Genomic DNA, 487,587 nt, shown 5'->3' on the forward strand with positions numbered 1-487,587 from the left:
GTGGCCAAGTTTATTGACCTACAGACTTCAATTTTGCAGGAGTATCAAGAACTGCCTGATTCTTTGCAATCCCCAAACAATAGTGTACCCATCCTCATATTGTAAGCTTTTTTTAAAGATTTTATTTATTTATTCATGATAGACATACAGAGAGAGAGAGAGAGAGAGAGAGGCAGAAGCAGGCTCCATGTGGGGAGCCCTATGCGGACCTGATCCCGGGACTCCAGGATCACACCCTGGGCCAAAGGCAGGCACTAAAGCGCTGAGCCACCCAGGGATCCCCACATTGTAAGTTTCCATAGAGAATTCCCTGTGCCCTGCTTGGGGCAAGGAGTGGCCTGAGCAGGGGTGTCTAACCATTCTCTCTGCAGACTTAATAAAGCTAGAAATTAGGAAAGGCTTTCTAGGTAGTGATTCAGTATTATGTAATGTTTACTGGTTACAAATTGAGATAATTAACTTACCTAAATTTTTAGGTTAAAAGTTGTCCTGGTGGCCCAGCGGTTTAGCGCCGCCTTCAGCCCGGGGTGTGATCCTGGAGAGCCAGGATCGAGTCCCCATCAGGCTCTCTGCCTGGAGCCTGCTTCTCCCTCTGCCTGTGTCTGTGCCTCTCTCTCTCTCTGTCATGAATAAATAAATAAATCTTAAAAAAAAAAAGTTGTCCTGTGTTATTAGTACAGATTCATAGCTTGGTCAATGATATTTACTGCATTATGGAAATAATAAAGCTTCACTTTTACAAAATATATCCAACATATGCTGTCTTTCCCTGCAAGTCTGTCCTAAGAGATTTCCAGGGTCATAAGTGCTCTCAGTGGCCACCTCCAAGCCTAAATCCTCTCCAGGGTCACTGCCACACCTCCCTGTGACCACTCCTGCTCCTGCTGGACTGAGCTGCTCTTACTTCTAAGAAAACAAGACCCTTTCTCACCTTTATGTCCTGCATTCTCCCTTGTGATGATTAATTTTATGTGTCAACCTGACTGGACTATTGGGTGCCCAGACATTTGGTCAAACATGATTTTGGTTGTGTTCGTGAGAATGAGATTAACACTTGGATCAGTAAACTGAATGAAAGGATTGCCTTCTCCAATGTCAGAGACTCCTCCAATCAGCTGAAGCCCTAAATAGAACAAAAGGGCCTGAATAGAAGAAAAAGATGGAACCCCTGCTGTTTGAGTACCTCTGAGCGGGATCACTGTTTTTTTCCTATCTTGGGGCTCATACTGAAAGATTAGCTTTTCCTGGGTCTTCAGCCTACTGGCTTTTGGACTAGAGTGACAGACACCATTGGCTCTCTTGTTTCTCAGGCCTTTGGACTCCAACTGGGTCTCCAGCTTGTTGCCTGCAGATTTCAGGACTTGCCAGCCTCCATCACTGTGTGATCCAATTCCTTATAACAAATCATCTCTCTCTCTCTCTCTCTCTCTCTCTCTCTCTCACACACACACACACACACAGACACACATGTAGAGATTAGTTCTGTTTCTCTGGAGGATGGTAATGCACCCCTCAAGGGGGTGAAAACTGATTCTCAGGGAGAGAAACAAATTTTAGATATTACAATGGTTTGTGGCCCTCCAAAGCGCAGCCCTACCAGACAAAATCTTATTTCTTAATATTGAACTTTTCCCCTTAATTTTGTATGCATTTTTCCTTGAGGGGGCTAATGAAATACAACAAAGGTTGAGAACAACTGCTTTCTGCCTTTGCTTCACCCATTGTTTGCCCGAAGCACCCTCTCCACTACAAGGTTGTCATGATTGTCCTGACTCCAGTTTTGCTCCCCTGACATCCATTCTCCACACAACAGCCATACTTCTCTCAAAAATAGACATCCTACCCTGACACTCTGTTCAGAACCTTCCATGGCTCCCAGCTGCATTTAGAATAAAACCCGCAGCTACTGCTATTTTCACTTGCTTTAGCCACAGTGGCTTTTATAGTTTTCTGGGACATGTGGAGCTTTTCTCTGCTCCAGAGTCTTGCATTGCTGAAAGTCCTTTGTTCTGGGAGTGACTGGCTCCGGCTCAGTTCACTTCCCTATGGAGACTTCCCCTGTCCCTGATCCTCAGCGGAAATCCCAATTGTGTCCCCCCTGTGCCCAGCCAGAACCCAAAAGTCACACCAGGGCCATACCTGAGTTGGCATCTGGGCCCCCACCTCTTACTGTCAGGATGACATTGGGCAAATCCCTTAATATCTATGAATTTCAGTTTCTTATCCATTATATAGGGCTAACGGCGCCTATCTCAAGAGTGGTTATGTGGGTTAGATGAGATGATACAGCAGCAGGCAGAGAGCCTGGTACGTAATTGCTTGACAAGTGGTCATTATTATGTCATTCATTCATCCAGCAAATACTGGATTGGTGTACGCCCAGCCCTTGCTTGGTAGGAGCTGGGATCCAGAGGTGCATGAGGCAGGCACTCCTGCCCTCTCAGGCCCCTAAACCTCTCCGGCGATACTGGTGAATATCAGGAATCCAAGTTCAGTGCCAACGTGCTATGACATGGGAAAGCATAGGTGCTGTGGGGTGGGGAGCAGTTCAAGACTTTGCCTGTCTTGGGGAGTGCCAGGCAGGCGACCTGACCAAGACCCACTCTGGAGCACCACCTGCAGGGCAGGATCATCCAGAACCTTCTGGGTGGGGTGAGGGGCCTTTATTTTGACAAGTAGAGTCCCTGAAGGGCTTTAAGCAGAAGCTTGATTTGATCGCAGCTGGGGAAAGAGCGAGGGTGGGCAGGCCCAGAGCTAACGGTATCGTGGCCCTGTAACCACCCACAGAACCATTGGGGAAAAGATGTCTTTGGTATCTCGTTGACACCAAAGGTCGTGATAAGGGACCCCTTTCGCCCTATCGTCCTAAGTGCAGAACTGTACCTGGGGCTGGCTGGTGATGGGCAAGGCGGCCCGGGGAGGAGGAGGGGCCAGGCGGAGAGCTCACCTTTCTGACCCGAGCGTCTGAGGCCTCGCGGGGCAGGGCACGGGAAGGCCCGGGAGGGCCTGGCTGGGTGCACAACCCATGACGTGGGTGAACGCGAGGCCGTGAGAAATGGGACCATCCGGGGCCCTGGCGGGTCGCAAGGCACCAGGAGTCCGGGACGGCGGCTTAGCTGGGGTGCAGGGAGAGGGCGGGCTCGCGAAGGGCGCCTGCAGGCCCGGGGCTTCCACGCCGACTGGCAGGTGTGCGGGGCCGGGCCCGGCGCAGCCAGCCACGGCTGCTCTGTGCAGGCTCTTTCACCTCCCGGGGCGGCCCCGGCCCGACGCAGCCGCGCTCTCCCGGAGGCAGCTCCGTGCACCGCGAGGCCCAGCCCCTCCGGAACCCCACCCAAGCCCACGAGGCAGGCTGTTCTGGAGCGCAGAGAGTCACCAGGACTCGGGCAAGGGGGCCGGCGCAAGGTCACGAAGCCGGCAGGTGGAGGAAGCGCTCTCGAACCCAGAGCCCGACCAAGGTCACTGGGCCACTCCCGGCGGGCCAGGGCCGGGCGGCCTGCCTGGTGCATCCCGGGGGCCTGGCCAGCCTGCCGCACTCGGGGGGCGGGGCGCGGGGCGCGGGGCTCAGGGCGCCGGGGCGTGTGCGTGCCTGTCAAAGAGGCGGAACTCCTCGCTCCAGCCCTGTAGTTCGTCCACCGCGGGCGACGGATCCCCGCGCCGGCCCGGCCCTTCCGCCCAACTACAACTCCCAGAAGGCTAAGCTGCGCGGGCGTGGCCGGGCGGTGCGGACAGCGTCGGTGACGTCACCGGCGCAGCCGGCAGCCTCCTCCCCAGCCCACCCCCTCGCGGCGTCCGGGCACTCGGCCGCGCGCAGCCTGACGGGAATCGTGGTCATTCCGCCGAGTGCCCGCAGCGGCAACGCGGGCGCGTGGACTACAACTCCCAGCGTGCCCTGCGCGCCGACGCTCGTTAACGGCGGGAGGGGGCGGGCGAGGGAGGGGGGAGCGGCGTTCGGGAGGGCGGAGTAAGGCGGGGGGGGGAGGGCGCCCACACCCCTCCCCCTCCCCGCCGCTCCTTCCCCCTCCCCCGACGTAAACTGGGATCCCTTTCCCCTTGTGTCCGCCATATTGGACTCTAACTCTGGTCAGCGGCGGCGCCGGGCCCGGTGGACTCGCCGTTCCTCCCGCCCAGCGGCCTCCCCGCAGCTCCCGCCCGCCCGGCCCTCCTGGCCCTCCCCGCCCGCAGGCGACCCCGCGCAGCGCCCCCCGCCCTCGGCCGGCCGGAGCGCCCTGCCGCCGCCTAAGCCTCCCCGCCTTCCCCGCCCTCCGCCGCCGCCCGCGGCCCCGCGCCCGCTCCGCGCCCTCTCCCCGCCCGCCCGCCATGAGCCCGGCCGACGCCAAGCGCGGGGCCAAGCGCCGGAAGAACAAGCGGGGCGGCGGCGGCGGCTCGGGCGGGGGCAACGGCGGCGCGGGCGGCGGCAAGGCCGGCCCGGCGGCGGTGCTGCGCGGCTCCCAGGCCGTGGGCCTGGCGGCTCCGGGCGGCGCGGCGGCGGCCAACGGGCCCCTCGGCGCGGGCGCGGGCGCGGGCGGCGCCGCCCCCGGAGGCTACTTCGAGGTAAGCAGCGGCGGGGCGGGGGCGGGGGCGGGGTGGGCGGGCGGACCCGGGCTGGCCTCCCGCCGGGGGCCCGGCTCTGCGCGGGTAACGGGCGGGCGCGGGGCCGGGCCGGGCCGGGCGGGAGCTGCGGGGAGGCCGCGGGCCGCTGGCGCCGTGACAGCCCTCCCGCGGGGCCGGCGAGCGCGGGGGACCGGCTGCCCGCGCCAGGTGCCGGCATCTCCTGGGTGCGGCGCGCCGCGCTGCCTGCGCCTCTGCCCACCTGCGCGGTGCTGTCACGGACCCGGGGCTGCTGCCATCCCGCCCCGCGCCGAGCTCGTCCTTGAAATTGCTCGTGTGCAATTCCAGAATAATTAGGAGTCAGGTGACGAGCGGGGCTTCCCTTCGGAGTCGAGCGTGCTTTCAAAGGTTGTGTCACGGTGCCTCCCTTCTCCATCCCTCGCGAGGGGTGACTGAGCAGCGCCCTCACAGAAGTTTTCTTTTTCTGCTCCGATTTGGTCGTTTGAAAGCTACCTGACAGTCTCTCGGAGCCCTGGCTCTTCGCCTCCAGCTTCTTAAAAAAGTTTTCAGGGGTAATGGGTGGTCTGGTGACTCGGGCACGTATTTAGTGTTTGGGCTTGAGGAATTTGAAAAGTACTTTTTTTTTTTTTTTTTTTTCTGTGTTTACGAAAGCAGCGAGCACACGCTGCATCTCCCGGTGGTGGTGGGTTGCTGCACCTTTGTTAGGCGGTTGGTCCCAGCACTTGAGAAGACACAATGGTAGTGCGAGGGTGTGCGCTTGACAGGCATTTCCAGTTCGTTCCAGTGGCTCCTGAAGGATCATGGACTTTAACAAAGTTGGGTGGTTACAACTGAAATCAGGTTGTTTTAAAGATCTTTGCAATTAAGAGAGAGCCTCATTAGGAGCATTTGCGGTGCCAGATTATGACACATGAATTGTGTGCAAGATGCTCAGTACTGTGTTGGGATGGTATGCAGTGAGAGCAGATAAGGAACGATTGCATACGGCGTGGCTTTCTGATGCTTTTGCTGTAAGTGAACATACAGCAACGTATGTGTCCTTTAGTTTCAGTTTAAAGTCCCTTCAGCCTCTGCTGTAGTGGAGTAATAAGTGCTCTTGTTGGAGCTTTCTTTAGATGATATTGCTACCTTTGTTGGGATCCTGGATGGTAGCCCTGGCCTTCAGCCTCCAGAGGCTAACCTTTCCAATACTCTGGACAGGGAAACAGGTACAGTTGTTGGGATCAGGGGTGAGGTTTAGGCGTTTGGATCCTGGGCTGTAAATTAAGGGCAGTGTTTGCTGCTGCTGGGGAGGTGAGGGTAGAAGGTCTGCCTGTGCAAATCCTTTACAAAAATGTGGATGATACTTGTTGTATCTTGGTGTAAAGTAGAACATTTATGTTGATTCAGTAAAAACAAGTTTGTGGTACCATTGTTTCGGGTTTTAATAAATCCCATTTACTTTGCAATACTTAGGTAGAATAGTCTTCTTTTAGGCTATTCTAACCACGTTAAATTCATATGTAACCATTTATCAAGTATTATTATCATCATTATTTTATTTTTTAGAGAGTGAGAGTTACATGCAGGCTACAGAGGGAGAGAAACTGTCAAGCCGGCTCCACACCCAGCAGGAGCCCCTCGCCCATGAGATCATGAGCTGAGCGGAAACCAAGAGTTGGACCCTTAACCGATTGAGCCTCTCAGGCACCCCCATCTAGTATTCTTCTTGACAGAACTGTCTTACTCTGTTAAACTTCTGAATCAAGGTTTTTGACCATGAACCCCTGTAAGAAATAAGACTAAGACCTGTAGTGTATACTTCTGCTTACACAACAAAAATTTTAATATTAATAATATTCCAGTACTTTTTAATCTTTTTAATTCTGTTCCATTTCATTAATAAAGTGGTTGTGGTACACAGAATTACTTTACTGTGTACCATTGATTCGTGACCTGCACCTTGAAAAACACTTTCTTTTACTGTATTTTATTTTATTTTATTTTTTAAAGATTTATTTATTTATGATAGACATAGAGAGAGAGAGGCAGAGACACAGGGGGAGGGAGAAGCAGGCTCCATGCCGGGAGCCCGACGTGGGACTCGATCCCGGGGCTCCAGGATCGCGCCCTGGGCCAAAGGCAGGTGCCAAACCGCCAAGCCACCCAGGGATCTCCTCTTTTACTGTATTTTAAAGTTTTATAGTTCTATCGTGAGCTTTAAAATTTCTTTGCAAGTATTTTTGATAACTGTGAAACATACCCACGGTGACAGGGCTAAAAGTGTTCTTGACACTGATCATAAAAATCCTTATTGTAATCCTGAAGGCTCTGGATTCTTTCCCCAAGAAGGTGAGCTGTTTGGGGGAATCTTGTCTGGTGCAGAAGAGGCACCCCAGAACAGTTGTTGTCAACAAATAACAGGGAGTGGGTACCGGCCCTCCATTTCCGGGAGAAGCTTATGATTGACTTCAGGGGTGCATCTTTTCCATTCTATGCGGGGTCACCAGACCAGAAAGTGCCTGAGAGAGAAGTAAGAGTGGAAGCACTGTGTTGATTCTCAGGAGGGGTCCTGTGTGTTGGAAATAGCCCTGAGTGTTAAACCTACGACCGCCTTCCCCAGAGCAGCTGCTCAGGCAGAGGGCCTTTCTGCATGTGGGCGGCTTCTACATAGAAGCAAGAGCTGAGAGGCCAGTAGGAAAACATCATGTAGCTAGTAGAGTTTTTGACCTACCAAAACCTGCGGGATACAAATTGGATAGGCTCTGCCCCCTCAGGCAAGGTGTCAAACCTCACGCTGCCTTGGTGTTCTAAGTAATGTGGCACCTAGCTCCTAGGGTTATTGTAAGAATTAAATAAACAGTGCCTGGTAACACATAATGTGCTGTGTATGTGCATAGTCATTAATTTCCAGGAGGCTGGGTTGGACTTTATTTGGGGATTTTGCCACAGGATGATTTTGATCAAGCTTTTTCTGCTTGTGAAATGGGAAAACCTTGTACAGTTAAGAATGGTGAACATGAATGGGTCTTGTATAAGGCCTTGTTCTAATAGCCTTGTTCTGCAGTCTGCTCTGATGTGTTAGTAAAGGGTTGGCTCTGAAATGAAAAGTTGGTAGGTGAAGGGTGTTGTGACTAGATCTTACTATTTTGCATTTCTTTTTAAAAAAAAAATATTTATTTATTTATTTATGAGGGAGAGATAGAGGAAAAGCTAGGGTGGAGGTGGGGGGCAGAGGGAGAGGGAGAAGCAGGGTCCTCACTGAGCTGGGAGCCTGATGTGGGGCGCTTGATCCCAGGACCCCAAGATCATGACCTGAGCCAAACGCAGATGCTTAACTGACTGAGCCACCCAGGCACCCCATGCCTTTTATGTTTTTTTTTTAATTTTATTTTTTTTAAAAGATTTTATTTATTCATTCATGAGAGACACACGGAGAGAGAAAGGCAGAGACATAGAGGGAGAAGCAGGCTCCCTACAAGGAGCCCAGTGTGGGACTCGATCACGTCCTGAGCTGAAAGCAGATGCTCAACTGCTGAGCTACCCAGATGTCCCATGCATTTCTATTTTAAATGTAATTTTCATAACGTTTGTGATGTATTAAGTGAAAAAGGAAGCTTACAAAATAGAAAATGTTTGTTGTACAGACCCGCTTTTGTAAAATATCTGTGTGTATATATATTTGCATAGAAAAGTCTGATAGGGTATGCATCAAAATATTTTGTGGTGGAAATTCTGATGGCTTTCTTTTTTTTTTCCTTTCTGCACATGCCTCAAGCTTTAAGACTTTTCTACAGTGAGTGTTACTTGTAGAGCAAAAAAAAAAAAAGAATACTTTTACAACCTGATATTACTAACATTTTTTTCTTTCTCTTTTTGTTTTTAAGATTTTATTTATTTGAGAGAGAGAGAATGAGTACGAGTAGGGAGAGGGGAGAGGTAGAGGAAGAGGAAGAAGCAGACTTCCCAGTGGGCAGGGAGCCTAACTTCGGACTCTATCCCAGGACCTGGAGATCATGACCCGAGCCAAAGGTAGCCACTTAACCAAATGAGTGGTCGCCCCACATCATTTTTCAAATAAAACTGATTTGAGCTTTTTCTATTTTTATTTTTTATTTTTTTTTTTGCTTTTTCTATTTTTAATAGTCAATATATGCAAAATGTATTTACACCATCAGAATCCTGTTTCCTGAATAGGTGTGCAAAATTAAGTCATGCACATATTATTTACAAAACCCAGAATTCCTCTATTATGGAAATTGACCCATGTCACTAGCTGTTGGAATATCAAGTTACATATAGTTTACACTCAACTCATGGAGGGCTCAAAAGGGAGTTTAGAGCTATTTTTATAATGCTGTTAGAGATTTATAAAAGGAAGCCATTTGGGGGTAGGGATCAAAGTACATTTTCAAACAGGGATATTAAAATTGTGAAGTCAGAGAAACCTGTTGTAGTGTAGGCGGCATTTGTAACAATATGAATCCTTTTCATTGATGAAAAGGTGGCAAGAAGGAGATAATGTTAGTAATGTCTAAAGGTTATCCTACAAGTATATTCAGAGTTAGATGGTATAATTATGGATTTGGGGGTACGTTGGATGTGTTGCAGAAATTGCTGCTGTGATAAAATGAGGTTCAGTCATAACTTTCTAGTTCGCATTTGCCTTAATGACCTGAGGATGTATGTCAAATAAAGATCTAGAACCTTAATGTGCTTTAAGTAAGATTAACAATTTGATGAAGCTGCAAAGAGCATCTCTTTGATTCAGCATTTTATGTATGTGTACACCAGTGTAACTAATATATCAAGATATAAAATACAGATAAAGAATATTCCCAGTACCCTAGAATGCTCCCTTGTTCCCCTTTGCAGTCATCCCCACCAACTCTTCTTGTGAATTTTGGCTTTATTTGAATTTCACGTAAAAGTACTCTGCCAGTGCTCTGGCTCAACATTGAGATGCAGCCATGTTGTTGAGGTAGCAGCTCATCATTGTGTTTCATGGCGTGCGGTTTTCCATTGTGTGAATATACCATAGGTTATTCATTCTATTATTGATGGACATATATATGGGTTATTTTATGTTATGACTGATATGCACCTTCCTGTACATGTCTTCTGTTGAACGTGAGTACTCATTTCAGTCCAGTGTATATCTGTATATATCTGGAGTGGAATTGCTAAGTGTACATGTAGTTTGACTTTAGTAGATACTGCCAGGCAGTTTTTCTAAGTGGTTTTATTGTATACTAATTAAAAAATTAACATGTAGTGAAATTGATGTTTTAAAATGTACTGGCGGATTTAACACATATATAGATTAATGTATCCATTATCACTGTTAGGATACAGAATGGTTTCATTACCCTCAAAAGCTCCCTCATGGAATCCCTGTGAGATCACACTCTCTCCCACCCCTAAACTCTTGGCAGCCAGTACTTTGTTACTATGATTTTATCTTTTGGAGAAGTCATTTAAATGGAATCATATAGTATGTAACTTATTGAGACTGGTTTATTTCACTCAGCATGCCTAACAACTTTGAGACTCATCTGAATTGTTCCTTTTTACTGCTGAGTAGTATTCCATTATATGGATGTACCACAGTTTATCCATTTTCCCCACGGTGGATGTTGAGGTTCTTTCCAGTTTTTTGTGAAAATAAATACAGCTGCTATATTTGTGTACAGGTTTTTTGTATGGAAGTAAATTTTCATTTTTCTAGTGTTTTCGTATTTACTAAGGTGTGGGTGCTGGGTAATATGGTAATATATATATTTTTAAAGATTTTACTTATTTGAGAGAGAGAACAGAGAGGAGAGGCAGATGGAGAGAGAGAAGCAGACTCCCCGCTAAGCAGGGAGCCTGACTCGGGGCTCCATTTAGGGACCCTGAGATGGTGACCTTGAGCCCAAGGCAGATGCTTCACCCACTGAGCCACCCAGGCTCCCCCGGTCATATGGTAATATAAGAAACTGCCCAACTATTTTCAGAGTGGCCTTACCTATTCTTTCAACTTCTGCCAGCAATGTATGAGAGTTCCAGTTACTCGGCATCCTTGGTAGCACTTGATATTGTCAGTAGTTTTTATTTTAAGCATTTTAATAGGTGTGGTGTGGTTTTAATTTGCATTTCCCTAATGACTACTGATACTGAACACTTCATGTGTTTGCCATTCTTGTATCCTCTTGGGTGAAGTATTTATTCAGACTTTGCGTATTTTTAATTGGATTATTTCCTTACTTTTGAGTTTTTATAGTTTATAATTCTGATAGGAATCTTAGGATGGATTTGTAATTCGCAAACCTTTTTTTTTTTTTTAAAGATTTTATTTATTTATTCATGAGAAACACAGAGAGGAGAGAGAGAGAGAGGCAGAGACACAGGCAGAAGGAGAAGCAGACTCCATGCAGGGAGCCCAACATGGGACTCGATCCTGGGTCTCCAGGATCACGCCCTGGGCTGAAGATGGCACTAAACCGTTGAGCCACCCGGGCTGCCCCAAACTTTTTTTTTTTTTTTCAGTCTGTATCTTGTATTTTTATTCTATTAATTGTTTTTATTTCTTTCAAGGAAAAAAATTAATTTTGATGAAGTTCAGCTTTTTTCTTTTATGAATCACAATTTTTGGTGTCATATCTAAGAACTCTGTTTTGTAAAACCTCAGATTATAAGGATTTTTTTTCTCCTCTTGTTTTCTTCTGGAAGTTTCATAGTTTTACATTTAGATCTGTGATTCATTTTGAGTTAATTATATATAAGGTATCATATTCAGATAGGGATTTTTTTTAGTTTGTTTTTTGTTTTGTTTTTGGGCATATGGGTGTCAGGTTGTTCCAGGCCCTTTTGTTGAAAGGATATCCTTTCTCCATTGAATTGACTTTTCACCTGTGTTAGAAATTAGTTGGCCTTATTTAAGTGGGTTGTTTCTGTACTCTCTCTTCTGTTCCATTGATTTATAGGTCTATTTCATTGCCTATACCTCATGTCTTAATTATTGCAAGTCTTAAAATTGAGCAAGGTGATTTCTCCAACTTTATTTTTTTTTTTATTTCTCCAACTTTAAAGAAAAAAATTTTGACTATTTAGTTGTTTTGCTTTCCATACATTTTAGAATCAGCTTGCCTGTATTTACAAATAATGCTTCTGGGATTTGAATGGAATAGTCCTAAATCCATAGATCAGTTTGATGGAGAATTGACACATTTATTATTTTGAGTCTTCCAATTTGTGAACATGGTATGCATCTCTATTTGGTGATCTTTGATTTTGTTTTTTTATTGAAATATAATTGACATTTAATTTGTGTTTGATTCCTTTCGTTGTTGTTTTGTAGTTTCCAACAGATAAGAGTCTGTACATGTTTTGTTAGATTTATATATAAGTAATACATTTTGCCAACTTTCTAAATGTGCTTTTGAAAAATTTGTTTTACTTATGTATAATTAGTATAGAGAAATGTAATTTTTTTGTGTTTATCTTCTGTCCTTTGATCTTGCTAAAATCGTATTCTGGGAACTTTGGGGTGGATTCATTGGAATTTTCTGTGTAGACAATCATGGTGTCTGGGTAGTGATTTTTTTCTTGTTTTCCATTCCATACACCTTTTCTTTCTTTATTGCACTGGCTAGGACTTGTACTACAATTTCCTTGTTCTGATTTTAGATTGAAAGCATTCAGTATTTCACCATAAAGTATGTCTCCTGTAGATTTTTGTTGATGTTCATTATTAGGCTGAGGAAATTCCTTTCTACTTCTAGTTGCCTGAGAGTCTTATTAGTGGATGTTGGATTTTATCAAATGCTTTTTTGAATCAAATTGATGTGATCATGTAGTTTTTCCTTATTAGACTGTTAATGTGGTAGATCACCTTAATGATTTTTGACTATTGAGCCGGCTTTGCATTCCTGGAATGAACCCTGCTTGGTCATGGTATATTACTTTTTCAGTTGCTTGAATTTAGTAGTATTTTGTTGAGCTTTATTGTATCTGTTTTCTTGAACTCTGTCAGTAGTTTTCTTGTACTATTGTTCTTGGCCAGATATGGTATCAGCATCATGTTGGCCTCATTAAGTAACTTAGGGAAGTGGTCCTTTCTCTCTGTTATAGTGTGTGCTTTTCAAAGATTTGGTCGATTTCCTCTAAGTTGTTGAATTTAAGTATGTAGAGTTGTCTTAGTATTCTACTATAATTTGTAATATGTCTGGGGGTCTGCAGTGATGCCCCCTCTTTTACTTTTTTTTTTTTTTTTTTTAAGATTCTACCCATTTGACAGAGAGAGGGCGAGTGCGAGCATACAAGCAAGGGGAGTAGCAGTCGAAGGGAAAGGAAGATGCAGGGTCCCTGCCAAGCAGAGAGCCTGACATGGAGCTGGATCCCAGAACCCTGGGATCATGACCTGAGCGGAAGGCAGACACTCAACCAACTGAGCCACTCAGGCGCACCGCCCCCCCAAAGGGGGGAATGATTTTTTTCATTCTTAATATTATGATGATTCTTTTTTTCCTGCCAGTCTTTAGAGGTTCCTCAAGTGTTTTTTTTTTTTTTTTTAATTCATTTATTCACGATAGAGAGAGAGAGGAAGACACAGGCAGAGGGAGAAGCAGGCTCCATGCCGGGAGCCCGACGTGGGACTCGATCCTGGGACCCCAGGATCGTGCCCTGGGCCAAAGGCAGGCGCCAAACTGCTGAGCCACCCAGGGATCCCCAAGTGTTTTTTTTTTTTAAATTTAATTTTATTTAAATTCAATTAATTAACATGTAGTGGTTATTAGTTAGTTTCAGAGGTAGAGTTCAGTGATTGATCAGTTGCATGTAACATCCGGTGCCCATTATATCACGTGCCCTCCTTAATGCCCATCACCCAATAGCCCTGTCCCCCCTCACCTCTAGCAACCCTCAGTTTGTCTCCTATGATTAAGAATCTCTTAGGGTTTGTCTTCCTCTTTGATTTCATCTTATTTTTCCCTCCCTTCTATGATCCTGTTGTGTTTCTTAAATTCCACATATGAGTGAAATCATATGATAATTCCCTTTCTCTGACTGACTTATTTGCTTAGCATAATACCCTCTAGTTCCATCATTGTAAATGGTAAGATTTCCTCCTTTTTTTTTTTTAAGATTTATTTATTTATTTATTCAGAGAGAGTGAGAGAGAGGCAGAGACACAGGCAGAAGGAGAAGCAGGCTCCATGCGGGAAGCCCGAAGGGACTCGATCCCGGGTCTCCAGGATCACACCCTGGGCTGCAGGCGGTGCTAAACCGCTGTGCCCCTGGGGCTGCCCATATTTCCTCCCTTTTTTGATGGCTGAGTAATATTCCATTGTCTGTATATACCACATATTCTTTATTCTTTCATCTGTCGACGGACATCTGAGCTCTTTCCATAGTTTGGCTATTGTGGATGTTGTTGCTGTAAACCTTGGGGTGCAGGTACCCCTTCGGATCACTACATTTGTATCTGGGTAAAGGCCCAGGAGTACAATTCCTGAGTCTTAGGGTAGCTCTATTTTCATTTTTTTGAGGAATCTCTGTACTGCTTTCCAGAGTGGCTGTATGGTTCCTCAAGTTTTTAATCTTTTTGAAGAACCAGCTTTTTGTTTTATTGATTTTTTCCCTTTATTTTTCTGGTTTTGATTTTTATTTATTTATTTATTTAGGTTCTGCTTTAATACTTGCTTTGGGCTTATTTCGATTTTTCTTTCTCTAATTCCTTAGAAGCTTAGATTATTTTTTTAAAAAGATTTTATTTATTTATTCGTGAAAGACACAGAGAGAGGGGCAGAGACCTAGGCAGAGGGAGAAGCAGGCTCCCTGTGGAGAGCCTGATGTAGGACTTGATCTCAGGACCCTGGGATCATGACCTGAGCTGAAGGCAGATGCTCAACCACTGAGGCCCCCGAGGTGCCCCCAGAGGTTTAGATTATTGATTTGAGACCATTCTTCTTTTCTCTAACATATGTATATAGTGCTTTAAGCCAGACTTTTGCTATATCTCACAAATTTTGGTATGTTGTACTTTCATTTTAATTCAGTTTAGATTATTTTCTGATTTTTCTTGAATTTCCTTCTTGACTCACAGGTTATTTAGAAGTACGTTTATTTTCCTGTTACCGTTCTGTTACTGAGTTCTAGTCTCATTCCAGTATGATCAGGAAACATGCTTTGTGTGATTTTAATTCTTAAAAGAAAAAAAAAGATTAAGATTGTATGATTTATCTTGGTGAGTTTTGCTTATACACATAAAATAAATATATTCTGCTGTTATTGAGTGGAGTGTTTTCTGAATGTCCTTTAGTTCCAGTCAGTGATGATTTCTTGAATTCTTTTATATTCTTGCCGATTTTTTGTTTCCTGGTACTTAGTTGCTGAGTTGTGTTGGAATCTGATTAAAGTTGTGGATTTCTTTTTTTTTTTTTTTTTTTTAAGATTTTATTTATTTATTTGTTCATAGAGAGGCAGAGACAGAAGACAGAGAGAGAAGCAGGCTCCATGCAGGGAGCCTGACGTGGGACTCCATCCCAGGACTTCAGGATCACACCCTGGGCTGCAAGTGGCGCTAAACCACTTCGCCACCGCCACCGGGGCTGCCCCAAGTTGTGGATTTCTTGATTTCTAAGAGTTTGTTTCATTTTTGTTTCATGTATTTTGGAGCTCTGTTTTTTGGTGCGTATATATACATTTGAGATTGTTATGTTGTCTTGGTGAAATGGCCCTTTTATTTATTTTTTAAAAGATAAATAGATAAATTTTTTATCTATTTATTCATGAGAGACACAGAGAAAGAGAGAGGCAGAGACACAGGCAGAGGGAGAAGCAGGCCCTATGCAGGGAGCCCGATGTGGGACTCAGTCCCCGGATTCCAGGATCACGACCTGAGCTGGAGGCAGATGCCCAACTGCTGAGCCACCCAGGCGTCCCATCTGATGGTTTTCTTGGCTCTGGAGTCTACTTTATCTGATACTAACATAACCACTCTAGCTTTCTTTTCATTACTATTTGCATAGTATATCTTTCCTATTTAATTTTAACCTATCTATATAATTATATTTGAAGTGTGTTTTTTACAGATAGTTGCTTGATTAATTTTCATTGTTTATATTCATATTTTTACCTTTAATTATGAGGTATATGTGAAATATGTTTATTAATTTGAGGCCTTTTTTTTCCTGACCTAGTTACTAGTAGAATATATATTTGGTGCTAGTATGAGTTGCTTCTGTGCATTGTATAGCTTTCTTTATTGGACTCTTGACCCTGTAGGCTTTCTGAACTCATTTGTTGGAATACACTATCATGGAGACACAAACTGTCTTTAGAGAGACTTTAACCAGTATGAGTTGGGATCAAATAATTTGTATCTCATGAACCTACAAAGCATTTATGTGTGTATGTATGTATGTATTTATATTTTTACTGTAGAAATCAATTTTATTTTCTCACCCTCTTAGAGTAATCCCAAGAATGTATGTGGCATTGAATTATCACATTTCCTATGGAAATTGACTTTTTTCCATATATTTTCATAGAATGCAAAGGAGCTTTCTCTCTCTCTCTCTTTTTAAGATTTTATTTTTAACTAATCTCTACAGCCAGTGTGGGGCTTAAACCCTAAGATCAAGAGTTGCTTACTCTACTGAGCTATCCAGGCGCCCCGACATTTAACCCTTAAATATATATATTTTAAAGATTTTATTTATTTATTCATGAGAGACAGAGAGAGGCAGAGACACAGGCAGAGGGAGAAGCAGGCTTCATGCAGGGAGTCCGATGCAGGACTCAATCCCGGGACTCCAGGATCACGCCCTGGGCCAAAGGCAGGCGCCAAACCGCTGAGCCACCAAGGGATCCCCTTACCCTTAAATATTTTGAGTACATCATGAAACTGAGTGAGAAGTTGGGGAATTTAACTTCTTATGGCCCACAATTTTTTATTTTTAAAGATTGATTTATTTATTAGAGAAAGAGGGAGAGAGAGACATAGAATCTTTTTTTTTTTAAGATTTTTTTAAAAAAAATTTATTCATGAGAGACACAGGGAGACAGAGGCAGAGACAGAGGCAGAGACAGAGGCAGAGGGAAAAGCAGGCTCTATGCAGGGAGCCAGACGGACGTGGGACTCAGTCCCTGGTCTCCAGGATCACGCTCTGGACTGAAGGCGGTGCTAAACCATGAGCCACCAAGGCTACCCGAGACAGAATCTTTTTTTTTTTTTTTAAGTTTTTTTTTTTTTAATTTTTTTTATTTATGATAGTCACAGAGAGAGAGAGAAAGAGAGAGGCAGAGACATAGGCAGAGAGAGAAGCAGGCTCCATGCACCGGGAGCCCAATGTGGGATTTGATCCTGGGTCTCCAGGATCGCGCCCTGGGCCAAAGGCAGGCGCCAAACCACTGCACCACCCAGGGATCCCCCGAGACAGAATCTTAAGTGGACTCTGCTGAGTGCAAGCCCAACAGGGGGCTCGATCCTACAACTCTGAGATCACAACCCAAGGCGAAACCAAGAGTTAGACAATCAGCTGTGTCACCCAGGTACTCCAGCCTGGATTTTTTTTTTTTTTTAAGATTTCATTTATTCATGAGAGACACAGATAGAGAGGCAGAGACACAGGCAGAGGGAGAAGCAGGCTCCATGCAGGAAGCCCCATGCAGGACTCGATCCCAAGTATCCCTGGATTTTTTTTTTTTTTTAAATAAACTTTAAATTTTGGGATGCCTGGGTGGCTCAGTGGTTGGGTCAGCGTTCGGCTCCGGGTGTGATCCCGGAGTCCGGGAGCTAAAATTATTTTTAGCTGCCTCATCTGTGGAATGGGAAGATTAATTTTTATCTTCCTGAGGGAACTTCTGCCAAAAGCTAATTAATATATATGTTTAAAGTATGGTAGTAATTTTATATTAATGCCAAAATTCAGTGGAATTGTTAACTAATAGTTTGCTACAATCTAATTTCCTTTTTTTTTTTTTTTCTCCTTTTCCTAATTCTTTTCTTTTTTCCCCTAATGCTTGGCAATTACTCCACTGGTGAAAGTAGCCTGGGAGGGTAAACATTCTCTATTGTGCCTGCTCAGAGATTGGCCTTCTCTTTTGAGGTACTGAAAGTGAGGACCTGTGAAGGACCAGGCCCACCTCGAGAATGGGGTTGCCAGCCCCTTGCAAAGCTGTGTGGTTGCTTTAAATAAAGAAATCCCAGAACTGAATTCTTGACTCTGCTTATAGTACTGTTACTTTCTGTTTTTAAAAGCGTGAAAAAAATCACTTATTGACTGATTTAAATTGTAGCTACTGTGAATACTCTCCCTTCCTTTAAAAGAATGATAGGTCAGTTATATCTCAGTTTAAAAAATGATTAATAGGAAGGTTGGCTCTGTCAATCAGTCATTTTTTTTTTAAAGATTTTATTTATTTATTCATAGAGATGCAGAGAGAGAGAGAGAGGCAGAGATACAGGCAGAGGGAGAAGCAGGCTCCATGCAGAGAGCCCGACGTGGGACTTGATCCAGGGTCTCCAGGATCACTCCCTGGGCTGTAGGCGGCACTAAACCGCTGCGCCACTGGGGCTGCCCTGTCAATCAGTCATTACTATTCAATCCCTCTCCACAAAGTGTGAGTTGACTGTTATTTTTATGTTTGCAGATGCCCACACCAGTATTCCTGTTGGAATGCTAGGATTGGCAAATCATAGACTCACAGAACTGTAGAACTGGATGGGACAGCAACAGAACACATGCTTTTTGCTGAGATGGTATTTGCTAGTTGAGGAAACCGGGGCCCAAAGAATTGAGTTTGGAAAATCCTTTTAATTGTTCTCATCGGTCTCCTCTCCTGCCCCTTTCAAGCTCCTGGTGGCATTTACGTGACCACCTAACTTACTCTTGTCTCCCTCTCTGTAAATTCATCTTTGTGAGTGTCCTTTGTATGAGCTCCTCCACCCTTTCCACACATAGCTCTGCACTTGCTGAGCATTTGGAAATCCTCCCTTTCCTTTGGGGACACCTTCACTTGTTCTTCCAGGCCTTGCCTGACAGACGCTCTGGTCAGATGAAGAGGTTCCCATTCTTGCTCTTTGCTTCTATCGCCTCTGCTGTCCTGCTGCTGTCCCCACCTGCATCTGAGCCTGTAGCAGTTGCCGTGTTCTGCTGATAGGGTGCAGCTGTGCCCCGTGAGTGGACCCAGTCCTCTTTTCCTCTGCTGGTGTTCGTTCTGCATAGTTTCTCTCCCTTTTTTTGCCTGGTTAACTGCTATTTCCCGCTTGGAAGAAGGACAGGGGCTGTCCCTGTGGGAAGTGTGCCTGCATCATCCTAGGCAAGGCTGTTGCTGGGTTCTTTCTTCAGGGTTCCTTTGGTGTCTCTCCTTAGCTGGGCCATGGCACTTAGAGTGGGTTGTGATCCCTAGTTGATTGAGACATTGTCTTCTAAACTGTGGTCTGTGGCTTACTTAGCACATAGGACTTGCTCAGAAAATGTTTCTCTGGGATCCAGTCTAGTTGATGTGAGCCCCTGCAGTTCCTCCGTCTTTCCCTTTTTTTTTCTGAAATCTATTGTCTTCTTTGTCTTCTAATTTGGAAGAAAGTATCATCCTTTTTTCCAAAGTTAATCTTCTATTCCTGGGATTCTTTTTTTTTTTTTAAGATTTATTTATTTATTCACAATAGAGAGAGAGAGAGAGAGAGAGAGAGAGAGAGAGAGAGAGAGGCAGAGACACAGACAGAGGGAGAAGCAGGCTCTATGCTGGGAGCCCGATGCGGGACTCGATCCCGGGACTCCAGGATCACGCCCTGGGCCAAAGGCAGGCGCCAAACCGCTGAGCCACCCAGGGATCCTCTCTTCCTGGAATTCTTAACTGGTAGATTTTAGAGAGTCTGTTAACCCATGGAAACTTACTGCAAAATTTATATAAGTACATTATCTTGAGATCTCTTCAGAAGCTCTGTTATTTCCCTCCTGGATCTGGAATCTTTTATCCTTTATTGGATTATTTTCCTTAGCATCCACATTTTGAATTTCTCGTCTTCCCTTCCCCAAGTCCTTCTCTTGACCTTGCTTAACTTAACCACTTTAGGTACCTTTCCGTCTGACCTTGTTCTACCTTTTGCTACTAAATAACTTGAAATATTGGTTAATAATACTGGTTGCTTCTACTTTCTTCATCTCCAATTCCTATTTTACTCCCTTATCCATCTACCACTTTAATCACCTTTTCCAGAGGCCAGTAAGTGATCGTATCGTTACCAAATTCTGTAGTTGTTCAATCCTGATGTCCTTTGAGGTTGTTGCATTTGATCTTGCATTTGATCTTTCTGGAACTCTCTTTGCCTTCTTTTTATTTTATTTTTAGAGAGAGTGAGCATGCAAGAGCGACAGCTGGTCTGGAAGGGAGAGGTGAGGGCAGAAGGAGAGAGAGTATCTTAAGCAGTCTCCACACCCAGTGCAGAGCCCTATACAGGGCTCGATCTCACAACTCTGAGATCAAGGTTGGATGCTTAAGCGACTGAGTCACCCAGGCACCCGCTTTTGCCTTCTTTAAATGGCAGTGTCCTGGTTCTCCTTACTCTGGCTTTGGTTGTACTTACTTATTCCTACATTTATAGTACTCACCTTGATGCAGGTGAGTCTACATCCAGTTCTTTCTTATACTTGATAATTTTAGCGTATATTGGTAGAGATTTCTGATAATAGTTAGCAACTTGTATGTTGATCAATCCATCTCTAACATTGTGGTTGTACTTGGTTACTAGAGTGGTGGCTGAGGCCTTTCTTTGTCTCATCTCTGGCAAGTGAACTCAGCCTATACACGTTTAGTCTTAAAGTCTTCTTTACAAAATAGCATGGTGATTTCTTTGCTAGCTGATTTATCAGAGTAAGTTTTTTTTTTAAGATTTATTTTTAAGTAATCTCTGTATACAGCATGGGGTTTGAATTCATAACCCCAAGATCAAGAGTCACATGCTCCACCGACTGAGCCAGCCAGGTGCCCCTCAAAATAAGTTTTTGTCTAAAGATCTCAGGCTAGCTCTGTGTGGTGTTGTGCATCAGATAGTTTCTTTATCTGTCAGGTAGGACTATACTGAGTAATCTTGAAGATCCATCTTTATGCCTCTATGATTGTCAGTCCTTTGGTCACATACTTTCAGAGACCATACATTGGCTGCTGCAGAAGTCTCTGCTGTGAAGTGTGAGAGAGGCAAACTAAGGATGGTGGTTTTGTGGGAAGTGTGTGTTAGTCCTTATATCTTCTGGCAGACATTATGCTTTACAAACATTTGTTACGTGGATTGAGGTTGGCACCCTCACTTGCACTGTATTTCAGAGCCATGAGTCTTGCATGAATGCTGATGTATCCTGAGTCAAGAGAGGAAGCCTGTTCATTTCCAGTGAGTTGAAGCCAGTTAGTGAGTACTCGTTAAGTATGTTCATGAATTCTGCTAATTTTAATTAAGCTGAGCCTCACAAACTATGCAGTCTTCAAAGAAACTCTGGATTGACGACAATGCCAATGATGAAAGCATATGGACCAATCAGGAAATTGATGGCAGAAACACCACTACTGCTTCCTGCATAGGCTCTTTATTAGCTGCGAAATAAAGTAGGAAAATGATCTAAGCAGAGCTGAGAACTCTCAAAGATTATAAGAACTGTGAAGTTATATGCAATGTTACTAATGATGAGCCACCATGTCCAAAGTGGTTATCTTGCCTTGAGACCTTAGGGAAGGAAAGTAGCGAGCCTTTATAGTCAGCGAAACATTTATAAACCAAGTGAGAAACAGCTGTAAATTTTGTAGCAGTGTTTAAAGTTATGGTTACTCAATCTACCACTTTATAAAATTTCATAAAGCTTAAGGATGAGCTCCTCCTGAAGTTTTACATTTCTAAAAGGTTCAGTTGCATAAGCAACTCTAGCTAATTTGCATAGACATTTTTAATACTGAGAATCAGGAGCATACAACATAATGAGAAGTTCAGGGGAACAGGTCTCTGAGATGGGCTTCCAAGAATGACTTCCAGAACAAAAGTACAGTGCTCAGCTGGGGTTGATCAAACTAGTCTGCAGCATCTGCCATACTTACTAACACCCAGAGACAGAAGAGCCACATACCAGTGGGAGAAGCTCCTCTTCCAGCGGTAGGCAAAAAGGCTGAAATAATTCATAGGAAACAAGGTGGTACCAAAACAGATAATTTGGTCAGCAAATACTTTTGGAGTATTCGTAGAAATGATTGCGGAAGATTTGAAAAATTACTAGAATAAATTATGATAAACACATTACATAGAAGGGTTTGTTCTGGGATAATGGAAACATTATGGAAATAGGCTTCTAAACAGGTTTCAAGTTACACTTTTTATAGATTCAGATTGAATACTTTTGTGTGTGTGTGTGTGAGAGAAACACACACACACTGAATATCCTGGAGCATATATATTCTGAAATGTTTTCCTTAATTAACAGGGATTTGTGAAAAAAATAGATATAACTAGTGATGGAGCAGCCACTGTAATTTATTTAAACACAAAAAAAAGATGGCTTGAATAGACTAGGATGGCAGAAAGAACAACATGTGAAATTTATTCACCACATGATGCATAAATAAGTTCTTATAGCAACGAATTGAAACTGGAATCATATATGGGATCAGCCTGAGCCCTTTACAAAAGTAAATCTTTACATTGTTTTGTAATGAGATGGGGAATAACTATGAAAGTACTCGGCAAGATGCAGAGCTTTGCTGGTTATCTTGTGGCAAAATTAAAAGCAGTGCCTATTCTGAGGGTGAATTGAGTGTTTTTCTTTTACACAAGGCAGGTAGTCTAAATTTGCTGATCTTTTCTGTAATAAGTGGCTTTCAGTAGAAAGCTACCTAGCAAATTCAGTATTTTTAAGAAAATAAACACTTAATCTGTCCCCTCAAGGTAAAGGTGACAGTTTAACAATGAGTAGAAAATTGCTTTTTGAAAGAAGCTCTTGCTATAGAGAGCATCTTGAAAATGGATGTTTAGAGTTGTTGCCACAATGTTTTGTTTTGTTTTGTTGCGAAGAGTAATATAAATAGTCCTCTTACTGCACATTTAAACTGGGAAATGAAATTTTTATACTATTAGCTTTTAGTAAAGTTTCTTTTTGAACTTATTAAAAATACAAAATGATACTCTCTGATCTGTGTAAAAACAACTCTATGAGGAAGATAAAAATTGAATTTCAGTAAAAATCTTTGTATAATTGATTGATGGGATGAAAATAGATTAGCATGATTTGGTAAGTGCAAATGATATATTTCTTCCATTTAGATCTGTGTGTATTGAAAGGAGAGGGACCTTTTTCAGTGAATACTGCCGGTAAAACCAGCTTTCTAAAGTAATTGAATTTATAGTGTTCCAAAGACCTGGTTTTAGCACAAAGAATTATACCAAGACTTTGAAAAATAATAAAGTACATTCAATCACACTGGCCTCCTTAAATTTTTTTCTTATGATTCTTTGTTGTAAGAAGTTTTTCTGAGGTGCCTATGTGTCTTCAGTCAGTTAAGCGTACGACTCTTGATTTCATTTTGGCTCATGTCATGATATCAAGGTTGTAAAATCAAGCCCTGTGTTGGGCTCCATGCTGGGCATGGAGCCTGCTTAAGATTCTTTCCCTCCCTCTTTCCCTGCCTACGCTCCTCTCTCTCTTAAAAAAAAAAAAAAAAAAAAAAAAAAAAAGCTTTCCAGTATTGTTAATAAAAAAAGTATGCAGAAGTATGATTTCATTTTTATCTTATTGTATATTATTTTATTTATTTATTTTTAAGATTTTAAAATTTATTCACTTTAGAGACAGATGGAGAGAGAGAGTGTAGGAGCAGGGGGAGGAGCAGAGGGAGAGGGACAAGCTGACTGCGCTGAGTACAGAGCCTCACTTGGGGCTCCATCCTAGGACCTTGAGATCACGACCCCAGCTCACACCAAGAGTGGGATGCTTAGGCCACTTAGGTGCCTTTGGATATTTTTTATTGTATGTAAATCACGTTCATCAACTTTATCTGAATACCATCTACTTTACTGGTAAGAGATGTAAGATGACCTCAGAGCCATGTTGTTGTGCCATGCCCAGATGTTCAGCTCAGTCTGTTATGTGGGTGGGGGTGGTGTGCACTCAGATCTTCCTGACCCGGAGTTGCAGAGAAGTCCACCTGCTGGTGCAAGCAGGACCTCTGTCCAGCTGGGACCTCTCCTCCTTTCTCCCATTACCTTGTCCTTTCTTACACATCACATCTGGACCTTGGCTCCCTACCTTTGTTCTCCAGGAAGACTTTTTCTCCCACATCCTCTTTTCTTTTCCCATTCTTCGTCTCTTCCTTCCACTTCTGCCTCCTGAAAACCCTCCTGTTCTTTGTTATTTGAGGCTTGGCTTGTTTCTGCCTTCTCAGTTCAGCTCTATGATAGCAGTTACCTCTCAGGACACTGAACACATTTGTATTTACCTATGTATTCATTATCTTTACTAGATTGGTAGTTTACTGAATGCAGAAAGATTTTAAGGCAAAATACCTTGTTCATTCATTCATTTGAATGAATCAAATGAGATGTAGAATTAGGAATTTTTAAAAGTCTAAAAATTTCGCTATTACATTTGAAGTGTAGACATTTTCTACCATTTAGACAGTCTGGCTAATTTAGTCCAGATGTTCAAACATACTAAGTTAAAAAGCATAGTGAAACATACTAGGCCGTGTTTCTCACAGAGAAGTGTGAATGTTATTACCAGGTATAGCTACCACAGTGTAAGGTAAAAGCAAGAGGGGCATTACTGTGACAAAGTGCAGGGGTGGTTATTTGGAGAATTGGGACTTAAGTCTCAGGAGGTAACAGGTTAGATATGTTTCTTGTGTACAAAGTCACTTCTTTCGTTGATTCTGCAGTGTGGAACATCATTGTCTTCCCTTTGGTGGCATGGAAACTCCTGATGGGGTAGGGTTAAGTCTTTAGGTCACTCTGGGAGTTAGTTTTTTTTTTTCCTTTTTTAAAAATAAATCTATTTTTTATTGGTATTCAATTTGTCAGCATACAGAAAAACACCCAGTACTCATCCCGTCGAGTGCCCACCTCAGTGCCCGCCACCCAGTCACCCCACCCCCTGCCCACCTCCCCTTCCACCACCCCTAGTTTGTTTCCCAGTGTTAGGAGTCTTTCATGTTCTGTCTCCCTTTCTGATATTTCCCACTTATTTTTTCTCCTTTCCCAAACAGTTTCAATATTGTCCTAGTTATTCATTGAAACACTCAGCCTTAGTCATCCAGACTCTTGTGAAGAGCCAACTGATCAGAAGTTCAACTGTGGGGCTGAGAAATTGTAACAGAAACTTTGTTGCTAACAGTGGGTGGATTATAACTTACTAAAAACTAAATTTTATTTAGCGGTAATACAAATGCAGTCCAAAGTTGGTTTATTCAGTCTTATTTAAACAAAATGTGCAGATACGAGCTGAGTGCTATTTGTCAGTTTTAATAGTGAGAGCGCTGGTGTCTACCATCCTGAAACACTCTTGAGAGCTGTGTGTATTGGGGGAGGAGATTCAGTCAAAGGTGCACCTGAGGTACCTGTATTTAGAGCATCTAGGATGTGTCAGGAGCTGTTCTTGGCACTGAGGATACGTCAGCAAACAGAGCACATGAAGGTCCCCCTTCCCCTTTCTTTTTTCCTTTTAGAATATTTATTTATTTATTTATTTATTTATTTATTTATTTATTTATTCATTCATTCATTCATTCATTCATTCATGAGAGACAGAGAGAGAGAGGCAGAGACACAGGCAGAGGGAGAAGCAGGCTCCATGCAGGGAGCCCGATGTGGGACTCGATCCCAGGTCTCCAGGATCACGTCCTGGGCTGAAGGCAGCACTAAACTGCTGAGCCACCCGGGCTGCCCTTTTTCTCTTTTTTAATTGAAGTTTGATTTGCCAACATATAGTATAACACACAGTGCTCATCCCATCAAGTGCCCCCTGCCCCCTTTCATGGGAAGAGGTAGTAAATTAAATTAGATGAAGTGGTGGGATGGTGAGCAATGAAGTAGGGTATGTGAACATGATGCCTCCAGAGTTAAATGATGAAGGGAGGTCAGGGAAGGCCTTCCTGGGAAGGTAGCACTGAGCAGAGACCCAAAGGCAGAGAGCAAAGTTATGTAGACATCCAGATAAAAGTGTTGTAGACAGAGGGAATAAGCAGGTGCCAAGGCCCTGTGACTCTCATTATTTTAGCTAATGCCACTGTAAGAAAAGATGCTTTCCTAATCAATTAGACTGGAATTTTATCTAGAATCTGGTCACAAAGTCACAAATTTCTGAATGGTTTTATTCATATATTCTTCCTCAGAATTTTAGGACTGGCATATTGTCATGGTGAACATAATTTGAGTTCATTTCATTCAGATGTTTTTGCAAGTCGAGCCATATTCTTAGGGTCAGTTGCTGCATAATTCACATACATCTGGAGGTTTTCACACCTAATATTAGATACAGGCACTTAAAGCATGACTTCCAATCTTCATTTTTGAATATCTGAAATTGTGACTACTAAATAGCCCAGCACTTCTTCAGAATTTGTGCTTCTGGGTTGTTCAGCAGTAGTGAGTGGAGTCTCCAGTTGCCATCTGCTCATTCCAGGGACCAGTTTGAATCTGTGCTTCTTGGACAAATCATTTTCCTTTGGTTTCTCCCTGCAGGGTTGAATTTAGTGTGTTCACATCTTCCATTTCTAAGAAAGTAATACATTCTGTGAGCCATTGAGGACTTGGTCATTTGGGTTTCTTACAGCATTGTAGGTTCAGAGAGTCATTCTGAGCTGAAGAAGCAGCTCTAAGTTTCTTTTCTTTTTCTTTCTTTTTTTTTTTTTAAGATTTTATTTATTCATGAGAGACACACACACAGAGAGAGGCAGAGACACAGGCAGAGGGAGAAGCAGGCTCCATGCAGGGAACCCGAAATGGGACTTGATCCCGGGTCTCCAGGATCACGCCCTGGGCCAAAGGCAGGAGCTAAACCGTCGAGCCACCCAGGGATCCCCAGCTTTAAGTTTATTAAAAGAGTTTCGATCACATGTTCTAAACCAGACCTCCATGTTTTTACTCCATATATTTTAAGTCTATATATTTTAAACTTTTCCTAAGTATTCCATGAACCGGGTAAGACTATGAAGACTCTCGGTCACAAAAAAAAAAAAAAAAAAAAAAAAAAAAAGAAAAGAAAAGAAAAAAGACTCTCGGTCACTTGATCTGTTCTTCTTCCTTGTAGGGGTCACAGCACAGTCTTCAGTGTAGGAACACAGCAGTAAAGGCCTCTCTCATGACTAGAATAATTAAAAATCTTTCACCCCTTCATTATTGAAATCCCATGGTGATACAGGAGATGAACCTTTCCATGTCTGGATACCTTGGAAAAAGGTATGCAAAATACCCCACGGGTACAGGACTCGGAGAGCTCCTTCCCAGAGAAGTGTTTGGCTAGAGCCACCACTCCTTTTCAGTCCTTATTCCTTGGGCTGGGAACTTTTGTGCTAGCCCAGTCTCACACTCAGATGGGCTGCATTTGGTCTGGTTTCCTAGATGGAAATGGAGCACCAAGAGAGCTGACCACACCAGTGCTTCTTATCTCCCTCCTACCCCATCCATCCCCTTCCTGCTCTCTGGTGTATTCAGGGTTGTTGAGATTTCAAGAAACAGAAGGCCAACCTGCCTATACCATTGCTCGTTCTTGATGTGGGGCGGCTTTGCCGAGCTTCTCTTCTGGCTGGCCCATCTTACCCATGGGTTCTATTCCTTGGTGATTCTGCTTGCATGGCTCAAGCCTTTCCTTTTGTCAGCCTCTAGTGATTACTGACTGGTTTCACTTTGTATTTTGATTCACATTTCTCAGAAGTGGACCAGACCATGTTTTTATGCTAGGCTTCATCTTGGGTCCCTGGGCATACTGTGATGGGCTGCCTGTCTCCCTCAACCCTCACCCCTCTATAGGCATGAAGGAAGGGGCAGGGCCTGGGTTACTAAGCAGGGGGACTGTGAGGGTACTTTCCCTATGAGAGCCATCTTTCAGACAAGCTTAGAAATGCACACCTGTTAGAACAGTGAACTTCTGTTTGGTTATGTGTAAAAAATATTGTATGTGTAGTATGAGTTTGGAAGGAAGTGGCTTCAGAGGTAGAACAGTTCATTTTATTTAAAGGTGTCTTGGTGGAGCACCTGGGTGGCTCAGTTGGTTGAGCATCTGACTCATAGTTTTGGGTCAGGTCATGATCTCAGGATTGGTCCTGGGATTGGGCCCCACATTGGGCTCTGCGCTCAGTGTGGATGTGGAGTCTGCTTGTCTCTCTCTTTCTGCTCCTCCCCGTGTGTATGCACTTGTGTGCACTTTCTCTCTATCTCAAACAAATAAAATCTTAAAAAAATATAAAGGTGTCTTTGGTGAAGGAGAATTTTGAGTGATATGTATAGAGTAAAATCCTAGACCAAGACTTTTATTTATCACTTTCTAAATCTTGCTCAGGAAATCAAAACAGATTATAAAGACTGAATTTCAACTAAAAGTTAAAGCCAAAGTAATATTTCAAGCTTTCTTTTTAATCCCCTTTCTCCCTGAATGAAGTCCTGCATGTTACCTAATGGAAACCAGATTGCCCAAGGATGTGACCTCACAGCAAGGGCTGGACTGGGGACCTGAGCATTTTACTATCCTTGCCAGGAAGTCACTGTGTGACCCAGAGAGAGTTGCAGTCCACAAACTGTGGAAAGAACCCAGATGTCCATTGACAGATGAATGGATAAAGATGATGTGGTGTATGTAGACAGTGGAATACTATTCAGCCATCAGAAAGGATGAAATCTTAATATTGCAGTGACATGGATGGAATAGAGGATATTATGCCAAATGAAATAAATCAATCAGTGAAAGAGAACTATGGTATGATCTTCCTCATATGGAATTTAAGAAACAAAGCAGGATCATGAGGGAAAAGAGGGAAAAATAAAACAAGATGAAATCAGGGAGGGAGACAACCCGTAAGAGACTCTTGACCATAGGAAACTAACAGAGAGTTGCTGGAGGGGAGTTAGGTGAGGAGACAGGGTAACTGGGTGTTGGGCATTGAGGAGGGCACGTGATGTCATGAGCAGTGGATGTTAATGAAATTGATGAATCACTGACTTCTACCTTTGAAACCAGTAATACATTATATGTTAATTGAATTTAAATAAAATTTAACAAGAAAATAAAGTGGGACCTTACAAGTAAAAATAATTTTTTTTTGTTACATGAATTTGTTGTAAAAGGGTACAACTCGTATCCCTGATGTTCCAGAGCACATAGGTAGCTAGTGATACATTCTCTCAGATTTTTGGACAATACTAATGTTTTGACAAATACTTCTGAAAAGGCTACCGGCTGGGCCTGGCTGCTGCTTGTGGGTGGGAGCTGTCAGTGAACCAGGTAGGAGGAAAGCCATATGCTGCACCCACCCCACCCCACCCCCCGCCAGGGAACTGGAGCAAGGGGCCTGTGGGTGGGAAGTGCCCATGGTGCGACCTTCTTGAGGGCTTGGGCCAGAGTTTGGGTCTTTTGATTAAGAGCAGTTGGAGACAGTTGAGGGCTTTGAAAAGTGGAGTAGACATCCCTGACTGCAGTGAGGGCTAGGGTTTGCAGGATAGCAGTGGGTACAGGGGGACAGGTGGGAGTCTCCGCTGTCATCAGATGAGAGGCAAGGTGGCAGTAAAGATTGGCAGAAGGGCACACCTCTGAGACTCATAGGAGAGTGAGGTGGGTTGCATGTGGGAGGGGCAAAGTAAAGTTTTAGGAGTCTGACTTGAGAACTGATTTCCCCTGAAATTGGAAATAACCACCAGAGGGCTGGACCTGAGGGGGAGGTGTGATGATGTGTTAGATGCATTGATTTAGGACCTCATGTTCCTTGCTTCACAGTGTGTGCTTAGCATCTGATAAATATCATTCTCCTTTTTCCTGCTTTCCTATCCCCCCCACTTCATTTTATGCTTATTCCTCCTCTGATTGGTTTCTGTATTTGGATAGATATGAATCTCTGTTTTTAAAAAAATCCTTTGTATGTATTTGTTTATTACCAAATGGTGTGAGGCAGAGGTCCTGCTCTCACTTCTCAGCTCCATGTCAGAGATCATTTGTCACCGTGTGTATGTCACATTTGTCCATCCATCCCATGAGTGTCTTCTCAGTGCTGGATTGTCAGGCTCTCTGGACAGATGTGGAGGGCCTTGGCTGACACTCTAACAACACTAGTTTTAATCATGTTGAGATAGGAACGTGGGAGAGAATCTTGAACTGAAGAGTGATATGCCATGACTCAGGTTCTACAAGAATTACTGCTGATGCTTTGTGGATGTAAGGGGCAAAGACTGAAGCAGAAAGGCCCATCAGAGGTCTGGTATCAGTCATAGAGTGGGCATTTGCCAAGGGAATGTGGTACATACCCCTGATTTCTGCTTATGGGATGGGGAGGGTGCGCAGGCATCTTCTCGAGAGCACAAGTGTGCTTCATAGGGGGCGAGCTGTCACACACACTGAGCTGGCTTTGCCTGCCCACCTTTCATTTTCTTTGCATTGATGACTCCCAGGTTCTCTGGTTCACTGCTGCCATAGTATAGATTTGGTTTTGGATGTGTTGAACTCTAAGAGCTTGGAGGAGACATCCAAGGGTTGATGTGGATTAGGCACCTGTTTCATAGACAACTGATGTTTGTCCTTCTCTGTGCCACTGGCTCCCTTTGCACTGTAGATGACAGTCTGTTTTGCTCCCACACTGTGTCTGCCCTTCCAACCTTCAATGTGAAGTTTGTTCTGCCAGTCTTTGGGTCATTTTCTGGGTTATTTACACTGATCTGAGTGTTAACTAGTTGTATCTGTAGAACAAGGTGAGCTTAGGGTCCTCCTCCACTGTAAACATCTGAGCTCCAAACCAGCTTCTGGGAGTTGAGCATCTCTTGATGGTGTGGTTGTGGCTGGTGGGGAGAAAGCATTGGTGAGGAGAGGCCGAGAACGGACCCTTGGGGTTCTGTAACACTAGGAAGCTGGGACCCCTCTTACATTATTATTATTATTTTTAAGATTTTATTTATTTATTTATTCACACACACACACACACACACACACAGGCGGAGACACAGGCAGAGGGAGAAGCAGGCTCCACACAGGGACCCTGATGTGGTACTCTATCCCGGGTCCCCAGGATCACACCCTGGGCTGCAGGCGGCACCAAACCGCTGTGCCACCTGGGCTGCCCTATTTTTTAATTTTTTAAACTAATCTCTAACCCTGACCAGTGGCTCAGACTCATGACCCTGCAAACAAGAGTCCAGTGCTCCACTGACTGAGCAGACAGGTACCCCACCTCTCTTACATTATTAATGCTTACATCTATTCATCTATTGCCTTAAACAGATTTGGAACTGAGGAGTTTTCAATAAATATTACATGCATAGTTTTTTTATTACATGAATTAATCATTTGGCATTAATTAAAAATGAATATTAAAATCAGAAGTGACATGAATTTATCAATTAATTCTGTTTAACAAAGAGTTATTTGGGTACAGGTAGTAGCCCTCTGTCCTCTTAGAAGTATTGAAAAGCTGAATGAAATAAAGAAAAATTTACTGAGAATAAAAGTTTCCTTCCCCCTCTGTCTGAGAGTCCACACTTCTCTAACTGCCTCCCTCCCAAATACTTGAGATGCTCCTGGCCCAGGCCCTGGGCTAGAGAGCATGTTGACTTGTCCATGCAGAGAAGAGGGAGGGCTGAAGGACAGCACATTGTCCGTGCAGACCGAGAACTACAGCAAGACCTCAGAGTGTTTGCTTAAGTGAAAGAAGTCATGGTTGATGCCCAATGGCTGAGTAGAATCTGGTCATTGACAGTTCGTGCTAAGGTATGGTTACTAGGGCCAGACTCACCAAGGGGTGTCAGGGCCTTGGACTTCAAGTTGAAATAGTTGAAATAATTCAAATTTATTCCTTGAGTAAGCACTTATTGACGTTTTTTGATATGTTGGGTACATGCTAGATACTGGGATTGTAACATTGGAAGAACATCCCTAAACCTTGTTGTATATTTCTTGGCGTGATCAGGTTGCAAGGAAGTGTCTGATGGAGTGGTTTCTGCTCCCAGGAGGTTTATGTTTTAGGTGAGTTGGACAGCAATGAGATATAAATAGCAGCAGTCTGGAACTATAATAGAAATCAGAAATTAGTTTATATAGTTCTTTTGGCATTAATTTACAGTGTAAGCAGTAATTGCTGAGTAGTTCTCCCACAAACCTGATAGTAATGTGTTAACATTACCTGGCGTTTATACTGCACTTCTCATGTCACACAGTATGATGCCATCCACATGTGTGTCTCCCTTCTGTTCTCACGGTGTCCTGAAGTGGAGGTGCTTTTCCCCCAGTTTATGTTGAGGAAACAGGCAGAGAACGGTTAAGGAAGTGTCCAGGGCCAACTGCATAGCTAGGAGCAAGGGGTCAGGGCCAGCAGCACCTGCTCTTTTGGTTATAAGGGGCTGGGGAGGTACCCTAAGGTGTAGGGCAACCTAAGATGGTGATATGCTGATTTTCTGACTAGTCTGTGGTTGAGACCATAATTTCCATACAGCATTTTTGAGGATTTAGTGTGTTCACTTGAGTTTTATTGGACTTTATACAGGTATTGAACTCAAAGTTATATTACCTCAGGTTTTTAGTTGACATGAGAGAACTAAAATACCTCAATTTTTGAGAATATTGTGGAGTCCATGTAATAATTATTCCAGATAGTCATTATTTTTTTAAGGATTTTATTTATTTGAGAGAGAGAGAGAGAGCATAAGCAGGGGGAGAGGGAGAAGCAGACTCCTAGCTGAGCAAGGAGCCAGATGATGATGATGGTGGTGGTGGTGGTGGTGGTGGAGATGGTGATGATGATGATGATGATGCGGGGCTTGATCCCCTGCCCCTGGACTGATCATGACCTGAGCTGAAGGCAGAGGCTTCCCCGATTCAGCCACCCAGGCACCCCAGTGGTTACCATTCTAGTGTCAATTTTGTGAAGGCATGAATTTGAAAAGGGGAAATCTTGAAGCTCCTAGTGTTGTCTGGAAGTCACAGCTGCTGGCTGGCTACCCACATCCCACCAATCCTTTCACTTAAGCTTTGTTGTGGTTTTCCTGCCCTGTGAACAGTGACCATCTCCTGAGAATAATACAAGAATGTCTAGAGATGGTGATGGTAATGATGATGACGATGCGGGGCTTGATCCCCTGCCCCTGGACTGATCATGTCCTGAGCCGAAGGCAGACGCTCAACCACTGAGCCACCCAGGTGGCCCAAACTCATTTTAATCTTACATGTTTCCTAAAGGTCTGATGATGTCATTTGAATGTTTTAGTGATTTGTTATAGCAGATATTCTTGAAGGTCCTTGTGTGTCCTTGAGAACACCAGGAGTCTGTTATAGAAAATAAACTGACTTGACAACATCCATATGTAATGGAACAGTGGTAGGAATTCATTTAAAACCATGGCTTTGGGGCAGCCCAGGTGGCTCAGCGGGTTAGCGCCGTTCCAGCCCAGGGTGTGATCCTGGAGACCCGGGATCAAGTCCTGCGTCGGGCTCCCTGCATGGAGCCTGCTTCTCCCTCTGCCTCTCTGCCTCTCTTGTCTCTCTCTCATGAATAAATAAATTAAAAATCTTAAAAAAAAACAACAACAACAAAGAAAACCCCATGGCTTTGGGAAATGTATGGGTAATTGGAGGTAGATGAGAGAGTGAGAATCTTAGTAGGACTCCATGAATGCTAATTGTTACCATGTGCTTTCATGATTCTAAGACGTTCTAGTGTTAGAGCATTTACTCTTTAACTCATGAAGTATGTTCATTATTAATGCTTAGGAATATTCTATTTCTAAAACGATGATCATCTGTTAAACTTTCTAGGACAGTTCTTTTTTAATCTGTTGGGCTTTTTTCTTTTAATTTTCAGTATCCACCCCCCCTTAAATTTGCCCTTCTAAAAAAACCCCAATTAAAAAAATTGTGATAAAAATATATATCATAAAATATGCCATTTTAACCATTTTTTAAAGTATTCAGTTTAGAGAGATTTGCCATGTTTTAACTAGTTTTTATTTAACAAGTCTCTTTACTGAGTCATTAGCTTTTCATATTTAATAATTTGTTCCTGTTTTGAGGAGAGCAGCTTTCTGAATTGATTTCTAATCTTGAGCTGAATATTTTTCTTTCCCTTCAAAATACTACTAGTCGTTAAAAAAAAAAAAAAAAACTAGTAGTCGTTAAAGCTATGAACTTAAAGTACAACTTTGGCCAGACACCTACCGTTTTTGATACAGAGGGTTGGCAGTTCTGTTGTTTTTCTGAATCTGTTTATTCAGCACACATTCACTTAGTTCATATTATGTGCTAGTTACTAAGGTAAGTTCTGGGACTTTAGAGATTTATTTTAGAGAAATAGGGGGAGAGAGCACACAAGTAGGGAGAGGGAGATGGAGAATCTCAAGCTGACTTGGTGCCCCCAGTGTGGATCCCAGTGCAGGTCTCGATCCCATGACCTGAGCTGAAACCAAGAGTCAGACTCTAACCAACTGAGCCACCCAGGCACTCTTGTTTTTTGTTTTTATAAATTAAAAAAAATTTTTTTTAAGATTTTATTTATTTATTCATAGAGACACAGCTTGAGAGAGAGAGGCAGAGACACAGGCAGAGGGAGAAGCAGGCACCATGCAGGGAGCCTGATGTGGGACTTGATCCTGGGTCTCCAGAATCACGCCCTGGGCTGCAGGCGGCGCCAAACCGCTGCGCCACCGGGGCTGCCCTTGTTTTTCGTTTTTAAGTGAATATTGCCTGTATAACTTGTCTTTTGTAGTGTAAGTTTTTGTTTGTTTTTTGGTAGCCTGTTTGATCGGTTTTCCAAGTGTTTCATGGCACTTAACCCTAGAAGTATTCAGTGGAGTTTTAAATCTTGACATAAATCCAACAATTAAGCCTTATTTAAATTTGCCATCAATGTTTTTCTTGACTTGGTTTGTTACAGGTTGATAGGTGCCCTATTTCACCGTTGGTAACATCTGTTAATTTTTACCTTATTTACTGGGTTTTTCATTACATATTCAACATGGTTTTTTGTTTTGTTGTGTTTTTTAATTTGTTCATGAGAGACAGAGAGAGAGAGGCAGAGACATGCAGAGGGAGAAGCAGGCTCCCTCTGGGGAGTCTGGTGTGGGATTCGATCCTAAGATCCTGGAATCCCGACCTGAGCCAAAGGCAGATGCTCAACTGCCGAGCCACACAAGCACCCTCAACATGTTTGTTTATTTGTTTTAAAAGAATTTATTTATTTGTTTATGTATGAATGAGCGATAGAGAGAGGCAGAGACATAGGCAGAGGGAGAAGCAGGCTTCTGGCAAGGAGAGCCTGATGTGGGACTTCCAGATCCTGGATTCCAGGATTACACCCTGAGCCGAAGGCAGACGCTCAACCGCTGAGCCACTCAGGCATCCCTCAACGTGTTTATTTTTTTTTATTGAGTTATCATTTTCATGTCTTTATTAAAAGTATACCTTCTATTAACAGAGGAACTTTGTTACTTACAATATTTTTCTTTTTAATATTTTATTTTTAAGTAATCTATATATTCAATGGGAATTGAACTCACAACCCCAAGATAAAGAGTTGTGTGTTCCACTGACTACACTAGCCAGGCACTCCAATTAAATTTTTCTGATTTTATTTTATTTTTATTTTTTTAAATTTTTATTTATTTATTTATGATAGTCACAGAGAGAGAGAGAGACAGAGACACAGGCAGAGGGAGAAGCAGGCTCCATGCACCGGGAGCCTGACGTGGGACTCGATCCCGGGTCTCCAGGATCACGCCCTGGGCCAAAGGCAGGCGCCAAACCGCTGCGCCACCCAGGGATCCCAATTTTTCTGATTTTAAATTGCTACCCGTGCATTTATTTTGTTTGCATTTGCCTGCTTTATTTTGCCCATTTAAAAAATTCTGTCATTTTAATGATAATAAACAGCTGCCATTTTGACTTAATGATTACTATGTCCTATACTCTATTAAGCAATTTATTTGTCCTATCTCATTTGATTGTGTGGCAACCTTCTAATTGGATTTTTTAACCCTTCATTTACAAATAAGGAGACTGAGGCTTGCAGGGTTAAGGATTTGCTTAAGGGTGAATAGTAGTTTTCAACCATAGTTGTACAGTATTTTAAGTATGTATTTTCTAAGCAGCCATAGGGTGCAGTGTTGCTTTAAAAAATAAACAAATGTGGAGTGCCTGGATGGCTCAGTCAGTTGGGTATCCAACTCTTGGTTTCAGCTCAAGTCATGATCTTGTAGGTAATGAGATTGAGCCCCACATCTAATTTCATGCTTGGTGGGGCATCTGCTTGAGAGATTCTCTGTCCCCCTTCTTCCCCACTCACTCTCACTGTTTCTCTCTAATAAATTAATAAATCTTTGAAAAAAATTTAAAAGTGAAAAAAATTGGGGATCCCTGGGTAGCTCAGCAGTTTAGCACCTGCCTTCAGCCCAGGGCAGGATCCCGGAGTCCCAAGATTGAGTCCTGCATCGGGCTCCCCACATAGGGCCTTCTTCTCCCTCTGCCTGTGTCTCTGCCTCTCTCTCTGTGTGTCTCTCATGAATAAATTAATAAAATCTTTTTTTTTAATTCTTTTTTTTTTTTTTTTTTATGATAGTCACACACACACAGAGAGAGAGAGGCAGAGACACAGGCAGAGGGAGAAGCAGGCTCCATGCACCGGGAGCCCGACGTGGGACTCGATCCCGGGTCTCCAGGATCGCGCCCTGGGCCAAAGGCAGGTGCCAAACCGCTGCGCCACCCAGGGATCCCCAATAAAATCTTTAAAAATAAAAAAAGTGAAAAAAACTTAGGAGACCTGGGTGGCCATTGGTTAAATATCTGATTCTTGATCTTAGCTCAGGTCTTGATCTCATGATTATGAGTTCAAGCCCCATGCTGGGCTCCACGCTGGGTATGGACTTACTTCTAAGAAATAATCTTAATATTTTTTAATACCTTACAAGGTATTTCTTTTTCTCAGAAGAAGAGAAATGAATTCTGGGGCATTTAACAGGCTCAATTGGTGGAGCATGTGACTCTTCATCTTGGGGTTGTGAGTTCAGGCCCCACGTTGGGAGTATGGATTACTTAAGTAAAATCTTAAAAAAAGGGGGGGGGATGAAAAATGAGTTCTACAAAGATGAATGACTTCTCCAAGTTACGTAGCTTATTAGGGGGTTGAATTGGCATTTGAACCCAGGCTCCTGACTCTGGTCTCTCTATACCAAATATTGCTGCTTTTCTGCAGTTTCTCTTTTTAACCACTGCTAGTGTTCTGTTTGTCTTAACCTGCCCTTGATCGTAAATGGTGCTGAGAGGTGAAGATATTCCAATATATTCTTATTTGTGTTTACTTAAAAATATTTTTTTTAAAAAAATAATCTCTATGTCAAGTTGGGGCTCCAGCTCACAACCCTGAGATTAAGAGTCACATGCTCCACCGACTAAGACAGCCAGGCACTATTTATATCAAGCATATTTTATTTAGAAGCATGTGTATGCATGAAAACCAAGTCATAGCTAACTAAATTTTGTTGGAGTGGGACATGTAGTTTGGACGTAATGTTTTATGAATTTTTCTTTATTCTGTTTTGTGACATACTCAGCTGAAAAATATAGGCATTGATGTTGCTGTTTTGGGAATATATATCAGCATTTCAGAGGGAAATTTAATTTAGAAATACATATATATATTTTTTAAAGACATACTATTGGGATTCCACAACTTGTCTCATGTTCTCTTTACCTTTGACCATCACAATATCTAGTCAATGTTTGTTATGTTTTTTGTTGAACGTGTTGATTCAGAGATACCAGGAGTCCAGATGGCCAGGGTAGCTTCTGGTATGCTGAAACTATTATCACCTGATACAAGTATTCAACTCTTGGGTACTAAGGCTTCAAACTTGTCAGAACCCAGGACGCCTGGGTAGCTCAGCGGTTGAGCATCTGCCTTCGGCTCAGGACATGATCCCAGTCCAGGGATTGAGTCCCGCATCAGGCTCCTTGCAAGGAGCCTACTTCTCCCTCTGTCTGTGTCTCTGATGAATAAATAAATATAAATACAATCTTTAGGGATCCCTGGGTGGCGCAGCGGTTTGGCGCCTGCCTTTGGCCCAGGGCGCAATCCTGGAGACCCGGGATCGAATCCCACATCAGGCTCCCGGTGCATGGAGCCTGCTTCTCCCTCTGCCTGTGTCTCTGCCTCTCTCTCTCTCTCTCTCTCTCTGTGACTATCATAAATAAATAAAGAAAATTTAAAATAAAGAAATACAATCTTTAAAAACAAAACAAAACTTGTCAGACCCCAAAGTAGTGAAGTTGGAAGGAAAAGGTTTCTGGATTGGTCCAGAAGGTAGAAATCAGATGCTACTGGCTTTTGAACCCTTCTTTCCTTTTTTTTTTTTTTTCCCATAAAGATTTTATTTGTTTGTTCATGATAGACATAGAGAGAGAGAGAGGCAGAGACACAGGCAGAGGGAGAAGAAGGCTCCATGCTGGGAACCCGACGCGCGGGACTCAATCCCGGGACTCCAGGATCACGCCTTGGGCCAAAGGCAGGTGCTAAACCGCTGAGCCACCCAGGGATCCCCTGGACCCTTCTTTCCTGAAGAAGCAACACCAACTGTTGGGCATCTGGGCAGAATATATACAACTGCATCTTGTGGGACAGCTTTCTAACCCCAAAGGTCTCCTGTTTGAAGTGGTGAGTCCCCATTGGGCCATTTCACCATTCTCTGCAGCCAGCTTTTTTGGATGATGGAGTATGTGACAAGATGAGTAAATCTCATGACCATGGGTCATCACCTCACTGTTATCATAAAACAAACTCCTTGGTCAGTGTAGTGTCATACACAGTGAAAAGTTATACAGCAAGTCCATAGATGGTAACGGAAAACAGGGTATATCAGTCTGGGACCAATCAAGAGACAAAACCATATAGTAATTTAAACAAGGGAAATTTAGTATATCAAGAAATTAGTGAGGTTCGACAGGATAGCTATAAATTGGAAAGAGAAATCTATATAAAGTATATTCCAGGGCTGAGGGATAGTACCCCCAAGGAAGGATACATTTGGAAGGGGACCACACCCTAAGACTGGGATTCATATTTTGTTGGAACACATATGGTTGTAGCTAGGTTGCCTGGGCCATGGCTAGTCCATAATCACTAGACAAGCTGAGGCAAGTGGGTGGTCATGCAGAGGCAGTCAGGTCCTCCTTTCGGCATGCTGCCTGGGGTGTGTTGTGTCTGTGTTGGAAGGGCCATGGAAAGCATGCCTCTAGGGTTCAGGTGAGCCAACGTTAATGGGCAAGTGTGCAGGAGCCTGGGAAGTACTGTCAGAACTGTTTGCTAGAGCAGTAGCCCCCTTAACCAGCTACTCACACACTTCTGAAGGTTACTTGAGCCCGGGCGGCCCCAGGCCACTGTGTGGGACAAGGTTGAGTAATAATAGGCTCACTGGACAGCCAGCCCTGCAGGACCTGTTCCATGTGCTGAGACAGGGAGCTGAGGAGAGGGTACAGGAAGCAATGACTGAGGCTGGGGCCCAGTTCAGATTCTCTGGGGCTCCCAGCTATGCTGTTGCTTCCTGAGTGAGTCCAGTGCTGGAGAAAGCACAGAATGGCAAACACCAGAGAACCTGCCCTGCAGATGGCTAGCATTGGAGAATTCAGATCATCCTTGGTGGAGGTTCATGTCACTGAGCAAATGCATCACTCCTATCCTTGCTGTTATGTCTCTTTGTTCATGAGCATATTTGAGTAAGTGTTGGGGAAAGAAGCTCAGAGACATACATATTCAGGGAAGCTCATCTCATCTTGCTGAGTATTGAGAGCTGCTTTTGCAGTGGCTGTCATTGCTCAGCATTCACAGAGGACACAATATCCTCGCACTCCATGCCATCCTCAGACACCACCTCTAGAGCCCTTTGCCATTAGTTATCCCTTCTTGTTCTTTTTAGGTTTACTGGCCATCTGGCCAGACTCTAGCTTGTGTTCGTACATTGGCATAGATCTCCATCTCTGACCATTTCTCCCTCCTGGCAAAGCATACAGGCAAGCACACTTCTCAGACTTGTGCTCACTGGTTGTATCTTCCCTCCAGGAAGGGGCCTTCAGGATCATGTTTGAGGATGGTGGCAACTCCAGCCATCCGCTGCTGGCCGGTGCCAACCTATCATTTAGAGCTGTCTATAAATAGACTCTAAATTTTCTTCCTTTGTTGGTCATAGGTGTAGTTTTTGAAGTGGCGGCGCAGGAACTTGATTATGCAGTATGTGTGTGATTTCAGGGTCTCCTTGCACAAGTTTTTCTAGTGGGCGGCTCAGGTAGCTCTCATGTCAGGCAATCAGCCTCTCTCATCTCTCACCATCACTTTGGAAACCACTGGAGAGTCTTCTTGTTCATTACATGGACACTGCCTGCCTAGGAGTGACATTATGGAAGGTGTTAGTAGAAGGAATGTGCTTGGGACAAAGTCTGTGGTCTCAAGGAATTTGTGGTCAGTTTCCTGGGAGAGAGAGAGAGGAGCTCATGTGGTTGAGAAGTGCTGTTTGAACAGGAGGAGGACAGTACTAACTATTGAGATTGGGAGAGAGTGAAAATGGGGTGAGTCAGCTTTTAAAGAGAAGAAGCGTGAGCTACATTTGAAAGATGAGAGGATGGGACACTTGGGTGGCTCAGCGGATGAGCGTCTGCCTTTGGCCCAGGGCGTGATCCTGGAGTCCTGGGACCGAGTCCCACATCAGGCTTCCTGCATGGAGCCTGCTTCTCCCTCTGCCTATGCCTCTGCCTCTCTGTCTCTGTGTCTTTCATAAATAAATAAATAAAATCTTAAAAAAAAAAAAAAGATGAGAGGCACTTGCCAGGTGGCTAACGGGAGGAGGTGTACTGGCAGAGAGGCAGTCTGTTGTGGTGGTGTGAGTACAGCTGTGGGATTCATACTGCCTGGATTTGAAGCCTCGCTCTGTGATGTCAGATGAGGTTCCCTGATGGATTCGTTTCTTAGATGTCACAGCTTTAAAATGAGACCGTAGTGCCTGTCTTTGGGGTCATCCTAAGAGTTATCAGAGAAAATACAGGTATGGCATTTATCATAATGCCCGCTGGCACTTGGTTCTTAGCTTTGTATCCTGATGTGAGTCATTTCCTGTCCTGGGGCTTCTGTTTTAACATGCACATCTTTTTATATTAGTACTTTATCTTTCATTATGTTGGAACACCCACTCCCCTGCCATTTTCTCAAGCACCAGAACATGTATGTGGTCTTTGGAACCATCTCCAGCGCCTTGTAGGTCTTCCATAAACCCTGACTGAACCGTACAGAGGAAGTAGGAATGTAGGAGAAATGGAATATTTTCTAACTACAAGTTGTGTTTCTGTCAGTTTCTTTTTTTTTTTTTTTTTAAGATTTTTATTTATTTATTCATGAGAGACAGAGAGAGAGAGGCAGAGGCACAGAGCAGAGAGAGCAGCAGGCTCCATGCAGGGTGCCCGATGTGGTACTCGATCCCGGGACTCCAAGATCACACCCTGGGCCGAAGACAGGCACTAAACTGCTGAACCACCTAGGGATCCCCTCTGTCAGTTTATTTCTGATAATATGTATTATTTGTACTTAATTTTTCTTTGTACTCACCATAGACCATCAGGTGAGAACAGACACCTTTAACGGGATGATTACTTGGCAGCTTTTTTTTTTTTTTTAAGATTTTATTTATTTATTCATATGAGAGAGAGAGAGAGGCAGAGACACAGGCAGAGGGAGAAGCAGGCTCCAAGCAGGGAGCCTGACGCGGAACTCGATCCTGGGACTCCAGGATCATGCCCTGGGCTGAAGGTAGGCGATTTGGCAGCTTCTTTTGCACCACTGCCATTGACCTTCACTGGATCTGGTAAAGGGTTTCCAAGCATGGATCTGAGTAGGTAGTGCTCTGTCCTGAGAACCCTGCAGCCCCTTTACTAGAAGCATCTAGAAAAGCCAGCTTCTTTGAGGGGAGGCTTCCAGGGCTTTCAGCTTATGATCACCTAGTCTCTTCTCACTTAATTTAACAACTTTTAAGAACATAGAGCAGTTATCTTAAAAAATAAAATGTATTGGGACGTCTGAGTGGCTCAGTGGTTGAGCATCTGCCTTTGGCTCGGCGTGATCCCCGGATCCGGGATCAAGTCCCACATCAGGCTCCCTGCATAGAGCCTGCTTCTCCCTCTGCCTGTGTCTCTGCTTCTCTTTCTCTGTGTCTCTCATGAATAAATAAATAAAATATTTTTTAAAAAATGTATCTTAACCTGAAAAAGAGTAATTTAAAAAAATATATCTTGAGATAATAAGAGTATAGTGCATGGGTAGAATGTTTTTTGAACTATCTGGTCCACAGTGATTTTTAAAAATTCAGTCTTTTGAGTCTTTAGTCAGAAGACATTCATTTGCTTAGAGCAGAGCCAGTGACCTCTCCCTCAAGGAACCACCATATGTGATCAAAGTGTAAACACAGGTCATTCTTTATGAATCATAGTGCAAACCAGCACTAGATGGCCACTAACTGCCTCCTCAGGGCAGGCCAATGAAGCAGATGTTCTAGGATGAGGGAGCTGAGGCAAGGGGAGAATGAGTAACGCCCATGTTAACACGCTGGTGAGGCTGGGCTGTCTGGCCTGGAGTGGGCATTCTTAATTATTTCAGTAGTTTGTTTTTTCTTTAAGTTTTCATTCTTTACTTGGAAGAACAAACTTTATCGACGTATATTTCACACACAGTAAGATGCATCCATTTTAAACATCAGTTTTAGGAGGATTGACACATGTCTGCCACCCCAGTGAAGACCTAGGAGATGCCCATCACGCACACAGTTCCTGCATGCTCCTTTGCCAGTCTGTCCTCTCTCCTCTGCCCCAGGCAGCCACTGATGATTATTGATAGGGTTTCATTAAAATCTGCCATCTCACTAGCTGTTTTCTCTTCATCAATTATTTTTTGGTTTTCCTCTTTTCCTTCCTCTTCTGGGTTTAATTGAGCATGTATTATGATTCTATTTTATCTCTTTTATTGACTTATTATTCATACCTCTTAAAATATTTGTATACTTGTTGCCTTTGGGTTTATAGTGTATGTTTTTAAAATTTCTATTTATTTATTTTGAGAGAGAGAACATGAACTTTCATTTCCTGAGCACCATGCTTCTTGGTGGCACTAGCCTCCCCACCACAGTGTCACAGAAGACAGAGCAGATTGGAAACTCATGCTGGGTTACAGATCACAGTGACTTCCAAGGGGTCTTCATAGTTAAGATGGCCTACATTTCAGAAGGCAACCTCTAGGCTCCCCTCTCTCTTTCACACACACATACACTCACACAGACTCTCACAGTGGAAACGTTGTTCAGCTGGTGGGCTCTGCAGCTCACATCAAGTACTGCACCACGAGAAACAGGATCACACAGGTGAGTAGCATCCCACCGATCATAAAGTACTTGTTCTGGAAAGCCCACTTCTCATTTCATGCTGTGACAAGCTCAGCCTGTTGGCTGTGGCAGGTATCTTCTTCGGAGACCCCTTCAGAAGTTCAGAATACTGCACCCAACTCCAGTGAGGTCATCTATGTGTGGTGAACTTTCTGGAGGGAAGAGTTGAATTGCAGCGAGTCATCCCATTAGGATGGTGGTGTCTGAGTTGTTAATGGTGGAAGTGTGTTACAGAAGCTCCTCTTGCCATCTGTCCTGCTGCTCCCTTGTGTATCCTTGATGTGGGAAGTTTCTGAAAGCAATCTACACCTGCTGGACATGATACTTTAAGTGGTCAACATGAAGTTTGGCATTTTGTCTTCTGTTAGAGAGCTCCTTGCTCTCTCCAGACATCCTCTCCAGATGTTCTGGATGACTGAATACCTGGTCTTTGTTTGCTTGGATTTTGTTTTCTACTAAGTGTAGAAGATATTTGCCATCTCAGGTTGTCCCTTCTGAAACTAGGTCTTATGGACCTGCTTGTGCCTTGCCTGGTACAGTGGCTCCATGTCACCAGCCCTGATGGGTCCAGCCCTGGTTTTACAGTTGTATTTTGTTTGTTATTAAAAGTCTGCTTTATTTTTTTCTGTTGAGTCAAGTATTAGCCCCTAGCATACAGGTTGATTTTTTTTTTTTAAATGCCTTCCAAACAGCATGGTTAATACCACCATGTCAGTAGCGAAATAGTAAGTTACTCCCAGTGGTTATGTCCATATCTAGACTGTTCGAGTGGTCAGGAATTCCTATTTGTTTGCTTTAGCTTTTAGTTCTTGGTTATATCTACAAATATAAAAGAGCTGAAAGGCTTCTGCTGCCCCCACAAAGAAATCCTGGGGTCCTGGGATCGAGTTCTGCATCGGTCTCTCTGTTGAGCAGGGAGTCTGCTTCTTCCTCTCCCTCTGCCCCTCCCCTAGCTTGTACTCTCTTCCCTCTCACTCACTCTCTCAAATAAATAAATAAAATCTTAAAAAAAAAATGAGAGAAACATTTCATGAGGCTGTAGATGGTGATTCCTCTGCTAGATCTGGGCACAGAGCACATTGAGAATCTTCTGGAAAGATTCACCATTCTAGATGCCACTAAGAAAATGTTCCCATGGATCAATATCAATACTAACAGAAGTTTGGAAGAAGTGGGTTCCAGTGCTCATGGAGGACGGTGAGGGGTTCAAAACTCAGTGGAGGAAGTCACTGCAGATTTGGTGGGAATAGCAGGAGAACTAGAAGTGGATCCTGGAGGGGTGATGGAAATGCTTCCATCTCAGGATAGCACTTGAACGGATGAGGAAGTGCTTCTCTTATGGAGGAGCAAGGAAGGTGACTTTTTGAGATGGATTCTACTCCTGGTGATGAGGTTGTGAAGATTGTTGAAATGACAACAAGGATTGAGAATATTGAATAAACTTGGTTGACAAAGTGGCCGGATTTGAGAGGACTGACTCCAATTTTGAGAGGCGTTCCACTGCGGGTAAAATGCTATCAGACAACATCACATGCTACAGAGGAATCATTTGGGAAAGGAAGAGTCAATCAGTGTGGCAAATTTATTCTCTTATTTTAAGAAACTGCCACAGACACCCCCAGCTTTCAGCACCCTCACCCTGATTGTCAGCAGCCGTCAAAATTGAGGTAAGACCCTCCACCAGCAAAAATATTAAAACTTGCTGAAAGCTCAGATGATGCTTAGTGTTTTTTAACAGTATTTTAGTTTTGTTTTGTTTTTATTTATTTATGATAGGCACACAGTGAGAGAGAGAGAGGCAGAGACACAGGCAGAGGGAGAAGCAGGCTCCATGCACCGGGAGCCCGACGTGGGATTCGATCCCGGGTCTCCAGGATCGCGCCCTGGGCCAAAGGCAGGCGCCAAACCGCTGCGCCACCCAGGGATCCCTTAACAGTATTTTATAATATTTGTAGTAATTTAAAAATGAAGTATCTTTAAATTAAGATACATAATTTTTTTTAGTTTTTTAAAGATTTTATTCATTCATGAGAGAGACAGAGAGAGAGGCAGAGACACAGGCAGAGGGAGAAGCAGGCTCCATGCAGGGAGCCTGGCGTGGGACTCGATTCCAGGTCTCCAGGATCACACCCTGGGCGGAAGGCAGTGCTAAACTGCTGAGCCACCCAGGCTACCCCATAATTTTTTTTTTTTTTAGACATAATACTATTGCACACTTAATAGACTATAGTATAGTATATACTGGGAAACCAGAACATTTATTTACTAGCTGTACTGGTGATGATCTGGTACTGAACCCACAGTCTCTGTAAGATATGCCTGCCTAAGTATGTTACACAGCATATTCCCAATTCTTCCTTGTGCTATTGATGTTATTTATTCTGCTTTTATATATGCTGTAAACACACAGTGCATTGCTATTTTTGCTTTTGAAAGTCATCTTTTAGTGCAATTCTTTAAAAAAGAGAAAAAACTAATTTTGTTTCACTTGTATTACATTTTAAGGGCCCTTCATTTCTTTTTCGTAGACCCAAGTTTCTGTCTTATTCAGATCCTTACTGGGTAAAATATTTTCTTTAGCATTTATTGTAGGTTAAGTCTCCTGGCAATGAATTTCTTTTTTTTTTTTAATTTTTATTTATTTATGATAGTCACAGAGAGAGAAAGAGAGAGGCAGAGACACAGGCAGAGGGAGAAGCAGGCTCCATGCACCAGGAGCCCGACGTGGGATTCGATCCTGGGTCTCCAGGATCGCGCCCTGGGCCAAAGGCAGGCACTAAACCGCTGTGCCACCCAGGGATCCCCTGTCAATGAATTTCTTTAGTATTTCTGAGAAAGTTTCTCTCTGTTATTTTTAGAAAGATAACTTTGCTGGGTATAGGATTTTGACTTAGCAGGCAGTGGTTGTTTTTCCCTTTTAGTACTTAAAAAATCACTGTCTTCTTGTTTTTGTGGTTTTGTTTTTTTTTTTTTTTTTCAAAGAAGCCACTATAATTCTTTATTTTATTCTTCTATATGTAATGTCTCTTTTTTATCTCTGGGTGCCTTCAAGATTTTCTCCTTTTTTGTTTTTAGCAGTTTGGAAGTGATAGGATGAGGCAAATTTGTTTTGTTTTTGTTATTTTACACTAATTGATGTTCTCTGTGCTGCTTGGATCTGTGGTTTGGTGTCTCATTAATTTTGGAAAGTTCTCAACTATTATTTCTTTTGTTCACATCTTAGTGGGATTCCAATTAAATATATGTGAGAACATGTCATGTTATTTTACACTTCCTGGCTGTTCCCAACCCCCTTTTCTGTTTGTGCTTTACTTTGGGTAACTTGACCTATCTTCAGGTCCACTGATTCTGTAGTGCTCGTTTCTCTGCTGAAATTACCCATCTGATCTAGAGCATGTTGTCTACTTTTTCTCTTAACCATCTTTTTTTTTTTCAAAAGATTTATTTATTTATGATAGACACACACACACAGAGAGAGAGAGAGAGAGAGAGAGACACACACACACACACAGGCAGAGGGAGAAGCAGGCTCCACGCTGGGAGTCCGATGCGGGACTCGATCCCGGGACTCCAGGATCGCGCCCTGGGCCAAAGGCAGGCACCAAACCGCTGAGCCACCCAGGGATCCCCATCTCTTAACCATCTTTAACATATGAATTAATGAATTATAGTTACTTTAAGTTCCTTGTTAGTTCCAACTCCTGCTTCATGTCTGAGTCTTGTTTTGATGATTACTCTGTCTCTTTGGAGTGTGGTTTGCATTTTACCTTTTGTATGATTATACAAAATTATATTTTTTTTCAAAGTTAGACATGTATAGGACAGTCAAAACTGAAGTAAATCATTTTTATACCTGGAAATAGACACAGCTTTCTCTCAACTCGGCCTTTAGTGCTGTAGTTTGCATTACTCTTGTTAAGAGTTGGCTTAGGTTTAGGATTGGTTGTTGCTATGGTTATTGTCAGTGCACCACAGCCTTCAAATTTCTGTAGCAATGGCTTATGTCTAGTGTGAGGATAGTTTACTATGACTCTTTCTTTCTTTTTTTTTTTTTTTTTAAGATTTTATTTATTTGAGGGAGAGGATGAGGGAGAATCAGACTCCTCAGTGAGCAGAGAGGCTGACACAAGGCTTGATTTTGGGGTCCCAAGATCATGACCTGAGCTGAGGGCAGATGCTTCACCCACTAAGCCACCCAAGTCCCCATAGAACTCTGTAATTCTAAGTTTTTAAGTCTTTCCTATTTACCTATTTGTGGTCATAGTGTGTATTTGCACACTCTTATTCTTTTCCTGTCTCTCCTAGTAGTAGTCTTGAAAGCTTTTTTTATTTGGAAATGTATGACAACCCTGAGTCTTGGGGTATGGACTGCACAGTTCTCCCGTCTCTTCCTTGGCTGAGGTTGTGGGCTCATTGTCTCCAGGAGATGTAATGAGTGTTCACCAAAGCCCTTCCCTGTATAGATTAAGGCTTGTGTTCCTTAGTGGAGATGGAGGGGAAGGACCTGGTAGAGTGTCTTGCCCCTCCCACATGGCTGCTGCTCCTTCCCCAGTTCTGTACGGTGATCATGCTTCTTAGAGCTCTTTCACATCCCGTCCATGAGCACCCAGTGGGTTTCACAGAGAGGTTGCAAAGGGATGCAGACTTGCCCAATTTCTGTGACCCCAGGAATTGTCCTGACAGCTTATACCCCATCTTCACAATATGTCATCTGTTCTCAACAGACTCTTCTTCACCAGTATCTGATGGCATCTTCCTCAGGTGAGTGTGTGTGCTCTTTCATTGCAGCCATTTACTTTTTGGACCAGTTTGCTCTGTGACCTCAGTTCCCTGATAGGTTCAAGAAAGTCATGGACTTGAAATTAGTTCATTTTCATTGTTAAGTGTGGGAGCAATGTTCCCCTCCCATCTCCCAGCTTTCTCCATCCTGGAGCAGAAGTCAGAAGCGACCATGTCTTGAAGGACAAGTTTTATTAAGTTTGATGAAGTCCAGTTTAGTAGTTTTTTCTTCTATTATTAGTGCTTTTTAGGGTCCAAAGAAATCTCTCTCTACCCCAAAGTTGAAATATTTTGTCTACTTTAAGTAGAAAGCTCCAAGAATGAGATTTTTTTCTTCTTGTTCTTATTAAAGTCTTATAATTTTAACTTTCTTTTTTCTTTTTAAGATTTTATTTTTAAGTAATCTCTACTACCATCATGGGGCTCAAGCTTACAACTCCATGATCAAGAGTTGTATGCTCCACCAACTGAGCAAGCCAGTGCCCCTGTAACTCGAGCTTTTATGTATAGGTCTGTTATCCATTTCACATTAATTTTTAAACTGGCGGCAAAGGGACACCTGGGTGGCTCAGTCGGTGAAGTGTCTGCCTTAGGCTCAGGTCATGATCCCAGGGTCCTGGGATTGAGTGGCATGTTGGGCTCTGCTCAGTGGGGACCTTGCTTCTCCTCTCCTTCTGGCCCTCTCCATGCTCCTGTGTGCTCTTGCTCTCTCTCTCTCTCTCTCTCTCTCTGTAATAAATAAAATGTTAAAAAAAAAAATAAAGTGATGTTAGGGAAGTTGGATGTATTCTCCTCATATGGATTTTCAGTTACATCATTTATAGAGAAACTTTTTCTTTCCCAACTGAATTACTACCTCTTTCCTTTGTCAAACATTTCTTTCCTTTTTCAAAACTTTTTTAATTGTTAAATGCTGTAAAAGTGCATAAAATGAATGTGTAGCTTGGCAGATTGTTTGATTTTGAACCCTAGTATGAACACCATTCAGATAAACAAATAGAATGTTTTGGGAACTCTAAAAGCCTACTAAAAGTTGTATCTTGGTTACAATTCTTTTCTTTCCCTTTGTAAGTCATCACTAAGCATACATTCCTAAACACTATAGTTTTGCTTGTTTTTGATATATAAGTGGAAGTACACTACATACAGTCTTTGGTAGATGGCTTTTTTAAAAATGAAATAGTATTTTTAAGATTTGTTATGTTTTGTTTTTAAAGATTTTATTTATTTATTCATGAGAGACAGAGAGAGAGGCAGAGACACAGGCAGAGGGAGAAGCAGGCTCCATTCAGGGAGCCCAATGTGGGACTTGATCCCGGGACTTCAGGATCACACCCTGAAACGAAGCTCAACCACTGAGCCACCTAGGTGTCATTAAGATTTGTTTTGAATTGAGGTACAGTTTGACCATTTTAATTGCTGAGTAGTATTCCACTATATGAATGGATTACAAGGTATATTCTGCAGTTGATGAGTATCTGGGCTATTTCCAGTTTGGAGTTGGTATGAATAATCTTGTACTTGTATCTTGGTGCATACAAAACTTAATATCAGGAAGGATATGTGTTTAGAAGAGAAGCTACTTGGTCATAATATATGTGTGTTTTGGGGGCACCTTAGTGGCTCAGTCAGTGAAGCATCTGCCTTCAGCTCAGGTCATGATCCCGAGGTCCTGGGATCGAGCCCCACACTGGGTCCCTGTTCATTGGGGAGCCTACTTTTCCTCTGCCCCCCTACCCCCGCTCATTCTCTCTCTCTCAGTAAATAAAAACAATTTAAAAACCATATATATATATATGACATATTAAGACTTCAAAAACACACACACACATACACACACACACACATGCATACATATATGGTGCATGTTCCCCAACGTGGTTGTTGGGGAATGTTCCCCAATGTGGTTGTTCTTATTTCCTTCCACTCCACCAGCAATGCATGAGTGTTCCCATTGTTCTATTTTTGCCTAAGTTGTCACAATTTCTTATTTTAGCTACTCTGCTTGGTATTTTACATGATTTTTTAAAAATTTATTTATTTATTTATTTATTTATTTATTTATTTATTTATTTATTTATTTATGATAGTCACACACACACAGAGAGAGAGAGAGAGAGAGAGAGAGAGAGAGAGAGGCAGAGACATAGGCAGAGGGAGAAGCAGGCTCCATGCACCGGGAGCCCGACGTGGGACTCGATCCCGGGTCTCCAGGATCACGCCCTGGGCCAAAGGCAGGCGCCAAACCGCTGCGCCACCCAGGGATCCCCATTTTACATGATTTTAATTTACATTCCTTGATTACATGTGAACTTTTCATATGTTAATTGACCATTTGGAGATCCTTTTTTGTGAAAAGCCTATTCAAGTCTTTTGCTCGTTTATTTTCTATTGAATTCTATATATTTTTCTTGCTTTCTCGCCTTTTTTTTTCTTTTTTAATGATTCATTTATTTATTAGAGAAAGAGAGACAGCACTTACACAGGCAGGGAAAAGGGGCAGAGGGAGAGGGAGAAGCTGGCTCTCCCTCGCTCAAGGAGCCCGATACAGGGTTCAGTCCAGGGTCCTGAGATCATGACCTGAGCTGAAACCAAGAGTCAGAAGTTCAACTGTGACTGAGCCATCCATGTGCCACATTTTTAAAAATTTAAATAAAAATAAATAAAAATTTTTAAAGATTTTATTTATTCATGAGAGACACAGAGAGAGAGAGGCAGAGACATAGACAGAGGGAGACATCCCCACAGGGAGCCTGCTACGAGACTCAATCCCAGGACCCAGGGATCACGACCTGAGCCAAAGGCAGACACTACTGAGCCACCCAGCTGCTCCTAAATTTAAATTTTTTATAAACTTAGAGTCTGTATATGTCTTGGTTCTGTATTCTTTCTTTGTCTATCCTTGGGCCAATATCACACTTTACTTTTATTTTTATTTTTATTTTTGAAAAATATTTGAGAGAGAGAACAAGAGTTCACAGGGAGGGGCAGATGGAGAGGGAGAAAACAGACTCCCTTAAGCGTGGAGGCTGATGTGGGGCTCGATCCCATAACCCTGAGATCATGAACTGAGCTGAAACCAAGAGTTGGAAGCTAAACCAACTGAGCTGCCCACACATCCTGGGGTGGTGGTTGTTTTTTGTTAAGGTGGCCATTTTCAGTTTAAGAAAATTATATTCCTGGTTTATTAGGCTTTTATTAATGGATATTCAATTTTATCAAACACCTTTTCTATATGTATTTAATTACGTGGTAGTTGTCTTTTATTCTGTAATGTGATAAAATAAGTAGAAAATCAGCTCAGTTTTAAATTAATTTTGCATTCTTGGGTAAGAACCCACTTGATTATAGTAGCATCTTTTTCTATATATTGGTAGGTTGGGTTTGCTCATAAATTTATTTAGAATTTTTTGCGTTTATTTTCATGAAAGAGAGTAACTTGGAGTTTCTTCTGTTAGATTTCAGGATATAGATTATAGTTAATTTTTGGTATGTACTTTTTTCTGTTACCTGGAAGAATTTCTCTACAAGTGGACTTACTGGGACGCCTGGGTGGCTCAGTGGTTGAGCGTCTCCCTTCAGCTCAGGGAGTATTCCTGGGGTCCAGGATTGAGTCCACATCGGGCTCCTTGCAGGAGAGCCTGCTTCTCCCTCTGCCCATGTCTCTGCATCTCTCTCTCTCTCTCTCTCTCTCTCTCTCTCTCTCTGTCTCTCATGAATAAATAAATCTTAAAAAAAAATTGGACTTACTAAATTTTTTGGTAGAAGCCATCTCAGCTTGTAGTTAGATTTGGTTGAGTTTAATAATTACAGTATTGCTCCAGTTTCTATTTATCTATTTTGGTAAGTTGTATTTTCTAGGAATTCTTTGAGCACTTCATCAAAGTTTCACTTAAAGTTTAACCTAAAAGTGTTGGTGATATCCTTATTATTATTTTATTTTAAGTGACTGATCCTAATGATGTCATTTTCATTTTTGACCTTTTTTTTTTTTTTTTTACTTTCTCCTCCTCAATGAGTCTTACCATTATTTGTCCATTATTTTGGTCCTCTTGAAGAAGCAACTTTTGGCTTCATTGGTCTCTGCTAATGTACATGTATTTTGATTTTGATGCCCAACCTAGGCTCAAACTCCCTTACCTGGTGTCCATGCCCCAGCTGTTATGCATTCTTTCCAGGAAGGATGTCTTGCTGTGAGAAGCTGCCTTGTCCAGGAAGTGACCCTAGCACATCCTTCAGTGGTCTGGGGCCAGTTTGCCTAGGCTTGCTTTTTTTTTTTTTTTTTTTTTTTTTTTTGGTAGAGAATCTTAAGCAGGCTCCACACCCAGTGTGGAGCCCAGTGTGGGGTTCAGTCCACAACCCTGAGATCATGATCTGAGCTGAAATCAAGAGTCAGATGCTCAACTGGCTGAGCCACCTGGGCACCCTCAACTTGCCTAGGTTTGAATCCTTGCTCTGATACTTCCTAGCACAGATAAATCTCTCAAACTCTCAAAGCGCCTTAATTTTCTCTTTAGTCAGAATACACTAACAATAAAGGGCTTTTGGGATAGTTAGGAGTACATACGATGATGATTAGTACATATTTAGGAAATTAGCATATATTGCCTCTGTACTGCAGATATTTTGTCTAAGTTGGCATTTAAAAAAAAAACTATACAAAAGTTTAAAATTTCTGTGTTAAAGACTTTGGGGGTTTAAAACAGTCAAACAGGAGTATTTAGAGCTATTGTCAGCTGTGTCAGATTCTGATTTTCTAGCTGTTCTTTTTCCCATCTGTAAATTATTCCTGTGGCTTCATTTCCTTCTACCACCCAGGGTTGGATATTTTATTCTTTATATCAGCACTCATAGAAGATGGGAAAAGGGAGAAGTAGTGACTCTCCAGCCCAGTATTGCTCAGTGGAATGGAAGCCACATATGTAATTGTAAAATTTAAGTAACCATATCATAAAAGTAAAAAACACATATAATCAATTTTATGTAGTGTCTTTTATATAGCCCTGCATAGCCTGCCACAAATATTATGTCAGCATGGAATCAATATAAAAATTATTACTGAAATACTTAAAGTTCCTTTATTCATATTAAGTCTTTGAAGTCTGGTGTGTATTTTATACTTGGACACATCTCAGTTGGACTTGCCATATTTCAAGTGCTCAGTAGCCACATTTGGACAGTGGCTACCAAATTAGATGTGCAGCTCTGTCTTTTGTTAGTTTAGGAATTAGTTTAAAACTATTTAAAGTTGCTTTTGACTTTGCTCTTCGTTTTTTTTTTTATTGAGGTATGATAACATACAACATATGAGTTTCAGGTGTATAATATAACGATTCAATATTTGTATATATTGCAAAATGATCACTACAGTAAGTCTAGTATCTCTCATCATACGTAGTTACAGAATTTTTGGGAGCAGTTTAAGGCTCACAGAAATACTGAGCAGGAAGTATGGGGAATTCCCATGTACTCCCCTCCCCCGTCCTCACAGATGCACATGTTCCCACACTGTCAGCATCCCACTCTGGTAGGACATTTGTTACAGTTGGTAAACCTACACTGACGCATCATTATCACCCAGAGTCCATAGTTTCCATTGGGGGTCACTCTTGCTATTGTATATTTGATGGATTTGGATAGATGTATAATGACAGGTATCTATTATTGTGGTATCATGCAGAGTAGTTTCACTGCCCTAAAAATCCTCTGTGCTCCACCTTTCTATCCCTCCCTCCCCCAACCCCTGGCAACAATTGTTTTTTTTACTATTTCTGTGGCTTTGCCTTTTCCAGAATGTCCTGTAGATGGAATCCTACAGCGTGTAGCCTTTTCATATTGGCTTCTTAACCTTCATAACATGCATTTAAAGTTCCTCTGACTTTTCCTGACTTGATAGCGCGTTTCTTTTGATGAATAACGGTCCATTACCTGGATGGATAGATCATAGTTTATGACCCATTCACCAAGAACATCTTGGTTACTTCCAAGTTTTGGAAATTCTGAATAAAGGTACTATAAGCAAGTATGCTTCCACTTCGTATGCAAGTTTTTGTGTGGATTGAAGTTTTCAGCTCATCTAGGTAAATACCAAGGAGGAGAGCACCTGGGTGGCTCAGTGGTTGAGTGTCTGCTTTTGGTTCAGGGCGTGATCCCAAGGTCTGGGATCGAGTCCCGCATTGGGCTCCCCATGGGGGGTCTGCTTCTCCCTCTGCCTATGTCTCTGCCTCTCCTTCTGTGTGTTTCATGAATAAATAAATCTTTAAAAAAAATTACAAAGGAGCTTGATTGTTGGATCATATGGTAAGAGTATGTTTAGTTTTGTGAGAAACTGCCAAACTGTCTTCCATAGTGGCTGTACCATTTTGCCTGCCTACCAGCTGTGAGTGACAATTCCTGTTGCTATACATCTGTGCCGTCATGTACTGGATTTTGGCCATTCTGATAGGTGTGATGTGTTATTTTGTTTTCACCAGTGTTTCTGGTTTTTTGCGTGTTTGTTTTTTTAACTTAATACGTGGCTCATATTTATGGCTTGCATTGTATTTCTCTGAGAAAGAGCTGGGATGGGCAGCTCTGAAGGAATTGAAAAGTGAGGAAAAGAAGCTGTTTGTAGGTTAGAGGTGGAAGTATGGTCCCGAGGAGGGTGCTTTGTTTCTTTAGCCTGGTAGTAACAGTGTGCTTATATCCTCATGGAAATGATGCAGGAAGGAAGGAAAGATTGATGATCCGAGGAATGGAGGGGAGAATCCGTAGAACAAAGTCCTCAAGCAGATGGCAGGGCCTGGTGCATGAGCAGAGGTTTCACCTAGGCGAGGAGGTGTGTGATGGGTAAGCATGCCGAAGGGCACAGCTTTAGGTAGATGGCGTGGAGCCTGTGGAAACATACTGCCAGTGGGTTTTCAAGCACATCATTAGGCCTCATGCCACCATTGGCAGGATCTGAGTATGCCCTTCCTCCTTCATTCTGCAGCACTGAGTGTTGTCATAGTCTTTAAATGTTTGCACAGTTTTAGCAAGAGGCCTCTCTACTCCTCCCCTTGTGAGACCCATGGAGACCAGAGCTTTGACAGGTACCTGGGTGCCTGGCCAGGATGCCCTTTTGAGACATACATATCCAGTATGTCATACTTCCTGTTGCCACCCACCTGTGCACGTGGTTCACCTGTAAATCTCTGCTCTGCTTCCACTCAGCTTGATTTCCACATCTCTGCTCCTTTTCCTGTCCAGCTCCTGCCAGGAGGCACCCTCCCCCCATTCCTTTATGCTCTTAGCTCTGATGAGTTTCTGTGCCTCCTTACTCTGACTCATCTCCTTGCCTTGTGAATTTCTTGGACCATAAAAATTTTAGTAACAATCCTGGAGACTGACTCAGTGTTATCAAAGTCTGTATTAGGGAAATTGAGGATTCTGTAAAAAGCAAGTACTTTCTGTGGTTATTATTTTAGGTCACTAGCTAGTCTCTGGTTTGACTATCCCGGCGCCAAGTTCCTCCCTGTAGCCACATGAGTGGTGGTGATGGTGATGGAAATGGAGTGGATGGTGGGGGCTGCCCCTGGCCTGGCTGCCCGTGTTAGCAAGGCCGTATTGATGACAGGCTTGCAGGTATGTTACGTGAGTGGCTGGCTACCTTTGGAATAACCTCAGGTCACTGAATTTTCCAATGTTGCCTGTCCCACTTAGGGTTTCTGATTCAAAGCCTTTCCCAGCTTCTGTTCTACGTATGAGTTTTTTTCTTCCCCTCTGGCAATTTCTGGGCATTGCTGTAAAGACCTTTAGCATCCTATGCAAAATGACTGGTTACTGGGACTTTCAGATTTTAAAGGGTATGTGAAGTGTAGCCAGAGAAGTTAGTAGTACTTTGATATCAACTTGCCACTTGAACACAGGAGATCATTTGTATTTTAAAGATTGGTGAAGAGGAATGTAAGAAATACATATTTTCAGAGCTGCAAATCTTTTTTTTTTTTAACTGTCTGATTTGCTGCTATTAATAAATGCAAGTAAGTTATTTTTCTCTTTTGCCATATGGAGCTTAAATGCAGAGACCTGAAGTATTTTGTAAATATTTGAATGTGTGAATTGCTACGCTGCCAGATGACGGAGCAGTGGTGCTAAACTTGCCCTGGCATCCTGACTTGTTCTGAGGCTGGTTTAGATACTTATTTTCTTCCAGATAAGTAGAATCAAAACAAACAATAATTACATTGTTTATTAGACATAGAACATGATTTCATCTGTATAAAAACACTGTATTAATAATGGTTACATACTTAAATCCATTTTATGTAACTATAGTTCTGGCAGGTAGCCAATACCACTGTGCCTTCATTAATGCACAAAGCCACCCTATTTACTTCTGTAGAACCACTGGTCATTTGTAGGTAGGCCAATTCAGGAAGTTAACTGCAGTTATAAGAAAAAATGGAAAAAAAAAAAGAAAAAATGGTTGGGGTGCCCAGGTGGCTCAGTCATGCATCTAGCACTTGATTGCAGTTCAAGTCGTGATCTCGGAGTTGTGAGATTGAGCTCCACATCAGGCTCCACGCTCAGCCAGGAGTCCACAGGCGATTCTTTCTCTCCCTCTCCCCCTAGTGACCCCTCTCCCTCTTCACACATGCATACTCTCTCATGCTCTCTCTCTCTCAAATAAATAAATAAGTAAATATATATATAATATAATCTAATTATTATTATAATTAATATGATTATTATAATATGATAAATATATATTTTTAATGGTTACAGGTTTTTAGGCTTTCTCTGTTTTTTTGGATATGTAAACTGAAAGTAAATGCTAAAGAAAACGTACTTCACATGAGCTATAAAAAGGATGCTATAATAATGTAATAATATGGAATCATATGTAATAAATGTTGAGTTTTCAGGAAACACCTTTGAAATCTATAAATTGCTAAATATTTACTCTGTGATTATATAAATTACATGTCAAACATTAAACACTTAAGGTAATTTCACCTCTAACTTAGGATTCTAATATCAGTTTTTTTTTAAGATTTTATTTATTTATTCATGAGACACAGAGAGAGAGAGAGAGAGAGAGAGAGGCACAGAGACACAGGCAAAGGGGGGAGCAGGCTCCATGCGGGGAGCTCGACGTGGGACTCGATCCTGGGTCCCCAGGATCAGGCCCTGGGCCAAAGGCTGCGCTAAACCACCAAGCCACCTCGGCTGCCCCTATTATCAGTCTTTTTGATAACTAATTGGAAGAGAACTTAAGTATTAATGTTAGTAATTATTTCCCAAGGAGTACCACTTGCTTAAAGAACTTGCATGTGCTTTGGGAAAGTTCAGAAAAGACTATAGATACTTCAGTGACTACACATGTAGTCATCCCTGGACTTCAACACAGGGAGCTGATAAAAGATCGTGTGTAAAATAAGGAAGGAAACTTGTGATTGAAGTGGGGAGCACAGAGGGCACTTGAGTGGCTCAGTCGGTGAAGTGTCTGTCTTCAGCTGAGGTCCTCATCCTGGAGTTCTGGGATCCAGCCCCACGTCGGGCTCCCTGCTCAGTGGGGAGTCTGCTTCTCTCTCTCCCTCTGCCTATCTGTCAAATCTTAAAAAAAAAAAAAAAAAAAAAAGTAGGGAGCACAAAATGTGAATTACTCATATGGACTACCCATTTCATTTTCTTCTTTGAACGTTTGCTGGATGCCTATTGTGTGCTTTGTGGGACTTAAAAGTTGTTGAGTGTCTAATGAGAAGATGAACACATGAAAGCATAAGGTAGTTTGTGTAAAGTATGGAGGGTGTACAGGAGTTGGAGTAATTTTGGGGGCTGTATTAGAAACGACAAATACCCACCATTTGCTTCAACGTGGATGGAACTGGAGGGTATTATGCTGAGTGAAGTAAGTCAATCGGAGAAAGACAAACAGTGTATGTTCTCATTCATTTGGGGAATATGAATAATAGTGAAAGGGAATATAAGGGAAGGGAGAATAAATGTGTGGGAAATATCAGAAAGGGACACAGAACATAAAGACTCCTAACTCTGGGAAACGAACTAGGGGTGGTGGAGGGGGAGGAGGGCGGGGGGTGGGGGTGAATGGGTGACGGGCACTGAGGGGGACACTTGACGGGATGAGCACTGGGTGTTATTCTGTATGTTGGTAAATTGAACAACAATAAAAATTAATTTATTAAAAAAAATTGGGGGGGCTGTATTGGTTGAGGGGTGGGGAACAGGTTGGAGGAGAACAAAATTCACAGAGAAAGAATGATATAGTACAGTGGGGTTTGAAAGGATGCCTGACAGTTGCCCAGTATAGGAGGGAAATGGGTGTTTCAGAGTGAGAAATGGCATGTACTAAGAATGGGGCAGGGATCTGGAATTGTGAGGAGTAGAACTACTGGGTTGTGCAGCACTACGTGATAAGGGCCTTGTATGTCACACTGGATCCTTTTAGTTAGGGAAACTATTGAAGTGTTCAGAGCAGAGGAATATTCTGTTCATGTGTGCAGTCTGAAAGATCATCCCGATAGGAGGGTAAATAAAGGATGTGGGAAAGTAGACAGACCTGGAGGCTGCAGACCAGACAGGAAGACACAGTTGTGCCGTGTCCAAGGCAGGAGTTGTTAATGCAACAAAAACAGGCACATTTGTTTTGTGTTTTGTGTACATGAGTATCCTGGCTTTAGTCTTCACCTAGGCTGTGTGACCTGAGATGGGCCACTATCACCTGAGCGCTTTTAGTGTGTTTATGCCCTAAGATGCTGTGTTTTCTTTGTGTCTATAATAAGTTTACCTGTAAAGTTTTTAAATAGTCTGTTTTTCATGTTGAATTTGTAGTTTCTTTTTTTGGATGTTACTTTTAGAATTAGAGATAAGCCTAGCAAGAATATGAATTTGATATCTTTTATTAAACATACACACTGGCCACAAATGACAGCTTATACCAGACAGTGGAAAACCAGTTTACTCAGAAAGGGTAAAATATCTTACATCATGGGTGTAGAACTCAATTGTTAGTGGCCTTCTCAAGTGCTTTCAGCAATCTAGCCAATTTAGGAATAAGCACATCTTCTTGTGGAAAAATTTCTGGGTTACAACATAGGATCTTACAGAAGTAAGTAAATAAAATATTGCTATTTAAATGTATTTTATGTGTGTATAGGATTAGGGAGATGACACTTGTTTAGTGTTTATTCTGGTACATTTATTTTTTAAGAATATTAATGAAATCAAGGGATGCCTGGGTAGTTTGGTGGTTAGCACTTGCCTTTGGCTCATGGTGTGATCCTGGGATCTGGGATCGAGTCTCACATCGGGCTCCCTGCAAGGAGCCTGCTTCTCCCTCTGCCTACGTCTCTGCCTCCCTCCCTCTCTCTCTCTCTCTCTCTCTCTCTCTCTCTGTGTGTGTGTGTGTGTCTCTCATCAATAAATAAAGAAATCTTTAAAAAAAAAGTATTAATGAAATCGGACTGGATTTATCCTCCTGCCTTAACTAAAAGAAGGGCAAAATATCTCAAGCAGTAGTGTACCAATGCTGGACAGCAGGCAGTGCACGACAGTAATCCTTGAGAGATAGAAAATCCAGGAGCTGAGGGTTGGTCAACCTTACTGTCTGGAGAGAATTTGCAGGTCATGGCTCAGGAAGAAAGGAGAGAGTAGCCTGAAGAGAGTCTGATGGTTTCCTTGAGTTGAGGAGATCTACCTGAGAACTTGTGGAGGCCAGAGTGAATTTGTAGGGCAGAGTACCAGAGAAGAGAGGGCTGCAAAGAGAAAAAAGAGTTCTGGAGAGCCACACAGAATATTCAGCTGGGTATTGATGAGCACATGCATGTGTGGAAACTGTATATCAAGAGAAGAACCCAGGAAGTGAGTAGTAGAACAATCCATGGAGCTCCTATGGAACCCCAAACAGTTTGTGTTCCCACCAGCCAGAGAAGGAAAATCTTGTAACGCAAAAGTGAGGTCACAAGGGTATTGCCTCAGTAGTGGGAAAGATTTTTTTTTTTAAAGGTTCCATTTATTTATTCATGAGAGACACAGAGAGAAGCAGACACAGGCAGAGGGAGAAGCAGACTCCCTACAGAGAACCTGATGCGGGACTCAATCCTGGGACCCTGGGATTACACCCTGAGCTGAAGGCACACGTTCAACCAGTGAGCCACCCAGGTGTCTCAGTAGTGGGAAAGGTTAAAGGTGCTCTGATCCTGGGAGCATCTCTCTACTGCCAAATAGGATGCTGCCTGATTCATGAATCACTTAATAAAACCAATTCGATTATTTATTTATTTATTTATTTATTTATTTATTTATTTATTTATGGTTATTTATTTATTTATGAGAGATAGAGAGAGAAAAGAGAGAGAGAAGCAGAGACATAGGCAGAGGGAGAAGCAGGCTCCATGTAGGGAGCCTGACGTGAGACTCGATTCCAGGTCTCCAGGACCACACCCCAGGCTGAAGGCGGCACTAAACCGCTGAGCCACAGGCCTGCCCCAATTCGATCTTTTTAAAAGAAATGTTCAGATCCCACCTCCCAAATCTTACAAGCAAGCCTTGAAAGGACCAAGCTCTTCCCAGATAACCTAACTATGGGCCACAACAAAGCTCAGAAATATTTGAAGGAGTAAAACCATACCCGTTTTCCTAACATAGTAAAATTCACAGTGTTTACTTTCTAGTCAGAAATCACCAGGCATGCAGAGACAGAAGCAAGCAAATACAGTCCATAATGAGGTTCAAAATAAAGAAACAGAAACAGATTCAGAAATGACACATATAATAGAATTATTAGGTAGACGTTATAACACACAGTTGTTATTGCTATATTCTGCATTTTCAAGAAGACAGAGGAAAGCATGAGCATGTTAAGAAGAAGCACAAGATGTAAGAAAACCCAAATGAACTTCTAGAGTTGCAAACTAGTGTCTGAGATGAAAAATACATTATATGAGGCTTAGTAACAGATTAGACACTGCAGAATAAAAGATTAATGAACTTGAGGCGATAGCAATAGAAGGTATTGAACCGTGAGCATCAGTGAGCCTTGAAACAACTTCACATGGCCCACAGCACTGTATGTATGTGTCATTGGAGTTCCAGAAAGAAAGAATGGGAATGGGGATTATGAAAAGATATTTGAAGGAATAATGGTGGGAAAATGTGCAAATCGAAGCAGCTCAGTAAGCCTCAAGCACAAGAACGGTGAAGAAAATACACCACAACACATCATCATTGTATCACTGAAAACAATGTTTATTTTTTTGAAAAAGATTTTCCTTATTCATGAGAGAGACACAGAAAGAGGCAGAAACATAGGCAGAGGGAGAAGCAGGCTTCATGCAGGGAGCCCAGTGTGGGACTCCCCAGGACTTGAGGATCATGCCCTGAGCTGAACGCAGACACTCAACTGCTGAGCCACCCAGGTGTCTTGAAAACAACGTTTAAAAGAAAAATGCAGTTAGAAAAAAAAAGATGCATTACACACTGAGCAATGACAAAGGTAGACTTCTCATGAATAACAATGCAAGCTAGAAGTAGAGAAAGAACAACTTTAAAGTACGGAAAGGGAAAAGCATAACCTAGAATTCTAAACCAGCAAAAAATATCTTTCAAAAGTGAAAATGATGCCCCTTTGGGGCTGCATGAAAACAAAAAGACACAAAAGTGAAGGTGAGATAAAAATGTTCTGACGTAAAATGTTGGAAGATTTCATGGCTAGTGGATCTTCATCAGAGAATATGATAAAGGAAACTCCAAGCAGAGGAGAAATGATACCAGATGGCAGTCTGGGTCTACATGGAGAAAGGAAGGACACTGGAGATTGTGACTGTATGGGGGAAATACTTTTTATATTACTTTGAAATACAATAATCTATTTAAAGCAAAAACAGTGGGGTGCCTGTCTGGTTCAGTCCATAGAATGTGCGACTCTTGATCTTGGCTATGAGTTCAGGCCCCTGATTGAGGATAGAGATTACATAAAAATAAAATCTTAAAAAAGAATTTCTTGGGGCACCTGGGTAGCTCAGCATTTAAACATCTGCTTTCAGCTTGAGTCATGATCCCAGGGTCCTGAGATTGAGCCCTACATCAGGCTCCCTGCTTGATGGGCAGCCTGCTTCTTCCTCTCCAATGCTTGTGATCTCTCACATATCTCAGATCTCTCAGATCTCTCTCTCAAATAAATGGAATCTTTAAAAAAATGTTTTTTCTTAAAAAAAAAGCAAAACCAACAATGCCTTACAGAGCTTACATGTAGAAGCAGCATGTCTGACAAGCAACACGAAGGCTAGGAGAGGGAGCAGAGGGCTCTTCCCTGGTGTAGTCATAAAGTCTTACTAGATAGATGTTTGTGGTAAATTAAAATGTATACTGTGACACTGATGCAGCCACTCCAAACAAAAATATAGCTCACAGTCCAACAAGAGAGGTAAAGTAGAATCATAAAAAATTCCCAATTTTTAAAAAGTGGAAAAAGAGGAAAAGGAACAAAAATAAATGGGTCACTAGGAAAATAAAAAATTAGATGGAAAATTTAATAAACTTAATCCTATCCCATAATTGTACTTAACATAAATAGTCTAAGCATGACAATTTTAAAAGATTGTGAGAGTGAGAAAAAATCAAGACCCAGTTATATGATTTCTGCTATAATGTGCTTTAAACATAAAGATGCAAGTAGGCTAAAAGTAAAGTCATAGGGAAAGATAACGCCTTGCTTATATAAGTGAGAAGAAAGCTGGATTGGCTATGTAAGAAAAACAGATGCCAGAGCAAAGAATATTAGCAGGAGTAAAGAGTAATTTCATACTGATAAGGGGCAGTTTATCAATTGGACATAAGAATCCTAAATGTCTTTGCACCTAATAACAAAGCTTCAAAATACGTGGATGAAAGACTGATAGAACATCAAGCAAAAATAGACAAATACAAATTTATTATGGTTGGAGATTTTAAGACCTCTCAATAATTGATAAGTAAACAGGAAGTCACTAAGGGCACCTGGATGGCTCAATAGTTGAGCGTCTTTTGGCTCAGGTCATGGTCCCAGGGTCCTAGGATCGAATTTTGCATCGGGCTCCCTGCAGGGAGCCTGCTTTCCCTCTGCCTATGTCTCTGCCTCTCTTTGTGTCTCTCATGAATAAATAAATAAATACTCTTTAAAAAGAAAAAAAAAGTCACTAAGGTTTATAGAAGATGAATAACATTGTTAGCCTCCTTGGCCTGACAGATGTTTGTAGGACACTGCCCAACAACAGCAGCATGCTTACATAGTCTTTTAAGTAAATGTCGAACATTTACCAAAGCAGACCGTATTCTGAGCCATAAAAAGTCTTGATAAATTTATAAGAATTAAAGTTGTATAAAGCAGCTTCTCTGACTACATGGGATTATATTAGAAATCACTAACAAAACCATACACATGAGGGAACCATATCACATGTTAAACAGCCAATGAACCGAAGAAGAAATCAAGAGGGTGACCAGAAAGTATTTTGGACCTAATGAGAATGAAAACACAGCATATTAATGTTTCTAAAGTGCTTGCCAATGCACTGAGTATAGGGAAACTTACAGTACTAACCCCCTCTTCATGCAAGAGAAAGGGCTGAATGGCTTGTGCTTCCACCACAAGAAAGTAGAAAATCAAAGAGCCGTTATACCCAAAGTAACCCCCCAAAAGTAAATAATATCATAAAAGCAAAAATCAGTGAAAATAAAATTTTTAAATATGGAAAATCCACAAAACCAAAAGCTGGGTTTTTTTTTTTTTAAGTGGTTTCCACGCCCAGTGTGGAGCTAACGTTGGGCTTGAATTCACAACCTTGAGATCACAACCTGAGCTGAGAATCAGGAGTTAGACATTCAAGGGACACCTGGGTGGCTCAGTGTTGAACATCTGCCTTTGGCTCAGGGCATGATCCCAGGTCTGGGGATCAAGTTCTGCATCGGGCTCCCTGGGAGGAGCCTGCTTCTCTCTCTGCCTATGTCTCTGCCTCTCTCTGTGGGTCTCTCATGAATAAATAAATAAAATCTTAAAATAAAAGAGTTGGACACTCAACTGACTGAGCTGCCCAGTGCCCCTGAAAGCTGATTCTTTTAAGAGTAATAAAATTGATAAACCTTAATCCAGACCAGAGATTTGAATAAATACTACATAAGCCTGTGAAAAGATATTTAACATAATTAATCCTTAGGGAAAACCACAGTGAGGCAGCACCACACAGTCATTACAGTAGCTACAATCAACTCATCATATTGATGAGGATGTGGATTAATTGGAACTCTCGAAGACTGCTTTTTGGGAGGAATTTGGCAATTTCTCAAAAGTTAGACTTGTACATACCATATTACCCAGATATTCTGTTCCTTGGTATTTGTGCAAGAAAAACAAAAGCATGTGTCTACACCAAGATTCTACATGAGTGTTCACAGCAGCTACTATTTGTAATAGCAGAAACTGGAAATAACCCAGATGTCTCTGAATGGGAGGATGGATAAACAAGTTGTAGCTTACCCACATAATGGAATACTACTCAGCAGTAAAAAGGAATCAACTCCTGAGGCACCTGGAGGGCACAGTCAGTTAAGCATCTACTTTCAGCTCAGGTCATGCTCCTGAAGTCCTGGGATAGAGCCCTATGTTGGGCTGTCGCTCAGTGGGGAATCTGCTTCTCTGACTCCCTCTGCCCCCCACCCCTGACTCATGCATATTCTCTCTATCTCAAAATCTTAAAAGAAAAGGAAATGAAATGAAAGGAAAGGAAGAAAAGGAAAAGGAAAGGAAAGAAAAAAGAAAGGAAAAGACCAACTCCTGATACATACCTGGGAATCCTCTCCAAATAACTATACTTTTCAAAAGAAGCCAAACGAGAGTATGTTGTGTGATATAACATATACAATTCTAGAAGTTGCATAGTAATGGATAGACACAGAAGTGGTCACCTGTGAATGGGATAGGAGGGAGGGGGATGTGGAGGAAGAGGGTGCAGAAGGGCATTAGGAAACTTAGAGGGTAATGTTCATTATCTTGATTGCTGTGGTTTCACAGGTGTGTCTGTGTTAGGACTACTCCAATTGCATGCCTCAGTTGTCCAGCTTGGTTATACTTACCTTGGTTATACTTCAGTATAGCTGAAAATGCTTTTAAAAGATTCAGTGTAGTTTATATTTGTACCTCCCATTTAATCACAGATAGGAGAGTAACTATGTGGCAGATACAAGTGTTTGGTTATTTTGGTCAGGTGTATAGTATGCACACGTGGGTATCTTGTAGTAATCTGTTACTTGCTTCATCTGAAGAAAGGCGTGGAGAGTAGAGGTTGACCCCCTTGAGAAGACTAGCTTCATACTTGAGCACATTGGTCAAGAGTTGAGAAGTTTTGACTTTGATTCAGCAGGTGGTCTACCCTCTCCCCAAGGATCATCTGGCCTGGCTCCATGGCTTGACATACCACATGCACTGCTGATCCCGAATTATATATCCCATTGCAGCCTACTCCCGAAGTGTCTTACTTGTGTAGAACAAGCCCGCCATGTTTTTTGGATGTTTAACACAAACTTCATGGTACATCATCTAAAGCAAACCTTGGTTCTTGCCACTGCCCCAGCCTGTCTGGCTGTGTTTGGCATTTCTATTGTTCGTATGCCCACTGTCTAGGCATTCACATCTTCATCACATCCTTGGGTCTTTTGGCAGGCAAGTCTTGTGGTTCTACCTTCAGCACTTGTGAGTCTGACTGCTCTGGACCTCCATGGTTCCTGCCTGCACCTGGACCCACCTAGAACAGCATTACCTCCACCAGAGTTCATTTTTTACACAGTAAAGTTTCCTTTTAAGATGCCAGCTGGCTCCTACCTGTCCTTCTGAGAAATCTTTGGTCTCTTCCCATGGCCCTCAGCCCTGGAGAGCAGCCCCCGCCTGTCCCTTGTTCTGGTGGTGCTCCTGGCCTTCATCTGGGGCCTCAAGCCTGTGCAGGTCCCCACTTGCTGCCTCTGCTTGCAATGCTCTTCTCCCAGATTTTCATGCAGCTGTGTTTGCTTCTGTTGGGCCTTAGCTTTGCTTCACCCATGGTAATATGGTGCCCTCCTCTAGCTCTGCTCTGTATCCTTGCTGAATTTATTTCTTCATGGAGGAATACTTCCTGCCATTGGAAGGCAGGTGCTTATGTCTGAATTTGCCTGTCTGACACCTCTCAGGAAACAGTAGGCCCTTTGGGCTATTCACAGTTCCTTCTTTGATCTAACCTGCTAGGATGCCTGGCACACTGTGTATTTCAGTGTTTATGACAGAGGGGTTCCTCATCACATATTGCTTCCCTGCACTCAGTCCAAGGAAGATTTGTTTCTGCCTTTCCTCCTCTGCTTGTCTCCAATATCTGCCTCCTTCACAGTCTTGTCAGCTCTCCCTGATCCCGTGTTTGCATCTCATCTCTTCCCCACATACAACCTCATTGCCCAGTTAGCACTCCCCCACCTTACCCCTCTGGCCTCCTGCCCCAGGGCCTTTCTGCTTGCTCTTGGGAGTGTCCCTTTCCCGGGTACCTGTATGGCTACTACCAGCCCCAGACAATCAGGTATCTCCTGGAGGGAGTTCTCACTGGCCATCCTGAATGGGAAGCACTGTTCCCAACCCCAGACACTCCTGCCTGCTCTATGTTTTTCTCCTTCTCAGTGACCACTATCTCATGTTCTGTATTTTGTCCTGATCTGTGTCATATGCAGTCTTATCTTTTGCAAGGATATTAGCTCCCCATGGGCAGGGACTTTGTTTTAGTTATTGCTGTGTGCTCAGTGCCTGGATGGGTGCCTTGGCACATGGCGGCTCCCAGTAAATACTGGATGGACAGGCTGCCCGTTATGCAGATGAGCAGATGATCTGGAGCAGAACTGGTTACCCTCAGGTCAGCTCTGGCTCTTCTAATCTCTGGCTTGGGGACTTTGTAACCTTGAAGCCCAGCAGCTCCTTCTCTGAGTAAAAAGATGGCCTAGAAAGATCTGAAGGCTGTGGCTATTCTATTGATGATGGGTTGTTTTTTTATAGGCCTAGGGACAAGAGATGGTTTTACATAGGGTTAAATCAGTGTGGTTTTTGAAATTGTCTTATTTTCTACATCTGGATTTGTTGGGACAGAGAAAGACATCTCCCATGGTATTCTGTGGTTTGAGGAGCAGTCTGGAGTTTTCTGGAATACCACTCACTGGGATATAGTACTCTTCCCTTGACACACAACCCACACATTCAAGTGATTGCTGAGTGGGGTCTCGTTAAAACCATGGAACCTGCAGATGTGACAGGTTTGAGTAGTTTTGGTCACTGGATTATAAAGCAGGTAAGAATATATGTGCAAGTCTTAGTGATGCTGTTATTCACTCCTTTCATCATTCATTCATCTTTCACCCTGGCATCCCCTACCCACCCCCTGTGTAAGTACCTGGTCACCTGCCAGCCATCCTGGGTTTTAGAGATGGAGCCTGTGGAGCCGGTTGTGTAAATGCACACTTGTAGTCCAGTGAACAAGCACAACCAAAGACCTATGTGAGCCTTGGAGCAGGAGAACAGAGCCTTCGAACAGGAGAACAGGGAGAGCGCCGAGGGCTGAGGGAAGAGCTGGGCTGCTGGCTGGGCAGGCCTGGGTAAGGTACTGGAGGAGCTTCTGGGTAGAACTGGAGACTTGGTAAAATACCTTGAGGTTCCAGCATGAATAACCTTGGCATCGGTCCTGGTCCTCTTTACACTCCCCTGTGCCACATGTCCTGTGGCAGAGGACAGCATTGGAGGCCTGGGGGGATTTCTGTAGCCTTGATCCCACATGTGCTTTGGCTTGGAACCATGGCAGAGCTGTGCCTGACTCTGGAAGGTCATGCCTGGCTTCCCTGCTCATGTGCTGCCCAGGTCTGCCTCTCTTGAACCCCTCTTGAGAATTTGCAGGATGGTTCCTCTCTGCAGATGACACATCTTGGGCTCACATTGATTTGGATTAAAGTCTTGGCCCCTGCTTGCTAACCTTACTACTTTAGGCGTGTTTTAAATATGTTTGACCCATTTGTGTGTTCTTGAAGCTAATTTTCCTTTTCTGATGGGTGATGGAAAATCTTTTGAAGAGAATCTAGGGCAGTGATCTTGCCTCTTACCTATTTAAAAAAGCAGACATTGAAATTGAGTAACTAGAGATGAACTGAGCAGCACTGATGCTGAGCCAGAAGGGAAGCTGGGTCTTGGATTTGTGGTGCCGCCAGACTTCTCTAACGCTGATCTTGCCTCTAGAACTGGAACACTCCCCTCTGACATGGTTGGGGGTTTGTACACACACCTAGGCTGGAATTAATGCCTTGGGTGTGACCCCTCGTATGCACACACCTCTGGAAGAGTGGCTTTAAACTCTGCTGGGCAGTTTTCTTAACTCCTACTAAGATGTTCTTTATGGTCCTTCTCTTTATTTGGAGTATTATGGGTTTCTAGTTCACTAGATAGAATTTTATTTAACAAATTCCCTATTTGATGCTTATGTAAACATACATGTACATTATCATTTAAAACTATATTGTATTTTTAAATGATCTTGGCTTTGTGGATCATGTTTTGAAAATAGAATTTTCTTTTTCTATTCCAGACTCCTTTTAATTTTGGCATGAATCATAGAACACCACCCTACCCCGCTGGGGATTATTGCCTTCTGTGCAGAAGTGAGCGGAAAGACTCTTCGTTCTTAGAGAGTGGAATTAAGACTGCAAGCAAATTGGCCCTCTCCATGGCTCCCAAGGGCAACAGCGTGCTGCACCTGCCACTGTGGGTGTGCCCAGACTGCCGGCGGGCTGTGGAGAAGGAGGAGAGGCCCAGCAGCCTTGATCAGCCGTCGGTGAGTGCCTGGCACAGAACACATGGGCTTGCTTGTTGGCTTCCTTACCCTGTGGATTACAGAGCTGATTGATTGGGCAGTGAAATCATGAATTTGGGTTAGCTTTTTGGAAGGAAACCCCTCTTGCGCCATCTTCCGGTCCGTTGTTCCACCCTCTGGGGTTTTCGTCCTGGTCTTCTGTAACACACCTGCAGTGGGTAGTAGGGGACCTGCCCTCCCTGGTCTCATAACTTGGTCAGCGAGCTCAGGGGGCCCAAAGGATGTGTTTTGGCTTTTTTAAGTCTGGCCTCAGGATGGCAGTGCCATTTTTCTGGAAAGCTCAGAGACTTCTTAAGAGCATTTGGTTCTGGCTGGTTCCATGTGCTAGTAACTCACCTGAAATGTTTTCCCAGATGCAGTTCTCAGGTCGGGTTTCCCCACCCTGTTTTTTCCTCATTTCTTGCCTCAGCAAAATGGAGGCATTCTGAGGCCTTCAGGCATACATGGGAAAGCCACAGCCTTAGTCTGCTATTTGGGTTCTAGAAGGAAGTACTTGACTTTTGCAACCAGGTAAGGTCCCACATTGTAGGGCTTCTCTGTTCCTTTTATTTTTGCCTGTGAGCAGCTACCAGTTTCCTGAGCTTTTGTCTTCAGATACCTCCCTACATCAGGCCACCACCACCATGCTCTGTTCTCTGCTGCACCCGGGGACTGCTGTCCAGGGCAAGTGTGCCACTGTGGTGAATAGTCATTGTGAGTCTCCTTTGTCTCTGGTCTCATGGCCTCATTCCTGACTACCTCTATGCCAGTGACTTCTGTCCTAGGGTTTCCATGAAGGTGATGCCTCCAAACACATGCCAGTGTCTGCACTCAAGATCTCGTCATTTATTGGAATAAAAATTGATGTCTCACCCCACCTCCTCTTGCTTGCTCCCTTCTCCTGTGTGTTCTCTGCTGTGCCTCTTTCTGATATACAGCACATTCAGCTTCTTCGTCTTGCTTAGCTCCTTCACCGGAATCGACATTCCACAGGGGTGGCTGTTTTTGTCCATTTTCTAAGCAGGAACAGTGCCTAGCCTGGCATATTTTAAGAAACCCAAATATTTGAGTTAGTGAATGAATGAGCATGGAAGTGAATAAATGGTGGAACCCCCTCAGTAGGATTAAAAAGATGGCATAGTCGATCTTAAGTGTTTTACCATCCAGTCCTCTTGCTTTCATCATTTTATTGTTTTACTTTGTTTCTTTTCTGTGTCCTTTTAATGTCTGTGGCCCTTGCTCTGTCCCCTGTTGCTGTCCCCTGCCCTGGCTGGAAGCACTGCCTGTGCTCCCTGAACTTCCAGTCTTGGCTTCTCTGCCTGAGTCTGCTCCTCTGTTTGAGCCCAACTGTGCCTTTGGAAGAAGGGTGGCTGTTGTTCAGGCTGGTTTGGGAGACAAGTAGAAATAGCAGTGATTTCCCAGAAGTTGCCCTGATGCAGGGGTGGCCTCATTCCCTAACTCCATTTGTCCTGGATAATGAATCGTCAGAGGAGGCTTTTTCTCATCAAAAACGTGAGGGGATCCCTGGATGGCTTAGCAGTTTGGCGCCTGCCTTCAGCCCAGGGCATGATCCTGGAGTCCCGGGATAGAGTCCCACATCGGGGTCCCTGCATGGAGCCTGCTTCTCCCTCTGCCTATGTCTCTGCCTCTCTCTCTGTGTGTCTCATTAATAAATAAATAAAATCTTTAAAAAAAAAAAAGTGACGCTGGCCGCCACAGAGGAAATGCTGGCCTATGTTTGTAGACTTTGTTCTTCTGCTACTTTTGTGAGGTTGTTGTCTTTGTTCAAGCCAGCTAAGATTGCTGGCCTTTAAAAAAAAAAAAATGAGGTATAATTTACATCTAGTAAAATTCTTTTAAATTGTGTATATATTTCAGTGAATTTTGACACATTTATATAGTTATGTAACTACCATGACTGCAGTTGAGATGTAGAACATTTCCTTCCCCCCAAAAGTTCCCTGGTCACATTGGGAGGCATGCCCTTCCCCCTGTCCCTTGTAACCGTTGACTTGATTTCTGCCCCTGGTTTTGCTTTTCTAAATGTCACATAGACTCCTTCCACTAGTCATAATGCTTTGGAGAGCCATGCAGCAGTAGTTTGTTCTGTTGCTGGAGAAGTTGTAGAGATGCACCACGCTTTGTTTATCCATTCACCACTGATGGGTGTTTGAGCTGTTTCCAAATTCTGACTATTTTGCATAAAGCTATGTGAAGCTTGTAGAGGTCCTTCTCTAGACATTTGTTCTGCATGTTGCTGGAATGATTTGCTTTTGTTGGTTAAGGACTTTTTGTCTGGGCTCATGAAGGATGTTTGCCTGAAGTCTTGTCTTTAATGTCTTTCAAGGCCTCATAAGATGAGTTGAGATACGTTCCTGCTTCATCTTTTTTTCTGGAAGAGTTTGTGTAGAATTTAGTATTATTTCTTCCTTAAGTGTTGTTGGTTCTTGCTTTCTGTGTCTCTCAAACTGTTAGGTGGGATGCCAGGCAGGACATGGAAAAGACCGCAGGGGGATCCCTGGGTGGCGCAGCGGTTTGGCGCCTGCCTTTGGCCCGGGGCACGATCCTGGAGCCCCGGGATCAAATCCCACGTGGGGCTCCCGGTGCATGGAGCCTGCTTCTCCCTCTGCCTGTGTCTCTGCCTCTCTCTCTCTCTCTCTCTGTGTGGCTATCACAAATAAATAAAAAAATTTAAAAAAATTAAAAAAAAAAAAGGAAAAGACCACAGGGCTGAGAGGGGCCTTACTTGGCAGTCACCCTCATGCATACCTGGGGGCTGGGGCAGTCTGGTCAGCGCTTCAGCTGGCCTGGCTTTGCTCCTGTTGCCTTCACACACTTATTTCTGTAGCAGCGTATGTGGGCTGGGGAGGAGTCTCCCTTCATGTTCCAGCCCCCTCTGTGTGGCAGTGGGCCACCCTTACCTCCCCTTCAGCACGAGACTCCCACCCTGGTATCTTCCCTGTGCCTGGGGCTCCAGTGCAGCTCTGCTGGTGATCCTGTCCCCTTGTGATAGAAGCCAGAGTCTACCAGTATCTCTAGAAGTTTTGGGTGGGATACACCCCCAGAGCCTCCTTGGAATGGCTGACCTGTGTCTGTCTCCCACAGTGGAAAGCTAGATGCCCTCCTGTCAGTGGATCAGGCCTGTGCCTCAGGTGGAGGGCGCTTGCCACCACTGCAGCAAAGCTGCTTCCTTCCAGAGCAGGATCAGGCCTTCTCTGACGTGGAAGATTATCCTGGATGCCCCGGCACCTTGCCTTTACAGTTCCATGCTATAGACTCCCTCCATTCCCGGACCTTGTGCCCGGACACTCAGGAAGTCTTCCCTCCAGACATCCTCATCCCTTTCACACTGGCAGGTCCCTCTGACTGCTCCATTCTCCAGCAGCCAGAGTCCATGACTCAGCATTGCCATCACTTGCTTGCAAAACCCCATCCATGAGTCTTTTGCCTAGGACCTGGCTCACTGGCTCAGCACTACCCCTCCCTCCACCTGGTAGAGTGTTGCTGGAGAAAGCTGCAGGCCTCTGCTCCCTGCTGCCCATTGACATCGTGGTTCCGGGCTGTGGACAGGCATCTGGCATGTTGCTCTGGCTTTGTACCTGACCGCAGAAGGGTGTGAACCTTTCCTCTCCTTTCTTCCCAAACTCCCACAACCTCTTTGCCTTGCTCAGCTCAGCAGCTGACCTCACACGCCAGGGACACTCAGGCCCTGGCTCATCTGCCACCCCACAGTTGGGGGAGGCCCGCCCTCCCTGAGGCTTTCAGGTGCCTCTCCCCTTTCGTCTTCTCCAGGACTTTGTTGTTCTGGTGAGTCTTTTCTTCTTGGGCGCCACAGATCTTTTCTTCTGTCCTGCCTCATGCCCAGGAAAGTACAGATGCTCTAGAATTGTCTATTTTTCCAATAACCCGCCTCTGACCTCGTGGTCCCTCGCAACCATCACTCTCGCTCCTACTCCCGTTGCAGGTGTGCACATCTCTGGGAAAATAATAAACTCCTAGTTCAGTTTCCTTTGTGGTAAGAGATTTTCCATTTCTTTTCCAGTTAGTTTTGATGAATTACATTCTGAGAAATTAAGAGTTCCTGGTACAAAATCGTGTAGAGGCCGTGTGTTCATAACTTATTGTACTTACACATACAAATCTTTATCCTTATATTTGTGCTCTTTCTTTTTTGAACGAGTCTTGCTAGAAGTCTGTCCGTTTTGTCTTTTCAAAGAACTTTTTAACTTAAAAAAATCTTTCTGTTTTCATTAATTACTGCTATGTGTGTATAGACTTGATTAGTCAGTGCTGTGGCAAGTGTGGTGAGACTTTGGGAGCACAGCCAAAAGTAGTGCCAACCAGTCCCCCTGTGTCTTGCAGAGGCTTCCAGTGTGGGCAGGTTCTTGTCTTTTCCTCCAGATATATTCTTTTCTGAGTATTGAAAGGTAGTGATGACAAACACCACAGTGTCCTACATTGTACACACCTGTCAGTATGTAGAGGCATGGGGTTCTCTAACTTTCTTCTCCTTGGAAGAAGGGCATGGATGCCATGGCAAGGTGAGGTGCACATTGATGGAGGGTGCTGTCCATTTCCAAGCCTCTTCTGAGGGTTCTTGATAAAGGTATCCAGGGTGCCTGTGCTGCGGTACCAACTGCTTCTGGGAGTTGCATTCCTTGCAGATGTCACCTTGTGGGAAATCTTGTGGGAACCTGAGCCTGCCTAGGGGCAGGCAGGGGGACAGTCTTGTCCCACTTTCTGGCTTCCAGGCCAGGAGCCACCAGATATTGTCATGCAGTTCCTGTTGTTCATGACTACAAATCTGGTTTTTTTCTTCTCTGTGGTAGCTCTTTGCCTTCCTGAGTTTTCACCCACCGTTTTTATCATTCTTCTCTGATAGTCACTGGAAACCTCTAATTGCTATACTAGATTTTGAAATGTTAGTTACATTGGCTCAATTTTAAGTATTTTTTTTTCTCTTCTTTTCCATTTTTATTTTTTTTATAAATTAATTTTTATTGGTGTTCAATTTACCAACATACAGAATAACACCCAGTGCTCATCCCGTCAAGTGTACCCCCCAGTGCCCATCACCCATTCACCCCCACCCCCCGCCCTCCTCCCCCTCCACCACCCCTAGTTCATTTCCCAGAGTTAGAAGTCTTTATGTTCTGTCTCCCTTTCTGATATTTCTCACACATTTCTTCTCCCTTCCCTTATATTCCCTTTCACTATTATTCATATTCCCCAAATGAATGAGAACATACACTGTTTGTCCTTCTCCGGTTACTGTGGCCAAGTTCAAAAAGGGTGTTGCCTGAGTTCTCCTCTGGGATTTTGATGGAATCTTGTCTCACATTTAGATCTTTCATCTATTTTGAGTTTATCTTTGTGTATGGTGCAAGAGAGTGGTCCAGTTTCATTCTTCTGCATGTGGATGTCCAATTTTCCCAGCACCATTTATTGAAGAGACTGTCTTTCTTCCAGTGGATCGTCTTTCCTCCTTTATCGTATATTAGTTGACCATAAAGTTCAGGGTCCACTTCTGGGTTCTCTCTTCTGTTCCATTGATCTATGTGTCTGTTTTTGTGCCAGTACCACACTGTCTTGATGAACACAGCTTTGTAGTACAACCTGAAATCTGGCATTGTGATGCCCCCAGATATGGTTTTCTTTTTTAAAATTCCCCTGGCTGTTCGGGGTCTTTTCTGATTCCACACAAATCTTAAAATAATTTGTTCTAAGTCTCTGAAGAAAGTCCATGGTATTTTGATAGGGATTGCATTATACGTGTAAATTGCCCTGGGTAACATTGACATTTTCACAATATTAATTCTGCCAATCCATGAGCATGGAATATTTTTCCATCTCTTTGTGTCTTCCTCAATTTCTTTCAGAAGTGTTCTATAGTTTTTAGGGTATATTTTGAGAACCATTTGAATGGTAAATGGTTCTCCAACCTTTCATTTTCAGGTTGTAGGTGTCCTTCTGTCTAAAATGAGTCTCTTGTAGACAGCAAATAGATGGGTCCTGCTTTTTTATCCAGTCTGAAACCCTGCGCCTTTTGATGGGGTCATTAAGCCCATTCACGTTCAGAGTTACTATTGACAGATATGAGTTTAGTGTCATCATGATATCTATTTAGTCCTTGTTTTTGTGGATTGTTCCACTGAACTTCTTCTTAAAGGGGAATTTTAAGAGTCCCCCTTAAAATTTCTTGCAGAGCTGGTTTGGAGGTCACATATTCTTTCAGTTCCTGCCTGTCTTGGAAGCTCTTTATCTCTCCTTCCATTTTGAATGAGAGCCTTGCTGAATAAAGTATTCTTGGTTGCATGTTCTTCTCATTTAGGACCCTGAATATATCCTGCCAGCCCTTTCTGGCCTGCCACGTCTCTGTGGAGAGGTCTGCTGTTACCCTAATATTCCTCCCCATGAAAGTCAGGGACTTCTTGTCTCTTGCTGCTTTAAGGATCTTCTCTTTATCTTTGGAATTTGCAAGCTTCACTATTAAATGTCGAGGTGTTGAACGGTTTTTATTGATTTTAGGGGGGGATCTCTCTATTTCCTGGATCTGAATGCCTGTTTCCCTTCCCAGATTGGGAAAGTTTTCAGCTAGGATTTGTTCAAATACATATTCTGGCCCTCTGTCCCTTTCGGCGCCCTCGGGAACCCCAATTAAACGTAGGTTTTTCTTCCTTAGGTTGTCATTTATTTCCCTTAATCTGTCTTCATGGTCCCTTAATTGATTGTCTCTTTTTTCCTCAGTTTCCCTCTTTGCCATTAACTTGTCTTCTATGTCACTCACTCGTTCTTCCACCTCGTTAACCCTCGTCGTTAGGACTTCTAGTTTGGATTGCATCTCATTCAATTGATTTTTAATTTCTGCCTGATTGGATCTAAATTCTGCAGTCATGAAGTCTCGTAAGTCCTTAATGCTTTTTTCTAGAGCCACCAGTAGCTGTAGAATAGTGCTTCTGAATTGGCTTTCTGACATTGAAGTGTAATCCAGATTTTGTAACTCTGTGGGAGAGAGGGCTGTTTCTGATTCTTTCTTTTGAGGTGAGGTTTTCCTTCTAGTCATTTTGCTCAGTGCAGAGTGGCCAAAAACAAGTTGTATTGGAACACGGGGGAGTATCACTGGTCCGTCCAGCTGGTCTTCTGGGGGAGGGGCCTGCTGTGCTGATTTTCAGGTGTTAGCACTTGGGGGAGCTGCTCTGCCCCTGCCTGCTGCAGGGCTCAGGGGGGTTGTTTACCCCGTGGGGCCCCAGGAGGAACAGCCGCAGTTGCTATGGCAACTCTGGAAGCCTGGATTCAGCCTCCGCAGGAACTACGGGGCTCGGGGCTCTCGGCTCTCCGTCCGCAGGGCCTGGAGGCTCCGGGGCGGGGCCGCTGATCTGCTCAGCTCGGGGCAGGAGCGTCCTCGCTGTCCTGGGCCCTCCCGGCCTCTGCCTGTCCCGGGGGAGGCCGGATCCTGGGCTGTGTCCCGGCGCCCTGTGCTCCGGGGCCTGCGCTGTTGGATTCGCGCTCCCGCCCCGCAGCCCCCTCCGCGGAGCCGCCGCCCGAGCCCCTCAGAGCTGCTCCGGTCCCGCCGTGCGCGCTGCAGCCCTTAGGGAGCTCGGAGCACTCTCCCGGGGCGCAGGTGTCTGTTAGTGTCCCAGGGAGCCCGAGGGCATCCCCGCCCTCCTGGGTCCTGCTCCACCTCCCTGCGAGCCCCTTTCCCCCGGGAAGGTTGGTGCAGCTCCTGGTCCCCCGGGACGGGGCTCTCCTGTCCTGGGGACACTCGCCCCGGCCCTAGCCCGGCTCCTCGCGGGGCCCCTCCCCCTCGGAGGCCTTTTGTTCCTTTATTTCTTTTTCCCCGTCTTCCTACCTTGATAGAAGCGCAGACTCTTCCCACTGTAGCATTCCAGCTGGTCTCTCTTTACATCTCAGGCCGAATTCGTAGATTTTCAGGATGGTTTGAAGGTTATCTAGGTAATTTGGTGGGGACAGGTGATTTGGGGACCCTGCTCTTCCGCCATCTTGCTCCTCCCCCCTCAATTTTAAGTATTATCCAATTTTCATTATTTCTGTTTTCAACCATGAATTGTTGAGAAGTATTTGTAAATACGCAAACAGATCTTTTGGGTTACTTTTAATCATTGACTTTTAATTTCATGCTGTTGGATATCATAGTCTCTATTAGAGTGATTGCTCTCTGGTCAGTTACACTAATACATGGTTAACTTTTTCTGAGTGTTCCACGTGTACTTGAAAATGTATTCCCAGGATTGAGAGGACTCTATTCCCCGGTTAGGTCAACCTCTTGTTAATTACACTTTCTTCTGTGTTTTTACTAAGTTTTTTGTGTGCTTAATCTGTCAGTTTCTGAGTAAAATTAGTTGAACTCTCCTACTCTGCATGTATAGTTGTCCTTTTTTCCTTATAAATATTTTCATTTCTGCTCTACATTTTAAAGCTCTGCTGGTGAATACATTTTAAAATGACTAAATCCTGTTGTATTATAGTTCTTTTATTGCACTGAAGCCATGTGTGGTTTCTCCTAAAGGACTGCAGTTTGCAGAGCTGCATGAGCTCCCTCCCCTTCTCCCCTCCTTTCATGTACTATCATTTTCCCTCTCTTGGTGTTGGTGTGTTTTAGGTGGTCTTGTTTAGTCGGCATAAAGGTAGACTTGATTTGGTTTTGTTGGAGAGTCTCCTTAGTGGTGAAATTACTCTGTCACTCAGCAATCAGGGTTTATTTCTGCCACCATGCAGGTTATGACTCAAGCATCAACCTTAGCTCCCATCCCCTCTGTGCCTTCTTGGAGTTGACACTGTCTTGATGTTCCTGACACTCAGTCTTCCTGCTCTTCTCTATCAATCGTGGCACCTGTATGCCTCTGCTCCTAAATAGTCGTCCAGTCTCTTGTTTTGAATTTCATAGAAATACTATACAGTATACATTATTTTGTGCCTGATTTATTTTTGTTCATCATTATATTTGAGATTCCTCAATGTTAATAGGTTTTTTTTTCATTTCATTACTATATACTATCTGCCCTTTTGAATATACTATATGTTGGTTGTTTCCAAATTTTGCTATTATGATTGATGCTCTTGGAACACATGTTCATACATTCTATTGTGTGTACATGTGGGAAAGGAATTATTGAGTCATAGAGAATTTATATAATTTTTAAAGATTTTTTATTTATTCATTCGAGATAGAGAGAGAAAGGCAGAGATACAGGCAGAGGGAGAAGCAGGCTCCATGCCGGGAGCCCAACGCAGGACTCGATCCCAGAACTCCAGGATCGTGCCCTGGGCCAAAGGCAGATGCTAAACCACTGAGCCACCCAGGGATCCCCCAATAGCATATTTTTAAATGAAAACTATTTTCCAAAACAAAAATAATTTCATGAGTAAAGTAGCATTGTTTTATAAACAATGTTAGTGTTTGGACAATATTAGACAGCTAGATTCTCATGTCTGTTTCTGTATTCAGTGTGTTATAGGTTGTTTTGATTGAAGCATTATGAAGAAAGTAATATGAGAGCTTTTTCAGATAATTGTGGATATTAGTTTTTGATACTGCTCCAAACTATGACAAGTAATAGTTTCTTAATGGTTGGTGGCAGTGTAGAGTATGAAACAGTGTCAGTGAATTTTTCCTGTGTGGTTAAATTAAAATACATTGTCTTTCTTGAATTCTGAAGAATACCTTACCCATTGGTGATTTTGTTACTGCATACATTTGTATAATAATGGTTTACTGAGTTGGGCAGATTCTTTCCGATAGTGACACCGTTCATTTTTCAATATAAATTATATTTGTGGGGCACGTGTGTAGTTCAGTTGGTTATGCGTCTGACTCTTGATTTCAGCCACCAGGGCTGCCCAAGGAATTCCTCTTTTTTAAACTAAGTGTATGGAAGGTGGAAGAGCAGTGGTTACTGGCACACTTCGTTGGGCAACTTTCATTCTCACCAAAGTGCTGGCTTCTAAACCTGCCATTGCTTCTGCACCACCAGTCAACACAGGGAAAAGGCAAATAACATCTAGATGTTAATGTGAAAATAATTTTGACTAGTATACTTGCTGAAAGGGTGTTGGGGACTGCCATGGGTCCACGGACTATGTTTGGAGAGCCGCTGTTCTCTCGAGTACAGTGGTCCCCCATCTGCCGTTCCCCTTTCCATGGTCTCAGATCCCACAGTCAGCCAATCCAGAAGCAAGTGATCCTCCTCCTGATGTGTGGTCAGAAGGGTAGTGGTAGCCTGACACTAGGTCACAGCACCCATCTCACTTCTCTCCTCCATTTCTTCATGTGGGCACTTTATCATCTCACATCATTGCTTGAAAAGAGTGAGTGCAGGACATGGGTGGAAGAAATTTTGAGAGAGAGAGACAGAGAGACCACATTCACACAACTTTTATTACAGTGTATTACTACACTTGTTCTAGTTTATTATTACATATTAATATTACTATTATTGTAACTATTGTTAATCTCTTGCTGTGCCTAATTTGTAAATTAAACTTTATCGTAGGTATGTAAGTATAGGAAAAAACATAGTATAGGTAGGGTATGATAGATTCATGGGTTTAGGCATCCACCTGGGGTCACATAACGTATCCCTTGTTGATAAGGTGGGTGACTGTATTTGTCTTTTTCCTTCAGACCCATGGGACTTTTTTTATGTTTTACTGAACATGACCCCTTTGCTGGTTTTACGCATTGCAGAGACCACCTGCCTCTTTTTTGCTTCTCTTTTAACTGTTTATAGTGTCTTTTGATGACTACAAATCCATTTTTTAAAAATATTTATTTTATTAGAACACGAGAGGGCAAAGGAGAAAGGGAAAGAGGGTCTCAAGGAACCTCTGCACTGAGTGTAGAGCCTGACATAGCACTCAATCTCACAACCTCAAGATCATGACCTGCGCCAAAATCAAGAGTTGGACACTTCACTGACTTTGCCATCCAGGCACCCCAAACACAAATTCATTTTTAATCTAGTCAGATTTCTCAATTTTTTTCCTAAGTAGTTGCCACTTTATTTAGTTCTGTTTATTACAGATTTTTCCTATCATGACACAATAAACATATTCTTTATTTATTTTTTAATATTTTTTTATTTATTCATGAGAGACACAGAGAGAGAGAGAGAGAGGCAAAGACACAGGCAGAGGGAGAAGCAGACTCCATGCAGGGAGCCCGACGTGGGACTCAATCCTGGGTCTCCAGGATCAGGCCCTGGGCTGAAGGTGGCGCTAAACCACTGAGCCACCTGGGCTGCCCCAGCATATTCTTTAGAATGTATTTTCTTTTTCTATTAGTACTGTCCAAAGAAATAAGTGAATGACAAATGCAAGCCACCATGTGAATAATATATTTTAGTAGCCACATATCAAAAACTAAAATGAAATAGGTGATATGACAATCTATTTTTCCCTCAGTGTATTCAAACTATCATTTCAACCAGTACTCAATATAAAAAATGTTATGTTGGGGATCCCTGGGTGACGCAGCGGTTTGGCGCCTGCCTTTGGCCCAGGGCGCGATCCTGGAGACCCGGGATCGAGTCCCACATCGGGCTCCCGGTGCATGGAGCCTGCTTCTCCCTCTGCCTGTGTCTCTGCCTCTCTCTCTCTCTCTCTCTCTCTCTGTATGACTATCGTAAATAAAAAAAAATAAAAAATAAAAAATAAAAAAAATAAAAATGTTATGTTATTTTCAGTTTGTTTTGTATTAAATATTCAGAGTTGTTTGTATATTTTACTCACACAGTGTGCATCACTTAGGATGCTCACATCTCACAAGCTCAGTAGCCATGTATAACTAGTAGCTGGCATAGTAAACAGCACAGTCCTATATTTTTATTGTTTTGCCTTTCATATTTAGACCTGCAGCCCTCATGGAATTGAAATTAAATTTTTATATGGTGTGAGATAAAGATCTAGTTAAATTTATTTCCATGTGGAAATCCAGTTCCTTAGCAGTGTTTGTTGAAATGACTGTTCCCCGCCCCCCTCCTCCTTGCCCCACTTTTTAGCACCACCTTTGTTACAGATCAAGCATCTGTATATGTGTGGATGTATTTCTGGGCTCTGTGTTTTGTTTCCTTGCTTTGTTTGTCCTTGTACTAACAGCATGTTGTCTTAATTACTGTAACTTTGTAATAAATCTCATTTTCAGAGAAAAAGTACTCTTAACTCTGTACTCTTTATACATGTCTTACTTAGTCTTCATTCTTTGCATTTCTGTACAACTGAAAATTATCTTGTGATTTTATACATACAACCCAAAATATATAGAACAACCCTGTTAGGATTTGACTGGGATTACATGGAGTCTGTAAATCAGTAGGAGGAGAATTAACTTCTTTCTAATATTATCAATAATCTAATACATGGGACACCTGGGGGGCTTAGTCGGTTGAGTGTCTGACTCTTGGTTTTGACTCAGGTTGTGATCTCATGGGTTGTGGGGTCAGTCTCTGCAGTCAGCGCTAAGTCTGCTTGGGGACTCTCTGTCTCTTTCTCAAATAAATAAATCTTTTAAAAAATCTAATAATCCTTTTGAGTAGAGAGTCTTTTTCTAAGTATTCTATATTTTTCAGTGGCATGTATTGCTCCTTTAAAAAATAGAGGGATGGCACCTGGGTCACATAGTTGGTTAAACTTCTGACTCTTGGTTTGTCTCAGGTCATGATCTCAGGGTCGTGGGATCGAGCCCTACATTGGGCTGTATGCTCAGTGCAGAGTCTGCTTGAGATTTACCCTCTCCCACTGGCTCTTACCACCCCCCCTCAAATAAATAAATCTTTTAAAAAGAAGATTGACCCGTTGGTATTTGACTTTTATCCATTCTATTTTAAATGATACTTTCTCTGTTCTTCCTCTTTTAACTTTATTGGTACAGATGTATTCACTTTTTATTTTTTGTTTATTTAATTTATTTTTAAAGATTTATTTATTTATGAGAAAGAATGAGCTTGTGTACAACGCATGTGGAGGGGAGGAGCAGAGGGGGAGAGAAGCCGAAGCAGACTCTGCACTGACCACAGAGCCCGACATGGGGTTCCATCTCCCAATCCCAGGATCACGACCTGAGTTAAAAATCAGGAGTTGGACGCTTAACCAACTGTACCACCCAGGCAGCCCCACTCTCTTTTTAAATTTTTAATTGAAAGGACATTGCAAAACCCTTAGTTTATGACTCAAATAGGTCTTGGACCTTACTTTTCTTAATTGAAGTGGAATTTTAATTTTTTGTTTTTTAAAGAGTTGCAATTTCAAATTATAGTCAGTTGGTCGCTCAGATGTTGTTTGTATTGCTGGGTAGTCCTGTAGCACTCACTAAAAGACTCTACACAGATGACTTTTACTCTCTGTCTCAACCTTGGTCACTGGCACAACACCTGAGGCTGCGGGTAGAGTGGGAAGTAGAATATGAAGGAGGCAGTTCTGGAGAACATCTGACATTTGAGACAGAGATGAGTGAAAAGCAGACATCAGAGAAATAGAAAAACAAGAAAGTGTGATAAGCAGAGCTAAGTGACAGTAATCATTTAAAGGATGGTGTGGTTAGTAGCTGTTGGGCCTAGGATTGGATTTTTTTTGCCCTACTTGAAGGTAATAAAGTACCTTGTTACTATTTCATGGGTGCTGGCAGGACATGAGACTCCTGCGTCAGAGACAGAGGACTTTATTGCTCATAGCGCAGCAGCTGTCATGAGCATGAGCATGTCTGCTCTGCTTGTTCCCTTTCCCTCCCCAAACCCCTGTCTGTGAAGTGGGGAGGCCTGCATACATGCTGCGGGTACGGTGACTTTGTGTTGGGGCTCAGGAGCACTGAGGGGGACATCTGCCTGCACTTTGTCTCAGGATCATCTGCTGCATTAACTCTGAGAACCAGCCCAGGGTTGGGAGGGCACAGGGGAGAATAGTCAGAGCCTTACAACCTTGGCACATCCAGCAAGACTGAGAGTTGGCCTGGGAGACCTATGGACGGCTGTTTCCCAAATGTCCTCCCAACAGACATTAAAATGTTAACCAAGAAAAGATATGAAGTGTTGAACGTGGCAACAAAGAGATTGTATCTGACCTTTGCTAGACTCATAGTGGAAGTGTGGGAGCAAAAGCCAGACTGAGCTGCATGGAGAGTAAATTATTGGTGAAACTGAGAAAGTCAGTTTGAGGTGCTGATTTTCAAGATGCTTGACTGTGAAGGCAGGGAGGACAAACTGGAATAGGGGGTTGGAGGGGGACTGGCATCAAACTGTGGAAGGGAAGAGCTGCTGGTGGGAAGATGTTCCCTGACTTAAATTTTATTTTTTATTATGTAATATTTGAGAAAGCTATATATAAATACATGTATAATAAGCACGTTGTGAAGACAGTAAAGTGACACCGGCCAGCATCATACCCAGGCCATTCCTGATACTCGGGTGCCTTTCTGTGTCCCCTCCCCTGTGTTTCCTCCTCCCCTTTCTGAGGTCGCTGCTGTCCTTGAATTTTATAGTTATCCTTTCCATATTTTAAAATTCCTTTAAAACTTTATTGCCAGGCAGTCCCGGTGGCCCAGCAGTTTAGCGCTGCCTTCAGCCCAGGGTGTGATCCTGGAGACCCGGGATTGAGTCCCACATCGGGCTCCCTGCATGGAGCCTGCTTCTCCCTCTGCCTGTGTCTCTGCCTTTCTCTCTTTCTCTCTCTGTGTGTGTCTGTCACAAATAAATAAGTAAAATCTTTAAAAAATATAAAAATAATTAAAATAAAACTTTATTGCCTTTAGGTGTATCTCTAATAAGTTTAATTTTGTTTCTGATCTTGATGAAAGTGGTGTATGCTTCTGTTATCTAATTCGTCTTTGTTTATAAGATTCCTCATGCTGGGATGCCTGGGTGGCTCAGTCGGTTGAGTGTCTTGCCTTTGGCTCAGGTCATGATCCCAGGGTTCTGGGATGGAGTCTTGCATCAAGTCCCAGCTCAGGGAGGAACCTGCTTCTCCCTCTCCTACCTGTTCGTGCTCTCTTGCTATCTCTGCCTCTCTCTCAAACAAACAAACAAACAAACAAACAAACAAACATATCTTGGGGAAAAAAAGATTCCTCATGTTGTCTGGGTAGCTTCACTTACTCATTTTCACTCATTCATCCATGATTTGTATATAATTCACTATGTTACTGTATATAATTTATTCATCACTAATTTTGTTGAAAGATACAAAGTTTTACTTTTTTTTTTAATTTTTTTTTTTTTTTTTTTTTTTTTATGATAGTCACAGAGAGAGAGGGAGAGGCAGAGACACAGGCAGAGGGAGAAGCAGGCTCCATGCACCGGGAGCCCGACGTGGGATTCGATCCCGGGTCTCCAGGATCACGCCCTGGGCCAAAGGCAGGCGCCAAACCGCTGTGCCACCCAGGGATCCCCTACTTTTTTTTTTTTAGCAATGATTAGTGATTTTTAAAAATGCTGTCAGGGCATTTGTATACCTCTCTCCAGGTATTCATTTGTAAGAGTTTTGTTAGAGTGTGTCTTGGTCAGGATTCTCTAGAGAAACAGAACCAATGGGGAGGGGCAGAGAGAGGTAGATCGATAGGTAAGTAAGTAGGTAAATAGATAAAGAAGAGAGAAAGAGGAAGGAAGGAAGGAGATTTATTACAGAGATTAGTTCATGTTGTCTTGGAGGCTGGGAAGTCCCACAACCTGTGATCTGTAAGCTGGAGACCCAGGAAGCTGGGGGTGTCATTCACTCTGAGTCCAAAGGCCTGAGAACTAGGAGTGCTAATGTCTGAGAGCAGGAGGTGGATGTCTCAGCTGAAGCAGGGATAGTGAATCAGCCCGTCGTCGTCATCTTCTTCTTCTTTTATTTACTTATTTATTTATTTATTTGAGGGAGAACATGAGCAGGGGGGCAGGGAGAGCAGAAGGAGAAGCAGACTCCCCACGGGGTAGGGAGCCTGACGCAGGGCTCGATTCAGGGACTCACTGGGATCATGACCTGCATTAAAGGTAGATGTTTCACCTACTGAGCCACCCAGGCGCCCCAAGCACTTCCTTTTTTGTTCTTTTAAGACCCTCAGTGGAATGGGTAATGCCCACCCTCAACAGTGGAGGAGATCATCTTCATTCAGATTTTGGGTTCAAATGCTCATCTCTTCCAGAGACATCCTCACAAAACACCCAGAAATAGTATTTTACTGCTGTTATCTCTTAGCCCAGTCAAGTTGACACAAAAAATTAATTATCAAAGTGCTTGGGCAGCCCCGGTGGCTCGGCAGTTTAGCACCGCCTTCGGCCCTGGGCGTGATCCTGGAGACCCGGGATCGAGGGTCACGTCTACCTGCATGGAGCCTACTTCTCCTTCTGCCTGTGTCTCTGCCTCTTTCTCTCTCTGTGTGTCTCTCATGAATAAATAAATAAAATCTTAAAAAAAAATTATCAGAGTGCTTATTTAGGGGGTAGAATGGCTGGGTTGTAGGTAACTCAAATGCTCACACAAGATAGTAACAATTTCCCAAGTGGTTGTTCCCGTTTATATCCCTGCCAGTGGTGTTTGAGTTGCGGTTACCCATATTCTTGCCCACACTTAGCAGTGGGTAGGCAGAATTTGAATTTGTTTGGGAGTGGGAATGAGTAAGGTAGAGAAAAACGGCAGTGCCCATCAGGTCCCACCAGGACAGGAGAGCTGGAGTCTCTTTCAAGAAGAATCAGCCTGTTGAGACAGGATTCTCAGACAAGGCTGCATAGGTGTAAAAGTTAGGTGGGGTGGGGGTTGTGGAAGTCAAGAAAATTGCTGCCAGAAATCTCTTTTATAAATTTTTTTTTTAAGATGGCATTTAAGACCATGCACCTTTTACTTTATTTTTATTTTTAAAATATTTTATTTATTTATTCATGAGAGACAGAGACACAGGCAGAGGGAGAAGCAGGCTCCCTTATAGGGAGCCTGATGCGGTACTTGATCCCAGGACCCTAGGATCATGACCCAAGCCAAAGGTAGATGCTCAACCTCTGAGCCACCCAGGCACCCTCTTTTATAAAAAATTTTTTGAGAGGGAGAGTGAATTTCATGGGACTGGGAAGAACCAGGGAGTGGGTAGGGTTTCAGATGGTCTCCTTGAGAAATAAGGGTGGTGAGCTGTCAGGGTGTCTGGGCTACAGCTAGCCTGAGGTCCTATTGGAGGTGGAGACATGGCTGTGCCGTGGCCCTGACCTACCCAGCACCCAGCACTTTCTCTTCAGTAGCATCCCTGCATCCCCAGCATGTATGTGCTTGTTGGACCAGGAGAAAAAGGCAGGGCTGGTTGGGAAGGGGAAGGGTGGCTGCACAGGCCCAGTAGAAGCCAGGCCTCCAGGATGCCTGCTTGACTCCACCACTCCATACCCCCTCCCACAGGCATGCACCATCCCTTTCGCTTGATACATGCATGCATCCACCTCAGCCACAGCCGCTTTCTCCTGGCTCCTGTCTCACCTAGCTCAGTGTTTCTACACAGGCCTGGCACAGAATAGGCCCCACATGGATGGTTTTTGGATGAAGGAATGAGCCTACCTTTAATTTATATCCAAAGGATATAAATATTTTAGGACCTCAAAACATTTACAAGTATTCATCCTACACAGTAGCGTTTACAGCTTGGGAGGCTGTGGATGTATTTTTGTGGAATTCAGTGAATTTTCTGACAGTTAAAACAATTTTTGTTTGTATTCTGGTAATGGGGAAGGGCCTGCTGTGTATCAGAGGTTTTTTTTTTTTTTTTTTTTTTAAGATTTTATTTATTTATTCATGAGAGAGAGACACACACAGAGAGGGAGAGAGAGAGGCAGAGACATGGGCAGAGGGAGAAGCAGGCTCCATGCAGGGAGCCTGACGTGGAACTTGATCCCCCGTCTCCAGGATCACTCCCTGGGCTGAAGGCAGCGCTAAACCACTGAGCCACCTGGGCTGCCCTGTCAGAGGGTTTTTGCTCCTGCCTTCTGTGACCTGCTGAGCCTGGATGCCCTGCTTGTCAAGGCCACTGAGGAAAGAATAGAGGTTCTCTTAATACTTAGGTTCTTCTCTGAGGCCAAGCAAAGACCTTCCAAAGCTATGGCCTGCTCTGTGCAGAAGAGATTGAGACAGGCAGAGAGGTGGGGTGGTCCAGATGTTTTGTAGAGAGATTTCCAGGGATACAGGCCTAACTCAGAAGAGCCTGCTACTTAGTAGTCAGAACCAAGCCTGTGTTGAATTTAGCATTTTGGGTTCAGTTAATCATTCATCTGTCTCTTTAAAATAATGTTAATTTGTTTTTTTTTTTTAATTTTTATTTATTTATGATAGAGAGAGAGAGAGGCAGAGACACAGGCAGAGGGAGAAGCAGGCTCCATGCACCGGGAGCCCGACGTGGGATTCGATCCCGGGTCTCCAGGATCGCGCCCTGGGCCAAAGGCAGGCGCCAAACCGCTGCGCCACCCAGGGATCCCAAAATAATGTTAATTTGAATAATGATTTCTGGTTTTTAAAATTTTAAATTGTAGACCAGCTTGGGTTTTTATAATTACTCAAAGGCTTAAAAAGTATAAATTATATTGTATTTTACACTTGTGTATGTTTAAGTAATGAAAATAATTTAAGTCTGGTGTGAGGGGGATCCCTGGGTGGCTCAGCGGTTTGGCGCCTGCCTTTGGCCCAGGGCGCGATCCTGGAGTCCTGGGATCGAGTCCCACGTCGGGCTCCCGGCATGGAACCTGATTCTCCATCTCTGCCTCTCTCTCTCTCATAAATAAATAAATGTTTAAAAAAAAAAAAAAAGTCTGATGTGAGGGTGTGAGAGATGGTATTTGGGAGAATTACTGTTTTCTGTGAAGGGGTCTTTGTAGCACATGGGCATCCTGCCTCAAGGAGGACTACTTGTCAAACTAAGTAGAAAAATTCTACTTAAAAAAAAAAATTCTATTTTTCTGTTTTCAAGCTTGATCATTTTATTTTTTATTTATTTTTTATTATTTTTTTTTAAGCTTGATCATTTTAAAGGCTTTCTTTTGATTCTGGGCATGAACAGTTGTATCTTGGTTCTCATATGTATCATTGAATTGTAAGTCTTGCATTATATGCTAAGGAGCCAGGTTCTCCCAACAGTTACCGTGCTCTCGGGTCTTATCAAGGCATACGGTCTCAGTTTAAACCAGTCATTTAAGAGTTTGCTAATATTTGTTCATAACTTGAATGTTTGCCCTGTTGGGTCTTGGCTCCTAATATAAACATATAAAATTTCTTTGTAATGAACATCGTAAAAGTGGTTGCTGATACGGTTTGTTACCACTGCTCAGAGCTGTTAGATTGGGAATACAGAACTTGAATCAGCCACATAGAAAGATAATCCAGGGGGACCTGGGTGGCTCAGTGGTTGAGCATCTGTCTTTGGCTCAAGGCGTGATCTCGGGGTCTTGGGATCAAGTCCCACATTGGGCTCCCCGCCAGGAGCCTGCTTCTCCCTCTGCCTGTGTCTCTCTGTGTGTCTCTTATGAATAAATAAATAAAAACTTTTAAAAAGAGAAAGATAATCCAAATGGTGGTCTCTGGCTTTTCTTGCTTAATATAATGCTTCTGAGATTCATCTGTGTTGTTGTATGCATCTACAGGAAATTCTTTTTTACTTCTGAGTAGTATTCCATTGTATGCACGAAGCACAATTTGTTTATCCATTTACCAATACAAGGACATAAGTGGTTTTTGGTTTTGGCTGTTAACAATAAAGCTACTAGGGGCTGGGATCCCTGGGTGGCGCAGCGGTTTGGCGCCTGCCTTCTGCCCAGGGCGCGATCCTGGAGACCCGGGATCGAATCCCACGTCGGGCTCCCGGTGCATGGAGCCTGCTTCTCCCTCTATGCCTGTGTCTCTGCCTCTCTCTCTCTCTCTCTCTCTCTCTCTCTCTCTCTCTCTCTCTGTGACTGTCATAAATAAATAAAAAAAAAATTTTTAAAAAAAAAAGCTACTAGGGGCTCGCACCCCTTGCGGGCGGTGTCGGCCTCGGCCGGTGGGGGGGAAGGAAGCAGGGTGAAGGATCGTTGTCGTGGTGGCGGTGGCCTGTGGCCTCGTTCCCCCACCCCGCCCGTCCCCCACCCTCTGTCCAGGTACCTAGCGCGTCCTGGCTCGGAGGTTTAAAGACCCTTTGGGGGTCGCCCGTCCGCCTTGTGTTGGGGCAGTCGGGCCTGCGGGGAGAGTCCCCTTTCCCCCAGACTCCACCGCCCCGGCCCCGCCACCCCGCATCCCCGGTGTGTTGTGGGGTGGGGCGGGGCAGGTGGAACACCCTGGGCGCCTGTGGAAAAAAAAACAACAATAAAGCTACTAGTAACATTTCAGGGGAGCCTGGGTGGTTCAGTCGGTTTAACATCTGACTCTTCATTTCAACTCTGGTCTTGATCTCAGAGTGCTGAGTTTAAGCCTTGCTTATGGCTCCACCGCTGAGTGTGGAGCCTACTTTCAAAAAACAAACAATAAAACTATTAGTAACATTTGAGTACAAGTCTTTGTGTGTACAGTTTATTTCTCTGGTAAATACCTAGGAGTGGAATTGCTAGGTCATAGGGTGAGTGTATGATTAACATTTTAAGGAACTGACTTGGAATTTTTCAAAGTGCTCATACTATTTTCCAGGCATGTATGAGGGTTCCTATTAATCTGTATCCTTACTGAGGCTGGACATATTAACAATCCTTAATTCTTTATAGTAGCCATTCTAGTGGCTCAGTGCTGTCTTGTGATTTTGACTGGCATTTTCTTAATGACATGCTGGACATCTTTTCATGTGTTCATTTTTCACCTATATCACTTTGGGGAAGTGACTGTTCAAATCTTTTGCCTATTTTTAACTAGGTTGTTTGTCTTACTATTATTGAATTGTGAGATCTCTATAGTATATTCTGAATATAAGCCTTTTATCAGATGTGTTTTTCAAATATTTTCTTCTGGTGTGTGGCTTGTCTTCTCATTACAGACGTTTCTTTGAAGAGCAAAATTCTAAAATTTGATCAATTTCTAAATGATTCACGTTTCTAGTGTTCCATGTAAGTAATCTTTGCTACCCAAGGTTATAAATTTTGTCCTGTGTTTTTTTTTTTCTAGATGTCTTGTGTTTTGAGCTCATATGGTTGCTCTGTGATCCATTTTGATGAAGTTTTATATCTTTTATAAGTAAGGTTGAGGTTTACCCTTTTTGCATGTGGATATCTACTTGTTTGGGAACTATTTGCTGAAAATACTATTTTTTTCCTTGTTAAATTACCTTGGCATCTTTGTAAAAAATCAGTTTTGTTTTTTATTTTTATGTGTGGGTCTACTTCTGGATTCTGTCTTCCACTTTACCTATATACTCATCCTTTTGCTAATGCCATACAGTCTTGATTCTTGAGGCTTTTTACAGTAAGTCATGAAACTAGGTAGAAGTTCTCATTTTGCCTTTTTTTCAACAGTGCATTTAAAAAAAAAAGAAATACAGAGTTTTTTATTGACTATATCCTTTGAAAGCTCATTTATTAATTCTATTGGTTATCTGGTAGGTTCCTCAAGATTTTCTTTTTTTTAAATTTTTTTAAAGATTTTATTTATTTATTCATGAGAGACCGCGCACACACACACACACACAGAGAGAGAGAGAGAGAGAAAGAGATTGAGGTAGAGACACAGGCAGAGGGAGAAGCAGGCTCCATGCAGGGAGCCCGATGTGGGACTCGATCCCGGGACTCCAGGATCACGCCCTGGGCCGAAGGCAGGCACTGAACCACTGAGCCACCAATGATCCCCCTCAAGATTTTCTACATAGATAAAAATATATCATCTACAAATAATATAATTTTATGTATATAAATAATATATATTCTTTTTCCTTTCCAATCTGTATGTCTCTCTTTTTTTTTTCCTCTTTGTCTTACTGCATTGGCTAGGACCTCTGGTATGATGTTGAATATGAGTGCTCTGAGCAGACATGTTTCCCTATTTCTAGTCTTAGGGGGAAAACACTTAGTCTTTCACTATTAAGTGTGATGTTAACTGTAGGATTTTGTACATCAGGTGGTCTCCTAGTTTTAGTTTGCTGGGGGTTATCGTGAATGGTTATTTAATCTTGGCAGATTCTTTTTCTACATCTCTTGAGGTGATCAGAGTTTTTCTTTTTGAGTTTGTTAACAAAATTAATTATGGTAATTTTTGAGATGTTGAATGGACCATGCATTCCTGTGATAATCCACACTTGATCATGATGTATTATCTTTCCAATAGGTTGCTATATTGGCTTTGCTGGGGTTTTGTTAAGGACTATTTGATCTGTATTCACGATGGATAATAGCCTAAGTTTCTTGTCTCACAATGTCTTTGTGTGGTTTTGGTATCAAGATACCTTGTAGGATGAACTAGGAAGTATTCTCTCTTTAGTTTTCTGAAGAAGTTTGTGGAGAGTTGGTATTATTTATACCTTAAATGTTTGGTGGAATTCACCAGTGACCTGGAGTTGCCTTATTAGGATGGTTTTCATCTATGAGTTCAGTTTATTTGGTAAAGGCTATCTATCTCTTCCAGTGTGTTTTACTAATTTTTGTCTTTAAAGAAATTTGTATAGTCATTTTACAGTTTATATAAGTCAAGTCATTATGCTCTATACCTGCATATAGTTATATAATGCTGTGTGACAGTTATATCTCAAGGAAATTGGGGAAAAAAGAAATTTGCCCATTCTGTGTATCAAGTATATTGCCATGAAGTTGTTCCAAATATTCTCCTATACCTGTCTTTTTAATTTCCATGGAATCTATAGTGATATGCCCCTGCCACTTTTTCCTGATATTAGTTGGTTGAGTTTTATCCTCCCCCCCCCCATAATAACCCCGGCTATAGGTCTATCATTTTTATTAAGCTAAGAACCATATTTTAGTTGAATTGATTTTTCATTTGTCTGTTTCATTAATTTTTGCCTTTAGGTTTATTATTATCTTTTGACTTCATAGTTAATTTCATAAAATTCTATTTAAGCATGTCTTCAGCTGCATCCTCCAAATTCTGATGTTATATTTTTCATTTTGTTAAAAATATTTTATGATTGCCCTTATTGTGATTTATTCTTTGACTCATGAATTATTTAGAATTGTATTTTTTAATTTCTAAATACCTTGGCATATTTTCCAGATATTTTTCTTTTTTTATTTAAACTTTAATTTTAATTTATTTATTTGAGAGAGAGCGAGCATGCATGAGCTGTGGGGAGAGGGAGAAGCAGACTTCCTGCTGAGCAAGGAGCCCCATGCTGAGCATGATCCCAGTATCTTGGGAGCCAAAGGGAGATGCTTCACCTGCTTCACGGAGCCACCCAGATGCCCCCCCAGATATCTTTTTCTTTTCTTTTTTTTTTTTTAATTTTTATTTATTTATGATAGTCACAGAGAGAGAGAGAGAGAGGCAGAGACACAGGCAGAGGGAGAAGCAGGCTCCATGCACCAGGAGCCCGACGTGGGATTCGATCCCGGGTCTCCAGGATCGCGCCCTGGGCCAAAGGCAGGCGCCAAACCGCTGCGCCACCCAGGGATCCCAATTTTTTCTTTTTCTTTCTTTTTTTTTTTTTTTAAGTAGGCTCCACACCCAGCATGGAGCCCAACATGGGGCTTGAACTCACGATCCTGAGATCAGGACCTGAGCTGAGATCAAGAGTCAGTTAATGACTGAGCCACCCAGGCGCCTCTTGAATATTTTTTTATTCTATTTTGCCTCCTCTTGGCTTATTAACTATCTCACTTTGTTTCATTATTTTTAGTGGTTCTAGAATTCACAATACATATCTTCAAATTTGCAACTTCTACTTTCAAGGAATATTATATACTTAATATGTAGTATTAAGGGCCTTAAAATATTGCACTCTGAGTTCCACCAGTTGGGTAGTTGTCTGTTTTTCTCATATACATTACAGACTTTGCCATACATTTTTATTTTTGCTTTAAATAGTTAATTATCTTTTTTAAAGACTTTTAAAATCAGCAAGGTCCTTGCCCCCCACTTTTTGGGTTGGTGCTCATCACTCCTGCATGTAGCTCCATTCGTCTTTGGCTCCTCTTCTGCCTCAAGGACTGCTTGTAACAGTTTTTATAGTACAGGGAAGCTTCTGTTTGAGAGCTTTTCTTTTGCTTTCATTTTAAAAAGTTATTTTTGTTTAAAATTCTTTGGTCATTTCTTTGCTGGCTTCCCCAGTTTCTGTTGAAAGCATGTTGTCATGCTTGTCTCTGCTCCTGTGCATAGAAGGGATGTTTTCCTCTGCCTGCTTCTCAGATTTGTACTTCATTGTTACTTCTCAGCCCTTTTTAATGTGTCTTGGTGTGGTTGCTTTCTGTTTATTGTGCTTTGGTTTAGAGGAGTTTTTAAGATATTCGAGTTACAGTCTCATCAAATATGGGAAATTTTTAACTATTTCTTTATATAATTTTTTTTTATGATAGTCACAGAGAGAGAGAGAGAGAGAGAGGCAGAGACACAGGCAGAGGGAGAAGCAGGCTCCATGCCCCGGGAGCCCGATGTGGGATTCAATCCCGGGTCTCCAGGATCGCGCCCTGGGCCAAAGGCAGGCGCCAAACCGCTGCCCCACCCAGGGATCCCATAATTTTTTTTTCTGAGACACCATTACCCACATGTTAGACTTTTTAGAAATGCTTTATTTTTTTGTCTTGTTTCTTGCTGTGCCTCATTTGAATTTTTTATTGTTTCAGATTTAATACTCTACTGTAAGATATATTTTTCATCCCTAGAAGTTCCATTTGCTACTGTTTATACATCTTCACTTTCTCTCCTCTCGTGTTTATGTTTTCCTCTACTTTCTGACACATAGAGTTTATAATCACCAGTTTCCGATTCTTATCCATTGGTTGCTTCATTTTTGTTATTTTAAGATGTGTTTCTGGGCAGCCCCCGTGGCACAGCGGTTTAGCGCTGCCTGCAGCCCAGGGCGTGATCCTGGAGACCCGGGATCAAGTCCCGCGTCGGGCTCTCTGCGTGGAGCCTGCTTCTCCCTCTGCCTGTGTCTCTGCCCCTCTCTCTCTCTCTCTCTCTCTCTCTCTGCATCTCTATGAATAAATAAATAAAATCTTAAAAAAAAAAAAAAGATCTGTTTCTCTTGATTGGTTTCCCTCATGGTTATGTGTTGTATTTTCCTTCTTGGTTTTGTCATTGGATGCTGGACATTGTCTATTTTACATTGTTGAGTGCTGGGTTTTGTTATATTCTTTTAACTGTGTTAGACTTGGACAGAACAAAATAACTAAAGTTAAATCTGTGTAAGATGAGTACTAGAAGGTGACACATTTAAGGATGTACTATGTAGTCATCATGGGCTATTTTAAAGGGCTTCATTTCATCCCTTGTCACCAGGAAATGTTACTTTCCAGGTTCTTGGTTGTTGTTCTGAGTCTATCCTGTGTGTCAGGCAGCATTGTTGGTGCTAGTGTACAGCGGTGAGCAGGACAGAAAGGGTCCTGCTCTTGTGGAACTGATCTTCCAGTGATGAAGACAGGTAAAAACAAAACAACAAAGAACAAGGGAAACACCAGGATTTCATGTAGCAGTTTGTGAATAAAAGATTAACAGGAGTGACTAAGGTCAGTCATTTGAACAGGGACACTTTGGCGCCAAGAACCGACTGTTAACTAGTAACAGAAGATCAGCTGCGTAGATCTGGGAAGGGAACACTAGAGTCCAGCCATGGGCAACTGGGGAGCCCCCACTATCAGGCCGGGTCAGCTGTAGGAGAGGACTTCAGGCTGGACACCCTTGAGAGAGGCTCTCTGGGTAGCAGAACAGCTATTGAGAAGCTGCAGGCCAAGGCCTGACAGGCTGTCACGGGAGTGGGTGTGCTCAGTCCTGCTCCAGCCCAAAAGGCCAGTCGCTGCCACCTCTGTGATGTTCCTCCAGCGCCCCCTGCCGGCCAGGCCCCTGCATGATGCCACTGGCCAAGCAGCTATGTTTGCTGGGTGCTTTGTTGGTGCACACAGCAGGGCAAAGAAGAGTGGATGTGGGGCAGAGAGAGAGGCAGGAATGCTGCTACCTGGCTCCACCCGACTCCCTGCTGAGGTGTGACTGAGAATTCTGTCAGCCTGTCAGGCTGTTCACAGATTGAATGGATTAGTAATCTAGGCAAAGACTTAGTGAAAGAAAAGCTTTTAAATGTGTCCTAGGAAACCTTGAAGACGGGTAAGAAGTTTAGAATCTGCTTCTAAGTGGCATGGAAGGTTCTGTGCAGGGGAGTGACAGGGTCTTACTTTCACCACCACTCTGGCTGCTGCTTGCAAAAGGGCTGTGAGTGTAGATGGAAATGGTGGACTGGCTGGGAGCAGTGGAGGGAGAAGCAGGAGTGAGCTGTGCATCTGCTGAGCATGGGAGTCGCATGGGCAGCCTTGCTGTCTGATTTGAGGGGGCTGGAGAAGAGATGAATCCTCCTTTGTGCAGTGCACTGACCTGCTGCTCTTGGGGGACAACCTGGTTCTGCCAGCACTGCTTTCAGACCTGTCGAGCCCTTCTAGTCGCTGTGGGTATTAGAATCCTCTCACTTTCAGGTGCTCTGGTCCCATTTACCGAAAACCTGAGTGTCACCGTTCTAAGGGCCTTCGTGGATCACCAAGGGCATGTCATGGGGTGGAGGGCAGTGGTGCTTATCTTGCTTCCTTGGCCCTCCCAACTCTGCCTGGCTGGAGAAGGGGCTTTGGGCCAGAGTTATTCAGGGGAGGTCTCCTTTCTGGGCTGTCTGTGAGTTCTCTTTGGTGACCAAGGCCCAGGGTCCTAACAGGTGTCCCACAGGTGAGTGGCTCTTGCTTATAAGAGGCCCTCCTTTAGGTTTTCCTAGACCTCAGTGGGGAATTTGCACCAGACTGTCTGCCATGGAAGGAGGTGTGACACCTCCCACCCCTGCTCTGCCCCCTGGTGTAATTCTGGGACATACTCACCCAGCAGGAACTTTTTCAGGTGGAGCTGTTTGCTGACGCAAGCCCCCTGCCCCCAGCCTGCCATGTAATAGAGGCTGCTCCCTCCCATGTCCATGTGCCCAAACTCCCAGGGGGCCCCTGACAGGCCTGGTTTCCCTGTGCTTCATCTAATAGGCGGCTGGGGTGGTGCCACGGGTGTCCAACCCCTCTGTACAAGCACCCGGCAGACACCGCAGCCTCTCAGGTCTGGTCTCTGTTCTGTTTGTGTGTGTGCACTCCCTTCAGGGGCTGCTCCCCTGGCTCTGCCCTTCTACTTAGGCTGTTGGAGCGATGGCTTGGGGCTAGCTACCCTGTTAGTACCCTTTCTTCACCACGGGGATCATCTGTTCTAGGACTGGAGCCCACACGTCTGTGTTGTAATAATAGAGTCCCTCTCAGGTCCTGTCCTGAGGGACAAGGTGCCAGTTGGGTGGGTGTGGGGTCATGTCCCAAGACAGGAGAAACCAAGATCGGAGGGGGGTTGGGTGGGTGAGGGCAAAGATTGTATTTATGTTACCTTTAATGGCTGTTGATGGGACCTTCTAGGGGCTTTTGGGTCCAGTCATGAGGGTTGGAGCTGGCATGAGTGTTGGGGCGTCACTTGGAGGAGGCGCCCACTGCGCTGATTGTTGCATGTGCTGATTAGGACCCTGGTAGTGGAGCTGCTCTTTTCTAAAGCATGAAAGAAACTTACTGTCTTCATGAGATTGTGGTAGAACTGTCCGAAGGTAAAAAATAATTGGTTGGAAACAAAATTCTTGAATGCCCAAGAGAAAGTTATGCTGATGATGTCATTGGAGATCTTGTCAGTGTCTAGGTTTAAATTTGTTTCTAAAAGGTATTTTTCTGACATGTTAATAAATTTGTACCGTGAACATTTGAATATAGTTTATTCTGTTCTCTTTTTAAAGCAGGGCCAAGACTTTCTTCTTCACTCCCCTCTTGGTGGGTCCCAGCCGGAGGCAGGCGGCGGGAGGCTAGCCCTCGGCGCACAGACACTGCCCTCAGCGGGGCTGGGCACTGCCCCCTCGGACGCCGCATGCGCCTGTGAGGCCTGCAGCGAGCGCAGGTACCGGTGTGTGCCCGTGGGATGGATGGGAGCAGGGCCACTCTGACATGCTCTGAAACTGGAACAGGAAAGGAGCCATTTCCGTAAAGACAGCAGGTTTTTGAGCCATCCCTGAGTCTGAGGAGCCTGGTGGTCACGCAGAAGAACAAGATGGATGTGGATCTTTGGGTCCCTACTGAGGGCTGGCAGGACCAAGCTAGTATTCAGGGAAAGGAGGCAGAGCGAAGTCATTAGAATCTGAGGCTGGCCTGCTGGAGAGAGAGCTGCCTCTTCCCTGGGAAGCTGAGCAGACTGGCACTGCAGTGACTGCAGGGCAGAAGGGAAGAGAAGCTGGGACTTGGGGGCTCTGCGCTCAAGTCATCACAGGAGCTGGTGCAGCCAAGTGGGGAGCATGGGCTTTGTGGGGAGTGAGAGCTGCCTGCTGGGCACCCCGAGATGGAGGAGACCATCAGCATTCCCGACAGGAGATGCTAGGTGTGCTTCCCCCTGTTGTGTGAGGAGGGTCTGTACTCTCCTGGGGATGGGGGTCTGGGGGACCGGGCAGCTGCAGGCACCTGGAGCTTGTGCTGGTCATCAGGCCTCCCTGTGGCCATAGCAGATGGGAGCCAGCTCCAGGAGCTGAACAAGGTGGAGGGTGCTGGTGGGAGTCTGTCCCCCATCCCCTCAGGCTGTCTGGAGGGTGAAGGGTGACCCAGACTGTCCACTAACCCTGACCTCCTTGCTCTTGTGCCGTCTCACAGAGAGATTTCGGCAGAGACGGACCGGGAACCTCAGCAGCTGCAGAACTATTGGTCAGAAGTGCGCTACATGGTCCGCTGCATTTACCGCCAGGCGGGGACCCCACTGGCCGACGACCAAGACCAGAGTCTCGTGCCCGACAAGGAGGGGGTGAAGGAGCTCGTGGATAGGTACACATTGCCCCCTGCGTCATGTCCCTTCACCTGCTGCCCAGGAAGCCTCCCCTCTGCTTGGGGTGGGCTTTCCTTTCAGGATCCAGTAAGCTCGGCTCCACTTGCTCAACCCCAGCTGCACAGCCAGTCTTCAGCAGAGGGATTGCCAAAAGCAAGCCCTCTGGGTAGAGTTTCAAATTCTAATTCTGATGAAATGCTAATTGCCTTTTTAATAAAAATGAATCGACATGTTTCTCTCATTTCTTAGTGTAACAGACTGTAACACAACTTTCCAATCTTTATGGTGCTAGGGATGATGCTAAGCACTCTCTCAGGCAATCAACCCAAGGAGGACAGGCAGTTATCCCATTATGGGGGCAAGAAAGCCTGACCTTCTGAAAGGTCAGGTAGTTTGAGAACGTGCACGTAGTGTGAGTGCAGAGCCAGCTGTCAAGCCTGTCTGTGTGGGTGTTTCTCAGCGAGGAGTGGCTTACAGCTGAGTGTCTGTTCTCCAGCAGACACCTTGTGCCCAGTGACAATACAGAAGTTGAGATGGGCATCATTTTTATTCTTCTTTAGAATTTGTAACATCTTTTTCCCTCTTTTTTGAGTGTTCCAAATAAAAGGAATGCATTTGAGCTAGACATTTCAAGGGTCAATTCTCATTTTGGTTTGTTTTTCTCACGTTTTGAATGGGGGTTTTAGAAACCGTTGTTTTCTGTACAGCACAGTTTATCCTGGAGCAAGGAGTAGTGCTTGGCCGTGGGTCCTCTTAACAGGTGGATGAATCAAGCCAGTGTCTTTGGGACTTGACTGGTAAATCCCCAGTGTTACAGGATATGGCTCCGGGTGGTAGGTGTCTGTTCTGGAAGTTAGGTTTCCTAGTGTGTGTGAGGAAGAAACATGGGACCTGCCATTCAGGCATATGACTTCATAGACTACCAATGCTTAGGAAGCTACTGGAGTCAAATAAGCAGTCGAAGGAAAACACTTGGCAGACACTAGTACCCATGAGAGCTGTTATGGCAGAAGGTAAAGGTGGTAATGGGAATTGCTGAGGTTTGGGAAACAGCATCACCCTGTTAGTGAAATACGCTGTTAAGAATGTGGAAATGTTACGCCTTTAGCTGAAAGTGTGCCTGTATCAGATATGCTGCACTTTCCCTTGTCCTTGCATCCAAGAGTGCTGTTGTCTTTGTCGTTTGTGGGCTGATAGACATCAGGAGAGAGATGTTTGTAAAGCCCGTTTCTGGAAGCCTGTACAACTGGTGGTGATAATTCTTGCCTCCTCTTTGTGGCCCTCTGTGTCCCACACGGTCCTGCTCTATGCTGCCCTCAGACCATTCATCACTGTGTTCCAGCTGTGCTAGCTTCCTGCCATTCCTCTGCTGGCCACACTTGTTCCTACTGCAGGGCCTTCAAATTTGCTCTTCTCTTCTTTCTGCAGTGTTCTTCCTTTCTCAGGGTTGTTTTTTCTCCCTTCCATTGTTCACATTACTTTTCAGAGTCACCTTCTCAAGAGGCCACTCTCTCTAAGACCCCGGGGGCCTCCCTGCCATCACTGTTTATCCCTTTGCCTTCTTTTTTATTATGTTCCTGCCATTACCCAGAATTCCATCATCCACTTGCATATGCCATAAGCATCATGAGGGTGGAGAGTTTGTTTCCTTAGCTTCTTCACTGCTGTGGCTTTGCCATCTTAGAATAGCCTTTAGCGCACATACAATGGTGTTTGTTGAATGTATATGTGAATGAGCCACCATAGCATCTTTTAGCATGTTCCTGCCTCTTGGTCATACGACTTTTTAAAAAATCTACTTGCAGAAGTACCACATGGCCATTTCATTAAATTTCTAAGATACAGAAATGGGCAAAGAAATAAAAAATAAAAAAAAGAAATAAAAAATAAAATGGATGTTTAATTGGCCATGCTAAGAGGCATCCAGTCTACTGGAAAGTTTGGTTGTTTCTCTGTCATTTGAGTTTTCTGTGGCATTCCTTTAACAGATGAAATGCATTCTGTTTCACAGGGTAGTTGGGATTCTTAACACTAAAAAACTGATAGATCTTTCTGAAATGTACTGAACCCAGTGGAAATTCCATAAGTCTTTCTGTTTTCTGGCCACGTTGTGTGGAAGGCTTCCTATGCCCTATTGCTAGGTTTTAGTCCCCTCTTGTTTTTATAACAAGGGGGTGCGCTAGCATAAAACTGGACTAGATGGCACTATCCATTCTTTTCTCTTGACCAGATGTGGTGCCCTGAAGGTAAAAGGATCCAGGAACTACGGAGAATCTAGGAACCACAGCTTGATAGGTTTCACCACTCGTGTCTGATAAAGTGCTGGCCTTGGGTGCTTTTTCCTGATGGCTCCTCACAGCTGGGTCCTGTCCTTGCCCCAGTGGTCTTGGGTCTGTCTGCAGGCCAGTGCCAGTTTCAAAGTGCCCAGTTAGAAGTAGCAGCCACTTTAGTAGATTAGTTCCAGGTTAGGAAAAACATTCATAAAAATGTTAATTGCTATTGTGGCCCTGGTGGAAAGGCACATATTAATTTTTTCCCTTCTCTTCAATTTAGAGATTTTATTTTATACATTTTCATTGTTTTTTTGGTGGGATAACTGAAAAAGAGACATATTGCTTCTACGGTTTCCTCTGATTATAAAAATAATACAAGCCCATTTGGGCTATATATTGAATTCCTAGGAAGAAGGACAGAACAGTCTACTCTAGTCCTCCAAGCCAGGTACCACCTGTGCTGGAATCGTTGCTTTTCACCTAACATACGGGCATTGAAAATGAATTGTTTTCAGTCTCCTGTGTTTTTAATGGTCCTGTGGTTGAGAAAGTGCATTCTTCTCAAGACAGCTGCTGAGGTCCTGGTGTGGACACTCTGCCACCTGCTGGCCACGTGAGTTCCAGTGTTTTACCAAGCCCGTGTGGACTTTGGGGTTCAGCTGAATGATTAACTCAGTGATTACTTGAGTTGGTACATGTGAGACACAGTGCTAGTACAGAGTAAGTTTGGTGTAAATACTGAGCTTTGTCAGCTGATGCGCTGTGTGGAGCAGGGTGATGGCACCTCTCACAGGTTGTTGAGAAGATGGTACTTGTTGCTATTGTTGGATGGGTGCCTGCAGCTTGCTGGCAGAACAGTTCCGCAGAGGGCTGTGTGTGGGTGGGTCCCAGGTGAATGGTGATGCTGTCTTCTCTGTGCAGGCTCTGTGAGAGGGACCCCTACCAGCTGTACCAGCGATTGGAGCAACAAGCTAGGGAGTACGTGCTGGAGATGAAGGTCCGACTCCTCCGGCAGCTGTCGGCAGCATCTAAAGTGAAAGCGCCGTCTGCCCTGCAGGGCCCTCCACAGGCACACCAGTTCATCTCTCTCCTCCTCGAGGAGTATGGCGCCCTCTGCCAGGCAGCACGCACAATCAGCACCTTCCTTGGCACACTGGTAAGAGAGAAAGCCACCTTCCTCCAGTTCTGTCGGGCAGAAGTCTAGTGGATGACTGTGGTCGCATGAGGTGGTGCTGAGGCTTGTGTGTGGTGGGTCTTGTGCACCGTCATGGGCACCCCCTTTGCGGCGTTCAGGCATGAAGGAGAGAACCTGAATCCTCTCTCCCCCCTTTCTCTTCTCTCTGGACTTTGCGGTGGGATGAAAGTTTTGCATGGACTGATATCTGGGTGACACATCATGGGAATACAGTGTGGAGATCTTGAGGCCTAGGGAGTGAAAGAGGGGGACAACATGAAGTGAGGACCCATGTGTGTGTTAATAGGGAGAAAAGAGAGATGGCTTCTGTCTTAAGCTGTTAGCTCTGTTGTCAGTGTGCACACGGGCTTGCTCACAGTCCTTGATCCCACAATCCATCCCTGGATTGACAATGGGTTCACAGAGTCAGGTCAGCACCCCACTGGTAGTCCTACTGCAGGAGACAAGCAAGTGTGTCCTCATGGGTCTCTGACCACTTCACAAGGTAAGTTAGCATATGTGGGTAGGAGGCAGCATGTCATAGAAGCATGGCCACTGGAAACCAGCCAAGCTGGGTATTGGAACCCTCAGGCAGCCTCACCAGCCGGTGCAGCTCCTGCTTGCAGGGAGGCCGTGCTCCCCAAGAAACCCGTCATTCATGCTTTCCAACTGCTAGAGAAATACTGATTTGCCAATAGTCTGTGGAGTTGTCATTACCTGAATTTTGTTACTAAATGATATTTCATTGGGCTAGTTTTGGGTACTTTCTTACTGGTAAAACTATGTTTTGAAACAAATACAGTAACCATTATTTCCTGAGATTTTAAATACAATGGTCTTTATGTGATTCTAAAATTGATAGACCTCCTGCTAGGAAAATTTATAGATGTCCAATTTTGCAAGTAGTTTTGGGCCTGGGGCTCATGGACTTCCTCGGGCATCCCTGCAATAGACCTTGCCATTTTGGTAAGTGACTCTGACAGCCTCCAGGAGAGCGTGCATTGTGAGAAAAGGAGCTGCTAAGTCGGGAGGGACTACTGTCTGTGCTTCAAGATGAGATTCTGGGATTGAAAGCCCACCAAGCAGGGCCAGGCAGGCCTCCGGTGCCTCAGTCCTTCATGTCACATCTCACACAGCTCTCCTTCTTCTGCCTCGACTTACTGAAAGTACTCATTCCTCAGCACCACCTCCTCTGGGACAGCACCCTTGGACCTTCCTGAGTCTGCTGGGAGAGAAGCTCGCCAAGGTGTGAAGAGTGTCACTCTGCTCCCTGAACCTCGTGCAAAGCAGTGAAGAGCACTACCACTGTGCCCTGGATGGTTCTTAAGCCCAGGCCCTCTGCAGGCAGTTAGAGGGGAAACGCAGTTTTGAAGCAAACAGAGATTGATTTGGACCCTGCTTATTTGAGCAAATTCTTAGCAATTTACCTAGAAATATTTTCTTATGGTTTGGAAAAAAACTCGTAAATGCTCAGAACAAAATATAGTTGTTTGATCAGTGATTTATGTCACTTTCACTATATGCAGAGGTACTCACTTTGGTTTCCAGTGGTACAGCAGACGAGGCACCCTGAACTCTTCCTTCCTTCAAGGGAAACGACGGAATTATCAGATAACATAAACTGGATAAAAGCTTTTACAACATATTGCTGAGGTGGCATGAAAGGCAAGAAGCCTTGGGGGTGAAAAACAAACCGAAAGCTGGAATTCTGAGAAATTGGTGCGCTCCAAAGCCAACATTCACTCCAAGAACTTCTGACCCTGAGAGACACAGGAGGTACAGCCCGAATCCCACCCTGGGTGGCATCGGCACGCAGTTTTGGGCCACAGATGGCCACCTCCTTGGTGTGAGGGTGAAGGGGAGGCCCTGGCACTGGACAGACAGCAGGGGTGTGGGCCCATTGTGATCTTGGGGTGGGCGGAGGTGAGGTACCGCCACCCAGAAATTTTGTCATTATAAGCCACTGCCCCCTAGGTTTGTGGTTTCAACAAGTGCTATTGGTGGGGTGTGAAAACCTCCCAGGCCCACATGTCATTTTACAGTGTCAAGACTGTCAGTGAGTCAGGCAGTGCACAGATGCTGGGCTGGGCATCATCTTAGGTACCAAGGTACCCTGTCAGGCCACAGAAACTAACCATGATTTCTTGTTACTGACTTACACTCAGTCTGTAGAAATTTCCTTAAAAGGGCAGCCCGGGTGGCTCAGCGGTTTAGCACCACCTGCAGCCCAGGGCGTGATCCTGGAGACCCGGGATCGAGTCCCACATCGGGCTCTCTGCATGGTGCCTGCTTCTCCCCCCGCCTGTGTCTCTGCCTCTCTCTCTCTCTCTCTGAATAAATTTAAAAAAAATTAAAAAAAAAAAAGAAATTTCCTTAAAAGTCTCTCTTATGGTTGGAGTGTTCACATGACGATCCAACAAGATGACAAAATTATAACAATATCCTTTTAGGCCCACGCAGTGATCTTTGTGGTATACAGAGTTAACAGAGCTAAGTTAAAATGCAGTTAAACCCAGGGTCTCAGGACAGTAGTTCTCAGCATTTTTGGACTTAGGGCCCTTTCAACTTAGAAACTGAGGACTCGGGATCCCTGGGTGGCACAGCGGTTTAGCGTCTGCCTTTGGCCCAGGGCGCGATCCTGGAGACCCGGGATCGAATCCCACGTCGGGCTCCCGGTGCATGGAGCCTGCTTCTCCCTCTGCCTGTGTCTCTGCCTCTCTCTCTCTCTCTCTGTGTGTGTGTGTGACTATCATAAATAAATAAAAATTAAAAAAAAAAAAACTTTAAAAAAAAGAAAAAGAAACTGAGGACTCAGAAGGACTTTGGCGCTTGTAGATTTTATCTATCAATATTTGCTGCATTGAAATTAAGAGAAACTTAAAACTATGTATTAAATCGCTTTTAGAATAATAAACCCATCACATAACACAAATAGCACATATTTTTAAATAAAGAACCATTTTCCCCAATATATTTAGTAAGAAGAGGAGCATCATTTACATTTTTGCAAATCTTAGTTTCTGTATCCATAGGGGACACATAGATTCTCCTAACTGCTCTGCACTCACACTGTTGTCATAGGGTGTTTTGGCTGAAGTTCTTGAAGAAAATTTTGCCTCACACAGATTTGTATTTGGAATAGGGAAGAATATCTTAATAGCCTTTTCAGCCATTCTTCTCTAAGAGTACAGCAAAGCCTGAGTGCTTCTTAACGTGTGGTTGCAGTGTAGAATCTGAAAGCATGTCCCTGAGCTGACCACACTCTGTTACATCAGAACCAGTGGTGCAGCCAGCCCACGCTTGGAATGGATCTGCCCACACATGTTTTTCGAGCATCGTACATTGGTCATTTGGGATATACTGGTTCACCAAGTAATTTAGTGCAGACCTTCCTGATGATATTCAGTAGAAAAAAGGACCTTTGTTACTGTCACCATTGATCCTCATCAGAATGGAGAAGCTTTAAAGCCACAGTGGCAGATGCAAGTTTTCCAAAGTTCTAAGTTTTGCTTAGATCTTATAATGGCCATAAATCATATCATTTGTTTTCCTTAAAGCAAGCAGCAAGGTGGCTTGCTGCACAAACCCTTCCAAGTCATTCTCTGCTAACTCAGCTGGCTTCTCTGTAAACAACATCCCCTGTTTTTCTGAATCTGTGGAACCCAGAGTACATGTAGACATAGACAGGTATTTCTAAAAACATGACTTTCATGGGAAAAGCCTTTGTGGCTTTATTCTACACTACCCTGGGGATCAAACAGGATGATAGGGTCACATTTTAAAAGTTTATTTAAAATATTAAAATAAAACTGGACTACACTTGGGCTGTGCCTTCCACCATTTATTTAGAAATTCCTTGCCTGGCTGCAGTAATGAAATCTAAATTTCCATCCATGAGGACAGAAGAATCTTGAATATCCTAGTATTTCTCAAGGTCTGGTATAGAACTTGATTCTAAATACCTCCTCTTCTTCCAGACCCCCAAAACCCTTTTTGCAGTTGAATGTAAGAAGTAAAGCTAGTTTGGTTAGAAAAGCCTCAGTGTGAGTCAGTAGCGAGCTTTTTCTCCCTGCCTCTGGCTCAGGCAGCTCTGAGTCTCAGCCCCACTCATGCGCAGGCACCACCTGTCCTAGCAGCTGTGAGTGCACACCGCTCCTTCCCCCCACAAACTCCCATCCCCATGGTCCCCCAGCCACATCAGTCAGCCTCTCTAGGCAGTTTCTGGCCTGCAAATGGGGCCTGGCAGCACCCAATTCAGGGTTGTCAAGGGCACTGATGACGTGACACTTGCAAGTGCTAAGAACACTTCCTGCAAGCACTCTCGTGCCTGTGCATGTTGTTATCCCAAGTTGATTTTAAGCTGGGAAATGAGTTTGGGGTTTGCTGTTTCTCTTGCGTGCTTCATTTCAAAGTATGATTTCAGATTTCATTTATTTTTTAAAAATTTTAATATTTTATTTATTCATGAGAGATGGGTGGGGGCAGAGACACAGGGCGAGGGAGAAGCAGGCTCCATGCAGGGAGCCCGATGTGGGACTTGATCCCAGGACTCCAGGATTGTGCCCTGGGCCGAAGGCAGGCGCTAAACTGCTAAGCCACCCAGGGATCCCCTCAGATTTCATTTAAAAATGCCAAACATCTTCCTAAGTCAGCCTTCACCCAGTTCCCTGTAGTAACATGAGCCCCAAGAACCAGAGCTGTGTCCCACTCCACAAGTAGGCAGGCAGGCAGGGACTACACACTTCAGCCCCAGAGGCTTATTGGGGAGCCCAGGCAAGCCCGCAGCTCTCCTGAGCCACCTCCCCGGAGCCCGCCCTCAGCCAGCTGGGGGACTGGTCTGGCTTGCTTTAGCTCCTGCATGTTCTTTGTTATAGAGACAAAAATTGGATCACTGCCTACTCCTCTGTCGCTTGGTGACTCCTGGAGAGCAGGGACCTACTGGATTAGTCTCTGTCCTTGTACCTGGCACGGTGCCTGCACAGAGTGGTCTCTGCTGACGTCTGTGACACATGATGTGTTCAACGTGTTGTCTGTGGCCACGTCCTTATCAGATTCTTGGGCAACTGTTTCTCATTCCAGAAAATGGGCGGAGTTTATCTGTTCCCAGGCCAGCTTTCCTGTATTGAGTAATGGCAATGAGAGGTGCTGAAATGCACATCTCAGAGAGTGAGAGCAAGCTCTGAAAACTTGGGCAAAAGTGTGGGTTTGAGGTTCTCTGCCGGTGTCACAGCTTCCTTGCAAGGCCTCTCTCTGTATAGGGTGTGAGCAGAGGACTGTAGGTGGCAGAGCTGGCATACTTTTGTGGTGGAGTGGTGCCACTGGTGTGCATTCAGCACTGTTTCAGCGATGCTTGTGCTCAGGAACAGGAAATGGCCATTTTAACTGGTTCTCCTAGCCTCCACGCCAGCCAGCCGTTGGGAGACAAAACAGTGGAGTCCTAATGTGTAGATTGTTTACTAACGTCTCCAGGTGTGATGATTTGGATTCAGTCTGGCTAAATTGTAAAAGTAGTCACCCTGAGTTCTCCATTTCATGGAGTGTTGCTACATACTGTTCAGTGGTTCCTCCAGTCGTCTGTGGTTTAGGGAAGGAACATCTAGCCAAGGATGTAAGATGACTGAAGGACAAGTAGCTGTATAGCCGTACTTCCAGGTGGAAGCAAGGATCCCCATGAGCATATGCTCGTAGCAAGATCTGCCCCTAGGAAACCTTGTTGTTGAGGACAAATGGATGTTTCTTCTGATGTCATTCTCTGTGAGGGCCAGGACACTCCCAAATGTTTAAGTTATCTACAGTAACTGATGAGTTTGCCTTTATTAGGGAGAGGACTTGTCCTCTCACAGCATGTCACTAGTGGAGAAATGATTTGCATCTATCAGAATGGGAGATTTCTCAAGTTAGGTGAGAAAATGAGTGCCCTCTGACATCAGGATTTGTGTGCATTTAAATGTTTGAAGAGTAGGGCTTTTAGTACATTTGGGAGCACAGTTGTAAGGAATGACTGTCAAGGGATCCCTGGGTGGCGCAGCGGTTTGGCGCCTGCCTTTGGCTCAGGGCGCGATCCTGGAGACCCGGGATCGAATCCCATATCGGGCTCCCGGTGCATGGAGCCTGCTTCTCCCTCTGCCTGTGTCTCTGCCTCTCTCTCTCTCTCTGTGACTATCATAAATAAATAAATTTAAAAAAAAAATTTAAAAAAAAAAAAAAGGAATGACCGTCAAATACATGCATTTGTTTCTTTCTCTGTCCCTTCTTCATCTGTGTGTGTCTTAGCCCCTTTCTGTGTGTGAGGGATCTGGAAGGGAGGAGAAGTGGGGTCCCATGTGCGTGTGGCAAAGGTCTGCATTAGGGTGTATTCTGGATGTGCAGGGAGCAGCAACCCCTTGTCCACAGAATGTTCTGGGCCTGAAAGAGGGATGGAGGGGATTGATCCTTCTGGGGAGTCTTTAGTCTTCATCATTTCGGTACATCTTCCATTTATTTATTTATTTTTTTGACTAGGAAAATGAACACTTGAAAAAGTTCCAGGTGACATGGGAACTGCATAATAAACATCTGTTTGAAAATCTGGTCTTTTCGGAGCCACTTCTCCAGAGCAACTTGCCAGCACTGGTGTCGCAGATCAGGTATCTATCTGGTCTTCATCTGCATACATCTCCATGGTGTGACAGCACGGTACTTTTCCCTGTCTTTTAGCATGTGTGCCTTGGAAAACCAGCGCCTGGTGGAAGTTCTTGCTCAGGGAACCATCTAGTTTGGACAGAAACTACAAACCCCAAGAGAACTATTAAATTTTCAAATAACAAACTCACTGGTAATGCCCCTAAGATTTAACACCACAGATTCCTTGTAAATAAGAAAAAGCTGTGATAAATGTGGAGTTTTACTTTGATGAGACTCAGGATTGGCCAGATGACTGTGGCACTCAGGTGTGCAGCGGGAGATAGGAAGGGGGTGTGGGAATAGGGAGGAGGGCTCCTGGGCACTGAGGGCAGGGATTTGCATCTCACACATTCCCTCAGTGCCTTGTCCATGGCTTGGCCTCTCCTTATGGTGTAGAGTGTCCGTGGGGCTTCCTCATGTGTGCCAGGACAAGTGGTGCCAAGGATGGTGCTCAGAGCCTTTGCCCTGGCTGGCAGGGTGGACAACATGCGGCTCAGTTGTGAGGAGGCTCCTGGAATCCACAGTCACTGTGCACTGCTGAGCCAGGTGCATGCTTCCATGGTTCTGCTGCCTGGTGCTTTTGTTCCTGTGGGATTCCCACAAAGGAATGGACTCCTGTACTATAGACCTGGTCATCTTTATTTAAATGTCCATGCTGAAATTTATTTGGACCACATTCACAAAAAAGGGAAATTATTTTTAAGTAAGTTTGTGGTTGGCTTCCAGACCACTTTGTTTTCTCCTGAAATCCATGTATCGACCTAGTCTTTGTTTCCTGTATTTCTAAATCCTATCTGAGGGGTCATAACTGGTCCCACTTCACACCCTCACCTCTGGAGAAAGAATAACCCTGAAAGTAGTTGGATAAAGGTGGTGGGGGCAGAGAGACCAAAATGAAGTGTTGTGTGGGTGTAGCCTGTACTCTGCTTGGCTCCTGACCCTCCCGGCATCCCCTTCCCCACAGCCTGCTCCCTGCCTGCCCTTTCCCTATGTGTCTAGTCTCATAGCATCTGGCACGTTATATGGTGGGTCTTGGAGACTTGAGTGTTCTGTCACCTCCACCAAAGAGAGAGTCAGGGAAGTTCTCAGAGTTGTGAGTTTGAAATGTAGGAGATAGTTTTATCCCTAGTCACTGATGTTTACATCCACCAAAGCCACTTTTTATGAAATAATGCATCTTCGGAAGGTGGGGGTTCTTACAGGAAGATTCTAGGGCCTTGTATTTTCTTTTTCTGCTGAGCCAGTTCATTTGATGGGTCTGTCATCAATTGGGGGTGAGTGACAGGGACCTGAAATGTATCCTGAAACTTCATTCTTGGCCGTGTCCTAGTTCCAGATTTATTTATTTACTTGCTTACCTTTTCTTTTTCTTTCTTTCTTTCTTTCTTTCTTTCTTTCTTTCTTTCTTTCTTTCTTCTTTCTTTCTTTCTATCTTTTCTTTCTTTCCTGCCTTTCTTGTCTTTCTGTCTTTATTTGTTTGAGAGAGCATGTATGAGCAGGGAGAGGGGAGAGAAGCAGGGAGGGAGAAGGGAGAGGGAGAAGCAGACTCCGCACTGAGCAGGGAACTCAATGCAGAGCTCAATCCTACGACCCTGAGATCCTAACCTGAGCCCTCCAGGTGCCCCTAGTTCTGGGTTTCTTTCTCACTCATGGCAATTGATGGTCAGACTCCAATGATTGTCAGCAGGGGAAATACAGATGGGGACAGAGCTGGGAGGAGACAAGCGAAGCATTCCCAAGGGAGCTGGTGACACCAGAAGGGACAGTTCCTTCGAGTTCTCTAGCACACTCCCTTGTCAGACCCAAGAATAATTCAGATCTGATCTTCTAGTGTACAGATAGGCACTAAACAACTTGTAAAAGTTTTGACACACATTATATACAAATACCACCCCCTGAAGTAATGACTGTATCTGTGGCACATGAACCCTGGTCTCTGGCTCTATGTGTTTAAAGTATGATACAGATTGCGAAGACTACACTGAGCAGATGTGCAGCTGCATGAGTGCAAGTGTGCCGTGGCCCCAGGAAGTCAATCCCTTCTGCCTGCTATGTCCCCTGGAACTCCACTACACTGCTGGCCACAGCAGCCCTACTCCTTCCTTGTTTATTCTTCTGTTGTTCAAGTGTGCCTTTCCATAGTCTTGCCTCATTTTTCATTTGATGTATCTTTTGTGTTTTGTTTTTTAATACAAGTAATCTACATGAAGTTGACTTCATGTAAAGGAGCTCACTTAGTTCGGGTAAATTATTTCTCCTTTTCTAAACCCCTGTGCTGAGATATAATTTACATACCATTACAGTTCACTCATTTAAAGTGTATAGGTCAACAGCTGTTGGTTTATCACATTACTACTTTTTAAAAATCATGGTAAAATATATACAACACGAAACTTGCCATTTTTAACCACGTTTAACTGTACAGTTAAGTAGGATTAATTACTTTCACAGTGTTGAGCAACCATCACCAATGACTGTTGCCAAAACTTTTCTCATCACCCAGAGACTCTATCACTGTGAATGACTCCACTCCTTCTTTTCCCCACGTTTTTTATAATTCTTTAGTCTGCAGGCCCCCACCCTATCCGTTTTCCCTTATAATATATCAGTTGGAGAACCTGCAGCGATGCCCAGCATCTAGGTTCTGTGGCATGTGTGCTCATGTAGCACCACACAGGCTTTCTGTCTGTGCTGCCCGAGGACTGGTAGTGAGGTCCAGGAGCTTCATCAGGCTTGTGTCTGTCCTGGTGGCAAGACCAGGAGCCTCACTATCTGCTTGTTTGTTTTGGTGGGTATTAGTGGTTGCCCAATTGGTTTTTATTTTAAATACATGATATTGTTAGGGAAATGTTTGATTAGGCTTGCGAATAAACTTGCCAAAACTGACTTTATTTCATTCTCCTTATGTTGCACATGCACACTATCTGTAATAGATGTTACTGTGAGGATCTGTCCATAGCACTATCATGTGTTTACAGAGTGAATACTTAGATAGTAATCTGTTTGCTAAACCACTTGTGTCGTGTGACCGTGAGGACATTCCTTGTTTTCTGTCTGGATTCCAGCTCAGCTCAGCTTGAATGTAAGCCTTGTGCCTACACATTGTGCTCCGATTATCCCAGCAGAGATGTCCCAGGAACCCTGGCTACTTTGGCTCAAAATGGAACCTGTATCATGGTAGAGGAGAGCAGCTCTCACTTCCGGTAGGAGAGGAAGAGGGGTGTGTGCCAGGCAGATGCCGGGCTCCCATAACCGTTTTCCAAGTAGTATAAGAAGGGTGCAATGGCATTACATAGAAGGCAAGCTTTGTGTGAAGCATGGAAATCTGTCTGTAACAAGCAAGGTTGTGGAAACAGAAATGGGAAGAAAGCAACTGCTCCGTGGGCTGGTGAACTGCAAGACAAAGGGCTGTGTTCTTAGACCCAAGGGCCATCTAGTAGCTGTGCAGAGCCCAGAGCAGCCTCAGAGTCCCTAGATTCTGTGCCTTGAGGAGTTTTGTATCCTGAGGGGCAGAAACAGCCTTAGAAGGACAGCCTTGGTGCCTGAGAGTCTCAGTCACTGTGTGGGTCAGTGTTGGTTTCTTTCCTGTCTCTGGCTTCCCCTAAACACCTGTTCAGTTAGGCCTGGCTTCTGCTTGGTCCCTCCTTGGAGTGATTCCACACTTGGACATGTGTGCAGATAACTTCAGCAGCTGTGAGTTCCTTTGTAGGTTTTCCGTTTTACACAGTAGTCACAAGTGGGATCCACCCACAGATGGAGACACATAAAAGGAGAGGGAGCCATTTGTGCCCATTGAAATGGTCCTAATTTTAAAATTACTTGTTTATTTTTATTATAAAATTATTAGATTGTCATGCGGTGAATCTCTGAAAATACAGAAATCATGAAGAGAAAGAGGTACTGTAAACAATTTTGGTATTTCCCCTAGATTTTTTCCTTATGTCCAGCCCAACACACATCTTTTAAACATGATGCCATCATCCTATCTTTACTTAACCTGGGCATAGTTTATCTCAAAGCACAGGTGTAAGCACAGTATATATTTGCACATCTGTGAGTGAAGAGATGTAATTATAAGCTTCCTAACGGGTGCCTCGTTATCTAGAATCCTTTCATCTAGATGTCCCCACTGTGTAGCTTCCAGTTTCTCTATGTCGACATGATGGTTATTCCTGTACGGCCTTTTGCCCTTGAGTGATGATAAATGTTGTTTTGATTTTGAAATTCCTTGTCAAGATGCTTTATTACAGTTGTTTGGTTCCAGCATTAATGTATTTGGATATTAAGAAAATGAACATTTTCTGATGACAACTTGCCATGTTAGTCTGCTCACCCCCTTGTCCCTGCCTGCCCTGCTGGGCTTTCTGTTCACTCCCAGGCCACCCTCTCATCCCATATTCTCTTTCCTGGAAGTCTAGGTGTCTTCCTCATTGTTTATAGTATTTGTGTCTTATTTTCAGTTCATTTTCTCGTTTGCATCTTACCATCTTTCTTAACAAATAATATAAAAATAAACACTATAAAATGTATTTCTTTGGATCAGATTTTCTATTTTACTTAATTTGAAAACTGGGTCCAAGTTTTATATTTTTCATTAAATGTTGTGTTTTCCCTGGGTCAGTATATTTCACTGGGGAAAAATAATTTACAAGCCCACATTTAGTAAACTGGATCCTAGGCCTTATTTATTTGAGAGAGGGGGAGAGCGTGCACGCAAAAGAGCAGGGGAAGAAGTAGAGGGAAAAAGAAAGACTCTCTAGCAGACTCCCTACTGAGCACAGAGTCCAGTGCAGGGCTCGATCTCACAACCCCAAGATCAAGACTTGAGCCAAAATCAAGAGTTAGATGCTCAACTGACTGAGCCCCTCAGGTGCCCCAAGGCCTTAGTCTTGTAGGACAGTCTTATTCACTACTATTTTTTTTTCTTTGAAGCTCTTCCTTCTTTGAGCTTCTCCTTTATACGAGATTGTGTTCTGGTGCCTTGCACATGTACTTGCTGAGCCCTCACAGCAGCCTTGTGTGGTGTGTGGTGATGCCCATGTGTCACATTGGGAGAGAGGTGACACAGAAGCAAATCTCTGGTTTCTGGCCCAGAGCCTTTGGGCCCCTTTCTTTTGCTGAAATGCCTCTCTCCCTAGGCTAGGAACCACGACGCATGACACATGCAATGAAGACACCTATAGCACCTTGCTGCAGCGGTACCAGCGCTCTGAGGAGGAGTTGCGCAGGGTGGCGGAGGAGTGGCTGGAATGCCAGCAAAGGATTGATGCCTATGTCGACGAGCAGGTGAGTGCGTGCCACCAGGACCTGCCGTGGGTAAGGCACATGTGCCAAGGTGATCGGGGAGGTACATGTGGGAGGAGTATAGTCCCTGGTTTTCCAGAGGGAACTGAGGCTCTGAGGTACCATGGTAACTTTTCACCCAGCTGTGCCTGGGGCTGGCAGCAACTGTTAATCAGGTCAATGTTGACCTAGCCACACCCAGTGTCACCTGCATAGGCTGCCACCTAGCTCAGTGTTATCTGCAAGAGCCTTTGGGGCCTTGGGGAGCTGCTGAGCCTTGTAATTTGTGGAACCATTCATGGAATGCTCTGCTGCTCAGAGCCCCTTCTCTGTCTCTAACTATCCAGAGAGGGAATGCAGACAGAACCGAGTTGGTTGTGCTTGGCAGGTGGCTGACAGGGATGGAGGAAGACCCAAGAAAGCAGGGTACTCCTGGTGAGGGTGGGGCCTGAAGGGCAGATGCAGCTGATCAGCACGAACCTCTTGGGAACACAGACCAGGACTCCCAGAGGGCACCCCAGCCTGCCTGCCCACCTTCCAAAACCGCAAGAGGGTGGGCAGAGGAGGAGGCATTCAGAACAGCCATTTTCAAGGTAATAGGGCATAAGGAGTAATGAGGGAACACTGTTAGAGCTCTGTATTATACTTTCTCTCTCTCTTTTTTAAAAGATATATTTGTTTATTTTAGAGAGCATGGGGTGGGGGCAGAAGGAGAGAGAATATCAAGCACACACTGCATTGAGTGCAGACCATGACATGGGGCTCGATCCCACGATTCTAAGATCATGACCCGAGCCAAAGTCAAAAGTTGGATGCTCAACTGACTGCACCACCCAGTCACCCCTCTATATTATACTTTTGAGACTCTGGGATGGATCGGGGGGGTCTACATCCTGCCCTATGCAGTCTTTTTTTCTCATTTCGCATTATAGGTATGACAGATATAAATGCACTTCTAGTTTCAGAAATCCTTTCATTTCTCCAGTTGAAATGGGACTAAACAAAAAGTGCCCCAAGATAACTCTTAGAAGAAAGGAAAGACTGAGACTTTACTAAGATTGAGAAAACCTTTAGGAATAGTAATTTCTTAATGTACTTGTACCTGAAGCTAAAAGTCTATTTAGGAATATAATACACAGCGTTATCATTGCTGTTCTGACGAAAAAGAGGCATGTATAAAATAACAGTTTCCAGAGGGAACTGAGGCTCTGAGGTACCATGGTAACCTTTCACCAGCTGTGCCTTGGGCTGGCAGCAGCTGTTAATCAGGTCAGGGTTGACCTGGCCACACCGTGTCACCGGCATAGGCTGACATACTTGTTTTCTCTAGGAAGGAAAATACAGTCTTAGTTTAAAAAGTAAAGCTGAAATTAAATTTATTTAAGAGTATATGTTCTTACAGCTGTAAATGCTTAGAATTAAAAGTAGGAAAGATCTTAAATCAGCAACCTAATTTGGCAACTTCAGGATCTAGGGGAAAAAAGACAAACTAAAGCCAAAGCTAGCAAAAGGAAAGAAATAATAAAAATTAGAGCAGGTCAATAAAATAGAGAATAGAGAAAAATCAGTGAAACCAAAAGTTGGTTAAGATCATCAAAGTTGACAAACCTGCAGCTAGACAGGCTTAGGACAAGAAGAGAGAAGACTGAAATCAGAGATGATGTGGGAACATTATTACTGATCCTAACGAAATGAAAAGGGTTGCCAGAGAGTCCCATGAACAGTTGTACACCAACACAGGTTAACTCAGATAAGTGGAAGAATTCCTGGAAACAGAACCTACCAAGACTAAGTCATGGAGACACAGTCCGGTTAGGAAACTGAATCAGTATCCAACATCTCCCCATAGAGGAGAGCCCAGGACCTGACAGCTTCACAGGTAATTCTCCCAAACATTTAAAGAAGAATTAACACCAATCCTTCCCAAACTTTTCCAAAAACTTGAAGGAGAGAGAAACTTCCCAGCTCATTCTGTGAGGCCAGCATCACCTTGATACCAACGCCAGACAGAGACACCATCAGAAAAGAAAACTATAGACCAACATCCGTGAAGAGCACGGGTGTAGAAATCCTCAACAAATACCAGCGTATCAAAAGGACTGTACCCCACGACCAAGTGGGGTATCTTCCTGGAATGCAAGTATGATCAGGGCATGAAAACTGATCGATGTGATATGCACATCAGCAGAATAGAGGGGGAAACATGAGATCATTTCCATTGATGCGGATCTACAAAGCTTTTGACAAAATTCAGCACCCTCTCATGATAAAAACATCAAACAAACTAGGGTCACAAGAGAACCACCTCCACATACTGAGAACCACACATAAAACCCCACAGAAACATCAGACTTGATGGTGAGACTGAAAGCATTTCCTCTAAGATGAGGAACAAGGTAGGGATGCTGTTTCTACTACTTCCATTCAACATGGTACTGGAAGTTCTGCTCAGAGCAGTCAGCTCAGGAAAAAAATAAAACATCCAAATTGAAACAGAAGAACTAAAATTATTTCTGCAGGTGATATGATTTTATGTGTAGAAAATCCTAAAGACTGTAAAAAAAATAAATAAATGCTGTTGAATAAATGAATTCAGCAAAGCATCAGTAACAAAGTAAATGTGTAAAGTGATATTTCTGTATGTTAATGAATAATCTGCAAAGGAAGTTACAAAAACAGTCCCATTTACAACAGTATCAAGAGTAAAATACTTACAAATTGACTCAAGGAGTCTTTTCTGACTCATTTCTGAAAGAAAGACGTAAAGGGAAGTACATGCTGCGTTCATTGGAAGACTAATATTAAAATGTCCATGTTAGCTAACATGGTCTACAGACTCAGTGCAATCTCTATCCAAATCCTAAAGTCATTTTTGTAGAAACAGAAAAACGCATTTTAAAATTCGTATGCCTTCTCAGGGAACCTAGAATAGCCGGAACCGTCTTGCAAAAGAACAAATCTGGAGGATTCACTCCTGTGATTTTGCACCTGACTGCAAAGCTACAGTAATCCCAACAATGTGGTGTTGACATATGTGGTCACATGATGTCCAGTAAGGGTGCCAGTCCATGCAGAGGGGAAAGGACAGTCTGCAACAAACTGCTGAGGAAACTGCACATCCTCATGCAAAAGAATGACTTTGGAGCCAAGATGCAGAAACTAACTCAAGTGGGAAAAGGCCTAAATAGAAGATCTAAAATAAAGAACCTTAGACATTTCTTTCCGTGAACAAAACCAGACATGAAAGGACAAGTATTGTAGAAATCTCTGTATACGAGGTCCCCCACTCCTCATACGAGGTCAGACTCCTAGACACAGGAAGTGTAACTCATGGGCTCAGGGACTGCAGGACGGGAGAACGGGGAGTGTTTCAGGGGGACAGAGTTTCTCATCTTAGGGAAGGATAGTGGGGATGTTTGTATGATGATGTGAATGTACTTAATGCCACTGAACGGTACACTTAAAAATGGTTAAGATGGTAAATTGTATGTTATATGTATTTTACCACAATAAGAAAGAAAAAGAAAACCCATCCTCCTTACTAAAGCAACGAGAAAATGTATTCTTATTTTCACTCACCTATCAAGAAACCATGATGCCATTAATACAAGTCAGGGAAACTGAACAATTTTAGCAGCATCCAGAGGGTACTAGTCATTCTGGAATCCTTGGAATGGATACCACTTTCCTCTAATCAAGTAATAGTTTAGAAATCATGTAGTAATTTCAGGGTTTCAAACATCTGTAAAATAATTGAGTATTTATAAATAAGCATGGACGTGGGAGACAGGTGACAGCTTTGAAATCACTTGTTTTTGCTTGCTTTTTGAAATGTATCCTTTATTTGTTGTTTGACACAGACATAAGCCTGCAGACACCCAAACGTTCAGAAAAATTAATCCCAGAGGATGTGAGGAGAGGGTCAAAGAGGAGGAGGTTTCTGTTGATATTAGCTATCAAACAGCTCTGGACTGAGTTCCGTACTAAAATAAATTACCTTTCCTGATATTTATCTCATTTAAAATCTTTTAAGATTTTATTTATTAATTCATGAGAGACACAGGGAAAGAGGCAGAGACATAGGCAGAGGGAGAAACAGGCTCCCTGCAGGGGGCCTGATGTGGAACTTGATCCTTGGACTGGCTATCATGCCCTGAGCCAAAGGCAGGCACTCAACCGCTGAGCCACCCAGGTGTTACTAAGATTTTATTTTAAGAAGGTTCCATGCCCTGCATGGAGCCCAACATGGGGTTTGAACTCATGACCCCAAGATCAAGACCTGAGCTGAGATCAAGAGTCGGATGCTTGACTGACAGAACCACCCTGGCGCACCATCCCCTCTCCTCCCAAATCATTTTTAAACATGCAACAGTAATTGCTGCTTGTAAGAGGAAAATGTTTTTCCTGAAAGTGGCAGACATACAGGATGTAAAAGGAGAACTGGCACCAGCATTGAATCTTCTCATCCAAGAAGATGGTATACATCTCTGGTTTTAGGTTGTGTTTTGTCTTCTGTATGATGCTTTTACAGTTTGTGTACTTCCCATCAAGTTTATTCCCCGGGGCTTCTGGGGTCAAGGCCACGCTGTGTGCTCACAGCTGTCTGGCTGTTGGTATTCCACCCAGTGCCCTTACTGACTCTCCAGGAGTTTGTGAGTTAGCTGCCTCGAAGTTTCTAGAAGACCATGTCTCCTGCAAATAATAGTTTTGTCTTAGCTTCTCTGGCATTTGCACTGTTTGGCTTCCCTTAGAGCCCTCAGCTCTTCACAATTGAGTGTAACTGGCGGCACTGAGCACAGCTCTGGCTTCCCATGAGGTCAGATGCTTGCCATAAGTACTGGTGAGAGTTTTTAGCAAATTAAGGATAGTTCCCTTTTTCTAGCTTATTTAAGTTATGATTTAAAAAAAAACAAAACAGGAATAGGTATTGAATTGGTATGGTATTTGTTTTTCTCTATGAAAACAAATGAAAAAGGCATTAGGTTTCCTAATTTTGAGACATGCTTGCATTCCTGGGATTAAAGCCTACTAGGTTATGATGTATTTTCTGTTAATCTATTATTAGATTTAAGTAGTGAATATTTTATTTAGGATTTTTGGGTTTGTATTCTGAGGCATAATTAAGTGTTTCTCTTTGAGGCCTTGTCCATTTTGTATGAAGGTTCTGCTAGTTCCATAGAATGCATTGAGAAACTTTCCATGTTTTCTTTTTTTAATTTTCAGGAATAGTTTTTTTTTTTTTTTAAGATTTTATTTATTTATTCATAGAGCTACAGCTAGAGAGAGAGAGGCAGAGACACAGGCAGAAGGAGACGCAGGCACCATGCAGGGAGTCCGACGTGGGACTCGATCCCGGGTCCCCAAGATCACGCCCCGGGCTGCAGGCGGCGCTAAACCGCTGCGCCACCGGGGCTGCCCGATTTGCAGGAATAGTTTAAATCTTCTGTTCCAATAAAGGGTTTGATAGAATCCACCCTAAAACCTGGGGCGTGACATATTTTTGCAGGGAGGAGAAGCCAGGACTCTGGGTCCTGTACCACTTTTTCAATTCATGTTACACTTGGTCATCTGGGGGTTTCTGCTCCCTGAGTGAGTACTATACATTGATGTTTACCTAGGAGATTGTCCACACTATGTAGACAAGGAATGATAAGCTTGTGCTCAGAGGGGAGGTGATGAGACTGGGGGAGCCGCTCTACACCCCTGTCCTGCCACCCTGTCACACTGTGCGGAGAGTGCACCTTCTGTGCCGAAAGGAAACCTCCTGCCCTGGGCTGGGAGGGCAGCAGAGGGTAGAGTGCTTCAGAGCTGCAGTAACGTCCAGAGAAGTTAATGTCTGGGCTGTTAGGTGAAATCTCAAGAGCTTTTGTAATGTTGACTCAGCTTTTAAAACAGTGGGTTGTGCAGGCACAGCAGAGTGGCCCATGAGCCACCTGCTTGAAGCTGCTTTGGAGATGAACATCTACATTGTACAGATACCTCCTTCTGTGGTTGAAGAGAAACCTCCTGTGCCCGTGTCTGTCCTTCCTCATGCCCACGTTTTCTGTGTGGCCCTTTCTTCCCTTGGTCAGCCTGAGAGGGAGTCCGGAGAACCATAGTTTGGGGATTTATTGATCACATTTGCTTCTTTTTTCCCAGTAATTTCTGCTTTTACTTTAATTTCTTCCTGCCTTATCAGCTGGCTTCTCATTTTGTTTTTTTGACTTCTTACATGGAACACATACTTTTCAGTCTTTTGTTTTCTCATAAATGCCTTGAAGCCTGTACATTTTCTTCTGTGTTGGATACATCTTAACATGATTTGATTTGTGGGGGTTTCATTATCTGGGATTTCCATGCACTGTAATTTCAGTTTTGATTTCTTCTCTCGTCGTTTATGTACATTTTTTTTTTCAAACGCACGAATTTATTTTTTGAAATTACTTGTTTTGGAGGGTTTGTTGGCAGTATTTTCTTGCCTGTGGATTAAATATGTCCCCCTCCCCTTTTTGTGTTCCAAAAAAATTGGAAGATACATATTCCATATCTCTTTTTTTAGTAGTTAGTAGTTTTTAGTTCTTTTCAGTAATTATAAGAACACATAGATAAACATCAAGATCTAATTTTTTCATAGCCTCCCCCACCCCAGTAAAACTGTATCTTGAGCCCATTCTTCATTCCCTATCCCTCTCATTTTGGTGTCTTTTTAAATTGTGGTGAAATACACATAATGTAAAATGTACCAGAAATGGCACCCAACCATTTCTGAGGGTCCAGGTCAGGGGCATTAAGTCCACTTAAATTGTGGCAAGTGCTCCACCCTCCACCCACAGAGCCCCTCCACCTTCCCTGACTGAGCAACAGCTCCTTGGCCTCCCAGCCCCTTCAGCCCCTGTCTGCTTTCTGTCTCTGTGCTTTTGAGTCCTCCAAGGGCCTCGTGTGGCAGTGGCATACAGAATCTGCCCCTGTGTGACCGGATTGGTTCCCTTGTGTCCTGTCCTCAGGCCCATCCATGCGGGAACAGGTTGCTCATGGGTCTTCCCCTCACTCAAGGCTCTTCCTGCATGGGGCGCTCATCCTCAAGTTCTTATTTCTGGTACAGGCAGGGCGTGTGATGGGCATTCAGTACAGGCTAAATGCTCACTTACTGCAATGACACATTCAGCTCTGGGATCTTCATTTCTTTCCTAAATCTGAGCTCCTCTGTGTTTCCCACACGAGAAGAACATGTGAACGAGATAGAGGCCAGGCAGTGAGTCTGTATCATGCCTCCAGGGGATGTTCCTCATGTGCACCATTGCTGACATCTCTCCTCGCAGACGCCCAGGTGGCTCTTGCTGGCACTAAGGTTTTATTGTTTGCATCTCTTTACTAGATGACAATGAAAACCAAACAGCGCATGCTGACGGAGGACTGGGAGCTTTTCAAACAAAGGCGATTCATTGAAGAACAGGTGAGGCTGCAGGGAGGCTGCGTGCCAGATCGGGGAAAAACACCACTGTGTCAAGGCCACCCTGTGGGTCTGCTCCTAAGAGTGTTGTTGATCCTAAATAAACTAGTTTTCCCTGTCTCTTTCCTGATTTCTGTAATACTCAAGGAAGACTATTTCTCGAGTGACCCATGCTAGCCCACAGCCACCCAAGTTCCTGCTGTCTGGCCTCTGCACAGGCAGGTGGTGCCATCACGGAGCAGGGTGTTGGCCCAATTCATGGGCCTCCCCACACTGGCCTGGGCCCTGCTTTCACTGTAGCTGCTGGCCACACAGCCTTCTTCCTCCCCCTCCTTCCCCACGGGCTCTTCCCTACCCCTCCGCTATGTGCCTGGCTGCAGGCCTTGTCCCAAGGGCTTCAGAGCACTTGACTTGTTTGAAAGCTTGCTTCTCTTGATTCTCGCCTATGAGCTGGCATTGTTCTCGCTTTCTCTCTAGGCAGCTCTGCTCCTTGGTCTTCTTTAGGCATTGGTGGCCCCTGGCCTCAGCCCCCGCGCCACTGTCCTCACCCCTGTGGTCTCTGGGCATCCACACTGGTCCGCTCACCTGCTCCATCCCCCAGCCCTTCCTCCATGGCTTCTATCCTATGAAATGGCCCTTCTGGCACCACCTTTCCCATTGCCAGAGGTGGTCTATAGGTTTCTTCTCTGAAATTCAGATGCTTGCCTTGTCAAATGGAAGTTTGGGTGCCATTTCCAGGTAGCTTCTGGTCTGCTCCCTTCACCTTGTTCCTGCAGTGGGTATCCTCCCCAGCTGGCCTTCCTCTCACCCGCTGCTTCTATCATGGATTACAAATGCCTGTTTAACTCGTGGATGCTCTGGTGCTACAGCTTCATACACAGGCCTGTGTCCCTCCAGGCTGCCCTGTCAGGCATGGCACCCCCCTCCCTGTCAGCCCAGGGTCAGCCAGGCCTTCCAGAGCTGTTTCAGTGGGTGCCTAGCTCAGTGCTTAGCCACTGAGCTGGATGGCCTCTTTGCCTCTGACAGAATTACCAACTCTGCCTCCTCTGGACCCAGCTTGGGCCTGGTGTCCTTTTGTGCTGTTTTTCTGCTTCTGTGGCAGCCTGAACAGATTTGTGCCAGGGCACCTCCCACATCAGTTTCCAGGGTCTGAGCTCTTCGGGGCCTTAGTTTAGTTCTGTGCTTCTGGTCCCTCATGAGGACTGTGCACACAGCCAATTCCAAGTAAAGGCTGGTGTGTGCTGGTGAGGTGCCAGCCAGGGGCTACTGTCCCCAGCCTCAGTGAGGCTCAAGCTTGTGGCTGCTGTGCATTTCTGGTCTGCCCCCTCGTGGCCCTGTCCCACTCTAGGAAGCTGTGGCCACTGGCTTCTAAATGGGCATGACACATATTACCATGATTATTGAGAAGTTGAACCGCCTAGTTGGGGAATAAGTCTTGCAGAGTTAACCTCTCATTTGATGATTTCCTCTAGCTGACCAATAAGAAAGCAGTTGCTGGTGAGAACAACTTCACAGATGCCATGAGGCACATGTTGTCATCCCGGCTGAGCATGCCCGACTGCCCCAACTGCAACTACAGGAGAAGGTGAGCCCCCGCTGTCGTGTGGGTGCTGTGAGCCCGTGGGACCCACAGCCTCAGTCGAGGCACTGACCCTGACACCGCATGGTCTGACCTTCTTTCTCGGCTCTCTGGGTAACTGTCCTTCATTCCCACTCAGATGTGCTTGTGATGACTGCAGCCTCTCACACATCCTCACTTGTGGTGTCATGGACCCCCCCGTCACTGGCGACATCCACAGTCACCAGCTGCCCCTCCAAGTGGATTCTGCTCCCGACTATCTCTCTGAGATGCGCCCACCTAGCGTGTCCTCAGCAAGCTCAGGGTCAGGTTCCAGCTCTCCCATTACAATTCAGCAACATCCCAGACTCATCCTCACAGACAATGGCTCTGCACCAACTTTGTAAGTTGTGACTTTGTAATAAGATTTCAGAAATTTATGTAACCCATTAATGAGAAATATGGACAGTAATGTCTGCAGAAGTATGGATATCATTATAGTGTTTTTCAAGAAAAAGGATCCTTCATTTTTTAAGCAACTTTTAAAATACGAAATCAATAAACCCAAACTTTGACACTATTTCACTACCTGAAAAAAAATTACGGTAAATTTATAAATGCCGGTAAAGAAAAAACCATGTTGGTATGCAGGGAAGTGTCTCTTCAGTTCTGGCTTCACGTTTCCTCATTTTATTTGAGGGTGATCAGCCCGAAGTTCATTCCGCCTCATTGTCCGTTCAGCATTCATGCTTATTCCATGTCTTGCTAAAAACTCAGATGATCACTTTAGCAAGCGATTGAAAGGTTCTGTTTTCCGTGTTCCCACATTATCTAGAAGTACATTTTGTATGAGCGAGGTGGCTGTGCAGCTGTCGCCAATTCCCACTGTAGGTGAGTGGTCCCACATTTCTTCAGAGTTGTGACCCTGTCATTTGTTGAGGCTTTCCACTCTAACTTCTGGACGGGTTGCACATGGATGTGTGTTTTTATTTTATTTAGGTAAACTTAGGTTTGTATTTTGCTTACTGTAGAGTGTGCAGGTGTCAGGAGCCCTCTGGAGGTGATGGATGCCAGTGCAGTTCCCAGTGGGAGAGATTGTTGCCCTGACTTTGGGCTGCTCAGCATCTCTTAGATTTCTCCATGCCTCTGTCTGGATTTCTCCCGACGACTCTGAGGCTTTCCTTCAGAGTCTTGCAGTCCTCAATATGGATCTGGTCTCAAAACACAAAATAATTCTAAGGGGGTGGGTCCGAACGCCATGACTCTGTTGAGCTCGAACTACTCTCTAGTCCTGAATACTGTGCTCTCTCTGGGAGCCTGCAAAGGAGGGTCGAGGTATTTCCCAGCTAGCTGTTTGCCAGCCTCTTACAAAAACATACCAGAATTAAGCACGTATGGTCTAATAAAAACTTATATTGGAAAAGCCCATCCCTTCTCATGTGTCACGGCTGCCGATGTAAGGTGCAGGCTCCCATGCTGTGTCAAGTGGTGGAGGAAGTGGGGTATGGGCACCTTTCTCCGAGAGCTGGGACTGCCTGCAGCTGCTCTGGGCCTCTGCTCCTCTGGCAACGTGAGATTAATGTCTCCCAAACGTGAACTGCTGTGACTTGAAAGCCTCCAGTATTGCCTTTGGTTTGTGTTATCTCTTTCTTGGTGTCATTATTAAGTTGTTAAAGAGAATCGTGCAACTGGAGTCTCCATACTGCGGGGCTCTCTAGTTTTGATGGGCTCTGGGTAGTTGAAGCCTGCCTTCATTACACTGAGCAGATGATTTAATCACTTCATGTCTGAACCTTGGCCTCCTCATCTGAATTGTGGTGGTGGTCATGTTTCAGGATTGGGTGTGAGTGTTGACCACAGCAGCACTTCTGTCACCTTAGGTGCCACAGGCCTCAGGACACCTGAGAGCCTTCACTTGGTTGGCTCTGTGTGTGTTAACTTTGGCGAGCTCCAGATTATAGCATGTCGTACATTCACTCTTTTTCCAAAAATGGGAAGGATATCCAAGTTCAGCAATTCTGGACACTCTTCTAAACCCAAGAGATCTCTAGTTTGTAGAATTTTTCCTTCTGGAGGTTATGGTATGCCAAGGCTGAAGATGGACTCAGGCTTGTTTATATAGACTGCAGGGTTACCATGTATGGTCATGCCTTGAACAATTTGCACTGATAGGGAACTCTGTGCCCACTCTTTTCACGCACCAGAAAAGCCTATATTTGAAATGGTCTTTGACCACAGCCTTGAAATTTGCTTATATTTTTTTAATAAATAAATATGTCATTTGCTTATTGTTTGGATGTCTTGTTAAAGCTGATATTTAAGATCGTGACTGGCTTGTCCAGAGCTGGACTTGTAGTAAAAAACTTTTAGTATTTTGGCGCCTAAGTGCCTTTAAAGTTTTGTTCACCTGGCTACATCTGCAATTTTGGTGGTTCTTTTGTACCCTCTTTAATTTTAATGGAAAATTGTGTCTTTTTGGAAATGGCACCAGTTGTGCACCAAGGCACTTCAGGCCAAATGGAAGTGCAGTAATAATTAATCCGATTAAATTTTGGCAGTTTCCTAGATATTTTTCTTCTTTTGGCATTTTGTTTTCCATTTGTCTAAATAGCACAAATGGTAATCTTTCAGGCATTTTCTCTGGTGTTCAGATTACTAAGAGATGTTGAGAAGTGTGCGTGGTGCTCAGTGTAATACTCTCGAGAACTGAGTCTGTAAAGGAAGCTTCTGTGCTTAGAGGGTGGTTCCCTCACTGTGCGCTTGGGGGATGGCCTCATGGTGACCAACTCTGCCTGTCTCAGTTGTAGTGATGATGAAGACGTTGCACCATTGTCAGCTAAATTTGCTGATATTTATCCACTGAGTAACTACGATGATGCTGAGGTGGTGGCCAACATGAATGGACTCCACAGCGAACTGAATGGTGGCGGGGAAAACATGGCTCTCAAAGATGAGGTATGGGCATGACTCCCCCCTGGTGATAGTGAACGACAAGTGGCGCCGATCTGCTGTCTTAACGGTTTTATATTCTTCCATCTTGAAAGGTATAAATTACAAAGGTTGTCTTTAAAGTCCCCTCAGGTAAGCAGTACCAGTAGTAGCTCTTCAGAGGCTGACGATGAAGAGGCAGATGGCGAGAGCAGTGGGGAGCCGCCCGGAGCCCCAAAGCAAGACGTGGCTCTAGGCAGTGGGAGTCCCAGGAAAGAGGAGAGTAAAGTGGACAGTCCACCCCCATCTTACCCAACTCAGCAGGTACGATTTCATTTTTCCCAACTCTGTGTCTTTCTCTGTGTACATTTTCTCTAAACTTGGGCATTAGTGAATGCAAAATTATGTTATTTTAAATAACTTTTGAAGATTGGAACTAGAGAGGATCGAGGCTTGCTTATAAAACACTCAAACATGACTCTAACCACGTTCTCATCTTGCTCCTCTGGCTTGAGCCCTCTTAACAGTCTTGAATTTGCAGCACCCCGGAGCTGCTCCAGACATTGAGCTGTCATAGAGGTTTTTGACTTTAAAGAAGCAAGAGGGGAGGGTTTGTTTTTTTTTTTTTTTTTAAATAAAATAATGGAATGTTAAAATTTCAGAAAAGGTTGACTTTGTAAAGGAAGTTTTTTTCTGGTGGACACCTGTTCTGTTATGAGAGTACCTCATGAGATGACTTTTCTCTTAAAGGCTCCTAGTTTCATAAATAGTTGCTCACCTCGTTCTGAAATGAAAGAGAGAACAAACGGAGGTGGGGGTGCTTGGTTAACCACCTTCCTTCATAGGCAGTGTAGACACACAGTTCATGAAAGGTGACATGAAAAGGTGTTATGTTGAGAAGTCTTGCTCCAATGTCCATCCCCACCAACCCTGTCCAGCACCTACACACGCCCAGTTCTAGTCCCAGTAGGTGATTAGTCTGACTTACTAGTGTGTGTTTATACAAATGCTAATATTCATTCTTCCCTTGTTCTGTGAGAAGGCTCATACTGATGCACACTCTGTTCCCCTTGCTTTTCTCTCCGCAGTACACCCTGACTCTGCAAATAGCGCTCTTCCTCGTCCCCTCTGCTGCCCTATCTGTGTCCCAACAGGTGGACACACCATAGTTCGGTTTCTCTTTCTTGGCCCATCCCATCCATGGGCCCATATGTGTGTGTCTCCCATTCTTTTCACTCCACACTGTTCAGTGAGCCATCTGATATCTGGCTTTTTCTACAGAAGTAGGTCTCTCCCTAGGATTGGTTACCAGTGGTGGCTTCTCTGGGTCACAGAGTCATGGCCTCTCCTCCCCCCTAAAAGAGAGTGATGTCATGGTCTTGGGACTTGACCTGTCTGCTGAGAAATGGCAACCCCTTGAGATTTCAGTCTTCCTTTCATTTATGATAGGCAAAGCTGAGCATTCTCTTATACGTTGATGGGCTTTTCATTTCCTGTTCCATCTTACTGTTGTCAGCCACCTTCTTTTTTTTTTTTATTTAAGATTTTATTTATTTGAAAGAGTGATAGTGAGAGAGAGAGCACAAGCAGGGAGCAGAGGGAAAAGCAGACTTTCCGTGGAGCCCAATTGGGCTCAATCCCAGGACCCTCAGATGATGACCTGAGCTGAAGGCAGTCGCACCACCCGTTGAGCCACCCAGGCTCCCTGTCTATAAGTCTTTTTATGGTATTTTTTGAAAAATATGTTTTTAATGATAAATTCCAGTTCCTTAGTTTTTTCTTTTATGAATTGTGCTTAGGATGTTATATCCAAGAAAACCTTGCCTTATACAAAATTCTGTTTTCTTCTACAAGATGTATAATTTCAGCTCTCACTTAAGGTGTGGTTCATTTGATCCAGTTTTTGCTTATGCTGTGAGGTTAGGGTCTAAGTTCATCTTTTTGTGTATGTGGATGTCCAGTGTCCAAGTGCTATATGTGGACAGGACCCTCTCTTTCCTGGTTGAATTGCATCAGCCATTTGTTGAAAATCACAGAGCTATAAATACAAGTGTTTATTGTCTGCACTCTGCATTCTCTGTTCATTTGACCTATGGGTTCTTTCCCATAGTGTACTTTACCTGCTGCTTTATAGTAAGTTTGGATATCAGGCAGGATATCCCTGCCCCCCAGCTTGGTAGGCCTTATTAAAAATTGTTTAGGCTGGGGATCCCTGGGTGGCGCAGTGGTTTGGCGCCTGCCTTTGGCCCAGGGCGCGATCCTGGAGACCCGGGATCGAATCCCACGTCAGGCTCCCGGTGCATGGAGCCTGCTTCTCCCTCTGCCTGTGTCTCTGCCTCTCTCTCTCTCTCTGTGACTATCATAAATAATAAATAAAAATTAAAAAAAAATTAAAAAAAATTGTTTAGGCTGTTCAAAGCCCTTTGTGTTTCCATATAAGTTTTAGAACCAGCTTGTTCTACAAAGAAACCTGCCTGGATTTTGGTAGAAATTGTACTGAATTCTTGAATATTTTATGGAATTCACCAGCAGACTCCTCTGGGCCTAGTCTTTTCTTTGTGGGACGATTTGATCAGTTTGGGGAAAATACAGTCTTAACAAAGTTGAATCTGTCAGCCTAGGAATGTGCTGTATCTCCATTTATTTAAATCATCTTTCTTCTAGCAGTTAAAAAAATTTCTAGTTATTCTTAATTATTGAAGTTTTTGATTCTGTAGTAAATGGTATTTTTTAATTTCAATTTTCACTTGATTATTGGTAATACATAGAAATACAGTGATTTTTAAATACTTGTGTTCTGTGGCTTAAAACACATTTATTCTTTGGTGTCTCTCTCTCTCTCTCTCTCTCACTCTCACTCTCTCTTTCTCTTTTTTGTTAGATTCCTTTGGATTTTCTACATGCAAGATTATGTAGACATAAAGATAGTTTTTCTTCCTCTTTCTGGATGATTTTCATGTCTTACTCTTGCCCTGAGCCTGTCTAGCTTGTACTGAGCTAGCTAGAACCTCCAGTGCTGCACTGCAGAGAAATGTTGCAAGCACACATCTTTGCCTTGTTTCTGGCCCCAGGAACTCAGCCTGTAACTAGGATCATGCTAGCTGCACATTTTCATTGGATAGCCTCACCCAGTTAAGGAAGTAAATCCCATCAACTCTTCTTTTCCTAAGAATTTTATCATGAACGTATATTAGGTTCTCCAGATGCCCTTTTTTATATCTATTAAGATGTTCCTGTAGTTCTCATCCTTCATTCTGTTACTGTGGTATGTTGCATCAAGTGATTCTTAGATTCATTTTTTAAGTAGACTCCTCACCCAGAGTCGGGCCCAGTGCCGGGCATTAACTCATGACCATGAGATCAAGACCTGAGCTGAGATCAGGAGTCAGATCCAAAACCTACTGAGCCACCCAGCCACCCCTGATTCTTGGATATTAAACCAACCATGTGTTCCTGGGACAAATCCCACTTGATCATGGTGTATAATCTTTTATTTATTTATTTTTGTGTGTTGGATTGGTTTGGTAATAATCTGTAGTTAACATTTTTGCTTCTGTGTTAGTAAAAGATACTGTTTTGTAGTCATCTAACCTTAGAGTGTCACTGTTTGGCTTTGATATCAGGGTAATAATGGCCTCATAGAATGAGTTGGGAAATGTGTGCTCTGCTTATATTTTCTGAAGAAATTTGTCTAAAATTTAGATTTCTTAAATAGTTGATTGAATTTACCAGTGAAATCTGTGGGCTTCGTCTTTCCTTTGTGGGAAGATTTAGAATTACTAATTTACTTTACTTGTTACAGGTTTATTCAGATTTTCTATTTCATCTATATTGTCTACTTTGATGCCATGAGGATATTTACTATATTCTTTTATGATTCTTTTAGTTCTGCAGGGTCTAGAGTGATGTTAATTCCTGATTTGGGTAATTTTGTCTACTTTTTTTTTAAACCCTCAAACTGACCTAAAGGATTATCAGTTTTTATAAAAACAAAACAAAACAAAAAACAATTTTGTTGTTAATTTTATTTGTTTTTCCCTTTATTTCAATGATTTCTATTCTGATCTTCATTATTTCTTTCCATAGTCTTTGGGTTTGGTTTGTTCTTCCCTCTCTAGCTTGTTGAATCCAAGCCTTAGATTACTGATTTTAGAACTTGAGAATTTATTGAGACTTGTTTTATGCCCTAACATATGGTCTGTCCTAGATGATGTTCTATATATACTTGAAAATAATTTGCGTTCTGCTCTTGTTGGATGGAGTGTCCTAAGAGCGAAAGTTTGGTCAAGTTGATATCATTCTGGTGCTCTGAATCCTTCCTGATTATTCTGTCCAGTTCTAAAAACTGCCGAGAGGCACACTGAAGTCTTCACATATTGCTACTGGACTGTTTCCTTTTCAGATTGGCTAGATTTTGATTCATGCCTTTGGGACAGTGTTGTTGAAGGTGTATGTGTGTGTTACTGTTACCCCTTCCTATTCTGTCGACTCTTCTGTCCTTATGAGATGCTTCCCATTAGCATTTCTCATCTGAAAGACTCCTCCCACTTGCAGAATCGCTCCTGCTGTCTTAGGGTTACTGTATGCATGTTACCTATTTTTCCATCCTTTGCATTTCAGCCTCTTTGTGTCTTTGAATCTAAGATTTGTCTTTGAATATTTTAGTTGGGTCTTGTATTTTTGTATCTTGTCTGCCAATCTCTGCCTTTTGTCTGGAGTGCTTCATTGATGGTTTAATGTCATGGTCGGCGGTATGTACAACTACTTTGCTGTCTGTTTCCATAGGTCTCATATTTTTTTGTTCCTCTGCTCCTCCTTTACTTTATTTCTTGTATTAAACAAAATTTTTAGTGTACTATTTTAATTCTGCTATTAATTCTTTGGTCTTTTTTTGGTTTGTTTTTAAGGGCTGTTGGGAGTTGGGAATGGGAAGGACCCCAGGCAAAAAGGCCTGGCTCCTGCTGCTCTTACCTGATGTTCTTGCTAATTGGCATGAAGAAACGCCTTTCTATTTGCTTTTTCCCTTTGGCTCATTTTCAGATCCTCAAATGGTTGCTTTGACAGTTGCATTCAGTTTTACCCTTGTTTTAAGAGGGCAGAGCCACTGACTATTGAGTCTCACCTCTGGTGTCTTTTGCAGACTCTCCATGTAACCACTCCTGAGCAGTGTGAGGCCCGTGGAGCCTGGCACCAGTGCTCTGTCATCCTTGGCCCCAACTCCCTTCTCCCTTCTGCCACCCTTGTCGGTCCCCTTGTCCCTGCACAGACAGTCACAGGAGCAGATTGGTGTGGCTGCCACCTCAGCACCTGCTTGACTGGGTAGTGAGGTCTGCATTTTTTCTCATCAGGTCTCCTCCATCCCAGGCTCTCGGGGTCCCTTCTGTACTCTATAAGGAGGGCTCTGGACAACTTGAGGCATCAGATGAGCCCTGTCTTCTCTGTAGTGGCTGTGTGACTTCTCAGCACAATGTTACTTGACTTAATTTAATTCACTCCATTCTTTGTTTTACTAAATAACCAAGTACTTTTTTTTTCTTTCCTTTTAGGCCGAACAAGCTCCAAACACTTGTGAATGTCATGTTTGTAAACAGGAAGCTTCTGGACTGACCGCATCAGCAATGACTGCAGGAGCCCTTCCCCCTGGCCATCAGTTCATGAGCCCAGAGAAGCCCACACACCCTGCTCTGCATCTTTACCCCCACATCCATGGACACGTGCCCCTGCACGCGGTCCCACACCTGCCCCGCCCTCTCATCCACCCCACCTTGTATACAGCGCCCCCCTTCACACACAGTAAGGTAAGTCAGGGCAGAGAGGGCCTGGAAGCTCACCTGTCACTAAGATCTTATCAGAAGTGCATTTTTAAACAAACAAAAATCCACAAATTGGCAATTTGTATAGGCCATGTCTACTCTTGATAGGGAGGTCTGCAAGAGATTACTGTAATCCCTTAAGCTTTCAGAATTTTGAACCTTCACAGTTGTAAAAACAATTACAAAAGTGGTGGCTTACTCCTTCAGAATTAAGTAGAGCGTAAAGAGTTTTCCAGATGACGTTGGTGTAATAGGTTGTACTTGGGGGAACACCAGACACGGACGACTCTTCTGCCTACCCAGACAACAGCTTAGTTATTTCCTCATGGCCTCCTGAGGCCTGGTTTTTTTCCTTAATGCTACTTGGGTAAAATACTGTGATTACAGCATGGGTCCTCTGACATTGGTTGGGCTCTATAGTGTCTGAAATGAACATGCTCCCTAAACACGAAAATGAAGGACATAACGAAATGCACAGGCTCAAAGGAGGAATCCTAAGTGTCATCCAAGACGAAGTTGCAGTGCCATGCTGGCCTCCCAGACCAGCTGTGCTCGGTGCCTGTGCAGAAAAGGAGTGAGCATGTAGAGACATGTGCTTTTTATGTATTTATTCTCAGAGAACCCCATGCTTATATTAGTAGCTTTGACTTTGCAATGAAATTTTTACTTTGGTTTTATTCTTTGCACCACAGATAGCTTTGTGTCCCTAGCCGTTTTGAACTTAGCTTTATTGGCTCTTATAACTTCTGATTTTTGGTTTCCTTTTTATCAGTTATTCTGGGTCAGAGTTAGTTTTAATCAATCAAAAATAAAATTTCCCCCAAACCCTAGATTTATTATTTAAAATAGTGATTCTCAACTGAGAGAAGGGAGGAGGACATGGGATAGAAGAGGCTTTTTCAGACCCAGGGACATTTGCTGTGAAGTAGAGTGTTGTTTGTTTGCTGAGGAGAGGGGTACAGGTAGGAGAGTTAATAACCACTGATTTACAGTATAATAGAATCAGTTTGTCATGTTCTGTTGCAATAAGTACTTGGTAACTGCCCATATTTATGCTTAAATTTTGTTAGATTGAACTTCGCTCAGTTTGGACATTTAATGATCACTTTATTGATAGAGTGATTTGAAATAGCATTTTCAGGTGTATATTCAAAGCCAGGCTGTTTCCATGGTTGGCCCAATCTCTCTGGGTGACTGTATGAGGTGGGGAAGCTCTCTGTTCTGTCTTACCTGAATATAACTGCTTCCTAGTCCTAGGGAACCAACCCTAGGAAAGAGTAGAGAATGGTCTGTTGTAATGTCTTGCTGGTAGTAAAAACTATTCAAGAATCAGTCCCTAAAAATGTTTAAGAAAAGTAGGAAATTGATTATTCTTAAAGGCTGTTGAGATACTCCAGTTAAAAGCTGATTTTTACCCCTAACTTTTGGCCTTTATCCAGGGCATTTTAGGTAGTCCAGAGAAGGGTAAAAGAGAAGAAAAACATTTTGAGAAAGTGTGATCTGTATATAGAATCTATTTAATACCTTATAAACTTTAGTAGATAGATGTGGAGGATTCATGGGTAGAAAAGCAATGCAGAAGATAAGCTAGTAAGGTTTATTTGGGAAAATGAGTTGCATTTGACAAAATACTTCATTTGTATCTGGTATAAAAATGCTTGTTTCTTCAAACAAGCTTGCAGTGTCACTATGTCTTCCAAAATTAGTTTGTGTTATTTAAGTTAGTTTGACTTGGTTGACTACTGTGAATACCTGCATACCTAACTCATGATGGGCTCACAACCCCATATGAGTTGGTAGAAGCCCCTTCTGGAGAACGCACAAACTTGTCTTCAGTTACCTCAGAGGCAGCTTGTTCAATGGGGTGCCCCCTGTGTGGCTGGGTGTGAGCTCGGCTGCTTCCATGTTTGTGTTCTCTAGGCTTTCAGGGATTTTTGCTCTGGTAAGGTGATGTTTGTCACCTTTAGGACTTTATGTCATTGTAGTTGTAATAGTTGTAACTTTTAATTCATACTCTGGCTGTTGTAGGTAAATATTTAGTACCTAAAATGCTTGGGATGTGTAATATAGAAAATTTATTTTTTTGGACTTAGAATAATCTGATGACTTTCTGTTTTCAAAGGTCTTTGTACCAGTGATACATTTCATTTATATGTTGAGATAAAAGTTATTTGAAAGTTAAAAGTAGTTGCAAGAGAAAAATACAGTAATGAAATTCTAGACAAAAATTAAAACTATATGGCAAGGAATTTTATTTACAGATATTTGGGGATTTCCCAGCTGTCTTTTGTTACTGATTTCTATTTCAATTTCACTGTGGTCTGAGAGCAGACATTGTGTGACTTTTTATTCTTTTGGATGTGTTAAAGTGTGCTTTGTGGCTCAGAATGTGGTCTGTCCTGGTGCATGCTCCAAGTGATCTTGAGAATGCACGTATTCTACTGTTTTTGGATGAAGTAGGCTGTCCACGTCCATCATGTGCCATTGACCAATGGTGCCGTTGTTGAGTTCCGCAATGTCCTTCCTGACCTGTGGCTAGATCTGCCTGCACCTGATAGAGGGGTGTTGGAGTCTCCAAACTCCACAGCAGATTCTCCTCCTCTGCCTGCAGTCCTGTCAGTTTTTGTCTCATGTTGTTTGTTGTTTGGCAACATGTTGGTCAGTGCTTACATATTTAGAACTGTTATGTGTTCTTGGGAGAATGACCCTTTTATCATTATGGGATGCCTTTCATCATCCCTGATGATCTTCCTTGCTCTGAGGTCTGACTTGTGTGATATTAAGACAGCTGCTCCAGCTTTTCATTAGCACTAGTGTGGTATCTCTTTCTCCATCTCTTTACTTTTAACTGAAAGGGGTCTTTATACTCCCAGTATGTTTCTTGTAGACACATCTAGGTGGGGCTTGTTTTTTAATATACTCTGATAATGTTTGTCTTTCCATTTATATCTTTAGACTAGCCACATTTAAAGTGATTTTTTTATGTGTTTGGGTTAATAGTAACCCTTGTTCTGTTTTTTCTTCATTACCAGAGGCTTTCTTTTTCTGCCTTCTCCACTTTTAATTAGGCATTTTCTGATTCAGTTTCTCTCCTCTCTTTAGCATATTGGTTATACTTAAAAAATATATTTCAGCAGTTGTATTAGAATATACATTTTAACTAATCTGAGTCCCCCTTCAGATAACACTGTTCTATTTCATGTTAGCATAGGTACCTTTTCCCAGAGAGTTCCTGATCCCTCCCTCCCTCCTTCTTCCCTCCCTCCTGTCCCTTGTGACATTGCCATTGTTCTCTGTTGGCAATAAGTTCCCTCAGTGTTTATTTGTCTAAGGAGGTCTTTGTTTCTCCTTTACCTTTGAAGGATAATTTTGCTGGGTGCAGAATTCTAGATTGGTGGGTGTTTTCTTTCAGTGTTTTAAACAAGTTTCACCCCACTCTTATCTTGCTTACATGGTTTCTGACCAGATATCCTCTGATTCTCCTCTGTTCTAGAGGTACAGGGCCCTCCCCCACTTCTCTCCCTCCCCCTTCCCCCTTTCCCTCTCTCCTTTGCCCCCTTCCATTTCCCAAGGCTACTTTCAAGGTTGTTGTTTTTTTTTTTTTTTGGTCTTTGGCTCCCTGCAGTTTGAATATGAAATGCCTAGGTGTAGATTTGGGAGTGTTTTTTCCATTTGGAGTTCTGAGCTTCCTGGATCTGTGGTTCATTGTCATTAGTCTTGGAAAGTTCTCAACCAATATTCCTTTTCTTTTCTCTTTCTTCTCCTTCTGGTATTCCAATTCCTGTTAGATCTTTTGAAATTGTCCCGTACATCTTGGATGTTTTGTTCTATTTTGTGTTGTTGATGGTGGTTTTTTAGTTCTGGTGTTTTTTTTAATTCTCATTTCTCTTTGCATTTCAGTTTAAGAAGTTTCTGTTGACATACCTTGATGCACATGTGTTTTTCCCATCACTGATGATCAGTTCATCAGAAGCATTCTTTGTTTCTCCCGAGGTGTTTTTATCTCTAGCTTTCTTTATTCTTTGAGATTCCATCTCACTGTCTCACTGCTCACGTTACCTGTTAGTTCTTGCCTATTGTGTACTTTTTTAAAAAAATTTTTATTTCATTTGTGAGAGAGAGCAGGGGAGGAGTGGAGGGACAGGGAGAGACAATCCCAAGCAGCCTCCCTCACTGAGTGTAGAGCGTGGATCCCACAATCCTGAGATCATGACCTGAGCCAAAACCAGGAGTTGGACGCTTAAGCATTATGTGCTTTTTCAGTTGGAGCCCTCAGCATATTTATTATTTCAAGTTCCTGTCTGTGATGATGAGCCCTGTTATGTTCATGCCCCTAGTCTGCCATGATGCTGTCTGATCGGGGCCAGCCTGCCCGCCCTGCTATGTGTCCTGAACCTGTCTTATTGCCTCTCACCCTTTGGCCTCCCTGAGAGCCCCTTTTGCATCAGCCTTCCAGTTAAACAACTCTCTGATGGTCTCTCTCACATGCTGCTGAAGTTTGACTTTTTAATTCCAGCTGTGATTCTTATCTGTAAGCTTTAATTAATTTATTTTTAATTTATATTAGCAACTCTTTGTGTTCTCTTGTTCCTTCATCATGTTTTCTTTTATATTTTCTTAAACATATTACACATAATTCTCTGTTTGAAACCTTGAGGATCTGAATTTGGTTTTTTTGTTGCTCCTGTGGATGTGTTTTTCTGTAGGTGTACAGTAACTTTTAACGAGGTTATGTTTTTGTTCAACTTACTCTGTGAGAACTGCAAGGCACTAAGTAGGACTGAGGTACCAGTGCTGACTCACCTGGGATCCTAGGGCTCCACCTGACCATCACCAGCTCTCCTGCCTCCCGTGGGGATCATGGATCTGCCCCCCATCACCGTGACTATGGTGCATGTGCCTTCAGAGCAGTCATCCCTCCCCCACACCTCCACCTGGCTCTGTTTTCCTTACCATGTTCTAATAGGTTCTGGGATGGATGTGGTGCCATGCAATACAGGCCAGGTCTCCTGGCTCCTACATAAACTCAGGTGTTTAGAAGGCATCTGTTAATGTATGTTTGTCCGAGCTCTCATTTAAAGCAAAGATTTTACTTTCCTGTGAACCACTTTTGTCTCCAAAGTGGAGAACCATTCAAAACTTCTATTTGTACACAGTGAAATAAATCTGTTCTAATTCAACAGCATTGTCCACATGTTGAGAGACTAATTCTATGCCTGAATTATTGGTGTGCTTGTGGAGGCATGGCCCAAAATTGGTCTAGTTGACAGAGGCCTATATTTTTCTCAAGGATACTCACACCTGTTGAGTAGCCGTTTTGTGGGAAAGCATTGCTATAAACACAGCTTGTTACAGACCCCCAGTTCCCCTGGTTTCTGCAACTGGACCCCATGTTAGTAAATGGGAAGTGTGTGAATCGAATTTAACTTATGCTTTCAGTGTTCCACTGAAATTACAGCTTTAGAATTGTGTTCCCTTGTCCCTCTAAGCTAAATCTTTTCAGCCTTTATTGAACATCCAGTATGTGCCAGGCCCTGTGCTACATGCTAGCAAAGTACAAACCAGGGAATCTTCATCCCTGCCTTTAGGGATCTCTCAGTCTAATCAAATTAAGACCTCAAAATTCCATGGTGTACCTTAGCAGAAATTATAGCTGCAGAGTAGGAAAGCCTCACTGAAGGGAAGACGGCTTCTGACTGAGCCTGTCAGGTAGTTTTGCAGAGGAGGTGATGTTGGATGGGGTTTTGAAGGGTAAGCTTAAGCTCTCTGGATACATTCAGGTGGCAGGTTCAGGCTCTTAGACAGTCCCCCTCCAGGGAGAAGGCAGTTATCTGGCAGCCATGAGTTGGGAGGGCCTCAGAAAGTAGTGAGGGGAGCTTCAGAGCTCACCTGGGCTTCTGCTGTGCAGTGGCCAGTGAGGCCCAGCTGCTTCTTCACATGCTGCTGTGGTGCAGCCTGAGGACCCAGCTGGTTTCTACCTGCCACGTGTCTCTGCACCTTAGCAGAAGGTGTGCAAGACTGAGAAACCTCCTTCTGCTTAGTTGTCTTCACATCTATTCCTTCTCAGCAAAGCAACTCTTAGTTTATCACTACTTTGTGGAAAACGATGTCTGTAGAAATAATGTTTTTTTTTTTATTTCTTCACTCTTTGCCCTGCCAGAACCACCATATTAGGCTCCTGCCATGATCGTGAGCATCCAGACCTGTTTCTTCTCATTTCATACCCCATGTGTCCATACCATTCTCACCCTCCACCTCCCTGAGCCCGTTCAGGCCAGCAGGTGTGCTGAGCTACCCAAGTGGAGTGACCCTGACTTCCTCTCTGTACCCAGGATGGGCAGCACAGCCTGGGGTGCAGCAGGGTGGTTCTCTGTGTAGGAACCAGATGTACAGGTGGGGATATCCCACCTCATCCCTCACTGCGCTGCACACTTAACACCCACTGTCCAGTTAAATTCTCACCACAAACCCTGGAGGTCGGTATTCCCAAATAAAAGATGAGAAAACTAAAGCACAGAAAGATTGAGTCATTTGCCTGAATCACACTGCTAGTAGAGGGAGAGCCGGCATCCAAAGCCATCAGGCCATGCATCCTGTCAGGCCGTGCGTCCCAAAGGCTGAGGACAGGTTGCTGTTCACAGCCACACCTCCCAGGGATTATGATCTTGGGCTGCTGCTCTGATAGTCACAGCGATTGTCCTGATGGCCCCAGAACCCCTCCTCTCCACTGCCTCTACCTTTTCATCTCTCAGATCCCAACTGATGGGTTCCTGTGGTGCCCTCTCCCCTTTGGGCAGAGGCATCTCTGATTTGGTCCCTGCAGCCTATCTGACTGTGGTGCCGTTGTCCATGAATGGGGACTGTGCCTGTGCTATCCTCCCTTCCCTCCCATCTTCTGCCCCAACCAAGCTTTTAGGGTTCTGCCCAACCATCACCTGCTCAGGAATCCTCCCAAAACCCTCCCACTTGACTTTACAATGGCCAAGGCCCAGTTTTATATCCCAAAGGATGAGACTCCCAGGTGTTGCCAGTGCCAGACCTGTAGCTTCTCTGGGTGGCGCCTGTAGCACTGGGTCCTCCTGGGGAGGGGAACTGTGGGACCAGAAGGCTACCAGTAAGTCTCAAATTATAACTGTGGGAAGTGCTAAGAGAGAAAATTGTGGATTTTTAGGTGTGTTAAATGGGAAAGCCCACCTTGGTCTTGGGTGCTGGGTGGTGAGGTGATAACTTCTGAGGTGTTTGGGCTGAGGCTGAAGGAGGACAGTACATAGCGAGCTTGTGAGCTGAGGTTAGGATGTTCTGGAAGCTGGAGGCAGCACAAGGAAAGGTCAAGGTCAAGAAGGAGCTTGGATTTGAGGACCAAGGGAAGGCCTTTGTGTCCAGGCGCTTGGGGAACACCAGGGACAGGGATAGGCCAGGCCATATGGAAGATATTTTATTTTAAGAGCAGTGGGAAGACATTGGTGCATCCTGAGCAAGGGAGGGACTCATTTTACTGACCTTCACAAAAGCTCACCTTGGTGGCTGTGAGGGAAAGAACTGGAAGGAGGCTGGGTGTGAGCCATGGGGGCTGTCTGCGTAGGTGGTGGAGGCCGTGGCTGGGGGTGTGGCACAAGGATGCACAGGGGTGGGCAGGGGAGCAGCCCACGGCTGGTCACTCGATATGTGGGTGGACCCTTCAGACCACAGTCTGCCATGGTAGGGCTGCGGGGCTGCTTCCAGGCTCAAATAAAATCTGTAGTTCTTTAGACATGCTGTGCCCTGGGCCCAGGTGTGAGAGAACAGTTGAGGAGCTTTATTTACCATTTGTTGTTAAGTGATTCTAGAGTTGACTTTTTAGCAGTGATCCTTAGAATGTCAGATGAGACTAATAAGCCCTGGGAGCAAGCACCTCGTATGCTAGTGAGCCCCATGTAGACTGTGCCAAGGGACAGGCACTGTAAGTTGCTAAGTTGTCTTAAGTCAGTTTGGTAGATTCCCTGAAACGTCAGTTACTTTTAAAGTCTACTCCTGGTTCATATGTGACCGATTGGATGTAGTGTGACAGCCAGGCAAGTCTGTGCTCTATGAGACTCATGCAGCCTGGGAGGCCCCCCACCGCAAGCACAGCCCCCCAGGGTTCTCAGTCATGGTCTGTCTGTGGTTTAACTACGTAGGTAAGCAGAATATGAATTTTGAAATGTGATTAGAACTTTTTTTTTGTAGGCTTTACCGCCAGCACCTGTTCAGAATCACACAAATAAGCATCAGGTATTCAATGCATCTCTTCAAGACCATATTTATCCAAGCTGTTTTGGGAATACTCCAGAGTGGAATAGTTCTAAATTTATAAGTCTTTGGGGATCAGAAGTGATGAATGATAAGAACTGGAATCCTGGCACTTTCTTGCCAGATACAATTTCTGGTAAGGAACTTGTTAAAACTTTCTTAAAGGTTTAAAATGACCTGAGCTGGGTGGATTGCTGTCTCTGTTGCCGCGGTCCCCCAGTAGAAGCCCCGGGCTAGCTAGGCCCCTGCCTCCGCTGCTCCTGGGTGGCCCCTGGGCCTCGTCCCGCTGCCCCAGCCACCCACGTCTGCCACCAGCCATATTCCCCTGTACGGACAGAGCAGAGCAAGGCGCTGGCACCCTGTGGCTGTTTTCAGCAGCAGGCTCTCCAAGGCCCTGCACGTAGTGGATATCCCATGCCTTGGCGCTGCCAAGCCTCTTCTTTAGGCCTCGATGTTGGGCCTGTGGTCCTCGAACAGCGGCAACAGCCACTCAGCCCAGTGTACAGGGGTCTTGCAGTGCCACCATCCACCTCAATGCTATGACTTATGTTCCTTTTCTGGTGCTATATCAGCCCTACATGGGATCTGTGCCCTCTAACAAGCTCCTTCCTCCCAGCTCTTGGCTGCCGAGGTACAGCTGTTACTTTAGTCGTAGGGAAAGGTGCACCTGAAGAGGGGCTGGTTGCAGCCTTATCTCTTACATGGTTAGAGCCCCTGGTGGCCCCACACCCAGCCCCTGCATATGCTCAGAAAAGCAGGCTACACCTGACATCTGTGCTTGGAAAAGGTTTCTAGCTTTGTGACCTTGGGCTAGTTGCTTAGCCTCTCTGAGCCTCGGCTTCTCTATCTGTAGGATGGGATTAATAGTACCAAGCTCAGAAAGTAGCTTTAAGACATTAAATAAAAAAACTTTGGGAAAGCACCTAGCACGGGATTGGCACATAGTAGGTGCTCAATACATTTTTTTTTCTTGGATAAAAACTAGTTGACTGATATCCTCCCAGTGAAGTCCCAGCTTCGATAGCAGCCCCGGTGTTAGGAGTTCAGTCAGCAGACATCCCTTAGGTTTTAGCAACATATTTCTAGAAGCCTTACTTCTACTATTCTTCTCTGAAGGGAGTGACATACTAGGACCAACTCTCTCAGAAACAAGACCCGAAGCCCTTCCAACGCCATCCAGCGGTGAAACACCTATGGTTTCAGAGAGCAAGGAGAAAAAAAATGCTGCAAAAAAGAAATGCTTGTACAATTTCCAAGATGCTTTTATGGAAGCGAACAAAGTTGTGATGGCCACGTCGTCAGCCACCTCCTCCGTGTCCTGCACAGCCACTACGGTGCAGTCTAGCAACAGCCAGTTCAAAGTGTCGTCCAAGAGGCCTCCTTCCATAGGTAAGACCTGCGGCTTCCTCCTCACCATCTCTGTAATCACCTTATCCTCAGTGTGGCCAAAGGCCTGGGTGTAGTAATCAACTCTGGAAAATGCTCGTACACAGGCAGCATGTCCTTTGGAAGTCGGATTTGAGTTTTACTACTCCATGAACATCCTCTGGCTTTTGCCGCGCTGTCTTGCCCTTCTTCTTGGTACCTGTTGCTTTGTGAGAAGAAAAGGTCACTGCTTTCTGAGCACATGGAGGAATTTTGAGTCCTCTGAAAGCAGAAGCTTGGTGGAGAGTGAGCTGATGGGGCTCCTGGCCAGCCTGTGACACAGCCCCTGCTGCCACTGGGATCTATGGCATACAGGAGGTGTGGCTCCATGTGCTAGTGTGAGCACAAGGAGTGGCGATCTGGAAACGTGTTGAAAGCACATGGGAGCTGGCTCAGAGAGCCCTCACTAGCGAAAGTTAGGACAGTTGGAGCATCAGAAAGAATAATAGGGTGGATGATAGCATACATGGTCAAGAATCCCCTGGGTGTTCAGAAAAGAGGTGGGTAGGAAAGCTCTTTTTGACAAATGCTCGCTGCTGCTGTCTGATAGACATAACAGACAGGGAAGGCCACTGTGCAGCTTGTGTGACCATGAGTCTAGGTGAGCATCCCCAGTGGTTATTAAGAACAGTGGATATCTGTTTGGGGAATGTAGCATCCTCAGTGTCTGACAGTAGTGCCTACAGGTGACTGGCAGATCACAAAGGGAAGATAAAGTGCCTTTTCACTGGAGGAATGTGGCAGATTACCCCCTGCACACCGATCAGATATGACCTCACTGGCATGGAACAGACTCACATTAGTGGCTTCTCATGCAATCACAGGGGAAGGATCCAACATACCCTTTGCAGGAGTCGTGCCCCAAACATCTTTGGTAACTCTGACATGATACCATAAGCCCAGACTGGTGGGCAACTGTCCTCAATTCAGACAATGTCAGTGTTACTGAAGGAAAAAAGTTTAGAAGAGTCTAGGTTGGGGAAAAGCTGCAAAGACCGTGTGGGGGAGACAGGAGATAGGATGGGGTAGTACATGGGATGAGCATGTCATGGGGACAGTACACGTCTTGGATGTGGTTACACAGTGAAGTGTCACGTTCCCTGGGGTTTGTGCTGAGGTGTTTAGGATGCATGCAGCCTCCAGGTATTAAGCCAAAAAATTGTGTGTACATGAGAAATAAAGTAAATGTGACAAAATGTTAAGTAGTCATGAGTCCAGATGAGCGTATGGAAATTCTTTGTACTGTTCCTTCGAAGTTTCTGTAACTTTGAACATCTTCACATGAAGAGGTAGAGGAAGCTTTAGTGAAGAGACACTAATCCAGCTCAGCCGTCCTCGGTGACCCTTCTGCATCTCCGAATGCAGGTGAGGTGTTCCATGGCGTCAAGGAGGACCACAGACACGCGGTGCCGGCCGCCCCAAGGAACAGTCCTACGGGCTTGGCACCGCTTCCCGCCCTCGCCCCTGCTGCGCTCGCCCCAGCCTCTTCGCCTCACCTAGCAAGTCTTGCGACCCCGTCCTTTCCCAACACTGCAGCCACATCCCCCGGGTTTGTGGATACACGAAAGAGCTTCTGTCCTGCTCCAGGAGCCCCCCCACCCCCCACCACCGATGGCTCCATCAGCGCTCCACCCAGCGTTTGCAGGTGAGCCCGGGTCCTGCTGGTGCCGGAATCGAGGAGCCACACTGGCTTGTGTGTTGCAGAAGGGCTATCAGAGCTCTGCTCCCAGACACATGCAGCTGAACAAGGCAGGGAAAGACGCTGGGAAGGGGCATGCCTAGTGGAGGCCATGGGTCCCAGGAGGACACTAGTCTTGCCTCTAGTCCTCAAAGGTGGAGCCGCCATGGATCAGGTACACAGATCACCACCTAGCCACCGGCAGCAAGAGGGGAAGGGGCTGGGCATTTTTTAAGTTGTATTTGTTACACATTGAGTGAAGAACACTAGAAATATTCAACAGCTTGCTTTATTTTTGTTTGTTTTTATTTTTTTTTAACTCAGTTAATTAACATAATGTATTATTGGTTTCAGAGACAGAGGTCAGTGATTCATCAGTCTGTATTACACCTAGTACTCATGACATCATGTGCCCTCCTTCATGCCCATCACCCAGTTACCCCGTCCCCCCATCCCTTCCCCTCCAGCGACCCTCAGTTTGTTTCCTGTGATTAAGAGTCTCTTATGGTTTGTCTCCGTCTCTGATACCATCTTGTTTTATTTTTTCCTCCCTTCCATGATCCTGTTTCGTTTCTTAAATTCCACATATGAGTGAAATCATGTGATAATTGTCTTTCTCTTATGGACTTATTTCACTGAGCATAATACCCTCTAGTTCCATCCACGCTGTTGCAAATGGCCAGATGTCTCCCCTCCTCCCCTTTTCTTTTCTTTCTTTTTTATGATGGCCGAGTAATATTCCACTATGTGTGTGTGTGTGTGTGTGTGTGTGTGTGTGTGTGTGTGTGTGTGTGTGTACACCACATTTTCTTTATCCATTCATCTGTCAGTGGACATCTGGACTCTTTCCATAGTTTGGCTATTGTGGACATTACTGCTACAAACCTTGGGGTGCAGATGCCCCTTTGGATCACTACATTTGTATCTGTGGGGTAAATACTCAGTAGTGCAATTACTGGGTCATAAGGTAGTTTTATTTTCAATTTTTTGAGGAACCTCCATACTGTTTTCCACAGTGGCTGCACTAGCTTGCATTCCTACCAGCAGTGTAAGAGGGTTCCCCTTTCTCTGCATCCTTGCCAACATCTGTCCTTTCCTGACTTACTCATTTTAGCCATTCTGACTGATGTGAGGTGGTATCTCACTGTGGTTTTGATTTGTATTTCCCTGATGCTGAGGTATGTGGAACGTTTTTACTTGTGCCTTTTGGCCATGTGTAGGTCTACTTTGGAGAAATGTCTGTTCAGGTCTTCTGCCCATTTCTTGACTGGATTATTTGCTCTTTTGGTGTTGAGTTTGATAAGTTCTTTATAGATTTTGGATACTAGCCCTTTATCTGGTATGTCATTTGCAAATATATTCTCCCATTCCGTAGGTTGTCTTTTGGTTTTGTTGACTTTCCTTTTCTGTGCAAAGCTTTTTATCTTGATGGAGTCCCAGTAGTTGATTTTTGCCTTTGTTTCCCTTGCCTTTAGAGATGTGTCTAACAAGAAGTTGCTCTGACTGAGGTCACAGATGTTGCTGCCTGTATTCTCCTCTAGGATTTTGATGAATTTCTGTCTCACATTTAGGCCTTTCATCCATTTTGAGTCTGTTTTTATGTATGGTGTGAGGAAGTGGTCTAGTTTCAATCTTCTGCATGTGGTGGTCCAATTTTCCCAACACTATTTGTTGAAGAGACTATCTGTTTCCCATTGGATATTCTTTCCTGCTTTGTCGAAGATTAGTTAACCATAGAGTTGAGGGTGCATTTCTGGATTCTCTATTTTGTTCCATTGATCTGTGTGTCTGTATTTTCCCAAGACCATTCTGTCTTGATGATCACAGCTTTATAATAGAGCTCAAAGTCAGGAACTGTGATGCCACCAGTTTTGGTTTTCTTTTTTAACAATCCTTTGGCTATTCGGGGTCTTTTCTGGTTCCCTACAAATTTTAGGATTATTTGTTGCAATTCTGTGAAATAAGTTGATGGTATTTTGTTGGGATTGCATTGAATGTATAGATTGCTCTAGGTTGTATAGACATTTTAACAATATTTGTTCCAGCAGTCCATGAGCATGGAATATTTTTCCATTTCTTTGTGTCTTCCTCAATTTCTGTCATGAGTGTTTTATAGTTTTCTGCATATAGATCTTTGCCTCTTTGGTTAGGTTTATTCCTGGTCATCTGAGTTTTTAGTGCAATTGTAATTGGAGTCGACTCTTTGATTTCTCTTTTTTTCTGTCTCATTTTTAGTGTATAGCAATTTTGATGCAACTGATTTCCATGCATTGACTTTGTGTCCTGCCACTTGCTGAACTCATATATGGGTTCTAGCAATTTTGGGGTAGAGTCTTTCTTTTGAGTTTTCCACATAGAGTATCATGTCATCTGTGAGGAGTGAGAATTTGACTTCTTTGCCAGTTCAGATGCCTTTTATTTCTTTTTGTTGTCTGATTGCTGAGGCTAGGTCTTCTAGGACTATATTGAACAACAGTGATGAGAGTGGATATTGTTGCTGTGTTCCCAATCTTAGGGGGATAACTCTCAGTTTTCCACCATTTAGAATGATGTTCACTGTGGGCTTTTTGTAGATGGCTTTTATGATATTGAGGTATGTTCCCTTTATCCCTACACTATAAAGAGTTTTAATCAAGAAAGGATGCTGTCTTCTGTCAAATGCTTTTTCTGCATCTATTGAGAGGATCATATGGTTCTTGTCCTTTTATTAATATAGTGTATCTCATTGATTGATTGGTGACTGTTGAACCACTCTTGCAGCCCAGGAATAAATCCCACTTGGTCCTGGTGAAAAATCTTTTTAATGTACTGTTGGGTCTTATTGGCTAGTATTTATTTTGATGAGAATTTTGGCATCCATGTTAATCAGGAATATTGATCTATAATTCTCCTTTTTGGTATCTTTGGTTTTAGGATCAAGGGAATGCTGACCTCATTTCTTTCCATTTTTATTTTTTTGAAACAGCTTCAGAAAAATAGGTATTAAGTGTTCTTTAAATGGTTGGTAGAATCCCCCTGGGAAGCCATCCAAACCTGGACTCTTGTTGGGAGATTTCTGATTACTGCTTCAATTTCCTTGCTGGTTGTGGGTCTGTTCAAGTTTTCTATTCCTGTTTCAGTTTTGGTACTTTATATGTCTCTAGGAATACATCCATTTCTTCTAGATTACTTAATGTATTGTCATTTAATTGTTCATAATATGTTCTTATAATCGTATATCTTTGGTGTTGGTAGTGATCTCTCATTCATTTTATTTATTTGGGTCCTTTCTCCTTTCTTTTTGATCAGTCTGGCTAGGAAACTTAATAAACTAGAAGTTTATCAATCTTATTAATTCTTTCAAAGAACCAACTCTTAGTTTCATTGATCTGTTCTGTTGTTCTTTTGGTTTCTGTTTCATTGATTTCTGCTCTAATCTTTATTATAATTTCTTTTTCCTGCTAGGTTTAGGCTTTACTTGCTGTTCTTCTTCCAGCTCCTGTTTGTATAAGATTAAGTTGTGTACTTGAGAGCTTTTCTGTTTCCTGAGGAAGGCTTATATTGGTATATACTTCCCTCGTAGGACCACTTTTGCTGCATCACAGAGGTTCTGAACTGTTATGTTTTCATTGTCATTTGTTTCCATGAATTTTTTTTAAATTCTTAATTTCCTGGTAGACCTATTCATTCTTGAGTAGGATTCTCTTTAGCCTCTGTATATGAGTTCTTTCCAAATTTCCTCGTGATTGAGTTCCAGTTTCAAAGCATTGTGGTCCGAAAATATGCAGGGAATGATCCTAATCTTTTGGTACTGGTTGAGACCTGAGCTGTGACCCAGTATGTGATCTCTTCTGGTGAATTTCCATGTGCACTTGAGAAGAATGTGTATTTTGTTGCTTTAGGATGGAATGCTCTAAATATATCTGATGTCCATCTGGTCCAGTGTCATTTAAAGCCCTTGTTTCCTGATTGATCTTCTGTTTAGATGATCTTTCCATTGTGGTGAGTGGAGTGTTAAAGTCCTCTACTATTATTATATTATTATCCATGTGTTTCTTTAATTTTGTTATAAATTGGCTAATATCATTGGCTGTCCTCATGTTAGGGGCATAAATATTTACAATTGTTAGATCTTTTTGGATAGACCCTTTAATTATGATATAGTGTTCTTCCTCATCTATTAGTACAGTTTTTGGGTTAAAATCTAATTTGTCGGGATCCCTGGGTGGCGCAGCGGTTTGGCGCCTGCCTTTGGCCCAGGGCGCGATCCTGGAGACCTGGGGTCGAGTCCCACATCGGGCTCCCGGTGCATGGAGCCTGCTTCTCCCTCTGCCTGTGTCTCTGCCTCTCTCTCTCTCTGTGACTATCATAAATAAATAAAAAAAAATAAAATAAAAAAAATTAAAAAAAATCTGCTTTAAAAAAAAATAAATATTGTTAAAAAAAAAAAAATCTAATTTGTCCGGTATGGACTGCCACACCACCTTTCTTTTGATGTCCATTGCATAATAAATGGTTTTCCACCCCTTTGTTTTATTTTTTTTTTTATATTTTATTTATTTATTCATGAGAGAGGCAGAGAGACACAGGGAGAGGGAGAAGCAGGCTCCCTTGGAGAGCCTGATGTGGGACTCAATCCCAAGACCCTGGGATCACACCATGACCAAAGCCAGATGTTCAAGCACTGAGGTGCCTTGCACCTCCTCATTTTAAATGTCTTTGGTCTAAAATGGGTGTCTTGAAGACAGCGTATTGATCAGTCTTGTATTTTTATCCAGTCTAATACTGTACCTGTGTCTTGATTTTAGCCCATTTACATTCAGAGTAACTATTGAAACATATTAATTTAGTGCCATTGTATTATCAGTAAAGTCACTGTTTCTGTAGATTGTCTCTGTTCCTTTCTGGTCTCTCTTACTTTGGGGCTCTCTCTTCGCTTAAAGGATCCTCTTTAGTATTTCTTGTAGGGCTGGTTTAGTGATCACAAATTCTTTAGTTTCTGTCCTGGAAGCTTTTTATCTCTCCTTCTATTTTGAATGATATTGTAGCTGGGTAAAGTATTCTTGGCTGCATATTTTTCTCATTTAGCACCCTGGACATATTATGCCAGTCTGTTCTGGCCTGCTAGGTCTCTGTGGATAGATCTGCTGCCAATCTAAAGTTTCTACCCTTATCGGTTACAGACCTCTTGTCCCAAGCTGCTTTCAGGATTTTCTCTTTGTCTCTGAGATTTCCCAGTTTCACTGTTATATGTTGGGGTATTGGCCTATTTTTATTGATTTTGATGGGGGTTCTCTGTGCTTCCTGGACTTGGATGCCTGTTTCCTTCCCCAGATTAGGGAAATTCTATGCTATAATTTAATATACCTTCTGCCCCTTTCTCTTTTTCCTCTTCTTCTGGGATCCCAGTTCTAATATTGTTTCACTTTATGGTATCACTTACCTCTAGAATTCTCCCCTCGTGATCCAGCAGTTGTTTCTCTCTCTTTTTCTCAGCTTCTTTATTCTCCATCATTTTGTCTTCTTTATCACTGATTCTCTCTTCTGGTTCATTTATTCTAGCAGTGAGAGCTTATTTTATTGCATCTCATTAATAGCCTTTCTGATTTTGACTTGCTTAGATTTTATTAATTCTTTTATTTCTCCAGAAAGGGATTCTCTGGTGTTTTCCATGCTTTTTTTCAAGCCAAGCTAGTATCTTTATAATTGTTTTCTTTTTTAAGATTTTATTTATTTATTCATGAGAGACACAGAGAGAGAGACAGAGACACAGGCAGAGGGAGAAACAGGCTCCCCACAAGGAGCCTGATGTGAGACTCGATCCTGGATCCCCAGGTCACACCCTGAGCCGAAGGCAGATGCTCAACCACTGAGCCACCCAGGCGTCCCTATCTTTATAATGGTTATTCTGAACTCTAGTTCTGACATCTTACTTACATCCATACTGATTCGGTCCCTAGAGTCAGTACTGCCTCGTGTTCTTTTTCGAGGTGAGTTTTTCCATCTTGTCATTTTGCAGAAAGTGGTTGCTTTTATATTTGTAAAGTTGTTGCCATTTTCTTAGATCTCTGGTTGAGTTCACAGGTGTTGAGAATGATTTGATAGCTACCTAGCTGAATTCCTGGGACCAGATGAAACTAAGGTCTACTCCTCCGCCATCTTGGACACTGACAACAGTTTTAAAAAGACAATTTTTGTTACCTGTTTGAAGCCATGAAGTGGTGGTAGGGGTGACAGTGGAGAGACTGTGCCCTCCAAGCCCACATCACCTTTCCTGTGTGACTCCCAGCATCCAAATGGCCACTTGCCCTATGTGCCCCTCTTGGGGCAGCTGTTGTTAACCAGCCCATGTGTGGTTTTGCAGTGACCCCGACTGTGAGGGGCACCGCTGTGAGAACGGCGTGTATGACCCACAGCAGGACGATGGGGATGAGAGTGCCGACGAGGACAGCTGCTCTGAGCATAGCTCTAGCACCTCAACCTCCACCAACCAGAAGGAGGGCAAGTACTGTGACTGCTGCTACTGTGAGTTCTTCGGGCATGGTGGGGTAAGTACCCCTGCTGGGATAAGTGCCCCGGGGGCGGGCAGCAAGCAGGTACTTAGAACCAGCGGGTAGCAGGTAGAATCCTCGGTGTGATCATAATGTGTGTAAAGCTTCATTTGCAGTGTGGTTAAAATCAAGGTGTGGTCTGAAACAATGGTTCTGCTCCAAGGTTGTGCTTATCTTGAAGAAATAACAAAAAAAAAAAAATGTTTGCCCAAAGATTCACCTATAAGGATTTCATTACTCCATTTTTGCATTTGTTTGTGATTTTTAAATCAGTTGATGAGCTAGGGGCCTCACGAACAGCCATCTTTGGGAATTGTTGGGTCCAGATCATGCACAGCCCATGTGCATGATGGGGGGTTGGCACTTGCTGTACATGGTGTGCGCTGTGGGACACCTCACGGTCTCAGTACAAGCAGATGTCAGCCATGTTGTGCCTAGGGGTGGCTGATAGGAAAAGCAATGGCTGGTAGTTGCTTTTCTTACTGCTGTCCTGTCTGCATTTGCTGAACGTGAGTACACACACGTGCAGTGCCAGGAAGAAATATTGGCAGGGGGATTCAGAACAATTTTCTTTTTCCCTTTTGGCACTGAATAAGAAACCCACAAAGGAATTAAAAGATTCTACAAATGCATTTATTGACATGAAACAATAATCACACTGCATTATATAAGAAGTAGATTAATCAGTATATGTGATTTTTTTTTCAGTTTAAAAATGTCCATTTGTGTACATAGTTGTACATGTTTTACCATATTTTTCACGAACATGTGCAGGTTGAGGGGTTGGTGCCAGAACAAATCTTTGGGTCACTCTAAATTTTTTTTTAATTTATTTATTTATGATAGTCACACAGAGAGAGAGAGAGAGGCAGAGACATAGGCAGAGGGAGAAGCAGGCTCCATGCACCGGGAGCCCGATATGGGATTCGATCCCGGGTCCCCAGGATCACGCCCTGAGCCAAAGGCAAGCGCCAAACCGCTGCGCCACCCAGGGATCCCTCTTTGGGTCACTCTAGAGCAGGTTTTCCTTGTTCCTGCCACTTGTTTATCTTCCTTATTTTTCACCATGAACATGTATTACATAAGTAATAAGAAAACTTTTGTTTTTAGAGATACATTCTGAAATTTGCAATATTCAGCATCATTAAAACTTGAAGCTTAATTCAACCACACTCTCCTTTAACTGCCTTAGCCTCCAGCTGCACCAACAAGTAGAAATTATGCAGAGATGAGGGAGAAGCTTCGTTTGCGGCTGACCAAGAGGAAAGAAGAGCAGCCTAAAAAAGCGGACCAGCTCTCAGACAGAGAGAGTGTGGTTGACCATCGAAGGGTGGAAGACTTGCTGCAGTTCATAAACAGCTCAGAGACCAAGCCTGTGAGCAGCACTCGAGCCGCCAAGCGAGCCAGACACAAGCAGAGGAAGGTAAATGGCATGCCAGTGTGGTTCTGCTCAAGGGCGACCTGAAGAGCCCAGCTGGATACAGCAGGCCTTGGGAGCCTGACTGTCACTGTCTCTGTCTCTGTGGCCTGAGCTGGAGCTGGTCAGAACCCTAGATTGTATTTTCAGGACATGGCTTTCCCTCTTATAACATAGATCTAAAATGGGCCTTTGGGTCCCTGTGCCCTAAGTGCGCATGCTGCAGCAGACCCTTGGCCGCTGTCTGTGGAGCAAGAGCCTTCTCTCTCAGGGAGGTTGAGGAAAGAGCCCCTGGTTGTGAGGGAATAGGAGGGGGTCACTTAGACACAAGGCTGGGACAGGGCCCTTGGCCCAGCAGTATCCTTCAGACATAGTCTTAGTGCCCCACCCCATGCTCCTTGTCCCTCAACTGGCAGAGGAGAGTCAGTCAGAGCCCTCCCAGAAGAGGTCAGGCATGCAGCATTGGTGGTCAGGGTCCAAAAGTAAGACGGACAGCTATTGTTAGCAGCCCTGGGCACCACCACGGGGCGTGGGCTGTCCTGGAAGCAAGCGTCTACCAAGACAAGCCAGGTTGGCCCAGCGGTGGGCGTGGCATGCAGAGGCTGTCGACCAGCGTGTGACAACCTGTAGTCTATACTTCACTAGTGAAGGGAGGGATAGTGTCTGCGCTTTGGCGGGATAGTGCACCCTGGGGCTGGGCCCATGCCATGGATGTCCCTGCTTTAACTTCCTCAAGAGCCAGACCATGCCAGGCAGATCCAGGCTGTGTACAGAAGGAACATGGGACGACAGTGGAGGCTCTGACGGCAAACAGGAGGCTTGGAGAAGAACCTGGGCCCCTGTGAGGTCCAGCAGAGCCGGGGTGGGAGGACATCCCAGAGTGTACTGGACAAGGAGCTCCCACCTTTAGCTGCTTGTGATGGGGAGACAGTTGGGATCGCTCCACCAAAGTGGAACACCTGTCGGGAGCCCTGCTTATATCTCACAGCCCTAATCAGTGTCTAACTCACAGGCTTTGAGAAGCTTGTTCTGTGCCTGGGAGACAAGGGTCTGCCCAGCCCCACTAGAGCGGGGCAGTGAGACCTGCTCTCCATTTGGCAGTGTTAGGTCAGGGCCTGCTCATACCCCATGCACTTGGTACCCTGCACCCCATCTTCATAGAGCATCTGGTTGACGGGCTGGTTGTGAGTTTCCTGTAGATTCTGTCCTGGGGCAGATTTGCTCCTGACCTGTGCTGTGGGAGGCACTCTGCTCACTAGACACAGGGCCACTCTGGGAGCTGCTTCCAAGGTTTGCTTTTAACAGATGGAACCAGGCTTTTAAATAAGTGTTACTTGAATTGTCAAGTTAAATTTTTTTTAAGTAGTGCCTACTGGGATGTTGTGAAAAATAATTGAAACTTGGAAGGACTTTTATTTTTTTAATCGTATTGTTATTTACTTTTGAAAGGACTTTAAATGCAAAATGTATTTGCCAAAGCTTTTACTGGAGCTCAGTGATGCAGAGTCGTGCACTTTTAACAGACTAAATTTGTTTTCTGAGCAAAAGGAATAGTTTCCCTGGGGGCTTCTGGGTTAGGTGTCATTTGGAATGAAAATTAACTTCATGCCAAGCTGGAGGGCAGAAATAGGCAATGTCTGCCTGCTATGTGATGTGGAACATACTAGAATGTCACTTGCTCTCTCACGCTGGTGAAAATATGTTGGGAGTTTGGTGTATCTGCTGTGGTGGGAAAAAGGAATTTCAAGTTTGTAGTGCATACTTTTTACGTGTCCTGTTGATGTGCATGTGAATGCACCAGCCTCACCTGGAGAGGCGGCCCACTGGCAGCTGGTTGACTGCTGTGTGACTGGTGTGTACCTTCAGTCATGTAACCATCCAGCCCCCGTGTGCAAATAGGAGACTGGAGCAGGGCAGACACAGCAGCTGCTTTGACCTTATTTTATTTTATTTATTTATTTCTTAAGCAGGCTCCATGCCCAGCGCGGAGCCCAGTGTGGGGCTTGAACTCACGACTGTGAGATCGAGACTTGAGCCGAGATCAAGAGCCGGCTAAGCCACTCAGGTGCCCCTACCTTGTTTTAAAGACATGCTTAGCCACTAGAGCAAAGGCTATCGGGAACTTTTTGTTACGGAGCCCTTCCCCCACCACCATCAATAAAGTAATAAATGTATACCTTAGTAGAAAGATTAAATCTAGTAATCCTGGAGAGTAAAATAATTTGGGTGAGGTACGTTTTAAGCTACTTGGCTTATTATAACCTGTTTCAGAGTATATATTCTTGTTATATGATTTGTTTTTAAAATAATTTTATTTTTCTTGTGTGTTTTAATGTTTAGAACACTCACTCTTGTATCTTCTTTTCCCATCGGCAGCTGGAGGAGAAAGCTCGCCTGGAAGCTGAGGCCAGGGCCCGGGAGCACCTGCACCTCCGTGAGGAGCAGAGGCGACAGGAGGAGGAGGAGGAGTTTCAGCGGCTTCAAGAGCTTCAGAAGCTGAGGGCCGTGAAGAAGAAGAAGAAGGAGAGACCAAGTAAAGACTGTCCCAAGTTGGACATGCTTGCTAGAAACTTCCAGGCAGCAACAGAGTCTGTACCTAACTCTGAAACCATGCACAATGGCTCACTAGAGCAAATGGAAGAACCGGAAACCTCCTGTCTCTCTCCTTCCACACATGGGGACCACTCAGAGGCCAGGCCGGGGCCGGGGGTTGATGGGGATGCTGCCAGCCCAGTGGACGCCAGAGACTCCAAGCTTCTCCTCCCTAAGGAGGCCAGTGGGAAGCAGCAGGAGCCGCTGTCTTTCCTCCTCGACATAATGCATCACCACAAAGAGGGGAACAGCAAGCAGAAACTCAAGCAGACCAGCAAGGCAAGCAGTGAGCCTGCGAGGAAGCCGGCCGAGCCCCCCCGAGCCTCAGAGGGCCAGCCCAGACCACGGCCTCAGACGGAGCCAAAGGCCAAGGTGCTTGACCTGGCCTCCCTGGCAGAGCAGAAGAGGGAGGAGAGAAGAGTGAACAGTAACAACAATAACAAAAAGCAGCTGAACCATGTCAAGGAGGAAAGGCTGCCTCCGGCCCCCCTGGAGCCTGCTCCCCCCAGCGAGCCCCTGCCGGACAGCAAGCTGGTGCTGGCGGACTCTCCACAGCCCAAGGGCAAGAGCAAGAAAAATAGGAAGAAGAAAGGAGACAGAGTCAACAGTTCAATCGGTAAATAGGGAGCAGAGGGGTCTGTGTGCTGGTGCCCCGGCCTCTCCTGGCCCCGGGCTTTCCGTGGCTTGGCCACAGCAGTGAGACACAAATAGCCACTATCGTTCTCTTTTATTGTTTGGAAATTATTACAGATGTGCAGAGAATTCCTCTGCGCACCGGTCCCCCAAGCTCTGTTTCCACATCTGCTTTCTCTTTCTCCCTCTTTCATTGTTCTTGAACTGAAGAAGAATACTTTCAGCGTGAAGCTCCTTGCCCTTAAGTACTCCAGTCTATATTTCCTCAGAACAAGGGTACTCTCTTAGGAAACCACAATACCATTATCAAAACTAAGAAATTAGTACTGACACAATGGGATAATCTAATTATAGACCTTATTGCTATTTCTCCAGTTGTCCCTTTAATGTTCTTTTATTTATTTTTTAGGTTTTCTAAAAGCTTTATTTAAATTCAGTTAATTAAACATATCGTATTCTTGGTTTCAGAGGTAGAGGTCAGTGATGTCTCAGTTTTCTGTAATACCTCAGTGCCCACCAACCGTTTACCCCATCTCTCTCCCCGCCCTCTCCCCTACCCCCAGCTCTCCCCCAACCCTCAGAAAAAAAAAAAAGTTACTGTTTTTCCTGACACAGGATCCAGTCCAGATCACATATCCTCTCTCTTTAATTTCCTTTAATGAATCGGTTCCTCAGTCTCTTGTGACCTTGACATTTCTAAAAAGTACAGTCCATTTATTTTTTACAATAATTTATTGTTTACAATAATTTCAATCTGGTTTTATGTGCCATTTCTTCATGATCAGATTCAGGTTGTGTGTTCTGGGCAGCAATGCCAGGGAAGTGGTGGGTGCTTGTTGGTGCCTGCTGTGGGGGGCACAGCATCTAGTGACAGGGACTCAGCCTTCCTGCTGTGAGGCCCACACTTTTCTCCTTTGCTCTGATGGGGACAGGGTCTCCTGCTGCTGCTAACATTCACCAGCGAGTCTTGCCCAAAGTGGTTGTTCCCAAGTTCTTTGCCAAGTGGTTATTTTTCTAACATTACTATTCCCTATGTGCGTTTCTTATTTGGTGTTCTGTGGGAGGCGCCTCCTTCCTGTCTCCCCTGTGTATTGTTTGCATTCATTCAGTTATTTATATCAGGGTGGGTTCATGGAATCTGTCTTCATGCTGTCAATTAGAGTCCATTACTGACCCCACATATTTTGGTCCCCTGGCTGTCCCTGAGTCACAGTGGGAGCCCCTTTGGGTGGCCCCTCAACCCCATCATTCTTGGAGCACTTGCATCCTTTCCTGCACAGTCAGGGAAGGTATTCTGGGCTTATCTTGTGCTTTCCTGCCCCAGCTCTGAATCTACCACTTTCCAAGAAGCCCTGGTTCTTTTTAGAGCAGAGTGGCATTGAGAAATCCAGACACAGGGGCTGCTGATGTGTTGTTGCTTTTAGACCCTTCCTGTCAACACAGCAGGGCAAGTGGGTGGGGGTGTGTGTGTGTGTGTGTGTGTGTGTGTGTGTGTGCGCGCGCGCGCGCGCGCATGTAGCCTACACAAGCAGCTGGTGTATTTTCTGTAATAAAAGCCGAGTTCGGGATCCTTGGGTGGCGCAGCAGTTTGGCTCCTGCCTTTGGCCCAGGGCGCAATCCTGGAGACCCAGGATCGAATCCCACATCGGGCTCCCAGTGCGTGGAGCCTGCTTCTCCCTCTGCCTGTGTCTCTGCCTCTCTCTCTCTCTCTCTCTCTCTCTCTCTCTCTCTCTATCATAAATAAATAAAAATTTAAAATAATAAAAATAATAAAAGCCGAGTTCACACTGATGGCTCTGGTGGTGCTCTACCTGCACCTCCCTCCTTCAGCATGGCTGTGCAGTTCACCACAGTGTGCATCCAGGAATGCTCGCCCTCCCTGCTGGAAAAGACAATGGCCTGGCCCTGTGGCCGCGTTCCCTTGGTGTGTCTCCAGGCTGAGGGCACACTGTTGCTCTAGGCTCCTTATCCTGTTTGCATCCCTCCCCCTCCTCACTCCCAGCCCAGTTTTCCTCTTTCCACCTCGCGTCCACCTGCTCCCTATAGGGATGACTCAGTGTCTTTTCTTTTTTGCACAAAAGGTAGCACAGTAGAGATCTTTTGCCCTTTGATTGCCCCTCCCGCCAACTGAACATAAGCAGGAAAGCTGTGTGCATGGGCTCCCGGCTTTGTGTCCTTGGTTCGTCATCACTCGTCATCACAGCCAGGGCCTCTGTGGGGCCAAGTTTCCTCAGGAACTCCCTAGAAGGTGGAGTGCCGAGTCCGAAGGCTGCACCACGGTCCTGGTAATTGAAGCCAAGACAGGAGGGGACAGGAGTCCCCAGTGTCGCTTTCATTTGCATTTTCCTCCAATACAGTGAGGTATTTTGAAGGGCTATTTGTCTCTTTTTTGTGAATTTTCTGTTCATATTTTTTTCTTGTTTTTTAGTTAGGTTTTGGGGTTTTTTCCTTGCATTTTTAAGACTCATATATGAGAAATATTCGCCTTTTTACCTGCATCATAGGCTGCAGATATGTACTCCTTTGGACTGTGTCTCTGTGGAAGTTTTTTTTTGGTTTTATATAGTCATTTCATTGATCTTTTAGTGCCTCGGGATTTTAAACAATGATCAGAAAGCATTAATCTAACATTAAGGTAGAAGAGGAGTGTGCCCGTGTTTCCACCTTTCTCATTTAGCCCCTGGTACCCTTGGAGAGCCGTGGGTCTAGTATTATTTTCTTAAATGGTTAGCCTGCTGGCTCAGCATCAGTTAATAAAAATTCATCCTCCCCCATGATACAAGACGCCCCCTTTGTGCTACAGTAAGTTTCCCTGTGTCTTGGGTCTATTTAGGAATCTCTCTTCTTTTCCTCCTTGCTTTATGTGCCACTGCTGCACTGACTTGGTTATCTCGGGTACTCCGTGTGTCAGGGGGAGGCCTCTCCTCCCCTGCTTTCCCTTGTTGTCCAACTCTTCTTTCCTGTCCATGCATCTGTGTTTTCACTAAAGTGTCTGTGTGCTAGAGCCATACAAACCCTTTGTTGGATCTTTGTCAGGGTTGCATTACATTCATAAATTAATTTAGGGAGAATTGATCTCTTTATGAAGTTGATTGTCTTTTCCTGAAATAGAGGTGTTTCTCCATTGGTTCAAGTCTATTTTTGTGGCTTTTAGGAATGTTTTATATTTTCTCTCATTGATTTTTCACATTTCTTATTGAGCTTATTGCTAAGTATTTGACTTTCTTTGTTTTTAGTTTCATTAGGGTACTCCCCACCATTATGTCTGCTAGCTCTGCACTTCAGGTGCATTAGCCACGAGTCGCGTGTCATCACAGAACACTGGAAATATGGCTGCTCCAAATTGATGGGTCTTGTAGTACAAACATACACTGGATTTTGAAAACCTTATATGAGGTTTTAAAAAATTTTAAATGTCTCAGTATAAATCTTTTACTGGTTACATGTAGAAATGATCATCTTTTGGCAATGTTTAACTGAATAAAATATATATTACTAAAATTAATTTTAGCTATTTTTTAACTTTTTTAATGTGGCTACCAGAAAATCTTAAATTATATCTGTGGCTCACATCATCTTTCTGTTGGCTAGTACTGCTCTCACGGGTTATTTGTGTATAAAGTCTACTGATATCTGTATATTAACTTTATATCTGCTAACTTACCGAATTATTCTTGATGCTCTGGGGTTTTCCAGGTATTCTGTCGTATTTGTGCAAATAGAGAAAGCCTTTTCTCTTTTTATTCCAACTTTTCCAATTCTTTCACTCCAAGGTTGAGAATGATGCAATCATTTCAAATGATTGCATCATTCTCAATCTTAACAGAAAGGTCTGGTCCACATTAAAAGTAACATTCTGGCTTAGGATAAGGTTTACGTATTTTATCATCTTAAGAAAATATGCGACAAGTCCTACTCTTAAGTGTTTTTATCAGGAATGAGTGTTGTATTTTGCCAAAGGTTTTCTAGTGTCTCTGAAGAGAAACATAATTTTTCTTCTTATATTTGTTACATTTTTGGATTTTCTAATACTGAGGCAGGCTTGGATTCCTGGAATAAAGTCCACTTGCTTGTAGCGTATTGCATTCTTTAGTTTTGGTTTCTGTTTGCTAATATTTTATATAGCATTTTTATATCAATATTAATAAGAACTATGGGTCTGTAACTTTTTTTTTCCTGATGCCTGTATTAGGTTTGGGTATTAATATTATACCTCATAAGGAGGTTTATTTATTTTTTTTAAAGAAGTATTTATTTATTTATTTTTTAATTTATTTATGATAGTCACAGAGAGAGAAAGAGAGAGAGGCAGAGACATAGGCAGAGGGAGAAGCAGGCTCCATGCACCGGGAGCCCGACATGGGATTCGATCCCGGGTCTCCAGGATCGCGCCCTGGGCCAAAGGCAGGCACCAAACCGCTGCGCCACCCAGGGATCCCTCATAAGGAGGTTTAAAGAATCAGGATTTCTTGTCTGTTTTTCATTTTCAGTGTTGTAGAACAATTTACCCTGCATTGAGACCATCTAGGTTTTCAGGGTTTGAGAGAAATCTGTGCAACACTCTGGGCCTGGTATTTTTTTTGTGGGAGAGTTCCTTAACAATTTTCTCTCTTTGCTGAGAAAGAAAAGGAAATTGGTCTATTTGGTATTTTTCTTTCCAGTGGGGTTAATTTTAGTAAACTATGTTTCCATAATAAATTCTTTTAGCTAGATTTTCAAACTTATTTACATAGATGTCTGAAACTACATAATTTTTAAAAATGTATTTTTCAGTGCCTGTCTTCCTCATCATTTCTTATTTTGTGTATTTGTGTTTTCTCCCCATTTCTGTTTCATTCTGCTAGTTAATAGCTTCTCTTTTATTTGGGGGGTGCCTGGCTGGCTCAGTTGGGTGAAGCATGTGACTCTTGATCATGGTGGTGTCATGAGTTCAAGTCCCAAATTGGGTGTGAAAAATAATTTGTCTATTTTGTTAAGATTAAAAAAAAAAAGGCTCTTTATTTATTGAACAGGTTTACTGTGGCTCTTTCTAATACCTCATCAATTTCTGCTTTTATCTTTAGTTTCTCCTGTGCTTTCTTTTACTTTGCTTTATTTTCTTTTTCTTTTGTTTATTTTCTAAATTTTTGATTTAGAAATTTAGTTCATTTGTTTTCATTCCATTTTTATTGATCAAAGTGTTTCCCACTTCAGATTTTCCTGTGATCATTCCTTTAAATATATCTTATAGTCTGATAATATTTCTATTGGCATTTTGCTTTGTTTTACAAAACTCAAGAGTTTCTTCATTTTTGTCCCCACATTGCTCAGTAGTTTAAAAAGGTGGCTTTCAGGTTTCCAAGACTTGTTTTTTGTTTTCTTAAGATTGTATTTATTTGAGAGAAAGAGAGCACGAGCAAGTGAAGGAGCAAAGGGAGAGGGAGAAGCAGGCTCCCTGCTGAGCAAGGAGCCCCCAAGTGGGCTCAAGCCTAGGGCCCTGGGATCATGACCCAGTCACAGGTAGATACTTCACTGACTGACCCATGCAGGCACCCTTGGGAGAGCCTTTTATATGTTAGTAATTTATAGATTTTCTGCATTGCAATCAGAGAATATTGTTTGTAATATTTCAGCTTTATAGAAATCACTGATACTTTTTTTGTGACCACCTTTTGTGACTGCTCCATATACTTTCAGATAAAAGTATCATTTTTTTTGTTATCATGGTGAAAATTGAAAAAAATATATCTCCATGATGTACTTATGAATAATATTTAAGGTTAGCTTTTCTCTTTCCTTCCTGGTTTTTTGTCCTCTTGACCTGTCTTCTATTATTTATTATTATGAATTTCTGTGTTTTTTTGACTCTTGCAGTTTTGCTTTATAAAGGTGGTGTTTGTATTTGGTGCACATTCCTAACTTTAATATTTACTTAGTGAATTATGGATTTTAGTACTAAAAAATGTCCTTTCATTGTGTTTTTGTGCTTTTGCCTTGAATTCTACTTTGTCTGAGATGGTGATCACTGCCCCTTCTCTCTCCATGTTTCCATTTGTGTGGTGGGGCACCTCTCTTCTCATCCCTTTCTGAATCACTCAGCTTTAGCTTGTTCTCTGATTTCAGACAGCACAAATCCTGAATCTTGTTTTGTGAGCCAAATAGAAAATTTCATCTATAGGTGAATTTGAGCCCATTCCCATTTATTACTACTATGTGCTTTGTCTCAAGTCCAACAACATTTTATAATTACTCTGTGTATTTTATATTTGCTGTTTCTTTTGCTCTGTGGTGTGTTTTCTTAGCTTTTATTTTTGAAAATCACTGGGGTTTAGGAAACTTGGCAATCTTGCCTGAGTGCATTCTTCTACCCTCATACTTGTGTTGCCCCATCCTTGGTTTCCCTGCTTACCTTCCACAGTGGGCTGCAAGGCAGGTCCTCTGACACCCACTTACTTGCCTGGACGATGGTCGGGAACTGATTCTGTTCTTTCCACCACCACTCCCTTTGCAGTCCCTTCTTTTCCCGTTTTCCAGCTGCATTATTTCTGCTGTTGGACACACAGTGTTCATAAGTCTCCAGCTGATTACATTCCGTGCTTGTGCTGGTCCTCCTGTGAGCTGTTCCCTATCCTCCTCTGGCTGAGTGAGGCTCACGCTTGGGCGCATGCCCTCAAGTAGGGGTACAGAATCCTCTGAGCTCTGGCAAAGAAGGATGTTGCCTATAGTCTTAATGATGTACACACAGCCACAACCTGGCTGGCTGTGAAACCTTCGGGTCACACTTTCCACTCTAGTTAACATAGCTTTTTTGTGAAAAATGTCTTCCTGGTACTGAATCTGCTTATGTTTCTGTCTCTTTTTTCTTATACCAAGATGTTCTGTCCTGATTATTAGTTCTACTTAGAAGAAAAGAGTATTAGAAATTGCATTTAGAAGACAGCTTTTCCAGCAGACATGGCTGCTCTGTTTGCTTTTGTTCTTGTTCCTCTTATAGAACTATAATGGGAACGCTGTTGATCAGAAATTCACTTTCCTACATCTTCACTTTCATTACTTCTTTAAACATTCCTACCCCTTCCTCACACTCCAGCATTTCTTTGAACAGGGCCTCAGCAAGTCTAGTTGGCAGCCAAGCAAGGTCTGCAAGTAGACATCTAGACGGAGGCCCAATTGGAACAGTCTTAGTGGCTGGAAAGGAACATATTGGGCCGTGGAAGCAGGACAGTTGTGACTGGATGTGTTAGGAGGGTGACTCCGTGTTGGCCGGGTTGGGCAGGGTGGAAGCTGAGACCAAGGAGCCTAACTGGGAGGGTGGTGAAGGCCAACAAGAACTTGCTTGGCATGTAGAAGGTATGATGTGAGTGTAAGGTGGGGCAAGAGGGTCACTGTCAGAAAAGGAGCACTTTTGCCCATATTGGGGGTCAGATGCCTGAAGGCCCATGTACAGAGGAGGTGCCTACATGGATGCAGAACTCAGGAGAGCAGTCTGGGGCAAGGGTGGAAGTTTGGTGGTCCCTGTGGAAGGAGGGATGGGATGTGGGGAGCAGAGGAGGAAAGCTGACCCCACAGGGAGCTTTGGGTGCCAGCAGAAGGTGGGCTGAAGGGGCTGTGGTCATGCAAGTCCCTACAGGGAAGCTCTCCACTGACATTTCTGTGAACTTCCAGATGTGAAGACATTGGCCTGGTGGTATAAGTCAGCAAAAATGTTACCTGCTCTTATAGAGGTGAACCATGTCTTATGCTACTGTGCAAGTACCCTGGTGATAGGGGAAAAAGTGTGGCCTTGTTTTTTTAAGATGACAAAAAAAAAAAAAATGATCCTTGCTAAAGTCTACAGGGAAGTGGAGGCTCTGTATCATGGGGCTGGGTATTGTGTCTGCACCACCAGCCCTCATTGCAGCGGTATGCACTGATGTCGCCTCTGGCGCACAGGGCTCAGTGCCCAAGAAGTGCCCAGCATTGCACAGGTGACAGACAGGGCGGGCGGAGAAGAAACAAGAAGTTGAACCCCTCAAATTTGCTGAGATTCTAGGAGATGGAATGATCCTGAATCATGAGTCTCCCTGCCATCCTGCCTGTGTTTCAAAGAGAGTGATGTAACTATTTTTTTATTGGAACATCCTGAAAAGTTTTTGATGATGTCTCTAGGATGTTGCATGTATACACTGAACGCCTGGGAGCGCCATCTTCCTATAGAGCTTGATATCTGGGTCCTGGGTAGTCAGTCATGTCCTCTTGGTGCAAGGGACAGCATTCTCCCCCTCATAAGGCTGCCTTCTGAGCAGCTTCTGTTTACCAGCATGCCCCACTCTTTCCCTCCCTCCAGTAGGGACTTAGAACGGACTGGGCTTGCAAGCACCTTAGGTTTCCAGGAATCTTCTCAGGGGCTCTCCCATCATGGAAACATGTCAAGTAAAGACCAGTCCCTTGGGGAATCCAGGTGCCAGCAAATGGATCTCTTCTAGTGGGACCTGAAGCCACAGTTGCTTTGCTCAGCAAACATGTGAGTTCCATAATTTCCAGGTTGAACCTGATGTTCACAAGCACAGGAGAGACATCTGTCCTCCTTTGGTTGTTTGTAAAATCTCATTTTAGAAAAAGTTTCAGTTTTGAAGTTCTTAAAATTAAGTAAAAGCCAGGTAATTTGTTCTCTTATAATCTGACTTGCTTCTTTTCTTTCATTTTACAGATGATGTCTTTCTGCCTAAAGATATTGACCTAGACAGTGTGGATATGGATGAGACAGAGAGGGAAGTGGAATATTTCAAAAGGTAAATATTAGGGCTATGTGTCTGAAGTAATGATGGTTTCATGGCTGCTGTACATGACCCTCATGACCCTCCCATAGTGTTGAAGGGTTTCTTGGACACGAGAGCTGTCAGCTGGCCAAGGAGCCTGGCTACTCATTAGCATCCCAGCCTGTGAAAGCCTGCCCCGCATGTCTCCGCCCCAGCACTGGCACACATACGGGCCTCCTCACTCACCCTTGTACCCAGTCACTGCTCTCTTCACCTCTGTGTGAAGACTGGTTTAGGACCATTTCTCTCAAAGTGCTCCAGACCAGCAGCATCACGTGGACACGCAGCCACCACCCCACCCCCCCAGTGTGATTTGACCTGCCAAATCAGACATCTGTATTCTCACAAGCATCCCTGGTGATCCTCATGTGTGCTGACATTGGAACACACTGATACGGCATGCTTTTAAGGAGAAAAATGACATTTTAGATATTTGCTCAGTTTTCCTGATAAGCAGGAAATGTATTCTATACATTAGAATAAAATGTATTCTATAGTATTTTATCTACTTTATGAATTATAGCAAGTGAGTTTTGTTTTCAGGTTTCTTCTTTAACTTGTTTGTTTTAGATAATACACACATACACAGAAGAAACAGTTTGCGGTGCAAAAAGTCATGAACTCATATCTGAAATGGTATAGAGGTGTCTGGGGGCTCTTGTCAGTTTAGCATCTGACTTTTGATCTCCGCTCAGGTCTTGATCTTGGGCTTGGGGGTTTGAGCCCTGTGTTGGGCTCCATGCCCAGTGTGGAGCCTATTTAAAAAAATAAAAGACAAAAATAAATACTGTAGAATTCTAAATGATTCTGGAAATCATATTTATTATATAACTTATATATGTGTACGTGTATGTATATATCTCATCTTAGCAGGCAAAGTAAAGCATTTACTAAAGTTGGACGCCCATTCATAATAAAAACTCTTAAGTAGGACTAGATGGGCACAACCTTAACATAATAAAAAGTATCCATAAAATATAATAAATAAATGCCATACTTAGAGTGAAACATTAAAAGCTGTCCCTTGAGATTAAAAAAGAAAAAAGATAAGGATGCCCATTATAAACAACTTTTGTTTATGAAGGTGTAAGAAGAATCCAAAGGGATGAGAATCAGAAGGAAGACAGAATTATCTTTTCTCAGGTGACAGGAGAGAGAGAGAGAGAGAGTAGTGTGTGTGTGTGTGTGTGTGTGTGTGTGTGTGTGTACAAAGTCTGAAAAAATCCTGTAGGCAAATCACTTGAGTTACTAAGACAGTTTGCCCTGGAGCTGGATTCTGGGAGCAGGGGATAGAATAAGAGCATTTCATGCGTAAAGGCAGAACTTTGAGGGATATTTTCCCAAGGTAGACCTGTGGGACTCCTGTGCTCTAAATTCATGCCTGGCCTTACAAACAGAGATTCTCAGACACCCAGCACCTGGGGAAATCAAACATCTAAAAATGAAAAATACAGTGTTGAAAAGGAAGATGTTAGTAGATATATGATAAATAGGTTAGACACTGCTGAAGAGGGAATTGGTGAACTGGAAGAACAATCTGAAAGATGCACCCAGATATAGGAGAATGGAGAAGAGGAGAGAGGTTCAGAGACATGGAGGAGAGACCAAGTCTGACATGGTGTACCTGGGACCCCTGGGAGAAGGTGGACATTCCAGATAAGTTCTGTTGGAAGAGGAAACAGTACCTGGGGATTTTGCAGAACTAATGAGAAATCCAGAAGCACAACATATACCAGTGGAATAAACAAACCAAATCCGTTCTTCAACATAGCCAGTGTGAAACCAGAAGACCATGGAGTGGTATTTACAGGTTTGGGAGAAAGTTTTCAGTCTGTTAACTACATATCCCACAAACTTACTCTTTTCCATAATAAAGATAAACTGCAGGAACTTGCTACAAAGAGGTCTGTGTAAAAAAAAAAAAAAATCTTGAAGCAAAAGAGATTGATCTCAGTCTGATTTGCAAGAAGGAAAGAGAGAAAACAGCCTTATAAATGTCATTAAATAAAACATTTTCTTTGTAACAAGACAGTAATGTCCAATTGACATTATGTCTGAAAGAACTGCTGTATTGAACAGGAGTGTGTAAGCTAAGTATGAGATGGGGCTGATACCCTCAGGTCCTTTTCTTATTGAGGTATTTAGCAGTTAAGTATTTAATATTCAGACCTCAAGCTAAATGGACATGATACAGTTTTACAGCAAGCATTAAAAGAATAGATGTAGGGTATATAAATTGCTAATCTGTAGAAGGAAAAAAGCAGAACTCCAAAAAGAAAAAAAATGTAAATAAAGTACAGCAAATGAATTTTAAAAACACTAGAGACAGAACCTCAGTTTTATCAGCAACCATAACAGACCAAAAAAAAGTGCCAGATGGTGTTAACAGTCTTAAATACATACGTATGCACATGCACGCACACACGTGCCATTTACAAGAACAGACCTAAAATACAATGAATAGAAAGGTGGAAGTAAAGAGGGAAAGGAAGTTGTTGTATAGTTATTATTAAACAGAATATGGCTTAATATAAGGGACAGATAAAGATTGCTACATAGTGTTTAAAGGTTCAACACGTGAGGAAGATGTAGAAATTTTAAACTAGGTACTTAATGGAATAATAGCCTCAAAATACAAACAGGAAAATTGTTTGGGCTCCATAGAGAGTCAAATCCACCCTCTTTGGAGGGCATCTCAGACTATTTCTCTGCGTGGCTACTTGCTTGAGTAGCGCACACATCCACAGGGCTGTGGATGATGAGCAGAGCTTGGCCAGCAAGGAATACAGATGAAAGTGCCTCCAAGCGGATCCCTGGGTGGCTCAGCGGTTTAGCTCCTGCCTTTGGCTCAGGGCGTGATCCTGGAGACCCAGGATCGAGTCCCACGTCGGGCTCCCTGCATGGAGCCTGCTTCTCCCTCTGCCTGTGTCTCTGCCTCTCTCTCTCTCTCTCTCTCTCTCTCTCTCTCTCTCTCTCTCTGTCTCTCATGAATAAATAAATAAAATATTTTTTTAAAAAAAGAAAGAAAGAAAGTGCCTCCAGGGAACAGAGTGTCTGTGTTCTTGGCAGACGAGGCGCTCAGAAGTGGAGCAGGTACTGGGCCGCAGAAAAAAAGCTTAGAAGTTTCAGAAAATGCATGTGTATAATTGTGTTCTCTGACCACACCACATTTAAGTAGGAAGTTGACAATTTTAAGTCCTTAAATATTTGGAAATTGGAAAGTACATGCACTAATGGGTTTAATAAGAGACCACAGTAGACATTTAAAAATATGAGGAACTAAGGAAAACATCGTATGTGAAAACCTGTGGGATGTGGACACAGTTTACTCTCGAGCGCTCTTTCAGTGAAGCCTTAAAGCTGCCAAGTGAGTTTTTAAAAACCTGAAAATTAATGAGTTACAGATTTCATTCGAGAAACTAGGGAATAAACCCAAAGAAAGTAAAAGGACATAATCCGGGCAGCCCCGGTGGCGCAGCGGTTTAGCGCCGCCTGCAGCCCAGGGCGTGATCCTGGAGACCCTGGATCGAGTTCCACGTCAGGCTTCTCTGTATGATGCCTGCTTCTCCCTCTCCCTCTGCCTGTGTCTCTGCCTCTCTCTCTCTGTCTCTATGAATAAATAAATAATAAAAAAATATTTTTAAAAAAAAGGACATAATACATAAAAGCAATAGTAAAACAGAAAATATCAACAAAGCCAGACTTTGACTCTGAAAATATTAATTAAATAAATAGACCTTTGAGAGACTGGTCAAGAAAAATAGGGAAAAAGACACAATATAATAATCAGCTGGTAGAGAACCAGGATGTTGACAGTTATCAAAGTTGGACCATGGCTGCGCCCACGTCATCATACTGCTTTGGTGTGTGTTCGACACCTTCTGTAATGAAAGGGCGTCTTTAATGTTATGACTGTGTAAGTGAAAAGGTGGGCCGAGCTACAGGCACTGCAGTGATTCAAATAGAACAGAACACTGGGAACAACTTCAAAGTTAATTTTAAAACTTTAACACAAAATCAAACTAATAACAAAACAGCCTGAATGATCCAGTAACCATCAAAGAAATCAGGAGTTACAAGTAATCCTACTGAAATACTACATCTTAAATTTGTGCAGAGAATTCTCCCAAAACTTCAAAGAGATAATCCAGCCTTGTACCTGATTCTACCAGAGAACTGAAAGGAAGAGACAGCACAAGGCCCCCACTTCATTTTATGAGAGAAGGAAGATTTTCATACCAAAATCTGCTAAAAGCAGCCAGACAACATGAAAAATCACAGATCTCTTTCAGTCATGAATACTAATTGGATAAAATCAAGAAAAAATTTCACATTCCAAATCCAACAGTATTTTATTTTTTTTAAAGATTTTATTTATTTATTTATTCATGAGAATACACAGAGAGGGGCGAGAGGCAGAGACACAGGCAGAGGGAGAGGGAGAAGCAGGCTCCATGCGGGGAACCCGATGCGGGACTCGATCCCGGGTCTCCAGGATCAGGCCCTGGGCTGAAGGCAGTGCTAAACCGCTGAGCCACCCGGGCTGCCCCCAACAGTATTTTAAAAAGCAGCATATGACCAAACTGTTGTACCCCAGGAACGAAAGCAAGGAGTATTTAGTATCAGGAAATCCACAAGTGCTCTTTGCTAAATTGATTTATTAAAGTAGAGCCATATGATCATTTCCATAGGTTCAGAAAATACATTTGAAACATTTGATAGAATATTAGCATTCAGTTAATTTTTTAAAAATTGCAAACTAGTAGTAGAAGGAAATATCCTTAACCTGAAAAGGAGATTTACAAAAAGAGAGAAGAGAAGAGAAGAGAAGAGAAGAGAAGAGAAGAGAAGAGAAGAGAAGAGAAGAGAAGAGAAGTCAAGTCTACATGAAACATTTTCTAAAACAGGAAACATGGACGCATGTACAAAAACAAAGATGCTTTTCTTAAATCATCCTTCCTAGGTACCATAATAAGAGAAACGCTTGAGTGGAAAGCATGAAATAAAATTCCATTTTATAGGTGAACCAATTGTCTACAAAGGGAATTACAAAAGAATTTAGCAAGAAAAAGAATTTAGTAAAGGGCCTGGCTGTAGGATCAGTGTACAAAAGTTAGTTTCTCTACACCATCCATAATCTGAAAATATAGTTTAAATAAAGACAGTATTTATAATAGCACCAGAATCGTGCAGTCTCCATGAATAAATCTTAACAGATGTTGCCCACAACTGATGCATAAAAGGTAGTGAAGCATGAGTGAAGAGCATTGAAGACCTAGAATACATCCTATGTTCATTGATAGGAAAAGTGAATATCATAAAGCCACCTCACCTCCCTAAATTTATCTGTAGATTTTATTTTTTTTAATTTATTTATTTATGATAGACATAGAGAGGCAGAGACACAGGAGGAGGGAGAAGCAGGCTCCATGCCGGGAGCCCAACGCAGGACTTGATCCCGGGACTCCAGGATTGCGCCATGGGCCAAAGGCAGGCGCCAAATCGCTGAGCCACCCAGGGATCCCCTATCTGTAGATTTTAAAACCCAAGAAGGATTCTATAAAATTGAGTGTTTTTCAAACACTTTAGGGTGGAAACGTGATACAGTCACACACAGAATGCTGTATATAGCAGCAGCAAGGAATGAACTACAGCAGTCTGCAACATGGTTCTTACAAAATGAATAGTAGGGCAGCCCGGGTAGCTCAGTGGTTTAGCGCCGCCTTCAGCCCAGGGTGTGATCCTGAAGACCCAGGATCAAGTCCCACATCAGGCTTCCTGCGTGGGGCCTGCTTCTCCCTCTGCCTGTGTCTCTGCTTCTCTCACTCTCTCTCTGTCTCACATGAATAAATAAATAAAATCTTAAAAAAAAAAAAGAATAGTAGGCAAAAGGCAGAACATGAGAATTTACACAATACATTATATAAAGTTCAGTTTAGATGCAACTAAAGTACATTTAAATTCTTTTTACTTAAATTCAATTAATTAACATATTTTATTGGTTTCAGAAGTAGAGGTCAGTGATTCATCAGCCTGTAGTACACCTAGTACTCATGACATCACGTGCCCTCCTTAATGCCCATCACCCAGTTACCCTGTCCCCTCTACCTCTTTCCCCTCTGGGGACCCTCAGATCGTTTCCTGTGATTAAGCCTCTCTTATTGTTTGTCTCCCTCTCTGATATCTTGTTTTATTTTTCCCTCTCTTCCCCTGTGATCCTCTGTTTTGTTTCTTAAATTCCACATGTGATTGAAATCATATAATTGTCTTTCTTTGACTTATTTTGCTTAGCATAATACCCTCTAGTTCCATCCACATGATTATAAATGGTAAAATTTCTTTTTTTTTTTTTTTTGATGGCTGAGTAATATAGCCCATTGTCTGTATACGCCACATCTTTATTCATCTGTCAGTGGACTTCTGTGTTCTTTCCATTAAATGTACACCATTCAATCCAGCAGCTCCACCCCTGGCTGTCTGCCTTCGAGAAGGGCATGTAACCACACAAAGATTTGTACATGAATGTTTCCAGAAGTTTTATTTGTAATAGCCAAAAACAGGACAACCCAGGTATCCAGAACAGATGAGCAAATAAACTGTGCTCTGTCCATCCAGTGGACACTACTCAGTGGTGGAAAGCATACTCCTGATCATACACCATAGACGGATCTCAGGCCAGACAAGAGGTCCACACTGCAAAGTACCATGTACATGAGATTCCAGAAAATACAAATGCACAAAATACAAATAGTGACAGACAACAGATTGCTGTTTGCCTAGGGCTGGGGCAGCAAGGAGATGACAACAAATGGGCCTGGGGAAAAGAGGGGTTCCTGGAAGTGTTCTGTGTCTTGATTGAGGGGATAGTTACCCAGATGTATATGTTTGTCAGCACTATGAACTCTATAGTAACTGCAATTTATCATACATAAATTTTACTTCAGTATGATTTAAGTAAAGTATATCATTCAGGGATACTGAACAATACATTGGTGTTAAGACTGTAAAGAAAAGTAAGGAAATTATCAACATTAAAAAGCCAGAATAGTGATTAGTTGTCCCACAGCTCGATGCTGTGATCCAGTGTTTGCCTTAAAGTTTTCCTGTATCATGCACATCTGTTTACCCTTCTGTATGTGTATTATGTTCACCAAATAAATTTATAAAGGGTTGATCTGACCCTCCTAGAATAGAAAGAACTGGGATTACTTTTTCTACCCGTTACAAAGACTTATAATTATGAAAACATTGTGATATTCATGCAGACTTCGGAGCCCAGAAACAGACTATACAAACACTGAGCTTTGGTTTATGACAAAAGACAGGCAGATCACTGTGGAAATAAAGGTGTGTTCATAGATGGAGCTGTGAAAGTTGACATAAGAAAAACTTTTAAATTGGATCACCTCGCATCATATTTAAAGGTCAGCTCTGGACAAGTTAAGATTCTCAGTGTCAAAAGCAAACCTTTTAATTTGGATTGTAGGGGGATATCTTTTTGACATCAGAGTGGGGAAAGAGTTCTTACACCAACCATAAAATAAAAAGTTGTTAAATGACATTAAAATCAACAGCTCTTTAAAGTGAGACTATATCTGCAGCACGTTACCAAGGGTGCATATCAGGATATAGAAATACTCAGAATAGGAAAAGACACACAGTGCTGGGTGGGCTGTCACGTGAATCATGTGGCCAGGGAGTTGCAGAGACGCTTCCTCCTGTCCGACTCAAGCTTCGAAGTCCCGCATGGGTGCACATGTAGGCCACTCAGGCAGAACCACGTGAGTGGCACCCACGGGTCAGTCCCATGGGGTGAGCTCTCACACCTTGGAAACGACCACACTATGGCCTCAAGGAGGAATTGCACAACATGATGTGGATTGAACACGGTAAGAAAGACCTACAGGACGATTCTGTTCCCGTAAGTTTGGAAATGAGCACAGGCAGACGTTGAGCTGTGAGATCGTCAGTCTGATGGTCCCAGACACCAGGGTGTGGGCTCCCCTGGGAGAGGACAGCAAAGTGCCATGGGGTTGGCAGGGTCGGGCTTCTTGCCCTGGGTTGGAGTGTGGTTACTCATGTACATGTGCTCTGTCCATGGAATGTGGTGCATAGCTGACCACGCGGAGGCCTGATGGGCAGGTGGCAGCGGGGTGTCAGGTTCAGGGGAGCCGGGCACACGGTGTGGGGAGGAGGCGGCAGAGCTGGTGACCATGGCCCCTGTGCTGGCCCGTTGGAGGCCTTGCTTCAGTTGGCTTGGAGACACCTGTGAGCCTGGAGAGGAGCAGGGGGCTCCTGCTGGAACGAGAGGAGACGGTGGATTCGGAAAGGCAACACCACTAGGACTTGGGTTTTGACCAGCTGTGGCCAAGAAAAGAGAGGCTGGATTCTGGGAGGTGGTGTGGTGCTTGGTGGCAGGGGGGACAGGTGATGCAGGGGGACACAACTCCATCCACCTCAGACGGCCAGGTGAGCAGCGCCAGAAATTACAGGTGGTCAGGTTAACCACCGTGTAAATGAATCCATTCAGTTTCTGGTGGTGTGTCAGCAGTAACCATTTTCAGGCTTAACTCCAGTTTCTGTGACGCAAATGAGATCTGGACAGGTGAGAACGTCAGAAATTCTGCAGAGTAAAGGTCTTTGAGAGAAAATGTTCCTCATTTAATTCAGAGTCAGCCATTGTTGCCTGGGAAGCAGGTGTTTTTGCAAGCACTGTTGGGCGTGCAGGTCTGGCCCTGAGGCCCGAGGGCACTCCTCTGCGCCTGCTGGGCCTGAGCGCCAGGAGCTGATGGCAGGCAGCACTGTGACCAAGTCTCACTGTGAAAAGTCCCATTCATAGTGCATGCACTCATGCGTTTGTGGGCAAATGAGGGGAGGTGGGATCTCTGTGGCTTGACACATGGAGAGAGCAGGGTGGTTGCACATTCTCAGATGGGCTTTTCCAGAAACTTACCTTGGGCAGCTTTCCTGGAGGACAGCAGAGGACATTGAGGGCACTGGCCAGGGTCCTGAAGGAGGGGCCCGCCCTCCCCCACTCTGAAGGGTGGCCAGGCAGCCAGGGGTGGAGGGGATCTTGATGCTGGGTCTGGCACACTGAGTCCCCCTCCCCCAACTCCCAGTCCCCAGGAGTAGGCTAGGCTTTGCCAGCACCTGCTCAGGAGTAGGCTGTTTCCTTCCATGACTGTTGGGCTCTTTGTCTCCACAGATTCTGTTTGGATTCCGCTCGACAGACCCGGCAAAGACTGTCCATCAATTGGTCCAATTTTAGCTTGAAAAAAGCCACTTTTGCTGCCCACTGAATGAGGACCGCCTGAAGAGGAGTGCGCGGGAGGTGGGCCAGGCCCCGGAGCTGTTGTGCTTGCCCAGGGCTGTGCCGGGTGGGCTGCTGCACCTGAGACCCCCCCAGACCGAGAACTTGCAGCTCGGCCCGCATCGGTAGCTCGTGTGCGTGTAGTCTGTGAGTGAGGCGTCGATCGCAGTGCTGTGCTGTCGGATTGGAACAGTGGCTCCCGCCAGTTCTCCACCACGTGGCCAGAGACGGGTTTCATCATCCACGTGGCTTGTTGCCTCTGCATCTCGCCCCGTCCTGTCATCTGTCCCCACCGGGGGCACTGCCGTCACTCAGCTCTTGTGTGTCCTGCGTCCCCCTGAGGCGGGCTGGGCGGGCAGGCGCGCTTCGTTCTCCTCCACAATCTACTGTTTAAGAGTGTACACGTTGCGCTGTTTGTGTCTGACCCCCCTGACTTGTAGCCAGCTTGTGTAAGATCCCTTGCAGAATGAGAAAGTTCAAAACAAAACCCCACCCAGTACTCACACCATCAAGTCTGTTAGAGAGTGTACGACTGTATTAACACGGAGGCCTGCCTGGCTACTTTTTTAACATATTGTTAAGTAATATTAAAATCATGTCTTTCTTTTTGAAAGATGGAATACATTAGTACAGCAGAAGACCTCGTCTGGTTGCTTTCTGCTGGGGGTGGTGGCGGATTGGGGGACTGGGGGGCAGGGCACATGGGGGGGGCAGTGCCCTCCCAGGGGCCCCTGCGCACCAGCCCTGGAGCATCTCCCGGGTCACCCCTGGCAACAATTTCAGGGTCCTGGTGCCCCCACTCTCCATGCAGTGGTGTATGGGGGGCCTCCCATGCACCAGGCAGGGCCCAGCCCTGGGACAGCCCAGCCAGATACTCAAGAGGGTTTGGTGTCAAGGCAGCAGTCACCACCAAGCAGCAGCCAGGGGGGTGGAGGCTGTTCCTGCATTCTAACCTAGGGAGGCTGGGATTCATAGAGCCTATGGGCAGCACCATCCAGTTGGGGGAGGGCGGGATCGTGATGTTTGGTGAGACTATGAAAAGTCGTGTTAAATCGGGTATAAACATGGAGCAACACAGCAGTATTTAGGATGAAAATGGGAATGCTGCCATGGTTCCTTTCCTCTGCGATCTCTCCAGGAGGTTTGCGATCTGAGTCTCTGGCAGAGCCAGTCCTGCTCCCACCCGCTTCCCAGAGTGCTCCGGAGCTCCCCCTGTTCCCTCCTCTTGGGAAACCTGCTTGTGTGCAGCCCTAGGGATATGGCATGCCCCTGAGTGAAGGGGGAGTGATGAGGGCACCACTTCTTATAGAGACTCTGGAAATACTCTGCGGTTCCATCCACAGGACTACTGGACAGACAGATGCAGGTAGGAGAGAGAGGAGGCAAGAGGGCCTCTGAGGCTTTGGTCTGACCCTGGGCAGGATGGGGCTGACCGTCCTGCGAAGGGATCAAGTCTGAGGTACCCATTGGACACCCAGGTGAGATGTCTAGCATAGGGGGGGTGTTGTTCATGGACAGAAGGCCCCACACTCACCAGCCTGTGAGGCTACCCAGGAGCCAGTGTGGATGGCTCAGGGGTTCAGGCCCAAGAACCAGAGTTGAGGAGGAGGGTAGCTGTGGTCAAGGGGGGTTTGGGGCTGGTACAGGGCTCTAACACTGGGGTGACCTTGGCCACCACTCAGTGGGAGCTGGTTTGCAGGAGAACCAGGGTGGGAACGGCAGGTCTGGGATTAGGAGATAGGGCAGTAGCTAGAGGAATGTGAGGGCAAGAGGCTGGCTGGCTTGTTTTGCTTTTTTTTCCTAGGTGGGAAGAAGGATGAGCATATCCCTTTGCTCATGGGGTGACCCAGCAAAGCGAGGAACAGGCTGGGCAGTAACCACAGCTGGAGCTGTGTCCTTGAAAGGCCTCCAGGACCCCCAAGCCTGGGCCTCCACCTCTCTTGGTGAGAGCAAGGGGAGAGCAAGTGGGGAGCAGGGGCTGCCTGGGCAAGTGGAGCAAACACTGGGAGGGGTCTGTGGGGGAACCTGCTCTCTGGGGAAGCTGCCCGCCCAGGCCCCCAAGACCCTGTCCCTGCCTCGCCCTGTTCTCCCCAGGGGTGGTCCCACCTTTGGGCCTCAGCCTCCGTCTGTTGTGGGGAGGCCGTGTTGGCTACTGAGGAACCGCAGGGTCCCATGTGTGACATGAGCAGGGCCCTGAGTGGTGAGGGCAAGCCCTGGGTGCCCCCTACACTTATGCTGCTTCCCCTTGCACAGGCTGCCACCTACGCCTCGTTCCAGGGCTGTACACCTCCGCCCCTGCTGCTCCTTCTGCCCTTTCCCCAAGAAGGGGTCGTCACTTGACAGTTCCCAGGCCTCAGAAATTAAAAACAGAATGGATTTGGAGCCTGGGAGGCCAGGGGTGGGGGAAGTGGAGGGTGGAGGCCAGCGGGGCTTCCCTAGTTCAGAGTGCCCATGAGGCTGACCCGGGCCTGAAGACTTGTTCTGTGCCCCGCCCCCCCAGCCCCCGTGTGAGGCTGTGTCCTCACACCCAGATACTGCATTTACAGAGGGGGAAGGCACAGCCCCAGGTGCATCTGCCGCCATCCAGCTCCAGTGCTGCTATCTACACACGGCCTGGAAGTCGGCCCCAGGGGAACCTCATGTAGACCACGTTGGAGTATCACCTCCTTTACATGGTAATGGTAATTGTGAGATGAAATAAAATAACAATGGCTAGAAAACAATAAAACTGTCCTTTTATTTATTTTTTTTAATTTTTTTTTTATTTATTTATGATAGAGAGAGAGAGAGGCAGAGACACAGGCAGAGGGAGAAGCAGGCTCCATGCACCGGGAGCCCGATGTGGGATTTGATCCCGGTCTCCAGGATCGCAACCTGGGCCAAAGGCAGGCGACAAACCGCTGCGCCACCCAGGGATCCCCAAACTATCCTTTTATTGAACCTTGTCTACATACTCCTACCATTAAACCAAAATATTATCAAAATGAGTATTATGGTACAGAAAGGATGAACATTTCTTAAATTCATTAAGATTAAAGAAGAAAAAACTTACCTCACAGGTCACTTTGTTTCTCAGTTTTAAACCCAAATGAAAGCTCTCAGTCACCCCCAGAATGACAGAATTGAAGTAACTTGAATCCTGGCTCTCTGTCCTCATAGTGACCAGCAGTCACTGTCCTGCAGCCACTAGTGAAATGGAAGAATAAGTCCCGAGAGGCAGGAGATAGAGCTCACAGCAGGATTTCAAGCAATCACAAACTGTTAACTCACATTAAACGATGTCGCTGGGAGCCCTCCAGATCATTCTCCACAGACAAGATAATGTAGGTTCAGAAGAAGAGTCATGTGTGCCCGTGGCACCTGTGAAGGATGAGCTGCCGCAGAAACTGTCACACACCATTGTAAAATGGAGGAAGTTGTTTAAACAATGTTTTTAGATGTTGGAATAGACACAGCACATGGCAGTGTTTTCTGAGTGAAGGGGAGGAAACAAGGTGCCCCAGCTTCCTGCCCGGAGGCAGTTTCCAGGCCCAGGAGGGAGGGTGGGGGTGAGGGGAGCCCAGCAGGCCTTCTGAGCAGGGCAAGCAGAGATGGGCATTTGAGGAGCCTGGGGTGGCTGGAATTTGTGAGGCAGGTTTCCAGACAGGAGGGGCTGTACATAAGGAGCTCTGGGGGCCTGCAGAGTCCCCTGCAACCAACTGATCATGCAGGTGTGGCATCAGCTTCCAGGAACCCAAAGGAAAATCACCAGAAAGCAATATGGCTGGCATAGTGTCTCCAGCAGCCATGGTGGAGAGACTTTGTAATGCACAGTGCAGACATTGGAGTAGAGTCCTCAGAAGGCTGTGACCTTAGCGGGGTGAAATTAGCCCTAGAGTAAAATCTACATCTAAAAGCAAACCTAAGTATCTTAACTGCATGCTAGAACAAAGTCCAACACTCTTGAATACAAATATAGCCCACACTAAACAAAAGTCATGATGTTGGAATCCAGGCAGAAATTACCAATTACCAGGCCATGCCCAGGGGAAGGAAAATATAAACCATAATCAAGAGAAAAACAATAGAAACAGACCCCAAAATGGCAGTTGGTAAATTTGCAGACAGGGGCCTTAAAATGGCTATTGTCACTCTTGAGCTTAAAAGAAACCATGAACAAAATGAAGGGAGACATGAGATCCAAAAAGACCTACGTAGAGTTCTAAAGAAAAAATAGAATATCTGAAATGAAAATATGCACTGGGTAGAATTAACAGCAGACCTGAAACCTCAGAGAAAACACCCATGAACTTGATGGCATAGGAACAGAAATTACCAAAAAGCAGCACAGAGAGGAGAGGATGGAAAACTGTAACCTGTGGGGCAGTGTCGGGCCTTCCAACATACATGTGATTAGAGTGTGCAGAGGTTTGCTGCGACTATGGCTGAGGCTGTGTCAAGTGGGTAGATCAGTCTGGGAAGAGGTAACATCTTGAGACTACCAAGTTCCCAGTCTGCAAACATGATGTCTCATCATTTATGTGTTCTTCAATTTCAGCAGTAGTCTGTAGCTTTTGTTGTAGAGAGTTTGCAAACTTCTGATGAATTTTTTCTAAGCATTTTAGGTTTTTGACATTATCATAAATGGGGTTATGCTTTAGTTTCCTGGGGCTCCCATAGCAAAGTGCCATTAACTAGGTGGCTTCTAACAACAGAAATTTAGTCTCTCACAGTCCTGGAGGATATAACCCAAAATTCCTGGGAGGGTATATACCCAAAACAGGTACCCACAGGATTGGTTCCTTCTAGAGGTTGTGAATAACCATCTATTCCATGCCTCCCTCCTAGCTCTTGGTGGCCACTGACAATCCCTAGCTTGCAGAGGTGTCCCTCTGGTCTCTCTTCCTGAGTTCACGTCTCCTCCCTCTGTTTGTATCTTTTCTTAGACTTTAATCACATCCAATGTGGGGCTCAAACTCACAAACCCAAGATCAAGAGCCACATGCTCCATGGACTGAGCCAGCTGGGGGCCCCATGTCTCTGCTTTTCTAATAAGGACATCAGCCATTGGGTTTAGGGCCCACCCTCATCCAGCATGACATCACCTCCCATGATATCTGCAAAGACCCTGTTTCCAAGTAAGGTCACATGCACAGGTTTTTGGGGTTAAGACTTAACATCTTTTTAGTCACCTTATCTTTTAAGGAGACAAGTTTTCAAATTCACTTCTCCAGTTGTTGCAAATACATAGCAATATGGCAGATTTTTCATGTATTGAACTTTGTATCTTGAGATTGTCAAAATGATTTACAAATTCTAAACTTTAAGATCACCTAAGATTTTCTGCATCTATAATCATGTAATCTGCAAATAAGGATAATGTTTTTCTAATTTTCCTGTTCTTTATTCCTTTTGTTAACTTACTGCACTGGCTAGACTCTCCTGTACAATGTGACACTACAGTGGTAATGTAAACCTGAGCAGAGGTAATGTTCAGTATTTGTCACCAGAATGTTAGTTAGCCCTAGGGTTTGGGACATACCTCTTTATCAGATTGTGGAAGTACCTTCTGTTCCTAGTTGGCTGAGTGTTATCATGAGTGGGCATTAAATTTTGTCATATGCTTTTTCTGATTGTATTGAAATTTTTTTCTGTTACTCTAGTGAATTACTTTTAGTGCTTTTTTTAAAAAAAAATATCCAATCATGTAGCTCTGTAATTAAAATTCCACTTGGTTATGATTTATTATCCTTTTTATATCAAATTCAATTTGTTAATATTTAGGATTTTTGCATCTGTGTTCATGAGAGATACTCATTTTCTTTTCTCCAGTTCTGGTGTCATAAAAATGAGTTAGGGAACATTCTTTCTATTTCCTGAGTGTAACTTTTTTTTTTTTAAGATTTTATTTATTCATGAGAGAGACAGAGAGAGAGGCAGAGACTCAGGCAGAAGGAAAAGCAGGCTCCATGCAGGGGGCCCAGTGTAGGACTCAATTCCAGATCTCCAGGATCACACCCTGGGCTGAAGGCAGGCACTAAACCGCTGAGCCACCCAGGCTGCCCTTGCTGAGTGTAAGATTGGCATATCTTTCTCGGATGTTTGGAAGAACTCATCAGTGAAGTCATCTGGGCCTAACATTTTCTTTGTGAAAATATTTTTAATTACAGATTGTTTACTTAATAGCTACAGAGCTACTCAGGGTTTCTGTTTCTTCTTGTATCCATTTTGGTAAGTTGTGTTTATTTTATCCATTTCATCTGTCAGATTTCTTAGCATGAAAGCATTCAGAGTAGCCCTCTTAGAGATCTGTAGTGACATCCCCCTCTTCATTCCCCATTACCAGCAATTTATTTCCTCTCTTGTCCTCATGGGTCTTGTCCTTATTTGAAAGAACTCAGCTTTGTTGATTTTTCTGTATTCTATCTGATTTATGCTCTTATATTCTCTCATTCCCTTTCTTTGGGTTTAATTTGCAGTTCCTTCCTAGCTGGTGAGATGGGCACTCAGATCACAGAATTTTAACTCATTTTCATTCAGTTCAAAGTATTTTCTCATTTCTGTTGTGTTTTTGCCTTTGCCCACAGATCACTTAGAAGTGTGTTGAGAGTTTGGTATTTATCTGTGATTGAGTTGTGGTTTAATGGGCCTGTGGTCAGAGAACATCAATTTCATGATGATGTGACTTGATTAATGGCCCACAGATTTGTCTGTTAAGTGTTCCGTGTGCAACTGGAAAGAATTCTAGTTGGGCCTAATTTTGTTGGGCCTTATGTCCCCATATGCAAAGGAGGCCAAGTTGGTTAAGTGTTTTAGTTAAATCTTTGTGTCTCTGCTTACTTTTTTCCTGCTTCTGTCATTTACTGAGAAGTGTGTTAAAATCTCCAGCGAGGATGGTGCATTTATCCAGGTCTTCTTTCACATATGTTTTTTTTTTAATTTTTTTAAAAATTTATTTATTTATGATAGTCACAGAGAGAGAGAGAGAGAGAGGCAGAGACACAGGCAGAGGGAGAAGCAGGCTCCATGCACCGGGATCCCGATATGGGATTCGATCCCGGGTCTCCAGGATCGCGCCCTGGGCCAAAGGCAGGCGCCAAACCACTGTGCCACTCAGGGATCCCCCACATATATGTTTTGAAGCTGTATTATTCATCACTTCAAAATGAGAATGGCTTGGGCAGCCCAGGTGGCTCAGCGGTTTAGCGCCACCTTCAGCCCAGGGCATGATCCTGGAGACCGGATCTTGTCCCACGCCAGGCTCCCTAAATGGAGCCTGCTTCTCCCTCTGCCTGTGTCTCTGCCACTGTGTGTGTGTGTGTCTCATGAATAAATAAATAAAATCTTCTTAAAAAATGAGAATGGCTACATACACTCTCATTCTCGTGGTTAGTGCTAACATGGTGTGTCTTTTCCTGTCCTTTTCATTCTGTTCTTATATTTTTTTTATTTTTATTTATTTATGATAGTCACACACAGAGAGAGAGGGGCAGAGACATAGGCAGATGGAGAAGCAGGCTCCATGCACCGGGAGCCCGATGTGGGATTCGATCCCGGGCCTCCAGGATCGCGCCCCGGGCCAAAGGCAGGCGCCAAACCGCTGCGCCACCCAGGGATCCCCTGTTCTTATATTTAAAGTAGGTCTCTGCTAGTAAGCATATAGGTGAGACTATGATTTTCATCCAGCGTGACAACCATGGTCTTTGTCACTGTTGGATCCATATTTTTGAGTGGATGATTGATAGAGTCAGGTTTAAGTCTGCCACCTCGCCATCTGTTTTCTCTCCTCCCTTCCTTATTCCTTTAGCTCTCCTAACTCATCTTGCTTTGGATTAATAAATACATTTCTCTCTTATGTTCACTCTTTAAAGATTTGTATTACTATTTTCTTGGTTACTTTAAAGATTATAATATGCTTCCTGACTGCATTACACCCCGCTGTAAATCAATGCAAAAACTTCTGTGTAAGTTCCTGAAATATGCCTTCCCTGACCTAGAAAGCTCTTGTGGTCACATGTGTGCATGTTTTAAAGCCCTTAAACATCACTGTTGAAGCAGTCCGTAATCCACAGCTACCTACCCCCATGATCTTCATTCCTTTTTGTCTTTTATCTTTTGTCTTTTGTTTGTCTTTTATCCAGAATCACTTCCGTATGTAGTACATACAGATTTCTTGTAGGGCTGTCTGTTGGGATATAAACTTCATTACCTTGTAACTGTCTGAAAATACATTCCTGCTGCCTTGATTTTTCTTAAAATTTATTTTCAAGCTCAAACTCACAACCCCAAGATCAAGAGCTGTATGCTCCACCGACTGATCCGGCCAGGTGCCCTTCTAGTCTTTTCTATTGCATATTGCACTTGTGGCTCGTACAGCATAAGGCTTGAGATTCTGCTACCCGTCTCTGGAGAAAATTGGTTTTCATTACAATGGATAGGTGATTTACTGGTTGATTACCTGAACTCTAATGCCTTTTTGGAGCAAGGGCTATTTCCGTTTTGTCCCACTGTGTCAACTTTACTCCCAAGGCCTGGCCCTCCCAGAGTTTCAAAGGAAAACCTGAAGTGTTTACTGAGCCCTAAATTCAAAGCTAGCACCCCGTAATATTCGTTCACTGAAATGTCTGCTCAGTTCCTTCTCTGTTTTCTGCTGTTCTCGCCCCAGAATCCTTAGGGTCTTGCTCGAAGCACGCACAATTTGGGGTCAGCCAAAGATCTGAGGGAGCCAAGGATCCCCCTTGTGTGGCTCCCTTCTCTGGCATGTCCCCATCCTCTTTCCTGCATTCCAGTGTCCACAAACTTGCACCTCCTCAGTTCAGGAAGACTGAGGCTTTTCTGCTACAGCCTAGCCACCCTGTGCCACACAGGCCAGATATTTCCCAGCTGGGCTCTTGGGGAGAGGGGTGCACAGGGAGTCCCAGAGGAAGTGATGCCTGGACTCTGACTTGAGGACTTAGCCAGATGGAAGGGTGAGCTCCTGGGAGGACAGGAGTTCAAATCCCAGCTTTGTTATTCAGCTCTTGTGTGACCTTGGGCAAGTGATTTCACCCTGCTGTGTCTCATCTCCCTTGTCTGTGTTGAGGATGATCATAACACTTAGGTTCTGGAATTGCTAGAAGTGAACCTGGCACACACAGCACAGTGCCTCAGTCTTCCCTCCCGCTACCTCATTCCTGTCTCCTGACCCTCCACACTCATGTCTTGCTCTGTGGCTCCAATGTGCTCTTAGCAGGTACCTGCTTCCTCTCACCTCATTCCCAGCCCATGACTCCACACCCTGGGCTGGGGCTTAAATAGCCCAAAGGCGAAGCTGAGCTGGCACCAGATCAAGTGGTCTCTGACAGGCGGCAGACACTCAGGAGTGTTTCTCCTTACCTGCTGGTTTGATGCCCACCCCACTGGAATACGTTGGTCCCTGCACCCCGACCCCCAGAATGCATTCTTAGAGCAGTCACCAGAGCAAGTGCATTTATTATGAAAATAAGTGATTGTGAAATGTCTCTGGACTTGCAGATATGTGGCAAAGGCATTGCAGTGCAGTTCAGTGCAGACACGTGGCTCTGCGGTGGCAGAGACCAGCCCCAGGTGAGAGGTATGGCCAATGTGCTCAGCTCCGCAAACCTCCTGGTCCTTAGTCACCAGAACAAGGCAGGCCTTCACCCTGAGGCCCCCACGTGTTGTCCCCGCAGGCAGCCAGCTTTTCCCAGCAAGCCAGAGCGCACCCACTGGCAGGCTATGCGGGGCCATCATGTGGGCCTGGAGGGCCTGGCCTGACTGTGCCCCACCTTTGTCTTGGCCCAGCTGGAGGGCCACACTCCTTCCCAGGAGCACATGCCCCCCTAGAGGTTCCCTCTGACCTGGTATGGGCCCCGATCTTGAGGGATCTCTAACCCCCGTGGGAGGTGCCTGGGCACAGCAGCCCCGGCCACAGGGCTCACTGGCAGCACTCAGCCACATGCCTGAAGAGCTCCTCGCCTTGCTCATCGCCGAAGCACTGCAGACAGTGAGGGCACTGAAGGTCCCCCTGCCCTCTCCGGGTTGTTCCAGGACACCTGCCCTCGGTGGGCAAGTCCAGCCCCTGAGATCCAGTCCCAGTCCTCCGGCCACTAGGTGCCACGAGCTCCAGAGCATCAGTCTCTAAGTACTTGGGGGTTCTGTTCCCTGTATGAATCCGGCAGGAGCCTGGTTCCCGGCGGTCCTGGGAAAAAGCCAAGGGTCCAGTTACATGGGCTGCACAGGAGACCAGAAAATCACATATTGGGTTCTAGCATTTGAGATATTTCTTCTGAATGGGGTGTGCACCCCTCACCCTGCTTCCTGGAGTAACCCAGAGCCCAAATATGGCCGTGCTCCATGAAGAACCAGAGCGACCACATGGACACTCCTGCGTACTCTCGTGAAGGGACCCACACCTCTGGGGCAGAAGGCCTGAGTGGCCCATCGGCCCTGGACACCAGCCCCCGATACCTCAGTGGAGAGGGAGTGGCAGAGCTTACAGTGGGAAGCTGGGCAAGCCGTATCCCAGCCACCCACCACACCTTCTCTGCAGGGCCCGGGATACTGAGTACTTGGAGCCCCCAAAGACAGGGGTGCCTCAGACAGTGGCCTGCAGCACTCGTCACTCTCATTCAGGAACTTCGTTCCAGTTGGCTCTGCTGCTTCGACTTCACATCTAAATTAGGATTTTCCACTGTGGGGCTAAAGCTCACTGCCTGCACCCTCACTCCTGCTCTAGGTCACCCAGGGGCTGAGCAACAGCACATGCTCCCCAGTGCTCGAGGGGCCACAGAAGCCACTTAGTGCACACAGCCGGTCCCCACCAGACTTGGAGCCAGTTCTGGTCACTCCTATCGGCCCTGAGTTGTTGGGAGGCTGCCAAGGACCAGAGCATTAGTGACCTTTCAACTCAAGAGCAACATGCTTCCAGCCAGAAACCCCAGAGGCAAAGCCAAGTCACAGGAAGACCACCCCCACCCAGCTGGAGGGTGCTCCAGGGGACCGGGCAGTGTGCACTAAGTGGCCTCCATGGCCCCTTGAGCACTGAGGAGCATGTGCTGTTGCTCAGTCCCTGGGTGACCCAGGGCAGGAGTGAAGGTGTGGGCAGTGAGCTGTAGCCCCAGTGCAGAAAAATCCTAATGCTTGGGTTGAGGGTCCTCCAGTGTGCATCCCTCAACCAAACCCACAGTCCTAGGGCCTTAGGAGAAGCAGGAATTTCCAATGGCAGCCAAGAAGGCTGCTGGGGCTGGTGAGGCCCTCCTGCCTCTCTCCGGGGGCCTGTAGATGTGGAGGGGACACAGACATCAGCCACGGTCCCCACCCACTTCACCCGCAAGTAGAAACAGCTGCCTTTGTGTGGGCACACTGCTATGGACTGGTCCAAGAGCGTGAAAGCACGTCCTCCATGGCTCCCTGTACCTTCCTGCCACAGGGAAGCAGAATCCACCAATGAACCCCAGCAGCCATAACACAGGGCAGTGTGGACAACTAACACTGCCCACAAGCCAACCAGAAGGAGTTGCTGAGCTCCAAGGTCCGCTCAGCATCCCTGTTCCACCAGCTGCCTCGATCCCCAGAGGTACCACTACTGTCCAGTCTGTGTCCGGATGGAAGTTCTTTGAGGGGCCCAGGGTTCACTCTGGGGCCAGAGGTATGTTGGGTACTGGCAGAGGGGCTGAAGAAACCAAGCTTTCCTGGGGTTTCCGCAGAGCACTGAGCAGGTCTGGATGCCAAGGGGAAGAGGCGGTGGGTGCCATGCGTCCCACAGTGAGAGACTGTCAATTCTGATGCCTGCCAGGCCTGTCTAAGTGGGGTGGAGGGCCCACTGGCCCACAAGGCCCAACTCTATGCACGAGGCCCCCGCGCCATGAGCTGTGGGACATCACTGGACACCTGGGGCCTCAGCATCCACATCTGTGGAATGGGCTAACGAGGGTCCCCACCTCACAGCAACACAGAGGGCAGGACAGGCCCCATAGACACAGCTACCTCTGCCACCACACTACCATGCCAGCATTCCACTCAGTACAACGGAGGTCCTCCACCACCACGTCCCAACACCTGGCAGGACAGCTCGGGCCCACATGGGGAAGTAGAGTCAGGGGCCATGACAAGTGTCTCAGGCTAGCACTCGAAATTCATGGAAAGAAAAGTGAGAGAAACGCTGAGCCTAAATGAGAAAAGCCTTCGGGCCCTACCTGTGTCCAGGACGCCTGTTGCCGCAAGGAAGCCACCTGTTCCTCGAGCTCCTGAATCCTGCCCTGGGCCCGTTCCCGGTCTGCCCTTTCTGAGGTGAAATCATCCTTGTATGCGAGAATCTGAAAGGAGGCCAGACGCTCCACAGTTAAGGTGCTGAACCATTTCAGCTCAGGAAGGAGAAAGTCCCCACCCATCCCTGCTGCCATTTGCCATGCGACTGACCGCCAGTGCCCCCTGCAGGCAGACACCCCGCTATGGCCACCTGGAGCCCTGAGCGGCTACCTGCTGCTCCAGCATCTGCACCCGCTCCAGTGCCGCATCACGGGCCCCCCTAACGGCCGCCAGCTCCCGCCGCCCATCTGCACAGGCGCGTATCCTCTCCTCCAGCTGCCTGTTGAGCCTGGAAATCTCCTTCCTCATCAGCTCAGGGCAGGAGGTCTTCTCGGGCTCTGGGGGGGCCTGCAGCCCCTGAAGCTGAACGTGGAGCCCCCTCACGTACTCATCCCTGCTGGCATCGTAGCGCTGCCACTTGGCATTGAGGTCTTCCACCTGAGGGGACAGAGCCACAGAGCTTTCCAAGGCGGCCGAGACCAGGAAGCTCTGTTAGCAACAATTAGCTAATGAGTTCTTTCTGTAAACAGATGTTGCCTCACTTTGCTCAGATGTTCAGAAGGGACTCTGTGACCACCAGACGCACCAAGGCACGGTGCTGACGTCCACGAGCAACTGTCTTAAACAGACATGGACTCAGTAAATGCTCCTGCCTTAAAAGCTGCATTTGACAGAAATGTTTGCACCTCCTTTCTTGACCTACAAGTTAACCGGTGGGGGAACAGAGTGACAGCATGTTCTCTGCACCTTTAGACAAAAAGGTCAGGTCTCTGGGGACTGTGTCAGCCCAGGTAGCCCGAGGGAGACACCAGCCCTGAGCACCACCAAGGGTGGGATGAGTGAAACAGGACAGACACTCACATGAATCAGCTTCTGTCTTAACAGGCGGTTTTCTTCCTGTAACTTCTCAATAACGGCCTGGACAGAGGCAGCACCACCTGTGCACTCTGGCTGCAGAAGGAAGGGACAGGGGAAGACGCCGTGTTGCTGAACATGACACACACAGCAAGAGGGGAGGAAGCTGGACCTGGAGACGGAGGCCACAGATGGTGCAGGTGTGCATTCAGGAGAGGAGTAGAGCAGAGATGCGGGAAGGTGGGGTGGGGGTTGGGGGGCTTGCTCAGGCCTCGCCCAGACCCCACCACCAACCGGACAGCCTGGTGTACGGTCTCCCATGGCCTCAGATTCTCCATTATCACAGGAGTCGGAGCACAGGCACTTTGTCCCACGATGGAACAGAGGACATGCTGGCCTCGGGCCACCTGGCGCAGGCCTGGCCAGGAACCAGGCTCACTCCTCCAAGCACACCACACCATCGCCTCTGCAGAGTCAGGGTCGACCTCAGGGATTCCACATGCAGCAATTCGACCCACACCACGTTCACACCAAAAGCCACATCCCTAACCAACTCTGACAGTGGTGGGCAGACCTAAGCAAAAAGTCTCGAGAAGTCCATCTGAATCCGAGAAATTCGGTGCATTTAACAGAACAAGGGGCTATATGCTGGTGACATTGCTTTTGAGAATTCCCCGTGAATGATAGAGGAAGTGCATGTCCTCACCAAGCAGGACGGGAAGCCCCAGGTGACTCAGCAGAGTCCCAGGGTGGGAAGTTACACTGGTTTAGGGGCTGCACTGGCCTCACTGCAGCCCCAGGCCAACCATCCTGTGTAGCTACTTCCAGGTCCCCACAAGGAAATGACACAGTGACTCAAAGTCGAATGAATGTGCCCGCTTCCTCCCAGACAGCACTTGTCTTTTGGCTTCTGAAATACACGAGTGTTCTTTCTGAGGTTCCCTTTTCATGGAATCCCCCAACGGGGATGGGTGGTTCTCAAACGAAGGTTCTCCCCACACAGGCTCTCAGTGAAGATGCTGCTAAAGAGCTGGGCAGCCTATCCCCTCTAGAACATCAGAGAGTGTGTTTTCACATGAACGTGGTGGCAGCCCCAGAGAGCCACCTAGAAAGGACCCTGCTTTGCACACCCCCAGCCAGCTATGCAGGAGGACCAGAGCACAGCCAGTGCTGCTCCACTCAGACATGTGGATCTACAGAAGGTCGGCACCCGCTGCCCTTTATGGCAGGCTAGGGCCTGGCTCCTGTGCATGAGGCACGAAGAGGGGCTGCCTTCCCTGCTGTGCAGTCTGCTCACCTGGCTGATGCTCAAGCACTTACATTTGCTCAGACCAGGCCTGCACTGGCTCTGCCCTCTTGTCCTCAGCTCAGTGAGGCTGATGAGGCCACAGTGCACGCAGCGTCCAGGAGGGAGGGGCTGGTGAGACAGGCTGCCCTGCTTTCCTATCACATACATACTGCATGTTCCATCATTCTAGAAGAAACCCCTGGATAGGTGGGCTTTGCCACAACAGCTGGGTCTCAATACTGAGAAGAAGTGGGCTCTGGGCGCCCCAATTCCTGTGGCTGCTGAGGGATTCTGCAGCCCCCAAGCAGTGTCTCCCTGCAGAGGCCTTCACCACCATCTACACACACATGTACAGGGCCTACCTCAGGACTCTTCCCCCTCAGGTTCCCCTGAGCACACTGTTGTTCATCCAGACACTTGGCCAGATGCTGGCACATGTGGGCGGTGGCAGCCAGAGTCCTCCTCAGCTGATGGGTCTCATCAGCCAAGGAGCGGCACAGAATGTCACTGGCAGCCCGGGCACGTTCCTTCTCCGCCACGCTCCTCCGCAGCAGTGCGACTTCCTTCTCTCGCTCGTGCTCCGGCTGGCTCATCAGCTGCTGTGTCTCCTTCTCTTTTTCTTCTAGTTGCTCAGAAAGTCTCTCAATTTCCTAAGAGGAAGATTTTAAAGCACATTTATTAAAAGAAGCAAGGTCAGAAAAATGTTCACAAAAAGAAAAATTGGCATGGACATGCCATCACTAGATGACAGTCATGATTCAGAGGTCAGCTTCTGCAGTGTAATTAACTGGAGTTTTCAACCTCAAATGGTCTTTCTGAAAGTTCAATCTAAAATTCTGTTTTCACAAGTAAGTGCACAATTTTAGATAGTACATCAACAAACTTAGTAAAAGTGTGGCACGTCCATACGCTTCTTTATAGGGAAGCTAGAACCCACAGTGGGCGAGCCCCATGAAGTCTGTGTGTCCTGTCCCCTGGCACTTGGAATGTGACTTTATGTAGAAACAGGGTCCCTACAGATGTGACCATTTCAGAGGAAGCCATCCTGGATGGGAAGAGGCCCTGATCCAGTGACTCTCGTGCTTAGAAGATGAAGGAAATGTGGACAGACACAAGGCAGTGCGATAACAGAGGCCACAGATGGAGAGGTGAGCTGCAGACTGCGGGAGCCAGGAAGCTGGAAGAGGCAGAGAAAGAGCCAGAGCCGTGCCCACACCTTCAGCTCAGGCTCTGCCTCTGGGAGTGCGGAAGACTACAAGGCTGGTGAACCAAGCCCTGTTGATGATGCTTTGTCACAGCAGCAATAGGAAATGAATGCACCCAACCACGGTCACCTCTTAAAAAAAAAGTTCTTAAAATTACAGTCTGCTTTCTGTCTGGCCTTAATTTTTGCTTTTCCGTTCACAGGGCCCTGCAATGCCTGCAGCGAGAGGAGGAGGGCAGGGCAAAGAAAGCAGCCTGCAGGTGGGAAGGCAGCATCAGGTGGGGGGAAAGGGTGGGAGAGGAGAGGCCAGGCTTCCAGGAGAACATGGAGGCAAGCGGGGGGTCCCGGCCACGGGCATGAGGAGGGACAGATGCCAGGACCCTCAGCAGGAGGAGAGGCTGGGCCATGTTACCAGAGGGCCCCTGGGTGAGTCTCCTCTAACATGTGCTAGACAAAAACAAAAACCATGCATGATTATAACAAATTCAGGGAATTCTGTGAAAATCTAAATCCCTCTTTTCCCACCTACCCTCCACCCTGAGTGCCACTTTCCAGAGGCAGCTCATCACCACGTGGGCACTTATCTTTCCAGGATGTGCACAAGCATCCACAACAGCAGCCTTCACACACAGATAGGGCCTGCATCGGCATGCTCTTCACCCTGCTGTCCTCCCCCACACCCACCCCCCGAACCCCCCATACTACCTCTGCCTGCCCCTTTCTTTCCCCACCCAGCCTAGAAGCACACAGCACATTCCAGGTCTGTGGAGCAGCCTCCAACACACAGACATGTGGCTGGTGCACACACCTCCACAGAAGACATGCCCCAGAGTCACACGCCAGGCCATCTTAAGACTGGATTAAGAAATAAGTGGTGGAACTCGGGGACATGGCCAGACACAGTGTCACACTGTGCACCTGGCGAGGAGCCCAAAACTGAGATTGTTGCCTAACGTGTCTGGCACCCATGTTCCCTCATCCCCCCACAGATGTCCGCAATTCAGGGCACCTCTGCTGCACAGCTTGTGAAGGCCATTCCTCTGACTTGTCCGCCTCAGGACCACTCTCTGACGTCACCCTTGAGTAGAGTGCAAGCAAGCCTTTCTGGACTGAAGGAGGAGGAGGCCCCTCCCTGAAAGCTGCCTCATCAGCATCAGGTACCTCCTCCCAACAGAGGGCCCTTCAGCTCGAGGCTGGTGCCACAGGACTTGGAGGGGCGGGGCCTGGGGGCCGAGTCCACATAGTTGAGAACCAACCATGTGGCCTCCTTAACATAAAACTCAATAGACAAAAAAAAAAAAAAATCAATAGACAAGAAAAGTCCAAATCTGAGGGTAAACTCAGACCATTCCTGTGGCCTTGAGCCTAGAAACACAAAACTAGGCCTCATTATTAGCCTGGAATTTTTCTTTAAAAACTGACCACTTTTTAACAGGTCTCACAAGCTGAGCCTTCTCTGTGTTCTTATTGTCTGGACAGTACTTACTGCAGGAGCCTGGCCCTCTGATGTGTCGGCCCCCTGGCCTGGCCTCAGTTTCCCTCTGCCTACATGACAGCTTTGGTCTTGCTTTGTTGCCCCTGTAGAAGGAAGTCCTGAGGGCAGTGACCTTTCTTTGCCGTGCTCCTTGATCTTAGACTGCTCCCCTCACAGTTGGCCCAGAAGTGTGTGCAGAGTGAACAGATGGTGCATAAAGAGGTATGCCCTGAGATGCCATTTCCTCTTAAAATGTCAAAGTTACTCAAATTAGCACGATGGAGAAATGTCTCTATCCTTGTTGGTATCTAATACTGAAGTTTAAAAAAAAAAAAGTTTAAAAAAAAATAATACTGAAGTTTATTCAGGGTAAATACATCTCAATGTGTGAAACAGACAACACATATACATATATATGTAACAGGACTACAGTTGGGAGTCCTATAAACAATACCCATAGAGGCTGGTCTCCGGGGGATCATTAGCAAACAACCACAGTGACAGCAGGAGCAGCTCCTGCTTGCTCTGCCCTCACTCCGTGCCAGCCATGCAGTTTCTACACATCCTACGAGCCAGCTTCTGCCGTCTCTCCCACTCTACAAATAGGCCAACCGAGGCTCATGGGATCGGTAGCCATTGGAGTGATGGGTAAAGAGGCTACCACAGCCTCAATGTCCTCCTGGAGGCGGAAGGGCTTCAGGCGAGCCTGAATTCTAAGCATCCTTCCTCCCTGGTCATGGAGACAGTGGGAGAAACAAGCAGCCATACAAACAGTGGAGCACATGTCCCCCAGCTCAGGGGGCTCATGGAGTTTCCCAAGGGCATGCTCCATCTCCACACTCTGGCCCAGGGCACCAGGCCCAGTCCCATGTGAATACCCAGTAACTGTCTAGGAGTAAGACTGGGCATGAAAAGGGTCAGGATCCGGACTCTCTTCTCAGCCTGCTCACAATACAGACACAGAAAAACCACAGACACGTGGCTGACTGCAGGGGTGAGGTTAGTTCTGAAGGACTCACCAGCCTTACTTTTGTCTTCCATACCAGCTTTCAGGGATGCCTGGGGGGCTCAGTCAAGTGTCTGCCTTCCATTTAGGTCATGATCTCAGGCAGGGCCCTGGGATTGAGCCCTACTTCGGCTCCCTGCTCAGTGGGGAGTCTGCTTCTCCCTCTACCTCTGTCTCCACTTATACTAGCTCTGTCTCTCTGCCTCAAATAAATAAAATCTTTATTTTTTTAAGTTTGTTTGTTTATTTATTTGTTTGTTTATTTATTTATTTATTTATTTATGAGTTATGAGAGAGAGAGAGAGAGGCAGAGGGAGAAGCAGGCTCCATGCAGGGAGCCCAACATGGGACTCGATCCCGGGACTTGAGCATCACGCCGTGAGCCGAAGGCGGCCGCCCAACCACTGAGCCACCCAGGGGATCCCCTAAATAAAATCTTTAAAAAAGCTTTCAAACATCACTTTAGAAAGAACCTAGTTCACCTGGAGGCTTGCTGGGGATATTACCCTACTCTTCTTCATAGCTGGGAACCTCCCAGAGCTAGAAAAACAAAAGCAAAACCACTAGAGGGTGGCGCACTGCACAGCAGGGCAGCCCCCAAAAGCATCCTCCCACCAGCAGCATGAGGGGCCTCAGGTTTTTGGCACTCTGCTTTCTCTGAAGTTGGACAGAGAGGTACTGACCAATCTGGCCAAGGGCCCTTGTGTAATCAGAAAAATACCACCGCTGTCAGAGAGCAAGGCCTGTCCTAGAATCCCAGCTTTATACACGTACACTGCACAGGAATCAGCACATGGGCTAATGTCCCCCACGAGAGCCTTTTGCTGGAACCCACAATTTCATGGCTCCATCTCAAGATACAAAAGTAGGAAGAATTCTATAGTCTGTGGATCAGCCTTAAAAATAAAAGGCACAGCCTCCCGGCCCTCATCCCTGTCCGTATTAGTGTGTTCAGGCTGCCTTAACAAAGTCCACAACAGAAATTTACTCTCTCACAATTCTGGAAGCCAGAAGTCCAAAATCCAGGTATCAGTAGGGCCATGCTTCCTCCAGGGCAAGAAGGAAAGATCCTTCCTGTCTCTTCCAGCTTCTGGGGGTTGCCAGTAATCCTGGACTTGTAGATGCAGCACTTCAATCTCTGCCTCCATCTTCATGAGGCCTTCTGATAAGGACACCAACCATCAATCCACCCTAATCCAGAATGACATCATTTTAATGTCTTGCATCTAGTAAAGACCCTATTTCCAAAAAAGATCCCACTCATAGGTTCCAGATGGAAATGAATTGGGGGCGAGAGGGACATGCCCAACCCAGTGCAGTCCCCGTCTCTCTCTCCTTCCTGCACAACCGTAATAGGCGCCCACGTGCTGCTTGCAGCCCAGCCCCTGCTGTCCCTGTGACCCACCCTAAGAGGACCATAAGAGAACAAGAACACAGGAATTTTAGGAAAGGCCAGTTAACTGAGACTTTACCATAAGTGCCAAACAGATGTACCCTGGGAAGCAGTGATAGGAGAGCAACATGTTTCCTCCCCTCTGGAAGAGCATGGTGGAAGAGCAAGGCAAACAAAGGACAGAAGCTAATGCAGCTTGGAGGATTCTGGGAAGACGGTGGAACAGGAAGCACCAGGACTCTATCTCCCACCTGGAAAACAGTCACACTGACGGGATCCATCTGATGTCACTGTTCTGTAAACCGGAATTCTACCGAAGGATTGCAACTTCCAGGGGAGGATTTGGCCATTCGGCTGAGCTTACTTTCAACCCCTTTCACCCCAGCCCATCCCCCACACCCAGCCACCCACCTGTGTTTCTGCAGCAACTAGCACACATCTTGCAGGAGCCAGGGTGGGCCAAAAAGAAACTGTCCTCCAAACACTGGAAATCTGTGCTCTGATCATTGATTGTCCCTTCCTATCACAAAGGTGCAGACGCAGAGAAAGGAAGCCACTTTGCTCCCCTATGGTTGCAAAGACCCTCTCCAGCTGAAGCAACCTGGACATTCAAAGGGAGGGAGCCCGTTCCCCCCACTCCACTTCATTTTTCTCTTTTCCAACCCTCAGGAACCAGACACTAAAGACAAGGACATTCAGGCCTATTGACATACAGACATACAGACATACATAAAAATACACACACACACACACACACACACACACACAAAATAAAGACAAGGACATTCAGAAGCAACTGCATATAAAGAAGAAATTATAAAGTGCCCACATTTGACCAGGAAGAGGCACAGGCTCAGAAGAGACCTGAGCAAACCTCGAGATATCCCTCAGGTTGATCCTTGGCACAGAGACAGCCTATAACAATCAAAGAAAAAACATAAAACCTTCAGGAAGGGGGAGAATCTGATTTCTAGACATAAAACATTATTAGATCCAAATGTCCAATTCTTAACAAAAAAATCACAAGGCATCCAAAGACAGGAAAATATGGCCTATTTAAAGGAAAAAAGTTAAATTAAATAAATAAATAGATAGATAGATAGATAGATAGATAGATAGAGATAGATAAATAAATAACTGACTGACTGAATGAATGAATGAATGAAAAAAGTTAAACAGAATTATCCCTTTAAAAGACCTGATGGGGCGGCCCAGGTGGCTCAGCAGTTAAGCGCTGCCTTCAGCCCAGGGCATGACCCTGGAGACCCGGGATCCAGTCCCACGTCAGGCTTCCTGCATGGAGCCTGCTTCTCCCTCTGCCTGTGTCTCTGCCTCTCTCTCTCTCTCTCTCTCTCTCTCTCTGTCTCTGTCTCTATGAATAAATAAATTTTTAAAATCTTTAAAAAAATAAAAATAAATAAAAGACCTGATGGCAGGCCGTCTAGACAAAGACTTTAAAACAACCATCTTAAAAATGCTCAGAAAATGAAAAGATGTGGAAAAAGTTAAGAAAGCACTATATAAACAAAATGGAAATATGAATAAAGAGACTTTTAAAAAAAAGATTTATTTATTCATGAGAGAGAGACAGAGAGAGAGAGAGGCAGAGACACAGGCAGAAGGAGAAACAGGCTCCATGCAGGGAGCCTGATACAGGACTCGATCCCGGGACTCCAGGATCATGCCCTGAGCTGAAGGCAGATGCTCAACCACTGAGCCACCCAGGTGTCCCTAAAGAGACTTTTAAAACCTAAAAATAAACCAAAAGAGGAACGTGATCCCAGGGTCCTGGGATCAAGTCCCACATCAGGCTCCCCACAGGGAGACTGCTTCTCCCTCTCTGTCTCTGCCTCTCTCTCTCTCTCTCATGAATAAATAAATGAAATCTTAAAAAAAAAAAAAAACTCCCAACAAACAAAAGTCCAGGATCAGATGGCTTCACAGGTGAATTCTACTAAACATTTAAAGAAGAGTTAGGGAACACTAGGGTGATTCAGTCAGTTAAGCATCTAACTCTTGATTTCAGCTCAGGTCAGGATCTCAGGGTTGTGAGATCAAGCCCTGTATCAGACTCTGTACTGTACCTACTTAAGATTCTTTCTTTCAGGCAGCCCTGGTGGTGCAGTGGTTTAGTGCCGCCTGCAGCCTGGGGTGTGATCCTGGGGACCCTGGATCGAGTCCTGTGTCGGGCTCCCTGCATGGAGCCTGCTTCTGCCTCTGCCCCTCTCTCTTTCTCTCTCTGTTTCTATGAATAAATAAATAAAATATTTAAAAAATTCTTTCTTTCTCTCTCTCTCAATAATAAATAAAATTTATTTTTTTAAAGATTTATTTATTTATTTATGATAGAGAGGGAGGGGGGCAGAGACACAGGCAGAGGGAGAAGCAGGCTCCATGCCAGGAGCCCGACGCGGGACTCGATCCCAGGACTCCAGGATCGCGCCCTGGCGCCAAACTGCTGAGCCACCCAGGGATCCCCATAAATAAAATTTAAAAAGAAGACTTAGTACCTCTCCATCTCAAATTATTCCAAAGAACAGAAGATGGAGAAAAGCTTCTAAATTCATTCTATGAGGCCAGCATGCCCCAGATACCAAAACCAGATAAAGACACTACAAAAAAAAAAAAAAAGGAAAACTATAGATAAATGTCTCTGATGAACATACATGCAAAAATCCTTAACAAACTTTTTTTTTTCTTAACAAACTTTAGTAAACTAAATCCAACAATAAATTTTTTTAAAAATCTTTTACCCTGATCAAGTAGGACTTACCCCAGGGGTCTAAGGGTGGTTTAATATTCACAAATCAATCAATGTGATACATATTAACAAGAGAAAGAATAAAAACCATATGATCATATTGATAGATGCAGAAAAAGCATCTGACAAAGTACAAAATTCCATTCATGATAAAAACTCAACAAAATAGGTTTAAAGAGAACACACCTCAACATAGTAAAGGCCATATATGAAAAACCCACTCTAATATCATATTCAAGTGAAAAACAGAGATTTTCCTCTAAGGTCCAGAACAAGTTAAAGATGTCTACTCTCACCACTTTTATTCAACATAGTACTGGAAATCCTAGCAATATCAATCAGGCAACAAAAAGAAATAAAAAGCATCCAAATTGATAAGGAAGGAAAAAAAGTAATCATTTATGTCCATGTGTGATTCCACAATTTGAAGGGCAAGAACTGGACCTTGATCATCTTTGCATTCCCCTAGGGTAGTGCTTAAAAGAATATGTAGTTGATATTTTATAAGGTAATTAAGGTAGTCACAATGCCCCCAATTTAACTTTACAGCCACTTCCTATGTTATTCTCTATACTCTTCACTCTAATTCTACTGGATTAACACTGCTCCAAAGCCCGGTACAACAACCCTGACACTATACATGCTTGTGAAATGAATATACTAGACTCAATATTAGGAGAAATGGAAACATAACCCACAATGCCTGCACATACACACTCCATTCCATACAGAAGATGCTCAATAGGGCAGCCTGTGTGGCTCAGCGGTTTGAGCGCCTGCCTTCCACCAGGGCATGATCCTGGAGTCCCAGGATCAAGTCCCACATCAGACTCCCTGTATGGAGCCTACTCTTCCCTCTGCCTGTGTCTCTGCCTCTCTCTCTCTCTCTCTGTGTGTGTCTATCATGAATAAATAAATAAAATCTTAAAAAAAAGAAGATGCTCAATAAATAAACACTTAAGTAGCAATGGTAGGTGATATTCACATCTTCTGAGTACCAACTAGGTGCAAAGGATTATGCTAGGTTTTCATATATGTTAAATCACATGTTCCTCACAACACAAAACTCATAATGTACTATATAACCGTTTTATACATTTTCCACAAAGGCAATTGATTATTTCTACAATCTCTATTTTCTCAACTAGTATATAAGCTTCTTTTTTAAAAGATTTTATTTGGATGCCTGGGTGGCTCAGATGGTTGGGCATCTGCCTTTGGCTCAGGTCATGATCCAGGGGTCCTGGGATCGAGCTGGGCTCCTCCTTGTTCAGCACGGGGTCTGCTTCTCCCCCTACTCCTTCCCCCTGCTCTTGCTCTCTCTCTCTCTCTCTCAAATAAAGTATTAAAAAAATGATTTTCTTTCTTTCTTTATTTGAAAGAGAGAGAGTACATGACCCGGGGTTGGGGGAGTGACAGAGGTAAAGGGAGAAGTAGGCAGGCTCCTTGCTCAACAGGGGGCTCATGGGGCTCTATCCCAGGACCCCAAGATCATGCCTGAGCTGAAGGCAGACACTAAAGTGACAAGCCATTCAAGCACCCAGTATATAAGCTTCATAAAAGGTAGGAATCTGCCTTTCTTGATCCTTTCTGCACTTCCAGGACCTATCAAAACAAAACATCTGGCATAGAGTAGGCATTCAACAAATACCTAATGCATGAATGAATAAATAGACAAATATTCCTATGATCTAGGTCTTCTTAGTTTTACTGATGAGAAAATCAGAATATTAAGTGACTTCCCCAAAGTAACATAGCTAGAAAGCATCAGAATCAGATTTAAAGTATACTGTTTTTTAATACTTAATGTAACAATTGCTCCTCATTGATGCACAATAATGAGGAAGTATTATAACCCAGAATACTTCTACAAATCCCTTGGGAACCTCCTAAAAGGAAACTTTAGCAAGCTTCATCAGTTTCTTAAAGACCGTGAAAAGGTGATACTCATAACTAAGGTTATCCCTGGCTCCCAGTTTGCTGCAATGGACTGTTTACAACAGCCTTCTCAGCTCCCCTTTCTTCTATAAAAAAGCATTCCTCTTGTTTATTGTCTGGACTTGCCCATGGTTTTGCTGTAGTTTGAATGAACTGCAAATCTCTACTATCCGGAATAAACCCATTTTTGCTGGTAAAATAACACAGTTTATTTTTAGGTTTAACATTACCCAAAGTGATCTATAGATTCAATGCAATTCCTATCAAAATCCAGATGATTTGCTATTTGCAGAAATAGAAAAACTCATCCTATATAGAATATAGAATCTCAAGGCACCCCAAATACCCAAAACAATCTTAAAAGAAGAAAAAAGGAACAAAGCAAGACTGAATTCAAAACTGATTACAAAGCTACAGTAACCAAAACAGTGCGATACTGGCATAAAAACAGACATTTACACAAAGGGAATGGAAGAGTGAGCCCAGGAATAAACACTTGCATATAGGTCAAATGGTTGTTGACAAGGGCTCTAAGACCATCTAACAGGAGAAGGATAATTTTTTTCAACAAATGGTGCTAGGAAATAAAAAAAAAAAAAAAGGGATCCCTGGGTGGCGCAGCGGTTTGGCGCCTGCCTTTGGCCCAGGGCGCGATCCTGGAGACCCAGGATCGAGTCCCACATCGGGCTCCCGGTGCATGGAGCCTGCTTCTCCCTCTGCCTGTGTCTCTGCCTCTCTCTCTCTCTCTGTGACTATCATCCATAAATTAAAAAAAAAAAAAAAAAAAAAAACAAATGGTGCTAGGAAAACGGGACATCCACATGCAGAAGAATAAAGATGGATTCTTTATTAAACACCATATAAAACAATTAACTCAAAATGAGTCAAACACTTAAATGTAAGACTTAAAACTACAAAACTCTTATAGGAAACATGGCAAAAGCTTCACAATATTGAATTTGGCAGTAATTTCTTAGGTATGACACTAGGGCATAGGAAACAAAAGAATTTCTCTTTAGCATGTGACATTGTTTGACAGCATATTACCCACAGTAGAACTTCTCTCAAACTTGGAGTCAGTCCTCTCAAATCCGGCCACTTTGTCAACCAAGTTTATGCAATATTCTCGATCCTTGTCATTTCAACAATCCTCACATCCTCATCATCAGGAGTAGACTCCATCTCAAAAAGTCACCTTCCTTGCTCCTCCATAAGAAGCACTTCCTCATCCGTTCAAGTGTTATCCTGAGATGGCAGCATTTCCGTCACCCCTCCGGGCTCCACTTCTAGTTCTCCTGCTGTTCCCAACAAATCTGCAGTGGCTTCCTCCATGAGCACTGGAACCCACCAAACTCCTGTTAGTATTGATATTGATCCATGGGAATATTTTCTTAGTGGCATCTAGAATGGTGAATCTTTCCAGAAGATTCTCAATGTACTCTGCCCAGATCTAGCAGAGGAATCACCACCTAGGGATCTAGAGCCTTGTGAAATGTGTTCCCCAAGATGACTCCTTGCTCTGTGGGCTGCAGTATGGTGTTAACAGGCGTGAAAACAACACTAATCTCTCTGTACATCATCAGAGCTCTTGGGTGACCAGGTACAATGTCAATGAGCAGTTAGTATTTCGAAAGGAATCTTTTTTTTTTTTTTTTTTTTTTTTTCTGAGCAGTAGGTCTCAACAGTGGGCTTAGGATATTTGGTAAACCATGTCGGAAACACATATGCTGTGGTCCAGCCTGTGTTATTCCATTTGTAGAGCACAGGCCGAGGAGAGGGGGCCCAATTCTTAAGGGCCCTAAGCATCTTCAGGATAGTAAGTGAGCACTGGCTCCAACTTAAAGTCACCAGCTGCATTAGCCCCTAACAAGGGAGTCAGCCTGTCCCTTGAACCTTTGCAACCTGGCGCTGAGGACTTCTCTCTAGCTAGGAAGTGCTACTAGATGGCAACTTCTCCCCCAAATAAGGCTGTTGTGTCTACACTGAGAATCTATTGTCAGGAACCACCTTCATGAATGATCCTAGCTGGATCTTCTGCAGGACTCGCTGCAGCTTCTCCATCAGCACTTGCTGCTTCACCTGGCACTTCTTTCCTTAAACCTCAGGAACCCACCTCTGCTAGCTTCAGACTTTTCTTCTGCAGATTCCTCATCTCCCTCAGCCTTCGTGGAACTGAAGAGAGTCAGGGTCTTGCTCTGGATTAGGCTTTGGCTTAAGGGAACACTGGGGCTGGTTCGATCTTCTATCCAGACCACTAAAATTTCCTCCCTGTCAGTAATTAGGACATTTTGCTTTTCTTATCGTTCATGTGTTGGCAGGAGTAGCACTCTTAATTTCCTTCAAGAACTTTTCCTTGGTATTTGCAACTTGGCCATTTGGCACAAGAGGCCTACGTTTCGGCATCTCTCAGCTTTAGACATCCCTCCTCACTAAGCTTAATCATTTCTAGCTTTTGATTTCAAGTGAGGTATGTGTGACTCTTCCTTTCACTTGAGCACTTAAAGGCCATTACAGGGTTATTAATTGGCCTAATTTCCATATCATTGTGTCTCAGGGATGAGGGAAGAGAGGGAAAGATAGATGGGGGAATGGCTGGTCAGTGGAACAGTCAGAACACACACATAAAAAAAAAAAAAGAAAGAACACACACATATTAAATGTGCTGTCTTTTATGGACACACTTCATGGTACCCTAAAACAAGTACAATAGTAACATCAAAGATCACTGAACACACATCATATAACAAACAATAATAATAATAATAATAATGAAAAATGTTGAAATATGAGAATTACCAAACTATGACACAGAGACATGAAGTGAGCAAATGCTGTTAGAAAAAATGAAGCCAGTAGACTTATTTGATGCAAGGTTGTTACAAACTTACTTTCTTTCATTCATTCTTTCTTTCTCTTTCTTTCCTTTTTTTAATAATCTCTACACTCAATGCAGGGCCCACAACTCTAAAATCAAGAGTCGCATGCTCCACCTACTGAGCCAGGCAGGTGCCCTGTCACAAACTTTCAATTTATAAAAAGCATAAGAGCCGAGCAGCACAATAAAATGAGGTATGCGTGTAGAGTATTCTTAAAACTCCACAACAACAATATAACCAATTCAAAAATGGGCAAAGGACTTGATATTTCCTTTTTTTTTTTTTAAGATTTTACTTATTTATGATAGTCACACAGAGAGAGAGAGAGAGAGAGAGAGGCAGAGACACAGGCAGAGGGAGAAGCAGGCTCCATACAGGGAGCCTGACGTGAGATTCAATCCCGGGTCTCCAGGATCGCGCCCTGGGCCAAAGGCAGGCGCTAAACTGCTGCGCCACCCAGGGATCCCAGGACTTGATATTTCCTAAGAAGATACACAAATTGCTGATAAGCACATGAAATGATGCTCAACATCTCTAATCATTAAAAAACTGCAAATCAAAACTACAATCATTTTGTATTAAATCACCACATACCTATCAGTATGGCAACTGTAAAAAAAAAAAAAAAAGAAAGAAAACATGGAAAACACGGAGGGGGACACTTGACGGGATGAGCACTGGGTGTTATTCTGTATGTTGGTAAATTGAACACCAATAAAAATTAATTTATAAAAAAAAAAAAAAGAAAACATGGAAAATAACTAATGTTGGTGGGAATACGGAGAAAATGCATCCCTGTGCAATGCTGGTGGAAATCCAAAATGGTGCAGCCACTGTGGAAAAACAGCATAGTGGTTCCTCAAAAAATGATGCAGAATTACCCTATGATCTACCAATTCCACTTGGCACATACCCAAAAGAACTGAAAGCAGGGTCTCAAAGATATGTTTGTACACACATATCCAGAGCAGCAGTGTTATTCATAATAGCTGAAACATGAAAGCAACCCAGTGTCTATCAACAGATGAGTGGATAAGCAAAATGCGACATATATGTACAATGGAATATTATTCAGCCTTAAAAAGAAGGAAATTCGGGATCCCTGGGTGGCGCAGCGGTTTGGCGCCTGCCTTTGGCCCAGGGCGCGATCCTGGAGACCCGGGATCGAATCCCACATCGGGCTCCTGGTGCATGGAGCCTGCTTCTCCCTCTGCCTATGTCTCTGCCTCTCTCTCTTTCTCTCTCTGTGACTATCATAAATAAATAAATAAATAAATAAAAAAAAAAAAAGAAGGAAATTCTGGCACATGATACAACACAGATAAACCTGCAGAACATTATGCTGAGTGAAATAAGTCAGTCGCAAAAAGATAAATACTGTAGGATTCCACTTCTATGAGGTCCCTAGAGGAGTCAAGTCACAGGGACAGAAAGCACATTTGCCAAGGGTGGTGGCTGTGAGGGCAGGAAGATGGGGAGGTACAGTTTAAAGAGCACAGAGTTTCAGGTTTACAAGAGCAAAAAAGGTATGGAGATAGACAGATGGTTAAAAACCAACCAACGACACAGCTAACACAGCCCACTGTAAAGGATGAATGCTGCTCCACTCCAGAGAAAGCACGGCAGAACAGGGAAAGGCAGGCCAGAAGGGAGAGGAAGCTGGTTGGCAGCACCAGGCAGGACCCATGAGGCCAGCACCCGGCTAGTAATGAGGTGGTGTTGAGCAGTTATGGGCCACAGAGTGAATTAATACCATTATCCCAAAGTCTTAATTGGAAGGGCTTTGTAAAGCTACCCACATGGGCCTCGTGTTACAAACAAGGGAAGGTCTTGGGTCTTACTGTGGTGGTAGAGAACCAGAATCCTCAAGATTGATCTGGCCCCATCACGTGCTCTCTGTGCTCAGCCATAGATGCACAGGTCACCGGGCAGTCCCTGCACACCTGAGGACACAGCCTCCGCATCCTCTCTGGGACCCTCAGTCTCTACCAACTCAGAGTCCCTGCTCCTAATGTGCTGGCTGACTTGGCCACTGATGAGACCAACCTACTGATCAATTCTTCTCATTGTTTTCACTTTGCACAATGTGAAATCTCTCCATTCCTCCACAGGTTCTGTGACAGACCCAGACAGGTGGAGGAGTGAGCCACAAACATTTAATCACATAAGATACCAGATTGTTAAAAATGCTACTTAAATAATTAAAAATCCTAAAACGAAACCTATATGTCAGGGGTAGAGGACCACATAGATCTAGGACTATAGATCCACTTGTCTGGGTCCTGGTTAGAGGCTGTGGGGCCTCAGGATGCCAGGGCTGACCACCAACGGCCTCCACACTCCAAGTAGAGTCCTGCTACTTGCAGGCGTGTGTAAGCTGGTGGTGGGTATGATGCACTCTGGTCCCTGCTCTGCACTCATATCTGGTGCCCACGACCAAGCAACTTCTGAATTTTCCTTCTGGGACACCTGGGTGGCTCAGTGGTTGAGCACCTGCCTTTGGCTCAGGGTGTGATCCTGGGGTCCCAGGATCGAGTCCCACATCAGGCTCCTTGCATAGAGCCTGTTTCTCCCTCTGCCTGTATCTCTGCCTCTCTCTGTCTCTCATGAATAAATAAAATCTTTTTAAAAAAATAAAAATAAGTAAATTTTCCTTCTGAGCTGATGAGTTATGAACCACCTTCCCCAGAAGAGGGAGAGCACTTCAGTGAGGTAGACATCTAGCTTCTAGAAGCAACAAAAATGATGCAGATGAGAAAATACTTGCAACGTGACATGAAGATGTACAGACATGATATCAAGCAAGCCCAGTATGTACATACCCTGTGTGTAAAGGAAAAACAGGGAGGACGTATGCCAATAAATTAACACTGGTTACCCCAAAACTGTGGGATTTATAGTGGCTGTTATTTTATTCTTTATTCTTTCTGCTGTTTTTCAGATATTCAAAATTACTTTTATAGTTAAAAAAAAAAAAGGAGGGTATGTGTGCAAGTCTCTTTTTCACTCTAAAGTGTGGCTGTAGGGCCAAGCCTAGAAATGAAAATTGTCTTTTGCAGCTACTCTTTTTGCAGACCTAGTTTATTTCCTGGGACAACCCAGATAATAGCTATGGCCCAAATGAGGCACTAGAGTCCACCCAAAGGTGTGCAGCAGCACTTCCCAATTGCTCTTAGGACAAACACTGACTCTTGCTCCTAGACTGGGCATCTATGGTACTTCACAAAGACAAACATAACACCAACAGCAGGGATGAAGAGGAGGGAAAGTGAGATTTAAGTCTGTTATCCATGGGATCCCTGGGTGGCGCAGTGGTTTAGCGCCTGCCTTTGGCCCAGGGCGTGATCCTGGAGACCCAGGATCGAATCCCATGTCGGGCTCCCGGTGCATGGAGCCAGCTTCTCCCTCTGCCTATGTCTCTGCCTCTCTCCCTCTCTCTCTCTCTCTCTCTGTGACTATCATAGATAAATAAAAATTAAAAAAAAAATTAAAAAAAAAAAAAAGTCTGTTATCCAACACTCGCAGGCACTGCGGCCCCGTCATCACTCCCAGCAGAGGAGGACAGTTACTACTGAAAGACTCATTTACGACAGGTTGAATGTTGCCCCAAAACATAACCGGGGTTCACATGGCCCAGAACCCAGCATGAACACATACACACCAGGAGCCTATGCTTGTGTACTACACATACACAAAAACCCCAGAACCCAGTGTCTACACACACAACACAGAATTGAACACACACATACACAGAACCTTCCACATGCATGCACAATCCACTAAGAACACAATACAGTCACAACCCTCACACCCAATGAGGGGGCAGACTTCTTAGAGCCCAAATACACACCCATCAGAATTCCACACAGGCAGATACCCCTCAGACCTAACACAGACAAACACCCCTAACAACTAACAAGGACACACATCCCTTACACCTACTAAGAATGACATTTTAGAACCCAAACGAGCACACATACCTCCCAGAATCCACCACAGGCACACAAACTTTCCTCTGAACCAACATGGGAGCTCCTCCTCAAAACCTAATACACAAAACTTCATAACCAATAACTCACCCCTCGTCCCAACACAAACAGAAAAACACCCTCAGAACCAACATGGACACACAACCTTCAGACCCAACACAGGCATACAGACCTCTCAGAACTCAATACGGAGCACACACCCTCTTCCAAATGAACATCTACTCACACCCCTCAATACACAACTTGGGCACAACAATTCCTCAAAATCCAACATGAGTGCATACACCCCTCAGACATGACACAGGCACACACACCTCAAACCCTACATGGGCAAACACATGTCTCAGAACCCAAAACGAGGATGCACACACCTGAGACCCAACACAGGGGCACAAACACACCTCAAAATCAACAGCGGTACACAACCCTCATCCAATATGGGAGCACAGCTTTCATAACCAACATTCAACATACACACCCCAGACTCAACACAGACAGAACACTTCTCAGAAACCAACATGGACACACAACCCTTAGAACACAATACTGGCATACACAACCCTTAGAAAAAACATGGATATACAACCACCGGACCCAACACAGGCACAGCGCAGGAATATATATCCCTCAGAACCAACATAAACACACAAGCCTCTGACCCAGACGGGCACACAAACTCCTCAGTAGCCAACAGAGGCAAACACACCTCACAAACCCACATGGGTGCAAACTCCTTGATGCCACCACAGACACACTACTCAGAACCAAAACAGACATCGTGGTACTCTCTGACACAACATGGGCGTACACACCCCTCACAACAAACACGGGAGTATAACACTCTGAAGCCAACATGCATGCACAGACCTCAGAACTGACACAAACACCTCAGACCTAAAATGGACACACACACCACTGAGAAGCCACTGAGGTACACATCTCCTTCGGGAACCAACATAAACACAACCCCTTAGAACCTAGGCAGGCACATTATCTCTCAAGTCAACTCAGCACAAACCTGAAGAACCAACATGGGCACATAACCCTTAGACCTGACACAGGTACACATGCCCCACAGAACCCAAGAGGCACACACACTCCTCAGAACCAACACAGACACACGACACTCTCAGCCAGCCAGGAAGCACATCCTTCAAAACCTGACACATGCACACACCCCTCAAAACCCAGGACGAGAGCACACTCCTCAGAATCAACACAAATACACAACCTTCATATGCAACATAGAGACACATCAGAAACAACAAGCACAAAAAAAAAAGAAGCAGCAGCAGCAGCAGCAGCAACAAGGACAGGCAGCCCTTTAAAACCAAATGGAGGGACACCTGGGTGGCTCAACGGGTTGGCGTCTGCCTTTGGCCCAGGGCGCGATCCTGGAGACCTGGGATCGAATCCCACGTCGGGCTCCCGGTGCATGGAGCCTGCTTCTCCCTCTGCCTGTGTCTCTGCCTCTCTCTCTCTCTCTCTGTGACTATCATAAATAAAAAAAATAAATAAATAAATGCATTTAAAAAAAATAAAAATAAAAATAAAACCAAATGGAGGGACGCCTGGGTGGCTCAACGGGTTGGCGTCTGCCTTCCGCTGAGGTCATGATCCCAGGGTTCCGGATCGAGTTCCATGTTGGGCTCCCTGCATGGAGCCTGCTTCTCCCTCTGCCTGTGTCTCTGCCTCTCTCTCTGTGAGTCTCTCATGAATAAATAAGTTCTTTAAAAAATAAATAAATAAAAATAAAACCAAATGGAACCCAACCCTCAGACCTAATACGGGAGCACACCCCTCAGAATCAACACAAACACGCACCCCTCAGACCCAACAGAGGAGCTCACACCTCAGAGCCTAACATACACAAACACCCCTCCGACAAAATCCAGTCACATACCCCCTCAGAACCCAATGTGAGTATCATACGCCTCGACCCAACATGGGAACACACAGCTTCAGACCAACAAGGACTCACAACCCTTAACATGAGCACGCCCCTCTGACCCAACACAGGATACACTCCTCAGAATCTAACACACTCACATACCCTCAGAATCAACAAGAACACACAACCTTCAGACCAAACCAAGCATACACTAACTCCTCAAAACCCGACCGGGGCTTACACACCTCGGAACCAAAAGACGTACAACCCTTATGCTCAACACCGCTTCATATACACCCCTCAGAACCCGCAGAGTCACACAACAGGTAAGCCTGACACAACCTTCAAATATAAATGGGCACACAGTCCTTGACACAACCTGGAGCACACCCCTCAGAACATAACACACACACACAACCCTCAGAGCCAACCGGCACAAACACCCCTCATACACAACCACCCTTAGGCCCAATGGGACACAAATACCTCGAACCCAGAATGGGCACAAACGCACAGACGCAACACCGGAGTGCACCCTCACCTGAGGGCTGGCAACACCGCCCCCAAACCTTAGACCCCGAAGCGCCACCAAGAATGCACAACCCTGGGATCCCTGGGTGGCGCAGCGGTTTGGCGCCTGCCTTTGGCCCAGGGCGCGATCCTGGAGACCCGGGATCGAATCCCACGTCGGGCTCCCGGTGCATGGAGCCTGCTTCTCCCTCTGCCTGTGTCTCTGCCTCTCTGTGTGTGTGTGTGTGTGTGTGTGTGTGTGAGACTATCATAAATAAATAAAAAAAATTAAAAAAAAAACTAAAAAAAAAAAAAAAGAATGCACAACCCTCACACCCGTCAGAAGCACGCTAGAGCGGAGTCCCGACGGGCAGGAGGAGCTGTCCCCCTCCCGCTCCTCCTCCGTCGCAAACCCGACAGGGGCGGCGGGACGGCATCGCCCAGGACGGCGGGCTTCTGTCCAAGGAGCCGCCCCTCCTTGTTCGGCGGCCTCACCTACTGCAATTCTCTGCTCCTCCCGAATAAACCTAGTTTTGCTGGGAAACGACTGGCAGCCTTAGCTTTAAGGTTGAGGCGTCCGCGTGCGTCCTCAGAACCGACAGGCTGACGCGAGAGCGCCCGGGGAGCTGCGCACCGGCACCGACAGCCCTCCGGGCCGGCCCACCGCCCTCGCTCTCGAGCCCGGGGCGCCGCGTGCAGACCTCTCAGCGCCTCCCCGGGGCTCGCCCCGTCAGTCCCCGCCGCTCGCCCCGGAAGCGCGCTCGCCCGCCGCGGCCGCACCTGGCGCAGCGCCGCCTCGCCGGCGCCGCCCTCCCGCTGCCGGAGCTGCTCCCGGAAGCGCGCCACCTGCTCGAGCAGCGCGTCCACGAGCGAGGGCGCCGCGTCCCCCTCGAGCGCGGCCAGGCGGGCGCGGAGGCGCTCTATGAGGGCATCCCGGGCGGCCAGCTGGTCCTGCAGGCGCCGCAGTCGCTGCCCGGCCTCGTGGTACAGGCCGCAGAGCGCCGCCGCCGCGCGCGCCGCCCCCTCCTGCCCCCCAGACCCGGCGCCCCCTGAGGCCATGGCCGTGGGCCTTGACCGCCGTTCGCGGGTGCCGCCAACTTCCGCGCCCGGGCTGGGCCGGCGCCGCACCTTCCCGGAACTTTTCCCGGCGCGCCCCGCCCACCGCCGAGAGCCCCGCCCCACACACAGCGACCGGCGTGGCCCCTGACCCGCGGAAAGGCCGTCCCAGCCCCTCCGGCAGCCCGGCCCCGCCCCCACCGCAGCCCGGCCCCGCCCCCACCGCAGCCCGGCCCCGCCCCCACCGCAGCCCGGCCCCGCCCCCACCGCAGCCCGGCCCCGCCCCCACCGCAGCCCGGCCCCGCCCCCATGGCGACGGCGTGGCCCCGCCCCCTGCCGACAGCCCGGCCCCGCCCCTCCGCAGGCCCCAGCTTCGTGACCTCGTGGTCCTCTGAGTGGCAGGCTTGCCCCAGCGGCCCGGTTCCCCTCCTCCTCCAACGTCGGGGGAGTTTTCGGGGAGTCAGCGGAGAGGAGAAGCGAGGGTAAGCCGCCTCTATGCAGCCGCTGATAGGAGGGAAAGAAGGGAGTCAAGGGCGACCTCCAGTGCTGGACCCGTGCGCGGGTCACATCCGCGACCTGCAGGCCAGGCTGGCCGCGCCGAGCAACTTGAGCAGGGCAAGGTTCCAAGAGCGGAGCCCCCGGGGGTGCTCCCTCCCAGCTGCAGGGCAGTGGCGCGGAGCAGGGCGCTGCCCCGAGCCCGAGCCCCGCTCCAAGGTATTCTTATAGCAGAAGGCGGAGGGAACTGCCCTGCTCTACCCTCACCTTCCCATCTCTTTCCTTCCCCCAACTGCCCAGACCAACCACCAGTGTGTTTCACTCTGTTTTCTTTTTCAGAATCTGCTTTCGCCCACGGTCACACCAAGCACAGCCGTGGCCTTTCAAAGGTCACCCTGCCCTGGTGTGTGCGCCTTCCCGTCTTCCACCTTGTCCCCCTCTGGTTTTCCCCTTTGTGCAGTCCACTGCCAAGGTTGGGCTGGGCCCAGGAAACACCCTGCAGGCTTGTAATCAAGTCTCATACAAGTGTATGAGCAAAGGCAGCTCAGGCTTCCTCCTCTGCAGAGGGAAGATCAGGGCCAGTACCCTCCCTCCTGGGTGGGGTTGTGGGGCCCAGAAGAGGAGGTGCACATGTCCTACACAGTGTAAGTCCACAATCCCTGGCCATGGCTATGGATGAACCGTTTTGTTTGGCTGAGGCAGTGGTAAAGACAGAAATGGCTCGGTCCCACAGCTGATTGAGGTGGGATGGTCCTCATTCTATTGCCATATATGTAGCTAGGGGCCAGTCACTTAAATGCCCTTGACCCTGGTTCTCAGCTGTGAAATGGGCATTCCAGTCTCTCATCCAACACTCTCAGGGTCACATGTATTTTGGAAATCAGAATCTTTGTATTTGACATAGGTACCTGTCATGGGGGCAGCCAGCCTCCAGAAAGGATCTCAGGTCCTGGGATCCATCCAGTTCCAGTTATTTCACACCCTGATGCCATCATAACCAATAGGATGTCACAGAAAGGATGGAGTGTGATTTCTGCAGCAGAGTTGAAAGTCCTTATGGCTACTGCCTTGCCCTCTCGGATCACCAGCTCTGCGGGAAGCCACCCTCCATATCATGAAGACACTCAGGTACCCCTGTGGGTGGCAAGGAACTAGTGCTTTGTGCCAATAGACAGCGTCATCTTGCCCACTGTTGTCAGCGAGCTGCCTTGGGGCCCCACCCTCCAGCCCGCTCATGCCTGTAGGCCGACATCTTAACTAAGCACCTGGCGCACCCCGGGCCAGAACCACCCAGCAAAGCTGCTTCCAAATCCCTGACCCATGGCAGCTGTATATATGACCAGTGTTTACCGTGAAGCTGTCAGCTAGCATTTGGGTAGTTTATTGCACAGCACTAGAAAACTCCCACATAGTATGTTAGAGTGTGCATGCTGAAGCATGCGACAGCTCCTCAAAACCAGATATATTAAAATTTCCTCAAAGACAAGATGACTGTTCAGACTGAGATAAATAAAGATGACCCAAAACCTTACAGCTCTCGAGCGAATTTCTCACCAACTTTAAGAAAAATGTTTTGCGTTTCCAAGCTTTTGGGATCTTAAAATCACAAATGACGGATGGCAGACTTCCCAACAACACGTGCCTTACAGGATGTTGTGAGGATTTGGCAGGCTCACATACTTCATAGCATTGTTAACAGACTTAACAACATGCCTGTGCCTTCAGCTAAAATCCAAGTAGTGAGTCAGGCATTGGCGATTCATGGGCAAACATCCTGATGGCGGAGACAGACCCTCTTCAAAAAAAAAAAAAAAAAAATTTTTTTTTTTTTTTTTTGCAATGTAAGGAAACTGTACAGGAAAGGGAGAAAGATAAGCAAGGAAACAAAGAAGGGACAAAGAAGGAGAAAAGAGAGGGCAGCCAGGACAGAGGGGAGTTTCAGCGGCAACCTAAGGCTGAGAAGGAGCCAGGCACGGGATGGAGTGAGTCCTGAGCAGAGGGAAGATGTGCCCCAGGAGGGGTGCATGGGTTGCTCAGCCAATGAAGCATACACTTTTGGCTCAGGTCATGCTCTCAGGGTCCTGGGACTGAGTCCCCTGTTGCGTTCCCTGCTCAGTGGGGAGTATGTTTCTCCCTCTGCCTCTCCCCTCCATTGTGTACTCTCTCTCTCTCTCTGTCTCTCTCAAAAATGAATAAATAAATAAAAATGTTTTAATGTGCCAGAGAGTTACAGGGGCCAACCTCCTGGGGAGAGCGGGACCAGATTGGCCTCTGTTAGCAGCCATGCCAAGGAGTATGGGGGTCTGGGAGTATGGGGGTTTGTCCGAGGGGGCCAGTCAGGTGCACATACCTGCTGTCACACGCCCCCACCACGACCACCACCAAACTCAAGCCCTTCCTTCCTACTTGGAGGAAGGTGAGTGTCTTAGCCTAGGCTTCCAGAACAAAATGCCACAGACTGGGGGCTGAAACCAAGGGCATCTGTCTCTCCCACCTCTGGAAGTCGGCAGCGTGAGGCACCAGCCAGATTGGTTCCTCCTTGACTTTCACGGACCCGCCTATCTCTCTCTCTCTTCTTACAGGGACACCAAGTTCTGTTGGATCAGGGCCCCACCATAATAACTTCATTCAACTTTAATGACCTCCTTACAGGCTATCTCTCCAAACACAGTCAGATTCTGAGAGTAGGGCTTCATTCAACATAGGAATTTGGTGGGGGACGCAATTCCGTTGATAACAGTGGGGATGCTCCTGAAGAGCACAGAGAGATTTTCTGCTTTTTCATAAGGTGCCCAGCATATGAAGGAAGGTTCCCTCTGCCTTTGGAAGAGGAAAGAGGTGGAACACAGAAGGACAGAAGGCAGAGTGGGCATTGTTGTGAGTCTGGGCCACCAGCCTACCACAGCCCCTGCAAAGGCTGTTTGGTCCTGTTGCACCAGCTGTGGCAAATGGAGGAGGAAGTAAACCCTCTGCCCCCAAGTGTCTCCACACCTTCCCAGCCATCCTAGCACAAATGTGAAGCTGTTACACTGGGTTTTAGGTTTACCATTTGCCTTTTTAAGATGCCCTTGCTTCTGGTGCATTGGAGCAGTAGAAAGAGCACCAGGTTGGGGGGTCCCTGGGTGGTTCAGTGGTTTGGCGCCTGCCTTTGGCCCAGGGCGTGATCCTGGTAGTCCCGGGATCGAGTCCCGCATCAAGCTCCCAGCATGGAGCCTGCTTCTCCCTCTGCCTGTGTCTCTACCTCTCTCTCTCTCTTTGTCTATCATGAATAAATAAGTAAAATCTTTAAAAAAAAAAAAAAAAAAAGAGCACCAGGTTGAAGAGACAGCCCTCAGTTCTAGGGGTGGAGTGGCCACTGCCCACCCTTCTCACCCTCTCGTACCCACCCCCACCCCCTCTCCACTCCTCACCCACTAGTCAGAAGAATCTCCTACCCCCAGCCCTAAACCCATTGTCCTTACTCACAGGACCTGAAACAAAGACCTACAAAGCCTGCTCTACAGGAAGCTGGGCAGGAGATAACAGGGAACGTTGGGTTTCCATGCCTGGCACTTGTGCACTGTTCGGATTTGTACAGTAAAGGATTAGCTATGCAGGTTTGGCTGCTCAAAATGCACACATGGCAAAGGAAGAACTGGCCTTGACCAGCTCCTAGGAGATAGTCTCAGAGCTGTTGACATGTCCTGTCTGATAAAATATCTTTGCCTGGGGGCCTCAGGCCACACCACACAGTCTATGCTAACAATAGGATTTCTGGCAGGGCCAGGGGGTGCAATGTACCAGCCTGACCCCTGGAGGGGCCGGAAACTGGGGACCCAAGGCCAGTCACACTGGTTCTCCACACCAACATCAAGGCTGGGTGAGCTTCCCTGGTTGGCAGTGAGACAGAACAGGGACTGGCCTCTGGTCGGCCATCCCTGACCCCCCAAATCTAGCATTCCTTGGTTACCTCCATAAAAAAAAAAAAAAAAAAGGCCTAAAACTCTACACCTCTTGAGCGGCATATCTTGCAGGAATGCAGAGTGAGGGGATCCCTGGGTGGCGCAGCGGTTTAGCGCCTGCCTTTGGCCCAGGGCGCGATCCTGGAGACCCGGGATCGAATCCCACGTCGGGCTCCCGGTGCATGGAGCCTGCTTCTCCCTCTGCCTGTGTCTCTGCCTCTCTCTCTCTCTCTGTGACTATCATAAATAAATAAAAATTAAAAAAAAATAAATAAATAAAATAAAAATAATAAAAAATTCTCTTTGGGGATCCCTGGGTGGCTCAGCAGTTTGGCGCCTGCCTTTGGCCCAGGGCGCGATCCTGGAGTCCCAGGATCGAGTCCTGCATCGGGCTCCTGGCATGGAGCCTGCTTCTCCCTCTGCCTGTGTCTCTGCCTCTCTCTCTCTCTCTCTCTCTCTCTCTCTCATCTCTCTATGTCTATCATGAATAAATAAATAAAACCTTTAAAAAAATAAAAATAAAAAATTATCCTTGACCTCCCCTTGGAGAGCCAGCCTGGGGATTCTCTCCTTTGTGCTGTGTCCCTCATGCTCAACCATAAACCCCAATAGGGGTGCCTGGGGGCTCAGATGGTTGAGCCGGGGACTCTTGGTTTCAGCTCAGGTCATGATCTTAGGGTAATGAAATCAAGCCCAGCATTGAGCTCCTGCTCAGCAAGGAGTCTGCTTAAGGATTCTCTTTTCCTTCTGCCCCTCCCTGCTCTCCCTCTCTGAAAAAAAAAAAAAAAAAAAGCATACACCCCAATGAAGCCTTGCCTGTGCTTTTAAATTTTGTGTCCAGCCTCATTTCTACCATTGCTGGACCTGAGGACTGTAGCCAGTAACAGCAGCAGCACCCCTCTATGTCATCAACAGTGTTGCTGGAGGGCACCTGGATGGCTCAAAGGCTGAGGGTCTGCTTTCAGCTCAGGTTGTGATCCAGGGTCCTGGGATCGAGTCTCGCATCGGGGTCCCCACAGGGAGCCTGCTTTTCCCTCTGCCTATGTCTCTGCCTTTCTGTGTGTCTCTCATGAATAAACAAATAAAATCTATTAAAAAAAGACAAACAGTGTTTGCTGAAACAAGTACGTGCTGTCCATAAACACCACGGGGACGGAACAACAGAAGCTGTGCCTGGGTTCTCTGGCCCCCATCATATGTGCCTTTTTCCTTTGCTGGTTTTCATCCATATCTTTCTATGTAGTAAATCCTAAATGTGTATAGAAGCTTGTCTGAGGGATCCCTGGGTGGCGCAGCGGTTTGGCGCCTGCCTTTGGCCCAGGGCGCGATCCTGGAGACCCAGGATCGAATCCCACGTCGGGCTCCCGGTGCATGGAGCCTGCTTCTCCCTCTGCCTGTGTCTCTGCCTCTCTCTCTCTCTCACTGTGTGCCTATCATAAATAAATTAAAAAAAAAATAAAAAAAAAAAAAAGAAGCTTGTCTGAGTTCTGTGAGTCCTTCTAGTGAGTGCCTGAGCCTGAGGGTGTCTTGGGAACCCTAACAGGGCTATTCACAGTGAATGTATATTCCTGATCACTGATCCCAGCTTCCCAACACCTCTCATCATACCCTTTGCCAAGTGACTTTGGTTGGGTACCTGCCTAGCTAGAGTAGGCTATGTCCCTGGCACTCAGCACTGAACCCAGCCAGTGGGCTCAGCACAGGTCATGCGAGGTAAGGCCTTGGGTGACATGTGCTTCTGCTCCCCCCTTGGCCCCCCGCACACCCCCAAGAGCAAGTCCTAGGAGCTTCGAATGAGAATGAGACAGTGGCCAAGGCTAAGCCCACCCACACCCATAGCTACAAAGACCTGTGCCTTGCCTGTTCTCATGCATGTCTGCACCCTACTCACCGCGGTCCTACTGTGGACCAGCCATCTTGAGAGCCCCTGAAAAATATCAAGTTCTTTCCCACCTCTGGACTTTGCACCTGCTGTCCCTCTGCCTGGAATGTTTGTTCCTGCCACTTTTTGCACAGCTAACAGCTATCTCATGTGTTGCGTCACCCCGGATAACAGGTGAGAGAAGTAAGCTTGGGTAGCTGAGTAGCCCCAGGGAGCTGCCCCCTGCCTGTGCCCGGCCAGCCCGGGCCCTGTGTGCTGGTCGCTGACAGAGTACACCTCTCCTTGCAGCCTCCACTCCTGTCTCCTTGCAGCATGAAATGTTCCATCCATGAGGCTGCCGATCCCCTTCTCATGGATTTCTTGGCAAGCACTGCACTATCCATGAAATGGAATATTCTCCGAGCAACAAACTGGAATCCCCCGAGTGGGTTGTGGGGTGTCCCCCAGAAAAACATGTCTGAGTCCTGACTCCCAGAACCAGTGAATAGGACCTTATTTGGAAAAAGAGCCTTTGCAGATGTAATCTAAGTTAAGAATCTCAAAATGCAGAGATCATCCTGGATTATCCAGGTGGGCCCTAAATCTGGGGACAGGTGTCCTTACAAGAGACAGAAGAAGGAAGACACAGATGCACACAGAAGAAGGCCATGTGAAGACAGAGTCATGGCGTGACACAAACCAAGGAAGCCAACCTGGCACCCCTGTTGAAAATGATAGCTCAGGAGCCACCACATAGCTCCATTCCCAAGGGGGTTATCCTGCCTGAACCCACAGTTCCCTGTGCACCCTTGGGTCCCAGGTGCCCTCTGCCCACCTCACAAGGTATGATCCTATGAGAGGAACTGGCCACCCCCGGGGCCTAGAGGAACCTCCAGCATCAGTGGTCCTGGCTTTGTCTCCTGGTTTGTCTTGTACCATTTTGCCATGAAGGGTGTGGCTTTGCTCATCAGAAGGTGGTGGCAGGTTGTAGGGTGGCCATCAGACCATGGGATCGAGGACATGTAGCAGAGATGGTGCACCCACAAGGCAAGGCTCACAGGTAGCCACCGTGGTGGTCACAGAACACACTGTGCTGGCCCCATTCCCGGGAGCGAAGTCTTGAGCTGCCCCACAGCCCCTTCCAGGCCCAGCATCCATGCCTCCTTCTGTCCCCTCACCATCACTCCACAGCTCCCCATGAGGCTTCCAGAGATCCAGCTCAGCAGGGAGACTGCCACCAAGGGTGAGTACGAGGAGGGGAGGTCAGAGCCCCCGACCCTGACCCCCTCTCCCACATCCCCCCTCCCTCAGGTGGCTTCTCTTGACCCTACCAGGAGCCCAGCTCCAACCCTGACTCTTCCTGGCTTCCATTCAGAAAGCTCAGGAAAGACCAGTGGCCTGTGACTGGACACCAGAAGGAAGGAGAAGGCCATGCAGGTGTCTGGGCAAAGACACTTTTAAGTGGAGGGAACAGCAAGGGCACAGTCTCAGGGGTGAACCTTGGAGGGGGCCAGGCCCGCTGAAGGGGACGACAGGAGAGGGCATGAGAGAAGCTGGGATAGAAAGAGCCCTCAATGGAGACACTCGAGTGGGTTCCAGTGAGGTCTGGTCTTCCCCAAGCCCTCAGCATGCCATGCACACAGGGGCTACTGCCCGTCCTGCCCACAGCTCCAGGGCAGTGCGATCTCAGAGAACCCGCTCCTCCTCGTCCTGCCAATGCAACTGAAGCATAATGCACCAGGATAGTATGAAGAAGACCTGAACACGGCCCAGAGGAGGTATTTGACCAGCTTGTAGGCACCATCACATTAGCTCCTGAGAGGCTGGCGGGCAAGGGATGGAAAATTCTGGACCATTTAAGAGTCTAGGACCTGAGGCCAGCGGTCCCTGGCTTCTGTCCTCGTGGCTCCCTCTGTCCCCATGGCTCCCTCTGACATTATACCCTCTCCCCCCAGTGGGCATAGGGCCTGAGGGCAGTGGACACTCAGCAGCATGGAGAGCAGAGGAGCAGCCTGCACAGGACCCTCGGGGGCCATGGTGCCCAACGGCTCACCAGTGACCCACCCTTAGCCTGCCTGGAGGAATGACCCCTAATCCAGCTCCCATGACCATTTCTTGACTGAGTGATGAAAATACACATTGCGTGGGGTTCGTATTTAGTTCCTGGTGGGCAGAGGCACTCAGGGCAGCTCACCTCCTGGCCAGGGCTCGGGGTTGTCTGACACCAAGGAAATCACCCCCACCCCTACCCGCACCGAACCAAGGAGACCTGACTGGGTGCTGTGCTGGCTGGGAACCTGGGCTGCCCCTCACGCAGGCTACGTCCTTCACAAGAGGGCGCTCTGGGTCCCAGGGCGCCCAGGCTGTACCCTTAGCCTTGGCGGGGCCTTGAGGGGGTGCGGGCGGGTGTTCCACCACATGAGCGTCCACAAGGGGGCAATGTGGCCCAGTGCTTCCAGGGACCAGCCTCCCGCCCACCGCCAGAGCCTCCAGCAGGAACCAAAGTAGGTGTGAATCCCACCCTCACCCAGCACCTGAGCACTCACAACTGGACCCTGGGTGCCCAGGGTTCTCATCACTGAGCCGCCTCCTGGCTGTTCCAGAGCACACAGCCTGTCCCTGCGGGCCCGGAGCCCCTCTGTCCATCACTCAACAACTTTGTTCATTTTCCAGTTCCTCACAGAGGTAGAGATATTAACTTGCTCTCTCTCGTAGGCCCCCCCATGTGCTGGGGGAGAATTTGACTTCAGTCTCCTTGATCTAAAGTATGGTTTCATCCAGAAGCTTCCATGGCCCTGAGGGAGGTGTTTGTTCAAACTTTGTTAGGAAATGTACTCTCACATGTTGCTTTGTTCCTCTGCTTCTCTCCCTAAGATGGTGTCCAAGTGGGCACAGGGTTCAGGGAAGAAGGGTTCCTAGCCGTGGAGTGGTCCTTGGGTGAGTTTGTTGATGTGGACTGGTCTCCATGGTGATGACCCTCATCTTCTAATTGCAAGTATCCTCCTGCCCGGGACCCCACTCTGCCTTCCTCTGCTCATGCCCTCCCCATACAGGAGGAGTCCATATGGCTGTAGGAGCCTGCACCCTACAACTAGGCCACACTTCAGGGGCCAGGACCTGGCATTCCCTGGGCAAATGGCCCTGGCAGGATTTGTCTCCAGCTTTGTCTTGCTGAGAGTAGATCATGCTGCTGATGCAGACGGCCCCAGGGATATGTAGACAGAGCTTGGTAATGAGCTGAGTGGGACCCCATGAGGGGGTGCATGTGGGGGAGGCTGAAGGTCTCAGCCCAGGGGCCCGGGCCACATTCCCTCTGTGTTTACCACTCATGCAAACCATTCAGGGGAGCCGGAGAGAGTAAACCCAGACCTGGCCTTCCAGGATGCTACGAGGTGCATTTGCCAGTGGACAGGAGAGAGCATGTCTATCTCATGGTTTAGAGCTCGATGTGTAGCTTTGAAATACTTAACCATGTGGCCGTGGCTCTCCCCAGGGAAGACCGTTGGAGATGCACCTGACATCCCCTCCCCTTAGCTGGGGGTGGGAAGCCAGAAGGTCCAGACAGCCAAAGTTCTTGCCAGTCCCTGGAGCTCAGGCAGGCTCCAGCGGCCCTGCAGGGTGGGGCCCTCCTCACACTTTTGTCCTCCCCAGCCAGAGTGATGAGCAACCCTGGGGGATTATAGGGGGATCACAGGGCACTCCCCAACTCAGCTTGCCCTGCCCCTCCCTGCCCACCGCATCCACTACATCTCCAAGAGCCCTTCTGGAAACATCATGTTTTTCTCCACCTCGCTCCATTTCCCAGGCACATTTAGTGCTAGGACATCTTTCCAAACCCTTTGGCCCCAGGGAGAGAATTCAGGAAGCTTCTGAGCCTTCTTATGGAAGCAGAGGAGCCAAGGTAGTCCTGCTTTGGGCCAAGAAGACAACTCAGGACCCTCAAGTTCCTCTTCCAGACCTGGGCAGCAAGAGTTTTCTAAGGGGGTGAGTAAGGCAGGACTCTTCCAAGGTTTGGAAGAAGAAATGAAAAAATAAATAAATAAATAAATAAATAAATAAATAAATAAATAAAAGATTTAAAAATGGAAGAAGAAATGAGAAGCCCCAGTGGGGGCACCTAGAGGCTGGGCACCTCTGTTGTGCTCCAGGGATTGGTGGGTTTGGCGCATGGCAGCTGAGAACGGGCAGGGCAGGAAGCCAGCACACCCCTGGAGGGACCCTTGACAAATACCTCCTCTCTCTGGTCCCAGTGTTTTCATCTGTTCAATTGAGAGAAAGCATGCACAGTCCGCTCTTATTTATTAAACATATTTGTATCAAGCACCCACAGTGTGACTAGCATGTGCCTCAGTCCCTGCTCCTAGAGAGTTCACCCTATTTGGATGAGGGTAATGTGCCTATAAGCTGAAAATGACCTCACTTGTGAAGGTGGTGCCATTGGAGCCCCAGCCAGTCCCTTAGGCTATGTGGTTATGATGGTTTCTGGGTCTTGGCTCCTCCATTCCCTATGGGAACATTTTCTTCCTCCTAGGAGCCACCCTTCATCCCCCTACTTCATCCCCTCCCCGCCAACACATACACAAGGGACCATCTGTACTTCATTCCAAGACAGAGCCTTCTTCCTGACAATTAGCAAGGGTATGGCTGATATTTGGTAACAGCTGATAACCAAGCTGTTACCTGTCAACACAGGTCTTGGGTAACAGCTAAAGTGTCATCTGTGGGCAGCCCGGGTGGCTCAGCCGTTTAGCACCGCCATCAGTCCAGGTCGTGATCCTGAAGACCGGGGATTGAGTCCCATGTCGGGCTTCCTGCATGGAGCTTGCTTCTCCCTCTGCCTGTGTCTCTGCCTCTCTCTCTCTCTCTCTGTATCTCATGAGTAAATAAATGAAATCTCTAAAAAAAAAAAAAAAAAGTGTTGTCTGTGAGTTAAGATGTTCAACGTGAAAGTCTAATGCTGACTGGAGTTTGATGTTGTCTTTTGTTTTGGTTTTTGTTTTGGTTTTATGTATGAGGCTCCATGCCTGGCGCGGAGCCCAACATAGGGCTAGAACTCATGGCCTTGAGATCAAGACCTGAGCTGAGATCAAGAGTCAGATGCTCAACAGATGGAGCCCGCCAGGCATCCCTGGGGTTATTTTTAACATAGATTTTTTAAAACAGACTGCCAAGGAACCAAGGACAGATAAACCCAAAGAGTGAAAGTCTTAGGGTGGCAAAGTAGGTCCCCAGCATCCAGCTGGGCTCCTTGGGTGTTTGCTGAAGTTCTGCGAAAGTTCCTTCTTGATGTAAAGTTCCTTCAGCTGGGATGAGCCCAGGGAAAATGCAGTCCTCCCCCAGGGCATGAGGAAGTTGGACTTCGGAGGGATGGACTAACTCTAGCCTTGGTATCCACAGGACAGAGGCAGGGCCCCCCATATCCCCCTGACCCCAGGGCCTCCATGTCCCTCTGAAAGGCTCAGGAATTCATGGTCCCAGGGACTTCTAGATGTGGATGAAGTGGAGCTAAAATAAGCAGGGCTGGCTGGGAAAAAAAACAGAGAACCAGATCTGTCTGTAGTGCCCACCTATAGCAGGGCCTCTAGATCTCCTACACTAAGCCATACACTGCAGGTTTCTTTGCTGGAGTGGACTGGACACAGGGCCTCTGAATCAGGGGCCACCAGGCAGGAGGAGGTAGAGGGTGTAGCACTCATATGCACAATGCTGAAACCCCAAACCTGCCCCACCCCACCCTTAGTGCCAAGGACACTGGAAACCAGGTCTTTCCCTTCCAGGCAGGGTGGCAGAGGGATTTTCTCCAGGGCATCCAATCAGCCAGGAGATACCAGGGGCCATTTCCTGCCAGGTGACCCTGAGGCAAAATAGACAATCAACAAGCTCCATTCCCAAGTCCACTGTCCAGCCTGAACAGCCAGCCAGGATGACCAGACATCTGAGGGATACCTGTGACGTGGAAGATCAAGATGAAACAGAAGATGGCCCCTAGAAAGAAACAGGTACTGGGCTGGAAGATGACTTAGAAAAACCGTCGTTAAAGTCCTCAGGAAGAAATAATCATAGTCGTAAAACAAGAACAAGATTGAAAGGATCTACTGAGGGCAGCACTGGTGGCGCAGCAGTTTAGCGCCGCCTGCAGCCTAGGGTATGATCCGGGAGACCCTGAATCGAGTCCCACGTCAGGCTGTCTGCGTGGAGCCTGCTTCTCCCTCTGCCTGTGTCTCTGCCTCTCTCTCTCTCTGTGTCTCTATGAATAAATAAATAAATAATCTTAAAAAAAAAAGAAAGAAAGAAAGGGTCTACTGAGCGCTCAAACCCAAGCATGAGAATGGATGCACATAGAAGGCTCACCAAAGGGGAATTTGGAAGTATCAGAGACAAAGAGATCTTCCAAGTATCCAGACAAAAAATAGATACTGTTCAAACAACAGGGTTCAAAATGGCTTTGGACTTCTCAACAGCAAAACTTGGAGCTAGAAGACAATGGATAAAAGTTCTCAAAATTCTGAAATTAAATGCCTTCTCAGCTAGAATTCTGTAGTCAACCAAACTATTAAACAAGAGAGAGGAAAGAAGAAAGATATTTTCTATTAACCTTAAAAAATAAAAATTCTCTTACCAGCAGAAATGTGTTTTCTGGGGGGAGGGAGACAAGCAAACTATGGCACAACTGTAGGCAAGTCCAACAAACAAAGGAGGGGAGCATTAGTTTTTGGAGGAGGAGGATGTAGGGAAGGGCTGTTTCCAACAAAAGTCCACCAAGTGGGCAGCCCGGGTGGCTCAGCGGTTTAGTGCCACTTTTGGCCTAGGGCGTGATCCTGGACGCCTGGGATCGAGTCCCACGTCGGGCTCCCTGCATGGAGCCTGCTTCTCCCTCTGCCTGTGTCTCTGCCTCTCTCTCTCTTTCTCTGTCTTTCTCACAAAAAAATAAATAAAATCTTAAAAAAAAAAAAAAGTCCACCATGTGCTGAGGGTTTCTCATTGGCTGAGTTGCTAGACAGTTAGTTTGTAGGAGATACAGTGTCCACTTTCCTGGCTGGGGCCTGTAATCGATGACTCTGGGCTGTCCAGGGTGCTTCTGTTAGAGCTCTGTAATGGACAATTCCTCCTACACTGGACACTGAGTGTTCTAGCTCCCCCGCCAATCTCCCCTTCTAGCATCCTGCGTCCACAGCAGTGAGCTCTTTTTGTTAATTTTCACATTTCAGAAAGATAAGGTCTCAAAAAGTTTCTGTCCCAGCACCCTTTCCCTGGAAGCTGCTGGAAGGTGTGCTCCAGCAGACACAGAAGGAAGTCAAAAAAGAGGGATCAGGGGATCCTCAGCAGAGAGGACGAATTCAGGGAATGTACTGGGGCAGGCAGATCTGGGGTGAAGCCTGGGCCCAACATCCAGGCTGAGAAAGCAGAGTCTACTTTGAGTTGATTGAATACCTGATATGCCAGGATATCTTGAGGGAGATTTGGATATTTGACAGAATTTCGTGTTCAATTAGTTATGAAAGATTAAACAACATAAAAAAAGATGACATGAATTTGAGAGAAACAAGAAGTAGAGCAAGAAAGGAAAGTTATTGGGACACATTATGTGGCTTACATGTGGTTTATGTGCTAGCATGATGATGCCAGCCATGACTGTCGATCTGAACAAAATGATGGTGCAATGATATCAGAGTCAGGAAGTGGCAATAAAAGTGTGTTACTTGGGAATATGGAAGTGAAACTAAAAGAATGAGGTAAAAGTTGCCATGGAAAATGAGGGGTAGGGGACGGCTGTGTTCTGTAAGAAGCCCTTGTAAAAACTACATAACTCTCTAAATCACATGCACATGTGACTCCAGTAACGAGTTGAAACTAAATTTAAAACATACATTCAAATGAGCTGCGTGCCCAATTTCATCTTGTTGGTAAACTGGCAGGATGTAAACGTGTGCCTCAAGACCAGCTCATTCATGCAACCCTAGAAAGAGTGACTATAGATTCTCCTTATAATAAGTAAATACATGAAGGTGTAACAACAAAATGCTGCTTTTACCTGCTCCTATATATTTGGGTGCCAAGGAAGAGTTTGATGCCAGTAAGTAAAAAAATGCCTTCTATGGTTCTCGTTTGTATTTATTCCTTGCTGGTGAGGTGGAATGTGTTTAAAGCTGTCTCAGTGGTAACACACAGTTCCCATTTTCAGCTAAAGGGAGAAACTTGTAAATAGCTCATAAAATTGCTTTTTATATTCATCCCTTGTTGATGCATGCATTTTGCACGTATTCCTCCCCAGCTTGTGGTTTTCCTTTCAATTTTATTTATGGCATTTCTGATGTTCAGCTTTTTGGGGTCACTTTGATTTTGCCGTATCTGCTGGTTCTTTCCTTTATCCCCCAAAGCTGGTCCTTCTGCCTTTGGTGTTGTGCCTGGAGAGCCTGCCTCATCCAGAGTGTATAATCACCCCCATTCTCTTTTCATACTTTTTTTTTTAAAGATTTTATTTACTTATTCATGAGAGGCAGAGAGAGAGAGGCAGAGACATAGACAGAGGGAGAAGCAGGCTCCCTGCAGGGAGCCCGATGTGGGGACTCGATCCCAGGACCCCAGGATCACACCCTGAGTCAAAGGCATATGCTCAACCCCTGAGCCACCCAGGTGCCCCTCATATCTATCTATCTATCTATCTATCTATCTATCTATCTATCTATCTTTCTTTCTTTCTTTCTTTCTTTCTTTCTTCTTTCTTTTTCTTTCTTTCTTTCTTTTTCTTCTTCTTTCTTTCTTTTCTTTCTTTTTCTCTCTCACATGTTAAGCCTTTGATCTGGGTGGAACTTATTTTGGCTTAAGATGGAAGGTAGGATCTCTTTCTTTCTCTAATGGTTAGCCAGGCATTCTAACACTATCTGTGAATGAGTTGAGATAAATACCACCCTTAACTTTTTGCAATATGAAACAGAAAAAACCCCAGCAACCTTGTATTTCTGCGCGGTTCTGTGGGAGCAGGCACACAGGTTCTGCAGCCAGACTTCCTGAGAGCACCGGGTTTTGTATCTGATAATGGGGTTCGGTGCCATCTGCAGTGGCTGCAGGATGAGTTGGAATAAGGGATGTGAGCAGGGGCTCCAGGAAGGCCTTGGTGCCCCCCTGACAGGGCCTGGTTTGGTTATGCCTCCAGTGACCCTCCTCCTCACTCCCCTCCTGGCCCTCCTAGCATGCTAACCTGGCTTCCCTGTGAGATAGTAGCCTTGCGGTTCTTGGAGTCCCTGGACTCTGCCCTTTGCCCCACCACCCCTCTCACAGCCAGTTCCACCTGGACACTGCTCAGAAGACCACTGTGGATGGTCCATGTTCATCTTCTCCCAGTCCCACTACTGTGCAAGGCCAGCCGAAAGGCAGTTTGGGCAGGGGGCTCAGAAGCCGTGCACCCTGGGCCTGAGCCATTCTAAGCTGCTGTGGTGGACACTGGCTGGGGCCCAGGGGGCTCCGCCTCAGCCTGGGGGTGGGGGATGGGAACACAGGCGGGCACCATGACATCAGTTTGGCTGATTGGCCAGGAGGTGGTGTACCCAGGCCAGCATCTGGGAGCCTTAGAGCTGCCCACCAATGTTGGGGGTGCCCCTGAGAGTGGGAGTTGAGGCCAGAGTCCACTCTTGAGAATGGATGACTGGAAAGGTGAAAGGAGTGATCCTCCATCCCCACCTTGGGGCAGGGGGCTGTAGGCTCTCCCAGAACCTGCAAGGGGCCCAGCTGGGCAGGAAGCTCTGGGAGCCTGGCTGGGCAACTCTCCCCTTCATTCTTGCTGAGTCAGGTCCTGGAGGGCAGCCCTTGGAGCCTGCCCAGGTTCACCTTTATTCCTCCCACCTCTGGTGGAGGGGAAAGGCTTCACTATCCGACCTCATCCCAGTGTCCACTGCTGGCAGAGGAGGGCTGGATGTCCCCTGACCCTGGATGGGCTGATAGGTGGGGCCTGCCAGGGGTTCCAGGAGGCCTTCCCGTCCTAAGGGCCACAGCTTCCCCTTCCCAAGCCCCATGGGCTTCCCCTGCCAGAGCCCAGGGCCTTCCAGGAGGTCACGTGGATGGCAGGGTGTAGGAGCTTCAGAGGAGGGGTTGAAGAGGTGGAGAAAGAAGGCTCCATGTGTACAGACACCTACCTCTTCCACACTACGAAGGCCGGAAGTGGGACCCAGAATAGAATGGGCCACTTTCAAGTTCCAAATTGGGCTCTGGGGGCTGAGAGCAAGCGTGGTTGGATGCAAAAATAGAAACAAGAGTCTGTGCGTGGGCCCTACCTCCTCTACCGGTGGGGTTGGTGTCTTAAAATAGAATGTCTTAGTGGGGCCAGCCTGACACTGTTATTCTCTGTGGAAAATTCACCCAAACAAACCCCTGGGAGGGCAAACAGCAGCCAATCTGGCCTTGGGGGACACTGTTGGTGGCTGCTGGCAGAGTGCTGCCCACTTGGGGAGGGCAGGTGGATGGGCAGAGAAAGCCCACAGCCCACAGCACTCCATTTTCCAGGAGAGCCCTCCAGGCTACCAGGGCCACTCGGTTCTGTCATCCCCAGAAAGGCTTCTCTGACTCTATCAACCTACACCCTGTCTCAGGCTGGCTGAGAAACGAGCACATGTGGACCCATATGGCCATGCCAGGGCCCGGGGGGCAGCAGAGCACCATCCAGGCACTCATCCTGGCGGCCTACCCAGAGGCCCACAGACAGTGCCACCTGCTGAGGGCAGCCTCTGAGCATGGCCCGTTCTGGATGATTCTGGGGATACAGACCTGGCCAACAAGACCTCCCCCCAGGGTCCCTGCCTGGAGGAAGTGTGGGCCAGGAAGTCCAGCGAGCTCTATGCAAGGGGCAGGTGGGGGCTGAGATGTGGGTGGGTATCTGGACAGGAACTCTAGTGACTGGGACAGGGATACTGAGCTGGGTCCTCAGGACGGATGCAGGAGGGTGAGGAGGCAGTGGGGAAACCAGCTTGGGAGCTCTAGTTTGGAGTCTCAACAAGACTCCCCATCTCTTCCCAGCACACAGGCATCCTGTAAGCCTCTGCTGCCTATACTGCCATCCTCCAGCCCTGGTTCCCACTCTACTGCTGTCCCCCTGTTTCCAGCAAAGGAAAAGACATCCCCACCTCCACCCAGGGCAAAGCAGTGTGAGGGAGCACTGGAGGCCCTGCCGGAGGTTCAGAAATGGCCTGGACCAAAGGCAGACAGCTCCTGCCCAGCCTGTCCCCTTGTCAGGCACATACTGTGAATGAGTCCCCTGGAAGAGCCCAGCAATCAGCACACCCTCCCAGCATCACTGCCTCTTCCTCACCTGCTGGGCCATGTGGCCAGGGCCCTGCCCAGGGTGGCTCCAAATGCTCTCACCTAGGGGATAGGGGAATGGGGTGGACACTGGTTCCCCATGTTCCCGCCTAGGAGCTAAATTGCCAGAGGGTACAGTGCTACAGCCATCAGCCTTGGCCTGGCCCAGGAGTAAGCCTGCCAGGGTGTCCTGAACTGAACCCCCTTCCCACAGCCAGCCTGGTGAGGCGGTACCTGGCATGACGATAGGGCCACTCCTGGGGCTGGGCTGGGAGAGGAGGCTGATGCTTCCAGGGTCCTCTGGATATGGGCACCATAGACCTATCAGGTGAGCAGCTGTGTAAACCTGCCCTTTCCTGCTGTCCCTTGAGGCCTTCGTCTGCTCATCCATCAACCACTTATTGAGCATCTACTCTGTAACAGAAGGCACTGAAGCCCTGGGGAAGGAGGATGCCTGGTCCCAGTCTTGTAAGATGATACTCCAGGTGAGGTCCAACCAGAATCAATAAAAATACATAGGAGTTTAGGGGAAGGGGAAGAAAAAAAATATATATATATACACATAAGGGTTCAGAGGAGGATGGGCAGGGAGAGAGCATAATGGTGGGCAGCTTTAAAAAGAGAAATGAGAAATGAGGAGAGAACTATCTAAGAATGTAGAACTAAAACAGAGACTGAGGGAAGGGAGGAGGTGAGCCATACAGAAATCTGGGGTCAGAATCATCTAAGAAGGAAAAGCAAGTGCAAAGGCCCTGGGGTGGGAATGTGCCTGGTGTGTGGGAGGCCCAACCTTCTTTACTGGGCTCTTTCCCCAGCAGCAGGAAGGCAAGTGTGGCTCCTGGAGGTGGGCACTTGGTGGGGAGAGGTGCTCAGAGAGAATAGAAGGGTTGTACAGGTCCATGCCCACAGTGAGAAGTCAGGCATTTGCCCTGGGAAGCTCCAGAGTAGAGAGGGAACATGATCTAACTGGCATTGTGACTGAATCCCTCTGACATCGGATATTGCAAAGCAAGGACAGGAACAGGAGACCAGATGAGTAGGGTCTGAGAGGGGGCAGGATTCTAGGCAGACAGGGTAAGCACAGGCTGGAGATGGGGAGGGCAGAGGACATGAAGGGCTTGCTTTCGGATGTGTTAAACCTGAGATGCTTGGAGATATCCAGGCAGAGATGGTGAGTGGGCCTTGGATCGTGAGCCTGTCAAGTCTGTGCCAAGCCTGGTGGTCAGCACAGAGGCTGGCACTGGTGACATGACTTTAGGCAGGGTCAGGGTTCATGCAGCTCCAAGGCTTTGGGAAGGGGGATGACCCCTGGGCTGGTGGCAGATCTTGCCCCCTCCCACTCCATCTTAATCTTATCAAAGTCCTGCCCCGCACCCCACCCCTAGACTGCAGCTGCTCTAGATGTGCTGGGCCCTGGAACAGCCCACCAAGTCAGCAGTCATGGCTACCCTCTTGATGGCTGTGGCAGAGGGACTAGCCCTGCTCTTTGGCCCTCCCCCGCTGAGTGCAGTTCAGGAGTCACCTGTGTGCCTTTCATATGGTTGTGCTCTGCGGTGGCCTGCCCCATCCTCCCCCTGGCCACCCAGAGCTCATTGCCTCATTCTGCTCACCTGCAGAGCTGGGCCAGCCTGCCTGCACACTTTCCCCAGCAGTCGAGAGCCTCCTTCTTACCTGTGACTGTCCTGCTGGCTCCTGTGGAAACCCCCTGAGGGCCCAGCTCCTCTGGCTTCTGCCTCCTGTACTCCCTGGCTTGACAGGCTGCTTTGAGCAGCGCTAAAGTCCAGCCAGGATGCCCTCTCTCCCCAAGGCTTGGCTTACACTGTCGAGGAAGGACAGCGGCAAGGTGAGTTTTCAATTCTCTCCAAGGTGGAGGCTGCCTGCTGTTCTCCATTTGGCTGATATGCCCTGCACACACAGAGGCAGATGTGCATTTGCAGGTGATGTATCTCTGGGGCACTTGGTCTGTCCCAACTGTTTGCTGTGACCCTGATGATGAGGCCTCTCTGCCATGAGTCACCTGGGAACGTGGCATTTGAAACCGGCCCCTGCTGTCATGCTCTGGCTGGAGGCACAGATGTCTGGCTTTCTTCCACCCTGTTCCTGGTCCATCCCCCTCCCCAGCCACCCACTCCAGGAAGAGGTCACTCATGGTTGACACGTTGTCTGCTCACATGTGTATGTATCTGCCCCTTCCCATGAGCTGCAAGAATGGGGCTTTTCCTATATCACCTTGGGGTCTCCAGGGTGCAGCAGAGGGCTGGCACTTGGTCTGCTGAACCATCAGAAAACACACATGTTCAGCTGTGAGGTGGAAGCACTTTTATCAGGAGCTCCAGCCCAGCCCAGCCAGCCCTGGGCCTCCTCCACATGGAGCCCTGTTCCAAGAGTGACTACGTGGGATGCTAATGGTGGCTGACCCAGTCACTTCCACAGCACTTCTGTGGGCTTGGAGGGGCAGAATTTCAGAATCTCTGGGGTTTATGTGCAACCCGGAGAGCCAGACTCAGCTGTGGGTGGGTGGAGTCACAGATGGGGGGCCAGGGTGAGAGAGGGTGGTACTGGGCCAGCAGAGAGAGTATCTATCAGCGGTGAGGGCTGAAGGGCTGGGGTACTAGGCTCCTTGCTTGCTTCTATCCTCCACCAAACTTTTGCCAACTCTCTAGCAGATGGCCCCCACCCTCATTTCACTGATAGAGAAACTGAAGCCCTGTTGGCTAAAGGCTTTCCCATAGACTGACCTGCCTCTGGCCACCCCTACCCTAACATTGCCCCCTCCTCTCCAGTGGTTCTGTCTTTATGCTGGTCTCCTCCTGGTGGACATGGGCCTCTCCCCTATGCATGGGTTCAGGGCCTGGCACTTGGTTTTCTGGCCTCTCCCACTCCCCTCACACTCCCGTGTAACTTTTCTGACCCCAAATGTGTCTTGCTGGGTCATGAGCTGTTGCAGCCAGGTCTCCCCTTTCTGGGGCCTGGGACCCATTGCCAGGCAGCTCTGGGACAGGAGGACAGTGATGTGCCTAAGCTCTGTCCAGCTACAACCTGGCACCTACCTTGCCTGGCTACCTCTCCTTAGGACCCTCAGGGACCTCAGCCTCAGCATGACCTAAACCCAGTCTCTGGATGCTCCCATCCCTGCCTCCTTCAGAGCAGCCAGTCCAGCCATTTCCCCTGTTGGACTCTGGCTGTCATGCCCAGTGCAACAGAGAGGCAGATCTTGAACTCCCACTGGGGTGACGCTCACCCTCTACTGCCCTTCAGGCCTCCAGCCAGGTCCCGTCCTTCTTCTGCTCACAGCTTCCCAGGCTCTGGGACCAGGATCCAACCCCCACTCCTCATGGGGATGAGCCTTGCCTCCTGCTCCTCATGCCCTAAGCAGTGGATGCCTTCCCCAGAAGGCTCCACTCACCTACAAGCTTGCAGGCCTTGCTTCCTCTCCCTAGAACACTTTACTCTCTCCACTGCTCACTTTGCCTACCTTAAGGGGTGGGGAGCTATTTCCTCTCTGGAAGGCTCTTCCCCTAGGAGACTTGCTAAACCCCCTTCCTCCACTAAGCCTCCGCCCCTTAAACAAGGTCTAAAACTGTACTGCAGGGGCAGCCCCAGTGGCTCAGCGGTTTAGCGCCGCCTTCAGCCCAGGGTGTGATCCTGGGGACCAGGGAACCGAGTCCCAAGTCCGGCTCCCTGCATGGAGCCTGCTTCTCTCTCTGCCTCTCTGTGTGTGTCTCTCATGAATATATAAATAAAATCTTAAAAAAAAAAAAAAAAACTGTACTGCAGTACCCCCTCCCTTCCTCAAGTGCGAGGAGGAGCCTTGTTGGTTGGGAGCTTCCCAGGAGGCAAAGTGAAAAGTATCCTGTTTCCTGGGCCTCCTGGCGTTGGAGCCAGACCCGGGGTCCAAGAGACCGCATGTCTCGGTTTGGAAGCAGCTGAAAGTGCAAGGGAGGCTCCTTCCCCACAAGGGCGAGGTTCCAGTGGTTCACTTCCCAGCAAGTCCTCCTCTGTCAGGAAGGATTCATTCCGTGCCCCTGCCCACACCTCCTAGTCAGAATCAGACTCCAGAGGCAGGGGTGGGGTCAGGGACACAGAGCTCCTTCTGCAGGATCAAAATGGGGGGATGGGGGTGGGCAACGCCGCTTCCAGGAGGGCCACCGGGTGTCCCGGGGACGGTCTCGCACAGGGAACAGAAACACGGCTCATTCGTTCAGTAGCCTGAATTTACTGAGCGCTTACTGTGTGCTGTGCACGGACGGTGTGTTCACACCGCCAGCGGCCGCCGGCCTTCTCCTCCCTGGGAGTGGGGGCGGGGAGAGAACGCGGCTCCTGGCGCCGCCGCGCGGGGACTGGGAGCTGCGGGGCCGGCAGATGGGGGCGGGGCCCGGAGCCCGGGAGGCGGGACCAGGCCGATGGGGGCGGGGCCTGGTTAGGGCGGGCCCGGAGGGGGCGTGGCCAGGCCGACGGGGCGGACCCGGGCGGGCCCCAGCTGCCTGGCTGCGGGCCCCGCCGGCAGGAGCGCCTGGCGGCGGAGCCGGGAGCCGCCGCCGGGACGGAGGGCCCGCGGGCCGGGAGCAGAGCCTCGCGGGTAAGGCACTGGCGGGGCGCGATCGCGTCCCCCGGACTGGCCGGGGCCAAGGTCCTCGGCTCCGCTGCCCGGGGAAGCGTGCGGGGTCGGGGGCGCGCTCGGTGTGCCCCGGAGGCCTAGGGGTGGAGAGCGGCGGTGTGGCGTCTGTCCCGCGTCTCCCATGTCCTTCTGCTCCCCGCCCCTTCCCCGCTTCTCCAGGCCCCTGGGGCTCATGGGTTGCACGGCACTCCCCACGTCCCCCCCCACCACCACCACACGCAACCCCCTGGACCGGGACTCTGTAGGCTGGGGGGGGGGATTTCCCCCTACCCGTCCTGGAAATCCAAACTTCCCTTGCCTCAGCCCACTCAACAAAGGTAGGAGGAAAGCTGCCTCTGGGAGCTGATTCACACTGAAGTGTGAGTGACGGATAGCCCCGTGGCCCTGGGGAGTCTGCGAGTGGAACTTGGAACAGTGACTATCAGAGAGGATGGCAGAGGGGATGGGAGAGCTCAGGGTTGGGGATGGACCCTGGCATGAGGGCCGGGTCCCTCCCAGCAACCCAGCTGTTTCCTGCTGCTCTGGGCCTTGGCTTCCCTGAGAAATGGTGCTGACCTAGTCTGCTTCCTCTGGGTGTTGGGGACTTAGCCCTGCTGCAGTGGTCAGTTGGAGCCCACTCCCTCTGCCACCTTCTGTGACCATGAGTGCCTCACAGCCTCTCTGTGCCTTTGTTTTTTCATCTGCCAATGCTGGTGATGTCTGTGCCTGCGGCCCGGATGGCCATAGGATGTAAAACACCTCTCAGAAGTGGCCCCGGCCTGAGATGAGGGCACTCTGTGGGACTGCTAGGGTGCCCTTGTGCATGGCACACATGTGATCTTGCTTCTGCGGCATCTAGCCAGTCCCCAAAACAAAGTAGGCTCAGGAGATGTTACTTGCAACGGTGGTGATATGAAAGTTGTCAAATTTTTTCTCAGTGGTCAGAGGGCTGAGGAAACATGGCAAATCCTGGAGTGGAAGCAGAATTCTAGGGTCATATCCAGCTCAGCACAGACTCAGTGTGGCCTCAGATCAGCCCCCTGTCCTCTCTGGGCCAGGCTTTTCAGAAGCAGAGGAGGGGGCTGGGCTCCATCACCTCCTGAAATCACTAGCTCCCCCCCTTCCCCCTCCCCTGTAACTTGACTCTGTCCCATATTGGAGCAGACCCTGGGCAGAGGGAGCAGGCAGGGGGGCAGACAGATAGATGGTCCAGGCCAGCCCCTGTCAACTGTCTGGGAAGAGGGGTGCTGCCAGGTCCTGGCCCTTTCAGGGAGTTCCTCAGGCCTGCAGAGTCAGGAAAGAACCCACCAAGGAGGCTGGCCTGGGAGAGATAGGAGGTGGGTAGGTGGGATGCAAACCTGTTTTGGCCCTTCCTTCCTGTTCACGTGGACAGGGGGAAATAAGGTGCTGAGGTAGCCCCTGCCATCCCTCCCCCCGATGTGGATGCAGGCACATCTGCAGCCCTGCGAACAAGAGATCTGAGGGAACACGGACCAAGTGGCCCAGCTAGGTCACAGAGGGGTGGGGTCCTGGGTTTGAACTTGGTCACCCCCATGTATCAGCTATATGATTTTGGCCAGAAGGTCTCTAGCTGCTTGGCCTTGGTTTCTTTATCTGGAGCGTGGGGGTTGAGTGTCTACCTCCTCCGCAGACAAGGGGCCAGTGGTGGCAAGTGGTTGGTTTTCAGTGACTGAGCCACTGGGGGTGCTTTCACTGGTCCTCTAGACTGGACAGCAAGGGTGAGGTCACATATGGAGAGGCCTAGGGCAAAGGGCAGGCTCCAAGTCCCCACCCACTTGGGTCTCGAGGCAAAGGCCTGAATCTATCAGGAGTGGCCAGGATTGGGGAGCCACTTGGATCCTCCTGACTTCTGTCTTTAGAGCTCTGTGGTGAGACACCGAGGCTTGATGACCTAAGTAAGTCCCAGGCACAGGCGTATGTGGTCCTTAAATAACCCCAGGGAGCACGGCCAGCCCCGGGCAGCCTGGCTGGGCAAGGTGGGTTGCTGGTGGCCTGTGGATGCAGGGTTTGCAGAGAGGAGGAGGGCTGCTCTCTGAGCCCTGGTGACAGCCATGGAGCGAGGGACTGACTGAGCCAAAGCCTTGGCAGTGGGGAGAGTGGCAGACCAGTTTGACCACAATGGCCTGGTGTGCGCTGGGTAAGGTGAGGACATGGACCAAGCGATGGTGGCAATGTAATAAGGGGCAGGGGGCCTGGGAGGCAGCGGGAGGGGCTATCAGAATGCTGTGAAGTCCTCCCCCCGAGGTCAGCAGCCTATCTCCAAAAAGCCTCCGGATCTCTCCAGTGGCCCTGACATTCATGGGCTGGGGAGCCCCATATGTGGGCCACCTACGTCCCAAAGGTAGTGGGGAAAACATTCTGGGCTCTGTGTAGCCTCGGGTGGGCAGGCCCAGTGGCGCTGCCTGACCCCCTCCTCACCACCCCCAAGGGCCTGTGCATGAGAGGGTGGACAGGATGATACCAGGAGACCTGAACTTCCTTAGTGAGACATCCTTCCTGGTCCTCAGGTGATAAAAGCCCCTGGCTCTGGGTCACACTGATGGATTTGGCCTTGGAGGCCAGGCTCCGAGCTCTCCTGAACGCTAGGAACAATACAAGTGAAATGCCAGCCCCGGCTGGGCTCTCACTGGGGTGGACCTTACTCTGCTCAAGGCGATAAAGGTCCCCCTTCACCTCCTTCTGTCTGCCCAGGCACCAGAGATTCTGAGGTTCCAGCCCCAAGGCCATCTGAATGGTCACCCCCAGCCCACCCCTGCCCCAGATTATAGACCATGCTGGAACCTGCTGGCAGGACTGGTGTTTCCTTCACCCCTGGCCCAAGGTCCAGCAGTGACTGACCCTTGGCCCCTGTGGGCTGGCCATCTCAGGTTTTTTGTTTGTCTTTTTTTCCATGTCGGGTTCTAGCACTCTTTGCCAGCTGGTCTCCTGGCATGGTGTGAGCTTGCTCGGTCACTGGAGTCAGTGTCCTGGGGAGGTCAAGGGGGTCTGAGGAGTTGAAAAGCACCCCTGTGGTATCCACACCCTATACCCTGTGGCCCTACTCTGGTTCCGAGAAGTGCCCTCTGTTTCCTTGTGAATCAGATGTTTATTGCGCGCTTGCTGAGCCCAGGGAGGGGATGGCCTCCTGCCAAGCATGCCTGTTCCAGGCCACTGGGTGGGGTGTGGGTGCCTGCCTGCTGGAGCCTGCAGAGAGAGTGAGTGCCCCCCCCCGCCCCGGGGGTCAGCCACACCAATGTGTGACAGCCCCAGAGGCAGTGTGTGTGCTGTGATGGTGTGGGTTCCCCTGTGGGCCCACAGGCTTCCTGGGGGCTTCTCGGGCTGGCACAGAGCCTCTGTCAGGAGGCAGAGGGCAGCCTCCCTACCAGCACAGAGCAGCCTGCGTCCTCGACGCTCTAGTTCCCTCCTTGTGAAATAGGGTAAAACCAGTTCTAACTCCTGTATCCTTGGGGAATGTAAATGAGATGCTGCCACTGAGCCCTCCCTGTAGGCATCCTAAGGCCCTTGAGGAGCCCCAGCAAAGCAGCACCCCAGGCCCAGGCAAGGCCTCCCGGCCCTTGGCCCCTCACAGACCGCTCCATTTTGAGGATGTGCTCCAGCCTCTCCTGAGGTGATGTTGCAATCCAGCAACCCTGTTCTGTCGTCTTCCAGAGACACGTGGCCTCCTACTCTGAGCTGCCTGAGGCCCTACCCACTGCCCTGAGCTGCAGTAAGAGCTGGTCATTCTCTAGCCCTCACTGCTGGCTGCCCCCAGCGAAGTGGCAGAAGGTCAGAGGTCAGCCTTGGGGCCCAGGATGCCAGGATGGGGCTGTGGCATGCTCCCATGGTCAACATGGGGCTCTGGCTGGGGGCCTGGGCGGCTTGCCACTCTCTCTGCTCTAGCTCTTGCCTCTGAAGCAGAGGTGGAACCCTTTAGAAAGCTATTACCCCCACCCTCTGCTGCTCCGTATGTGCTGGGTGCTCTGTGCACCAGTCCCAGGTCAGCACAGGCCCCAGGAGTAGGCAGGCCTACAGGCTGGAGGGCAAGACTTGCAGATGCCACAGGTAGCCACTCAGCCCTTGGCCCACCCTGCCAGCCTCCCTCAGAAGCAGTGTAATGGGGGCTCCTGGGGAGCTCAGTGGGTGAGCGTCTGCCTTTAGCTCAGGTTGTGATCTCAGTGTCCTGGGATCGAGCCCCCAGTTGAGTTCCCTGCTAAGCAGGGAACTTGCTTCTCCCTCTCCCTCTGTCCCTCCCCTTGCTCATCATGCTCCCCCTTCATCTCAAATAAATAAATAAAATCTCTTTTTTTTAAAGCAGTTTAATGAAAAGCCTAAGTATCTGTCCTACTTGGTGCTTGGGGGACCCTTGCTTGCCACCCCCCCCATCTGGGTGCCTCCTCTGGGCCCCCCATTCCACTCCTTGGTCATCATGTTCACCTCCCTGCCTTCCCCTGCCCAGCTGAGAACTCTCAAAGGACAGGGCCATATCTGAGTGATACTGCCCACCTAGACCTGGCACAGAGGTGGGGAGGGTGCATGTAGGCTCTCCCAGTGGGAAGTCCCCTGGAGCTTCACAGAAACTCCTGAAGGCCTGAAGGGCCAGCGGATGGGCAGGTCTCTGCGGGTGGGGCCGGGCCTTCTTTAAGGTTGGCTTGTTGCTACCTGCCTACATTTAACTGTCTGCTCAGCGTCTGACACAAATGTGCTCTGTCATCTTGGAAGGCCTCTGCCACCCAGCTTGGTGGAGTTGCCAATCAGATAATCAGGGGTGGTTGTGCCACAACCTTGCTGAAAGCTTTCCATTGTAGCCCCACAGCCCGGCCGGCCACCCGGGCCCAGCCATGGGCTGCAGAGGCCCTCAGTGGTCCCAGCATGGCACAGACGGGACACTGAGCTGGGGTATCCTCGGGGCCCCACCGTAACCGGAAGTGGTTCCTTTCTCTGTGGCTATTCCTTCCTAGAGACATATGTTAGGGCCAAGACTGAGGTCAGCCTGGGCTCCCCTGAACTACAGGTCACTCTGGGAACCTGGTCTTTGAGTCCCAGGAAGCCAGTCCCCTAGGGGGGGCCACCAGAGTTGGATGTGCAATCAGCAGGACAACTATGAGGAAAGACCTGGAGGCCCCAACTGGACAGGTGTGAGGAGGACTGCCTAGTGTCAGAGCAAGAGGAAGGTATGCCAAAAACTCAGCGCCCACCTTGTTTCCTGAACAACGTCAGGAACAACATCTCTCCCTGATGCAGCCGCTTCCGCTCCTCCTATTTGGGGCCAGAAAGGGATGAGCAGTTTGTGCCAACTCCCTGGGTCCCCTCACGGCAGGGCAGATGCAGCACGGGGATCCAGGCCCTGACAGGCAGGTCAGTGGTCAGCTGGGCAGGCAGAAGGTAGAGTGGCTGTGTCTCCTACCCCTCAGCCCAAGATGGGAGGTGGCTTCCCACTGCCAGTCACTGTCAGGCCTTAAACCTCTGGGAATGCAAGGTGGTCACCTGGGGCTGAGCAGGGTGCTTGGTAGTGACCTGGCCTCAGAGCCCCAGTGGTTGGTGTCAGGCCACCAAGGCCTCCCTGCTGACCCCCCAGCTCTTGTCGGGGCTGACGGTGCTTGGCCCTAGAGGCACAGGCTGCAGCCGCCCTGCACAGCTGCCCTGCTCCCGACCGCATGCCAGGGTCTTGTCTGTGTTGTATCCCCAGCTGGTCACCATTCCCCCACATGGTCCTCCTCCCCTCTGCCTCCTGTCTTCTTTCACATCCGCTCAGGAGCGATATGCTCCTCTGACGGACCTTATCATGATGCTGCGCACCTGCTACAGGCCAGGGCCAGGATCCCCGGTGCCAGCTTCCTGTCACAGCGAGCTATGTGGGGGTGGGCCATGGGGGCAGGAGATGTGATAACCTGCCCCCAGACCAGTTTGGTTCCAGACCATGGGCTGCAGCTCCCAGGGGAGGGCACTACCTGGCTTTTCTGTCAGGGATCTGTCTCTGGTCTGGTGGTGGGGTACAGTGAGAGTCCCCGGGGTTGGGGAACATTGAGCAGTTCTTGGGGTCCACTATGGAGCAAAGAATGGAGCCTGTCTCCAAGGCCTCCACCCTTTCTGGGGTCCTGGGTGCCTGGCCTCCAAAGGTTTGCCCCCTGGGGTCGGAGCTCTCTGAAACCAGTCTTCCCATTGTCCTGAGACTGTGACTAGAGGGTGAAATGCTGTGGTCGGTGGTAGCCGAGCCCACTGTGGGACAGGAAGTTGCTGGGGAAGGAAGACGGTTGAGAAAGAGAACCTCCCCTCCTGAGGGGATCTGGGAGGCCCTGCACCAAACCCCAGTCTCCTGATAGCCAGGCACCACGGGGGCAGCGGTTCTGGGGCTGGGTCTTGGGAAGTGGGGGGAGACCGCCTCACTCCAAGCCCAGGCCACTGGGCTACATGCTGAGTCATGCACCCCTTAAAGACCTGCATGGAGCCCTCTGGGGTGGCTGGCCCTGTGGTCCTGGCCCTGCTGGTGGGCAGTACCCAAGAGTGGCATGGGAGGTGCCATGGGAATTATCCATGGTGGGGCCTCCTTGAGGTGGAGGCAGGGAAAAGGACGAAAGGTGGGCTGGTGTGGAGGCTATAAAGGAATGGCCTGGAGGAGGCAGAGGGCCTACAGAGGTCAGGCCCCAGGGCATGGGAGGGTCTTGAGCAGGGGTTGGCCTGGAGAGGCTCCCGCAGGCCCCCACTCCCTGCACAATGGCTGTGGGGAAGCATGGGTTGATGTAGGGGGGTGAGGTCAGGCCTGCAGGAGGCTAGCAGGTGGCTGGGGACGGGGTCCACTGACCAAGACGGAGTAGGTGACTCTGCTGAGGCAGACTTGGTGGTACTGACTGTGCACACCCCCCATTCCAATCTTCTTTGCCAGTTTTTCTGGCCCACAGTGCTGTGACCCCCTGGCTGTGTCCCTGGAGAAGGGGAGGGTCTCCTAGAGCACCCACCGACGTGGACCCCCCCACTTGGTGCAGTCTGCCCCAGCCTTGTGGCAGGTTCCGGGCCAGGGGGAGGCCTTAGGGGCTGGCACCCAAGAGCTTGCTTCTTGGCTCTGCTGACCACCAGAAGCCTCCACACCCCTGGGAGCCTCAGACTGAATGCTAGATGAGAGTGCTGTTCATGCTGCCCCAAGGGGCAGATGTCAGGGCGAGGCAGACACTTGGCCCCAGGGACATGATGGAGATTTTCAAGGCTCTATGCAGGGGCTAGGGTGTAGGGAAGTGGGCAGCAGGGAGAGCTCTGGCCATGGGCTCATACTAGTAGGGGCTGTGGTGTTTGGGGGTCTGACTGGAGCTTCTCACTCCTCAGGAAGGGCCTGGCCTGGGATCCCTAGGCAGCCACCAGGGATCACCCTAGGTAAGCTCCCACCAGAGGCCCTCCTTTCCAGCCCAGCTGGTTCTGAGAATGTCCAGACTGCCTGGGGACCCCTAAGGGACCACTACCCAGCCTGACTGTGGGGCCTCAGGGAGTGTCTTGGGTGATCTGAGCTGGGTCCCAAGGCCAGGCAGGAGTTTGTCGGGTGGAGACAGTATGAGGAGGTCAGGGCAGGGGTGTAGGAGGTGTGCAGCGTGCTGGAGCACCAGCTGGCTGAGGAGCTTGGACTTCAGCCTGAGTGCAGTCGCCTTTGGGAACCCCCTCTGCTGCGGCTGGGACAGTGGCCCAGACCCCGGATGGCATGGGGGTGGGGGGAGTGGGAGGCTGGGCCTGGGGTGCAGTCTCACAGGACAGCTAGCCTGGGGAAGGGGATGGTGTGGAGGACAAAAGGATGGCTGGATGGAGGACCCCCCTCTCACCTCGCCTACATTGGGAGGGGCAGGGGAGACTGGCCAACCTGGGCCCCTGCCAGGCTTTTTTCCTCACTGGGCCTCTGAACAATGGGGCAGTGTGAGGACGCCTGGGAACAGCCTGGTCTCCCTGTGGGCCTGTGATGAGGGGCGCAGGCAGGAGCCAGCAGCTGTGAGTCATCTTGTCCAGCGCCCAGGCCCGGGGTTCCCAAGGCAGAGGAGGAACACGCTGCTCTCGGTTCCTCTCCCGGAGTGTGGGGGGGCTGGCCTGGTCCTCCTTCCCCCTTCGGCCCCTCTCTCTGGCCTCTTCCTCTGGGCTCTTTCCAGCTCCCTGCCTTCTGGGCCTGTCTCTGGCTCCTTGTCTCTGTCCAGCCAGAGACCCGGGCCAGGCCAGGGAGTGGCTGTAGCTTGCTCTCTCCACCCCGGCCCTACCCACTGTGGCCCAGGCAGGGGGGCTGGCCTGTTCACCAGGGTGCCCCCCTCTCCTGGCCAGGGGGTTACCCCAGGGGATAGCCAGGAAGCGGGTAAGACCCGGCCCAAGTGTGAGAACTGAGGCCAAGCTGAACTTTACTGAGTAAAATGTGACCAAAAGCAAAAGACAATGCAATAAAATAAAAACCTCAGGGAGTCAAAGCTGATCAATAGCATCAGAGACAAACATGGTTTGAGAACAGCTTAAAAACAGTAGTGTCAGGGATGAAAGGATAACAGCACATGTATTAAAACAGAAGAGAGACCTCACTCTACAAGGTTGAAACAATCAGGGAAGGGGCTCTGCTGTGTGGACTCCCAGTGGTGGGTTCTGGCAGGGGCTGGGGGAGCAGGAGGCCAGAGCTCCGCTGGACAGTGGTGACCTGGTCTTTTGGTGACTGAGTGCTCCAGGGACCCGCAAGGGTCAGTCCCCTGGCCAGAGGATCCAGATTGGAGGCCACACCTCCTGCCCCTGGGCCTTGGTGCTTTTAGGGACCCTGTCCTGGAGAAAGGTAAAATGCTGAAGAGGGCCGTGGCTTCCTGCCATCCGAGGGAGGCCACCGTGGCAGGAAGGATACCAACGAGATGGGCAGTGGGGCAGAGGGCAGAGCAGCCACGGCTGTGGGGCTTGTGGCTGCGTCCCTGACGGCTCAGTCTGAGATGACTTGGCAAGTGGCTGCCAGTGTGGAGGGCTCATACAGCTGCCTTGACCTGGCCTGGGCACACGTGACTGTCCGTACAGTGCACCCCTCATGGCTCACCTCTGGAGCAGTGGGCTGGTTCTCTCTGGCTGCTTCCTCTACTGCCATCCCACCCTAGAGGAAGCTTCACAGCCTTCGTATTCCCACTGTGTTCCCTTCTTGTCACCTTTCCCTGGTCCTGAGATCTGGGCTGAGCCAGGACCCTCCATGCTCAGAGACCCTGAGACTAACTGCTGGGCCAAGGGTCTGTGTCAGAATTCCTGGAGCTGTCTTCTTTAGTCTTCAAGGTGCCATTAGCAACAAGCTCATTTGGGAAATGAAGAGGTGAGGCTGAAGGTGTGAAGTGACTTGTACCATGTGCCCAGAAGCCAGGACAGGACCCTAGGCCTAAATGGGACCCTGGCCTGGGAGCTCAGCCTAGGAGCAGGTCTGAGATCTCATCCACACTCAGCTGGGCAGGTGGCCCTGACAAACAGTTCTGGAATGAGCCTGCTTTTGTCCCTCTTGTCTGAAGATGCATGCCTCCTCCTACCCCAACCCCAGGCCCTTTGCACTAGCTGCTTCCTATCTAAGACACCCTCCATGTGATTTCCTTGCTTGGCTACTTCATGTGGAAGCTTGCTCCCAGGACCTGGCTGATGTGTCACCATGTCTGAGTGGAATAGTTGTCACAAGGATGTGAGTCAGAGGTGGCTGCCTCCCCAGCAGATTGGGAGCCCCAGATGAAGGGTGAGGCCAGCTTGGATCCCAGGGTGAAGGATGTGCTGTTTTCTGGCAGGTGGCAGTGCCCTGACTGCCTCCCTCTGTGCCAGTACCAAGACAACTTGGGGATTAGGGTAATGCCACGTGCAGGAGAGACCAGGCCCCCATGACTGCTGCCCAGCCCAGCCCAGTGGTAGACAACAAAGACCATCCTCTGGCCCCTCCTTCTCAGTTTTCTTCGCTATCCAGTGGGGCTTGGCCATGGCTCTGTAGGGCACCCACCTTTCTGATGGAGATATTATTCCTGGAATATCTAGCTGCCTGCTCCTTGGCTTCATTTGAACCTCTGCTGAAGTGTGGACCTGTCTGTCCACAGAGCCCTAGCATGGAGCACCTAGCCTTAGCACTGCTTGCACTGCTGAGCCCTCCAGCTCTTGGGACAGCCCGTGTTAGGATGGAGACTGAGGCCTTGGGTTTTGCTTCTTGCCAGACCTCGTTCTGGGGTAAGCACCAGCTCCCCTCCCCTGTGGGAACTGGCAGCAGTGAGCAGGGCTCAGAGTGGGAGCTTGTAGCCGAATGTCTCCTGACTGGGCTCCCCCTGGGCCTTGGATGTGAGTAAGACAGAAGCAGACTCTGAGCCCCATCAGGACAGGCTGGCATACACCTGCACCCTGCAATCTTTCTGCCCAGTGCCCGATGCCTCCTCACAGCTCCAGCTCTCTTCTGGTTGCCCTCTGGGCCGATACGGGTTCTGCCCAGGTGGGAACCACTGTCCTTCCTGAGAGGAGGCTCGAGGGCTCCTCTGTCTCTTCCTCATGCCCCTCTTAGAGCTAGCCTTGGCAGGCAATGCCAGGCTGGGTAGTGTGGGCAAGGTGGCTCTGGGCCCCCGGGGCAGTGCTGGCCGCATGGCCATGCCAAAGCCCGCTTAGCCTGTGCTTCCACCCTGGAATACAGAGGAGTGTGTACCCTTGAGCAGTGGGGGACCAAGTAGGCCATGGGGCTGACACACTGGCGCAGGGTGGATATTCTAGTCCCTGCCCCAGCCCACTAGTTTGGCTTTCTGTAAGAAGAGGGGACTACAAGAAGGAAAGCATACTAGCCTCATGACCCCCATGCCTTGGCCTCAGCAAGTGGGGAAGCTGTCCCCTGGGACTATGCAGGTGACAGAGGTATCCCCAGGAGGGTCTGGTTGACCCTGAGGAGGCCAGCCTGGGGCTGGTGGCAGGAACTAGGCCTCTTTTGGGGGTGGGACCAGGCAGGCCCTGTCTGGCTAGGGAGGCAGGCCTACCACCCAGCACCGGGAGTGTCTGCTGGAGTCTTGAGCTTTCCCGCAGAATAAGGTGTCAGTGTGGCATGACCTTAGCACCAAGCATAGTGACCTGGGAAGGACAGAGGTAGAATAGGCTGAATTTGGGGAAGACTTACTCTCTGTTGGTTCCTTGTGTGGCCAGAAGTCAGCTTGTCTCTGACCCAGAGGAGATGCTCTCTGTTTCTGGGTATCCTGACCAAGGTGCTGAGCAGATCTCCTGGCCAACCATTTTCCCTTGGCCCCTGGAAGGTCAGCAGCAGTGTTGGGCAGCCCTATGCCTCGGGCGTGGCCCAGCAGGTTCTTGGGGTGTGAAGGTGCTGCTCGTCAGAGACAGTCACCAGCCTTGCCTTGTGGATAAGGACACAGGCTGGAAGAAGTCACTCTGGGAGGGGTCCAGGCCCTGCTTGGTGGGTGCCAGAGGCCCCCACGGATGGAGAAGTTGAGGTACTTGAGGCAAGATGAGTGGTTTAATTCAACAAATGAGGCTCCTGAACTGGATGCCATGGAGACCAAGGGGCATCAGCCTCGTCAGGGGGAGGATGGGGTGAGAGATCCTTGGTGCTTGCTTTCTGCTAGGCACTTTGCAGGAGATGGACAGGGAGTGGCTGTCCTCCCAAGCTGATGTTGAGGGAGGGGCAGACAGTCTACAGACAGATGCTGGAGATGTTCCAGTGCTGGAGATGAGGGGAGGGGCAGGCATCCCTGGGCCTAGAGCGAGTGTGCTGTGATGTGAGTCATCCTTGGGTAGAGTTCCCAGCACTACGGGGGTGTAGCTCAGAAGGGGGCCCATGGTGGGCCGGGAGACTGGAGGGTTCAAGGGTCTGGGCCCAAAGGGGTGGGGTGGGAAGGTGTTACCCAGCTCTGAGCAGGATGGTTGGAGAGAACTCTCCCTGTTTCCAGCCTGACCCTGCTGACTGTGTTTCCAACAGAATGCCAGCGACCAGGTACCCCTGCCCACCACGGGACAACCCGACTCCAGAGCTGTCAGCCCCACTCTTCAGAGGAGGAGGCTAAGGATCAGAGTGAGCCACAAGTTTATGAAAGGGGATTGAGCCAGGCCCATCCCCAAGGACGCCTGCACAGGAACCACTGTGCTATCCTGCCACCCAGGTCCTGTGGGCACAGTAGCCCTCTCATGGGGAGCCATCAGGGCAGGCAGGACTGAGCGTCTGTCTTAGGGGAGCACTCCAGGAACAAGGCTGATAAAGGCTGCCTCTACCAGCAGGCAGCCAGGAACTCAGGGCGGGGGTGGTGTGGACCAGGCCCACACATCAGCGCTCTGGAGAATCTTTTCTCAAGCAATTAAAAGTTGCAAACTTGTCTGTGTTGTGATGAACTGAAGTGTGAATCCTGAACGCCTTTGCTGGCTTGTGGTTTGAGGCAGGAGCGTGGCTCCGGCCCATGACGACGCCAATTTGTGCTTCCCCCACCCCAGACCCAGCTTGCCCCTCACCACAGCCTAGCGTGGACTGTGTCCCTCCCATGGACCTTTTGGCCTGATGGGCCTCCATCCTTCCCCCTTCTCCTGGCCAGGCCCCAGCTCCCATCTGGAGAGCCTTGCCCTCTCCCCGGCTCTACTGGAGCATGCTCTGGCCCAGGTGTAAGCCTGCAGCAGCCTCTGCTCCCCATGGGAGCCCCCAGCCCAGCTCACTCATTGCCCGGCTGCGGAATGTTTCCTGGAGGCAGAGATTGCTGGCCAGGGAGAGGAAGGCTCCAGGTGCTGTGGGCTGCTGTGACATCCAGGGACAGGGGTGCTGTGAGTCTTCCATGGGGACAGAGTTTGGGGTCCAAGTGTCCCAGAGTAGAAGCCCTGTCCCTGCCCCTGGTTTGGCCCAGGAGCCCAGGCCCACGTGGGCCTCTTTCTGCACTTCCCTTAACTTCCTTTGTCCTTGGACACAGAGGTGGCGAAGCTGCTTCCTGCCTCTGCCCTGGGTAGCCCTGAGAAAGCCCTGGGAGGCTTCTAGCCCCCAGCACCCTACTATCTTTCTGGGGATGCTGGCAGGCTCCAGTGCCTTGATTTGTTCTTTGCAGTTAGCAATCTTGAATACCTGCTCAATGCCAGCTGGCTGCTCACTCCCCCAAGGAGAGTCCTGGGCCATGGGTGGGCCTTGCCTGTAGCCACCCTGAACATCAGTTCTTGTCGACGGTCAGATTAGCTCTAAGTCACAATTCCTCACTGTGGCTCTGAGGGCCAGGCTAGGCACGTGCTAGTTACAGCCTAGACCATGTAGAGGGATGGTCGTGTGTGCAGACATAACTCTGAACTCATCTGTCCATCCATCCATCTGTTTTTCGGGCCCTGCTGTGGACCAGGCACCAACCTGGCTGTGGAGATTTGGTGGGACCCAGGCTAATGGGGAGTCCTGGGGATCGCCTCTATCTCTTCATTTTTTAAGGACACTTGCCACTGGATTTCAGGACCATCTGGCTAATCCAGAATGAGATCATGAGATCCTTACCTTAATGACATAGGCAAAGGTCCCTTTTCTGTATAAGGTCCCATGTATAATTCCTGGGGGCTAAGGCTTAGACATATCTCTTTGGGGACCCCCATGTAGCTCATGACACCAGGTGACCCAAGGCAGGGCCCTGCCTTCTACACTACCCACTCCCTCTGCCTAGTACCCTCCTGGCAGCCTTGTTCTGGAAGGCAGCTTCCAGCCCCAGGTGTGGAGAGAAGAGTGAGGCTCAGGGAATAGGGGTCCTAGGGCTGGCTTTGGACGGATGGACCCAGGCCCTGCAGGAGTGGCTGATATGAAGCATCTTACTTTGAAAGCTTGAGGTTTCCCCCGGTATGGGCACCAGCCGCCCTTCCCTGAGCCCAGAAGGCCCTCCTTGGCAATTTTTGCACTTGCGCTGCCCCCAAAAGTGGCAGGCAGGCACCAGGTTGGGCACGAGAGCTGGGGTACCTAGGGACATGGTTCCATTCCTCACACCTCCATTCTCTGGCCGTCAGCCTGGCGAGCACCATCCTCTTGAATGGCAGTGTCCTCGTGGGAGGTGCAGGTGAAGCCAGCACCAGCTTCATGCGCTGTGAGCACAGATGTGAAGCCAACTCTGTGCCCAGCTACATAGGTGGCACTGTGCTGGGGGTCGGCCTTGCTCCTGAGCAGGCTGAGACCCTGGGAACCCAGACTGAAAACTCTCCCTCTCTCTTTTTTTTCCAGGCCGACCCTTAGCCCCTGCCTGGCCCTGCTGGCCCCCTCCCACCCCCGCGGGTAAGTGCCCTACATCCAGTGTGGTTGAGTGGTTTCCATGCCTAGGACTTTGGGGCACCTGGTGTGCCATCATTTCCCTGGCTATTTCTACATACCGTAAAAGATGCTGTTATTGGAGAGGCTCTGTTTTCAGGAGTATAGATGGCAGTGTTATTTACTGCGAGGTTTGAGGACCTCTCAGGAGATAGGAGGGCCCATGAAGAAACTGAGGCCAGGGAAGAGGAGTCTGCAGAGGTCACATAGCAGCCCAGGGCTCCTGACCTCAGCCCCCATAGGAAACTCCAACTAGGGTTGGGTTAGCCGACATTAGTCTGACCCCCACAGGGACCTCATTCATGCCCCTCCATCCACTTCAACTCTGCTGTGTTTAGGAGCTGGAGGGCCCTCCAGGGGGTGAGGGCGGGGGAGGCCCTGGCTGCTGCCTTGACCTCAGGCCTGCTTACCCATACTTCCATCTGTCCAGTGAGGGCTGTACATCCCAGGGAGAGCCATTGGCTCCTCATTCTTATCACGGCAGGTTCTCACCCCTACACCTGTCCCTCAGCCTTCCTGGGCCTCAGCCACCTTGCTGCCCCTGGATTCCTCCCCACCCTGGGATGGTGTCCTGAGCCCTGACCTGTGTTTGACTCCTTCACCCCAGCCCCTCTCAGCAGACTTCACCTCCTCTGTCAGACCTGCCCCCCTCCCAGGCCTCCCCTGACCTAGTGCCTGCTGGGCCTGACAGCTTCTCTAGCCCCTTGAGGCCAAAGTGCCCAGCCCAGCGCTGCCCCCCTGGCTTGTCTTGGCTGGATCATGGCCCAGGGGCTCCTCACCCTGCTACTTTATCTCAACCCTCAGCATCCCTTGCACAGATGAAGAAATTAAGGCTCAGAGGGGCTAAGTAGGGTGAGGCCACATGGGTAGTACAGAAAGGAGGTAGGCCAAGTGTCCAGAGTGTGTCTTGTGTCTTGCTCTGGGGTTCTCTGTCCACCCCAGGCAGGCTGCAAAGGGGAAGAAGAGGAAGAAGCCCCCCCACCCCCCAAAGCCTCCCTCTTGCTATGTAAGGTCTGTCCCAGCCATCTTTCTGCCAAAAGCATAGTCTGCCCTTGGCCACCAGAGGGCATTGAAGCTGGCACAGGCTTGGGGGGGGCAGGGGGGGCCACGCTCAGCCTGAGGAGAGCTCAAACAGGAAACCTAAACTCCCACCCTCCAAGAGACAGCAAGCAGTCTGTAACCCCAAACAGTCCTCCAGGTGGCTTAGGGCCTTGGCAGAGGTCTGGGGCTGCGACCAAAGTGGGGGACAGAGGTCCCCCCAGCCCGGGAGTTCCAGTGCCCCAACTACAAGAATGAGGGATGGCTAGGTGCCAGCATGGTCGATTGTGGGGGATGTGCCCCAGGAAACCTGCTGGACGAGATAGCAACTCCCGGGGACCCTGTGCTCTGTGGCCTCTCTGACCCTCAGATCCTTCTGTACGGGTGGTCCTGGGGTGCTCCTTCCTTTGGCTTGCCCTGTCCTCTGTGGGAGAGGTAAGACCTTGAGGCCCAGGCTCAGGAGAGGAGGGCCAGACGGTGTGGGGGCTCAGCACCAAACAGCCTGGTCTTGAATCCTTGCTCCCCAACTTCTCGGCTGTGGGTCTAGGCAGGGGAGGAAGCCCTCCTTGGTGGGGCAGCATAGGCCTGGGAGGAGCCTGAGTGGGACCCGGGGCAGGGTCAAGCAGTGGCAGGAGCAAGCCTGGCATTGGCAGGGCCAGCAGGGAGTGGTGATCACAAGAGGTATGTAAGCCTGGCAGGTGCATGGGGGAGGCCTGTAGTAGATGAGGGAGGGAGGGGGAAGGGAAATGCCTGGGCCTTGCCGGGAACCTGGTTCCTTGGTCCATTGGTATGAAAGGGCAGAGAGGGAGGTAGTGAGCTCTCTGCCTGGGGTGGAAGCCTCAGCTTCTTGGTGTGGGGAGGGGGCTTCTGGAGCCAAGGAGGTGAGTCTGAGAGCCCGGGCTGTGAATGAGCTTTGGTGGTTTGCTGGCGAGAAGCCAAGTATGCAGAAGTGGCCATTGGAGTATGTGCGGTAGGGGACCTGCGGGGAGCTTCCTCCCTGGGGACCAGGACAGACCCAGCCTTGCCCCTGGGCCTGGAGAGCTGTGGTTTCTGACCACAGGATGGGTTGGGAGGAGGGGTCGGCTAAAAACTCAGCAGACCTGACAGCACTAACAAAGGGTGCAGCTCTGGGCCTCGGTTTGGCCTTGGGACCTTGGATGACAGAAAGCAGGAAGTGCTGGCGAGCTGGGGCTGCCCAAGGACCCGGCAACAGGCAACAGGAAGTGTCGGTGGGGAGGAAGCCCTGGAGGCCACAGGCCCCAGATGCAGCAGGCGGCTGTCAGCGGGAGTGTGCTCAGAGCAATGCGGGGCCAGCAGGCCTTCCCTACCTGGGGGAGGCCTGCTGCAGATGTGCCCTGTGACCCCTGAGTCACATGGCCTCTCTGGGCCTCAGGAAACCTGCCCCAAGCCCGTCAACAGACAAGAGGAGAGCCATGTGCTGGGTCAGTGCTATCAGGTCAGTGGGGCTGCCCTGGGACTGGGGACTCGGGAGGTGGCACTGGCCCAGTGTCTGCAGAACTGGCCGGGGAAGCTGAGCTCTGGACTCCAGAGTGATAAGCTTTGAGGAGAGCCCCAAGAGCCGAGTGGGGCACAGTGGGAACTCCACTGCCCCCCACCATGTGCTGCTCAGCCTGCATCTGGCTGAAGGTTGGGGCGTACCTTCCCACCGTATATGCTGCCGGGGGTGGGGGGTTCTGGGCTTGCAGTTTGGGTCCTGTGAGCACACGCATTGAGTGAGCTTGTGAATATAGATGAGAGTGAGTGTGTGTGTGTGTGTGTGTGCCTGGGGAGTGTGCTTGGGGGTCTGGCACAGAGCTGAGGGGGTGAGGGGCTCTCCTTATGAAACCAGGTCATGCCATTTCCCTCTGGTACTGCTGCTCACTGGCCTCCAGCCTCCGTAGGAGATTTTTGGTTTTGATTCTCTTATGGAGAAAGATTCTGGGAAGAGAAAGCAGGGGGGACCTGAAAGGGGAGAACAGATGGGCTCTGCGGCTGCTGGGGGCTGGCTAGGGGAGTGGCTGTGCCTGATGAGCGCCCCCCCCCCCCCCCGCACTGTTCCCTGGCTGTGTAACTCTGGGCAAGTTTTTCAGCCGCTCAGACCCTTGGTGTCTTCATCAGTGGCGTGGGGATGATGCTGCTGGCTCACACGTCAGGGGATGTTGAGATGATAACATGGGAGATCCCCAAAAGGCAGAGCCTGCCCACTGGTGAGTGCCCAGTGTGCTTCTCCCAGGCCCACTGTTCTAGTCTGTGAAATGGGACTAAAGCACCAAGCCTCAAGTGGAACTTGGCCATGGGCGCATGTGGGGCTGGAGGGTGGTCATGACGATTCTGACCTATGCTTGGGCTGTCAGCCCAGGGTACCGAGGGTACCCACAAAAGGTCTTGTGAGTCTCTGGAGGCTGTGTGTGTGTGTACATACAAGTGAGTGAATGAGTGTGTGTGTATATCAGTGTAAGCCCACAAGTACATGTGTGAGTATATAGTACACTCCAGTGTATGTGAGAATGAGTGAGCATGTGTACCATTGTGTATGTGCTTGTATATGATGAGTTGGACTGTATGGGGTGAGTGTGTGTGAGTGTAGTCAGGGACCCCTGGCCCCTCCTTGTCCTGCAGTTCCCATAAGGGGGCCAATCTGGTCACCACTGACAGGAACCCCTGACACTGTGGTCGCTTGAGGCACCAGCTCCCTCACCATAGCCAGGGCTGTGTCTGCAGGTATGAAAGAGGAGAGATGCAGGAGTTTGGCCTCCAGAGTCCCTGCTCACTCTCTTGCACAGTTTCACACCTGTGCACATGCATGCACATACACCGGTATGCACACTGTAACCTGCACTTGGGCTGTGAGCTCTCTGAGCCCATGGTCTGTGGCACCAACCAGCTGGTAGAGCCTCAGCTCACTTGTGGGCCGGTGCTGGCAATGACCACACGCCTCTGGGCTCACAGCCCCATGGAGGGTGAGACCCACAAACCCTGTACTTCATGGAACTCAATGGGGCCCGTCTCCGTGGAACAGCACTGTTCACCCATCTGCCCTGCACCTCAGGCCTTGGTCACCTAGACTAATCTCAACTTGAAGAGAAGGTCCAGGGTGAGTGAAGAGCAGAGGGCAGAGAGTGTGCCTGAGGTCTCTGTCTTCCCAGTGCATACTCGAGCACACAAGATCTCATGCTTCTGGAAGGGCTCCTGGAGCCCAGCAGCCACCACCATACTGGCCACCTTGTGTCATCAGAATCCTATCCCCAGACAGCCCCTCTGAGCTGTGGGGAACAGATGGAACCTAGTGCTGACACAGGGTGGCCTCAGTACCCTCCTCCGTAGAGATTAACGCCCTGAGGTGTGTTGGGGTGCTCTGAAGATTGGACTCTCTGTACCCACTTTAAATTAGAGGAAGCAGAGGCTCAGTGGAGGAAGGCCTGGTGGGATTTGAACCCGGGCTCCCTGACAGCTCCCACCCAGGGTGGCTCAGCGTGGTGTGAGGGGGCCCCCACTGCTGTGTCTACCCTTGCAGGAGAAGGGACAGAAGCTCCTTACTGCTGAGCCCATGGGATAAAGGAGTGGACTTTAACTACCAGGCTGCTGGGTGATACCATGAGCATAGAAGGAGGTAACCAGGAAGGCCAGGCTGTCCAGGAGTATGGGAGTTTCCTGGGGACTCCCCTAAATTTTCCCAGGCACCATGGAGCTGGAATCTTTGAGCTGGACTGAAGTCCCCAAAGCTGTGTAGTCACCTCAGTAACAATGGTCGTCATCACCCCTACCCACAAGCCACCATTTCCTTCCCTTTTCTGCTCCAGGCTGGCCTGGCACTTGGCCCCTGGTCCAATGCCAAACCAGCTGACCCCCTGGTGCAGGGCAGAACCAGGTGGGGGGGGAAGCTTTGGGGGCATCTGGGTGGGTTTCCCTCTGGGTGGTCCAACCTCTTGAGAGGAGCTGAGGATGTTGGCATCTGTCCCTGAAGCAAGGACAATCCTGGGGGAGGTGAAGGTAGGGCGCAACCTAACTCTGTCACCACCCACCTCCCCACCCAAGGTCAGTCAGTGGCCGCCTAAGAGCCCTCATCCTGCCCACAGAGAGACTGTGGCCAGGCAAGAGCAAGGCTTTCACAGGCCTGTGCTGGCCTGGCGCCTGAGCTGAGCCGAAGTGGGGCTGTAGATTGCCTTATAACTCCTCTCCTCCAGCTTCCCCCACGTGTGGAACCAGGTGAAATGGTGAGTTCCATGTGTCCTCACAGATGCTGCCCCTGCCCTAGCACACATGCCAGGTCTTACAGATCAGAGACGATGGGTACACCAGAATGGGGGCTGTATTTTGGCATTCTGTGCCTTCCAGGCAATTGCAGTTGTTACCACCCTCCAGGGTCAACATTCTATGCTTCCTTTGGAGCTCCCTGGGTGCCCCCTCTGTGCTGGGCCTGAGCTGGTGAGGATGGGGGATGGTGATGTGCTAGTGTGGTCAGTGTTATGTGGAGGGAAAGCTGTGCTAGCCCCACAGAGGGACACAAGACCCCCTAGAGGTCAGGGAAGCCCACCTGAAAGAGGGGACACTTGAACTAACTCTCATTTCACTTTTGGACTGTTCACTGCTAGTATGTAGAAGTAGGACTGGATTTTGTGTATTGATCTTATATCCTGCTAGTTCATTAACTAGTTCTTTTTTTTTTAATATTTTTTTTGAATTTTTATTTATTTACGATAGGCACACAGTGAGAGAGAGAGAGGCAGAGACACAGGCAGAGGGAGAAGCAGGCTCCATGCACCAGGAGCCTGACGTGGGATTCGATCCTGGGTCTCCAGGATCACGCCCTGGGCCAAAGGCAGGCGCCAAACCGCTGCGCCACCCAGGGATCCCTCATTAACTAGTTCTAATAACTTTTTAGTGAGTTCCTTGATATGTATTATATACATAACCATGTAAGTTGTGAATAGTTTTACTTCTTCATTTAATCTGGATACTTTTTATTTTCTTTTTTCTTGTCTAATTACACTGAATAGCACCTCTGGTACAGGTTGAATAGAAATGGCAAGAGCAGATGTCTTTGCCTTGTCCCTACTTTTAGGGGAAAGCTTGCTGTCTTTTACCTTTGAGTATGATGTTGGCTGTGGGTTTTTCATAAACATCTTTTACCATGTTGAGGAAGTTTTTTCCTATTCCTAGTTTGTTGAGTGTTGTTCTTATCATGAAAGATTGTCAGATTTTGTCAAATACTTTTTCTGTGTCTGAGATAATCGTGTGGTTTTTATCTTTTATTTGATTGATATGTTGTATTGCGATCATTGAATTTTAAGTGTTACACTTGTATTCCTGGGATAAGTCTCACTTAGCATGGTGTAGAAGCCTTTTTACATGGTGCTGAATTCAGTTTGCTAGTATTTTGATGAACTGAGCCATGCAGGCACCCCTTGGTGAGGATTTTAATGTCTATAATCATAAGGGTTATTGGTCTGTAGTTTTCTTGTGATATCTTTGGTTTTTGTGTCAGGATAATGCTGGCCTTAGAAAGTGAGTTCCTTTCTCTTCTGTTTTTTGGAGGAGTTAATGTTGGATTGGTGTTCATTTGAACCAACTCTTGGGGGCTGCGTTAGTGTGGTTGCAACTGCAAGCAGTGGAACCTGTGAACTGCAGCCTGGAGGTGGTGCTTGGTAGTTCTGGTTTTGGATTTAGGATTCACAAGGTCTGGATGGCCAGATGCATGGGAGGTGGAGGGCAGGAAGAGATCCCCTGAGAAAGATCCATGGGGACCAGATCTGGAAAGGCCAAGTGCACAGGAAGAGGCCCTGGGGATCTGGAAAAGTAGTGATGGGAATGGCATGTGTGGGTGGGGGGGGGAGCATGCTGCTGAGTGAGGATGATGGAGGGAGAGAATGGAAGCAGGGGAGGGGACTGAGACAGGGTGGGAGTGGCTGCCCAGGCAGGGTGGCTGGGAGGAGCAGGAGGCCTTGAGGGCAGAGTATGCTGCCAGGGGAGGGATTAGCAAGGGCACTAGGAACAGAGGCATACAGGTGGGACAGAGCCTCTTGCTGCAGTGGGAAGGGGCATGGACAGCCAGCTTCAAGTGAAGGATGGGAAACCAAGGCATGGTGCTCTGCACAGCTGGGTGGGAGCAGGGCCCAAGGTCCTCTAGCTACTGGCTGCCAGGACTGGCCCATCTAACCGGCAGCCTGTATGCAGGTGGGAGGTGGAGGCAGCAGAATGTCTGGGGGGCCTGCAAGACCCTCACCAGCCTTAGGCCAGCCTGGGGGTCTCCTAGGAGAGAAGCCACATCTACCCAAGAGGTGGGAGCTGCCACGGACTGGACCTCTGAGTCCTGCAGGGAATGCGGGGGTGGAGGCCCATGGTGGCAGAAGCTGAAGCCACCTGAGAGCGGGCAGGAGGACCCAGAGACCCACCGGGATCCCCAGTGCCGACCAGCCGGACCACTTCACCCGCACGGCCACAGGCCACAACCCTGGGCGGGCGGGCGGCCCTCACCCCCCGCCCCCGCCCAGAGGCAGCCGGGAGCCTAGCAGGCTTGGGCCAGCCTGGCCTCGCGGACGTCCGCCCCTGGGGAAACTGAGGCCCCGCGCGGGGTTGCGCGGGGCGGCGGGGCGGAGCGCGGGATCCCCACTTGACGCGCCCTCGCCCCGCCCGCGCGCGAGGGGAGGAGCCGGGGCCGCCGGGGGCGGAGCGGGGGTCCGCGGGGCTGGGGGCGCGGCGGGGCGGCGGGGGCGCGGCATGGCGGGCGCGGGGCGCGGGCGGCCGGGGTGGGGCGGCGGGGAGGCGGGCCCCGGGGGGCGCGGGCCGGAGCCGTGTCGCTGCGCGCAGGGAAGGCGGGCCGCCGCGTGGACGCCGTGAGTACCGAGCCCGGAGCGCCAGCCCCGCTTCCTGGGGGAACAAAGGCGGGCGTGGGCCGGCCGCGCGGGGCGCTGTCCCGGGGCAGCGGGCGGGGGGCTCGTCCCGAGCCTCGGCTGGGGCTGGGGGCCCGGCCGGGGACTGGTCTCGTCTGCCCGGAGCCGAGGGGCGCAGCCTGCGTGCCCTGCGCAGAGGCCGGCGAGCAGCCCGGTGTCTGCAGGAGGTCTGCCGGCAGCCCTGTGCTTTTCTTTGTGTGTGTTTTGGGGAGTAGGGGGCTGCAGTGGCAGGAGTCCCCCCCCGGACTGGGCCTCTGGATTCCTTGAGGACAGACACAGGCAGGGAGGAGGGTGTGCTGCTCAGAGGGACCAGCTTGGGGGAGGTCCTGAATAGGACTGGATATTGAGGTGCCTCGCAGGACAGGGGATTCCCAGCCTGCGTCTTGAAGGATAAATGAGTTCTCCATGTGAGGAGGGGTAGTGGTTGGTCATTCCAGCCAGAGGTCAGGGTGCGCAACGCCTTGGCATGTTTCAGGGAGAACAGCTAGGATGAGCAAAGGCTGGACAAGGGTGGGGGCTGGTGACCAAGAGACAGAGGATACCATCAACCCACCGGATAGTCATTGTGGCCACTGCTGACAAGGGTGTCCTGTGTGCCTCCCACTTACAGCTCCAATAACTATGGCCTGGGGATCTTTCAGAAAGCTAAGCCAGAATGGGAACTAGGGACTCTTGGCTACCTGCTTTCCTGGTCTCAGGGCCTTAAGAAAGGGTTGGAAAGGGCAGCCCCAGTGGCACAGCAGTTTAGCTCCGCCTGCAGCCCAGGGCGTGATCCTGGAGACCCAGGATGGAGTCCCACATGGAGCCTGCTTCTCCCCCTGCCTGTGTCTCTGCCTCTCTCTCTCTCTCTCTCTCTCTCTCTCTCTCTCTCTCTTTCTCTCTGTCTCTATGAATAAATAAAGTAAAAAAAATCTTAAAAAAAAGAAAGGGATGGAAAGAAGCTGGCTGAGGGCAGGCAGGAGTGGAGAGGGGCATTTAGAGGCCATGTCCCTCACCCCTTCCACACTGAGGGTCAGAGATGATGGAGAGGATGCCATGGCCTGCCCGCACCCCTGTACCTCTTTGTATCCATTAGGTTGTGACCCTAGTCACCTCCTGGAAGCCCTCCCTGGCACCTCCATCAGAGGCTCACCTGGCACTCAGACTTGGGGTGGTTATGGCCTGACTTTACCTGGGCCAGTGGTTTCTTGAATTCACTCACTGCTCTAGCCCCTATGGAATATGAGTTCAGCAGCTGTGTGCTGGATGGACCAGTGACAGTGGGGACGGACACACTCTGTTCTCAGGTGTGTGGCCAAATAGACCAGGGGCTGACCAAGTGGACCCAGGTGGCCCTTTCTTTCCTTGGGGTCCCACCTGGAAGCCGGGGGCCTTCTGAAGTTTCCTCACCTCTTGCTGCTTTGACCTGTTGTGCTGTCTCCAGGATCTTGGTGGTGTCTCCCACTGCATGCCCCCAGCCCTGGCTGAGGTGAGTCTTCTTCCTCTTTTTTTTCCAGCTTCATGGCGGCTGAGGAGATGCACTGGCCTGTCCCGATGAAGGCCATTGGTGCCCAGAACTTGCTAACCATGCCTGGTGGCGTGGCCAAAGCTGGCTACCTGCACAAGAAGGGTGGCACCCAGCTGCAGTTGCTCCGATGTAAGTCCTCTGGGTGGCTGGGAGCATAATAGGAGGATATATGGACAGAGCTGAGCCCCAGCCTACTGCCCCACTGCCCTGTTGGGCCTCTGTGGGCAAGCAACCTGTCTCTCTGAGCCTCTGCTCAGATGTGGTGGAACCTCCAGAGGTCTCCTTCCCTCTCTGGTAGCCAGTACCCCCCGGGGGACCTGAGGTCAGTCTCCTGATTCCCCAGGACTGTGGGATGATTTGGGGTGCTACTGCAAAGTGGAGGTAGGATGGGCATTTGGTGCACAGTGCTGACCGGCAGTCCAGGGGTGCTTCAGTCTGCAATCAGGGGCTGGGGCTGTTCAGTGGCCTGGTACATCTGGCCTTGCACTATCCAGTGGGTGTTCAGTGAGTTGGTTGGTCACTTGGTCTGCAATGAACTCTGTGTCAAGACCCAGCTGGGTGCTGGACTTCCAGAGCTGCATGAGGCCAGGCTCTGGTTCCCAGGACAGTAGGTTGGGAGAGAGTGGGAGCCCCCAGGTCTGGAGATGCCCAGGTGTCAAGACATTGAAGGCAGAAGAGCATCAGAGCCCTGCCTGTCCCCCTGACCAGGCATGAGTTCCCCATGCCTTCGTCCCAGCTGTGTCCTCCACCAAGGACTCGCTGGCTCTGTGCTGCCTTGTTGGGGTACCCCAGGCTGGGCTCCCTGGTTCTGTGTAGCACCAACTGGTTTGCTCTGCTCTTTGGACAGGGAGCCTCCAAGGAGGGGCCGTAGCTCATCTGCCCCTAAGGCTGGGAGGGACTGCTTGGGTTGAGACAGTGGGATGTGGGAGTGCTCAGTATAACGGTCTGGCCTGGGATTCAGCTCCACACTGGTGGCTCTTGTTGGCAAACTCTCTGGGCTTCTTTGCCCCTTCCCTCATTTTGCCATCCTAGGGTGGAAAGAGTTGGCAATGGCCTCTGGCCTGGCTTTGTCCTTCCTTGAGCCAGCCTCGCTGGTCAAGGTCTGGTCTACCACTTCCCTGGGAGGGGCCAGGCCTGCCTTGGGGGTGGTGCTTGAGGGCTGGTCAGCCTGCCATGGGTTGCTTATATTTGGCCCCACAGTGGACTTCTTGGGAGAGGGCAGCACACCAGCCCAGCTCTTGCCCTTCCATGTAGTGGGGTTCAGGGACGGGAGGTCTGCCGTAAATCCCCCAGGGCCTCTAGAAGTGGCCCCTTGAGTGGACCCTCTGCCCTTACTACACTGCAGGGCCCCTGCGCTTTGTCATCATCCACAAACGATGCATCTACTACTTCAAGAGCAGCACGTCTGCCTCCCCACAGGGTGCCTTCTCGCTGAGTGGCTATAACCGGTGAGTGCCCACTGCCCACTGGCCCCAGCAGATCCCTCGTGCCTGCCCACAGAGAGTCCAGGCTATCACGAGACAGTTCCCACTCCACCCTTTTGGGTTCTATCCAGCCTCTCCCCCTTTCCCCCTGCTCTCAGCCTCCATATGGCTGCCTCACAGTCTCCCTCAGGCCTCCGCTGTTCTGTTCTCAGCAGGCTTCAAGCATTGGGACTACTTGCTTTCCAGAATCCCCACTCGGCCCCCTCTCAGTGACTTCTGTGTCCCTTCTCCCTGCTCACCCAGCCACCACTCCATCACAGCCACACTCCCAAGGGCCCAGGGACCTACTACCCCCCAAGACCCTGCCTCAGGCCTGCCTGGCTTCAGGGCCTCCCAGGCTGGGGCCATCCATGAGTGGCCGTCTGCTGATGGGCAGGTGGGCCCTGAGCCAGAGCCTTCTAGGTGGAATGGGGAAATGCTGGCAAGTGAGGGCCCACCCCACAGCATCAGGGGCCTGCAGAGCAGGGACAAAGAGTGACTTCTGGGCTCTGGATCCTAGTGTTCTACTACCAGCCCGGCGCCCTGTGGCATTTGCCTGTGCCTCCAACTCCCTGGGAGGGCCCAGCCCCTCCTGCCTATAAGGACAGTGACTCAATGCTTTGGCCTATACCCTGGCCACAAGCTCAGTGGGGGCCTTGCGCAGGCACTAGCCCCATGCCAGGCCTCCAGGCCAGCCGAGCCACCGCTGAAGCTGCCAGTGGGCATTTGGGGATCAGAGCTCTGGAATCCCCCAGGGAGGGATATTTCCTTTCCCGTTACATACCACCCTCAGCCCGTGGGTGCTCACCCTTACCCCAGGGGATGGGTACACCTGCCCCAGGTACCTGCCATGGGGGCTCCCCCATGGTAGACTTGTGATCCCTCTACAACCCCCGAGCCTGGCTAGGAGAGTAGCCACAGTCAGTCACATCCCTCAGATGCTCTCCGGGATGCTTTAGGGTAGCAGGGGCAGGACTGAGGCTGACGTGTTAGGGCCCCCACAGGCAGGCCTGCCTGAGGCGGGCAGGTGGCCTCTGAGTAAAGTGGCATTGGTGAGCAGTGAGGGTGACATGTCCTTGGATTGGAGCCTCACAGGCTGCTGTTCCCAGGATGACCTCCCCAACCCCAGAGCCCTGTCCACTTGGTGCCTGTCTTTGCTTACATGCTTCCCTCTGCCTGAAGCATCAAGGCCTTTGTCCTGTAGCATCAGCAGGGCAGACCATCTAGACCTGCCCGTGTCCTTGGGGGCACAGTGGGTGCTGCGTGTCAGGACCCGTCCAGGCGATGTTGATTGGGTGGTGATGGCAGACTCTGTGTCCCTAGGGTGATGCGGGCAGCTGAAGAGACAACGTCCAACAACGTCTTCCCCTTCAAAATCGTCCACATCAGCAAGAAGCACCGCACGTGGTTTTTCTCGGCCTCCTCTGAGGATGAGCGCAAGGTGAGCCTGCCTTCAGGAGTGGGGAGCTGACAGGGCCAGTGAAGGGATGTGGCAGGGACATGGGGCTGGGTGGGTGCTGTGCCTCAGTGCTCCTCCTGAAGCCCAGGGCCTGGCACCAACACCACACACTCAGAAGCTGTCCTGGGTGGAGCTCTGAGTAGGCCGAGGGCCCATGAGGGTATCTCCCTGACCTTCGTGCGGACCAGCCTGGGCAGACCCTGCCCCAGGCAGCAGTACACCCACTACGACCCTGCCTGACCCACAGAGCTGGATGGCCTTGTTGCGGAAGGAAATTGGGCACTTCCATGAGAAGAAGGAGCTGTCCCTGGACACCAGGTGTGCCTGCGCATGGGAGGGGTGGGTGGGGTGTCACCAGGGCCACTGGGCTTCACATGCGTGTCTGCCTTCCTTTGAAGTGTTCCCAGAAGGTGCCAGCCAGGCTGTGTGCGTGTGTGTGTTTGTGGGTGTGTGTGTGCCCTCACACACACCCCTTGGTAGTTTCAGGTCAGGCGTCTCATGTGACCCTGCCTGCCCACGTAGGAGGCCCAGTATTTGCAGCAGCTCAGAGCTTTCGCTTCCCAGTCCCGATGCTCACCTGGGCCCACCTGGGACAGAGAGGGGAGCGAGCGGGTCCTTGGGGCACTGGCTCAGTCCCTCTGGGCGTCGGTGACCTCACTGAGAGGAGGCACAGCAGGCAGCAGAGGTCCTCTGGGCAGGAGCAGAAGCCATCCTGTCCTTTTGGAGCTGAGACGGAGGCCTTGGCCACAGATGCTTGCCTGACCCCAAAGCTCCCTGGCCCTGTACCCTGAACAGCTCAGTTCAGTGTTGATGGCAGCCCCCAGGGCAAAGTAGGTGGGGTATTGGGGGAGCCCTGAGGGCTGGCACCATCTGGCCAGGCAGGGCAGTGGCAGGGAGGCACCAGGCCTCCAGTCCCTTGGTCTGTTTTTATCACTCGTGAGGAGCTTGTTTGAGCATGAGTCTTACTTCGTGTCTAGCTCTGAATATGCCTGTGTGTCTCTGTGTGTCGTGTTTGTGCATGTGTCTGTGTCTGTGTGCATGTGTCACACAGCCAAGGGTGTGCATGTGTATCCCTATGTGTGAGTGCAGAGGAGCTACCCCTACCCAGTGCTCACTGCCCCACCCCTGCCCCAGCTTCAGTGACTCTAGCTCAGACACGGACAGCTTCTATGGTGCAGTCGAGCGACCTGTGGACATCAGCCTTTCTTCATACCCCACAGACAATGAAGGTAAGACCTGTCTCTGCATACCCTGTCCCCCCACCTCTGCATACCCTCCCCTGCCAAGGAGGAGAGGCAGCCTAGGTCCTGGGTTCATACCCTGCTCTGTGCTCCCCTGAGTCCTGGCTCCCAGTGTTCTGAGGGCCCCTGCCCCATCACTCTTGGGTGCAGCTGGGCCTGGGCTGCCTGGGGTCTGACCCTCTATCCGCCTCAGACTACGAGCATGAGGATGAAGACGACTCATACATGGAGCCTGACTCCCCGGAGCCTGTGGAGCCTGAGGGTAGGTGGGCAACTTGTGAGCCTGGGAGGCTCCTGGGGGTGGAACCCAGGTAGGGCCCCTCCCAGGCTGGGAGTGCCAGCCTGACTACTGCTCTGGGTGGCCTCAGTTTCCCTGTCGTGGCCCAGGTTTTAGGAGGGACAGAACAAAAGAGATGTATGCTCTGGCTGGCTCTGTTCACCTTGTCCCTGCCTTTGCAGCTGGCCCGGGTCGGAGTGGGGAGGTGATTTCCAAATGTGTGAGGTGGGGGTGCTGCATGTGTGATGCTGAGCTAGTGGTGGTCCTGGGGGCTGAGAGTGGGGAAGGAGGGACCCTGAGGAGTGGGTGGGGCCAGGGCAGGGCCTCCCGCCTGTGGCTGATGGCTCTCCAGAGCACCTGCAGACCAGCCTGTCAGGTACTGACCCACTCCCACCCAGTGGCCAAGCAAGGGAGCAGCCATGTACCAGGCATCACGTATATGTGTCACAGCCAAACACAGGGTCAGCTGGGGTAGGGCCGTGCCTCTGTCCTGCCATCCCATGATCCTTTCCACTGTCCTGGGCACTTGGGACAGTCCTTCCACCCCAGCCACCCTGTTCTTCTGTCATTCAACCCCACCTCCCCTGTCAAATGCAACAGGTGCGGCCCCCTTCCCTCCTACTGGCCCCTTCCCTCTGGGGACACCACCAGGACCTGCAGGCCATGTGCCTCAACTTCCCCCCCAGCACAAGGCCCATGGCTCCATCTTGTGTCCATCTGTCCCACCCTGAACTGCGGTCATATGTGGCTAGAGATGAACACTTAGGGGCCTCTCTTGTTTTTCGGGGCCAGTGCTCCTGCACATGGCCAGCCCACCCCTTCCCCACCCTTCTGAGTCCCCACTCCAAGCAGGCTTCCTTCCCTCCCCAAAACATCTCATTAGGGTCCCAGTGGTGTCCCCACTCTCACATGCAGCACTTTGCAGAGGTACCTTCTGCTCCAGGCCCCTCCCACCTCACTCAGTGCCATCAGCACGAGTCAGGCCACCCCAGGACTCAGGCCGTGTTCACTCCTCTCCCGGCAGCCTCAGGTCACCGGGACAGCCAGTGTCACGGACAGCCTGGGGACTCCAGCCAGCATCTCTCCTCTGAACCTCACACCTGTGCCCCAACAGCGCACTCGGCACCCTTTCAGTGTGTCCTGCGACATGAGCAGACACAACCACCTTCTACCTCCCGACCTGCTCCCATCCTTCCTCCTCAGCTCTGTCCCTGGGAATTATAGCTTCCCCCAGCGGAAGCGAAGTCCTAGGAGTCCCCCTTGCCTCTTCTCTCTCACCTCTGCTTCCGGGAAGCTGATGGCTCAGGGAGCTTGTGTGGGCTGCTGGTGGGGGGTGGCTGAGGAAGGGAAGGTGGTGCAGGTCAATGGTGGTGGCCCAGCCTCCAGCAGGTGACACCTGTGCACTGACTGGGTCTCTTTACTCCGCAGACACCCTGACCCACCCTCCGGCCTACCCCCCGCCTCCTGTGCCCACACCCAGGAAGCCAGCCTTCTCTGACATGCCCCGTGCTCACTCCTTTGCTTCCAAGGGCCCCAGCCCTCTGCTGCCACCCCCGCCCCCTAAGCGTGGCCTCCCTGATGCCAGCCTGACTTCTGAGGACTCCAAGAGGGACCTGCTGGGCCTGAGGCGGCCAGAGGCTGGCCTCAGGGTGTCTGTGGCCCCCCGGAGGATGAGTGACCCCCCAGTAGGCCACCTGCCACCTGTGCCCAGCCTCCGGAAACCGCCTTGCTTCCATGAGAGCGCCAGCCCTAGCTCAGAGCCCCGAGTGCCTGGCCACGGGACTGGCTCTGTCTCCAGCTCTGCCAGCATGGCCACCACCTCCTCCAGGAACTGTGACAAGCTCAAGTCCTTTCATCTGTCCCCCCGGGGGCCGCAGACACCCGAACCTCCTCCGGTGCCAGCCAATAAGCCCAAGTTCCTAAAGATGGCTGAAGAGGCCCCCTCAGAGGAGGTGGTCAAGCCCAGACTCTTCGTGCCTGCTGTGGCCCCTAGGCCTCCTGGACTGAAGCTACCCACACCTGAGGCCATAGCCAAGCCAGCAGTCCTGCCGAGGTCAGAGAAGCCACCCCTCCCCTATCTCCAGTGAGTTCATTTGGTGCTCATGCCCCTGGGACCCCTCCCCAACTGGCAGGTCCTCGTGCTGGTGCCCTGGCTGCCTTGTCTCTGGCATTCCCTGTCCATGACGGGGACCAGACAGCCCTAGTACAAGAGCAGGGAGGCTTAGGCTGAGCAGCCTCCCCTGCACCTGACCCACCCTTGCCCTAGAGAAATGTCAGCCAAGTGGGTGGTGGGCCTGGAGCCTGATGCTGCCTGGGGGGGTGGACGAGAGGGTCTCTGGGGAAATAAGCCTCCTCTGGGTGTACTGGGCAATCTGATGCCCCTGCAGGGTCTAGGGAGGGGCTGTCAGAGCTGACTGCAGGCTCTGGGATAGATGGTAGGGGTTTGGGCTGTGAGCCCCTTGGAAATAGTATGCCACTGCAGGCCTTCCTGATCCAGAACCCTCCTTCCCAGCCCTGCCTGGGGCTCTTGAGCCACCAAGGGTGCCTCTGTGCTCTTCCTGATTGGGAATTTTCCAGAATGTGGAGTATGTTGGTGACTCACCCGTGAGGTCTGCTCAAAACACTTTCTTCTTTATTGCTGGGTGGTGTTGGGGGACTGGTGTGTTCCCCCCCCACCCCCATGCTCAGAGTGTCATTCATGCCAGCAGCCTGTGGTCAGCAATGTCTGGGGCCTCCAACCATGAAGGTTCTGAGAGCTACAGGGGCAAGCCTTGAGTGGGTGTGCTTACGCAGTACTCCCTGAACACCATTGACCCTGGCACCCTTCTTCCTAGGACTCCATTAGCTCTGTTGTCCATGGGAGAGTGCCATATTATGGTTCCATTTCATGAGGGGCCACAGTGGCGCAGACTGTGTACAGACTCCTGTCTGTACCAGGGCCGATCATCCCACAGCCCAGCAGCCCACAGCCCAGAGTGGCCTCTTTGAATCCTCCTTGAAACCTTGGAGACTTTGGACCACCTGACCGCATGTGTGGGACGTGTCCTGTGGGCTCCGTCCACTCACATTCATCCATTCTCTGTGGCTCTGGGAGGGGCATGATGTGGCCAAGGTCACAGAGCTGGTCAGCTGCAGAGGCGCTCCAGCCAGAGCCAAGCCTCCCCATCTCCTCCAGCCTGGGGCCTTCTTCAACAGCATCCAGAACACTTGTCTCTGGTGTGAGGACATCAGAGTTCAGGCCCCCAGGGCCCCTCTTCCCAGTGTCCTCAGCAGCCCAGAGCCCAGTTTAGGTCTCCAGGCCTCAGGGCAGTCAACAAGGGCCTGTCATGGGCCTCTGACAACCATCAGGGTACATGGGGGTGGGGAGTGGAGGGTGCGGCAGGGGGGGCGGGGAATGACAGTGATGTGCCTTCCTCTCCTTGCTCCCCTCCCAGGAGGTCACCCCCTGATGGGCAGAGTTTCAGGAGCTTCTCCTTTGAAAAACCCCGAAGACCCTCAAAGGCCGACAACGCTGGTGGGGAGGACTCTGATGAGGATTATGAGAAGGTGGGGCCCAGATCGCAGCCATGGTGGGCGGCCGAGAGAGAGCTGCTGGCCAGGGCAACCCCTCACTGGGTATCTTGAGAAGGACCCCCAGGTCGCTGGAGTTGGGGAGGGCAGGAGCATGGTGCAGAGCCCCAGATCTGGGCACAAGTTGGCAGCCTTTTGTGGGTGTGGCAGGGGCTGACTGCAAGCACCACCTGACTCTGATTCTGACCTTGACCACCACTGGCCTCTCCAGGTGCCGCTGCCCAGCTCTGTGTTTATCAATACCACGGAATCCTGTGAAGTGGAAAGGTTAGCACCAAGCCCTTCTTTTTCCAAATCCTTATTTTTGCAGACACTAGGCTCCCTGCATTTCTTTCTGTTCCCCTCACTTGCCTCGGTGCTGAGCAGTTGCCAGCACAGGTACATGGCCCTGAGTGCGCAGTGCCATCAGCCCGGGCCCGGCACAGGCCAGCCCTCCTGTAGCCTGCTGCTCTTGGAACCTGTGTTGCAGAATAGTGAGAAAACTGAAACCCACACTGAGGAGTGGGGCTGGCGGGTCCCTGAGAGACTGTCTCTGAGGACAGTCCATTTGCTGACACACCTGTCTTTTTTTAGGCTGTTCAAAGCCACAAGCCCCCAGGGAGAGCCCCAGGATGGACTCTACTGCATCCGGAACTCCTCTACCAAGTCAGGGAAGGTAAGTGCCCCAACAGTCACCCTGCTGAGCCCAGACCCTAGGGGGACTGCTGCATTGTGCTGGGCTCCCCTGGCTCTCCACACCCTGGCTGACAGCCAGCAGAGCGCTTTGTGGTATAGACATCACTTCCCCAACTTGGGCGCCTCAAGCACTCCTGTCTTTGGGGTCTCTGCCCAGCAGTCCTTGCCCTGTCTGTTGTCAGGAACTGAACACAGTCTGCACACCGAGGGTGATGGTGGCTGGCCCCCCAGCACAGGCGGGAGATGGGAGGGAAGTGCAGGGGGGGCTCCCAGAACTCTAATGGGGTTCGGGTTTTTCATGTGCTTTGAAGGGGAGGCTCTTGGGGCAGGAGAATTGCAAGTCGGCTGGCTGTGCCTCTGCTCCTCCGAGGGTGAATTGCATGATTTCACTGAGCCTCACTTTTCTTTCTTTTTTTTTTTTTTTTTGTATTATTTATGTATTTATTGATTTAAGTAAGCTCTGTGCCTAACAGTGGGGGTCAAATCCACGACCACCCCCCAAAAATTTAAAAAATAGGGATCCCTGGGTGGCGCAGCGGTTTGGCGCCTGCATTTGGCCTAGGGCGCGATCCTGGAGACCCGGAATCGAATCCCACATTGGGCTCCCGGTGCATGGAGCTTGCTTCTCCCTCTGCCTGTGTCTCTGCCTCTCTCTCTCTCTCTGTGACTATCATAAGTAAATAAAAATTAAAAAAAATTAAAAAAAAATCCACGACCCCAAGATCAAGAGTTGCACGCTCCTCCAACAGAGCCAGTGAGGCACCCCCGGTTTTCCCATGTATGTCAAAAATGGTCCTAGGGTGAGCCAGGTACCTGCTGCTGTTACTCGAGTCTCCTCAGAGAGCAGGGAACTGCCCATTTCGACCCTTCTGTCGGTGTTCCTCCCTAGGTTACCATAAGAGCCCCAGGACCAGCTGCGAGGCCTCTGCCTACCCATCCATCTGTTGCTTTTTTCCCTGCAGGTTCTGGTTGTGTGGGATGAAAGTTCCAACAAAGTGAGGAACTACCGCATCTTTGAGAAGGTGGGCAGGCCGGCCCCGTCCCAGGGCCCTGGGTGGGACAGGAGGCTGCAGGCGCAGAAGTGATACAGGGCGTCTAGGAGCCTGCCTGACTGTCATCCTTGTTGCTGAGTACCCTGTGTCACAGGAGACCCCTGTTCCCCAACCCTACCTCTCTCTCTCCTTTCCAGGACTCTAAATTCTACCTGGAGGGTGAGGTCCTGTTCATGAGTGTGGGCAGCCTCGTGGAACACTACCATACCCACGTGCTGCCCAGCCACCAGAGCCTGCTGCTGCAGCGCCCCTACGGCTACACGAGGCCCAGGTGACGCCTGCGACACATGCTGCTGGGCAGAGACAAACCACTGGGGCTGTGACCCCAGGCCACACAGATGTAACAGGCCTGCATGGGAGGATGAGCCAGAGTGAGCACCATGTTCCGATCCGGGGCCTCCACAACAGATACCTTGTAGAATCTGCCCAGCCAGGCCCCACTCAGCAGGCTGGGTTCATGGGGCTAGGCTAGGCTCTGCACTGCAGAGGACTGGGGGGCTCTCCTGTGCCATGCAGCCCACCCTACCCCACCTCCCAGGAGCGGGGTTCCCAGGACTGAGCCCTGCCTGGACTTTGTGGAAAAGAACTGTGGTCATCCCCGCCCCTCCCCAACTCCCCTATCACACTAACCCTGCACTGTGTTGGGAGCTGGGCAGGACTGGGGTATTTGGGGTTGAGAGCAGGGCTGGCCCCCAGGAACTCTAAGACCAGGCTCCAGGATGGGCCACTGATGTACAATAAAGCAAAGATGACCTTTGCCTCAGTGGCCAGGGCTTTGTTGGGAAGGAGGGGATGACCAGCCTTACTGAGTACCCCCACCCACATCCAAATGGTGACTCTAGCAGCTCAACACAGGAAGCCACAGGAGTGGTAGTCTTCAGGGCACAGGTCGTTAAAGAACTTGCTCTGGGTGCATAGCTAGTAACCCAAAAGGACCTGGACTCAGGCAGTCTAGACTCAGCATAATCTCTGAAGTGCCATAGGCCAGGTATAAGGCAATTGGACTGTAGGGCTGAAAGGTCCCCACATCTATAGTTAGTGGTTCCTAGGACACAGCTGGGTACACACTGGCTTTGGTGGGGAGCTTAGAACCCTGTTGGAGGCTCCAGGAAGACTTCTTGGAGGAAGTCTTGGCCACAGAGGAGTGCAAAGAGGCTAAACGTGGGTGGAGAGGGTGGTCCCCAGATGCCTGGTCTTCTGGGCAGCACCCAGCCCAAGTCTGGCTCTGGTTGCCCCTCTCTGCCTGCTGTGGAATTCCCTCGTCCATGTTCCCTGGCATGACCATCCAGGCTGGATTGTTGTGTATGTGTAAAAACAGACTCAGCTTAGGGTCAGGCCTGGCAGGGATCCTAAAAGCATCAGGTCTTCCCTGCACCTCATGTTGGGAAAGAAGTTTGCTGTGTGAGATTCGAACCCAGGACAGCACTGTGTCCCCAGCCAAGGATTCACCATCTGGAGAGGGCCCTATATCTGCACTTCCTTCCCCTGTGCTCCTGGGCATGTTTTGGAGGATGGCGTGGTGTGCTGGAGGAGGGGGAGGGATGAGGCCACAGTGGGTAGGAGAGGTGCTGGGGGGATGACAGCCATCTGCTTCCAGGAACCAAGTATCCAGCACTGTCACTGCAGATGTTTCCTCTCAATCCTGGCAGGGGTGTGGGGGGTGGGTGGAGGTGTGTGTGTCAGCAGGGGCACTGTCCAGTTTCGGGCATTCCACTCCATCTCTGGGAACCAGCAATCCCTCCTTCCTGCGGTTGTAGTTCTTTGCCCTCCCTGCCCTGAACTAGCATGGGGAGCCCATGGAACCATGCTGTTCCCTGCTGTGGCTGCAGCCTCCCTTCCTGTAAAAATTTGAAGGGGGGATTTGGACCAGAAAAGTAGCTTCCAGTCAGTGCCTGGGGCGCTGCTTGCTAGTGATGTGCTACCGCATATGGGATACTTTATTACTTCTACCTCACATGTGGCCAGCTCAGTGGCTAAAAATTTTAAGACTCCAGAGCTGGAAGGCGTGGGGGGATCTGGGGCCCAGGGCCAGGTGATAGGTCCTCTGGTCACATCTTAGTGACAGCTGAGGCCTGTGACTGCCCAAAGTCCACCCTAGGGCCCGAACTGGCTTTACCTCTCCTCCCAGGCCCTAAACCTGTCCAGGACAGACTCCCACCTGTTTGTGAACTGCCCCAGGGGCCCAGGGCCTCAGCTGTAAGAGTGTGTGCTGCGGGGTCCCAGGTATGGTCACTAGCATGAAGGAGGGGCCAGAGGGCTCTGCTCCCTCCTGAGAACTGCCATCAACATTCTATTCCTCATATAATGTTGGAAGGTGTTTACCACTTGCCAAGTATCTCCTGGGCTCCAGGTGCTGAGCCCCATGGGTACTGACATAGTTTGCTTGGAGAAGAAGCTGCCGTGTGCCCATTTTACAAGTAAGAAAATGGAGGGTCAGAGTTCTGGATCCAAGTTCCAGGTGGGCTACTTACTACCATGTGACCTGTCCTCTGCTGCTCTGAGCCCAGATCCCAGCCCCTGCCTACCTCCCCATCTCCCCTCAGGGCTTCTGACAGTCATGTGGAGGGTCTACACAGTTCTGGGTGCGCCCTGGGGCCACAGCCCAGTGCAGGGGTAACAAAACTGGCCTGCCTCCCTCTGCTTTACCCCTTGGGCCCAGTTCTGGAATAAGAGGAGGCCTAGGACCTGCTTCAGGGGCTAGCCTGCTTCCTCATCTTACAGATGGGGAAGCTGAGGCTCAGAGAGTCTTCATTGCCTTGTTGAGCATTACAGTGAGTTCAGAGATAGGTCCAACTCCTGGGCCTGAGGAAGGCCCCAGACCCTTTGGGAAGCTGCTCCAAGCCAATGACTGAACATAATTTTACTTTTACAGTTGATCAGAAAGAGTGAGCTACTATACCTTCTGTTAATAGAGATTTTTATTGTGAACAGAGATGCTTTTAGAACCAGAAGAGACCTCACAAAACAGATCTGGAGGGTGCCTGGGCAGCACAGTGGGTTATAGCTTAGGTCATGATCTCAGGGGCATGAGATCGAGCCCTGTATTGGGCTCCACACTCAGCATGGAGTCTTCTTGAGATCATCTCTCTCCCTCTCTCTTTCTCTCTTAAATAAATAAATCTTAAAAACAAGGCCTGAGTTGTTCTGGCCCCTGCCCCCGCTCTGAGTCACGTTGCGGAGACGCCCCCTGCTGGTCCAAGGAGGCTCTCTCTGCACCCTGGTGGGACCGGTGGCGGGACAGGACACCAGGGGAGAAGAGGCAACAGCCTGGGGCCTAGGGGCTTCTCGCCCAGTGCCCACCGGGACTGGCCTCCTGAAGGAGGTCTGGAGGACATGAAGGACACACAAAGGAGTATGAAGCAGAGCTGCCACTTACACCAAATCCATGTATCTCTAGAGGAGGGCAGTGAGGGGAGGACCTGTCTCTGGCTGGGACCCTGTGGCATCGAGCCCCTCACTTGCCACACCCAGTTCCCTGTGTCTGCCTGCCTGCCCTATGCCTCCCCCTGGAAATGACTGCCTGATGGGGGGAACTCAGGGTGCCAGTCCAGGGGGGCAGTGACCTTCAAGGTGGTCAGTAGTGGTTGTCCCCCATTAGGCTACCTTCTAGCAACACTCTCACCAGAGGGAGAGTCTTTTTTTTTTTTTTTTTAATAGATTTTATTTGAGAGACAGCACGAGGGAGGGAGGGAGGGGCAGAGGGAGAAACAGACTCCGGGTTGAGCTTGGAGCCCGGCACAGTGCTGAATCCCGGGACCCCAAGATCATGACCTGAGCTGAAGGCAGACGCTTAACCAACTGAGACACCCTAGTGCCCCTGGATGGAGAGTCTTGAGACACAGAGCAGACCCCAAACCATCTACTTCCTTCAGACCTTCCTTTGCTCCTCACAAATCCTTGAAGGCTGCCTAACATCCCCCTCCGGCTTCAGCTCTGGTCTAAGCTCAACCACTTAGAGCAGAAGCACACTCCTTTTTCATTTTATTTCCTATACAGCAAAACACACATTCAGAAAAATGAGCAAAGCACAAATGTGCAGCCTAAAAAGTTGCTATGACTTGAACATTTTTATGATCCTACCAAGGATCTCCAGCCCCCGTGTGCCCTACCCATCACAGCACTGCCCCTCCTGTGTCACCAGCAACCCCTGCTGGGGCTTTGGGGAGGTTCCTGTTCTTGTTTTGCTATAAAGCCTTCACCACTCAATTATACATCCATCACAGTGGTTTCCTGTTTTTGTATTTTATGTGAATGGAATCATAGATGAAAGCTTTGACACCTGGCTTCTTTTGCTCATCATGTCTTTGAGACCCATTCCTCCTTTCCCTTACCTTCTCCACTTTTGGATTGAGCAGCTTTTTTTTTTTTTTAATTTTAAAATCATTCTACTTTCCTCTTCTTTTTTTTAATTTTTGTTTATTTATTTATGATAGTCACAGAGAGAGAGAGAGAGAGAGAGAGAGAGAGGCAGAGACATAGGAGAGCAGGCTCCATGCACTGGGAGCCCGACGCGGGATTCGATCCTAGATCTCCAGGATCGTGCCCTGGGCCAAAGGCAGGCGCCAAACCGCTGCGCCACCCAGGGATCCCTACTTTCCTCTTCTAATTGGAAAGTTATACAATCTATTTCTGTTCTCACCTGAGTCTAGAGGAACAAATTTTTTACCCTCTTAGACAACATAAGGACTTTGGGTGACTTTGGCACCATTGATCTCCTTCAATACCTGATATCATTGTATGTATCTAATTCTGTATTGTTGTTATTTAACTCCCATCCAAAAGGAAAGAAGGAAGGAAGGAAGGAAGGAAGGAAGGAAGGAAGGAAGGAAGGAAGGAAGGAAGGAAGGAAGGAAGGAAGGGGAAAAGAAAGAAAAAGAAAGAAAGAAAGAGAAAGAAAGAAAGAAAGAAAGAAGAAAGAAAGAAAGAAAGAAAGAAAGAAACAACTCTCATCCAAGACAGTGTTTCTTAATTTTTTTTTTTTAATTCATGCACAACACAGAGAGAAACAGAGAGGCAGAGACACAGGCAGAGGGAGAAGCAGGCTCCATGCAGGGAGCCCGACGTGGGACTCGATCCCAGGTCTCCAGGATCATGCCCTGGGCTGCAGGCGGTGCCAAACCGCTGCACCACCGGGGCTGCCCTTTTTTTTTTTAAATTTTTTTTAAAATTTATATATATATTTTTATTTATCAAGACAGTGTTTCTTCCCCCACCCCTTGAAAATGGAAGGGGTATTTTAATAGTATTAAAACTTTTGCAGGACGCCTGAGTGGCTCAGTGGTTGAGCCTCTGCCTTCGGCTCAGGACCGGCTCAGGGCATGATCCCAGGATCCAGGATCGAGTCCAACATTGGGCTCCCTGCATGGAGCCTGCTTCTCCCTCTGCCTATGTCTGCACCTCTCTCTCTCTCTCTCATGAATAAATAAATCTTTAAAAAAAATAAAACTTTTTTATTGGGGCACCTGTGTGGCCCAGTCGGTTAAGCATCCAACTCTTGGTTTTGGCTCAGGTTGTGATCTCGAGGTTATGAGACTCATCATGCTCACTGGAGAGTCTGCTTGAGAGTCTCTCACTGCCCCTCCCCCACTGCAAAGAAATAAATCTTAAAACTCTTTTATTATGCTAAAATATATGTAATATAAACTTTACCATTTTAGGGGCACCTGAGGGACTCAGTTGGTTAAGCATCTGCCGTTGGCTCAGGTTATGATCCTGGCATCCTGGGATTGAGCCTCACATCAGACTCCCTGCTCCGCAGAGTCTGTTTCTCCGTCCTCTTGTTCTTGCACTCTCACTTTCTCTCCCCTCTCAAGTAAATTAATAAAATCTTAAAAAAATAATAAATGGCCTTTAAAAATTTACCATTTTAAATGTACGATTCTGTGGCATTCAGTATATTCTCATTACTGGGAATCATCACCACCATCTATCCTTTGAACTCTTGCTCCTGTAAAGCAGAAACTGTCCCCATTAAACAGCTCCCCATTCTCCCTACTCTAGGCCCTGGTGCCCACTATTCTATTTTGTCTCTGAATTTAATGATTCTGACACATAGTTGGTAAGTAAGCTCAGTTGGTTAGAGTGCGATGCTAATAACACCAGGGTCGAGGGTTCATTCCCTGTACAGGCCAGTACTTCATCTGTGCCCACTTGAGTAGCACATGTACTAAAATTGGAATGATACAGAGATTAGCACGGCCCCTGCACAAGGATGAATGTCACTACTCTGGGAACCTCATATAGGTGGCATTGTCTTGTCCTTTTCTGTCTGGCCTATCTCACTCAGCATAGTGTCTTTAAGATTCATCCACATTATAGTATGTGTCAGGAATTCCTTCCTTGTTTTAGAGAGAGAGAGAGAGAAAGCATGCGCACACATGTGGGGGCCAGGAGCGGCAGAGGTAGGGAGAGACAGAGAATCTTAAGTAGGCCCCATGCCTGGCACAGAGCCCCATGTGGGGCTCAAGCTTATGACCCTAAGATCATGACTCGAGCAGAAATCAAGAGTCAGATGCTTAACCGACTGAAGTAACCAGATGCCCTAGATTTCCTTCCTTTTAAAGGCTGAATAAGATTCCACTGTACGGATGGACCACATTGTTTATCCATTCATCTGACAGTGGACATTTGAGTTGCTTTCATCTTTTGGTTATTGTTAATAATGCTGCCATAGACATGGATGTATAAAATATCTGTTTGTTTTTATTGTTTGGAGTATATACCTCAAAGTGGAATTGCTGGGTCACATGGTAATTCTCCATTTACTTTTTTGAAGAACCAACATGTGTTTTCCACTGTGGCTGCACCATTTCACATTCTTACCATCAATGCACAAGGTTCTAATTTCTCCACATCCTGGTCAACTTATTCTTTTGTTTTATTGCAGCAGTCCTAATGGGTGTTAAGTGGTATCTCATGGTTTTGATTTTGATTTGCAGTTCCTCAAAGATCAGTGATATTAAGCATCTTTTTATGTGTTTATTGGCCATCTACATATCTTTTTTTTTTAAGATTTTATTTATTTATTCATGAGAGACACAGAAGGAGAGACAGGCAGAGACACAGGCAGAGGGAGAAGCAGGCTCCAAGCAGGGAGGCCGACATGGGACTCGATCCCAGGTCTCCAGGATCACACCCTAGGCTGAAGCCTGCGCTAAACCACTGAGCCACCAGGGCTCTCCACCATCTACGTATCTTTGAAAAAAGGTTCAAGTCCTTTGCCGATTTCTTAACTAGACTGCTTGCTTTCTTGGTGTTGAGTCATAGACAGTTTTATTTATTTATTTATTTATTTATTTATTTATTTATTTATTTATTTATTTATTTATTATTTAAAGATTTTATTTATTTATTCATAAGAGAGAGAGAGAAAGAGACAGGCAGAGGGAGAAGCAGGCTCCATGCAGGGAGCCCAATGTGGTATTCAATCCTGGGACTCCAGGATCACACCCTGAGCCAAAGGCAGACACTTAACCGCTGAGCCAGCCAGGCATCCCTAGACAGTATTTTTATTATTTTTATTTATTTATTTTTATTTTTATTTTTTAGACAGTATTTTTAATACGTAATTTTCTTAGATTGGATTCTTTAGGAGCAAAACCTGAAATGGGGATTTTGTGCAAATGATTTAGAGAGGGAATGTTCTCAGGATAAGCTGAATGGAGGAATCAGGATAGGTTGAAGTAAAAGGAAAAAATAAAGGATGGAAGTGGTCTTGGCTGGAGTCTAGCTTTAGCAGATCCCACAGGAAGCTCTGGAGTATGAATTGTCCCACAGTTGGTCCTGCCTTGAGGTCAAGCCACCAGCCTCATGGGCCCCAGGATCAGCCAGTATTTGGCGCTCCAAGTAGAGAGATGATCTCCTGGGCTAGGGCCATTAGCTGCTAACACTCACAGCACTCAGGCAGGGCCCACTCCCAGCTCCAAGCCAGAAAGAGCATCTGGGTAGGGCCCCACCAGCGACCACCAAGTCTATCCCGTGAACTGCTCACATCTACTTCTTCCTCACATTAAGTTCAGTCCATTCAGACACAAATTCTGCAGTATTTTAATGGGTCACAGTATCTGGGGGAACTTGTGAGAAATGGGTAGAGGATGAACTGCAGTTTACCTCCAGGCCACAAATCCTACTGAACATCTTCCTTTTCTACCTCCCATTCTGGATTTCTTCACAGCTCACACTTTGGCTTTCCTAGATTGTTCATGCCTGGGGGCTGAGCTCCTGGGAGGGCATGTTGCCATTCTTGCTTATTTATGGTTACTCGGTGTGGGAGCACCAAAACATTCCCATTCCCCTGAATGCCTGCTCTGATTGCCTGCGCACCATACACATTCCTGCCTGCCCCCATCATGTGGCAGGTAGCCCTACATACTCCCAATGATGAGGGTCAGTTATCCCTGGCAATACAGTTACTCCCTTCTCTGCCCACTGATCTACTAGCATGAGTTGTCCCACTTGATCAGGGGCAGTCATAGTTTCAACATGATTATGACCCCTGGTAGAAATGTCCTTCTAGGTGACTTCTAGGATCAAGGGGCTCACGGCACTTAATGTTGCAGAACAGGAAGCACAAATTCCTCAAGCAGGTCACTGGGTATTGTACATATTAGGGACACAGCATAAAGTGGTTATTGATACAGTGTATATACTGCTTCCTGGAGCCTAACATTCCACCTCCCAGGTGTCATCTCCAAGTTGTAGCCTCATCTGAATCTCCATGTGGCTAGCCCTTCATTCTACCAGCAACTTCTGAATGGTGCATATTTGGTCAGAATGGTGGGTTCCTGGTAATATGCCCATTGCCATACCTACTATACCATAAACAGGTCCTTTGGTCACTAGACAGTTATGTGGGATTCCACATCAGCCAATCAGACACTTCGTGAGCTCTTGATAGTAGCGCTGAAGTATTGCAGCAGAAAAGGCAAACGCACATCCAGATACATGGCAGTCTTGGTGAACATGAGTTATTGCTCTTTCTAGAATAGAAGGGATCCAGTGTAATCAACTTGCCAAAAGTAGCTAGTTGGCTCCTGCAGGGAGCTCAGTCTTGGTTTCTGATGGTGACAGGTTACATTTGTCAGTGGCAGTAGCTGGGTCATCCTTAGTTAGAAGCAGCCCATGCTTTTGGGCTCATGCATAGCTTCCACTCTGCTACCATGATTACTTCATTGGGGAGACTAATGTGCCAGCACTACGGGCACAAGAGGGCAGAACCTGGCTTATGCTCCTTAGTCAGTCCATTCTATCGGCTTGGTTGTATAGAGCCTCTGTGGTGGATGCACACTGGTGAACATTAACATACAATACAAAGATCTTCACTCTCTGTACCAATTCCCATAGGCCTGCCAACATGCCTTGTCCTCAGACCTTTTTATCTCTGAACTTTCAGATTGCTCCTTTCAGGGTTCCAACAGGCCAACTAAGCCATGTACCACTGTCTATGATTTCAGGCTACATTTCCTGCCACACAGTGAATGGCCAAGTTCACTGCCTGAAGCTTTGCCTATGGGGGTGACTGCCTCTCACCAGTCACTGTCTTTCAGGGAAGCTGCTGAATGGGGATACAGTGCAGCAGTAGGCCATTTTCAGCCCATACCAACATATTGATCCAACCTTCCTATGAACCAAGCACTTGCTTTTTGCTCCTCTGTCACCATGTCCAGAGAATCCCTGAGACAATTGGTGATAGATGTTGGTGCTATAGTGGTAGGTGACAAAGGATCTGGACCACCTACATCTGCATTTACACGAAGCCTTCTAATCCTGGATCTGCCCCTTAGATTATGATGTCTCTACCTGACTTTATGTTTTGGTAGCCTGATGGAAACAAGTGATGGGCAATTCTGGCCTCTGAGTCACTTCTGATGTCCCATGGAAACTTTCCATCTACCAGAGCTCAGTAGCAAGCCAGAAGTTACTTTTTGAGTTGCTTGGATCTGTGAGTTTGTAGTTTCCATCAAATTTGAAAAGACATATCAGCTATTATATTTTCAAATAGTATTTGTCTTCTTCCCAACCCCTGCATCCATTTCCAGGGATGGAAACATTACACATTAGGCCTCTTGAAGTTGTCCTACAGCTCACTGGTGTTCTGTTTGTTCTTTTTAGGCTCGTTTCTCTCTGTTTCATTTACTTTTTCTATGTCTTCCAGTTCACTTATTCCTTTGCTGTGTTTAATCTGCTGTTAATCCCATTCAGTATATTTTCCATTTCTGATATATTTTCTTTTAGAAGCTCGATCTGAGTCTTTTTTGTGTCTACTAAAAAAAAAAAAAGAGAGAGAGAGCTGTCAGTGTCCCTTCTTGAAAGACAGCTCTCTCTCTCTTTTTTTTTTTTAGATGGGGGTGGTGCGCAGAGGAAGGAGAGGGAGAGAAGCAGACTCCCAGATGAGCAAGCAGCCAGACCCAGGGCATGATCCTAAGCTCATGACCTGAGTTGAAATCAAGAGTCCCGTGCTCAACTGACTGAGCCACCCAGGCACCCACTTCACTGATAGCTCTTAAGTGCCAGGCCTTCTTCCTGGGTGCAAGGGAAACAGATGACTGATGTAGAATTGCAGAGTGTTGTCCAGAAGTGCTTGGAGATCAGAGGTCAGGGACTTATCCCTAGACAACATTCTTGACCTTTCTGTGGGCAAAGCCAAAGAGTTCCCTCCTGGAGAGGCCTGGGTTCCCTGCTGTTCTTCCCCCACCCAGCGCTGGGCCTCAGCTTCCTATGGTGTAAAGGGAACATGAAACCCTGCTTCTGTTTCCTGGGTCTCTTGGGGGCTCGGATGAAACAAGAGGGGGTAGAGGGTAGGGGCAGGTGCTGGTGTGGTCTCTAGGCTGGCCTCCAGGTCACTGGCAGGTGCCCTGATCTTGCCAATGCCCAGGCCTAGACTCTACTACTGTACTGGTTCTGCAGAGGTGACCGGTGCTCGTTCATCCAGCACCGGCAGGCCAGGCCCTGGGCCCCAAGCAGCCACCCTGTCTTTGCGAAGCCTTATCGCCATCCACAGATCCCACAGCCCTGACTCCACCCTGGCTGCCAGTCCCAAACTCTGCAGTGACCCCGCCCGGCGAGGAGAGGGCCGGGCACAGGGTCCAAGAGTCCGCGTGCTGGAGGAGTGCTCAAGGTGGGCAGGGGGCGGCCCGGGCTGGGACGGCCCCTCTGGGCTGGAACGGGCGGTTTAGGGCGCCCTGGAGCGTACCCCGGGCAGCGGGCCCGCAGAGGCCTCCGCTAGGGTCTGTCCAGCGACCACAAGCGAGTGCACGCGCGGTTCTGGAAGAGCGGGCGCCGCTGGCCCCGCCGCCCAGGGGTGGCGGACCTTCCGCAGCGGGCGGGGGGCGGGCGGCGGGCGGGCGGCGGGCGGCGGGCGGCGGGCGGCGGGCGGCGGGCGGCTGGCGGCGGGCCGGGCCACACCTAGAGGGAGCCCCGCGGCCCGCGGCAGCCGCACGCAGGGCCTCCGCTCCTGCCCTCCCCCGCGCCGCCCGGGCCCCGCCCCCTCCGCGCCCCACCGCCCGGGGTCAGCCAATCGCAGGGCGCGTTGCTCGGCGGCGCGGGGCGGGCTGGGCCTACAGGGTGGCGCGTTGTTGGGCTGCAGCGCCGCAGGCCGCACCCAGCTCGGGCGGCGGGGGCAGCGCTGGAGGCTGAGGGGGCGGAGAGGCCGGGCGGGCCGGGGCTGCGGGCTAGGGAGCGCCCGGCGGACAGGGGGCGGAGTCGGAGCCGGAGCTGGAGCCGACGCGCGGCAGCCGCCCTCGGACCTGGGAGCCTGTGCGCTGCCCGCGATTCGCCCCCTGAGGTGAGGCCCGCGCGCGGGGGTGGCGGCGGCGGGGCGCCGGGGGCCGCAGGCCGGTCCGTGGGGCCTGCAGCGGCGGCGCGGGAGGCCGGGCGGAGGCGGGCGGGGGCGGGGGCGCGGGGCCGCGCTGGGAGGGTGGTCGCCCTTCGGCCGGCGGCCGTGACCCGGCGCAGGCAGGACGGCTCCCCGCGGACCCTCGGCGGCGCGCGTTCCTCGGTGGGAGCGGCGGGGCGGCCGGCGGGGGGGGGGGGGAGGGGGCGGGGCGGGGTCGCGAGCGGACGCTGGGGCAGCAGGTGCTGGCGGCCGCCGGGGCCTCGGCCTGCGGCTCCGGGCTCCGTGCGGCCCCCGCAGCGTCCCTGCCCGTGGGCTCTGGGCGTTTGAGGGCGGCAGTGCTGCCCGCCAGACCTGCGTGAAGACGGCCGCGGTTGTCCTGGAGCTTCTCGGTCATCCTCTCGCTCTTCTTTCGCTAACGTTTTCTGGGGGAGGTGTCAGGGCTTCGTGCTTTCAACAGTCACTTTTGTTTGTACTCTTGTAATTCCCGGTTCAGGATGTGTTTGTAGGTGATTTGTGTTGGCTTCATGCACGCGTCCCTTCCGATAAATACGTTGGCTAACCTGAAAGTGCTGGCGGTGTGGTAGGTAATTTTATGCCTAAAGGACATAGAGCAACTGGTGTATCCCTAAGAAGCGAAACGCGTCTGAGAGCTGTATGCATTGTTGGTAAATGATTACGTTAAGATTGCTTGGGGTATATGTGGAAAATGGATTGAAATCTTAATGGGGAGGGGTGCCTGGGTGGCTTGGTGGGTTCTTCGGCTCAGGTGATCCTGACTCAGGTGGCTCAGGTGATCCTTCGGCTCAGGTCAGGATCCCGGGGTCCTGGGCTTGAGCTCCCCGCAAGCTGAGGGCTTCTCCCTCTGCCTCTCCCCTTGTTTGTGCTCCCCACCCGCTCCCAACAAATAAATGAAGTCTTAAAAAAAAAAAAAAAAAAGAAATCTTAATGGGGAGAAGAAATAGGCTTGCTGAAAGGTGCGCGCTGTTTCCTTTGCAAAACATCAGTCCTGCGGAGTGGGTGGGAGTGGATGAGTAAGAGTTCAGCAAGCGCCGGGAGGGGAGCGCGCATCTGACCTGGGGGGTGAGTGGTGTGAGGGTGCGATTGTAAAATTCAGTGTCCAGTTAATGGGCTGATGCTAGCAGTGTAGAAATTATTTTTTAAAATCCGAAGTCATAATATACCCCTCGATTTCTGACTCGGGGGGGGGGGAAACTAGAATAGTAAAGGTGTTTTTTAAGGAAGTGAATGGTTTTGGCAGTTACAACTGCTTTTCAGAGTTTTGATGTGGTTTACAGCAGGTCATCTGGTATGATTTGTTTTACTGCTTGTCGCTAGGTTTAGGTTTTAGTCACACAGGCTCACTGAATGCCATGAATCTAAATTCTACCCAGTCTCCAAAAGATGGATAGTTTTCTTTCTAAAATACAATTTATACAGCTGACCATTTTTCCTTTAAGTCTTTGACATTACTTGATTCTGATAAGATTTTGTTTGGTGTTCAGCTTTGCATGAACCGATTTTTACCACAAAAGTTGTTTCTTTAGATGATTATTAGTTTCCAGGTAGTTCTTTCAAATAGTCAAGTGTATTGTCTGAAAAGTAAATACTTGAAATGCTTTAAAACAGGTTGTTAAAAAAAAAATCACATATCCTATCAGTGTTAAAATTCACCTTGTCTCAATTTCTAACAGTTTGACAAAAAAAGGTATATTTATTATAGGAAACTTAAGAGTACAGATTGACTTACTTTACATGTTGTCATGTACATGTAGCGAGAAGGGTGCAATAAGTCCCTGTTTAATCTCATCCAGCTTCAGCTATTAACAGTTATTAACTCATAGCCAGTCTTTATCTGTATGCCCAAACCCAGATTTCATGTCATTTTAACTTAAATATTTCAGTGTGTATATCTACATACATTTAAAAAAAAGATAAGGGATCCCTGGGTGGCGCAGCGGTTTGGCGCCTGCCTTTGGCCCAGGGCGTGATCCTGGAGACCCCGGATCGAATCCCACGTTGGGCTCCCGGTGCATGGAGCCTGCTTCTCCCTCTGCCTGTGTCTCTGCCTCTCTCTCTCTGTGTGACTATCATAAATAAATAAACATTTTTAAAAAAATAAAAAAATAAAAAAAAGATAAACACAAATACGACTGTCACAAAAAATGAATAATTTCTCATTACCTTCAAATATCCCACCAATGTTAAATTTTTTTGATTGTGTAGTAGTTTTTTGTTTGTTTGTTTTTTTGTTTTTTGGTAACAGTTTGAATCAGGATCCAAATGCTATTTGTACATTGTAACTTGTTTTTTTTTTTTTTTAAGATTTTTTTTTTTTTATTCGTTTATTCATGAGACACAGAGAGAGACCGGAGAGAGAGTCAGAGACATATGCAGGGGGAGAAGCAGGCTCCATGCTGGGAGCCCGATGTGGGACCCCATCCCGGGTCTCCAGGATCACACCCTGGGCTGAAGGCAGCGCTAATCTGTTGAGCCACCCAGGCGTCCCTGTAACTTGTTTTAATCTTTTTTTTAATCATCTTTTGTCTTTCCTTGCAATTTATTTATTGATGAAACTCTGTGGTTTGTCCTGTGGAGTTACACACAGTCTGGATTTTATTCTGTATTGTAGTTTAACTACACAGAAATGAATGTGCACAGGTAGATAAATTTAAAGGTGTGATCAAATTGAGATTTGATTTATTTTTGGCAACAAAAACCTTAATAGGGTAGTAGGCAGGTAATGATTAGTAGTCTTTCTTCTTGTAAGCAGCCCTTGATGCTCAGTGCCTCCAATCATTATTTTATTTATTCATTTATTTAATTTAGATAGAGAACGCAAGCAGGGAGGGGCAGAGGGAGAAAGAGAGAGACTCTCAGGAAGACTCCATGCTCAGTGTGGAGTCCCTCATGGGGCTTGATCCCACAACTTGAGCCAAAATCAAGAGTTGATTACTTTTTATTTTTTTTATTTTTTTAATTTTTATTTTTTTTATTTACGATAGTCATATATATATAGAGAGAGGCAGAGACAGGCAGAGGGAGAAGCAGGCTCCATGCACCGGGAGCCCGTTGTGGGATTCGATCCCGGGTCTCCAGGATCGCGCCCTGGGCCAAAGGCAGGCGCCAAACCGCTGCGCCACCCAGGGATCCCAAGAGTTGATTACTTAACTGACTGAGCCATGCAGATGCCCCAGAGTCATTATTTTATTAGGCTGTGGGAAGTGATGATATTTTAATTCTATAACTTCATAATTTATTAGCTGGAATGCTTCTATAAAGAGAAATGTCCTGGGGTGTCCTGGGTGGTTGATTTCAGTTCAGGTCATGATCTTGGTTCTCTTGGGTTTTTGTTTTTTTTTTTAAATCAGACATTACTTTTATTTTATTTATTTTATTTTATTTTATTTTATTTTTTTTATTTTATTTTATTTTATTTTATTTTATTTTATTTATTTTATTTATTTTATTTTATTTTATTTTATTTTATTTTATTTTATTTTATTTTATTTTATTTTATTTTATTTTATTTTATTTTATTTTATTTTATTTTATTTTATTTTATTTTATTTTATTTTATAAAAAGATTTTATTTATTCATGAGAGACACACAGAGAGAGGCAGAGACATAGGCAGAGGGAGAGGCAGGCTTCCCGTGGGGAGCCGGATGCGGGACTCCATCCCAGGACCCCAGGATTATGCCCTGAGCCTAGGCCGACACTCGACCACTGAGCCATCCAGGCGTCCCTTGGTTCTTGGGATTGAGCCCCAGCATGGGGCTCTGTGCTCAGTGGGCAGTCTTTGGAGATTCTCTCCTAATCTCTCTGCCCCTCCCCCTGCTCTGTCATGCAGGTATGTTCTCTCTCAAATAAATAAATAAATCTTTACAAAAAAAAAAAAAAGAAAAGAAAATGCTCCCTCCACAATTTGGTTACCCTGATTTTAGCTCTTTTGGGCAAAGTAGGCTAAATGGTTAATTTGTCTGCAGTATTCACTAGTTCTCAAAATGAGTTGGGATACTCTGAAAGTGGCCAGTGAGTTATGTATGTGTTCGTGTCTTTGTGAACTGGTGGATTTAGACATATTTGATATGGTTCAGTCCACTGTAGGTATTATCCTTATTGATGCTGAGATTGTCCTGTCTTTCTTTGTCCAATAAGAATCCTTTGTTTGGTCCTAAATCCTTTGAACACAACTCTAAGTCTGATCTTTCTAGTGTGACAAACTGCACTAGGCTCCTCTTATACATTTTTTTCCCCGTTTTTAAAGATTTTATTTCTTCATGAGAGACACAGAGAGGCAGAGATATAGGCAGAGGGAAAGGCACGCTCTCCATGGGGAGCCTGATGTGGGACTCCATCCCAGGACCCCAGGATTGTGTCCTGAGCCAAAGGCAGACATTCAATCACTGAGCCAGGTGCCCCCTCTTGTACATTTTCTGTCCCAAGCCCTGGAATGATCTATTTCTCCAAGGGGCTTTGATTTTTTTTTAATGAAAAATGACATTTAGTAATGACAGTCTGTGCCCTGGGGTTGTTCAGTGTTTCTAGGTTGATCATTGTTTCTAGGTCTTCCCAGTGCACAGATCACAGGTCACAACACAGAGTTCTATCTAATCTTCTTCTTTTTTTTATTTTAAGATTTTTATTTATTCATGAGAGACACAGAGAGGCTGAGGCAGAGGGAGAAGCAGGCTCCTTGTGGGGAGCCTGATGCGGGACTTGATCCCATGACCCTGGGATCACGACCTGAGCTGAAGGCAAACGCTTGACCACTGAGCCACCAAGGTGCGCCTCTACTTAACCTTCTTGATCTTATGCCAGTATCTTCTTTTCTTCCAAGACAGACATCTTGATTCTAATTACTCATTTTTTAAGGCTTTATTTATTAGAGAGAGAGAAAGCGCGTGAGCGCACTGAGTTGGGGGGGGGGACAGAGGGAGAGGGAGAAGCAGACTTCCTGCTGAGCAGGGAGCCTGACTGATTTGGGGCCTTGATCCCAGAATCCTGACCTCCTGACTTGAGCCAAAGGCGGACCCTTAACTGACTGAGCCACCCAGGCGCCCCTAATTACTTATTTTATCCTACACTGTACACATCTCAGCTTCAGAAGAATACGAAAACTATCATCAATTAATAAAAATTAAATTTTTTTGCATCCCCATTAGAGATAAAAAGATAGAGATAAAAGTCAAATTACTGTGTTTTTTAATTAATTAATTAATTAATTAATTAATTTATTTATTTATTTATTTATTTATGATAGTCACACACACAGAGAGAGAGAGAGAGAGAGAGAGAGAGAGAGAGAGGCAGAGTCATAGGCTGAGGGAGAAGCAGGCTCCATGCACCGGGAGCCCGACGTGGGATTCGATCCCGGGTCTCCAGGATCGCGCCCTGGGCCAAAGGCAGGCGCTAAACCGCTGCGCCACCCAGGGATCCCAAATTACTGTGTTTTAAAGTCACTTAAAATATACTCTGATTTTGCTGTTGGGTGCATAGGTTTCTGGGGGTTTAATCTTTCAGTATTTTGGGATTACTTTTTAAAAATTTGATAATTCTGTAAAATATTAAAAGGCTTTCAAAGTCAAATGTATGGAACAAGGTATAGTCAAGGAAGTCGTCTTTCCCCTTAATTTTCACCTATGCCTCTTGTGGGTGACCTTTTTACATTTTAATTTTATGGTTACATTCAAACTTCCTCTTTATTAGATAGGTGGTAGTGTATTATACACATTTTTTCACCATACTTTAAAAGTTTTTTTTTTAATGTGGTAAAATACATACAATATAAAATTTACCATCTTAACCATTTGTAAATGTATGGTTCACTGGTATTATATACATGCACATTGTTCTGCAGCCATCACTACCATCTATCCCAGGACCTTTTCATCCTGTGAAACTGGATCTTTGTGCCTAGTGCACAAAGCAATAACCCCACATTCTCTTCTGTTCCCAGCTCCTGTCTGTGTCCTATGATTTTAATTACTCTCTCATATAATTGGAACCATGTAGTGTTTGTCCTTTGGTGACTGGCTCATTTCACTGAGCATAACGTTGTCAAGGTTCATCCGTGTTGTAGCATATGTCAGAACGTCCTTACTTTTGAAGACTTAATAATACTCTGTTATGCAGATATAGCACATAACTGGAAAACTGAATTTTTTGGTACATTTTAAGTTGGTGTGATGTCATACTAAAATTCTACTGAGAAGATTCTAGCCTTTTTAAAAAAAAAGTTTTTATTTTTATTTATTTATTTGCAAGAGAGTGAATGAGAGAGAGAAGGAGCAGCGGGAGGGGCAGGGGCAGAGGGAGAAGCAGACAGGGAAGCTGAACAGGGAGCCTGACGCAGGGCTCCATCCCGGGTTCCAGGATCATGACCTGAGCTGAAGGCAGACGCTTCACTGCTGGAGCCCCCCAGGTGCCGTGGTTCTAGCTTGCTTGCTTGCTTCCTTTCTTCGAAGATTTTATTTATTTATTCATGAGAGACACACAGAGAGAGGCAGAGACATGGGCAGAAGGAGAAGCAGGCCTCCCTGTGGGAAGCCCAAAGCAGGACTCAATCCCAGGATCTCCGAGATCATGCCCTGAGTTGAGGGCAGATGCTCAACCACTGAGCCACCCAGGCGTCCCTAGCCTACTTTATTATGTGGTGGTTGACAGCTACCAGTAGTAAAGACTTCAGTTTTGCATTTTTCTTTTTTTTTAAAAATAGCTGCCATTTTAGCCCTTCAACTATAGCAGTACTGTTTTGGGTGGGTTTTAGCAATGTTCTTTCTTTTCTTTTCTTTTCTTTTCTTTTCTTTCTTTTTTTTTTTTAAAGATTTTATTTATTCATGAGAGACAGAGAGAGAAAGGCAGAGACATAGGCAGAGAGAGAAGCGGGCTCCATGCAGGTACCCCGATGTGGACTTGATCCCGGGACTCCAGGATCACGCCCTGAGCCGAAGGCAGAGGCTCAACTGCTGAGCCACCCAGACGCCCTAGCAGTGTTATTTCTGAGATGAAATTGTCTAACTCACTGACACAGTGAGTCCTTTAATCAGTTATTTTTTAAAGGTTTTTTGAGAGAGAAAGCATGAGAGAGAGAAAGAAAGAGAATAAGTTGGGGGAGGGGCAGAGGAAGAGGGAGAAGCAGACTCCTCACTGAGCAGGGAGCCCTAAGTGGGTTTGGATCCCAGGACTTTGAGCTCATCACCTGAGGTAAAAGCAGACACTTCACCAATGGAGCCACCCAGATTCCCCATTAATCAATTCATTAACATTACATTTTAGTAATCTGTTTTTTCTCATGTTAACTGGTATTCTCTCACCCATTATCTGTGTAGGTGTTCATTGAACTCTGAGATATTTAAGATTTGCAGTCTAAAATATTAGACCTATAGAATTTAAGTGTGTGAAAAACAGTGCCTGTAGTCATAGTTATTAATGATGTTTTGTCAGAATCAGTTTTGTCAATTTTACCTTCATAATATATCCTAAAGCAGTCCTTCTGTCCCTTCTCCACTGTCACCACCTGGGACCCAGCAATCATCACATCTCCCTTGAACTTGCACAGCAGGCCCCACCTGGTTTCCCTGAGTCCTTCGTACCCGTTCTCTACCTTTCAACCAGGGTGATTTACAGAGAAGATAAATTAGATCATGTTCTGTCTTGCTTAAAACCTTTCAAGACTGATAAAAGTGGTCACCTCTAGGTACAGGGAACTGTGTGGCTAGGGAATGGGGTGGGAGGAGAATTTGTTTTCACTGTATAAGCTTATTTATCTTTGGATATATGTTTCAGGTCATGTAGTTGGATTATGTACTCAGAATAAGATAGTCATCTCACAAAGAAATGAAAACCCAGTGACTTCATATTATATTTAATGACAGAATCCAAATTTCTTTTTTTTTTTTTAATTTTTATTTATTTATGATAGTCACACAGAGAGAGAGAGAGGCAGAGACATAGGCAGAGGGAGAAGCAGGCTCCATGCACCGGGAGCCCGACGTGGGATTCGATCCCGGGTCTCCAGGATCACGCCCTGGGCCAAAGGCAGGCGCCAAACCGCTGCGCCACCCAGGGATCCCAGAATCCAAATTTCTTGATCTCCAAGTTCACTTTCTACCATTTTTCCACTTGCTCACTTATGCTGCATTTACAGTGGTTTTCCTGGAACCTAGCTCTTGGAATTTGGGAATCGTACATTGATCCCTTGCCTAGAGTGAACACTTATACCACTCTGCATGGCCAGCTTCTCTTTTAGGCTCTTCTTAAATGTCTCTTAAAGAGACTCTCCTTATCTGCCCTGTGTCAAATGGATTTCTCTTGTTAATTTGCTAACTTAGACACTTCTGGTGTCCTTCATTTTTAATGATTTAGTTATGTGTTTACTCTTGTTTTTTTCTTCCACAGTAATGATGCTTCATGAAGGTGGAGAGCATATTTATCCACTGTTTAAGCTGGCTCCTTTGTGTTTTTGCTAGAATGAGTTCTTAGTTATAGACGAGACCATGACACTTCCCTGCCTAGAGCTTTTCAGCGACTCCCCCTAGTCCATATATTCCGAGCTCCTGGAGCAGACTTCAAGGTTTGGCCTCTTCTCATATGTATCTCCATTTTTTTCTCTTACAACACTTTGGTCTTGCTTCCCACTGTGTTCTGAGCATGATAACCTGGCACACAGTATGTGCCCAGTAAATATTTGTGGAATGAATGATTTTAAGACTCAGTCTGTTTAAGTCTTTGGGAAATTAAGTCACACTCTTGGGAAAAGGTTAGCTAAAAACATGAGGTCATAAGCTTCAGGAAAGGCTACATAAAGAAGGTAGAGTTTAAACTTATCCTTAAAAAGTGGGTATGGTGGGTAAAGGGGAAAGTACCATTCTGTGAAGGAGAAATGGGAGTATATGTGTGTGTGTTTTAAACATTTTATTTATTCATTTTAGAGAGAGCATGATTGAGAGGGGTAGAGAGAGAGAATCTCAAGCAGAGTCCACGCTGAGTGCAGATCCTGCTGAGTGCAGAGCCCAATGTGGGGCTCAGTCCCAGGACCTTGAGATCATCACATGAGCTGAAACCAAGAGTCAGACAATTAAGCGAGAGCACCACCAAGGCGCTTCAGAAATATTTTTTTTTTCAGAAATATTTTTTAAAGACTAAATTTTTTGTAACCATGTTTTATGGTAGTGAGAGTACACATGCAAATCGGTGTGGGGGAGGGGCAGAGGGAGGGACTCCCAAGCAGATTCACTGCTGAGCACAGAGCCCTGCTGTGGGGGCATGACCTGAACCAAAATCAAGTGTCAGCCACTTAACTGACTGAGCCATCCAGTTTCTCCGATTATCTTTTTTCTCAGATGAAAAAAACTGAAGGAGTTTAAGTGGTTGTCAAGGTCATATAGTTAGGTGATGGAGCTGGGATTGAGACCAAGGCTGTCTGATTCCATAGATGATGCTCTTAGCCATCAGGCTATGCTACCTGCCTTCTTCATACTTGCTCAATCCTAACACTTTAGGCACTTGATTGTATTGATTGGTTCTGGTCTTCCCCAGGAGGGTAAGAGCTGTATTCCCTGAGTCTAGCACAATGCTTGGCACAGAGCAGATCCTTAAGACGTAGTTACTGCATGAATGATCTTCAGTTACATTTTATTTTATTTTATTTTACTTTACTTTACTTAGATTTATTTATTTATTCATTCAGAGAGAGCAAAGAGAGAGGCAGAGACACAGGCAGAGGGAGAAGCAGGCTCCCTGCAGGAAGCCCGATGTGGGACTCGATCCCAGGTCTCCAGAATCACACCCCCGGCTGCAGGCGGCGCTAAACCGCTGCGCCACCGGGGCTGCCCTTCAGTTACATTTTAAAAGCTTAGTTGTAAGGAATAATGTTCATGGCAAATTGTTCAAGATGGTGTAGCCCATCTGTTTCCTTAAAGCAGTGGTTGGCAAACCTTCTGTAAAGGGCCAGATAATAGACATTTCCAGTTTTGAGAGTTGTAGGGTCTCTGTTGCAACTCCTGAGCTCTGCAGCTGTCACAGGAAGCAGCCATAAGTGATAGGCAAATGGATGTGCATGACTGTTCCAATAAAGTAGTCTTTGTGGACATTGAAATTTGAATTGATTTCCAGGTCTATTATCTACTGTTATTTATGTTTAATATTGTTATTTTTTCAAACTTTAAATATTAATCTTAGCTTGTGGCCCTTAAAAAACCATTTGGCCTGGCAGGTGGTCATCATTTGCTGATTTCCACCCAAAGAATAAATTTTATCATTAGATCGAAATAGACCTCTCTCTGGAACTGAATTGTTTTGTCTGCCAGTGCCCTTTATTCTCTTGCGCCGTACTTTGGTGTCCGTTAAGGAGCATGTAGAAGAGACAGTGTTCTGAAACACGGTGTCATATTGGTTGTAGGGCAGTTGTTGGGAGTCTTGTCCATTATAATAAGTGGAAAAAAAGACTGTCCTTTATTTTCATTAAGAAATCTACTTTATTTTTCTTTGAGTAGAATTCTCTGCTTCATCATTCTAGCTCTATCCCAGAATGAACTTTTGTATTTTGTTTTTCCTTTAGCTTAATATATTTCAGGTGTGGGTTAATAGAAAGCTATATGGAGTGAGAAAGACTTGGTTACACCTAGCTGTGTGATTTTCTTTGCCAAATTAACCTTGTGTCTTGAATTGTAAAAGAGGAGGACATCTTTCCTGCCTCACATTTGGCATATTTATGGGGTTAGGTATAATGTAAGTGAACTGGGAGCACTTTACCTGGCCCAGAGGTTACTGTGGATTCTCTTAGGTGCACTCCCAACAGATACTTAGGGCTTTTGGGTCTATGACATTGTACTAAGAAAGCAGATGCTCATATACTACATCTGATTTAACCAGATGAGATGCTGTGTTTCAGAAAATGAAATGTTTGCAATTCGAAGGTGCTATTGCCACAGAAGTTTGGTACACATAAGTATAGATGTGAGCCAGCAGGTTCGGAGCTCAAAACCTTTGGGCTAACTCTTAAGTTTTACTTTTTCAAAAGGTGTTGCTTCACTCTCTTTTTGCTGCATCATTTCCTCCAAGAATCTGCTGTCATCTTAAGTTTTGTTTTTTTATATAATGTGTTCTTTTTCTCTGGATGCTTTTAAGACTTCCTTGTCACTGGTTTTGAGCAGCTTTTTTCCTTTTTTTAATGAGTTTTATTTATTTTAGAGCACGAGGGGAGGGACACAGTGAGTGGGAGAGAATCGCAAGCAGACTCCACACTAAGCATGGAGCCTGACATGGGGCTTGATCTCACAACACTGAGATTAACTGAGTTGCATGCTTAACTGAGTGAACCATCCAAGTGCCCCAAACAGTTTTATTTTGATGTGCCTTTGTGTGCATGTTTCTTGTACTTGTGGGATTCGTTGAGCTTTTTCTTGGATCTGTGGATTTATAATGTTCATCAAATTTGGGGAAATTTTGGGTGTTGTTTTTCACATACTTTCCTGTTCCTTCTCCATGTCCTCTGCTTTGAGGGCTTTGGTCCCATGTATGTTAGACCATGAAAAGTTGCCCCACAGCTAACTGATACTCCTTTATTTGTCTTTTTTCTGTAGGTTTCATTTTGGATAGTCTTTATACTGTATCTTCACATTCACTGTTTTTTTTTTTTCTTCTGCAGTGTTCAATCTGCTGTTGTTCTTGTTTAGTGTAATTTTTCATATTAGACATCCTGGCTTTCATCTTTACAAGTTCTATTTGTGTTCTTTAAAAAAAAAATATTTCTGTATTTGACAGAGCAGGGAGCCCAATGTGGGACTTGATGCCAGGGCCCTGGGAGGATCATGACATGAGGTGAAGTCGGACGCTTCACCCACTGAGCCACCCCTGTGCCTCCTATTTGTATCATTTTTATATCTTCCATTTCTCTACTTAAGGTTTTGAAAATATAGAATATATTTGTACCAACTGTTTTAATGACCTTGTCTGCTAATTTTAACTTCTCTTTCAGTTCTGGGTTAGTTTTGATTGATTTATCTCCTCAGTCAGGGTTATATTTTCCTGCACTTTGCTCGTTGGATATTTTTTTTTTTTATTGGATACCAGACATTGTAAATTTTATTATACGTTGTTCTGTTATTTTTTATTTTTTAAATTTTATTTATTTTTTCGTTCTGTTTTGAATAGTTATTTATTCCTATACGTATTCTTGATGTTCTGTTACATTAGCAACAGGACTTTAAAATTTTCCTTGGTGAAAAATTGGTGAATTGTGACATTTTCTTTTTATGTAAATTAAGTTCTCAGCCTTCTTGAGAATCTAAATTCACTAAAAAAAACCCTACTTACCTGTGAGTCCTATATTTTTTGTTTTTATTTTCCTCCATGCTTTGGGAAGTTATTTTGGCAAGTGGTAGGCATGTCCTTTTTTAAATTCCCTATCTTTTAAAGGTTTTCAAAACTGAACCCAAGATTTGGTTAGTAACAGGTAAATATGCTAATAAACCTTTAGTTTGATCAGTGCTTACTGGCTATCACATGTCTCCTTAAAGTAGTTAGGAATCTGAACATAGTATAACATTAAACTTTAATAGAACTGTTTAATAGTTAATACTTATTCTGACCTACATGTAGGAAATATGAGTTGGAGAAAATGAAGGCGAGCAAGTTTAATTCATTTTGCCCTTTGTGCTTTATTTATTCCAGAAGTACCTTTTTAAACAATTGTTATGACTAATGTACATTGTTTCTCATAGCTGAAAAGTGTTCAGTGTATTTTGACACTTTAGTTTAAAAGTGTTCAGTGTATTTTGACAAGGTGTTTTTTTTTTTTTTTTTAAGATTTTATTTATTTATTCATAGAGACAGAGAGAGAGAGGCAGAGACACAGGCAGAGGGAGAAGCAGGCACCATACAGAGAGCCTGATGTGGGACTTGATCCCGGGTCTCCAGGATCACGCCCTGGGCTGCAGGCGGGGTTGCCCACAAGGTGGTTTTTGTTTTTTTTTTTTTTAATGGGTTTATGTTACATAGGGAGAACATAGCAATTTAAATACAGTGGGACTTGTCTGTAGGACACTTAGCTTTTATTTTTATTATTTATTTATTTTTAAAAAGATTTTATTTGTTAATGAGAGACACACACACACAGAGAGAGAGAGAGAGAGAGAGAGGCAGAGACATAGGCAGAGAGAGAGAGAAGCAGGCTCCCTGCAGAGAGAGCCTGATGCAGGGACTTGACCCCAGGACCCCAGGATCACGACCTGAGCCGAAGGCAGATGCTCAACTACTGAGCCACCCAGGCGTCCTGACACTTAGCTTTTAACAATGCCTTCAAAACCCACTTTGCCAGGATAAAATAACAACAGTAATATTTAAAAATGTTATTTTGCAAACATATTTCCTGTTCTATAACTTTTACTAACTTGCATATCAGTCCCACCTCTTCACGTGTACTTAGTGAGCACCTGTTTTATACTGGGTGTTGTTCTAGGTAGGCCCAGTGGGTGGAGATATATTCTCCATCTCAGGAACTTCTGTTCTAGAATGAGAGATGAGGAATAGGGATGCCTGGGTGGCTCAGTGGTTGCGTGTCTGCCTTTGGCTCAGGGTGTGATCCCGGGGTCCAGGGATCGAGTCCTGCATTGGTCTCCCTACAGGGAGCCTGCTTCTCCCTCTGCCTGTGTCTCTGCCTCTCTGTGTCTCTTATGAATAAATAAATAAAATTTAAAAAAAAGAGAGATGAGGAATAAACATTAAGTTAGGTAGTAGTAACTGCCCTGAAAATGGGAGGTATGAGGAAATGGAGTTTGATGTAAGCAGGATCTATTTCAAATAGAGAACTGGGTTGACTGAGGAGACATTTGATCAGAGATGAAATCTGTGTGTATCCGAGAGCTGATGTTTGGGCAGTGGCAGTGGAGATCCATCTCACTGCCTGTGCTTTCTTGTTGCCCATTGGTGGCAGATATTGAGGGGCCAGGCCCTCCAAAGGGGTGTCTGGGAAATAAGCCCTTGTGGGCTATGAGCTAGATGAGAAGACAGCACAAAGTGGATGCTGTTGCTCTGTGTCAGCCTAATGCCTGTTACTGGGCAGTGTAGGTGTCAAACTGAATTTTTATTTTTTTGGGGGGGGAGCTCATCTAATAACAGCAACAGTAAAATTATTATTATAATAATAGTGTCATGATTGTGTAATCATTAAATTATAGCAGTGGCCACAAGTAATTTTTATTGAGGACTGTATTGAAGTATTGTGTTCCACTTTGCAGATGTGGACTTGCCTGAGAGTGCACAGCCAGAATGGTGGTTTACACATATATCTCTTTTAAGAAATAGTTACACTTAGTGTGGTCCCTGGCTGGCTCACTTGGTAGCAGGCAGTCCTTGATCCTGAGGTGGTGAATTTAAGCCCCATGTTGGGCATAGAGCTCACTTAAAAAAAAAAATACACAAGAAGCAAGTTACAGAAAATTTAATAACTATATGAAAAAAAGTCACAAATAGTGATTTTGATTTTGCTCCCCCTTAATACATCTTTGGAGAATCCTCAATATCAGCACACAGATACTATGTTCCTTAGCAGTCTCAAGTGTCCCATTTTACAGGTATACTATTATTTAATCACTTCTGTATTGATAGGTATTTGTTTTCAGAATTTTACTGTTATAAACTGTTTCAGTGAATATTCTTGGCATCTCCATCTTTGGGCGCTATGAAGTAAGTATATTTGTAGATCTGTTCTAAGGAGTGAATTGCCTGGTCCAAAGATGTGTGCACTTTAGTTTCCGTTGCTGTTCACAAATTACCCTCCCGAGAAGTTATACCAATTTATACTCCCATCAGCCATGTGATTTCCCCAAATAAGGAAGTGTTTACATGTACCATGGAAGTAAGAATGGGCTTATGTTACACAGTTATTGTGAGGTACCTGGTAAGCTGCCAGTAAATGGCTATTATTATATATATTACTAATATAATTATAAACCTTTTTTCTGAACTTTATTACCAGAAATGTAAGTCGAGGAACTGTTTCAGGAGGTTGGGAAAGATAAATGATACAGTTGGCCTAGCAGTGTGTGCCCCCCAGATACTGTCACCTGTGTCAGAACAAATTGGCTCTGCATCCAGCCTCTGGGCCCCTTAGCCTCTGGAGGCTGATTTCAGTGGGTGGAGCCTACAGGCACCTGCAGGCTTGTGCTAGGCCCTTGGCGGCTCACAGGGACATTTATTCCGGCTTGTGCCTTCACAGTACCCTGGAGTGACAGCTTTTGCTATTTGCATGAGAAAGGGGAAGGCCATCACTTGAGGGGGATCACTAGAACATCCTGTCCTGAGCACTTGTTTTTTCTTCTCTTATTTTGAAAGGTTTAATGTCGGTTTGCCTTAAGGATTGATTTAGAATAACTTAAGGACCTCCTTACCTAAAAATATGGGTTTGCTCCTCTGCTTGCTCTTGCTTGAAATTACTTGCAGGGGAGATGGAGTGGGTGTTTTTTTTTTTTTAAGATTTTTATGTATTTATTCATGAGAGATGCGGGGTGGGGGGGGAGAGAGAGAGAGAGAGAGAGGCAGAGACACAGGCAGAGGGAGAAGCAGGCTCCATGCAGGGAGCCTGACGTGGGACTCGATCCCTGGACTCCAGGATCATGCCCTGGGCTGAAGGCGACGCTAAACTGCTGAGCCACCCAGGCTCCCCGAGTGGGGTGGTATTAAGGAAGGAGCCGGTCTTCAGTGAGAAGGTGTGGGTTTACAGCTGGTTCACTGAGGGCAATAGAACACTAGGTGTTAAAGGCGCTTCACTGCTTTGAGGCTCCATTTTCTCCACCACAAAATGAAGCAGTTTTAAGATGCAAAGCAGAGAACGTTATGAAAACACTTGGAAAATGCAAGTGGTGGATACCTGGGTGGCTCAGTCAGTTAAGTGTCTGACTTCAGCTAGGATCCTGGGAGCCTGCCTCTTCCTCTGTCCCTCCCCCTGTACACTTGTGCTGTCTTTCTCTCTAATAAATAAATAAATTAAATCTTAGAAAAAGCAAATGCAAATGCCAAATGAGAACATCTGTCCACACAGAAGCTGGTGCATGAATGTTCACAGCAGTATTATTCTTAATAGCTGAAAAGTAGAAAGAACCCATATATTCATTAACTGATGAATGATAACATGGTATATCCATGCAGTGGAGAATTATTTGGCAACAATAAGGAATGAAGTGCTGATACATGCTGGACATGCAGAAACTTGGAAGCCAGAGAAAGGAGGAGGAGGGAGGAGTTGGAATAGGGAGTGCCTGCTAGTGTGCATGGGGTTTCTTTTTGCGTGTTGAATATCTTACAAAATTAGATCTTGGTGGTAGTTGCACATCTCTGTGAATAAATGAAAAACTACTGAACTCTACTCTTTAATTGGATGAATTTTATGGTATGTGAACAGATCTCAGTAAAAATGTACACGTGTAAATGCATTAGGAGTTCTAGTCTCTCTGAAGTGAGTCAGTTGTCAACTGTCATATTAGTGCTCAGTATTAGGGATATGGTGTCAAAATGTGGCCCTCAATCAAGTTAGCAAAATTCTCTGAACTCATCTGTACAAGTTTGAGTAGTCACAGTAACCATCTTGTCTAATCTAGAGCCATGTGGGGCCATAGTGAGACATTGGACTACTTATGGCACACAGGTGTGCTTCATTATGCTTGCTCTTTTTCCAGTGTATAAATTGGTGAGAAGTAGATGCTAATGGAGAAAGGCACATGAACGCAATAGCCAGTTTACTAGCGATTTCCACTTTTTTTTTTAATAAGTCAAAGCTTTGTGCAAAGATAATTGGGTCATGTACAGCTGTACATGTTTGCAGCTTAGTAAGGATTTTGTGGTTAACTATGCTAAGATTTAAGAATATTTTAGTTTAGGGATGCCTGGGTGGCTCAGCGGTTGAGCATCTGCTTTTGGCTCAGGTTGGGAACCTGTGGTCGCGGGACTGAGTCCCATATTGGGCTCCCTGTATGGAGCCTGCTTCTCCCTTTACCTAGGTCTCTGCCTCTCTCTCTCTGTCTCTCATGAATAAACAAATAAAACCTTAAAAAAAATAGTTTACAGGCCAAGCTCATTCCCAGATGATACCATTAATCAAGTTATTGTTGCGTAGAGCTGCAGGCAGGCAGGGAAGGTTAGAAATGGGGCTTGAGTCTCATGGAATGAGCTCCCTTTAGGATTGTCTACTTCAGGAGGAAGGGACATGACATGATTCACCCATCTTTAGGGGAACTAGATGACCGCACCATCCAGATAACATGATCATAGTTCTGAGCATCCAGGGACTGAAGCACGATGTACTTTGACAGCATAAACACTAGGAATGTCACTGCCCCATAGTATCTGGAATACTTAATGTGTTCTGCTCTCTGCCTGGGGTTTCTGGCTGATGGACTGTTTGGAAAGCAGGGGGTTTCTTTAGGGGAAGGAAGCATTTCTTTTCCAGCTTTTACTCAAGTGATGAGAGTATGAATTTTCTTTGTCTCTAGTTTCTAAGTGATACTAGCATTTAGGAGACGTATTAATTCATTGAACTTTAAAAAAAGCCTTCAGTGAAGCAGGATTTGTACTCAGCATTCAGGAATGAAAGATAACAGGAACAGAGGCCCCACTTGAAGGGCTCAGGGCTCCTCAGGTCAGGTAGAGCACCATGTAAGCCCATGAGGCTGGCTCCTTGGGCTCACCTGCTGGGCCTTCGGGAGGGACTTGAGATGGGTGCCTCTTAGAGTTGTTTAACATTGAGCTGTTTCATGTCACTCACGTACAGTTACTTTTTTTTATTAAAGATTTATTTATTTGAAGGGGAGCATGAGCAGGAGGGGCAAAGGGAGAGGGCGAGAGAACCCCAAGCAGACTCTACCCTGCATGGAGCCTGATTTGGAGTTCATTGTGAAATCACCACTTAAGCAGACAGGTGCCACTCAGGTGTCCCACCCAGTTACCTTTATCATTCTGTCTTAGGAAAATCAAGCTAGCATTTCTGTTTTAAAGATGGTAGGTAATTTCTGTTTTTGTTGCTTCTTAATGCAGTAGGATAAAGTAAAATCCTCATGAAAACTACAGATTTTCATGATTTTGGCTATGAGAGACTGTCAGTACCTTTTTCATAAAAGAAGGAATTTGTACATTATTTCAGTTTTTGAGCCCAGATTTCACTGTGTATGAAAAAAGCTATGACATCATCTTTATTCTCAGTAAAAATCAAGGCTGCATGTTATTTGCTAGAGCAAATACATGAATTACATTTTTTTTCCCCTGAAAGGACATATGGTTTATACTTTTAAACTCAGGTAATCAGACATTTCTAGCTGTCGCTATAATCTGATTTTCAGAGTTGAGGATTAGAAAAATATGTATGTAAAGCATAGTGAGGGTTATGGATTGCTAAATGGTGTGAAATTTACTCATTTTCTAACTTCTTAGAAGTTGATCACTTTTTTAACATAAAGGATTTGAATCTATACATTTCTCTAAAAGTAGCTCTTTGGTGAAGCCAGTGATTTTCATGTATTATCTTTCCATTATGTAAGTGTGCTTAAAATTTCATTTATTTCTTCATCCTGTAAGCTGTTTAAAACTATGCTCTTATGGGTGCCTGGTGACTCAGTGGGTTGACTTCCCAACTCTTGGTTTCCGCTCATGTCATGATCTTGGGGTTGTGGGGTTGAGCCCCACATTGGGTATGGAGCCCACTCTGGATTTTCTCTCCCCCTAAAAAAAAGTGCTTTAAAAATATTTTAAAAATATATTTATATATATATGTATGTGTGTGTATGTATATCCTATATATATTTACATATATGTAAATTTTTAATTTTTGTTATTGATATGTTTTAATTAGATTGTGACCAGAGAAATTGTTTGTATGCTAGTGATCCTCTGGAATTTGTTGAGATTTAAAAAATTTCTATCCAGATATGAGATTAATATTTATAGATGTTTTTTGTATTTTATTTTATTTTTTTTTGTTTTTTGTATTTTAAAGAAGAATATATATTCTTTGATTTTAGAAAACAGGGAGGTGCAAGGTTCTGTATACCTCTAAAGATGTAATATGTTGGTGGTTCTTATTTTCTTTTTACTGTTTACTAATTTTTGACTGCTTTGCCTATTAATAATTCAGTAATGTTTTAGTTCTCCATTGTGATGGTAGATTTGTCAGTTTTTCTCTGAGTACCAGCAATTTTTGCATCATATGTCTTGAGACCATTTTATCAGGCATCTATTTTTTTAATCTTTCTATTGGAGTGAACTTTTTTATCATTGTAGTAGTTTTTTTCATCCCAAATAAATGCTTTTATTTTCTATGGTCTTTTTTTGTTTCATATTAATACAGAAACTCCATTTTCTTTTGGTTGGTATTTGCCTGGTATACCTATTTTCAGCCATTTACTTATAAACTTTTCTGTTCTTATATTTTATTGATATATTCTTTGTGTGTGTGTGTGTGTGTGTGTGTGTGTGGATGTTATAACAGATTATCTCAAACTTTGTGCCTTAAAACACAAAAATATTCTCTTACACTTCTGGAGGCCAGAAGTCCAAAATCAGTATCACTGAGCTGACATTAAGGTGATGGCTCTGGAGGTTCTTAGAGGAGAATTTGCCCCTTGCCTCTTTTACCTTCTTATGGCTGCCAGCATTCCTTTCTTGTGGCTGCTTCTCTGCAGTCTCTGTGTCCCTGGTCATACTATTCTCTTGTCTTATGAATGTGTAGTCAGATTTCCTTCTGCCACTGCCGCCACCGTCATCGTCGTCGTCATTGTCTTCTTCTTCCTTTTTAAAGATCTTATTTATTTGAGAGAGAGAGAGAGGGAGAGAGAGCACACGAGAGCAAGCAGAGGGGGAGAGGGAGAAGCAGACACTCCACTGGCCAAGGAACCTGACATGGGGCTCGATCCCAGGATCCTGGGATCATGACCTGAGCTGAAGGCAGATGCTTAACTGATTGAGCCACCCAGGTGTCCCTTCTGCCTTCTTTTATTGGCAATTGCATTTAGGTAGTCCATGTAGTCCAGGATAATCTCATCACCCCAAATCTTTAGTCTAATCACATCTGCAAAGTCTTTGCCATATAAAATAGCATTTATAGGCTGTTGGGATTATAACTAATATCTCTGGTGACCATTATTTAGTGTACCACACTGATTATAATTTCTTTTAATTGGCATTACATTTATCATGATTCTGATAAATTTGTACTTTTTCTATCATTTTACATTTTGTTTTCTATTTGCCTTTTTTTTTTTTTTTTAAGATTTTATTTGTGGGACACCTGGGTGGCTCAGTGGTTGAGTGTCTGCCTTTGGCAGGTCATGGTCCTGGGGTTGAGTCCCACATCAGGCTCCCTACAGGGAGCCTGCTTCTCCCTCTGCCTGTGTCTCTGCCTCTCTCTCTTTCTGTGTCTCAAATGAATAAGTAAAATTTAAAAAAAGATTTTGTTTGAGGGGAAGGGGGAGAGTGAGCAAGCAGGGGGAGGAGCAGAGGGGAGTGAAAAGCATACTTCATGCTGAGTTGATCCCATGATCCTGAGATCATGACCTGAGCCCCAAATCTAGAGTCAGAAGCTCAACCCACTGAGCCACCCAGGTGCCCCTAGGCTTGCCTTTTAAACAACTAAGTTTTGTTTTGCTTTTTCCTTTATGTTCTCCCCCGTTTTCATTTGGAAATTACATATTCTGTTATGTTCTCTTTTAGTTGTCGCCTTTGAAATTTTATTCTGCATATATGTAACAAAGTCTGAAATTAATACTATCTTCTTCTACCAGACAAAACAAGGACATTGAAGCACTTTGATTCCAGTTATACTCAACTATCAAGTTATATACTACTGTTCAGTATTTTAGTCCAGCCTTTTTTTAACCTCTTAAGTTGGACATCATCACTAAACAAAATACATTTTTAGATTTCTGTTTAGCAGTTTCTTTTCTTGTAGTCCTTATGGCATTTCTTTTTTATTTATTTTTATTTTTATTTTTAAAAAAGATTTTATTTATTTATGCATGAGAGACAGAGAGAGAGACTGACATGGGACTCGATTCCAGGTCTCCAGGATTCCAACCTGGGCTGAAGATGGTGCTAAACCGCTGAGCCACTGAGGCTGCCCCCTTATGGCATTTCTGATTTTGCTTCCTGGGATCATTTTTTCTTCTTTAGAAGTTCATTTTCTGCAAGTCTGTAGATAGTACTTTTGTTTTTGTTCACCTGAAGTGACTTTATTTCACACACATTCTCGAAAGATAGTTTTGCTTGGTGTAGAAATCCAGATTGCCAGTTATTTCCTTTTATCATTTTGAAGATACCCTATTCCTCTTTTGTTGTTTCTGTTACAAGTTTGCCAGTGTCTAATTGTTAATCCTTTGCGGGTGGTCTTTTTTTTTTTTTCCCCTGCCTTTACTGTTCTGGAGGGAGATTCATTACTGTGTATACAAGATGTATATTTCTCTTTATTTATTTTGCTTGGTATTTGTGAATTCATGTCTTTCAATTATGAAAACTTGCTAGCCATTCTGTCCTTGGATTTTTTTTTTTAAGATTTTAGTTATTTATTCATGAGAGACACACACACAGAGAGGCAGAGACACAGGCAGAGGGAGAAGCAGGCCCCATGCAGGGAGCCCGATGTGGGACTTGATCCCGGGACTCCAGGATCACGTCTTAGAGCTGAAGCCAGGTGCTAAAGTGCTAAGCCACCCAGGGATCCCCTGTCCTTGGATATTATATTGACTCTTCACTCTTTTTTTTGTTGTTGTTAAACTGTTTCGGTTATTATTATTATTATTATTATTATTTGTATTCACTAAAATTTTATACAGGCGTTTTTCAGATATTTATTATTCCGTTTTTTAACCATCAACAAGTATCCAAAAAAGCTGCTACCTTTGATACATTGCATGGTTGTTTAGCTAAATCTGTGGTGCTTCTTGATGCTCTGAGCTGTTTTTCATGTTCCTGGTGGTTCTTTGCCTTCTTCCTTGCACCAGTCTTTTTTTTTTTTTCCAGGTATTTTACTCCTCTTTCCTTGTGGGGAGGCGAGGCTCACTCCAGGGGCAGAGGGGCAGGGAATAGGGTGAGGCAGGCCTGTGGCAGCAGCAAATCCAACTTACAGGCCACGACTTTGGGGAAGAAGCTACTAAAACAGGAGAGTGGACAGAGCTAATTTCTGACACTTGTTTGTGGACACTTGTTTCTGACACTTGTTTAGTTTTTATGTCACAATCATAAACTTAACTCTGATCCAGCTAGACTTGGAAGGGAGTAAGGAAAACATTCAACCCATAGAACTGCAGCAAGAGCGCAAAGATGCTAGAATATTTCCAGCAGATGGAGGTGAAGGGGTACTCTCCTGAGCTATGGAAGGAATGGTCTGATAGTTAAGATAAAACACAAATCAAATTTATTAGGTTTGTCCACAGTTAGCAGTGGTGATCTTCATGCTGGTTTTGGGATTCCTGGACCCACGGCATTCCATGGCTTCCACAATATTCCTGTGAATTCTTTCACTTTGTCAAAGACCACATGCTTACCATCTGACCACTTGGTCTTGGCAATGCAGACAAAAAACTGGGAACCTTTTGTGTTGGGTCCAGCATTTGCCATAGACAAGATGCTAGGACTTGTATGCCTCAGGATGAAATTCTTATAATCAAAGTTCTCCCCATGGATCGACTGGCCTCCAGTGCCATTATGGCATGTGAAGTCACTTGGCATATAAATCTTGGAATAATCCTGTAAAAGCAGGAATCTTTATTTTATTTTATTTTTTAAAAAGATTTTATTTATTTATTCATGAGAAACACAGAGGGAGAGGGAGAGAAATGCAGAGACACAGGCAGAGGGAGAAGCATGCTCCGTGCAGGGAGCCTGATGTGGGACTTGATCCCGGGTCTCCAGGATCAGGCCCTGGGCTGAAGGCAGCGCTAAACCGTTGAGCCACTGGGGCTGCCCAGCAGGAATCTTTATAACCAAGTCCCTTCTCCCTAGTGCTCATCATGAAAGTTCTTCACCGTCTGGAACTTTGCAAACAGCTCCAAGGAGATACAGCCGAAGGGCTCACTGTCCACAGAGACTGAAGAATATGGTGGGGTTGGCTGTGGCTGGATGGTGCAAGGAGGCTCTGGGGCAGTTGTCTCAGCAGACTTTTCACTGTTCTTTGTTATCTCAGCCTGTGACTCCAGTAAATGTGTAGTGGATGTTCTTATTCTATCTCTTCTGGTATAGCTTGTATCTCCTTGCCTCCCTGTGCTGGTTTCTGGGGAATTTTTTCAGATCTCTCTTTTAATTCACGAATTCCTCTTTATTTGTGTCTTTATCTGCTATTAATTCATTAGTTGATTTGGTAAGAATTTTTTTGAGGTTTTAAAATATTTTATTTTATTATTTAAATTTTATTTATTATTTATTTGAGAGAGAGCACCCACTCATACATGTGCAAGAGAGAGCATGAGGATGGGGGAGTGACAGAGGGAGAGGGAGAGACAGACACCTGGCTGAGCAGGGAGCCAGATGTGGGTCTTGATGCCAGGGTCCTGGGATCATGACCTGAGCTGAAGGCAGATGCTAAACTGACTGAGCCACCCAGGCACCCTAAGATTTTATTTTTTTAAGTAATCTCTACACCCAGTGTGGGGCTTGAACTCAAAATCCTAAGATCAAGAGTCATATGCTTCACCAGCTAAGCCAGCTAAATGCCCTATTAATAATTTTTTCAACATTTTATTTCTGAAAGTTCTATTTAGTTTCTTTTTCAACTCTGCTTATTTAAAAAAAATGTTTTTTTAAAGATTTTATTTATTTGAGAGAGAGAGAACATGAGTGCACACCAACAAGGGGAGGGACAGAGGGAGAAGCAGACTACCTCAAGGAGCAGGAGCCTGGGAGGGTAGGGAGGGCTTCATCCCAGGATTCTGAGATCATGACTCGTGCTGAAGGCAGATGCTTAACTGATTGAGCCACCCAGGTGCCCCTGTAACAGGATGACTTTTATTTATTTTTTATTTTTTTCAGGATGACTTTTAAAGTTCTTCTGGTGCTAAAAATATATGCTTCTAAGGTTTTGTCTTACTGACTTAAAAAAAAAATATTAGTGCGAGAGAGAGCAGGGGGTGGGGCGGGCAGAGGGAGAAGCAGACTTCCTACTGAGCAGGGAGCCCAATGTAGGACTCGATCTCAGGACTCCGGGATCATGACCTGAGCTGAAGGTAGATGCTTCACTGACTGAGTAACCCAGGTGCCTCCTTACTGCCTGTTTATTTATCCTTTTAATATTTATCCTATTAATTTTCTTTTAAAAGATTGATTTTTTAGAGAGCACACATGCAAGCACTAGTGGGAGGGGCAGAGGGAGAAGGAGAGAGAATCTCAAGCGACTCTGCATGCTGAACGCAAGCCAGGTCCACAGCAGGATCTCACAACCCTGAGATCACAACCTGAGCCCAAATCAAGAGTCCAAGGCTTAGCTCACTATGCCACCGGAGGCATCTCCTTATTAAATATATTAATTTAATAAACATTATTTAAGATCTGTGTTCAGAGCACTGTGTTGGGAACGTCAGAAGATAAGCATTATGATAGTTCCTGCTTTCCATAAGCTTGAGGTCTAGCTTTGGTATGAAAAATGGATAATATAGGGGTGCCTGGGTGGCTCAGTCTGTTGAGTGACCTACTGTTGATTTCCTCCCAGGTTGTGATCTCAGGGTTTTGGGATTTAGCCCCATGTTGGGCTCCCTGCTCAGCAGGGAGTCTGCTTGGGATTCTTTTTCCCCCTCTGCCCTTCCTTCCCCTCTGCCCCCGCTGCACTCTTGTGCATGCTCTCTCTCTAAAATAATAATGGACAATACAGAGTAGTGATGCTGTCTGTAAGAGAGACCTCTAGGAAGTGGTGCTACTGTGTGTCCCTGTGCACACATTAAGGAGGACAGTTAATTAGTACCCATCACAATGTTCTTCCAGTGTCTTTTTAAAAGAGCTTCAGTTCATCTTTCAAGGTGCTGCTGCTTATAATAGTAGTTGCTATTTATTATAGTGCTTTAATTTATTGCTTACTGTGTGCCAGACCTATACAAAACACTTGACGTAAATTCTGATTTTACAGACGAAGAAACAAACTGAAGTATATATATAGAGAGAAAGATGAAGAAATGTGCCTAAGGCTACATAGCTATTAAGTGATGAGCTGGGATCAGAACCCAGGTGGTCTGGGCCTGGAGTCTAAACTCTAATGTGAATTGAGCATGTTAATTAATCAGCCAGATTCTTTCTGTACCAATTGGCATCAGATGGATTTTGGAAATCTAAACAGGATAGAGTACATTAAAGTTCACTTAAATTTGTTTAGTCAAACAGATGGTTGGTCAGCTTATCTTTAGTTGCCTCACCCAGAATTGTTTTCAAAACCACACCCAAGTCAGTTTCAGTAAGCCACAGTAGGGTATTGGTTTAGGGATTGAGTTAAAGTGAGCAGTCTCAATTAACTGTACTAAATGTGTTGATATAGATAGAATAGGTTTTAATTTAAAAATAAGATAATGAGGGATCCCTGGGTGGCGCAGCGGTTTGGCGCCTGCCTTTGGCCCAGGGCGCGATCCTGGAGGCCCGGGATCGAGTCCCACGTCGGGCTCCCGGTGCATGGAGCCTGCTTCTCCCTCTGCCTGTGTGTCTGCCTCTCTCTCTCTCTCTGTGACTATCATAAATAAAAAATAAAAATAAAAAAAAATTAAAAAAAATAAGATAATGAGCTTATAATAGAATGTTAATTAAAATAATGTATTTCAACTTTTAGTTGGTTAAACCTAATATTCTTGAAGTTTTTAAAGTGAAATTTTTAACATGTTACTTTTATATTTTCATCAAACATTAGATAATTATTTCCTATTTATAGGGTATCCACTATGTGTTAGACATTGTGCTAGATACTTTACATTTATTATCCTTTCTAATTACTCCAACAACCTTGGAACATATGACTTGAGAGGAAACTGAGTGCAGGTCAGACCATGTAGATTGTGGGGAAGCAGCAGGGTGCTGCTGGCTCAAAGCTCTGCCCCATGCACCAGCAGGCCTGTTGGGGAGTAAAGAACCACACCTCTGTGTCTCTGGGGAGGGGCGGTTATTAGCCATGAGATAACTGGAAAACATCATTCGTGGAAATAAATTCCAGATGGATTAAGGACAAATGTTTAAAACTAGAGAGACTGTGGGGGGAAAAGCAAAATGGAATGCTTATCAGATAATTCCTGAAAACTTTCTTGGAACATTTTGAGATGTGCCTGTGAAGGAATGAGAACTATCTCTTTAAGAGGAGAAGGAGAGGAAAAAGTTTGCAGAACTAAATATGCAAAATATAAAAATATTTGCTCATTGAAAAATAAAATTATAGGCATCAAATATGAAAAAAGGTCAATAGGTATACTCCTTTTTTTATTTATAAGAATAACTACATCAAGATTTTGATAAATAGGTGGACAGAGATTAATAGACCGTATGGGAATTTTGAGATGTAAATACATGAAAGCCTTTTATCCTTATCTACTAATCAGAGAAATGACGAAGCAGCCACTTCCGATCTACCAGAGCAGGGAAATTTTGGTGTGATACCTCTGTTTCTTTTTCACGATTATGTAAACCAAAAAGGAAGTGAAACTTTATACTTGGTTCTAACCAATTTGGGGGTTTCTTTTATTGTGCACTTTTTTTTTAAGATTTTATTTATTCATGATAGATACACAGAGGCAGAGACATAGGCAGAGGGAGAAGCAGGCTCCTTGCTGGGAGCCGATACAGGACTGGATCCCTGGACCCGAAGATCATGCCCTGAAGCAAAGGCAGACAGACTCTCAACCCTTGAGCCACCCAGGTGTCCCATACTTTGCACTTTCCTTTCCCGTGGCAGATTTACCTTTCCAGCAGTTATTTTAGAGGCATAGTTTTCTGCTATTTCCTTCAACTGATTTTTGAGTCCCCACCATAGGCAAGGCCCTGCAGCTAGAATTTTCTAAAGGGGTCACATTTTCTGGGATATTTATTTTATTTGCCATGTCATAATTATTTGAGAATGCTTTGCTTTTTTATTGGCTTGTTAAAATATGCTGTAGTTTTTTTCAGAAGTGTTTTGAACTGTTGTGTGGAAACAATTTTGAAGTACTGTATGCCATGCTTTTGAGACCTGAATACAATTGCCTCCCCTAAGTAAAAGTGTTTTTATAAATTTGAAGCTTGGGCTGAATACCTTGATGGATTGTTTCTATTTTATATAACTCCCAAGAAGGTCAGGCTGCAAAACCAAGGCACAGGATTTTCCTAGACATACCAGTATAAGATGCTTGGGAAAGAATGAATTATTTGCTCATTTCAGAGCTGGGTTAGGTTCAGTTTAAAAGTGCTAGTATTACTTAGGTGTTAAATGACAGAATGGAAGGGATAAACTTTTTTTTTCTCCTTTGAAAGAGTTCTGCTGGGCTTAACAGTGCCTCCTCTAAAGACATATTATTAATGTTTCACCCTGTATCTTGAATTTCTTCCATAATTCCAATTACATAATTGCCACTTAGCATGTTTGGGTAAAATCAACAGTCAGTGATCTCAAAATGTGAATCTTTTCTACTGTCCTCCATGTTGTTTTCCCCCTGAATTGAAAAGATTTGATTTCTAAAATTTTAATCATGGTTTTATTTTTTTTTATTTTTTATTTTATTTATTCATGATAGACACACACAGAGAGAGAGAGAGAGAGAGAGGCAGAGACACAGGCAGAGGGAGAAGCAGGCTCCATGCAGGGAGCCCGACGTGGGACTTGATCCTGGGTCTCCAGGACCAGGCCCTCGGCTGATGGTGGTGCTAAACCACTGAGCCACCAGGGCTGCCCTAATCATGATTTTAAGGTCATATTATTATTATTATTTTTTAAGTAAGTGCCATACCCAGCATGGAGCTTGAACTCACAACCCTGAGATCAAGTCATGTGCTCTATGAATTGAGCCAGCCAGGTGCCCTATGATTCTTTTTATTTTAATTTTTAAAATTAAATTAAATTAACATATAGTGTATTATTAGTTTCAGAGGTAGAGTTCGGTGATTCATCAGTCTTATATAATACCCAGTGCTCATGAAATCACATGCCCTCCTCAAAGCCCGTCACCCAGTTACACCCCCCCCCCCGCTACCCCCTTTAGCGACCCTCAGTTTGTTTCCTGTGATTAAGAATCTCTTACGGTTTGTCTACCTCTCTGATTTCATCTTGTTTTGTTTTTCTTGTCTTCCCCTATGATCCTGTTTTGTTTCTTAAATTCTACGTATGAATGAGATTGTATGATAATTGTCTTTCTCTGATGGACTTATTTCACTTAGCATAATACCCTCTAGTTCCATCCAAGGTGCCCCATGATTTAAGATTTTAAAAGCATTGCTGCATAAACAGATGTTAAATTGTTCTGTGTTTATGCATTGTGTTTTCATTTTTAAACACATTTCCCTCAATCCCAAGATGTGTAGTACTTTTTAAAATACGGGGTTTGTATTTGAGAGCTGTTGACATTCATTTAGGTGTATAAAATAAGTCTAGAGAATTTTAACTACCAAAGGTTGATTTGCTCAGTGTTTATTAGTGTTAAGTATGTTTTATTATATTCTAGGATATAACTGGCAGTCTTATTAATCAGAATATCAGTTAACTAGATATTTCTGTTTAATAGCCATGTCTCTCTGCTCTGTTAACTTCAGGGAGTTCCTCTGGTATTCATTGAAATAGATCTGAAAGTTTAGATCTGGCTTAGGGGTGGGACATGGACAATGTTTTCAGGTACCAGTTGTCATGATTACACTGACAGATGAATGGGACTTTGTACAGACATGGTATCGAACATATGTTCACTCAACAATCGTGTAAGATGGTTATTATTGTCTCCCTCTACCCATGAGAAAACTGAGGTACAGATGGTGAGCTTGTCTGGGGTATCCTCTTAGTAAGTGTCTGACTAGGGTTTGAACCCTGGTAATCCCAGAGCCTCCTTTCTTCCCATTAAGCATCACTGCTTCTCTGTGGTGGTTGTAGGACCTGAGGGTTGTCCGCTCAAGGACTTTCTTACCATCTGCTGCCTCCCAGAAGATACTGATTTTTAGGCTGATTACAGGTGGAGGACAGAGCTGTTGGATCACTCAAAGACATCCAACAGATACTAGGGGTTGTGGGATGAAGAGAGGTTGACAGAAGCCTCTGTCTAGCCACGTTGGCCTCTCAGTGTTGTGGACTTGCCTTGTTACATGACTGCAGTAATATTTTGTACATGCTATTTTAACAGCTTAAAGTATTGCCTATATTCTACATATTGCTCATAAGATCATTTTTATGACTACTTTTCCATTCTATTTCTTTGTAACTATTAAATGCTTCCCCTGATACTGATTCATATGTTTATCAGGGGAAACATGCTCACCTCAGGCTAGTGGTGTTAGCCCCTCCTAATGTGCCTAGGAGTACTGGTGGGTAGAGTACTGGTGGGTGTTTTCTTCCTCATCAAATCTGGATAGAATTTTCTTTTCTTTTTTATTTTTAAAGATTTTTATTTATTTATTCATGAGAGAGAGAGAGAATGAGAGAGAGAGGCAGAGACACAGGCAGAGGGAGAAGCAGGCTCCATGTAGAGAGCCCGACGTTGGACTTGATCCCCGGTTTCCAGGATCACGCCCTCGGCTGAAGGTGGCGCTAAACCGCTGAGCCACCTGGGCTGCCCTGGGTAGAATTTTCTAAACTCACATGTATGTAGTCAATCTCGGCTGGGTCTTCTTCAGTCTTTATGATCCTTGCTAGAGTACCATGTACACTTAGTTGTGAGGTCTACAATTCTCCTGATTTTCCTGCCTCTGGGGGCTAGACTTGCTTGAGTCTTCAGATCCAGTCAGCTAGTGATAGATACAGTACTGTCTTGGTATACCAACTTTGGGAATTGGCGTAATTCTTAGAAACGTAAAACCCAGGCATCTCAAAACACAAAACCCAATTTGATATACAGATTGTCCATTTGCAGTCTGGAGCTTCCTTGTGAGTGGCAGATAGAGATTTGGAGTCTGTTGAGTCTGCTGCTTGTGTCCCCAGAGTCTTTTCAGTTATACGTCAGTTGTGATTAAATGAAGCAGGGTGATAGCTTTTCTTACAGTCAAATGCTCTGGAATCTCAGTACTTAGATTAACATTACCAGTCTGGAATGTTAGACTTGAACCTGTACTTCCCTCGCCCTCGCCCTCACCCTTTCCCTCTTCCTCTCCCTCCCTCTCCACCTCTCTCCCCCTTCTGTCTCTTTATATATATGTGTGTATATATGTATATATTTATGTATGTATATCTGTGAATATAGTGATGAATGGTGCAGATGAATCTCTTGCCCTGTTGAGGTTATGTGCTAATTGGGAGACAGTAATACCAACAACAAACACTTGAACGCTTCCTGAGTGTCAGATACTTGTTTCTTTTTTTCTTTTTTTTTTAAGATTTTATTTATTCATGAGAGAGAGACAGAGACACAGGCAGAGAGAGAGAAGCAGGCTCCATGCAGGGAGCCCGATGTGGGACTCGATCCCAGGATTCCAGGATCATGCCCTGAGCCAAAGGCAGACGCTCAACTGCTGTGCCACCCAGGTGTCCCCAGATACTTGTTTCTGAGCATTTTACATGCATTAACTGTGTTAGGCTTACTATTTCAGAAGTGAGAATTGGGGCCAGAGAAGTTAAGAAATTGTCCTAAGCATACAGAGCCAGTAAGTGGCTGAGCTGGAATTTGAACTCAAGCATTCTGGCTCCAGAGTCTGTGCCCTGACAGTGGTGATAAGAGCCTTGAAGGGAAAGAAAACCCAGGGTGATTTGAGAGAGCGGGGATTAGGGACTACTCTAGATAGCATGGGCAGGGAAACTAATCTCAAGATTTAGAGGTGAAATTTGACCTAAAACTTACTCCTAAAATATGGAGTAAGACACTCAACATAGCTGGAATAAGTTTGTTCTGGACAGAGAGAAGAGCAAGTTTAAAGCTGTCAGGTAGGAAGGAGTTGGGTGTGTTTGTGGACAGAAGGGAGGCTAGTGTATCTGGGACATCACAGCAGAGAGATGACTGGGGGCCAAACTGGGACGGTCCTGATGGCTGTGGTCAGGATTTCAGATTTTATTCTAGGAACCGTGAGAAGCCATTGGTGGGAATTAAGCAGGGGCAGGACATGGTTTGATTATATTTTTATGGAGAACAAACTATAAGAATTTGAGGGTAGAAGCAGGGAGACAAGACTAGGGGAAGATTCAAAGTCTCGTTTTGGATGAGTTAGGTTAGAGTGGTATCAAAGATACCAAAGGTATCTTCGTTTGCTTCTTTACCAAAATGTAAATGTAATATTTTAATGCTTCAAGAAAATGATGATAAACTTTGTTTTATCCCTCTCTCCCACTTCCAGGCAGATGTCAGCCCTCACTCCTGGCCTTGGCTCCAGCTGTCCCTCTGCTCGGAGTGGCTGGACACTCACACCACCTGTGATGTCACCTTCCCCAGAGCCTTCTTCTTCCCTCCCACATAGTATTGAGACCTGCCTCCCCTTCTCCTTGTCCAGCCAGTCCCCTGCCCAAGCACTTCTTGCCTGCTGATGCACCATGTGATTTACTTACTTATTGTGCAGACTGCCCAGTCCCCTCTGCTAGGACCTATCCCTTCTGTTTGCAGGCTGTGTGTGGAGCCTTTTAGAGTTTGGATTGTCCCCTCTCCTGCAGTAGTGTCATGTCTATTGAAATGGCATTGTTTTGGAAAGCAAAAACTAATATATGCAATTTGAAGCATAATTTTCCTTTGTCTAAATTTGTTTTTGACCTTTTTTTGGTTTAGGTTATTTAAAAAAAATATTTATTTATTTATGAGAGACACAGAGAAAGGCAGAGACATAGGCAGAGGGAGAAGCAAGCTCCCTGTGGGGAGGGAGCCTGACGCAGGACTCATCCCAGGACCCCGGGATCATGCCCTGAGCCAAAGGCAGATGCTCAACCACTGAGCCACCTAAGTTCCCCTGGTTTACAGTTATTAAGACTTCTGTAATTTCACCTTTCAGGTATCATCTGGAATTTTTAAAGACTTCAGAGGTTATTTGGATATTAACCTAGTGTTAGCAATATTGAGAAATAAATTATATATGTGAGAAGTTACTTTTAATGTATTTTTTTAAAGATTTTATTTATTCATGAGAGACCCAGAGAGAGAAGCAGATACATAGGCAGAGGGAGAAGCAGGAGCCCAATGCGGGACTCGATCCCCAGACCTGGGATCAGGACCCGAGCTGAAGGCAGACGCTCAACCACTGAGCCACCCAGGTGTCCCATTTTAATGTCTTTTTGAAAGTAGCTGTAGTTGTGATAAAGATAGAAATATTCAGTTATTTGTCACAAACAATGAAAACCATGTGAGCAAGAAGTGGGTTGATGGTGTGGAAGCTCATAGGCCTGGCTGGGACACCTTGGTGTGTCCAGTAATCATGGCCACTCCTTAATGTGTGTGTACCGTCTGCCAAACACTGCTGAATGCTCTCCAAACAGCACTTCGGATTCTTGAGATCTCCCTCAAGGTTACCATTACCATATCCTGTTGATAGAGGAGAAAACTGCATCCCAGAGAGAAGGTCCTTGTCCAGATCACCTAGTAAGCAGTGTGGTAGACTCGCACTTGGTTGTGGTGTGACTTGAGACACATTGGGCTTCTGTTCTCTGCCAGTGATTCCTGGGGTTCCCACAGTCCTCTCATCTTCTGAGCCTCAGGTTCCTGCTTGTAAAAAGAAGGGATCAGAGTTAAGGGGTCTGTTGTGGAGACCTTTGCTACCCTGAGTCAGGTGGCTGTAGGGTCCTCACGCCTGCTCTGCTGCCTCAGTTCAGCACACTTACGGAACACCTTCTGTGTACCAGGTAGCAGTGTAGGATGCCGTTAGACCACAGATAGTCATAAAGCAAGCTGGACTGTGTTCCCCTCACAGCTGCAGACTTCAGGGCCAGTGTGACCAGGGCCTGTTCTTCAGACTAACCCTTGCCTGTCATCCTCTAATACCAGAAAAGAGGTGCATCGTATTGGTTTGATTCCTTGTAGAATGAAATGCCCTTTGGGCAGGAATTCCAGTGCTTTTGGCAACATGGAAGTAGTGGCTACGAAGTAGAGCCAATATGGATTTAAAGAAATATTCCGTTTTATTTATTTTATTTTATTTTATTTTATTTTATTTTATTTTATTTTTTTATAATTTTTATTTACTTAGGATAGTCACAGAGAGAGAGAGAGAGGCAGAGACACAGGCAGAGGGAGAAGCAGGCTCCATGCACCGGGAGCCCAATGTGGGATTCGATCCCGGGTCTCCAGGATCGCGCCCTGGGCCAAAGGCAGGCGCCAAACCGCTGCGCCACCCAGGGATCCCAAATATTCTGTTTTAATCAGCCAGTGCTGATTTAAAGAAATACTCAGTTATTAACAACTCTGATACATATGGAATCATTTTGGAGGAGAGACTGTGAGGGGCTCATTTAACCCTATACATTCTCAGCTCAACTCTTGCTATCTCTACTTAGGGTAAAACAGTCTCTTAGAACCTATGTCTTATCACCTGTAAAATCAGGATAGGGCCACCCTACTAAAACACTTAACAGAATCTCTATCAAACTATAAAACTAAACACATGTTTGATATCCTTATGCCGCTGGAAATACAATGTACTGTGTACTCTGTTCATTTTATACCTTCAGTGATGCTTACTGTGTTGATGTTCTTAATGCTGTTACATTTAAAATTTTTCTTTTCTTTATAAATTAAAGTTAAAAAAAGTATATGTATGAATAATAAGGACTCCTGGCCATCTCTGTCTTCTGTCTACCCAGATCCCTTTTTTTTTTTTAAATTTTATTTATTTATGATAGTCACACAGAGCAAGAGAGAGAGAGGCAGAGACATAGGCAGAGGGAGAAGCAGGCTCCATGCACTGTGAGCCCGACGTGGGACTCGATCCCGGGTCTCCAGGATCGCGCCCTGGGCCAAAGGCAGGTGCTAAACCGCTGCGCCACCCAGGGATCCCCAGATCCTTCTTATTTTTACAAGGAAACCACCATTTAAAGTTTCTTGTATATTCTTTCATTTCTTTATTGCAGATACAAGCAAATACAAATATTTTTCTTATTCCCTCCCTTCCCCTCTGAAAGGCATCATACGTACATCATTCTTCGTATTTTGCTTTTTTCACTTCATAGTATATCCTTATTTCTGTGAAAACTAGATCATTTAAAAACTTGTGTGCTCATAATTACTTGGTAGCATTAAGGGTTTTCATTCCTGATCAGCGGCATAATTACTTTTCAGAGAGTATACCTTTGGCAGAATTCTACTTAGGCTTATACTTGTGATTTTAAATACTTCCTGACTAGCTCCAAAGAGGAGAACCTGGCCCTGTTTTCAGAAGTCCTAGAGTTAATAAAGTAGTTCACAGCTCGACCTTGGCATGTGCAGAATATCTTTGTGTTAGCATGCTCAGCACTTGTGTCCTTCTCAGCCTGTTAGCCTTAGTTGACTATTATCTTCAAGGCTTCCTTTCATCATTTGTTTTCCAGGGGAACCAATTACTTCACGAATAAGAACATTTAGTCACTGACCATTAAATTCTGAAAAACCTGTTTGTTTTTGTGGTCAGTGTTTTTAATCTCCCTTACTCTTATAACCCTGTCAAACTTCCCTACCTCCTCCTAACCCCCAGGAAAATAAACAGACACCCTCATGGAGTGAAATTCAGGAGGAGTTTTGTTTCAGTAAAACACCAAGTTTTGAAAGACTCCATTTCTTCAGTAAAAATACAGTGAAAAATAAAAATCATATAGTAATGGAAGGACAGTAATAGTGTGAAGGAGCAAAAATAGAGAAAGAGTTGGCACTGTCAGAGGATAAAGTTGACTTCTGCTCTTGATTATGTGTGGTGGTTCACGGCATGTGGCTTAGAAGGAGTGGACCAGTAATTGCAGTAGAGACTTTCTATGGAAACGGGCTGTTACTGGTTAAATTGTGAGGCACTGTATATAACTTTACTCCTCCCACATTCCTCTCTTGAGATCAGAATTGCGGTTTCCTTTGTGGAATTTCTTCTTGGAAAGCACTTGTTTGGGGCTCCTGGCCAGCTCAGTTGGTGGAGCATATGACTCTTGACCTCGGGGTTGTGAGTTCAAGCCCCACATTGAAGACAGAGATTACTTAAAAATAAAATGTTTAGAAGGAAGGAAGCCAGGCAGGCAGGCACTTGTTTGAGAGTAAACTGGTTTATACAAACTCATGTGCCATCTGAAAGTACTTATCGCTTTATAATTTTTCTCTACAGAAGCAAATTTTGTTAAATGAATAACGGAGGATTACTTTGTCTTTCTTCACCATTCATTCACCATATCTTTATTGAGGGCCTGTTAGGTGCTAAATGGTGGGGAGAGTGCTGTGGTTCCCACCCTTGGCCAGTGCCCACCTTTTGACTTCGTCAAGGGATGAGTGTGGCACTTGGAGTGAGTGGGCTTGGGTCCATGGCCTGACTTGGCTCTTTATTTGAGACCTCAGAAACTTGAAACTCAGAGTCAGTTCTTCACTGCAGGTGGGGAACTCTCACAGTTGTTCGAGTGAACTAACTGGTCCTCTGCAGGGCCTTTGTCACACTCCTGTAAAGTTCACGACTGGGGCTCTCTTCTGGATCCCTTGCACTTTTTTTTTTTTTTAAAGATTTTATTTATTTAGTCATGAGAGACACAGGCAGAGGAAGAAGCAGGCTCCATGCAGGGAACCCGATGTGGGACTCGATCCCAGGTCTCCAGGATTACGCCCTGGGCTGAAGGCAGGTGCTAAACTGCTGAGCCACCCGGGCTGCCCTCCCTTGCACTTTCTAGATGCATTCTTAACTGGATTGAGAAGCATCAGGTGTGGAGTTGGGAGTCATAGATGGGATGGGATGTGAGTCATCCCATTTTCTCATTTTTTCTCCAAGGTACTTTTGGCTGTGTTGTCTCATTTGATTCATTAGGTTAGGGAGATATCTTTATTTTATGGATGAGGACTTGGTCCTTGTTGACGTCATGCAGTGGAAGGAGTGGGACTAACCACTGATGCTGGGCCCAGTGGCCTGTCCACTGTCCAGTGCTGACCTGGGACTGGAGGGTTCTGTCAGCACATGAAGGCTGTTTAACGTGAAGCAATTAAGAGGGCAATCTCCAAACCATAGTCTTATTTTCAAATCCTTGCTTTTGCACTAATGGCTATGTATCCTTAAAACAACTGGACTCTGTAATAGTACACCATAAGATTGATCAAGAAGCTATAGTTGGGGACGCCTGGGTGGCTCAGTTGGTGAAGCATCTGCCTTGCTCAAGTCATGGTCCTGGGGTCCAGGGATTGAGCCCTATGTTGGGCTCCCTGCTCAGTGAGGACTCTGCTTCTCTGCCCCTCCCTGCCCCCTGCCCATGCTCTTGCTCTCTCTCTCTCTAATAAAGAAATAAAATCTTAAAAAAAAAAAGAAGCTATAGTTAAAAGAACAACAGCAGGTATATGGCTGTATGTAAACACTAAATAGTGGAAGATTGAGGCTGGGAACTTATTAACTAACCAATGCAGAACTCAGTTCCAGAACCCTGAGGTCCTGACCTGAGCTGAAATCAAGAGGTAGATGCGCAACTGACTGAGCCACTCAGGTGCCCCTGCAATTGAATTTGTACAATTGAAATCAGCACTTAACCACATAGTAAGCCGTGATTATTTTAAAGGGGACTTTTGAGCGTTTTCGTCTGCCAGAGAACATCCGGAGACACAGGAATAGAAATGATCCGATCAGAGTAATTAAAGGCTTTTACTTAACTTTGAGGTTCCAAGTAGGGCTCAACCCTGAGTCAGACTGAGCCTGTGAAGAAGAATCTTAAACATAAGGTGGGTGTTGTCCATTAGGGGAAGTGGAGAATGAGGCTAGTAATGTGAGACGTGAGGGGAAGAACTCATACGGTTGTGTTCTGTTTAATTTGGGAGAGAGCTCCAAAGTTGAGCTCCCTCCTGCCAGGAGATATTAGGGACTCTTTCATTGGCTGGCATAGCAACCCATTTGCTAAGAGTTCATCATGAATTTCTGGCTAGAGTTTTCCTCTCTTTTGCTGGGGCACTGAGTGGGGTGTGGACTGTCTATGCGGCACTATTCCCAGTTCTTCACCTGAGCTTAGCCATCATTTTAGCTCCTCCTGTTTAAAAGCTTGTCACTAATTCCAGCAAAGACTCCACAATTTTTAAGCTTTCCCACCCAGCTTTATTGAGGTATAATTGACAAAATAATATATTTATAGTGTATAGTCTGATGATTTGATATGCGTATACACCGTGAAGTGATTGTCACAATCAAGTTAACACATCCATACTGCTTATAGCTACATTTTTGGTTTTGTTTTTGTTTTGGGCGATTCTGCCATTTATTTCAGTGAGTGTGTCCTGATGATGTAGTTTAATTCTGGGTGGAAACCTCGTGGAGCCCTTCCAGAGAGGTTAGAATGTCCCTTGTAGTGGGTACCTTACTGCAGGAACAAAGCCTCTCTTGAGTCGCTACTCTCCCAGGGCTTGTTTACAAAAATGAGTTAGAGATCAAGAGTCCCTTTTCTTCGTGGGCCCACAGACTGGTGATGGGACCAGCATACACACAGATGTTTGGTTCTGTTTGCAAATGGCTGAAAAGAGGTCTGAGTAAAGTACCTCAGATCATATGAGGCCAAGTGTTGAGCTCAGGGGCTTGGGGATGCTTCACAGAGCAGGATATATTTGAGTTGGATCTTAAGAATGAGCAGGGCTGAATTGTTTGGAAGAGAGAACAGCTCAGGAAGGTCATTAAAAGCTCCTTAAGCACCTTCCCACTGGGTGCCAGGCACTCCGTGTGAAAGCAGGGGATATTGAGCACTCACTGTGCTAGGTCTGCTGCTGTCTCTAAGTCTCTGTAGATGTTCATTCACCAGGTGACTGCCACCTGCCCTGTGCCACCTGGAAGCAACCTCTTATTTCTAAAAGTATCTTTCCTGTGAAGCTTTCCCAACAGCCCTCTATTAGTTTCTTGGGGCCGCCATGACAGAGTATCATAGCCTGGGTGATTCATACAACAGAAACTCATTGTATTTCAGTTCTGGACGCCAAAAGTACAGGATTGAGGTGTCAGTAGGATCAGTTCCATCTGAGGCCATAACAATGAATCTGTTCCAAGTCTTTCTACTAGCTGCTGGTAATTTTCTGGCAGTCGTTGGTGTTCCTTGGCTTGTAGATGCATCACCTCGGCTGACCTCTGCCTTCATCTTCACATGGCATTCTCCTTGTATTTGTCTCTGTATCTTAATGCCCTCTTTTTATAAGGACACCAATCATACTGGATTAGGGGCCCAGTCAGTTCTGACCTTGTTTTAACTAATTACATCTGCAGTGATCCTATTTCCAAATCAGATGTATCCTGAGGGGACACAGCTCAACTCCTAACACCCTCACTCTGCTCTTTCTACCTCTCACCCTCACACACTTCTCCCTTGCTGGTACATGGCAGCGAGAGTATTTGATTACATTTATTTGTCTATCATCTACTCCTTTTGCAACTTTTTATTTCTAGTGCCTTGCACATAATGGGGAAAGTAGACAGATGGAGATAATAGAAGTAAAGGAAGATAGGGCAGAGGTCACGTCTTTACATATATCCCAAAGGTTATGTTGATTCCAAAGGCTGTCTGGAGTTGGGTTTCAGGTGGCCAAGAACACCAGCAGAAACTACCACTTTTATGACTACATGAGCATTTTTTATACCTCCTGATTTATTTTCTTTGGAGCAATAATTATCACCTGGCAGTCGTTATGGTTTCTGAGAAATGTTTTAAGAATATTAGAAACTGACATGACCCTCTGGGACTTGTAGTTGACACTTGAGCCAGAGGATTTTGTTAATGGCCACCTTCTTGTTTCAGCCTTTGGTTTGAGTGTTCTGCCTTTAGGGATTCAGAAGCAAATCAAGTGAATGTTTGGAATGGTTAGCCATTAGCAAAATATCTGTGCCAGAAGGGAGATGCAAAGAAATAATTGAACCTGCCCACAGGCTCTAGAATGAGCTCATAGGTATTTTAGAGAAGCAAAAACTTGTCTAGTTTCTGATCTAAGGTTTAGTTACACATTGGGATGGATCATTCTGGGGATCAAAGAATAGTTGGCAAAAAAGAATATTCCAGGGCACCACTTCGCTATTTCCAGATCAGTAAATAACATACAATGCACAGTGGTGTCTTGTGGGACATTAGACAAGGGATGTTAATCTTCAAATATTTGAAGATTTCATCCCAGTATCAGTGGTATCTGTGTGAAAAAAACTTTTTTTTTAAAGATTTTATTTATTTATTCATAGAGACACAGAGAGAGAATGAGAGGCAGAGACACAGGCAGAGGGAGAAGCAGGCTCCATGCAGAGAGCCCGACGTGGGACTCGATCCAGGGTCTCCAGGATCACGCCCCAGGCTGCAGGCGGCACTAAACCGCTGCACCACCAGGGACTGCCCTGTGTGAAAAAAACTTACTGAAATGTGTTCATCTGAAGGCAGGCAGAGACTAACTTATGTGAGGTGTTGAGGTGCTTTATTCTAAGATCGGGGAAAATTATAGAGCCTTTCAGACAATACAGAATGGACAAAATATCTGTCTCCAGCTCCAGCTGTTAGCGCTGGCCCGACTCGTTTGTTTTGTGTAACTCCTACCTACTCCTGTCCCTGCAGAGAAGCTTCAGGCAAGATCCAGGTATCTTATTATTTCATCCATAAGTATTTCTGTGTGTATTTTAGATATCTAATATAACCATAATATTATACCTAAAACTTTTTAACAATGAATCCTTAATGCCGTCCAAGTCTGGTTGTTGTTCAAATGTCTAATTGTCTCAGATGTCATTTTTAGATTTAGATCAGGGTTCAGCTAAAGTCCTTTTATTAGTCATCAGGTTTTAAGCAGGGGAGTGAGTTCTGTCATCCAGCATAATTTTGAAACTTCTTGGTCTCATTGGGGCAGTGGGTTGGTGTGGGGGTTGTTGGGAGACAAGTAGAGAAGCTGATTAGGAGGCTGTTGTGTGTCCAGGAGTGGATTTGAGATGTGTGGGCAAGCCAAGCTTGGTTGTTAGGGTTCATCTAGACCTTTGGGTTCTGTTGAGTGTGTGTGTTTATTTGAAAGGTAGCAACATAGTAAAATTAGTGAAATCTTAAAATTTTTACACAGGTAAAATTATAGCAACTTGATAGAGCATTGAGGTAGAGAGAAACACTGATCCACACTTTTCTTTAATCAATTTATTCAGCTTTAGTGCATCTTATTTGCCAATAACATCATCTTGTCTGTGTGATCATAATTAGAGTATAAATAAGATTACAGAATAGAATAGGAAGTTTTATAGTTTTTCACTTAAATGTTATCATCTCTTATGTATGTTATCCCAAAGAATCTTTATAGTTTCATAATATACTGTATTGAGCAGATTTTTAAAAAATTTTATTTACTTATTCTTTTCTTTTTTTAAAGATTTTTATTCATTCGAGAGAGAGAGAAAGACAGAGACAGAGAGACAGAGACACAGGCAGAGAAGCAGGCTCTATGCAGGGAGCTGGATGTGGGACTTGGTCCTGGGGCTCCAGGACCATGCTCTGGACCAAATGCAGGCACTCAACCACTGAGCCACCCAGGTGCCCCAAGGTTTCACTTTCTTTTTTTTTTCCTTCAAGATTTTATTTATTTATTCATGACAGAGAGGCAGAGACATAGGCAGAGGGAGAAGCAGGCTCCCTGTGAGGAGCCTGATGTAGGACTCAATCCCAAGACCCCAGGATCATGACCTGAGCCGATGGCAGATGCTCAACCACTGAGCCACCCAGGTGCCCCTATTTACTTATTCATAAGAGACACAGAGAGGCAGAGAGAGAGGCAGAGATAGGAGAAGCAGGCTCCATGCAAGGAGCCCAGTATGGGAATCAATCCTGGGACTTCGGGATCATGCCCTGAGCCAAGGGCAGACACCCAACTGCTGAGGCACCCAGGTGTCCCTACTGAGCAGATTTAATATTGATTTTGTGACCACTCATGTACTGTTAGATGTTAACTACTGGGCTTGTTATTACCTTTTAAATTATTATTAAAGATTTTATTTATCTATTTTACTAAAGATTTATTTATTAGAGAGAGAGAAAGCCAGAGCTCGTGAGCATGCTTGCAAGTGCTGAGGGGGCCAGGGGGCAATGGAAAGGAAGAGTCTCCAGCAGACTCTGGGTTGAGTGCAGAGCCCAACGTGGGGCTTGATCTCACGAACCCTAGATCATGACCTGAGCTGATATCAGGAATCGGATGCCTAACTGAATGAGCCACCTGGGCACCCCACTACCTTTTAAATTATTTAAAAATACTCTAATGTTGCCAGAAAATTTTTTTTGCATCTAGCATTTCCCATTTTTTAAAAAATTGGGATTAAGTAATAACTTATTGCAGAGCTCTTTCTAGAAACATTTGCTGTTTTAGCTTGCTCCTAGAAACTAGGTTAATGAAACCTGAAGGCATAATTGACAAAAATTAAGTACAGGTTTGTGCTTTAACAATGATATGTTTATTCTTGATAACTGGGCTCAGAATATGTATACTTTGATTTAAATTTATAGACTTCCTTATTGAAGGGAAAGCAGCACATGCATATCTAGTCTGCAGTCTTTATCTTACCCCATTTGCATAGCAATTCATAATAAAAAGAGAGCAATCTCTGCCTTATCTTGTTTTTCGGAGATTCTGTGGGTCAGCTCTGGGAACCAAGAAACAGCTATGGTTGCCCCTGAAGTGTTGTGCTGTGTTCTTATTTACTGGTGAAGATGGCTTCAGGTTGGCACTCATTTAGTAATAGAGAAGTAACAATACTGTATTTTCTTCTCTTTTTCTGTTTTCCAAAACATTGAAGTACAACATTTGTGTCATTGGCTCAGAACGTTTGGCTTCATTTATATCTGATGAACTATCAGACAACCATTATTTTGTTCTTTGCGTCATTCTTTTAGAACAAACTAGGTTAAAATGAACAGATTAAACCAAAATTTTAAAGGATACATTTAGAGAAGAGTGAGTTTTAAAGACTACATTCAGGTGCTTGGTTTATTCTGTGTTGACTTTTGGTCCTGACCGTTTTCACACTTTGTCTTTGAGTCCTTGAAGTAGTGTCACTTTAAGCATATGTTATTTCTGTCACATTGGTAGGTTTCAGAAGAGCAATATCCAAATTGATCTGTCTTACAAAAGGGGGGGGGGAGTGTTTCTCCAGCTGATTCTTTGGCTGTTGATACGTAAGATATTTTTTATATAAATTCTTCTTTAAAGCCTTGCTATTCACATTGTGGTCCAACCTCAGTGGCATTGGTAGGACTTGGGAGCTCATGAGACTTGCAGAATCTCAGGCCCTTGTTTTCATCCCTTCTTATCCCTTTGGGGCCACTGTTCCCCCATTGCTGCTCCTGCGCCCCCCTTACATGTACAGTCTGACTTGGAGGTTAAGAACAAAAGCTCTGCCGCCAGATGGCCTGTAGTTTGAATCCCTGCCTTGCTGCTTCCTAGCTGAGTGCCTCGAGCTCACTATGCAGTGAGGGAGACAGTAGTGCATCAGCAGAGAGGGATGTGCAAGGATCAATTCCAAGAGAAGGGGAGGCATGGCGTGCATGCTCCCTCCCCCTCTCACCATTGTTTCAGTGCTTTGTGGCAGCAAAACAAGCGGTCCCGGGACTTCCCAGCTTAAATTCAGGATCTTAATACTCATGTCTCATGATTTTGTGGCTCAGGAATGTAGGCAGTCTCAGCTGCTCTGTTCTTGTGTTCTCTGTGGTGTCCACTGAGGCCAAGTAATGGTTTGCAAGTTTTTAAAATTGTTACTGTAATTATTAAGTTGTAAGAGTTCTTTATATATTCTGGATGTAGATTTCTTCATGGATAAATGATTTTCAAATATTTCCTCCTATTCTGTGGCTGTCTCTTTACTTATGTGTCCTTTGAAGCACTGAGATTTTTAATTTTGGGGAAGTCTAACTTATCTCTTTCTTTCTGCTTGTTGCTTGTCCTTTTGATGTCATATAAATCTGTGCCTGACCCAAAGTCTCATAGATTTGCTTCTGTGTTTTCTTCTAAGAATTTTATAGATTTTGCTGTTACATTTAGGCCTGTGCTCCATTGGGAATGGATTTTTGTGTACGGCATAAGGAAGGGGCACTGATTGCATTTGAGTTGCTCATTTAATCAACTCTTTAAAATCTCTTCCTTGCTCATCCTGTGCAGCGTGAGGAACTGTTGTCCACTCACCATGAAAACTCTGCCCATGGCTCCTGAGTCTGTTTCTCCCCTTGTCTCTTCATCCTTTCCTTGTTCTTAATTTATCCCCAGTGTTTTTCTTTATAGACCAAGAAATGCCAGCAACTGCTCCAGGTGCGGATTCTGCTCCTCCTTCCCGCTTCGTGCCCCACTAGCCAGTTTCTCTCCTCTCTGGCCTTAGTTGCTGTCTCTGTTCTAATAACTTCTTAACCAACCCCTCTTCCTTCTTCAATCTGTGAATCCAGCTTCCCCAAGGGGAACACAATGGTCGATTGCTTTCTGTGCCTAGCACTGTGGCTAGATATAATAAGATGCTTAGTAAATACTGCATACATATAGTTAGAGCTGGCATTCACTGTTTCATAGAAACAGTAGAAATTAAACTATGTGATTAGTAAAGGGTGCCATTTAGAGATTTAGTAGTTACAGATGACTAAATTAGTATTTGAATATCATTTCAAATAAAATATTGGGATTAAAAAGATTCTAAGTAAGTAGCCATAACAACAGATTTTTAAATTTGAGTCATTTGGGCATCTTGTAGGGTAGTCACAAATTAGGGTGTGCTGACTTTTAGTGCCTGCTCTTCTTTGTTTTTTTTTTTTTTAATTTTTATTTATTTATGATAGTCACAGAAAGAGAGAGAGGCAGAGACACAGGCAAAGGGAGAAGCAGGCTCCATGCACCGGGAGCCCGACGTGGGATTCGATCCCGGGTCTCCAGGATCGCACCCTGGGCCAAAGGCAGGCACTAAACCGCTGCACCACCCAGGGATCCCTCTTCTTTGAACTGAAAAGGTGATCTGATGAGGAGCTTTATTTCCCTTGTGCACGAATACAGATGTGTGAACAGCTGCTTTCTTATTGATCCATCTGGAGAATCCTTTGCAAAATCATGACTGACGCATTTTTGGGAGAATATCATAAATGAGATTTCTCCAGGAATGAACCATGCTGCTGTTGGTAGGTCAGCATCACGACTTAAACTATCTTGTCAGAATTCAGTATCTAGTTCTTTTTTGGTTTGACAGAGAACATAATAGCTTTGTGAGCTTGTTCTGCTGTTGACTAGAGAACAATGGTGAGGACAAGAAGTGCCATTGGCCAGTAGAAGGGTGGGAGCTGGCTGATGAGCCATGTGCCTCCAGGACCACAAAGAAGGCTTGCACATCATGATTCTGCCTCAGTCACTGGTATAGCCTTCTCTTGCTGAAGATTGTGTTTGTCAGGCCGGCGTGTGTGTTGGACATCGATTCAAACACAAAACTTTCTTGTATTTTGATTCTGTAGGAGCCGAGAAAGATTGTGCAATGAATGGTGATACTCAGGCCGCAGTGGTGACCTCACCACCCCCGACCACAGCCCCGCACAAGGAGAGGTACTTTGACAGGGTGGATGAGAACAATCCGGAGTACTTGCGAGAAAGGAACATGGCACCGGACCTCCGCCAGGACTTCAATATGATGGAGCAGAAGAAGAGAGTGTCCATGATCCTGCAGAGCCCTGTAAGAGAAGTCTTCTCTCTGCACAGTGTCTTCTTCCTCCTCTGATATGTCAGCTCTTAGCTCTGTTGTGTGTACCAGAGTCCATGCATTTGTACCTGGGAAATCAGTGCCTTGTATATGTGGACTTGGCTCTGGAAAGAATTCTATTTGGTTCAAGTTATCAGGAAAAATAAATGAAAAATCTTCAGTATTATAAAGGAGAGGAGGGGCTTGCTTCTCATTTTTACTCTCTCACTACTTCTCCAGAGAATCTATTTATATATTGGGACCACTTAAAAATTACTGTTTCCTCCAGGCCACCTCACTTGGTGCTGGGCCCTTGGTAGGCCTTAATAGGACCACATCATTTTTTTTTTTTTAAAGATTTTATTTATCCATTCATAGAGACACACAGAGAGAGGCAGAGACACAGGCAGAGGGAGATGCAGGCTCCATGCAGGAAGCCCAACTTGGAACTTGATCCCAGGTTTCTAGGATCATGCCCCGGGCCACAGGTGGCGCTAAACTGCTTGTGCCACCAGGGCTGCCCTAGGACCTCATCATTGATGGGTTTTACCTTTAGTGACACCAGCATTTTAAACCACAAGCACACCCACCTGTCTTCTGTTTGTGTCCTTACATGAAGGAATTCTGTCTCCATTGCTTCCTCGTGTTGGCACTGCTGCCCTTGTATGCGCTTTATTCTTTTTTTCCTTCTAATCTTGTTTTGTTCTTTTAATCCTTCGGGGAGCCATTTGAGAGATATTCACTGAATTTTTTAATTTTTTTTAAATTTTTTTTATTTTTGATAGTCACACACAGAGAGAGAGAGAGAGAGGCAGAGACACAGGCAGAGGGAGAAGTAGGCTCCATGCACCGGGAGCCCAACGTGGGATTCGATCCCGGGTCTCCAGGATCGCGCCCTGGGCCAAAGGCAGGCGCCAAACCGCTGCGCCACCCAGGGATCCCTCACTGAATTTTTTAAATGTTTATCTTTTACATGCTGTTCAAGGAATCTGGAGAGTTAACAGTGAACAGGACACATAAGTCCTCTAATAGATTTTATTTGGTTGGTTAGTATTACTATTTGCATATGTGGAGGTATAACCTAGAGGACTGTCTGCAAATCTTAAGTGTACAACTTGGTGAATTTTGACACATGTATAATACCTGTGTAAGCACCTGGGACAAGTCTCAGATTCCACACACTCACCTGGGACAAGTCTTAGACTCCACATACTCCTCAAAGGAGATGAACAAGAAACAGCAAACAAGCACAGTACAGGAAGCAGTGGGGTGGTTCATTTGAATGGTGGTTCAAACAGGCTTCTCTGAGGAGGGGAGATTTCCCCTGAGTCTCAATGACTGGAAGGAGCCAGCCGTGCAGGGGTGAGGGGAACAGTGATCTAGTTGAGGGGCAACTAGTGAAATCCTTAGGATAGGGGTGAGTTGGATGGACTTGGAGAGTCAGAAGACTCCAGTATGGTTTGAACAAGGAGGCAGGAGGGAGGGGCAGGTCCTGGAAGGCTATGTAGGCTTGGGTTAGGAGTTTGTTTTGCATTCGGAGCTCAGAGAGAGTCATCAGAGGGCCACAGACAGGAATGGTGCTATTTTGTTTTATTTTATTTTTTAGAGAGAGAGCATGTGTGCGAGTGGAGAGTAGGGGGTGGTGGGGGAACATGAGCAAAAGAACCTTAAGCAGGCTCCACACCCAGCACAGAGCCAGACATGGGGCTTGACCCTAAGGTCATGACCTGAGCCGAAATCAAGAGTCAGACATTTAACTAAGCTGCCCAGGTGCCCCTGGTGCAATTTGGTTTTGAAGAACTCATTCTGGGTTTGGTATAGAAAGAGTATTGTAGGGGTACCCAGCTGGCTTAGTGTGTAGAACACATGGCTATTAATCTCAGGGTCATGAATTCAAGCCCCACTTTGGGTGTGGAGCCTACTTAAAAAAAAAAAAAAAAAAAAAGAAAGAAAATATTGTTGGGGCAAGAGAGAAAGCCATACTTCCAAGCAGTAGTTTTTGAATTTTATTTTGAGGGGAGATAAATAGGACTTGCTGCTGGATGGCGAAGAAGAGGTAGGATAGAAAGAAATCAGGGAACACCTACACTTTTGGCTTGAGTAGTTTTCTATGTACAAGCCACAAGAAACAAAGAAAACATCACTAGGGGTAGAGTGCAGAAAGTAGACCTATAGGACCTGCTGTGCAGGTGCTGAGTAGACCCCCATCCACATGTTATCTAGAATATACCCAATAAGCATCAGCTGTTATGGAGCTGAATGCAGCATGGGACCCTGGAATGGAAAAAGGATATAAGCTAAAAATCCAGAAAGCCTGGGATTGCTTCCTAGTAATGTACTGGTGCTGGATTCTTGGTTTTAGGAGCACAAGAGTTGAGCCCTACTGTATGGAGTGGGAAAGCCCACCCTGTGGGCCCAGATGCTGATGGCTGGATAGATGCTGGAGAGAATTTTCTTCGGGCTGATCCTTTGTTATCAGGGAATCGTAAGTGGGTCACCTACTGAGAGCGGGCCTAGTGAGGTTCAAGGAGAGAGAAGGTGTGAGAGTGACTGAGGGGATGGGCTGTCCTTGGGTTAATGCGAAGGGTACACTCAGGTTAGGGTCATGAATTTATTGTGAGACAATGCAGCATGGTCTCCACCCCCCTTCAGCCACTTTGAGCAGCATGAATAGAGTGAAGGGTTGAATTTAACCAGTGTTGGGGTTTTACCGGGTGAAATGGTAGAGAATTGGAGGTGTGAGTAAGGAAATGATTTATAATGTTAAACCAAGGCTCTAAGCCGGGTGAAGGAGGTCAGGACACAGGGAAAGGTAAAGGACAGGTGTTAGGGTTACGATAGGGTTGAAGAAAGGGTGAGCTAGATGCTCGGGGAAGGTCGGTGTTTGGAGAACCCATGCTTGGCTATGAGACTAAAGAGAGGCACAATTACTAGGAAAGAGCATGTCTAGGACCTGATCACGTGTGTGGGATGCCCAGGTGAGTTGGATGACAGGGTCAAGGGAGAAAAGGCAGACAGGACGCTGAGAGGTTAGGGTGTGGATGTAGAGCTGTTGGGAGTTAGGACCAAGGAAGCACACAAGGTCACTGGCCGGTGAGTGCTGGCTGGAGCTAGACTCTGGAATCTGAATGGGTGGCTCCAGGCCCTCACCAGTCCCTGCTACAGTCATCACCTTACACTGTGGATACTGAGGGCTTCTTGCACTGTGGTTTTCTTTCTGTGTGTTATTTGCTAAGCTTTAAGTGCCCTGATGACAAGGACCATTTTTTCTGTCTGCATGTCTTCAGTACCTAGACCAGCACCTGATACTTAAGTGTGCTGCACTGTGTGTGTGTGCTTAGTTGTGGTGTTGTGTACCTATGTAGTACATGTGTGTTGAATTGAGCTTCCCATCAATATATCTGTGGATTTGGAAACTGGAAATGGATGGCTTGATTTTTCAGATGGAGGGCTGGTGGGGGCAAGGGATTGTGTGCCCAGCATACTCTGTGACCTTTAGTAGAGGTTCTCTGCGTGTCTGTATCCCTTTATTATGCATCTTTGTGTATCTGTCTATATCGTTGCCTTGGGCATTGATAACAAAGATGGCTGTGTTTTGTTGCTTGATTTCTTCTTTTTTATTTTATTTTATTTTATTTTATTTTATTTTATTTTATTTTATTTTATTTTATTTTATTTTATTTTATTATTTTATTTTATTTTATTTATTTTTTTATTTTATTTTTATTTTTATTTTATTTTATTTTATTTTATTTTATTTATTTTATTTTATTTTATTTTATTTTATTTTATTTTATTTTATTTATTTTATTTTATTTTATTTTATTTTATTTTATTTTATTTTATTTTATTTTATTTTATTATTTTTTGATTTCTTCTTTGTAGTCAAAGCACCTGTCAGCTTTTCCTCCTCCTTCCTTGACTCCCATGGAATATGATCTGTGGCATTATTTGTCATGATATATGGTAAATAGGGGCTCCTCCAGGAGTTCTTGGTTCCTTACATTCTTCTTTGTCATTGTGTTAAGTGTACTACAGGTGTGCTTGCTTCCTGCAAGGGAGAGCTCTACTTAGACTATCCCTGGCAATGTATTTTTACAGCTTTTCATATAAGCAGTGAAGAACTAGAAGTTTTATATAGACTCATCCAAAAGCCCTCAGGGTGTTTATAATCTTAGATGTGGCTATGTGGCTATTCATTAGTGAGCTCACATTTTCATATTAAATATTTATTTGATAAGATATTTTTAAAAGGATATGTGAAAAATTCTTTCTTTTTTTTTTAAAGATTTATTTATTTATTTATTTATGATAGAGATAGAGAGAGAGGCAGAGACACAGCAGTAGGGAGAAGTAGTCTCCATGAGGGGAGCCCGATGTGGGACTCGATCCCGGGACTCCAGGATCACGCCCTGGACCAAAGGCAGGCGCCAAACCGCTGAGCCACTCAGGGATCCCCATGAAAAATTATTTCTTTTTTTTTTTTTTTAAATTTTTATTTATTTATGATAGAGAGAGAGAGGCAGAGACACAGGCAGAGGGAGAAGCAGGCTCCATGCACCGGGAGCCCGACGTGGGACTCGATCCCGGGTCTCCAGGATCGCGCCCTGGGCCAAAGGCAGGCGCCAAACCGCTGCGCCACCCAGGGATCCCGAAAAATTATTTCAATACAGTTTGGGAAAGCTATAAATTAACCTGTAGTGTTTCAGTAGTGACTTTATATGAAAATCACCATTAACCCTTCTTAATCTTTTGCCTAATTTAGGATCTTTTAAAAAAATTTTAGGATTATTTGATAAAGGATGAATATTTTATCTTAGGATCCCCTTTTCAACCTTTAAAAAGTAATTTTAAAAAACCTACTCTGAAGAAAATATTGAGAAGTGCAAAAATTGCTAATAATGCCATCACTAAGATAAGTATAGTGAACATTTTGATGTATTTATTTTAGCTTCTCTATTTAGATCTGTATTGACTCTTACAAAAAACACTGGCTGGTTTACTTTACAACCAGTTCATAATCAAAAATATATCAAGAGCAATTTTGTGTCATTAAATTTTTCTCAGCCTTTCATGTTGAATATGTGCATAGAATTCCATGGTAAGGTGGATGCATGTGTGAAATCAGTTTTCTCCTGTTTCAGATGCCAACAGTTCTCTGCTTTCCCTTTTGTCAGTCCTGCCGGGATGAACACCTGTATGAATAAATCTTTGAACATATTCCTGAATATTTCCTAAGAAAAGATTATTAGCAGTAGAATGACTTGTTTTTAAATTTTTGTATTGTTTATTTTCTAGAAGTAATGTAGCAATTTATGCTCCAAGTAGTAATATATGAGAATATCCATTTACTTTTTCTTTTTCTTTTTTTTTTCCCCAATTTTCTAGCACTGGATGAAAACAAACAGAAAAGCTGTCTCTGTGGTAGTTACCTCTGCCTTCCAAAGTAATGGAAAAGAAATAGTGTCTCACTGTTTTAATTTGCCTTTTATTAGGCTTTCTGTGAAGAGTTGGAATCAATGATACAGGAACAGTTTAAGAAGGGGAAGAATCCCACGGGCCTGTTGGCATTACAGCAGATTGCAGATTTTATGACTACGAACGTACCGAATGTCTATCCTGCAGCTCCACAAGGAGGGATGGCTGCCTTAAACATGAGTGAGTAGTTGCTGACTCTATATACATGTTGTATCATTTTATAGGTTAAATTTCCTGATAGTTTCTCATGTGAAATAGATCTGTGTACAGTGTAATACATACAATTGAGGTTTTTTTTAAGTTTTTTTTTTTTTAATTTATTTATTCAGAGAGAGAGAGAGAGACTGAGAGGCAGAGACACAGGCAGAGGGAGAAGCGGGCTCCATGCAGGGAGCCTGACGCGGGACTCGATCCTGGGTCTCCAGGATCAGACCCTGGGCTGCAGGTGGCGCTAAACTGCTGCGCCACCGGGGGTGCCCTACAATTGAGTTTTTAAAAAATTAATATTTTCCCTATAGTGAAAGATAGGCTGTAAGTCTGAAAATGTTTTGAATGTAGAGGACTCCTCCCCCCGCCCCCCCCCCCTTTTTTTAAGATTTTATTTATTTATTCATAGGAGACACAGAGAGGCAGAGACATAGGCAGAGGGAGAAGCAGGCTCCATATGGGGAGCCCAGTGTGGGACTCCATCCCAGGACTCCGGGATCACACCCTGAACCAAAGGCAGACGCTGAACCACTGAGCCGACCCACATATCCCGAGGGCTCTTTTCTTTTTTTTAATTTATTTTTTTTAAACGATTTTATTTATTAGAGAGAGAGCACACATATGCACATAGGGAGAAGCAGACTCCCCACTGAGCAGGGAGCCTAAGATGTGGGACTCCATCCCTGCACCCTGAGATCATGACCTGAAACCAAGGCAGACACTTAACCCACTAAATCACTCCAGGTACCTCTATATGGCTCTTTTTTTATGAGCCAAAGGGACTGTTATTTCTCAGGCAGATGACTTTTTATGTGGTTTCTCAGACCCTTTGTGAACTAAAATTCATCAGAAACTATGTTTGTGGAGTAGCACATCAATTTTGTCTGAACTTATTCCAGCCAGGCCAGCATTTCTTATCCATTATTCCTTACTGCTGCTAAAAGGGTGAGGAACAGAGAAACTTCTGTGGAAATGGGGCCACCTCCTTCCCCATCACTCATTGCATGTTCCAGGGAAACCTCTTGCCCTCTCCATTCAAACCTCTTGCTAAACTATTTTAGATGTAGTCCTCTACATTCAAACCTCTTGCTAAACTATTTGTAGATGACCTGTTTCTGGGTCAGAGTTTCACACATAGCAGAGCAGTTTAGTCACTATGGTCTATTGAAATCAGGCATGCACACGAGAAAAGGAGCTTTCCCTCAACTTTTTTTGGTTACCCAGTGGTACGGTTTATATGAGAAAGGTAACACTTTTCAAAATAAGAAGTTGGTTTCCTGTCATTGTTATTTTTAGTATTATTTTGAACTCATAGATTTAAATATTGTAATGTGTTTCAGAACATTGCGGTTATTTTTTCTGATGAGTGGAAGTCCCTCCAAGTTGACCCCTGAGGAGGGTCTTTGACTTTCCAAGCTATCCCCCGTGAGGAGATACTCTAGGCTTACCAAGTATATTTCCTGCCCCAGGTCTGGAATCGGCCATTTCAAAAAGAAATCTTTATTTCTTTTTGTGGGAGATAGAAATTAGTCTGGGTGCTAGGGATGGTCATTGCTACTGGGTTAGTCATTCTTTTTAGGCCTCTTTAATAGAAAGAACTAGGAAGTCTAGTATTCCCTTGTGGATTATATTGCATAGTGTTGGCACATTGGAATTTTAAGTATATAGTGGCATTATACCCAAAAGAGGTTTTCACCCAATCTCTTCTAATACTTACTCTCCTCTCTTCCACCATAAGAATTCTGATTTTTAAGGACAACCAGGAATAACAAAACCAGAATATTACATAATCAACTCATTTGTTTTCCCATATATCAACACACAATACCGATAACTCTACCAACAGTATGTTCTCTCTTCATGATTGAAAATAGTTACATTCTGTTATCAGAGCATACCACCATTGGAAGATGTGATCTCCCTCTTACAATGCTCATTTAGTATTATAATTAATAACTTAATTCTGTAATAAATACGTATTTAATGCTCATCACCGTCCTCCTATCAGTGTTATTGATAACTCCTATTGTAGTTATTTTGGTTTATCTGAAGTGCCTTCTTTAATAGCCTTCTCAGAAAATGCTTATGGAAACAATACTCTGAGTTCTTGCATGCTGTGGCCTTATAGGTCAGTATGAATTTGGTTTGGTTAGTTAGGGTATAAGACCTTAGACTCAGATTTCCTATATTATGTATCTTAAATAGGTAATTAATTTTTTTCTGGCTCAAAGCATTGCTACTAAAATTGAAGAGAATCTTTCCATGTAAGTGACTTGGTCTCTTTTCCTGGATGTTCAGAGTACTTTTCTTTAGAGTCCAGTAGTTTTACCAGAATATGTCTTAGCATCCATCGGTCTTCCTGGGTTAATTTTCTCAGATGACATACTTTTTTCAGATCTTTTGTATTATAGCAACATGGAATTGGTTTTTAGCATTTTTTAAAAAATTTTTATTTATTTATGATAGTCACACACAGAGAGAGAGAGGCAGAGGGAGAAGCAGGCTCCATGCACCGGGAGCCCGATGTGGGATTCGATCCCGGGTCTCCAGGATCGCGCCCTGAGTCAAAGGCAGGCGCCAAACCGCTGCGCCACCCAGGGATCCCTTAGCATTTTTTAAAAAAATTTTTTAAATTTTTATTTATTTATGATAGTCACAGAGAGATAGAGAGAGAGAGGCAGAGACACAGGCAGAGGGAGAAGCAGGTTCCATGCACCGGGAGCCTGACGTGGGATTCGATCCCGGGTCTTCAGGATCGCGCCCTGGGCCAAAGGCAAGCGCCAAACCGCTGCGCCACCCAGGGATCCCGGTTTTTAGCATTTATTCTGTTCCCTTTTGTTTGTTACTGCTCAGATGCTGTTAGTTACATGTTGGAGTTTGTCGTCTTTAACTGTCACTTGTTCTCAAGTCCTGCTTATTGCTTCAATTTCTTTAGGATTTACGAAAATTTTGCTTTTCATGTTCTTTTCCCCTACTGTGAGTTTAGTATTTATTTTTAAAATTATTTTTTCATTTACATCTAATTCCTTTTATGTCCTAGCCCTCATTTCTGAGTTTTTCTAATTATATTAAATGCTACCATGTATTTTATGAATTTCTTAATATCTTTCTTTACCATGTTATGAAATAATAGGTTTTATAGTTTTCACCTGTTTTGTGGACATGTCTTTCTTGTGTTTTCCTTATCTGTAGGGATGTGATAATTTTTGTATGGTATTTGATCATGATATTTTTCTATTTTTTTTAAAAGATTTTTATTTATTTTTTAAGATGCATAGATATCTTTTTTTTAAATTTTATTTATTCATGAGAGACAGAGAGAGAGCCAGAGATAGAGGCAGAAGCAGGCTCCCTGTGGGGAGCCCGATGTGGGACTTGATCCAGCGACCCCGGGATCATACCCTGAGTCAAAGGCAGATCAACCGTTGAGCCACCCAGGCGTCCCTTATTTATTTATTTTAGAGAGAGCGTGACTAGGGGAAGGGAGGGGCAGAGGGAGAGGGAGAAAGACAAGCAGACTGCCCATTTAGCATGGAGCCCAGTTGGCGACTCAGTTCCAGGACCCTGAAATCATGACCCCAGCTGAAGTCAGATGCTTAACCACTAAGCCACCCAGGCACTCCCTTTCCTGTTAGTTTTTACATGAGGTTAATTTTCATGGAGGATTCTGGTTCAGGAAAACTCTCCTAATGTTACGTCTCTAGAGCTCCCTCTTCTGTTTTGTGAAGTGCTAAAAAATATGGCAGTTTATTGAACCAGTCAGGTTCATTCCCTTTCCTTGCTTTTATCTGGACTCTTCTGTTTTCCTTATAGTTCTGTGCGAGTCAGTTTGGGTTCTAATTACCACAAATTTCTTAGTGTGAGACTTTGTCCTGAAAGTCAACTTTAAATGGTTAATTTGGAGAATTTTTAAGGCTTTATGTGTGCAGAACACTTGGTTTCAGCTATTGTTCCCAAATTGGCCTTCTGAGCTTTGTAGTGAGTTTCTGATGGTTCTTTTGGGAGTTTGGCAAATGGTCCATGGTTCCTACAGAGATGCTGATATCGTGCATTCTGTGTCAACCCTACCCAATGATAGTTTCAGTTTTGTGTGTCTACCTTATTACCTAGTGTTGTAGAAATCATCCGTAGATTTTTGGGTTTGATATCTTAGTTGGCCTAGGTAATTCTTTTGTGCAGGGTTGGGATAGAGATTTAATAAGATTTAAAAACTATACTGTTACTGCCACCATCTTCTGAAAATCTTCTAAAAAACATATTTTAAGAATTAAAGATCTGTAGTAGATGATTGACCTATGTTAAGATAATAGGTGTTTTTTTACATTATTCTCTGTATTTTTCTATATGGTTACGGTGTTTATAATTAACAAGAAAAGATTCAGGACGCCTGGGTGTCTTGGTGGTTGAGCATCTGCCTTTGGGCATGATCCTGGGTCCGGGATTGAGTCTCACATCAGGCTCCCTGCAAGGTGCCTGTTTCTCCCTCTGCTGGTGTCTCTGCCTCTCTCTGTGTGTCTCTTATTAATAAATAAATAAAATCTTAAAAAAAAAAACTCAAATCTAGCAACATGTAATGAGGAACCATGCAAATACCTTTATTTTTCTTTCTTTTCTGTATGTATGTTTTTGTTTTTTTCCTTTTTCTTGCCTTATTGCATGGGTGAGAATCCCCAGTACAGTAATCAGTAAGAATGCCAGAGTATACATCCCTGTATAGTTCCTGATTTTGTGGAGAAAAACATTCAGTCTTTCATCATATTTAATGTTAGTGGTAGGTTTTTTGTGGATGTCCCTTATCAAGTTGAGGACATTATTTTTTGCTCCTGATTTGTGGAGAGGTTTTATCCTAAATGGATATTGAATTTTGTAAAATGTTCTTTCTGTATCTATTAAAATGATCCCATGGTTTTTTTTTCTTTAGTTAAATATAGTGAATTATATTTATTGCTGTTGGAATGGTGAACCAATTTTATATACCTGAGATAATTCCCCCCCATCATGATGTGTTATTCTATTTATTACTGGACTATTTGCTTAAATTTTGTTAAGTAATTTTTAGCCTGTATTCACGAGAGAGATTGGTCTGTGTTTCTCTTGTGATTCATGTAACATAATGTCTTTGTATAGTTTTGATATCAAGGTAACCCTGGGTCTGCTAGAGTGAATTGGAAGGTGTTTCTGGAAGAGTCTGTGTAGAATTTTTGGGAAGAGGGAATCCCTGGGTGGCTCAGTGGTTTAGCGCCTGCCTTTGGCTCAGGGCATGATCCTGGAGTCTCAGGATCGAGTCCCACGTCGGGCTCCCTCCATGGAGCCTGCTTCTCCCTCTGCCTGTGTCTTTGCCTCTCTCTCTCTCTGTGTGTCTTTCATGAATAAATAAATAAAATCTTAAAAAAAAAAGAATTTTTGGGAAAAGTTTGTATAGAATTGGTATTTCTTACTTATATGTGTGGTAGAATTCACAGTGATGTCATCTGGGCCTAGAGTTTTGTTTTTTGTGTTTTTTTTTAAAGATTTTATTTATTTATTTTAGAGAGGGAGCTCCTCTGGGGGGAAAGTGGAGGGGAAAGGAGGGGGAAAGAATACCAAGTAGACTCTGCCCTAAGCACAGAGCCCCATGTGGGGCTCAGTCCCACAACCCAGAGATCATAGCCTGAGCCAAAATCAAGACTGAGATGCTTAACCCACTGAGCCACCCCTTGGCCAGGAGTTTTCTTTATGGAAATGTTTTTAACTGTAAATTCAGCTTAATGGAAACAGGACTATTCAGTATGTCTGTTTCTTCTGGAGTGAGCTTTTTGTGTCTTTCTAGGATTTTGTCTATTTTGTGTAAGTTAAAATATTTGCTGATATAGTTGTTCTTATTATCCTTTTAATGTCTGTAGGTCTGTAGTGATGTCCCCTCTCCATTGCTTCATACTGGTAACTTCTACCTCTGCTGTGTTTTGTTGGAGTCTGCCTAGAGGTGTATTTTGTGTTTCATTTCCTTTTATTTCGTTGTTTTTAATCTTCTTTAAATGCATTTTCCTCTATTTTTCTTTCTTTTTTTTTATAGATTTATTTATTTTTGAGAGAGAGAGAGAGAGAGAGAGAGAGAGAGAGAGAGAGAGAGAATGTGAGCAAGTGGGAGGGGGGCAGGCAGAGGGAGAGGGAAAAAGAATCATCCAGCAGACTGAGCATGGAGCCTGAACATGGGGGCTGTATCATATGACCTGAGATGATGACCTGAGCCTAAACCAAGAGTCTGATGCTTGATAGAACCACCCAGGCACCCCACTTCTGTTACTTTTGTTTGATTGATACTTCTTTTTTTTCTTATTCTTTTTGGATTCATTTTTTTTTCTTTTCTTTTTTCAGTTTCATAAGGTGGAACCTAGATCATTTTTCTAAAAACTCTTCTGATATCTAGTTTACTACTGTAAATTTCTTTCTGTGCATTGCTTTACTGCATCCCACAAATTTTGCTACTGGTTTTTTTTTTTTTTTTCATTTCTAACTTAATTATGTTAACGTTGGGGAACATGATCTTTATGAAATAGTCTCTGAAGCTTTCAAGACTTACTGCACAGCCTGTGTGGCTGTGGAAGTGGAAGGTTAATAGCTCAGGATTATTATTTGTCATATATTTGTTTTTTTTAATTGCATATGACTTTATTATTTTTTTAAAAGATTTTATTTATTCATGAGAGACACATACACACAGAGAGAGAGAGAGAGAGAGAGAGAGAGAGAGAGAGAGAGAGAGGCAGAGACACAGGCAAGGGAGAAGCAGGCTCCATGTGGGGAGCTTGATGTAGGACTCCATCCCGGGTCTCCAGGATCATGCCCTGAGCTGAATGCGGCGCTAAACCTCTGGACCACCGGGGCTGCCCTATTTGTCTTATATTTGATAAGAAATAGTAAGTGTTTGAGTTTGTTTCTCTTCTATTTCAGGTCTTGGTATGGTGACTCCTGTGAATGACCTAAGAGGATCTGACTCCATCGCTTATGACAAAGGGGAGAAATTATTGAGATGTAAGCTGGCAGCATTTTACCGACTGGCAGATCTCTTTGGATGGTCTCAGCTTATCTACAATCATATCACAGTAAGTATTAAATGGAGTAGTAATTGAGTGGTAAATGGAATATTACGAGTCTGGCACCATCTTTTCCCAATGAAAAGAAGCTGAAGTAAATCTTAGAACACCTTCTTTTTGATTGCTGACTGCAGAGTATAATAATCTGAGAATTATGTAGTTTGAATTAAAAATTATGAGGGCAGTAAACTCCTTTCTAACCTAAAACTCCATTCTAACCTAATAAATGAGTGTTTACCGAAGTAAAGTGGTCCTCTATTACCTGGGGGATCACTTTCTGTGGTTTCAGTGGAACATGCAGTCCACCAGTCCAGAAGCACGCGGTCCTCCTCCTGGTGTATTGTCAGAGGGTCAGGAGTAGCCTCATGCTGCGTCACATGCTCACATCATTCCCCTCCTACATCTCCTCACATCATTACAAGAAGGGTGAGCACAGGACAGAGACATTTTGAGAGCGAGAGACCACATTCACACAGCTTTCATTGCAGTGTATTATTAGACTTATTCTGGTTTATTATTAGTTATTGTTATTAATCTCCTGTGCCTAATTTATAAATTAAACTTTACCACAGTTTCATATCCATGGGAGAGAACAATGTATGTAGGATTTGGTACTGTCTGCGGCTTCAGGCACCCACTGGGGGGGGGGGGGTCTTGGAATGTCTCTCCCAGGGATAAGGGGGAACTAGTGTATAAGCAGTTACCCGAAACCTTTTTATTCCTGGAAACCTAAGAATGAGGATTTTTTTCTTTCCTATTCTGACCCAAGCTTTCGATTTCTCATAGTTTTTTTTCTTTACTCCAGTTTTAGCTATTTTTAACATTATTAGGACTTCTGTTTTTTTCTTGGAGTAAATATTTACTGGGTGTCTGCTGTTGTATATACTGATTCTATACCAAACATTGTTCTAACTCTGGGGTTCTATTTGTGAGGCAAATCCTGCCTTTGTGGCTCTTCCTTTCTTCATCCTAAGCCACTGGCCCATATCCACTCTCTGTTTGGTCCAGCTCAGTACATCCTGTGAGTAACACTCCCTGCCAGTCCTGTGCTATACCTTCTGGCACCTGAGCGCTGGAGCTTGCTGCAGAGAGCCTTCACAGAACTTGTTGGCTTCCTCCACAGACTATACAGCCAGAGCTTCAAATGGACCTGCAGCACTACCTGGCACTGTAGGATGTCTCACTTAGAAGCTCACTGATATATCTCTACTCTATCGACTGTCTTCAAAACTCCTGACTCTTAGCAAATGAACACAGTGTGTCACAGAGCAAATGGGAGCACTTCACTACCTACTTCCTGCCTATAGCCAAACTTTGTTTCTCAGTTGTAGTTTCACCCCCTGCTGCCTTTTTAGATTCCTAATGCATTGTCAGGTTTCTGTTTTCTTCTCTGCTCTTTTATAGAGATAATCTCTTTCTTTGACTTTGAAACTTGTTCCAGTCTCTGTTTCTTCATTTGATTTCTGTTATTGGAAATTTCAAATTATTAATCTAATGCCTACTTCTAGTAATACGTGTACCTCACATGGATGTCTAAAGAAGTTCGTCCGCCCAACACTCTTACCTCCCTTGAGGCAGCTGGTGTTAACGGCATTTAGATTGTTTTACCCTTTTCTCCATAGACAGCACACATGTAGGTGATTTTCCCATGCGGACTCAGAGTGGTGCCTGCATTGTAGACTGCGGGGAATGCTAAGCCTCTGAGGAGGAGGTTCAGAACCTATCTCTGTGGCTGGTGCACTGTGCTTCCAGGGCGTCATATGGGTCTTTGGCAGAGAGGCTGAGTTACCCTCCCCTCTCTCTTACCCACGTTGCTGTTAAAGTTTGCTTTTCGGCATGCAAACCTGGCCCTGACATATCTACACTGTTAGCTCTGTTGGAAGTTACATCCACCCCAGCAGACCTGCTTCATATCCTCCAAAGCAGTCACTGTCATCCATATTTTGCATCTTCTTATTTCCCATCCATCTCCACTCACAGGAGTATTGACTCTGTTGGTTTCTGTCATTCCCCAAGACTAGGAGCTGTGCTGGGTGTATAATAGGCACACAACAAACCAAAATCTGGCCTCTAAGAATATCAAATGAGAACTCCATGGTGCCATTTGATACTTGGTTAAGGGGTCCACTTAGCATACCAGAGTGCCATTTCTGATCTGGTGCCTGCGTGAAGACTGCTGGCATCTCTTACTGATTGTACTTGACAGAGTGCTCTATGTTCAGACTTAATGCCCCATGGTTGGCTAAAAATTAGTTCCATGAAAATGTTACATGTCTAATCAGCAGTGTAATTCTTGGCTTTACTAACAGCTTCGCATTCTTGGGGAGTTTAAGATGCTGTTGAAATAAGTTTAAATTGCTGAAATGGCTATTCCCACACACTGCCCCCTTTAGTTAAGATTTGGCAGAATTAAGACATTAGTCAGATGTTCCTTCTTCTGTAGATGATCTGTGTGGCCTTTAATACTGAGTAAAAAAGATATTTAAGCACAAAAGTATTTCCTGTATCTTGTGAACTGGAGAATCTTTGAGGGAGAAATTTTTTTGAACTATTTATGGCATTCATTTTTTGTTTTACAATGTGTTACCATATAAACTCTTACCAGAAAAGAAACACTAACAGTGTTTGTCCATGCAACTAAAATGTGCTCATAGCTCATCGTGCCCTTTCTTTGAAAGAGGGCCATGAGGATTTTCTGCTGAAGGAAGTTAAGGGTGTTAGTAGGTGTTAGAGGATTGGAGATGATTGTCTGAATTGGATTTCTGTCTTTATGATGGCATCCGGTTTCGAGAAGCTTTGGGGTGTGTCAGAAGCCAGGGTGGCCTGGTTAGCACATGAGCTGAACTTTTCCTCAAGATGGCACTTAGTGGATGCTGAGACCTTTCTATCTCTGAATGCCTCGTGGCAGTAGTGGAGCACTAGGTTCAGTCCCTGTGTGGACTCAGGGAGTGCTAAACCTCTGAGGAGGAGGTGTGGAGCCCACCTTTGTGACCAGTGCACTGTGCTTCTGGGACGTGGTATGGATCTTTGCCAGAGATGCCGTATTTGGCGTGTTTGGTTTTCAGGGAATGACCTTAAAATCTGCGACATGAGTGCTCAGTCCTTGTGGACAGGCAAGGGACATCTGGTGTGTGGGAAGACATGCATTGAGGGTAGCACCAGCCTGTTGGAAACTCACTTGCAGAGATCCTTTGCTCTTGTTTCACTTCATACCTATATTTAGTACCTTTACCTTTATTTTTTAAATATTTATTTATTTTAGAGAGAGTGTATGCATGTGGAGGGAGGGGAGAGGCAGGGAAAGGCAGGAGAGGAAGAGAGAGAAAATTAAGCAGGCTGCACACTCTGCACAGAGCCTGATGTGGGTCTGTTCTCACAGCCCTGAGATCATGACCTGAGCAGAAATCACGAGTCAGATGCTTAACCAAATGAGCTATGCAGGTGCCTCAGCACTTTTTCCTTTTTTTGCTTCAGTCTCAGAAAATTATATATTTTAAGCTTTTTCCATTAGAATATATAGATTTGCTAGGCTCTTTTTTTTTTTTTTAAGATTTATTTATTTTATTTGAGAGAGAGCGAGTGTGAGCTGGGGCAAAGGGAGAGGGAGAAGCAGACTCCATGCTGAGCAGGGAGCCCAATGTGGGGCTCCATCCCAGGACCCTGGGATTGTGACCTGAGTTGAAGGCAGATGCTTCACTGTTTGAGCCTCCCAGGTACCTGTTAGTTTTGTTTTAGATAGTTAAAAAGATGCATGCTTTTTAAAATACAAGAACAAACTTCAGAAATAAGCCTAACTAGCTCACTGTTAATGGGAAAATATTTTCAAAAAGGGTGGAAACCACATGTGCATTTTTGAAACAAACTAAGAGCAGAGAATGGGGTAACGGGGACTTAAAGTGAAAGGATATCATGGAGGTGAATATATCATGGAGGTGAATTTAGAACGAGCTCATTCGTGATTTACTACTGCTGCTCCTACTATCACTAATAATAGTACTCCTGGGGAGATGCCATTTTCTCTTTATTGTGAGTATGAGCTCTTATCATCCCCTCCTTACTCTAGGGGTAAGGAGACCAGGAAGCCAGGGTCCCCAAAGCAGCATAGCCCCCTACTTGGCAGAGCTAGGATTTCACTAAGGTCTTACATGATTGTGGATCTGCGTCATACTATGCCAAGCAAATCACATGGGTTTAGACAAAGGTGACATGAGAAGGTAGGATCATTTCAGGTATCTGAGAACTAAATTGTAGAAGTGGTGGATTGAGTTTGTTCTGTGTTGCATACTAGAAAGAATGATGAAAAACTCAGGAAGACAGATTTCTGCTCAGTGTGAGAGAGAATGTTTGATGACCAGGTCTCTAGCTTTATTTCCGTCTGTACCCCAGCCCCTGTAATGGAGCTGGTGGTTCAGTGACTCTTTGCTGAATGAGGAAATGCGGAGGCAGAGAGGACGTGGTGAGCGTCCCATCACCACACCTGCCCAGCAGACCCCATATGTGCTTCTGTTTGGGTCATTACAGAAGTCACTACACCAGTTGGGAAGTTGGGCTAAACACTGTAAGTCCTTTTCCACAAACACTTCACTCTACCTGCCCCACCCCCATTGGGGTTCTTTGCCCAAGCAGTGAACACCTGCTAATATAATGTCTCCCAAAATCATCATAAAAACTACACTTCAGGGTGCCTGGGTAACTCGGTTGAGCATCTGCCTTTAGCTCAGATTATGATGCCAAGGTCCTGGGATCGAGTCCTGCGTCGGGCTCCCTGCTGAGCCGGGAGCCTGCTTCTCCCTCTCCCCCTGCCCCTCCCCTTGCTGTGTTCGCTCGCTCTCTCGCTCTCTCTCTTTCTGTCAAGTAAATAAAATAAAAAAACTAAACTGATTTTTGGAGGGCAGGACTCTTTTTCTATTGTGTTACTGGCATCTTAGCACTTAGTGCCTACATCTAGCAGGTACATAGTATGTGCCACGTCTGTACTGAATGAATTGTGGACAGGAAGCGATTGAGGAAGGAGCCAACTGGCTGTGAGCACAATGATGTGGTGTGGTAGAGACTTTTTGAAGTCAACCAGGCAATAAGGAGGGGCTCCCTGTTTGTCATTGTTGTGATCGTTCACTATCCTGCAGGTTTTGGTTTCATGTGATACTGTGTTGGTAGCCACCAAGTATTTTCTTTATAAAGTCCGTTGTCATGAATGTGACCAATGTGCACTTTCTGTACCTGAGAAGTTACTACCTGCAATGGTAGAAAGTTTCCAGTACCTCTTGATTCTGTGACAGGCACTGTACTTACGTGCTTTCCTCTGTAGTTCACTGAATGCGCACAGTAGAGTTTGTGGATGGAAAGAGATGCAAATAATTTCAATTGGATTTTTTAGCTGAGTCAGTAATTTTTCTTACAGACCAGAGTGAGCTCCGAGCAGGAACATTTCCTCATTGTTCCCTTTGGACTTCTCTATAGTGAAGTGACTGCATCCAGTTTGGTAAGAATATCCTTTTCCTCTTGGGCATTATGTATGTTTAGGCCATAGTTGATAATTAAACACCTTTCAATCCCAGAATGAAAAATAAGTTTATGTTTTGTGTGATAAATTCAGAAAAAAGCTTTAGAATTTGTTATAAACACTTAAAACTTTGGTTTAAATAATTTCTTAGAAGGGTAATTTGAAATCCTCGACATTTAAATTTTTTATTTGCGTATTTTCAGGTTAAAATCAATTTACAAGGAGATGTAGTAGATCGTGGAAGTACTAACCTAGGAGTAAATCAAGCTGGCTTCGTGTTACACTCTGCCATTTATGCTGCGCGACCAGATGTGAAGTGTGTTGTGCATATTCATATACCAGCAGGAGCTGCGGTGAGTGTGCTGCTCTGGTAGCAACTCCGATTTTAAAATTATTTAGTGGAAGGCACTTCACATTTCCTTGTAATTGTGCTCTCTTGAGGCAACATGTCAATAAGCCAATTTTGTTGGAGTAAAGTTTTTTTTTTTTTTAACTAAGTTTGACTTTCTTAAAAGAATTTTTTTTGGGACGCCTGGGTAGCTCAGTGGTTGAGCATCTGCCTTCCGCTGAGGGCATGATCCTGGGGTCCCGGGATCGAGTCCCACATCAGGTTCCCTGCGGGAAGCCTGCTTCTCCCTCTACCTAGGTCTTTGCCTCTCTGTGTTTTTCATGAATAAATAACATCTTAAAAATTTTTTTCTTTTCTTTTAAGGGGTCCATACGCTATCTAGTTTTTGGAAAACCTGTGTGAGTCTGAAAGTGTCCACTAGACTTAATAGAAAATCAGCATGCTGAGGGTGAGGTCAGACTTCAGGGTATAGAAGACTGCTGGGATCTGCAGAGAGACTGCACAGACACCTCGTCTGGGAAGAGGGTAGGACAGGAGGAAGAGAGGGGCTCAGGCAGGCTGCGGGGGGAGGGTGCTGTGGGCTCAGGGAAGGCCTGGGGGATGCAGGAAACCTAAGCCTGCTGATGGTCTGTGGGGAAGAGCCAGGTATGGGAGGGAGAGGTTGAGGCGTAGAGGCCCTTAGGTGTCTGCATAGAGCCAGCAGACGCCCAGGCTGGGTCAAGATAGGAAGGAAGGGGCTGTTGCAAGGAGAAGGCACAACCCTTATACATAGCTGTTAGGAGATCTGGCCTCCAAGCCTGGAGCCCAGAGCCTGCCTCAGCCTGGTCACAAAGCCCAGGCCCTTCTGGTGCCAGCAGCCCACACCTCCCAGCATGAAAACGCGATTCCGGTTGTTGGTACAGTCATGTGACAGGGAACCATGACGACTATACCACACATGACCTTGTGGATTCAGTAATGGTGAATTTTAATCTATCTTGATGTTTTAATGTCATGTATATTGGGTTATTTTAATGAATGTTAGATCTATCTGGCTTTTTTTTTTAATTTTGAACATGTGGTTCTAAATGTCAACATGAGTTTTATTTTATTAGCTCCATCATTTTCTGAAATTTTTTTCTAAAAAAAAAAAAAATGCATGTTCTTCCAACCACAAAAAAGTCCATGCATTTTAACGAACCAGTAGAGGTACCTTTGAGAATATGGTTGCAAACAGCTTACCATGTAATTTGTTTTAAAACATACCAAATCACTTCACTTGGAAAGTTCTTTTCCCAGGAGGGCTGATGCCATGAAAGGGATTAAATGTGGCGTCTTTTTTGAGTCTTTCACCTTTGTGTGCAGTTGTTTCCCTGTGAGTGCTGTTGAAATCTTTGGAGCCTGTTAGTCTAGGTAGAAAACCTTCAAAATTAACATGTTTTAAGTTCAGTTTGGGAAAGTTAAGGGAACTTAAGGGTTATATGAACACTTAGATTATTTTACTTCAGTAGAAGAGGAATTATATAGCATGATTATTGTAAACTTCAGAAATTGGCGTTTATCTACATTTCAGGTTTCAATTTCACCTGCATCCTTAGAGGAAAAGTGCATCAGAACCTTACAGCATTTCTAAAACCTCTCTTTGCAGGGTCATGACTCACTCAAAGGGAACTGTAGGGCCTGGCTTGTCTTGGCGTGAAGCCTGAGCTCATACGGGGTCATGATCAGTGTGGGAGAAGTCCAGAAAGCTGTGGAGTTTCTTCTGAGGCTCTCCCAGGGTAGCAAGCAATGCCTCTGACTTTTAAGTCTTAGTTAGCCCCCCAAGTAAGGTTCATCCTAAGTTTATAGTTTTATTTACTTCTGAGAAGAGAATGGAATGAAATATGTTCCCCTTTTTATTTCTTTGAGGAAACATTTGCTACATCATCGGTGTGTGGCTGTCACTTTGCCTTCATTCATGGTGACTGCTTGTTCTCTAGGTCTCTGCGATGAAATGCGGCCTCTTACCAATCTCCCCAGAGGCACTTTCCCTTGGAGAAGTGGCTTACCATGATTATCATGGGATTCTGGTTGATGAGGAGGAAAAAGTATTAATTCAGAAAAATTTGGGGCCTAAAAGCAAGGTCAGTAGGCATCTAATCTGGTGCTTAATTTGTAGAGGAAAGAAAAAAGTCAAAGTAGCAGTCTTCTTGTGTAGCTCCCTCGAGCTTTCGTATTTCCTGGCAGGTTCTTATTCTCCGGAATCACGGGCTGGTGTCTGTCGGAGAGAGCGTTGAGGAGGCCTTCTACTACATACATAACCTGGTGGTCGCATGTGAGATCCAGGTAGGCGGCAGCCTCCCTCTGCAGCCTGTGGCTTCTCTGAGTGCTTGCAGGGTTCTTGTTGATTTTTGATACTTGTTTTGTAGGAATGAGTCTTTGCTAACCTCTTTGTCCGAGATGAGCCTAGTGGATTTGAATATTGACCAGAGCAAATGCCCTTTCACTGATTTAAGTTATCAAATGATTACTGGACTTTTTGTTTTTAGTTTTGTATTATTCAAATACATGAGTCACCACCATTTATGGAGTACTAGTGTGTGCCAGCCCTGGTATCAGGTGCTTTATTTATGTGTGCCCCCCCATGACACTGTTAGTGGAAAAGCAGGTACAGAGAAGGAGAGACTTGCCCACTGTCCTGTGGTGGTGGGTGACACCGAGCCAGCTCTGCTCAACCCCAAGTTTGTACTCCCTGATGGTAACTTGACATACATCTGAGCAGTCCGGCAAGTCCTCAGGCTCCTTCCAAGCATGAGCGTGTAGTATTTTTGTTTTCTAAAGAACTTTCAAAAGTGACCTTGTATATGGATAGCCTGTTGCTGTCCATCCTGCATTTTTCATTCTTACACTCTTAGAAATTTGGTTTCTGTTTGAGTAATCTCTTGTAGTCAGCTGATCTGGTCGTCTTGCCCTCAGTAAGGAACTCAAACTATACTGTTTGCTTGTTTTGAAAAGGTTCGAACTCTGGCCAGTGCAGGAGGGCCAGACAATTTAGTCCTCCTGGATCCTGGCAAGTACAAAGCCAAATCCCGTTCCCCGGGGTCACCCGCAGGGGAGGGCACCGGCTCACCTCCCAAGTGGCAGATTGGCGAGCAGGAGTTTGAAGCCCTCATGCGGATGCTCGATAATCTGGTAAGAATGTTGCTACCACATGATGGTAAAGCTTTTGTTCTGAAAGCAGCAGCGTTGGTGTTTTTATAGCAAGTAAAATTGCTGTCTTCTTGCAGTATCTGAATGCTTTCACCCTCAAAAATCATACAGAAGCACCAGGGTAATTGAACTCCGAAGCTAAGTCACTGTAAAATATAAAGAGGAGGGTTTCTTGTGTTCCTGTGTGGTTCAAAAGGAATCTCCTTTGGATGAGGTGGGGGCAAGAGCAGAGAGCTTGCTCTGCTCTGAAGTGGGCTACTGGGTAACTGGCTCCTGGAGCAGCAGTCAGCTCAGTACCCATCTTCCCACAAACAAGCCATGGGGTGGGGGTGGGGAAGCTAGCCACGTTTTGCTTTTTAGCATCAAGTTCTAGCCACGTGTGGCCTGACTACTGTGTTCCACAGACATTTGCTGCTGATTTACTGTGTGGGAGACCCTTCTCCCATGGTACAGTGACCCGGAGCCCAGCACAACACAGAAACTGGGCCTGGTGTTACAGCATAATTGGGATGTTTGGGTGGTACCCAGCAGGGTGCAGTCTGTGCTAGAGGGTTCAATGAGCGGTCTCCTCCTTTGGCAGGGATGGGGGGGGAACTATGTGGGTGGCACTTGGAAATGACCTCAAAGAGTAGGTAAAATTGTGGTAGGCTGAGTTGGCAGAAGGAAGATGTCTGCGCAATGAAGATGCCACAGTGGGGATGGGGGTGGGGTGGGGATTTGCCTTCCAGGGTGGCCACGTCTCTGGTGTGAGCAGGTTCTTTGCATATTCAGAACAAGGTATTGTAGGACAAACAATAACGGGCCCTATTGCCTGCTGCAATGTCACACTGTTTTGATGGAGTTCAGAGAGTCCATCATCTTGCCCTGTGACATTAGGCAATGGAGACAGGAGGACCTGTCCCAGGAGTGTGGGACTGAGAAGCTATAGGAAGGGCTGAAGTCAGAGATCCCTGGGTGGCTCGTTTAGCACCACCGTCAGCCCAGGGCGTGATCCTGGAGTCCCAGGATTGAGTGCCACATTGGGCTCCCTCCATGGAGCCTGCTTCTCCCTCTGCCTCTGCCTCTCTCTCTGTGTGTCTCTCATGAATAAATAAATATTAAAAAAAAAAAAAAGGAAGGGCTGAAGTCCCCATGTGTATCTGTGGCTGTGCTGGGAACTGTAGATGGCAGCACAGGACCACTGGTACACAGTCTAGCCTAAACTGAGGAAGTCCTGACTATTAGACCAGGTCATAGATGGGAGGGGTGGCTTCAGAAGGCAGGGAGTTTAACTTTCTAGAAGATTGTGGAACCAAAAGAATTCAAGGATCTGATTCAGGATGTGCTAAGTGTCTTCAGGGGCTGGATTTGGTTAGTCAGGGAGGAGTGAACAGAGAAAGCAGAACCTTCCATAACTTCTGAATTCATTGGACCAGTAAAGATGGGTTGCATTGGGGCACCTGGGTAGCTCAGCAGTTGAACATCTGCCTTTGGCTCAGGTCGTGATCCTGGGGTCCTGGGATCGAGTCCCACATTAGACTCCCCATGGGGAGACTGCTTCTCCCTCCGCCTTTGTCTCTGCCTCTCTCTTTATGTCTCTTGGGAATAAACAAAATCTTAAAAAAAAAAAAGATGGGTTGCATTAACTGACCATCTACTGTTGAGCCTAAAGCCATTAACAGGACACGAGGAATGCATGACTTCATCAGGAAGAGGGATACACAATTCCAGATGCAGCCAAGTATCTGGGATGTGGGTTCTAACAGAGCATAGTGAGGGCCTCAGAGGCAGAGATGGGGCACAGGCCAGGACTGCTTGTGGGAAGCAGGTGGAGGAAGGAAGCTCCCTAAGAAGGTGGAAGAAGCAGCTGGAGTTGGGTGGGGGGAGTGGCCCAGGTATCAGCACTGGGTGGCAGGTTCCCTCAAGGGGCCTGATGAAACAAGGAGCGCGGGGCAGCGGCTTCTCCTCCTGGCAGGTACTCTGATGGCTCACTGCTCTGTGACCTAAACATTAGGTAGGGAAGACAGAGGACTAAGAATCAAGAACACCAGTCCCCACATTTTCTAGAAGGTGGAGAGAAATCAGAATTAGGCAGTAATTCTAATTTGCTAGAGGGAGAGAAAGGATGAAAGCTGAATAGTGAAGTGCTCATTACAGGGGTGTTGTGTTCAGCGTCCCTACTGCACACGGTCATTGCTGTCATTTTTGATATGAGAAGGCTATGTAGTGTATAAAAAATAGTAATTAGGATTATAGTCCAGTTTTTTAAAGATTTTATTTATTTGACAGAGAGTAGGGAGCCCCACTGAGCAGCGACCTGACATGGGCCTCCATCTTAGGACCCTGAGATCGTGACCTGAGCCAAAGGCAGAAGCTTAACCGGCTGAGCCCTCCAGGCGCCCCTACAGTCCATGTTTTAACGTAGCATTCTGATTAACCATGTATGTTATACACATAGTTGAGCAGGGTAGATAATAGTTGAAGATTCTCATAGTGTAAGAAGTATTTTTTTTTTAAAGATTTTAAAAATCTTCACAAGAGACACACAGAGAGAAAGAGGCAGAGACACAGGCAGAGGGAGAAGCAGGCTCCATTAAGGGAGCCCAACGCGGGACTCGATCCTGAGTCTCCAAGATCACGCCCTGGGCTGAAGATGGCGCTAAACCGCTGAGCCACCTGGGCTGCCCATGTAAGAAGTATTTTAACATAGAATTAGGAGAAGTGCTAAATTGCTTCCCTACAATATCAAGATGTAATTCCAGCTTTTCAAAGAAGGAATGAATCTGTATGTTCGACTCTTAATCCAAGCCCTACAACAAGTCTGATGGCCAAGGATCACCTCTAATTTTGGCTTCACAGCATTTAAAGGAGAATAATAATAATAATAATAACAACCCTACCCTCTCAGGATAAAATTTTGTGAGGTTCTGGTGGTTTATCCTGAAGTCATGGAGACTACTCAAGAGTCTTGGCTCCCTAAGCAAGAGGAAACTTGAATGAACAAGAACTGTATTTTTCTGAAGATAGCCTTTCTACAGTGTTCTTCTCTTTCCTCAACAGAGTATGTTCATCAGTGGGAAGACTGTAGTGTAGCCATTTACCTATCTTCCTGAGGACAGTGGTGGAGAAAACAGCCACCCACGACCACATTTAGGGATTATTAGCACCTTTTTTTTTTATGTAGCAAAGAAGTGATTGGTAATGAAAATGGCCTCCCAAAGAAGAGGAGCACCCAAAGGGGGGGGGAAATTCTTGAAGTGGGAGAAATGTGAATGATTCCAGAGCACTGCAGAATGCAGGGCACAGGCTATGGCCCCTCTTGTATGACTAGCCCCTAATTCTCCTGTCATTCATTGTTTATTCATTGCTGTGAATGACTTGGTCCAGACATGCAGCTGTGGGTCAGGAGCCAGCTGAGCCACCTTCTTGGCTTAGGGTCTCAAAAGGAATCCTGTAGTCGAGGTGTCGACCCAGACAGGACTGTCATCATAAGGCTGGAGGGGGCAGAACCCGGGCTCCCCAGGATTGTGAGAGGGATTCCTTTCCTTAATAGCTGTGAGAGCCCTGGCACCTTGGTTCTTTGAACCAGTGATGGACAGAGAGAGCCTCTCAAGATGGGTGCTACACTCTTGGGGCGCCTGATGGCACAGTTGGTTAAACGCCCGACTCATGGTTTCAGCTTGGGTCATGATCTCAGGGTCATGGGATGGAGCTCCATCTGCGCTCCAGCGCAGAGTCTGCTTGAGATTCTCTCTCTCTGCCCCTCACACTTGTGTGCTCTTACACTCTCTCTCGGAAATATATCTTTAAAAAAAAAAAAAAGAGTGCTACACTCTTAAGTAATACATCTTACCACCTTTGCCAAATTTCTCTGGTTAGAAGCAAAGTCAGATCCTGCCCACAGTGTAGGAAGAGGGCCTTTAACAGCAGGTGGGGACCATGGAGGCCACCATAAAGTCTGTGAACACCCACTGGATGCTAAGTACTGGAAGGGAGGGATGTGTAAGATGTCATCCTTTCCTCAGAGGGGATCCCTGGGTGGCTTAGCGGTTTAGTGCGTGATCCTGGAGTCCCGGGATCGAGTCCTAGGTCAGGCTCCCTGCATGGAGCCTGCTTCTCCCTCTGCCTGTGTCTCTGCCCCTCCCTCCCTCCCTCCCTCCCTCCCTCCCTCTCTCTCTCTCTCTCTCTCTCTCTCTCTCTCATGGATGGATAAATAAAATCTTAAAAAAAAAAGATGTCATCCTTTCCTCAGAGAGATGGTCTTTGGGAGCTAGCACACAGGTTAGTCCAGCCCAAGGGCTGAGGGCTGTTACAGTGTGTTACAGAGGTATTAACTAGTGGGCCCCATGTCCTAAAGCCCTGGTGAGAGGTTATGAGGCAGAATCGAAGGTTGAACTCAAACATTGATATGAGAACCAGTTTTGCCTAGAACCAGTTGTCATGAGGTAGACTTGTTTGGCCTTCCCCAAAGATTGTTATAGTATCTAAACTTTGTCTTAAAAGGTTAAAAAAAAAAAAAAAGAAATTAACTAGGTTGATCAATACAACCTATACTATAGCCAGCAGCAAGTAAGCCTTAAGTATCTAGTTTATTAACTTTCAAAAACTGGACACACCATATAAACAATACCCAAATCAAAAGCTGGCTGTACTCAGGCGCCTAGCCCAGCTGGCTCAGTCAGTACAGCATGCAACCCTTGACTTCAGGGTTGTGAATTCAAGCCTCACGTTGGGCATGGAGCCTATTTAACAAAACGAAACACCCCAGCAGCACCTCAGGACCTTCCTTTTAGGCACTTACCTCACCCCAAGGGTGGCCATTGTTTTATCTTCTAATGACAAAGATTGGCTTGCCTCTTTCTGTCCTTTTTATGAGTAGAATAATACAGGGTGTTCTTTCCCATTTGGTTTCTTTGACTCAGCGTCATATTTGTGAGATTCATCCTAATGTTGCCTTAGTAATGGGGTGTTTGCTCTGATTCCTGGGCCCTACTCTGTGGCGTAGATCTTCCTCAGTTGGCCCCCTTGAGGGTTGCTGGCTCTTTCTGATCTGGGGCTGTTAGGAATAGGGCTACTTTCAGAATTTTGGTGAATATCCTGTGTCTCTGCTGCCCTGCAGCGTTGCCGGGTGTGCACACGTCTAGCTTTTCTAGGGGATTCCACACAGCTTTCTTAAGTGACACTGTGTCAAAATCTGGAATAGTGACTGTCTTTCCATCTCTTTGGATCCTAGGGTTACAGAACTGGCTACCCTTACCGATACCCTGCTCTGAGAGAGAAATCTAAAAAACATAGCGATGTGGAGGCTCCTGCGAGTGTCACAGGTTACTCTTTCGCTGGTGACGGGGACCCAGGCACTTGCTCCCCTCTCAGACACAGTTTTCAGAAGCAGCAGCGGGAGAAGACAAGATGGCTGAGCTCTGGCCGAGGTGACGATGCTTCCGAGGAGGGGCAGAATGGAAGCAGCCCCAAGTCGAAGACTAAGGTGTGGACGAACGTTACACACGATCGCGTGAAACCCTTGCTGCAGTCTCTCTCGTCCGGTGTCTGCGTGCCAAGCTGTATTACCAACTGCTTGGTCTGTGCCTACCTTACTGTTCATAGTTAGATGATGTAGAGCAAGTTGGACAGCTGGGGCTTCGGAGGCTTTGGGAATCCAGCCCCTCTGACTCGGATTGAAGGCAAACTTTCTTCATTAACCTTCTTTAGCATCAACCAGAATCTGTCTGCTTGAAACTGCTTAAGATCTGTGGTTGGGCTCCAGTAATGCCAGCATCACCTAACTCACAGTAGCAGGGATACTAAGTAACTTACCTGTTAACCCACAACTCAAGCTGCCGTTTAATTCAAATTGTATTCAAGGAATCCTGAAACCTCATGCACAAAATGGTAGTTGAGTCTTGAGGTGTGATTTTAGTGTTATAACCTCCAGCCATTTTGCAAAGTCACTACAGTCTCTGTGCTTTAAAGTCTTCCGTGCTTTCTTAAGCAGTTTGCCTCTGGTTTCACGGGTGTTTTCTCAGCTGACCTCATCCTTTCTCATTAGCCTCGTGCCTCACTTGCTGTCCCAAAGCCTCCGAATGCTCTAAGCCAGCTGCCTTGTGCATGGACTGTTGCATGTGAGTAGATGGCCATAGTGGTGAGTCATGTGACTCCTGCTGGGTGTGGCATGACCTAAGTGCAGTGCAGGCCATCTGCAGGCACCAGCGACAGACCCTGCCAGGCGTGCTTTGTGCGGTAGCCACTAGCACTGCCCTGAGAGATACTCTGCTGTCCTGGTGCTCACATCCCGTGGGGACTGGTCTTCACCACCCCTTCCCTTGGCTCCTGCGCCACAGAGTAGGGAGCCCACCCCTGACATGGGGTCTTGTGAAGAGACTGGGGCCAGGGCAGGCTTCTTTCTGCATGACGCGTTCTGCAGGAGTCCAGGTGACGTTAGGTCAGAGGGCCTCAAACAATAGGCCCCGAGGAAGCAGACGGGGTCTCCCTTTCCCTAATAACAGTGTTTTTACTTTATAGATTTATTCCAAAGAAAGCAGCTCTGTCTTCCCCAGGTGGCTCTGGTGAGAGAGCCTTTGTGCTCCTGAGCAGACGGGTCATGTGGGCAGAGACTCTGCGTTTGAGCCCGTCTCTCCTCTCCCTCGCCCTCCCTCTCTCCCTCTCCTTCGTTTTGTTTTTCTTTTCCAGTTTCATTTGTTTTGTTTATATTTATTTTACTTGTTAAAGGGGTGGGCCTAAAAACCAACTTTCCACTGCTGATACCGATACATAGTGCTGAGTCGCAGTGCTGAGGTGTCCCCAAGCACATGTGTAGTAGCAGCTGTGAGCTGTATTTGCTGTTGGCTTGGGGATACACGAGATCACGTGAGGTGTCTTGGGAAGCCGTGTGTGCCCATTGAAGGGGAGGTCTCGTTCCGCAGCTAGGTGTGTTTCTTACCGTTGCGGAACAGTGCACACTCCATGCTGTGCTCCCAGGTTGGTATGTGAACTCACCGTGACTGTTCTTAAGTTTCAGACATGTTCAAGCTTCTGAGGTTATTGGGTTAATGTTTTGACTAAAACGTATGTTTAATAAAAAGCTGGAGTTATTTTTATCTGAGAAGATAATCATCAGTGAGTACCTCCCAGCTCATGCCCATCCCACATTTCCCTTCACAGCGGCTAAGCATCGGCCAGTTCTGTTGCTTTCTTTAAAGCCTTACGGTTTTTGGCTACCCTCCTGCCTCCTTAAAGTACTCTGAAAGGCACACCATCGCTGGCCTTGTTTTAATGTTCAGTGCCCGCCCATGCCGGAGAATTAGAATTTGATGAAAAATCTCCTATTTAATCAGAAATCAAAAAAATCCAGCATGTGAAAGGCACGGTGTGCTGATGCTTCGCACTGAAACTAAAACAGCCTTATGATGAGAACTCATGGAGCGCTTTACATTTGTTGGGGATATTTTTGTAACGCTCTGAAGTATTAAGTTATATAAAATATTCAACATCACCAAACTCTCCACTGGGCAGCCACCACGCACACCCGCACAGTAATTTTCTTGAGTTGAGCAGGCTCTGCCGGCATTCCGATGCTCTCGTTGATCTCCATGCAGAACTTCGGTGATGCCCACTTTTGCCCACAGTGCGGTCTTTCCCTCCACCTGGATGGCAACATCACATTGCTTTTCATGACCCTGCCATCTCATGCTACCAGCGGCTTTGGCATTGATGACTCTCAGGGCAGTGAACCAATGTGCTCTGCAGGGTCTCTCTCTCACACACACACACACACACACACACACACACACACACACACACACACACACACACCCCGGCCCTGACTAGTCCACGGGAGTCACAGAGCATCGCTCTGTCATCAGCCTGTACTGGGCCCTAGTTTTCCACTAGGCCTTGTGGATGGTGTGTGCTGGTCAGTCACGACTTGGGTTCCTATTTGCACATGCCCTGCCCTGATCCCCCTGCTGTGGTGACAGGGGGTGTGGTCATTGGTTCATTCTCTGTGATGTCTTTGCATGACCAGGTGTGAGACACATTGGACAGATTGGATGCTGTGGTGTCATGTACTGTTGTCCCAATTCTGACTTTTCAACTGTTCTTGATATTTGCAGTGGACTAAAGAGGATGGACATAGAACCTCCACCTCTGCTGTCCCTAACCTGTTTGTTCCATTGAACACTAACCCCAAAGAGGTCCAGGAGATGAGAAACAAGGTGAGTATCGGTGGCTGTCAGCCCTCAGTGGAAATTTGCGTGTGAGCAGAGGCAGCAACAGGTTGGACGGGGTGCAGAGGGCACTTGCCCCAATGGATGGCATCTGTTGTCATTGCTTTTGCGGCAAAGGCCAAGTCTTTTCACTGCTTCTGCTATTGTGCTAACAAGTGTGATGTGTGAGTGACGGTCTGGGGCCCTGTGGTTCTTGAGCAGATGCTTGCTCAGCTCACATGGCAGGCAGGATTGGAAGCCAGAGAACCTGTTTCTGGTGAGAACAGCCTTTGCCCCTGCATTCTAGCGTTCACTTATTGAGCTGTGAATGTTTGCTGGTTAGAACATGAGATGTACCAGTGTTCCGGGTGTTGCTATAACATGGGCACATGGGGAATGTTCCCCCTCAACATAATGAGTACGGTGAGAGATCTGTGCTTACCCAGGCCATCTAGAAAGTACAGAAAGGAATGGATTAGTCCATCCCCTACGACTCAGGAACTTCTCAACAAGCTGGACTGGCAGCATTGGGTGGGCACTATGGCCGTGTGGGACCGTGAGGGCCAGGTACAGAAGTGCAACTTGGGTGTGGTTCTGGGGCTCCAGTGCCCAAACAGTGAAGTCACAGGGAGGCTTCCCTGTACTGTTAATGTGTTTCTCCTTCTTGCATCCTCAGATCCGAGAGCAGAACTTACAGGACATTAAGACGGCTGGCCCCCAGTCCCAGGTTCTGTGTGGTGTAGTGATGGACAGGAGCCTAGTCCAGGTGAGAGCTCAGAATGTCTGACGTTAGTGGGTGGTGCCTCTAATGGCTGTCTACTCCAAAATTATTCTTGAGTTGGGAGAGAATGACTCAATGAGGTAAGTGTTCTAGGCAACCAATTATCTCCGTGAAAAATCCTCACGATAAATAACCCTGCCACTTTTTCTGAAGTTGTAGACTTAGCATAAGCATGCCCACGGGCCGCATCCTCCCCCAGCCCTGCTCCATGCAATGCATGCCTGCGTGAAGGTGGCATACATGCCGCCTGCTTTGGGACCTGGATGTGCCCTGATTTTAGCAGTACACTGTGGAAAAGGCTAGAAGAGGGTGGGTTTAATGGACGTTTTGTTCTCATGTACACATTGCTATCTGCAATAAAGTGCTGCTTGGGGAAAAGTGCTTACAGAGGGCATCTGTAAATGTGAACCGCATTTACATGCCTTTCTGTAAAGGGACTATACTTCGTGGCCCGTTGAAGATAATCATGTAAGTGGTTATCTCTGGAAATGAAGTTGCCACCGAATGCGTTAACCATGACTGCAGGGTAGGTGACTGCTTTCCGAATGTGGTCAGCCGGGGTCCTGGTTGTGTGGTCTGTGCTTGCATGTGGCACCGCCATCACCAGTGCTTTCATGTGGACGGCTATCTGCTGCATGCCCTCAGCTGGCTCCACCCTGCGCTCTCAGTTGATACTTCAAAGCTGGGCCTGGTGGGCTCTGATGACTCAGTTTACTGTTGCAGGACGCACCCCTCTCTGACTGTACGGAGACAATCGAAGGGCTCGAGCTCACAGAGCAGACCTTTAGTCCTGCTAAACCCCTCTCTTTTAGAAAGGTACTCACTGCCCTGTCCTCACCACCTGTCAGCACGTGCCGCACTCCACCTGCCCGACCCCACCTGTCTGCTCTCGCCAGCTGCTGTCTTACTGATGGAGGAGCTTTAAATTAGTTTCTGAGTTACTTGTGGGGTTGTGCAGAGGTTCTCTTCTGCCTCTTCTTTAATGAAGACAATTTTACAACTGTCATTATTCCACAAGGTTGCAGAGAATGGGCCCATCTTAATGGCGTGGTGCCTTTCTGAACTTGTGCACGTGACTTTGGGTAGTGCATGCTTTTGGGTTTTAGTTTGCCTTTTATAAGATGCTGATTGCAAAAGGCTTGTGTGGGCAGACCGTGGGCAGTGGCAGTGCTCCTCTGTGGCCTTCTACCTTTGCTTGCTCAGCTGTGACTGCACGTGGAGTGGACCTGGCAGCGGGAGGGTATGTGATTTCAGAGGAATAGGAAAGAAATCAGACCAGTTTTTATTGATGAAATATATTTCTTTTTTTCCCTTAAAAACTTAGAGATAAATTTTTTAAAGTTTTTTTTTTAAAGGTCTTATTTATTCATGAGAGACACACAGAGAGGCAGAGATACAGGCAGAGGGAAAAGCAGGCTGCATGCAGGGAGCGCAATATGGGACTTGATCCCAGGACTCCAGGATAACGCCCTGGGCTGAAGGGAAGTGCTCAACCACTGAGCCACCCAGGTGTCCCAGAAAACATATTATTTATTTAACTTGAGAGAAAGAGAGTGAGTACATGAGCAGTGGGGAGGGGCAGAGGGAGAGGGAGAAGCAGACTCCCCACTGAGCAGGGAGCCCAACTCAGGGCTTAACCCTAGGACCCTGGGATCATGACCTGAGCTGAAGGCAGACACTTCATCAACTGAGCACCCCAAGCGCCACCCCCCTCAATGATTTTTAAAAAGTGGTGGTGGGGAGACACAAAACTTTGAAGTTCAAAGTTGTCTGTGTATATGGATACCAGAGGTGGCAGGTGGGAGTGTGTGTGGTGGTAACTCGCCCAGGTGGAAGGAGACTTCCTGTGAGCATTTGGGCTGAAGGTGTGCTCCTTGGTGCTGAGGGCGGACATCCTGAGTTTTAGTCATGTTTACCCTGTGTTTAAAGGAAATATAGGGGTATCTCTTTTTGACTTTGTACAGCTCCACTGAGATGCAGGTATCACTGTAGTGATATTCCAATTGCCAGAAAGAAGCAGATTTGTATTAAAGGTTCTATATTCCTAAGTGGAATTCCCACCCATAATGTTATTTTGCATACTTCTGTATTAATTCCACGGGTCCTATTTCTCCTTATTGATTGAATGTGCTTCCAGCTTCCTTTCTTGGAGCAAGGGAGAAAGATGTGCTTATCTTGCGTATCTCAGTTCTTTGGGCTGTAAGCTGTTGTGATCTTGTGAGTTCATATTTTTTTTCCCTCAGATGTGTAATGGTGTGCTGAATCCATGAGCCTAGGGGGCAGGGGGCTTACTGTGCAGTGTCCACCTGTGGCTGTCACCTGTCACTCTGTGGGCAGAGCTGGTTGGAGCAGTCATTGCTCTGCAGTCTCTCTGGCCCTGTAGCACATGTAGTGGTTTCTGCTTACACCCTGTCAGGGCTCTCTAAAAGGTGGGCTGCATTTAAAGGGGGCTTTTTTGGCTGGGTCCTCACTAGCCCCAAGTCTGTTGTTGCTCTGGCCATGTCAGGCTTGGCTGTGTGTCATGTCACCTGTGAGTGTTTCATGAAGTATAGACACAAGTCCTCCCAGGCCAGGAAATCCGAGTTGGTGGGAATGGGACTCCTGGCAACTGCAGTGTCCTCCTCACGGTGTGAACACCGCACTCTGTGTGAGTGGTGCATCCAGGTGGGGTTACCTCAGGAAACTCTGCCCAGCCCAGCTGAGGTGTCCCTGTCCCATCCCTAGATTCTCCTTCCCGCTTGCGTTTTCTCCAGCACCCTTCTTCTGGGGCTCACATGTGCACCCGTGGTCTTTCTCACACTGACTAAGCAGATTTCATGTCTATGTTGAGAATATGATTCGGCTCTAGGCCTCGACGGTCCCCACGTCTTTTGTGTGGTTCTCAAAAATGCAGACTGTATTGCTCCTTCTACAATATGGCGCTGCTTGCCTGCACTTTGAGTTTCCCTTTGACCAAGTGAAAAGGGCTTTGTTAAATATCCTAAAAATGTCCTTTTTCCTATAAGCAGGTGTATGGATCCTTGCATTCCGTTTGAGACTCTGAGGAATGTGTGTTTGGGACATAGGAAGTTAGGGCTTTTAAGAAGGACTTCCCTTTGCTTCCATCTCTCCCTCCCTGACAATGGCCGTCCATTCAGAGCAATGTTGTCTTCTGATGGAAGAAGTGGCTGTGAACTGTCAGCCACACCCTGAGACTGGTTCCGAAAGGAATCCTGAGTTCAGCTGAAGGCTCTCTTGACTCCAGCACGCACGGTGCCTGCCGGCACGTAGCCTGAAATAATCTGGTGCCTTCCGGACTTGGTTACTAGTGAATCAAGCCTGTGAGACGTCAAGCAGACAAGTTGATGCTGAAAGATACCCTGTGCAGGCAACACTTGTGTCTCCCTGTTCTCCATGTTCCCCTGCACTTGGGCCATGGCCTTCCCACGCTTCGGGCTGCATGGTAGAAACAGCAGGGGCCTGAGCCCACCTGGCACACTTACTTGGTAAACTTGTTGAGCAACCACAAGTGTGTGGCCCGAGACTAAGAATGTGAATTCCAAGCTGAGTGGGTTTTACGGAGGAAAGCCTGATGCTCGGACAGGTTGGGTCATAGCCGTGTTCGTATTGCTCGCCAGCTGTCTTCGCCAAGTGCAGAAGGAGTTCCTGGGCACCGGGTTTGCTTAGAGCCTCTGTTCTGTAGCTAGAAGTGGGGGAAGCAGCAAGAGCCTCCATGTAGCCTGCTGGTGAGAGCAGCTGCCTTCCATCCTGCTTTCTCAGCCCAGGCTGCTCTGTAGGGGCCGTTTCCTTCTGCATCCCAAGCCTTGCTCCATTTCCTTCCCCCCTAGAGAACAGGGTCCCTCTGTCCCCTAGTCTGTTCTGAGCCTTGGTGTTGGTGGCCACTTGGCTGTTGGCTGAGGAACTGGGAGGAGGGAGGCCCTGTATGGTCAGGTGTCTCTGCACAGGAGGGGCTTTGCTTATCCACAGGCGCCTCTGTGGCAGGTGATTCTTGATATTTTATTCATTCCTTGATTTGAAATTTTAAGTTAATTGAAACCTTTCTCTGAAACCTCATGTCACCTCCTCATTTTATTGGCCATGATACCAGGATGCAGGTACATTGGGCCAAGTTGCCCTTGATTTACAGACCGGCTCAGCTGCTGTCAGCCACAGAGCTGGAGCCTGTGCGTAGGAATAGGCTTCAGTGGGCAGTGAGTGGCAGGCAGGGATTCAGTTCCCTGTCTTGGGGAGACAGGGCTGCTTCTGAGTGAAAGGCCAGTTGACCTTGGGTCAGCATTGGTCAGAAGGAGCCCCCCAACCCCGACCATCCAGGTCATCTTGAATCTTGAGGCACTCTGAGCAAAGGGGGCCAACTCCAGCGGGTTCTTTGCTTCTCCTCCCTGGCTCTGTGGCCATGGTCAATCCTGGAGTGTGCTGAACAGCTGTGCTTCAGCCCAAGCTCCCTAGGCTTTGTCAGGGCAGCAGGTATCCCAGGTGAGCTGGAATTTCCCCAGCACTCAGTTTGGTGCTGTCTCTCGGGCACATTGCTCGAGTGCTCTCTCTGCTGTTTGGCCCTTACTGAGGGGAGTATTGACAGACCCTGCCTAGTATCTGAATTTTGGATTCTGCTACTGTGGTTTGTTTTTGGAAGCTCCCATTAAGTAATGTGTGTGTGTGTGTGTGTGTGTGTGTGTGTGTGTGTGTGTGTGTGTGTGTGTTGGCTAACTTTCTCAGAAAATGAACCCCTGGCATTTGAGGGCCAACCAGGTTGGGTGGTAGAGCACAGAGCTGTGCTAGGGCAGGTGAGTGTAGGCAGGACTTCCTGCACCCCAAGGCTGCCTCCCTCACGGGCTCCTCCTTCCAGGGCTTCCTCCCCACCCCACCCTTCCCAGCTGGGGCTGCCTCCCTGCCAGCCACCCTTGTGCTCTGCTTGCTTACTTTTCTCTTTCTTTCCTACACGTTCTTGGTTTTCCAAATTCCTCAGACACATACTGGTATTTTTGGACTTCCTAAAAAATTTCTTTGTTTTGGGACGAGATCCAGGAGCTAGTTATAAACTCAACACATAGTTAAAAGAACAGAACTCAATCTGCGAACTTAGAAAGTAAGCAGATCTCCGAGCATACCTTCCCTGACTTGGAATCCTGGATGTTTTTTGATGTCCAGAGGAGGGCAGTGGACTGACAAGTCAGCTCTTCCATCCCTCATGGGAAGGAGACTGCATTCCTCTTGAGGTGCTGTGTGCCGTCCATCTGCACTTTGGTGCCTCTGTCTCTGAAACCTGAAGGACTAGGATTGTTTTCTCCTCTTAATTTGTTTTGTAGCTTCAGAGTTGTGTTTCTCTGTGTCTGACCACTGGAGGCTGCTGCTCAGCCTCAGCCTCAGGGCCGGGGTGCTGCCCTGGATTCCCCAGACGGCTGTGTGCTCCGAGAAGTTTGCCCACCCCGCCCTGCCTGCAGCCTGGCCTGGGAGGGGGGAGAGGTCCCTCAGGCAAGGCTTCTCCAAACCACCTGTCCCTTTTCATCTGCAGGGGGAGCTGGTGACAGCCTCCAAGGCCATCATTGAGAAGGAATACCAGCCCCATGTCATCGTGAGCACCACAGGCCCCAACCCCTTCAATGCGCTCACCGACAGAGAGCTAGAAGAGTACCGCAGGGAGGTGGAGCGGAAGCAGAAGGGCCCGGAAGGTGAGTGTGTGCACATCGTGGGCACTCAGCGTGGGCTACCTGAAGCCAGAGAGGCTGCCCTGCCAGCACTTTGTGCCCAGGTGTTGATGGTTGATGGTGAGTGATGAGGACAGTCACTTGCAGGAAAAGTCAGCCCTGTGTGTGGTTAAGATTCGAATGTTAGGGCACGTTTCCTAGTTCCAGGGAGGTCAGAAGGAGAAGCATACTTGTAGAACCGTATGCTCAGGAGGGACCTGCAGACCAGCTGTGTAAGACACTGTGTGGGAGAGCTGGACTGCTTTCTTTCTGCACAAACCATGGGGGTCCTTCTGGGCAGGGTGTGATCGCAGGCTCATGTGCCAGCATGTTGACTGCTCTGGCACATTCCCAGGCTAAGTGAAGAGTGTGGCTACATGCTGGTGCAGCCTTTATTTCTCCTGGTAACTAACTCACTGACCCAGGACATCATCTTTTTGTAAAACAAAATGAGACTATTTTGGAACAAATGAGAGTGAATGACTCTTAAGAGTCAGAACCTCATGGAGTAGTTTCAGACTTTACATTTTAAAAAGTAGATCCAAGAATTTTGAGAACCTAGCCTCCCCCTGCTTTGGCCAAGAAGGCACAAGTGGTCTCCTGCTTTCCCTGAGCACCTTTGGCTGGTTACCAGGAGGAAGGCCCTGGGCATAGACACCCCCAGCCAGGAGGTTCAATGGTGTGTCCTCAGGGCCATAACTTCCAACCCCGGTCTTTGTACTAAAGCCTCTGCTCTTAAGCAGGGACCACAGCTCAGCTTGTTCCCTGGGAATCAGCCTTCAGGAATGGAAGTCCTGCAGTGTTCCATAGCCCTGGGTCCATGCGGATTGTCCAGGCAATTACGTATTGTTCTTCAGATAACCTCTGATTTGCCCCGATTTAGGTTCTTTTGGTCTGGTTTTAGACCAGCTAATGCATTTTGTAGATGCTGTTGATATTTGTGTTGTGCAAAAAATTATTATTGAATAACTGTTTTCAGCGTGTGTTTACAGCATCACCGCCTTCTGTTAGCTGTGCATTAGAATTAAGATTACCACACATCGAATCAGAATGAGCCCGGTGTTCCGGTCACATCGCACTCCACTTCTGATCATTGCCCTTAAATGGTACATGTAGCCCTGCAGAGAGCTGTGTCTGTGCTGTTGCCATAAGTCCCTGCCCCAGGGTGGTACATGGGCCTGAGCTCTTGGTCTTGTCAGTGAATCCCAATTCCAGTGCACACACGTGTCTGCCCTTTGGGCCCTTCCAGTGTCTGGGAAATCTAGATTATAAGAAAATGTTTTTTGAGTCAAATCACAAGACACATGGGAGCTTCCTTCACATGAGGCTCCGCGAGGAGCAAGGTTTTCAGCAGTTGAGTGGATAGGATGGCTGTGACCATGCTCTGATTAAAGAGCTGGCAGATCAAAGAGCTGTCAGCAGTGGGAGTGCCAGCTGAGGGACACTGCCAGGAGACCCCTGCCCGGTGCTGGTGCTGGCCTTTGGCAGGGGGGCTTTGGGGGCCAGGGCTCCTGTTGAGGGAGCTTGTGGGAGATGGAAAGGCCTTTGTTCATAGATCTCTGGCTTCAGGAAGGTGGGTTGGCATCTCTGTGAGATCAGAGGCCTTGCGATTGATTATAGCTGCTTGTTCAAAATACGAGACCTAGTGATGTTAAGCTACTAATATAAAAAGCTTAAACGGGAGAAGGAGAGTCAAGGAATTAAGATAACATTAGTACATATTTTTCCGTGAGTAGACTTGGAATTTTCTGGATTCTGGGTCCTAGTACCTGTAGTTTTTCCTCTGGTCCTCATCGGCATATTTTACTTCAGAAAATAAAGTTACAGTTGCCAAGTTTAAATTATTGATAGAAAATGCTCTGCATAAAAAACGCAAGCCAATGTGGTTCTCATGTTCCATCCTTTGAGGTGGCAAGTTGGGTAGGGTGCCTGGAACCCCAGGCTGCTGGCTCAGTGTGGAGAGGGGCTCCTCTCTGGAGTGCAGGGTCACAAAGTGGTTCTGGCAGATTCTTTCTGGAATAAGAATGGAGATGAGTTGTGTATACAAAGTAGGTTGAATCTTACTGAGATTCAGATCCACACCCCAGTCACAGTCGGCTTCTTCGTTCCCTTGGAGAGATGAAGACGGCATGGCCATGGGCCCTCCTTGTTTCTCAGATGCACCTGAGAAATGAGAAGCCTCAGCTGCCGTCTGCGAGGCAGGCGGGTGGACAGAGCAGGGGGGCTCTGTCTGCGTCTGAGGAGGGTGAAGGCCTGTGGTGTGTGAAGCCCTTCACTGTGTTTCTGTCACTCTACAGAGAATCTGGACGAGACCAGAGAACAGAAAGAAAAGAGCCCTCCAGAGCACGCTGCTGCCCCCCACACCCCCCCCAGCACCCCTGTCAAGCTTGGGGAAGGTGAGCTCCAAGGGTATGAGTGTGTGGCCGCCCTGCTGGGGGAGGGTGCATGGCCTTGTGTGGTCCAGTGTCCGCCACAAGGGCCGGACTTTGTGTTCTGTCCAGAGCGGGGGAGCAAATGAGTGTCCGTGTTACCCTGACGGTGGTGGAGAAGCGTGCATTCTCGTAGAAACCAGCATGTCACATGGCTCTGAACTGGCCCATCTCCCTTGCTCCTGTTTTGGTTCTGTCCTGGGGAATAAAACGGATTTATTAGTGAGACGTCAGGTCAGGGTGGGAGGACAGGCTTCAAGGGTCGGATCTCACCTTCATTTATGATGCCAGCTCTGCCCACTGCTTACACGTTTCTTAAACCTCACCCTCTGGAAGTGTCTACCATCGTGTCTGGGCTGCAGGACCGTGTGTGGCCTGCTATAGTGACAAGTCCATGTCGTGCTGGCCTCCAGTGGCCCCTCAGACCACCTGCTGTGTGTGTCTGTGGGTGTGTGGCTCTTGTGTCTGTCCCTCAGTCTTACGTGTTGTGCTTCCTGTGCCTGTGGGGAGCCTGTGGCTCGCCTTCCTCCCCACTGTCTGTCCACAGAATGGCTCAGCCGTTCTTCTGTAACCCAGTGGCTGTGACTGAATGCCTAGATTCTCTCCCTGTGCTTTTCTCTTCCTGTGGCTGCGTTACAAACAGGAGGTGGATGTGCTAAAGAGTACCTGTTACCATAGTAAGTACCGCCGCGTTTGGCCCTCTGCTGCTTAACCGGAATTCCCTGTGCTTTGCCTCATTTTCCTGCTTCTTTGTTGCTTATTAAGTTCTGTTTTCTGTTTATTCAAAATAAAGGTAGAGCCCCCCCCAGCCCATCCTTTCTTGTACCCAGTTTCTCCATCCCAGGCAGTGGCATCTTGGTGGGGGGGTTCGGCCACCCCAGAGCTGGGTTGTGGGGTGGGCCCCGGAGCCTCCTGGAGCACTCTGGGTCTCAGGGGTTCCAGAGCAATCCTGTTGCCCTGCTCCGCCTGTGATGCCTGTGATTGCTAGGCGGTCGGTAGATCAGACACATGTAGGCGAGGTTCTGTGGTGGGGGTTGGGGGTGTGGGGTTTACCTCCTGCTGCATGTAGGTTGCTTGGGTTTGGATCTTTGCTTAAGCTGAGTGCTTAAGCATCCTTGGGGATGAGGCGGGAGAGCGCTGTTCAGTGCTGTTTCTCAAGTGATATTTGGTCACTTAAAGTTCTCTGGAGGCACCCACGGGCAACCTGGGCATGCGGGGTGAATGCTAACTTCCTCTTGCCCCCGCTGAGTAAGGACATTTAACTGTCCTGGGACAGAAGGTGGCCAGGGGCCAGGCTAGGGTGGCCACAGCCTCCCAGAGCCGAAGCACTAAGTGTTTGGAGCCTGGAGCCTCCAGCGGCTGGCCATGTGCCTCACCCGCACTGAGTCCCCTGTGGGCCTGCGGCTTCATTCTCCGTACTGAGGTTTAGTGTTGCCTAAGCAGCCGGTCGCTTGTAATTCTGTATGATGTTTTAAAAAATTTACAAAACTGGTTTCCCCCTAGTCAGAGCCCATGTAGACTAATGTGCTGATAGGGCATTCCCTGGGAACTCCCCCGAGGCTGTGTCTTTATGGCGCCTCCCACTTTGCCCTTTTAGTTTCCACCTTCTGGGCTGAGGCTGGCCTGGCTCTTGACCCCATCCCTTACCTTGCAGTTCCTCTCCCTTCTTTCATTCTCCAGCCTAAAATGATTTCATTCTGTTTGACGTGGGTAGCGCCCATGGGGTCTGGGAGCTAACTTTGGTTTTCCATGGTTTTCTCCTTGCGGAGACCAGGTGCTGTGGACCCAAATTTAGGCCTCATTTCAGGACTAATACATGCTCACAGGGTTCTAGAACAAAACCTTGGTCAAGTTGTTGTCCTACTGCAGTTCCCCCTGCTTGCGCACCTTTGAGCAGAGCCCCCAAAGCCCCAGGACTGGGTCTGGAGCTGGAAATGACCCAAGGCTACATCTATGTTTCGTATGATGAGCCACATCCATCCCTGACGTAGAGTAGTCCTTTGTCAAAGTTTCTCACTCTTGTTGCAGTAGAAGCCCCTAGAGCCCAGCTCTGCGGCCGTCTCTGTGGGGCGCTGCCTCTCCCGGGCCGCCCCTGTCCCACTGCACTCTTCAGCCCTGTCTCTCGCCCCCTGCCCACCAGACCTGCCACAGGAGCCCATTTCCGGAGAGGACAGTGATGCTGCCACCTTCAAGCCAACTCTCCCCGACCTGTCCCCTGATGAGCCTTCAGAAGCGCTCGGCTTCCCCACCTTGGAGGAGGAGGAAGAGGAGGGGGAGGCACTCAGTGAAGCCCGCGAGCCTCCCAGCCCCACCGGTTCCCCCGTGGCGGCCAGCCCTGAGCCAGCCTCAGCCCAGGTGGCCGAAGAGGCTGCCTCCCCAGCTGCCGAGGAGGGGGCTGCCGTGGACCCTGGCAGCGATGGATCTCCGGGCAAGTCCCCTTCCAAAAAGAAGAAGAAATTCCGCACCCCCTCCTTTCTGAAGAAGAGCAAGAAGAGGAGTGACTCCTGAAGGCCCGTCCTGCACACACCAATGCCACCAGACTGTCCCCGATTGTGTCTCATGTTCTGTCTTCTTGTGTAACGGAATGCAAACAGCCCGTCCCTCCACATAGCTAGAGCTCCCCTCACGGCGTGACCAAATCCCCACGTAGACCGGTGCTAACCTCCTGGGCGTGTGCGGCGGGTGCTGGGAGAGACGAGCCTCCACGGCCCCTCAGCGTCCACCGTGCCCTTCTGGGACCTGCACCTCAGGGGCCGGGCTCTCCCCCGGGGCTGCACGTCCTGCTTCTGGCTGGACACTTGGAGGCCCTGCCCACCCTGGCCTTGCCCTCCCTCCTGTTGTGCAGTACCCCATGCTGTGTGTGTGCTAGGCTCCCCTTCATCCCCAGGCCTCAGGTGACCGAATCAGACTGGGAGCTTCCTGCTGGCATTACCTGCTCTGTGATCTTTGTTCGCAGCTAGAGCCTCAGTCTTGGGAAAGCACTCCGTGCCTGCCAGCAGTCCAGGGTATCCTGATGGCCTTTGAGAAGCGAGTTTGGGCTGAGCCGGGGACCTAGCAGCAAAGGGCTGGGTATACCTGACATGCCTTGTGCATGGTCTGATTGCCCTGAGGCCGGAAACAAAGGTAAGGGGCCCCCAGTTTCTCACTCACTGGGGTCTCTAGATTTCTCCTGTCATGGGGAAGATACATTAAGAGGGGGAAGAGTCCTTTCTAGAATTTTCTTTCAGATTTGCAATTCATCCTACGTTTTTGACCATGAACATGAATTGGCCACTTTTTGCTTTAGTTTTCTCCCTACAGCCTGCCACTGAGTGCAGCAAAATGCACTTCACTGATTTGGGCGGGGGCTTGGAACTGAGAAGGGATCTCCTCTTTAACTCAGCCTGAAAACATCTCCTGGTTTTGGGAAAGGGTAGCTCAAGGTAGAAGGGGACCCAGTGGTCTCTCCCCAACTTCTTACACTAGTCATTCATGGAGCCATGCCTGGCTCTCCTTGTTGGACGTCGTAAATTTCCACTGAGATTCCTAAAAAATCACGTGAAGCTGCTTAGTGGGAATTAGTGGGTGACCCATTCCAGGGGCCACCTGGTGCCAGCCTGACCAGGCACTGGCAAGCCTCCTCCTCGCACATGGGGAGGGGCCCCTGGTGGACCTGGTGCCAGACCTGGGCCCCACGCTCCTGCCCCCAAGCAGGACCTGAGACTGGCTGCATGGCGCTGACCGCTGCTTTAAGCTTTCTGGCGACGCTCTTCTCTGGTGTATCATGTTGTTGCCACAGTGGTGTTCAGGTTCTCTGCCCTCGCCCTGTCCTCCAGTTAACCATGGACTGTAGCCCTTCCTTTTGTCCCACATATGCAATGACTTTCATTTCACTTTTGTAGTTTATTTTAACTCTTTGTATCACAACATGAAGTTTAGTCGCATATATGGACACAGGCTTGGGAGGACGGGTCCTGTGTCCTTCACTGTAACATGTTTTACTCACAAATAAAATTCTTTAAGCAGTTTCTTTGTCTAAACTTGGAAAGTAGTTTTGCATCTTAATTCCTTTTCTTTGCTCCTTTAAGGTAGGACTCCCAGAAATTTGCCTTGAGTCCCAAAAAGGATCCCCAGGTGTCTTTTTAAGCTTTGAGAGAGAGGGAGGGAGAGAGAGCGAGCAAGCACACTAGTAGTGGGTGGGGGGGGGGGGGCAGAGGGATAGGGAATCTCCAGCAGACTGGACATCTCCAGACCCACCCCCCACCCCAGTGCAGATCCTGATGCAGGGCTTAATCCCACGACCCTGAAATCACAACCTGAGCTGAAATCCAGTCAGGCATTCAACTGACTGTATCACCGAGGTGGACCCATCACCGCTCTGCACCAAGTGTTTATTTCTTGATCAAAACACTGCTGCTTTGCACCAGGGAGGACCCTGCAGCCCAGAACTGCCCTCCGCAGGCAACGGCAGGACTTGTGATGGCGAGAGCCTGGCACAGGGGCCCCTCCTCCCCGGTCTGCCCCTGTGTTGCCTCATGTATGCTGAGCCCAGCCATGGAGGGCCCTGTGTCCAACCCTTTCTGTCATCCTCCTCCTGCAGAACGGCAGCAGATACAGGAAGAGCCTGGTGGCCCCCAGGGTCAGGGGTGGCAAGGTACAGCAGTGTACTGGAGAAAGGCACTGGATATAAAATAGCTGCTTTATTTTGCCATCCCGTGGTCTGGCTGACATCTGTGTTACTGAGAGAAAAGCCCCCAGAAAGCCTGGAAGGTTCTGGAGTCACTGCTCCCAGCCCAACCAGCAGGGCTGTGCAGGTCTGCACGTAGGGAGGGGCTGGGAGTGTCTCAGGGACCCTGGGGCTGGGCCCCGGGGGGAGGGGGGCGCAGGGAGGGGTACCGGCCCAGGGCCTCCTGTCCCCCAGCTCTGGGCAGGCAGGGCTGGCTCAGCTACTCGACCTTGAGTGTGCGGGCTGGAGGCCTCAGCTTCCTCAGGAGCAGGAAGGGGAGCAGGAAGAGGCCAGAGCACACGGTAAAGCAGACCCTGGCCCCCGCCAGCCAGTACACTGTGGAGATCCAGAGAGATGGCCTGAGCGGTCAATGGGCCCAGCCTGGGCCTGCAGCCCCCAGGCCCGGCCCCACCCCCTGGGGCACACGCCTGCCCAGAAGTGCTGTCCCAGGGCCCTCACCTGAGGCAGCCACCATGGGTCCCACTGCCCTGGCCAGGGCGCCCAGGCTTCGCAGTGTGCCCATGATTGTGCCTTTCTGCCCGGCTGAGCCTTTGGGGGAGAAGGGAGGCCATCAGGCTCCTGCTGCCTCCTCCCACCTGGGGACCTTGGGCAAGGGGAGGGCTTCTCACCATAGTCAGCAACCACAGAGGACAGGCAGGGCACCACCACGGCGGCAGCTGGCGGGGACACCCGAGAGGTGGAAGTCAGCCCACAGGAGACGCCAGGGGGGCCGTGACCCTGGACGCCTGGCCCCTGGCTTCCACCCGTGTCCACCCTGGCCCTCTCACCAGGTGCCCACTCACCGAAGGAGTAGAGCAGCAGCCCCAAGCCCAGCACGGGCAGTGTGAGCCCCCAACCGATGAGGAGGAAGGCGGGCACAAGCAGCAGGATGGCCTGCAGATGGGCGCAGCAGGGTCAGGACCCACCCCCACGCTTTCCAGTGGAACCCGCGACTCGCCCTGCCCCCCGCCTCTCCCGGGGGAGCTTTGTACCCGCTTCACAGCTGTGATCTCCCCACCAGGGCTGATCCTCCGCGCGTAGGCCCCCTGCACAGCAGCCATGCTGAGGCCGATGAAGAAGAACATCTTCCCCTGCTGCAGGCTGGGAGTGGGGGAGCCGTGAGGGCTTCAGTTCTGCTGAAGCCAGGGAGCCCCGGTGACAGCTGGGTCCCTGCAGTCCACAGGGGGTGGGAGAGGCAGGACAGGGAGACGGTGGGGGGTGGCCCCCCGGAGGCGGGGGGTCAAGTCCTTCAAGGGGCCTCGGCAGCCCTACCTGCTGAACTGGAAGCGCTGGTGGGCAAGGAAGCTGAGCGTGTACTCCAGGCCCGAGAACAGGAAGAGGTAGAGGAAGTACACCAGGCCCAGGCGGCGCAGGCTCCAGAGTCCTGGCAGGCAGTGGAGGTTGGTTGTCAGGGGTCCACAGCCCAGGCGATGGCAACTGGAGGGAGCGACAGCCCCACCCTTGTGAAGGGGGGTGACTCCTTACTGTCTCCAGCAGGTGTGTCCTGACTGTGAGTCACAGCCGAGAATCGGAGCAGGGCCAGGGGGCTGAGCAGGTCAGCAGCAGCTCGGAACCCGGGGGTGATGGAGGGTGCCTGGGATGGGGGCGGGACTGGAAAGGCCTGCCAGGTGGCCTGGGAGGGGCAGGATCTCCCGCCCTGGGCTCCAGTCCACCTGCCAGGCCTTCCTGGCAGGGGCCTCAGGAGGCTCTGTGGCCCCTTGCCTCTGCACACCAGGAGAAGAACAGCCCAGCCTCCCCTGGCATCTGGGACTGGCACACACGATGGGTATCCCCGCGTGCCCACATGACCCAGCCCCCAGCCCTGGGACCCGACAGTGGTTTCTTCCTGGGTCCCACCTTACCCGCTTCTCTGGAAGCAGCGTCTCTGGCAGGAAGCAGAACATGAACAACAGGTCGGAGACCGCGAAGAGCAGGGCGAGCCAGGGCACTGTCTCCGAGGGCAGTGAGGCGCCAAGCATGGGGCCCAGTGTGAAGCCCAGCGAGAAGGCCACCCCAATGACTGCCTGGGAAGAGGGCCACCTGAGCTAGGCAGGAAGGCCCCAGCCAAGGAACCCCCAACCGCTCATCCCCACCTCCTGCACGCACCATGCCTCGGCTGCGCGCGGAAGGTGAGCTCAGGTCAGCGATGATGGCCGTGGAGAGGCTGACGTTCCCCTTGCTGATGCCCCCAATCACCCTGGAAGCCAGGAAGGCTGCGAAGCTCCTCGAGGTGGCCCATACGGCATACGACATGACCAGACCTGTCTGCCTCGGGGTAGCGTCCACAGGGTGGGTATGGTCACTTGAGGCTGGGAGGGGCCCAGAATGGGGCCAAAAAACCCAGGCAACACCCTTGGGGCACTGCCCTGTTCTGGAGCGCCCAGGGTCCCTAGTGTCCCCATAGGTGGCAGGAGCAGCTCTGGGAAAGCCTGGCTTAGCCACAGGAGCCACCTGCACCTCAAGCACCACACCCAGGGGGCAACGAAGGGCTAGCAGCCAACCCCCTTTCTCCCCAGAGGGCTGCCAGGTGGGCGAGAGAACTGCACATTCCCATGCCTTGGGTGCCACGTACCAGGGACAGCAGCATCGTGGGGCGCCTCCCCAAGCAGTCAGAGACTGCCCCCGTGAGTGGTGCCAGGAGGAACTGCAGGAAGGAGAAGACGGAGCCAATCAGACCTGTGAGAAATAGACATTCTGGTCACCACGACAGTCTGTTCCCAAAAGTCTGATCGCTTGGGGTGGGCCCTGCACTCCCCAGCCGGCTGGGGCGCCTTGACAGTGAGTGGACACAGCACTTGGGTAGGGGGCAGACAGCACCCAGGAGCAGGAGTGTGGGGACAAGGACCGGAGCCCAGGCAGGACCACAGGGGCCCCACACGGGGCTGGGGGCCGTACCTCCAAACAGGACGCTGTTGTACCTCTTCTCTGCTGGCATCCTGATGGCTGCGGCAAACCAGTCCACACCTCGCTGCCACGAGCCATAGAGGGGGTCCTGGGGAACATGGAGGTGTGACAGGGTTTGGGGGCAGTGGGCAGCCGTCCTGGGAGTCCCGAGGCCTCTGGACCTGGGGGAGGTCTCACATGGGCACGACTGTGGCTCTCCAGCAGTCCTGGCAGCAGGGGCAGCAGCAGAGTGAAGGCCAGGAGGTCCAGCAGGAGGCCGAGGAAGACCACAGTGATCACGCGGGTGTCCTGAGGCGTCTGCTGGTGGATGGGGGGGCGCGGGGTGCAGCTGCCTCCGGCTCCCCAGCCCATGACGGCTGCTGGGATCCCGCCTGGCCAACGGGGGGGGAGGGCAAGTCTGCATGGAGCCATCTCTGGTCCCCAGCACCCACCATGCCCCCAAGCAGCCAACGGCCAGCAAGCACCCTCACGGGAGCGCCCCCTCCCCGACCCCGGGCAGCAGGAAACGCAGGCTGTGGACTTGCGCAAAGAAACCACAGCCACTGATGCCAACCGTCCCAAGAGGCCGGATGGGGGCATCGCGGCCTCGGGGCACCTTCCCACCCCACGGCCCCGTGCGGAGCGGGCAGGGAAACTGAGGCCCGCGCGGAGGTTGGCCCCGGCGGGGGCGCGGGCGCCTGCGCCTCGAACACCCCGGGATCCAGCCCCCCGGCCCCGACCTGCCCCGCCCGGGACCCCGGCCCCCGCCCGGATCCCTCCAGGGCGGGACGGTGGCGCGCGCACGGCACGCGGGGGCAGCCCCGCCCTGCACTTGCCGCGGTCGCGCGCTCGGGCCGGACAGACGGACACGGACACACGGACGGAGACGGACGCGGAATGGGCCGCCGCCGGGCCCGGGGGCGGGGCGCCCGCTGACCACGCCCCGCCCCGGAAGTGGGGGCGGCGCCGCTTCCCCTTCCGGCCGGCGCGCCCGGGGGCCGCGGGGTCCTCCCCTCTCCGTAGCAACAACTTCCTTCGGCGCCTTCGCCTCCTCCGTCTGCACCCCTGACCTGGCTGCCGGGGTTCCCGCGACCCTGGCCCACCCGAAGGTAATGGCAAGCCTGGGGAAGCTGGCTCGGCTTCCAAGCACCCGTGTGTCCACTGCCACCCCTTGTCAGCGGGCCCTCATACACCGTATTAAAACCCTGAAAATAATAGTGACACTGCCTGAGAGGCAAGGAGTCCACCCTCACCCAAAAGGTGACCGCTGTCACCGAAGGACCTTTGGGCCTCTCCCTCTTCAGTGGCCTGTGGGTTACCCTCGAGGCGCTACCTTCCTATCTTGGATGGTGGGGGCCCTGAGGAGGGCAGAGTGGAGGACGGAGGACTCCTCAGCCTGCACAGGAACTGCCCAGGGGCGTGTACCACCTTCTCCACAAGCCATCCTGCATAGTCCCTTCTGCAAGGCGGGGAGGCAGGGCTTCCACGAGCCAGCTCCACGGATACTCACATTTCCAAGAATTACGTCTGGAGTGGGGTTGGGGAAAGGCCCAGCGTGGGCAGAGTGGTATGTTCTGGTGGTACGGGATCCAAACGGGGGCTTTATGGGCTAGCTGTGGGCACATCCCGTCCTCATGGACCGAACACCCCAGCCTCTGACTTGGTCCCACTTGGTGGTTGGGCAAGAGTCCAGGACCAGGGACTTGGGTGAATTAAAGTAGCAAGAGCTGTGTAAGGGAGGCCAGGCCTCACTGGATGAGCTGAACCCGCCTGGTGCGTGGGTGTGACAGGACCTTCCGAACTGTGGAGCCGCACACCTGGCAGGGATGGCTCTGGCATCTTACTCAAGACCCAAGGCTGCTGTGGGCAAGCTCAGCTTCAGCCCCAATTCCCCGCAGGTACACTCAGGCCCCATACTCTGCATTCCCACACCCCCCAACTTGTCCAAAATCAAACTCCCCATTCTCCCCACCACGCAGTCAGGTCACCCTCTACTGGCCCCCACATCCATTCTGGCTCATCCTCAAGTCTCTGTGGTCACTGCTGTGGCTGGCAGTGACCCCAGCAACTGGCTTCTTGCAGGGCTGCTCAGCATTACCATGTGCTGTGTGACGTTGGCTCCCACCGCCAGCCTGAGCCCTGCGTTGCCTGTGTCACCTGCCGAGCAGAGGAGACTCGAGTGCCTCATGAGACATCACTGTGACAGAACAGGTCCTTACTCTCAGTCCCAAACGTGGGGATTAATGGGGTGTGTCTGCACATGATGGAGCACACTGGGGCCAGTGAAGAGACCAGGTGCACGGGACGGCAGCCTTTATTAACAGGGCTCATTAACAGGGCTCAGCATCTTCCTGCCTCATCTGTGAAACTACTTATTTTTTGAACTTTTTCCTCTTCAGAGCCTTCCATTCACCTTCCTGAGTGGCCAGACTGTTAAAAAGCTGTTTCACTTTTCGCTTTCTTTCCGCATCCCTTAAAAAAAAAGAAAAAAAAAATCATTTTTACATTAGGTTTTGCAGGATGTTTTGTCCTTTTCCCCACATGACCCACTGGCAGCTCATGTCCACATGGGCCAGGGCACTCACAGCAGGGAACACAGCAGTGACTACCTGGGCCCGGAAGCACCCTAGGGACACCTGCCACCACTGCCTGCTCACCGTTCCAAGGTCTCTGAGAGTTGCATCCGTGCCAGGAACTGGTTGTCCCTGCGGATCTCCCGGACTGCTCCTTTAAATTCACGCTTGTGTTTGTGGATCAGTCTTTTTCTTTCTTGTTCCTCCTTGCTGCTTCCCTGCTTCCTTCCAAACTCGAGGCTGGAGGGGTGGGGAGCCAGTGTCAGGGGTCCAGCCCACCTGCCTCCCCCTGCTGTCTGCCTCCTGAAAGCTATCCCTGCCCCTGCCCCCACCCACCCCAACTGGGCCCCTTGCAGTGGGGCTGGCACGCACACTTTGACCAGCCGGGGGGTGAAGAGCCTCAGTGGCACGGGCTTGCTCTTCTCACAGACCAGTGGCCGGCAGCGCTGGCTCTGCTTTCCCATGTCAGTCAGCGTGCTCAACGTGCTCTGGCACAGCTCCTGAAACACGGAGGGGAGCGGGGACACTGAGGCTGGAAGAGGCACGCCTTGGAGAGCGGACAGACTCGCCCACTGCCTTGCCCCTCTGGGCCCATGGCCTCCTCTGCTTACAGGGGTGTGGCCATGAGGAAGCCCCAGCGGCTCGTCAACAGGTGGGGGGGCCTGTGCACTGCAGGATGGCTCACACTTTTGGGGGCAGTACAGACCTGCTGACGCCCTTCTAGAAGGCTCCTGGGGCAGAGGAGTAGAAACAGCCAGTGCTTCAGCATCTAGCACATAGTGGAATTGCCTTTCCCAGAGGAACTTGTCACGATGGGCATGAATGACTCCCCTTCACATACATACATGGGAGCCCATCCTGTACCTGAGGCGGCCAGGGGTGCAGGGGCAGCCCACAGGGAGCTGTGCTATGGGCACGGAGCAAGACCTGATGGTCTAACCAACAGAGCCAGAGGTTTAAGGCACCTCCATCATGGCTGTGGCTCCCAGAAGAAACAAATGGCTGGGCTTCTGAGAAACTTTCTAGAAGCCAACCTGCTGACGGTTCTGTTCTTTTCCCTCATGTAAGTGTATCCTGGAACTCAAGCTTCTTGTGTCACAGGCATAGCCACCTGCACCCCTTGCCCAGAAGTTTGCCTCTGAGGGCCAGAGCCCGGTCTCCATGGGGACTACATGGAGAGCATGGCCAGCTCGGCCCACCTGTGGTCCAGGAACACCATCACGGCCCCTCATGTAAGTGTATCCTGGAACTCAAGCTTCTTGTGTCACAGGCATAGCCACCTGCACCCCTTGCCCAGAAGTTTGCCTCTGAGGGCCAGAGCCCGGTCTCCATGGGGACTACATGGAGAGCATGGCCAGCTCGGCCCACCTGTGGTCCAGGAACACCATCACGGCCCCTCCACCAGCCCAAATCCCGCGGGGCCCTTACTCCTGAGGAAAGTAAGGGAATAAGACATGGCTTTAGGGACAGCATTCTGGGCAGCGGGAAGGGCAAGTGTAAAGTGTCCAGATGAAGGGGTCAGAGCAGGCTGGGGAGCATGCCAGGTCGTCTGGCCTCATGCATCCCAGTCCTGCCTTCGCCTTGTGTCCCTCTGGCAGAAGACAGGGTGGGGAGGGGGCACACAGGGAAGGCCCTGGATGTTAGCGTCGGAATAAAAGACGTGCCAGGGAACGGAGGGAGCCCAAGACAACTGTTTAACAAACACGTGGGAGTTTCAGGCCAAACTTAGAACATCCTTTAAGTGTTCCTGTCACCTTGTGAAGGACAGTGGGACTGTCCTCAGAAAATCTGTGAGGCCCGGGGGGACGTGGATCTGGAGCCACCGCCCTGGCTGCAGGCACAGAGCCGTGGAGCGGCTCTTACACTGAAGAGCCGGAGTCCATCCAAGAGAACGGTTATTTGGGCTCGGTTGTCCCACCACCATAACTTCTAGAGCTGCGACCTCAAGGTGAGAAGGCCCACTAACCTGCTCCCCATTCCTGGAAGGAGCTCCGGGGCCAGGACTCACCTGGAGTTCCGGGGGGTGAGTGCGGTTGGCCAGGTGCTCTGTCAGCAGGGCCCTGAGTGGCCTCATGATGTCACAGAAGGCGGGCAGTGAGCTGTACAGTAGCACACAGTGCTTCACCAGAGCCACACACACTGCCAAGCAGGATAGTCTGCAAGAGGGTGACACCCAGGGTAAGGGCTGGGAGCAGGAAGGAGACCAGCTCCTTCAGTCACTGCTGGAGCCAATCATCTTGGCTAACATGCAGTGCTGAGAAACCCAACACCGTGTTTCAGGAAGCTAAGCATCTGCCCACGTGCAGTGCCCACAATGGCCAAAGGCTCATAGTATCAGGCGTGCAAAGTGCCCCGTGTATCCTGGGTAGAGAGGGCCGCTGTGCAAAACACAGCAACAACCTGAAAACAGTGGCTCCAACTTAAGTTTTTAAATTACTATTTACAAAATCAAGCAGACATATCTTGAAAAATAATGCACACATCCTGGGAAAGTTTTTTTTTTTTTTTTTCAGACATTCCCACAGAAGACACAAAGATGGCCAGCAGCACTGGTTTCTAGAGAAACACAAATTAAAACCGTGTCAAGTTAACACTTCATACCCCTCAGAAATTCTGTTAAAAAAACAAGAAATAAATGCTGATGAGGACATGGAAGATGCAGGACCCCTGTGCACCGCTGGCAGCATCTAAGGTAATATAGTGCACAGAAAACACTGTAGAGTCTTCAAAAAAATTAAACACAGAACTACCATCTGATCCAGCAATTCTGCTTCTGAGTATATACCCTAAGGATGAAAAGAAGGGCCTTGAAGAGATGCCTGCACCCCCATGTTCACAGCAGCTAAGACACAGGAGCACCCATGTGTCCGTGGACGGATGGACAGACAAAATGTAGTCTATCCACATGATGGAACGTTATTCAGCCATAAACAGGAAGGATGCTCTGACACCTGCTAGCATGGGGTGAACCTGGAAGACGCTGTGTTACGAAGTGAAATATGCCAGCCACGAAAGGACGGAGACTGTGTGACCCCACTTCTAGGAGGCCCCAGAGAAGACAGATCCTCCAGACTGAAGGTATGTGGGGGACCAGGGGCTGGGAAGTGAGCATGTGTCAGGTATACAATCTGTCTTACAAGTGAGGACTTCTGGGGATGAACGGTGGTGTTGGCTGTGCCAGAGTGTAAATGTACTGAAAACCACTAACTGGTCTCTTAAGAATGATTAAGATGGTAAAGTTTCTGTTGTGTCTTTTGCTACAACCAGAGAATATTTCAAATCATCCATAATTCAAAAAAATCAGAGAACAAAGGAACTTTTGACAAACAGCCCCAGCCCTCCTGTGGACTGAATGTGTATCCCCCCAAATTCACGTGCTAAAACCGAATCCCTAGCAGGACAGTGTCTGGAGGGGAGTACTCCAATCCTTGAACAAGGCTGTGCTTCCTCGCACTTAGGTCCCTCACAGCCTCCAGAGAGATCTTGTAATCTCAATGAACTTTCCCTCCTTGGTTAATTCCCATGCTTTAATCTTTTTGATGCTGTTATATATAAAATTTTAAAATTTCCTTTAAAACTGTTCACCGTGTATAAAAATGCAAGTTTTTGCTGACTTTGTACTTGGTTACTTCACTGTAGTAATTTATTATATCTAATAGCTTTTTGTAGTCTTGAGGATCTCCCACATATAACATCTACCATCTGCAACAGTGACTCTGGTGTGTCCAGCTCCAGGCTGGCTGGATACTGAGCCCGCTCCCCTAGGTGCTGCAGGCCCTATACATACCTGGTGTGGTTGGCCTCTGTCTTAGTCTGGGCCTTCAGTCCACTTGCCCAGCGGAGGGACAGGCCTGTCCTCTGCCATGTGGCCGTGTCCTCTTCATCAGAAACCAAGAGCAGTTCTGAGTTCTTCCCAGATGCTCTGAAAGGGTGCACCAGAGTATAACCTGAAGTCCAAGCGAGACAAAGGCAGAGGTGGCCTCTGAGCATTATGGGCTCACAGGGCAGGCTCTGCATGGTGAGGCAGTTAGAAGGCTCACTGCTGACACACACATCCTGTTTTTACTACACAGAAGCGGGGTTCCAGCTTCCATAGGGGTGATTGAGGGCACAGGGTCAGGTGCCTGACCTCGTGAGGGAGACAGGCAGTAGCCAACATCCGTGAGACAAAAGGGAACAAGACGGAGGTGGCACAGTTAACCCGGTCAGAGATGGCCTATCCCAGAAGACGGTGGATGCCAGCAGAGAGGACTTAACCCCGTCACCACCCAGAAGAGCAACGGAGGCAGCAGGCAGGGCTGGCCAGGCACAGTCTGCTCCGGGCACAGCAAAGCCAGTGGTGGCAGGGTGGAGGGAGAGGGACACAGGGCCAACACCCGGCGAGCCCACTGCCTGCCACTTGCAGCCTCCAGGGCTTTCTGCTGCAGCACTTGGCCTTGAGCTACAACCATCTCTGACAGGTCCTCAGGGTATGACCGCACCTCTCCAAACCTACTCCCTGCTGCCCTGGCCCTAGCACACAGCCGCATTGGCATAGGGGTCAGTGAGTTGGGGCGCAGCAGCTGCGTGCAGGAGGGTCTGCTATGAGGTCTCAAGAGAAGTAGGACAGTGTGCTTAGGGTCCTGAATGGAAGAGCTGCCAGGGCTGAAGTCCCCGCCCCTGCCCAGATCCACACGATGTACGATTAGGGCAGGTAAAGTGATCCTATGGACACAAAACAGCAAGGGGGCGGAGACCAAGCGATGCCCAGACAACCCGAGAGGGAAGAAGTGAGTGTGTCTGCACTGTGAGCGCTGCTAGAGGGAGGCAGGGGACCTAAGACCTGCGGGACAGTCTAGGAGGTCGACAGATGCTGGAACAACTCTTCATTACAATGTTGCTTCTGACAGTCACTCCTTCCAAAATTCCTAGCGCTCTAGAAACTACACAGACAGGACCGTACACTAGAAACACAATGCGGCCACTCTAAGTGCAAATGTTCTTATATGAGAGAGTAATAAAAGATAGGTCTTAATGATGTATTCATTTAACCCCAGATGTAAAACTGTTATTTCAACATATTATCACTTCAATCTAAACAAACTGAGAAGTTTTACATGTTTCTGACAGTAAGCAGTGGCCATCTGGGGGACAAGGCACCAATGGTGCTGGTCGCGTGGTGGATGGACAGGCAGGACCCGGCTCTCTCCTGGGCGGCATCCACACAGCTGCAGAGGACAGGAAGGCTGCTACTCTGGCCGGTGGGGCTTCAGATATCTTGTCTAACTTCCCCATGTTCACACTCTCCACACAAGTACCAACAACTTGTAAACACGCAGGGAGAATATATGCTTGGAGAAGCTCTGTTGAACCACTCACCTTGGCCATGCTTGTTTGGAGTTGCAATGTAAAGGATCCCAAGGAGGAAATTCACGAGCTCAGGTATGAACCTCCGAGACAGAGACACATAGTCCAGGAACATGCAGCACACGAACAGGCCCTTCACCACGTCGTGCAGAGACAGGACGGGACACTGGCATTGGGAGCACGGGCTGCGGTCAGCAGTCAGGAACAACATCCTCAAAGGCCGCAGGCTTCCTGACTGAGCTGTGGCCCCATACGGCAGTGTGGTCCAGTGGGCATAAACCAGGTCAAGGGCCTGGGTTGGCCCTAGCATCCTGCCTTTCTGAGGAGACCCACTGCATTGCAAGTGCCACCGAGCGTGCGCCAGTCAGATGCCAGACTTTTGAAGCAGATGGCAACAGAGACCCACATCAGACTTACTTGCTGTCACCACTGACCTGAAAGGCTCTTTTTGGTATCAACCCCTCCCCAACCTTATCTGGGGCCATTTCTGGGTTATCTTCCCAGACCCACTTCGATGAGGCCTTCCCGTGCTTGGCCCCGGATAGTGACACCCCCCAGGCTCGCTCACCTGCGCCAGCCACACACACAGGGAAGGACATACCTTGGTGAGCAGCTGGCTCATGCACACCAGCGCAGGCGTCGTGACGGGGTGCCAGAAGTCAGAGGTTGGAAATAACATCCCAGCAATTTTCAAATAAATGAGCTAGAAAGGGAACGTCACCACACAGATTAGAGAAATGAAATTTAAAATCTGGCCTAGGGCAGCCCTGGTGGCTCAAAGTTTTAGAGCCGTCTTCAGCTCAGGGCGTGATCCTGGAGACCTGGGATCAAGTCCCACATCGGGCTCCCTGCATGGAGCCTGCTTCTTCCTCTGCCTGTGTCTCTGCCTCTGTGTGTGTCTGTGTGTCATGAATAAATAAAATCTTAAAAAACAAAACAAAACAAAACAAACAAACAAACAGGGCAGCTCTGGTTTAGCGCTGCCTGCAGCCCAGGGCGTGATCCTGGAGACCCTGGATCGAGTCCCACATCGGGCTCTCTGCATGGAGCCTGTGTCTCCCTCTGCCTGTGTCTCTGCCTCTCTCTCTCTCTCTCTCTCTCTCTCTCTCTGTGTCTCTATGAATGAATAAATAAAATCTTAAAAAAAAAAAGGCCTAACGAAGGGCCCAGGAGAAAACCCGCTGTAGGCCTTATGGGGAAAGGCTGTAGACTTGAACACACACCACCTCCATGGCGGCCTGGTGGCCCAAGCGCTTCCCTGGCCACCTGCCTGCACACGCCGGGCACGGCTAAGCTCTCTCCACCACACCGCACCCTCACCAGACTTCATCCGAGCACCCGCTAAGCCCTGAGGAGCCCCCCAACAACCTGACAGGAAGAGGCAGAGGACACAGCAAGACCCACTCGCCAAAACAAATTCCTCTGATACATAAGAACATCCTTGGCTTGGCTCACGATGAGAAAAATGCAGGCTTATAAGGCTACGTCACAGACCACTACTTTTTTTCTCAAATGAGTAAAGAGAAGCTGGGTACTTGGGTGAGGCTGTGGCAAGGCTGTGGCATGGGGAGGGGCAGGAGAAGCCGTGCGGACAAGCGTCAGAAACAGGAAGAACATGCTCCCTCCATGGACGCACTGAGTCCGCAGTGTGAGCGACAGCTCCGGCCTGCACCCCTGGGACTGAACTGCAAATGTGGCTGCAGGCAGCGGACGGTTACCCCGGAGACGATGGGCTTGGAAGCCAACAACCACTGGCCCTTACTTTTCAGGGATGACCCAGGCCAGGTGCACTCACAGGCCGCCCATCCAGAAGGCACCACAGGGGCTGGTTCTCAGAGCAGAAAAGTGGCCCTGCACCCCGGCTCTGTAGGATCTGCAGGGCCCTCCATCTTGTCTGAAGGCACAGAAATCCCCCCTGAACTCCCGAAACTGGACCACTTTGAAAATGTCATGTGGGAGACCCCATGTCCTCCTTCCTGCTCCTGGCAGGGGGTCCAGCACCAACCTGCTGTGAGGGCCTTCCACAGAGCCCTCCATGCCACCCTATCTGTGATCCCAGAGAACACGAGGCCTGTGGAGGCAGAGGAGAGGATGGCCCGCCTGGTTCCCAGCTTGCTCCTCCTCACTTTGCCTGTCACGGACCGCATGTGTCCACTAAAAGGGCAGTGTTGACAGTGATGGTCCCCACATACTGGCTGCTGAGTCCCAGCTGTGAGACAGCCGTGTGACATGTTAACTCCTGAATCCTCATGGCAGGTCTCCAGGGCAAGAGGCGACCACTGCCTCTGATGATAGATAAGGCAAGAGGCCAGGACCACATGGGTCCTCGGGGGGCTGGGACGGGCCCTGCTGCACGGTCTTGCACCAGCACACCATGGGAAAACAGGCCACCACAGCGGTTAAATAGGGGAGTGTCTGCTGAAGGCTGAGGCTTACAAGGAAAGTCACCAGCCACAGCTGAAGGACACTGGTCCGATCCTGCTTTGAGGAGGCCATGAAAACCAGGAATGCAAACCCGGTATTTTTAAGTTTCTGTTAATCACTCCTTCTTATTTCCGCAGAAACCCTAGAACACTGGACAGACTGAGCAAGTACTTCACGGTCACCAACATGGGCGAAGTGGCTGTGGCTGCCACAAGCTGCCAGAGCCCTCCGGGGCACTCAGGTGCCTCAGCGAGTCCGTGGCAGAGCCATTGTGTGGGCTTGGTCCTCACCAACACACTCATTCTATTTGCCCTAAAGCCTCTTCGCCACTAGGGCCACCCACCACAGCTCCACTCATGTGGAATCAGCCCAGAGCTCCCTCTTTTATGAAACATTTCAGTTACTTGTTGGCAGGTAAACAATTCTTTCCGCCTTGTACCCATCTGTTCTCCAGCTCAATCTGGAGGCTCTATGGTCTGGTGAACCCACCAAATTGCGTGCTCCCTGTACTCAGCCAGCCCTTCTGGGCAGCTGACAGCACTGGCCCCTGGAACCTGAGACCAAGTCCCTGCTCACCACGTCCAGGCCCGGAAACGCCACCCGGCCTCTGGCCTCAACAGACCCTTCCATCTCGTGCATGGCATCTCGTAGGACAAATTTTATGGAGTTGCTGGCAGAGTCAGGAAACATCTGGCAAAGATTATATAATTGCCTGTTGATCAGAAACACAGGTCAGGGGAAATGACTTCAGATAAGGCAATTAGAAAAAAAGCCCCCCAACCTCCCATTCACCATTTTCCCGTGAAATTGCCTGCTGAGTGGGCAAGATACCTTGGAACCCCTGGATGACTCCACTTCTCCTCTTATGGATCTGGCTGGCCTTCTCGGCAATCGGATAATCTTTCTAATAGTGTTTGTTTTATATCAATCCTAAGAAGCTATAACTTTTCAGCAGTGATAGTAGAAGCCTAATGCCGCAAGGAGCACATTCTACATGCCAGAGTCAGCAGACGGTTCCAACGTGCCATCCACAGGAACTCACTGGTCCTTCACAAGCACTGCTGTGCTGGCAGAAGGTGGCATGGGAATGAGGGGTGTGCAGTATGTGGCCGGCCACAGGGAGGCCCCTATGAGTCCTGGTGCTCACTAACCCTCCCTTCACCACACCACCTCCAGCTGACCTGGGGCTGGGAGCCATGCTCCAGTCTCTGCTTTTACAGGGGTTCTGGTGTAGCGAGAGCTTAGCCGTCCCCAGGCAGGGTGGGAACAGGAAGACAGGAGGCACTGCCCTCCCTGACGCTCGCAGCATGAGATGTCAGGTTCCACTGAGGCATGGACCTGGAGTGGGCAGGTCTCTGGGCAATAACAGAACACCGTGTACCCCAAACACCTGTCAGCCTATCCGAGTATAGCTTGAGATTTCATTGTTGAATGAACCAGAAAACAGGCTTCCAAACAGCATGGACAAGTCTGACATGTTCAACTGTCATAAAGTCAATGCATTTGCAGTTAACAGCAGGTCTGTCTCTGGGGTGGCGGAGGGGGGCCATTACCGCTGAAATCACTGTGGCTCGTGTTATGCCGTGGTGACCGTTTACAAGGTCAACTGTGCTAACCCTGAGACATAGTTTTATGACTGCCAATAGAAGAGTCACTCAACGCAGCCCCATATTCCAGTCAACCACCATCGTTACTTACACGACCAACTTATCAATTACTCCGAGGTCTGGGGTATCACTTGTAGCCAAATCTCCAACATACTCCAAAAGGAAGCCAAACAGTTTCTGCAGGAACATGGATTGGGAACAGAGTTCAGTGCTGACCCCCAGCATAAAATCTCAGGAACACAAGGTGCTGTCTCCCTGTTCTGGCTAAAACAAGTGCGCACGCGCCTCAGGGCCACTGCTAGGAACACGCCGACTGCAGGCCAAGGAGGGCTTGGGTACATACTTCTGCAGATGGGCAGACAGCACACAGGTCTTCACATGACCAAGGATGTGGCCAGCACTGCGCCTCATTCATAGGCGGGCAGCACTTGCTGAGGAGAAAAGGTGCTCCAAGTCATTCATCTCCTTGAAAGTCTGGCTCTGCCATGCATGGGCCAGAGGAGCCACAGGCCCCCCTGCCTCGGTGTCCCTCCTCTGCTAGCTGAGGGTGACAGCATCTCCTCCTGGGCCTGGGTCACTGCGCGCACCTGGTGACTGGCAGCGTCCGGACACAGACCGCTGCCACCACCACCACCCCCCAACATGCAATGCAACATGTATGTACTTCCAATTTTGCTTTGTTTCCTGCTGCAAGACTTGGATGGTTGCATGTTTTAATTCTCTCCACCACTAATAGCTGCTCTTCCATCGTTTTTCCTGATAATAAAGATTTCAGCTCCTCGTAGGATTCAGGGGCTGTCAGAAATGCAAAACACACTCCACAGTTAACATTCAAAAGGAGAATCACATTTCTGAGAACACAGAGATTAAAAACGAAACAATGGGGTGACAGTAATTCCCCAAGAGACAATTTCACGTGTATTCTACAAACATGTTTCACCTCCCACCATGACCACTGCTGGTAGAGATAATGTATGCTCTGGCATGTCCGGGGGTGAGGTGCAGTGGGACGACTATTTACCAGTGACCACGTAGCACCCGAGGAAGGACTTTACCGCCAGCATGTGGAGAGCAAGGCAGCAGGGTGCTGGTTTCAGTGTTCATGCTGGCTCAGAATGAGTTTGAAGGAACCACCCCAGACCCCCACTGCCTGCAGGCCATGTCCAGGGAAGCCAGCCTCTCTTGCTAGTTCATCCTCTGGAAGTGACCGTAAGTCACAGGACAATTTAGGACTGCTTGCTATAACTGGATGATTTTTCTACACACACCAGACAACACAACACACAATGTTCACTGTAAAGTGCCATGTGGCCAAATGAGAGCCCAGGTCTGAACACGGGAAGCCTCACAGGTGACTCCCCAGTCTCCCAGGCCCTTCCCGGCTCTCTGTGGCAGCCACATGGGTTTCCACCACAAAAGGCTGGCCATGGAAAGAGCACAGTGCCCTTCAATGGAAAGGTGTGTGTTGTCCTTGTTCTGCTTTCAGCCCACAAACTGCCTGCAGTCACACAATAAAGGCCGGCTAACACTCTGGCCAGAATGCCAGACCATGCCAGTGACAAGCCCTGATGTCGTAGGTGGGCACATGTCCATGTGCCTGGAAGCACACCCTCAGTCTCCACTCTACTGAGGTGGCCCCAGAGAGGCAGACTTATTGCCAGGTCACGGAGATTATCCCAACGCATAAGCAGACCCAGTGTCTGTCTACCTGCAAATGTATAGGGCAGCTCGTTTCTGGCGGCTTCTCGAGCTTTGTGGCCATTGTTGGCCAACCTCTTCTGTGGGGCCAGCCGGGGCTCTGTGTCTGGCCGCCCACAGTCCTCCTCGGTCTCTGTGTCCGAGTCCAGGTCTGAGTGCCCATCTGGGTCACTGCTCTCCTCTAGGTTCTCGTCACTCGGGTCTTCGTGGTGATCTTCCTCACTCTCACCGTCACTGGCTTCCCTGCTCTGCTCTTCCTCCACGCTCATCTTTCCATCCTGGAGAATGGGGGAACCACAGGCCTCACTACCCAGGGGAGCACCCTGAACGACATGGAAATGCTGCACACACCTGGGGCAAAGCTGTGAGTGTGGCATTCACCCACTGACACCAGCTCCGCGCCCGCCTTGGCCAATAGGCCGGGGCACAGCTTCCTGATCTTGGGCGCCGGGACTCCAGGGCTCTAGGCAAAGCTTAGCATCTGCATGGAGCAGTGGGACCCAAGCTGTGGCAGGCGCCCTGGTGGCCACAGGCACCAGCAGCTGTTGTCTGTAGCCTCCCACCACTGGCTCAGGGGCTGGAGAGCAGCAAGTCAGTGGGGGCTTCCCAGTGTCTGGGCCACATCCAGAGGTAGGTCACCCCTGACTATGCTCTCCCAAATAACCTGGCATTCTGTGAGCACCTGGTTCTTCCCTCAGATCCTCTTCTGCTCAGCGTGCCTGGCCTCCTTCTCTTTCCCCACCTTGAAACAGGGCTGATTCATGCTAAAGAGAGGAGGGTGAAGTCCTCACAGCAAGTTTTAGAAACTCAATTATTTTACTTGCTCCCTCAAAGGCCCTGCCAAGCCTGCAGATAACCACACACTTATGAGCAAAGAGGCTGATGGGAGCGCACAAGTACATAGCACAAGGCTGGGGTGCCCTCCTCTAGGTAGCCTGCCTGGCCAGTCCACAGCCACGGTATTGGACCCACCTCGCACTCCCGGATGCAGAGTACATTCCATTCATGATGAACCTCTTCCATACCAGAAACCTTGCTTTTGGTTTCACAGAGCAAGCCATCGAGTGAAGGAAAAACCTCTTACCGTGTAAGAAAGCAAACGCCTGTCGTCTTTGTCCAGAACGAAGTTGTCATTTAGGTCGTCCGCGGACAGGTGCTTCGGTTTTCTACTATCACTGCCCATGTCTTCACCGCGCATCCTTCGAAGCCTCGCAGCCTGTATAGGAATGAAGCACAGCCACCTGTGGTGCTTGTGCCACTGAGCGCCTGTGGAAGGAGGCATGCGCTCCTCCCCTCCCCCAGGCCACGCTCGTGAAGGGGCTCTGAACCCGCTTTCCGCCTTCAGCTTCAACCTGGCTGCAGGTACCAGGGGAAGCGCCACATGTGACACTCCCCACCCCAGAAACAAATGGAAACAAGTATTGCGGCACAAGTGTGTTCTAGCCACCAGGAAGGTAAGCCGGCTGTTCTAAGGTCTTTCTGGCTCAACCATGCAGACTTCATTCCCCACGATGCAGCCATGGAAGAGGGTAGCCACCACAGCAAGGTCTGCATGGCCAAGCCAGGCACTCAAGCATGCTGCCGTGTGTGGACAGGCCATGGGCCCGGAGAAATGGCCAGGTACAGAGCAGTGTGTCAGTGTTTGTCTTTGTTTCAATGTAATGAAACTTTAAAACCCTTTCTTAAGGCACAGGAGAAATGTTGAGAAGGCGGTGCCTTGTATCGTTAGCAGTTGTTTTAAGGTACAGGGATTAGAGCAAACGTTTTTTTATTTGGTATTTTTGGGTATCATCTGCATTTTTCTTGCTTTTATAATAAAAAACGGGCACTTATAGTAAAATAAATATAAACTTTAAATAGAATAAGAAGATCCCTTTGATACAGTAACACATCTCAACCCATCTCAAAGATGGAGAAGGCAGGCCTCAAACACAGATCCCATGGCACCCCGCATCACCACCACGGCCATGGCCACACCCATACCTCCAGCTTCTGGAGCCGCTCCTGCTCCTCCTTTGCCAGTTCTTCTTCCGTCTTCATCCTGTTAGAGGGTGGGGCCTTCATCTCAAAGCCCAGCTCGCGAACCATCATGTCATACGCATCAGGCTGGGCAGAAAGAAGAAACTTTTCATTTTTAGTCTTTTTAAAAAACGATCTGTGCAGGCAGCTTCCTGCATGTCTGGTAACATCTGGATACCATGAAGGAGGAAGCCAAATCGTACCCAAGTCTGTCCTGAAAGAAAGCCATTCTGATCTGCAGGACACTTAAGGTCACACAGGATTTTTCTGAGAAATTCTTCTCAAAACATACCTGCTTTATCAAAACTAAACATTGCTCATTAGGCATTAAGCCCACAAAACAAGCTGAGGTGAAGGAGACAGCAACAGTGATAGCAACCCCCAAAGGTGAACACCTCACCCCATAACACGGCCACCTGGTAAAATCCTAGGAGCTAGACATGCAGATGAATGCAGCTTTTCCAATAATTTAGACTAAAAAGAATGTGGTAGGAATCAAGTACTGTTTGGAAAGAAAAATAACTGTATATATGGATGTACAGATGCGTAACAGGAAAATTCAGACACCACCTGAGGAAGCCCCCCCGCCCCCCAATCTAAGGACTTCTCAACCACAAACAACCATTTTCTTTAATTATCCAGGAGTAGAAACTGAAGTCCATTTTTGTGTAGCTCTATGTGGACATTACAAATATCAAGACAGCTACATGAAAGTTCCCCGTGACACACAGGAGCTGAGAGACAAGGACAGTGGCTGTACAGGTCCGGAGAGATGTTGGCCCCCACCTTTTCCCCAGAGGAAGGTCAAGTCAACTTAATACCCACCTTGGGCTTCTCCTTTTGGTCCCTATTCTCAGACTTGGGTGTCTTATGAGCCAGCAGGGTCTGGATTTCTTTCCAGTCTTGATCCAGCTTCTCTGTGAGCTCCAGGGCGCCTTCCCGCTGTGCCTGTCTCTCCCTCTGGGGAAAGAGAACAGACATGGCACATGCTACTAGTGCTGAGCTGCAATCGAGCAGCCCCACTCATGTCCAGGCCATGCTCAACAGAGTCAACACTTAATGTATTGGCACAAGAGATACCATGAAAAATCAGTATCTTAAAAAAAAAAAGGAAGCTACAGAATCTCATCACACAGAACTAATTTCCTGCTATAAACCATGCATCTAGAAGCTCCTAGCAGTTTACTGGTAGTAAAAGACCATAAAACACGTCAAAATACAAAAATCAACCAGCTAAAAACACCTCAAGTCCCCCCACCCCCAAACACAACAGACCATAAGAAGTACACGTGATGAAATTTAAAATACTACTATTCAAAATGAATGCTTCTTTTAAATTTACAGAAAATGTTAAATACAGCCTAAAATTGTACAAGGAAAAAAAAGGCCAAAAGTTGTTTTGATGAGCGTCTCTGGTGATGGAGGCCCCCACTGGGAGCGCTAACGCACCTTCTCCTGTTTTGACTTTGCAATGAGCTCTTCAATCAGTTCTTTGCGTGACCTTGGTTTGTCCTCATCCTCACCTTGCTGCTGCAGGGTCTTCTTATGAAGGAGCCCGCCACCACCTCCAAAATGGGCGGCGGTCAGCTCAGCTGGAGACAAAGAGCAGAAAACACATCTGTGAAGCCAGATGCTGGCTCAGTAACCCATTCCTGCAGCACTCACCAACCGTTATTGGAGTACAATCTCAAGAACCAATTCCATATTCAAGAAAAAACTCTGACACACAGTAGCTGTAGGAGACCACAGGAGCAGTAGCACTTGAGAAACACCCAGCTGTATGGGAATGGTAACTGATACTAAATTTAATCTGCTTTGTTACCATCTATAAGGAAGAAACTCAATATTATTCCCGCCCCCCAACTAACACGATTGGTTCCACAGTTATAAAGACTAAAGAACCATGTAAACATTGTTAGTACAAACATTCTGCCCAAACTTATCACATGGTGCAGGAGAATGCACAAGAGTCTATGGTTCGGACTCAGGGGTCAGACAAATCGCTGTTTCTCTGAGCTCCTGGGTAAAGTAAGCTGAAGGGGCAGTTCAAATAAGATAACGGATATGTGAGAATGTTCTCAGCCTGCAGAAGCTGCTGCCTATCCACATACACACTTTCTGAATATTCTCAAGCGAAAAAATACCCAAAGAACCCTGTGTGTGTGTGCAATGACTTGAGAGGTTAATGTTCGGTGACACTGGTATCCCACGTTTTCCTGGGTCTCCAGGAAGGACAGGAAGAAAGTAACCTGGAGCAGACCGTCCCCTTGCCCCCAGCCCTCACCAGATAGCGTTCCTCGTTCCTCAGCGTCACTGTCACTGTCAACAATGTCATTATGCTTTTCAATGTCTGCCAAAGACTGGCCGTAATGAGTTAATTCTTCATCCTCATTGAGGTTGTAGATGCTTTTTTTTTCATGTTGTCGCTGACAGAAGAGGGAGAAAAATCAGTTTCCTAAAATTTCCACGTTCATTTAATGGCAAAGCCCATTTATTTTCCCACTATTTATATAATGTGACAACCGAGCCCAAAGCACATAAGATGATTCTGGGTCATCTGAGCAATGATTCAGATATAAACAGAACCCACAGAAGGTAAATGAATCAACGGGCCAGCCAAAGCCACTGGGAAATCATGCCAGTGTTCCACAATCTACTTGCTTTCCACCCGACTGAGCCGTGGGTTGCACATTGGTCAACGACTCCCAGGACACATCATTGTATGTGTTCCAGTTAACATACCTTTCCACCCCGCTGGTGGCTAGACAAGGTAGAGCACTGGCCCACTGGACCTTGGGGGGAGCGCCCACCCAAGTATAGGTGAGCAATGGGGCAACCACCTTCTTGTACCTGACTTCTGTGTATAACCACAGCCTAAGGCCCTCCTCTCCTTGTCTAGCATACCTGCTGTTCCAAGGCAAACCTCTTCATCATCTTCTCCTCTGGACTCATGCTGCTACTGTATTCCCCAAAGCGCTTATCAGTGAATACATTAGACTTATCCCTTTCCTTGTATTCCTTCAGTAATGTCTGGGTACGCTGGAAAACAGATCACAGAGACATCTCAGGCTGGTCCTGGCAACTCTGAGCTCTGATGGCTTGGTGATCTCGGTCCCTCAAGAAGAAATGCTTTCACAAGGGGACACACAAGGGCTCCACTGAATTGTAGGATGCCATGGCCACCTGGCCATTCTGTATGCCCTACAGACCACTGAAACCAACAGTCAAAAAAAGGGCTCATCTACTGGCTGGAAAAACAGATCTCAGTTACAGAGGAAGTGGGGTTGTTACCATACAATGAAGGCAGAGAGGACTGTGTCTGGGGCTTGGGGGGCTCTCTGGAGCGTGCCTCAGGACTTCTGTGTCCAGCACTATAGGTTAGAGAATATCAGCGCAGGATGCCTGGGTGGTTCCATCAGGGAAGCATGTGCCTTGGGCTCAGGTCATGATCCCGGGGTCCAGGGATGGAGTCTTGCATTGGGATCCCTGCTCCAGCAGGGAGTCCACTTCTCCCTCTCCGTCCTCCCCTCCCCCTGCTCACCCTCTCTGTCAAATAAATAAATAAAATCTTAAACAACAACAAAAAAAGAAAATCAAAAGCAATCAGAGCAAAGCCCAACAAAGGAGCACTAAGAAGTGGCTCAGTCATGTAGACACCAGAAGCGCTGTGGTTCTAGCTGAGAGTCAGGGAAACATGAACAAGGAGTTACCACAGAAGCCGAGCACATCAACAACAACGTGATGACCAATTAGAGACATGGACTGTAGCAGAATTGCTTATTTTGTCTGTCACATGATGCCTTTATCTGTACAGTCGATCCTTGCTCCTCCTGGAGTCCAGATCTGCACATTTGTCTACTTGCTAAAGGTTATGTGACCCCAAACCACTGCCCAGGGCACCTTCGTGGTCATTCATATGTGTGGGGCCTAGGAGGTACAGTCAAGAATGTGATGGCTCGGACTCTGGGGGGCACCTGTAAGAAATAGCAATATTACCTCCTGTTGGCTGCTGCTACGGGATCACAAGAGTTTACACAAGGTGGCTCAGGACAAAGCTGGGGACAGGTAGTGTTTGTTGTGTGTTACACACTCAAGTCTGGATTTGGGTCTCAGCTCCCCTACTCCTGACCTAAAGAAAGTTCTGGAATGATTCCTTGTTTTGGTTCCTCATGCATAAATGGGGATAATGCCAGTACTTCCCTCATAAAGGCTGGCTGTGGGGATTCAACAGACGTTTCTTGATAAAACATCTATTCCACTGGAAGGATCCCAGATACATTAACTCTACTTATCTCACCACTTCTGTGAGAAACAAGAAGAGGGAGGCCCAGCCAGCACAGGATGGCACTGGGATCACACCTGTAGTATCACCACGCAGGCAGGTGCTGCCCAAAGTGCTGCCACGGATCGGAGGAGACACATGGGACAGCACATTTACTTCTGAGGGCCCGTCACCAGCGAGAAGACCAGGACCATCTTGCCACCCCATTTGCCCTGACACACACTACATGCTTTAACTGCCCTGCACGACCTGAGTTCCTTCTGGACAGCTCTGAGCTCTCCCACTCCAGGCAGTGCGCTCCATAACAGGGGACAAGGTACCTTTGTTCCCACCAGTAACATTCTACTCACCCTTCCGAGCTCAAGTGTGACTCCCTCTATGATAAAGTTCTTGGTTTTCCTGTTATGTGTATTTCCTATTATATATATCACGTGTGCTTTCTTACTACATATATGTATACATGTAGATACATATACGTGTGTATATATATATATATATATATACACACACACACACACACACACACACACACACTATATATATATCCTGACTGTGAGCCCCCAAAGCACTGGGGACAAGAGGAGGCATCAACACAGGCCTCCAGGCCATTCACCGCAGGCCTTCAGCACAGAGCAGGAGGTATTACAGGTGTGAGCAACTGGCCCTATTTGGGCTGTAGGGCTTGGGAAAGTATCAGAAGTGGTGACTTGTGCTGGCCGCCAAAGCATGTGCTGGGAGAAGACAGGACCTTTTGGACAAGCTGTGTTGCAAGAGGCAAAGCAAGGACAACAGGTTGCGGCCAGATTGTGGAGTCTGAGAATGACAAGCTGAAAAGTTTAATAGCTAGTGTTTAGACAACTTACTATGTGCTAAATATGCCATTTTATTTAATCTTAAATGACCATTAGGGAAAGGAAGGATATTATTATCCTTGCTCTGGATATGAGAAAACACTTAGCTAGTGGAAACAAACATGGTTGCTCTAGAGCCCAGGCCACCCGGTCCCCACACCTGCCTTGGGGTATGCTGTACGGGCCTCATCACCGGCTGCTGAGTCTGCCTTGTCAGTTCAAAGATGGCCTGCTTGTTGCAAGGCCCTGGAAGGCAGGGGTCAAGTCTTCCCTTACCTTTATCTCCCAGCAGCTGGAGGGAGCTTACACCTGAAGTTCTCTGGGCGCTTCAGGCTTCTCCTTCAAATCGAATGCAAACCCAGCCCTTAGCTGCGTCCTTGGGAAACGTAGGTCCTTTCTGTGCCCTAACTTTTCCACCTACCTTAAATTTTTCAATAGGGTACTGTGTCTTCCTTATAATAACAACAAACATCGTTAAACCTAAAAACCTGCCTCAGAGGCTGCACATGGAATGCGGAATGCCATCTATACGGAGCCTGAAAGGCACAGAATACTTTGGGGCTGGGAACACAGAGGTGGCATTTCAGTCTTCCTGCGAGGGACAGGGTGCTGTGCTTGGAAAGAGAGATGCACTTGTTCTCCTAGCATCTGTGGCATATCCACCTTGCAAAGAAAAAGATGCACCACCCCTAGACCAGAGGCTCCAAGTCCCCTAGAGAACAGGCCATAAACTGCGCGCACAGATGCCAGAAGCAACGAGGGACCGGCGCACAGGGCTGCAGGGCGTCCCCTGGGCGCCAGGTTCCCGGGGCGGCTCCCCCCAGCACACAGGATCGGGGTGACTCACGCTCAGCTCGCGGGAGTCACGACCCACAGGGGTCCGGCCCCGTCCTCACCACCGGCCCCGTCCTGACCGGCGAGCACTCTCCAGACCGCCCGTCCCCCTCGCCGCCCCAGACCCCGGCAGTCCTTACCTTCTGGACGGCCCGCGCTCGCGACACCCCGGGCTGCCCCACGGCGTGGCGCGCCTTCCTGCCCAGGACCGGGAACTTCTGCCGGTTCACCTTCACTTCGAACGGGTTGGGGTTGGGCCTCGCGCGGCCGCTCTGAGCCCCCGCGGGGGCCCCGGAGCCCTTCCGGCGAAACGCGGCCAGCCTAGCCTTCCCCATGGCGAACCCCCCAGGCCGCGACGCCGGGTCCCTCCGCAAACGCGTGCGGGAACCCGGAAGCTGCTCCGCCCTCGTCCCGCGAGAACCTGCGGGCGAGAAGTATATGCGACTTGCCAGGAGCCTGAGCGCCTACGGTCGGGTGACTACAACTCCCAGCAGGCCACGCGCGCCTGACGCGCCGTCGTCTCCTCCCGCCGCACGGCCTTCTGGGAGCGGTAGTGCCCTGCGCGGCGCGGCGCCGCACTCCCCTCAGGGCGCGGCGGCGGGGGGAGCGCTCGGGCGCCCTCTGCTGGGAAGCCGTTGGAGGGAGCCGGCCGCTGTGCTAGTAGGAGGCGGCGGCGGCGGCGGCGGCGGCGGCGGCGGCAGTAGCCGTCGCCGCCGGGGCGGGGGGCAGCCTCGGTCTGTGAGCCCCTCCGGGGGGCGGGGCTCGGCAGACACTCCGGGCGGCCCGGGAGCCGGGCCCTGAGGAGAGAGTTGCCCGCGCCAGGCGCGAGCGATGGGGCCGAGAGCCCGGGCCCCGGCGAGGCGGCGGTGAGCGCGGAGTTCCCCGGCGGCAGCGCCGCCAGCTCCCCTGGCCCCAACCGCACCCCCCGCCGGAGGCCCGGGACGCGAGGACGACGAGGGCTCCCCCGGCCGGCGCCGGCGGCGACAGCGGCAGAGAGAGCGGCGGCGCCGCAGGCGGGCCCGGAGGCGGCGCGGCAGCTGGTGGCTGTGGCGGTGGCCGTGGCGGCGGCGGCGGCGGCGGCGGCGGCGGCGGCGGCGGCGGGAGCAGCAGCCACAGCTGGAGCGGCGGCGGCGGCGGCGGCGGCGGGGCAGCTCCCTCGGGCCCCTCGAGGGGTCGCCCGGCCGGGTGGCGTCCTGCGGGCCATGCGCCGAGGCGGCGGCGCCCCCTGCCCCGTCCCCGCCTCCTCGGGCCCGCGGACCCCGGCGGCGGCGGCGGCGGCGGCGGCGGCGGCGGCGGGCCGTGGAGCTGGAGAACCTCGTGGCCAACACGCTGCTGCTGAAAGCGCGCCAAGGTGGGTGCACGGCGGGCGCCCGGCCCCCGCCCACCCGCACCCTCCGAGGAGGCCCCGCCCCCGCCCGGAGCCGCGTCCGCTGCCCTGCACCCCTCTCGGCACCTCCAGGCCCGAGTTAGGCTGGTCGGCGCCCGCGCTCCTAGGTCTGAGCCTCCCCGCAGCGTCCGGTGGTGGTGGGGGGGGGGGCGGGGTGCGTACGCGCCCGCGCCCGGGAGCAGGGCCCTAACCCGAGGGCGAGCCCTGAGCGGGCGCCTGCCCTCACCTCAGTGTGTGTGGACTGGTAGCGCAGCGCGGCTTCTTGCGTTTGAGGTTTGACCTGAAGCTTTAGGGTGCGTAGAGTGGGTGTTACCACGACGTGCCGACGGATGAAACAAGGGGGTGCGAATTCACCCTGACGCGGGCGTAAACGCAGCAGCTGGCCCAGCCCTTCCGCGCAGATGGCGGACTGGTCGAGTCCTCTGTAGCCCAAGAGTTGGGAGAGCAGGCGACGGACGGAGCTGCCCGCCTCTGGTTCTTCAGCCCCTGGGCTCCTGCCGAGTCGGTGATGGAGCAGGAGCTGCAAGCGCGATAAATGTGGCCTGCAGGTGCACAATGGCCAGAACTCTGTGCTGAAGAGCATGTGCAAGGTGCGTTTTGTGCACCATGTCCCCAGGGCTGGGGTTCTGTCCTGGGCCCACATGGCCGTGGAGGGGTGCTCCTGGCGACTTGGGGTGCTGTTGGGAAGCATCAGTGAATTCCTCTCGTGATCGGAATAGTGAATAAGGCTCTGTGGGAGAAGGTCACCTGGAATACAGTTCTCTCAGGTCTTTGGGCTTTGTTTTCTTCTTAATCCACCCCCCTTACCATTTGTGTCCTAAGTGTCTTTCAGAAGGAAAGATTGGATGAGAAAGTGCCTGGTTCCTCAACTCCCTGGAGACCTTGAGTCAAACATGGAACAGGAATTCTCCACAAAACATTCTCTGACTGGTGCAGAGAATTAGATACCCAGGTTGGGGTTTAAATGGAAGGATCCAGATTTATTTTGTAAAATGTCTCTTATTTTAAGAATTGAGAATAGAGCCCTCATCTCAATATTTTTGTGTGCTAACCTGGGTTATCTTGAATAGAAGACCAAGGAAGGGCAGAAAGAGAACGGGGTCTTATTTTTCTGTTAAGGCAATGGGGTGAGCTCAGATCAGTGTGTTTCATTGGAGCATTTCATTGTGTCTGGTGTTTCTCACTTTGACTCCAGATTGGTCACAGAGGTGAGTTGTCATCCTCCGTGGAAAGCCCATCTGACCCATTGCTCAACTGGTCTTCTTTTCCACTGTACCATCATCTTTGGGTGTAATGTATGAAAACAGACTTGTGTCAAGCACACTTCCATACAGTGCTGTAGAGATGAGACAAAGAGGTAAATATAAGTGCTAGCTAAGTGCTAAATACATAAAACCAGGGGCGGCCACCTGGCTCAGTCACAAGAGCCTGTGACTCTTGGTCTCAGGGTTGTGAGTTCAAGTTCCACATGGGATATAGAGATTACTTAAAATCTAAAAAAAAAAAAAAAAAAATCATAGGGATCCCTGGGTGGCGCAGCGGTTTGGCGCCTGCCTTTGGCCCAGGGCGCGATTCTGGAGACCCCGGATCGAGTCCCACGTCGGGCTCCCGGTGCATGGAGCCTGCTTCTCCCTCTGCCTATGTATCTGCCTCTTTCTCTCTCTCTCTGTGTGTGTGACTATCATAAAATAAATAAAAATTAAAAAAAAATCATAAAACTAGTATTTTCTGCCAAAAAGCCTTTTGAAAGCCTGCTTTCAAAAGAGTTTTAATTTTTGTTCCCTAAAGTATTAACTCGGAGTAGTGTAATTGTTAGGAGTTCTGCCTCTTGCCAACAGAGAATGTTTATTCCTGTTTTCAAAGAGTCATGTCCTTGTGATGAATGCTTAGAGAAGCTGAATATGAAATATCAGAAAGATGAATATATGCTGAGTGTTGGTTATAACTTAGGGCTGTTCTCTCAAGTCGACAGTTTATTTGCTTTAGAAGCTCAAGTGGGATCCCCTAGGGAGTGTCTTCTTGAACGTGTCTGTTCATTCCTAGTTCCTTATTTAGTTTCTCTGGCTCGGGTATTAAAAAATTAACATTTGAAAGAAGCGTATGTAACACAGCAGTTATATGTTGGCCTTCACTGTTGGTTTAACATTATGAATGAATCCAGTCATTTTCTAGATTTATTTCAAATAAAATCAGTTTCTCTGTTGTTCTCAAACAGAAGGTGTTTAAATTCGTTCCTCCTTTTCAGGAATGTTGGCAGATAATTCCGCATTGAAAAAGTTGTCACTCTGCCAGGCACACTGTAAGAAAGTAGAAAATAATGGTCATACTGTTCATCAAACACAAAATCACTGCTTTTTTTTTTTTTTTTGACATTTAGGATTTTTTCCCCCTGTGTTATACATTTGTTAAGCATTTTGTGACCTTACATGGTCAATCAATCAACAACTTTCGTGTTCATTTGGACATGTTCTTGTATGCTTGCTATTCCAATCTTCTGTGTGGCAGGCCCTCCTTGCTTTCTTCTTGTTCATTTCTTTCCATCCTTCAGAATCCGGTTTACCTTCATCTTCTTTGTAGCTTGCTCTAATTCTTCCAGCTTGGTGGCACTCTCTGCCCTTGGGGAATTTGGAACTTGGGATTCAGAAGTGTAGTCAGCATAGTCAGTGATTCTTTCTCCAGCCAAATTGTAGTCTGTGTGGGCAGGGCATAGATTTACCTTTATTTTTTATTTCTTTCAGTGCTGGGTAGCCATTTAATTGGTACTTGGTAAACAATTGGAGATTAAGGGGGTGATTTGTTACTTTGCTAAATATAAGAAAGAGAAGATGAAATTCATATTGAAAACAAAAAGGATTGGCTCCATTTGGAGGAAATAAAGCACGTTCCAAGTGTGCCATAGAGCCTACTTGTTGATAAGGATAGCTAACATCAGTGCGGGTTTGTTCTGTCCAAGCAGCACACTAAATTCTTTACGAGTGTTATCCCAGCTAGTCCTATCCCTCCTTCTAACCTATAGCACCAGACTGATGATAATTCTGCTTCAGTGTTAAGAAGACTGTGTAGCAGCAAATATCATTCTCAATGGGGAAGCACTGGGAGCCTTTCCCCTAAGATCAGGAACAAGACAGGGATGTCCATTCTCACCACTGCTATTCAACATAGTACTAGAAGTCCTAGTCTCGGTAATCAGACAACAAAAAGGGATAAAAGGCATTCAAATTGGCAAAGAAGAAGTCAAACTGTCCCTCTTCGCCGATGACATGATACTCTACATAGAACACCCAAAAGACTCCACCCCAAGATTGCTAGAACTCATACAGCAATTTGGCAGCGTGGCAGGATACAAAATCAATGCCCAGAAGTCAGTGGCATTTCTATACACTAACAATGAGACTGAAGAACGAGGAATTAAGGAGTCAATCCCATTTACAATTGCACCCAAAAGTATAAGATACCTAGGAATAAACCTTACCAAAGAGGTAAAGGATCTATACCCTAAAAACTATAGAACACTTCTGAAAGAAATTGAGGAAGTCACAAAGAGATGGAAAAATATTCCATGCTCATGGATTGGAAGAATTAATATTGTGAAAATGTCAATGTTACCCAGGACAATTTATACGTTTAATGCAATCCCTATCAAAATAGCATGGACTTTCTTCAGAGAGTTGGAACAAATTATTTTAAGATTTGTGTGGAATCAGAAAAGACCCCGAATAGCCAGGGGAATTTTAAAAAAGAAAACCATATCTGGGGGCATCACAATGCCAGATTTCAGGTTGTACTACAAAGCTGTGGTCACCAAGACAGTGTGGTACTGGCACAAAAACAGATACATAGATCAATGGAACAGAATAGAGAATCCAGAAGTGGACCCTCAACTTTATGGTCAACTAATATTCGACAAAGGAGGAAAGACTATCCACTGGAAAAAAGACAGTTTCTTCAATAAATGGTGCTGGGAGAATTGGACATCCACATGCAGAAGAATGAAACTAGACCACTCTCTTGCACCATACATAAAGATAAACTCAAAATGGATGAAAGATCTTAATGTGAGACAAGATTCCATCAAAATCCTAGAGGAGAACACAGGCAACACCCTTTTTGAACTTGGCCACAGTAACTTCTTGCAAGATTCATCCATGAAGGCAAGAGAAACAAAAGCAAAAATGAACTATTGGGACTTCATCAAGATAAGAAGGTTTTGCACAGCAAAAGATACCGTCAACAAAACTCAAAGACAATCTACAGAATGGGAGAAGATATTTGCAAATGACGCATCAGATAAAGGGCTAGTATCCAAGATCTATAAAGAACTTATTAAACTCAATAGCAAAGAAACAAACAATCCAATCATGAAATGGGCAAAAGACATGAACAGAAATCTCACAGAGGAAGACATAGACATGGCCAACAAACACATGAGAAAATGCTCCGCATCACTTGCCATCAGGGAAATACAAATCAAAACCACAATGAGATGCCACCTCACACCAGTGAGAATGGGGAAAATTAACAAGGCAGGAAACCACAAATGTTGGAGAGGATGCGGAGAAAGGGGAACCCTCTTGCACTGTTGGTGGGAATGTGAACTGGTGCAGCCACTCTGGAAAACTGTGTGGAGGTTCCTCAAAGAGTTAAAAATAGACCTGCCCTATGACCCAGCAATTGCACTGTTGGGGATTTACCCCAAAGATACAGATGCAATGAAATGCCGGGACACCTGCACCCTGATTTTATAGCAGCAATGTCCACAATAGCCAAACTGTGGAAGGAGCCTCGGTGCCCATCGAAAGATGAATGGATAAAGAAGTTGTGGTTTATGTATACGATGGAATATTCCTCAGCCATTAGAAACGACAAATACCCACCATTTGCTTCGACGTGGATGGAACTGGAGGGTATTATGCTGAGTGAAATAAGTCAATCAGAGAAGGACAAACATTATATGGTCTTACTCATTTGGGGAATATAAAAAATGGTGAAAGGGAATAAAGGGGAAAGGAGAAAAAATGAGTGGGAAATATCAGAAAGGGAGACATAACATGAAAGACTCCTAACTCTGGGAAACAAACTAGGGGTGGTGGAAGGGGAGGTGGAAGGGGGGTGGGGGTGCCTGGGTGACGGGCACTGAGGTGGGCACTTGACGGAATGAGCACTGGGTGTTATTCTATATGTTGGCAAATTAAACACCAATAAAAAATAAAAAAATAGGGCAGCGCCGGTGGCTCAGCGGTTTAGCGCCGCCTTCAGCCCAGGGTGTGATCCTGGAGACCCGGGATCGAGTCCCACGTTGGGCTCCCTGCGTGGAGCCTGCTTCTCCCTCTGCCTATGTCTCTGCTTCTCTCTCTCCTCTCTGTGTATTCTCATGAATAAATAAATAAAATCTTTAAAAAATATAAAAAATAAAAAAAAAAGATTGTGTAGGATAACGTGTCACGGTGCTTGGTGCTCAGAAAGTACTCAGTAAAGGTTAATAGTTGTGGTTGTAGATTTTGTTGTTATGTCTAGTGTCTGGATGAAGAGCTGGCACTTCAACATGCAGTTATGTTAATTTGAACCTCGTTCTTTGTCTCTAGTCTATTCTCATTATTAGATTTCCCAAAAGTATAGCTTTCCTCTTCCTGAATTCTCATGTGTGATAGGTCTTTGAACCTCATTTATCCTTAAGCTTTGTTATTTCTCACATCCATTCGTGTCTGTCCTTCCCCAGTAGCCCTGCCCCAGGGTCCTCTTGACTTGACTGAAGGCAAGAATTTCCTAGCTGGTCTGTTTCCAGACTTTCTTCACCTTTAGCATCCCAGTGCTGCTAAAACACTAAAAAGCACAGATATGTTCCCTTAATCTTTTTAAAATTTGGATCTAGACCTCCATTCCAGGACCCCCACAGGCTCCTACCTGACCTCAGTGACCTAGTTCTGCTCTCCTTGTCCATCTGTGGCTGAGTGTATTACACCCCTTCATGCCTTCCTGCCTGGCGAAGTTTTGTTCCTCCTCCACTGTGTTCCAGCCCAAATGCCTTTCCTGGGAACTTCAACACTCCCGCAGAAGGCTTGCTCATTCCATCCTTTGTGCCCCTATTGTGCCCAGGATGAACTGTTACTGCACTGGGCTGACTCAAGGCAGCTCTGGGCCTCCCCTTCTGTGTCACCAGCATCTAGCGCTGTGCTAGCACCCAGTATATGCTCTATGAATGCCAACCGATGACTGAGGACCAAAGAGCACACCTCAGGAATTCTCTCAATACCAATGATAACCAGAAATTAAGGTTTCAAACTAAACTGTCTTTTTTGACTAGTCATCTGGAAATAGGGAACAAAAACTGAGATTTTCTTCAACTTTAGAATGTCAGTGGTGAGTGCTTTTTATTTCATTTTGAATTTGATATTTTTGTTTTTATTAAAGCTGTATTAAAATGCTTAATTATATCTGTAATGCAACCTATAGTTCCCCTCTCAATATTTATATGTTCATCACTAGCAAAGATAGCAGGGTCAACCTGAACTAGTTAGGATGTTAGCAAAAGGCCAGGCACATGTGTTTTCCTTTTAGAATGAAAACTATTTGTTTTTACCAAATTGAGAGTTCCTAGTTCAAAGAACACATGGCAGCACTCCCTTTGCTGCCCCCTTACTCCTGTGCTATTTATTTCACTTCCTGGCAGAGATATTGTGCTTGAGCATTTGCATGGTAATCCTAGACCTTTTTTTGTGAGCACTTCTGTGCACTAGATTTGCAAAGTCGACAAGGCTGCTGAACTGGTAGTGTCCTCCTGACCTCTTGGGGCAGGTATTATCCCCTGTCACAGATGAGGGAAAGAGAAGTGGCTTGCTCAAGGTTATATCACCAGGAAATGGGAATGTCAGGATTCAGCCCAGTTGTCTGGTTCCAGACCCATGCTCTAACTAATCATGTAATGCTGTCTGTTGAGACTTCCTTGGTTTATCAATTTTAATGGAAATGAGTTGATACTTTGTTTTTAGCTTCTGGCATAAAATTAGCTTTCTAGATGTGGGAATGTTGCCTTCAAATGCTGTGGCCTCACATCACTGTCTACTTTTGGGTACACAATATTCTGCCCTCGTGGACTGTACCTCTTATTTTTGCCCCACTCAGGTTTTAGGATCTGTGGAAGGTCTTCTGTGTAAATAGCTTGGGTCATGCCAACCACGGTTGATATAAGCCATGATCGCATAACTTAATGTAGATGTTCTTTCTTTTCTTGCTTGGTTTCTTCCCCACTGGTCTTCCTGTCTTGACATGGTATAGTGAATGCCACCCAACTCATCTTGAGTCTGACTGTACCTGGATGGGACATCTCAGAAAATTGGTGCTAGACTTTGCTATGATTTTTCAGTAGAGACTTTTGGAATCAAGGAGAGCTGCCTGAGGGGTGGGATGGCTGCTTCAGTTCATCAGCATGTGTGCCCCAAGCCTGCTGCTATGAAGTGAATGTTTGTGTCCTCTCCCAATTTAATTATTGAAGCTCTAATTCATAGTGTGATGGTATTTGGAAGTAGGGCCTTTGGAAGGTAATTATGGTTACATTAGGTCATAAGGGGGGCCCTCTTGATGGAATTAACATCCTTAGAAAAAGGAGAGATGTGAGATCTCTCCGTTCAATTGTATGTAGCAAGGAAAGGCCTGTGAGGACATAGTGAGAAGATAGCCATCTACAAACCAGGAAGGGCCCTCACCAGTCACCACTCTGCTGGTACCTTAATATAGGAATTTCCAGGGATCCCTGGGTGGCACAGTGGTTTAGTGCCTGCCTTTGGCCCAGGGCGCGATCCTGGAGACCCGGCATCGAATCCCACGTCGGGCTCCCGGTGCATGGAGCCTGCTTCTCCCTCTGCCTGTGTCCCTGCCTCTCTCTCTCTCTCTGTGACTATCATAAATAAATAAAAATTAAAAAAAATATAGGAATTTCCAGCTTCCAGAACTCTGAGAAATAAATGTGTGTTGTTTAAGTCACCCAGACTATGGTATTTCATTATAGCAGTCTGAGGTGATAGAGAAACCCACGGAGAGGACCCCATTCTTCTCTCTCCTTTACCTTGTTGCATTCTTCTAAAGACCAAGCCAAAGAGCCTTGTCTAGGGAAAAGGGGGTCTTTTGTAGTGATATATGGTATATGTGTGTGCACTGCTGTGTTTAGTGAAATGTGCATGAGGCCCTGTGTTTGGAGGTACATGGTGTATGCACTATTGCGTGTATGTCACCTACTCTTTAAACAAATAAGTTTTGAGTGAGTTATGTGCTGGGTTCTGAGCTCTCACATCTACCAGTCCACTAAGACCACCCTTGTCAAGATCATCAGGGTCAGTTCTTGATTCTCATCCTATTACACTTGTGGGCTGCACATTACATAGCTCATCATAGGGATCTCCTCAGTCAGTATGTCCTTCTAGACCACCACCCTTCATGGTTTTCTGCTATTTCAATTCTTATCCTCTCAGACTGCTTGACTGGTTGCCTCTCATTCACTACATCTCTTCATATTGAAATGTCCCAAGGCTCATTCCATAGAGTCTCACTCCTTGTGATCTTCTTCAGTAACATGGTTTGAAGGAAGCTACTGTCCCTCAAATTGAGATCTACAGAATGAAACTTTCCATTGAACTGCAGCTCGTTCTCTACTTGCCCACCAGACATTGCTACTTAAAAACCTCATTGGTATATACACAAACACACACACACAGTCAAAACTCTTAATGCCCACCCTGCCCCATTTTTTTTCCTTCTGCACCTCAGTTAATACTCAGGCTGAAAATCTTGCAGTTGATTTTTAATTCGTTATACCCCACATCCAGTCCCTGGAAAAATATTTTTTTAGATTTCCCTTCAAAATGCAAAGAATCTGACCTCTCACTGCCACAGCTGCTTTCAGCATGGCTCAAGCCATCAACCTATCTCACCTGGAAGATCACAGTTGGCTGCTACTTGGCCTCAGCTTCTGCCTTTCTGACCCTACAGTCTGTCCTCAATATACCAGCCATAATGATCCTATTAAAACTTAAGTCAAGGTGTCAGCCCTCTCCTCCAAACCCTTGTCATAGCCTCCCAGACCAAGCAGAGTAAAAGGAGGAATGTTCGAATTATTAGACCAGGAATTTTTAAAGACTGTGATTGATATCATAAGGGCTTTAATGGGAAAAGTAGACAACAGGCAAAAAACGGATAATGTAAGCAGAAAGATGGTAATTCTTTTTTTTTAATTTTTTAAGATGGTAATTCTAACAAAGAAAAGAAATGCTAGAGGTAAGAACCAAAACAATAATAAATGAAAACTCCCTTTGATGACTTCATTAACTGACTGGTCAGAACTGAGGAAAGAATCTCTGAGCTTGAGGATATGACTGGAGATTTCTAAAACTGAAAAGCAAAGAGAAAAAAGACTAAAAAAAAAAATCACAACAAAATATCCAAAAACTGGCACAGCTGTAAAAGGCAGAACATATGCATAATGGGAAAGCCAGGAGGAGCAGAGAGAAAGAAAGGAACAGATGAGATGTTTGAAGTAGTAATGACTGAGACTTTCCTCAAATTAATGCCAGATACCAACTCACAGATCCATGAAGCTTAGAAAACATGAAACAGGATAAATGCCAAAAGAATGATGCCTAAGACAGGTGCCTGGGTGGCTCAGTTGGTAAAGCATCTGCCTTTAGCTCAGGTCAGGATCCCAGGGTCCTGGGATCCAGACTCAAATCTGGCTCCCTGCTCTGTGGGGAGCCTGTGTCTCCCTCTTCCTCTGCGCCTCCCTCATTTGTGTGCACTCTCTCTCTTTCTCAAAATCTTAAAAAAGAATGACACTTAGGAATATCATCTTTAAACTTCAGGAAATCAAAGAAAAACTCTTGAAAGGAGCCATAGATAAAAACACTTTACCTATACAGGACCAAAGATACGGATTATATCTGCTTTCTTTATAGAACCCACACAATGAAGAAGACAGGAGTGTGAAACATTTGAAGTATTGGGAGAAAAACCCACCAGCCCAGAATTCTGTACCCTGTGAAATTATCCTCCAAAAGTGAGGAGAAATGAAGACTTTATCAGACAAAAACTGAGGGAATTTATTGCCAGTAGACCTGCCTTGCAAGAAATGTTAAAAGGAGTTGTTTAGAGAGAAAGAAAAATTATATATTCAGGAACTTGGATCTACATAAAGAAAGGAAGAGCATTGGAGAATGAATAGATAAAGGTAAAAGGAAGACCTGTTTTTCTTATTTTTAACCTAAGAGCTGTCAGATAACAGGTAACACACACACACACACACACACACACACATATAAAAGATAACGCTTATGTGTAAGTGAAATGAATGACAGTGATGATACAAGGAGTAGGAGGGGAAATTAGGAATATTTTGTTATTTATAAGGTATTCGTACTACCTGTGAAGTGGTATAATGTTATTTGAAAGGGGACTTGGATTAGTTGTAAATGTATGTTGCTAACTCTAGGGCATCACTAAAAGAGTTTAAAAAGAAATATAGTTGATATGCTAAGAAAGATGTGGAAAGGGATGCCTAGGTGGCTGAGTGGTTGAGTGACTGCCTTCAACGCATGGTGTGATCCTGGAGTTCTGGGATCAAGTCCCACACTGGGCTCCCCACAGGGAGCCTGCTTCTCCCTCTGCCTATGTCTCTGCCTCTCTCTGTGTATCTCATGAATAAATAAATAAAATCTTAAACAAAAGAAAGATGTGAAAATAGAATCCCATAAGATGATCAAAGCCACAAAAGGCAAAAATAAGCATGGAAGACAACAATAAGAACAAGACAAGAGCAACAAATAGTAGTAAAAATATGGTAGATAATTAATCCAACCTCAGACATACCTTGTTTTATTCTGTTTTATAGATACTGTATTTTTTAGAAATTGAAGTTTGTGGCAACCCTGTGTCAAGTCTTTTGATGCCATTTTCCCAACAGTATTTTTTCTCTTTATGTCTTTGTCATATTTTGGTAATTCTTATTTCAAACTTTTAAAGTATTGTTATATTTGTTTTGGTGCTGTGTGATCAGTGATTATGACTTACTGAAAGTGCAGATGATGGTTAGCATTTTTAGCAATAAAGTATTTTAAAATTAAGGTATATACATTGTTTTTTAGGCATAATGCCATTGCGTGGTTAACAGAGTACAGCATAGTATAACTGTAATTTTTATATGCACTCTTTAAGAAGCCAAAAATTTCATTTGTATTGCTTTATTGTGATACTTGCTTTATTGCAGTGGTCTGGAACTAAACCCACAATGTCTCTGAGGTATACCTGTATTATATATCGGTGATCACTTTAAACATCAATGGTGCACCAATCAGAAGACAGAGATTGTCAGAGTGGATAGAAAAATAAGACCCAACTACATGTTGCCTATAGAAAACCCACTTTAAGTATAAAAAAACACATGGATTAAAAATAAAGGGATAGAGAAAAGTATTCCATGCTACCACTAATCAAAGGCAGTAGGAATATCTATGTTAATTCAAAATAGTTTAAATTTCAGAGCAAAGAAAGTTATCAAGGATAAAGAGGAGCATTGTATAACAACAAAAGGGTCAATTCTCCAAAAAGATATAGCATCCTTAATGTGTATATGCCTAACAACATGTAGTCAGAATATGTGAGGCAAAAACTAATAGAACTTCAAGGATAAATTGATGAATACACTACACATTCTTCTCAAGGTCACATGGAACATCCTCTAAGATAGTCCACATTCTGGATCATAAAACACATTGCGACAAATTTAAAAGACTAGAATAAATCTGCTCTCAGACCACAGTGGAATTAAACTAGAAATCATAACAGACAGCTGGAAAATCCCCCAAATACTTGGAGATTAAACATCTCCATGCTTAACTGACTAAACCACCCAGGTGCCCCTAAACAGCACACTTCTAAATAACACAGGGGCCAGAAATATCTCAAGAGAAACTAAAAAACACTCTGAACTAAATGAAAATAAGAGTAAAACATCAGAATTAATTTGTGAGATGTCGCAAAAGCAGTGCTTGAGGGAAATTTATAGCTTTAGATGCATTTATTAAAACAGAAGATCTAAAATTGACCATCTAACCTTCCGCCTTAGGAGACCAGAGGAAGAAGAGCAAATCAAGTCCAATGTAAGCAGAAGAAAAGTAATAATAGATATAATTTTTAAAGATATTTATTTATTTGAAAGAGAGAGCACCAGTAGGGAGAGAGGCAGAGGGAGAGGGAGAAGCAGACTTCCCACTGAGCAGGGAGCCTGACATGTTGCTCCATCCCAGGATCCTGGAATCATGACCTACGCTGAAGGCAGACACTTAACCGACTGAGCCACCGAGTCTCCCCAATAATAAAAATTTTAGAGTAGAAATCTGTGAAACCAAAGACAGGAAATAAGCAAAATAAAAATCTGATTCTTTGAGAAGGTTAATAAAATCTGTGGCCCTAGCCACATTAAGAAAAAAATAAGACGCAAATTACTAATATCCGAAATGAAAGAGGAGACATGGGTAGAGCTTGATTAGGAATAAGGCATCTTAAAGATAATTGCCAAAGATAGGTAAAATTGTGCTCATACAGATCACATTAAAATGAATATGTGTTTTGTTTTACTCACATAGAGAACCAGGCAAATGTTCTAATCAATCAGTTCAAATAAAGTCAAAGGCTCACATTTATATGAGTAAAGGAACTGAATTACAAATCCAGGCAAACTGATTTTTGTACAGAGGGAAGAGAAGTCCATTGAAACTACTAGACAAAACAGCTCACATGTCTGCCTGTCATCCACAATTTACAGAAAGCTGCACAATAGGTCAAAGACAAGGAAGGTTAGGATCTGATAACCTGGCAGGATGTGCTGGACTGAAATAATGCAGTGTTTTACTTAAACACTATTTTTCTCCTGAAGACTTTAAGGTAAACTAAGTACACTAACATTTCATTAACCTAAGCTCATATGAATTGGTGAGCCAATATGACTCAGGAGAAGTCTGAATTAGGGAACTTCTCTAAGAAAATGAGATAGGAGATGGTAGCTCCATTTCTGGTTGTCTGTCACAGTTTTGCTCTGATTTAGTCACTGTGTAGATAACCCTATGATCAGCCTTTCTCATGCACACAGCCTGGTAGGTATGCTGCTTTCTCACACAGTCTGTGGATCTGGGAAGTGACCTGTCATTGCCCTGTGCTCTGGCTTGGGGTCAGGGGCCAAACCAAACCGTGTGTCCTGGCCAAAGCTCTGCAGCACCTGCTGCTCTGGTCTGTGACCTTCATTTGGAGAGGTCTGTCCACCTTGCTGGCACTTCTGCATCAGGAGCACTGAGGCAGTGTCTTTGCTAATCCCTTTCTTCCTCTTCCCAGGCATTTTAGAGAAATGCTTGGGAAAAGATTATTCTTTGGAGATATGAGGGAAAGGTGCTGTCAGTGAGCAAGACAAGATGAATAGACTTGTATGTAAGTAAAGCCCATATGGACAATGCAATAAAGAGTATGGAAGCAAAATAGGGCATGAAAGAGCAGAGTTTCTGTTGTAGCTATATTTCTCCTGGACAGAAGTTACCAGAGCAGTTTTCATTGACGTAGTTAAATGGGAATAGTGAAAACAATGTACTGGGTTTTATTTTTAAGATTTTATTTATTTATTCATGAGAGACACAGAGAGAGAGGCAGAGACAGAGGCAGAAGGAGAAGCAGGCTCCATGCAGGGAGCCTGATTCGGGACCCCAGGATCACGCCCTGGCCTGAAGTTAGGCCCTAAACCGCTGAGCCACCTGGGCTGCCTTGTACTGGGTTTTAAATAAGAGCAGATCTATGTAGTTAGCAGACCATACTTGAAGATTGTACACCCTACTTCTTTTGCATGGTAATAGCCTTTCTCAGGAAGTGTTGATAAAAATAGACTTTGGGACACCTGGATGGCTCAGCAGGTGAACGTCTGCCTTCGCCTCAGGGCATCATCCCTGGGAGTTCCGGGATTGAGTTTCACATTGGGCTCCCTGGAGGGAGTCTCCTTCTCCCTCTGCATATGTCTCTGCCTCTGTCTCTGAGTCTCTCATGAATCAATAAATAAACAAATCTTTAAAACAATAAAATAGAGCTTATTTTTCTGTTTGGTGAAATACAAAACCCTGTGATTTTATCATGGGATGAGAAAGAACTGGGAGGCCCACCAAAGTTTTTCCCCTGACTCTTGCTTTGATCAAGTATTAGGTAACTGCTGACATTAGCTGCAGTGAAGAAGAAAAACAGCCTTCGAATCTACTAATGGAGTAAGCTGGGACTTAGATATACTGCTCCAGTGTAATAATTTTGGGTAAAGACTGCTATGTGCTGAGAGAATTTTCTGCAGGATTAGTGGTTACATTGAATAATACCCTAATCAAAACTGTTATGCCTGCAGGGCACCTGGGTGACTCAGTCAGATGGGCATCAGACTCTTGATTTTGGCTCAGATCATCTCAAGGTTGTGGGACTGAGCCCTGCATCAGGCTATGCTTATCAGAGAGTCTGCTTGAAATTCTCTTTCTCTTCCTCTCCCTCTCCCTCTCCCCTCTGCTAAGGCTCTCTTAATTTAATTAATTAATTAATTAATTAATTAATTAATTAAAAAGGATTTGTGTTTGCATATCTGTTTTCATTTCTGGATGAATAAAAAGTGGGCAATTTGGGTGATACCTTTTTAGCACTTAAACAACAAATGATTTTTTTTTCAAAATTTTTTTGTTGTAAAATATAGTTAAGTGCACAGTTCAGTGGTATTAAGTACATCTTAACTATTGTGCAAACATCACCACCATTCACCTCCAGAACTCTTTTCATCTTTCTCAACTGAAACTCTGTTACCACTAGTAATGACTCCCCATTCTCCCCTCTCTCTAGTCCCTGGCAACCTCCATTCTGCTGTGATTTGACTACTAATACCTCATATAAATGGAATCTTACAGTATTTGACTTTTCAATGACTGGCTTATTTCACTTAGCATAATGCCTTTAAGATTTATCCATGTTGAAGCATGTGTCAGGATTTCTATCCCCTTTTTAAAAAAACCTCAAATCCCATGACCATTATTTATTTTAAAGGTGAATTCTGGTCTTCATGGTGGGCTTATTGGTAGGATTTCTGGTAGCAAGCACAGACACCAAGACTGCCAAACTTTTTGGATTCACTGTTCTGGGGATCAGCTACCCATGGGGTCTGGTCATTTGGGATGAGGAGGTCTTTGATCTGCTTGGAAGCCACTTCTACATATTTCTGATAATTGGCCACCAGGGCTTTGGAGATGGACTTGTAGATTGCATCAGTCTGGGCCATGTGATCACCACCCTTCCCTCCAACTGGCCTGTCCACCCCCAGCAAATCACTCCTTGCCTCGAAGTGGAATAGGTTCCAGTGGCTTGTACTGCAGAGCATGGGGCTGGCTTCTCTAGGGGCTGCCTGTTCACCTTGATGAGGCTGTTGCCCATTTGCTTCACTGCTGAGACCTTGCTCTCGCTTCTTTTGGATTTTGTATATAATTGCTGGATCATATGGTAATTCCATTTTTAGTTTTTTGAGGAACCTCCATACTGTTTCCCAGAGTGGCTGTCCCAGTTTGCATTCCCACCAACAGTGCATGAGGGTTCCTTTTTCTCCACATCCTCACCAACACTTAGAATTTTCAGTTTTTGGATAGTAGCCATCTTTATGGGTATGAGGTGGTATCTCATTGTTTTAATTTGCATTTCCTGAATGATGAGTGATGCTAAGCTTCTTTTCAGGTGCATACTGGCCATCTGTATATACCTTCTTTGGAAAAATGTCTGTTCGAGTCCTCTACCCATTTTTGAATTGCATTGTTTGTTTTTTGTTGTTGAATTTTAGGAATTCTCCATTTATTCTGGATAGTAATCCCTTAATAGATTTATCATTTGCAAATCGAAGAATAGGCAACTCATTCTGTGGGTTGCCTTTTCCCCCTGTTGAAACGATCTTTTGATGCACAATATTGGAAACTTCCATGAAGTTCAATTTTTCTGTTTCTTTTCTTGCCTTGCCTGTGCCTTTGGTGTCATGATTAGTTCTCTCTTGATGATAAAATATTTTTCTTCGTGTTTATAGCTGGAATCGATCTAGAATTTATGGAAAGTCCTAAAAGTCAGTTGCTGTATTCATTTCTCCTAAAGCCCTATATTGAGTGGAAAGAAATCTCCAAAACCTCTTCATTTTGATACTTTTTTTTTTTTTTGGTTCATTGAGGCATTTTATTTGCACGTATGAATTACATCCCTAGAAAAAGAATCCCAGGATTTTCCCTCCTGTGTGTTTTTGTCTTGCTTCTTTGTGGTCCATGATGCCAGCTGAGGTTGTCAGTATAATGAAATCAAACTGGTGGGATGGGAGCAGGTTATTCTGCCATTTTTCTGGGTCTTTCAGTTGTACATCAAATCTGGCGCTGATCACTCCACATGTGTTTAACCTGCCTGTGAGGTTCACAACAATTTTCCCAGCTCTGTGATCATCAATGATTTCAAATTCGCCAATGTAACCATGATTCATCATCATAGTGAGAAATCGGACGATAACTTTGGAGCATGGCCTGATAAGAACATGGCGTTTGCCTCTCTTTTCAGCATTGTTGATGCTCTTGAGAGCATCTGCCAGGACATTCATGCGCACTATTGTGGCGGCTCCGAGAGATGATGGAAAGAGCCACGTGGATACTTCTTGGCTCCTGGTTTGTCTCATAGATTGAGGCTTCCCATAGTTAGCTAGTTGATGATAAACTAAATTTAAATTTTTTTTGAATATTTGGACTCAATAATCAGCTAATCTGATGTTTATTTTGACTTACTTGTAGACGTATGGAATGAAACTAAGAAGTCCAAATCTGCCTAGCTAAACATGGTAAAGTACTATTTCTGTTTGATTTTTTTTGAGTGTGTGTTTCTTGCCATTTCCTCTCTCATTAGGCTATTGTGGGAGACTCCCTTCCTGTCTTCTCCACCTAGTGTGCTAGTAATATCTTGAGGGAATTGGTGCATATTTTTATTTTATTTTATTTTAAAATTTAAATGTAATTAATTAACATATTATGTATTATTGGTTCAGAGACAGAGGTTAGTGATTCATCAGTCTTATATAATACCAGTGCTCATTACGTCATGTACATATTTTTAGATTCTTTTTCATTTGTTTGTTTTGAGCTGTTTCTGTCTGCTAAAACCTTTTGCTCAACATGTGGCTGACAAAATAGAACTTGAGGAAAACCTGCTTAGCATAAAACGTACACATCTGGTTAGGTAATAAAGAAAATGAATTTTTGTCACATTATTGAAAAGCATTTAAGGACATTCTTTTACCTTGCTGTGCAGGAAAGTGGAGATGTGGTTTGGAGATTTAATAATTATGCAAATAACTAGAAATGCCATGCTGTGCCTTAGGGATGCACCAAGCCTCTTAAGCTTCAGTTCTTTCCCACTGAATCCAAACCAACTCATTTTATACTTAATTTATGTATTAAAAAGGTTGAGGGGCACCTGGACAGCTCAGTTGGCTAAGCGTCTGACTCTTGGTTTCAGCTCAGGTCAGGTTGTGAGATAGAGTCCCATGTTGGACTCTCCACTCAGGGAGTCTCCATGGGATTCTCTCTACCTGCCCTTCTTTTTTTTTTTTTTTTTTTTTTAATTTTTTTATTTTATGATAGTCACACACAGAGAGAGAGAGAGAGAAAGAGGCAGAGAGAGAAGCAGGCTCCATGCACCGGGAGCCCGACGTGGGATTCGATCCGGGGCCTCCAGGATCACGCCCTGGGCCAAAGGCAGGCGCCAAACCGCTGCGCCACCCAGGGATCCCTCTACCTGCCCTTCTCCTGCTCAAACATATCCTCTCTCTCTTTCTTGTTCTAAAATAAATGAGAAAAATCTTTAAAATGGATGAATGTCATTTGGTAAAGTTTCTATTCTGCATGACATGGAGCTCAGCCATGTGGTATTCTAGTCCACAGATTCTGTGCAGAGCTGCACCTTAATTATCCATTATTCTCAAAGAACATAAGGATATTCAACTTTTTGTTTTTTTCTTTTGGTTCAGTGAAAAATGTTTATTTCACAAAATACATAGAAGCCTTTGCTTTCTGAAACCAGGGAATATATTATTCTAGTCTCTGAGGTGTCTGAGTATTTGGGATTTACTTCCTTGAACATTGACACTTTAAAATTGTCATTTCTACACTGTACCCTTTCTGCCTTTATTAAATAGAGCCCGGATTAATTTATCTTGGATAACTTAGGGCCATATTGTGATCTTCCATATGTTTAAAGCTGCTCTCAGGGTCTATAGTATTTGGCTCTTTATCCCTATGCCAAGTGGCCTTGATGCCATGCTTTGAATGATTACATTTCCTTTTTATTGTGTTTTTTTTAAAGAGTTTATTTTTTTTATTTTAAAAATAGAGAGCATGAGCAGGGGAAGGAGTAGAGGGAGAGGGACAGAGAGAATCCCAAGCAGACTCCTTACTGAGTGTGGAGCTCAGTCTCATGACCCTGAGATCATGAATTGAGCCAAAATTAAGAGTCGGATGTTTAACTGACTGAGCCACCCAGGCACCCCTCCTTTTTATTGTGTTTTGTGACTATTCTTTCAATTTGCTGTCACATCAATCTGTCTATAAATTACCTATTACAAGTATTTCTTTTCTTTAGTATATTTGTTTCTAATTTGTTGTGGTATAGGAAATCAAAAACAAGGAATAAGAATTGTACATGAATAGGAAAAGACATCAGTGCCTAAGAAGTTCTTTTATGAGTAAATACAATATGGTCCCTTCTGTGGTTGACAGAAGTTCTTTTTCTTACTGCTTCTTAGATGTCTTTGAGTTGATTAAATGATGTTGCTATTATTTATAAGTCAGTTTTGGGTATATTAATCAAAATTTTTATTTTCAGATAAATCAAGCCATATTCATTTTTATCTTACAATATTACAAATCCTGTAGTGGTGCTATCCTGTTCATCAAAGCACAGCTTATTATTTAGGGCAGGCTCAATTGATGTAACATATAGACCCCAAATGTCATCTCCAACCCAAAAGTTCTTCCTGTCCTGCAAGAGTCCTGCAAGAGTCCTGCAAGAGTCCAGGTCCAGCTTGGCAGCAGTGCTGTTGTTCTGTCATGTAGGACCCAGGCTGACAGTGGCTCTGCCAGCTTTAGCAAGTGGCTTCCTGCTGAATTCAGTGACCACAGTGTACCTTTGAGGGACTCCCTGCTGAACATAAATGCTAACTTCCTAATGGCCTGATTCTCATCATCAAATCTGTGTCTGCAACTTTGTGGGTATGGTAAGAATTTGAGAAGGTGGAAGACTGTCTGGAGCCCTGTGGTTGTAGCTGACTTTAAGAGGCAAGTGAACTAAGTTCATTTTGCTTAGTCTCAGCCTCTGCTCTTCGTGGAGCTCTTCTTCTGACTAACTAAAGTTGTTCCAAACTAAGGGAGGAGGTGTCTCCTTTTTGATTCTACAAACTTATGTTACATGTGAAAAGTAACTCTGAATGGCTCCTGTCAAGGGTATTACACCTAGTATGTATGCTGTATTTTAAGTAATTGTGGTAAATTACAACCATTTTGGAGAACAATTGAACAGTATCCATTAATGTTGAAAAAATCACACACCCAGGTTAAGAACTCTTCTTCTAGGCCTATACTCTGCAGAAATGATGGTAAAGGAGACATTTGTAAGAATGTTTGCTATAATATTATTTGTAATACTGTAAATCAGAAACATTAAATAACCATAAATAGGAAGTAGATAAATAGAATATTTATACAGTAGATTACTATACAGGAGTTAAAACAAATTCATTCACTTACTCACAAAATAGTTGTTGAATGCCTATTTTATGCAAGCCACTCATCTAGCTATTGGGGTTATGGCTGTGAATAATACAGATAAACTCCTTTTTTTAAGGAGTTTCTAATCTCGTGGGGAGACAGATCCTCAATGGGATACATGAAGTAGATTCTATGGTAGACCGATAAGGGCTGAGAAGAGATAATAAAGCAGTGAAGGGGGGTGCTAAGGGTTAGGCATGGGAGTAGGACATGAAAGCTTAGATTGGGTGGACAGGAGCAAAGATCTGAGGAGATGAGGGATCTAGCTTTGCTGAGGAAGAACTTTTTGGGTCATGAAACATGAGACTGCAGAGGGTAGGGAGCAGAAAAGAGCCTGGCTAGGACACAATAAACAGCCTATGTCAAAGTGGACTGAGCTGTGTGGAAAAAAATCAAATTGTAGCATTATGTATGAAGTAGCACACTATTCCTGTTAACTTCTAGAGGAGAAGTTCTTAATCTAAATAAAATACATATGATTATAAAAGAAATCAATTCTATTGAAATAATTGTAACATTTTAAAACAGATTTGTGTTATAAAAGTGCTTTGTTATCAGAGCATTAAGTAACAAGGCAATACATAGGCAGGTTAAAATCTCATCCTTTAAAGATCCATCAGAGTGAAGGCCATCATTGCTAGTTTGAATGGGGCTTTTAAACTGTGGGATGGCCTTTGACTTGCCTGCTTCCAAGTGTCTGTGATCAACACAGTTTTAGGGAGTCACAGAGTAAAATGCATAGCTGGACCATCCATGTGAGAACATAGGACCTGGCCATTTGGAGTCTGATCAATTAACTATCAGGCACAAAGCTGCCTAGGGGTTGTGTGGCTCCATCACCTAAGCACTTGGAGACAATCTGGCACCTGGTCTGGCACCTCTATTATAATTTTAAAGTAGTGTGAGTGTAAATGTAACAACTATGATGTGATAGGAAAATCTGAATTTTCTTGATGATTAAGTCATGAAGTCACAGGCACTACTGATATTATATTCTTGCCCACATTTATGGCTGAAAGAAATGATGAAGTTTGGTTAGAAGTTAATGAAGCTAAAGGTGATTTTTTTTTCTGTCCAAATCCTGGGACACCCTTATACCTGCCTGTGAATGCCAGGTTAAGAATCTTTCTCTAAAACAATATATTGTTCAAGGCTACACACACACACACACACACACACACACACACACACACATTTACAAACACTAAATTTATGATTGTGATTGTTTCTGGTGGGTCTCAGACTAAGGATGGTGTATAATATCCCAGAATATGTTATAAAAATTATTGTGGTATTCATAGTATAAAATCAAACCTGAAACCTCTTAATATCCAGCAGATTTGAAGACCAGAGCCCAGTTCTTTCTCACATTATGCATTTACTTCAGTGGTCCTGTTTACTGATAGAAAAGTTGCTGTTATGACAAAGGTGGTGTCCCTGTTTGGCCAGTGTAATTACGTGGGCTCAAATCCCAGCTTCTCCATTTACCACTTATAATACTTTCAGCACATTATTTGACATATGTGTCTTAGTTTTGTCACCTGTAACATTAGGATTGTAACAAGAGCATAGTGGCAGTGCTCACCTCATAGGATTGACAAAAGGATCTAATTAGAGTAGACTTGTGGATCTTCTGGCACAGCATCTAGCTTATAGGCTGTGCTAATAAGGGCTGCTTGTTATTAGGGCCGTCACTATAACCATTTCTGACATTTGAGAAGCTTTGGTTTAATATTATTTTCATTTTATAACATCCCTTAATTTCTGAATGTGTTTATGGCAAATAATTTATTTTAAATGTTTGTATACTTTTCAAAAAGGCTTTGATTACACCATTTTGCTTAATAACAGTAATGGGTAAGTAGGATTTCTGGACCAGACCCACACATCTCACTAGTTGTGTGATGTTGGATGAGGGATTTGACCTCTTTGCTTTTGGTCCCTTATCTGAGAAAAGGGAAGAGTGGTAGCATTTTCATCATAGGATGAGGGATGATTTGATGAGTCAATATATATGAAGCTTCTAGACAGGTGTCTGGCACATAATAAATACTCAATAAATCTAATTTTTATTCCCTCTCCTCCTCCTCCTAGCCCTTGGCAATTTCATTCTACCTCTGACTCATGTACTGGAGTCAGCATCTGCAGTTCCTTGGTCTCCTCAAAGTTAGAAAACATTCCTTTAGTGTCTGCTGTGTGCAGTGTGCCTGGAGCCCATTTACTTATCCCTTCAATCAGGTTTCAAATGCTGGAGATAGACTGGGAATAAGGCCCTGAACCTAGAACCTGCCCTTGCTGAGATTTAATGAAGATGTTTTCAAGATGCAAAGGGCATGAAGAGGAAGGAGTTGGAGTGCCTACAATCCCTAGGAAAGGAGGGCCAGGCTCTGGGGAAGGAGAGGGGGTTTCTGCTTAAACTGAGTAGAGATTTACCTACATAAATAAGGCCAGAGTGACAGTTTAGGCATTGGTGGTTTCTGGAACCTGCTCTGGCTTCTTTGGGGCCTTTCTAGACAGTGTGGTTTGGATATGCTGTGCCTGTGGAGTGATGATAGGCAGTGCTGTGCTTTATTCTCCCTTCAGCCCTAAGCTCAGAAGTGAGCTGATAATTGCATTTTAGGAAGGTAATGGTGGAAGGCGGTGTGGAGGAAGGTCTGGAAGGACGACCAGAAGCAGGAAGGCCAATGACCTTGGTAATAGCATGGGCAAGGACAGTAGGGGACAGGAACACCTTTGCAGGCAGGGCTGGCCACCTGACCAGCCTGGTGCCCAGACAGTGCCCAGCATACAGGACTTGGGCTGCAAATGCTTTTGGAATAAATGGATGAGGCACTTCAGGGATAGAATTAGATAGTGCTCCAGTTCCCAGCTCCACTCGTCTAGCAGATGGTAGATAGTTAACTGAAGGCATAGTGTGGAAAGAGGATTGCATTTGAGGGAAAGACAATTGAGTGTGATTTGAACATGTTGACTTTGAGGTACTCTGGGGCTTCAGTGTATTGGTTATAAATCTAGAGTTGTGATCCCAGTTGAAATGGAGGGAGTGGGTAGAGGAGCAAAAAGAAGCCCATGGAAAGGAGCTCTTGCATCTCCGACCATTATCTGTTTGGCAGACTGCTATCAAATCCATACCTCTATCCAGGCCTTCTCTCCTAAACAACACCAGTCCAGCCATCCTCCAGATGGCTTTCCCTCACAGCCATCCACTCACTGTGCTCAGGGCAGAGCTCATCATTTCCCGGAACATGGCTTTCCTTCTCATTTCCCTATTTTTCCAATAGCCCTGGAGTCCTTTAGTCACTGGCCAAAAATGTGGTGTTTTCTCTTGGATAAAATTTAATAAAATTTCAGTTCCTCAGAATGCTTAAAATGAAAGGTTCTAATTTCTCTGAGTTTTGTTTGAAGGGGCTTATTTAAAAAGATCTTTTTAAAATTTTATTTTACTTTATTAAAAATTTTATTTGAGTATAGTTGACACACAATGTTACATTAGTTTCAGGTGTATGACATAATGATTCAGGATCATACTTTATGCCATGCTTCCTGCAAGTGTAGCCACCATCTGCTAAAATATTGTCTACTAGCTTTTTCCACCATTTTTGTCTCACTTCCAGATCTTCACATGGTTCATTCCCTCACCCCCTTCAGATCTCTGCCTAAGCGTGACTCTCTTGAGAGGCCTTTTCTGATCTCACGTTAGCCCTAATAGCACCCTGCATCTTGGCCTTGCTTGTTTTTGTTTCATGCCATTTAGCACTGTAGGCTTGGCTAATTTTTTTTTATCACTTGTCATTAACTGCTTAAAAAAAAATCTTTCTCCTTCACTAGAATCGAGGGGAGGGATGTTGTCTTTTTTACCATTGTATTTCCTGTTCTTTGCAGGTATTGCTCTGTAGTAGGTATACAGCCATGTATGATATGTCATGTTAGGTCAAGTTTACAAATTTGGAAATTTGAGCTCAACAGAGTTACTTACAGAAGATCAGGTTACATGGTTTCTAAATAATAAAGCCAGTGACTGATTGCATCCCTTGGGATTTTTACACTTAGTCAAGCTGACTTCTAGATAAGACAAATTATTATAAGCTTGTATTTTCACTCAACCATAGGTACCAAACTACTCAAATGGAATATATTAGTGGAAATAGATGTTATAGTTGGATATTTCTGATCATTAAAAAAATAATTTCCCCCCAAATTTAGGAGGAGGATATGGCAAAAAAAGTGGCCGTAGTAAAAGATGGAGGGAAATGCTGAAGCTGCCTCCTGTCAACCAGTGCAGAGAGCTTAGACAGTCCATTGGTGAGTAAGCAGTGCCAGCCTGAAGATCATGTCTGGCATCATAACATTTGTTAGATGTTTTTCTTTTACAGAGTTATACATACTCATTGTTCTATATGGAACAGAAGAGTAATAAAGTAAAAGTTTCTCTCCCCGTGACCCAACTAATCATCTCTCTAGAAGTGGACATGGTATTTTCAAGGTTCATCCATGCTGTAGCATGAATAAGTACTTAATTCCTTTTTCTTGGCAAATAACACTTCATCATATGGATATATCCATATGGATATGGATATATATATTTATTTACCAATCATTGGTTGATGGATGAGTTATTTCCTTTTGTCTATTATGAATAATGCTGCTAGAAACATTCATATACAAGCATTTTCTTTGTGTTTGTGATAGAGCACACATAAAAATTGCCATTTTAACCATTTTTGAAAAGATTTATTAGAGAGAGAGAGAGAGAGAGAGAGAGAGAGAGAGAGCGGGAGCATGCACACATGGCAGTGAGGGGCAAAAGGAGAGGAAAACAAGCAGACTCTGTGCTGAGCATGGAGCCAGACATGGAGCTCAGTCTCATGGCCCTGAGATCATGACCTGAGCTGAAACCAAGAGTCCAATGCTTAACTGACTATGCTGCCTAGGGGCCCCTCGTTTTAATCATTTTTAAATACAAAGTGCAGTGGCATTAATTTAGATTTTGTATGTATGTACTACATTTTGTGTATCCATTCATCTGTTGATGGACATTTGGGTTGTTTCTCCACTTGGCTATTGTGAATAATGCTGTTAGGAGCATTGGTGTATAAATGTTTGAGTCCCTGTTTTCAATTATTTTCTGTATATATGCTCCATTGGAATTGCTGGATAATATGGTAATTCTATATTTAATTTTGTAAGGCACTACCAGAGTGTTTTCCAGTGTGGCTACACCATTTTATGTTCCCACCAGCAATATATGATTCCAGTTTCTTCATGTCCTCTCTGACACTTTTTATTTTCCATTTTGTTTTTAGTACAGCCATCTGAGTGGGTGTGAAGGGGTTTCTCATTGTGAGTTTTTAAAAAATTTTATTTATTAAGAAATCTCTACACCCTACATGGGGCTTCAACTCACAACCTTGAGATTAAGAGTCACATGCTTCTCTGACTGAGTCAGCCAGTTGCCCCTATCTCATTGTGTTTTGATTTGTGTTTCCCATGATTAATGATGTTGAACATTTTTTCTATGTGCTTATTAGCCATTTGTGTATCTTCTTTGGAGAAATATCTATTCAAATCCTTTGCCCATTTTTTTTAAAGTAGGCTTTGTGCCCAGTGTGGAGCCCAATGTGGGGCTTGAACTCATGACCCTGAGACCAAGAGTCAGACACTTAATTGACTGAGCCACCCAGGTATCCCCTTTGTCCATTTTTCAATTGGATTGCATTTTCATTGTTGAAATGTAAGTGTTCTCTATATATTTTAGTTACTAGACTCTTATTAGATATTTGATTTCCAAATATCTTCTCCCATTCTGTGTTTTCCTTTACTTTCTTGGTGATGTTCTTTGAGGAACACAAGTTTTATTTTGATGAAGTCCAATTGATCTATTTTTTTCTTTTGTGGCTGTGCTTTTGGTGTCATATCTAAGAAACCACTGCTTAATCCAAAGTCACAAAGATTTACACCTGTGTTTTCTGCTAAGAGTTTTATAGTTTTAGCTCTTACATTTAGGTATTTGATCCAGTTGTAGTTAATTTTTGGGTATGGTGTGATGTAGGGATCCAGTTTCATTCCTTGCATTGGATATCCATTTATTCCTGAATATTTCATACTATTTTTTCACCATTGAATTGTCTTAGTGCCTTTATGAAAAATCAACTGACTGAAGGTGATGGTTTATTTCTAGACACTTGTGAGGATACACATGTTTGTATTTAGGGCCCACCCAGATAATCCAGGACAGTCTTGCATCTCAAGATCCTTGACTTAATCATATTTGCAAAGGCCCTTTTTTCAAATAAGATTGTATTTATAGGGATTAGGACCTGATGCCTCAGGAGGGCCATTATTCAACCTGTTACAATGGTAACTCTAGGCTTAACTTTTTGAGGAACTGGCAAACTGTTTTCCAAAGTAGCTGCATATCTTACATCCCCACCAGCAATATATGAGAGTTCCAGTTTCTCTACATCCTTGCCAACACTTATTTTCATTATAGCCACCTTCATGAGTGTGATTTACATTTCACTAATGACTAATGTTGAGCATCTATTTATGTGATTATTGGCCATGCTTCTTTGGGCCAATTGATATTTGATGCATAGTGTTAATAGTGATTTTTTTCTGCATATAGCACCAAGTGATTAGTATGGAGGTTGATTCCATTATTTGACATTTACATTGTAATTAAGATATTATAAACTTTACTTGGGGACTATTTATGCTATTTAATATATTCATAGGGTTATAGAAACATTTTCATGTCTTTGCATATTAATTACCTCAGTATGCTTCTGATTCTTTGGGGGTAGGTTTTAGTGCACAGAATAAAGTGAATTACATTAAATGTCCCATTAGTTAACTTTTCCCCCCAGTTCATGCTTTTTTTTAAAATTAATTTCTTTTTATTGAGATATCATTTACATATAACATTGTATAAGTTTAAAGTGTACAACACCATCAGTTAACTTTTAAATGTCATCATTTATTTGCTTTCATGTACCCAGCACCATCAGTTAACTTTTAAATGTCATCATTTATTTGCTTTCATGTACCCTTTCATGTATGGTATGGCACTACCAATACAGTGACTAAGCAACAGATGTGGCCTCTGCCCTCTTGGCAGAGATGGTTATAAAATAAAGAATTGTAGAAGTAAACGTAATTACAGCAGTAAGTCCTTTGAAGGAAAAGAGACAGACTGCTGGGTAAGTACAAGGGCCCCAAGGTAGGGAAGAGCATGGCAATTTCCATGGACTTGAGAAAGGGTAGTCTTCCTGGAGTGTAGATGAAGAACAGTGGCACTGGATGAGAGGAAAGGAGGGGGCTGGGCTCATGGGCCAGTGAGGGCATTTATATTAGAAAGCCAGCGCTGTCAGATTTTCAGTGGAGGGATAACATAAGTGGATGCAGTTTTTGAAGGGCACCTTGGACTTCAGTGTGAGGACTGTGATTTAGAGTGTTGAGAGGGGGCAGGAAAGCTGAATGAAAAACTTTTGCCATTGTGTGGGCAAGAGATGATAAAGCCCAGCCTTCGCCAGAGGCCGTGAAACTGAATGACTATGAGAAATCCTTAAGATGTAGAATCTGATTGACTTATGTGAGGAAGTAGGAAGGGTGGAGGTACTAAGGATGACTTCCAGGTCTGATCTACCCACTGAGATCAGGTTTACAGTATGAGGAGCTGTTTTGGATGGAAGCTGTATATTCATGTTTAGATATCAAAAGACGCTGGGCTGTAGGAGTGAATCTAGGAGATATCTGTGTCTCCCTGATATTTCAGAGTCACATGACTGGGAGTGTAAATTCTCCCTAGAGACAGAAGGATGAGAAGAAGTACTCTCACATCCTGGTATGGCTCAAGTGAAGCAGACTGAGGGGGACTAGTCAGATGGGTCTGTGTGCAGTATAGGTAGTGGAGAGGTCAAGAGAACGGGAGACCAAGATGGCTCCAGGCAGGTAGGCATGTCACAGAGGCTGTTGCAGAGAAGTTGAGCAGCCATTGGATTCATCCCTAAAGTCAAAGTCTTTGTTTCCATCTCTAGAACAATGCTCAGCCACAGTTTTATTAAGTGATTGAATAAAGGAATGAATGAATTGGTGACCTTAGCTGGAGTTGCTTCAGGGCAGATGTACAAGCTGACTTTATCACTGAAAAGAATGTTTCTACTGAGATACCCCCTACTTTGTATGTAGCTCTTTATTTGATTAGTTTACATATGCATTTGATTTAGTGTGATAGTAAGCATATTTTGGGTTTTTCTAATTTTTATCCTTTGGTTGTTCTAAATTTATGGATGCTAGAGAATCCATAAGCTATAAAATCACTTTGAAAATAAGAAAGAGAGCTTCTGATAAGTGGCTCATGCTCATCCTAGTCTCAGAATTTGGTGCAGTTAGAAACACCAGTCTCTTGATTAGCTGGTTCCCTTTCAGCACTGCCCATCAGGAGAGTGCCTCTTAGGAGTGGACCTGGGCTCTGGTGCCCTGAGGGCTCTAGCCCCAGAAGGCTTCTGTGTGGTTCTCCCTTCCTGTGTCCTGAGTTCCATGTGGGGCATGGCCTCTCTCTCTCTCTTCCCATTTCTGCTCATTCATGGCTGGGATAATAGATGGTTCACTTTGTAGTCTCTGAGGGATCAAAAGAAGAGACTGGGTCTTCTGTATCCTGCAGGACCAGGACCTCTGATGGAAAGACAGAGGAGGCGAGGCTGTCTACTGCTTCTGAGACATCATATTTTGTGGCACATTTCTGTGATTTATAGTATTGAATTTTAGTAATATATGAAATCTAATGCATGGAAAAGTGAAACCATTAATAGAATTGTGAGCCAGATAAGGTTTTTTGTGACTATATAAATGCTAGATTTTTAAAGATTGATTTAGAGAAACATTTTTAAAAATATTTATTTATTGGGATCCCTGGGTGGCGCAGCAGTTTGGCGCCTGCTTTTGGCCCAGGGCGCGATCTTGGAGACCCAGGATCGAATCCCACGTCGGGCTCCCAGTGCATGGAGCCTGCTTCTCCCTCTGCCTGTGTCTCTGCCTCTCTCTCTCTCTCTCTGTGACTATCATAAGTAAATAAAAAAATTAAAAAAAAATATTTATTTATTTATTTATTTATTTATTTATTTATTTATTTATTCATGAGAGACACACAGAGAGAGGCAGGGACATAGGCAGAGAGAGGAGCAGGCTCCTCACAGGGAGCCCAATGTGAGACTCAATCCCCAGACCTGGGATCACACTTGAGCTGAAGGCAGATGGTCAACTGCTGAGCCACCCAGGTGTCCCAAGAAACATTTTTTTTAATTCCTGGATTAGCTCCCTGCTCAGCAGAGTCTGCTTTTCCATATCCCTCTACCCCTCCCCCCAACTCATGCTCTCTCTCAAATCTCTAAAATCTTTTAAAAATAAATAAATTCCCTGATTATATTACTTCCTATGGGTTCTGTGATGTTGCTGTCATTTCTCTAATATTCTGTTAATATCATTGTTGTGCCCAAGATCACGTATCCGAGAAACCACCAAGGAGCCAACACCGATGCAAGCGCACGAGGATTTATTTGCAAGCTCGAGCTTGGGTCCAAGTACCCAACACAGGGCAGCAGGGACTTGGACCTGGAGGTTAAGAGGCGTAGCAGTATTATAGGGGCCAGTGGCCAATGAGATTGTAACACACACAGAAAGTTGCATAGTCCTGTTGGTCCACATGCAGGTGGCCAATTGAATTACAATTTACCCTATAGTGACCGTTTGAACTAGCCTATCACTCTGGTCAGAATTGGCACGCAGGTTTGGCGGGCAGAAGGCAGGGTTTACATTCTCTGGTGGCTAGGGGATCTTTGTTAAATTCCTTGGGTCCCACAATCATCAACAATAAAAACATATCAAGTATCAATTTTAAATTGCTGTAAGATGGAGCAGATTCTACATGTGATTAAATATTTAGAAATAGAAAAAGGACTTAACTAGGATGCCTGGGTTGCCCAGTGGTTGACCATCTGCCTTCAGTTCAGGTCGTGATCCTAGGGTCCTGGGATTGAGTCCTGCAACAGGCTCCCTGCAGGAAGCCTGCTTCTCCCTCTGCCTGTGTCAGCTGCCTGTCTCTGTGTCTCTCATGAATAAATAAATAAAAATCTTAAAAAAAAAAAAGAAGAAAAAGGACTTTACTGAATAAATCATCACCTATGTTCCCACCACCCAAATATAAGTGGAAGATTTTAGAATTAAGGTCTTTTTGAGCCACACATCATTTTTGCTACTGTACCTGAGCCAATCTAAAAAAATTGGATTGGGTAAAATTAGAGGTTTTCCCATGAGGGGCCTGTATCAATGCTGTCCAGTCTGGATGTCCCTGTTGTCTACCCATCGCACTGCAAGACTACTCTGTCCCCAGGATCAAACTCCTGTTGATCTGGCCCCTCAGTCACATGCTGTGCTGAGACCCTTCAAGCGCTGTGGGTGGAGGGCAGTGGTCTCATTTTCCAGAGGAGTGTGAGGTGCATGCCAAGTGGCCTGACCTCATCTCAGACCTCCTCGTGCTCTTTCACTTCACCCTGCTTCTTTCTGGAAAAACCCAGGGGGCTCTTACCTTATGTTTATGTTTTTAAAGGTCTTTCAGAAAATATGCCTTACCTCATGTGATCATTTACTCAGGAGATTAGAGTTATGATAGAAATTTACATAGTATCCGAGCTTTAGGATATAGGCCTGAAAAGTGCAAATAATCTTAAATTCTTCCTGCTTGCACTTAAATTAAGACTTATAGCTGCCTTTACAAGTAAGGGCTGAGATCTAGCAGTTAATTAAGAGTTCTGGATGTAATTAAAGGTAATCCAAGAAAAAAATCTGAAAAGCCTGAGTGGAATCCATCTCTAATAACCAAGTATTTTTTAGTATCTGGGGATGATATAAACATAAAATGCAAAATAAACTGAAATATACCTGTAGCTACCCACACACACAGCCCAAATAAATTAATCTTTAGACATTTGGCTTTGCCAAATAAGCCAGATTAACTCGGAGTGCAATGTTTTCTTCCTGGTCAGGCTGTTACCTCCTGACCCACTGCCATGGCATCTTCCCCTGATCTCCCGGGCTGTGGAGCAGTTCTGCAGTCCTGGGTGTCACAAAGGGCTCCCCATCCCACAGGTGTAACTCTGGCCACCTGCTTTGCAGCCCCTTCTGTTCATGGGACCAAGTCAGCCCCTCCTTCCGTTTTCCCAGTGCTGCCTCCACCATACAGATGTTGTTGCCCACAATATACCCAGAGTCCAGGACTGTCCTTCTCCCAGCTCCTCTCATCTATTCCACTCACAGGCTCTCATCTCCATGAGGGGTACTACCTTTTGACCACATCAGCTTCCTCATCATCCCCTCAGTAGAGAATGGGTTCCTTGAGAATAGGGCTTTTGTGGTGCCTGTTGTAATGTCCTCACTGAGGAGGGAGACTGGACCAAATTTGAATAAGTTGCCTTCTGAAATTCATTTGTTACCAGAGAATTGGCCTCTTCCTTCCCACTCTGCTGCCTGTGTTCTGGTCCAACTGCTCCACTGCTGGCTAGTCCCCTTACCCCAGCCTGTACTGCTTCCACTTCACCTCCGCTGCCCCAGGATCCGAGTGGCCTCAGGACTGAGCAGTTCCCAAAAGCTAGCTCTCTGCTTTGCTTAAGATGGTACACTCATTATTGTGAGGAGTCAATGAAATAATGCACAGAAAGGACTCAAAATAGTACCGGATACACTGTAAAAGGTGGAGAAGCCTCAATACTCGTTACTGTTTCTCTCTCTTCCTTCTAGGGTAGAGAGAACTTCCTTGGTGTGAGTGATATCAAGGCTGGTGGAAAATATGATCCCAGTCTTTTTTTTTTCCTTTCCAGTTTTTTAAACTTCATTTGCCTCTACATTTTGCTTCCCTGATTCCCCTCTTCAGCCACTATGAACTGCGTGTAGTGTCAGTCACTTATGTTCCACATCTCTTGGTCCATAGACTACACGAAGAATTAAAATATGGTACAGTAATACATATTATAATTATATTCCATGTAATCTGGAAATGACTAAGTGTGGTAGGAGCCATAAAAAAGAAAATATTCTGTACTGATCACATTTTGCCAAGGATAATATTTCTAATATCTTGATATTTCTTTTTCTATATTTCTTTGCTTCTGTAGAAGTACTGTTTGTCCTTTTTGGTTTCTTCATTTTTAATTTCTCTCTTATTATTAGAACTCCTCAAGTAATTCTTTTTTTTTTTTATATAGGGTGAATGGAAAGTAAAGTTTCGGAGTTCTTAAATTTTGGAAAATGTCCCTTTTTTGACTTCTTGTTTGATAGTTACAGAATTGAGTATTTCTACCTTCCTTGAACCCTGAACTTTGAAAACATTGGTGTACTAGTTTCTGGCTTTGTTAATACAGTGTCTCTGATGCATTGCATGTTGTAGCTAACCTTTTGTTCTTTCTCAGAGGTTACCTTGTTTCTCCTTACTGTCGGGAATGTCACTGGGGTGCCTCTGGATGTGAGTCAGCTGCCATAAATTATGTTTAGCACTTAGTAGGGCTCTAAATCTTTGGCCCCTTGACCAGTCATTCTGATCAGGACTGGGTAACCCACCCACTCCAGCAAGGCTCTAGGCAGGTGGGCGGGGCTCCCGTGTTCTAGGTGTGTGGGCAGGGTTCCCTGATCTAGATGTGTGCCGGGGCTCCCATGATCTAGATATGATAGTGGGGCTCCCATGCTGGGCTCTAGGCATGTGGGCAGGGCTCCCTTACAAAAGTCCAGCTTGTCTCTAGGGCTTAAGCTGAGTGATTCTTTAATAATCCAACCCAGCAGCTTTCTCTCTTCCAGGTAATCCTCAAAATTTCTGACTCCTATGGATACCCTTTATTCATTTTCCATGTTGGGTTTCATTCTTTTTGTTGTGGCTTTGGTTTTTGTTTTAATTTTTTTATGATTTCTTTAGGAATCTGGGAGGAAAAAGTAGGCAGACCTGTATGCTCCATTTGCAAATCTTAACTGAAAATAAGGAACATTTCTGAACTCTTGAATTTGGGAGGAAAGTGTTAAAAACTCTCAACATTTGAAAAACATCACCTTTTGACTGCCTGTGTCTTTTGTTTTTTGTTTTTTAAATATAGAATCCCTAAAATAAAATGTGGTAGTAAAATTGGACAAAATAGGTAGTAGAATTTTAGCCATTCTGTTTTTTTGTTAAAAACAAGCGACTGTGCATTGACAACCAAAATATTTTTATTATTATAATAATTATTTTAATGGGAGTTCAATTTGCCAACATACAGCATATCACCCAGTGCTCATCCTGTCAAGTGACCCCCTCAGTGCCCGCCACCCAGTCACCCCAATGCCCTGCCTACCTCCCTTTCCACCAAAATATTTATCTCATTGCCTATACCTTTCTATTTGTAAATTCAGCGACCTAAGTAGTATTGTTTAGATTCTTAGAATTACTTGGCATGAATAAAACCTGTAATTGAGGAATTTGTTATGGCTTGCTTACTTTTCATGAATTTTATTTAATTCTTTGGCTTTAGAGCCACTTTACAAGTACTTCAATTATAGTGTTCATTTCAGGTTCAGAGCCACTGCTAAAAGAGCAATTGATTTCCTTGCTGATGTTTAAATTAACCTATTTTGAAGATAACATTTTTGTTTTATATTCCTCTTGACACTTTGACTAAATATTAGTGCCATGTTCTCAAAACAGTATCAGTGTTTGGGGTAAGGTTAAGGTATATAAACTATTACCCCATTGAAAAGAAAAAAAAATAAAACCAATGGCAGTTAAAAATAATTAAGCATATATAATGTTTGTAACTTGTAAAAGTGTAGAAAGGTAGCAAAATGGAAAAATGTTTTTAAAAATGTACTTGTGTACATTCCTGGGATGTATTTCATATATGTGCAGTTTGTGCCAAGTACACTGGGTGGCTAGACCCTGCAGAAGGATGGAGCCCCTCTCTCCCTTGGCTGTGATCTTGACTGCTCAGTTCCCTGGGGAATAATGCTCCCCTGCATAATTCCTTTTGGAGGGGAGCAAGGACATTTCCAGTTATGCTTCACACACCTTTATCAGTTCTCCAGTTGTCTTTGTCTCTGTCCAGGTATTAATAAAATTCCTGATAACCCAGTCTATATTAGTAAACAAACAAGTATTTTTAAAAACACCTAAATACTATTTTTGACTTTAATTTTATCAGGTGAAAATAGCAAAGTTCAGAAAGCACTTTCTTTTTTTTTTTCTAAGATTTTATTTATTTATTCATGAGAGACACACAGAGAGAGAGAGGCAGAGACACAGGCAGAGAGAGAAGCAGGCTCCATGCAGGGGGCCCGATGTGAGACTCGATCCTGGAACTCCAGGATCACACTCTGGATCAAAGGCAGGTGCTAAACTGATGAACCACCCAGGGATCCCTAGAGAGAACTTTCTGAATTGTAAGGATTATATTTGTTTATTTCCTATCCCCTCTCTTCACCCAGAAAAGGATTATAGCAGTCTTTGTGACAAGCAGCCCATAGGAAGACTTCTCTTCAGGCAATTCTGTGATACAAAATACGATCTAAAGGGATGCATCGAATTCCTGGATGCAGTGGTAAGCAATTTATCTCAGTGTTGAACTACTCAATCTTGTGTTTTTGAAAATTAACAGATTAGATCTAAAAACTTGGGTCTCGGGGATCCCTGGGTGGCGCAGCGGTTTAGCACCTGCCTTTGGCCCAGGGCGCGATCCTGGAGACCCGGGATCGAATCCCACGTCGGGCTCCTGGTGCATGGAGCCTGCTTCTCCCTCTGCCTGTGTCTCTGCCTCTCTCTCTCTCTCTCTCTCTCTCACTGTGTGCCTATCATAAATAAATAAAAAAAAATAAAAACTTGGGTCTCTGAAGTTAAGTAGACCCTGACAATGATGGTAAGAGTGGATAAACTAGTTTCTTGGTGTCATGTTACCTTGATATGGAAATCCCTATATAATATTCCCCCTTATCCATGATTTTGCTTTCCATAGTTTCAATTACCTGTGGTCAGCTGCAGTCCAGAAGCAGATGACCCTCCTTCTGACATATGGTCAATGCAGGCACACTCAGAGATATTGTGGGTCTAGTTCCAGACCATGGCAATGAAGCAAATATCTCAATGAAGCGAGTCACATGAATTTTTTTGTTTCCCACTGCATATAAAAGTTATCTCTACACTCTACTGTAATCTATTAATTGTACAATAACATTATATCTAAAAAAAGCAATGTTCATACCTTAATTAAAAAATACTCTGTTGCTGGAAAATGCTAATTGTACTCTGACCTTTCAGCAAGGCATCATCTTTTTCCTAGTGGACGGTCCTGCCTCAATGTTGACGGCTACTGGCTGGTCAGGGTGGGGGTTACTGAAGGTTGGGGTGTCTGTGACAATTTCTTAAAATAAGACAAGATAGAAGTTTGCAACATCCATTGAATCTCTCTTTCACTTGAACACTTAGAGGCTGTTATAGGCATTTTTTTAAAAGATTTTATTTATTTGAGAGAGAGAGAATGCATATCTGAGAGGGAGCACGCAGAGGGACAAGCAGACTCCCTGCTGAGTGGGGAGCCCGATGTGGGGCTCAATCCCAGGACCCTGAGATCACGACCTGAACTGTAGGCAGACACTTAACCTACTGAGCCACCCGGGTGCTCGTAGAGGCCATCATAAGTTTATTAATTGGCCTAATTTCTTTTTTTATTTTTAAATTTTATTTAAATTTAATTTTTAAAATTTTTATTTATTTATGATAGTCACACACACACACAGAGAGAGAGAGAGAGAGAGAGAGAGAGAGAGAGAGAGAGGCAGAGACACAGGCAGAGGGAGAAGCAGGCTCCATGCACCGGGAGCCCGATGTGGGATTCGATCCCGGGTCTCCAGGATCGTGCCCTGGGCCAAAGGCAGGCGCCAAACCGCTGCACCACCCAGGGATCCCTTAAATTTGATTAATTATCATATAATGTATTACTGGATTCAGAAGTAGAGGCCAGTGATTCATCAGTCTTTTATAATACCCAGTGCTCATGACATCACCTGCCCTCCTTAATAAACATTACCCAGTTACCCCATCCGCCTACACCCCTCCCTTTCGGGGACCCTCAGTTTGTTTCCTGTGATTTAAGAGTGTCTTATGGTTTGTCTCCCTCTCTGATTTCATCTTGTTTTATTTTTTTCCTCTCTTCCCCTATAATCCTGTTTGTTTCTTAAATTCCACATGTAAGTGAGATCATATGATAATTGTCTTTCTCTGACTTATTTGGCTTAGCATATTACCCTCTAATTCTATTCATGTCATTGCAGATGGCAAGACTTCATACTTTTGGTGGCTGAGTAATATTCCATTGTATATATACCACATCTTCATTATCCATTCATCTGTCGATGGACATCTGGCTCTTTCCATAGTTTGGCTATTGTGGACATTGCTTCTATAAACCTTAGGGTGCAGGTGCCCCTTTGGATCACTACATTTGTATCTTTGGGGTAAATACCCAGTAGTGCAATTGCTAGGTCATAGGGTAGTTCTATTTTCAATTTTTTGAGGAACCTCCATACTGCTTTCCAGAGTGGCCACTAGCTTGCATTCCTACCAGCAGTGTAAGAGGGTTCCCCTTTCTTCACATCCTCTCCAACATCTGTCATTTCCTTGTTTATTTTAGCCATTCTGACTGGCATGAGGTGGTATCTCATTGTGGTTTTGATTTATATTTACCTGATGCTGAGGGATGTTGAACATTTTTTTTTCCATGTGCCTGTTGGCCATGTGTAGGCCTTCTTTGGAGAAATGTCTGTTCAGGTCTTCTGCCCATTTCTTGACTGGATTATTTGTCCTTGGGTGTTGAGTTTGATAAGTTCTTTCTAGATCTTGAATACTAGCCCTTTATCTGGTATGTCATTTGCAAATATTTTCTCCTATTCCTTAGGTTGTCTTTTAGTCTCGTCAACTGTTTGCTGTGCAAGAGCTTTTTGTCATCATAAAGTCCCAATAGTTCATTTTTGCCTGGATTTCCTTGCCTTTGGAGATGTGTCTAGCAAGAATTTGCTGTGGCCAAGGTCACAAAGGTTTCTACCTGTGTTCTCCTCTGGGATTGTGATGTATTTCTGTCTCGCATTTAAGTTTTTCATCTATTTTGAGTTATTTTTGTGTAGGTGTGAGGAAATGGCCGAGTTTAAGTCTTTTGCATGTGGCTCTTCAATTTTCCCAATGCCGTTTATTGAAGAAACTGTCTGTTTTCCATTGGATATTCTTTCCTGCTTTGTTGAAGATTAGTTGACTGTAGAGTTGAGGGTCCATTTCTGGGTTCTCTATTCTGTTCCATTGATCTATGTGTTTTGATGATTACAGCTTTGTACTAGAGCTTGAAGTCTGGGATTGTGATGCCACCAGTTTTGTTTTTCTTTTTCAACATTCCTCTGGCTATTCAGGATCTATTCTGGTTCCATACAAATTTTAGGATTATTTGTTCCAACTCTGTGAAATAAGTTAATGGTATTTTGATAGGGATTGCATTGAATGCATAGATTGCTCTAGGGAACATATATATTTTAACAATATTTGTTCTTCCAATCCATGAGCATGGAATGTTTTTCCATTTCTTTGTATCTTCTTCCTCAATTTCTGTCATAAGTGTTTTATAGTTTTCTACATATAGACGCTTTACCTCTTTGTTTAGGTTTATTCCTACTTCTCTTATGGTTTGGGGTACAATTGTAAATGAGATTGACTCCTTAATTTCTCTTTATTCTGTCTCTTTGTTAGTGTATAGAAATGCAACTGATTTCTATGCATTGACTTTATAGTATGTAATTGGCCCAATTTCAGTGTTGTTGTGTCTTGATGAATTAGGAGGCTGGAGGAGAGGGAGACAGAGGGGAATGGCTGGTTGGTGGAGCAGTCAGAAAAACATTTGAGGCTCTTGCCTATCCTCTGTGGAGCTCCTCAGAGCTTCCTTTCCTTTCCTTTCCTTTCCTTTCCTTTCCTTTCCTTTCCTTTCCTTTCCTTTCCTTTCCTTTCCTTTCCTTTCCTTTCCTTTCCTTTCCTTTCCTTTCCTGTGCCTTTGCTAGAATAAGACAAAGCTTTGAAAGGAGGTTGGTTTTTTTCTTGTTTTGTTTTTGTTTTTGCTTTTAGCTAGAACTCTGGTGTAGAGGGGCAGGCTTTGTCAGTTCCAAGAGTAGAATGTAGATATGTATTAGTGTAGTGGGTCATATTTGCCAAGTTGCTATTTTTTAAGAATTTAGAGACCTACAGTTCTTTATTTCAAAATGACTAAATTGCATTGTTAAAGCTCTTTCAGGTTTGGATCTTCTGGTAGTGACATGAGACCTGTTAGTGTTTAGGTGACTGCCAGTTGACTGCAATGACAGGTTCTGTTCTGTGTTTTGTTTTGTTTTTGATGGAAGCTGTGTGGGCTAATAAATAATGTCTGATTATGCCATTTGTACAACACTTAACTGCTTGGACTGTCCTTGTGGTAGGTAATTGCAAGTTCTCAGAGCTTTTGGTGTGGAGAGACTGCATCTTATCTATTTCCCTTATGGCACCCAGCATGATTGTTTGCTCTCTTTTCTGCTTAATGTTTGTTGACTGAATCAATGGCATCTGTGGCAACCAATGTTCAGTGTTCAGTGAAAGAAACAACCAATAGGAGAGATGTGTTAAGAGATCTATTGCAAGGAATTGGCTTACATGACTATGAGATTGGTTAAGAGAGTCTGAAATCTATAGGACAGGAGGGAATCCTGCAAAAATGGAGTGAAGTTGCTGTCCTCAGGCAGAATTCCTTTGAGGAAGGCTCAACTCTGGTTCTAACATCTTTTAACTGATTAAATCAGGCTTACCCAGATTCTCTAAAATAATCTCCTTTACTTAAAGTCAAATGATAAAGACTTTAATCACATCTCCAAATACTAGTACAGCAATGACTAGATTAGTATTTGAATAACTGGGCATTGTACCTGCTAGGTTGGCATGTGGAAAGACCATCACAAAATCCCAGTGCTTTCTTTTCTGTTGAGTGCATGCTGTCCAGCATCTAGAACATAAGCTGGAAGGTTCTAGTTATGGTGTCTGATTACTAGTCAAGGGGAGTACAGTGCCCTTGAACACAGAACATGAAGCTGGCTCAGACTGGGTCATCAGCCTGACAACCATGGCTCTAGTGCTGAACCAGTGGAGAATGAAGGATCAAGTATGAGGTCCGACTCCTGCCCAAAAGGGCTTTATAAGTTCAGTAGATGAACTTCCTTCAGTCTTCATTTCTTCACTAATCTCTTCAACTCCATCTGGCTTTTAGCTTCCTTGCTCTTCTCAGGCCTGCACCTGCAGGATCAAAGTGCTTCCCTGAGGCCTCCTTGTGCTTCAGTCTCCATGTCTATTGACATTGTCGAGTCACCTCTGCTTGAGATTCTCTTAGCCAGGCTTTTATGATCTCTCCTCTGATATTCTCTTTCATCTTTTTTTCACTTGCTTATTCTCTGTAGATGTTTAGATATAGATCAAGTTCTGCCTTGACCCTTCCTCTGTTTTCTGGCCTCTGTGGTAGTACCTCTCTTACGGTCTTTGCCTGACACCTGCGTATGGATGTCTTCTGCTTTGGTATCGCCAGCTCTGGTTTCTCTGGGTGATCTGCACTCAGGTTTTCCATGTGCCTCTTGGATATTTCTAAAATTCTGTTGCCATGAGCAATCCAAGTTGTTTATTTAATTCTATTTTATTTGGCCTCATTTAAGGGCTGCAAGTGTAATATAACAGAGAGCACTGTGGAATGTGTTGCTCTAGTACATCATTCACCCTTTAAAGAAAACTGCTTTTTCCTAGTTTCCCAAAGAAAAGCTGCAGATACTTGACTAATATCAAATCAATTAGAGCTACTCTGTGGTTCTGCCAATTCTGTATGTCTGAAAATTGAAAACACTGTGAAATCAGTGAAGAAACTCCACTACTATTTTTCTGTGTTCTCATCTCTACCGTCAGGGAGAGTATGAAGTGACCGCTGATGAGGACCAAAGAAGCTATGGACTGCAGGTCTTCAACACGTTCTTCAGTGTTGAGGTGTGTTTTCTTATAGTACCTAGCCTTTCTCACTTAGTTGGATTAAAAACCTTTAATTTCTTAGAAATATTTCTCTTCTGCTTTTTGAGTCAGTGAGGAATTTAATGAATCTCTTAGAAAATTGATTCAAAGAATTTAAAAGCTTCTATGTTTCCCCAAACAGAATACAGCATTAGAGAATTTTATTTGTCTGTCTTGGGCTGAAAATAAGATTTTTCTCCTAAAAGCTTTAATGGGTCTCAGTTTTTATGCTTTTTTGACTCAGTAGAGTCTTACAGTTTAGTGTGTCCCTGAAATATACCTGTAAGCTGCTCCTCTTCATATGATTTCCTTTCTGTAGGCTATAAGAGAAGTCCTAAACCCTGGGCAGGCTCCTGTGTTATAGGATTGGTGGAGAACAATAACAGGGATAGCTAACACTTAGTGAACACTGCTCTAAGCCATGCACATGCAACAAGTTAAGATAACAGTGCTATGAGATGGATACATTATTATGTCTATTATTATGTGGTAAGACTGAAAATCAGAGTAGTTAAGTGGTTTACCAAAGGTTACACAGCTTGTTAAGGAATCAAACGCGGAGAGACAGGTTGGAGAATAGTGTGGTGAGAATGAGTCCAAAATGTTCAGATTCTGAGCCTAGCTAACTCAAGATGGTAGGGCCTTCAAGAAAGAGTGGCGGGAGCTGGGGGGAGTAGAGAAGGCCAGTGGATTAGCAAGTGAGCACAAAAATACACACACAACTAGTGGTGGCAGAGATGTGGTCAGTGGTGGCAGAGATGTGGCAGTGGTGGCAGACCAGATAGGTTTTGACTCCAAAGCCTTCACTTGCCAAAGTCTCCAGCATCAGTACCATGGCTCCTAGGTAATTCTTTTCCAACACAGCTGCTACAGCATCCACATATTTGTAGGTACCCCCAGTCTCTGATTGGGAGGAATAGATGAGAAGTTTCATTTACCTAATTCTTTTTTTATTTTTGGACTTAAAAAAATTTTTTGACAACAGAAATAAACATTTCTTACCTTAAAGTTAGTTTTGACATTGACATTATTGTATAACTGTATCCACAATGATTAATCAAAACATGAAACATTGTTTTAATTTTCCCAAAAAGGTTTTTTTTTTTTTAGTTTTAATTTTAATCACCTGGTGCTCACCACAATAAGTACCCTTCTTAGTCCCCATCACCTATTTCCCCCACCCCCCAACCTGCCACCCCTCTGGTGACCATCTGTTTGTTCTCCATAGTTGAGTCTGTTTCTTAGTTTGACTCTCTTTCTCTTCTTTTTTTTTTTTTTTTAACTTATTTGTTTCTTAAAGTCCATGTATGAGTGAAATCATATGGTATTTGTCCTTCTCTCTCTGATTTATTTCACTTAGCATAAAATTCTCTAGCTCCATCCATATCATTGCAAATGACAAGATTTCATTCTTTCTTATGGCTGAATAATATATATATAATATATATATATATATGGAGAGAGAAAGAGAGGGAGAGATATATAGATATAGATATAGATATAGATATAGATATAGATATTGATATAGATCTATCTCTCTGTCAATCTGTCTATATCACATTTTTATCCATTCATCAGTTGATGGACCATCAGGCTGCTTCCATTGTTTGGCTATTGTAAATAATGCTGCAATAAACACAGGAGTGCATGTTTCCCTTTGAATTAGTGTTTTTGTATTTGGTAAATACCCAGTAGTGTGATTGCTGAATCATATGGTAGCTCTACTTTTAACTTTTTGAGGAATCTCCATACTGTCTTCCACAGTAGTCTATCAGTTTGCATTCCCACCAACAGTCCATGAGGGTTCCTTTTTCTCCATATCCTCATCAACACATGTTGTTTCTTATGTTTTTATTTTAGCCATTCTGACAAGTGAGGTGGTATGTCTTTGTGGTTTTGATTTGCATTTCTCTTGTGGTGAGGGATGTTGAGTTTCTTTTCATGTGTCTGTTTGCCCTCTGGATGTCTTCTTCAGAGAAATGTCTGTTCGTGTCTTCTGCCTATTTTTTTAAAGATTTTATTTATTTATTCATGAGAGATACAGAGAGAGAGAGGCAAAGACATAGGCAGACGAAGAAGCAGGCTCTCTGCAGGAACTGTGGGACTCTATTCTGGGACTCTGGGATCACTCCCTGAGCCAAAGGCAGACGCTCAACCGCTGAGCCACCCAGGCATCCCTCCTTCTGCCTATTTCTAATTGGGTGTTGAGTTTTAGAAGTTCTTTATATATTTTGGATACTAATCCTTTATTGGATGTGTCATTTGTAAATATCCTCTCCCATTCAGTAGGTTATCTTTTTGTTTTGTTGATTCTTTTCTTTGTTGTGCAGAAACTTTTTATTTTAATCAAGTCCCAATACTTAATTTTTGCTTTTGTTTCCTTGCCTCAGGAGTCATATCTAGAAAAAAGTTGCTATGGTCAATGTCAGAGAAGTTACTCCTTGTGCTCTCTTTTAGGAGTTTTATGTTTTCAGGTCTCACATTTAGATCCTTAATTCATTTTGAATTTATTTTTGTGTATGGTATAAGAAAGTGATCAAGTTTTCCCAGCACTGTTTGTTGAAGAGACTTTTTCTCATTGAATATTCTTTCTTGCCTCATTTGTTAAAGATTAAATGACCATATTACTGTGGGTTTGCTTCTGGGTTTTCTATTCTGTTCTATGGATCTATGTGTCTATTCTTGGGCCAGTAACATACTGTTTTAATTAATACAGCTTTATGGTATATCTTGAAATCTGTAATTGTGATACCTCCAGCTTTGTTTTTATTTTTCAAGATTGCTTTGGCTATTTGAGGTCTTTGTGGTTCCATATAAATTTTAGGATTGTTTTTTCTAGTTGTATGCAAAATGCTATTGGTATTTTGATAGAGATTGCATTAAATCTGTAGACTGTAATATAGACATTTTAACAAAATTTATTCTTCCAATTCACAAGCATGTAATATTTTTCCATCTATTGGTATTGTCTTTAATTTCTTTCATCAGTGTTTTAAAATTTTCAGAGTACAGTTCTTTCACTGACTTGGTTGAGCTTATTCCTAGGCATTTTATTATTTTTGCTATAATTATAAATAAGACTGTTTTCTTAATTTTTCGTTCTGTTGCTTCATTATTGATGTATAGAAGTGCAAAGGATTTCTATATATTGATTTGTATACTGCAACCTTACTGAAATCATTTATCAGTTCTAGTAAGTTTTGTTTGTTTGTTTTGCTTTTATGGAGTCCTTAGTATTTTCTACATATAGCATGAGGTCATCTGCAAATAGTGAAAGTTTTACTTCTCTACCAATCTGGCTGCCCTTTATTCCTTTTTCTTGTCTTATTACTGTGGCTAGGATTTCCAGTACTATGTTGAATAAAAGTGGTGAGAGTGGACGTCCCTGTTTTGTTCCTGACTGTAGAGGAAAAGCCTGTTTTTCCCCAGTGCGGATGATGTTAGCTGTGAGATTTTCATATATCAACATTATGTTCAGGTGTGTTTCTCTAAACTTAGTTTGTTGAGGGTTTTTATCATGAATGGATGTTGTACTTTGTCAAATGCTTTTTCTGCATCTATTGATATGATCCTGTGGTTTTTATCCTTTCTCTTGTGGATGTGATGTATCATGTTGATTGATCTGCAAATATTGCAAATACCTCCCCTGTGTTCCTCAGAGATATTGGCCTATACTCTTATCTGTAATGTCTTTATCTGGTTTTGTTATCAGGGTAATGCTGACCTCATAGCATGAATTTGGAAGTTTTCCTTCCTTTTCTATTTTTTGGAATAGCTTGAAAGGAATAGGTATTAACTCTTCTTTAAATATTTGGTAAAATTTTCCTGTGAAACCATCTGGTCTTGGGCTTTTGTCCAGGAGTTTTTTTAAATTATGGATTCAGTTTTCTTTGCTGGTAATTGGTCTGTTCAGATTTTCTATTTCTTCCTGTTTAAGTTTGGGTAGTTTATATGTTTCTAGGAATTTATCCATTTCTTCTACATTGTCCAATTTGTTGGCATATAGTTTTTCATAATAATTGTAGTATTTGTATTTCTGTAGTGTTTGTTGGTATTTCTCTTCTCTCATTTGTGATTTTACTTATTTGAATTCTTTATTTTTCCATGATAAGTCTGGTTAGAGGTTTATCAGTTTTATTGATTTTTTTTCAGAGAACCAGCTCATAGTTACATTGATCTGTTCTATTAGTTTTTTAGTTCCTATATCATTTATTTCTCCTCTAATACTTATTACTTGCTTCCTTCTGTTGGTTTTAGGTTTTGTTTGTTGTTCTTTTTCTAGCTCCTTTAGATGTAAGTTTAGGTTATTTGAGATTTTTCTTGCTTTGTTTTGTGTGTAAAGATTTTATTTATTCATGAGAGACACAGAGAGAGAGGCAGAGAGATAGGCAGAGGAAGAAGCAGACTCCATGCAGGGAGCCCGATGTGACACTTGATCCCGGGACCCCAGGATCATGCCCTGAGCCAAAGGCAGAAGCTCAACCACAGAGCCCACCCAGGTGTTCCTAAACTTCCCTCTTATGGGTACTTTTGCTATGTCCCAAAGGTTTTGAACCATTATATTTTCTTTTCTTTTTTTAAAGGTTATATTTATTTATTTGAGAGAGAAAGAGAACAAGGAAGAGGAGCAGCAGAAGGAGAGGGAGAAGCAGGCTCCTCACTGAGCAGGGGAGCCCGACTTGGGGCTCGATCCCAGGACCTTGGGATCTTGACCTGAGCTGAAGGCAGACACTTAACCAACTGAGCTACCCAGGTGCCCCTGAACCATTGTGTTTTCATTTTCATTTACTTCCATGTACTTTTTAATTTCATCTTTTATTTCCTGGTTGCCCCATTGTTTAATAGCAAGGTATTTAACCTCCTTGTATTTGTGGTCTTTCCAGATTTTTTCCGTATAGGTGACTTCTAGTTTCATAGTGTTGTGGTCAGAAAAGATACATAGTATGACTTTGATCTTTTTTGTTAAGACTTATTTTGTGGCCTAATATGTGACTTTTCTGGAGAATGTTCCATGTACACTTAAAAAGTATATTCTGCTGTTTGAGGATGGAATGTTCTGAATATATCTGTTAAATCCACTTGACCCAGTGTGTCATTCATAAGCCATTGTTTCCTTATTGATTTCCTGTTTAGATGATCTGTCCTTTGATGTAAGTGGGATGTTTCTACTATTTTTTAAAAATACTTTTCTTTTTATTTATTTATATGATAGTCACACAGAGAGAGAGAAGCAGAGACACAGGCAGAGGGAGAAGCAGGCTCCATGCACCGGGAGCCTGATGTGGGATTCGATCCCGGGTCTCCAGGATCGCGCCCTGGGCCAAAGACAGGCGCTAAACCGCGGCGCCACCCAGGGATCCCTGGATGTTTCTACTATTATTGTATTATTATTGATTAAATTCTATATGTTTGTTATTAACTGTTTTATGTATTTGGGTGCTTCCAAGTTAGATGCATAAATATTTATAATTGTTGTATCTTCTTGTAAGATTGCCCCTTTATTATTTATTACATAATGTCCTTCTTTGTTGCTCATTAGAGTCTTTGATTGATTGATTTTTATAGTCTTTGTTTTAAACTTTAGTTTGTCTGGTATAAGTATTGCTACTCTGGCTTTCTTTTGACATCCATTTGCATATTTCTTTATCCCCTCACTTTCAATCTGCTGGTGTCTTTAGTTCTAAAATGAGTCCCTTGTAGGTAGTGTAGAGATGGGTCTTTTTTTTATCCACCCTGTCACCCCATGTCTTTTGATTGAAGCATTTAGTTCATTTACATTCAAAGTAATTATTGATAGCTATGTATTTATTGCCATTCTATTACTTGTTTTATAGTCATTTTTGAAGATTTTCCCTGAACCTTTCTTGTCTTTCTCTCTTTCATAGTTTTCTGGTTTTCCTTAGTAATATATTTGAATTTATTTCTTTTTATTCTTTTCATATTTATTAGTGGTTTTGGATTTGTGTTTACCATTAAGTCTGTACATAACATCTGCATATAGCAGTCTGTATTAAGTCGATAGTATAAGTTTGAATCCATTCTTTACTCCTTTCCTTCCCACAGTTTAGGTATATGGTGTCATATTTTACATTCTTTTATTTTGTGAGGTCCATGACTGATTTTTTACAGAAATATTCATTTTTACTGCTTTTGTATTTCCCACCTTCATACTGTCATTTTTGGTCTTTCCTTTCCACTCAAAGAGTCCCCTTTAATATTTCTTGCAAGGCTGGTTTAGTGGTCACAAACTCCTTTGGTTTTTGTTTGCCTAGGAAGCTCTTTATCTCTCTTTCTTTTTTATTTTATTTTACTTATTATATTATTTTATTTTTAATAAAGATTTTATTTATTTATTTATTTATTTATTTATTTATTTATTTATTTATTTATTTGAAAGAGGGAGAGTGCACACAGGTGGGGGAGTGGGAGGGGCAGAGGGAGAAGCACACTCCCCACTGAGTAGGAAACTTGACTTGGAGCTCAATCCCAGGACCTCTGGATCATGACTTGAGCTGAAGGCAGAAGCTTAACTGATTGAGCCACCCAAACACCTCTATTTTTTTAAATTATTTATTTACTAGAGAGAGAGAGAGCAGGGTGAGGGGCAGAGGGAGAGGAAGACAGAATCTCAAGTGGATTCTGTGCTGAGTGCAATAAAATCTTAAAAAAAACAATCCTAAAGTATTCACATACACATTAGGAAAAAACACAACAAAACTACCAGAACTAATAATGAGTTCAGCAAGGTTGCAGGATACTAGATCATTATACAAAATTCTATTGTATTTCTTTTTTAAAAAGATTTTATTTATTTATTCATGAGAGACACAGAGAGAGAGAGAGGCAGAGACACAGGTACAGGGAGAAGCAGGCTCCATGCAGGGAGCCCGATGTGGGACTCAATCCCCAGGACTCCAGCATTATGCCCTGAGCTGGAAGGCAGACACCCAACTGTTGAGCCACCCAGGCATCCCTCAATTGTATTTCTGTATACTAACAATTAAAATCCAAAGATAAATTAAGAAAGCAACTCCCATTTATGATAGCATCAAAAAGAATAAAATAGGAGTAATGCAAAAAAGAAGTTCAAGGCTTATACACTGAAAACTTCAAAACATCATTTTTTTTAATTTTTTTTTTTTTATTTATGATAGTCACAGAGAGAGAGAGAGAGGCAGAGACACAGGCAGAGGGAGAAGCAGGCTCCATGCACTGGGAGCCCGACGTGGGATTCGATCCCGGGCCTCCAGGATTGCGCCCTGGGCCAAAGGCAGGCGCCAAACCGCTGCGCCACCCAGGGATCCCCACTTCAAAACATCATTGAAAGAAATTAAAGAACTTAAATAAATAGAAAGAAATCTCATGTTCATGTATTAAGACTTAATATTATTAAGATGGCAATACTCCCTAAATTGATCTACAGATTCAATATAATCCCTGTCAAAACCCTATATCCTTTTTTTGTAGAAATTAAAAAGCTAATTTCAGAATTCACATGCATATGTAAAGTACCCCAAATAGTCATAACAATCTTGAAGAAGGACAAAGTTGGAGGACTTAGACTTCTTCATTTCAAAACTCACTACAAAGCTACAGTAAGCAAAACGGTATGGTACTGGCATAAGGACTGACATACAGGTCATTGGAATAGAATAGATCCAGAGATAAACTCATACGTTTACAGTCAATTGACTTATAATAATGGTGCAGGACAATTCAATGGACAAAGGAATGGTCTTCAATAAATGGTGTTGGGACAACTGGATACTCATATGTAGAAGAATGAAGTTGAACCCCTACCTCACACCATATACAAAAAAAGTAACTTCAAATGAGCTGCTTCTCTGCTCATGGAAGATTGGAAGCATTGCTTTTCCTTTCTTTGGGATAAATTTCCATTAAATAAAATTTTTCTAAGATACTGAAAAGGGATCTCTATTTGGAGTTAATCATTACACAGTTTTGCTAGAATTAACCTATCTAGCTTCAGAAAATTAGGATTTTTAGAGGAGAAATGAGATTATAGAAAACACTAGAGCTATTTCTTATTTTTTTAAGATTTTATTTATTTATTTGTATGTTTGAAAGAGAGGGCATGAGCAGGAGGGAGGGGTAGAGGGAGAATCAGACTCCCTGATAAGCAGGGAGCCTGACTCAGGGCTCGATCCCAGGACTGAGATCATGACCTGAGCTGAAGGCAGACACTTCACTGACTGAGCCACCCAGGCACCCAAGAGCTATTTCTTAAAAATATGCATTTTTGAGGCAGGAATATAATGGCTTTGTGTCCTGTGAAATTTTGTCTTGTTTTCTATGTCTATAACAATGTGTGTTGGGTAAATGAACAAACAAATTTCTTTTCTGAAATGGTGAAATGAACAGATCCATCTTATCTTTACTATGGCTTTGCTGTGTAGCAAGAAACTGGTCTTGGAGGTCCTGAGAGCATGATTCCATCTTGGCTCTTCCACTTATTGCTGTGAGTGCACCAGAACATCCTAGAGCTCCCTCAGCCTCATCTGTCCAGAGGATTGTAAGGCTAACTGACATAGTATAGAGGGAAAATGCCTCACTTCTGTTAGGTCATTTAAATGACACCTATTAGGATTAATTATAACAATATTACTCATTTTTTTAAAGTGTGAGTTTTCTACATTGTACATTTCTGTCACTAGTTCAACTTATTTGATGAAAGTATTTCTTTGATTTGTAAAAAACAGTTTTCCTGTGGTAACTCAGCTATACCACTGCCAGAATTCAGCCTAGGATGCATTTCTCGTTCCTAATGATAAATGTATAATTGAACATAATCTGAGTATCTTTTTCAATAAATCTGAGCAATCATTTTGTTATATGTTTTCTTTTTCCAGAATTCTCTAGTTGAGGGATAAGAGAATGGTAGGATGGCCCATAGGGACATATTAGTGAGAATGTAAGTGGTAGAGTGTTTTTGGAGGTCAGCTTTGCAATAAATATCAATGCTTAAGAGACATGTATCCCTTGAACTCATAATTCTACTTCCAGGAATCTGTCTTATAAAAACACAATTGTACAAAGATGTTCATGGGAGTGGGGTCTGCAGTGGAGAAAATGGGCAGCTAGAACACGTAAGAAAGACATAAACACATACTCTGGAAAACCATGCAGTCTTTCAGAAAATAAGGTAGCTCTCTACGTATCAGCACATATTTGCAAAACTACACATATATTATCCCATTTGTATAAAAAATGTGTATTTCTGAGAGTTTGTGTGCATGTGTATGTGTTTACATTTTTAATTGTGGCAAAAAGAAATAAAATTGATCATCTTAACCATTTTTAAGTGCACAATTCTGTAGCTTTACACATACCTACTTTGATGGGCAGCCTACACCACCAGCCATGTCCTGAACTTTCTTTATCCTGCAAATCTGAAACTCTGTCCTCATTAAACACAGCTCCTACTTTCCCCTCCTTTTTGAGGCTGAATAACATTCCCCTGCAAAGATGGACCACCATGTTTATCCATTCATCTGTCAATAGACCTTTGGATTGGTCCCACCTTTTGGGTATTGTGAATAATGCTGTGAACATGGGAGTACATAGCTCTTGGCACCCTTGCTTTTCGCTCTGGTTTGATTTACACAGGAAAAGATATAAAGAGGTAGACAACACAGTGAACTCTGGAAAATGACACTGGGGTGGCACGTGAAGGTGACACTTTGACTTGTTATTTCATACACTTGATGTTATACTTTTTTTTTTACAGTATTAGGTTCTGTTTACAATTGTTAAATTATGAAATCACTAATTGTTATGCATTTGGTTTGTGCTGTATGCAGTCAGCAGTCCCTTTACCAGAAATACCCTCACGTGTTTTGAGAGAATGTTGGTTGAAACTGAAGGAGAACCCTGACAAGGACGTCTTTGAGGAATGCACCAGGTGAGTGGCCAACACCACCCTGCAAGGGTGCACAGCTATTAGCAGATGGGGCTTATAGGAGCTTTCTCTACACTAGACCAGTTCTTACTGTGGTACTTTCCAAATTAAAGTGGTCACTTTGACTAGAACGAAGCAAACAGAGTGATGATAATTCTACAGACATAAGGGACACACTGAAGCAGGTCACATCTGTGGAGAGCCAGTGTATTAGCATGTGGACCCCTGGCCCCTTCACTCAGCCTTCTAAAATGCATGTGTCTGGGATGAAAAGATTCCCATAAAGTGTTGTTTTTTAAAGCCCTAGGCACTTGCTGAAAATATCTTCTCTCTAGATGTTTGCAGTATAGACAGGAAAATTCTAAATCAGGGCACTGATTAATCCGGCTCCTTATGTACACAGGGAGACAGAATGGTTTCTGGACTGATCTGGCCCAGAACATGGAGTCCTCTGTCCAGTCATGCAGCATTCTGGTATTGCTTGTCCTAAGATCCCTTTAACAGATGCTGGTTGAGTGCCGATTCTCCCTCAGGTGCTGTGTTTGTTTCCTGGGACCACCATAACAAAGTTGCACAAACTCAGGTGGCTTCAAACAACAGAAATTTATTCTCTAGGTGCCTGGGTGGCTTGGCAGTTGAGCGTTTGGCTTCACCTCAGGTCATGATCATGGGGTTCTGGGATCGAATCCTGAATTCGGCTTACTGCTCCACTTATCCCTCTCCATCTGCCCTTCCCCTTGCCACCACTCATTCTCCCTCTCACTCTCAGATAAAATCTTAATAAACAACAACAACAGAAGTTTATTGTCACAGTTCTGGAAGCTGGGAGTCTGAAGTCCAGGTCTCTGGAGGAGAGGGTCCTTCCTCGTTTCTGCTAGTTCTTGGGCAGCAATACCTAGTGTCTCTAGGCCTGTGCAGCAGCACTTCTGTCTCTGCTGTCTATGGTCCTGTGTCTTCTCCTCATAAAAGCACCAGTCACATGGGACCAGAGCCCACCCTGCTCTGGTGTGGCCTCAACTTAACCAATGATGTCTGCAAAGACCCTTCCTGCAAGTAAGGCTGACATACAGGCACCAGGGTTAGGACCTCAACACATCTGTTTCAGAGACGCGTTTCATGTCATAATCATTTGCTTCTTTGGGTTGAGGTTATGCTAGGAAACAAAAAACAAACCAGTGCTGACTTAAGTTTTCATTCCTTTTTTTTTTTTTTAAGAATTTTTTAAGTAGTTTTTTTTGTTGTTGGTTTTTTTAGATTTTATTTGTTTATTCATAGACACACAGAGAGAGAGGCAGAGACACAGGCAGAGGGAGAAGCAGGCTCCATGCAGGGAGCCCGATGTGGGACTCTATCCCGGGTCTCCAGGATCACCCCAGGCTGCAGGCGGCACCAAACCGCTGTGCCACCGGGGCTGCCCTTAAGTTTTCATTCTTATATGCCTTCAGAAAATATGAATCGCAGAACCTTGCTTCTTAGTCATTTTTTGGGAAAATAATTATTAAGCGCCTATTATATGCCTGTCATTGATCTTGTTTCCAGGAATAAAATGATAAGCAAGAATGAGTTGGTTCTTTATTTCTAGGGAGTTTATGACCAAGTGGAAATGACAGAGTAATCTGTATTAGTCTCCCGTTGCTGCCGTAACAGATTTCCTTGCACATGATGGCCTAAAACAACACACATCTATTTCCTTATGGTTCTGGAAGTCAAAAGTCTGAAAGGAGTATCGCTGGGCAGAAACCAGGTGCCAGTAGGGCCTTGTTCCATTGAAGATCTAGGGGAGAATCTGTTTTCTTTTTTTGCTCTGGCTTCTAGGGATGTGTTACTTGGCTCATGGCCCCTGACCTCATGTTTAAAACCAGCCGTCCAGGATCCTCAGGTCTCTCTCTGCTCCTGCCTTACCTGTGTCCACATCTCTCTCTGTCTCCCTCTCATTATCATGTGTGCAGACCACCCAGATAATCCAGGATCATTTTCCCATATGCAGAGTCCCTGTTGCCATGTAGGAGAATTCACTGGTTCCAGGGATTAGGACCTGGATGCATTTGGGTCATTCATTATTCAGCCTACCACAGGTGCTGAGTGAGTTACCAGGGTGGGAGCTTTCAGGGCATCTCTCCTAGCGGGGGCCACTAGAGGATTCTGTTCAGGCTGCAGAGGGGCAGAGAAAGCACACAGGCCCATAAGGGGAGAGGCTGGTGGGGGAGGTGCTGGTGGAGGGTCCCTGTTGCTACTGCAGCCTAGGAGGGCCAGGGGGACGGGGCGGCACCAGGGCCTGGTCCTTGTTCCCAGGTGCCCTCTCTATCACTTTGTGAGGGTTCACACAGGAGTCCTCACGTGACCTTTTGGAGATCAACCTTCATTTCACAGAAGAGGAACAGAGGCCCAGGGACCAGGGAGAATTTGTCCTTTGCTCTAACAGCAATTAGAGAGACACATTTCATTGTGGGAGTTGTTCAGGTGATGGCAGCCTGGACTGGCTAGTGGCAGTGATAATGGAGACAGATGAATGGATTTTGGAGAAATCCATGAGGCTGATGGGCAAGGGCGGGCGGGGGGGGGGGGACGACAATGTAGTCCCTCTGGGGACACGTTTGAGTTTGAGTTGCTTTCCAGACATGGCAGAGAGCTGAGAGGTCAATAGCTGAATCTGGAGTGTTCTCTTGAGACTCACAAGAGGCAGGATCTGGAGGTCATAGCCTCCTGTGCACATGTGACTGAGGCTGTGGGCGTGGAGGCCAGGCCCAGGCATGTGGGCAGAAGGGGGACTGAAGAGAAGAGTGTGCTAAGAGCAGATGGCTACAGCCAATCTCCCCCTCCCTCTCCACATCACTCTGGCTCCTACTGCCTGGCTCTGTCCCCTCCTTCCAGCACAAGGCCCTTAGCTGGAACTGTGTTAGGGGACGGAGGGGACAGAAGCTAGAGGTTCAGGGTTCCCCACTATTCTGTCTCATTTCTGTATTGCTACAATCTTGATTTCCCAAAAACCTTCTTTCTCATTTTGGATTCCAGAACACAGATGTTGCATAATGGACATAAATGTTTCCTTTAGGCTACCTGCTGTTTTCTGTAAGAAGTTGTAGTGAGAGGCAGCATAAGGTGATGGTTAGTGGGGAGCCCCAGGACGAATATATTAAAACCAATGTTGAACTGATGCTCAATTTTAAATGTCATAACTTTCAAAAAATGTGTGCAGTTGGGAGGGGGCTGGGTGCCTCAGTGAAACAACTGCAACCCTCTCTGTGAAAATGAGGTTTTTAAAAGACACATGTCTTAGCATTGTTACAAATGTAGTTTCATTATTAAACACCCCCTGAAACGGTCTCAGAATCCATATGGATCCTGAGAACACATTTTGAGAATCACTGTGCTATATTCTAAATAACAGACTATATTCCATCCCTTATCTACTCTACAAATTAGAATTTTATTACTTCTGTAATAAAATTTTATAAATTTATATACTTTTATAAAATTCATAAAATTCCAAATAAAACTTTATTTATTTTTTTATTTATTTATGATAGTCACAGAGAGAGAGAGAGGCGCAGAGACACAGGCAGAGGAAGAAGCAGGCTCCATGCACCGGGAGCCCGATGTGGGATTCGATCCCGGGTCTCTGGGAAAGCGCCCTGGGCCAAAGGCAGGCGCCAAACCGCTGCGCCACCCAGGGATCCCCAAATAAAACTTTAGAAGCATGGCTAATTGCATAAAATTTCTTCTGGAAATATATAGCATAAAATAATTCATTGGGTTCTTTAGTTTCAGTGTTAAAAAAAGGTTGTGTCAATTGGTGCCCAGGTGGCTCAGTTGGTGAAGCGTCTGCCTTCAGCTCAGGTCATGGTCTTGGGGTCCTGAGAATGAATGAGCCCTGCATCAGGCTTCCAGTGTAGTGGGAAGCCATACTTCTCCCTCTACCTCTGCCCCTTCCCCTGCTTGTGTTCTTTCTTGTTATCTCTCTTTCAAATAAATAAATAAAAATCTTAAACAGTAAAAAAAAAAAAAAAGGTGTGTCACATATTAACATTTTCTACAATGTGACCATTATCATTTAGATATTCATTCTGTTCTCTGATCTTACATACAATATGTTTGCAATCCCTACTGAAATACACATGCTTGGGTGCATGCATACACACACCACACACACACACATACATACACCCCTTGAATACATTTACTTAAAAAGAACTTTTGACCTTAGAAGGGTAAACAGTTTCATTTCTTTTGAATTCTTGCCTTCATATTTTTACTGATAACATTAGAAACTAGTGTGAAATTCTATAATTGCAAAATTTAGTGTCTATTTGTGTATTGATTTCCTGTATCCAGTGTTGATGAATGCATTGAAACACAGTTGTTAAAAAAAAAAAAAGAAACACAGTTGTTTTCATATTGTAATGCAACAAATGTATGTAATTATGTAAAATCTTTTTTTAGTTTTGTCCATTACTATTTAAGTGGAGAACCATTTGAAGAATACCTAGAAAGCCCATATTTTTCCCGATTTCTACAGTGGAAATGGTTGGAAAGGTATGTTCTAATTTGAAATTCAACTAAAAGAAGTAGTAACTTCTCATAATGTGTACTGATTATTGTATACTTTTCCATCTGTCAAAATACTATTGGAAATTTTGGGCTGTATATGGTATTTTTGTACACAAATTATTAATATGTGTTATATAATTTCTTCTGATTTAGTTGACTCTATTCTCTCCTTTTAAAATGGCAATCAGCCCTGTGGGCACAGTAGTCAGAAAGTAAAACAGATCCTAGATTCATGGAAATACAATCCAATGTACCCTGGTTCAATCTTGTGGTCTGAGCCCTGCTTGGCCTTATGCTAGCTATGAGGACTAAGTCAAGGGACTCAGCCTTGGTGAGCATCACGTCCCTATTCTAGAAGATAGAGGCAATTCTAGAATGTGTGGAGCTTGGTGTACAAAGTAAGTGCTCCATAAGTGTTAGTGCCACTTAGGGCTGTTGTTGTTACAATTATTATTGATTGATTGAATTTCCAGTTCTATTTCATGCACATTTCTTTCAAGACTTTGAGTATAAACATCTCTGAGATTCTTTTTCCAAAGGTTAGTGTACTGTAGATACATAATTTTCCTCCACAGCTTTCCAATAGGCTCCATACATACATATTTCATGGTTTGGACTCCTTGCTAACCTTTCTTTAGTTAGTAAGGCTCATTGGATTGTTCTGTATCTATCTCGAGTGTTTTCGGTAAACATGTGATTTTGTCTCTTGGTGCAATGGAGGGCTGTCCCAGCTGAGGGAGCCACAGTCCCTGAGTGTAGATACCCTTGCCCCAGGCACCCCCTTGGAACAGTGCAGGGTCACACATAAGGCCAGGCCAGAGGCTAGGTAGATTTTTCTGTTTTAAAATAACAGTGTGATGTGAGACCTGAAGCTTTTTTTCTTTTTAATTAATTAGGCAACCAGTAACAAAGAACACATTTAGAAATTACAGAGTTCTAGGAAAAGGCGGATTTGGAGAGGTAAGTCAAATGTGACTAGCTATCAGCAATGTTTCTAGAAAAGTAGGACAGCAGGGTACTTGGGAGACCTTACGAATGACTTTCTTTCCTTACTATGTGTTTTGGGAATAGTTTAGGCAACCGTGAGCATTAAGTTTGGATTTCATGGGCAGCCAGGGTGGCTCAGTGGTTTAGCGCTGCCTTCAGTCCAGGGTGTGATCCTTGAGACCCGGGATCGAGTCCCACATCGGTCTCCCTGCATGGAGCCTGCTTCTCCCTCTGCCTGTGTCTCTGCCTCTCTCTCTGTGTCTCTCATGAATAAATAAATAAAATCTTTAAAAAAAAAAGTTTGGATTTCAAACAAAAGGTACTTTGCTACATGCTTTTAAGATTTGGAGATCTGGAAAGAAAAAAATTGCCATCTATGTGATCTTGTTTTTCTTTGACTTCATGGTTCTTAAAGAAGTTGTTTTCCCAAGTTCGGTGCTTGACGTTCAAGCTCTGTTTGTCCTGATTGAAAAAATGATTCTGTTTCCATATGTGGAATTTCTGTCACTCTATTTCCATGATTTAGGACTAGCCGAAATGCTCATGTAGTATAGAGTATATGATTAAATATGCCTATTTATCTCAACTCTGGACATGTATATGCCCACACACCAACATCAAAGGATACTAGAAAATGTGTAAATGTGGGGAAATCCTAGGGAGACTACCCACAAATTCATGAGAGATGACCTTTAGATATGATGGCTCTCCTGGATAGAGACTATTGTTGAGCAGTGTTAAAAGAATCACATCCAGTTCTATCAGGTCATCTGAAGAGGTGTTAATTGCCGTATCAGTTATCTGGAGTGGTCATATTCAGTTCCAGCATTTGTAACTGCCCAGAGGAACCAAAACTGCATGTGTCGTTGGTAGCAAGTTAAACTGTCCACATGTGATTGAAATCATGCATGCTCCCAGATTCCCACTGGAAGCCTGAACCAAAGCCACCAGAGTTCCCTTAATGTAAATTAGGAAGCTAGCCTACAAGGCTGGCCTACAAGAGAGGCCTCTCCTACCGCTGTGCTCGGGGGTGGTGAGAGCTTGGCCACTGTTGCCAGTACCTCAGGAGAAGCAGCAATGTTACGCCTGACACAGTTCTGGAGACTTTTTAGAGTATTTTCAATGATCCAACCAAGTGCTTGTTGTAACTCTTCTAGGATAGAGATTTCTATAAGAAATCCATCCTCTGGTTGAATACCTCCTCAAGCAGAAAAGTTATTTCCTCTCTTTAATTCATGCCAGTCTTCCTCTCATGGGGCCCAAGTATTAAAACTCAGATTCTGTCTAAGAACAGAGGTCGTTGGGATCCCTGGGTAGCTCAGTGGTTTAGCACCTGCCTTTTGCCTGAAGACCCCAGATCGAATCCCGCATCGGGCTCCCTGCATGGAGCCTGCTTCTCCCTCTGCCTGTGTCTCTGCCTCTTTTTCTCTCTGTGTCTCTCATGAATGAATAAATAAAATCTTAAAAAAAAAAAAGAACAGAGGTTGTTTCCAGCAAATGGGTCTTGTGTTTACAAAAGAATGTAGTTCTAGTTGTAGCCATGTGTGAGTTTTAGAAATGGACTCAGTAGTAACATGTTAGCACATTTTAACTGTTGTGAAAGGTTTAGTATATTTATATATATAGATTTTTTTTTAACACATTTACTTGTGTTTCCAAGAAAAAACATTCTGGTTTTTCACAGACCTGTTCTGGATGTGCTATTTATTATATCGCTTCTGCGAGGAGAGTGAATAGTCCATTTGTCTTGTGCACCCCTGTCAGAGGGAGCCCCATAGCCCTCATGCACACAGCCTCAGTGCTCAAGTCCAAATTCCAACAGTGGATTTACTTTTGCAAATGCTAACACCTCTTCCAGGACAAACATTTTGGTCTTATTTTGTCAACTACAGCGCTTTCAGTTATGCTTTAAGTCCCCCAGAATAGATGTGTAGGATCCTAAGGCAGCGCAGCGCTATGGAGGAAGCACATCTGTAAGAGCTGGGCTTGATTCCAGCTGTGTGACCTTGGGCTCACTACTTCATTCTCATCACAAGAGGGAGATGGTCCCTGCTTCCTGGGGTTGTGGTGAGCAGCCAATGAGTATTCCCATCCAGCTGAGAGTGCAGTGTCTGGCACCCTTACCTGTTTTCCCTTCTCTTTCTTTGACTTGGCAATTCCACTTAAAATAAATTAAGTTAATGGTGAAGAGATATGCCAAGATTTATGTATAGAGACTTAATGGTAGGAAAATGATTAAATAAACTTTGGAGTAGTCATATATTGGGAGAAAATTTAATACTGAGAAAACAGTCACACTCTAAGATGAACACAGGAGATTATAAAATATTATGTATCCACAGGGGTCAGGCTTGCAGAGTGTGGCTTGCTGTCTGCCTGAGTGTGTCCACTGCCTTAGGTGCAGAGGAAGAGTGGTGTTGGCATTCTAGGGTGCCACAAGCGACATGGTCTGGGCTCAGCATAGCCCGTCACTGCTGTTTACCAGCAGGCATGACTGTGGAAGAAATGGGGTTTGGTTGTGGCTGGTGGTGGTGGTGGCCTAAGAGGTGGCAGGTATATTGTTGTAGAAACCTTTTTTTCCCTTTTTTAAAACCAGGTTTGTGCCTGTCAAGTGCGAGCTACAGGAAGGATGTATGCCTGTAAAAAGCTAGAGAAAAAAAGAATAAAGAAGAGGAAAGGTGAAGCCATGGCTCTTAATGAAAAGAGAATGCTAGAAAAAGTGCATAGCAGATTTGTAGTGAGTATCTTGGTTTAGTCCTCATTGTGGATGGCATGGTGAGGATCTCTTTCCTTGACACACCTGCTGCTGGGCCCACCTGCTGGCTGGAGGTGTGGGCAGTGCTGCCTGTGCTGGCAGTGGGGACAGGGGCCGGCACAGGACAGCCTCGTCCTGCTGGCAGCCTCTTCTTCCTTATCTACCTCTTATTAAACATACACCTAAAGCACTGGGGATCCTGCCCACCAGTGCCTGGTCTAATGGGCTCCTCCTTACACCCAGCAGCATGCTTTTACCAGGCCAGGACCCTTCCTTGACAGCCAGTGCTTATCTTGGGGCGTGGAGCTACTGCTTCCTGTGCTTGAAAGCACTGCCCCGAGTCCTCCCATCTCTGAGGCCTTGGTCTGACACCTGGAAAATGTACTGCTGGCCCTTGGTTGGCATACCTCAATTGTATGAAGCTTCAAATCCCCCTTCACTGTGTCAGGCAAGGGTTGGACAAGTGGGGCTGGGGTAAACCCCAGGGTCCTGTCAGGCCATGTGCTATGAGGTGCACCGTGAGGTGCTGCGGTATTTATTGCCAAACCTAGCTTCTCTCCACTGCATTAGTATCTCCTGGAGCATCTGTAGCAACAGGAGGGTCTGCGTGAAGGAGGAAAGGGAAAGATAACATAGGAAAGACTTTGCAGTGTTAGATTTACTTCCTCCAAGTTATTTCTGTTTCAGTATTGAGGTTCTCTGCTTTGTGCTAGGGGATGAACTTTGCAAACAGTGGCATTCACAGCCATCTCCTACATTTATCTCGGTGTATGATATCTCTCTCCTCATACACTACAGGAAACCCTTAATAAAATTGGCTCATCTTGGAATTGTTTTAAATTTGTTTGCATAACTACCCCGAAATGCAGAAATCCACAATCTAGCTTTATGAAAGGATCATAAATAGTACCTATGGTTTATACTACTTAAGTGAAATATTTTGGTTCCTAAATTCTTGACCTCTCCCAAGGAACCAAGAAATATTTTCCTTCATCCTTTTTTTTCTAATTGAAATATACTGACATAACAATATCCTATTAGTTTCAAGTGTACATCATAGGGATTCCATATTTTTATGCATTATGAAATGATCCCCGTGAAAAGTCTAGATAATCTATTACCATGCTGTTACTACAATATTATTGACTATATTCCCTATGTTGTACATTACATCTCTTTGACTTATTTGTTTTATAACTAAAAGTTTGTACCTCTTTTTTTTAAGTTTATTTATTTATTTAAGTAATCTCTACTCCTAACATGGGGCTTGAGCTCATGACCCTGAGATTGAGTCACATGCTCTTCCAAATGAGCCAGCCAGGCGCCCCAAAGTTTGTACCTCTTAATCCCTTCCACTTCTTTTCTGACTCCCTAACCCTTCCCTACCCTGATAATCAATAGTTTGTTCTCCACATCTGAGTCTTGTTTCTGTTTTGTATGTTAGTTTGTTTTTAAGATTCCACATATGTGTAAAACCATGTGGTATTTGTCTGTCTTTCCCTGACTGACTTATTTCACTTGGTATAAGTCTGTCCATGTTGCTGCAAGTGGTGAGACTTCATCCTTTTTATGGCTGTGTAATATTCCATTGTATATATGGACCACATCTTCTATATTCATTCATATATCTATATCTTGGATGTTGAAAATAAGGTGGCAGTGAACATAGGAGGGCAGATATCTCTTTGGATTGGTGTTTTCATTTTCTTCAGATAAATACCTAGAGGTACAATTGCTGGACCATATGATATTTCTATTTTTAATTTTTTGAGGACCCTCCATACTGTCTTCCACAGTGGCCTATCAGTTTGCATTCCCACCTATAGTGCACAAGGGTTCCTTTTCCTACACATCCTCACCAACACTTGTTATTTCTTATCTTTTTGATGCTAGCCATTCTGACAGGTGTGAAGTGATATCTCCTGGTGGTTTTGATTTGCCTTGATCCCGTGACTCATAAGATCATGACTTGAGCCAAAACCGAGAGTCACATGCTTAACCAACTGAGTCACCCTGGTGCCCCTGGGATTGTTTTCTTAATTTCTATTTCTGATATCTTATTATTAGTGTATAGAAGTGCAACCTGTTTGTATGTTAATTTTGTACCTTATAACTTTGCTGAAATTATTAATTAGTTCTCACAGATCTTTGGTGGAATCTTTAGGGTTTTCTACATATAATATCATGTCATCTTCAAACAGTTTTACTTATTTCTTTCCAATTTAGATGCCTTTTATTTCTTTTTCTTACCTAATTGCTGTGGCTAGGACCTTAAATACTATGTTAAGTATTGAAAATCTTTCAGCTTTTAACCATTGAGGATGTTAGCTATGGGTTTGTCAATATGACCTTTATTATGTTAAGATATGTTCCTTCTATTCCCACGTTATTGAGAGTTTTTAATCATAGATAGATATTGAATTTTGTCATATGTTTTTTCTGCATCTGTTGAGATGATCATATGATTTTTATTCTTCATTTTGTTAATGTGATGCATCATGTTGATGTATTTGTGGATATTGAACCATCCTTGCATCCCTGGAATAAATTCCACTTGATCGTGGTGTATGATCTTTTTCATATATTGTTAAATTGGATTCAGTAATGTTTTGTTGAGGATTTTTATATCTATGTTCATCAGGGATGTTTTCTTATACTCTTCTTTTTTTGTAGTGTTTTTATCTGGTTTCAGTATCTGGGGGATTCTGGCTTTGTGAAATGAATTTGGAAGCTTTCTTTCCTCTTCCAATTTTTTGGAAATTTTGAGAAGGATGGATACTAATCCTTCTTTAAATGTTTGGTAGAGGGACGCCTGGATGGCTCAGCAGTTGAGCAACTGCCTTCAGCTCAGGGCGTGATTCTGGAGTTCCGGGATCGAGTCCCACATTGGGCTATTTGCATGGAGCCTGTTTCTGCCTCTGCCTAAGTCTCTGCTTCCTTCTTTCTGTGTCTCTCATGAATGAATAAATAAAATCTTAAAAAAAATGTTTGGTAGAATTCACTTGTGAAGCCATGTGGTCCTGGGTTTTTGTTTCTTTGTTTCTTGTTTTTTTTTTTTTTTAATTTTTATTTATTTACGATAGTCACAGAGAGAGAGAGGCAGAGACACAGGCAGAGGGAGAAGCAGGCTCCATGCACCGGGAGCCTGATGTGGGATTCGATCCCGGGTCTCCAGGATCGCGCCCTGGGCCAAAGGCAGGCGCCAAACCGCTGCGCCACCCAGGGATCCCTCTTTGTTTCTTGTTAAAGATTTAATTAATTAATTTGACAGAGAGAGAGAACACAAGTTGAGGGAGGGCAGAAGGAGGAGAAGCAGGCTCCACGCTGAGCAGGGAGCCTGACTTGGGGCTTGATCTCCAGATCCTGGGATCATGACCTGAGCCAAAGGGCTTAACCAACTGAGATACCCAGGTACCCCTAGGCTTTTGTTTCTCAGGAGTTTTAAAATTACTGCTTCAATTTCATTACTTGTAATTGGTCTGTTCATATTTTCCATTTTTGTGTGATTCAGTCTTGAAGGTTTGATTTCTAGTAACTTATTTCTTCTAGGTTGTCCAATATGTTGGTGTGTAATTGTTCATACTGATCTCCTATGATTCTTTGTATTTCTGTGGTGTCACTTGGAACTTCTCTTTAATTTCTGATTTTTAAAAAATTTATATATTTGTTTATTATTGATGAGTCTGGCTAGAAGTTTAATGATTTTATTTATTTTTTTCAAGAACCAGGTTTTAGTTTCATTGATCTTTTCTATTGTTTTTTAAATTTCTATTTCATTTATTTCTACTCTGATCCTTATTATTTCCTTCCTTCTACTAACTTTGGGCTTTATTCTTTTTCTAGTTCTTTTAGCTATAAAGGGAGATTATTTTGGGGGGATTTTTCTTGTTTCTTGGGGTAGAAACTGTGTCTCTATGAACTTCTCTCTTAGAGCTGCTTTTGCTGCATTCCATAGATTTTGGAAAGTTATATTTTCATTTTATGTGTATCAAGGAAGGTTTTGGTTTACTCTTCGAATTTTCCTTCATCCTTGATTGTTTTTTTCCCTCTCTGCTTACAGTTGATCAGTGGGTCCTGATCGGTACCTGTATCACACTTATCCTCTCCTCCTTCCCGCTGCCCACTCTGGCTGGCCCACAACATGATTATGTGTGTGGAAAGTCCCACACTTTCTATGTAGTTTATTGTGCATCTAGCCAAGTTATTAGATACAATACCAGCTACAAATAGTTAGAAAATAAAAAATTTTAATTGAAACCATTTATAGTAGCATCAAGAAACATCATAACCTAGGCAAAAATTTAATGAAAATGTACAAGATTTCTACACTGAGAGTCAAAATACTATTACAAGAAATTAAAGAAGACCAAATAAATGGAGGGATACTATGTTTATGGGTTAGAAGACTCAATGTATGATGATGTTGGTTCTCCTAAATTGGTATATAGATTAAATGAATTAAATGCGATCCCAATCAAAATCCCAGCAGAGTGTGTGTATATGTATAAACTGACCTACAAACCAAGAGAAAAGCAGGCAAAAAACTTGGACAGGTACTTCACACAAGTGATTCCAAATGGATAAATATATGAAAAAGTATAAGAATTGTCTTCTGTATTTGTATACAAAGAAATGCACATTAAAGCCACACATTAAAACTGCAATAAGAGACAACTATGCTTCAGCAGCATTCACTGGCAACACAAAATGTTGGAAGGGTGTACAGCAGCAAGACCCCTCTTACACTGTGGAAGGGTATCTTTAACTTCTATGCTAAATATGGGTGTTCTAGAAATATGGAATATCACTGCTCAAGGATTAGAGCGTAGCTTTGATGAATTATGATCCCACGTGTCTTTGTGAAGTTTTGCTACCTACCCACTTAGCCATAGAAAGTTCTCTCCTCTCAGTACAGAACTGCTGTAAGGTCTCTGATAGGTAAACGTCCAAGAAGCACCAGATGCATGGTATGCATTTCCCTGAAACATGTAGTATTTGAGTGTTCTAATTATAAATATAACATGGCTTATTTGAATAACATTAACATATAGAGTAAATCACCAATGAATGAGCAGGTTTATTTTATGATGCTGTTGTCTTTAGGTTAGTTTGTCCTACACTTATGAAACCAAAGATTCCTTGTGCTTGGTGCTAACCATTATGAATGGAGGGGACTTGAAGTTTCACATCCACAACCTGGGAAACCCTGGATTTGATGAGCAGAGAGCTATTTTCTATGCTGCTGAGCTATGCTGTGGCTTGGAGGACTTGCAGAAGGAAAGAATTGTGTACAGGTAAGAATAGCATGAACTCCTGGGGCCTGGCAGCCTGCTCATCTTGAGCCTTAGGCTCCCACTGGGCTCCCTCTGGCCACTCAGGAGCCTGGGTAGTGGATTGCTGTGGAGCCCCTTGGTGGCAATTTATAGGGTCTGGGCACTCACACTGTTGGGAATGTGGTCAGTCAGTGGTGGACCTTGGTTTTCTTTTTAGTTCTCTTTGATCTCTAGTAGGCTGGTTTTATTTGTTAAATATAGGCGGTGTTACTCATGGAAGCACGAAAAGAGCCCATTTGCAAAATAGTTCTATTTAGGACTGTGGACTCTGTTCCAACAAAATAGTGCAACAATTAAATGTCTCAAATTAATAATACTTATTTTAATATTTTGCATCTTAGAATTCAGTAAAGAAAATTACATTTAATTTAATAGAATTGAATTAGTATGATCAAATATTTAATTTTAGAGAAAGCAATCCCTCCACCCATCCTGCAGTTGTGGAGCTCCTGGGCTCTGACACCTTTCTCAACCACTCCATCCCTTCACCTCTTTGCAGACAGTCACCTCCATGCATGGACCATTCCCTACAGGCTTTTCTCACCTTGCTTTTCCCTCTAAATTTCCAAGGGTTCTGTGTATCCCCTGCCTTCATCTTCCCCATCCAGTTCGTCACCAAATCACTCCTGAATGTTTCCCACATAAGCCTTTTGGGCCATTGGCTTAGTTCGTGTCTTCCATAGGTTGCCTGGCAGGCAGACACTTGGATGTTCTTGCTGATGCCATTCTTGCTCCAGTTCCTGGCCTGAGAGACCAGTAACAGACCTTCCTGTAGTATGGACCCGATCCTGTCATATTATCCCTAGCTTGGAGCCCTGTGGGGCTAGCTCTCCTGACCTGGTGTGATGCTGCTCCCCACTGACTTCTCTATCCTAGGGTCCTGCTGTACCACAAGTAGGGACTCTTTGCCCATTTTGTAATGTGCATGTATTTGCAGGTCCCAGAACTTCTCAAGCATCCTCACACCTTTATACCTTTGCACGTGTGGTCCACTTGTCAGATGACTTTCTTCATGGCAGCCCCTCTTCATTCTGAGAAAACGCAGCTCATTGTCCAGAGTTAGCATGGCAGTGTCCCCTTTCCATAAGGCCCCTGCCCCTGATAACATGGGCATAGCTCCCCTTGGGCTTCCTCCCAGCACCTGTGTTGTCCCAATGGAGGGCTGGTCATGCTAGCTGTAAGCTTCTCAAAAGGCTTTTATCGGATCCCTATTCTGATGGACTCTTGGCTTTGTCTTACATTTCCCAGAGCCATGTTAATACCTCTCAAGGGCCAGATACCAGGCTTAGCCATGGGGCTGATGCAGCCCACCTTGAGTTGCTGAGCAAAGGGTGGATTGGCGCCTTGGGAGCCATTCCTACATAGACAGGCCATTGTCTGAATGGAGAATACCTTGTCACCATATCACAGGGAGTGACTGGTGGCCCTGAAGCAAGGAACAAGCCTGTAGGAGCTTTGATTTCCTCTTTTACTCTGGAGGGCCTTATAGGTTATTACAGTTAAGTAGAAATAAGCCCCCTCTGCTTGTTTCTGGTGGGAAGATGTGCAGGCACACCTCATTTTATTGCTCTTTCCATTATTGTGCTTCACAAATATCTTTTTTACAAATTGAAGGTTAGTGACAACCCTGTATTGAGCAAGTCCTATCAGTGCTATTTTTCCAATAGCATTTGCTCACTTCGTGTCTTTGTCACATTTTGGTAATTACTGCAATGTTTCAAATATTTTCATTATTATACTTGATCTTTTCATTATTATCAGTGATTTTTCATATTACTATCATACTTGTTTTGGAGCATCATGAGCCACACTCATTGATATTTAATCAATACATGTTGTCATGTTGTGTGTGTTCTGATTATTCCACTGGCCATCTCTTCCCCACTCTCTCCTTCTCAGCCTCCCTAGTCCCTGAGACACAACAGTATGGAAATTAGGCCAATTAATAACCGTGTAATGGCCTCTAAGTATTCAAGTGAAAGGAAGAGTCATACATGCCTCACTTGAAATCAAAAGCTAGAAATGATTAAGCTTAGTGAAGAAGGGATGTTTAAAGCTGCGATATGCAGAAAGGCGTCTTGTGCCAAACAGCCAAGTTGCAAATGCCAAGGAAAAGTTCTTGAAGGAAGTTAAGAGCGCTACTCCTGCTAACACATGAACCATAAGAAAGTAAAATGGCCAATTGCTGATAGGGGGGAAATTTTAGTGGTCTGGATAGAAGATCGAACCAGCCCCAATGCTCCCTTAAGCCAAAGCCTAATCCAGAGCAAGGCCCTGACTCTCTTCAGTTCCACGAAGGCTGAGGGAGGTGAGGAAGCTGCAGAAGAAAAGTCTGAAGCTAGCAGAGGTGGGTTCCTGAGGCTTAAGGAAAGAAGTGCCAGGTGAAGCAGCAAGTGCTGATGGAGAAGCTGCGAGTCCCGCAGAAGATCCAGCTAGGATCACTCATGAAGGTGGTTCCAGCACAATAGATTCTCAGTGTAGACACAAAAGCCTTATTTAGGGAGAAGATGCCATCTAGTAGCACTTCCTAGCTAGAGAGGAGTCCTCAGAGCCAGGTTGCAAAGGTCGAGGGATAGGCTGACTCCCTTGTTAGGGGCTAATGCAGCTGGTGACTTTAAGTTGAAGCCAGTGCTCATTTACTATCCTGGAGATTCTTAGGGCCCTTAAGAATTAGGCTCCCTCTCCTCAGCCTGTGCTCTACAAATGGAACAACACAGCCTGGACCACAGCATATGTGTTTACAACATGGTTTACCAAATATCCTATGTCCACTGTTGAAACCTACTGCGCAGAAAAAAAGATTCCTTTTGAAATATTACTGCTCCCTGACATTGTACCTGGTCACCCAAGAGCTCTGATGATGTACAGGTAGATTAGTGTTTTCACGCCTGCTAACACAATGCCCATACTGCAGCCCGCAGAGCAAGGAGTCGTTTTGACTTTCGAGTCTTATTATTTAAAAGATACATTTCAGGGGTGCCTGGGTGGCTCAGTCAGTTAGGCATCTGCCTTCTCCTCAGGTCATGATCCTGGGGTCCTGGGATCGAGTCCTGCACAGGGCTCCCTGTTGAGCAAGGAGTCTGCTTCTTGCTCTCCCTTTGCCCCTCCCCCAGCTTGTGCTCTCTCACCTCTTGCTCACTCTCTCAAATAAATAAAATCTTAAAAAAAAAAAGAGAGAGATACATTTCAGAAGGTTGTAGATGGTGATTCCTCTGCTAGATCTGGGCACAAAGTACATTGAGAATCTTCTGGAAAGATTCACCATTCTAGATGCTGCTAAGAAAATGTTCCTATAGATCAATATCAATACTAACAGGAGTGTGGAAGAAGTGGGTTCCAGTGCTCATGGAGGAAGCCACTGCAGATTTGTTGGGAACAGCAGGAGAACTAGAAGTGGGGCCTGGAGGGGTGACAGAAATGCTGCCATCTCAGGATAACACTTGAATGGATGAGGAAGTGCTTCTTATGGAGGAGCCAAGAAGGTGGCTTCTTGAGATGGAGTCTACTTCTGGTGATGAGGCTGTGAAGATTGTTGAAATGACAACAAGGATTGAGAATATTGAATAAACTTGGTTGACAAAGTAGCCGGATTTGAGAGCACTGACTCCAATTTTGAGAGACGTTCCACTGTGGGTAAAATGCTATCAGACAACATCACATGCTACAGAGGAATCATTTGGGAAAGGAAGAGTCAATCAGTTTGGCAAATTTATTCTCTTATTTTAAGAAACTGCCACAGACACCGCAGTCTTCAGCACCCCCACCCTGATTGTTAGCAGCCATCAACATTGAGGTAAGAACCTCCATCAGCAAAAGGATTAAAACTTTTGAAAGCTTAAATGATGGTCAGCAATAAAGCATTTTTTAATTAAGGTATTCATTGTTTGTTTGGACATAATGCTATTGAACACTTAATAGGCCACAGTATAGTGTAAACATAACTTTTACATGCACTGGGAAACCAAAAAATTCATTTGGCTCCTTTTATTGTGCTGATCTGGGACCAAACCCCAGTACCTCTGAGGTACACCTGTATTACTGGATTTATTAGAAGATTTTCATTTCTCCCAACCTTTCATCTCAGGCCTCCATTTGCCCTCAGACAGAGCAAGTGAAAGGCATGGGTTAGCCAGCACTAAGTGTCTACAACACCCACCTTAAGAAGGTGCCCACTGTTTGTTGAATGAATGACCAATAACTTTACAGGTCCCCCCCCCCCCCCAGGAACTTGTAAAGCACCACTTTCACTCTTCAAACTTCTTTCTTGTCAGAGGTTGCCTCTTGACAATCTTTGTCAGACCAGGTGCCAGAAAGATGACCTTCATTTTTGCAGAGGGATGGTACAAATAAAAATGCTTTACTATTTCAGCAGTCTAAGGTCAAAGAGGAGGAGGCACTCAGTTGGACTTTAAGCTATTCTTAGGGTACCACATGTTAGTCAGAATGAGAGCTTGGGGGCTCCCTCACCCTGGTCTGTGGGGCTGCCTTGAGAGTGCCAAGCCTTCACGTGTGGCCATCTCTTGGAAGCACCAGGATGATGTTGTAGCACAGACAAACAGTTAGACCTCATGGGCAATGGAATTCTTTCTAGCATAAGTGATTTAAATTGGGCCCAGACCTGGTCAGAAAAGGCTTTTGGGAGTAGTTGGACTCACATGGCAGCTTGGCTCGACGGCTAAGATCTGAGCAGAGGGAGGAGGGATCATTCTTTCTGGGGAGATGTGTGCTGTGTTCACATTCTGGAGGAAATGGGCAGAGGAGTCCATGCAAACCATTGTGGTCATAAAGAGAGGAGGAAGGAAGGAGCAAACATGTTGGCTTTCTCTTGTCTGCCAGGCCCTAGGCTGTGCCCTTTTGCATCTGTTATTTATTTGGATAAAAGGTTAAAAAGTTGCTAAAATGCCATAGCATCCTAGAGGCCCTTTTATTCCAGAAAGGATTTTTCTGGTATATTTTGTCTTTTTTTTGTCTACTGTCCTCTGCTGTTTGTTCAGATAAAATGCCTTAAACTACATAACAGCACAACACAAAAGGAGTGCCAGCCTCAGGACAGTCCTGGCACAGTGCTGATGGGGTAGGCAGGCAGGGAGGCAGTGTCTGACTATGTGAGAGGTGTGGGTGTTTGGTTTTTGTTTTTGTTTTTTTTAAAGGTTTATTTATTTATTTATGATAGACATAGAGAGAGAGAAAGGCAAAGACACAGGAGGAGGGAGAAGCAGGCTCCATGCTGGGAGCCCGACGTGGGACTTGATCCCGGGACTCCAGGATTGTGCCCTGGGCCAAAGGCAGGCGCTAAAGCGCTGAGCCACCCAGGGATCCCTGGTGTTTGGTTTGCATCCTACCTTTACATGTGTCTACTTGTAACATGGCTTTGTCTAAATTGTTCAATGAGAAAAAGCAAGTAAAAGAAAGGATACATATAGAGAGGATCTTGATATAGTTTTCAGCATGCAACCATTTCTTTACCTAAGAGGTCAACTGTTCAATTAAAACACAGCAATAGGGCAGCCCCAGTAGCGCAGTGGTTTAGCACCGCCTGCAACCTGGAGTGTGATCCTGGAGACCTGGGATCGAGTCCCACATCGGGCTCCCTGCGTGGAGCCTGCTTCTCCCTCCTCTTGTGTCTCTGCCTCTCTCTCTCTCTCTCTCTATGTCTATCATAAATAAATAAATAAATCTTTTAAAAAAATAAAAAATAAAACACAGCAATAAATAAAGATACTTGTGTGTGTGTGCATTTTAAGTCCAGGTGCATACTCTCCCAAAGTATTTCATGACGTGCTGCCTGTTCATTTTGCAGAAGTCTAAGGGGACTGTTGCCTTTGGGGTTTTAAATGTCCTTCAAAAATTAACTGAGGAACATCATTTCTATACAATCAGATGAACTAAAATGCTTATATCTAGGGACAGACCCCCATGAGTACCCTAACACCATCTGAATATTAATATGCGGGAATAACCAATTCCTTATTAAATAACACTCGAGTCTCTGTGTGGTTGATCCTTGTACAGCATGGAGGTTGGAGCATTGACCCAGTTGAAAATTAGCATGTAACTTTTTGACTCCCCTAAAACTTGCCTACCAATAGTCTACTGTTGACTGGAAGGCTTACTAATGATGTAAACAGTTGAGGAACATATATTTTTTGTGTTATATGTATTCCACATTATATTCCTATAGGAAAGCAAGCTAGAGAATAGGAAATGTTAGTAAGAAAATCATAAGGAAGAGAACGTACATCTACGGCATGTGTAAGGAGACCTAAGCAGTTCAAACCCATGTTGTTCAAGGGCAAGTTATATTTTCTTTTCATGTAAAAACATTTCCCAAGACCAGCCTGAAGCCTCAGGGAAGTCCTGTCCTAGCAGCAGCTGGATGTGGAGAACAGCCTTCATTGTGTTCTTCAGCCTCTCTGGGGAGGGTGGATTCTGCTTTCTATTGTTTGGGCAGTGTAGTGTCTTTTAAATTACAAGAATTATTTTTGCATAATAACATTCTGTATGCAGGTGAATATGGCAAAAAGCTAGCTTTTTAAAATGTTTTCAATTTTGCCACTATGGAAATCAGTAAAGAGATTCCTCAAAAAATTAAAAATAGAACCATGCTATAACCTAGCAATCCCACTTCTGGGTGTATTCTAAATAATATCTGTAGTATGTCAAAGAGATGTTTGCATTTCTGTGTTCACTGCAGCATTATTCATAATAGCCAACATATAGAAACAACCTAAGTGTCCATCAGTGGGTGGATGGATAAAGAAAATGTGGTATATACATACACAATGGAATTATTATTTGAGAATGAAGGAAATCCTGCTATTTGTGACAACGCAATGGACCTTGAGAGCATCACGCTAAGTAAGCTAAGACACAGACAAATACTGTGTGGTATCATTAACACGTGGAGTGTTTTTGTTTTTTTTTTTAAAGTCAAACTCATGGAAAGAATAGAAAAGTGGTCACTGAGGGCAGGGGGCCGGGGGAGTAGGAAGAGGTTGGCAAGACAGCACAAACCTTCAGCCATAAGAAAAATAGACTTTGGATCTAATGTAAAACATTAACATATAGCTGATAACACCATATTGTATAATTAAAATTTGCTAAGGGACCAAGATTTAAATGTTCTCACACACAAAAAAATGCGGGGTGGTGGATGTGTCAATTAACTAGTGTGGGTGAATCCTTTCACAATTTTAAGAAAAAAAATTATCAATTTCATTGCACTTTCTAGCAGTTATAGAAACAATATAAGACCATCTAAGACAGATGATAAATGGGTGAGGGGCTGGAGATGCTCGCATTGACTGTTTCTGAGTGACGTCATGTGTTATGTTCCAGAAAGGTCAGCCTTTACCCTCCCTCCTGACCCTGGGCATGTCATCTTGGGTGCACTCACTGTTGAAGAGGTGCACATACTGGGGAAATGGAGCATCATTTCTCTGTAGATGGACCTTTCTGCACATGACATACAAATAGAACCATCATCTGACCTTTTGCATCTGACTTCTGTCCACTAGCATAATGTTTTTGAGGCTCATCCCTTATCAGTACCTGGTTCTTTTTTATGGTAGAATAATATTCCATTGTATGGATGGGCCACATTTTATTTATCCTTTTTGCCTCGCTCAACTCTTTTTTTTTCTCACTCAACTCTTTGGATCAGTTCCACTTTTTGGCTATTACGGATCACACTGCTATGGACATTTGTGTACACAGCTTTGTTTGGACATAGATTTTTAGTTCTCTTGGGTAGATACCAACAAGTGGAATTTCTTGATCGCATGGAAAATTTATGTTTACTTTTTTAAAACAATTGCAAACTCTCTTCCAAAGTGGCTGCACCATTTAACATTCCTTCTAGGGCTCCAATCACTCACATTGTCCCCAAACTTATTAGTATCTCATTGTTTAATACTAGCGCACCCCAGTAGCAGTGAAGTGATATCTCATAGTGGGTTTTTATGTATTTTGTTTTTTCTCTTGGTAAGTTTGATTTGCATTTTCCTGGTGACTGATGCTATTGAGTATCTTTTCATACACTTATTGACCATCCTTATATATTCTTTGGTTAAATGTTTATTTAAATATTGTGCTCATTTTCAATTTGGGTTATTTGATGGCAAACAAATATTATTATTATTATTATTATTATTATTATTATTATTTTAGATGGCAAACATTTTTTATATTCTGGATACTTGTCCTTTACTAGATGTAAAATTTGCAAATACTTTCTTCCAGTCTGTGGCTAATCTTTTAATGTTCTTAATAGTGTCTTTTGAATTGCAAAACTTTTTAACATTAGTGAGGTCCAATTTATCAGGGTTTTGTTGTTGATTACACTTTTGGTGTTTCTCTAAGAAACCATTGTCTAACCCTCATTGTGAGGATTTTGTCCCGTGTTTTTTCTAAGAATTTTATGGTTTTAAGTCTTATCTTTAGGTTTATGACCCATTTTGAGTTAAGTTGTTAGTACAGTGTGGGTGGGTGAAGAGACTCCAGCCCAGAATCATTTGTTGAAAATATTATCATTTCCCCCAGTGAATTGCCTTGGCACTTTTTTCTAAAACTGCTTGACTATGAGAGGGCAGGTTTATTTCTGGACTCTGAATTCTATTCTGTTGGTCTGTGTGTCTGTCTTCTGTCAGTGCCATACTGTCTTAATTACTGTAACTTTGTGGTAAGCTTTGAACTTGGGAAGTATAGGCCTCTAACTTTGTTCTTTTTTGAGATTATTTTGGCTATTCTGGGTCCTTGGCATTTCCATATGAATGTTAGGATCAGCTTGCCAATTTCTGGGAGAAAAGTTGCTGCTTAGGGTTACATTGAATCTGTAGTTCAATTTGGGGATTATGGACATTTGAACATTACTGGATCTTCTGACCTGTGAACACAGGTTGTCTTTCCACTCACTTAGATATTCTTAAATTTTTCTCAGGAATATTTTATACTTTTCAGTATGTACATCTTGTACATTTTTTTTGCTGTTAAATGTATTCCTGAATTTATTGGATTTTTAAAAAAGATTTTATTTATTTATTCATGAGATAGGCAGAGACATAGGCAGAGGGAGAAGCAGGCTCCCTGTGGGGAGTATGATGTGGGACTCAATACCAGGACCCCAGGATCATGATCTGGGCTGAAGACAGATGCTCAACCACTGAGCCACTCAGATGCCCCTGAACTTGTTGTTTTAAATGCTATTTCAAATGCAGCTGTTTCCTTTTTTTTTTTTTTTTTTTTTTTTTAGAGAGAGAGAGAGAGGAGGGACAGAGGGAGAAAGAATATTAAGCACTGAGTGTGGAGCCCAACACAGGGCTTGATCTCACGACTCTGAGATAATGACCTAAACCAAAATGAAAAGTCAGATACTTAACCAACTGAGCTACCCAGGTGCCCCTGCAATTGTTTTATAATTTCATTTTTGGACTGTTCATTGCTAGTGTGTAGAAATACATTTGATTTCTGTACATTGATCTTGTATCCTTCCTCAACTCTTTTATTAGCTTTAGAAGTTTTGTTGTGGGGCAGCCCCCGGTGGCGCAGCGGGTTAGCGCCGCCTGCAGCCCCGGGCAGTGATCCTGGAGACCCTGGATTGAGTCCCACGTCAGGCTCCCTGCATGGAGCCTGCTTCTGCCTCTCTCTGTCTCTGCTTCTGCCTCTCTCTGTCTGTCTCTATGAATAAATAAAATCTTAAAAAAAAGAAGAAGAAGTTTTGTTGTGAATTTCTTAGGATTTTCTACGTATAAAATCATGTCACCTGTGAATAAAGACAGTAGATGCATGTTTGTTCATTTTTTCCCCATCTAGAATCCTGCTGCTTCTGTTGGTACGTCACAAGAGAGAAATTTTGGATAGACATACAAAACCTTGAATTGAAGCAGACTAGAAATGAGTAATTAAAAACCAGCCTGATAAATGCTGTTTACATTTATATACAATGAATACAGAGAAAAGACAATTTGAGAATGATCACAGAGGCCACATCTGTCCCTTCCCTCCTATCAAGTGTCCTCTTGTGTCACTGTCCGAGGCAAAATCTCTAGTTTGCATACTAGAAGGTCAGGCCTATCATTGTAGTTGTTTTGTATTTAAGAATGTGGAGGTTGCAATTTTTAGCTGATACCAAGTTCAGATATTTCGTGAATAAAAAGATCTACAGTTACTTCTTCTTAAGTTTGATTTTGTTTTACATTTTTGTTTTGTGTAGATTCTTTAGGTCACAAGGCCAGTTCTCAGAATGAGAGTTGAATTTTGTTGCTTACCTTAATCATTAAATCACTTTTGCTTTGTCTTGATTTGTGATCCAGAATCTTCTCAAAACATTTCTCTGCAGTTACAGCTTTATTGTATACTCTTTTACCAACAAATGTACTGTTCTGTGCTGGCCTCAGCCCATCAATGACCAGTTCTGTGGCTGGACCAGCCCTTGAGATTCTTATTATAACTGCAAGATGCCTCAGCAATAGCCAACAAGAATCTTTGAAAGAGGAAAAGGTTATTACTTATAAGTCCTGGCAATTCCATGCAATACCAGGGACCACACAGAGAGGTCTGCAGGGGTGGGGAGAGGGAACATGTGAGCATGTGAGTCTGGGGTCCTGCATTTATTGGGGTCAAGGTTGGGTGCCTAGACTCCCACAGTCTCACTCTTTATCAGTGAATTTAAAACATAAGAATGGGAATTTAAAGCACTGGAAGAAGAAGAAAAAAATTAAAGCACTGGAAAGAGAAAAAACAAGCCACCCAAATGGTCTGTTATTTAAATAAACCAAGTCTCTAAAACAGAGGAGCCTAGAGTGGGGGTGGGGCTGGGTCTTTCTCCAGCCAGGTGTCTGCAGTGTTTCTACTGAAAGAGACATCTTTGAAGTGGACACTCAGCCAGCAGAGCTTGAGTCAGACAGTGGCATTACAGAAAAGAGACCACATGTCAGGGCTCACACTACAGGGATTGCAAAATCCAGGCTGATTGTGGTTTTGTTAAATTCTGGAAGATAAGGTACTTGTCCTGAAAGTAGTGCTACATGGACTCTCTCACTGTTCAGGCTGGGAGTTATCTGGCATTATATTTGATCATTGTGGTGTCTTTCAGCAGTTCTGAGTGGATCTGGACACCCTGCACTATACTCACGTGCGTCAGGGGTCAGCCATGAAAGAGGGACACTATGCAGTGATCTGGGTTTGTATGCTTTAAAGTGATTAGGCCATCCTCTGGGAAGAGCTTTCGTTTTCTTAAGATATATAATTATTTAAAACAGAAGCTCCTTGCCTCTTGCTCTCTCAGAGGAGGAAGGATATAATCTGTTGTTTCAGGAGTAGAAGTGTTCAGGGTAATGCATTATGGTTCTGGTTTTCTGCAAATAGTGTGTTCCTGGAGACCATTGAGGTCCTGAGTTTATCCTGAGCTGAGCCCACACGTGCAGTTGTCAAATGTTCACAACTGTTAACTTTAAAACTGCCCATTATTTTCCCAGCAAAAATAGGTTTATTCTGGAATAGCAGAGAATTGCAATCTGGGACAAGCAAAATAAAGTGAAACCACAGGTGAGTCTGTAGAACAAAGAAGGGGAGGCTCTTTTACAGAGGTAGGGAGGTTGGGAGGGCTGCTGGAAGTACAAAAATACAAAAGTCTATTGGGGGTAAACTGGGAGCAGGAAGTGTAGCAACTGGGCTGTGGCAGTGTCTCATTGGCTGGGCTGTACCTGTCTCTCGTTGGCTGGACTGTTGCTGGGGGAGGAGGAAACCTTCCTTCCTACTGTTGGGATGGTAAAGTGGGAGCTAAGGTAACATCCAGGTGCTGGTGCATCTCCTGTTGAGTCTGCAGATGACCGGGAGTGGTAGAGCCTGGAGCTCCCCCTGCCTGCCTGCAGACTCTATTGTAAACAAAGTTTCCTTTTATTAATTTTCACAACACTAAAAGTAGTTGTTCAATCAGGATGATTTCTAGGGTTTAATTTTATAATGATGAACAAACTAAACTTATGGTACATGCCATTTTACTTTGTTTCCATGTATCTCTGTATTTAAAGAAAACCACTCATTATGATATGAATAACAAAAATTATTTCTGGATATAGTCAAAATATATACTAACAGCATTTCTTTGTAGAGCACACGGCATTTTCAGAGCACTCTGGCACACATTATCATGGTATCCTGCCGACAGTCTTCTGAAGGATTATGTCTATTTACAGATGACAGATGGCTCTTGTCACCTTCCTGGTGGGTGATGGGTACCAGTGCAGATGTTGTGCTCTGTGCTTTGTATTTCACTCTTTCCTGTAGCAGGAGAGAAAACCTGAGTCTTAACGTGGTACTTTTACTGTTTTGTTACATTTCTCTAGAAAGTTGACTCTTCCTTAATTAAACAGGATGAAATTTCCACCTGTTTAGAATGCTATAGTTGGAAATTATTAAGGGAAATAGATGTTTAGCTATATATTGGATCTCTATGTGGGTTGACAAGTAGATGATATGATCCACTGTGAGGAGAAGGCAGTTGGTGTACAGACTCCTGGTGGGAAGGAAACATTTCAGACCTATACTTTTTCAGTAGTGAATTGGCCGATACAGGCCATTAGGCAGTACAGATTATTACTATCACATTAGAGTTTTCAGTAGCAGGAAAGACCATTCAGTCATTCCAGAAATATACATCAAGTCCCAGATGTATACACACTTCTTAGTTGCGTGCTAGATGCACACTCTGGGGAGCAAATTGGATTTTGAAGTCCTTGTCCTCAGGAAACTTACAACGTAGAGGCTAGAAAGGTAGCATGCAAAGAAAATGGAGATATGCTTACCATTCACAGTAAGTACTCAAAGGATAATCTCGTTTCTATTGTTTTCAAAACATGGAAGCTAATTTAAAGTAAAAATTTAAAAAAAGAATGGCAGATTTTAAAAAACATTTTATTTATTCATGAGAGATGCACAGAGAGAGAGACACGGCAGAGGGAGAAGCAGGCTTCATGCAGTCAGATGAGGGACTCGATCCCAGAATCATGCCCTAAGCCCAAGGCAGACGCTCAACAACTGAGCCACCCAGGCATCCCAAGAATGGCAGATCTTAATGTTTAAAAGAACTATTCATCCATATATGACCTACATTATTCCAGATTGAAAATTTCTGCCTCACAGTATCTGTCTCTAAAAACAATAGTAAAGGGATCCCTGGGTGGCGCAGCAGTTTGGCGCCTGCCTTTGGCCCAGGGCGCGATTCTGGAGACCCCAGATCGAATCCCACGTCGGGCTCCCGGTGCATGGAGCCTGCTTCTCCCTCTGCCTATATCTCTGCCTCTTTCTCTCTCTCTGTGTGACTATCATAAAATAAATAAAAATTAAAAAAATTAAAATAAAAATAAAATAAAAACAATAGTAAAAAAATAAAAAATAAAAACAATAGTAACAGACCCATTCCCTGGAGACTCTTAGGCAAGTCAGCTTCTCTGAGGGGGGAGTGCATGGTGGGAGGCAGGCGACAGGGACAGACCTTAGAATCATGCCCTGAGACTAGTGAGTAATATTATCTTGAAGAATGTTTAGGAGAACATTAGGGAGGGAGCCAAACTTATTTTTACCCTGGTTCCCTTACTCTGCCCCTTCCCTGATCAAGAACATTGTTCTTGATGCCTTCTGATCAGATTGGAGCTGTTTTCCAAGACTGTGGTCTTTTTTTTTGTTTTTTTAAGATTTTATTTATTTATTCATGGGAGACTCAGAGAGAGAGGGCAGAGGCAGAGGGAGAAGCAGGCTTCCCGCAGGGAGCCCGATGTAGGACTTGATCCCAGGACTCTGGGATCAAGACCTGAGCTGAAGGCAGATGCTCAACCACTGAGCCACCCAGGTGCCCCCCCCCCCAAGACTGTGGTCTATATAGACTGTACTGAAGTTCTAGTTATGCAGGGGTTGAGGAAACCCTCACCTGCGGTTGGGCCAGCCTACATCATTCTCTTCACCTGATTCCCAAAGCATATCCAGCCGGTTGTTCACATACAACCTTACTCCCCAGGAGAGGCTGGCTAACTGACAGGAACCAGTGGGGAGTAAGGTGATAGTGGGAGACAGAGGGTCACCAGGAGAAAGCAGGGTAGTGGGATGCAGATATGGCCTGGGACAAGGGAGGACAGTCATGCAGATGAGCCATGGACCAGGCAATGGTTCAAGCCTCGGTCTCCTGGAAATCAACTTCTCATGATAATTCATGCCTCAGTAACTGGCTGGGAAATGGGATCCAGATGGCAAGTACTTTTTTTAACAAAAAGAATGGACATGAAACCAGCAAAATGTGTTTCTGGTGTACCAGAGCGTGGAGGTATGAGATCACTTCTAATGACCTGAGAGCACAACAAACGATGTACAAGTTATACCCAAGTCAGCAGGCTGGGGGTGGCAGGTTGTACAAATGTAAGAAGACAGTCTCACTTCTTTTAATCTCAGCTTTGGCTGGACCCTCCTATACAGGATGTTGACCTAAATTTGTATTCCTGGCTTAAGATTATAATTAGATCATCACTTTGCAATCCAAAAGGAACTGAAAAGATCAGTAGGAAACCCCTTCACTTGACAGTTGAGGAAGCCACATCCTGGAGGCTGAGTGGCTGACAGTGGTGAGGCATTGTTCAGCATCCTCCACACAGTGCCCTGTGCCCAAACTTGGAGATATGTGAAGATAGCTGTTAAGTTGATTAAAAGCCTAGAGAAAACAGGGGCACCTGAGTGGCTCAGTGGTTAAGCATCTGCTTTGGGCTCAGGGAATGATCCCAGGGTCCTGGGATTGAGTCCCACACCAGGGAGCCTACTTCTCCCTCTGCCTCTCTCTGTGTGTCTCTCATGAATAAATAAATGAAATCTTTTAAAAAAGAAAAAAAGCCTGAAAAAATCATTTTTGAAGGAAGGTACAGGAAATGACAATACCCTGAGGCCTACTGCTGTGGCACTTGATACTTGTACGCATCCAGCGCCCAGCATGCGGGGTGGGGCAAGTGAGGGTCGCTTTGCACTTTGTTCCAGCTTGTCATTTAGCTTCTGTGTGGCCCACTGGACTCTGCTAGCCCCCTGTCTACAGCTGCTTCCCAGATATTTTGTGGCTCTAACAGGAGATGGTGCCTGTGGCATGTGTGGCGGGTATTTGGTGAGTCACTGATGTTATTACTGCACCACTGTTGCTCCTTTGTGAAACAGATACAACACACTTCCTCTTAGAGCCAGCTGACTGGCAGTGCTAGGTGACAGTTGGGTGGATGGCTGGAGGGCCGGTTTGGGGCAGGGGCTCTCTCACTGGCCTGCAGCTTGCTTTCTTCTCTGCAGCAGCACTGGCCCACACTAGGAGCAGTGGGGTTTAAGATGTCCCAGGAGACATTTAAAGTAATTTGGGGGACAGGTGTTGTGTTGATGCTGAGTACGAACCTACATAAATGAGGAGGCTGTGGAGGTTCCCTGTCAAGGAAGGCTACTTTGTTTTTAATAACATTTATAAGGTTTTTTTTAAAAAAAAAATACAGAAAAGAATAAAGGGGAAATAAAAAATGCTCATCATCCCATCCAGATAGTGCAGGAGCATATGCACATGGCTGGAAAATGCAAACACAGAAGCCACCTGCCTCTCTGCTTCTGTGAGCAGGACTGAGCATGGTGGCATGGTTGCTACAGGAAGGTTTCTCTGCAGCCACTCATGCGTGTGTTCACATCTCCCTGAGCTGCTAACAGGGTCTCTTGTCATCTTTTCCTGGTGGTGTGGGTTTGAGTTGAGCAGGTTTTACACTAATTATGGCCTTTCGAGGTATTGGAAGGTCTCACTGCAGCTAGCTCTCAGTTCTGTCTCTTTACAGAGCTTTCCCAAGTTCAGCCGTCTTCCATCTGCTGTTGCTTTTGTGTGGAGGTTCTAGTAATCTGGTCACAATGGAGGGGCGATGTTCAGGGGAGAGGGAGAGTTGTGATAGGGCTGCATTTGAAATCAGAGTTAAGTATAAATCCTCTAAAAACTAAATCTTTTTTTTCAAAGGGAAGAAACAAATAAGCAGTTTGAAATATTACATCTAAGATATTTTAGTCTTTAATGATCTGTATTTATTCAGTCTTCGGTACCCCTCCTCCTCCACAATAAACTGAGTAACAGTTACTGCTGTGATTACAGGCTTCCTGCTGCCAGGCCTGATCTCTCCAACCCCGCATTGCTGGGGAGGTGGGTGGGTGTGGATCACATAAAGTTCCAGGGGAGCGCACTGTGGCTGGGAGCACTTCAGGTCACATGGCAGAGAAGCAGCAGAGTTAGCATTCAAATCTATGCCTGTCTGACCCCTGAAGCTGTGTTCTTCAGGTATGGGAAATTTTCAGGTGTTGACATTTTAAAAAGTATATGAATGATAAGAGAAATTGAGCCAAGTTCATGAAGGACTAGTTCCTTACTACAGGGCTGTACCTTCCATCACTGAACTGTCTCAGTCAGGTCTGTAGACCTGGGCAGAGTGGTTTGCACAGTGCTATCATACGTACTGTGTTCATTGAGATAATCCTTCATGGAGTCCTGGTCCTTCCCAGCAACAGCACAAAGGACTCATGACCCACAAAGGACAGTTTTGTCATCCTGCTCTTGCCGCTGCTCATAGTAGAGACATCTATGGTTGTTTCTGCTGGGTGCTGATGAATCACAGTGTCACTTTCTGAATAATTGAGCTTTTTGTTGTTGTCTCTTCCTTTGTAGAGACTTAAAGCCTGAGAATATTCTCCTCGATGACCGTGGTGAGTGAGCTTTTCACATCTAAAGTGTAAGACTTTGTTAAGAGAGACTTGGTTATAGAAAGTTAATGTGGACTTAGCCTATTGTTGCAGAACAGATAAAACAACAAAAAGAGAAACTCTTTCGTATGTGTTCTTTTGAAAACATAATGGAGATAACATTGTCATTCCCCCTGTATTTAGGCAAGAAGCAGAGTTGGTCATAAATTTCAATTAATTTAATTAACTGAAATTAGTTCATTTCAGTTAAGAGTTTGAGAAACATATTAAAATAAACTCACAGTAAGAACATTTTTCTCTCTCCTACTTCTTGCTGTTGGCCCACATCTTACTTTTTGTCTTAGAGGTGTATTTCTACCCAGGGGCCCCTTAGAATTTTCCTTAAAAAAAAAAGATTATACTTATTTATTTGAGAGAGAGAGTGCAAGAGCATGAGCAAGGGGAGGAGCAGAGGGAGAGGGAGAAGTAGACTCCCCGCTGAGCAGGATCCCAGGACTCTGGGATCATGACCTGAGACAAAGGCAGATGCTTAACTGACTAAGACCCAGGCACCTCAAGAATTTTGCTTTTTAAAAAAATAACAGTTGTTGAATTGTGTCATTCCTTTTCCATCAAGATGATTATATGATGTTCTTTTTTTCTATTAATATAGTTAATTTTCAAATATTATACTAACCTTTCATTTCTGAAATAAATCCAATGTGGGCATAATGAGCTGTTACATAGATTGCTAGATTATGTTTCCTGATATTTTGAAGATGAAGCTGGCCCTGTTTTTGAGGGCCCTGGGTCTCTCTGTCTTTGCAGTGCTGGGTGTGCCAGAGTTTTACTGTTGTCTGTGTCCCTGCAGAGGCTCCAGGGGCCCAAAAGTCTTGGCTCAGCTTCCAGCTGCTCCCACCTGGGACTCTTGCTGAGAGTCCCAGGTGGGAGCAGCTGGAGAGTGGCTGTATGTGTCCCCCTCTCCCAGTGAACAACCTCTGGTTTGACCAGGATTTGCAAATGCTTCTGAGGAACCACAAGTGCCCCTTGCAGCTCACCTCTGGTTGGTTCTCCATGCACAGTCTCAGTGCATTGGGTCTAGTCACTGCTGTGGCCCATTGATTCTCTTAAAGTGTAACTTGTGTGATCTGTTAGGCTCTGCAGTTGTGGTTAGTAGTAGAATAGGCCACCATGACCTTTGTCACCCTGCCCCAAAGCAGGTGCCAAGTGTCATTTCTGTGGTGCTGTTCCTTATTCTTTAGAGACTATGATCTGGTTACATTCTTATTAAAAATGGAAAGGAATGACAAAACTTTGTTTTGCTTTTCTTGATTCAGGAGATTTCTAATATTTTCTTTTTGTTTTCCTACTCTTTTAATTTTTAAAGTCTAATTCTAGCTATACTTTATGACTTACAAATGCAATTGATTTTTGTTTTTTTAAAAGTATCATGTGATTAAAATTCCCAAGAACTAATTTCCGCCAGAAACCATAGAATATAAGATGAACTCTTTCATTTCCAATCTGGACAACTTTTTAGCATTTCTGTTTTTGTCTCTAAAGTAGAACTTCACATTTGTGGTGAAATTAAGTTAAAAAAATGGTAATCGATAGAACTACAGGCCAATATGTCTGATAAACATACATATAAAAATCTTCAACAAAATACTACCAAACTGAATCCAAGAATACATTTAATCATTTGATTAAATCATTCACCATGATCAGTGTGATTTATTACCAGGATGAAAGAGTGGTTCAATATTTGCAAATCAATGTGATATATCACATCAATAAGAGAAAGGAAAAAAACCACATGATCATTTCAATAGATGCAGAAAAAGCATTTGACGAAGTACAACTCCCATTCATGATAAAAACCCTTAACAAAGTAGGGTTAGCGAAAACATGCCTCAACATAATAAAGGCTATATGTGAAAAACCCATGGCTAATCTCAGTCTCAATGGGAAAAACTGAGAGCTTTTCCCCTAAGGTCAGGAATAAGACAAGGATGTCCACTCTCACCACTTTTATTCAACATAGTGCTGGAAATCCTAGCCACAGCAATCAGACCAGAAAAAGGAACAAAAGGCATCCAAATTGGTAAGGAAGAAATAAAACTTTCACAATTTGCAGATGATATGATACTAAATATAGAAAACTCTAAGGACTCTACCAAAAAAACTACTAGAACTGATAAATGAATTAAGTAAGGTTGCAGTATACAAAATCAATGTATAGAAATCCTTTGCACTTCTATACATCAATAATGAAGCAGTAGAAAGAGAAAATTAAGAAAACAATCCCATTTATAATTATACCAAAAATAATAAAATGCCTAGGAATAAATTCAACCAAAGGGGTGAAAGGACTGTACTCTGAAAATTTTAAAACATTGATGAAATAAATTGAAGACAATGCAAACAGATGGAATAATATTCCATGCTCGTGGACTGGAAGAATAGATTTTGTTAAAATATCTATATTACCACAAGCAATCTACAGATTTAATGCAATCCCTATCAAAATACCAATAGCACTTTTCATAGAACTAGAACAAATAATCCTAAAATTTATATGGAACCACAGAGACCTCAAATAGCCAAAGCAATCTTGAAAAAGAAAAACAAAGCTGGAGGTATCACAATTCCAAATTTCAAGATAAAACACAAAGCTGTAGTAATCAAAACAGTGTGGTACTGGCACAAGGATAGATAAACAGATCAATAGAACAGAACAGAAAACCCAGAAATAAATCCACAGTTATGTGGTCAATTAATCTTTTTCTTATTTTTTTTAAATTTATTTATTTATGATAGTCACACAGAGAAAGAGAGAGAAAGAGAGAGAGAGAGAGAGGGAGGCAGAGACACAGGCATAGGGAGAAGCAGTCCCCGATGTGGGACTCGATTCCAGGTCTCCAGGATCGCACCCTGGGCCAAAGGCAGGCGCTAAACCACTGCGCCACCCAGGGATCCCGGTCAATTAATCTTTAACAAAAGAGGCAATAATATGCAATGGGAAACAGACAGTCTCTTCAACAAATAGTCCTGGGAAAACTTGATCACTTTCTTATACCATACACAAAAATAAATTCAAAATGGATTAAGGATCTAAATATGAGACCTGAAAACATAAAACTCCTAGAAAAGAGCACAAGAAGTAGTTTCTTTGACATTGGCCATAGCAACTTTTTTCTAGATATGACTCCTGAGGCAAGGAAACAAAAACAAAAATTAAGTATTGGGACTTGATTAAAATAAAAAGTTTCTGCACAACAAAAGAAAGAATCAACAAAACAAAAAGATAACCTACTGAATGGGAGAGGATATTTACAAATGACATATCCAATAGAGGATTAGTATCCAAAATATATAGAGAACTTCTAAAACTCAACACCCAATTAGAAATAGGCAGAAGATATGAACAGACATTTCTCTGAAGAAGACAACCAGATGGCCAACAGACACATGAAAAGGAACTCAATATCTTTCATCACCAGGGAAATGCAAATTAAAACCGCAATGAGATACCACATCACACTTGTCAGAATGGCTAAAATAAAAAACACAAGAAACAACAAGTATTGGTGAGGATGTAGAGAAAAAAGAACCCTCATGGACTGTTGGTGGGAATGCAAACAGAAAGACCACTGTGGAAGACAGTATGGAGATTCCTCAAAAAGTTTAAAATAGAGCTACCATATGATCCAGCAATCACACTACTGGGTATTTACCTAAAGAATAGGAGAACACTAATTTAAAAAATATATGCAATCCTATATTAATCGCAGCATTATTTACAATAGCGAAGGTATGGAAGCAGCCCAAAAGGTCCATCAATTAACTAATGGATAAAGAAGAGGTGGTGTATATATACAATGGACTATTATTCAGCCATAAAAAGAATGAAATCTTGCCATTTGCAGCAACGGATGGATCTACAGAGTATAATGGTAAGCGAAATAAATTATTCAGGGGAAGTCAAACTGTATGATTTCACTCATACATGGAATTTAAGAAACAAAATAAATGAACAAAGGGAAAAAAAGAGAAACCAAAAGACAGACTCTTAACTGTAGAGAACACACTGATGGTCCCTGGAGGGGAGTGATGGGGGGATGGGATGAAGGAGATGAAGAGGACACTTACTGTGATGGGCACTGAGTAAAAATGGAAGTGTTGAATCACTATATTGTACACCCAAAACTAATATAACACTATGTTAACTGTGTTGGAGTTAAAATTTAAATTTTAAAAAAGGTGATTATCATCTGTTCTAGGTTGTTAGGTACATTTACTGTTTGTCCATCCTAAATATGTCAGCAATCTTTTTTGAAAACTTCTAAATTAGGAGGGACTTGGTTTATGAAATTTAACTGGTAGTTGAGATGAAAAAGAAAACTATCATGTATTCCTACAAAACAGGATAAGCAGTGAATTTTTGTAAAGAATAGTAGCATTTTATTATTGACAATGATTTTAAAGGAAATCCTCTACATCATATTCTTCTATCTATAAAATATATATCAAAGGTAATATTTTATTTTATTTTTTAAAGGTAATATTTTAAATATTTTATTTAAAAAATTATTTAATATTAAAAAAATAAACCCAATGCTATTATTACATCCAAAAGTATTTAACAATTATTTAAGGTGCCTAAGTGGCTCAGTTGGTTAAGCATCAGACTCTTGATTTTGGCACAGATCATGATCTCAGGGTTGTGAGATCAAGCCCCACATCAGGCTCTGCACTGAGTGTGGAACCTCCTTGAGATTCTCTCTTCTCCCTCTACCCCTCCCGTAGGCTTTACATCTTCTTTGATTATGTGTTGAATTGTGTGTTAAATGTAGCATGAAGTTCACATCACATTTGATTGATATCTTGTTGAGTTTGTTTAATCTCATAGGTACCTCCTCCCTGCTACTCCGTGTCATTTGTTTGTGAAACCAGGCTTTATGGGCCAAATTGTGTCCCTCTAAAAGTCATGTCACAAAGCCCTAACCCCCAGTACCTCAGAATGTGACTGTATAGCTTTGGACCATGGGGGGATCAGGGACACCAACTCCCCACATGGTAAAAAATCCACATGTAACTTTTCTTTTTTTGAATGAGAGAGTGTAAGCTGGAGAAGGGGGAGGGGCATAGGAAGAGGGAGAGAGAATCTTAAGCAGACTCTGCATTGAGTGTAGAATCCAAGGTGGGGCTCGAGCTCACAACTGCGATATCTTGACCTTAATGGAAATAAAGAACTGGATGTTTAATTGCCTGAGTCACCCAGATGCCCCCACATATAACTTTTCAAGTCCCTCAAAACGTAACTACTAATAGCCTACTTTTGACAAGAAGCCATAGAGATGACATAAACAGTCAATTAACACATATTCTATGTATTATACTGTATTCTTACAATAACATAGGCTAGAAAAGAGATGTTAAGAAAATCATAAGAAAGAGAAAATACATTTACAATGCTGTCCTGTGCTAAAAAAAAAAAAAATGCCTGTGTAAGTGCACCCATGTAGTTCAAGCCCGTGTTGTTCAAGGGTCAACTGTGTTTGGAATGAAGGCTTTTAAAAGTGTGATTCCAGCTGAATGAGGCCACTATGAAGAATCCTGAATGCATATGACTAGTGTTCTTGTAAGGGGAGGAGATTAGGGCGCAGAGATGGACAGAGGGGAGAGGGAAGAGGCTATGAATACACAGGGTGAGGTCAATCATCTACACACTTTCTTGGCCCTTGATCTTGGACTTCCAGTCTCTAGGGAAATAAATATCTGCCCTTTTCAGTCCTAAGCTGTAGCACTTTGGTTATGGCAGTCTTGTCAGGCTAGAACACAGACATTTGTCCTATAGAATTTCCCAGGTTCTGAATTTGGCTGGATTAATGTGTTCGCTATGTCCTGGCTTACAGTAGTTAGATCTAGAGGCTGAAATAGGTCCAGATTTGATTTTTGGTGAGTATACTTTGTGTGTCCTTCCTGTTATACGACATCAGCAGGCATTTGAAGAGCGTGTCTCCTCTTATGGTGTTCAGAGTGATGAGTGGTTTCAAACCTCTGTCAGGCCCAATTTCTCCATTATCCATTTCCCACCAGCTTTTCATGAATGATCAATATCAAGATACAGCATTTCCCTGGAGCTGTAAAGTGATGGCATTCTAATTCCATCATTTCTAGTGCACTTATTTGTTGAGATCCATCTGTAAAAAAGAACTTTGTTTACCTGTTTGTTCAGGAAAAGCAGGTGAAATACATGAAAGCCTCCTTTCATTTCTACTTTTCAGGAGATTGTGTTAGTTCTCTATTCTCCAAGATGATCAAGGTGGTTCCTGTTTTATTCTATTTTGATGTCATTAATGAACATGCAGATCTTAACCCTCTGATAGGGTTTAATCTATTGGAGTCATTATTCTTTTTTGATGTTTTTTGGCCCATCTTTGGCCAGTGAATATCCAGGGCCTCTAATGAGATCCTGGTTTTCTGCTCTTCTTTCTTGTTGAAGATGTTCCAGAGTGACCTTGCACATGCTTACTGAGCCCTGACGTCGACTGTATCTCCAAGGGGCCTGGTCCTCTGTGTGGAGAGCACAATGTGAGTGCCAGGTGCCCTTGCTGCCATGCTGGTCATTCTTCCCAGGCCTTTTCAGGGAGAGAAAACATTGTTCTTATTTTATTTTTTTAAATTTTAAAAAATATTTTATTTATTTATTCATGAGACACACAGAGAGAGGCAGAGACATAGGCAGAGGGAGAACCAGGCTCCCTGCAGGGAACCTGATGCAGGACCCGATCCGAGGACCCCGGGATCACGACCTGGGCTGAAGGCAGATGCTCAACCACTGAGCCACTCAGGCGTCCCATTCTTGTTGTTTTAAAAGAAAATATTCATCAGGGATTCATAACGATATTTCTATTCTCGTTTAACTTCTTCATTTCACATTTGTGTTTTTTCTCCTTATGTGGAAAATACTAGTTCCTGATGACATTAGTATGATTACAATATTTTTCTCTGCTTTTTAAATATATAACATAGACCATTCTACGATACTAAATGAAGATCTTCTTTATTCTTTCATCCAGCTGCCTGTGGACGGACCAGCTTGATCTGCCCAGTCCGCACTGGTGGATAGCAGGCTGTCCCCAACCCTCTGTTCTTTTCAGTTAATGCTGCAACATACAGCCCTGTACACATGTTATTTCCTGCTTTTTCCCATGTGTCCTTGGGTAGGTCCCTGGTGAGGGGTGTGAGGCTGAAGGATGGGAAACATTGCCGAGTACTGAGTGATGGAGCTGTACTGGTCTGTATGCACACGGGCAGGGTATGTGTGCACCTGCTTCCCTGTGGCCCCACCAACAAACTGGCTTCTCAAACTGAGTCTTTGTCAATTTGTCAGTAGTTTTACTTTTCATTTCTCAGTTAAAAAAAATCACTTTTTAAAAGAATAATAAGAAAGGATACTTAAAATTTCATAACATGCTGGTACTTTACTTAAACAAAATACGTAAAAGCTACCTTATTGAGGAAAGGTTCCCATACAAAAGCAGGAACCTGAGACACGCTGGTAAATGGCAGGGCTGGGACTCAAACCCAAGCCGTATGGCTCCAGAATCCACTCCAAGGGCTCCAGCACTCTGCCTCCCCTGGTGAGGGCCCACCACAATGGAGTAATGTGAGTCAGTGTGGCGTGCTAAGGGAAAGGTCCATTTTCCTGTCTAAGGCATAGTGTAGAATGTGCTAAAGCAGCTTCAGTGCCTCAAATGGTATGTTGCAGATTTTCAGTGTTGAGCACATATTTACTGGTTGGTTCATTCATTTCTTCAATATTTATTGAGCACCTATAATATGCAGGTACTGTATCAGGAGCTGGAGATACATGGCCAATAAGGTGAGCAGGTATCTGCCTCCAGGACTGGTTTATCTCTCTAGACTCTCAAAAGAAAATTTTCCATAGTTTGTTATTTTCATACTGAATTTAATAACTATTTAAATCTTTCTATATAAAGACATTAACACATAGCAGTCTTTTAAGTGAATTTTCTTCATCTTATTTATTATTTTGCTGTTACAATTTGTTCTTTAGAGAAAAACTTATTATTTGCCTGTTGTTGTTCCTGTATATAAGCCTATTAGTGTTCTGACAGAAAGTGTTTATTTTCTATTATGTAGTTCATGTACTATTCATTATCATTTTATTTACGGATTTGGTAGTTATAGGAAATTAAATAATAAACACCATGCTTCTATCTTATCAAGTGATTGTCTGTGGTTAAAGGACTTCCTGATTAGTAGCTATAAATCTAACTTCCCATTGTATTTGTGGAACTGAATGCTCTGTGTAGTATTCACTAAAAGTGGATAAGTTAAATGTTATTTTAGACTTTTCCCCACCAATTTATTGTCATGAATGTGTCAGCATGCCCCCTGTGGTTTGTGTAATGTGCTTGAACACACACAGGGCACATCCGGATCTCAGACCTCGGTTTAGCCATGGAGATTCCAGAAGGGGAGACCATCCGAGGAAGAGTGGGTACAGTCGGCTACATGGGTATGTGATAGGCTACCTCCACATCCTTGTGCTCTCTCTGGATGCCTGCATCTTCAGAACACAGAAAAGTTCTAAACCACTTGGAGGGAGCACAGGCAGTGTTTGAAGTCTGTCCTCAGCCAGTGTTGGGACCGCAGAGGAGTCCTCCCATCTGCCCTCCTGCCGGCAGAGGTCATACAGCTGAGTGAGGGCAGAACCAGGACAGGACCTGGGGCCCCTCACTCTGCCACTGCCACCACCCCGGGCACACTGGCCCTTCTGGCCCCTGGTGAAGCCATTGTTCCCTGGTTATTGCAAAGCCTCCATGACTGGGAGGCCTTGGCCTGGGGTCAGATCCCAGCCTGACAATGCCAGACTGACCCAGAAGTGGCCTCTGACATGAGGGACCCCAAGGGCCTCTGCAGAGTCCTTTAGTAACACCCCAAATGCCACCATGTCTGGTGTTACCTGCTGTGGGGGTCAATGCCCTTTGGGTGCTGTTGGGCATGGCTCTGTGTGTCTGAGGGAGCTCCCTCATTGGGAGGCAGGGTCTTCCCTAGAGCCCTGGTTCCCCATGTTCATTACCCTGTGGCTGTTCATTTCATGCCCTGGGGATAGTACAGACTATTTCCAGAAACCTACTTGTTGAAATATAAGTCATATACCATGAAATCCACCACTCTGAAGAGTACATGTGATTGGATTTTAGCACACACACAGACCTGTGCACCTACCCCCACCAGGATGAGAACCCAGGCCCATCAGCATCTCCTCTCGCCCTGGCCCTGTGACTCACCCACTTCTTGTCTCCATGGACCTGTCTAGTTAGCCTGCTTTATTTAAATAGAATTGGGCCTTCTGTGTCTGTCTTCTTTCCCTAACACGTTTCCAGGGTTCATGTTGTAACAAATGTTAAATTTATAATGTGTTATTTGGAAGTAATTACAAGAAAATTTAAAGCCAAAATTTAATTTAAATTTCCTGTATTTGTTATGTAGCTCCTGAAGTTATCAATAATGAAAACTATACATTTAGTCCTGATTGGTGGGGACTTGGCTGTCTGATATATGAAATGATTCAGGGACATTCTCCATTCAGAAAGTTCAAAGAGAAAGTCAAGCGAGAGGAGGTGGAACGAAGAGTGAAGAAAGACACTGAGGAGTATTCGAAGAAGTTTTCTGAGGACTCTAAGTCCATCTGCAAGATGGTGGGTTGGGCTCTGGAGAGGGTGGGAGGGAACCCCTCTCAGGCTGGGGTGGTTCCCACTGGGCTGGCACATGGGGAGCTGCTGCCACTGCTGCATCAGCCACTCATGGGAATTGCCACCCTGGTGACCTGGCCTGGGAGAACACGTGATTGGGCTTCCAGCTGACAGGAGCAAAGCAGAGCAGTTTGTGGTTTGATTTTTCAAAAGGAGCCCCTGAGAGGGGAGACTGATGCCAAGGTCACCCGCTTCCTGTGAAACTAAAGATCAAACAGAATCTTGTTTCTCAGGAGCAGTGAGGTTTTTCTGTCTGCCGGTGTTTCTTTCCTATTTAACTAGCTGTTGGGGATCATGGGCAAGATCGACACCCCCAACCTGATGGGCTGCGTGGGCCTGCTGCTTTCCTGGGTCTGCATGTCACTGCGGGGAGGAGATAAGGACAGAGATGGAGGTGGGGTGAAAGATGAGTGGTGGAATCCAGGTGGAGTATAGGAGGATGCAGGCGCGGGGACTCAGGGCAAGGGGCAATCAGTGTAGTGGAGGCAAAGTGTGAGCACTGCCTGTTGGGGTTGTGGCTCTTCCTCCCCAGAGTCAGGAAGCCTGGGGCACAGGAAGAAGAAAGCAGGGCTGGCTGGGAGAGGGCCATGGGTCAGTGAGGGGGTCACAGGGAGGAGGGCCGTGGGTCCCCAAGTGGGTGCCTGCTGAAACCAGCAACTTCTGTACCTGTGACTGAGTATGTCAGTAACTTAGGTGACTGGAAATACCGATTTTGTTTTCTCTTCCCTGTTGTCATGTGTGGAGTGATGAGTGTTAGTGGCCTGTCACAAGCAGGGGAAGCAGCCTGGCCTTCCTTCCCGCCAGCATGTTCTGCTTGGAGCGGGCAGTTAGTCAGCTCCTCTGTGTTTAACAGCATTCTGGCCAAGCTGCTATTTGACCTGGTGCTTGGGACCCACAGACACTCTGATAAGGGCCATAGGGGTGTAAAAATATAAGTTGGAAGTAGAGCCTACCCCTTAAGGAGCTCACAGTTTAATGGCAGGCCTAGAACAAACACAAAAAATAACTATAGTGAAAAAGCGGAATTTGATGGGTGGCATGAACAAGAGAGAAACAAGGCCTCAAGGGTGTTCAGGATGGAGAAATGCTGTGTGCTGCTGTGGTCCTGGAGAAGGAAGGCAGCGCCTGAATGAGAACCAGGGTTGGGACTTCGAGCTCTGGCTTGGAGATCGTCTAGGCTCCCCGCACTGGGCTTACCTGTCCAGTCTCTGGTTTCTTGTGTCTGACCTGTGGATGGTGATAAATTCTCCCTCATAGGCTTGCCAGAAGAGGCAGTGCACAAGCGTGTGTGACGTGCCTAGTGATGCACAAATCCTCAGTAGCTCCTGTGAGCAGAGACAGCTGCTTCTTGGAGCCAGGGTTCAATCCCAGCAAACAGGGATTACAGAAGAGGGCATCTCAGGAAGCAGCAGGATGGGGGTTTGGAGAGGACAGTACCCATGGGGACAGGGATGGTGGGCGGGGCCCCAGTGCTGAGCGCACTTGCAGGGGGGCTGCAGGCTCTTCGCCCTCTACCTGCCTCCAGCATACTGCACCCATGCCCAGTGAGTGAGCCAGATGTGATGTGAGGTCAGAGTATTGCACTTGTGTTCGACGGAGCAGAAGGAAGAGCTGAGGAAGTGCCAGCTTTTTACACTGACCTAAACAGGTGGCCAGAGTAGCGCCTGACATGTGGACACCTGTCTGGTTTTGAAAGCTCTCATATATTACCTCATCTGATCCTGAGAGTGGACTTCTAAGGTGTTTTCTTAGCCTCACAGTTGAAAAATTAAGAGTTTGATTTTTAAAATAAGTTTTATTTATTTATTTTAGAGAGAGAGAGAGAGAGAGCATGAGCAGGTGGAAGGGCAGAGGGAGAAGGAGAGAGAGAATCCCAAGCAGACTCCCCGCTGAGCCCAGAGCCTGACATGGGGCTCGATCCCACAACCCTGAGATCATGACCTGAGCCAAAATTAAGAGTTGGCAGCTTAACCCACAGAACCACCCAGGTGCCCCTAAAAATTTTATTTGACATCCCATAGTGGGATAACAGTGGAGAACTTGAACCCAGGCTTTCTGACCACAAGTCCAAGGCCATCTGATGGGTATGTGTCGACAGCAGACTCGATGATGGAGTCGTGGAACCCTGGAGACATAGGGATTATATTTGACATCACACTGAATTTTCAGATCTGCTTTTAATTAACAAAGCATTGCCAAGAATAACTGCACTGAGCAAATCTTGTTGAGCCCTTGCCCTGGCTATGTGCTGGGGCTATCGCAGTGAGCAGGAGTTCCTGTGGCCCTGCCTCTGGGGGCTTGTGCCCAGCAGGAGAGACTGGTATTGATGTCATGCCAGGAGTGACAGGTGTCCGAAGGAAGCATGCTCCGAGGCAGTGAGCTGGAAACCTAGTCAGCCAGGCAAAGGGTCTTCTAGACAGAGGGCATGGCATGTGTGCAGGCCATAGGCACACACAGGTCAATGTGTGCTATATCCAGAGTTCATGCAGCCAGGGCTACAGGGTGTGCAGGCCAGTGCACATCAGCCCAACGCAAAGTGTGCTTGGCTCTTTGCCTGGGACTTTGGTTTCTCTTCAGAAAAGCGGCGGGTGCTGGTGGTGAGGGTAGGCCAGGGTTGGCAAAATTTTCCGTGGGGGGCCAGATAGTAAGTAGTTCTTAGGCTTTGTGGGTCCCTCACATGGCTGGTCAGCTCCACCACCGTACTGCAAGAGCAGCACCAGACACAGCCGAAGTCATGGGCTGGGCTGCGTTGTGGTGAAACCTTGTGTATGGGGTTGGGCATTTCCCCAGCAGGCACCAGCCATACTGTAGAGCCAGACCTGTTTTGTGTGGCTTTGAGCCCAGCTAAACTTTTCTGACTGATGATAATTGTGGGTGAAGGCCTATTTGGTGAAAATTATGAATATTTGAGTAAGGAAAACTTTTGAAAGAGATGCTATCTACTCATTTTAAGAATATACAACTTCTAGAACTCAGAACTTTGCCAAATTTTTGCCTCATCTGAGCTCCTTAGTGATCTATTTAATGAACAGATTAAGATAGTCTCTAATTATAAACATGACTGTGCATTAAAATGGTATCTGTGAAGTTTTTGACAGTTCCTATTTCTTTTTAAAAAGTCTCCTAACTTTTACATGGTTACGATTTTTTCCTGAAGGATTTACTTAGCCGACTATTTATTGGTAGCTCAAAGGCTGTTATTAGTTTCTACTCCTTTTGAAAGCATCATATGTTCTAAATTTGTGAAATCTGAATTAAGGAGGTTTGGTTGAAAAGTTGAAATTGCAGCAACTTTGTTTAGGTGGATGTGTTCTTTGCCACCCCTAATTCTTTGCTTGTTATTATGGAGACTTCCAAGTTCTCTCTTCTTTTGACTCTGTTTCTGCCCCTTGGACAGTTACTCACCAAGAATCCCAAACATCGACTAGGCTGCAAGGCTGGAGCAGTGGAGGTAAAAGGACACCCCGTGTTCAAGGACATTAACTTCAAGAGGCTGGAAGCGAATATGTTAGATCCTCCATTCTGCCCTGATGTGAGTATGTTGCCTAGAGAGGAGCAGAGCATCCCAAGACAAGGGGTCCAGGAACACAGTGACTTCCCAGCAGATACAGGATCAGTGGTACAGCCCCGCTGTGCTTCTGCATGGGGTGCCCCACTCACCCTCCTTGGTCCCCTCCAGCCCCTGGCCACTCACCAAGCTGTCCTCACAGGTCCCCACAGGCCTTCCCAGCAGCTGACCCTGGCTCTGCACCGCTCAGAACTTCAGCACCGCCCAAGACCTCCCCTGTGGCTGTGTTCCCTTCCTCGTGTTTGTGTCAGCATGCCCGCCTTTTAGTCTGGGAAGCCCTTGCTCTCCCTGTGTCTCCAAGGTCCTGGCTCCACGCCTGGTGCCCTGGAGGTTGGCCGAGCCTCCTTATGAGCTTGCTTTGTAGGCCACTTCAGGGGGTGTGCCCCAGGGCTCTGCACAGGGTCTGGCTCATGTCCGAGTCAGTGCTTGGTGGGAACACCTATAGGCACTACATTCCTGTTGAGGAAAGCAGAAATGGACAGAGAACAGTCTGGACTCTCTCCTTGAGAGTCTGCTACCGGCACGTCAAAGAGATGTGAAGATAAGATAAATCTGCAGGACATGGTGGAAGGGAGGCATACAATTAACGTGTTTTTAGTTGTACCGTCAAGACTTATTATGTTTTCATATCCCCGTATGTGGTAGTAGCACCTCCTTCCTGTGAACAAGTTCACACATTACATGCTAGATGCAGGTGGCAGTATTAAGGCCATAGGGAGATCAAGAAAGCAGTCTTGCCACTATGGACCTCGCTCCAGCCTGCAGATGCGGGCAGCGAAACAAGTGACAAACTGAGCCAACCATTGGACTATGGCTGTGGACCACAGGGACTGGAGATGGGCCATCGGGTCTGTAAGGAGCAGGAAGGCAGTCTTCCCCAGGGAGCAGTGTCACACCCCTTGCTGTGCTCAAGAGACTTGGGCCAAGGCCTGCCAGGTGCAGGCTCTGGGCTGACATTTGGGGTATTCTACTGGATGTAACCAGAGGAGCTGTGAGGGCCAGTTGATGGGAGGCCCTGGGCTAACAGGTCAGGCATTTCTGTCCAAGGTGAGGGTGGGGGTGGGGGTGGCCCTTCAGCCTGGGCTCAGTCCTGACCTTCTGGGCCACCCTCTGACTGTGGCCTACTTGCTTCCACATCCCCGCTGTGTGGGGACTGAATGGGTAACGGCTGCTCTGAGGTGTGTTGCCCAGCGGCCTACGGAATGTCTCTGCTTTGATCATATGGCGTGCAGGGAGGACATTACTCAGAAGTGCCAGGCACCTCTTGCATGACCATGATTTGGCCAATAGCTGTTCTAATTTCCAGGAGTGCAGGGGCTGCTTTGGAGGAGGGCAAGGCCCAGGATGGCCACGCCCTGCTGGCTTGCATCCCATGGCCACAGTGCCAGGGTGAGGAGCGCTGTAGGCCCGGGCTCTTGTCCCAGAGGAGGAGCAACTGGAAGCCACTAGATGAGCTCTGACAGGAAGTTGAGAAGCAAGACCTGCAGTTGTTTGCTTAGACTTTGTGTGGGATGCTTCACATGAAGGAAGCCAAGGGTTGGAGACAGAGGCGGGATTCCATGTTGCATGGCCCCTCTTCATCCCTGCCTCTGCCCATCACCCATCTTCCACTGCAGGAAAGGCAAGGATGGGAGACTCGGGAGGTTTGCAGACCAGACGGTGGCCAGGGGGCCTGTGACTGATGAGAGCTCCCTAGAGGGAGGGAAGGGCTTTAGATACCGCAGATGTGCATTGATTTCACATGCACTGTGTTCTTAATAATTAAGGAGACTAAGAACCATTCCAGGGCCCCCAGAGGCTCACATCTCTTTGTTCTTGGTGCACAGCCACAAGCCGTTTACTGTAAGGACATACTGGATATAGAGCAGTTCTCTACCGTGAGAGGAGTCTACCTGGACACCAATGATGACACGTTCTATGGTCAATTTGCTACAGGGTGTGTCTCCATCCCCTGGCAGAATGAGGTACTGATGGTTTATACTGGGTATGATGCCAGAAGAAAAAAATCTGTGTGTGTGTGTGTGTGTGTGTGTGTGTGTGTGTTTGGAGGTAAGATGATGCAAGGCAGCTGCCCTGGTCCATGCACAGGAGGGGGACAATTGGCCATCCTGGTCCCACTTCCAAAGCGGGCCTCGCTAGCATCTGGTCCTTACCTGCTCTGGGGGTCCTCTCAGAGGGAGGAGGGGGAGGCTGTCTTCCCTATCCTGAGCGGAGGTCAGCAAGCAGGAAAGAGGATGGGAACTGGAGAGGCCCATGTGCTGAGCTGGTTACAGGGTGGGAAATGGCTGACTGACCTCACGGGGTCTCCTCTTCTCTGTCCTACTCTTGTATGGACACAGATGATTGAATCAGGTTGTTTTAATGACATCAACAAAGATGAGTTTGATGAAAACACGGTGTTGAATCTAGAAGAGAAAATGCATTACCAGGTTCCCAAAAAGAAGAGAGGCTTCTTCTACAGACTCCTCAGGAGAGGGGTAAGAGTAACAAGCATTTTATTACTTTGAGGTTTTTTTTTTTTTAATGGGATGTGTTAAAAGAGAAGAAATATTTCACCAAGGTAAAAAACTTTGTTTTGTCAGCTTTCTTATTAAGACATTTCACATAATTTAAGAGCTCTAGCCATATGGTGCAATTTGAGCCCCTCCAGAAAAATCTTCACTGTGTCATTTGCTGTTGGTATGAAGATTGTTTTGATTCACTGACACTCAGATTCCTCCCTCAGTGAGGAGGCACATATGTGTGCTCAGAAATGAGTGTGGTGTAGAATGGTCGTGGAACAGCTCATGTAGCTCTCCATCTTCCCACTGACTTTGTTGCTGCTACCTTGCTGGCTGGCCTGCTCTCATACAGAACGTGGAAGAGTGACGCTGAGAGACTTCCTAGGGTAGTATCGTATTTAAGTTTTTCTCCTAGTGAGGTTTTTCTCCTTGGACGAGTGGATCGCCCTGCTTTGTACCCTGTCTGTTCAGAGGTTGTCCACTAACATTTGAATCCATCTTTGTTCAGTATGAAAAACAAGCTTTTGGTGGGAAAGGTCATCAGAGTGCATCCACTGTGACCACATTTTCTCAGAGAACGGGGGCCAAGTGTGAATTAGGGTTGGGCTTCTCCTGAGCAGCTGGTCTATCCATGCACAGGAAGTCCTTCCTGGACACACTCCACACTGAGGCCTACCTGGTGCAAGGGGAGCTGGTCAGGGACACCTGCTGTGGAATGTCACGGTGCAGGATGGGCCGCTCCATGCCACAGTGGTGCTGATGGGAAGAGCCTGGGCCTTGTTCCCTTTCAGCACTCAGCCTGGGTCATGTAATTGGATTGAGTGTACAAAAAGTGAACCTGAGATGCTGTGTGTGTGTGTGTGTGTGTGTGTGTGTGTGTGTGTGTGTGAACTGAGCATCCTCTGTACCATGAAGAGCATAAGAGGACATGTGGAACTCAGGCTAACGTCAGTGCCCCCACCCTGTGCTTGTAAACCCTCGTATCTAGCACAAGAGCATGGAGCCGGCTTGCATTAGGTAAGTGACTGACCCGCCGCTCTGCCGTGTTGCAGGGCTGCATTAGCAGTGGCACCAGCGGAAAGGAAGAGCTGCCCCCGAGGCTGTGACTACTCACTGCAGAGCCAGACCCCATCGCCAAGGAGCACATGCTCAGCGATCCATCTTATCTGTGAATGACAATAAACATGTGACACAGCTTAACACAAGCCTTATGAGTCTGCAGATTTCTCTAAACTCATACCTGAATCGTGTTTTCACCAAGGCTGGACTGAAGAAGAAGACACTTGAGGACCACCCTAATGCCCAGAATCCCCGGGTGTGGACATCTTGTGGCTGGGACCCAAGTGCCACGTGTGCCCTTGAGGAGGGGGGAAGAGTGGGCTTGAGTGTCAGCCCAACAGTGTCTGGAGCCAAGGGTCCTGTTCCTCACCCCAGAGTGTCCTTGGGTGCTCATGGAGGTGGGAGGGAGGCAGGTGGGTCCCCACTCTCCGCATGGCCCCTGTGTCAGAAGGTAATTGTGCCAAGTGTCATTGGCACTCACATTGACATCTGTTCACTCCCCAAGATTCTCCTGCCAGATGTGTGCGTCTTCCTGTGTGCATGTCTTTGTGATATTCCTATGCATGTGCTGAAAGAGGGTATGTCTGGCACTCCAGGGCCAGGGGTTGGCCTTCCATGGCTGCTCCCCCCACCTGTGGTGGCTTGTGAGCCTCCAGGGCTATGTGGTGCCTTCTAGTAACTCTTTCCCTCGGGCATGACTTCCCGAAGAGGAAGGTGAAGCCCCTCAGCCGTGGTGGGAACGTGGGCTCTGTTGCTTGGGGAGAGGGTGCTCGCACCCACAGGAATGGGAGGACCATGGGGGGCTGCAGACTTCTGTGGAGAGGTGGCCATGTCACTGGCCGACTGGTGGCCCCGAGATGCAGAACTGGGGCTTTCTCCTGTGTCCACATGCATAAGGCTTTCAGCAGGAGCTGGGTGAGAAGCCAGGGGCCAGACCTTGGTGACTTTAACCAAGCAGCAAGAACTTGATGGATGTCATGATATGGCCAAAGGAAAGTGAGCCAGGGTCACCCATGTGCCTGGATTCAGTGTTGCTGTCACACCGTCACGTTTCCCTGGGCAGACACCTGCACCCAAGAGTGCTTCCAGGAGTGCCGTTGACATGGTAGCATTTCTAAAGTTGGGTCTCCACCCATGTTCACGGCAGCCTGGCACACAGTAGCGTGCTTCGGAGGAGGCAACTCCAGCCATGTCCTGTGAGACCAGCAGAAGTCGATCGGACTGTGCTCTACCTGGGTGAGGGTGAGCATTTGGTAGGTGCTACCCGTTCAGTAAATAGGTTAGTAATTGTGGAAAAGTAATGCATGCTTATGGTAAACACTGCAGGAAGTTTCAAAGAAAATCCAAATCACCTTTATTCCTGCCACCTGTTTATATTCCGAGGCCTTGAAGACCCTTGGTTATCAATGTGGACACAGGGGTGGTGGTGTGCTGTGCACCTCATTCCTGCTGGGTCTCCATGGGGTGGAGGGTGCTGGCCTGCAGAGCTCTGGCCAGGAGGGACGTCCAGGAGTCAGTCCTCTGTCCTGCTTCAGCTTGTCTGAGCTGAGCCGTCCTGGGCCTGAGGGAAACATCCTGACTGATACAGTGAATCTGGGAAAGGATTTTACAAGCTGGGAATTTGATGTATTGCTATGCCATTGCCCCCCGCTCTGGTTATAAGCAAGCACGTATTTATTGAGGAGAGTTTTGAAATTAGAATACACAATGAAAAACTCATCTTTAATATCACCCACTGTCCAAAGATAATTCCTATCAGCATTTTATTCTATATTTCTATCATCTGTAGTTACTTATCTCTTGCCATGTCATTTATTTATTTATTTATTTATTTGCCATGTCATTTAAATATATCTGGCTCCTTAATCTTTTGGGGCATATTTAGGGCCATTGTTTATCAAACCATCCAAACAATTGTTGCTTCTAGCTTTCTTGTTATTATAAACACCCACGGGTTGGACATCCCTGTACCTACATCTTTGGGCACATATGTGATAATGTTTGTTTATTTTTTTTAGGGTTCGTGATAATGTTTTTAAGGTAGCAGTGAATCCCTTGATTAAAGTGTATGAACAGTTTCTGTGAACCTTACAAGAAAGAGCTGAAGGGATTAAAAGCGGCTCTGTCTGGCAAGCTTTCCCCCTGGTATGGGCAGCAGTGGGGCAGAGGAATGCTGTTTTCTTTACAAGCACTGTGTCTGACTTTTCCTTTGGACCAAGTCGGTATACCAGTGAGATAAACATTGCATTGTGAGAATTATCTGCTTTCCCCAAATAAAGCACAATTACATACTAAAAAAAAAGGTGCACAAGCATTTTATTTTATTTATATATTTTTTGCATGGGCATTTTAAAAGAATATATATTATACACCCATGTGAATAAATTGCTTTTCTGAAAATTTTTTAAAATTTCCCCTTCCCACCAAAAACATTTAACAGTTCTTGCTAGTTTTACCAAAAACTAGGTTTTTATTTTGGTGAAGAGTTTCACTAGAAACAAAATATTTTTCTTTATTTTTAAAGTATTTTCTTTATTTTATTTCTTTATTTTTCCTGTGGTCAGACATACACAAAATGTACCCTCTCAAAATTGGTAAGTGTCCAGTTCCATGGCATTAAGTACATTCACATTGTCGTGTAGCCGTCCCCACCATCTGTCTCCAGAACTGACCTTGTGAATCTGCCACTCTGTCCCCATTAAACACTAACCATCCACCCTCCCCCT

General features: G+C 45.9%; 8 protein-coding genes, 1 long non-coding RNA gene and 1 other non-coding gene across 32 annotated transcripts; 6 read left to right on the forward strand and 4 right to left on the reverse strand.

Annotated features, from left to right (window-relative positions):
* Nucleotides 1-4,482: 4,482 nt before the first annotated feature.
* On the forward strand, nt 4,483-172,099 carry FAM193A (family with sequence similarity 193 member A). 2 transcript variants are annotated; one of them, XM_055326148.1, is made up of 21 exons: nt 4,483-4,551; nt 68,512-68,757; nt 96,620-96,777; nt 97,518-97,685; nt 100,881-101,115; nt 107,635-107,759; nt 112,935-113,082; nt 120,434-120,511; nt 121,981-122,093; nt 122,227-122,469; nt 124,868-125,021; nt 125,139-125,318; nt 130,541-130,792; nt 139,013-139,211; nt 140,192-140,464; nt 141,866-142,145; nt 148,522-148,705; nt 149,901-150,131; nt 152,502-153,333; nt 162,019-162,100; nt 171,333-172,099. In XM_055326148.1, exons 2-21 carry the CDS (start codon nt 68,530-68,532, stop codon nt 171,424-171,426), a joined length of 4,257 nt encoding a protein of 1,418 aa, XP_055182123.1. In that variant the 5' UTR covers nt 4,483-4,551; nt 68,512-68,529; the 3' UTR covers nt 171,427-172,099. The 2 variants fall into 2 exon arrangements, with proteins under 2 accessions (XP_055182123.1, XP_055182124.1); XM_055326149.1 differs by having other exon boundaries at nt 96,623-96,777.
* Nucleotides 172,100-180,867: 8,768 nt separating this feature from the next.
* On the reverse strand, nt 180,868-206,022 carry TNIP2 (TNFAIP3 interacting protein 2). Of its 3 annotated transcripts, none has more exons than XM_055326495.1 (6): nt 205,688-206,022; nt 186,228-186,515; nt 184,584-184,673; nt 183,894-184,160; nt 183,611-183,730; nt 180,868-181,614 (listed from the first exon to the last, which is right to left on the reverse strand). In XM_055326495.1, exons 1-6 carry the CDS (start codon nt 205,964-205,966, stop codon nt 181,351-181,353), a joined length of 1,308 nt encoding a protein of 435 aa, XP_055182470.1. In that variant the 5' UTR covers nt 205,967-206,022; the 3' UTR covers nt 180,868-181,350. The 3 variants fall into 3 exon arrangements, with proteins under 3 accessions (XP_055182470.1, XP_055182469.1, XP_055182471.1); XM_055326494.1 differs by having other exon boundaries at nt 183,894-184,211; XM_055326496.1 differs by lacking the exon at nt 184,584-184,673.
* A 22,003-nt stretch (nt 206,023-228,025) lies between these two features.
* Nucleotides 228,026-262,300, forward strand: SH3BP2 (SH3 domain binding protein 2). Of its 6 annotated transcripts, XM_055326432.1 has the most exons (15): nt 228,026-228,128; nt 242,287-242,337; nt 244,802-244,864; nt 251,795-251,934; nt 253,151-253,253; nt 254,592-254,709; nt 254,975-255,045; nt 255,862-255,956; nt 256,162-256,230; nt 257,674-258,328; nt 259,680-259,791; nt 260,027-260,082; nt 260,389-260,470; nt 261,453-261,512; nt 261,680-262,300. In XM_055326432.1, the coding sequence occupies exons 3-15, from the start codon at nt 244,842-244,844 to the stop codon at nt 261,815-261,817; spliced, it is 1,722 nt and encodes a 573-aa protein (XP_055182407.1). In that variant the 5' UTR covers nt 228,026-228,128; nt 242,287-242,337; nt 244,802-244,841; the 3' UTR covers nt 261,818-262,300. The 6 variants fall into 6 exon arrangements, with proteins under 6 accessions (XP_055182407.1, XP_055182408.1, XP_055182410.1 ...); XM_055326433.1 differs by lacking the exon at nt 244,802-244,864; XM_055326435.1 differs by lacking the exons at nt 228,026-228,128; nt 244,802-244,864 and adding an exon at nt 230,045-230,062.
* Nucleotides 262,301-267,684: 5,384 nt separating this feature from the next.
* On the forward strand, nt 267,685-267,787 carry LOC129510684 (U6 spliceosomal RNA). Its single transcript, XR_008664651.1, has one exon. It is a non-coding gene; the product is annotated as a U6 spliceosomal RNA (small nuclear RNA).
* A 4,850-nt stretch (nt 267,788-272,637) lies between these two features.
* ADD1 (adducin 1) lies at nt 272,638-361,130 on the forward strand. Of its 8 annotated transcripts, none has more exons than XM_055326019.1 (16): nt 273,166-273,324; nt 318,034-318,248; nt 323,750-323,912; nt 330,870-331,021; nt 336,414-336,494; nt 336,719-336,868; nt 338,823-338,966; nt 339,070-339,168; nt 339,838-340,014; nt 345,245-345,496; nt 348,120-348,221; nt 348,889-348,978; nt 349,717-349,809; nt 354,503-354,659; nt 356,972-357,070; nt 359,244-361,130. In XM_055326019.1, the coding sequence occupies exons 2-16, from the start codon at nt 318,054-318,056 to the stop codon at nt 359,609-359,611; spliced, it is 2,322 nt and encodes a 773-aa protein (XP_055181994.1). In that variant the 5' UTR covers nt 273,166-273,324; nt 318,034-318,053; the 3' UTR covers nt 359,612-361,130. The 8 variants fall into 8 exon arrangements, with proteins under 8 accessions (XP_055181989.1, XP_055181994.1, XP_055181991.1 ...); XM_055326016.1 differs by lacking the exon at nt 349,717-349,809 and adding an exon at nt 357,747-357,780 and having other exon boundaries at nt 345,245-345,589; nt 359,244-359,379; XM_055326017.1 differs by lacking the exons at nt 349,717-349,809; nt 359,244-361,130 and adding exons at nt 357,747-357,780; nt 359,135-359,150 and having other exon boundaries at nt 345,245-345,589.
* A 637-nt stretch (nt 361,131-361,767) lies between these two features.
* MFSD10 (major facilitator superfamily domain containing 10) lies at nt 361,768-365,622 on the reverse strand. Of its 5 annotated transcripts, XM_055326022.1 has the most exons (13): nt 365,528-365,622; nt 364,890-365,083; nt 364,704-364,800; nt 364,381-364,484; nt 363,915-364,073; nt 363,671-363,832; nt 363,294-363,402; nt 363,081-363,192; nt 362,801-362,909; nt 362,612-362,702; nt 362,438-362,485; nt 362,268-362,357; nt 361,768-362,144 (listed from the first exon to the last, which is right to left on the reverse strand). In XM_055326022.1, the coding sequence occupies exons 2-13, from the start codon at nt 365,061-365,063 to the stop codon at nt 362,029-362,031; spliced, it is 1,371 nt and encodes a 456-aa protein (XP_055181997.1). In that variant the 5' UTR covers nt 365,064-365,083; nt 365,528-365,622; the 3' UTR covers nt 361,768-362,028. The 5 variants fall into 5 exon arrangements, 3 of the variants coding, with proteins under 3 accessions (XP_055181997.1, XP_055181999.1, XP_055181998.1); XM_055326024.1 differs by lacking the exon at nt 365,528-365,622 and having other exon boundaries at nt 364,381-364,452; nt 364,890-365,026; XM_055326023.1 differs by lacking the exons at nt 363,294-363,402; nt 365,528-365,622 and having other exon boundaries at nt 363,081-363,245; nt 363,671-363,828.
* Nucleotides 365,623-365,662: 40 nt separating this feature from the next.
* LOC129510130 (uncharacterized) lies at nt 365,663-370,884 on the forward strand. Of its 2 annotated transcripts, none has more exons than XR_008664540.1 (4): nt 365,663-365,800; nt 366,774-366,902; nt 368,333-368,496; nt 369,778-370,884. It is a non-coding gene; the product is annotated as an uncharacterized LOC129510130 (long non-coding RNA). The 2 variants fall into 2 exon arrangements; XR_008664539.1 differs by having other exon boundaries at nt 368,366-368,496.
* NOP14 (NOP14 nucleolar protein) lies at nt 366,990-386,667 on the reverse strand. Its single transcript, XM_055326025.1, has 18 exons — nt 386,466-386,667; nt 383,263-383,397; nt 382,643-382,784; nt 381,808-381,950; nt 381,184-381,318; nt 380,323-380,445; nt 379,424-379,555; nt 378,350-378,617; nt 377,306-377,436; nt 376,733-376,818; nt 375,611-375,746; nt 373,212-373,313; nt 372,623-372,776; nt 371,052-371,211; nt 369,273-369,420; nt 367,637-367,764; nt 367,349-367,504; nt 366,990-367,163 (listed from the first exon to the last, which is right to left on the reverse strand). The coding sequence occupies exons 1-18, from the start codon at nt 386,658-386,660 to the stop codon at nt 367,064-367,066; spliced, it is 2,574 nt and encodes an 857-aa protein (XP_055182000.1). The 5' UTR covers nt 386,661-386,667; the 3' UTR covers nt 366,990-367,063.
* A 960-nt stretch (nt 386,668-387,627) lies between these two features.
* Nucleotides 387,628-487,270, forward strand: GRK4 (G protein-coupled receptor kinase 4). Of its 3 annotated transcripts, XM_055326026.1 has the most exons (17): nt 387,628-387,676; nt 404,554-404,600; nt 411,784-411,882; nt 422,074-422,186; nt 427,586-427,663; nt 437,506-437,606; nt 442,044-442,136; nt 443,048-443,111; nt 445,735-445,875; nt 450,997-451,187; nt 467,929-467,966; nt 476,404-476,493; nt 477,471-477,679; nt 481,131-481,265; nt 483,128-483,265; nt 483,641-483,778; nt 484,855-487,270. In XM_055326026.1, the coding sequence occupies exons 3-17, from the start codon at nt 411,831-411,833 to the stop codon at nt 484,906-484,908; spliced, it is 1,635 nt and encodes a 544-aa protein (XP_055182001.1). In that variant the 5' UTR covers nt 387,628-387,676; nt 404,554-404,600; nt 411,784-411,830; the 3' UTR covers nt 484,909-487,270. The 3 variants fall into 3 exon arrangements, with proteins under 3 accessions (XP_055182001.1, XP_055182002.1, XP_055182003.1); XM_055326027.1 differs by lacking the exons at nt 387,628-387,676; nt 404,554-404,600; nt 411,784-411,882; nt 422,074-422,186; nt 427,586-427,663 and adding an exon at nt 387,734-388,302; XM_055326028.1 differs by lacking the exons at nt 387,628-387,676; nt 404,554-404,600; nt 422,074-422,186; nt 427,586-427,663 and having other exon boundaries at nt 411,864-411,882.
* LOC129510540 (40S ribosomal protein S15a-like) lies at nt 403,983-404,441 on the reverse strand. Its single transcript, XM_055326776.1, has one exon. It carries the CDS (start codon nt 404,439-404,441, stop codon nt 403,983-403,985), a length of 459 nt encoding a protein of 152 aa, XP_055182751.1.
* Nucleotides 487,271-487,587: the final 317 nt, after the last annotated feature.

Source organism: Nyctereutes procyonoides, unplaced genomic scaffold (genome assembly GCF_905146905.1).
Source record: "Nyctereutes procyonoides isolate TBG_1078 unplaced genomic scaffold, NYPRO_anot_genome, whole genome shotgun sequence".
NCBI lineage: Eukaryota > Metazoa > Chordata > Mammalia > Carnivora > Canidae > Nyctereutes > Nyctereutes procyonoides.

What these genes read in the sequence shown, in the direction of transcription:
- FAM193A (XM_055326148.1), top strand. Translation starts at nt 68,530, where the DNA reads ATGAATCATAGAACACCACCCTACCCCGCTGGGGATTATTGCCTTCTG. An exon ending in GCAGCCTTGATCAGCCGTCG is followed by an intron (nt 68,758 to 96,619) that starts GTGAGTGCCTGG and finishes CTCTTTTTAAAG; the next exon opens with CAGGGCCAAGACTTTCTTCT. An exon ending in GAGGCCTGCAGCGAGCGCAG is followed by an intron (nt 96,778 to 97,517) that starts GTACCGGTGTGT and finishes GCCGTCTCACAG; the next exon opens with AGAGATTTCGGCAGAGACGG.
- TNIP2 (XM_055326494.1), bottom strand. Translation starts at nt 205,966, where the DNA reads ATGGCCTCAGGGGGCGCCGGGTCTGGGGGGCAGGAGGGGGCGGCGCGC. An exon ending in GCGAGGCGGCGCTGCGCCAG is followed by an intron (nt 186,516 to 205,687) that starts GTGCGGCCGCGG and finishes TCTTCCTCTTAG; the next exon opens with GAAATTGAGAGACTTTCTGA. An exon ending in TAAGACAGAAGCTGATTCAT is followed by an intron (nt 184,212 to 184,583) that starts GTGAGTGTCTGT and finishes TGTTGCTAACAG; the next exon opens with AGCTTCCTGGTCTCGGCCGC.
- SH3BP2 (XM_055326431.1), top strand. Translation starts at nt 244,782, where the DNA reads ATGGCCTCTCTGGGCCTCAGGAAACCTGCCCCAAGCCCGTCAACAGAC. An exon ending in TGCTGGGTCAGTGCTATCAG is followed by an intron (nt 244,865 to 251,794) that starts GTCAGTGGGGCT and finishes TTTTTTTTCCAG; the next exon opens with CTTCATGGCGGCTGAGGAGA. An exon ending in CCTCTGAGGATGAGCGCAAG is followed by an intron (nt 254,710 to 254,974) that starts GTGAGCCTGCCT and finishes CCTGACCCACAG; the next exon opens with AGCTGGATGGCCTTGTTGCG.
- ADD1 (XM_055326014.1), top strand. Translation starts at nt 318,054, where the DNA reads ATGAATGGTGATACTCAGGCCGCAGTGGTGACCTCACCACCCCCGACC. An exon ending in TCCAGGAGATGAGAAACAAG is followed by an intron (nt 348,222 to 348,888) that starts GTGAGTATCGGT and finishes TTGCATCCTCAG; the next exon opens with ATCCGAGAGCAGAACTTACA. An exon ending in TGGACAGGAGCCTAGTCCAG is followed by an intron (nt 348,979 to 354,502) that starts GTGAGAGCTCAG and finishes TTTCATCTGCAG; the next exon opens with GGGGAGCTGGTGACAGCCTC.
- MFSD10 (XM_055326022.1), bottom strand. Translation starts at nt 365,063, where the DNA reads ATGGGCTGGGGAGCCGGAGGCAGCTGCACCCCGCGCCCCCCCATCCAC. An exon ending in AGATCACAGCTGTGAAGCGG is followed by an intron (nt 362,703 to 362,800) that starts GTACAAAGCTCC and finishes GCCCATCTGCAG; the next exon opens with GCCATCCTGCTGCTTGTGCC. An exon ending in CTCTGTGGTTGCTGACTATG is followed by an intron (nt 362,358 to 362,437) that starts GTGAGAAGCCCT and finishes TCTCCCCCAAAG; the next exon opens with GCTCAGCCGGGCAGAAAGGC.
- NOP14 (XM_055326025.1), bottom strand. Translation starts at nt 386,660, where the DNA reads ATGGGGAAGGCTAGGCTGGCCGCGTTTCGCCGGAAGGGCTCCGGGGCC. An exon ending in GGTTTGCCTTGGAACAGCAG is followed by an intron (nt 382,785 to 383,262) that starts GTATGCTAGACA and finishes CTCTTCTGTCAG; the next exon opens with CGACAACATGAAAAAAAAAG. An exon ending in ACCCCCCGGCTGGTCAAAGT is followed by an intron (nt 367,505 to 367,636) that starts GTGCGTGCCAGC and finishes CCACCCCTCCAG; the next exon opens with CCTCGAGTTTGGAAGGAAGC.
- LOC129510540 (XM_055326776.1), bottom strand. Translation starts at nt 404,441, where the DNA reads ATGAGACAAACCAGGAGCCAAGAAGTATCCACGTGGCTCTTTCCATCA.
- GRK4 (XM_055326026.1), top strand. Translation starts at nt 411,831, where the DNA reads ATGCTGAAGCTGCCTCCTGTCAACCAGTGCAGAGAGCTTAGACAGTCC. An exon ending in GGGTACAGTCGGCTACATGG is followed by an intron (nt 476,494 to 477,470) that starts GTATGTGATAGG and finishes TTTGTTATGTAG; the next exon opens with CTCCTGAAGTTATCAATAAT. An exon ending in ACAGACTCCTCAGGAGAGGG is followed by an intron (nt 483,779 to 484,854) that starts GTAAGAGTAACA and finishes GCCGTGTTGCAG; the next exon opens with GGCTGCATTAGCAGTGGCAC.